We start from the raw sequence: 566,372 nt of genomic DNA on the forward strand, positions 1-566,372 counted from the left end.
TTTTTATTATATAGTGAATTTCAAAAAATGAAAATTATTTGATATCAGAAAGACATTCTTCATATTCAGAATGCAATTCGATATGTCTGATGTGCTCTCATGTCCCACAAAAAATACTGTCAAAACACTCATTCCAGATTTCTTAACAGTACTCGAACTAAACTTTATAAATCTGATGATTTATACTTAAAGTGTATGTAGCAGGGAGGAAAAGCCGACGATCAATTGAAAATTTTGACCTTTCATATTGAAGATATGGATTTTTTCCCCAAACACAAAAAAATTAGGTCTTTTGGGGGAAAAATCCATATCTTCAATACGAAAGGTCCAAATTTTCAATTGATCATCGGTTGTTCGACCTTCGCTATAAGCCATTCGGGAACAAGGGTGCACTCGGTATAAGCCCAGTAGTCATTTTGGCTTAGTTCTTAAATCATATCAATGCTTTTCTTTCTCATTTAAGAACAAATATTTTAAAAAAATCAGTTAAAAATTAACAATCCATACTTAAAATTTTAAACAAATTGACAGAGATGATAGAAATTACTGATACATTGGGCATATACTAATGAGGAAGATTATTCTTATTTTAAATTCAACTACTAGCCCCTCCCCGGTTATAAGCCCACCCCCATTTTTGAAGGGAAATTGCCCATCTAGGGGGGTGGGCTTATACCCGAGTGGTTACGGTACTATATTATTTAACTTTATGGAGTAGCCAAGTTCCCCAGGCTAACTTTTATGGTGAGCTATAAGCAAGGAAAATATGTTCTAAATAGTTCTAAATCGGAACCCTTTCTCTCTTTAACTTGTTGACATATGTAGTACTCCCTACAATGACTGAAGTGCAGAGGGGACCGGATAGGAATAGGGGAAAGGATGGGAATAGGGGAAAGGATGGGAATAGGAAAAGGTTTTTATTCAGTTATTGACATCAAATACAAGATATGTGAAAACCTGGATGCCAGTAAGGATTTCCAAAATGCCATCTAGTGTGTCAAATATTATGTTTCCTTGATTGTATGCTGGCATGGTCAAGAGACTTTATTAGGCTGTCCCAATATCACATCCAATATCAATATCACATAACCCCACACACCTTTGTGACAGAAAATATCACTTTTAACAGTTGATTTGATTCACACAAAAAGCTCTCCACTAATTGATTGACTAATTAGAAGCACCAAATGATGCAAAAACTGTAGTTAAGGCACCAGAAACCAATTTGTTTGATCTTTGGATCGACCGTTGATGTTGCTTCGATGCTTGGTATTAATGAACTGTCAACTAATTAGTCAGAATTAATGCTAAATTTATATTGGTCAACAGGCAATAATTACTATTTTATCACAATTAACAACACTAAATGAATTAATTGCACAAAAAATAAGGATCGACTAAGCAACGATGGTCGATCGAAAGATCAAACTACATGTAATTTGTTTCTATTGCCTTAGTGTCAATATATAAATGTATGTTTTTCTGTTTTGACACCTGCTGCATTTTTCACTCTCATCGGCAATTTTTTGCTCGTTGCTGCAGTGCCACTCAAACGGATTAGCTTTGTTTGGGGTTTCGTTCTTCTTCTTGCCAATGTTTTTCTTTTTTTCTGCAAAAATGTTTGCCAACAAATAAATTTTTCAACATTTTAAAAAGTTGTTGTAGTGTTTTTTTCATACAAAATGTTTTTAAGACATTTTTGTTTTGTGCCCTTTACATAACCTGGTATTTAAAATGTTATCAAGATGTTTATGTTTTAAAAACATTTTTGTTGCTGGGTAAGGACAGGTTCTAGTAAATATTACTCTCTTCACAGGTGGGCTACCTTGTGTAAGTAAATCATTAAAGAATTAGTAAGCAATAAGCATACGCACCCAACTTTTGTTCATGTTTACAATGTTATACACATTACTCTGTAATAATAAAGCTGGTGGGAAAATTTCTGTTTGAATGAAACAAATTTATTTGATAGAGGCTCTCTAGCTCCATTCTATGCTCCATAATAAACTCCTCAACAAAAGTTTGGAATGTTTTTTCAAGCATCTATGAACATGTTACAAATAATCTGTGAGAAAGATGATTAAAAATTCTTTTCAAACTTTTGCTGAGGAGTTTATATGAAACATTTAATGGAGGCCAATTTTATAGTATTTTATTTACTTAGTACAGGGTGTCCCAAAAAAAAGAGGCCCCACATTGCGCCCTCTTTTTCTCCTATTTCTGAAAAGTTGATCAAATATATGTTGGTATGTAAAGAAACCTTCAATCGTTAGCTTTAATAAACCAAAACAATTATTTCAATCGGCTCATAACTTTTGAAGATATGTCCTTTTAAAGAAATGTATCCGTTTTCACTCTGTCCACGGAGGAGGTTTGGCTACTTCAAAGATTGAAAAGTGCATATACCATGCATGAATATAAAACATTCCTCGATGATAACTTTATAAAATAACAACTTTATTTAAGGGAATGGGCTTTACCGGTGGGCTTATGGGTTATGGATTTTGTTAAGTGTCATTAATTTGGGCTTAAATTGATGTGGGATGGGACTTCTTTTGCTATACTTGAAATTACTTATGTTTTTCTCGTTTCTTGCTTTCTTTTTATTGACAACATAAGTCATTTCTCTTTTTGGAATAAAAGGTAGCTCAGAAAAGGGCTGTTTAGTTTGTCTTTGGTTCTTTTGAAGTGAGTTTACTGTGCTGCTCTGCCCTCTACCTGGTTGCCTCCGTGACGAATACAGGTTTCAGCCCTAGTTCTCATTGCATTAATTATGCTAGTGCCATCCTTAAGGCCTTGTGCGCCTGATACTATGCGAATGCAGCAGTAATACTGGGTTGCGAAGATGTTTGAAGTTAGCTGGTGATCCTCGCTTATAGTGAATGCTTTCCCAAGACTAATGCTATTATCTATCCATGTCATTAACCGTGTGTTTCGTTTAAATCTTTGATGTAGCCAAACCTCATCCGTGGACAGAGTGAAAAACGGGTACATTTCTTAAAGAGGGCATATCTTCAAAAATTGTGACCCGATTGAAAGAATTGTTTTGGTTTATTAAAGCTAACGATTTAGGGTTTCTTTACATACCAAAATATATTTGATCAACCCGTCAGAAATAGGAGAAAAAGAGGGGGCAATGTGGGGCCTCTTTTTTTTGGGACACCCTGTACTTACATGTACATAAATATAATACATAATTTGTGGTTAAAAAAGAAGTACCTCTAATTCAACAGCATAATATAAAAGTAATATGAACTGCATAATATTCATAAAAAGACTACTGTATTCATTCCAATAAGCGCCCAGGGCGCTTAACAAATTCAATTTGGGTGGGCGCTTATTTTGTAACTTAGGTTTAAGTTAATGTAGTGTAGATCTGCATGTATATTTCCTTTTAGATTGGATATGCTTCCAACAGTCTGTATTCACTGTATTTAGTGTCACTCCTAATTAGCCATTAGTGCATAAAATGAAACTATTTATACAAAATTACATAAACTAGTACAGCGTTACACACAGGTAAGCATGAAATGTGGCAATAAAAACAATTCTGAAAGTATTTCAAAGTAATTGATAGGGACACTCCAGCCTTGACAAAAAGCATGAGAAGCACACACACTCACACAGCAAGTGGCTTGCTGCAAAGCCTGAAATGGGTGGTGACAAGGGGCCCCTAGTGGAGTCCAAGGACAATGCTCTGGTGGTATTCCAGGAGCAGCTCCTGGGGTGCTGACTGGGCAATTCTGAGTCGGTACTCTTTGGTTCTAATCTCTTTGGTTTTAATCTCTTTTATCTGAACTCTTCATTTACTTCACATTACTCCTCAGTGAAATCAATTGGACTATACCTTGTAAAGTATGATGGTTTGAAATGGACTACACCTAGCTTGTATGGTCAAATAAATACTCATTTCTTACTCTCATATGTGACATGATCTGGTCCACGGGGGCCAAAGGAGGCATTTTTGACAATTGAGTTATACATACAATATGCTATCATTTACTGAAAACACCAAAGGTCTAACATACTTGGTTCAAAAGTTATGAAGTTTTTTTATTTCTATTTTCTTATGTATTCTATTGTTTTTTACTCCATATTTTTCCTTTTATCTCAGTTTCAAATCTGCCGACTTTGGCCCCCATGGACCAGATCTTGTCACATATGTGCCACAATCTGCTCCTTGGGGACCAAAGGAGGCATTTTTGACAATTGAGTTACTATAATTATTATCTTATACAAACATCAGGCTATCATATACTAAAAACACCAAAGGTCTAGCATACTTGGTTCTAAAGTTCTGAAATTTTGTGATGTGTATTTTCTTATGTATGTTATCGTTTTTACTCTATATGTTTGGCTTTATCTCAAATTTGTGGCCTTTGGCCCCCATGGACCTGCAGATTGTGTCACATATACTATACAGATTTCACAGTATATCTGTAATAAAGAGCACCAAGTGGTGCTCCTGATTAAAATGGAAGCATCCTCCAGCCTAGCGACATTCTTGTGTTCCTGACGTGTTAGTTTCGATTCTGCGTCTCTTGGGGCTTACTGCCGTAATAGTATCCATTAATTTTCCTAGCACCCCCACAGAGGGCAGATAATAGGTGGGTACAAATTTCAATCTTTCTGGTGCGCCACTGGCCTGATGCTGTTTGACTTCTTCTAAGTTTCTTGCGTTCCTGACGTGTTAGTTTCGATTCTGCGTTTCTTGGGGCTTTCTGCCGTATCCATTAATTTTCCTAGCACCCCCACAGAGGGCAGATAATAGGTGGGTACGAATTTCAATCTTTCTGGTGCGCCACTGGCCTGATGCTGTTTGATTTTAAGTTTCTTGCGTTCCTGACGTGTTAGTTTCGATTCTGCGTTTCTTGGGGCTTTCTGCCGTATCCATTAATTTTCCTAGCACCCCCACAGAGGGCAGATAATAGGTGGGTACGAATTTCAATCTATCTGGTGAGCCACTGGCCTGATGCTGTTTGACTTCTTCTAAGGATGAAATCCCTGATGAGACAAATAATGTTCGGATGCCACAGTTGTGTCCCATCAAGATATCTGTATCAAGTCGATCGCCTACCATTATTGTACGACTACGGTCTAGTTTATGTCTGCAATAAAAAATATACATGGGTGAATGTCATTGATGCAACAGAGGGTGTGACCACTGCATCTGGATTTCACAAATTCAACTCTGTTTAAGGGCTGGGGTATGAACGTTTGGACAGTATTTATTTTGGGACATCAGAGCACATCAGACATATCGAATTGCATTCTGAATACGAAGAATGTCATTCTGATATCAAATAATTTTGATTTTTGAAATTCGCAACTTAATACACATTTTATGGCAAATCATTAAAATTGATATTTTTGATATTTAACAGTACTTGAAGTAAACTTTATAAATCTGATGATTTATACTTAAAGTGTATGTAGGTGGGATGAAAAGCCGACGATCAATTGAAAATTTTGACCTTTCCTATTGAAGATATGGATTTTTTTCCCAAAACACCAAAAAAAAATTAGGTCTTTTTTGGGAAAAAAATCCATATCTTCAATATGAAAGGTCAAAATTTTCAATTGACCGTCGGCTTTTCCTCCTTGCTACATACACTTTAAGAATATATCATTAGATTTATATAATTTACCGAGGACTGTTATATATCAAAAATTTGAAAAATATCAAATTTTTATAATTTGTCATAAAATTTGTATTATATTGTGATTTTCAAAAATGAAAATTATTTGATATCAGAAAGACATGCTTCAGTATTCAGAATGCAATTCGATAGGTCCGAGGTGCTCTCATGTCCCACAAAAAAAATACTGTCGAAACATAATAAACGCTCATTTTAGATCCCTTAAGTTACATGTAGTTCAACAAGATAGTTATTAAATGAAGCAGAGATGGTGGCTACAGTATGAAAAAAAACACCACATCTCATCGTTGGGCAGGAAAAACCTCCTGTGTGCCATTGGCCCCTGAACATGTTTAAAGCAAAACTTATGTTTGTTGGCAGTTTTGTTTTAAACATGTTCAGGGGCCACAATTACATAGGAAGTTTTTCCTGCCCAAAGATGACATGCTCAAGTCAAGGCCGAGTATAAGTACATGGTATTTCAGATGTCATAACACATTTTGGCTTTTGCAGTATTTTTATTTTAGATGTTTTAATAATGTTTAAGCTAATGACATCACCTGAAAAGAAATCACAATTTGCAAAATATAAAGCAGGCCATATTGATACAATTTCAAATTACAGATAGTTTCAATATCTTTGCTTATTTATCCTGGCTAGATCATTCAGTGTTGAAATACTACTCTCCTTAGACACCCAGGGACCACAGTGAGGTGTACAAACAGCCAGGCATTACCCTAGAAGACAAGGTTGCTATGTTCACACGCAAAGTAGGTGATAAATGTTGTTTTCCGTAAAGTGTCGGATGTGTGCCGTTAGACCAATAGGCCTATAAAATAAACGATGTGTCGGACAAAAGTCAAACATGGCAAAGGTTTCAAGTCAGCAAAAACATCTGAATCCAGCGATGCTGATGAGGTCTTCATAAGTGCTCGGGCCCAAGTACTATAAGGTATAAATACTCGGAGACTCGTTTCTGATTGGAAAACATTGAGCACAAATATGTTTTTCTAACCCAAGCAGATGAGCCACTTCTGCGGTTGATGTTTACTGCACAGCTGCCAGATGGTAGAGGCGTTTATTTTTGGTCTAACGGCACACATCCAACACTTTACGGAAAACAACTTTATCAGGCATTAACCTGATTGGTAACAAGAATCTATCAACAAAGCAAATAACTGATTAAACCAAAGATCTTGACATGTACATAGATTAAAAACTCACCGTTTACTAATACACTCTACCAGCTGCTTGGATGGTTTACCTACAATCACTGGCTCTCGACCGGCTGCAGTTTTAACAGAATTCACGATACAACCAGTTCCTGAAATTAATATAGACAAAGACATTACATTATGACACCAACTTAATGATGCTTGTATCATTAATTGAGTAATGTAACTAAGGATTAAAATGTAATATTATTAAAATTTAAAATAGAGGAAATTTCATATCTATTTTGGCAATATGTAAGTTCATTCAGGACCGATATAGCAATGCAAATGTCAAAACGCAAATTGGTTCTTCAATATTTCAGCATATGTTTGCACTTTGTGAAGTTTACAGTTTGTTGCAAGATATGCATGCTGAAATGCAGGTTGATCACAGCATGCATCTACCTGCATATCTCAAAATAATATATCAAACTCAACTTATGAACTATGCATACTCAAGAGCAGGTCTCTAAAAACGTGATGCCCATCCACAACCTTAGCCTTGTGTGACAAACTTCTAGAGCTGTATACATGAACCGCATGAGAGTACAAGTATGGAAGCTATAGAGTTCTGATAGAATCGGGCTGTCACCTTTTGTCACAATTGTCATCACTCTTTGCTTATGTGATGAGTACTGAAAAGTAGGGTTCCATGGGGTTAACTGAATTAGGTTGCCTTGGACAGAATTATTTGCTTTTGTAGCATGTGCAAATCCGAGTATGGAAAGTGAAATATTGATGAACCAATTGAATCAGGTTGTCTTATTAGACACAATTGAATACATCAATACAAAACCCACCCAAGTCCATGGAAAGTGATTTTGAGAAAACTAAAAAAAAACTATAATTTTTAGTTTCTTCAGTTAGATTTACCTGGTAAATAGGGCAAGTTTTACATGCAAATGAGTTGGTTAAACTATATTACTTATGACGATATGCATTTTGGGGACTTATAGAGGGGTCATTGTATGCCAGACTTGGGTTGTTTTTTGAATCATATAGTAAGTGTATTCTTTACCCTTTGCTCTCAGTCTTTTATCTTGTTCTGTGCCCATTCAGCTTCATTTCTTCATTTTTTACCATTTATTTTGTCATCACTGTTGCTATCACCTCAATTTAGCAGGTCAGCCAATCTTGTCCTATTTGGGAGGGCACTATAATATGTGTGCAAAAATCACCCAAGTCCTGGACTTTTGGATTTCACATGCTCAATAGATGCACATAAGGCTGAGTTCACATAGAAGTATACGGTATTCGCTATACGAAATACGCTCATTCGATCAGGCTGAGTTTATATAGGAGTATACTATGTGAACTCAGCCTGATCGAATGAGCGTATTTCGTATAGCGATTAGCGAGTCTAGGCATGATAGGTCAGTTTACCAATTTTCTCCGTCTAATCAAATGCTTGTAAGTTTACTTGTTGAGGTCACATTGCATTCAATGAGGTGTCATAATGTGCAGAATTAGATAGTGCATCTATTTAAAAAAAAATGAATTTACCCACATATGGTTTAGTTTTAAAATTAGGACGGTATACGCTGCACTAAAATCGAACACATTCCCACTTATTCCCACTATACTACTATACGCAGGTATACGGCCTTTTCGAATAGTGCCCTCTTATGTGACCCGGTACTATGAAATTACCTTGCTCGATTTAAGCTATACGCGTACACCTGAAAAACGTGCACCGTATACCCGAATAGTATACTTCTATGTTATCGTAGCCTTATGTGACCCGGTACTATGAAATTGCCTTGCTCGATTTAAGCTACTCTATACGCGTGCACCTGCAAAACGTGCACCGTATACCCGAATAGTATACTTCTATGTGAACGCAGCCTAAAGGGTGGATTTGTGTTGTTCTTTTATACAATATGATAGGCCTATGAATAACCAACAATTTCTCATGTGTAACTCAATTTGGCCAAAGTATGGACTTGGGTGGGTTTTGTATTCAGGTATTCAATTATATTGAGAATCTATAGTATGCGAGAATGCGGGTGAAGACATACACAGCACTAACCTGGTATAACTCTGCCAGTTTTAGTAGGAAGCCTTCCATCTGTATTGGTTCCTATAAATGGCATATTGGGATTATTGAGATAGCTAGCTGCTCGCATCATCTTCATGTAACTCACATGACCATCAAATCCAACAACTACTGCTTGTACCTAACATACGAGAAGGAAAACAAACAACAGCATTTGTGTAACTTAGCAAATAAAATTTCTTGAAACATACCCAGTACTAAAACTCCGTACTACAGCTTTGTGTAACTTTGCAAATAAAATTTCTACCACTAATTAATTTTGGTTACTAGAAGTTGAATATTGGTCTTAAAATGTTGTTTCAATTGATCTTGTGCTGAAATGTGTGCAAAATTTTTTACTTTCATCACTTGGAGGGGCGCAAAATCGATGCTGAATTGGTCAATTTGGTGCCCCCCCCTAAGGGTGGCGCCTGGGGCACATTGCCCCGCTAGTATCGCCACTGGCTGGTATTTCTAAATGATGGAGTGTTTCTAGATGTGCTCTGGACAAGATGGTCATATACATGTAGGTATGACTTAGGTTGAATGCAGTACCCCCACGGCCCGCCGCCTCATTGTTCAGAACTTTCTGCCCTCTATGTCTTATCCAGATGTTCAGTGTTTTAGTTTCTCGCACAGGCCAGAAAAGAACAAGCAGCTACCCTTTCTTGACACACTCATAATTCACAGGCGGCGGATGACATGATCGAGCCGGCAACTTGTGAAACCGCCCAGCCGTATGGCATTTTCCAATATAGTTGGTTAGTTTGTAGTTTTCATGGTTTTGTGGGGTTCATTATCGAACCCCAACGGTTTTAGCTTGTATTTATATTATTTATCGCACAGGCCAGAAAAGAACAAGCAGCTACCCTTTCTTGACACGCTCATAATTCACAGGCGGCGGATGACATGATCGAGCCGGCAACTTGTGAAACCGCCCAGCCATATGGCATTTTCCAATATAGTTGGTTAGTTTGTAGTTTTCATGGTTTTGTGGGGTTCATTATCGAACCCCAACGGTTTTAGCTTGTATTTATATTATTTATCAACACAGGCCTATTTGTTTGTGATATTTCAAGCGTTTAAAAATTTCAAAATAATCCCATTCAATTACACGGTTGACGATGAAAATTTACTGAATTTAGAGAATGCAATGCGGCCACCACCTGATAATTCATAAGCCAGATGGATCAGTAAAATTGCTCATCGACAAGAAGCCCACTCACACAGACCCATACCTAAGCTTCTATCATCCTTTGTAACACAAGCTTAGTGTAGTCAAGACACCAATATGGACAGAGCTCAACATAATTATAGTCACTGAACCAGATGACAGAAAGAAAGGGAAGGAATACATCCGGCAAGCTCAAATATTGCTTTGGTCAGTATGTTCAGCCACATTTAGTGACATCCCTGAGTATAAGACTCCTATTTATTTGAGAGGTTGCATTTCCATTTTAGTGCCTATATACCTAAATACTATAGTGCACAGCTTTCCCCAACTTAGTTGGGGAATCTCAATCCCTCATTCAATATTCAATAGGAGCTTAAACATTGCGGCTGCAATAAGCTGCAGCAAGCTGCAGCTTGGCTTGGGAGGCTGCCCACTGGTAAATAGGTATGGGCCCTTATGCATAGAGGCCCTGTATGCTTTTATCGATTGGCTCCAAACAAAGGATTTGAACCAGTGTCCTTCACTGTAATCATGGCGCAGTGCAGTCCATTCAATCAAATGTTGCCATCAACCTATTTGATCGTAGTGCATTTGCTATGTGTGTGTGAGACTAACTGTCACGGTAGATTGCAATCATGCTTTTGTTGAATGCATTTGTCCGCCATATTTACGGTATGATACGTCATATGCACAACCTCTATACATGTGTATGCCCATCTAATTATTCAAAATCATGTCACAGGAGAGTTAATTTAAATAGTTAGAAGATGTTTTTGTGACAAAGCTATTAGCTGAAGAATAGAGCAGTGATGTGGCGATTTGGTTAACAATATCGCAGTGATTCGTATCGGTTTATTCAGGCGTATCATTTAGGATACTCAGTGAAGGTGATTTTATGCTCTCAATTTCAAGCTTACGCTCAGCCAGTGTGTACTAGTAATGCGGTTGGTTTTTTTTCGTCTTTGATTCTCATGGTAAAAAATTTTTCATTGAAATTTAAGCCATCTACGTTTAGCATGTCTGATATTGAAGGTTCCACCTCGAAAGGCGGTCAGTTTTCAGCATCTAAACCAGAGAAAGATTCTGCTTCAGTTTCCACGTTATTTGACGATTTTAAAGGACACCTAGATCAAAAGTTAGAATCGTTCAGGCAAGAAATCGTTGACCAGAGCGTCGATACTCAAGAGAAGGTGGAAAAACTCAAAGCGACTCCGGTAGAGCCTGCCTTAACTACAACGGCAATAAGAAACAGTGGCAATTTAATGCTAAAGTAGCCAACAAGCTACAAGACGTGAGTGCTCTCTTAAATAAGAGGAAAGTGGATGAAGCTAAAGCAGGTATTCAACAGGTGCAAACAGATATAAAGCATCGTAATAAACTTATTCGGTTAGCAGATAAAAGTGAAAGAGGTGGGAAGGTTGTAGATGAATACGAATCCGACAAGTTGGCTTCGGACAGCGAAGACGAAAAGAAGATCAGATCTGCTCAGTTTAGAGCAGCACGCAAGAAGCGCCAAGCTACACGCAAGAATGCGGTTGCAAAAACAAGCTAAATCAAACAAGCAGGCTCCGTTTCCCGCTTCTTCTACTGCTTCTGATTTTTTTCATGGGAAAGCTGCTGCGGTAAGCCGTCAATCTCCTATATGAATATTGTGTTGTGTATTATAGTAATATGTTTTTAAACATATTAAAACATGCTTAAAAGCATTCAGCGGGAGCGCGTAATAAAATATTTTATTCGCGTTTAAGCAAAGCGCATTTAGCGAATAAGTTGTAAGTACCATGGCGTAAAGGAATTAATTACATGCATCCTCTCATATCTCAGTTGATTATCTCATTACCTCTGGATCCAGTGGTATATTGGCCCAGTCTGCAATATCGCCTTCTAAAGGATCTGGCTGAAATAAAAAAACAAATATTCAAAGACGTGATTGATTAATCTGTTTACCTTTTGACCAAATAATGTACATTATACAATAATGTTACTTCGTATTCTTACAATGCCATCAATTACTTCATGCATGTACTGGAGGACATTGTGTTTGGACAGCAGACTACAGTACTATAAAAATTGTGTAATTAAATTGAATATTTAATTGCATGCTATAACTGAGAGAAACGGAAACGCCCAAACTTTTTCATATTTCGACTGCTCAGTGCCAGAAGTGAGTAAGTGCAATAGCTGCCCTGCGAACATTTGGCAATTAACACACAGTATATTGTACTCATCTACACATGGCAGCTATTGCACTTACTCATTTCTGGCACTGAGCAGTTGATATTTACTGTAGTTAATTAGCCAGGTGCTGCTAATACACATCTTCTGCACATGTCACCTGGCTGTGATTATAATTAATATTGGGTTTATATTGAAATATAATGTGTTAAAGCATACATGTAGGCTTACACCGCTTTTACTTAATTACAAGTTATGGAGTTCGGTACATGCTGTGTTACATGATAAAAGAAATTACATCAAAAGTGATGATATATTTTAAAATATAGATCCAAGTGAAGAACCAATCACAACATGACATCAGCCACAGCAACTCTACAGTCTTCTTACAATTCATTTAAATTTTGATCCCGTAATTACTACCAATGCATTGAAAAGTGGAGCTTAAACAGGGATAACTTCAAAATGTTCACTTACCATATTCATTCCAATAAGCGCCCATACCCCAATAAGCGCCCACCCAGGGTATTTTCAATTTGCTAAAGGGTACCATTAATGTTGAAGTGACTGATAGACGTTGATACAGTGAAATAACTTGAGGATTTGAAGTCCTGTGTAAACTTGCAATACATTTACTGCATCAGAAAAGCTACTAGAACGTCTCGAGACCCTATTATAACGTAGGTAAATTTGTCTCTTATTATAACGTAGGTAAATTTGCCTCTAATAAACGGCCCTTACAAAAAAAATTAGGTAAACCAGGTAAAAAATAAGTGCCCACCCAAAAAGGCTTTGTAAAGCGCCCTGGATGCTTATTGGAATGAATATGGTAAGTGCTAACTGACCTTTTGAAAATCCCATAAACCTTTGCGAGTAGACCTGAGATGTCATCATTAAACGTTTTTGCGCACATCGTTACTGCCCACTTCACGGCTTTGAAATGCACAGTTGCGATGATCTAAACAATATGCGCATTGGCGTGACGTCAAATTACAACATCTCAGGTCTACTCGCAAAAAGGCTTATGGGATTTACCAAAAATGTCAATTAGGGAAACTAATTAAGTCAAAAATAATAGTGCAGAGACTGCAGAACCTGACTTACCCCAGGTCCAATGTATGACAAGCCATGAAGTTGAAACTCTTCCTCTAAGCCAGCTCCACCCATCAAATAGACCTTGCCTTGGATATTGAGATGTTCCTTGACGTACAAGGCTGCCATATATGCTGTACCAAACACCTCATCCTAATATAAGATAAAAAATAATAAAGTTTTCTAACGTAAAACAGTAAGAAAACAACTTTGACCCCATGCGGAACATTTCCGGGTCATCGGGTCATTTTTTCCCGGGGTTTTCATGAATTTTGGCGCTATTGGGCTTTGGCCTATCAGAGCTGCTCTTTCATATCGCTAGGTCGTGATCATTTCCGGGTCAGATTTTTCATGGGGTTTCCATGGCTCTATGACGCTTTCGTGCTTTGACCAATCAGAGCTGCTCTCTCAATTGCGCTTAGGTCGTCATATTCGCGATTTAATTCATTGCATTATTGGATTCCAGTCAGGATAGACGGAAAATTTTTACTCCCACCCACCACTCCCAATTTAAGGGGAGCTTATTGGGTTTAATAAAATAATTTAAGCAAGTGCAGCTATTCAAGAAAATTCATAGTCTGTTTATAAAAACAGGTGCTGTCTTCCTTACATGAATGAGGAAAACAAGAAAAATTTTGTTTTGCATGATATAGCATGCGTTGGGCATGCTGACTAAGCGCTATAAATACATTTAAATGAACTTTTGCACACAACAAGTGGAAATTAATTTATAAGCTCCTGACATGTTCGGTCAGTTTTTAATGGAATAATATTAAATTTTATCATAATGCTTATAGCTGCAGCAAAGGAATTAGCATCAGCTTATAGCATCTTTAATAATGCAAAAGCTTTGTCTTTTAGAAAAAATAACAGATAGAAAGGAATCCACACAGAAGAAAGACACTTCAACCAGGATTTTACAAGTCTGTTTAATATTATTTAATCTATAAAAAAACAAGTCAAATATTTAAGAAAAATGGAGATGTTTGTTTTATTTTAGCTTACATCGTCCAATTATATGCACTTGTATACCTATATCCATTATTAATATTCTTTCACATTCATTCTTTCAGTCTTTGTATTTCTTCCAGGTAGGATTACCTCGAGGAATCTCCAAGGTGCCAACCTTCGGAACAACTGTTTGTATGCACTAATCACAGAATGAAAATTAATTGATTGAAAAATTCCAGCCATTATAAATTCCCCTTTGTTGGGTTTGTGTGAGCACCACGTTCCTCAGCACCGCTTGCTGTAGAATAGAAATTGGGTGGAGTAATTTTACTCTTATTCTGGAGTTCACCTTTTGATTGTGCTTGATTGGGATTCGGATTCTCCAGTAGGGTAATTACTGTTGAACAGAAATTGGGTTGAGTAATTTTACTTTTATCTTGGAATCCCATCTTTATGATTTTCCTTTTTGGATTTGCCTTGGGGTTCAGATTCCTCAGTTGGGTGTTTACTGTCGAACAAAATTGGGTCGAGCTGTTTTGCTCTCATCTTGGAATCCCAGGCATCCTTGTTGATTCAGGGTTGTGTACAAACCCTTTGCTTTTAATGATGTAATGGCTGGAATCTTTGCAAATTTATATGAAATAAATTATTGTCTATCCTGATGGCCAATAAGTAGACCAAAAATTCATGGTTCCTTGCGTTTCATTGTCTCCGTCTGGGGTTAAAGCATACATGCGAGATGATGCCAATGTCATTATTATTATTGTTGTTATTTTTGTCATCATCACTGTCATCATTTCTAAATTTATCAAATATTTATCAAACCACACTTTCATTTCAGAACCTTATTTTCCATCATTGTTCAATAACTGTCTAAATTACTAACTCACAGAATTTCTCTAGAGCCTTGTAAGCATAGACATAGATTGGGGGATAAATCAAGTTTGGAGCCAACTGCCAACTGTTTTGGGGTCTCCCCGTCAGTCCAAAACACCATCAGTCCGAACCACCGCTAGTCCGAATTTTTAGACTTAGGGTTAGGGAAAAGGTTGGGTTTAAGATTAGGGTAAGGGTTAGGGTTAGGGTTAGGTTTAGGTTAAGGTTTAAGGTTAGGGTTATCGTTAGGTAGGCTTTAAATTCGGACTAGCAGTGGTTCAGACTGACAGGGTTTCGGACTGATGGGGTGTACCCACTGTTTTGATGTGATGGATCAGTCACATAAGTACTGCAATGCTTACCTTAGATGCTTCAAACCCTAGTTTCGTAAACTTCTCAGCGTACTGTTTCCGAGATTTAGTACTGTTATTTGTGACAAAGAATGGTGTTTTGCCCTGTAACAACAAAATTGCATTATAATATTTGTTTTAACTAAAATACGTATTTTTTTCTGTAAAACAATTTTGTCAGTATCTTTTAAATACTGTAATGAATAGTGATTGGTATTGCATGGTATTGGTGCATCACCTTTAGACGATTCTTCAAATTTAACATTATGCTTTTGTATGTAGGCCTACATAAAGCGTATGCATGTCTTTCTTTTTTAGACAGTCCATTTTCCTGACGTGAATACAAACTTGTTACAACCATATGTTCAATTTTGCAGCGATATCGCAACATGGAAAACCTTGGCAATGCCCACCCTTATTTAGCACCCCTGCAAACTTGCACATAGTATAAGCATCCTCTTGAAAATTGAAATGTACTTGCAGCATTCAGCAAGCAACACTTAGCACACTCTATGATGCTGTAGCCTGACCTGAATTGAGCATTACACAAGTGTAAATATTGCATTACGCCTGTTCATTTTTCGAAATATTGGGTTCAAATCTGCACCCAAGGAAAAAATATCTTCAACTTCATCTTCTTCCTTCCTTCCCCTCCACCAAAAAGCCTCAGGTATAAAATTAGAGTTAATAATCATATTGGAATGAAATAAAACAGGATTTATTATGTAATAGTTGTGACATTTTGTTCTAGATGGATATCAAATGTTCAAGTGTCAAGTAAGATTCCAGTTTGAATAGGGGCATACCGCGCGGCTACTGATTCCTATTTTAAAGTTAAAATGGGCAAAAACGTTTTGTGGCCTTCAGGGGGTACTACACCCTTGGCCAATTTTGTGCCTATTTTTGCATTTTTCTCAAAAATTATAGCGCATTGGTGACAAGTAAGATAGGCCTATATGTATGTATGTTATAGGGGCAAGGACTACAACTACTGCACTGAAAATTCAGCAACTCAAGGCAAGTAGTTATTGATTTATTGATCGAATATTGAGTTTCCCTCATTTTTGACTGTAACTCCACAACTTTTGTCTGTGCTGAAATAAAATTTCCAGTGCAGTACATGTAGTTGTAGTCCTTGCCCCTATAATATACATATCTTACTTGTCACCAATGCGCTATAATTTTGAGAAAAATGCAAAAATAGGCACAAAATTGGGCAGGGGTGTAGTACCCTTATTAAAGTGGGCAAAAGGAACATTTACAACTTTTGATCAATAGCAGTATTTCGAGCCAAATCCCCCTCTCCCTCCCCGGACGGTACGTCTGAGGTTGAATATGGTATGTAGATCTACTTACCAGTTTTCTTAGCTTCTTGATGGTATCTTGTGCTCCAGACTCGGCTTCCATTCCATGCCATAGAACACCTTGCAATTGAAATCAAATAAGGAAAGAAAAAAAGTTTGATACCTTTTTACTCTAGTCTTGTTCAGTATTAGTACTATTATGGTATTGCAGCTGCTTGTCAACCTGGGGAGGGGCACTTACACAAAATGACCACATGAGTATGCTCCCCCAAGGACAGCTTTCTTTAAATAAAAGATTTTGCAACGATCCCCTAAATTTGACCAAAATAGCTCTCCAAAAGAACCCTTGATTTTGATAATTTCAGCTCTGAAGACACTTAAATTGACATTCCTCACATTTTTTTTTATTCAAACGATTTTCAATAGCCAAGAAAGACCCTTGATTTTGACTGTTCACAGCTTCAAACGACCCCCTTTTACCCGTACGCCGTCTGCTCCCAAAGACCAGCAACCACCTCAAAATTCTGGGTGAGCATACTTACCAAAAATGTTTGTCAATACATGTATGTCAAGACTGTACTCTTGAGATTAGAGTTCAAATAAACCGATCCATCCATGAATATTCCTCCACAATATTTTTATATCCAAATTAAAAGGGCCCCAAGTGATTTTTGGCAGAAATTTTTTTTTTTAGAATTCACCCTTCCCGGGTGGGTGCAGTGCCACAGGACAGGGAGAGAGGGACAGCATTTCCCTGGTTAAGGGGGTACTACACCCCTGTGGTAAATTTGTGACTATTTTTGCATTTTTCTCAAAAACTAAAAACTACACTGGTAACAAAAGTTATGTATATTATTGGGGCAAGGAATCAAATTACTACACTGAAATTTCAGTGAATCAAGACAAGTGGTTCAGTAAATATGATAGGAAATGAGGTACATCCTAGCGGTACCTCATTTTCTATCACAAGTGTCGAACCGCTTGTCTTGGGTCACTGAAATTCCAGTGTAGTAATCGGATTCCTTGCCCCTATAATATACATAACTTTTGTTACCAGGGTGTTATTAGTTTTTGAGAAAAATGCAAAAATAGTCACAAATTTATTGAGGGGTGTAGTACCCCTTAATATTATTACAATTCTCTCGGTCGGGTTCCACGTCACACAGGGTCTTAGCTAGAAATTCAGGTTTGCCCGTCATTTGAATAAATGTGCCTGTCCCAATTTGTTCGAGCATAGCCTCTATCGCAAATCGAGGGCATCCGTGAGCAAATTCGTGGCTAGTGTTTCTCGAGCAAGTCCCAATATGACCTTTAAAACATTTACCTGACTTCTACAGCCCATTGGGGGTTCAAAGAGTTCAAATATGTGCTGCTATAGCCTTGTTTTACAAACCTGGATTACTAAAAAGGTCAACAGACTTTCTAAACTCCTATAATTATAATGTGGCATCTGTCAAAGGGATTAATTTTGCCCGTCCCAGGAGCAACCCCTCCCCCCGTCTAAAATGATGGCCAGACGGGTGGCTAGCTAAGACACTGACGTCACATCCATGCATGCATTGGACTTTGGAGTGAAAACAACTTATCGCATTTTCATTTGCAGACAGTCAAACCTGGCACAATAGTGTGATAGCTTGTGATACACTCCAGAGTTCAGTGAATGCGAATGTTGTTTTCACTCTCGGTGCTATTGTTTGTCAGCCGGTTCATCCCGGATGTCCAACCGACAGAATAAATTTAAGCACTTCCTAGCTACTAGTACTACCCCATCCCAGGGAATTCTACAACTTCAGAAAAAGTCCTCAAGTCCTCAAACGGTCGAAATAGTTACTATTACATGATTAAATACTCTGAACTAGTCTGACTTGACTGGTGCAGATGGTGCATCATGCCATGGCCATGCATCCATCATGTCCTTCGCCATCTGCCATGAAATTGAATGATCCCGGGGAATGATCATCACATTGCCATTGGTAAGCTTAAAAATTAAATCCGGAAAAAGACAGTGCAAGTGTGTATAAAGCTTTAATCGTGCCCATTATGTAAATATCACAACTACACAATGCATAAATTACAAGTTACCATCACAATCAAACAATACGGTGTCAAATGAGTCCAGGAAGTCTTTCACGTTTTCCGAATTCAGCTCACTGTACTGCGCCATGTTGATAACGCCCTCCGATGTTGACCCACCAAAGTCGCAAAAATTCCGACAATTCCTTGCCAAATTCACTACGGGGCGATTCACAATATTCTGGGGAACGTCACGGTTGAATCCTCGTACAAGTTTCGTAATTTGCGTTTCAATTCTCCTGAACACACGCAGCGTTTGCTGTAGCACCACCATTAGTCACTTGCTTCCTCACTGCTCGTTGTTCATCAGGTGAATTTATGTGGCGCCGCATCGGCGCCACGGGATGGTTATTTGGGTGGGATGGAGCGGGCGGGGCGGGGCGGGGGATGGAGCTGGTGAAAATCATTGGTATGCCTACATGCTCCAGCTGCAGCCCACTCAGGCACATGACTTTGCTCACAGGTTCACCAACTCACCCAAGAAGGTTAATCCGATGTTCGCGGAGGTTAGGCCCATGCCACACTTTCATGGCGAATGTTTTCCGAAATTGGCCATCGCAAATCGGAAGGCCAGGTTGCATATGGTGGACACTTGGCAACTTTGGCACATCAAAGGGGATGTGCCGCGCCCCGAGAAGCCATTGGAAAAGCAAAATGAGGGCCAAATTGAAAGGCCATTTGGTCATTTTGGTGAACACTGAGGGCCTATACCTACTGTCATTACACAAATTTAGATGAAAAACTTTGCCAAAACTCAGAAGGCCAATGAACCAGTTCCCGGGACCAGTTCCGCGGTCCATTTTACTCGTGGGCAGGGCTCGTGGGTCAAAAACGTAGGGGCCCCCAACTTTGAACGACCCTGATGAAACTCATCAATGATGAATCTCATCAATAATTGAACTGGAACTGTATGACCTGGACTGAGAGCCCTAGCTCCTTCACAAATGATGTGCAGCGCTTGATGTTGGTTGGAGTTTGTGAAACATAATTCCGATAGCTTGACTGCCTGGCTCCACTATCACTCTGAGGACGTTATCATGCGCCTCCAGGTGTAGGCCTACATACCACTAGCAAGATCAGGTGTAGGCCTACAACGCATTACAACAGTCTGTCTTTTACCTCATACCAGACTCTAAAGTTGGCTGGTGTTGTCAACTGAATATTTAGATAATGAATTATGTTGACCTGAAATGATATGGAAAGAAAATAATTTACGAGGAGCTGTATAATAATAAAAACTATGTCAATGTGGATGCAATTCAAATACCCCAGATGCGATATGCCTAAGCTGAAAAATGAACCAGACATCCTAAGAGATGAAGTGACTAGTGCTGTTAAGAAGTTAACAGATGGAAAGGCACCGGGTTATGATAGTATAACAGCGGAAGAACTGAAAGCATCAGGAGAACTGGCATAGATATTCTCTATAGACTCTGTAATCAAATTTGGAAGGAGGAAGTCTTCCCAGCTGACTGGGGTAGAACAATTATTAATCCCATCTTTAAGAAGAAAGACAAGCTTGACTGTGGCAACTACAGGGGCATAAGTCTACTGAGCCATGCAGGAAAGGTATTTGCTCAAATTCTCCAACGTAGAATCATAAAGAGGACAGAAGAGATTCTGTCAGAGTCCCAGGCAGGCTTCAGACAGGGAAGATCAACAACAGATCAACTGTTCACCCTCAGACAGATAGCAGAGAAACACCTTGAGAAGAAGAAAAGCCTATATTCTGTTGTTACATCGACTTTGAAAAGGCATTCGATACAGTGTGGCAGGAAGGTCTTTGGAAAGCGATGCAGTTCTTTGGATACTCAAACAAGCATACAACTTCTTCAAGCACTGTATAATCAGTCTACAAGTGTAGTCCGAGTGAACGGCGAACGGACAGAGTGGTTTAGAACAACGGTAGGAGTATACGTCAGGGCTGTGTACTGTCCCCACAACTCTTCAACATCCCATGATGCAGTCATGTCTACAGTAGAATTCAATTCGACCTTTGCAGGACTTAAACCCCATTAAAAGCTATTAAACCAAGATAACACTCATTGAAAGCAGCTCAACTGATTAAATCATATCTTCTCAGGTTAAATACACACATCATATGTTTCTGCTTTTACACGTACAATGGAGCAATGGCTGGGATTATAGTTTCAGTTGGGTGAACGATTATAAAGCGAGCGCTAGAGAACAATTCTGTGTGGGCTTTTGTTTACGAAATGAGACAAAACTCTGCTTATTGTTAACCAGCGTTCTTGAAAATGAGAAACATGGTGGTTTGCAGACTTAACACAGTTTGGAAATAATTTCTTCATATTTTTTGGTGTTATCTGTCGTTTACATATCATTCCTAAAACACCAAAGTACGAATATTTCCAAACATCTAAATTAGCTAAAAATTTAGGACATGTTACAAAACTATATTGTCTAGAATTTTAGAAGAGTACTTTTAATATTGGCCGGTTATTTTTCACACAGCGACGTTAACTAGGCAATGTACTATTACCTATAACATTAACTAAAACACCAAAGTACGAATATTTCCAAACATCTAAATTAGCTAAAAATTTAGGACATGTTACAAAACTATATTTTCTAGAACTTTAGAAGAGTACTTTTAATATTGGCCGGTTATTTTTCACACAGCGACGTTAACTAGGCATATCCCCATTCTTTTAACGTAGGCTATTTGTAGAGGTCACGCGTCAATGGGAAAGAGCACTGTGTATTATGTATAGGAAAACGGACAGTAACTGCAGTATGCTCCTGGAAATCGTAATGCTATACGCAACTAATGACACTACAATTGGCGTCAACATACAAGGACACCTGATCTTAACGCTTTGCAGATGATATTGTGCTGATAGCCGAAAATGAAAGAGATCTGCAAACACTGACCAACAAAGTGAACCTAAACAGCTCAAATTTCGGCTTGAAGATTAACATCGCCAAGACAGAGGTACAAGTTATCATCAGCAAGCAACCACAGGACCTAAACATCATCATCAATGGGGTGAAACTTCTTCAGGTAGACAAGTTCATATACCTTGGAGGTGCCATTACTCAGAGGGGAACATGCTCAGAAGATATCAGGCACAGAATTGGAAAGGCGCTTGAGGCGATTCAAAGTCTCAACAAAATCTGACATGCTAAAGACATCACTTGCTCAACAAAAATCGAACTCTACCAAGTACTTGTCCTGTCCATCCTTATGGCTCATGGACACTGAAAAAGATAGACGAAAATAGGCTGCTGACTTTTGAGATGATCTGCCTCAGGAAAATCATGGGTGTCACCAGACTAGACAAAATCAGGAACACCGTCATCAGAGAAAGCCTAGGTCTGAAGGAGACGATAATTGACAGAGTGACCACAAAAAGACTGAAATACTTTGGCCATGTCAATCGGATGCAACCATCAAGATACACAAACATACTCCTGACCTCCAATATCCATGGTGACAGACCACGTGGAAGACCAGCCAAGAAATGGACAGATTGTGTAAAGGCAGACTGTGCTACTAGAAACCTGAGCTCCCTGGCTGAAGGTACCAGTATATCACGTGATCGGAGGATCTGGCAAGCCATCCTGAAACAGAAGCTATCACACATTCCCAAAATGGTGTGGACGGCTTAGGTCAAGGTCAAGGAAATGATATGGGAAGATGTTAATCATCTGCCAAAGTACGCTCCAAGACATGCGTCGTTCAACACCTTCCCACCGTGTTCAAGCGCCTTGAGTGGCCTACTGCTGTAGCCAGTCTCTTCTCCTTTTCTGCCTCTCTTATGTCTTGTGAACCGTTTGCGGCGTTCCTTGTCTGAATGACGACCATCCATTTGTGTGTAATCCAACCAAGCCCTTGACAGTCTAGCCGGGTAGCACCAACCATCTTATTGTGATTCAGTCTTGACCCTGCCTCCTCAACTCCCGGAGGGGGTACTCACATGTAAATGGGGTATGGGTATGTGCGGCGGTCAAGGGTTCCTTTTTCAGGCTCCCTGGCAGTTCCTTAAGACCCACATTTGGATCATGCTCCAGTTCTTTGAGCCTCAAACTCTGGCAATTGTAGCTCTTTAGCCAAAATTTGGAAAATTTTGGAATTTTTTAGCTTCAAAGCCTATAATTTGGACCAAATTTAGTTCACAGGACCCACCAAAAATGTTGAAATTTCAGTTCATCATCAAGCCTCTATTTTCCTCAAAATCAGTTCTTAGTTCCCAAAGTTTGGCGCTCCGCGCCGCACATCCCTACCAAAATTTCAGTTGAGTGCCCCCCCCGGGCCTCAACTGCCAAGGTGGCTGTCAACTTTCCCCCTGGGCAAACATCTGGCTGGTGTTCTAGATTACTGGTTCCTTTGATTCTCTATAAGGGCCACCCTAAGTCGAACTTTTCAACAAGAGAACGCACTGGGAAAAGTCAAATTAGTGCTGCTGTTGTGGATTGTGATGTATTTTAAGATCCGTTAAGCTCCAAGCCACTTCCTGACATTCAGCAGCGAAATAGGACGGAACTGACTCGTGTACTGGAGCATTCATCCTTTATGATGTATGTACACCTTCCGCTGTACGCCATGGCAAAAGAACTATACATCCTGCCTCCATAAAACTCGCAGCAACCTCCACAAGAATTTTCTAAGTTCATCACACTTCTTGTAGACTTTATATTACGGAACTCCATTTGGGCCAGCTAATCTATAGCTTTGTTGATGACCTTCTCAACTTCAGCCAGTTTAGGTTGTAAAGGTCAAACTTTACGCCAGGTTGAGTTGGCTTCACATAAACCTGCGATGTTGCTGGTACCTGATGTTGCTGGTCCGAATACGTTTCCTTCAAATGACCCTCTAGTTCCTCCTGTGGGACACTTAAGTTCTCCACTCCTACTTTGCTCGATCGAACAGCCTCCTTGTGAAGTGGTGAGAATTTGCAAAGAAAGATCGCCGTAATAAAAACGAGTTGTCCTCAATCTGTGGAAATTTAAGCAGGTTTTCTGAAAAGTGAAGCCTCCGAGGGATTGTATTATATGGCTCGATGAGATTGGAGATGTAGCTAAATCGTGTTGCGCCTTAAATGTGATGAGAATGCGTTTGTATGTGATCCGAGTTCTGATTGGAAACCAGTGAAGACTTTCGAGGATTGAGGCGATGTGGTCTTTCCGAGGAGCGAGAGAAACTAGCCTGGCAGCTGTATTTTGGACACGCTGAAGTTTATCAATGTCAAATTTTGGTAATCCATCAAGGCAATCGGGGTAAGGGTTTCCCCTCGGAGTCGGACAATATTCCAAGTCATTAAGGTGTCAAAATCATCCATTTTCCCCGTATGTACCTGAACAAGTTTTCTATACGTTCAAAGTAATAACATTATATCCCCCTTTCTTTAGGGGAGGGGCGGGCTTGACACTTTGACAATAATTTGTTGGGACTAAACAAAACGTACTTTTTGTGATGCGTCATGCCATGCATGCGCATTGAGGCGATGTGGTCTTTCCGAGGAGCGAGAGAAACTAGCCTGGCAGCTGTATTTTGGACACGCTGAAGTTTATCAATGTCAAATTTTGGTAATCCATCAAGGCAATCGGGGTAAGGGTTTCCCCTCGGAGTCGGACAATATTCCAAGTCATTAAGGTGTCAAAATCATCCATTTTCCCCGTATGTACCTGAACAAGTTTTCTATACGTTCAAAGTAATAACATATATCCCCCTTTCTTTAGGGGAGGGGCGGGCTTGACACTTTGACAATAATTTGTTGGGACTAAACAAAACGTACTTTTTGTGATGCGTCATGCCATGCATGCGCAACTGTTATTGTTGAGATATGATAAGAGCGAATTAGTATTTATTTAATGAAGTGAGTTGAAAGGTTATACGTTTCTAATTTTGTATTGTTGTCTTATTTGCAGATCATATCAGATATCTCATATATTTTGAAAAGTTCAGACACCAGGTGCAACATCTTTCACAATGAATTTGCTTTAGAACAATGGCGTCATCTTGTGATGAAGAGAAACAAGATTGGCAATTTCTTCACGAATTTGCTGATCGCGATGGACAACCCTTTAAAATGGCAATGGGCATCGCCCAATGTCTAAATGGAGATCTCGTTGTTGCCGATCCAGTGGCCATTCGTGTTGGAATTTTTACATCCGACGGGAAATTTAAAACTGACTTGAATTCTTTGGATAAAGAAGATGGCAAATTATTCATGCCGTCTGACGTAGCTGTTACCTCATCAGAGGGTCATGTTCACATAGTCGTGGTGGACAAAAGTCCATTGGTTAAATTGTACGACGCAACATCTGGACACTTCAAGTTCGGATTCAAAACTGTTGCCGCTGCAAATGTTGACGCTGAAATAAGCCCACGCGTACACGTGTGTCCAGCTGCCGTTCAAGTCCAAACCACTGCAACTCAAGAGCATATTTATGTGTTAGATATTTTACGGAAAATTCTAACTTGTCATAATACAGATGGTAGTTTAGTGAAGAGTATCAGCACTGGAGGAGCACCAAATTACTTTTCGGTTACTGACAACAATCGATTTATTGTGAGTGACTATTCTGAACACAAAATCCGCATATTCGATATCACTGGTAGCAATATCGTAGTTATCGATACTCCGATTGATGGACTTGGACGTCGTGCGAGTCCCGTTGGATCGTGCATTGATACACAAACGAAGAGGTTTTATGTTGCTCTTGGGAAACGAAAGGGACATTGTGAAATATCTAGTTATGATATGAATACTGGAAAATTCACAGGATGCGTCACAACAAAATTAAATAACCCATTCAATATGATTATCACAATGGAAGGAAAGCTAGTTGTTGCAGACAAGCGGACAATCAAAGTGTATTTGAGATCATGAAGTCGGAGCCTGGGTCCATCCTGATTCATGATCTTGACAATGCTTCGGGGGTTCGTGGCACACTCATCGTGACGGTTCTCCACGAAGGTGATGTATTGTATTTCAAACCCCGATGCATCGTCAAAGACACGGTCGATAGTCCGACGCCGAGATCCGAGCCAAGGACACTTTTACATTGAATATGGCGTCATTTTGTAATGATGAGAAACAGGATTTGCAATAAAGGTTAATGCTATATTCAATTATTTTGGGGACAATTTTGCGACAAAACCCAATAATTGCATACTTAATATTTTCTTAACGTATCAGATATGACTTTAGGAGTTATTTCAACTGTAGAAATGACATGCACTAGTCGAACACTTTTTATTTATTTCAGGGCTGTGCAACAATAATGAGCCCGGGGGTTAAATGGGAGGGGATTGGCAAGCCAAAGGGGAGGGGCAAGTTCATATATACAAATTCCCTGCTCACCATACGCTCCCATTATTTGATGGACTCAATATTTGTAAATTGTGGTCGATATGAAATGATATTTTTTTATAGATTAGCTATGCAAGCAGATGGCAATAAAGACTGCACAAAAAGTAACGCAGCTGTTATAAATACGCCTATAGTGTCAGAACTAATTATTGTTTTCACAATATTTCAACATAGACAGAAGGATGATTTATTTACGCACATTTTGATACCCTATTTGTCCAATTTCGTTCAATATTAACAACACAACACAATAACATTGATCGCTGTATTAACTGCAACTTTTAAATTTGGGTATTTTGCTTTAAAAGGACTGCTGTGTTGTTAATATTGAACGATATTTGACAAATGGGGTATCAAAATGCGCGTAAATAAATTGTCTTTCTTTCTATATGTGGAAATATTGTGGAAACAATTATTAGTTCTGAAGCTATAGACATATTTATAACAGTTGCGTTACTTTTTGTGCAGACTTAAATACATTTGAGAGGGTTAATGTTTTAGGCCTAATGGGGCAAATAGAAAACACATGTTGCAATTATCATAGTAGGCCTGAATGATTTGAAGTATAAATGATATAAAAATGTATACAGGCTGTAACAAAAAAATCTTATACATTAGTATTTTGCTTTGAAAGTAAAAAATAACTGTGAAATGTCTATTTATTAAAATGTTATGAATATTTATATTGGTCCTTTCTTCTTTCTTTTATTTGATAAATCTGTATTGTATGTTGTGGGATCCCCACATTGGGCTATTCCATTTAAAATCCACACTACCCCTGTGGAACATTTAGCTAAAGTCTTCCACAGAAGGAGTAGGAGTTTAGAATATAATAGACAATTAGGTAACTTCCATTTGAAATACTCCGTCACTCCAGTTGTGGAAGATATAGGTATGGCCATATTACAGAAGTAGTACCATATGCATGGTTTCCAAATTTGATAACCCTGACCAATTACAAATGAAAAACATACTCCCACTGTGGAAGATGATTTCCAAAATTTTCCGCAGGGGCAGGGTAGTGTAGATTTTAAATGTAATAGCCCATTGGCACTGTCACTATAGTAATGCCTATAACGTTTGCTTTAACTTCATCCAAAGAACAGTTGGATCAACGTGATATGTTGGGTTTTGGTTTGGTAAAAACGTTTTATCATTAAATATCGGGTTATGTAAAGATCATGAAAGCGTTTGAAAAGGTGGAACGTCTCTTGTGAATATCTTTAGTTTGTTTCTTTTTCGCACAAATTGCGTAGATGTATACCTTTATCAGTTGTTGTTGTCATGGTTGTTGTTGTGTATTAGGATTTTTTTGCTTCTTATGAAAATTTCATTTTCGTCAATGGGGTTGTTGGAGACCAATTTTAAAGGACTTAGTTCGCTATTAGTTTTTGTATGTTTGATACAGGGTGTCCCAAAAAAAGAGGCCCCACATTGCGCCCTCTTTTTCTCCTATTTCTGAAAAGTTGATCAAATATATTTTGGTATATAAAGAAACCCTGAGTTGTTAGCTTTAATAAACCAAAACAATTATATCAATCGGCTCACAACTTTTGAAGATATGCTAGCTCTTTTAAAGAAACGTACCCGTTTTTCACTCTGTCCACAGAGAAGGTTTGGCTACTTCAAAGATTGAAAAGGAGTACACCTACCATGCATGAATATCAAACATTCCTCAATGATAACTTTATAAAATAACTTTAATTGTGGAATGGGCTTTACCGGAGGGCTTATGGGCAGTGGATTTTGTTAATAGTGTCATTAATTTGTGGGTAAAATGGATGCCGAATGGGACTTCTTTTGCTTTACTTGCAATTACTTATTTTTTCTTGGTAATTTATGCCTTTTTGTTTTATTATGTTTCTTACTTTCTTACTTTGTTGTTTCTTGCTTTCTTTTTTTTATTTACAACATAAGTCATTTCTCTTTTTTTGACAAAAGGTAGCCCTAAAAGGCTGTTTGGTTTGTCTTTGGTTGTGAGTTTACTGTGCTGCTCTGCCCTCCACCTGGTTGCCTCCTTGGCGAATACAGGTTTCAGCCCTGGTCCTCATTGCATCAATTGCGTTGCGTACCATCCTTGTGCGCCGGATACTTGCGAAGATCTTGGATTTTGCCACAAAAGAAAAATATCAAGTGGTGTGAGGTCTAGTGATGTGCAGGCCACTCCACAGCATGAGCCATCCCAACCACTCTGTTTGATATCCGTGGACACAGTGAAAAACGGGTACTTTTATTCAAAAGGGCATATTTTCAAAAGTTGTGAGCCGATTGAAATAATTGTTTTGGTTTATTAAAGCTAACGATTAAAGGTTTCTTTGCATACCAAAATATATTTAATCAACTTTTCAGAAATAGGAGAAAAAGAGGGTGCAATGTGGGGCCTCTTTTTTTTTGGGACACCCTGTAGCTTGGATAAATCAAATTAATAAATCAAATCAACCAACTGAAGTTCCTTTTGTAGTCAAGACATTGTTTATTAAAAATAAGAATATTATGCCGTTGCGCCTTTTTTATTTTGTACTTAATGATTGTATAAATATTTTGGATACAGCCTGTATAAGTCAAACCCGACAACAGTAGCAGGCTTATTACCCGGGCTTATTATCCATATGGGCCATAATAGAGATAATTATGGTCCTGAAGCATTGCACTTGGTATACAGTATAATCATACGGTCTTTAACAATGAGAGAAGTGGGTCAATGCCGCTCAAAATGAAAAAGGAAAGGATCTACGTAGGCCTACACGTAATCACCATATTACAGACCGGGGATAGACAGCTTTGATATATCATTTCTGGATTCAGCGTAAATCGTTATATAATTTCTGGAAGTATAGATCGTTCAAAATGAACTTATATCGTCAAAGCAAGTATGCAAATCACCTGTCGGCAGCCGACGATAGAAACAACGTCGGGAGCCGGTTTTCAACGAAGAGGTTACTTCGTCAACGGAACTTTAGAATCTGTGCTGTAACGGCATTGATAATAATGTTGATGCTTCCCGGCAATATCTACCTTTTAACTACAATTTGTAAGTGTTGAATGTATTATATAGACCTATTTACGCCGAATGTGCAGCCAGTATTATGGTATCAATTTTTTCATAATATGTTTTCGTCGTTGTGTAAGTGAAAAATTGAGATTGCGGATCATTTATAGGTCATTAAAAAAATCTACTTCTTGGCCTTTTGTTATTTGCTTACCAGAATCCTCCCGATCACCTGTATAGCAAATGGGCGTAAAGATTTTAAACAAGTGAATCATGAAATCGGATCAAAATTCTTTAATACAGCAAGCCATAGGGAAGTTTGACTCCACCGATGGGGAAAAAGCAGGAAAATATTAAAACGAGCTCTTTTCAGTGAGTGAAAAACACGTTGACTATAGAATGACATGAAATATCTCCAAAATAAGGGACACGGTTGAACAACTCCAAACGCAATTAAGTGCAATACCTCTGACATCTGAACTCAATATCATTGTGCAGCATAACCTTGTACAACAATAATTACACAAAATAATTTCTTAAGTTCAATCACTCTAAAATGCAACTGTAACCAATGGTAACTTTAACTCCAAACACAACTCAAACTCTAAAATGCAACTCGAACTCAAACTCAAAAAAAAAAAAAAAAAGGAAACACTCAAGAATTTCCAATTTGGGAAATTCTAGAAAAACAGGTTTTTCGTTTTTTCTCTCAGAACTGTTGACACCCTGGAAAGTTTTCTAATTAAAGTCAAGAGGTTTTTTTCTTATAAACTGTTAAAAATATGAATGAATTATGCCTATTGGTATATTTTGCGATGATATATATAGCTGACCGACCGACCGACCCTGTCTTTCACAAAGAATGCGAGGACAAGCAACTATTTTTTGGCTGACTGACTGCCTACTATTAAAACTTACTAACTAAACTAACTATATAACTATTCTAATTTCTCAAAGTGTACTTTATACTACACACAGTCATACTGTTATGACGCTATTTGCTTTCCATAGCTAATTTAAATATATATCGCTCCGCGGCGTCCTCTCCTCAATTACCCCGGACTATTATTCTGGGCAGTTGTCAGCCAGCCATAGCCGGAGGATGAACTAAGAATATTTCGCTCATCTATTATATTATTGTGATCACTTTGTTGATGAGAAATTAAAGTTTATTTGTGAAGTTATATTTTGCTCTCCGTTTGTTTCTGTTGAGTCTTTCCCCGTCTCAGATGGAAGATCTACTAGCCATGTATTTGGTTTAATAAATAGTAATCAGATAACTGGTTAGTGGATCTTCACATCAATTCTGAGTCATAATAATACTAATAGGTTTCTTCCCTACTTAAATTGCAATTTTTCTGCTGGGATTAAGGCAAGGCTGCTTGTTAAATCCAACATGGCGGCCAAGTTGAAATATTTAAAAAATCAACACGGTCCGATCAATCTGATCCGTTCAATTAACTTCAAATTCTTCCTCTTATCATATTAAATTAAGGAACAAAATAGTCGTATATCTCGAGGATTAGTCCGGTTTCTAAACATGTTACGTAGAAGCCTGCCTGTTTTGGCGTCTTTAGGTCTTGTTTTGGATGGTTTTGTTTCTGAAGACAAAGTTCATACAAAGGTCAAAACTTAAAATAATTGCTCATGTTGTTACAGACCTCACCAAGTTCCTGAAGTCACAAGGATTCAGAAAAGCTATAGTTTTACCTATACATAATTACTGTCTTAATAATAAATTCAATAATTACTGTCTTCAGTAGATAGTAATAATACATTAAATAATTACTATTGTCAGGAGACTAGCAGATAGCAATAATAAATTACATAAATGCTGTCTTCAGTAGATAGCAATATAATTTAAATAATGTCTGTCTTCAGTAAATAACAATAACAATTAAATAATTGCTGTCGTCAGAAGGTAGCAATAACAAATTCCATTAGTCTTCAGTAGATAGTAAGAATAAATTACATGATTGCCGTTTTCAGCAGATAACAATAATAATTTACATAATGACTTTTCAGGATATAGCAATAACAAATTACATAATTGCTGTTTTCAGTAGATCGCAATAAGTTACATAATTGATGTTTTCAGAAGATAGTAATAACAATATCAACACATAGCAATAATAAAGTACTTGTTGTTATCAGTAGATAGTAATGTTGTGACGATAATTCAGTCAATAATTGATTATTGATCATAGTGCGGAAAGCTATGATAACCATTCATCAAGTGAACGTTTTTATATCCGAGTCTGTGCATCAATTGCACTGAGTGAAGCAAAGATTTGTTTCTCCGTTAATAAAGTCTTCCTTGCTAGCCCTGCGACTGATGAAGACCTACTCAACGTTGGTTCATGATGAATAGTTAGACTGGTAACATGATGACGATTATAATGTCATCATGTCTTGCACGTGAATCATATTCAATTATACTTATTGCGATGTAACTCTGGTAAGACTCATTATTAAATCACAAACATTTTGTATTTTGCTCAGTTTATTTGAGGATGTAAATTCGTAATAAATTATTAAACGTAATGTCTGTTTCATCTTGTTCATTTAGAGATAGTCATTCCTGTTTTCGTTCATTCCTCATCCCTTGGGACTCCAAATCTGGTACCTCGCTCTCCTTTCCCATGGCTAATTCCCCCAATTAAGATTCATAACAGTAATAATAAATGACACATAATTATTGTTCTATTTTAATACAATAAATTCTGTAATTGCTGTCTTTAGTAGATAGCAATATAAGATTTACAAAATGACTGTCTTCAGTTCACACCCCAAATGACATAATATAAGTTGAACATGTTGAGTCAAGAAATTGATAGATAATGCGGGAATATCAAAATGAATAAATAAAGTGCACGGGTGCCATACATATGTTGGCAATATTATTTAACAACCCGCGAAACATGTGACCATCAAACTTTAAGAACATAATGGCAAAAATAAAAATTTTTATAGCCGTTTAGGCATAGGGCTTACTATAATTATAATACTGACTTTAAAAAAAAACAATTTACATTTTATATTTTCATATTCACATATTTGCTCAGTTGACGGGGAAGAAGTACTAGAGCCAGAGCACAGGACCCAGAGGGACAGATAAAAGAGGCATAGAGGAAAGAGATAGAAGATGAAAGAAACAGAGACGGAGAGACAACGAAGAAGTTGATTAAAATGAATTAAATTAAAAGACTGATCTATCTTTGATAAATAAGGGAGTTGGTAAAATAATGTCCCAATCAAATCTTGAAGGATGGTGATGCGCTTGCAAATTGCATTCATTTTACGAACCGCGAAAGACGGTGACTGCTAGTTAATTTAAGATGGCCTAATAGTTCACACCCCTAATGCCATAATAATTAATATTTACTGTCTTCAGTAGATAGCAAATGACCCCTGATCCCAACTGACCTGTCTGAGGTAGGCCTACTGTCTTCAGTAGCACAGTGTGCTTCAGTAGATAGCAAGTAAATGACCCCTAACCCCAAATGGTCTCTGACCCCACATCCGGACTCCATAGTGACCCAGAATTATTCAAATCTCAAATGACAAAATATAGGCCTGTGATGCAATCAAGCAAAATCAGTCGGAACTCGGCAATCCTAGTTTTGAGATACGGACCAAATAATGTATGTAGGGGTGGGAAAATCAAAATTGACTTCTAGCTTCTTTGACATGAAAATATTTGTTGATGAAATTGCGAAGGGAAAATGTAACAAAGGTGACTTTTTTGACCCCCATCGAACATTGTCAAAAATCGTGAAATTGTTCCAAAAGAAGCTCGGATTTAGCGTTTTATTATGCCAAATATCGTAGCCATATCTTAAACCGAAGGTATCGTACATGTATCCTAGATGTGCACAAATGACTCAATTAAAATACTCTAATCTTAAACTTGATTTTCTCCGTTTTCTTTCTTTTTAAATGATTGTAACCAAAGGTCGACATGGGGTTTTCACTAATGTGGAGCTTTGAATACGCTGAAAATGAAAATGTAAGAATCCAAAAATTGACCTGGGCCTACTTCATATTTTGCTTGATCGAAAAGTACTATCGTCAGTAGATAGCAATAATAAATTACATTAATTACTCATGTTTTTCGGTAGATAACAAAAAGACAAGTTGCATAATTACTGTCTTTAGTATATTATGTCTTTGGTATATAGCAATAAAATTACACAAAATCTGTTTTCAGTAGATAGTTATAATAAATAACATAATTACAGTCTTCAGGATATAAACATGATAAATGTTATAATTACTGTCTTCATTAGATGGTAATAGTCTTTAGTAGGTAGAAATAATAAATTATGTAAATACTATCTTCAGTAGATAGCAATAATAAATTTAATAATTCCTGTCTTCAGTAGATAGCAATAATAAATTGGCTGTTTTCAGTAGATAGTAATAACAAATTACATAATTGTCTTCAGTAGATAGTAATAATTAATTTGATAAAATTCTTCAGTATATACATACTAAACTAAATTATATAGGCTAATTACCGTCTTCAGTAGATAGTAATAATAAATTACACAATACCATCTTCAGTAGATAGCAACAATAAATCAAATAATCCTGTCTTCATATATAACATAATTATTGTTATACTGACATTTTGGGAATAAGCTTTTTTCGTGGATATCTACTGAAAATGTCATAAAAATGGATGACATTTGACCCAATAAATGGAACACTTACCACACTTGTAGTCCTCCTTAATAAACATTGGTTTTTAATAAATGCTGTCAACACTTGTGCCTGGTATTTAATTATGTAGAAATAAACATGCATTCTTTGCCAGTCTACAATTGTTAACATTGACCCCAAATGAACCTTAAATGACCTTTAACCCTAACTTACGGTTATCGCTGAAAAGTAGAAACCCCCGGGATCATGCCACTGAAGTTATATCATTCAGCATTAATATCAATTACATTCTGTGCCCAAAGGAGCATTTTTAACATGTTGAAAATTTATCACTAGTTAGTAAGTGCCTCCTGAACATTTGCCAGTCATCTTCAGCAACACACACACACACACACCCCCACACACAAAATTGTACTAATATCTGGGTTTTCCCCACCCATTATTTTGTACCAATTAACCCTTAGAGGGAACAATCACCCTCATCAATCATCATTAAGTTAATTTCATTTGTCTTGATTGTGTTTTCATATTTTCACTCTAATCAATATAGATATAAGGAAGCCTGTCCAATACAACTTGGACCTGAATCATATGGGATACCATGAACAGCCAGTACCAACTATTCCTGTACATGTTGATGTAAGTTCAGATGTAAACTATTTCTAATATGATATTTATTACTCCTCTCTCTTTCTTTAATGTAAATGCATTCCCCAATATGTTCACACCAGATTTTAAAGGTCATTGGGTTCCAAAAATGAAGAAAACAAAACAACAACAAAAGTAACAACAAAACATACTCATTAATGTTATTCTAATTAATATGAACTACTAAATACAACCTTGGGTCGTATTCAGTTTTGAATTATAAGAACAAATATTACAAAAATGCCCAAATTTCAACAAATACAAAAACCTAAATGTATGACACAGATGTTCATAATGTGAATGAACACATGTAAGTCACTGGTTTGTGGTTTCAATCCTTTATCAGCGTAATTTCCTTTAACTTTTTACTGCTTTAAAGCAATATTGTACAATATTATAACACTTCCTTAAAAATGAACATTTATTTTTTCTCACTAAACTTTCGCGCTGTCAGATGTACATGTCCACTTTTAATTTTGAGCCAAAATGAGAGGAAAAGCAAAGTAAATAGCCATTTAATTCCAGCATTAAATTATTTAATCACCAAACAGTCTATCTGTCTGTCATGACAGAGGTTGATTGACTTGATGTGTTTTGAACATATATACTCATAAGTTCTACTAATATTTTAATGGAATTAATTTTAACAAAATCCTCCAATTTTTCAGAATTGGGGGCCAAATGTCTCAATTCCCTGCTCAAAAATTTGCAGGACCTAGGACTACATAATGTTGACCCCAAAATAAAAACATAAAAGCGAGGGGGGAAGACCAAAATATGAATTTTCCACAATTTTATTTGTTTATTTTTTACTACTTTTATCAAAACTGCTATTGCATTACAGAGCTACTATGCTTCATGTAAATGTTTAATGTGCATTGTTGGTTGAATGTGATGTCATACATTTCCCCAAATGGGTGTATTCTGACTGGCAAATGTAGGGGCCATGCATCCCCCTCCCATTTTGCGTAAGCCACTGGCATCCTCCGCAGCAAATGTAACAATATTGCTTTACAATTGAGCAACTTTTCCTGGTATTACAATTACTAGAGATATATTCAAATGTAACCACGTCTCTTTATAACTGCTTTGACTTCTTTCTTCTTCCTCAGAATAAGTTGAGCAAAACACAGCAATGGGTGCAGAAGCAACCACACCAATGGGCACAGAAGCAAGGACACTTACGACACAATCTTCAGCATCAGTGTTCTTCTCTTGGACTGGGAAACCGTATCACTCCAGCATGGGTCACGAAAAATAAGAAAAAACTTAAACACATTTTAGTTTCTGATAAACATAAAGCTTTGTATTGTTTTGTACCAAAAGTTGCTTGCACAAATTGGAAAGAGGTATTCCTTGTCATGAATGGCATGGCCAAACAGAAAAATGTACAACAGTTAACTCCTAAAGCAGTGCATATAAAAGTAGATAACGCAAAATGGTCCTTAGCTAAAATGTCTACACCAAATGTTCTGCACCGCTTATCAACTTACAAGTCATTTTTATTTGTTCGGAATCCGTTCACTAGAGTTTTGTCAGCTTACCGAGATAAGCTTGATTACGGAACGACTGGATGGGTCAGACAGATGTTTGCAAAGACAATAAAAACAAAGTATGGTAAACATACAAATTTGAATAAAAGACAACATTATGCTCCCAAAGATGGCTATAATGTTACTTTCAAAGAATTTGTACAATTCTTAGGGGATCCGTCTCACAGTATGACTAATTTTGCCGAAGACCATTGGATGCCTATACTTGACATTTGCTATCCTTGCAGTGTGCAATATGACTTTATTGGGAAGTTTGAAACGCTCCAGACCGATGCAGAAAATATTCTTGAACAGATTGGAGCATCACACTTAGCGGATTTAGTACTAGGGCAGGTACACCACCCAACGAATAGTTCCGAACAGAGTCAGATGAAAGCTTATTTCCAACAGCTTACAAAGACAGATATTGATGGGTTGCTATGGCGATATGAGAAAGATTTGAAGTTATTTGATTATGATGAAGAAATACCAATTTATTGAATAATATTTTGATGCAATATTTATTCACACTATGATTACCTTAAAGGTGACAATATGTGACATGATCAAGGGGAATGAGTCACATGTCGGCAATTTTTAGAAGTTTTTTACATCATTTTCTGGCAGTTTATATGAATGCTACATTTTGATGCAAACCCCATCAAAATCGGACATCTGGTCACTGTGTTATGAGCAATTTATCAATGGCTAAAAACAATATAAAACAAAATAATTTGAACACTGTTTTTGCCAATATCTCAAAAACAATATTAGTGACATCCGACTCATTCCACTTGATCATGTCACATTAAATAAAACCCCAATCAAAGCTTATCATATGAGCCATGGGTGTCACATCCCGGGGAACGGAGGATGTATCCCCTCACCTTTCAGCAAAATGACCAATTTTGTTCTTTTCAGCCAATTTTTAACAATTCTGGCCGTTTGTCCCCCAACATTTGAAGTCGGATTAGTGCTTATCATATGAGCAGATTCATTGATGTGGAGAACTAAAAGAGCAAATGTTTGTCACAACAGGGAATCGCACATGGGACTAGTTTTGGAAATAAGTCAAAATGTTCAAGGGGCATTTGGCCTTTTTGTACAGGTCCACACTCAAATTTTAAATTAAAAAAAAATATGTTTCAAAAAGTGCATCTTATTTTAAGATATAAGACTCAGAGTTCAACAAATATATAGAAGCTTAAATTTTTGAAAAGGATTAATGTTGAAGTCAAAAACAAATTCATCTAGACTTTGGCATAAAAATTTCACGGGCTTGTAGGGTGGTGTATAGGCAGGCCATAATTTTCAATGGCTTTGATTCGAGCCTGCCTGTCTTATTTCCAAAACTGTGTAGGGCTATATACTGGCCTTAAATTGGGCTCTTCCATTTAAAATCCACACTACCCCTGTGGCAGATTTAGGAAATATCTTCCACAAGGGAAGTATAAATTTTAAATAGAAATAACACATGCATAAGCGGCTCAATTTTAAACTCACACTCCCTCAGAGGAAGATTTAAGGTTGAATCTTTCTCAAGAGGGTGTATGAAATTCAAATGGAGCTGCCTAATGTGCTCATTCACCCCTGTGGCAGATATTTCCAAACTATTCCACAGGGGTAGTGTGGATTTACAATGGAATAGCCCATTGCTTAACTGCACACCAGTGGCAGGATGCTTTGATGTCAGGTGAGAAAGATTACCAAAGTAGCATCCATCAGATTGGTGACAATTACAGATTAACAGTAATTTTTATAATTGGTGAGTAATTTGTTAGAACAGCATTTTCACAACTAATAGACATTATCAAAACATTTTCTGACAAAACATATGTTGAGATCTGCTTTTATTGAGACACTGTGTCACCTAAGCTTCATCACAAGCCATACCTTAAATCAAGCTCTAACATAGTACATATTGAAGTTCAAAATATACATTTAAAATATACCTTTATCAAATAAACATTTTATATGGGATACAATGTTCAAATAGAGGTTTCCTTTCTTGGTTTATTATCTGTAGTTATAATATGTTTTAAAAATAAAATGATCAATTTACATGATTATAACTAACTTTGTGAATATTCTGAGTCATCCAAGTAGATAAACATAATGAAATGAATATTGAATCTGTTCATCATCAGGCTCACTGATCAGATGATGGACCATTGACCTGCGACACACTTGATGGTATGATGTCACAGGAAAGTCGCAGGGGTAGCTTTCTGATTGCAGTGTCATAGTTCCTTAAAAGCTTGTGGCAACTGTTGTGTTCTATTGGGGATATTATGTCTTGATTCAGACATTTATTCAAAATTACTCTGTTGTCCTACAAGTACAATGAATCTGATTAATTCCAATTGGGTATAGGTTGGAACATGTGTACATGTAAGCATTACAAATATACCAAAAAGTCAGGTTTTCCATATTCATTTTAAAACATCGTAACATTATGGCTTAACTCTCCTTATACTCGTCCCTCCCATATTGCACTTGCAACTGATACACTGTGAGATGTACCAAATACACCTTGATTTAAACTCTCTTGAAATTGTGGATGCCACCAATGTAACACTCTTATTAAAATCACCGGATCTAGAACAACTGTTAGCAAGTTGCTTTCTCTAGGAAGCCCTCTATGCGAACCTTTTGTAAACTGCAGTTTTAATCTATGATACCTGAAATTAGAGCTGACACTTACACCTACTTTTACAAGTTTTGAACCCATTACTTCATCCGATGGGAAATGTTGGAAATTTTGACAGAACACTTTCAGTATACATTCATCCGTATGTGGGTTTGACAGTACTTCTTCGTTATTATAACAGTGTGAAATTTCTGGTTTCAGATCTTCATCTCGAAATTTGAAAAAATGATAAAAGTGGCAACCGACCTGTCCTCTTGACCACATGTATAAGCAAGTTCTATTCAATAGGTTGTCCGGAGAGTCAATTCCTTCTGCAATAGGAGGCAGAGACTTAATATGTGATACATATGGTGTGTACATCATGTGTAAGGCACGGATCACCAATGCTCGAATTCCGTAAATGCGTAACATACTGACTGGTTGCAGTTGCACTGGTAGCTTTGCATCAGCATTGTAAAACCTGAAAAAATGAATCATTTTCTAATATTGTAAAAGAAAGAATACAAAAAGAGAAAGAATGTGTTTGGGAGCGGGTTGGGGTGGGTGCGGGTGTGTGATCTACTATTTCCATGGTGCAAGTATGTTTTAATACAGCAGACTGGCCTCGCATACTGTACTTCCAGTATGTCAAGCACCTCCTGGGAGATACTGAAGGGATGTTGCAGCCAAACAAAATTGTTCCGCTAGCCTAAGATAGCAACAGTTGGAGAAAGCTTGTAGTTGCCTGATTGAGGGGGTACCAAACAGGTTTTTTTTTGGTATATTTCCTATGGAATTTGTCAATATTTGACTGATGGTGTAGGGGGTACATGCCGTCACCCGTCAGTGCTACTATCATGCCAAAGTTTTATTCAGATTTCCTTTCACAAATTAAGCGTACTGCTAGCCGTCCAGCGCATATTATTTGCACAAGTCCAATGCACACGCTTGACGTCGCGCATGTATACGCGATGGTTAAGTTGTCAAAAGAAATCTGAATAAAACTTTACACTACTCAAAAGCCTTTACCCGTACTCATGGCTCGGGACCAATGACGTAGAAAAACATAGATCGCTGAGCTCGAGCTGGTACGTTGCTGTTTCATTGACAATCACACGCTGAATAAGCCATTATGAAATGAAGGGACCTAACAAAATCAGCATCAAATACAACTAAAATGGAAACTGAATTTACTCTAGCATGTATGGATTAATAAAATTAAATAAATTACTTGTTTTAGCATATTCAACTTTACTGTGTACCATTTTTTATCAAAAAAATGCTGAATAATAAAGGCAAGCACGCTCCTAAATCTACAATGCTGGCCATAAGTGTTGGGACGGTTTGATAGGGTAATGTAAATAAGCCCCCCACTCCCCCCGATCAATGTTGAATCCTACTTTTTTTTTTTTTTTCTCCTAGTGGCACCCAACATTGATTGGTGGGGAAGGGGGGAGGATTGGGGTGTTAGGAAAGGCTTTAGGCTTGTCACCAAAGAAACCTCCATTTTATCACGTTAACAATAACGGAAATAAGGCCATAATATAGTGTACGTTTTCCGTAAGTGTCCCAACACATTTTGGCCATGGTTGTATTTGAAAAGTTGAAAAAAATCATCTAATTTCAGTTTTTTGCTTATAACTCAAAAAGTAATTATGATATTGACACCAAATTTGGAGCAGTAAGAGATCCTATAATTATGCAATAATAAATGGCTACATTTTAAATTTAGGGACTGGTCACTTAAAAAGTCTTAAAGCCATATTTTTGGCCATGTTGAAGTTCACTATTCGTCACTTTAACTGTCAAAAGTTAGGTTTTAAAATGACAAATTATTGTTTCCACCAATTAAAATCTTATATTAAAGTTATAGAAGAAAATAAAAGTTATCACAACATCTCGTGATCAAAAACAAATAAAGGAATCGAACCCATGCACACTTGTTTTTCCAATTTAATGCTGTCTACCTCAATTGAAGTAACGGAGCAAATCAACTTGTTAGCATTAATTTAGACTACATACAATAATGGATGAACAAGTACAGTGTGTTAGCTCAGTTGATGCTCTGCTTTTATTTGTGATCTTATTTATGAAAAAAATCCTACACATTTTCATTTCAACAGAAATTCAGTGATATGAGAAATTATTTATTTTAAAAAGAAAGCAACAAAAAATTAAAAATTAAATAGTTAGGAATTGAACTCGGACTTTTTGAGTACAAGACAGACAACTTATCAACTGAGCTAACATGTTCAAGTGACTCGTAAACTGAATCAAGAGATAGTAGTGATTCTCTTTTATTATAGTACATACCGTGACATGAACTCAAGCATGTCCGCATTCAGTCTCGCTCCTAAAGTAAGACTAATCATGAAATTTAAATATATTGTATGGACTTTGTATTAAGGATGCGACGGTAAACCAACGAAACACCATCATGACCATACACACATGAATGCATCCCATCGATAAACCATTGCTATAAAGTCTGATCATAGTCAATTGCTTTTATTCTAAGAATACGGTGGTATATCGTGGATTCATGGCGTTATGTTTTACAAATCGACACAATATTTTCACAACAATATGGATTACCGATATGATCATTTCAGAAATTCAACTTATTTAGCACAATATTGTCAATTTAAATATCATGATTAATTTGACACTTGTCAATAAACAAAACCATACGAACACCAGTGGTCTCCGATAGCTCAATTGGTTAGCGCTGGTCATCTCCAATAGACAGCGCGGGTTCGACTCCATCCAATTTTTTTTTTGTTAAAATTATTTCGTGACAATTTTCTTTCAAATTACTTTGCAGATGTACAAACTCCTTTTTTCAAATAAAATGCAAAATATCACTATTATGGGCATTTATTGTGGCTTCTTAGTATTATATACTGCGTTTGTTGTGTTATATAAGTAATGTTGTATCATGAAGATCATTCACCTTTTGTTGTAACTTATCTCTAAATCATGAACTATTATATTTACTAGTATTCATCCTTAAAATCGGCATGACCTATGCTGAATCCATGAATCACAGATACCAAAAATATTGTATATGCTTTGACCTGCTAATTTGCATCAAACAAAATGACCACAAAAATAATTAGAGTTTTACATACTAATTTAATGATTTTGGTGGTTATTTTGTTTTTATGCAAATTAGAATGTCAAAACATTACAATTATTTATGGTATCCATGATTGTTGGATTCAGCATACTCAAATTGACTTTAAAAACATAGATACCGTTTTTAACTAAAAAATGCACCTAAGACTTCTATTTCTCAGCAGGAAGTCGACTAGTCTAATAGGATATGAAGGTGAATAGTCAATGATGTTTGCTATCTTCTGAAGATGAAATTCTGATTTAGGAATTATGTGTAATGTTATAATAATTACTCTTTTTATGTGCTATGTTATTTTTCAAACGTAAGTTTCTTTGAAAGCGCTTTAATAGATTTCAGTCATAAAACGTAATTTAAGCCCACTCCTGCCGACTATAATTATATTTACACGATATACTTGTTGCAAATACCACATACGTTTTTGATGCAAACGATGACAGTTATTAAAGTTTGTTATTTAGTCTAAAAATTAGCTTTTTTTAATTTAAGTATTATTTTTTGTCCAAAGTCACTCTTTTAAAAGACTTCAATCAATTCCTGTCAACAAATATTATGTATTTCTGGCGACTAAATCACTACTCTTTCAAAATAAAACGTCATTTTATTCAAAATACGTAGTTCACGTAGGCGAATAATGTACAGCACGCCCTGTAAAATACATGATATTGCATATAAAAAGTGACCGTATTGTTATATCACGTGAGGAAAATCCAATAGTTTTTATATAAGTGAAAAAATAAACAGTTTCTCCATTTTCATGTAAAATTTGATGAAAATCCAAGCTATGGTTGAGGAGATATGGGCCAAAACACACATTTTAAAATTGGATTTTTGTAGCTTAGAGACAATGCTGGCCATAAGTGTTGGGACGGTTTGATAGGGTAATGTAAATAAGCCCCCACTCCCCCGATCAATGTTGAATCCTACTTTTTTTGGTCACACGCTACTAGTGGCACCCAACATTGATTGGTGGGGAAGGGGAGGATTGGGGTGTTAGGAAAGGCTTTAGGCTTGTCACCAAAGAAACCTCCATTTTATCACGTTAACAATAACGGAAATAAGGCCATAATATAGTGTACGTTTTCCGTAAGTGTCCCAACACATTTTGGCCATGGTTGTAGTTCAATCGCCCGTTGCCATGCAGCGCTACAGGAACGGCGACTGAAGGCGAAATTTCGTAAAGTGGTAGAGTTGTTTAGCGTGGCAACACTGATGAAATACCAGATTCAGGCGTGTTTGCCTTTATAATTCAGCAATTTTTGATAAAGACAATGGTATACTGGGAAATTTAATGCGTTTTAATACATGATTTGTTCAACTTTGTGATCTATACAGCACCCAAACCGGGACCCAAACCTGCTTCACAGATTCGGCGAGCAGGGCACTCTATCCTTTCTACCTCATTGCTCGGGACTCATACCCGTACCCATGGTGGGTCCTAATACTACAAGTGCAATTTTGTAACAATCACCCCTTAAAATACCAACATTTCTTGACAAGGTGCTTCCTGGATGCCCTATTATCTCAAGACCTGTTGCCATTAACATTCACATATGTGACACGATCTGGACCATGGGGGGCAAAGGAGGCATTTTTGAAAATCGAGTTACTGTAATTATTATAATACCCATACAACAGCCTATCATTTACTGAAAACACCAAAGGTCTAGCATACTTGGTTCTAAAGTTACTGAAGTTTTTGATGTCTATTTTCTTATGTATTTTATTGTTTTTGCTCCATATTTTTTCCTTTATCTTAGTTCTCAATTTGCCACCTTTGGCCCCCATGGACCAGATTGTGTCACATATGAATTTCTAAACCTACCTTTGATATAGATTCTTCCAGAATGCTGCTGTGTTAGTCACCATATATGCATCTTTACAAATTGCAGCAAAGCAACCAACCTGCAGTGGAGATATGTAATTGGATAATATATACCAAATATCTGCTGGGTATTCCATGCCTTCATGTGCTGGTTCTGAAGCATCTGCTGCTGACAAAAATATGTAACAAAAGTATATTATATTTAATGTCACAAAACTACAAACATTCTGCATTTAATCTGTTACATAACTTTACATAAAAGGTTAGCGCAACTTTCGGGCTCTGTTGCTTTAGTAATAGTATACTATCCAGAGAGGTTTCATCACATCAACATACGGCTTGCGGTTCTCACTCAATTCTTGCGGTTAAATGTTTGTGATGCCACATAACCCGGCTAATAAAAGGTAAGACCCACTGGGCTATTCCATTAAAATCCACACTCCCCCTGTGGAAGATTTTGGAAATATCTACCACAGGAGGAGTATGAATTTCAAATGGAATGAGCACATTCGGCAACTCCATTTGAATTTCATATACCCTCTGAGAAAGATTCAACCTGAATCTTCCCCTGAGGGAGAATGAGTTTCAAATGGAGCTGCTAATGTGTTAATATGGGATCAATCGATTCAATTTTATATCAAATTTCGGACCCATCACATTTATAAATGTCAACATTTTTAGCCAAATTTTATGCAAATTTTTACAACTTTTTACAAATATTTTGGCAAATTTCAAACAAATTTGGGTGCAATTAGGCAAAATTTGGTTATATTTTGGCAAATATTGGGAAAATTTTGCAAAAATGACCCGTCCATATACCAAAATTTGCCTAGAAAAAGAGGTATTGATATACCAAATGGTTGAAAATGCAACCCATGTTTGTGGCACAACCCTGTATGGCCATTTATACCCAGTACCCCCCTGGGCTTAGTACACTTCGAGACTGCCTACATGTACCCTGACACATTGCACACAGTACAAGTGTGACGGTTGCAACATTTAAAAACAACTGTTAATGCATGTAATGCAACCCAAGTGTTGTATTACAAGAGACAATAAAATATTTTGCGGAGCATTGCTTTGGGGACTTCACCACACTGCACTTGTGACTCTCATTTAGACATAATACATGCTATGGAAATATCTCATTAATGAACACATTAGTGCAGATATTCAACACCATTTATAGCCTGCCAACCGCCACTACAATAACAACATGTAAATACCAAAGTAAGGGGTCATATACCTTTGTCCTGTTGACCAACACTTATGTCAAGACCATCACAACCAACAGCATCTTGTGTGGTATCCTCTTCAACACATTCCTGATACTCATAATCTGAGTCATCTTGAAGGAACCAATCATCTACAACACTATCTTCATCTTTCTTCTTGGATGCTTCCATTTTGGCTGCAAAATAAATACAATGCAAGCATAAGTCTTATTTATAGCATACTTATTACCAGTATTTGCTCAAAAGTAAATAATACAACACATTAACCTACAAATGTTGGAGAAACAGTTGCAAACAGGAGATTACAGTTACATAACATTAAAGAACCACAAGTGAAACTAATAAGGACCCAAAAATGTATGTTGATGAAAAATGGATTTCCTACATGTACCTAAAATAGTATTTGTAACATCTTGAATTTATGTATAATCAATGTAATTATATAAAACAAATATTAACTGTCTCAAATTTGTGAAATGGTCATAAATCACTTGGTGAAAGATGTATTGTTCCATTCCACTTGCCATTCCGGCATATGGAATGGAACAATCTATCTTTGACCTTGTGATTATATTATTTTGACTATAACACTCACAGACAGTTGTATCTGTACATACTAACCTTCTTTATGTAAGACAGTTGTAACTCCCTTGGCTTTGCTGACTCGACTTGTTGCAGGAACTCGAGGATTATCGGCATACTCATGGAGACTCACATCTGTCAGATGGAATAGAAGATAAACATGTTAAATGTTAAACACACATTGAAGCTCCAAACTTTGTTGGATTTCAATTCAAATTAATATACATGTATTAACTCCTGCATCAGAAGATATATAGGTAAGCACATACATTGAATGTATGGAGCCGGTATATAAACCATTCGATGGGTGTACTAGGTAAGGCCTGTCCAATTGTCAAAAGCCGTAACTCACACATACGATGGGTGTAAGAAGATATACAGTCCGGGGGGTACTCATATGTATATATTAAAGTATTCATGGATGTGCCGCTCTAATGGGTCCCGATTTCAGAAAAAATCCCCAAACATGAGTCCCGATTTTGAAAAATTGGTCAAAAACTGTCAAATCAAATCAGCCGTTTTTTAGGTAAAAAATCAGTCCCGATATCCCGGTTCATAATTAGTTAAAAACTGTCAAACTTTACGGCAGTTTAATTGACACATCGGCAGTTTGAGTGATGGTTGCTAGGCTTTTTCAGTACCGGTACCGGTACACATAGTAACGCCCTGGTAACGCTCAGGCACCTTAGCCTAAAATTTATGCACGTTCGCACAACAACGTTGTGCGTACTTCTGCCACAGTGGAACGTACAGACTTATCCGTATTTAATTGTCAAGTTCAGTATTTGATTGACAGTTGCTGGGCATTTTCCGGGGCATTTTCAGTACACCAAATTTATCCAAGATGGCGGATGTCGATCAGTGCTATTTTCCAGCAAAAATACAGCTAATTTCTAAGCCAAAGTCAACATGGGGTCATTGCAGATAATATTTTCCTAGACCTAGCATCTTGAGCTAACTTCTCAGCTACTTGGTTTTTCACAATATGATAGTAATGGAAAAAAATTGTTTGGTACAATTTCACTTGAGCTGATTTGAGGAGAGTACTTGGCATTTCTTTACTTCTTCAGGGTTTTTTATTCTTACATAGCTGCAAAGTACAGTGTTATAACCCTAACCCACAGCGGCCTTCGCCGTCAGGCCAAAGCGTTTTTTAAATGCGTAAAAACAACTTGGTTTTAATGCTAATTATTGCATGTTCTAGGGAAGTCTGATTATCTTTATAAAATAGCAGAGTGGGCGGGTTTTCGCTGAAATATTTTGTGTGTAAAAAGTGAAGCATTCTATGTATAAAGGAATATATGAATATTAACTGCACAACATGTAGAACGATTCGTGATACCCAATTGTGGTACAGTTGGTGTTGTATAGGAGGGGGAGAATTTTATTTCAATTTTATATACGTCAAAATATTTTTTGAATTTACTGAAAATAGACGCTCAAAAATGATGAACAATCTATGTAATTTTTACATAGAACCCTGATATTATAAAAGATTACTGTATCGTTTTTATGATAATCTAATCTTCCATTTTCTAAAAACATCTTGGGGGTTCTATGTGGAAATCTTGAATAAACAATTGCCCAGATATACCATGCACGATGCAGTCAAAATCGATATTATGTATTGTGTGCAGCACAATACACGTATTGATGATCAGAGGTATTCGTTGAGTTATCGACACACTGCGTTACTTCTTGGATGATATGATGGTGTTTTGTTGATGATATGATACAAGTTTACGTGGTGAACTAGTTGTAGGTGTCCAAGTGTACATGTTATTTAGGAATGCCTATTTTCGTGCACGTACTACTTGAGTTTTGAGAATAAAATGGATTGTCAAGAATGCGAGTGGGATTGTTGTGCGCAGGTGCGAGGCGAGGACGTGTTTTCAACTTCGTCCATCTGACCATCGATATCGCTTCGTAACTTCACCATCCTGAGGAATAATTTCACCTTTTCCCCACGAGGTCTGCAAAATATATCTCCTTATATTAACATTGGGGTGATTTTCGGACTATTTGGAGTCTAACTTTTCACATATTTTGGATTAGTTTTATCATCGAGTTCAGCCAACATGGCGTCTACGATGGAGTGCTAACCTTGCGCGATTGGGGCTGGGTGTTGTGTTGAGTAGCACTGGTAGGTGTTGGGTGACCCTCTACGCTGCATGGTTTTGTTTTTCATCATCATTCACCATGAAGCAGCAGTCTACTGTGAGTATGTTCCTTGTCTTTATTTGCATAGCAGTTGTAAATACTCCATCTGCAGATTCTACAACTGACATGACTGAAGTTGATGATTATATGCACGGATCTGCTGATGTTGATTTGTCATCATCATATTTATGCCCTGAAGCTGAACTCATTCTGAACTCATACAGTGATTGTATATTATGTGGTAATGTAAATACAGATGCAAACTACAGTTATAGTGCCTATCCGGTTATGTTAATTACATCATTTAACTACCATTATTACCCTGCTGATAACATGTTAACTGGTTTGTGTAGCAGAAGTTGTCTCCTAAAACCAATATGTAATGCCAAAAACTCAAAGAAACTCACACTACTCTACCTATGCATGCTATGTATCATATAGGCAGGTGACACGGAGTTAAACCCCGGTCCTGCCTTTCCATGTCCATTATGTAATCTTGAATGCGACTGGAGTAGTTACGCAGTACAATGTGACAATTGTGACTGCTGCTATCATGCTGATTGCATGCACATGACCTTGCCTGTTTATAAAGCCTTAGAAAACAGCAATGCCAGTTGGATTTGCTGTCAGTGTGGTATGCCGAGTTTTACAAGTTCATTCTTTTCCACACGCTCAACGCGTTGCTGTTATCTAATAGCTTTAGTACCCTTGCATCACTCAGTGAAACTGAGGAATTGTTGTCTCCTATGGCTCAATCCTCTCCAAAAACTCTTAATAAAACTAACCAAAACAGTACGCATACTGGAGGAAAAAGACACAAAGCCAAAAATAAAACCCACAAAACCACCAATACTCGTCACCAATTAAAGGTCATGGTCATAAACTTTCAAAGTTTAGGGGGCAAAACTGCCGAACTTGCAGTTTGTCTCGATAACCACCAACCTGACTTGGTTATCGGCACCGAATCATGGCTTGATGACAGCATAAGTAATGCTGAAATTGTCCCTCCTAACTACACCGTTGTTAGGAAAGACAGGAAAGGGGACGTTGGCCCAGAAGGTCATGGAGGTGTCTTTATTGCCTATAAGACTGACCTTATTGCTGCTCATAGGCTTGATTTGGATGCGGATGCGAGATTGTTTGGATTCAACTGGAGCTGGTTGGCAGTAAGGCTGTCTTGGTAGGTGCATTTTATAGACACCCTAGCTCTAAGGGAGATATTCTGGACCAACTTAATTCCTCCCTATCCAAAAGCGATATGTCAAAATCACCAAACATTTGGCTTGCAGGTGATTTTAATCTGGCCGAGTAAATTGGGCTACTCAGTCAACTTTACCACTCTGCCCCAAACCCGGCTCTGCCGGCAGTTGATAAACATAGCAAATGATTATGGTTTGGAACAAATTGTGACCAAACCCACAAGAAGGGAGAACATCCTGGACCTCTTTTTTACTAATAACAGCACCCTTGTAGAAAAGAATACAGTTGTGCCTGGTATCAGTGACCATGACGGTATTCCGTCTGTGACCATAAATAATATAAAACCCAAGGTCAATAAAAGTAGACCTAGGAAGGTCTTCCTGTACCACAAGGCAAACCAAGACCAGATCAAAAGTGATTTGACCCAGCTCAGTCAGGATTTTGAAAGCATGGATGTGGATCAACAAACCGTTGATCAGTTATGGTCCGATTTTTGTGATTCAATAAATGAAACGATGGATAAAAACATCCCATCCAAGTTTGTGTCTGGTAGTAAGATCTCTCCATGGATAAATGGTAGGATCAGCGTGAGACTGAAACAAAAACAAAGAGCATACAATCATGCAAATAAAACTGAAAATCCTGACGACTGGGATAGGTTCCGCTCCCTCCGAAGAGAGGTTTCCAAGGAAACAAGACAAGTTTATAGAAAATATATCCGTGGAGTTTGCATACAGGGGAATAAAAAATTCTGGTCTTTCATCAAAAGTCTCAGAAATGATAGTACTGGCATACCAGCCTTGAAAGATGAAAGCAACATTCTGGTTACAAACAATAAAGAAAAAGCAGAATTGCTATGTGCTTAATTTGAGTCAGTTTTCACACATGAGAACATGGACCATTTACCTCACATTAACTCACCTAGTTTCCCAAACATGCCTGAAATTGATATCCATGTGAACGGAGTTGAGAAGCTGCTCAGAAATCTCAATATTCACAAGGCCTCTGGCCCTGATGGTATTCCATCCCGTATCCTGCAGGAATATGCATCTGAGATAGCACCAGCCCTAACCATCATTTTCAGAAAATCTCTTGCCTCTGGTAATTTACCTGAGAGTTGGCGTCAGGCAAATATATCCCCAATTTTCAAAAAAGGGGAGCGGACCAAGGCATTAAATTATAGACCCGTCTCGCTAACATCCGTGAGGTGTAAGGTATTTGAACACATACTCCACTCCAACATCATGTCACACCTGGAAAAATACAACATTCTTACAGATAACCAACATGGCTTTAGGTCCAAACACTCTTGCAACACCCAATTAATACAGACAATCCATGATTTCGCTCAATCTCTTGACAATCGTAAACAAACCGATGTCATCATCATGGATTTTGCAAAGGCGTTTGACGTCGTGCCTCATAATCGCCTTTTGCTCAAATTAGATCACTTTGGTATCAAAAATAACACCCACCGTTGGATTACAAATTTCCTTACCCAAAGACATCAAAGGGTCGTTGTGGGTGGCGATCATTCAGGCTGGGTCCCTGTTCGATCAGGTGTTCCCCAAGGGACGGTCTTAGGCCCCTTTTATTTCTCTTGTTTATTAATGACCTCCCTGAAAATATATCGTCTCAAGTTCGTCTATTTGCAGACGATTGTGTCATCTATAAAGAAATCATGAATGATATAGATGCACAAGTGTTGCAACAGGATTTGGATTCTTTATCAAAATGGGAGAAAACCTGGCAGATGAGATTCCATCCAGATAAATGTCAGGTTCTCAAAATTACACATGCTACAAAGCACATTTTCACTCACAATTTACAAGCTTGGTGATTCACCACTGCAAGAAACAAGTTCGCATACATACTTGGGAGTTGAAATAACAAAAGATCTCAAATGGAAAAACCACATAAACCAAATATCAGCTAAGGGTAATAGGGCACTCGGGTTCATCAAGAGAAATCTCAGATCATGTAATGAAGAAACCAAACTCACAGCTTTCAATACGCTAGTCAGACCCACCATTGAATACTGCTCCGCTGTTTGGGATCCTCATAATCAAGATCTCATTTATCAAATTGAAGCGATCCAGCCGAGCAGTCCGTTTCAAAAAAATGATTACAGTAGAAAAACGCAGTGTCACCGAACTTATGAAGAACTTACACATGAGCAGTCTACAGGATAGAAGGAAAATCGACCGTTTGTCAATACTCCACAAAGCCAGAGAGGGTCACCTGGCCCTTCCAGTGCAAAAGATACTTCGCCCACCCCATCGCCTCACCAAACGCAGTCATATAAATAGCTACCAAGAGCTACAAGTCAATAAAGACGTGTATAAATACTCTTATTATCCCAGAACAATTAAGGACTGGAATTCTCTCCCAGCTCCTCTAACACAGCAACAAGACTCCAAGTTATTCAAAGAAAGCATAAATTAAAAGACCACTTCTGTGGCATGTAAGCAGTCCTCGTAGCGCACAACCATATTCCTTGTCGTTTGACCCCACCTGGGGCGTTGATGAGTATCTTCGTAAGAGTAAGAGTAAGAGCGAGATCACCATTCTTACCTGTTTGTTTTATTGCCGATTGAAGTTGTCCACGTCTTTTAGTACGTTTCTCATCAGATTTAGATACTGAAGCCGCAAACTGATCATCAGAAGTCAGCCAATCACGATCACGAGAATCTAAATTTCGACGACCTGCGTTGCCTTTTTTCTTTTTAGTTCTTTGCCGTTTCCGCATTGCACAAGACTTGAACTTTCACCTGAACATGTACTCGTACTTGAATAGAATTGGAATAAACTACATATGTATTACATAATCACATAAAAGGCTCACATTACAGTGTTTCACAGTTTCAAACATCCAGAGTTTTGACAGTTTCGCAACACAGGGCGCGGCCATTTTGAATTCAGTGTTTCTAGAAATCAAATTGATGGGAAATTCCCGCAGTGATTGCAGAATGGGGATATGGGAGGAGGTGGAAACCTACACTAAATCCTCCAGTCTCGAATATACGCACGGGGCGTTGATGAGTATCTTCGTAAGAGTAAGAGTAAGAGCGAGATCACCATTCTTACATGTTTTGTCCGCCATTTTGCGAGTGAGAGGCCAGGGACTCAGGCTAGTGGAAACCCCCGGTGGAAACCAGGGGTGGAAACTTTCTAAGGAGGCGTGTCAATTATTCCTGACCTTTTAAATGTTTAATATTTATTGAAACACGTATTACTATTAGGTTTAAAAATAGCGCAAAATACTCTCATTTACTGAGGCTGTTTAAAATTTAGTTTAAAGTTTTTAAACAACATTGTTCAGTTTTTTTGTTATAACATAAAGGAGTGTTTCGTGATCCTATAACCAAGTATGCTAGACCTCTTTTTATGACATTTTTCAGTAGATATCCACGAAAAAAAGCTTAGGCCTATTCCCAAAAATTCAGTTGATTCTGATTTTGCGTTTGAGAGTTAATTTACTTTAGGCCTATGCATGATTATGCTCCATATAGACAATGAGTTGTAATTTCGTTCTGGTATACATGTATACCAGAACGAAATTCAAATTTCACGATATCTTTGCTAACCGAAATAATCTGCAAGAATTTTTTTGTACATAAACATTATGTAGCCAGAGGACTCCAGTGGTATAAAAATCTCGACACTTTTTTTGGAGAAAAGTGGGGGGATGATGCTGTGGATCACGAAATGCCCTAAATTTGTATAAGTTTTAACCAATGTTGTTTGTATGTAAGTTTTAACAACTTGCAAGATTTTAAACCATGTGCATTGCTCAACCAAGTAAAATTAAACAGCTTGTTAAAAATTGTAACAAATATAACTTGAACTTTTAAACAAGTTGTGAAACTTTTAAACAAGTTGTTGAATTGGTAAACAAGTTGTTGAATTTTTAGGGAGTGATCGTTATATATGGCGGGGGGGGGGGATGGGTAAATTTAGGGGGGAACATGAACATTTTTTGTGGTCTTGAGGGGGGAAATTTTAGTTGAACCAGGAGGGGGATTGTTAAATTTTAAATGGAGAAAATTGGGAAAACAAGGGGAACGCGAAAATTTTGAGCGGACGCGAGGGGGAACACAAAATTTTTTGTCGATATATTTGCCAAAACATCCATCTCCCCCCGCCGTAAATAACGGTCGGTCCCTTAAACAAGGTTGAGCGATGCACCTGGTAAACAGCGGTTGTTTACAATTTTCAACAACTTGTTTAGTAAACTTTGGTTTGTTTTAACAGACAGTGATAAGTCCCAGGGACTAATATGTCCCTCGCAGATCTCTTTCCCCAGTAAAAACTCAAAATTACAAAAAATCCAAAAAAGCGACACATGACTCTTAGCCCCCTGAAAACCAAATCGGGCTTAATTGGAGGGTGATATGCTATGACCCAAGTGAGCCCTGATGAGGCTGAGGTTTGCAGCCGGGGGCGCGGCTGCCGGATGCCGGGTATGGGCACTCAACTTTAGAAGTGCACTGACGGGTATATGTGCCTAGTCTATCATCATTAGGCCAGTTTAAAGTCTATAATATGATCTGATTCTGATGATTAGGCTGTTTTTAAAGTGACTAAGCCTAACCCATGACCGCCCATACCCAATGATCCCTTTCATTAAAATTGCCATAAAAATTTTAATAAAATTTTCCAATTATCTAATTTCAGCAAATTTGTAGGAGCTCCTTGTAAATTTGGAACGAAAACAGAATTTTAGAAATAGAAAGCTACCGCTGCTGATTAATCAAATGATTACTTAAAGTGTAGGCCTAGGCCTATACGTAGCTGCCGACCATCATAAACGTGATTATGACTAGTTTCCCAAAATACCTAAAAAAATTATGCTAAGTCTCAAGTTTGGGAAATTTCGCGTATATCTCAATACGAAAAGTCAAAATTTTCATCATGATGATGGCCAGGGATGATGGTCAACTCTTCACCCCAGCTACATGCACTGTAAGTAGGCCTACATAGCATTAGAAAACTCCTCACATTCTACATTAGGATCATCAAGTGACAAGTCGGCCTATGACTATTCATCAAATTTGATAAAATTTTAATAAATTGAATATAGATCCTTGTCACAAATGATGATATGGTTCTTATAAAAAATGACAAAAAAAGAAGAAGATATTTGAATAGTTTATCTTCTCCAATTGGGGATCCACTCTAATTTCACACTATTCATTTTTCTGAATAGAATCACTCATTTATTTATTTTTTTATTATTAGTTAGGCCTATATTCCCGGGGTATTATCACTTTGAGCCGACAATCTTGTCAAAATGAATAGTTTTAAGTTGAACAAGTAGGTCTAACTATTTACATTGAAAAGATCTCCAAGACTCATTATTTGACAAGATTATCCACCAGGTTCTGTTCCGGAGAAGACAAACTTTTAATTTCATTTTTTGGTAATTTTTAATGACCTGTCATTTTTCACAAGAAGAATCTATTCATTTTTTTGACAAGTCATTTAGTCAATCCATGAGTTTCTTATATTCTATTCATTTTAAAGAGAAATCTGTTCATTTCGAAATCTGTTATCCGGGCTGTTATCCGGGCCGAATTTGGCAAAGTTTCTATTCAAAAATGAGTAGAAAAGTAACCTATTTAAATTGAAATGGATACTCTTGTTAGGCCTACTTGTTAGAATAAAAAATGTAGTCACAAATAGTTACGGGATCGAAAATAAACATGATAAATGAGTAGGGATTCTATTCAGAAAAATAGTGTGAAATTATTGTGTAGCCTATTATATTCCCCCTCGGAAGAACCCATTTATTTTTGAAGCTTTTTGACAAGGACCTATTCATTTGTTTAATATGACAACTTCTTGAATTAGAGTGTAGAACTGTTAAATGTCAAAAATGTCAATTTTTAATATAAATTAAATTGCCATAGGCCCTATACAGGGTGTAACAATAAAAGTTGTACAATTGCATTTTGACTTCTCAGGAACAAACTAAAAGAGTTAAAGCACAAATGTTATATGCAATACAATCAGTAATATCTTGACTAAAAGAAGACGTTTAGTTGGTTTCTTTTCTAGATTGGGTTCAAAAGTTATGTCCGATTAATTAAATCGTCCAGAAAACGTGTTGGGCCACTTTTGCCATGTTTGTGCATATCAAGTTTGAACCGCGTAGATCATGCTTATCGTGCATTAAACATCAAAGAACTGACACAATAGATTATAAGTGGTGTTTCTTCGTATTTATTAACACCAACTTAATAACAAGTAATATGATATTTCTTTTACTCTGTAAATGAAGTCATGAAAATTCTTTCAAATTATCTTATAGATAAAGTAATTTCTCATATCCCCGAGATATCATTGGTAAAACAGTTTTTGCATCCATAAGTACAAAACAATAAAATTTTGAAATTAAGTTCAGCTGGGCTTCTAGCTGTTCTGGGGCGACCACTATTGCCAGCATTTCGGTTAACACATTTCTCATACTTTTACATACTTCTCATAGTTATATGTAATTGTATGCCTTGACGGAAGTTTCTACTTGACTCCATGTGCTACCGAATGTCACAACCATAAAAATACGCTCTTCCAATGAGAATTGGGATTGAAGTTGTTGAGCTGCAGCCACGATTTCTAGTAAATGAGGTTGTTATTTCAGTGCTTAGTTGTGACTTTCAAAAACTCAAGAAGATATTCTATTATGTAATCATTCCTACCACTTCGAATACCCCATTGTTTAAAACTACCTAGGCCTATTATAAGACTTATAAGAGCACCGTCCAGACTGGTCCATGGTTCAACTCTATTCAGTCACTTTTGTAACACTTGGACAAAAGTGGCCCAGACAGTTTTAAGACTAGGTTACATAAGGCCAAATAAAAAATAAAACATGTTTCACGTCCCCTTCCGCTTCATTTTTTGAGGTTTCTTCAATTTTATTTTTATTTTTGAAATTCAGTTATAACTTTTCAAAAAATATGCCTAGGAAGTAGAGATGCTTTCTATAGCCTTTTTAATATACAAGAAACACTTTTATAAGGTTTTGAGATAGTAAGAGGGGGCCTATCTCTCAGAACAACAAATAAAAAGAGGCCTCCTCCTTTTTCCAGACATTATTGTATACGCTAAAACAGCTCTAATTATGGGTATTTTTACACCGATTTTGCGATAAAAAATAAAAAATAAAAAGCCCCCTCTTCCTCCTTTTTTTCAAAAACCCGGACGTGAAACATGTTTTTTATTTTACTTGGCCTAATTGGCCATATCTTCACTTGTATACCATCGATTTTATTGGAACAAAGCTTATCTGGTGGCTCAAGAAATTATTTTGATAGACATATAAATATCAAACCAAAACATAAGCGGCATCCTTGTGTCATTCTATTTTCAAAATTGTACAAATTTTATTGTTACACCCTGTATATGTATTGTATGTTAGACCTACTCATTGCCCGCCACATCCCTTTTTAAAGGGACTCTTGTCATCAACGTGTCATCATCGGGGGTCATCCGAGGTCACTAAACATGGCGACCTCCATGAACAAAATAAACTCGTGAACTAATCACCGTTGATTCATCACAATTCGCTACTTTCTTGAAAAATTCACATTACTTTTGAGGCGGAATAAGGTGGCAAATCCAGATCTGAACTGGAACTTAAAAATCTGAGTATTTGATAGGTTATTTTTCCAGAAACAGATACCGGTACTTAAGTTTAAGCTTTAATACCTAAAAGCTTAAACTCAACTGTCAGTCACACTTGCAGTATATGAGTAATCGTATGCGTGCTCATTAGTGAACGATAAATTCACTGATGATACATTACATACATGACATACATCTACGTCTTGTAAGTTCAAAGTTGTAGTCTTTATCAGTAACTTCATAAAAATTGTCTTGACTTGTCAAGAAAGATCATTGAAGATGAAGGTGGCATTGATGGTCGCGGAGAAACCGCAGTTGGCTCAATCACTGGCTAAGATTTTGTCCCGCGGAAACATGCACAGCAGAAAGGGGTTCAATGGAGCATGTTCTGTGCATGAATACACATCATCTTTCCATGGTGAGACCGTTAAATTTAAGGTATGTGATGGACATGTGTTTGTAATTGAATCTTTTCAAATTATTTAAAATCAAATCGGCCCCTCGGGTATAAACCTGTGGTAAAACAACCATATAGTCATGAAACTGTATGAATGAACCCCTAAATCAGTGTGATACATTAGTTTTATAGGCAAAATTATGAAAGTTGATTGTGAGTTCTGTGTGCATCCGAAAATACTACTTTTTATACTCGCATCAAGTATTTATTATTTATCAAATATTTCATTATAATTTTTCTGAAAAAAAAAGAACACTTTGCACCAAGTTCTTTAATTTTTTTTTCGCTTGACTTTGTATGTAATTATGATCACAAATTTCAAACAAAATATCAAAAATAAATACTCCAAGAACTGTATCACATCTTTTCACTCTGAATACCGATAAGTGAAATAGCATGCAAGTAAAAGGTTCTGACAATCAACTTACTCCCAGTAACAGAGACCTGACGACATTGACATAAACAAATTATAAGGATCTCTTCACCGTCACTGGTGATTCCTTGTGTACAAATTGTCACTGCTCGGTCACTGGCTCGATCGGTATGTGCCAGAGAAGATTATAATTGAACTATAATTTTCATGTCATGTCAAGTAAAAATTGGAGTTTTTATAAGAGTCGACTTTGTATTCCTTCCGTACGGCTGAGACGAATATGTAGGTTCTGGTTCTGGTTCTGGTACTGCTAAACACACCTTTGCGGGAGCCAAACTAGCAGGACGGTGCACCGCTTGGTTACTTGGTGTTGACGTAATACTGAGTTACTGCTGCCTTGAACTTGTCTTTGTCCTCAATTGAGGTGATGTGATCGGGTATGGCATTCCAGTCTACCAGTGTTTTTGGAATGTAGGAGTACTTATAGCAGTTTTTATTGGTTTGAATCTGGGTGTATTTGACGTGTCTTGATGAACGTTGGGTTGGGCGCAAGACCTTTTGCATTGGGATGGCGAGGCTACCCTGTAGAGTAGGCACCGGAGTTTCACGATTTTGGGGGTCCATCGCGATTTTGGTGGTCCATCGTGAATTTTGAGAATTTTGCCAAACACACTACTTTTCAATGTAAATTCACCAATATTTACTGTTTATGTGAGTCCAGACCAGCACAATATCCTCCCCAGAAGCCCTTCCGTGATATGCAAATGTCCGATTTTTTCCATGACGTGTTATCATGTGTGGTAGTTAATTCTCTACATCGATCGTATGTATGAGTGACGTCATTAATTAAGGGTAGGATATAAGTCACAGAACGCACGCGAGATTACGAATCAGTTCATGACAAAAACAACATTTGGACGCCAAAAAAGTACAGTTATGCATTAAAATGTTTATTGTACAGTACAGTAGTAGCTTTTCACATAAAATTTGCATTGTTCACATAATGTATCAACTTCATGAGAGAAAAACATCGGACTAGCACGTGTGAAATAGGTGCAGAATTCGGCATACTTGATTTACTTCGAATTGCGTGTGACTTCAGCAATGGATACAAAAAGTGGTGGAAAACGCATTTTCGCGCTTTTTGACTTGAATTTTCAAGATTTTGCGCTTTATAAAAAAAACGGCGCATTTTGCCGTTTTAAATCGCTGAAACTCCGGTGTCTACTGTAGAGCTTGGTGGAATATTGTCACTCTTGAACAGCATTAAGGCCCGAAAGTCGGGGTTGATTTCCCGTGTTTTTCACTTCCGAGCTTGCAGAAAATCCAAATACATGGGGTGAAAATTAAATCTCGGGGGTGAAAAATATTTTGCAGTGTAGTCAGGGGTACATGTAGGAGTAAGGTCCAAAAGTAGAGGGTCAGAGTTCACCCCTGAGCTTGCACATATTCCCAATATAGAGGGTGAAAAATTAATATTTTTTAAATTTAGGGGGTCATTCACCCCCAATCGGGGGTTAACGCTACCCCTGCTCTTGAAATCTTCTTACGCACCTCCAGAGGCTCCCACTCCAACTTGGTCTTCATATTCGTTACACTACTTCTTCGTTCATAATCCTGACAAACAAATCGAGCCGCCCTATTTTGAACAGCCTCTAGTATCTGTTCGAGTTCTTGAGTGTAGGTATCCCATACGGATCCACTAAACTCCATACACGGTCTCACAAGTGACTTGTAAGCCATGTTTTTTATATTTTGGGAGCATGAAAACAGGTTTTGCCTAACAAACCCCAGAGTTCTGTTTGCTTTGGACACTATACTATTCACGTGTGGGTTCCATGATAATTTTGAGTTTAGTGTAACACCCAAGTATGGGTGTTCATTTGTTTCAGATAATATTGTATGATTGAGAGTATATGTATGAGTTTGTGGTGTTCTTGCATGTGTTATCCTTAACACAAAACATTTTTTTGCGTTGAAACTCAATTGCCACCGTGATTGCCATTCAGTGAGTGTATCCATATCCTTTTGCAGTTCGCTAGCATCCTCTGGTCCAGCTACCTTCCTATAAACAATACAATCATCTGCAAATAGCTTCACGTGTGAGTTTATATTTAATAAGTGGCAAATCGTTTATGTATAGCAAAAAGTCCATAGGCCCATTTCAGTTACTGTGCCTTGGGGGACACTTGATTCAACCTTTATCCATTCTGAACTTTTTCCCTCCATGACAACCCGTTGCTTTCTCTGTGTAAGAAATGCTTCTGTCCATTTAAGTGTTTTACCTCGGATTCAATAGCAGGACATTTTGAGCAGCAATCTTTGATGGGGCACTTTATCAAACGCTTTCGCGAAGTCCATTATAATCATGTCAACCTGTTGTTTTTGGTCCAACTGCAAAGCTATATCTTGGATGGTGTTGATAAGCTGCGTTTCACATGAAAGGTTTCTACGAAAGCTGTGCTGATTTTCACACAATATATATAGGTATCAAGATGTTGCATTACATTGGATTTAAGTATATGTTCAAAGATTTTGCTGCACACAGATGTTAAATTCACCGATCTATAATTCCCTGTTTGAGTTCTATCCCCCTTTTTGAAGATTGGTGTGATATTTGATAGCAGCCAATCTGTTGGTACCACTCCAGTGTCGTACGACAACTGAAAGATGATCCTTAGTGCCGAACCAATTTCGTTGGCCACTAACTTCAAGTATTTTGGTGATATCTGGTCTGGTCCCATCGCCTTGTTTGGGTTCAATTCCAGCAACAGTTTGATAACACCTTCTTCATGTATTACCATGTCTGCCATTGATGGCATACCGCTATCTGGTTCTACAGGAAAATCCTCCAGATTCCAGGTATATTCGTCTCAGCCTTACGGTAATGTAGGATAAAATAGTGGTACATCAATAAAAAATTAGAAGCGGTAATAACCAAAAAATAAAATCTATGTAACTTTCTTAAAAATGTGTCTTTCCCTTATTTTTTGGATACGGAAATCGTCATGCTAAAGTAGCCAGGTAATCAGGTATTGACATTGTTTATGCCTGGCTCTAGATCAATCGTATGCTACTTTAGTGTATGTTAACATGTTGTTGAGCATGTATTTTTGCTTCATTTTCTTTCAGATGACATCAGTTTGTGGTCACGTAATGGGATTGGATTTTCACCCTCGCTACAATAATTGGGATAGAGTGGATCCAGTAAGTTCTTTGTGCCAGCCAGAAGCAAGAATTAAGCATGAGCAGAGTGACATTAAAATTCATTTGTACAAGGCCTGCAAAATGTTGTTTTTCCCCCTACTAACAGCTACCAACCATTCAGCAGATAGAAAAAAGTCAAAAAGAAAACAAAAAGAAAGCACCTGAGAATGGATTTTAATTATATTAGATAAAAATGAATAAAGCGAACAGCGAATAGATAATTACAATTTTGTTACATGAATCAATTAAAGGTAAAAAAGGTAAAAGCCTCTTCATCCCTGGGGTGTTTAATAGAAGGGGGCATTTAGAGTAAATACAGTATGTGAATAAATCAGACTACCCCTCAACTGTCTCAAGTCTGCAGACTTCTTGGACTACGCACTCAACACTAACGCACTGTGTCCAACTCTGTAGTGCACTTAAACAAAAAATATGCAGACAGTTCACCAACAGCCAAAGTCCCTGTGTTTTGTATGCTGAGAATTCTTGCGTATTCATGAGGGCCGATCGTTCAACCGTGTGTGTCTAACAAATCACACACATAATGCTTTTGCCTATCATGGGGCTGTATTTAATGTTTTAGTTACAGCTCGACAGTGCACATATATTTTTGCAAAAGATGTCAAGACTATGCTTTGAAAACATAGGGTGGTAGCAGGTGCAGAATGGGGGTAGCATTTCAGGGTCAGGGATGTAGCCACAATGGGTGGTGGTGGGCGGCAGAGCCCACCACTCAGTTCCAGCCCACCACTCAGCTGCAATTTTAGCACTGGAGCCCACCACTCAGAGGCCAAAATTGCACAATTTTATTGGATTAGTCAAGAATTTGGTCCATTTTGGCAAACAATTGCCAAATATGCAAGATTTTCATTAAATGCCACCCACCACTAAAACTATCCTAGCTACAACCCTGTTCAGGGTGTGTATGCTTCATGGAACGATTGGCCCTCATTAATAACAAATGACGTTGGCCTTGACCTGTTGGTGACTAGTCTGAGCGGCAGCGCCCTCTCTGCCTGTTATAAAGCGACATAGCCACCCAACAGTACATACATGTGCTTAATTAATGATAAACAAAATAACAAATAATAATTTGCCTTTATTTTGTATTATTTCAGTCCGAATTGTTTGGTGCACCGACAGAGAAACGAGAAGCCAATGCTAATCTGCACATGCCAAAATTCCTATCCCAGGAGGTAGGTTAACACCAGATATATTAACCCCCTGATTGTTCACAAAAAAATATGGGGAAATATGTATTTTCATAAGAACAAACAGGAGGTGCTATAACGATTTTATCTGTTAGCGAACATTCTGTAATCTTATTAGTCAAAAAAACCTATACAATAAAAACACTTGTAGCCGCATACACACTATAGTATATTCACCTATTACGAAGGTAATATTTCTCATTCTTCAAGTGTATGGAAGAAGCACAGGTTATTAAGTATGTGCATAATGGTTAGAACTCAGTGGTCAATTCTGGTTTGTGCAATTACTGGGTATGTCTGGTTTTAAAATTAGAATTAGAAATAGGAAAAGTATGTGTTACTTTTTATGCAGACATTCCAATAACCAAATGTGTATGTTTACTCCCATTTGTAGACATATTTCACCATGTGGCTAGTTTCTTCATCAGACTGTTGTAGGATATCAATATCATCACATCGCTGTTGTAGGCTGAAACTTTCAGTTGCAATGTTGAAATGTGTCTGGTTTCCAGAATAAATATTTTGTACCTCTGTCCACATTTCCTAACCACCATATCTTCATAATATGATATTTTGTCCTCTTGATTTCAGGGAAGAGGTGCAGATTACCTGATCCTGTGGTTAGATTGTGACAAAGAAGGTGAAAACATCTGTTTTGAAGTAATTGATGCTGTTAGACCATGTATGAATAAACCAAGGGGAAGGGAGCAGGTAGGTTTGAGGTGGGCATGTGGATTGAAGTCATTGATAATGTAAGACCATCTATGAAGAACCAAGTGGAAGGGAGCAAGTAAAATTTCTTCAGCTTATAATTGCCAAAAAATGGACTCATAATATTATGTATTGATATCAAATGGCGTGCACGCAGTTTGGCACAACACTTAACCCTACTTGTGCTTTGCATAATGTGTGACTGTCGCGCACTTATGTGAATTTACGCGAGCATAAGTTGGGACTTTTTTGACACACAAAACAAGTCAAAACAAAACAAAAAACCAAACAAACTTTAGGTTTGAGGTGGGCTTGTGGAGAAGTTCCATACTCTCTTCAGGTTATCAGAGTTTGACTTTCCATGAGTTTCAACCTGAACTTGGAATTTTGAAAGTCAATTAAAAAGGTTAATCAGAGGTTAATAAAGGAAGAGATAGTCCACAAAGTCAATAGTCAGTAATCGTTCATTAACATTAATTCCATGATATTTGGTGCTTAATTAATTACTGTGTAACTATCAAAGAACAATTACATATCATGTATAAATACAGGGGGGATGCATCACTTGCATGATTCATATAGCATGTGCATTTGAACAATCAGCCCTCATGTATAATGAGAGAAAGAAAGCATGGGGTGTTAAAATTGTGATAAGTGTTGCCATACTTTGGTGTCCCGATTGCAACCATATATATATAAATCTCAAATAATAAAAGTGACAATTGTGGCTTCTATGACATCTGGGGTAAAAAACTAGAAAAATCCTGTATAATGCTTGGATGTTTACTTTCACCAGACCATCTTCAGAGCTCATTTTAGTGCCATAACAGACACAGACATATGGGGTGCAATGAAAAACCTTGGCGAACCTAACAAGAATGAAGCACTCTCTGTTGACGCACGTCAGGAGTTGGATCTACGTATTGGTTGTGCCTTCACTCGATACCAAACTAAGTACTTCCAGGTAAGCAGTCATTATTAAAGACATAAGAAGATAGTACATAGAGAAATAGCATATAGTCGGCCTAGTGTTCACACCAGGGGTGTACTCTAACTTTTTTGGCCACTAGCCAGACATAAACCCCTAATATTGCTCTTTTTTGGACTTTCTGAACACTTAATCACCAAAAAGTGGACCTAGGAAAGTTCGGAAAAGACATCCCAAAGTAGCTCAGCGGAGGGCTGCAATATTAACAGTTTATCAGTCCTCAATTTCTTATCCACCAGGCAGGGATGGGCACTTATGAAAATTTACCTGCCCAACAGCAAAGTTACCCATCCCTGGCATTCGGGTGGGTGTTAAAAACATCCATGGTTCACACCAAAGAATTTGAAGGGCAGAATAAAGACCCCATGCATAAAAAGTGTTATGGAAAATTTGCTATATTAGATTGTCATTATTGGAACCAAAACAGTGTTCTTCATCAGGTATTTCATCAGGTACAAGACTGATGTTTTACATCTTCTAAAGTACATTTTGTCATTTACTCTCAGCCATCACAGACCAACTGCAATGTTAGAATTTATTCTCTTAATGATGTAAACTCTTTGACTCACTGATAAAGCACACATCACACAGTAGGATTGATTGATTGATTTTATTTGGTTCCATAATACAAAATACATAAATATATTATACTAGATTTCGCGGTTCTCGGGTTGGGCGGTTCTCGTGATAGGCCTATCTCTAATTACCCAACACCCGTTACCCATAATACTAATGTCCTAACCTTTCAAACTACTACGATATGCGTCGCTCAATGATTAATCAACTCTGTGTTGTAGCTGTGACGCTTACTTGGTACCCATAATCTGAAAACCCATCGTTCGCCTCTTTCAAACCCTGTCCTGCTACCACATTGAGGACCCCAAAATACCCGAAATTCAACGCAAAGCGGGTTATACCATAACTGATGATTTTTATGTTAATCCTGTCTTGAAAATAGGCCTATTGGTCCGATGAGATGCACCTGTTCATGTGTTAGTCACACTGTAATGCTTTTCCGATGCGCGCACTGTACTCCGCGCACACTCCCGTTGATACTCCGCGATATCGCACGCCGCCGCGACGCGATATCGCATCGCGTGAACGCGAACGCTGGACTCGACGCGATAGCAGCGGACAGAGGACGGACGGACGGACGGACACGCCGTAATTAGTATTAAGATTGCACAGATTGCACGGGAGGGCGAGTTAGCGCAGCGGCAGTTCCCTCGCTTTGCACCACTGAGCTGAGGTCCTGGGTTCAAGCCCCGGCGCGGCCCAAAGACTCATGTGCACTTGGTTTATCCCGATTCCATGCTCGCTCTCGCAGGTTTTCTCCGGGATCTCCGGTTTCCTCCTGTATCGCAAAAAATCGGTGATTAGTTGTTTGGTTATCAAAAACTTCCTTCACCCAATGGAATTTGGGGAGCTGCACAGATAATTGGTGGATGTTACAATCTAAATGCGGATAGGTGTGCGCCGTTCGGCAGCAACCTAGTTGATGCGATCTGATTGTGATGATTCACCATTGCAGCGAAATTACAGCGCTTTGAGTCCTCTAATATCTGGAGAAAGGCGCTTTATAAATCCAAAATTTATTTTTTAATTTTTAAAATACATTACATATATATATAACACTTGACAAAATAAGAAATTAAAAGATATACAATGTGAAGATAAAAGTACACTAGGAACCGGGATAACCCATAAAGCCAATGTTTCAGGCTTATTTCCAATGAGGTCCTTGAAAGAAAGATTTTGGCAAAAAAGGCAAGAGTATAAACAAAAGAAGAAAGAAAGCACACAATGGACAACAGACCCCACTGGAAATTAGCCATTACTGAAAAGTTTCCTTATTGCACTCTTGAAATGATTAAGATTGGGGATATTTTTGATGTCATTTGGAAGCATGTTCCAATCCTGTATTGCACTGTAATAAAAAGTAGTGCCAGCTGAACTTTTGATTTTAGGCACATGGAAATTAAAAAGCCGCCTTCTAGTATTATAGTTGTGAATTTCTGAGGTTTTGGTAAAAAACTGGCACAGGTAGGGGGCACTTGACCCATAATAAATTTTGTGCACATGACATAATTTTAAAAATTTTACTCGACAGTCTACATTAAAAAAATTCAGACTGTTGAGTTCGGTTTGACCAATATGTGACCGGGGTTCTAGATTTAAAATATAGCGCACAATTTTATTTTGAGTGATTTGAAGTTTGTTTTTAAGCCATTGACTGAGTCCGGAATACCATGAAGAAGATGAATAATCAAAGTGGCATTGAATTAAAGCCGAACACAGAATTTTGCGACAGTTTTGATTGAGACAGCTGCCATTGCGATACATAAATTTCATCCTGAATTTGCCTTTTGAATAATATTGTTTGCAATTGCTTCCCCAGACACAGATTGGTCAATGTTAATACCCAGATATTTCAAAGACTCCTGGCCTTTGATAATCTGGCCAGAGCATTCAACAGAAAAATTGTCAACATTTTTTATTTTCCTTTTGGATCCGAAGATAATACTTTCAGTCTTGCCGAGATGTAAAGACAATTTGTTGTCTACCAGCCAATTGCTGCAAGACTCAAGAACTTGGCCTAATTTTTGTGATACGACACTAGGATCTGTATGAGAAAATAGGAATGAGTCCACCGAATCATTCATGGGTAATTCAGTGAGCCTGGAGAGTATCTTTGCTAAAGATGGCATGCTATGTCATCAAAAGTTACATGTACAAACAGGAAGCAAACAAATCCCAATTAGCCTAATAACAAATGCTACTCTAAAATACTATGTTTGATGATCATTTCAGGGCAAGTATGGTGATTTGGACAGTAATCTGATATCCTATGGACCATGCCAGACCCCAACCCTGGGTTTCTGTGTGGAGAGACATGACAGGATTCAGTCTTTTAAACCAGAACCATTCTGGGTCATACAGGTGCAGGTATGTATAATGCTATAATGCCACAAGTAAGTGTCATTGAATCTGATATCCTATGGACCATGCCAGACCCCAACCCTGGGTTTCTGTGTGGAGAGACATGACAGAATTCAGTCTTTTAAACCAGAACCATTCTGGGTCATACAGGTGCAGGTATGTATAATGCTATAATGCCACAAGTAAGTGTCATTGAATCTGATATCCTATGGACCATGCCAGACCCCAACCCTGGGTTTCAGTGTGGGGAGGCATGGCAGAATTCAGTCTTTTAAACCAGAACCATTCTGGGTCATACAGGTGCAGGTATGTACAATTCTAAGTGTCATTGAATCTGATATCCTATGGACCATGTCTGACTCCAATCATGCCAGACCTCCAACCCTGGGTTTCAGTGTGGAGAGGCATGGCAGAATTCAGTCTTTTAAACCAGAACCATTCTGGGTCATACAGGTGCAGGTATGTACAATTCTAAGTGTCATTGAATCTGATATCCTATGGACCATGTCTGACTCCAATCATGCCAGACCTCCAACCCTCGGTTTCTGTGTGGAGAGGCATGGCAGAATTCAGTCTTTTAAACCAGAACCATTCTGGGTCATACAGGTGCAGGTATGTACAATTCTAAGTGTCATTAAATCTGATATCCTATGGACCATGTCTGACTCCAATCATGCCGGACCTCCAACCCTGGGTTTCTGTGTGGAGAGGCATGGCAGAATTCAGTCTTTTAAACCAGGAGCATTCTGGGTCATACAGCTGCAGGTGTGTACAATTTTATAATGCCACAACTAAGTGCCATCGAAGAACATCAAGTATTGAATCATATCGAAGACATTGCAGTGGGAAATGGAGTCCAGTGCATGTCATATGCTGACGACACCCAGCTTCACATTTCTATGACGCCATCTAATAGGAATGAGTGCATTGCTAAACTCGAACAATGTCTCGTCGATGTGGAGTCTTGGACTGTCCGGAATAAACTTCAGCTCAACGCTACCAAGACAGAGATCCTGCATGTAACATCCCGGAATCGCCAAACTACTCCTCTTGCTGAAGTTCAGGTTGGAGATACGAAAGTGAAACCATCTTTGTCTGCTCGCAATCTGGGAGTGATATTTGACGATAAGCTCTCCATGACACAACATGTGAACAATGTTTGTCGGAACGCGACACATGCAATCAGATGCATTGGACGGATAAGACACTATCTGGATCAGCGACAACAGAGAAACTCGTTCACGCCTACGTAACATCGCGATTGGACCAGTGCAATTCTCTTCTATACGGACTGCCTGACGAGGAGATCGCGAAAATGCAAAGAGTGCAAAACACAGCAGCAAGGCTTGTCACACGCACAAAGAAGCAGGACAGCATCTCCAAGATCATGCGCGACTTACACTGGCTCCCTATCCGCAAGAGAATAGCATTCAAGATCAGCCTACTTACTTTCAAAGCTCTTCATGGACAAGCACCACCATACATCTCGGAACTCATTACACCTTATACCCCATACCGGACTCTTCGATCTTCGACGCAAAACCTCCTCAAAGCTCCTTGCCGTCGCCCACGCACAGCGTATGGTAGAAGATCATTTGCAGAAGCTGCATACAAAGAGTGGAACAATTTGCCTTTGCATGTAATGAAGTTGCTCCATCTATCAATGTCTTCAAAACACAACTCAAGACTTTCCTATTTAATCAATAATGTTGTCATGTGCAATCTCATTCAATTGACTTTATAAACTGTATTTACTGTATTTTTTGTGCAATCATGCGGAATAATGTCCAGAGGAAGAATGTCCTGATGTCGTGGTTTTGTTGTTGTCTTTTCCTTGCTCATTCGATGGCCTGATATACAGGCTACCACGACATGACATTCTGCTCTCTGTTCTCTTTTATTGTGTATTATTTGTCTTCGTTTTAATTTACTATTCCTGTTGTATAATATTAGTTTTTAAATCAATCTGTAGTTTTATTCTAAGATTTGACTGTATATTGTAGGCTTAAGTTTACTGGTATTTTTATGCTGTACTTTGGTTTTTAGTTTGTTAAGCGCCTTGAGACCCTCTGGGTTAAGGGCGCTATATAAGAGCCTGTTATTATTATTATTATATCCATCCCAACAATTTATTTGGTTGAGTTTTCTCCCCTTTTGTGGCTTGCCCCAAAGTTTAAAAAATAAAACAAAACAAAATGAAGATGAAAAAGATAAAACAATTACGCAACACTACCAGATTTATTAGCACATAATCATAAAACACTTCATATCTATTGAAACATTTAAAATGAAAATATGAACACCATTGAAAATACATATCTAAAGAGCCCAACTCAAGATGGAGCTTCTCAGAGAAGATGAGAAAGAGAGAATCTCATTCATGAAATCTACATCGATCTAGTCAGTAAAGAAATCACACTAAATCACTACCACACATAAATCTGGAGATATACATTTTATATTCCCAATATCAAATTTGAATGAACAAACTATATATACTTTTAGTTAAAAAAATATTAGAGTGACGACCTTCAGATCTCTAGATGGATGTTCCGATCATTATAAGCCACAAGCTGTAGTTGAAGCACTAGATCTAAAAACCATTCTAATGCAATCCACAATGAAATATACAATCAAACTTACAGATCTAGTATAGCTCTTCAATGTTCACTCAGTGCTCATGGTTTAGTGTTCAAATCAACAGTCTAGTGATATGAAGGTTGCTGGTTCAAATCCAGCCAAGTGCATAAGATACCATTTCTTCTCCATGACCTCAAACTTATCTATGAGTATATTTCAATTTTTCTGTCCAACAATTTCCCTTATTGGGATGTTCTCTTCTTGACCTTTGTGTTTACAAAAAGGGCATTTTACTTTGTCAAATGAAAATCCAGCAAAAGTATACAGAAATGGATTGAGGGTGGAATTGATAGGTAACACAAATGTTGCTATCCAAGCAGAAGCAGTAGGGCTGACTTCAACTGCACCAGCCTGGACAAGAATTGATAAAACCCCAATTGGTACCCAGCAGCATAGGTCTGAAAGGACAAGGAGAGACATTTTCATAGCCATGCATATTTTTTGTTTGATCTTTGTGACTGTCCAGAGTTTCTTGTAATTCTTCTAGCATCAATGAAAATGGCTATGTAACAAAAGCCTACTACTAAGAAACAAATAAGGTTGAGACAGGTAAACATTGCAATAGATAGGTACATGGACACCTTACTGTAATCATGTACATTCTTTGATATTTGATCTTCAAACGTTAAGCTTGTTATATTATAGTGACCGTATTCAGTGCCAATGGCAAAAGTGCCATTGGCAGCAGTGATTTTGTTATAAACCTTTAATTTTGAAATCGGGAGGCCAACACAAACCTCAGAAATTGAATACAAATCAGAATCTGTTCCTGCTAATACAAAAGAGGTGATGCTGAAACTGACGGCTACTGACCTCAATATAGCTATAAGTAATCGCGCTAAAGTTGTGCTCAATTGTCGGCTTCCAAATGGGTACCGGTACTTTATACGCAGAAACCTGCCTATGCTAATCAGTGTTATCAAGAAAGTTGAAGCCTCGTTAGATAATATAGATAAGGCTCCGGCACACCTACATAATGTACTTCCTTGCCAGGATTCAGAACTTGCTGGGAAGTAATCTGCATTATACATATCTACTGAAAGCAAAATGATCAGGTAGATACACATCATGAGATCCGATATTGAGAGATTTGATATGAGAAGAAACTGGACCTTATTACATCGCTGCATATGTTTAAATCCTTTGTAAAGAGCAAATATATTTCCGAGAATGCCAAAGACACTCATAAACCACATAACAATTCGAAGGATGTCAAAGGTCACCATGCGATTACATGTTAGGAATGGGGAAGGTGGCTCATCACTTATACACTGAATAGATGATGCATAACAACAGATCGCAGATGTAGTAACTAGCAACTTGACTGTTGTATGTAGCCCGGACAGTACATCACTGTGCATCCGTAGCAATGGGTTTTCTTTTAAGTTTACTGTTGGCAAAGAGGTACACATTGTTAGTATTGGAATTTTATTCAAATTGTTGTCCGACAGGTTTAAAAACTTTAAATGAGTGAGGCCATAGAAAATGTTTTCTGGAAGGTGATGAAGTTGGTTATGATCCAGAGCCAGTTCTTCGAGCCTGGTTTGGTTTTCAAATATGCCAGAATGGAGAGAGAGTAGCTCGTTGTTGGATAACACCAATGTTTGTAAACTGCTTAAAGGAAGTGTCCGGCAATCACAACATTAGGTCTTATATGTTAGAAAATAATTATCAAGCACAAATCACATGGTTTTATTTCAATCAAACTCATATTAACCATAAATACGAATAAAAACAGCCGTCTCTCAACCGCGATATTCAAAATTCCAGCCGAAATGTTCTAGAGCAGTGACGTCATGGTTATTTGTGCTCATTTGTCGACAAGCTTCATTGAACTATTGGGACGTCACTGCTCTAGCCAATTTCGGCGAGGGAATTTTGAATATCGCGTGTTGAGAGATGGCTGTTTTTATTCGCTTTTATTGTCAATATGAGTTTGTTTAAAATAAAACCATGTGATTCATACTTGATAATTATTTTTCTAACATATAAGGCTTAATGTTGTGATTACCGGACACTTCCTTTAATGATTCGAAAGCATTATTTGCTATCTTGTTTATTGTATTGTGATCCAGGAGTAACTGCTCCAGACGTGCCAGTCCTTCAAACATATTGGGTTGTATATCATGTAGTGCATTGTGAGACAGGATTAACACCTGCAGACTTGCCAGGCCTGCAAAAACACCAGATTGTATCGCTTGTAATTCATTGTTGTTCAAAAGTAACCATGTCAGACTTGGCAGTCCTTCAAACACACCAGATTGAATCTCTTGTAATTCATTGTTCTTCAGGACTAACCATACCAGACTTGCCAGTCCATCAAAAATACCGGGTTGTATCTCACTTAATAAATTGTTACCCAGGGTTAGGATCCACAGACTTGCCAGTCCTTCAAGTGCACCAGGCTGTATCTCACATAATACATTGTTATTGAGGTATAACCCTGTCAGACTTGCCAGTCCCTCAAACGCACCAGGCTGTATCCCATGTAATGCATTGTCATCCAGTTTTAAGGTCCTCAGACTTAACAGTCCTTTAAACAAACCAGGCTGTATCTCATACAATACATTGTTATCCTAGGTTAAGCTCCACAGACTTACCAGTCCTTCAAACACATCAGGCTGTATCTCGTGCAATGCATTGTTATCCAAGGTCAAGCTCCACAGACTTACAAGTCCTTCAAATACACCAGGCTGTATCTCGTGCAATGCATTGTTATCCAAGGTTAAGCTCCACAGACTTGTCATTCCTTTAAATACACCAGGCTGTATCTCATGTATTGCATTATCACTTAGATCCAATGTTTGTAATGAGGAGGCAAGCCTTACAAATGCTGATGGTTTTATGCTGTGCAAAGTACTACCAGCCCAACTAAGACTATTCACATCAACAAATGGATACAAAACTTGAGTCATAGACACACTTCCATCTGTGCAAGTACTGATTATGGTGACATTATCTAAGGCACAGGTACAATTAGATGAGCATTCCAAATGACATCTGGTATCATTAACTCCCCCTTCACACTGGACTGTCTTATTAATGTCTTGTCCATTAACAGTCAATTGTTTATTACAAATTGACAAAAACATGTATAAAACAACTACTTTTCCAACATAGCATGAAATTTTACAAGGCATCATACGATAACCCACATATCTAGCCATGCTGCTGCTCTCAGCTCTGTTTCACACCATAAAATGATCACTTTTGTCCCAATCGCTTCATGTGTTTATAGGAGAAGTTTCATATTTCAATTTATCAAAACAGTTATTGTTATTGGCCATATATCATGCTTGTAATTGTATAGCTTTCATTATTAGGTTGATGACACCATGTAATAAATCCAGGATATGATATGTGACATGATCAAGGGGAATGAGTCAATGTCAGCAATTTTCAATCACAAGTTTTTAACATCATTTTCTGGCAGTGTACAAATGGTACATTTTGATACAAACCCCATGAAAATCGGACATCTGGTTACAGAGTTATGAGAAATTAATCAATGGCTGAAAACAATATAAAACAAAAGAATTTGAACACTGTTTTTGCCAATATCTCAAATACAATATTAGCGACATCCAACCGACTCATGCCCCTTGATCATGTTACATAATATGTAATACATATTATAATCAAAGACAGAGCTAATGAGATGGAGCTTACCAGTGTATCATGGTCTGTCAGTGTATTATATTGAGGGTATGATGATTCATTTCGCCTAAAGAGGACAGGTTTACATCTTGCTCACTGTTCATAATATACCTTTAAAGGCACTATGAATGATCCTTGTAAAGGAGTAAAAATATTTATAAAAAATAGGAATGGCTTAACACAGTAGTATAAGTCATTATACTGTGTAAAGTACTGCCAGCCCTGTTGAGACTGTTCACATCATCAAATGGATACAAAACTTGAGTCATAGACACTCTTCCGTCTGTGTACTGATTATGGTGACAAGGTACAGTTACAATTTGATGAGCATTCCATCTTGTATCATTAAGTCTACCTTCACACTGAATTGTCTTATAATGTCTTGTCCACTAACATTAATGTGTTAACAGATTGAAAAATAACATGTTTTACAAGGTACCCTGCTATCAAATTGCTATTGGGGGGAATGTAATGCATAGATCGCTTCACCATGAAACAGACAAACTTTGATTTAAATTGGAAGCCCCACTTTTGGGTCAAGTTCCAGTCAAGGTTAAAATTATCCATGTAAATTCTGTTCTGTCTATCATCAAAGTAACAGGTGTAAGATGGTTCTTCTGTGGCGAACTCACTAAGCGGTGCTTCCTGTTTAAAGTGCAGTGCAATATGCAAGAAAATGCTAAATGTACAAACAGGGCATGTTACGATATTTTTATATTTTATTTCATTCATGTTTCAGGTTGATCATTCTAGTGGGAAGAGCTTGATGTTGGACTGGGACCGTGTGAGGTCATTTGATAAGGAAGTTGCACAGATGTTTATGAATCTGGTCAAAGGTCAAAAGGAAGCAAGGTGAGCAGACTTAAAGTCAGTGTAACTGACAAGGTGCTGGTAAGATAATGCAGGTGTGAGCCCATGTAGCTGGCAAGGCATGCCAGACAGTCTACATTCATGGAAAATTGAGTCATGATTAAGGTACTTGGCTGGTACTGTGCAGTACCAATTGAGTACCAATGTAGTACCAGTGCAGTACCACTGCTGGTGGGCCCGGCTGGTGGGTCCTGTGCAGTAGCAGCATTGTTACTGTGTAGGTACTCTGTGCGTACCAGTCAGGTACCTTGGCAATGGTGTACCCCAATAGGAATCTTGTAGTGTATGTGTATGTTGCTACATGATATGAAGAGCTCAGATACAAAGAGAGATGTTTCCATTTTTCTTGATTTGAGATATAGGTAAATATCCCTTGTCAAATGTAAGGAACAAAAATAGGAAATATGTGTTGTTTCTATCATAGTTTCAACAAAAATATATACTGGATATAATGATGTATATTTATACGTAGCGGTAAACGTAAATAGGAAGCAATTTTAGACTTCTACGCTACTCAAATTTCACTCACCGGAGCACTTTCACCGGGTCAACTGGCGTCTTCAGCGGATGTTATTGCTCTGAAGATTTTTTGTTGCTAGATGTTGTTGAAACACCTCCGATGACGTCATAGATGTAGATGACGTCAAACTTGAAGATGTGGTGGCGCCCCCTTGGCATATACTGGATGTTTTAAAGCAGAGTGTCAATTTAAAGCATAGTATCATAGGGCAGATGTTGGTGGCCTTAACTCAAAATGTTTTGAAATGGCATATTGCATTTTGCATCTCTACTTTTCATATACATGTTGCCCTCAATATACCCGTGCCTCTACTGCACATCATTTAAACAAAAAAAGCGTTTTGTCTGAAAAGTCGCAAGAATATGCTTTTGAGTTATGTTTATTTGGTCAAATATGGCAATATGAATAAATTTCTTTATTTGGTTCTTACAGAATTACATCAGTGCAGAAGAAAGAAAAGAGCAAACAACGTCCTCTGGCTTTAAACACAGTGGAGTTGATGCGAGTTGCCAGTGCTTCTTTGGGTATGAGTCCACACCATGCTATGCAGATAGCAGAGAGGCTATACACACAGGGCTATATAAGTTATCCAAGAACAGAAACTACTCACTATCCGGAAAACTTTGATCTTAAGTAAGAAGTTGTTTGTTTTTTTACCCTGCATTGAAATAATAATACAATTGTTTATTGTGATAAATGTTGGATATTAAGTAAGACAAGTAATATGGTGGGTAATTAAGGCCAAAAAATGAAACAGAATGGCCTATCAGAAGTCATATCAGGTTGGGGTGCTGTGAATTCAAAGACTCCTCTGAATTCACAGACCGTCTGTGAATTCAAATACTCTTGCAAATTTCTTACTGCATTTTTAGCTAGTTTTGTTTCAAGGTGCTTACATGCTGTTGTTTATATTAATGTTGTTTAAACATTTCTTATGTGCTACAACAACATAACATCTGTAATAAAAGTGAATAAAGTTATGCTGCAAGTTTTTCTAATATTTTTGCTTTATTACATCATTTTGCTTTGCTTAAAAACATTGCACAGATAGAATTTTAATTTTCACAGATGAATAAGAAGAAAAAAAAACTCATTAACTATCTAATGTACCAAACAGTCTGCCTAAGTGTTTTATTTGCTGCCAAAATTGAAACAAATGAAAGTCTGTGAAATCACAGACTAGGGTATGTGATTTCACAGACCGGGTCTCTGAATTCAGAGGAGTCTGTGAATTCACATTGCCTCCGAACTGAATCTGGACTTTTTCGCTTCCTTAATTATGGTCAAAAACTGTAAAACAGAAAGATTTCATATCTTTGACCTACTTATATTAAAAGTTTATATCTCAGTGGTAAGATTAAAGGTTATAAAAAACATTAACAATATCTATTGTGCACAGGGGTACTCTGCGACAGCAAAACTCAGGGCCTTGGAGAGACGAAGTAAGAGAGATGCTGAGTAGCGGAATTACTCAACCCAGGAAAGGTAAAGATGCTGGTGATCATCCTCCAATCACTCCCATGCGTGGTGCCAGTGAGGCAGATTTAGGTGGAGAGGCCTGGAGACTTTATGAATACATTGTCAGACACTTCATTGCTACAGTAAGTTAGAATTCAGTCAATTATGATTCAGAAGATATAACTACATGTCATAGGGTTGCATGACTAAGTAGCCAATAGTATACAAATATTGACTATTATATACCTCATCAAAAGATTCCCGCCATCTGATTGGTTAAAAGCGTGGGCATAGTTTTGCCTATGCCCGCAAAAGTAACTATTCCTCGGGCATAGTTCTGCATGTGCTTTGTTCCCAGTGTAAAATGATATTACGCACACGTTAATATTTCCGCGCGCTATAATTACATAGAAATTGTGTTATTAGTAGGGCTCGGTGAATCTGCGCCATTCACATTGAAACCGTTTCTCTTCCCAAAATGCTTTTAACCAAACAGATGACAAGAATCTTAAGATTTGGTATATAAAACAAATATTGACTGCTTTTATTCGGGACATGGTTGAAATTATAGACCCGCTGTGATCTCAAAACCATGATTATGCCCCTCGGCATGGTTTTGAGATCACCTTGGGCCTATAATTTTAACCATGCCCCTCATAGCAGTCAATATTTGTATACTATGAGGGGCATGTTTAAAATTATAGGCTCATGGTAATCTCAAAACCTTGACCATGCCTCTCGATTTTGTCTCGGGCATAGTCATGGTTTTGAGATCACTGCAGGCCTATAATTTTAACCATGCCCCGAATATAAAGCAGTCAATATTTGTTTTTTATACCGAATGAAATAGATTCTTGTCATTTGATTGGTTAAAAGAATATGCTAGCCTAGGCTAGGCTGTTTGCCTAGGACAGGCCCAAGTTTGTAAACAGGGATATTATTCAATCGAGAAGAAGAGATTGTAAATGACTAATGCCCAGGCAATAGTTTAAAAAAACTATTGCCTGGGCAATAGTTCATTTTTGACATCATTTACACAGAGGTCTATTGTTTTTTAGTAGTAATCGTGCATGCATTTCGGTGAATAAATATGTTTGTTGGGGTTTCATGCATTGCATGTATTTATGAGGTTATAAATTAGAGTTGGTGAACATTTGATCTGAAGCTTGTATCAGTAGTACATGTAGCTCGTAGAATTTTTGTAGACCATTTACATATTTCAATTACATGTACTCTTTCTTGCAGGTGAGCCATGACTGCAAGTATTTGCAGACGACAGTGAGATTTGTTATCAATGAGGAGACATTCACATGCACTGGCAAGACATTGATCAGCCCTGGCTATACAGCAGTCATGCCATGGCAAGCCATTAGTGCTCAAGAAAGCTTACCAGAATGTGTGACAGGAGATGTGTATGCTCTTAATGAGGTTAGTACTCATTGGCTACTCCAGTTGAAATCCATATACCCTCTTTGGAAGATATGACCTTTAATCTCACAAACAGGGGGTGAAGATTGTAAATGGAATGACACATTATGGTAGCCCCATTTGGAATTCACACTCCCAATGTGAGAGATAAGGCCATGTCTTCCACATGGAGTGTATAGATTTCAACTGAAGTAGTCAAATAGTAGATGAATACATGGTAGTGCCTTCAGGTCATAGCAAGTGGGGCAGCAGGGGGGGGGGGCTCTTGCTCTCCCAGTTTTTGAGTAATTTCTTGTACATTTCTTAATAACATCATATCATTTTGACCAAAAACCTCATTTATGCCACCTCGATCCAATTCTTTACTATGGCCCTGTAACTTCTGGTTTGTTTCAATTGAGCTCATTACTGGGTGGTGTTGAGTGATCAGGGATTAATTAAATTGGGATATGACAGCTAGGAAAATAATACTGGCGACTGTTGATCAACAGTCCCCAGCACCCCCAGCACCTGGGTTGTCAGCCTCCATGTGTGTTACAGTGGTGCTGGAGTGGAGCCAAAACAACAGCAGGAATAGCTGGTAAAATTGAACTGGAAAAGTTGGCACGTATACCGGCGAAATTTACTGTCAGGGGCTTGGAGTGATGCAGAGTAATAGTTCATTATGTATCCAGTATAAACATCAGATTAACAACTATTTGCAGTAATGTGGAGTAACATTGCCTTCAATCATAATCTCTACCTTTAGGCTAAAAAGAGTGTTTGTTTGCTCCAAAAACCAAGATGGCGGATGCATTTGTTTTCATAATTTTGTTAATATTATTAAAGTAGGTTTGATGTGAGCAATAGAACTTCTAGATCGATTTTTAATAAGTGATATTGATTTCATCTCACTGGTACACGCACCCTGGGAGAAACATTTTTTCTCAGGCATTTTCTTTATGCATAAACATAGAATGTGGTATATAAGTTTGTTCCCAAAAGTAAAATATCACTTATCATTTTGGATGGAAAGTTTGCTCTTGGCATGGAAATTAACATCAGTTAAATTGTAAGTCTGTGAACTCAAACAGATCAATGCCAAAACAACATATACTTTACTTGAACTCCATGAACTCATTGTACACCGTGGAACTTGAGTTTATATTTACAAGGCTATTTATTTAAATGATGGATCAATCGGAATCTAAGTCATCTTAGCTAAGACTCTGAGACAGGATATTAAATTTCAGAGGCATTAATGGCACCTTATGCAATGAACACTTAAGAGTACCCTATGGAATATATTGTTTTGAAATTTTCGTATTTATGTGCATAATTTGGGCTCATGGGCATATTTCATCATTATTAAAAATCCTAATGTATACAAATAAGCAGTGATTTTATGAAGTTCATTAATTAGCAAGCTCCCATGTCTCATTTATTTTATCAAACTCTGCAGAAATAAATCATTCCTCTTCATGTTCAAATGAATAGATGCCATGAAACCTGATTGTTGTCATGTAGTGATTTCATGTTTCAGCCTTTGTGCATTGATCATAGTTCAAATGTTAAAACGTTTTAATGACAATTATTCTCACTAGAGGTTTACTTAAGGGGGTACTACACCCCTCGATAAATTTGTGTCTATTTTTGCATTTTTCTCAAAAACTAATAACACAGTGGTAACAAAAGTTATGTACATTATAGGGGCAAGGAATCCAATTACTACACTGGCATTTCAGTGACCCAAGACAAGTGGTTTGTTATTTATGATAAGAAATAAGGTACAGCTAGCATGTACCTCGTTTCCTATCATATATACTGAACCGCATGTCTTGAGTCACTGAAATTTCAGTGTAGTAATTGGATTCCTTGCCCCAATAATATACATAGTTTTTATTGCCAGTGTGTTATTATTTTTTGAGAAAAATGCAAAAATAGTCACAAATTTACCACAGGGGTGTAGTACCCCCTTAAGTTTTGTTGATGGAGCAATTAGGTTTTTGAATGGTTGAATGCATGGTTTGGGATCAAGGCTAAATCACCCAATTATAGCAAATCTCTGAAAAAACCCTTTCTCCTTCATTCTTATCAAATAGCTATAATAATTGTGGCAATCTGATTGGCTTTTCCCTGCATCTGAGCCATGTTCTATCAGACAATAGAGAATGATTTCACTGGAACTACATTGTTATGACTCCCAGCACACAGATTTGATGAATTCATCAATTGAGCTATTCAGTTGAAATCCACACTCCCCTGTGGAAGATTTTGGAAATATCTTCCACAGGGGAGTATGTTTTTCAAATGTAATTGGTCAGGGTTAATCATTTTGAAACCCATACTCCCCTGTATTATGGTTTTACCTATGTCATCCACAACTGGAGTGAGTATTTCAAATGGAAGTTACCCAAATGTTTATTGTATTCAAAACTCATACTCCCTCTGTGGAAGACTTTAGATAAATCTTCCACAGGGGTAGTGTGGATTTTAAATGGAATGGCCCATTTCATGCATGGATGTGACTTGTTTAAATTTGAAAACAAATGGGGATAAGAGTTGATTTAATGGTTGATATGTTTAAGAATGACAGTAAATTTAGGATGGGAAATCCTGCTGTTATTCATTCATATTCATTCATATTTTATTTTGCCAATCACCAATCAATAATACAATGTACAAATGTAATTCAATAATGATATAAGCAGGAGCAATAATAGTGATAATGATAATAATATAAATCATGGTAATAAATAACTAATATAATAACAATAGTAACAATCCTAATAATAGGAATAACGTGATAATAATAATAATTATGTACATATAAGTTAATGGCATGAAAAGGCCCGTTTAAAAAGAAATATAATAACAGACAATTAATTTATCAGCATATGATGTTATGATATGGGTGGCTTGGGAAACCCCACACAGTTGTGTTAAATCATTTTTTGAAATCCCTCATGTTTAAAAAAAATGTAACTTTGTCATCAGATAGCAGGAACTTTCTGGAATGGCTCAATGTAGGTTGAAAAGGTGTATGTTGAGAATGTGAGGTCTTATTGACATACTTGTATATTAATCAGTGTGTTTCTGTTGTACACAGTGATAGCTGGCACAATTGCACTATTTCAAATCGGATTTCTGTTTTCTTTTTGTGTTTCAGGTCAAGCTAGCTGAAAGGCAAACTAGTCCACCAGACTATCTATCTGAGAGTGAACTGATTACTCTGATGGAGAAGCATGGCATAGGAACTGATGCCAGTATCCCAGTACATATCGAGAACATCTGCCAGAGAAATTATGTCAAAGTGGAGAGTGGTCGACGCCTGGTGCCCACCAGGCTAGGCATTGTATTAGTACATGGCTACCAGAAGGTGGGTTTGATGGGTTTAAAATATTAATAACAATATTCAAGGACATTTTTAAGGCGAGACCTCACTTTGTTACCTCAGCCCATCAAAATTTAGTTTTTGGTGTCAGAAAGATGATTTTCTCACGACCGCAGTAAAACTAGGACTGAGATATATTTATTTGAGTTCTTGTGAACAAAAATGTAGTAGCCAGGGTGATGTTTCAACCCAGGGACATTTCTGTGATATTTCTTCTATTTGGTTATTGTGATGCACGTTTTTGCTTCAAATATCCAAATGGCTGGAGCAATTGAATTCAAAACTTGAGCAAGAATGTTTGGGTCTCTCCATTTCATGTATTAAAATGTCATGTGATAAAATCAGATGAACCACCAAGTATTGTCATGACCAAGAATAAATTTACACTTACAGTATGAGAACTTTAACAAATCATACCAGACTACTGGATGGTGTGGTCGTTGTAGCAGTCGGACATCTGGGCATGTTGTCCCCTTCGCACAAAATTTCAGGCATGCGCATTGCAGCCATCCCATCAAAGGGGAAACGCTGTGAGACCACACATGTGTACACTGGTCTATCGGTGCTTTCCCCTTGCGTATGACATCAACTCAATCAAAAGAATAAATAGTCATAGATTCAAGTGTAATTGGGCTATTTTACCAATAGATGGCTTTACCTTTTTCTCCCACATTTGTTTTTCACAATTTTACCCAAGCAAGAAATCTCAACTTCTTACATTTTGTTTCTTTGGAAGATGTGCGTAATATTGGGCTATTCCAGTTGAAATCCATACCCTCTATAGAAAACATGACTTAATCTTCCACACAGGGAGTATGAATTTCAAATGGAGTCACCCATTCAGGTAACCCCATTTGGAATCCACACTCCCTGTGTGGGTGATTAAGGCAATGTCTTCCATAGGGGGGTATGTGTACTTCAACTGGAATAGCCCAGTCGCCTATAACAATACTACTTACACCTGAATCACTGAAGTTTGACAAGATGATTTTAACACTACACTTTATTATCAAATCAAATGAATGCTACAAGAAATGAAACTGTAATGATTAACTTTACTCACGAGATTCACTACTGCGGTCAGAGAAATACGCACATACGTCACTACCGAACTTAAGATGAACCAAATTATAAGCATAATAACAATACGTATAGTGGAATGCTGCATTTCGGTGCAAGCAATGGGCAGACACACACGGTCCCCCTGTTTGGTATATCTAGATTCAAAAATCTTGATTTAAGCTGTAAGACCCCTGCAACAACTGGTCCAAGTGATATTATCTTGCCTGTTTTTATACAGAGGCTAATTTACGAGCACAAACTAAAGGAAGTCGTTTCTGAACGTTTTCTGTAGTACTCATAAGGTCTTGATTTCTTCTCTCTGTTACCTTAAAGAAGTATTTGACGGAATCCCATTTTAATCTCAGCCATGTCAGAGTTGTGTTGGTTTGCAGACTGATTTCTCAACAGTAGGCACTAACTCCGCTGATATGAAATTATTCTTTACTTTAATTTCTCTGAGATTTTACCACAAAGTTCCTCTGAATGAGCCCTACACCAACCATCATCTTGGTAGAAAACCACAAAGTATCCTTGCTGGTGCCAGTATTTTAATAGAGGTAGCAAATGAGTACTGTTTCGTACAGCCACCAATTGTCCATGGAAATCCAAGATACTTACAATGATCAGGATATATTTCTATATGGTGAAATAAGAAATTGCCTTTCTCTAAAAATGACACTGCTACTTTCCAGTCATCAAACTTGATTTTATCTTTCCATTGAAACTGATTTACATACCTTAGGTCTAGAATTAAATGTTTCTTGCCCGGTTTATGAACCAAAACTGATAGAGGGTTCACAACTAAAGGGATTTCATTGCATTCTGATATCAAATCTTTCTCCAAAAGTTCTGCAATAGCTTGAGAATCAAATTCAGAATTATGATGTTCTGATTTATTGTTTTAACACATGCAGTGGTGGAGTAGATACAAGAAGAAGTTTATATCCATGACTGATTATGTCTAATATAACTGGATTTGCATCAATACTCGTCTAAAATTAAAATGTAATCTACCTTTTACAATAGGTTCATCATTACTGAGTTCATAATCATAGTAATTCTCAATGAACAAGTCCATATCATAGCGTCTTGTATGGAACTCTCACCATACAAAGGATCTGTAAAATATATACCAAACACGAAAAATGGATAGAATTAAGCATTTTGTAATTCTACATGCCTTTATAACACTTAATTTGAAAACATCTCCACACACTTTTAATTTACATTCTGTCAAAATGTTACTGCCACTGGTTGGTGGTACCAGCATTATCTGCCTTGTGGCATTGAACCCTTGACATTGTTGTGCACAACCTCTCCTCCAGTGTCCAGTTTTCCGCAATTACTGCAACTTGTTGGTGGTACCAGCGTTATCTGCCTTCATAGCATTGAACCCTTGATGTTGTTGTGCACAACCTCTCCTCCAGTGTCCAGTTTTTCCACAATTGAAGCAGATGTCTGTTTGCTTTGGACTCATGCAGGAGCAAAACAGTCCATGCCTTTGCCTTGGTGCCCCTCAAAATGTGTAACTTTGGATGTATTCTTTAGCATGTGATTGCCTTGGTGCCCTATCAGGCTTTAGCAGAATTTCCTGGCTGCCCTTGCAAATGCCAAAATGAACTTTTTTCCCTGCGGACTGTATCTCCATCTCCATGTTGATGTGTTTGTATGGCATGGTACTATCTAACAGGATTGATGTTTTGTTTTTTGAAGCATGCTGTGTTTTTCATTTAAAGTGAAACTTGTCACTTGTGATTCCATACTTAATTCTGTGGCTGCATTTTTGAAGCCTAACTGTAGTAAAGTCTCAAAATGTTATTATGGATATATATTCAATCATTCTGTATTAATCAAAAACACATTAAGATTAACAAAAGAATACACAAACAACCTAGGACATACTGATGGCCTACGTTAGCAGATCATCAAGCAGACAGGAGGATCTATAAAGGCAATATAATAATGCACGAATAGAAGAATACATAAAACATACATTAAAAGTCATGTGGGAAAATACAGGGCCTATCTCTGGAACTGACAGCGCACAAGCTACAATTAAGGAAATTGATGTTGGCACACTCTGTTGTTATCAGAAACTCTAACACAATTGCTTCTTCCAAGAGCCAAACAAAAACTCATTCCCAGATTAATTCTTCCCTCATGATTCATGCTGCTTTCATTATTTGTTAATTTAATGTATGATCTGTAGTTTAAGGTATTTTTTGTCAAGGACAAGGTCGTGTTTGCTGATGTTACGGTAATATATCAGAGCTGCTTCTTGTTGTTCTTGTTGTTGTTGCTGTTCCTCTCCCCCATTCAATGTTGATGAAAACAATTTTGACATTGGGCTCTCCAGTCTCCCCAACATTGGTTGAGGGGGAATGTGGGATGGCAGGGGAAGGTTGGTATTTCTCATCAAACATTGTTATACTAATTTCACTGAACTAGCGGAGCATCAATGAAGAGTTCAAACATGTTTCCTTGATTGTAAATATTGCTGCTGCTGTTAAGAATAATCTTACGAATCTCATGAGCCAGCAACTGGGAATGGGAGAATTGGGCAAATTTTAAGGCAGCATGAAATCTCTCAATGTTCTCAATAGTAACCAGACCTCTGGACCCAATTTCAAAGTAGTTTATAAACACTTTTAAAAACTGTGTATGCTCATACATGTTGGTAGATAAACAAGCAAAGTAGATTTAAACTGTCATTCAACACAAACATATATTGAGATAGTTACCTCAATATCTCGATGTGAACAACACACATCCTCATGATAAACTGATGGAGTTGAACGTCCTTTCTATTGATCGAATTAGGGCATTATATCATGAAGGGAGCTCAAGTCCTTGATCACGGTTGAGCGCTGGAGTGTGTTTTCTGATTTGAAGGGCCTCCCGCACAAAGGCGGGGGTGGTATCCTCTCTTCAGGATTCAAAACCTTGACATTCTACTTTGCACTTTTAAAAACCTTTTCAAATGATGTCAGACTGGAGATTTTAATTTGTGGAAACTTTATGCTTGTATATATATATATGGTTGACAATGATGATGAGGTCTGATTTTTTTTTTTGAGCAGAAGCAAGAATATTTGGAGGAAGAGCCCTCAAGTTATTGTATACCGAGAGATTGGCAAACATTATGCAATTATCTTTGATGGATTTAGACAATACATGTATTGATGATGTCCTTGAGAATGCTATTAAGCCTCCAGGTATATTTGTCTTGTTGAAGAGAAACAGAACAATTATTCGAAATGCAGAGTAGTGTTTGAGTGTTTTGACATAATTTGCATTTAACATTGACTCTTCTACCCCATGTACATAGGTTAATAATAAAAGTTAGCAAGTCAAAACAAGAATTGACTGCTAAACTCAAGACACCCCTGGGCAAATTATAAATTATACTTTCATGTTAGGCTGCTGTTTTCAGCCTCTATGAGTTTAAGCATGTTGCCTGAGGATGAATGTGATTTCTCCACTCCATGTATAGGTTTTGTTAAGAGCCCGTTCAGTGATTCGCTCATCCGGACGATTGTTAAAATCATCAAAATTTTGGTACCTTTGTCATTGTCATAGGTTTGCTAACATAGGCTGCTAGTAGTTTAGTTGAAAGCTGTGTATGAAAGACAAAATCAGACATTTTACATGAATCTGTAATTTATATACTGACAGTATACATGTATTTCAATAGGGCTTCAACTTTGTCAATAATGCCGTTTCCTTGTTTTTTGGCCCAAATTTTTCACTTTAGAAATGCCTTCAGAAATATTCAGAAATGAAAATTTTAACGACTTATCCTTCAGTTTTAAGGGATTTGTACAGAATTTTGAGTTTTATATACTTTCGCTGAGATCATTGAATGGGACTTTAAGTCATGTGTTCACATCTTTGAGTTAAAATATGTTACATCTCAAGCATTGTATCTGTACTCTTAAAACTCTAGTATACTGATTATATGATCTCAATGTAATATTATATTATTGGGTAGCCATTAAAGCAATAATGTGTGATTGCATAAAGAGTAGGTTCCTATTTAAATGTTAGTTTTCACTGATCACATTGCCCCTTTTTATTTCGAGCCAAACGAATAAGGTGAAAGGAAGAAAATTGCTATTTCATTCCAGCGCCTACAATGTGTGTAAAGCTCGCTGATCGTATTACATGTATTATTGCACGGAGCATGACACAGCTGGGACATTTTTAGATGTACAATGAAAAGTGCTATGAACATAATTTATACGTCACTGATTCAATGATACAATTACACATGAGATGGCATTCATGAGACGTGTTAGCAAGCACTCGATCGGTGAACTCTGAATAAAACTGGCGATCTTTGGATATAATATAAAAACTTAAATTTTACTGTAAAGCACTTCAGGCTCAGTCTTTCACATGGTAATTCAGTACACCACTGGCCATTACAATCATGCAAGAAGTAGAAATTCAAGAAAAATTGAGGGTGTCACTGGGGACCATATCACTTATTATGGCTTCAATTTAATATTATACAAATATTAACTGTCTATGAGTGTGATGGTCGAAATATAATCACGAGGTGAAAGATGGATTGTTCCATTCCACAAGCCGGAACGGCAGTGGAATGGAACAATACATCTTTCACCAAGTGATTATATTTCACCATTACACTAATTTAAGACAGTTAATATTTGTTTTATATCACTCATACATAAATTCTATTACTAAAATACTATTTAAGGTAGGAAATACATTTTTTCATCAACATAACACCATATTTTGCCGTGATATACTTCACATTTTGGGATCCACCCCATAACTAAATCGGCAAGTCTAAGAGTCCGCGCACGGCTTGGCGCAGGCGCACTACGGCAGAGCACTATGATGGTAAAGACTATCACACGGAGAGGGTGATAGTAAAAATGGCAAATGGCAATCAACCAATGAACTGTCTAGAATTTATGTATGAGTGATATAAAGTAAATTGAAACAAGCTGCTTGGGTGATCTGGATCTCCCAAGAGGTGTCATGTTCATGATAAAATTCAACAACAAAGTTTATAACAGGCTACAAATATATAATGCAAGGGTTTAAAATGATAAGTTCATTTTCAGTATATAATAGACAAGTGATTGATCTGTTTCAATATTTATTTGTTTGTTTATTTTATCATTGTTGTTTGGTTAGATTTTAGAATTTGAAAGAAAAAAATAACCATGTGATAAATTGTTTTTCAGATTGACCCTGACTTATCTCTTCCATACATGAGATCTTCTGTAGAAGAACAGCTGAACTTGATCGCCACAGGACGTGCAGATTTTGCCGCCGTTCTCGCACACACTGTGGATATCTTCACAAGGAAATTTGGGTACTTTGTAGACCAGATTCGAGGTATGGACGAGCTGTTCGAGGTGTCATTTTCACCACTTGCAAAAACAGGAAAACCGATGTCACGGTAAGTGCAGCTTAAATAAATCCTTGACAAGTAGAACTGATGTAAAATTCCGAAAACACATGTTTTGCAAATTTTTTATCATACGCACGATTTGTTTGTTTCACTAAAAAATTTTAGAATTTTGAAATTAACATATATCTGAAATAAGTCAATAAAATAACATCTACATTATGAACTATGTCAAATAAGTAATAGTCCTGTTGTTGTGGGAGAGTGTGGCATAATGGTTAGGGTACTTGTCTTTAGTTAATGGGGTCCCGGGTTGAATAATATTACTAAAAGGACAGTTAGACTGCTGATATTTACATGATAGGTATCCATTTCTGATAATGATATTGGCTACCTATACTTCTTCTTAATAAATTAGCTATCTGCCACTGATGATTGGATCTAAGTGTTATTGAGGTGGCTATATCCATTTCTGATTCCAGAAAAATACAAAACTAAATTTGTTTTAATTAAAATGAACATCTTGTTTTGCCATGTAAACAAAACTCAATCCTAATCTTGTACTAGGGTGTCCCAATAAAAATAACCAGATGATTCAATGTTGTCATAACTTTTTTTATATACCCATAATTTAAAAAAAATTATGGGTATATAGTGAAATTTTAACAAGGTATGTCTATACTTTGATCAGCTTGTAATCGGCGGGGCTTATGACATCGCAGATTAATATCAAATTATTTTATTTTGAAAATTGTATTGTGACATCTCGCCAGAAGCATCAGAAATTATTAATTCAAGTCCTATGCTTAGTCTACTTTCTTTAAATCACAAAAATATACACCAGACAGGTCATTAAATAGCACTCTTAACGTGGCCAGGGTTTACTTTTTGGCACAGTGGTAAAAGCCTAACAATTCCTGCCTCAATCGTTAAGGCGTTCGACTATGCTGCGAGAGGTTGCGGGTTCGAACCTTGGCGGTGCCTAGTACGATCTTGTGGAAAATTGAGTTAGCTTGAAATTCCCCTGGACAAGGAACTCACTGCTAATTTGTTTCGTTGTAACCCGTACAAAACTCGGGGAGCTGATCCTGGTTGCGATGGTTATTTGTGGAATGTCTAGGGCTCACTAGAGCTCACAGCTCTTGAAGCAGCAAAGTCCCTGAATTGTTGTTTAATGGTTTATGGAATGATGTGGGCCATAGTGGTCAGCGACAACCTGTAAAATGTGCTGAGGCTTGTTGATCAACGTATAGGCGTTGTGCCTGTGCGTAGCGCACTATAAATCACTGCGTTTTTTTTTATCGTTTTTTTTATTGCGAGCTGATCATACTATAGCATAATATGTTTCCAACATGTCCGTACTAATTCCACTGATTATTTGATTCAGGCTAGTTGTTACAAAGAAATCAATGATTTAATAACACATGTCACAATACAATTCATTGCAAGTTTCACCATAAGGTTCTTCATTATGCTCTCATTCTGATCAGACTTATTTCCCCCTGTCCTCACAATAATAGGATAGTGGACATTTGTATTCTCATTTTGTATACTTCTGTCTGTATGTTTATGAGCATGGATGTGTGTGTACTTACATCAACTACATTGTTGTTGTTTCTTGTTGTTATGTTGTGGTGGGGTAGTTTTAACATGTACAAAGTGACAGTGTGGGGATATGTTTTGATACCAATGATATATTATGGGCTTTTTTATTACAGAACCTTATGGGGTGTTTTTAGGCATCACCCTGCCCACTCTTGATGCCACAAAATGCCATTAGAAAAGACTTGACTTGTGGGGATAACCCGCAAAATAAAAAAAATTGTACCCACACAACAAAGCTCCTGCAAGAGCATATGTGATGTGTTATGTCAAAAACAGACACTTTTGGGCAGGTTATCAATTTTGAGGTTTTTACATATCTTAAATATAGAGATATTTTGCTCCACAACGCAGTTTTCCCCAATGAAATTGGTCTTTTCTAAGCGAAGATATTGAGTTGGTAAGTTATGGTATTATAAAGTTGGAAATTGAAATATCAGTCTTTAAAGATATTATTGACAATGTTGAGAGTAGGAATTACCTTGAAAAATGATACCAGTTATATTCCGATCTGAAACTATCAGACAATATTTTAAACATAAATAACATCACAAATTCGCAATAGACCCAAATTGTGAAAAAAATACCTGTGCAGATTTGGCTATTTCTCCATTTACGATCCTGCCCAAAAGTGTCTGCTTTCGATATACCACATGTGCTAATTTTATTAAAGTTTCAAAGTTTCATAAAATAGATGCCATTCCAAACGTATCACTACTAGTGAACTCAAACTTTGTATGATCATCAGATGGGGGACTTATGGTGACCTGATGTTTAGGTCAAGGGTCATTTGGGGGTCAAATGAGGTCAAAAGTGCAAATTATGCTAAAATAGATCTTTACCATTGTTGGTCAAAATGCTTCTTGGTGAAAATGATCAAGTTTGGTGCCAAGGACAATAAGTTCAAAGGCCACCCAGGGGTCATGTTCATTTTTTGTGAAATTTCAGAAACTTGCTCTAATTGAGCAAATACTTTGCTGATATATTTGAGGGTAAATATGAGATATGTTAAAAATAACCAGAGGTCCTCCAAGGTCAAAGGTTATCTAAAGGTCAAATTGTCTAAAGGTCAAATTGATCTAATTTGACTGAAACTTGAGGAGAATAGTCAGTGACTGAAATTTTAAAAGTTAACTTGTAAAAACTTGCACAATATAAATTTTTCTATTACATAAGCATGCTGACTAGTGCATAATCCTGGCCCAACAGACAGACCAGAGATAAACTAGTTCAAGGGTTTATGCTACAGCTCAAATGGATTCAGAACAAATAATACATAATTTCTATTGTGAATGCTTAATTCAAAAATTGATTGAGTATGGAATTTCAATTTTTATTCCCAATTTAGGTTGAATTAAAGGATTGGGAATGAGCTATGATCAGCCTGGTCCGTAACGTTCTTGATGGATATTTGTCAATAAAATGTAGAAGACATCAGACAAATATCAATAGGACATGCCAGTAATGAGTGTACATCAGAGATTGACAGCATATTATTGATTTGTTGCTAAGACAACTGACGACAAATCATAGTACGGTATAATTTGGTATTAAGTATCAAAGTTTTTTAGAAAAGGGCTACGTACATTCAAAAAGGGCTATCATCAAAGTGCTGACACAATTATGTAGAAAATATGAAATTATATAATTTTGTATGGTATTTCCTTTTTGTTGTCATCAAGTGGTCAAAGGTCGTATATATGATGTCATGATCTGGGTAGGTTAGGTGTCAAATATATTCACCAGGTGCAAAATAATACCCAAGAAAACATGCTATGTACAGTGTTGGATACCTAAAAAGAAGAAAAGCACTAGCCTGGGCAGCTTTCTGGAAACTGGAACGCCTTTGGAGAAGCTGATGATGATGATGTACAGCTAAATATCCAACATACATTGATGGGAAATCGTAATTAATGATTGTTTCCCAACACTTTCAGGCACCAACATAGTTTCATCATGAACCAGTCTGATAATTCAAGGTTCTGCAAGAAAAACCCCATAATGTATCTTTTGTAATCAACTTATCCACATCCAAATAAAATTGTAATTGATGGTGGTTACCCAGCACTTTCACACACCAAACATATTTTCATTGAACCAGACTGATAATTATTCTACAAAACAGAAAAATGCAAATTAAATTAAGTAGTGTAATTGTCTTACATCAGAAGTAATCTTAAGATGTTAATTGGCTGAGTTGGTTTGATGAAGCCAGGCTGATGCTACCTTTGATGAAGTAGGTTTACCTAGAGATGTTATCGATGTTGGTGCAGTAGCCATATCACATCATCAATTATTAAGTCTTTTGGTTTTCACATAGTCAAAGTGATTCTCAGGAAAAGAAAATGCAAGTTGGCTAGTCTACAAGAACCACTAGATCTATTGTGCTCTTAATACCACAGTGAAGTAAATGTATCATAGACCATTTACGGTAAGCATTTTTGTATCAAACACAGAAACATTTGATTTGATTGACAATCCCTTGAGTTTTTCAGACAAACTGATTCCTTTCATACAGCATTTTGATCTATTTTGTAGTAAATCTGTAAAGTTAATTTTGGTGAGTATGATGATATGAGAATGATGAGAAGGAGAAGATGATTATGATGACAACATTGATGATGATGACAATGACAATGACAACATTGATAATGATGAGGAGGACAATATTAATGCTGAACAATGACAACATTGGTGATGATGATGACAATGATGATAATGATGACAATGACAATGATAATGATGACAATGATGATGATGATGATGTTGAATACTGACAATGACAACATCAATGATGATGACAATGATGACGATAATGATGATGATGAAAATGATGATGATGATGTTGAATACTGACAGTGATAACATTGATGATGATGACAATGATGTCAATGATGATGATGATGATGACGATGATGTTGAATACTGACAGTGACAACATCGATGATGATGATAATGATGATGATAATGATGATGATAGTGATGACTATGATGTTGAATACTGACAGTAACAACATCGATGATGATGACAATGAAAATGGTGATGATGACGACGATTATGATGAGGACGACAGTAGATGTAAAGAATATGCTTAATATTAAAACCACTGGACATTGTATGACAGAAACTAAACAGCAAAAAGAATCAGGTGATATTCAACAAGATAAAAGTACATTGGAATTATACCATACAAACATATTCAAATCAGTTAAATTAATTAAATTGAAACTTAAGTGGATATGACAGGATATTAAAATACTTTACAAAAATCTATTTTAATTGTATATAATCGTCTTTCCATATACGTGTAGGGAAATTATGGTACAGATTTTCATCTCAAACAGTCAACATCAATTCTAGTTCCATCTGGCACAGACCAAGTCTATGCATTGATTTGCACAGTGCAGGCTTATGTTACTACATGTTACTATGAAAGGTGGACCCACTTTTGGGCTATTCCATTTAAAATCCACACTACCTCTGTGGAAGATTTTGGAAACTATGTTCCACAGGGGGAGTATGTTTTTCAAATGTAATTGGTCAGGGTTAATCATTTTCAAACCCATACTCCCTCTGCATTATGGCTTTACCTATATCTTCCTCCACTGGAGTGAGTATTTCAAATGGAAGTTACCCAACTGTGTATTCTATTCAAAATTTTTACTCCCTCTGTGGAAGACTTTAGCTCAATCTTCCACAGGGGTAGTGTGGATTTCAAATGGAATAGCCCAATACATGCATCTGTCCTATTTATTCAAATTCAAATTGCCATTTGAATAATGAGAAATTTATAGCACCAGCATACCAATATCGGTTTTTAATTTGACAGCAATACCGTAGGCAAGACTCAACATTAAGAGTATATTGATATCAACAGCATTGTGAGCCTCCTATTTTGCACCGATCAGAATATAACTGTGCTATTCAGAATACCTTGTTCTACTTTCATTGAAAAGCTGGAAGGAATATGGAAGTCTCACTTTCTTTATACTTTAGATTTATATAATACAAACAATGGTTGCGGACATTAGCCCTGAAATAGATTCCTTCCAAGCCTCTGGTCATTTACATATTTTTATATATAAAGGCATTGACCGGTCAGTTGACCCTCTCTAGAGTTAAGATTTTGTCCATCGGTTGAGAGTATAAACAGCATTAGCTTCAAGAGTAGGATTTCAGACTTTGTGCTTGGATCAATACAAGGTGACGCTCACTCACTACAAGTGTAATATTGATTTGTTTCTAATAATAGCCTATGGGCTAGTTTTAAGCAACTTGATCGAAGTGAAATGCGTGCTAATGTCAAGTGTTTGAGGTTTACAACATCATGTGATTTGAAGAATAACATTGTTTGGAAGTTATCATCGACTTTTCTTAAAGCGGGCATAATGTGATTATGGGTTATGCTGAAATGTGTTTTAACTTGTGAAATTTTACTTACAAGGGTAAAAACTTAAATTGAACGTGTAATGTAAGAAAGTGCAAAATACATAATCACATCTAATGACATACACATATATTTTTAAATTCTTCATTTCTAATGAAAATACAGATTAAGATTTTATAATCCAAAATCAAGTGGCAAACAGATGACTTTTACATGTCCTGCAGCTATTTGCTAATCACTTGAAGTGATATCAACAGTGGGCCACAAATCTCTTGAAAAAGTTGGCTTTTAAAGTGTGCAAGTTAGATGGCTTTCTAAGTTCAGTATTGGGTCATTCCAATTGAAATCCACACTACTCATGTGGAAGATTTTGGAAATATCTTCCACAGGGGTAGTGTGGATTTCAACTGAGGGAGTATGTTTTTCAAATGTAATTGGTCAGGGTTATTTATTTTGAAACCCATACTCCCCCTGTATTATGGCTTTACTTATATCTTCCCCAACTGGAGTGGGTATTACAAATGGAAGTTCCCCAAATGGCTATTGTATTCAAAACTCATTCTCCCTCTGTAGAATACTTTGGCTAAATCTTCCACAGGGGTAGTGTGGAATTTAAATGGAATAGCCCATTAATGGAAACATGAATGGTTTAGCATGAGCATCAGTATCACAGTGTGATAGAGTTAGTCTATAGCCTGTGGCACTTTGCTGCAATCTACCTACAGGCTGAGTCAAAAAGAAGTAAACTCATGTTTGAGGGGCTATAACTCAAGATCTGTAAGGAATCTGCTAAAAATGAAAATACCACTGAAAAGAGCAAATTATACACGTCTAAATAAAAAAAAGAATTGTTGTAATTGCTCACAGCAAACTCAAGTTATACTCATTTAAATACAACCACCCATTTTTGTAGCTGCACACGGTTTCACTTCCCAAGTAGGGGCCTACCTATTATATTGATTGGTAAGGCGCGATATTCAAATGCAAATGAAGTTCTGTGGCAGGTGTGGTTTTGAATAATAATTAAAGGGCTCTTTTCAAAATGAATTTTACCTCATTGCACTACATTATAAAAAAAACGGGCCAAATGACGACATGGCACCACAATTTACCGCACGGGAGCGCATGTTTCTGTCGACGAAGTATCATGACAGTAAGAGTCCCACTGAAGTTCAGCGTCTTTTTCGTCTCCAATTTCTAGTCCGACGAGTAGGACCTTTTATTTTCTAAGTTACCAGACTATACACTTTTCACACTATGATCACTATCTCACATGGCGCAAGAAAGACGAATCGCGAAAGTCCAGTGACCGCGCCCCCCCAAATAATATTTTTTTTCGGGAGGATAGTGGACTTTTGTGGTTAATCTTTCTTGAGCGATCAGAGTTAGAGTATAGTTGGTAAACTAAGAAAAAAACAGGTCCTACTCGTCGGACTACCAATTTCCTACAGCTAACCGGGTTTCATGTGAGGGAGCAGTATATAAGGATGTGAACAAGCTCAATGTGCACGGGACACTAAGGAACAGACAGCCGGAAGCTTCAGGCAGACCACGAACTGCTAGATCACAAGTTAGATTGCAAGAACATTGCTAGATTAGACATGCGTTTACAGCAAGACCAAAGATCAACTCAATCCTTTACCCAACATTCCCCAATCAAGCTTTTGCCGGATCGTTCGTAAAGACTTGAATTGGTATCCCTACAAAATATAGTACCGTCATGGACTTTGTTGAATATTAATTAAAAGCAAAGGTTATCTTTTCAACAATAAATCCTGTTAGCACTTTGCTGATTCGTCGAAATTGAAATGGATGAAAATCAATCAGCCGTGTGCAGCTACAAAAATGGGTGGTTGTATTCAAATGAGTACAACTTTAGTTTGCTGTGAGCAATTGCAACAATTCCTTTTTTAATTTAAACGTGTAGAATTTGTTCTTTCCAGTGGTATTTTTATTTTTAGCAGATTCCTTGCAGATCTCGAGTTACAACCCCTCAAACAAGAGTTTACTTCTTTTTGACTCAGCCTGTATACACCAGCCACTCAGGATAGCATCATGTTTAAAATGTCCACCCCCAGGTCTTACTCCCCGTGTGGCGCATATTAGCTATATCAGGATCGCTACTCTAGGATTCTTGTCAAAGGCTGTTGTCAAGAGTGGCTGAACCTAAAGTAACTAGGCATGTTTGCACTTGAATGCATTTCTTTCTGTGTTAATTATGAAATACTGAGTTACAAACAATATAAAAGCGAAAATTATCATTTGAATGTCCGAGCAAGGAAAGGGATTAATCTTAAGCATGTAGCTAGTCACTTTGCAGTTTTAAAGAACATATTATATTCAAGTATGTTTATTCAGGATGCTCAAATAGCAGCCAAAAAAGGCTGAATTACAAATTTCATTACCGGTACTTTTGATTGATTTTCTAAAAAAAGTAGCAATATTGTAAAATTTCCATGCATGTTATTGAAATATACATGAAAATGTATACAAGAAAATAAAAACATGCATAGAATTGGATGACTTCCTTTTGCATTGTCACCTGCGTAATTTGTGTAAGAATGTGTCACAAATTTGAGCGAGGAAACTGCACGTATCTTGATCAACTTCCGCTCTACATTTGATTTTTTTTTCACTCTTCAGGAAGCACTTCCAGGCAATTTTGAAAAAATATACTGTAGAAGTTTCAACCAAACAATATTTACTAGATTTATGCATGTTTTATCAGTTTATTTTAATATTTATTTGATGCAACCAAAAACCAAATTAATGTAAAAATGATTGCTGGCTGCCTCGTATCCAATTTAAAAAAATTTTCATGTAGCAAATTATACTTTATTCATAACCTCATTAAAGGGGCATTTCGTGATCCACAGCCTCATCCCCCCACTTTTCTCAAAAAAAGTTGAGATTTTTATATCACTGGAAACCGCCGGCTACATAATGTTTATGTACAAAATATTTCTTGCAGATTAATTTGTTTAGCAAAGATATTGTGAAATTTGAATTTCGTTCTGGTGCACCAGAAAGAAATTACAATGCATTGTCTATGGAGCAGTGTAATACACATAATGATGCATAACTCGCAAACGCAAAACGGAATCAATTGACATTTTGGGAATAGGTTTTTTCGTGGATATCTACTGAAAATGTCATAAAAAGAGGATGCTAGAATCACGAAATACTCCTTTAATAGACGCTATGTGTTTAATCCAGTCACAGATAATGAATTTGAAATACATGTACACGAACGCAAATACAGGTTATTGAAAAAGTATAACGACCGCGTCTCATGACACTAAAAGTTTGCTTTACAATGACCGTGTTGCATGACGTGCTATGCATTGGAACAATTTACACGGACAATGACTGCCGTATTTGGACATCCCATGTTTGTGACATCCCATGTTTGATTGGTCGCTAGCGATATTTTATTAATCGGCTATTCAATTTTTTACGGGGAAAACAAAAGACACAGTTAAAATTGAATTTTCATTTTCAAATTTAAAAGAAGAAAATGTGATGTAAATGGAATTCAAAAAGTGAAATGTGATGGTTATGAATGAGGTTAATGACTTTGCATCAATTGTTTTTTCGGGTATTGTGCAATATCTAAATATTGTGCTTTGTACCTCAGAATAATCCCTTGGTACCAAAGCATAGATATTTCACAATACCCTCAATGATGCGCAGTCATTAACCTCTAGTCATCCAATTCATATTAAAATTTCTTTGAACTCAAAAAGAAATGGTTCTTGAGAATATTCCTCAGGAGACACGGTTGCTCAGGAAGAATACCAAAGGTGTATTCTCCTTAGGGCTGTTGTCAAGTAGAATTTTCATTTTCATTTGACAATCATCAAATCTCAAGATCCAAGTTCAAAGACCACATTGTGCATCATTTATTTACACAGGATACCATATACCACATATACACATCATCAGAATATTGGGGCTGTAAAGGAAAGATAATCTGCACCACTTACGAATAAAATAGAAGACTGATGAAGTTATTTTATAGTAAATAATGGCGATGTTAAGCATATCAAAAGCTTATCTCTAATATTTTAGTGAGTAGTTTTTTATTGACGATTGTTCCATGCTTGTTGACAATCGGGAAAATCGCTTTGTTGACAATATTGTCGACAACAGTCCTATTCTTCTTAAATTTTACACCTGGGCATGAATGTAAAAAACCTCAATACAGGTATTACTGATCCAAACATTACTTGTACTGAAGACAGTGTATAAAGTTATGCAATGGTGATTTATAACAATTAGACTGTTGCCAATGCAGTGGTTTAGCCATCAATTGGGCAACTTTAAGATTGCCTGTTGCTGTAGCTCAGAAACCATAGTGCACTTTTACAAAGTGCAGCCATATTTTAATGGAATTGCAATTTACAATGTCCCTTTAATAAAAATTTTTATTTCACTTTTATGTGCTGAATGCACTGGATTTGTTTGTTTGTTTGTTTGAGGGAGCAATATTGGTAGGGCCAAAAATGATTAAAAAAATCTGCTAAAATATTTTGGCTTTTGCCTCAAAAGTAGAATTTGTTCACAATTTTTATTTTACCGCCATTTGGCCGACAGCAGTTTTGGCAACACTCATAGTAGGATGTTTAGTCTATGAAATGCCGCAAATGGTTTTGTTTGTAAAATAATCAATAACTCGCGGTTTCACGTGATAGCATAATGTGTTTTCATTTTGTATCCGATTCCGCTTAGCAAAACAAGTTGAAAGGAAATAGTTGTAACAGAATCATAAATGGTAAGAAAGTCAATAAATTGAAGTTTAAAATTAATGTGCTCAGTTGTGCCATATGCGACATATGGTCTCCAGTCATGTTTTCAATGTACCGATCACCTTTGAAATCGAATACGGGTATAATTGCTGATTGTTTTTTGTTTTGGCACAACATCTTGCATATTTTAAAGAGATGTGTCTTTTGAGAATTGTTTTTCGATACACAGCTAAACTCTTGTTCCATGGGTTTGCTTTTATATTATGAATACCAATGGAGTACCTGTTATGGGCTACTTAATTAGTTGGACGTCAGTGCTTGTTTTTATTTTTATTTTCATCCATGTTTGACCCTTAGGATGTCTCAAAAATTTGGTCCTATTCCTTGCCAGTGACTTTCCCTAGCATCATCACTGGTGTCTAGGTGATCAATTTTGGCGCAAATTCACTTTTACCTCTGGAAAAAGCATAGCGTAGTGGTTTGCATACCTTTATACAATACAATACAATACAAAGAGCATTTGTGCCATTTCCAAAAGGCTCAGAGCGCTTACAAAATAAAAACCTTAATACTACCGCTTAAAATTACATTTGAAGGTGCATCTTAAAATATAAATATACAATGCAAATTACAATTGAGTAGTAGTTCCACACAATATCCCATCCCAAAATTCCACATTCCATAGATATAAGTATTGATTGATACCCCATATTGCTGACATGATGGTAAACTGATTCAAATGCAACGTTTCTTGCTTCATATAAGCATAGAAATGTATGAAATTTTGGATAGAGACAATCGGGGGGAGCACTCATCTTTAATTTTGGTAAGGTGTGCGGTACTGAGCACAGAGCTTTGGGAACTGAGAACTGATGTTCAGGCAAAATAGGCTGTGGAGCTAAGAAATTCATTATTTTCAAATTTGAGCTGAAGACCTGAATTTTGGGAATGATCCCCAAATGTAGGTATTTGGATCTGCCTGAGAGCCTGAAAAGGGGACCCTTGACCACCACCCATACACCGTACCACCTTTAAACGTGTGTGCCCCCTAACTTATAGCACCAGCATGCCAATATCGGTTTTTAATTTGACAGCAATACTGTAGGCAAGACTCAACATTAGGGGTATTGATATCAACAGCATTGTGAGCCTCCTATTTTGCACCGATCAGAATATAACTGCGCTATTCAGAATACCTTGTTCTACTTTCATTGAAAAGCTGGAAGGAATATGGAAGTCTCACTTTCTTTATACTTTAGATTTATATAATACAAACAATGGCTGTGGACATTAGCCCTGAAATAGATTCCTTCCAAGCCGCTGGTCATTTACATATTTTTATATATATAAAGGCATTGACCGGTCAGTTGACCCTCTCTCTGGTTTGAGAGTATAAACAGCCTTTACTTTCAAGAGTAGGATTTCAGACTTTGTGCTTGGATCAATGCAAGGTGACGCTCACTCACTACAAGTGTAGCATTGATTTGTTTCTAATAATAGCCTATGGGCTAGTTTTAAGCAACTTGATCGAAGTGAAATGCGTGCTAATGTCAAGTGTTTGAGGTTTACAACATCATGTGATTTGAAGAATAACATTGTTTGGAAGTTATCATCGACTTATCTTAAAGCGGGCATAATGTGATTATATAGGTTATGCTGAAATGTGTTTAACTTGTGAAATTTAACTTTGAGGGTAAAAGTTAAATAAGAAAGAAAATAAGAAATAAGAAAGTGCAAAATACATAATCACATCTAATGACATACAGGTATATTATAAATTCTGCATCCCTAACATTGAAAGCACAGATCAAAATTCTATAATCCAAAATCAAGTGGCAAACAGATGACTTTTGCATGACCTGCGGCTATTTGCTAATTCCGTTTTTTAAAGTTGCAAATCTTTTAAAAACTAGATTGTCTCAGCAGCAGGGGACATTAGGCTGTCATGTGCATCTAGGTGTAGAGGCTTATCCTCTTACTCCCACTTGAGCATTCTCAAGTACACTTAAAGTTTTTTGGTCTCCTGGTCAATTCAGTTTTAATTTAGGGGTTGTTGTTATGTTGTTATAGCAACAAGCTCAGTTTTTCTGTCCAGTCAGCTGTCACTTTAGTGGTGTGCAGCCATTCAGGTCTCCCGTCTTATTTTTCATTCCTTTGTTATGTCCATAGTTCTCCTAGTGATGCACTTGCAATTGTTCCTGCGATCTTGATGGACCAAAAAATCCCACCCACCCTCCCAAAAGCTGGAAGGGTGAATCAGTTAACTAAATATGGTTAAAGATACTCCAATAAAATGGTATGTCCAATTATGCTGCTTTATGCTTAAAAATAGAGGCTTTGTATGGAATTTCTTCAAATCTTGAAGAATATCATTAGTAGATTGTCTCCATGCACTTTCTACTGCGTTTTATAGAAGCGGAATGAATGCTTTGTATGGAGTTTCTTCAAAACCTGAAGAATCTCGTCAGTAGATTGTCTCCACTTTCTACTGCGTTTTTATAGAGGGTGGTGGAGTTTCTTAAAAACCTGAAGAATCTCGTCAGTAGATTGTCTCCACTTTCTACTGCGTTTTATGGTATTGAATGGGTTTATTGGGCTATTGAAAGCTTTGTATGGAGTTTCATCAAAACCTGAAGAATCTCGTAAGTAGATTGTCTCCACTTTCTACTGCGTTTTTATAAAGGGTGGTGGAGTTTCTTCAAAACCTGAAGAATCTCGTCGGTAGATTGTCTCCACTTTCTACTGCGTTTTTATTGAGGGTGGTGGAGTTTCTTCAAAACCTGAAGAATCTTGTCAGTAGATTGTCTCCACTTTCTACTGCGTTTTTATAGTGGGCTATTGGTTGCCTTCATGCTTTCCTCCCTTTCTACTGCGTTTTTATACCAGGGTTATAAATGCTTTGTTGCTTATTTTGAGTATCTTTATTTACTTGGTTGTAAATACTGGTGGATTTAATAATATATTATATATCAGTAAATGGTCTAAGCATTGATGCCAGATCTTGCTGAATACAAAATGTTCGTTTGCTAGTGTTGGCATTGTTTATTCTTTTGGAGATTTCTAATTATTTAATTGCGGTTAAAAATGCTGTTTTCCAATCCAATCCTCTGTTTGATCCAAAGATGTATCTGTTTAAGATATGCTTAAGATTTGCTTAAGATGAAATTTGGTTAAATGTGATTCAGAAGTCAACTTTTGTTTGTCCAGCCTGTATGGTTGGCTTGTACACATTTTTCCAATAATTTGTGTATTTATTGATTTATATGAAGATAATCAATAATTCCAAATGCTTGCTGCAATTAATTATCTCAATGTATATAATTTGTTTAATTGATATGAAATCTGTTATTATCTCAATATAGTCTTAATTTCTATGAGATTGTGAAATTATTATAAATAAGCTTATGTGTATTAAATGGTCCTCATGATCGTGGGGCAATGCGGAGTCTATTCTTTGCGTTGTTGTGCTTTCCTGCTGTCTCGAGACAATCACTTGAAGTGATATCAACAGTGGGCCACAAATCTGTTGAAAAAGTTGGCTTTTAAAGACTTAGTGTGCAAGTTAGACGGCTTTCTAAGTTCAGTATTGGGTCATTCCAGTTGAAATCCACACTACCCATGTGGAAGATTTTGGAAATATCTTCCACAGGGGTAGTGTAGATTTCAACTGTGGGAGTATGCTTTTCAAATGTAATTGGTCAGGGTTATTCATTTTGAAACTCATACTCCCCCTGTATTGTGGCTTTACCTATATCTTCCACAACTGGAGTGAGCTTTACAAATGGAAGTTCCCCAAATGTCTATATTATATTCAAAACTCATACTCCCTCTGTAGAAGACTGTAGCTAAATCTTCCACAGGGGTAGTGTGGAATTTAAATGGAATAGCCCATTAATGGAAACATGAATGGTTTAGCATGAGCATCAGTATCACAGTGTGATAGAGTTAGTCTATAGCCTGTGGCACTTTGCTGCAATCTACCTACACATATGCTACACACCAGCCACTCAGGATAGAATCATGTTTAAAATGTCCACCCCCAGGTCTTACTCCCCGTGTTGCGCATATTGACTATATCAGGATCGCTACTCTAGGATTCTTGTCAAAGGCTGTGTTGTCAAGAGTGGCTGAACCTAAAGTAACTAGGCATGTTTGCACTTTACTTGAATGCATTTCTTTCTGTGGCAATTATGAAATACTGAGTTACAAACAATATAAAAACTGAAATTATCATTTGTATGTCCAAGCAAGGAAAGGGATTAATCTCAAGCATGTAGCTAGTCACTGCGCAGTTTTAAAGAATTTATTATATTCAAGTATGTTTATTCAGGATGCTCAAATAGCAGCCAAAAAGTGCTGAATTACAAATTTCATTACCGGTATTTTTGATTGATTTTCTAAAAAAAGTACCAATATTGTAAAATTTCTATGCATGTTATTGAAATATACATGAAAATGTATACAGGAAAATAAAAACATGCATAGAATAGGATGACTTCCTCTTGCATTGTCACCTGCCCATTTTGTGTAAGAATGTGTCACAAATTTGAGCGAGGAAACTGCACGTATCTTGATCAACTTCCGCTCTACATTTGATTTTTTTCACAATTCAGGAAGCACTTCCAGGCAATTTTGAAAAAATATATTGTAGAAGTTTCAAGCAAACAATATTTACTAAATTTATGTATGTTTTATCAGTTTATTTTAATATTTATTTGATGCAACCAAAAACCAAATTAATGTAAAAATGATTGCTGGCTGCCTCGTATCCAATTTTTTAAATTTTCATGTAGCAAATTATACTTTATTCATAACCTCATGAATAGACGCTTTGTGTTTAATCCAGTCAACGATAATGAATTTTAAATACATGTACACGAACGCAAATACAGGTTATTGAAAAAGTATAATGACCGTGTCTCATGACGCTAAAAGTATGCTTTATTAATGACTGTGTTGCATGTCGTGCTATTTTAACAATTTACACGGACAATGACCGCCGTATTTGGACAGCCCTTGATTGTGACATCCCATGTTTGATTGGTCGCCAGCGATATTTTATTAATTGGCTATTCAATTTTTACGGAGAAAACAAAAGACACAGTTAAAATTGAATTTTCATTTTCAAATTTAAAAGAAGAAAATGTGACGTAAATGGAATTTAAAAAGTGAAAGGTGACGGTTATGAATGAGGTTAATGACTTTGCATCAATTGTTTTTCGGGTATTGTGCAATATCTAAATATTGTGCTTTGTACCTCAGAATAATCCCTCGGTTCCAAAGCATAGATTTTTCACAATACCCTGAAAACAACTGATGCGCAGTCATTAACCTTTAATTATCCAATTCATATTAAAATTTCTTTGAACTCTAAAAGAAATGGTTCTTGAGAATATTCCTCAGGAGACACGGTTGCTCCAGGAAGAATACCAAAGGTGTATTCTCCTTAGGGCTGTTGTCAAGTAGAATTTTCATTTTCATTTGACAATCATCAAATCTCAAGATCCAAGTTCAAAGACCACATTGTGCATCATTTATTTACACAGGATACCATATACCACATAGACGCATCATCAGAATATTGAGATTGTAATGGATAGAATCTGCACCACTTACGAATAAAATAGAAGACTGATGAAGTTATTTTATGGTAAATAATGGTGATGTTAAACATATCTTAAGCTTATCTCTAATATATTAGTAACTAGTCTTTTGTTGATGATTGTTCCATGCTTGTTGACAATGTTCCATGCTTGTTGACAATCGGGAAAATTGCTTTGTTGACAATATTGTCGACAACAGCCTTGTCAACAACAGCCCTAATAATTCTCCTAAAATTTTACACCTGGGTATTAAAACAAAAACTTCAAAGCAGCTATTACTGAGCCAAACATTGCTTGTACTGAAGAGTGTGTATAAAGTTATGCAATGGTGATTTATAACAATTTGGCTGTTGCCAACTGCAGTGGTTTAGCCATCAATTGTTCTACTTTAAGAATTGCGTGTTGTTGTAGCTCAGACTCTAAAACGCACTTTTACAAAAGTATGGCCATATTTTAATGGAATTGCAATACAACGTGCCTTTGATAAAATTGTTTTATTTCACTTTTAAGTGCTGAATGGCCTAGATTTGTTTGTTTGGGGGAGCAATATTGTTCTGGTTAAATTTTGTGGATTTTGCCCCAAAAGTAAAATTTGTTCACATTTTTTATTATCCCGCCATTTGGCCGGCAGCAGTTTTGGCAACACTCATAGTAGGATGTTTATAGTCTATGAAATGCCGCAAATGGTTTTGTTTGTAAAATAATCAATAACTCGCGGTTTCACGTGATAGCATAATGTGTTTTCATTTTGTATCCGATTCCGCTTAGCAAAACAAGTTGAAAGGAAATAGTTGTAACAAAATCATAAATGGTAAGAAAGTCAATAAATTGAAGTTTAAAATTAATGTGCTCAGTTGTGCCATATGCGACATATGGTCTCCAGTCATGTTTTCAATGTACCGATCACCTTTGAAATTGAATACGGGTATAATTGCCGATTGTTTTTTGTTTTGGCACAACATCTTGCATTTTTTTTAAAGAGATGTGTCTTTTGAGTGTTTTTTTTTTAATACACAGCTAAACTCTTCTTTCATGGGTTTTCTTTTGTAGTATGAATACTGCCGGAGTACCTGTTATATACTGCTATGGGGTACTTATTAGTTGAATTTCAGAGTTTGTCATCCATGTTTGACTCTTTGGATGTCTCAAAAGTTGGTTCCTACTTCTTACCAGTGACTTTCCCTAGCATCACCTCTGGTCTCCGAGTTCAGCAGATGGTGAATTGTCGACAAGGCTGTTGTCGACAAGGCTTATGTTGACAATATTGTCAACAAAGCAATTTTCCTGATTGTCGACAAGTATGGACTAATTTTCGACAAGGACTATTCATTAAAAATATTAGAGATAAACTTAAGATCAGCATTATTTACCATGAAATAACTTCTAGGTATAAAAGAGTAATAATTGATTAATTGAAGCAATGATATACAATGTAGTGAATTAATAGACAGCATTTGGTAAGTTAACTCTTTGATTGAACTTAATATTTGAACTATATTGATGTATTGCTTTGTCAACAACTTGCTGACTTTGGATGTTGAGATTTGACAATTGTGGACAATGAAAGTTTTACTCAACAACATCCCTATTTACACCCCATGATGGAAAACTTATTCCAATGCAACATATTTTGCTTCATGTAATCATGGAAAAGTAAGTATTTTTGGGTAGAGACTGCTGTAACTTTTCATTAGCATGTAAAGTGCCTGAAAATAACACCAAGTAGCAGGGCTTCATTACCTGCTGTACATTGTAGTTTTGGTACAAACTACTGCTCTTGATATTCTGGTGAATTAATACTGAAAGCTATCTGTATATTTCTCACACTTCTGTCACCATAGGAACTGAATTGTCAAATTTCATTCTATTTTCTACACAGATGTGGCAAGTGTCATCGCTTCATGAAGTACATCAGTGCCAAACCGTCCCGCCTACATTGTGCCCAGTGTGAGGAAACCTATAGCCTGCCTCAGAATGGAAGTATAAAGCTCTACAAGGAAATCAAATGCCCATTGGATGAATTTGAGCTAGTCTTATGGTCGTCTGGAACTAAAGGAAAGGTACTTGTTACAGATGTGATATTGGGATTATAATCTTGATATTCAGACACCATGCACTCCTCTCCCATCTTGCTCTCATCTCACCTTTGACTTTCCTCTACTTTCCTACCTTCTATCGCACCTTCTCCATCTCCTATCTCCTCTCACGTTTCTCAAAACAGGGTCTTTGGAGCTAAAACTTAGTCCATAAACATGCTAACAATATTAGCATGAATTTGAGTTATGGTTATCTGGAACTAAAGGAAAGGTACTTGTACAGATATGATATTGGGATTGGGATTATCTTCTGGGATTGGGATTATCTTCTGATATTGGGATTGGGATTATCTTCTAAATATTCAGACACCACTCCTCTCCCATCTACTTGTTCTCATCCCACCATTGACTTAACATTCCTACCTTCTATCGCACCTTCTCCATCTCGGCCCTGATTTGGTAAAACGATCAAACTTGAAATTTGGATATATCTTTGGTAATGTGAGGGCTTTCTTTCTATTGGTGACATCCTCAAATCACCACCGTGCTTCATTTTGAAGATAGCAGAACCTATCTTGACACTTTTTGTCACTTTCCGTGCATTTAATATGGTAAAATGAGCTATCTCAAAGTTAGATCATTTTACCGCATTAGCCAAGACCCTCTAGATAGCGCCAGATAAACCTCACATATTAATGATGACATGATAGATATATAGATAATTTTACCAAATTTTTACCAAGTCTTGCTATGTTTATTTTTGTTACGAGATAAAACAATGTAAAACAATCTAACTTCCTAAAAATGGTTGTTATTTCAAAATTACTCAACTAAATTAGCCAAATTTGTGCAAATAATAAGATTTTTATATTTTATAAGATATTAGATGTGTTTAATAATTTATTTTATTCAAAAAGAAAAAACATCAAGTGTTAAAACTTAAAAGCTCTTTTTCTCGAAACAGTGATTTTCAAGTTAGATCATTTTACCAAATCAGGGCCTCTCATGTCTCCTCTTATCTTTCTCAAAAAAAGGCGAGCTGAAACTTGGCCAAATTTATAGTGCAAATGGACCATAAAAATGCTAAAAATATTAGAAAAAAGTGCAAAATAAAAGGCATAAGTAATGAAGCTAGCAGTTACAGCAGTTCAATTACTGAAGATAGAATATCTGTTAAATATTTATTACTCTCATATTCATCACACATATGCTAATTATTTATTGTTTCACATTCTTTGTTACAGAGTTACCCTGTATGCCCATATTGCTACAGTAATCCACCATTCCAGGACATGCACAAGCGTCAAGGCTGCAATGAATGCACCCATCCCAATTGCAGTCAATCGTTGACTATGCTAGGTGTAGCCCAATGCATTGAGTGTGATGATGGCGTACTAGTCCTGGATCCGTCCTCAGCTCCTAAGTGGAGATTGGCTTGCAACAAGTAAGTAACTACTCCCCATTCCAGAAAAATACAGCGGTAATTTTTTGGGATTAACAAAATATTATCCTGTTTTGTCAAATGAAACTTATCTCAATCCTAGTCATTTATTTAGTACTAACTGGAGATAAAAGAAAAAGTTCACTATTTTACTAATTTTTTGAAAAAAGAGCCAAAAACATGCATTTTCGGCATATTTTCTGACAATTGAGTAACAAAAAATAATAAAAATCGAGTATATGCCGAAATTTTGCTCTAATTTTCACTTTTTGTGTGTGTTACTTTAATTAAATGATTGGTTATAAGAATGGGGACTGCTCTATAATCCGAAGGTTCTATAATCCGAAAGTCCTTTAGTCCGAAGGTTCGCTAGTCCGAACACGAGTTCATAGCATTCGCTAGTCCGAATTTTAAAAGAGGTTCTCTAGTCCGAAAAAAACTTGAAAAGGGGTTCTTTATTGCGATGGTTCTTTATTTCGAAGGTTCTATAGTCCGAATTTTAAAAACGGTTCTCTAGTCCGAATATGAAAATAGTCTCTATAGTCCGAATTTAAAAAAGGGTTCTATAGTCCGAATATAGAAATAGGCTCTATAGTCCGAATTTTAAAAAGGGTTCTATAGTCCGAATATAGAAATAGGCTCTATAATCCGAATTCAAAAAAGGGTTCTATAGTCCGAAATTGCAAAACGGTTCTATAGTCCGAAACGGATACCGTGTTCTTTAGTCCGAATCAGTAAAAAGGTTCTATAGTCCGAATTTTTAAAACATTAACATAACCTCTAGCTAGATAAGACTAAAGCAGAGTTTATGGTAAACAAGATGACTCTACTGCTAAAAGGGCGTACACCACCAAATCACGATGTAATGTAGATGGATTCCAGTAAAAATCAAAATCTTTTAAATACTTGAGTCCTACACATGAACTTGGATCGCCCAAAAAGTTGCATAACACAATTTTTGAATAAAGTGGGCCCTCGGATTGAAATATGGCCAGAAATGGGTTTTCAGGGTAGAGAACGGGTCAAAAATGATGATGATTTAATCACAAGACTACCCGTACATTGAAACATTTTACACCCTGGGCACCCCCTCCCCCCATCGCAAGATAAAACTATACTTTAACTATTCTGTAAACTAATTTGTTTAAATGACTAAAATTTGTTTAAATGAAAAAGCCGCAGCATTTACATGGCGGGATGGCGCTATGAAAATTTGAACTCGACACCGGGACTCGACAATGCCCGAATACATCGTAGAGTATTACTAGTATATTATAATGGAATAAAAAACGGATAAACATGAAGGAAATATCACCAGAATAAAGGTGAATGTCAATGTACGCTACGGAAAATATCCAAAGAAACCAACCATGTTGAACAGCAGCGGATTTGTATTTAACAATTGATGATTTGACACTGAAACAAATGATAAAAATAAAATTCGGACTATAGAACCCGTTTACCAATTCGGACTAAAGAGCACGGTATCCGCTTCGGACTATAGAACCGCTTTTGCAATTTCGAACTAGAGAACCTTTTTTTCAAATTCGGATTAGAGAACCTATTTCTATATTCGGACTAGAGAACCTTTTTTTAAATTCGGACTATTTTCATATTCGGACTAGAGAACCGTTTTTAAAATTCGGATTAAAGAACCTCTTTTAATATTCGGATAAGGAGACCCTTTTTTTAAATTCGAACTATAGAACCTTCGAAATAAAGAACCATCGGAATAAAGAACCTTCGTAATAAAGAACCGTCGGATTAAAGAACCTTCGGACTAAAGAACCGTCGGAATAAAGAACCGTCGGACTATAGAGCTTCCACCATAAGAATGCAACATGTCTTTTCCAAAAATTAGAATGCATAAACTGAAATTAGTCTTAGTACAAGTCTTTGGGCTTGATTGTCACAGCATACATAAAAAACACCCTAAAAATGCATGTTTTTGGCCCTTATCTCCAAAAAATTGCCAAATATTAAAATTTGACTATTATTGCCAGTTAGGACTAACTACATGTAAAGGATTAGGATTTAGCTAAGTTTCATTTGGCAAAACAATATAATATTTTTTAATCCCAAAAAATTAGTACTGTATTTGTCTGGAATAGGGAGTACGACCGGGGGGATGTGATGCAAGTTGGAATATTAAAATACCCAAGACAATCTATCTGCTGGCGTGTGGTCATAGCGCTGTTCTGTCTTTATTATATTTATTTAAGGCCACAGGTACTTTGTCCTTTTATTGCATGGCAACAGAATTGACAGGAAACAAGAATATGGGTATGTGTGTGAGAGATAGACGTGGTGCACACTTGAGTGGGTGTATTTTGGTTGGTGTGGACTTGTAATCACCCACTTACTGGGACTATTTGTGTTTTTATCAACCAACCGAGGACACCTTCCAACAGGTACTTTGCCCCGGTTTGCAGAACTATGCCAGTGAAATTGCCTAAATACCCTAAAAATACAAAGTTCTAACCTCTTTGATTGATAATGCTTGTTTTTAAGTTTGTGTAAGTTTTTGTGTGAAGGCTATTTTGTCCCTGCTCATGTGATTAAAAACACACACCCATGTCCGTGGTTGATACACAGTTATTCAGGTGGGGGTGTGTAGGGGTGTGTATGTATGAGAAAGAACATTTTTATTATATAAAGCTTTGATATTACTCTGACTAAAGTGAGACCTAGGATGACCAACTTGTACTGCAAATAACAGTAAAACAATGAAATGTGTGTTTAATTTGAATGTTAAATTAATTGTGTTACTATTTTTGCTTAAAAGTTTCAAAATTACATTCCTACATGTTGAATAGACACACAGGGGTTCAAATGCTGGTCAAATGTGTTTGTTGGAAATTTTATTTCAGCTGCTACAGCACATTTTCCCATATAATGAATACCATAGTATTAGTAATTACAGCTAGATTTTCAAAAGAGATACAACAATTTAAATAATCATGTAGTACTACTACAGCTAATCGCCTCTTGACCAGGTCAGTTAGTACTTCAGGCTCTAAGATGAGCAAGATATGGTTTGAGATTACAACATGTTAATAGATTTAAATCATTTGATCAGATATGCCAGCCAGTCCACAGAGCCGCTTATCTCTAAACAGATGTTTATCATTGTAGATATCTTATAATGGAATAGTGAGCCAGACAAAAAACACTTTAAGGTTCAAGTTGAAGGAATGCCAGGGTGTGATCTACATGATCAACTATCTGTATAAATTGGCTAAGTCACTATCTGATAAAGATTTGCGTACCTGTGAAGACGACAGTGTTTGTGTGCTGCTTGAATAGTAGGACAGACTTGTATAATACTTTAATTGAGAGTTGCTGGGCGAATCTTTGGAAAGTTACACATCTTCACAGATCTTGAGTGCAGTTAGGATTGCACTGCATTGGAAATTATGTTTATTTTCTTTAAAGAAAGGATACTCATCTTTGTCAAATATTGGACTCATATCTTACTTTTAAAATAAAGTATACACAATTTACAACTTGTCGCTTGTGCAATCCAATCCACTTCTGCTTACTTACTAGGAAATCGGGTGCATTGTCCAGTTAAACCAATAACTAGCCAAACAGACAAATACAATAACCAACGTTTCAAATAGATCTACTCTTCTTTAAAGGCAAACAAGAATTTATACAAACATCACAATCTAAACATGCTAAGCACAATTATAGTTTGATCAACTGAAAAGTAGGTCCATGTTAAAGAGTGATATATTTGACCTGTCTGGTCTATATTGTGCGTGCTAAATAAAGTATAGATGAAGTATAGAACTTAAATTAATCATTATACTTCTGGTGACTTCTCATCACACTCAACAGTTCTCGAAATAAAATGTATTGATATTAATCCGCGATAAATAAGGCCTGCCGATTACGAGCTGATCAGACTATAACATGCTAATATGTGGGTACATGTGAGTTGCATTGTGGTCCCAATCATTGTAAACCGCAAAACAAGGGAAGGTAGGCTGTATTCAACTTTATTTTACTATTTCTTTTGACAAGAAATAGGGATTTTATGTCAACTTGTAGTTCATGTACATGTTACAGAAAGTGGCACATAGCACGAATAATGCCAACATTTAATCGTAAAGCAATATCGGTAAGATTTTTTTTTGTGAATGGCCCAATTCTTCAAAGTGAAATTAGCTGGACCCACCCACAATACAATTGGTGTTTGAAAACATCGATATTGTGGTTACCACAAATCGGCAGGTTTTAACAATTTCTTTGGGAATTCATTATACGTCAAATTTCAAGATAATGAGAAAAATAGGACTTAATTTATGATGCCAAAATCTCATCAATGATGAGCTAAGCCATCGTCCATGTATTTGTTTGATTGTTTTGTTTTAATTTAATCATTTCAGTAATGGGAAGCTCAATTATTACAGCCCTGATAATTAAGTTTTTATGATGAAAACTTGACTTTCATTAGATTGTTAAAAATCTGTGATTGCTTTAACTCACCACAGAATTGAGCTGATAGAGATTTCCTGTTTGATCCCCTTCGGCCACGAAGGAAGATGGCTCGATCAAAAAAATATTTTTTATGCTTATTATAACTATTTTGGATAGTAATTTGTGAAAAACGGAAAAAAAAAATTACCTCATCAATTATGCAAATTAGGGCATGTGTACAATTGTACACATTGTGACTAAGTGACGACGTTTACAATGATTTTTTGGATACAATTGTACACATTATGACTAAGTAATGGCAGTAAAACTTGGTAACATATGTGAAGCAACAAACTCGAACCCTTTGTTTCTTTTTTTTGTTGCCTTCATACGTCCATATCTGTAGGCTCTTAACTCTCATTAATTTGGTATAAAATGCTAATAAACAGTTCTTGTCTTTGGAGAGACCGAAAAAGACATCACACTTAATAAACTTGATTTCTGAGACTAATTTTGTTACTCCACTCTACACGATCCATTTTCGGGCCCATCAACGACCAGTTACTCCTAACTATCTCTGTAATAATAGGCCTACATAGTGGTTTTTCCAAAAAATGCATCCAGAGCAAATTATAAACTGAATGGAAGTATTGACAAAAGAGTTCAAAATAACTTATAATGACGTACAAAGTATACTAAATAACTCCTATATATTGATAAGATTAGTCACACTGTGTACAACTGAACACAATATATTAGTCTTATATTTACAAGGTGAGACACACTGTGTACAATTGTACACACCATTTAAAAAAGTTCTATACCACATATATTTGAAGCATTTGATCAAAAATAGTGTTCCATGTTTTCTACAGGTTTTACACTAACCCCCTGACTAGAATTTAGCTTGTCCACAATGATATTTCATATAAAATTAAAAAGGGAAAGTACATGTCTTCTGGCAACGTGCTGTAGTGGGTGATGCCCTCTTAGATTATGAAAAGTGACATTCAGTTAGGCGAGGGCGCTCTGCACTGGAGGATACCATATGAATGCACAATTGTGCACATGGTGTTTGTTTGCAGTAATAAGCTTCCCCTGGTATACAGGGAGCAATAGAAGTCCATGTGTACAATTGTACACAGTATGTACGAAGGGGTTTTAAAGGATCAAATTACTTTGATTATCAAACTTGATGGCGATAAATGATGTACCATCATGCATATTTCGTAGTCTGCTTCACATACTGTCGTATCACAAAAGGCTGCCTTTTGTGATTTTTATAATCATTGTTGTATTATATTGTTATATTATATTTCAGCATGCTTCTTTTATTTATTAATGGACATGGGATAAAAAAAGAAGAAAAAAAGGTTTATTTCAAACTCTAATGGCAACCCGCATGTCAAATTGCTACAATTTACATTAATCACACCTAAACAGACACAAAGTAATTTGTAGGCAGCAGCTGAATCGGCACCAATATTGCAACATTGAAACAAACAACGATACAAACATCCACCCCACCCACCCCCGTAGAAAATGAGGATAAAGTGCCTTGCCCAAGGACAAAACACATTGACACAAGCGGGGTTGGAACTCGCAATCTATGGATTGTGAGTCGGGCGCCTTATCCTCTTGGTCACACATGTTTCTCAAAGATTGTACTAATCTTGTGATAACACCACAAAATTAATATCAGTGTATCTCCATACAATTAGATTACAATAATAATAAAAAGTCACACAAGGCAGCCTTTTTGAGATACAACATTATGTGTTGCAGAAGACAATTTTATTAGTTTGGAAATGTAAATTTAAGATTGAAGTCACAGATTTTCATATGAATTTTTAATTTGAAAATCAACATGAAATTTTGATTGCTATTTACAGTTTCTGCAAGGTTGGTAGGAAATTGCAATTACAAATAAAGAGGGTAATGCAAGCCGGAAAATTATGTTTGGTATCATCGCTCTAGATTAAATATTGATCATATTATGCATTTTAAAGTGGTGCAATTTTGTAGGTTTAATTCTTTGTTGAAAGGAAATCACATGAATATATCATGATCAAGGTAAACTTGTACATTATTGATAGCTATGTGATGGAATCCAGTTAATGGATTTCTTGGTAGATCATTCTAGTTTATTGTTTTTTCGCTTAATATTCATTGCCGTTTTATCAGCTATGGTATGCAAAACGCCCATCAGATATGGACTGGTGGTTCTTGATAGGATAAGTTTCCTGATACTGAAAATAATAAAACACAAGAGCAATGGACCAGGGACGGATTTAAGCAGTGGCCCGGTGGCCCGGGGCCAGTGGATTTTAAGGCGTCGGGCCAGTAAACTTCAACAATGCTGGTTCGGCGGCTACTAGATTTTTGAGCCTGATATAACACTTACGAGACAAGATATCAGTGATGGTCATATTTACACAGTTTTCTGCTCTGCCTGTCACTTGAAATTCATATCTTTATTCAATGATTTTTTTTGTATAATATTTATATTCTTATTCTTGCATTACTAGCAAGTTGGAAATATATGGCCGCTTTTTACGACGATTTGATAGTAGGCCTATACTACTTAGCTCTTCCATGCGCTACATAATTATATCTGATGATGATAGCAATATTACCGCAAATACCGCTTAGTTTGAAAATTTTGGAACTAAAAAAGGCAGGACTACTGACTAAACTTGTGTTAATGATTATACTCTCTACATTGAGTACATTCAGTACAAAAGAAATTAAAATGTTAAGGTTTGCTTGACTTTAAGGGCTCGGATAGTGATGTTTCCACATATTTTTTGTGGGACCTGAGAGCACATCAGACATATCGAATTGCATTTTGAAAACGAGGAATATCAAATAATTTTGATTTTTTGATATTTGCTATATGATACACATTGTATGATGACAAATGATTAAAAATTAATATAGACTTTTCCCCAAAGCACAGACAAACAAGTTGGGTTTTTTTTTTTTTGCAGTAGAACATATTGAAAAAGCTGGGCCAGTAAATTTATTGCAGGGCCACTAGATTTGCCATTTCACTGGCCCGGAGGGCCAGTAGAAAACTGAAACCTAAGTCTGTCCCTGCAATGGACTATTCTATTCAAAATCCACACTACTCCTGTGGAAGATTTTGGAAATATCTGTCACGGGGGGAGTACGAATTTCAGATGGAATGAGCACATCAGGCAGTTCCAGTTGAATTTCATACATCCTCTGAGAAAGAGTCAACCTGAATCTTCCTCTTGAGGGAGAGTGAGTTTCATGTGGAGCTGCTAATATGTGAATTCCTTTAGAAATTCATACCCCCCTGTGGAAGTTATTTCCAAAATCGTCCACAGGGGTAGTGGATTTTAAATGGAGTAGCCCAATTTTTGGGCCTTCATAATATCTTTAGCTGACAACTGATGCACTGGGCTATTGCAGTTAAAATCCATACACCCCTTATGGGAGACATGACCTTAATCTTCCACACAGGGAGTGTAAAGTTCAAATGGGTTACCTGAATGGGTGATTCCATTTGAAATCTGCACCCCATGTGTGGGAGATTAAGATCATGTCTTCTATACGGGTTGTATAGATTTCAATTGGAATAGTCCATTACAGTGTTTAATCACATTACCTGTATCACTTTAATACAACAAGATTGGCTGTTTTGTAATTTATCCAAGAATTAACCCACTAAATTGGTGCTAGCAGCCTAGCACTATTACATAATTTTTTTAAACAACCTTATGGATTGAAATTCTATACATGTATACTGTGGCATTTTATTTATTTTTTATAAACCTTGTATGGATTGAAATTCTATACATGCGTATCATGTCATTAGTTTGTGAAATAGATCATTGATAAATCAAGATCAACATAATTACATGATCATGTAAAAATGTTAAGATTATTAAGCGATTTTGTGGTGTCAGTTTATTTTCTGGGAGGACGGGTTAGTCTAGTGGTCTTCTCCCTAGCTTCTCACCACTGTGGCCTGGGTTCAATTCCCCGCGTTGCCACATTTGAGTTTAGTTGCCGATCCATGCTCATCCTCACATGTTTTTCTTCGGGTGCTCCGGTTTTCCTCCTGCTTCTAAAATTGGACCTCTTCCTATATCCCTGTCCTGTCATATTCGGTTGGCATCCCTTGAATTTAGTAGCCTCTGGGCACTATTGGGCTTTGTCTGGCTTCGGCCGAATGTGATAAATAAAATTTTTATACCCAAATTTAGCACGGTGTGGAGGGTTGGCAGTGCAGTGCTCTCTTGTAAACTTGATCAGTCAAGGTTTAGCAAGTCAACTTGGGTTAGGTAACTGATTTGCTTGCAGTATGGTAAGATTTGGTATGAATTATGATGCTGAGTCTCCACATGTATATTTGTGCCTAAATATATCTCAAACATAATGCTGTGGGCTATTACATGAATATAGCTGTCATAGACAGGAACAGTAGGAGACAATCCCCTTGGCTTCTCAAAGGATATACAACCGGGGTATACAACACTATACACCATACTTGATAATGAAAATTAATATTAAACAGATAAGGACATTTATAAATTATAATTAAGCAATTATTTACAGAAAAGATAAAGAGAAAAGAAAGCATAGTAATAGTAAAATAGGAATTGTGAGATTATTTTAGTTAAAAGAGTTAAATTTTGTCCTTCAGAATAATCTTTTCAATCTTGTTTCCTTTAATCCAACATGATGGTTAGAGACATGGGTCAAAATGATTGAGATTTGATATTCGGTCGGTCAGCATTGCATCACTTGCTTTAACCCTAACCGAACCCATGGTTTTTTGCTATCGGAAGGGAAAGAACAAATGAAAAAAGAGAGAAGGTGAGCAAAGAAGTCACTTGGCACCCCCACCCTCGGATTCATCCCTCCGATCCCTTGCATGCCATGCACAAGATCACCGGCCTGTACCCATGGGGATTTTGCTGACCCGGCCATGCAGCGATTTCCTGTGTATATATGACTTAGGCTGATTGCGTCATCGCATCACATAGAATCCATCCAAATGCTTTTCATAGTTAGCTTTAGTGAGTTTTAGTTCAGTTAGGGTTAATAGATCGCTTCTTCCCATTGGTTGTTTTTGTAGTGATTGGCGTTCCATCTTGGCGCCCTCAGACACGAAGGGACACTTACCATTGCACTGAAATGGTTGAAATCACAAAACATCATAAAATAACTACCTCTTGATGAAACAATTCCAAAAGTTTGATTTTAAATCAGGGTAATTAACTTTCAATAATTACCAAAGACAAGGCAAATTGCTATTTTCTGCACTGTGATAATAGGCTGGAATTGAAAAGCCCTGTACAAACCAATAGGAATTTCTTTTTGACAGACATGAGAAGTGGGTAAGTGCAACAGATGGAACAACCCGAGAGAATTGCTGACCTATTTTCTTTTAAGTTTTTGTTTCTCCATATTTTGCTCTCATATACAGATTATCAAATCTCATTTAGTTATATGGTGCAGTCAAGTAGAATAAGCTTTAGAGTTATTTGGAAATAACCATACAGGGATGTGCCACCAATATGGGTCTCACTTGCCACCAGTTGGTATATCAATGATCCCTTTTTTTAGGCCAATTTTGGTATACGGATAGGTAATTATGTCAAATTTTCCCCAATTTTCTGTGCGATATAGCTCAATTTTGCCTAACTGTATCCACAATTATTAAAATTGGACAAAAATATTGGCAATTTTGATATAAAATTGGATCAGTTGAGCCCATATTTATTGGTCGAGCTATGAGTTTTAAAATATTGGACGAGACGTAGTCGAGTCCAATATTTTACAACTCATAGTGAGACCAATAAATATTGGGCGTAAAGCATCCAATTTTATCATTATTATGTTTTGGATCCAATATTATCACAACTTGGATCCATCAAAACATAATAATGTTTTAAATTTGGCAAAAAAAAAATTGAATTTTGGTATAGCAATGATCCAAATTTCTTAAAAGTTGGTATCCACTTACAAATTCTCATCGGCACATCCCAAACCAAACTTGACTTTTACTTTGACTTGTCGAATAATCACTTTCCAGGAACCTCATTAAAGATGAATATTAATGGTATTTGGAGCACTTCATTGAACCTTGGGACTTTTCAGAGTATTCATAATAATATGCTGCAATATGTACTTGTATTTTTCCTTTCCTTTAAATTTTTCTTTTAAACAACCATGCAGTGTACCTTCAAAACATCATTCCAACCCTCTTATTCAACCAACTTCCCAAGTTCCAACTCAGACAATCTATTTACATCTAAATTAATCTCGGCAAAATAATATTATGTGGAGAAGCCATTTCCTCAGCTCCGTAAGGGATTTCACCTCACTGCTCCTAGCTATTTGGCAAATTTCTGGACTGTCTCAAGATGAGTTCCTTCCAGTTCAATGATTCCAATATGAATGCTCTATTTATGAAATTTGCAATCATGACCAAACAAAGCCTTCCTGGAATTGATTTTCCTTAGGTCAGAAAGTAGCGACTTGACTTTTAAATACGATCCTTGTCTAATGTGAATTCATATTTGGCTGTGAGCTATACTTTACTTACTTGACCAGATTGTCAAGAGAGTTGCTATATCACATTTATAAATGTGCTGAATGTAATACATGAAATAAGATATAGATCCGAGGCAGATGTGAATGTTCATAAGTGCTTCTATAGGTACTCTTCATTCCAGAAAAATACAGAACTAATTTTTTTGAGATTAAAAAAATATTATCAACTTCTGCTAAATGAAACACAGCTCAATCCTAATTATTCATTTAGTCATAACTGGCAATAAAAGTTAAATTTCATAATTTGGCCAAATTTATGAATTAAAGGCCAAAAACATTTTTAGGGTGTTTTTCACATGCTGTGACAATCAAGTCTAAAGACTTGTACTAAGTCAATTTATGCATTCTAGTTTTTTGGAAAAAAACATATTTCATTCTTATAACCAATCATTTAATTATTTAAGTAACACAAAAAAGTGAAAATTAGAGTAAAAATGCAGCATATACTCAAGATTTTGAATGCTTAGACTTGTTCCAAGTGTCTGATTTTTGTGACTCAATTATTGTCAGATAAAATGCTGAAAATGCATGTTTTTGGCTCTTTTTTCAAATATTTAGTAATATAGTGAATTTTTTCTTTTACCTCCAGTTAATACTAAATGAATGATTAGGATTGAGCTATGTTTCATTTGACAGAACTTCACAATATTTTTGTTCCCCCAAAAAAATTAGTGCTGTATTTTTCTGGAATGGGGAGTAGATATTTGCAAACAGGGGTGTCTTGGAAACATTTGAATAAAGATGAAAGTGCATGTTTTCTTTAGCTTTGTAGTTAAAGTTTCAATTTACATAGTATCTAATTATCCCCAGACACTGAAATGACGAAAACACTTACGCCAAAATTTGGGCCTCTGGTCAGCCATTCAGAAAGAACGCATAATTTATTCAAGCAATGTTTTTAGAAAATTCCCTGGAATCAGCCAAATAATAATGATTTCTGGACAACTTTTTCGAACGGAGTAAATACCCGACCGAGCCTCCCAACAATTACTGGGAAGCTTGTTGCGCCTACAACCCAAGAGTTCCCCTTAACACACTGGGAACTATTTTGCTAGGCACTCATCTAGCGATCAACTCCTTATCGAGGAGGAAAAGCTCCATATACCAATGGACAAATATTTCGCTAGGCAATCCTCTACACGATATCTCCTCGGAGGAGGAAATAAAAAGCTCCATAATACCAATGGAGAGAATATAAAATGTCGCGGACTTACATGAATTCGCTAGGCAGTCATCTAGCGCGTCAAAAGAAATTAAATGGCTGATACCTTTCTCATTTTCCTATTATATTCATATTCAGATTACATAGTGGACATCGGTAAATATACCCATGCCAAATACCCAGTAGGTAGATACCTCCGGATATTGGAACTACTAAATCAAATTTATTAATGTAGTACATGTATAATTCTGTACATTAAATCGATCATTTTAGAAAAATGATCCAAAAACTGCCACAAGGACTACTTGTTAACATCCGTACCCTGTACCATGGAATAAGCTATTTCTGATCCCCTCATTTCCTTTGCTAGTAAATTCATTCATTCATATTTCATTTTCATCAATCATCAACATCAATATACAAGTGATACTAATAGCTCAACAAAGTAATAAAATTAAATGTAAACAAGAGTGATTGGTATATAAATAAATCTCAATACATTTAGGCAGTAACAATTAAATCAATATAATTAAATTAGAATAACATTACTATGTATGATTGACCAAAATGCACTTTAAATGCATAATGATATTACGAAGCGTGCTTGTAGTGGTTTATCACGGAAATACCACACTGCACTGGCAAATGATCTTGAAGTACTTCTACGGTGATAAGCGCCTAACTGATAAGCTGGCTCTCTACAAACACGCTCAGTGAATAATACATACACATACATAATAAATACCGCAAGATCCACGTTTGTGATTATTTGAAGAGCCTCTGAATTTTACGGTCGAGGCCTCTTCACCACAGTGGACCATTAACCCGATTTTTTTGTTTGAACATGTTGAAGGTGTTAATTGCAAAACCCATTATTTTTCGCTGCCAACGCCAAGCAAACCCAGTGCCATGCTCTGCACATTTATGAATTCGAATACATAACTAGGATATCATGTCTAATACAAAAGGCAGCCTTTAACAGAAATTAACGCGATAACCAGCCGGCTGCGCAACCTCATAAAAACTTGAACCCAATATTTCATTTTTATTTATACTTTGATGAACAAGAAAAATCTGAGGGCATAGTACTTGGCCCCTGTCTAGCTATCCCATGCCAACCTGGTGTTAATTCCTTCCTTCCTGCTATAAATAAAATTACTCGACCTAAGACTGAAGGGCATTACCACCTAAGACTGAAAGTGGTACCAATTGTATCGATTTTGTTAATGCTTCTGAAGACACACTAGAGTGAACACACCTATACAAATAGAATTTCAGAAAATACAACTGCGCAACAGAATAGAATGTGTTGCTGAGATAGAAATTGAACCTAAAGTGATCTACCCACGCACATTCTCACACCCGTATACAATAGTCATACTCCTATGTAACTCAAAAACCTCAATGTAATTAGAATATTATTCAAATTCAAAGAACTCTCAATCGAATATATTTTCCTTTCTCTTTCAGATTTCATCTCATTCCTCATTACCTTTTAATTTGAAGACCGACACTTTATATGTACTTGTCTCACTACTAGAGACTCAAATTTTATGACACACTATCAAACTCTTGAAATCAATTTTAAACAGATATCAATTATGACATATGGGGAGTGGTGGGTGGGATAAAAAATTTCTGCATCCGTTCTTGCTGAAAAACTGACAGAGAATGGCCTTAGCTAACAAAATGGCCACCGACGGCTCCAAGCAAGGCTGCCTGTGATTGGCCCGCCTGATACCAAACAAGGCACCCAATTGGCTTCCCATGGAAACATCGCGTGACAACACGAGGGCGATTCCATTTCAGCAGCAGGGATAATTTTTGTTTCATTTGATATGTACAAATTAAACTGCATTATCCCCAGACACTGAAATGACGAAAACACTTACGCCAAAATTTGGGCCTCTGGTCAGCCATTCAGAAAGAACGCATAATTTATTCAAGCAATGTTTTTAGAAAATTCCTGGAATCAGCCAAATAATAATGATTTCTGGACAACTTTTTCGAACGGAGTAAATACCCGACCGAGCCTCCCAACAATTACTGGGAAGCTTTGTTGCGCTTTATAACCCAAGAGTTCCCCTTAACACACTGGGAACTATTTTGCTAGGCACTCATCTAGCGATCAACTCCTTATCGAGGAGGAAAAGCTCCATATACCAATGGACAAATATTTCGCTAGGCAATCCTCTACACGATATCTCCTCGGAGGAGGAAATAAAAAGCTCCATAATACCAATGGAGAGAATATAAAATGCGGCGGACTTACATGAATTCGCTAGGCAGTCATCTATCGCGTCAAAAGAAATTAAATGGCTGATACCTTTCTCATTTTCCTATTATATTCATATTCAGATTACATAGTGGACATCGGTAAATATACCCATGCCAAATACCCAGTAGGTAGATACCTCCGGATATTGGAACTACTAAATCGAATTTATTAATGTAGTACATGTATAATTCTGTACATTAAATCGATCATTTTAGAAAAATGATCCAAAACTACCACCCAAGTTCCTTGTCATCACATGCAAGGAAATTGCCAAACCCCCCCCCCCCCCCCCCCCCCTCGAGATTTTTATGCTTTACAAATAAGGCGAGCTCTTGGCTGTCTTTCCCTTCCTTGTTTATGATCTCCATTATAGTGTTCTTAAAATAGTTTGTCCCAACTTATAAACCTGCCATTGTTGGTGGTGACGAATGTTGGTGCTAAAAAGTTTAGGATTTAACTTGACTGATTGGATCAACAGTCCTACCTAGTGAGCATTCTTATGCAGTACTAGTGGAAAAGAATGCCTGCCAATGCTTTGTTTTGGCCATCTGGTACATTCACGTCATTGAGAAACCCGAAAAGAAAACAACAAAACCCACTGACTATTATAACTTCAAAAGGATTGTTTTGAATTATTTGAATTTCCTTCCTTCTGAACATGTGAGATGAGATAATTATGCTACTGTCGAGTGAGTGTCTACTTCTCATATTTTGACCACTGTCAATTATCATGAATGAGTGTTTTAGTAGCTTAATAGGCCTACTATTACCTATTAACGAGTTACCATTGTAAAAATTGTGAATTTCCTTCTGCTTCAGGAGTAACAACTAGGTGATAACCTATTTAAAACACTGACATACCGAAAAACATTACTATACATGTACTCTATGAATTTCCGTCTGTTTCGGACTACACATAGCCTATTTGTACATACCAACTAGGACAAATGTTTTAGTGACCAATTTACCGATAAATGAAGCTATATAAGGTCAATTTGCCATACATGGTGAACGAATCTGTCCTACAGTACGTTTAAATTCATAACTTTGATTTACCAAACTTAATACTAATGAAGAATTGTTCTTTGTTTGATAGGTACAAAAAAAATAATTTGTTTTACCAAACTTGATAACACTCTTATAGCAATGTACATTAATTATGTTATATGAAATTCTTTTTGCTTCTTTAAATGACTCCCCCTGGTCTATCAGTGAATATCTACTGGGACAAAATGTGCTTAATTTAACTGCAATTTTAAAGGTTAATTTGCCGTAATTGGAACGAAGACATAATAATAATAATAATAATACATGGGATTTATAAAGCGCCCTACCCGATGTAAAAACATCCTCAAGCCAAGGCTGCACAGAATCTTAAATTTACACCCACTAAAAAAAAAAATTAAAAATAGGGCCTACATGCTGAACAAAATAGTATACGTAAAAAATACGCATGATATAACTCATATACACACCTTAATATACTAAAACCATGAAAACATAATAATAATGTACAAGAGTTCTGGACTTCGTTTGATAGATACGAATAAGAAATCATTTACCATGAATTTGTTTTGATAATTTCATAATAATCATTCTACTCAATGTGCCTCTGTTAGTAACTACCTACAGTCTATAAGCGAAACTTACGAGGCGGTGAAATTATAAGTATGCCATAATAGATGATACTGTATTTCAATTAATGACAAATTATTCTCTTTGTTTGATAGATACAATTATTACAACATTTAATCACACACACATGTTTAACTTGATGATAATGAAGATCCAGTCTTTGTTTGATAGATACAGAAAACAATATTTGCCTTATACAATGCAGGTTTGTTTTACCAAATTTGGTAATAACCGCTCGACTAGCCATTAACAATAGGTAATATATTATATGCATTTCCTTCTGCCTATATTAACAGACTACCCCCAACCTGTGTCGGAGAATAGTTAGGTGACAAAACGTATAGTGTAAAAGGTAATTTGATTGAAAACATTGCCAATTTGCAATAATTTAATTGATGAATAATTTTTTCCCCAGTAAATAAATTTTATTCGGACTCTGGACCTGCGCACCTCTATCTGCAAATACACAAATTTCCTTGATTTATTAATAATGAACATCTATAAAAGTTTGATATGATGACAGATATTTCACTCACTTTGAATTCTACCCCATAGAATTTGGGGTTATTTCTCCAACTAGCAAAGGTGTGCCGTTATTTCTCCAACTAGCAAAAGTCAAGTTGTCGGATGTGCTATGACACCTAAAAGATAATTCATGCAGCAACGAGTTTGGTTAATTAGCTACTCCGAGATAAATCCACTCACTTCAATTGCCTTCAGATCGCTTCAGCATTTAATGTATGACATTTTATCACTAAAATGATCCATTGATGACACCAAGATAATTCTGCAGTTTCCTGCAACCGCTTCCTTCATCTGTTTCTTGTATTATTTGACATGGACATATTGCCCAAGAATAATATAAGCCCAATCAGTGGTACAAAATAAATTTTGACATTTCCATCAAGCTATGGAATGATCTTCCTCTTTATTGCAGCTCCATTCTAGCATTTTTGACATTTTATCACTAAAATGATCCATTGATGACACCAAGATAATTCTGCAGTTTCCTGCAACCGCTTCCTTCATCTGTTTCTTGTATTATTTGACATGGACATATTGCCCAAGAATAATATAAGCCCAATCAGTGGTACAAAATAAATTTGACATTTCCATCAAGCTATGGAATGATCTTCCTCTTTATTGCAGCTCCATTAAGTAGAAGCATTTTTGACATGGACTTGTTAGCATACAGCTTCCATAATTGCTTATGCTGTTTTTACTCGCATGAAGAACTGTATAATATATAATCTTCCGTTCACCACTAGCATTTTGTTTCGCCTCCTCGCCATATTAAGGTGCAACAATACTCCATTTGAAGGATACACTGTATCTAATGTAAGTGAAGATTCTTCGATATCTGTACAATGCTCTCAATATAGTTAGCTGTTATACACAATAAAAATTTTCACCATTAGAGAAGTTACCGTTTCCATCATGCTTGTGTTCTAACAAAGATAGTTCCTCCCCATAGAACCAGGTTACGATTCAAAATATACTCCATCCACTGTCATAGGCATGGTAATTACGAGCTTTCTGTTGCAGATCCCGCAAGATGTCCTCCTTCTACCACCTGTCTCAAGTAACCACATGACCTGCAGTGAATTAAAAGACAGAAAAAAGAGAAGCAAATTCTGCCAGCAAAGCCCTTTTACTTTGTGTATAATTCATGCCTGTCTATAAATGACATCCAATATATTCGACAATTCAACTCCTTTATTAATCTATTTGAACTCCGACAACCTTGGATTGAACTTGTAATAAATATCAAAAAACACATAATTAAACCCATTTTTTATTCATTTAAAAAAATTTATTTATTTATCTATTTATTTTTTTTTTTTTTTTTGTTGTTCATAAATGACATAGACGACAGCGTTGTTACTCTTTTTTGTTGTGATTCGTTTTATCTAAATAGAGTTGACAATTAAATTCACTCACATGGCTTTTATATACCAAGAGAGAGAATCACGCGCTCACGGCCATGATGATGATTGCGATAAATTGACCATGAAATTCACTCATATTATGACTATTATTATAATTTTACCCAGAGAGAGCATCACGTGTCTCGCCCATCATGATTGGCGCTTAAACGGATTGAAATTAAAATCACTCATATGGTTATTATATACAAAGACAGATTTTCCAATTCAGAACAAAATGTTTGAACCATGTTGCCAAAAGATTGAAATTGACAATTAAATTCACTCATAAATTATGGCTTTTATATACCAAGAGTGAGCATCACGTGTCCAATGCCATGATGATTGCGATACAAATTTTGAAAATGACGATTAAATTCACTCATATGACTAGGCCTATTATAATTTTACCAAGACAAAGCATCACGTGTCCACCCCATGATGATAACATGTGCTAAATTCACTAATATGGCTATTAAATACCAAGAGAGATTTTCCAATTCAGAACAAAAAATTTTGAACCGTGTTGTTATACAACTTTCAAACCAGAACAGAAACAGATTGTGTTCCTTCAGACTGCCTAATATAATTATGATGAACATAGAAATGGTTCAAAACTTTGCTTTCCCTTAATTTCAAGCATTTCCATTCCACTACCTGCATGATTTATAAATATTTATGAGTTCAAAAACCCCTGCTAACCCAGTGACCCCGGCTATATACTACCGTGATTCAGTGGTCTATGTTACCATTAATAATGTACATACATGTATACATGTAGACGACCACGTTTGACAATTTTGAAAGCACATTTCTCACCGTGTTATTCACTGTTGACGCAAAATACAAATACTCTATTTGGCCATCGGCTGTTGCCACCGCTTACAAGCATAGGATAAATGTAGTATCTCTTCTGACAAATGTAATAGCGCTAAGATCTCGCCTACATCATTTCAACACATTAGAATTATTCCATACCACCAGTCCGGCAATCCCAATCAATAGTACTCGTACATGCATGACTTCCTCAGATCACTGTTTAGACAATCGACCACGAAAGTTTTATCGAGTTATACAAACAACTCCGGACTGTTCATTGTACCGTCACAATTCATTTCATGTAATGTGATGTGCTGTAAACTGTAAGCTTACTTGCTTTTTTTTTCTTTCCAGTTGTTCATATTCGAGGTATCCTTGATGTGTTTTGTGTCCACATCCGTTGGCTTCACCACTACCCACTTTTTTTGTAAGCTGTGACGGCCTATTCATTGTCTTATAGTTGAATAAAAATTTCTGCATCCGTTCTTGCTGAAAAACTGACAGAGAATGGCCTTAGCTAACAAAATGGCCACCGACGGCTCCAAGCAAGGCTGCCTGTGATTGGCCCGCCTGATACCAAACAAGGCACCCAATTGGCTTCCCATGGAAACATCGCGTGACATCACGAGGGCGATTCCATTTCAGCAGCAGGGATAATTTTTTGTTTCATTTGATATGTACAAATTAAACTGCATTCTTTTAAAGATTGGAGATTATTTAAGAAATAAAGGGCAATGCTGTATCAATTACACCCAAATAATGTATCATCAGCAGTATAAAATGTAAATTATAGTTGAGCTGCAGCCAAGCCCATTATTTAAATATTATTTCCTTTTCCTTTTCATATATGGACCCCATTGGAAATAAGTTGGCATATTTAGCCAACTTTATGGGTTATCCAGGTTAATTGACTTGGTTGTGTGTGTCTTGTGTGATGATGCTTGGTTGCTTATTTGTTATTTTCTGTGCTGTTGTCAATTTTGCCAAATAATGAATAAATAAATAAATAAATGAATATTTGGGCGTAAAGGATACCTTTATTTCTACTCATTTATCGCAAAAATAGCAATTTAAATATTTTCTCCATGTAAACCAATACTTGCTTATTCGGGGGAAAGTGCTCTGCGTAGAATATGCATGCTTTAATGTGTTCCATCAGAGCACATTATTTCAATTGTCCTATGGACGCAATAAGTAGACCAAACACAACTATTGCCGGAGCTGGATCTTTACCATCCAAATCTTTTATTTCCTTTCATTTACACAGTTGATCAAGTGTCAACTGTGTTCTTCATACTTAATTTAATATCACATATCACCTCAGACAGCTATATCATCTGAGAGTATACACAGTCGACAGGAAATCAACTGTCTATATTATCTTCATACTTTTAATATCACTTCAGACAGCTATATCATCTGATATTTTAAATAGATATAAATTCAAATTCATTAGCGCCTCAGACAGCTATATCATCTGGCTTAAATTCAAATTCATTAGCGCCTCAGACAGCTATATCATCTGGCTTAAATTCAAATTCATTAGCGCCTCAGACAGCTATATCATCTGGCTTAAATTCAAATTCATTAGCGCCTCAGACAGCTATATCATCTGGCTTATTCTTTAAAAGCAATATATATCAATCATTGAAATCATATATGTATCAGACAGCAATATCATCTGATACCCTTTTTACGCAATCAGACAGCTATATCATCTGATGCCATTTATGGTCCTGAAGTGAGACGACCCACTTCAAATCCCAAACAGCATATTTGGCTTGGACCTAATCATTACTCATTTCCGGAATTAGGACAACCCCATTCAATTTCCAAACAGCCTAATTTGGAATTGACAATGTATCTCCATTTTGATTCATATATTGGACAAAATGGTAAAAAGCAAAAGAAACAATGCCATTTAATATCATATTTTTTATAAAGGGAGTGGTGGGTGGGTTTTAAAATTTTCCTGACCTCTTCGGATGGTATCGAAACAGCCTATGACTTTTCCCGGCAACAATTTCTGAGAAAACAGCCACGCCCCCAGAACCGCTGCCTATGATTGGCTACTGGCACGCGACTCGACACAGGGCATGGATGCACAACAGGTGTCGGACTGATGTCACAACACGCATGGCACCACCTTTTATTGATCTACAGGACAATGAAACCCTTTTCAACAAAACCCAGGGCTTATTACGCCAATGACAATTTTGGTTTTGATTGAAGTTTGCTCAATCAAAACCCGAATATGGTGCTTTAGCATGAAGCGTTTTTGACAAATCACAGAATGTAAGGGCAATAGAATAAGTCGTAAGGTACAAAACATTGGGCTATTACATTTAAAATACACACTCCCCGGCCCCTGTGGAAGAGTTTGGAAATATCTTCCACAGGAAGAGTATGAATTTCAAATGGAATGAACACAATCTTTCTCAAAGGGTGTATGATATACAAATGGAGCTGCCTAATGTGTTCATTCCATTTAAAATTCATACTCCCCATGCAAAGGACATTTCCAAAATGTTTCACAGGGGCAGTGTGAATTTTAAATGGAATAGCCAATTTTAGGACCTCTTATTCAGCAGGCAAGGGCAGTCAACTTTGCTTGTCCAGATAAAATATTTATACAATCTTTTCAGAGCTATTAGCAGGCATAGAACTGTATTAATTAAATTTATTTATGATATGCACCTTCTGCACAGCTTATTCGGAGACATCATTTATTAGGAGGTTAATGCTCGTATTAATCCAAATAATTTGACATTTGTGAATAATTCAGAGTCTGGCCTGACAAAAGCATGTTTATACTGAGCACCTCGCATTACTGCGCTTTCACCTTAACCCACATTTTAGTCCTCTCGCCTTCATCGTGTCGTTTATACTGCACTGTAAATGCAGGGTAACAATTCACTTTCCACGTATTTAGTAGGGAGGGCGAAAGTCCAGAAAATAGTTTCCGTGACCTTCGAGGTCTGATTTTGAATGCTTACACTGTATTATTGTAGCCTTACTTCCAGTGTCACCCTGAAAATCATCACCCGAACTGTTTCTACTGCGAACATTACTGTGTATTCACCACTGTTAACCACCTCAATAGGTGGTTGACGGATTCATTCACATTAACGCGCATTCACCTTCACCTGATCTGTTTCTACTGGGGCTGTTACTGCATATTCCTTGCATCACCCCGAATTCACTCAAATTTACCCACAACCGTTTGCTCAGTAGAAACATGCTAAAAAGTTTCCTATACATCGTGAACAAAGTAAACCAATGAAAACCTCAACTTATATCATCTGTTTTGTTCATAGAAGTCCTTTATAGTCAGTTTCCTACATTGGCACAGCTCAGATTTTTGTAATTTAGATAATTAAATACAAGCTTTTTATAATTTATTCTGTGTTCAACAAGAGAGCTGTCAAGTCATTTTGAGCCTATCGGTAGGGCCTGTCAGTCACACTTAACAAGCAATTTGACTTAAACAATAATGAACACATGAATATTTGCAGAATTTATTTAATTTGTCACTATTTTGTGGCTGTCATTCAGATTAGGCTCTATAAAAGGGCCTGTCTATCACATTTGTAATATAATAGTAGTGAGTTACAAATTTTGTTACAAAAAACCTGTTATTTCAATACCTACATGTAATTTGAACTAAGCTATTCAATTTTCTTTTTACAGGGTGAGTCAAAAAAAGTGCAATAGAGCAAAGAATCGATAATTACGTAAGAATTACTTTGAACTTTCCAATTATTGAAAGTTTCTATAAATGCCACACTCAATAGGCACCTACTGTGAAAAACTGAAGTCAATCACATCTACCGTTTAATTTTTATGAGTCCTTTTGCTACGATACCCAATTTCATTATTTGTCCACGAGGTACCATGTATTTTGAATGAGAGCACACAATGCACGATAAAGCCACCAGCTCTGAAACTTAAATAAGGTTGATTTTTGCGTTATTTTCATTTCTTTTTTCTGTTCAAACAAACTTTTTAACATTACTTTAACTCCTTCATACCTCACTCGACTCCAACTCCAGTTTTTTAATCCCAGTATGTCCAACTTACTGGATATTATATAATTTGCTCCACTTCAATTTACGCGCATTTCATTTCGACATTTGCAAAAATCCGCCTGCAAATTTGTATGTTTTTGATAGAGAATAAACATCTTTAAAGTAAAGGTAAAATGAAAATAACAACAAATAATGTTTCTTTTCCTTAAACAAGACCAAGGACAATAACAATTTGGGTGCTCCATTTTATTTCAATGCCAATGAGGTTAAGAAAATAGCAGTTGTTCCAAATCTACCTTACACAGAGTGGGCTGACTTTCAAATTTTAGATGTTTCTTGGACAAACATTAAAATTGGGTATCGCTATAAAATGTGTCATAAAAACAAAACAGTAAATGCTAATTCCTTGGTTTTTTCACACAAGGTCACTAATGGATATATCATTCATAAAATATTTTAAAACCTGTAAGGTTCAAATCGGTTCTTAAATAAAAATGGATTCTTTTCTCTATTGCACTTTTTTGACTCACCCTGTACTAAATTAAACATAAGAATTACTAGTAGCCTGTTGTGTTTTACACGTCTGCTCCAATTTATAATGTGATACACCGATGAGTTCAGTCACAATGGCTCATTTACGTACGAAAAGTTGCCGTTTTAAAAATTTCACTTTGGGCCATTCAAATCTCACAAAGCATGCTTGAATGTAATCTACATTAGATAAGACTGACTGCATTGTTTGAGAGTTGAATGGACTAAAGTGCAACTTTCAAAACTGCATATTTTCTTACATAATGGCCATTGTTACCGAATGCAACAATGTGCGACATTGTAAATTGGAGCAGTTGTTTCAAACAAAACAGGCTACCAATTACTTCAATGATTTTTTTTATTTTGTAAAAAGCTTTTTGAGTTTCTTAAGGGAACTTCAACTAGTGAACCCTTTATGGGGCACTGCCAAAATCAGTGGATATATTGTTTGTCAATATCATGCAACAATTTTTGTTTCCAATGGTGTCCAAACCCAGTCTGTTACAGTAGAAATTTCAAATAAATGAACACAATCTGACATCATGATGTCTTTTGCATACACTTTGCGATGTACGCCAGCATGTGCGACTGTGTGCGAAATGTGGAAGTGAATCCAACCATGCCAATGCACTCGTGATTGGTCAGTATTTTAATTATTGTATCCAAGGTGGTGTGTTCATGTTGTAGTTTGAAATATGCGATATACAATCATGGTTGGATCATGTACAGCTGTTGAAAGCTGTGTTCATTCAATTGAAATTTCTACTGTAGGTACTAGGGAGGATAGGTCAGTGTAGTGGTCTTCTCGCTCGCTTCTCACCACTGCAGCCCGGGTTCAATTCCCCGCGGCACCACATGTGAGTTTGGTTGCCGATCCATGCTCGTCCTCGCAGGTTTTTCTCCGGGTGCTCCGGTTTTCCTTCTGTATCTAAAATCAGACCTCTTCCCATATTCCTGACCCATAAAGTCCGGTTGGCATCCCTTGCATTTAGTAGCTTTGCCTGGCTTTGGCAGAATGTTATAAATAAATAAATAAAATAGTTTTTTATGTACATTTCATTTCTTTAATACAGATGTGATGTACTAATTAACATATTTGAGGATATATAGGTGATACTAAATTTTGTACATTCCATTTTTTTAATACAGATGCAATGTACTAATTAACATGTTTGAGGATGCACACAAGGTACTGGTATCAGATGAACAATGCGAGGCGTGTCAAGCATCCATTCTCAATGTGGACTTCAATAAGGTAAGTGACACACAGAAAACAACTCTCCCTCTATACAAGCCCGAAGAAGCCAGGCTGGTTCCAGTGACAAAGAAGGCTAAAGGTAGAAGCCTACTGACTGTTAAATTTTCACGTTTTTACAAACCACAGTGGTTCTACACCACTGTTTAAACCTCCTGTGTAATTAAATTGAAGGTTCAAATCACAGCAACGTTAAAAACTCAACATATTATAAAACATATCTCACAATCTAGCAAATCAGTGGCTTCTGTAAGTATATCTTCCTACAAAGTGTGGAGTTAATGGACCTTGTAATTGATACTAATTTACACCTACAGAAATATCTTAAATTTCAATCCTATTCTTCGCCACATTATAATAGAATGTTCTACATATATCACATTATCAGTGTATTTAGAGCATTCACCAATAATACTTGGCCCACCTGGACAATGCCATGTTGTATTTCAACTGCAAAGTGTTGAGTTAATGGACCTTGTAATTGATAATAATTTACACCTACAGAAATATCTTAAATTTCAATCATATTCTTCGCCACATTATAGTAGAATGTTCTACATATGGTCATGTTTTTTATACTGGGACCCTAAAAAAGGTGGTGCTGTCACATTTTGCTACATCATTTTGTCTACTTATTCCTATATTTTTGCTAAAATTCATCATGAACAAATGGTTTTGGTCTTATTTTGAAGATAAATTATTAATCTAATGAATTAATAACAAATACAATTAAACAAATGTATTAATTAATTACAACAGCTTAATTAAGTTAATTAGTCAGGGGTGGTGCCGGAAGTGGAGGAGCCGGAAGCGGAGGAGCTCTGTGTAATTCAAATGGGAAGTTGATGTTCATTAATAAAATTTATGCACTTTGTTGCCTAGGAGAAGTAAAAATGCATTTGCATAATGTTAATCTTATTTTTAACTTTCTATAACTATAATTGCCTAGTTAATCTTAATAAACATAGTAATTAAGGATTTAACAAGCTTTTAATTAATGCAGTGGAATGGGTGTCATACAATACAATGGGCTTTAATTTTGCATGCATGCATATGAAATAAATTTCAATATTGTTTTATCTTTGAAATATAAAATAAATCTTCTCAAAGGAGATTATTACAGTCAAAGGATTTATTCTGATGACATATTGATCTTTGGTTATTGTTAAATAGTTTATTGATGTAGGCTAAGTGTGCATGTATACGCCTCATGTACATGTACCTTTGTTACTAATTATTCACTGTATATTGATTTTTGGAACACCCTATATAGGAATTGGATATTTGAATTTGATATTATAGCAATTCTGTAAACTATTTTGAATATATTTTCCAAATTTAATGACACTTTGGGAAATTTTACATAAATTAAAAATTTTAATTTACAACTTTTTTCACACCCTGTATAACACAATGGGCTTACTAAATATAGTACAAACTATATATTTAATGAAAGGACTAACTGTGTACATTCCAAATATCAAGTTCATTTTTCAATTTAATATACTATGTAGAAATATTGGAGTGGTAAAGGAATTTAATTTTTCAGTATTTTCAATGGAATCACCCTGTATATTTTTTGGTACACCCTGTATATCCACTCAAACTTTACAGATTTGCAATCATGACAATATATGCTTTCTAAAAATGTATACTTTTACTAGTTTGGGTGAAAACTTTTGAAATATAATCAGAAATACAAAAAGGAGTTGATTTTTGACCAATAGCAAGATGTGACACAATTGGGTCCCACCTCAAAAAACATGACCATATATCACATTATCAGTGTATTTAGAGCATTCACCAATAATATGTGTCCCGCGTGGACAATGCCATGTTGTATTTCAAACTGCAAGTCAGATTTTACGATTTTCCCCCAAGTTTGTTTCATTGAAAATTCCTGGAAAATTCAATTCTAATTAATACCCACTTTCGAAAATGTTACACCCATGGGGCATTTACTAGAGAATACAGTATAAATCATCATATAATTGGATCTGTAGATTATCAATTAATATTTGGCACATTAAAATTTGTTGCTTTCTCTCTTAACAAGTTTCAAGTTGAGATTATGTAATATCTGATACTTGCATTGACCCCATTATGCAGTAGAGCAAGATGATATGCATCCTGTGCTTCAGTCTCTCCCCAAGCGCAATCGTCATACAATGTGTGAAGAGGAGGTGGCCTTGTTTTTTTTAAAAGAGAAATAGCCTCAATGGCGCCATTGGAAGAGCAATGAATTATTAAAATGTCCTGAGATATTAGAATTGAAGGGGTCTTTATCAAATTGAGTCATAAACTGTGGAATTTATGACAGCATTGAATATCAACTTGACCTATTGCATTGTTTTAAAAGTTTCAAAGCTGCTACAAGTATTGATAAAATCATTGATGATAAAATCATGCCTAATGTGCTTTCAGAAAACTCAATGTTTTAGTTTATTGTCCCCAAAGGTGTGTATTCAATTAACAGTGTTATTACATTTGAAGTGCTATGACACACCTAGATGCTTAAACATTAAAACATTTTGTGCAGGTATTAAAGGTAGGCTTTAATCTTGGCATCTGCCTAGATTAAGAAAGAATCTAGGTTTTTATTAAGATTTTTATTGTATTTCTCAAGCTGTCTGCTTCCTTGTAAATCTCAAGTGGTGCTATTCTGATAATGTGTGTGAACAAACTTTATTGTCTGTGCATTTCAAAAAACCAATGGTCACCAATATATTTCTTTATAAATTTTTGTTTATTTATTTGTTTGTCTTTAAAGAAAACATTACTTTCAAAAACTGAGTTGCTTCATAGGTAGAGACATTTTAATATAGGCTATTTTGTACACATCTCTATAGCCTATATATACATGTATAGTATAGGACAGAACTGGTATTTATAGCATGGAGCCAAAGGCAGCAATTCATACTGGCAAAATAGGGAACAAAACATAATGCAGTACATAAAAGAATTTGGCATTTTATAAAAGTGAAGAAGAAGTTGACTATACAAGCGACTTTTCTAGGAATTTGAGGATTTGGGCAACAGTAAGCTTGGATGCTGGGCACGATGATGTCGATGATGATATAACTTACTTTTCAAAATGGGTATTCCGGTTGCAATCCATACACCCCCTATGAAAGATAGGACCTTAATCTCACACAGGGAGTGTGAGTTTCAAATGGAGCCACCAATTCAGGTAACTCCATCTGAAATTTGCACCCCCTGTGTGGAAGATTAAGGTCATGTCTTCCATAGGGGTATGCATTTCAACGGGAATAGCCCAGTTGCACACTGTGGCCTGGTTGGATTATATTATGTCATACAAATGAAAGAAATCCATGATGGCAGCCTAAACCTACCCATACATATATCATTTGCTGATTATAGAGTACTTCATTCCAATAAAGCACCAGAGTAAAAACCCCTGAATGTGAAGAAAAAGTTTACCTTATTCAAAGCCCCTATGAACTACTTCACCTATCCTATACAATGCTATCAATATCTTGTAAATACAAAGTAAATCCCCTCCAAGAGGTAGAGATAGAGGGAATGAGTGTTAGACACTTAAAGAGTGTGTGTTTGTGATTGCATGGTATTATCTGTAAGACGAGGAAAAACCTATAGCCTGGTTAGATGAGCAATCGACCCTATTTGCAAAACAGCCTAGTTTCTTGGCTTTATCGTCATCATCGGGCTATTCAATTGAAATCCACACTACCCCTGTGGAAGATTTAGCTAGAGTCTTCCCCAGAGGGAGTATAAGTTTCGAATAGAATAGACAATTGGGTAACTTCTTTTTAAAATACTCACTCCAGTTGTGGAAGATATGGGTAAAGCCATAATACATTGGGAGTATGGGTTTCAAAATGATTAACTATGACCAATTACACTTGAAAAACATACTCCCCCTGTGGAAGATATTTCCAAAATCTTAAGGGATCTAGAATGAGCGTTTATGGCGTTTCGACAGTATTTTTTGTGGGACATGAGAGCACCTCAGACGTATCGAATTGCATTCTGAATTTTGTCATGTCTTTCTGATATCAAATAATTTTCATTTTTTGAAATTCACGATATAATACAAATTTTATGACAAATTATTAAAATTTGATATTTTTCAAATTTTTGATATATAACAGTCCTCGAAATAAATTTGATAAATCTAATGATATATTCTTAAAGTGTATGTAGCTGGGAGGAAAAGCCGACGATCAATTGAAAATTTGGACCTTTTATATTGAAGATACGGATTTTTTCCCCAAAAGACCTATTTTTTTTGGGTGTTTTGGGGAAAAGAATCCATATCTTCAATACGAAAGGTCAAAATTTTCAATTGATCGTCGACTTTTCATCCCACCTACATACATTTAAGTATAAATCATCAGATTTATAAAGTTTACTTCAAGTACTGTTAAATATCAAAATATCAATTTTAATGATTTGCCATAAAATGTGTATTACATTGCTAATTTCAAAAAATTATTTGATATCAGAAGGACATTCTTCGTATACAGAATGCAATTCGATATGTCTGATGTGCTCTAATGTCCCACAATAAATACTGTCCAAACGTTCATACGCCAGCCCTTAACACAAGGGTAGTGTGAATTTTAAATGGAATAGCCCAATAAGCCAAGCAGCGATACTAGAGGGAAGTATTGTAACCTCTCTTTAACCATTGTATTAACCACTAGGCTTGACACTCGCCCCGTTACTAAATCACACATTGACTTTGCTTAATGTAGTGAGCTTGTGAAAGATAGAATTACAGGATTAACATTGATTTCGGATGTGATTTGATGAGGTGTGGATTTCCAAGTCTCGGTTGGGAATGTAGGGCACTTGGTATCAATGAAATGCATGTGCACACACTATTATATAAATTCCTATACACTCACCATAAGAAGGAAAAGAGAGAGAACGACACCTTTAAGAGACCATAAAAGGGAATATTTCTCTTTACTTCGCTTATTTTGTGCTATAAATAGGGAATGCATGCATGACTCTTTTGAAGTGTTTTTCTTAGGCATTTTAAGTTTTTGTTGAGTCTAACAAGAGTCTCTCCATTATTATTAAATGGCTCACTTTGCTATAGGATTCAAACACATGCACACTTGCATAACAAACCACACACCCCTGCCCTCTTGTACCGTGTATCGATTGAGGACACTTGCCTAAAACCGCCAAAGGGGACATACAATTCTAGCCTAAAATTGTGGACAATTGTCTAAAACCTACACCCCTGACAACTGGGGACATCTTAATTGATACCATTTTTGGCAATTTTAACCATATAGGGGATGCAGGGGAAGAAATCTATACAAACCAGGAACGTCTCCGATCGTCAGATGTCCCAGTTTGGTGGGTTTTAGACCGAAAAAAATGAAACCAATGCGTCAGTGTTTACAAGCCCCAATACCCATACCCCCCACACACAAACACTTAAACCATAATGTAATCCTGTTAATGTGCACTAATGCAATTACACTTGCTATATATGTCAGGATGTTACCATTAAAAGAGATCAAGTTCATCTACAAATGTGACACTTTAAGATAGACTGTGAAAATTTGCTAACGGTGGTGGTGACCACTGCACCTACCCATTGTGATAGCAACATATATAGGTCAAGCATACTGTGATTGAATTGATTAAACTGGTTTGCTTCAAGTCATAATATAGAAATGGGCGAGTTTTAGTGCAAAAAACTCAATCAAAGTGTATTACTTTTGCGATCGACAAAGCCAACACGTGCCCACTAGGGGTTTAGGCAGGAGATGAGAGGGTTGATACAAAGGTGCTAAAGTGGTTTTGAAGTGACCATCCTTCAATCACACTAAAATGGGTATCCAGTTACTTACAAAATATGGCATCCAAAAGGCACTTTGGCTCTCGACATCCCTTATTCCCAGGTTATCTTGGTGAGGCTACTGTATGCTTACTGCCATCACAGGATCTATGCTGCAATATAGTACTGTGTTAGTTGAAATCTGCAGTTAGAGGCTGTGCAATAATTATGAGCCAAGAGGGAGGGCAAAATTTGTGGCAGGCTGAGAGTGAGGGAAGCAACTTTTGGCATGCCATTTTACCCCCTGCAGTGGCGTAACTAGGGGTGCAAGGGGGGGTAATGTGCCCCCGGCGCTACCACTAGGGGGCACCAAATCAACCTCACTTAAAAAATATGCTGTTACCAATACCACACCCCTGCGTCTAAGATATTTTCGGGTGGGGGTAGGGGCACCAATTTTATTTCTTGCCCTGGGCGCTACCAACCGTAGTTACGCTACTGCCCCCCTGGAGCTCATAATTATTGCACAGCCCCTTACTATTTGCCATAATAGAATGGCATACATTTTTGACCAGATCAATCAAATGGGTTATTTATCAAGCATAATTTGTCAACTTAAGCAAGTATCATTCTTGTGCGATCAATAGCACACAATATGTTAAAATCCTGGAAGAAATAGACTACTTGCAGTTCCCAAAATAGATGTGCTGCTGATAATGATGAAGTAAAAAAGAATTGGAACACTTCTCTTGGGCATGATAGATAATCGATTTGAGGAACAAATGACATCATCTTGCTCAATCACATTATTTATTGTCTATTCAAATAATATGTTATAGGACTGTGCAGGAGACTAGTAGTTTGGTGTCAAGAAGCTGCATGTAAAAACAGAAAAACAAAAGAAAGCAATTCTCTGAAAACATGCTTATTGATGGAATGCTGGATATCTGAATGACTTTTCCTTTACAACTGATCAATGTGTCAGGCACACTTTTGTGAGGGTAAAATCAAAGGTTCTTGAATCAGGAATTGATTGGAAGGAGGCAGGTTGATAGGCAATAATAGATATGACTACTAAAAATCCAAAGATTTCACTCCGATTGTAGCTATGCTGTGTTTGAATACCTTGCATACCTTTATGCCTGTTTGGTGAAATAGACAGCACAATTTGTACTATATCCCCTGCTTTTAGAGGAGCAGATAAAAAAGAACAAAATCTGATTTAGGCTATTCCATGGGCACTGCTGCCTTTATAACATTGCCCCTGATTGGTTAATTACATAATAAAATCATCTCAGTAACCAATCAAAATTGAGCTTTTAAATCTCTTGGTGCTTTTTAAAGTACTGTAGGGCTGACAGGGGATAAAGCTTTAAAAAGCTTTATCCTCTGTCAGCCCTACGGACTATTCTTACCATATCTCTGATTGGCTGAATACACGATAGTCCCCTTTGTAACCAATCAAACTAGTTTATATTGAATATTTTCTGGTGACATTTTTAGCTTGCTAATGCAGGTATCGTTAAAAGTTATTTTCAGATACAAAATGTACTAGTATGCTTCCTGGAAAATAACTGTGCCTGATGAGTTTTGTGGCTAACGGTCACTTGTGTGGTTACATGGCCAATTGGGCATCTAATATCAATTTCCAAATTCTCCCTTGCCTGCTAAGTTAGATGGAACTGTATTGATGTTAGCTGGAAAATTTCTATGGCATTAATTCCATCAAACACTTGTGTTACTTTACTTGGCTAATAGCAGAGAATGCCTTGGTTTCTATTGAGCCAATTGATCTCTTTGTTGGCGTTTCCCAGAAAATAAACCCAGTAGAAACACCCTTTCTCTGTCTGTATGGCTCAATCTATCTGTCTTTGTCTTTCCCTTGGCTGACTGTCTGGCTTTGTCTCAGGCTTAATATGTAATGGATATATACCTAAAACTTTCAATAACTTGCACAAACTTTGTGCGAAATCTTTACCAACCATCTGATGTTTTCTTATCACTAATTTTTACTTACATAATGACCCATGGTTATTGACCACAATGAAGTATGTAATCAAATTATAAGTTATATATAGCATACCTAGTTGCTATTTTTAATCATTGATATTGTTCCTCAAACAACATTCTGTGAGTTAAAATTATATAATAATTTGATTGTACCAGGTTTTTAAAATTTGCCGCAGCTAACCTATATTGACATGATACTACTAATTCAATTTTCGTATTGACCTATACCTAATTGTGTTAACAATATTACACAATTAGAATATATGTCAGTCATAACTAAATTTGATCTGACCGTAAACAGAATGGACAAAGCCTTAGGCAACATCAATTTCAAGTCAATAGGATTTTTCTCCATCCAATATACCTATCGATCATACCTCTTCCATTAGTAGCGCCATTGCAAAGGTTGTGACACCGGCAGAGACCTGTCATGACCCGTCCCACTTTTATTAACTATTTAAATATTTTCTCCAAATGAATATTTCATTATTTTGTTTTGTGTATCATAGTGACATTTTGTATAATCTTGGTTAACTTTTACATAGGCGTCATTGCAAAGGGCGTGACGGCTGAGACCTGTCATGACCGCTCCACTTTTATGAACTATTTAAATTTTTTCTCGAAATGAATATTTCGTGATTTTGTTATAACATAGTGACATTTTGTATAATCTTGGTTAACTTTTTCATAGGCGCCATTGCAAAGGGCGTGACGGCTGAGACCCATCATGAACGCCCCACTTTTATGAACTATTTCAATATTTTCTCCAAATGAATATTCATGATTTTGTTGTGTGTAACATAGTGACATTTTGTGTAATCTTGGTTTTAAAACTTATTCATAGGCGCCATTGCAAAGGGCGTGACGGCTGAGACCCATCATGACCGCCCCACTTTTATGAACTATTTAAATTTTTCCTCCAAATGAATATTTCATGATTTTGTTATAACATAGTGACATTTTGTGTAATCTTGGTTAACTTATTCGTAGACACAATTTCACTCCATTCCAATTTCCCATTGTTGTCTGATGGACATTCAAATTACACATAGCTGACATTTATTACAGTGTGTACTATTCAACCTCATTCCGTGACAATTGGATTCCAGAGTAACAATGTGTCTTATTTGACAGAATCTGTTAGTATGTTTACGCATATATTCAAGACATTTATCACTTTATTGGGGTTAGTGCTCAGAGGCTAGGGTTGTGCTCTATTTCACTTGCGATTAAAGGCGAGAGTATGGCGACGAAACAAAAACAATCCTGTTCTTCGGGCGGACGGACTTGCCAAGTAGGGTTGGTCAATCTTGATTTTTAAATTTTCATTTCTGGATGAGGCTAAATGAACCTAAAAAATCACTGAAACGTTCATAAAAATCTGAATTTTTTGTAAGCTTTTCTTGAAAATTTTCCAAAATATTTCAGTCAAAATCAGTCCACTTTGGCCAAAAATTTCCATTTTTTAACTGCTACAGTCAAAAAATGCAAAATCTAGGTCAATCGTGGCTTCAGGAAAAAACAAAAAATCAAAATCAATTTCCCCATGCTTCAGTCTTCAGATAAATTAAGTGAGTACTTGGTTTCCATCATAGTCTTCAAAAGCACTGATCAATAAAGTTGATGTTGGGAATTTCTGACCAGAGCTTCATATTGGGAGTATACAGAATGGGGTCAAAAGTTATTTTGGGTTAACATTAATTATTTGGGCAAAAATTAGTAAATGGACATTATTTTACTATTGTAGCACATAATTGCAACTCTATTTGGTCAAAACACCTCTTGCTAAAGTTGTATTTAGGGCCCATGCACCTTGGGTCAAAGGTCACATAGAAAGTCATTAAAGGTCAGTTGTGTATAACTACAGATCACCAGCAGCCAATGCTGTGATTTCTTGCATATTCATGAGGGCCAATCGTTCAATTGTGTGTGTGTCTAACAAATCACTAGAGTTGCTTGCAAATATGCAATAGAGTATTGTGTGTCTTTGTGTTTTTGTGTGTAGAGATGTAAAAAATGTTTGTTCTTGTACAACATCTAAACATAATATACTGACCATCAGAATTTGTTTGAAAAGGGATTCTGCAAGCTTTTAGGTATGCTGTGGATTGGGGTCAAAGGTGTGTGAATATCTGGTGTCATCTTGAGACCAATCTACCTAATTATTGCCATTCATATTGGACATGTACTTGACACAAAAAACCTGACCCATCATTACATATACATACACCTTAACATCAAAGGTAACATAGGGCATAAGATATCAGTTGGGCAAAACTTATTTTGCCATTGAAATTACACACACTACACTTTATAGTTCCTGGGGACATTTACTATGCATTGCATAATTTTCAAATCTGCTTGTTTGCACATGTATTCACATCACATATATTGCAGTCATTTACCCCTCTGATGTCATAGGAACTTTCAAACCCATATTTTGTAAATTGTACTTGACAGTAGAGAGTTTTGCCAGTATCACCTTTAAGTTTCCATTGGTCTATTCTATTTAAAATTCACACTACCCCTGTGGAAGATTTTGGAAATATCTGCTACTGGGGGAGTATGAATTTTAAATGGAATGAGCATATTAGGCAGCTCCTTTTGAAACTCACCCTCCCTTTGTGGAAGATTAAGGTTGAATATTTCTCAGAGGGTGTATGAAACTCAAATGGAACTGCCTAGAATGTGATACCATTTGAAATTCATACAACCCCTGTGGAAGATATTTCCAAAATCTTCCTCAGAGGGAATGTGAATTTTAAATGGAATAGCCCATTGCTTGTATAAGTTAAGATGTCTATGAGGCCTCAGTCATCTTTCAGAAAACCATTGGGACCTTTAGTTGAAGTCTATCATAGCTTTCAGGTTGTAGACAATCTGTGACAGGTTGGTGAAAGAGATTTGTCCTCAATAACAGTGTACGTTTTGCTGGAAGGGATTGGATAACAATCTTTTCTGCTGTGAATTTCTTCAAAACAAGTGTATTGTCCACTCAGCCCCTGTGATTGTATAACATGAAAGGCCTCAAACGATCAAGTAATATCTTGATATAGAAGGAAATGGGTATTTTAACATGCGATAATGTGGTTTTTTTAACAACAGTGAAATACTTGAGAAGATATGTACAAAATAAAAGGGAAGTTTATCGTATAGCTATTAGTATATACGTACAATGTAAATAACAGTCTTTAAACATAAAAGATACATACTAGTATTGTATTGGGTTAAACCAATGTTCTTAAATTACAATTGCATATTTCTGTGAATTTGTTTAGCATTACATCCAACCAATTACACTTCCTTCATTCTAAGAGGCTATGCAGTAATTATGAGCCCCTTCCCCTGTCGGGTAAAACTTCCAAACTGCTTTCCAAAAATGCTTGCCCCCCTCTTGGCCTGCCAGAATTGCTTGCCCCCTCTCAGCCTGCCAAAAATCACTTCCCCCCCCTTTGCACATGCCAATTGTTCCGTAATGTTTTCCTAAGAGTTTATAGAGTGTTTTATTTAAAAGGGCGCGCAATGAATGTGTGCCAAAAATTGCTCCCCAGGCTTGCCACCCCCATCTGGCCAAAATGTCTTGCCATCCCTCCCCCACAATTTTACCCTCCCCCAGCACATAATTATTACACAGCCCCTAATGTAATGTTGCAGGTGGTCATGATGGCCCACAGTTAGTATTCACCCACCATATTTGTGATGCATGCTCAAATTTGTCAGTACAAATGTCATCTACTTCAAACGCTCTATCAAATTTTGTTCCATTGACCTATCAGGTTATTCTACAAGATCCCATAAACATTCATGAGTCCAAGATCCGCATAATCTGCCTTATGTCTATATGTTAAGTTAAAAATTCACAAATGTTTAAAGTACTCACTGTTACAGTGGTGCTTTTGGCTAAGTTCTTTCAGTAATATTAGTGCACATTTTTGATTGGGCAAAGCTTCAAATTGGAGAAATGGTATATATTGGTTCTATAAAGGAGATACCAAGGGTTGTCATCATTTTGTTTTGATACATTATTGGCTTGACCTCTAGAACCACAATACCTATAGCAATATTTATGTCCCTGTTAATTCAGTACCAATTGTATAAGAGGGGTACAAAGATTATTTGAAAACCAGTACATGTAGCTATAGGTGGCTTTTTTCTTTTTCTTTTTTAAAGACTCTTTAGGGTATAGTTTATCAAATAGATTCTACTGTAAATAGCTGAGGGCATAATTTATCAGATAGATTCTTCTATGAATGGCAAGGTACAACCGATATGACTCTATGAAAGTGACCCAGTTCTCTTTACCTGTCATACATGGAAGGTAAAGGTAAAGGACACGATCCTGTATCTCTTTCATTGGTGATTGGGCCAGACTCCTCAATGTAATGTTCCTATACGCTGGCGAAGTTACTTAATTAATCGGATTAATTACCATAGCTATAGTGAAAACAGTTTTGAACTTATCGCGCTGCACTACAAGCAGGTTGCACTCATCACCTGTGTATGTCTGCAATCCGATAGATTGAATAGCCTTTTCAAAGATACTAATCTTACAGGTGCAAGTGATCAGCATGATCTGATATGGTTCAATGCAGAGGTACCACGTGAACGTATCAGTGCAGCGCGGTATATTCAAAAATTGTTTTCACCTATTGCTATGGTAGTTAATCCGATTATTACGTAACTTGGCCAGCGTATAGGGGGATCGATACACCTCCTCCATAGCGAGTCTGTTACCTTCCCAGCATTTTAAAATGCCGGTACCCATTTATACACCTGGGTGGGGAGGAGTAATCAAGATAAAGTGCCTTACTCAAGGGCACAACACAATGGCTTTGCTGGGGCTCGAACCTGCAAAATTCCGATTATGAGTCAGACCCCGTTCCACTCGGCCACCGTGCTCCCTTAAACTGGAAATATGGATGAGGTCATGAAAAAACAAAACAAAAACTTAGTTCTTCCATGTTGGACCAAGATTTGGAGAACATAACTCAGTGCCAGAAATGGGTAAGTGCAATAGTTGCCATGTGTAGATGAGTACAATATACTGTGTGTAAATTGCCAAATGTTCACAGGGCAGCTATTGCACTCTCCAACTTCTCACACTGAGCAGTCGATAACTGGTGTAAGATTTAATTATGTCAGTTCAGTCTCAATACTTGTTGAAATAAGATAAATTTCATAAGTGGTTGCATTGCATAATAAGTGCATCAAACTTTGAATGCATGGCGTGGTTCATATTGGCAAAGAAGATGAGAAAAGCTCTGATATTGGTATAAATTGCTTTTGGGTATGTCTTCTCTCGTGATTGTCTCCATACTCATTATTCAAATTTTGGTAGAAATGAGGTTATAAGAGCAGATATCATGATAGTGCATGAATAGATAAAATCTATATCGCTAGCAGCTTTTTAATTGTTTTCCACTAGGAATAGAGGCATGAATTCTTGTATATCACAAACACATGTTTCTTGGCGAATTCCGTGTTGACGATATTGCCTTGTTATGACTGCAGGTCACTGATGCTATAAGTGATAAATTTAAACGGTTTGACATTTAACTGGAATGAAAGGAAGGAAATTAAAGGTTAGTTTTCTATTAAAAGGTTCCCAAGATTGGATGGTGACTTCCACACATCCAGATACTTGTGACATACTTGTGAAGTGTTGAAAACTTGCCTGTGACTTCCTGGGTAGATGGATCCAAGATAAGATTGAAACATGCATCGGATTAGTTTGAGAAATCTAGAGTTAATGGATTTCAAAATGGTTAACAGGTGTTTTCTGTAATAGGAAATGAAGTACTTTTTGAGATGTTATCAAAGAAGCAATCTCGCAAACTCATTTTTTGCATTCTTGCACGTTTAGTAAACGAATCAGTGCTTTTGAGATGAACTGCATGCGCGGGCTACTCCAGGTACATTACACTTCTCACACTTCAAACATGCAGATAAGGGAACTGATGTTAAGCTATATGATTATCTGTTAACCATAGTGAAACACAAGCAGCTAATTAAAATTTGTTTGGGCAGATGGCAGGGCAGCCTTGCAAACACCATGCTACAGGGAGGCACAGACTGCAGTAGAAAGAGAGGAAGACCTGTGAAGACATGGCTAAATAACATCAAAGACTGGACTGGCCTAGACTTTCATCACATCATCTGAAGACAGAGAGCTTTGGATGTAATATAATTGTCCATTCAAAAGTCAACAAAACACTGAAAAATCCACGAAAATTTGAGTTATTGTTCTTGAAATGTGAAATATTTTCATGTTGGAGACAATAGAAAAGAAATGAAGCATTTCATTCATTCACATCTCAAATCAGTGTTATCATTTGATCACATCACATACAGTTGTGCTCATTGGACTATTCCATTTAAAATCCATACTCCCCCGTGGAAGATTTTGGAAATGCCTTCCATACAGGGGAGTTTTTCAAATGTAATTGGTCGGAGGTGATCATTTTGAAACTCATATTCCCCCTATTATGGCTTTGCCTATATCTTCCACAACTGGAGTGAGTATTTCAAATGGAAGTTACCCAATTGTCTATTCTATCCAAAACTTATACTCCCTCTGTTGAAGATTTTAGCTCAATCTTCCACAGGGATAGTGTGAATTTGAAATGGAATAGCTTAATGTAGCTGAATTGGCGAGGCTATCATCAACCTTGTACCCTGTGTTGCCTCACGGATATCTCACGTTGATGGTGTTCATTTGGCCAAAGGGGTCCCTTAAGTCTGTATTACTCCGTTGATCTATTCATCAGCTTGGCAATTTACCCTCAAGTTTTACATCAATGTATGCATGTATGCATTTAAGAAACAGAAAATGGAATGCTGGTTCTTTGCTCGTAGCACGTCTTTTAAGTTAAGTCCATCAGTGCCTCGTGGCATCCTTTAAGTGTTCATATTTATTGGTGCGTGCAGTTTGATTTTGTTATGATGGCTATCAGTGCGGGATCACTCAGGATATATACGACGAAGCGAAGAGAGAATTTATCGTATTTGGGGATGACTTCTATCGATTTGCATGCCTCAATACATTGTCCTCAAGATGTTTTACTAAGCTGGTGATCACTACAAGTCAGTTTCTTGTAGGGCTCTAAAAGGTTTTGATGAATACTGTCACAGTATGCAGGTTTGAGTATTACAATATTCTCTTCGTTTTTCCATTTCAGTTGGCTTTAATACTTGTGTAATTTTGTCTGCTTAAAGGGGTATTTTGTGATCCTAGCATCCTCTTTTTATGACATTTATCAGTAGGTATCCACGATTTATGCATGATTATGCGTGTTACACTGCTCCATAGGCACTGTGTTGTAATTTTTTCTGGTGTACATTGTACCAGAATGTAATTCAAATTGTATGATATTTTTGCTAAACTTTTTAATCTGCAAGAAATATTTTGTACATAAACATTATGTAGTCAGAGCTTTCCTTTGGTATAAAAATCTCACCCTTTTTAAAGAAAAGTGGGGGATGAGGCTGTGGATCACGAAATGCCCCTTTAAAATTACTTTCTAAGCCTATACTTGCATAACCCCTGAGACACCTTGAACTGATAACACTATCTAGTATAAGGAAGTAACCTTTAAAATGAGTAAAACGTTAATAAACTCAATTTGCGTAAAAGTGGGAGGATGCAAGATATATAAACAGAGTGTCAACAATACAAAATCTTGGAATAAGGATTTACAGAAACAGACCCAAAATGTCAGAATAAAACCCTGTTGGTGATAAATATTTGAGATTGTATGGCAAGCAAGCACTCAGCCATTGAGGAAGCAAACCCCGGGGTAAGACATACTGTCTCCTCCTCCATCTCTTTAAGTTGCTTGCCAACTACCTCTATCACTTACATAGCGTCAAAGAGTTTCTCTTAGCCCATGGCGTGTGGGTTTTGGTTGGTACACACCACATGTTTACATGTGAAATAGTACCAAGAATTGGAATATGAAAAAAGAACTTTTTTATGTTAAAAGTGAAGAGATGCAAAGTGCTAAAAATGCCATTTTCAAAGTTTTTGAAAATATTTTCAGAAGTAGTACATACTTTTTATATTATTTTCTTTGTATTTGACCAATTATATATGCCAATATCTCAAATTGAAAAATATGAATATGGAAATAGCAAGTTATTTGTCATCCAATGTATCTGCCCCACAAATAAAATATAGTAATAATAGAGAGTAAAGACACAGGGGATCGCAGGAGCCAAATAGGATATGAGTCAAGGAAGCTAGTAATTGAGCTATTCCATTTCAAATCCACACTACCCCTGTGGAAGATTTTGGAAATATCTTCCACAGGGTGAATATGTTTTTCAAATGTAATTAATTAGTCGGAGTCAATCATTTTGAAACCCCTACTCCCTCTGTATAATGACTTTACCTATATCTTCCACAACTGGTGTGAGTATTTCACATAGAAGTTACCCAACTGTCTATTCTGTTTGAAACTCATACTCCCTCTGTGAAAAATATTTCCAAAATCGTCCACAGGGGTGGTATGGATTTTAAATGGAATAGCCCATTGCAGGTCTTGCAGTTCTTGCCAATAATATATCAAAGGGAAAGTTTTTGCCATTTTTATCCTCCCCAGAAAAATGATGTACGTGGGGTGGAAATGACATCCCTATATCAAGCCTTGGTATCTTATTTATAGAGCCCATACCATTTCACAGCCAAAGACCTAAAACTACTCTGCGATGCTGCTGTCAAATATAATTTTACTATAGACTCCAAATGTGATGCAATCATTCAAATTACTGTTGTTTGTTGTGCAAGTAAATATTGTTTTTGCTTCATTTTTCATCCAACAATCTTGCTTTAAAATTGGTTGCTCTGTTAATGTTAACCCTAACACTGCCAAACTACCACAGCACAGAAGGACCGTGCAAGCCCAAGCATCCCACATGATTCATTTGTGTCATCAATCGAACACAGATATTCTCACCCTCGCTGCCAGCTGGTGTGGGTCTTGTCTATAGTATGCAGTGGGTCCATGCTTCAAACCAACAGAGAAAACAACCTTTCTCTTCATCTTCTTTCATCCATCCTTCCTTCTTTCTTCCCATTGCCACAAAGCCATAACAGTTTTATGAGTAATACACCTCTCTCTCTCGCTTCATTAAGGCCTGATTAACTCTTACACTACCAAATTCCACAAAATACCACAGGGACTGAAAGCGCAGTCATCCCACGTAATTCAATTGCGTCATCATCAGAACACAGATATATGTACAAATATCGGTGCAGGGCACCAATCATGGAGCTAGTGTGGGTATTCATGGTAATGGCCGGAGCACGTGATGGGTCTATAGTTTGAAAGGCCAATGAGAAAAACAACTTTTCTCTACATCTTCTTTCGTCCTTCCTTCTTTCCTTCGCCATCACCAAAAAGTTCAAAAAGTGTATTTGCATTGATAAACCTCTTCTTTCCCTTTATTGAGGCCTATTTAGTATGCTGAAATTCCATCAAAATTGAAATTTATATTAAATAATTAGTTCCCAAGATAAGAATATTTTCACATTGCTGACAAAATAGTAATACAAATGAATTTACAAGTGACCTAATTTGGATGATTACATGACAATAAAGACTGCAGGGAGGGAGAGAGGGACATCCTGGCTTACTGTCCATCATCAAAACATCCTGATACAACCCTAGCCCCTTTCAGTTTATATGATACCACTAGTAAGATATGAAACCCTGGGGTAAGCCTTTTTGTTTCCTCCTCCTCTCCGGCCTTTAAGTTAGATATTGATCACTTGCCTTAATCACTGCTAAGCTACTACCTGCAAAAGTTTTCCTTAGCTAAAGGTATATAAAACTTGTGTTCACACAACCTGCAAAAGTTTTCCTTAGCTTAAGGTGTATAAAACTTGTGTTCACACAACTAGTGTTGGGAGATGGGTGTTCACACTCTTTTATTTCAATAGTTGTTCAACTCACTGTATGTATGATCTCTAATTTGTAATGGCTGATTATTAAAGGTGCGTGAGCAGATCAACTCGTCATCCCCCATTTTTCATCTAAAACTGAGATTTTGATATCGCAACAAAGCTCATATTTTGCTCATTGTCCCAGTAAAATTATAAACCTGAGATATGTTTTGTTTAGATGAGCTGAACAAAAGTGTAGTAGAAAGTGGTAACCATCGAAGTATGTACTATCCGATATCAAACCCACTGGAGCAATACAACTCAAAATTTGGAAACATTGCTTTTAATGGTAGTCCTCAATGTAAAAATAAGAACATTGGGCTATTCCATTTAAAATCCACACTACCCCTGTGAAGATTTTGGAAATATCTTCCACAGGGGGAGTATGTTTTTCAAATGGAATTAACACATTCGCAGCTTCCTTTGGAACTCACTCACCCTCAGGGGAAGATTCAGGTTGAATCTTTCTCAGAGGGTGTATGGAATTCAAATGGAACTGCCTAATGTGATCATTCCATTTGAAATTTATACTCCCCCTGTGGCAGATATTTCCAAAATTTTCCACAGGGGTAGTGTGGCTTTGAAATGGAATAGCCCATTTTATTTAAAGAACTGCAACTTTAAAAGAATATATTCTGGACCCATATGCTTAAAAAAAAATAAAACAAATGGCAAAATGTCTCAGAACTTTAAAAATAACATCACATCACATTAAAATATCCCTCTTCTGTTTTGATATTTTGTTTGTAAAGCGCTTTATAAATCTTTTTCTTATGTTATTGTTATTCCAAAACCAAGTAACTTAATACTAAGTTTCACTTTAAACACTTCAGCTTGTAAAACAATTCTGGAACACCCTATAAGATGAAAGGCCTATCTTATTTTAGCATCCAGACAGGATATTCAACAGGCATGTATGCATATCCCTTGCAGGTTGTAGCGACTTGTATGACATATCCACCAGTGGAATACATTTCATCGGCAACCTTTGAAAATTGAAGATGTAAACAGATCCAATAAGTGCCTGCAACAGACTGAAGCAACTAGTCTGTATGTCTGCCGCTGCTCATCAACAACTTGTCATATGGGGCTAGGTGTGATGTGTGTGTGGAGGGGTGGGGTGGGTCTATATGTCTATTACTACTCATCAACAACTTGTCATGAGGGCAAGGTGTGATGTGTGTGTGGAGGGGGTGGGTTGGTCTATGTGTCTGCCGCTGCTCATCAACAACTTGTCATGAGGGACAAGGTGTGATGTGTACGTGTGTGGAGGGGTGGGGTGGGTCTATGTCTACTACTACTCATCACAACTTATCATGAGGGGAAATGTGATGTGTGTGGGGATGGGTTGGGTGGGTCTATATATCTCCCACTGCTGAACAACTTGTAATGAGGGGCATGGTGTGATATGTGTGTGGAGGGGATGGGTTGGTCTATGTCTCCCACTACTCATCAACTACTTGTCATGAGGGACTACCGTAAAATGGGGTAAATTTGGGCACTTTTGAGAGTTTTTAAACCACTGCTTCCAAACAAAACAAATTGTATTTCTAATTATCTCTTTTTGTGACATTAGGGCTCCTTCTTCACTTTGAAGTTGAAAAAAAAATTTTAATAATTTTTAAGGGTGCCCTAGGGGTTGAAAATAGCCTGACCAAAGTTACCGCATTTGGGGCAACTTTGGACAGAGTATTACATTCCACGAAGAAAAAAAAATCAAAAAAATTGATCTTCGCTATATATGGGCAAGTTGTTGTTTTTTGTGACATTTGACCCCTTGCAAAATTAATCAAGCAAACATCCTTGCTCACAAATATTGATTTTTATTTTTCTGAAATAAATGTAAAAAAATGCTCATTTTTGGTCCAAAATCCTGATTTGTTCATAAATTTCGAGGAAATTGGACATGAGTGAGTATTATTTCTTCCAAATATATTTCTTAACAGATTGACACCAAATATGACTAAAAACAATATTGCTGTACTGAAAATATGACCATTTAAAAAATATATTCGACTGACCAAAGTTACCCCGCTGACCAAGTTACCCCATTTTACGGTAGGTGTTATGTGTGTGTGGAGGGTGTGGGGTGGGTATATATCTCTCCCACTACTCATCAACTACTTGTCATGAGGGGCTAGGTGTTATGTGTGTGTGGAGTGGGTGGTGGGGGTCTGTATCTCACTCACTGTGGGTAGGTGGGCAATCCTTTCAGGGATTTTAATATTTAGCAGATTTTTATGGTTAGGGTTTGGTAATGGGTTAGGATTGAGGTTAGCAGTTAGTTAGTAAAGTGCCTTTGGGGAGCATGTGACGTGTGGCCGAGTGGATAAGGCGCCCGACTCACAATCCATAGGTTGTGAGTTCGAGCCCGCCGTGCCAACGTGTTGTGTCCTTGGGCAAGGCACTTTATCCTCATTGCCTACTTGGGGGGATGTGGTTGGGTTGGATTGATGTTTGTATAGTTGTTTGTTTCAATGTTGCAATATTGGCGCTGATTAAGCTGCTGCCTGCAAATTGCATTGTGTCTGTTTAGTTGTGTTTAATGTACAATTCTAGCAATTTGACCTGCGGGTCACCATTAGAGTTTGAAATAAAACCTTCCTTTTTTACCTTCCTTCCTAGATCTTGCAGGTTAGGCACTGTATAAATTCTCTTGTTATGTTATGTCATGTCATGTTCAGGTGTGTGTTTCCTTATATGCCTGTGTGTATCATAATATACTTTTTTATTTATTAATTTTATTTCTTATTTAACCTGGGGTGACCAATCAATGCACTGGCACTGTTCTCCCTTGGTTCCCAGGTGACTTTTGTGTGTAACTTTAATGATAATGATACAACTTTTATAGTTAAAAAATGTTTTTCCTCCAAGTACAGTTTCCAAGGTGAATGTTCGCACATATATATCATATAATGCTATAAACTTCCCCAACCTGTGAAAGTATTGTTTGATAATGTTACGTTTCTATTGAATTCAGTGATACATCCAATTTCCAGTTACATTCATAAAAAAAATAATGTGGTTTGATTTACACCTGAATCCGAAAACTGAAATATAATGCGATGCGTGAAACTTTAGTAAACCACATGAGTATATTTTCATGTGTGAATTCAGCAAAATTAATATTGAGTTGCTAAAATGTGCACCAATAGATGGGAATTTGATGAATGCAGTGTGACATGAATTCATGAGGTGTAGTGATGTTGACAACATTGTAATGATATCATTTCATGCATTGCTTTCCACGGTGATTAACGTGTCAAAATAGGTTTCCTTTGAAATTTGAAGAAACTCTCATTAGTGGGAGAATTTATATCCAATTTTCTTTGCATTATTAGATATCACACCTTAATTTAGATTTGAAGAAATTCTCATTAGTAGAGAATTTATATCTAGTTTTCTTCGCATTATTAGGTAACACATCTTATACCTCCCATTTGATCAGTTTTTAGTGTACTTTTTTGTCACATCAGAATCCTGTTTTTCATTGGCTAATTATCGAGATTCATATTTGCATGATAAACTCCTCAACAAAAGTTTGGAAAGTTTTTTCAAGCTTCTATATCTCAGATTATTTGTGACTTATTCATATCGTGTTGCATATCAATGAACAGCTAATTTATTCCCCTTTAGAGTGACATCACTTTTGAAACAATCACCTTTTTCACGGCTGAGTACACGTCTTGTGAATGTAGTGGGGTCTCAAACAGAATGTGTCCAAATTTGAGAGGGCCTTGTTCAGGTGCTCTCAGAGTTACTGTGTATCGTCCATGCCCATTAGTTAGATATGTATCAAACTCTTACTGTATTACACTCTATAGATGAGTTGACCTCAATGTTTATCAACAAAAGCAAGGGCCTGGTTTATCGATATGCTTGAGTGAACCACATGTAACCACTACACTGTTCAATAGCCATACTGCCAGGCACAAAACAATGGAAATTGTGATGATGTGTGTGCATACTGCCAGGCATTGACGTCAGAAGTCAACTCATCTTTACTTTAAGGAAACCCAGTTGAAACTTTCACAATTGTGTAAAATGGGGCTGGTGTATTTCAGTTTATTTAGTGGGTGTGCCCCCCTTTGTGCACCTATGTGACAAGCTCTCCATATAAAATTACTATTTCTGCATGTTATGAAACAGGGTTACATGAATGGGCGACTCCATTTGAAATGTATACCCCCTGTGTGAGGAATTAAGGGGTGTAACAATTTCAACTGGAATAGCCCAATGGTACAAGATGGTGCAAAATGTGAGACAAAGAGCTAACAAGGCATTAGATTAACTGTCATGAAATCTATTTCTGTTGATATAACAAGGAAGGGCCTGGTTTATCGATATGCTTGAGTGAACCACATGTAACCACTACACTGTTCAATAGCCATACTGCCAGGCACAAAACAATGGAAATTGTGATGATGTGTGTGCATACTGCCAGGCATTGACGCCAGAAGTCAACTCATCTTTACTTTAAGGAAACCCAGTTGAAACTTTCACAATTGTGTAAAATGGGGCTGGTGTATTTCAGTTTATTTAGTGGGTGTGCCCCCCTTTGTGCACCTATGTGACAAGCTCTCCATATAAAATTACTATTTCTGCATGTTATGAATGATGATGGAGAAACTTACGAAAAGTGGAAAGGAAGAGTCATTATACATCAGAATTAGTTCTAAAATGTTGTATTTCTTTCTTAGAATCATATCTTGCTTTTTATTTCACTTCCAGTCTTCCATTAGTAGGTGAATTAGTATAAATCCACCCTTTTTGTGATTTTCAGTATTTTAAACTGGCACACATTCTAAAGCATTGACTGCCTATTATGTTGTATTAAGTTGCTCGTTGATCTTGCACCTGTAAAACTGAGAACTTTGAATGTATGGCCTACGTGACGGTTTCCTCATTCTACAAACACAAAATTGCAAACAGCTTTTGCCTACATAGACAGGTGTAGTGCGTCACAATCCCCGCCTAGTTGGTACTAATATAGGCTATTGATATGCGATGAATGTTGACTGTTTTTAAACCAGCTGTGAGCCAAGAACTGTAATTTCCAAATCCCAGGACAGCCAGACTATAATGGTGTACAGCTGGAATTCAACCTAAAAACAGGTGGATTTATCCAACCGGATTTTACTTCTGGTGCAGGTGGAATTGAGGTAGCAATATAAATCTTCCACAGGGAGGTGTGGATTTTAAACGGAATAGCCCAGTAGATGTACTGAATTATGCTCAAAGGTTTCAGGATAAAATACACATTTGTAAAAAGTAGCAGTATAGCAAAGTTTTCAGGTGCTAGAGTCATTTAATTACAGATAGTTTGCCTGTTTCGTAAGTAAGCGTACACATCATATTTTGTTCAGGGCCCGTGCTTTTTTAACTACCGCCAAATCACAAGAAGGCTATTAAACAGCGTAGTGGTTATATGCAGTTCGCTCAAGCATATTGATATACCAGTCCCTTGCCTTTGTTGATAAACATTCGGGTCAACTCATCTATAGGACATTCATTTGTTGAGGACTAGATCTTATTAGTGGACTATTGCTGCAAATTTTATGGAAGACAAAATGCTTGAAAGGAGTGTCCCAAATGTTTTATTTTCAACATTTTGACTTTCTTGTCAAATGGCAACTTCTTGGTTGTGACAACTTTTTAAAACTTTTGTTGTTGTTGTTGTTGTGTTTTTGGGTGTCAACCATGCACTCTTCTGGTTAGGCCCCAGATGTAATAGACTTGAAATGGAATTCACACCATTTAAACCTTATATTGACTTTGACCTTTGAACAAATATTATATCATATTGTATCAAACAGTCGCAACAAATAGTGGCGTAGGGTGATTTTTTTCCAAATCTTCCGTTTCACATAGTGACATATAAGTTTAGAGCTAGCTACATCCTATAATAGTTATTCCTTTTTAACTATTAAAGATACACTTTAATAGTTTAAACCTTTAACTTCAATTTCAAATGGAATCAGGCCACTGAGAGATAACAGTGGAGGAGTATCAACTCCCTTATAAAGTAACATGTCCTTCAAACATGTTGTTCTCAGAAACATATTTTGTCATTCACATACCTCACTATATGTTGCGACCGACAAAGCTATACACATCCTGAATTCTCATGACATAAAATCTTTTCTTTTATCTCATGTCTATCATGCCATACCACTTCTAATACATTGAAATCGTCAATGTTTTTACAATTCAACTCTTAATTGAATATATGCATATTGTATCTACCGGGGTGTTAAATGGCGGAAATCAGGTGAGAGAGATCTAAAGGCAATCACTTCAGGGAATATGCAAATCAAGTTATGGCAATTAATTATCTCTTTGAATGGCAAATGCTGCATTTTAAGTGCATTTCTTGAGGTTCAATGGTTTTATGTATACTGCAGTAAGGCGATGTTCTCATCTTAATGAAAAACAACACTCTAGAATAAGGGTTTTTGTACTTGTGTACTAAAGGGTGACAGTTGGACAGGAAAGTACAGGTTGTCTCTGGGGTGATAAATTCTTGTATCTCACTTTTTGTTGAAAATGAGATTGTGTACTGACATTCTAGAGCTAAGAAGCCAGACTTGATACTGGCAAAACCAAGTTTAGCTTGTGCAGCTCTAGTATACCTTCCTTGAGTCAGTAAAGAAAATTCTAATTGTGAGATTTTCTTAAAATTGTTCATTTTTGCAGGAATTTGTTATGGTAGTTGCATGGATTCCTTGCATCATTTCCTTTCTGGAAATCTATACTTTTATATACTTCTCATCATTACATTTAGAGATATGATAAAAAACAATATCTAACTACTGACTTGAGGTAGGTATAGACCACTTCACATGTGACGTCATTGCCCGGCAGTATGCACGTGAATTATGGCAATTTCCATTGTTCTTTGCCCTGTAGTGTGCATACACATCGTAGTTTGTTCAGGGCATGTGCATTTTAAATCCCCCACCACATTTCATATAGTACAAGAAAGCCATTGAACAGTGTAGCAGTTCATTCAAGCATATCGATAGACCAGTCCCTCACCTTAGTTGATAAACAATGATGTCAAGTGGTCTATACAGACTATATCTGCAACAATAATAAACCCACGCTCACCTTATTTTCCCAACTGTAGCACTGACAAAGCCTCTTATAAGTGCAGTGGTTTACAAGGTTTGATCAGTAGATATTTCAGCCAGTAGCACAGGGAATGTTATTATAAGTATTGTGCAAAACCCATGTAACTTCATTTTTCTGTCTTTCTTTGTGTTCAGGGTTATTTTGGCAAAGTGCATACAAAACATAGTTTCTTGACAAAGGAAGGTTGTCATTAATGTATATGTTGTTGTTTGTTGTTCTCTTGAACATTTCACGTTTTGGAGATATACAAAGTTTTGTCATCTCAGAGACTATGTTAGATAATTGACTATTGTTTGTGGCTTTCTTCGTTTTGTAATTTATTTACTTTTTTTTACATTGTAGAAAAAAGCAAAATATGTATTCATGAAAAGAAGCAGGAAATACTAATATGAAAAGCATTGATCATGTTGATAAGACAGAGAAGGAGATACATAAAAGGAGGGAAATGAAGTAAAAATTTAAAAAAAGGCAATGTGAACATTAAAGGAGAAAAATAAAAATTTCCCTGTGTGAAATGTAGTTAATAAATCTCCAGTGTTACATTTAGCGGAGCCATGATTGGGGCACAACTGTGGCTGGCTGCTTAGAGCAGCAATGTCCACACAAAAACTGATATTTTCTTTGAAAATAGCCCATAGACCATTATGTGTGTTGATCCATGGTTGGGACCTGGACTGGACCGCTTATGGCTACAGAACATGTTTTTCATTTCATTTAGAAAGTGAAGTGATGATTTCTTGAACTGACCTGATTATATGTGCTGATGTTGGTGGTGATGAAGTGTATGTATTGGTTGGTGTGACAAATCACATTGTATGGGCTGTTCCAATTGAAATACATCACCCGCTATGGAAGACATAACCTTAATCTGCTATGCCAGGAGTGTGAATTTCAAACAGGGTTACCTGAATGGGCAACTCCATTTGAAATATATACCCGCTGTGTGAGGAATAAGGTGTAACAATTTCAACTGGAATAGCCTAATGGTACCAGATGGTGCAAAATGTGAAAACAAGGCATTAGATTAAATGTCATGAAATACAGTAAGCAAAAGAATTCAGATACCAGTTGTGTTCACACCTGCATATCCTAAATAAAGACAAATATGTCCAAATTAAAACAAGAAGCCAATACCTGTACTCTTTAGCTCTGATTTATGACTTTATTTTTTAAATTGGTTGAGACTTAAAGAAACAGTGATCTAAAACCTAATGAAGAAACGAATCAAAAGTTGCACTTTTGTGTTCTAATCAATGAAATTATGACGCTTAGGTTTTAATGTGCTAATCAATGGAAGCATGGCGCCAGTTCTCATGTTCGTGAACGCTTTGTGTACAAATCAATAGGGCATGCAATGGAGCAAACTGCAACTTTTAAATGGCATCTTCCTTGGGTTTTTGGATCGCCGTGTCTTTATTTCTTGAACAATTTCAATGAACGAGGTCTTAAATTCGAGCTAAAAAAATTATGTAGCTGTTGGCTGCTGGTTCCAATTTGACATATCTGTCTTTGTTTAGGATATACAGGGGATGAATATAACTGGTACCTTAATTATTTGGCTTACTGTATATTTCTGTTGATAGAACTAGGAGTGTTGTTAACCTCACCTCCAAACAAACAAACATCAAGTTCTTTTCAAAGTTCATTAACAGTCATGAGGTGTTTTTTTTGTGGAAATAAGAAGAATGAACTAAACATTATTATTTTTGGTTATTGGTGTTCAAACTTTATAAAGAAGCATTCTAAAATGAGCTTGGCAAATTTTTACAAAAATTGTGTACTGGTCATGCTGATTTGAATGAGATGCTAGTCTAAAGTTAGCTTTAATATTATTAATAACTGCATTCAACAGAAGCACACACCTCACATTATTCTACTCAATAGAGTTTATAACAGTGCAGGACATGGAAACTCCTTCATGTTTTTATTCTGGCTTTAAACATTTAAAATACTTTAAAGAATATGCCCTATTTGATAATTCAAATAATGTTGGCTGTCATAAATGTTCTCATAAAGAATAGTCACCTATAAAGGGCACATGAAATGCAACATACTGGAATTACAAAATGATACAATGTGGTACAATAGGAAGAAAACCCTGGGAAGATTACCTCCAGGAATAACATGCCAGTCTAAAAACAAACATGGATATTATGTAGGCATGGATAATGTTAACATTTCTATGTTTGATGATACTTCCCTAAGATAACATCAATTTCCTTACAAATGCACGTCAAAATCTTGTCTTAGCGTGTCTTGATCCTATCTAGGGACAAACACACAAGGTGTATTGAGCCGTAGAATAGTATCAGCATTGATCTCCTTTTTCCTGTGTATAGTCCATGCCCGTGAGTAAATGACAAGGGACGAGAATACAAATTCAATTCCAAGCCATACAAGAAAGAGTTATTTTTAAAAACAAACATATGAGTAGATTTGAAGAAAGTGTAATGCCTGGTTCAGGTAATGATTGGGATGAGTATGTGCTGGAAAGTACTGGATTATTGTTCCCAGGGTTGCTATGAGCTAGTCAGATTAAAGGGATGGCTTTTGTCTTATCAGTTTGAAGACCGTATACTTTTATTCAAATAAATCATACCTTTGCATTACATTCAGACAGCACTACCGTAAAAACTCGATAGTTAGCATAATGTGCTTACTATCGAGCGCTTTTGAAAACGTGAAATTGTACCAAAGTGGCAAAGTCCGGTGCTTTACCAACTGAGCAAATGGGGTTGAGGCACACATTTGCAGGTTTACTTATTCGTACATATGTGTATCAATGATTTGCTCAAAACCCTTTACACTTTCGTGGATGGGGCTGTTCATGTATGCATGTTTTAAAATGCTTGATAGTAAGCACATATGCTAATTATCAAGTTTTTATGGTAGTCACCTATAAAGTGCACATGAAATGCAACATACTAGAGTTATAAAATGATACAATGTGGTACAATAGGAAGAAAACCCTGGGAAGATTACCTCCAGGAGTAACATGCTAGTCTAAAAACAAACATGGATATTATGTAGGCATGGATAATGTTAACATTTCTATGTTTGATGATACTTCCTTATGATAACATCAATTTCCTTACAAATGCACGTCAAAATCTTGTCTTAGCGTGTCTTGATCCTATCTAGGGACAGACACACAAGGTGTATTGAGCCGTAGAATAGTATCAGCATTGATCTCCTTTTTCCTGTGTATAGTCCATGCCCGTGAGTAAATGACAAGGGACGAGAATACAAATTCAATTCCAAGCCATACAAGAAAGAGTTATTTTTAAAAACAAACATATATGAGGAGATTTGAAGAAAGTGTAATGCCTGGTTCAGGTAATGATTGGGATGAGTATGTGCTGGAAAGTACTGGATTATTGTTCCCAGGGTTGCTACGAGCTAGTCAATTTAAAGGGATGGCTTTTGTCTTATCAGTTTCAAGACAGTAGGCATTTATTTAAATAAATCATACCTTTTCAGACAGCACTATATCTGAAACTCCTGTGGTACGTAGACCTAATACTTTGCTTTCCACTCACTTTATCAATAAGATGGATAAGGTATTTCAATAACACTGGTATCAGCAGTTCCTCATTAATATCAATGTTAACATCAGCAGTACAAAAACTTTGCCAACACCAATTTTGGATCTAAATAGCTATGTCAACAGCTCCAACATTAGCATTATATAGTACAGTAGATGGCTATTTCATCAATACCAGAATTAGTAGTAATTAGATTGTTACTTTACTAAAACAAATATCAGCTGTGCATGGCAATTTCATCATCACCAATATTGCCAGTAGAGAGTTACTTCATCAACACCGATATCAGTATTAGACAGTTACTTTATCTGCACCAATATGTAGATAGTTACTCTATCGACACTAACAGCAGCAGTGGATAGCTACTTCAGCAACACCAATATTAGTAGTTGACAGTTATTTCAACTACTGATATCAATATTGTGTGTTATCTGCACCAGTATCAGCTGTAAATAGTTCCTTCATCCACACCATTATCATTTGTAGACAGTTATTTCATCTACACCAATATCAGCTGTAGATAGTTACTTCATCTACATACAACATTTGCAGTAGATGGCTACTTCATCAACACCAATATAGCAGCAGCGAATAGCTACTTCATCAACACCAATATCAGCAGTAGATAGCTACTTCATCAACACCAATATCAACTGTAGATAGCTACTTCATCGACACCAATATCAGCTGTAGATAGCTACTTCATCAACACCAGTATCAGCTGTAGATAGCTACTTCATCAATACCAATATCAGCTGTAGATAGCTACTTCACCAATATCAGTAGTAGATAGTTGTTTTGTCAGCACCAACATCAGTAGCAAATGACTACTTTATCGACACCAATATCAGTAATATTGGTAATAATCATTTCATCAGAACCAATATCTGCAATATTATAGATGCATGACATTGCATGTAGCTACCATAATTAATCAATTATCAGTTGCAGAAATAAACATGTTATTAATGCTTAATGTGGACTCCGAGAAATTACTGCATCATTATTTTAAGGTTTTTATTTACTCAACTTTGTTGCTCTATGCAGTAATCGTACTTGGCAATTGAAGACAAAAAACTATCTATGTATAAATATGCAGTAGAAGTTCTCATATGAACTCACCATGTTATTAAAGCGCCTCATATTTTTGGGTCAAAACTTTGGATGATTTTAAAGTAATTGACTTTGAGTAAATCTCATTACTTTTTTTAAAAGTGGGCATACAAGCTTTGCATTGTATTAGTCAGTTAGTGTCGGTCTATCTAAAAGGCTTGTCAACATTCATTAAGGTATCACTCCTTATGAATTGTCCATCTTCCAGGCATAATTAATAATCATATTAGGCCACCCTGGTTATCAAAATGAACTAGACTGTCATGTTTCATCTAAATCAGTCTCACAACAAAGTGAATCAATTTAACCCCCTGAGTACTACCTGCCAATCTAACACTGCCTCTGATTGGTTAATTACATGATATCTTCACTTTAATCACCAATCAGAATGGAGCTTTGCAAATAATTCACCCCAATTTTTGTGTGGTGAAATTATTCTAACAATGTTGCTGATTGGTCCAATTGATAATGGAAACTTCTTTTTGGCCAATCGGCAGGTAGTTCTCATGGGGTTAAATAGACATATCATTGTTATATGTTGTAGTCAGGATGTCACCTTCATCATTATTGGAATGGTATTAAAGTAATACTTTCTATAATACTAGAATACACCCAGCAGGCTACACTTCTGATTACATACCATTTATTATCAGGAAGTCAGGATGTGGCCTTTATCAGTATTGAAATAGTATTAAGGTAATACTTTCTGTTATGCTAGGACGCCACACGCAGTAGGCTACAATTCTGATTGGGATATTCCACTTAAAATCCACACTCCCCCTGTGGAAGATTTTGGAAATATCTTCCACAGGGGGAGTATGAATTTCAAATGGAATGGGTACATTAGGCAGTTCCATTTGAATTTCATACACCCTTTGAGAAAGATTCAACCTGAATCTTCCCCTGAGGGAGGGTGAGTTTCAAGTGGAGCTGCTAACGTGTTGATTCCATTTGAAATCCATACTCCCCCTGTGCAAGATATTTCCCAAATCTTCCACAGGGGTAGTGTGGATTTTAAAGTGAATAGCCCATTACATTAATTGAACTCCCAACTCCAGTATTGCTATTACAAAATAGTTATACCAATGATTTGATATGCACGAGCCAAGCTGCACAAATAGCAGAACACATAATTGTATTGCTTAGTTTGAAAAACAAAATAATTATTGAAAACATTATGAGGGAAATGCTGTCAAAACAAGAAGTCTTATAGACCTGAATCATGCAATTGATGGTGTGGAAGTTGAACCTTTTTATTTAGGTTAGTGCTGGGGAGTTTATTAGAAATTAGCTGTACATGCCAGCTTAAAGCTTAATCGAGTAAATTAACAAGATAACAAAACAGTCAAATGTAGGCTGGTCAAATGGTAAAGTCAACTTTGACATACATTTATATTTTCATGATTATTACACACTTCTACCCCCCGGTCCACCCACCCCACACCCCACACACCTACATGTTTTCACTGACAAACATGGACCCTATGAGCCTTCTATATATATAGATGTAGTTAACAGTTAACTGTGGACCTCTATGCACTGACATTTCAGTATTGAAAGCGTGGACTTTTGTGGTAAGATAAGATATTTAACTGCCAAATTGTGGACCTGGTATTACACTTACGATGGACCTATACCCATATGCATTATCATGGCATGTGGCGCCTCTGTTGCTCTTAAGTACGACTGTGGCCGTCCATGGTTACTGTGGGTCCACACTTTATGATTGAAATGTCAAGGGTGAGTCCACATTTGTCGGTAAAAACAAACGTACCCCCACACTCCAACATACACAAACAATTCACCCACTAAAGATAAGTTGCATGTGAACTCTTAAATGCCAGTGGCTACATATATAAGTACAGTGGCAGACCAGCTGTATTAAAAATCCAATTATGACATGGGTGGAGTACGAAAATTTATGAAAATTAAACCTGAGATCCTAATTTTCAAAATTGTAAAACCTGTTTCCACCAATTGAATGGTGGAAAAAGGAAAAGTGGTTTGCCAGGACACATCATACCTAACTTATGAAAGATATAATCAAGGCTTGGTTTTAAGGGTAGACAAGGTACTGTTGGTCGAAGCAGTCAAAAAATGTAGATTTTCATTATGTAAATCAACATTTTGAAGTAGTTTTGCAAAAGTTCATTCTACAAACCATATACTTTCAAATCTTGCTTGATTTATCATTGTTAATGAGTTATGTATGTTTATGTAAGTGTTGCAGGTATTTAGCCCTCCTACAACATAACTCAAGAACCACAGGACCTACAAAAGTATATCTGTGATATTTGAAGTCTTCTACATACTCGCTATCATGAGCAATGCGATTTTTGCCAAAGCTGACTACCATTTGCAAGATGCTGTGAACTACCAAATCGCAACACTTTAAAATAGTGTCAAACCTTAAATCAATTTACAGAGATACATTAACGCAATAACATCAAATGTGATGCAATCAAGCAAAATCAGTCGGAAATATTAATTTCCAGATACAGCCAAACAAAGGAAATAATTTCTGTTGATGTCTTTTGTTTTGCAAACACTTCAACTGTTCAGATCTTTGGAACTAAATGTTCAATTTCAATGGGGTTTTCTGCAAAATGTAGCTTTGCAAATGCCTTATACAAACATGTAGAAAACTGAAAAATTGAATATGCCCGACTTCAGATTGATTTTGCTTGATCACACCACAAATATGTAAATTCAATGTTCAAAAGAAAAAAAAGTCAGGTTGCCTGCCATATGTGCTGCCATAAGAAGACCCCAAGTGAAAGGTGATACACTTCCCATTATGCAATTCTCCCATTTCAAATGAGGTGATGTATCATGTTGCAAAGGATTCTGTCACAAAATCTTCTCTGGTGATTGACCATACACACAGAAAACTTTTCAAAGAATAGGAAATGTTCAGTGAGTTTTCATGAAAGTTGTTTGGAACTTATCTGGGTCGTTAATTCTACACTGCGTGTGTGCAAATTGACAAATGAAGTTTAGAAAATGCCTTCCGAGTTCTGACAGAATTAAAACTTTGATGACATTAAGTTTTCTTTTGCAATCACAAACTTGGAAACAATTATCAATTTAGCTGTAAACCCAACCATGCTTACTACATTTTCATTCAAAAGTACATGAGTACTAACTCACTGTGAAAAGTCACTTTCCTGTCTTCACACAGTAATGGCAGCCTCCAGCACTAGTATCAATTAATTTTTAAATTCAAATTTTTTAAATCCACTGTTTACTGACTTCCATGTCATGTGAAATGACTGATTAGTCTGGTTCGGGAGCACATTATCCCTTTACCCCAGTGCATTTGCAGTGTAAGCTGACTGTGTGTCATTGTGTGACACTTCGCCACTTGAATTTAGACTTACAAGTGCAGAAATCCTGTAGATGAATATTCAGGATAGGTAATGTGATTTTTGTCGCTTAGGGCAAGCTATCCATCTGCAAGCCTCCTCCACAGGACTTAAAGCTGTAGTGTAGGAAAATATACTTGGCACAATTGCACAAAACAATTCAATTGCACGAAGGTGAGTGAAATAGTTAGTCTTTCATTGGGTGTGGTCCTGCAGTATTCATTAACAGTCAAGTTGAATTTAACCAGCATGAAAATTGAAGATAAATTTTTAGGGAAATCATACATTTAGATACATACAATGGATATTAAGACCATGGCACATTACAAAAGTATCAACATGAAAATATACAAAGCAGATATTTATAACAAGCAAGAACAAGCATGACATACAGTGGTGTGGAAGTAAATGTTATTTTAGAACACACCGCTTTTCGAATACCGGAAGTGAGCTGTCAGATTAGATGGCAGGAGGTAAGTTATTCCACTTTGATGGAGTTGCAAGGGAGATTGCTTCATCAGCAGCAGATTGGAGAGTTCTGTTTTGCTGTAAAATATATTTGTGGTTCCACATTGAGATATGTGTATTTTGTGGCTCCACAAATTGATATTTTCACCCATAAAACAGCTGAAGTCCCATACCTGTCTTCCTGCCTGCCTGCCATGCAGTGTCATCAATGTTTTTGATGCTGTCTAATGTAAGAACCAGAACAGTCCTTGTTAACAGTCACTGTTTCCTTCCCCCTTGTTCACATTACAGTCAGTACCAAACTTGAGTATCTACATTGTTTGTTCGCACTTCTGTCTGTTACATAAACCACACTTACACATTTGACTGCATAAAGAGGTGTGGTCCAATTTTTCATGTTCTCTTTTCTATCTTAGATTGAGAAGCAGAAACATGTATAACAATGCCCCATCGGACATACACTTCCAGTGTGGTAACCGCAATCACTAAGTTTTTGTTCACACCATTTAAACAAAACATATCTCAGACGTAAAATTTCACTGAGGTAATGAGAAAAATATGAGCTTTCTTCTGATACCAAAATCTCTGGTTTGATGAATAAAATTAGGGGATGAGGCTGTCAATCGGGCCACGGATCTTTAAATGAAAACTGAGTGTCACCAGAGTTTGATAGTTTAACTTTTTTTACAAAAACATCTAATTTTAGCTTCTCTCCAGGTGAGTGACTGGGTGAGGAAAAGTGATGAAATTGTGGGTTTATAATAGTAGAATAGAAAATCTATCAAATTTCTCTGGAATGGATTTTATGAAGACATTGCTTTACCAGAACATGCTGAACAGACATAGTACAAGCAGGTACAAACTGACTTACAGCAAGAATTTAGGCCATGCAATTTCATAAAATAAATTTGTACAAAATTGTGCAAACTCTGTGAGATATACAATGAGATTGGTTTTTGAAATTTATAGATAAATTGATTTACCTGAGTTAGGCATAGATATTTGTTTGTGGTAATGGGCCAAGAATGTTTTATAGAGTTGCTTGATTTCATGTTTTTATTGTTACGGTTGATTTATTTCTAGTTTACAGGTTTACTTCATTACCATCATAAAAAAACATGATAAAAAACATCAAAATACATGAAAAGGCAGAAAAGAATTGCTTTTATTTTTAGAATTTAATATTTTTTGTATGTTTTTATTGTTAGGGTCGATTTCCTTTTATTGTTCAGAGATGCAAAGTTTCAGGAAATTACATCTGGATCTGAATAGTCGGCAGCTTCAACTGGTTACAGTTGTACTATCGTCAACTTAAATAAAAAGTTAGACTTGTTACAGTCATACGTGACTTTAGGAAATGGAATTTTTTTTCAGGAAATGAATCCGGCTTTAAAGGGATAATGTGGGAATAATATCTTAAATTTTGACGGTATCAGCTGACATAGTACTTACATGTGTGATTGTTACGGTTGATTCATTTCATCTTTTATCGTTATGGTAGATTAATTTCATGTGTTTTACTGTATATACACTAGAAAAATTAAGTCGTGGTATGTCTAGATTTAACAGCCATTATTCTTTATGGTCAGCAAAGGTCAGTCAATTCATTAAGATTTTTTGTTCACATATTTGCTATGCCACAGGACTCGTTCTAATATATTTCAAATGATTGATGACCAAGTCAACGTTCAAATGCAACCTTTTTAATTGCAATCCTAAAGTATTGCACCTCTTTAAATTTGGCAGATTAGGCCAATGGAACTCGATTATTAGTTTGTTTGAAAAAAAGGACGAGGTCGCTATTTCATTATTCATTATTCGGTCTCTTTTCATAATCCATTATGTCAACAAATCAATGATTTTATGAACAGCTTTCTCCAAATTTTAGTACCAAAGTATATATTGTTGATGAAAGACCATCTCAAAACCGGTATTAAATATTAATGCTTAGATCATCTTTACAGACATTTTGCAACAGATTGAGAAAAGATTTGAATTTGTTTTCATTTTATGAAAAGAAATTTGCAATTTTTGTAATCACTAGAAACATGATGAGGTAATCCTTAAATTTCCATTATTTACTACATCCTCTACCCCTACAACTAAGAAAACCTGCTGATTATGATCAGCAGGGGATGTCAGACATTTTGAGAGTTTCAATTTTGATTATTTCCATTTCAATTTTCAGATCATTGACTTTTTATGAAAATAATGAAAGTTTTGGTCAAATGGAAAAAGTGATGCGGGAGGTCAATAGGAAACTAACAATCGAGTTCCATTAGCCTTATGAAACTACAAATCAAAGTTGAAGACAAAATGTCTTTAATGCTTTGCGTGCTAGCCATAGGCTTCAATTTAATAAAAAGTGCCACATTTTAAGATATTTTCTCAAAATATCAAGAGTTATCTCAAGAGCCACTGCAACAATACTAGGCTTGTTTGTACTCATTTTAATGCATTTTTCATGCTGATTCCAAATATGGTCATGAAAATTCACAATTCTGAAATTTTTAAATTTAAAAAAAAAATTTCAAAGTGTCATCTGCAGTTGACTCCCATGTGGAGAAATGTAATGCGAGTGCAGTATTAGTTGTAAATGAAGTCTTTGATATGAAAAATGTGTATGTTATGAAGACAATGTACTCATATGGCTCTATTCCCTGTATGATAAGGATATAGCATGCAACACCGGCAGAATTTGATGTAATACCTTGTATTCTCTAGTTGTTGTAAACTATGATCTTAAAAATCATCTTGCCGATACCTGATGAAGTTGTAATGTTTTGTTGCTACACATTTGTAGGTATGAACAGTAATTTTGAAATGCAAAAGCTTTCTGTCAAGTAACAGTAGAATATTTCCCATCAAGCAGAACATTTTTATCCCTACTCAAAATTGAAATAATTTGGTTGGCAGGCTCTGTAAGATTGAGCAATTACTTATCAGCTTACACACACAGTTTATATTCAAGAAAAAAGTTAATTATGATTGAATGTAAAATGATGTCACCTGTAATTGACAAAATTGTGTCAACATTCATAGGTATGTCATGTCACCGAACCAACAAGTAAGATCCCGCCCACACAAAAAAAGTAGCTTGATTTTATTTAAATCTAATAGCGGGCATTCGTATGTGGGATGCATTCATGCAAAATTAGTTGAATGTAATAAAATGCTTTTCGGTAATGGTAAAAGCAGACATGCAAGTGTTTTTGTTTTACATTAAGATAAACTAAAACTGTTTATAACTGAGAAACTATATATTGATTCAAATTGAGACATGTTTTTGCAGCAAATGTTGTGTCTTATATAATGTACATTGATTGATTTGTAAAAAAGTTCCCAAATTAAATGTGGTCGGCATCAGGCTCACGGTTGTTTGATGTGATCATTTATTAAATTTCTTAACAAAACATTATATAATGTTCAATTCTAGACCCGGACAATACCAATAGCTATTACACTATCCTGCACTCATATTTTTAACATAGATTTTCGTATCTTTATCAACAACTGTGGACTCATTTTCGTTGACTGCGTCACATATGCTCCGGATACTAACAATGAATATGTCAATCTGCATCAAGCATTCCATCCATCCCTCGTCTAGGTAGGCTTTGATCATTAGTCCGTCCCCAATGGGCAAACCTCATCACATTGGTATTATGAGGCATGGGAGCATTCTTGATTGCTAGACAGACATTACAGATGCATTAATACATAAAGGATATGTATGCAGACATAGTAGTAGTAGGTTAAAGAGGGAATTCAATGCTGCTGTTATGGGATAGATAATAATGCCTTAGTTACACCATACACAGTCAGATACGTGTTACTATGGAATGGATCAAAATATTACATGTATACACATATGCAGTCTATGAAATGATCAATGCAATTTTTGCTAAAGCTCACTACCATTCGCAAGATGCTGTGAACTACCAAATTGCAACAGTTTAGAATAGTTGCTAACCTTAATGCCAGTGTCTAACCCTTCTAACCCTTGTGAAGAAGAAAACAAGATTTAAGATAAAAAAAAGCACCATCAGTCTTCACCTTTTGTTAAAAGTGACTGTATTTGACATACGTTCAAACAATCGTGGACTCATTTTAGTTGACTGCGTCACATATGCTCCGGATACTAACAATGAATATGTCAATCTGCATCAAGCATTCCATCCATCCATCCCTCGTCTAGGTAGGCTTTGATCATTAGTCCATCCCCAATGGGCAAACCTCATCACGTTGGTATTATGAGGCATGGGAGCATTCTTGATTGCTAGACAGACATTACAGATGCATTAATACATACAGGATATGTATGCAGACATAGTAGTAGTAGGTTAAAGAGGGAATTCAATGCTGCTGTTATGGGATAGATAATAATGCCTTAGTTACACCATACACAGTCAGATACGTGTTACTATGGAATGGATCAAAATATTACATGTATACACATATGCAGTCTATGAAATGATCAATGCAATTTTTGCTAAAGCTCACTACCATTCGCAGCAAGATGCTGTGAACTACCAAATTGCAACAGTTTAGAATAGTTGCTAACCTTAATGCCAGTGTCTAACCCTTCTAACCCTTGTGAAGAAGAAAACAAGATTGAAGATAAAATAGCACCATCAGTGTTCACCTTTTCTTAAAAGTGACTATATTTGACATGCTCAAACAATCGTGGACTCATTTTAGTTGACTGCGTCACATATGCTCCGGATACAAACAATGAATATGTCAATCTGCATCAAGCATTCCATCCATCCCTGGTCTAGGTAGGCTTTGATCATTAGTCCGTCCCCATTGGGCAAACCTCATCACATTGGTATTATGAGGCATGGGAGCATTCTTGATTGCTAGACAGACATTACAGATGCATTAATACATAAAGGATATGTATGCAGACATAGTAGTAGTAGGTTAAAGAGGGAATTCAATGCTGCTGTTATGGGATAGATAATAATGCCTTAGTTACACCATACACAGTCAGATACGTGTTACTATGGAATGGATCAAAATATTACATGTATACACATATGCAGTCTATGAAATGATCAATGCAATTTTTGCTAAAGCTCACTACCATTCGCAAGATGCTGTGAACTACCAAATTGCAACAGTTTAGAATAGTTGCTAACCTTAATGCCAGTGTCTAACCCTTCTAACCCTTGTGAAGAAGAAAACAAGATTTAAGATAAAACCAGCACCATCAGTCTTCACCTTTTGTTAAAAGTGACTGTATTTGACATACGTTCAAACAATCGTGGACTCATTTTAGTTGACTGCGTCACATATGCTCCGGATACTAACAATGAATATGTCAATCTGCATCAAGCATTCCATCCATCCCTCGTCTAGGTAGGCTTTGATCATTAGTCCATCCCCAATGGGCAAACCTCATCACATTGGTATTATGAGGCATGGGAGCATTCTTGATTGCTAGACAGACATTACAGATGCATTAATACATACAGGATATGTATGCAGACATAGTAGTAGTAGGTTAAAGAGGGAATTCTATGCTGTTGTTATGGGACAGATAATTTTGCATTACTTACACCTGACACAGTCGGTCAGATACGTGTAGTACTATGGATTGAAGCATTATATGTATACACATATGCAGTATGCCCCCACAAATATGAAATCAACAACAACAACAAATAAATGTTTGGATCATGTAAATTATTTCAGTTTTATGAAGCTTGACTAGGGTAGGGATAGGATTTGGGTTGTCAAGTTCTGTAGTGTTAGGGTACTGTGTTATTTGGTACCAGGGTGTTAGCTAGCCACCCGTCCACCCATCATTTTGGATGGGCAGTTTGCTCCTGGGACAGGCTGTGACATACGCTAAATTCTACATGCTTGAATAAGTTCTGTGAACTCAAAACAAGGCCAGACTAATAAATCAAGGCTATAGCAATAGCTGTTTGAACTGACTGAACCCCCCAGAAGGGGCAGAGCAGATGTTTGATTTATGTTTTCAGGGACTGGCAGTTTTGGTGAAAATGACAGGCACTTGTAAATTGTAAAATCCTAGCTAAGACCCTGTTTGGTGCCATAGGGTTATGGTGCATTGTTGTTTGGTACTGGTACCTTAGGTTAAGGTACAGTGTTGTTTCGTACTTAAAGATGTGGATAAAATGTTGTTTTATACCTTATAGTTTGAATATAGTGCTGGTTTGTACCATGGTTAGGCTGGTTTGTACCATGGTTAGGCAAGTTTGTACCATGGTTAGGCTGGTTTGTACCATGGTTAAGGTTAAGTGTTATATTAGGTTTGGGTAAGGGCTATTTCCTACTTTCTGATTGCCTAGTCAGTTAAAAATTAATAGAATTGCTTCAGGATGCCAATCATCAGATTGTCAATTGATGGACACTGTTATTGCTTGGTACCATGCCTGTCACAAGATGAATTGCTTTTCAATCAGGTTTACACTGTGCATACATCAACACTACTCAAAACAGATGAAACCATAAATCTATTGGTAACAGATGATGAGTGAAATGTGTGATCCATTACCAGGTAATAGACATTTGTCTGAATAAACCCCAGCGTAGCATCGTTGCCCCTTATTGTAGCAATTTTTCTAGCACTTTTATGTTTGTGTCTAAGAAAGGGAAGTGACAAAGGCAACATTAGTTTGTTTTTTTGGTTTTTTCGGTATTTTGGTTGAAATCCATACAACCCCTATTTTTTAATTTAGTCATCCATTCAGGTAACCCCAGTTGAAATTCACACTCCTTGTGTGAAAGATTAAGAATATAGGGAAAGGTTTGGCTACAAAAACAATTATCTTGTAAATCATCTATGCACAGTTTCCACCTCGATACACCTGAGCACACAATTTCGTCCAAGCTAGCAGTGAATTGTCTCTACACGGTCTTTCATTACACTACATGGTTGAGTGCATAGCATCATAAGAGCTGTGTGAGCTTCTAGCTGGAAAATAGGCCTCTGTGATTGGTTTTTCTCAAAACCTCAAGTGTTCCCTTCATCCAATCAGATTTTTTTTAATATGGAATGAAAGTTAACACTTCCCCCTAAAAACACTTTTTTTTTCATTAGGTCAACAGATAACACAATTCTATGTTTATAGCAAGGCGAATGTGGTAAATATGTTGAAAATGACTTATCGAAGCAGAATTTTTGACCAAAATGTAGGTATTAAATGTCAAAACCTCAAGTGATCCTCACAATATTTTTCAGATTTTATGTCATTAAATGAAAGAGCATGCTTATATGTGACGTGTCATGTCAAAAGGAGACACTTTTGGGCAGGATCATAAATGGAGAAATAGCCAAAAATCTGCCCGTGGGTGATTTTTTCACAATTTGGATTTTTGCAAATTTGTGATGTTATTAATGTTAAAAATATTGTCAGATAGTTTTAGACCGAATATAACTGGCATCTTGTATTTTTGACACATTTTTGCAGGTAATTCCTACTCTCAACATTGTCAATAATATTTTTAAAGGCCGATATCTCAGTTTTCAATTTTATAATACCATAATTTATGAACTCAATATCTTCACTTAGGAATGTCCGATTTCATTGGAAAAACGCGTGTATGTGGAGCAAAATATCTCTTTATTTAAGATATGTAGAAACCTCAAAATTGATAACCTGCCCAAAAGTGTCTCCTTTTGACATGACACGTCACATATTGTCCTTATACTAGCCTCATTAGAATGAGCAATGGCCAATTCTCTTTAAATTGCAAATCTGGTACAAAAGTTACTATTCAATGAACTATGACTTTGCGAAAGAGCGCTTACAAATTGATATGCATATCTTTCATAGGGTTGTATGTTTTTCAACTTTAATAGCACATTTACCCACCAAATATAGTACTACCATAGGTTAGACCAATCATCAAATTGAACTCAGACTGCTGCATATTACTTAAGTTATTTTTGATACATGAAATGTAGCCAAGTATAGAAATTGAAATTGCCAAATTGCTGTAGTCAGTTCTATTATTAGACTTGATGAGATGATAGAATGGGCTATTCCATTAAAATCCACACTCCTCTTGTGGAAAATTTTGGAAATATCTGCCACAGGGGGAGGATGAATTTCAAATGGAATTAACACATTAGCAGCTCCATTTGAATTTCCATCTCCCTCAGTGAAAGATTCAGGCTGAAACGTTCTCAGAGGGTTAAAGGAATTCAAATGGAGCTACTAATTTGTTACTTCCATTTGAAATTCATACACCCCCTGTGGCAGATATTTCCAAAATATTCCACAGGGGTAGTGTGGATTTTAAATGGAATAGCCCAATATGGCGATGTCCTGTTAATTGATTTGTAAACTACAGGAAAGATAACATGATGGTTATTTTTAATCGAAAGAGTTTACATAAGAATGCAAAAGTATGGAAACTTGGAGTATTGTTTCTTGCAGAGTGAGCCTCAAGTGAGTTATTGTTGCGATCAAAACAAATATGTGATAGCTGATTGAGGATACATTACATTGTTGACTACAATAACAAATTTGTTTTAACTAACCATTTGTGTTGAGCTTTAAACACAACTCGGAAGTAACATTGAAGCTATTGTTGTTGTGAATGATAGGTACAAATTGGTGCTAATCTAAGCCAGACAGTGTCACATCAATTTGGCTAGACGGGTTCCATGACTGTCTCAAGTGTTTTGCAGACACCTGTCTGTCCAGAGAGGTGATCTGCTCTAGGAGATGAAACAATCCTCAAGTTTTACTCATTTTTGTTTTAACCCAGAGGAGATGTGTCCAACTATGGACAGAAAATCAATTTAAGAACCATCAAGAAAACTAGATGACAAAGGAAACACTATTGATTCTTTAAAACTTGTGGTATGATTTTCATTCTTGTAATATAGAGCAAAATGGTTGTGTCACCATTACCTACTTAATGCATAAAAGCTGCTCCACCAACACCAATATCAGCAATAGGTAATTACTTCATCAACACCAATACAAGCAGTAGATAGTTATTTCATAAATGCTATTATCATTAGTAGATAGCTACATCAACAACACCAATATCAGAATTAGATTGTGACTTTATTAACACAGATATCAGTAAAGTAGATAGTTACTTCATCAATACCTATATCAGCAGTAGATAGCTACTTCATCAATACCTATATCAGCAGTAGATAGCTACTTCACCAATACCTATATCAGTAGTAGACAGCTACTTCATCAATACCTGTATCAGCAGTAGATAGCTACTTCATCAGTATCAATATTAGCAGTAGATAGTAGTAGCTTCATGAACACATATATCAGCAGCAGATAGTTGCTTCATAATTACCAATATCAGCAGTAGATCCACACTCTTTAATTATTATTCTCAAACACTTGAGAAAATTCTTGCAATCTTATTGGTTCTTAGCTATTGGATATGACAAGATATAACATGGTTCAGAGTGTGTGTGCTGATGCGATACTTGAATGTGCTATTTAAACCGATCTGAGGTGCATAGCAGCAATGGGACTGATCGATTCTAAGCCCTAGTAGACTATGGGACATGGGCATTTATCTTTCACTTCCGTAGTCCACTCTTGGGCAGAACATAAAAACATAACAAATCAAGAGTAAATGTATGTCTGAATTAATATCCAAAAAGTTCCCACTTTTTACTGTACTCATTTAGGAGTTATTTGGGGTTAAAAATGTGTTTTTCGTGATTTTTTTCCATTTTTGCCCAAAAATGTCAACTATTAAATTAGCTGTAACTTTAAAAATAAATTGAGTAGAAATTTCATTTCTATTGTAGATGTTACATGTCATATGGATTTCCAACACTGGTGAATAAAATGTCATAGCACAACTCTAAATATAAAAAAATGGCAAAAACAATATTTTTGTGATATTTTAGCAATTTTTGACCTAAAAATGTAATTTTTGCAAAAAAAAAAAAAATAAATATATATTTTCTTGATTTAAAAAATATGTCATTATATCAACCTAGTTATTCTGAACAAAAAAGTTAATGGTGAATGATGGTGAATGTCTGTGACCTATAGTTTTTGATCTATGGCCCTTTCAAATTCACATATGGACTAAAATAGCATGTTTTTGTCAATTTTTCCAATATGTGACCGTACACCACGAATGAGCCGTAAATGTCCTCAATTATATTCTGAGTTACAGTGTAAAATGGGCATGAAGGTCATATTCATAGGTATTTCAATTTGGTGCTACGTGTATCTCATTAAATGAGGTACACGTAGCACCAAATTGAGGTACCTATGAATACGACCTTCATGCCCATTTTACACTGTAACCTCGGAATACAATTGAGGACATTTACGGCTCATTCGTGGTGTACGGTCACATATTAGGCTGAAAATGGTACTTTTTTGTAATTTTAACAAAATTTTCAGTGTTTGAAAGTGGGAACTTCACATATATTATGGATATATTATAGTACTTTCATTTTAAGCTAGTTGTAGATCCACTGGTAGCTCGGTTTCCATGGCAGAAGCAATTATATCGTAAATTTTATTACTTTCAAGGCAGCAAAATCATTTTAGTCATCATTTTACTGCATTGAAAGTAGAAAAAATTGCTGCTACCACGGTAGTGGGCATACTAGTGGATCTTGAAATAGCTTACCATTAAAGTACAATTACATGTTCATATTATTAAGTGAAGTTCCCACTATCCAAAAACTAACAAGTTGGTTAAAATGGCCATAAAGGACCATTTTTGGCGTAATATTGGAAATATTGAACAAAAACATGCTATTTTAGTCCATATATGAATTTGAAAGGGCCATAGATCAAAAAACTATAGGTCACAGACATTCACCATCATTAACTTTTTTGTTCAGAATAACTAGGTTGACATAATGACATATTTTTTAAATCAATAAAATTTATATTTATTTTTTTCCCCATGCAAAAATTACATTTTTAGCTCAAAAATGGTCGAAATAGCACAAAAATATGGTTTTTGCCATTTTTTTATATTTTAGAGTTGTGCTGTGACATTTTTATTCACCAGTGTTAGACATCCATGTAATATGTAACATCTACAATAGAAATGAAATTTCTACTCAATTTATTTTGAAAGTTACAGCTATTTTAATATTTGACATTTTTGGAAAAAAAAAAAAAAAAATCACAAAAAACACATTTTTAACCCCAAATAACTCCTAAATTACACAGTAACGTGCAACTTTTGAAAGTGGGAAATGTTATATTATTGATCAGTGATATAATATCTATATTTTCATGTATAAACCATCCTCTACCCAGAAAGGGAGAACGAAAACTACTTTCTGAAGCACTTAGCAAGCCTTGTCCCATGGTCTATAGGTAATTCCTTGTAAATTTGATTAAAACTTGGTATACTTATGATAATATTTTTTTATTTGAATTGAAGTGTTTAAGAATGAGAATAAAGGTGATGTATCTTTTGTCGTGCATCTATCGTCTCAAATAACATAGGCGATATCTTTATTTTTGGTGTAAAACAACTCGGCTATGCCTCGCTGTTTTACTTAAAATAATGATGTCGCCTGTGTTATAAGAGATGATAGAGGCACGACAGCGGCTAAAAACAATAACTTTATTCTTTTGTAATGACTCTGTAATGACTTGATTTAAAAACAAATTATAAGTCCTAAGCCACAAAACATAAGCAGTATCGACAAGTCACAAATTCATTGGTGTTGCAGTTTACACAAGGGACAATATGGAGTTGGATATCTCAGGTCTTTATTCTGTGGTTTTAGCCATATTTCAAAACTTGCTATACTTAGTATGTAGCAGCACCAAAATAAACATTCAATCGCTAAATGTGTCAATGTGTAAACAGATCTTCAGAATATTCACAAGCATAGCTTCAAGCTAATTTCATTCATTTAGCAATGTTTGGTATTCAATTAAGGCAGTATTAATTAAATCAGAAAGTCTGTTTGAACACATGAAATTGACAGATGCTGTATGGAAGTGTTATGTGAACAAATTAATTTTTAATTGCAAGGTTATTCAATAGTTCATAACCAACATACCTCAAAAACAAGGGAACTAGTGTTTGGATTGTTTAAAGTCATCCAGTCTGTAATATTTCCACAGTAGATAGTAAAAAAAGTATTGATGAAAAAGGAAGTAGGTGGGAAAAACTTTTCCATCACTTTTCCTCCAATCAAAGGTAGAATTGACCTGAATTGCTTGCTCGCATTCTTTCACACGCTGCTCTCAGCCAATCATTGATATATCTTGGCTCATATATTTAAACTGCAGTGTCAGGTTTTTTACCATAATAAACCTGGAGGTATAGGAAACCGCCATTATGATCCACGTTTGTAATGCAAATATTTGATCTGACTCAAATTTCCACGTAAAGAAGGAATGCGAAAATGAATAAATGAATACAGTTCAGTGAAACAAGTACCATGACCCTAACATGTTTTACGCCGCAACTCTTTAATGTTTTATGTACACAACTGTTCGCATATGCACTCTGCAATTAAATTAAAGATACGGTGGAGTTCAATATGTGTTAACTGCCCTTATGGGATAGCACCTTTTTACAAGTGGTACTAGATTTCTGGATGTGAAGTGTAGCCTAAGTTCATTTATACCTTATAGCTAACAGTGATCGTATTGTGCATTGTCTGAACTTAATATACGATGACATGTATTTTATAGTCTTCTACCCTGCAGTAAATCTAACCTACTTACTAAATCTGATTTTACCTCATATTTTACCTTCCTATAGCATTTTAACCTAAATTCCGGCCTCAAGAATTTTCCAAATATTTTGATAACACAATTCAAGCAAAGATGTTTTCTTTTGTCAGTGATGTAAAATCATTCCTTAAGTGTCCATAGAGACGAAACTCATTTCCTGGTGTGCCATGAAAGCAAAATTTAAATACCTTTAGGCCATTTACCGCATGCTATCAAAACATTTAAAATGTCCCACGGATATGTACTCATTACATAATGCAAGCTGTTCCATGTATCGTATTTCACAGGAATCACATTTCAGCGCAATAAATGTGGCTCTCTATTTTATATAGGCCGCATATGTTTGCATTTTATGAACATGATTCTTTTTATAGGTCAGCACATTGGGTACTTTACAGTTTTATGAGTTAAATGGTGCAGTGATGTGTACTCGAAGAAGCTTGCAGACACTTGTCCCAATCTTGCTTGCCCCATCATGTAGTACACTTAGGGATGAACTCCAATAAATATCAGAGACTTAATGGGCTAAAAATCTACATCACCTTCCTAGACCTGATATATGTATCAATGAAGTGGTTATCAACTGGTGTTGATGAAGTAGCTATCTACTGCTGATATACGTATTGATAAAGTAGCTATCTATTGCTGATATAAGTATTGATGAAGTAGCTACCTACTGCTGATATAAGTATTGATGAAGTAGCTACCTACTGCTGATATAAGTATTGATAAAGTATATAGCTATCTACTGCTGATATCAGTATTGATGAAATAGCTATCTACTGCTGATATAAGTATTGATGAAATAGCTATCTGCTTCTGATATAAGTATTGATGAAGTAGCGATCTACTGCTGGTATAAGTATTGATGAAGTAGCTATCTACTGCTGATATAAGTATTGATGAAGTAACTATTTACTGCTGATATAAGTATTGATGAAGTAGCTATCTACTGCTGATATAAGTATTGATGAAGTAGCTTTCTACTGCTGATATAATTATTGATGAAGTAACTATCTACTGACCCATTCCATGTCAACTCCAGGGAGGTGCACCGCAGCACCTCTTCAGTTTTTTTTCTTTTTCTGTGTGGTGGTAGATATTGATGAGAAAGTACAATCCCGAAAATTTGAGCTTCATACTCCATTTCGTTTTCCCGTGGCATCAATTTGAAATTTAGGGGGGTCAGTGTAAAAAATAATGTAACTCGATGAGCTTCAACACATCACTTAGGTTTGCCTACTCCATAGAGTTGTACGCATTTTTGATTTCGCATGTATAATGACCTATGTACAACTCTATGGAGAATGCAAACCTCACTGATGTGTTGAAGTCATCGAGTCCTAAAGCCAATATCTCTCAGAAATGTTGTCCAAGGACATATTTTCAACATACCTGAAGTTGATGGTGGATCAAAATGTCTGATATTGGTTTTCAGGGGGGTCAAAATGTACAAAATATGTACAATTGGGGTTTTGCATGGGTAATATCTCAGCTAAAAGTATTCTAATAGGTTCAATTTTGGATAAGAGTAATGTCCTACCAAAGGGCTCTGACTAGCAAAAAATGGACAATAAAATTATTTTTACTTTTGGAGTTCTGACCCCCAAAGTTGGTCCTGGATGGACGAAGTTGCATTTTCAGGGCCCTATATCTTTTAAAGTAAAGGAGTTACAAGTTTTCTGATGCCAGATTTGAATTCTACACAAATAAGTACCCCAGGATACATACTTTTCAAAGTTGTAAAAATGCATTAAAATGAGTACAAGCAAGCCTAGTATTGGTTCAGTAGTTCTTAAGATAGCTCTTGATATTTTGAGAAAATATTTCAAAACTTCAACTTTTTCCGTTAAAACGCATGGCTAGCATGCAGAGCATTAAAGTGGGCGTTTTCCATGCATCCACTCAATGTTGAAATCTATAATGGTGGTAAAAGAACTATAAGCAATACAAAATACATGACCTAGAAACTAGAACCTGTGAATAAGGAGGAAGTGTTTTTTCCTAACTTATTGTTGATACATTACATTGTGTTGCATTGTATTGCATCTCAGCTGCCATTTGAGCCAGGCTGGATAGCCTTGATGTGACCAAGGTAAACGTGGCAGCTTAACATGATGCTGACAATGGTGAAAACATCTTGCATCTAGAATAAATAGACATTGTTTAATGAGGTAATAATGTGGAATGTTCATGGTTAAGTACTCTGTTAAGTAAAGCAATATAATTTGAAGTAAGGTGTTTAGGAGAAGTTGTTGATGACTGAGTGGCAACAATCATACTGTCAAATACTAGTATACAATGTATAATTGGAATTGATAGTATTTCATTGTCAAATTAGGTTAAATTAACTAGCAATAATATTATTGTGTATTGAACCAGCCACAATATCACACTGCAAAACACTCGCATATGTAAATATGTACATCGCAATCAGATAATTGAATTATTGAAATTCACAATTCAAATTGTAAAACCTTACTGCATACAATGTACATAGACAACATCTGGCTATTCTAGTTTAATTCCACACAATCCCTATGGAAAACATGATCGTACTAAGGGGGTGCAGAATCACCCAATCATGGGCCTGATTTGAAATTCACACTCTGTGAGGAAGATTAAGGTCTTGTCTTCCATAGGGGTATCTGGATTAGCTCGTATGAGAGGAATGCAAATCAATTTGAGTTGGCCATAAGCAAACTAAATTAGTAAATAGCTGCACAAAATAAATAAACTGACAAATCACCTGTTTAATTCAAGGGCATACTTTTCAATTTAGGACCTTAAAATCTTTATTCTATATTCGCGCTAGAGTTTCCCTGGGCTTTTCAAACTTAATTTTGCTGTTTAGCCAAACAGTGCTTATTAGGTTGATCCAATTTGTTAGTTGATGTATTGGATGTTTGTGTGTTTCAGAGAAATGTAGCAGACAAAAGTTTACATATTTGTATAGATACACTATTTTGTAGCGCATAAATCTGATCTAATCATAACATTGCTTGTCCATATGGACTTTGCAACAACGTAACATTAGGCCTACATATAAAGTGACCTTCTGAACAATTGCTATCTAGTTGGTACTTCAGATAAATGTTTACAACTGGCTCAATTCCTTCGGATCGGTTTGTCCCACAAATTGTGTGTGCAACGTACATTATGTGCATGGCTGCAAACAAGCCAACAATGGCTTTGGAGTCAGTAAAGGTTGAGAAGTTTAGAGTGGCCTGTGAAAATACTTTGGAAATCACCCTATTATGGTGCGCATCTGAGTATCACAATTTTTACAAGTATGTTTCTATTTTAATGTGTAAATATGTAAAAGTTTGTGGTAATTTTCCAATGAAATTAAGAGCTGGCAAGAAGTTGCTTTGTAGATCTTTTTTAAAAGGAAGCTAACCGATGCCACTGATCTTCAATCCACAAGTTGGTCAGCAACTTACAGATCTCACACAGGTAGAAATGAATGTGCTGTCAGAAGTTCCTGGGTTCCTCCAAATAATACAACTGCATGTTTTTATCGATGTTAATTATTGGAAAATTAATCTTTTATTCCTCTATATCAAAGGATAAATTCTAGCGGACATTCACACCCTGTTAGCCAGCTAATGTCAGAAACTTTTAGTCTCTCCTATTCAAGGTCAATTTATTCTCAGCTGACATGTGTGGAAAATGTGTGCCAATAAAAACATGGCTAATGTGTAGGAGTAGGTAAGCTCACAACAAATTACATTAGGTATACTGTCATGTATCACTGTAAAGTGAGATGGGCAGGCACTTGCATACCTCAACAAGAAATCTACTCTAACTTAATCCTTATTTATCCTGTGGCTTTAGTTAAGAAGGATGGGGATATATTTAGTAAAGATAGCTGAGTTTGTGCGTAGGGGTCTGTTTGTTTACCATGCCAAACAAGTACACAGGGTGGGTGCATTTATTTTTTTGTTTTATAGGTTTTCAGCTCCTATCTCACCAATGTTGACTCTCTCTTAAAGGTACCATCAGTGATCTCCCACAAAGGAGTACAAATATATTTTTTGGAATGACATTCAAATTTTCATTCTAAGGTGTGTTTTTTTCCATGAGAGAAATATTGGTAAAATGGCACTATAGTGATAAATACAAAGCTCTAATATTAGACTTGTGTGTCTTTATGGACAAACTCCTCCAGCATGAGTAATATGTGACCATACTGAGGTCAAAGGTCATTTGAAGTCAAAATGCCATTATGTAAGAATTTTGGTTACAATTTCATATGAAAAGTTCATATCCATTTACACATCAAATATCACTTGTATGGTATGTTGGCACACCTATACTTTTAACAAAAATGCACAAATCTGATTTTCAGGGATTTTTTTCCTGATTTAGGGAATTTAGTGTCTTTTAATCACATATTGGAAGACACACAGCATCAGGTGTGCATGACATGATCACCTGTTTCTTCCTCCTCATCCCCCTGAGCCAGGAGGGATGTGCAAGTATTACTTGATGTATTTTTGTATATTACAATATTGAATGTGACAGACTTCGCATGCTCTTTAAAGCCTTAATGTATGATCTTATAATATGAAATTGGTTAATTTTTTTTAAACCTGCTTTTTTTTGGCATATTTGTAATGTTTACACATGTCCCACCTTGCACCTAAATGGAATCAGCTAAATGTGTTGTCTTTGTAGGTCAATAGAGCAAAGTTCGACATATTATCATAATTAAAAAAATTATGATAATATGTCCTCCCATAGAACTGCATGTTAAATGGCCAAAATAACTAGTGGGGTTTCTTTCACGTTACCTTGTTAGTGACAGCAACCCTTCCTGGCAGTTATTACTAATATTATTTCAACATTTTGAATAAAGAATAATAAAATTAAAATTTGACGGAAATCATACATTAAGGCTTTAAGAGCCAATGTTTTGATCAGAAATATCAATTTGCAGGAAATGTTGCTCAATATAACTCTGTAGCCACTGGATTTGTTGGCAACTCTTATTTAACTTTTAAACAAAGCAATAAAAATACTCCCCAAATTAATGTAATGAAAATGTACATATTTAATTGATACATCATAATAATATTTCTGTGCAATCATTTAATTAACACAGATTCATATGCCAAAAACAGCTGGGTATGACACTTTCTATATACTCAGTGTAATGATTAAGCCTCATCACCAACTCGGCTCTTCACATTTCAACACCTATTTAAAATGAGACTTGCTGTAAGCAAATGACTTAAAACAATAAAGATTACTTGTCTTTATTTATCTACACTTAACCCACATTTCCATCGACAAGTCATTATAATACACAAAAAGTGTTTACATTAGTCAGAAATCAATTGTAAATACGCAAACACATCTGTTCCCCGTAGTAATTGATAATGAAAATACCTTAATTGAATTGAAAAGATTCAATTGACAAAATGTTATCTCCTTGGGGATATACCTGAAGTTGCATCACTCACATACATGTTAATATGTTTAATGTAAGAATCACTCATACACAGCATAAAGTATGTTTGAAGTGCACTTGCTGTTCTAAGTTTCTCTACTAATTCATATAGTTCACACCCATCACTTAAACAGTCAAAATCAGATAAGAGATTTTTTTAATAGAAGGGAAAGATAAGATAAAGACATTCCCTTTATTTCCTGCTTGTAGATTATCAAAGCATATTTCAAAAGATAGAATAAATTGTGGCTCAAACTTTAAAAAAACACACACTCGGAACTAATTACTTTAATAAATAAGCCCTATATTAATTCATAATCATAAAGCATGCAGCCACAATCATGATTAAAGAATATCTAAAAAATATGAAGTGTGTAGAAAGAGAGGATGTAGAAAAGCACTTTAATAGTTAAAAAAAACATTCAGAACTGATCAATTTTTGCCCTATATTAATTTAGACTGTAGACTATGTTGTTAAATGGGTGCTACAATTCTACATTAAGATTGTACTCGGACACAGAAAACAAATAAAACTCAAACTATTAGTTTGCCACTTATGAATGCTGTTTAATTTCTTATCATCTCATCATAAGTAGAATTTCAATTTCTGAGTGAATTGAATTACAATGTTATTTTATATATCAACTTTTGGCTGAAAAAATAAAAGCCAATTTGTTAGGGGAGTATTGATCCAGACAAAATTTGACTTTAACTTCCCCACTTTCAACTTTCACACCCAACCAAGACTATGCAATAGTTTTGGCCCAACAACACCAAACAGGACAATCCCAATGATCATCAATACCGAATATATACAGAATAATAAATCAACAACAACAACTTAAATTTATACAGCGCCTAATACCAAACAATAATATCCCCTTGACCAATTCTTCCTATTTCTACTGACACACCATTTGACATACCTCAAAACATGGCCTGTTTTAATCCTGATGGCCTACCCAAGACATAATAACTGCAAGTTCCCTCAAATTCCTCGATACTGTATTCCAGTTAAATACTAAACTAGACTGGACTTTCAACATCCCAGAACTTGTTTCGAGCTATTACTGCTTCCAACCATGGATATAGTAGATATTCCATGTTCCAACTGTATCACATAATCCTATAATTTCTAAGGGATAAACTAAGAAGACTTCTAACTGTTATTTTGTTTCATCAAAAAGCCTATATGAATTAGGCCTACATATATTCAGCCCAATCCCTTCATGAGGTTGAATCTTTCATTTATAGCTATATAATATATGCTATAAATTAAACAATATCAATATTTACCTTTTATTATGTTCAACATTTTTTTACAGCTATTTGATAATTGTTAGTTCCAATAATAAATTGAAAGCCAATATTTTCAACATCATAGATGCTCTATTCAAAACTATTCATAACATCCAAATATCCGCATATGGTTGACACTTTTCATTAATTTTATCATCTTTCATGTTAAAATTGTATATCAAATTTCTCCTTCAACATTTTTGAAGGCTATTCATACTGTGATATATCCTATTACTATATCACTATAAATGTTCTGAATATTGAAATCCTTTTATATTTGATCCTTCTTCTTATTAAATCTTCACTATATTCCACCTCAGAAAGGCCTATGCACCAGACCGACCTGTAATGTTGTTGAATTATCAGCATCGCCAACTTATGTGCATATACTCTATGGTGTTGCCTTGTAAAAGCTTGGAAATCATTCACTCTGATACATCGCATTGATAGACTTTTAAGTTTAAAACATTCTTTCCATCCAGTTTGCTGAACTGTAACATATTTCAGTCGTAACCTGTACATGGAAGAAAATACCATGATTAAAATGCAATCAATGTTATCATTTCAAATTACAATAGCACATAGAGAGAGGAAGAGAGAGTTAAGGTTATTAATTATTTATTAATTATTAAACTGTTGTGATTTGGTAGTTCCCAGTATCTTCTGAATGCTTGTGAACTTTGGCAAAAACTGCATTGCTCAATTCATAGCGAGCATGTATGATAATTCAAATATCACAGATATACTTTTATAGGTGCTACGGTTCTTGAGTTACGTTGAAGATGGCTGAAACAACAACAGTTTTGTAAAACGTATATAACTCATTGACAACAATAAATTAAGCCAGTTCGCAAAGTATACGATTTGAAGTCTGAACTTTTACAAAACATCAAGGTGTTAATTTCCAATAATATATTGATCTAGCTGATAAAATTCGATTTTTAGGTTGCTTCGACCAACAATACCTTGTCTACCCTTAAAGAGAGAGAAGTTAAAGCTCACCAGTACTGTCACCTTTGGAGCTTTATAATTATATTCCTTTTTGATACAAACTCTCCATATTTAAGATGATCTTAATAACTTTCCAGTTTGCTTTGTGAATACAGACGAATAGTGGTGATAAGTTAAGGGAATTACTAAATCTTGCTACATCTTATACAGCCATAAACCTTCACAAGGCTGATAAATTTCTTTAGCCAAATCTATTTGTAAAGCTATAAATTACATATTCTAATAGTCTAAGTTCATGATCACAGTTACATGCTGGTTATTTCAAAATCAAATCCCATCATTTTGGGCTGAAATTTCTTTATAGCTGACTGATATCCTAAAATCAATTCCTGAGGCTGATATATTTCATGAAGGAAAATAGTACATGGTATATGATTAACTATGCTCCCAATCAACCAACACTGAGTTAATTTCACAATGTGGAGGTATGCCCGTATTAACATATGTGCTAATCATTTATGTCTTATTTATTATGCAATCCAAAGATGGCAGATCTATATTAACTCTTTCCTATATAGTGATCCCCAAAAGCAACTAAATCTGAAGCTCCACACGGGTATCTCGCGTCAATAAAATATGCTAATGTTTTAACTTTTATGATGATCTAAACGCATTGGGTAATACTATGTTATACACTTTTCTTTAGCATCATCTCACCTCTATGTATGTTTTTCCCAAGCAAAGTTATTAAATAATTTGTAACTTAATGTAAGCCTATCATAATTAGTTAAAAGGCCTAAGCTTTATAATTTTCCTTGATAAATGCCCAATCATCATCTGCTTAAATCATATTGAGTTATTGATCAGCATTAAATAGCAACAACTCTAAAGCTTGGTCTCCATCAAGGTTTCAAGCATTAATATATACCCATTTGAGATAGGTCTATCTGACAATATGCTTAGTTCAATGAGGATCAATGTATTAACTATTGATGATTTCCGCTTAATTATTTTAATAATATTGTGTGCCAATTATTTCTTCACCTAGTCGTGTATATCCTATTCAATTACACATTGATAATTATTGTTTTTAAACATTTGAAATGTGTAGCAAGGAGGCAGTGACTACTAAATAACAACTACATGTAACTTGCCCCTTGATAACAACAATAATGTAACTCACTTAAAATTATACTATAAATTGATGTCTTAAAATCTTATTAGTAATTCTTTTTAGCTTTTATTCAACACATCATATCCATGCCATAGAATAATGCTTTTGACAAGTTTATGTCTTTTCCAACTGATGATAACACTTAACTTAAACCAATATATTGATTATTCTATACTAACAGCAAAATTGATTATTCTTGATGACCATAATCTGTGCTGTTCATGTCCAGTTTTCACAGTTTTCTACATACCCTTCCACTCAAAGCTAGTATTTTAACAGTTATAAAAAGTTAACTGTACATTCTTGCAATAAATTACAAGCTGCAAGAAACTTCCTTTGTTATTCAAGCTATATATAAACTGATACCAAATAATAGCTATCTATCCATCTATCCCCAATAATCGTATTGTATTTAGATTTCAACCTCCGTTTAGGGCCTTAATATATTAATTATGTTTTTTACATAATGAAACCATTTACCTATATAATTTCAAACCCTATGGAGTAGTCTAGTGTGTAACTGTACATTCTTGCAATAAATTACAAGCTGCAAGAAACTTCCTTTTTTTTTCAAGCTATATATAGACTGATACCAATTACCTAATAGCTATATCTATCTACCTATCCCCAATAATTGACTTGTTTTTTGTTTATTTCAAACTGTGTACCTCTGTTTGACTGATTTTAGGGCCTTACTATATTAATCATGTGTTTTATATAATTAAACCATTTACCTATATAATTTCAAATTTATAAAACCGTGTTTTTACCACACTTTTTCAATATTGGCTTGTTTGGTGTTGCCCCAAATAGTCACTGGTCTTAAGGAAATCCATAATAAATTTTTAAAAAAATGTATTGATACGTAGTCTCTACATCTCTCTTATATATACTGACACTTGTCATGACCTATTATAGGGACAGATGATCCTGTCTAATTGTAATATTAATATAGTTAATGGAGGGGTTTCACATAACTTCAATCATAAACCATGATTACGTGACGTGTTAATATGAATTAAGAAAAATTATCTAATGAAATGCATAAATCTGTGATTCGCTGTAAGAAGCTAACCTGATGTGATTATTGTATCATTTATATCTGTGATGCTGCTATATTGGTAACTACTATGACCAGCATCATCAACCAGGTAATTAAATCATTAAACCCCCTCTTACCATCACATCCCCTCATACAGGTGAAATTTTCATCTTAATATTATAATACTTAGTTTCCTTTAATGCAATACTTTCATGTGATAGTCTGCAATCAATCGATGCTCATGCACCATCTTGTTTTGCCCTTCTTCCTTTTAAATCTCTAACTTTTTGACAAAATGAAATTAACAGCTCCCAATGTTTTTAACCAATGGGTCCTTAGCCATCATTTATTCTTATTAAAATTGTGTTTTTAGAGAATGAAAATTAAAATCAAATAAGCTGTAATAATATAACACCTTTACTCGAAAACCTGCCGTACACTGCCTGATGTTAAACTAAATACTAGGACAAATAAATTATGACAACATATAACATATTGTCATTTCAAACTTACCAATGTTTTGTTGTTTCTTTATTACCTACTCAACTGATGTGGCTATTATATGTAGTCTCGAATACTGATGCTTATTGCTTCACACATAGCTCTTGCCAATATCATACTAAAAAGATAAATTCTTATAATAAATATTAAAACAACAAACTTAATGAATGTTCACAATAATCTATGTTTCTAGACCGGTCTATTTATACTTGCAGCATCTCAATCTTTTCCAATGTCAAATTATAGATTTGTAGATGCTAAATGAGCCCAGCATCTTTCATAATTCTCTGAGAATCTTCAAAGCACGTAATAAATCCAAATATGAAACAAATGATTTCTATGTTCATGATTTACCCAACAGATTATTTACCTGTACTTCTACTATTTGATCTCCTTTAAATTTCTATTCCTTGGTAGTATATGGTCACTCCAATAATAAATTAGTTTCCATCAACTTCCAACAAAGAAATTTATCCAGGCAGTGTATGCCTACAGTAGTTAAAAATTTGGAACACTAGTCAGATATGACTTCACTACTCAACAGCACACATAAGAATGATTTGAAAACCCATTGAAACCAATTCAATCAATCAATCAATCAATAATGCCAGTGGAAAATAACAGGCACTTAAACCAGCCAATTGATTACATGGACCAAGAAAGTTTTATCGCCTTGCCAATCTTAATATGTGATTAAATGCAAAAATTTCATTTGTCATTTAACTTTATTTAAATGGGTGTCACAATTATTAAATGGGTGTCATTAAATGGGTGCCACAATTCTACCTGTGCGTTTCTGTGGCATCCACATCTCACACTCCACAATATTACTTTGTAATGTATTTACTATTATTATCTCATTTTGGATATTAATTGTTATGTATTGCATTTTGTATAATTGTACTAACAATATTATTCCAAAAATGCCTACTATGTATTCCTGTAGTGAACTGCTTTCATTGAGTTAAGTCGAAGTTGCTCTGAGCTTGTTGTCTTGTTTGCTACTAAGTTCTATTTGAAATTGCCTTCAGTTTTTGACTTGAATTTGTTTATAAACTACAGCATGTAGTTTTTGTTGTTTGATTTTATAATTTGCTGTCTGTCTCTGAAGAAGAGCAGTTTATCTGCTTAAAATGTTGGTTGCTTATTTTGGTTTATTTTGTCAGCTTTTGTGCATAGTGATTTTCATCACTTGTTGCTTTGTACTGTTTTTCCTAACACTTCTGTGGGCTCTGGAATTGGTCAATTTTGGCCATCGAACTTTGCCTGTATTTGTGCTTACATTTGTTGTTTGGTTTGTCATGTCTGCTCATGTACACAGTGATTTTCATCACTTGTTCCAGTGCACCCTCTTGTTTTTGCAGGTTTAACACTTCTGTGGGCCTTGGAATTGGTCATGATTGGTCGAACTTTACCTTCTTCTGTGCCTACATTAGTTTTTTGTCCCCCTCTGTGTAGCATCTAATCTACATTTTACTTGTTTCCTTACATCAAGTTTGTATACCTTGCTCTTTTTCTTTCCAGTGACTCTGTATTACATTTTTCTTTATTTGTACCAATGTGTGTTGTGATGAAATAAAACTGAACTGAACTGAACTGAACTGATTTATGATTTTACTGTGTTGTACAAAGAAGAAAAATAAACAGGCTGTTAAAAATGGGTGTGCTGAAAAACTGTTGTTTGAACAAATTAAACATGTTTAGATTTTAAACAAGTAAAAAATTCCAACATGATTTATAGCACAGAATTCTTGTAGGTTTTTGAAAGGGCGGTCACAATATTTTGTGTGTTTATGTGCGGGGCTCTCACTTTCATCAACTGAGGTGTGAACTGCTGGTGAGACAAGCATTTCACACCTGTCTGTCTCCTACAGGTGCACCATTTGATTTCCTGGGGGAGGTGTGGGAGTTTTTTGAAGAAAAAAACTTCGCCCACTATTAGATTAGAAAAAAAATGCCGCACCAAGAGAATCAATTGTTGTGTCCTTTACTGGTCTTAGGTTGTTATGGATATCTCTTCTGTAATCTACTTCCATTCTGTTGCTGCCATCTGTTGTTGTGAAAGATACCTTAGCCATCTCCATGTTATTTTTATAATCTTCTTCCATTCTGTTGCTGCCATCTGTAGTCCTGAAAGATGCCTTAGTCAACTCCATATTATTTCTGTAATCTACTTCCATTCTCTTGCTGCCATCTATTGTCCTGAAAGATGCCTTAGTCAACTCCATGTTATTTCTGTAATCTACTTCCATTCTGTTGCTGCCATCTATTGTCCTGAAAGATGCCTTAGTCAACTCCATGTTATTTCTGTAATCTACTTCCATTCTGTTGCTGCCATCTGTTGTCCTGAAAGATGCCCTAGCCATCTCCATGTTATTTCTGTAATCTTCTTCTATTCTGTTGCTGCCATCTGTTGTCCTGAAAGATACCCTAGCCATCTCCATGGTATTTCTGTAATCTATTTCCACTCTGTTGCTGTCATCTGTTGTCCTGACAAAGGCCCTAGCCATCTCCAAGTTATTTCTGTAGTATTCCATTCTGTTGCTGCCATCTGTTGTCCTGTAAGATACTCTAGCCATTTCCATGTTATTTCTTTAATCTACTTCAATTCTGTTGCTGTCATCTGTTGTCCTGAAAGATGCCCTAGCCATCTCCAAGTTATTTCTGTAGTATTCCATTCTGTTGCTGCCATCTGTTGTCCTGTAAGATACTCTAGCCATTTCCATGTTATTTCTTTAATCTACTTCCATTCTGTTGCTACCATCTGTGGTCCTGAAAGATACCTTAGCCATCCCCATGTTATTTCTGTAATCTACTTCCATTCTGTTGCTGCCATCTGTTGTCCTGAAAGATGCCATAGTCAACTCCATGTTATTTCTGTAATCTTCCATTCTGTTGCTTCTATATTAGGCACCGGAGTTTCGCGCGATTTAAAACGGCAAAATGTGCGGCCGTTTTTTTATAAAGCGCGAAAATTCAAGTCAAAAAGCGCGAAAATGCGTTTTCCAGTATTTACCCTGCTGCTAGTCAACCACTCAACCAGGAACACGGAAAACCATTGCAAAAACAATGCTAGTATAAGCTTCCAAATTAGACTTCTATTTCTTACCTTTTTTTTTTCTGCTGAAAACATCACAAAGCAGATAATTATCACTTGTTATTTCCCTCTTTGTGTTCCGAATAAAATATTTGAGCCTTTGCTACACTGGAAATTATAACCCCCCTCCGTGTATATAATTTTATTCTGAAAACTTTTTAATACCCGCGCACGTGGGAAATCTCTAGCATGCCCCGTACTGCAAGAGTGGGAAACCTGTCCTCATATGATGTGACGGGTTTCCCACTCTTATCCCTGAGCCAAGAAAGAGTAAAAGCTCAACTTTAACCGCAACATCACATCTCAGGAAGTGGATGCAGGAAGTAGGCCGATAGTTTATTAATTACATCATTAATTCACCGAATCCCCAGAGTTCTATTCAACATGTTCAAGTATTACTTACCATGTTTATAAACTATTCGGATTATATTTTACAACTTCTGGATGCTTGGTGAGTCATTAATTTTCGTCGATGTTTGCATGAAAACTATTTATTATCAGTTTGTACATTGAAAAGTAGTGTGTTTGGCAAAATTCTCAAAATTCATGATGGACCACCAAAATCGCGATGGACCCCCAAAATCTATATGTTGTCTTGAAATATACTCTAGCCATCTCAATGTTATTTTTATAATCTTCTTCCATTCTGTTGCTGCCATCGATTGTCCTGAAAGATACCCTAGCCATCTCCATGTTATTTCTGTAATCTGCTTCCATTCTGTTGCTGCCATCTGTTGTCCTGAAAGATGCCTTAGCCATCTCCATGTTATTTCTGTAATCTTCTTCCATTCTGTTGCTGCCATCTATTGTCCTGAAAGATGCCTTAGTCAACTCCATGTTATTTCTGTAATCTACTTCCATTCTGTTGCTGCCATCTGTTGTCCTGAAAGATGCCTTAGCCATCTCCATGTTACTTTTGTAATCTACTTCCATTCTGTTGCTGCCATCTGTTGTCCTTAACGATGCCTTAGCCATCTCCATGTTATTTCTGTAATCTTCTTCCATTCTGTTGCTGCCATCTGTTGTCCTTAACGATGCCCTAGCCATCTCCATGTTATTTCTGTAATCTTCCTCCATTCTGTTGCTGCCATCTGTTATCTTGAAAGACACCTTAGCCATCTCCATGTTGTTTCTGTAATCTACTTCCATTCTATTGCTGCCATCTGTTGGCCTGAAAGATGCCTTAGCCATCTCCATGTTACTTTTGTAATCTACTTCCATTCTGTTGCTGCCATCTGTCGTCCTGAAAAACACCTTAGCCATCTCCGTGTTATTTCTGTAATCTTCTTCCATTCTGTTGCTGCCATCTGTTGTCCTGAAAGATACCTTAGCCATATTTCTGTAGTCTTCTTCCATTCTGTTGCTGCCATCTGTTGTCTTCAAAGATACCATAGCCATCTCCTTGTTATTTCTGTAATCTTCTTCCATTCTGTTGCTACGATCTTATTTCTGTGATCTTCCTCTCTGATCACTCTAACCTACTATCTTTAATAAGGGATACCTGTGGGAGGGATGATGTTTCAGGAAACCAAGTTAAGGAATATAGGTCACAGGATATCTTTATGCACTAGTATTGCCAAAGTGTGACAGGAGGGGCTGATCACCCTGAAACACACACATTTAGGATATCAAACACTACCATCTATCAGGGTACAGTTCATTAACCCTAATATACTTATACACTTGCAGATTGACCTTTGAAGGTTTTGGTTACACAAATTCATTCTCCACAACTTTAAGGGCAACTTTTGAGCTATAATGTTTGAATGGTAGTTTCTAAACTGCACAGTAAGACATGATGTTTTTGTGGTTCATAAAGTGCGATGTCAGATGAGGGAAGACACAGGTGCATCTGAATTGTAAGAAAAATGTTTAGCTTAGAACTTGCCACTTACATTTGATGACATTCCTAACTATTATGTTGTTTGTAGTGTCGTCTGCATTATAACTCAGGGCATCAAGTCCACATTTACGCAATAAAAGATAGATGCTATTCTGTAACCTGCTCTGTAATGATAGCGTCAATGGCCTACAGCATCGAGTGACCCGCTACCTTTTTGTCAAGGTAAACTATTGCGATTTGCGATGACGCACTTTACTAGACAGATGCAGGAATGATGTTGTCACATTCCAGTGGGCGAGCATTTTCAGCAAGGTTTTTATAAGTGGTTAAAACAACATTTACATTGGCACATTACTTGCTGTATTTTATTTTACAAAAGTAGTTTTGATCTCTGTATGTTGTAGATGAAGTTAATAAAGTTGTGCAAATTCATGATAGAACTAAATGAAGACAGGATTCTGTGCAAAAGAAAGCAAGCATTTTGTTGTATTGTAGCCAATCAGAAAAGTGGTTACAGAGATATGCAGAGTGATAAGAGTGATAGCATCTGATAGCATCTACATGTAATACACTAACTTGCACACACTCTGCAGTACTTTTGAATGTGTTCACATTGTGTGTGATTGATTCATTTTCCTTGGAGGTAGATGAATTTATAATTGTTCATATTTCCGACTTTTTTAGTGAAAAGTTTGTTATAAAAATGGCAAATATCACAGGATTGTATTTCTTGGGTATGAAATAGGCTTATTACTTGGTCAAAATATTGCATTTGCTCTGAGATGTTGATGCGTCTAAAGCACGAACCATGCACATTGGAAGCATCAACATCTTAGCCCGGGCATCTTAGCGTATTTGTCTGTAATAAATGCCCCCTCTAATAAAATGCCCCTTCAATGAAAAAGTGACCGAAATGCAAAAAACTTCAATGCCATATCATGTAAGTAAGCTTAAAACTTGCATCAGTCATGTTCATGGACAAAACCTATTCTGATTTAAACTTCCATCCAGTTTATTGCCAAATTATGGTAGAATTTCAGTAAATAAATCACTTTCTTGCTTAAAATGCACTTTCAGGTGTAATTTTGTAGTATTTACCGTGATAACATTCTGTTCCGTGGGTCCCGCCATATTGGATTTGAACTGGAAGAGAGCGAGTGATGCTTTCAATTTTCCCTCCAAATTGAAAGCTTTTTTAGTGGAAAATTGCCTTGAATAAATGCTCCCCCCTTTTGAAAAGAGTTGCATGCCCTGTGGCGTTTATTACAGACAATACGGAACTTGGATGCACCTTTAAAGCCTTACCAGCATGTCAAATGTGATTAGTTTAAGTAGCACATTGATTAGCTAGAAACAATCATGATTTCCGTAGAGCTTTCCACAGACACAGTTGCCGCACAAATGTTCCGATGTTTACGCTACAGGAATATGCATTTTAAGCTAAAAGAGGTTATATGAACTTTGAATGGAAGAAGTGAGTGAACTGTAAGTCAGTTACCTTGTCTATGATTTGATTGAAAAGAACTCTCACCCTGACTGTGCTTTTACATCTGATGGAAGAGTTACATTAGTTACTCATGTCTTGACAAATTGGTAAGAAGATTAGTCCTTTAAGTATTTAAAGCATGGCAGTTCAAGTCACCGTAACCCGTACAGTGCAACACATCTTGTTTTCCAGAAAATAGACCAAGTCGAGTCTATAGAGTATTTAAAGCATGTCTGTGCAAGTCACATTCTATATCCATAGCCAACATGAAGTATGAGAACAACATCATCTCAATATCTTGTAACTAAATCTCACAACTCATTCAGAACAGGATTTCTCAACTGCTGCCTCAATTGTGTGGAATTAAAGTCTCTGTCTGCTACTTAAAAGTACTACTAGTGTCAAAAACATGAACTCTTGTACTCTACTGATGTTGCAGTCAAGAAACTTCTCTATAACTCGGTTCTTTCCTAAACATGGACTTTCATGTCTTTTATTGACCTGGTCTCTTTGGTAATACTATCAGATTTTGTGTCCAGTGGCATAGCCAGGTTTTTGGCACCGGGGGAGGAGGGAGGCAGCACAAACTTGTTAATGCAGTGCACACAAAGTTGTTGACCCCAATTGTTTTTGCCAATTAGGCCTGTCGTGTACTGACTGCCTAAGATGTACCAATGGCCTAAAATGAGCAGGGAAGGGCTGTCCCCACTGGCTACGCTGCTTGTGCATTGTAAAATATTATGGGAGGACACAATCGATGAAGGAGAATGTGCACTGGCTAGATAATTAGTTGCCCACGAAGCTGAATCTTGTGTGTGGGCTCATACATCAACAACATGTTATCTGTATATCCATGAATTTTGCATATTTTTGACAAAAATATCATAAGTCCATTCCACTGTCCTACAGCAACACCAAATAAACTTCAAACTCACAACAACTCACACACAGACTGGTGCATGCTTCTGACGCACATCAGAGTAATATTATGAATTGAACAAAGTATATTAAGATAGTAGAGCATGATGAGTTCTGGTACTGTATAGACCTTTTTCCTGTGATGTCACTTGCTAGTTATTGGGTCCAGATGTAAGCAAACAAACATGTATTCCCAGGGTGCATGCCCTGCATGCGTATTTCTCCTCAGTTTTGTCTTCTTTCACCTCAGTTTCCATAAACGTTTTGATCCTACAAAATAATAATAATGATAATACTTTATTTTTATATAGCGCATTACATCAAAAAGATCACAAAGCGCTGAACAATATTAAAACAAAATAAAAAAGTACAGATAACATATAAAAAAATGAATTATAATAAAAAACAAGATAATCACGAGATAATATAAGATAAATGAAAAATACAACAAGTCAACAACACCAAGATGGGTAATGCAATGAAGGAAGGAGAAATTAAATAAATGGCTATGCTATTTGAAAATAATGTTTTTACATTTGTTTACTTTTATGGCATGACAAACTTAACGCACATCATTTACCAGCCAGAATGCGGAGGGTGCGTGGGGTCACATTTTATACATGGCGTAAATCTTATGTTACAATTTAGCTATTTAAATCTTGTTTTAGACAAATACTTCCTGTTTGTGATATTGTATTGTTAGCTTGTCTGGTCAAATATTTACGAGTCAGCTTATATCTTGAAAGGGTAATTGCCAAATGCAAGCCTATTCTTAACCGATAATAACAGAGCTGAAAAGGTAAAAGTTTAAGTTACAAAAACATGGTGTTTTTGTTCTTTAAAACTCGGTTGAAATCGATTAAGTGACATTTAAGACTATGTTGTCATTCACTTAGAAGGGACTAGCTTAACGTCTTTTACGTAGAGTAAGAAACTCATAGGACATATATCTAGAGGGTATCTATTTGAGCGTCTTGTTTTTGTCATCATGAAAAGCTAAGCTTTTTTTAGTTCAGATGACTACAGCCCCAGGCTGGATGTATTTAATGTTGTTTTGACTTTTTGTACATCTTTTTTTTTTTTATCTGATGGTACAATATAATTTCAGTGAATTGATGCTTTAACATGTGGAGTCACATTAAGGGCGTACTACACCCATATATTGGTTTGATTGGTCTAAATAAATATTTTTTTCATTTATAGCTAGGCGATATATGCACGGATCATGTGAAATAAAAAAAAAATGAAAAAAAGAAGAAAAAAGTGCTTTTAAACAATTGTAGTAAGTCATTTTAGCCCTATATATATTTTGTTTACTGTATCCTAGTTACTCAGATGCGTGTTTCATAACAAACCATGATTTATTCTATTCAGCATGTTCAAGTAGGGTACATGAATAGAATACATTAAATCCTTTGTTATACTCTCTATAGAAAATCTAGTGGTGCATGCAAAATATATAAACACTTACACAATGGATGTATAGTCATTAGTCAATAATATTATAATGTGTTGTTAGGAGAAGAAAAGGCTATTAGGTCACCGTATGTCAGGTTATAGGTCAATTGGTTCAGGTCAAATTTAAGCATCAATTTTGAATACACATGTGAGAGTTTGTGATATCATAATGAGGAATAATTTTGATATTCTGTCTTTAACTGGATATATATCGAGAAGTGCAAGGTGGATATACTAATATACCTTGGGATGTAAATGGTGAGTACAATTTAGAATGCCTAGTTGCGATGGATTTCACAAATAAATATAAAATAGTTACCAAAATCACAAACGTTAAGCTTACGGAAAACTACCCAATATGGTGGTATAGGTGACAAGAAATACAATTTTTTTCAACATTGCTGTAGTATGGTTGTGGTAACCTGTTACCTGTGGCTTAATTAAGTTTCAGTGAAATAATGTTGCAAGTTAAAAATACAAAATATAGCTCAACATTGAAAATAGAAGCATTTTAACCAGTTCCTTTTTGATAGTTGTGGAGCACCAAGTTCATGAAGTCATAAAAGAAATCAGGAACCACTTATTCCCATTTTACATATCAACTTTATTTCCCTAACGTGTTAGCAACACATATCCAAAATTTTAACGAAATCCGTTGATAGTAAGCTTTCCAAAATGAAGTGAATTTAAATCATCAGTGATGTACCACCTTTTGGCTTCTACTTTTAAAAGCATGTAAGCTACGTTGATACCGATGCCACCAATAAAACGAGAAGATTTGCCCTTCATTTTGCATACCACTTTGTCCATTTTTTGTTGTAATTTCTTCACAAAATGCAAAAAAAAAAAAAAAAAAATCAATGGGTGTAGTACCCCCTTAAACTTGTTAAGACATGATCTTTTGAAATTTTGTGAAAAAAGTGGTTGAATTTTAAAACTTTTAAGCTTACAAAGTTTTTGGAAACAATAATATTTAAACAGAAACTGGCCAGGTAAAAAAGACAATTTATAACACTTGTCAGTGGAATAGATTTCTTTTTGCATGGGGTTGGAGGTTGTGGTAAAATTTGTGAAGCAAAGATAGCATGAATGAGCATATTATGTTCCCATAACGGTTTCCTGGAATTAATGTGTGCCAAAATTTGCATAAAGCTAAAATGGCCAAAATTGATCAAATATTATATAAACTAGAACAAATACTAATTTAGGTTCTAAGAAATATGTGCACTGCATTTTTGGGCCCTGTTCCTGTTTTCCTGAACTAAACTGGAAAACTAGGACACCAAATAGAGAAACTGACCAAGTAATATAGTCTAAGATACTCTAATAACAAAAGGACTACTAAAGAGAAGTCCAGGAAATTAAAAAATAATAAAAACATAAGTTCCACCACTCCCTTCAAAATGATAGGAACCTGTCTATGCCATAAATCAAATATTTTCAGTCAAAATGGGGATGTAGTCTTGTTTTTAAAACACAGGGACACTGTCCCATTTTTTAAACCGGGACACAGCCTCATTTTTTCAGCCCCATTTTCCAGACATTATAAAAACAGGTACGGAGTATAATAAATTGTTACTAAACTATTTATGTGGGGAATATTCTATCCCCTGCCCTCACCTTGGGCCCCACTTAGCTACACCCCTGACAAAGTTGAAGTTATCAATGCAATTCCAAACTACCCATGTGGAAGAATTTGGAAATATCTTCCACAGGGGGAATATGTTTTTCAAATGTAATTAGTCAGGGTTAATCATTTTGAAATCCATACTCCCACTGTATATGGCTTTACCTATATCTTCCACAACTGGAGTGAGTATTTCAAATGGAAGTTACCCAATTGTCTATTCTATTCAAAGCTTATACTCCCTCTGTGGAAGCCTTTAGCTAAATCTTCCATGGGGTAGTGTGCATTTTAAATGCAACAGCCTAGTGCATGATAAACTGTATATTGATAGACATTAGGCGATTTGTGCACTACAAGAGGAGTATATGATTGATGTTTAAAAACACAGAAGAACTAATGTAAGCTCCTTGCAACTAAACATGTATTGAAATGTATTCATGTGATTTCACAGGCAGGTCTGAAATCAGAGCACTCTCACTAGGATCCACAACATGCTCATCTATCAGGGCACAGTTCTGTAAACCCAATACAGTTGCACATTCATTGAATGACCTTTGAAAATTTGGGTACAAAAACTCATACTCTGCAACTTGAGGTTAAATTATGCACTAATTGTGTAATTTAGGTTATTGAACTAAGCCATTGGGATGAGGCCATTGTGGTCCATAGTGTCTTGTCAAAAGCATGCCTCCAAACTGATGTAGGACCAATAATAGAATACAGTTTGCTGTTTTGTGCAGGCAGACAATCAATATATACTGCCCTGCATTACATTATTGTGGCAGGCGCAACATCTGGACACAAGTAATTTAATTGCATCTTTAGGCTATTACAAAGTGCAATCGTTACCCATTTGATGAGCTTTAAGGGGGTACTACACCCCTGGCCAATTTTGTGCCTATTTTTTCATTTTTCACAAAAAATATAGCGCATTGGTGACAAGTGAGATATGTATATTATAGGGGCATGGACTACAACTACTGCACTGAAAATTCAGCAACTCAAGGCAAGTAGTTACTGATTTATTGATCAAATATTGGTTTTCCCTCATTTTTGACTGTAACTCCACAACTGTTGCCTGTGCTGAAATAAAATTTCCAGTGCAGTAGTTGTAGTCCTTGCCCCTATAACATACATATCTTACTTGTCACCAATGCGCTATAATTTTTGAGAAAAATGCAAAAATAGTCACAAAATTGGGCAGGGGTGTAGTACCCCCTTAACTTGATGTCTGATGTGCATGCTGTCAAATTTATATAAGAAAGCCATGTTTTAGCTGAAAACATTTAGTATTTAAACAGTAAATATATATATTGTTGGTCGCAACACATAGTGGCGTACGTGCAGAACAAATGCAAAATATGTTTCCGAGAAGAACATGTTTGAAGGATATGGCCGTGTGTCATGAACTCGCCACCCTTAGCGTTACATCACAAATATTAAGAATTTTTACACCAATTGAGTTTCTAATTAGATTATCTCCACAATTATCAACCCTAAACTAGCAAAAGTATACATTTCTGGAATGCTGAAGGCATAAGCAATTCAAATACACATTTCAACTCATGATACAGGGTGACCTTCAAGTTATACAGAGTGGAATAGAAAAAAAATTTGGATAAAAAAATGGGTTACTTAAGGGAAGGGGTATGAACGTTTGGACAGTATTTATTGTGGGACATTAGAGCACATCAGACATATCGAATTGCATTCTGAATACGAAGAATGGCCTTCTGATATCAAATAATTTTGATTTTTTGAAATTCGCAATGTAATACACATTTTATGGCAAATCATTAAAAATTGATATTTTTGATATTTAACAGTACTCGAAGTAAACTTTATAAATCTGATGATTTCTACCTAAAGTGTATGTAGGTGGGATGAAAAGCCGACGATCAATTGAAAATTTTGATCTTTCGTGTTGAAGATATGGATTTTTTTCCCAAAACACCAAACAAAAATTCGGTCTTTTTGGGAAAAAAATCCATATCTTCAATATGAAAGGTCAAAATTTTAAATTGATCGTCGGCTTTTCCTCCCAGCTACATACACTTTAAGACTATATCATTAAATTTATAAAATTTACTTCGAGGACTGTTATATCTGCAAAATGTGAAAAATATCAAATTTTAATAATTTGTCATAAAATTTGTATTATATCGTGAATTTCATAAAATGAAAATTATTTGATATCAGAAAGACATTCTTCGTATTCAGAATGCAATTCGATAGGTCTGATGTGCTCTCATGTCCCACAAAAATGCTGTCTAAACGCTCAAAACGCTCATTCCAGTTCCCTTAATGCATTGCTTATTACCAACTTACAGTAATAAACTGGAAGTAAACAGCATTCATTTGGTTAGAGGATATGGGGGTCTATTTCCCTTCAGAAAATTCATACTTTGACTAGTATTATAGGATAGATAATTAAAATTTCACAGTAACTTTTAGATTTTTAAGACATCCGCATTACTTACTACAGTGTTTAATATGAAAACGGGTAGTGTTGTATGGAAAAGTTTGTATTTTCTAGACTAAATCAATCATAAATGATTAAAAACAATTAGTAGAATTGTTTTGCTGTAGGGTCATGAGTCTTTTGGATGCTAATAGAGTCAAAATCCAATTTACAGCCTTTACAGAAGCAGATTATGCATTAAAAATATCAATCCCATAGAGTTTGTGTGTACCACATCCACCACCTCCACATCCACCACCTCCACCACCCTGTCCATTCTGAATTCTATGAAGCACAGTGTCAGTATGAAAAAGGCTAAAGAATTTCTTTTTACAGGGTTGAAAGTGCATTTTATTTAGCAATAAAATGAGACCAGAGATATCATTATTTAATTTGAGTCGACTTTGGAAAAATGTAACATCGCCACCTTTTTTTGGGTGGCGAGTTCAAGACACATGACCATATGCTACTAATAACATAGTTAGTACTTCTCCAATATTATCTCTCAGTGGATCGATTCCATTTGGAATTAAAGTTAACGGATTATACTATTAAACTGTAACGTAAATAGTTAAAAAGGAATAACTTTTATAGGATATATCTAGCTCATGTCTTGGCAAATCTTGACTAATTCATTAAAATCGTGCAAATTTGGACTCAGAGTGGTGGGCTCTAGTGCCAAAATTGCAGCTGAGTGGTGGGCTCCAAAACTAAGTGATGGGCTCTGCTGCCCATCACCGCCCACTGTAGCTACAACCCTGATTTGGGGTTTCGGCAGGTTTTTGAAGCGTAAGTCGCACTATGTGAAATGGAGCATATCAGACTTTCAATCTCTTTTTGTACCTTACGCCACATCATCCGTCATTATGTGAAACAGAAGATTTGGGGTTTTTGGCTTGTTTATGAAGCATACGCCACATTATTGACAGATGATGTGCCTCACCTCACCTCACCTCACCTAGGCTGTTTCATCCTCTGCAGTATGAAGCCCTCTTCAAGAATCTTCCATTTCTGTCTGTCTTGCGCATCCCTTGCCCAAGTGGTGCCTCTATATGCTGTTAAGTCGTCTCGCCATCTCATCTTCGTCTTTGCCTTCCTCTTCTACGCTTTCCTGTTCTTGGTTGCCACTCGGTGACTCTTTTTGTCCATCTGTTGTCGTTTTTTCTTGCCACATGTCCCGCCCATCTCCATTTTGCTTCCCCAATCCTTTCCATGATGTCTTTGACTCCCGTTTTAATTCTTATGTCACTGTTTCTGATTTTATGTTTAACATACGTCTCTCCATGGCTCGCTGTGACGTGGTGAGTTTTTGTTCCAGATCTTTAGTAGTCGACCAGGTTGATGTGCCTAATTGTCATCAAATCTGATTTTTGTGAAACGTAAAGATATTAGATTCCTATGGAATTGTTAATAACATTGGTCAATTAATTAATTTTAAAGTTATTTATTAATTAAGTAAAGTTGAGCTTTACATACTTGATGTACTTGAAGAACTTGATATTCAAACCGTTGGGCCAAATTTCATAAAATCACAAAATTGCTGTATGCCACTAAGGGACGCACCATTAGACTTCAAGGGGTGGGGAGGAAGTTTTGAAAAAAAAAAACTTCCCCACTACATGAGCAAAAAAAAAAAACTTTCCCTACCAACACTAAAAAAAAAAAAAAAACGTCCTCACCAAACTGTATAAATGCATGAAAATTTTTTAAAAAACTTGTCGCCTTTGGCGGTGAAAAAAAAAAAAACTTCGCCGCCTTTGGCGGCGAAAAAAAAAATCTTGCCCCGACCCCAACTTCCTCCACCCCCCCTTGAAGTCTAATGGTGCGTCCCTAATGTGTTGCAACCGACAATATATTTGAATGGTAAATCAGCTTGCAGCTCAAAAACAACTTTGGCAACATTTTTGACATATTGCCAGATCGGATCAAATATGTCACTTTATTATATAATCGTTCATCTCTGCTGATGTTTTTCTCAAGGTTATTTCAAACTGCTTGAGGTGTTGTTTGTCTGGACATGTTGACCTGCAGAGAATCCCTGATATTACTTTGTGAACCGTTATTACAAAACTCAGAACATGCTGGCAGACATAGTTTTGAGATCAAAACCTTTAAATCAAATGTATCATGAAATATTGAATATTTGAAATTTGAGTTTTTTATGTTTTTGGATGCGGTCCCTAATTACTTGTCAAACTCAAAGAACAAAATTATTTAAGAATGGAGGGGAGTACTTTATCAATAATTACCTATTTAATTTAATTAATTTCCATTCAACTGGAAATATGCATTGTTTTAATTTTTCAGAATTGCATTGAAACTGCATGAAGAACTTGCACTATATCTGCAATACAAGGGTGTAAATACAAACTTATTGCTACATGTAGTCGTGGCATTGTATTAAAATTTCATTAACCCTAACACGCCCGAGTACTACAAAATACTACTTGATAACTGGGCTGTTCGTGCATGCATCTCACGTGGTGTGATGACGCAATCGCCTTAAGTGATATATAGGCATGGTTTCGCTGGCCAGCGAAGCCCAAGACCTGTGGCAAAGTGTCGCCGATCCCGTGCTTGGCATGCGAGGGGTCTCCGGTTCGAATCCCACCCAACTTCTTTCTTTCTTTTCTCTCTTTATTCCTTCCTTCTTTCCCTTCCCGTCGCCAAAAATCCCCTGGCGGGTTAAGGGTTAGGAAACGTTTTGACATGTTGCATGTTTTGTGGGAATGGGTCACATTGTTTAACCAGGGACCTGAAAAGACTGTCCTTGCTACAACAAACCTCTTATGACAAAGCCTTGATGTTATTAAGTGCTTAATGTTGAATAATTATCCACTTGATCTGAAATTTACACATTAAAAGCTACTTTAACTAACTCAGACATGTAGCTTGATTGAAATTCAAATTTTTTAAAATTTCAACTTGTACTCTGAAATCAAATGGAAAAAAATAAGAGCCACAGATTTATACATTGTGGATGAAGACACACCTTATTATAAACAATTTAGCATTATTTGGGGATCTAAGGCACAGGACCCATGTCAAAATACGTACACAACCATCACCATCACAACCAGGATCAGCTGCCTGGGTACAGGTAGACCAGGACAATTCGCTTAAGTTCCTTGATCAGGGGATTTTCAAGCTAGTTCAATTTTTCACGCTAGTTTTCTATGTTGAGTAATGCATCATGTGTGGGCAATCAACTAGTACGATTTGAAGTCAGCAGAAAATCACAAATCGGTCTTACAACAAGATTTATGTTTAAAGTCAGGGGGCTAGTGTATCAAATGATTTCTGGTTCTTTGCTAATGATAGCAAGCAGATGTGATAATTACATACACTACAAGATACTTATTGCGGCCGCCTGCACAGGTTCACCGTTGCAAAGGTACTGGTGCACACAAAGTACACATAGTACCAATGCTGCTACTGCACAGGACCCACCAGCACTGGTACCCCCCTGGTACTGCACAGTACCAGCAAAGTACCTTGGTTTACCTGTGCAGGCAGCCACAATAGGAATCTTGTAGTGGTAAATAACAGATATGTGCTTAGAAAACATTTTTTGAATATAGCACCACATTTTGTTAGAACCCACTGGGATACCCTGTGGTACCAAATGAATTGAGATCGTGCCTATTTGGTGCTGATTGAAGTATAGAGAGGTCAAGATTAAACCAGGACTGAAGTACTATATTTCAGATGAACGGTGAATTAAGGAAGGCTAGAATTACTAGACTAGAATATATGCAGTGATAAGATGCCCAAGAGTAGTTATTCTGAAAAGTTTAAAAGTTTACTCCTATGTAATCTATTCTTTTTGGTGGTGATACATTATGGATCAGTGAGATTGCAAATGACCAGCGGATAGAATTGCAAGATCGCTATTTTCAATGCTGTAATTACAAAATATTTGCCTGTGTAAGGAGAACATGACACTTCTGGAGGTGTGAGGAAAGCGAACATGACATAGTTTGCTGATGAATCCGTGGGGAAGTAGAGGGTATTATTTCAAACATGATGAATCTGTGGGGAAATCGAGGTATTATTTCAAACATAGGTTGCACCCAGCTGAACTGAGTGATGCCAGGTGTGTTCCATTTTCCTCTAGTTTAGTTGTGTTCACACGGTTGTTCACCTAGGCATAAGATCCAAAGACAGAACAAATTTGGCGCACCTATTCTGATGATATTTGGCTGTACTACTGATGAATACGGCTCGTTTTTTTGGGGGGAGGGGGTCATTTCTCTTTGTGAGTCGTAACTATGCTAGGTGTATATTTATTTGGTTCTGTACCTTGATTATATTGCAAGAATTGAGGTGAAATGTTTTTGGGTAGGCCTATGCATTATCATGATTACAGTTTAGAAGGCTAGCAAATTGTGGAATGGTGTATTGATAATAATCATTGATAACAGTTAATTTTGTTCCTTTTTCGTACATTTCATCCCACATTTATGACAGAATATACCAATATTCATGTTAAGTGCTCACACCGGCTTCAAGAAAAAAGTCAACCCTTACCAAGTTAAGCACTACTCCTGCTATTGTAGCAGAAGCAAATCGCTTGAAGTAATGGTAGCATTAAAAAAATTGCAGTGATTTATAGTGCGATATGGTCAGGCCCAATGCCTAGATGTTGATCAAGCCTCAGCACACTTTACAGGCTGTCGCTGACCACAACTGCCCCATATCATTCCACAAACCATTAAACAACAATACAGGGATTTGCCGCTTAGGATCCCACACCCTAGTCATTCCACAATTGGCCATCGCAGCCAGGATCAGCTCCCCAAGTTTTGTACGGGTTACAACGAGACAATTTAAGTTCCTTATCCAGGGGAATTTCATGCTCACTCAATTTTTCACAAGAGCATACTAAACTACTGCCAGGGTATATAAGTCAAATGCCTTATTGAATGAGCTAAAATAGCACGGTCACAACGCCACCCTTTACACCACCCACTTCTCCAACCAGCGCAACTCCAACACCTACTCCTGCCTTCCAACCATGTGAACACAAATTAAATGAGTAATGAGGAAGAAATTCTTGGATCAGTACTCAAGAAATTTGGCATTCACCTGCCCATAATGAACTCAATTTATTACATGCTATTTTTTGCCCTATTTTTTGCACTTTGTGGGTTGTGAGGAAGTAATTTCTGATTTGATGGCTATTTCAATATTAGGAAATCACCTGCTCTATATTGTCCTTAATTTGTTACATTTATTATTTAGTGTACCTTGGGCAATAAGTTATTACTTGATGGGAAGAGCACAAGGATAAAGATTTTTTACCCTTTAAATGTTGTTTGCAGAAGGAAAGTATATCCGGCTAATAATTATTTGACATTAACAGCTGAGCTAGTGTTTAGATGTACACCGCAGTATATCAACGCTAATTGTTTGTGATATTTTGGCTTCAGTCAAAAAATGGCAAGATTTGGTATAAAGAAAATATATCAGATGTAAGATGTATGTAACTGATACAATTGTCGGACAGATATTTGACAAATTGGGCCATGTTTCAAGAAGAAGTATTTTAAGAGAAGTGTGTAGACAAGTAGTTATTCTTTGGTTCACCTCAATTCGGTAGTGATGTATGTGCGTATTTTACCTGTCACAGTTTTGAATTGTGCGTGTAAAGTTAATTGCATAGAGCATGCCCCTATAAGCTCCCACCCAGTGATTTTACAAGCAAACTGATATTAAACATTTTGGATTTTTGCTTTTCGAAACCAAGTGAAATTTTACTCACTACAATATTTTGTCCTATGCGTCGGAGGACTTCATCAGGTATGACTGATTTTGGTCATCTGATCCACTTTCCCGGCAAACAAGTTTGAGTGGTTTCCGGTATTCCTTAGTCTCTTTTGCAGACTTCAGATATTAGTTTATTTAAAAACTGCCCATCCAAATCTGAATCATGGTTTTGAAACATATGACACACTGATGATGATGGATGAATATTTTGTGCCATTTTTACGTATTGGAGTGTGATCGGAAATAGGGTAACATTTGGTGAAAAAATAGGATTTATTCAAATTTCCATAAAAAATGGTTTTAATTTGGTGGAAAGGATTATATTTTAATAATCTAAAAGAAAAAAGAAAAATTTGTTTCGAATTTTGTGTTTTCCGTACCGCTAAAGTTGCGTGCATTATTTGTAGCGTGAGGGACGGACACTATATTGCATTATTATGAAAATACTTCTCTTAGGAAGAGATTATATGCTATTGTCAATTTTTATTTACAGATTATTAGTACAACCCTTGCTACAGGAAATATCAATGAGATTTTTAATTGGATATCTTCCAGAAGATAGGAGGGGTCATGGAAGGTGAACCCCAGAAATTTTGTCCGTCCCTCACGTATAAAATTTCAAAAAAGTTTTTTCTCTGAGAAACATTTCAAGGAATTAAATTAGCATATACCCTATCTATCAATATTAGTGCTCACCTTACTAAAGATAAAGAAACTAAAATTCCCAATCTTTAAATCTAAGAGTTATTAGTCCTTAATTAATGTGAGGGACGGACATGTCCGTCCCTCACACTAACTTATTTTGGATGTACAGGTACCAATGTATGTTGAGTGAAAATATTTTTGTTTACATATCAATAGTGCAACCCCTGCACATGAAATATCAATGAGATTTTTAATTAGATGTCTTTCAGAAGAGAGTTGGAGGTCGTGGAAGGTGAATGCTAGAAATTTTGTCCGTTCCTCACAGATAAAAATCCAAAAAAGCTGTTTCTCTGATAAATATTCTAAGGAATTAAAATAGCATACACCCTATCTATCAATATTAGTGCTCACCTTACTAGAGATAAAGAAACTAAAATTACCAATCTTTAAATCTAAGAGTTATTAGTCCTTAATTAATTAAGGGACCGACATGTCCGTCCCTCACACCAACTTATTTTGGATGTACAGGTACCAATGTATGTTGAGTGAAAATATTTGGCCACTAAATATTAAACCCAATTCTTCTACCCAGTCAGAGAGTCTGTCTAAAACAAATTCAGGCCAATCCCAGAAGGTCATGCTCCCAAATATTTGGAATTGAAGGTCCTGTTGCTAAAAAGAGGGTCTGTCCGTCCCTCACACCAACTTATTAAAATTAATATTATTGTAAATTACTGCTTCTTTATCAGTAAAACTACAATTGGGTATTGAAAACAAACAGCATGAAGTAAAACTTCTGTGTAATTTGAAATTAAAAGTGAAATACACACTGAATAAGATATTTAGGCCATCATATGTCCGTCCCTCACAGACAAGCTGTCCGTCCCTCACACAAGTATTTATGGGGTATAATCATATGATATTTTCACTGAACTTGAATTATTTTGACAACTGCATTTCATTTAGATGTCAAGGATAGCATTAGTGGTGGATTTGGAGAAATCTTGCCAAATTTGAAATTTAGTAACATTTTGTCCGTCCCTCACATAGAAAATGTCCGTCCCTCACATAAAATTTGGACCCGCTTCATAGACCCCTTGAAAACAAACTGAGTCAAATTTCTTAATTTTTGGAGAGATGGAACATTACTCTTTCATGAAAAGTATATATTGATTAAACATGTGTATAAGTTTCAATAGAAAACTTGAAGATGTAACTAATGGTGGTGATTGCTTATTCTATTGATTTCCGTCCCTCACACGTGAAAATTTTGTATAGTGAAATAATTGATGCACATGTGGCAACATTTTCATGCATGAAATAACTATTGGTTGAAGGGTTATATATTAACCTAACATAAAGGAATAAATTTTAACAAGGGTTAATTAAACACAGCAATTAATCTATTGATGTCCGTCCCTCACGTGAGGGACGGATTCCGATCACACTCATTGTTGGCTTAAACAATGTACAAAATAAGCGCCCACCCAAAATGACTTTGTTAAGCTCCATGGTAGTAATATATTACTTAATAACATAAATACACTTCTGGAATTATTTGTCATAGTTTTGTGCTTACATGCTAAACCAATGACAACTTCAAAATTTAGTCAATCTTGGTCACCCCCTTTGGAAGATTCAAAACTGTATAGTTAGGTGAAAAAGTTCAATTTGGTGACCACTCTCTGGCTAGTAAGGTTTGACGATTGATTCGACTTCTATGGACCATTTAGAAAAAAATAGCCACCATGTCCCTCGCGAAAATCCGGCATTTTTCTCTAGAGGCTAGAGGCCAAAATCCAAAATGGCCGCCGCCACCATTTTGAAAATTTAAGTTTTGAACCAGAGCACCTATAATCATGCACAAAGACACTTTTTTCGGATATGTCGAGTACAAGGATTCCGATTCTGACATTAGTTTGACATTACGGCATCATTTTCACCCAGAAATCCAAGATGGTGGCGGCACCATCTTGAAAAATTTAGTTTTGAACAAGAGGACCTAAAATCGTGTACAAAGACACTTTTTGGATAAGTCGACCACAAGGATTTCAAATTTGACATTACTTTGACATCACAAACTCATATTTACCCAGAAATCCAAGATGGTGGCTGCCGGCGCCATCTTGAAAAAAATAAGTTTTGAACCAGATTACCTAAAATCGTGTACAAAGACACTTTTTCCGGTAAGTCGACCTTAAGAAATCCGAATCTCATTATTCTCATTGTGTCAGGGAATATTTCCATTCCAACAAGTGATACTACATTGGAAAAAATATCTCACAAAATATACAACAACCTTTAAAGCAGGGATACAGGCATTTAATACAAAGCAAACCAATCTTCAAATCACATTACAAGTGAATCCCAGGTGTGGTCCAGGTGAGCTTATACTTAATGTCAATAGCGATAATGTTACTGCCATGTTATCCTAAAACAAAACACTGCATAAATTGTTTCACACTCTAGTAACAACGTTATTACACACAGAGGCTCAAATCACATAAGAGTAAAGTCCCCTAACTGAGGTCCAAGGAAACATAACGAGTGACTAGAGAATTGATACTACTCATCCATATATTGTATATGGAGATAAAGTGCCATTCACATCAAAAGCAATCCCTTGTGAGGTCCATAAAGGATTGCCAATATCAAGAGCAATTTCTTACATTGGTCTATGTTTCAGGGGACAGGCTTCATTGTGACTTATCAGAATTTAAAGGTAGTATAAAGTAACAGCCTCTGGTTATCAACATGAGAAGTCAAGTGATGTCATTTGGGACTTACGTCATCACATGATTAAGACAAAGGATTTGCAAATATTTAAAGAAAAGGATCCATTTGATGAGGATTGCTAAACTTATTGCTGTATTCAATAACTTTGATGCTGAGAATATAATTGTAATCATGCATTTCACATGTGAGATTGGTAAGAAGCTGATAGAGGACCTTTTAGATAACGAAACCAGGAATACAATGTCATTTTCTAGACATTGAATGCACAATATTCAGCAACCTTTTTGAATTATCCTGCAAAAACAATTTTCAATTTTCTTTGCCCATTTAGGAAGGTGCTGTTAACATACTGAAAATCCCACTTAATATACAGCAAGTGGTTTTCACAATATGAATTGTCATATTGCAGAAATTTCTGCAACAAAAGAAGTTGAAATCTGCTTCATACATCCAAGTCAACCATTTGCACCAAGTGACTCATTTTACTACAGTGCCTCAATACTTTTATTCTTGGAACAATAAATTGAACACCTGCACCACTCCCCTGCAGCCTGCACATTGAAGTCCATTTGACATACAAATAAATGCAGTGTAAATCAATCCACCCTACCATCATTGTATTATACTTTCAATTGAACAGTCCAGCATCATAATCTTATGCAATTGCCAATGTCCATTAGCTCAGAGTTATAATTATGATGCTAAAAGTAGGTGGCGGTGATCTTTGAAATGGTGTTTGTCCTCTACCAGCTTGCAATAAATTGTCACTAGATCCGGGGCTACCCTGTGCCAGAAGTAGTTACCTGTCTCAATTGCCTCATTTCAATTTCATGTGTTGTTTGTGTCCTCTTTTGTTGTATAACCTAGCAGGACTATGGGCATTACATTTCTTATTGAATGTAATGGCATCATGTGATGCCCAGTCAAATATACGATCAATGTGCGTGTCTTAAGTTTAATTGAACATTTGCTGCAGACCATATCATTTCATGCTCTCTTAATAAACAAGGTGGATATCATACTCATTTAAAAAGGAAGGAACGAGGGTATGTTGTCAGTGCTAGGCAATGTCGGGTAGAAACACTGCCTGAGAAATTACCCTCTGTTTGATCACAGAGATTGGAATTGCACTATCTGTGGTTTGATTGGGTCACAACTTAACAATAACAACAACAACTCATAGTGATCCACTGTGTGCCACTTAGTTGCAGGAAGTTGTCTCATATGTGTGTGTTTGAAATGTCACGGACAATTTTGGCAATGTAAATATCTACTTGTTTGTATTATTGATGTTGACATCTAATAAAAATGAGATGAAATAGCTAGCCTAGCTCTCAGAGATCATGATTGCAAGCTAGACAAACAAAATTCACTTGATGTAAACTAAATCTTTCACTGACAAATCAAGACTATTAAGTAGATGAGTTGACAAATCTACAACATTCAAAGTCATGTACATATTTGACCGACCTATTCACAACAATCCCCTATCAGGTAGTCCTATAACTTCCATTCTTGCTTTAGGCAGAAACTGAGTAATAGTTCTGTACATGCTTTTGGCAAGAACAGATTACACATGTAATGCAAGTAAGCAGACTCCTTAAACAAAATTTGCACCCATTACAAGCGAATCCCAGGTGTGGTCCAGGTGAGCTTATACTTAATGTCAATAGCGATAATGTTACTGCCATGTTATCCTAAAACAAAACACTACATAAATTGTTTCACACTCTAGTAACAACGTTATTACACACACAGGCTCAAATCACATAAGAGTAAAGTCCCTAACTAAGGTCCAAGGAAATATAACGAGTGACTAGAGAATTGATACTACCCATCCATATATTGTATATGGAGATAAAGTGCCACTCACATCAAAAGCAATCCCTTGTGAGGTCCATAAAGGATTGCCAATATCAAGAGCAATTTCTTACATTGGTCTATGTTTCAGGGGACAGGCTTCATTGTGACTTATCAGAATTTGAAGGTAGTATAAAGTAACAGCCTCTGGTTATCAACATGAGAAGTCAAGTGATGTCATTTGGGACTTACGTCATCACATGATTAAACTAAAGGGTTTGCAAATGTATCAAGAAAAGGATCCATTTGATGAGGGGTGCTGAACTTATTGCTGTGTTCAATAACTTTGATGCTGAGAATATAAGGCTATTGAAACTTGATGTTGAGTTTAGCGTCCCATTTTTTCAGCTCATAATGAGGCAACTATTTCATTATTCATTATTTTCAAGGTTTCATTATCAGCGGCCTTTTACCAATGCTTATGCGCTTTTGTTCATTCTAACTGGGTATCGCCAGTCGCAATATAATGTCACACACACACATAAACATTTATAAAAGTATAATTATCATGCTGAAAATTGTTTTTCAAGTTTTAAAACAAACTAAATGTATTCTGAAGTATACCATGCCAGTCTTCTTCACTTCTTCACTCCAATTTGTACTAACTTCTCCGTATACATTTGAGGATAGGGAAATGGGATTGGGGTGGGGGGATTGACTCATTAAATACAAAAATAACAATCATGCAGAACATTATGAAATAAATTTTTGGCACCAATTTGTCAAAACTAGGTCTTTCCTAGTTAAATTATTTACAATAATCAACAATGTCCATCTGGTAAAGACATTTTGGCTAGGTTGATTTCCCTGGTATCTCAAAGGTATAATTGAAATAATTGAATAGAGCAAGGGTCAAAAACCTGTAGGCCTATATTTTTAATGTTAAAATATTTAGATGGATTCATCTAATAGTTCTCAAGGCTTTCTATAGTTTTTGCAGGGTTCAAATACAAAAAAAGGGGTTTAAAAATTTTGCAGAACAAATTTTCTTTCTGGTTTAGTTGTAATTTGCAAAATAATGAATTATTTTCAGATTTTACATCTCAAACGCGGCACAAAATTCATAACTCGGGCGGTGGACGCTAAACTCAGAATCAAGTGTCAAGTGCCTAATATTGTGATCATGCAATTCACATGTGAGATTGGTTAGAAGCTGATAGAGGACCTTTGAGATTTAACCAGCAATACAATGTCATTTTCTTGGCATTGGATGTTCAATATCAAGCAAACTTTTTAAATTATCCTGCAAAATAATTTTTAATTATCTTTGCCCATGAATCCTATTTAAATATATAGCTAGTTGTTGTTACAATATGAATTGTCATGTCACAGAAATTTGTGCAACAAAAGAAGTTGAAATCTGCTTCAACTTTTTGCACCAAGTTACTCATATTGCTGTAGTGCCTCTTTTGTTTACTTCTTGGAGCAATAAATGCACACCTGCACCACTCCCCTACAGCCTGCCCATTGAAGTCCATTTGACATTAAATCAATCCACTCTACCGTCATTGTATAATACTTTGAATTGAGCAGTCCAGCAACATAATCTTATGCAATTGCCAATGTCCATTAGCTCAGAGTTATATGATGCTAAAAGTAGGTGGCGGTGATCCTTGAAATGGTGTTTGCCCTCTACCAGCTTGCAATAAATTGTCACTAGATCCGTGGCTACCCAGTGCCAGAAGTAGTTACCTGTCTCAATTGCCTCATTTCAATTTCATGTGTTGTTTGTGTCCTCTTTTGTTGTTTAACCTAGCAGGACTATGGGCATTACATTTCTTATTGAATGTAATTGCATTATGTCAAATATACGATCAATGTGCGTGTCTTAAGTTTAATTGAGCACTTTGCTGCAGACCATATCATTTCATGCTCTTTTAATAAACAAGGTGGATATCATACTCATTTTTAAAAAAAGGAAGTAATAAGGGTAGTGCTAGGCAATATCAGGTAAAAACACCGCCAGGGAAATTAACCTATGTTTGATCACAGAGATTGGAATTGCAATATCTGTGGTTTGATTGGGTCATAGCTTAACAATACAACAACAGCTCATAGTGATCCACTGTGTGCCACTTAGTTGCAGGAAGTTGTCTCCTATGTGTGTTTGAAATGTCAGGGACAATTTTGGCAATGTTAATATCCACTTGCTTGTAGTATTGATGTTGACAGTAAGTGCAATAAAATGAGATGAAATAGCTAGCCTAGCTCTCAGAGATCATGATTGCAAGCTAGACAAACACAATTCACCATTAATTATTCTGGAGGTGAATTTGGGACAGAAAGAATGAAACTATTTTATTTTTTGAATGCTGTTGCCCCACAAGTTGAGACTATCTGCTCCCTTGAACAGACCTTTTCCCCCTAGGACAACTAGGCTGGTTATGCACCTTGACCAAGCGGTATAGTGGTAAAAACGTTTCCCTTCAGTAACGAGGTTCATATAACAAACATGGCAGAATCCATATTCTCTTATTAAATTCCTTGGATTTACAGAACATATTGACAAGTTAAGTTTGCTGACACTATTGACACACCAACCGACTGAATATAATATATTAGTCATATCACATTCTCTTATCTCATCATTGTTTTCATCCATGTGTATGTAATGTGACCAGCCAGTTGACAAGTAAACCTAGAATGTTTGTTCAAAAAGGTTATGTATTTATGACCCCAAGTATGAAACCTTAATATCATAAATAAACCTTAGCATATATAAACCTTTGCCAGATCTATGGATTGTTGAATCTTGAGTCTTAGCCATGTATCTTTATCAAGAGATATATCAAATATATTTGATGCTAATAAACTGCTCCAAAAAAGAAACTTACCAGGTAAGAAATTTGTCTGTCAAATTCAAACGACAAATTGTGTTACACTAAATGGGATATGAGTGGAAGCAGTGTTAATTGACGCTGAATTTTTACACCTCATTTGTTGCAAACGGATGAGTATTTTTGAAGTTATGCTTATTTAACCGAACCTATCCACTGGAATGAAAGTTGCACTCATACCACTTGAGATGGTTGGCAGTAGTGCTCTCCTCTTCTTCTTTGCATGACTAACTTTCCTATTGCTTCTTGTGAGGATGAAGAATGATCAAAGTTCAATGACAATTGTCCTTATTCAATCATCTGAAGAAATTAAGTCGAATGAAAGAATCAATATGATGACCAGGGATTTAGGGGACCTTGGGTGTGTCCAGAGTATTGCGTTCATGTGGTCGTTGGTTCAAGACCTGACAAGACCAAGCAATATGCCTAAATTAAGTGAAAATCAGAGATGGCTTTTAAATGGAATGTTAGAGGCCTGTCAGAGCGTGTCAGAAACTGCACAATTGAACAGGTCAGGATCGACAGATTGATCAACAGCATGCGTCGCCGGTGTTTGGCTGTCATTGATGCAGATGGTGGACACACCAGGTATTGAAGACTGTTAAGATGGTTCATGTGAGGAAGGTTTGAGCAGGAAAGTGTGAGTTGACAAAGAATAAAAGTTCTGAACATCCTTTCATGTGTCTGTTTATTGTGTGAATTCATTGGGGCGGACCTGCAACTTTCAAATTTGATAGTAGGCTTGTTCAAATGAGCATAACTTCAAAAGTTTTGATCTGTTTGCGACAAATGAGGTGTCAAACTCAGCGTAAATGTACACCGCTTCCACTCATATGCTATTCAGTATAATACGATTTGTCGTTTGAACTTGACAGACGAATTTCTTACCTGGTAAGTTACTTTTTGGGACCAGTTTATATGAACACCCAGGTGGCTTGGATAGGATTTAAGAAACTGCTTGAATGTGTGATCATTTATTTGCTTAATGTAATAGTGAAGCTGGTAATGTCAAACAATTAAAGCAAGAACATGGTGGCTCAGGGCACGGTGGCTCAGTGGTTACGGCCTTGGACTCATAATCTGAGAGCTTGCTCGATGTGCGTGGGTTCGAGTTCCTGTCCCACCACCGTATTGCACACTTGGGCACCTCGCTTGCCTCACCCCACTCAGGTGCAATGGAAAGATGTTAGGGTTAGTCACAGTGGTTGTACTGATGAACCCTGCGCCATTTGTAGGCTGCAAATGTGGTTCCGGCATAATCTAATGACGGCCGAATAAATGTAAAGCGCTTTGAAGCTGTTTACGGCATAAAGCGCTATATAAATATCTACATTTACTTATTTTTTACAACATAATTCCAATATGGTACATTTAAACCACGTTCAAGTTTCAAAAGCATCAATTGGTACCATCAACTTAATGTTGACAAACAGTATATAGTCTTTGAGTTAAATAGAAAATTATGACTTTAAGTTAGTAATGCCTCACAGCTGTTGCACAACACAGAGGCATTCCATTCGCCAGGATTTAATACAAAGCAAACCAATCTTCAAATCACATTACAAGTGAATCCCAGGTGTGGTCCAGGTTAGATTATACTGAAATGTCAATAGCGATAATGTTACTGCCATGTTATCCTAAAACAAAACACTACATAAATTGTTTCACACTCCAGTAACAACGTTATTACACATAAAGGCTCAAATCACATATGAGTAAAGTCCCCTAACTGAGGTCCCAGGAAACATTATGAGCGACTAGAGAATTGATACTACCCATCCATATATTGTATATAGAGATAAAGTGCCACTCACATCAAAAGCAATCCTTTGGGAGGTCCATAAAGGATTGCCAATATCAAGAGCAATTTCTTACATTGGTCTATGTTTCAGGGGACAGGCTTCATTGTGACTTATCAGAATTTAAAGGTAGTATAAAGTAACAGCCTCTGGTTATCAACATGATAAGTCAAGTGATGTCATTTGGGACTTACATCATCACATGATTAAGTTAAAGGGTTTGCAAATGTATCAAGAAAAGGATCCATTAGATGAGGGTTGGTAAACTTATTGCTGTGTTCAATAACTTTGATGCTGAGAATATAATTGTGATCATGCAATTCACATGTGAGACTGGTAAGAAGCTGATAGAGGACCTTTGATATTAAGAAACCAGCAATACAATGTCATTTTCTTCTCATTGGATGTGCAATATCAAGCAAACATTTTGAATTATCCTGCAAAATAATTTTTAATTATCTTTGCCCATGAATGCTATTGAAATATACAGCTAGTTGTTGTTACAATATGAATTGTCATGTTGGAGACATTTGTGCGACAAAAGAAGTTGAAATCTGCTTCAACTTTTTGCACCAAGTTACTCATATTGCTGTAGTGCCTCTTTTGTTTGCTTCTTGGAGCAATAAATGCACACCTGCACCACTCCCCTACAGCCTGCCCATTGAAGTCCATTTGACATAACAAATAAAAGCAGTGTAAATCAATCCACTCTACCGTCATTGTAATACTTTCAATTGAGCAGTCCAGCAACATAATCTTATGCAATTGCCAATGTCCATTAGCTATGAGTTATATGATGCTAAAAGTAGGTGGCGGTGATCCTTGAAATGGTGTTTGCCCTCTACCAGCTTGCAATAAATTGTCACTAGATCGTGGCTACCTAGTGCCAGAAGTAGTTACCTGTCTCAATTGCCTCATTTCAATTTCATGTGTTGTTTGTGTCCTCTTGTGTTGTATAACCTAGCAGGACTATAGGCATTACATTTCTTATTGAATGTAATTGCATCATGTGATGCCCAGTCAAATATACGATCAATGTGCGTGTCTTAAGTTTAATTGAGCACTTTGCTGTAGACCAAGTCATTTTATGCTCTCTTAATAAACAAGGTGGATATCATACTCATTTAAAAAGGAAGGAACGAGGACATGTTGTCAGTGCTGGGCAATGTCATTCAAAAAACCGCCTGGGAAATTGCCCTCTGTTTAATCACAGAGATTGGAATAGCAGTATCTGTGGTTTGATTGGGTCACAACTTTAACAATGCAACAACAACTCATAGTGATCCACTGTGTGCCACTTAATTGCAGGAAGTTGTCTCCTATGTGTGTTTGAAATGTCAGGGACAATTTTGGCAATGTTAACATCTATTTGCCTTTAGAATTGATGTTGGCATGTAAGTCCAATAAAATGAGATGAAATAGCTAGCCTAGCTCCTAGAGATCATGATTGCAAGCTAGACAAATACAATTCGGACTATTAAAGTAGATGAGTTGACAAATCTGCAAGGTCCAAAGTGATGTACATATTTAACCGACCTATTCACATCAACCCCTATCTAACTTGCAATTCATTTCTTGGTTATGACAGAAACTGACTAATAGTTCTTTACATGTTTTTGGCAAGAACAGGTTACACATATAATGCAAGCAAGCACACTCCTTAAACAAAATTTGCAAAGACTTCAACCAGGGAGCGGTGGCAGAGGGGCCCATTAATTATTCTGGAGGTGAATTTGGGACAGAAATAATGAAGCTATTTTATTTTTTGAATGCTGTTGCCCCACAAGTTGAGACTATCTGCTCCCTTGAACAGACCTTTTTCCCCTAGGACAACTAGGCTGGTTATGCACCTTGACCAAGTGGTCTAGTGGTAAAAACGTTTCACTTCAGTAATGGGGTTCATACAACAAACATGGCAGAATCCATATTCTCTTATTAAATTCCTTGGATTTACAGAACATATTGACAAGTTAAGTTTGCTGACACTATTGACACACCGACCAACTGAATATAATATATTAGTCATATCACATTCTCTTATCTCATCATTGTTTCCATCCATGTGTATGTAATGTGACCAGCCAGTTGACAAGTAAACCTGAAAGATAGAGAATGTTTGTTCAAAAAGGTTATATATTTATGACCCCAAGTATGAAACCATAATATCATAAATAAACCGTAGCTTATATAAACCTTTGTCAGATCTATGGATTGTTGAATCTTGAGTCTTAGCCATGTATCTTTATCAAGAGATATCTCAAATATATTTGATGCTAATATATATGAACACCCAGGTGGCTTGGATAGGATTTAAGAAACTGCTTGAATGTGTGATCATTTATTTGCTTAATATAGTAGTGAAGTTGGTAATGTCAAACAATTAAAGCAGGAACAACATTCCATTCCAATATGGTACATTTAAACCACATTCAAGTTTCAAAAGCATCAATTGATATCATCAACTTAATGTTGACAAACAGTATATAGTCTTTGAGTTAAATAGAAAATTATGACTTTAAGTTAGTAATGTCTCTCAGCTGTTGCACAACACAGAGGCATTTCTTTCACCAGGATTTAATACAAAGCAAACCAATCTTCAAATCACATTACAAGTGAATCCCAGGTGTGGTCCAGGTGAGCTTATGCTTCATGTCAATAGCGATAATGTTACTGCCATGTTATCCTAAAACAAAACACTACATAAATTGTTTCACACTCCAGTAACAAAGTTATTACGCATAAAGGCTCAAATCACATTATGAGTGAAGTCCCTAGCTAAGGTCCAAGGAAACATTTGATACTATCCATCCATATATTGTATATGAAGATAAAGTGTCACTCACATCAAAAGCAATCCCTTGTGAGGTCCATAAAGGATTGCCAATATCAAGAGCAATTTCTTACATTGGTCTATGTTTCAGGGGACAGGCTTCATTGTGACTTATCAGAATTTAAAGGTAGTATAAAGTAACAGCCTCTGGTTATCAACATGAGAAGTCAAGTGATGTCATTTGGGACTTACGTCATCACATGATTAAACTAAAGGGTTTGCAAATGTATCAAGAAAAGGATCCATTTGATGCGGGGTGCTGAACTTATTGCTGTGTTCAATAACTTTGATGCTGAGAATATAATTGTGATCACGCAATTCACATGTGAGATTGGTTAGAAGCTGATAGAGGACCTTTGAGATTTAACCAGCAATACAATGTCATTTTCTGGACATTGAATGTGTAATATCAAGCACACTTCTTGAATTATCCTGCAAAAATAATTTCAATTATTGTTGCCCATTTAAAGAGGTGCTGTAAAGATGCTGAAAATCCCATTTAAATACAGCTAGTTGTTTTTACAATTTGAATTGTCATGTTGCAGAAATCAAAAGAAGTTGAAATCTGCTTTACGTATCAAAGTCAATCTTTTGCACCATATGACTCATATTGCTGCAGTGCCTCTTTTGTTTGCTTCTTGAAGCAATAAATTCACACCTGCACCACTCCCCTACAACCTGCCTATTGAAGTCCATTTGACATACAAATAAAAGCAGTGTAAATCAATCCACTCTATCATCATTGTAATACTTTGAATTGAACAGTCCAGCAACATAATCTTATGCAATTGCGAATGTCCATTAGCTATGAGTTATATGATGCTAAAAGTAGGTGGCGGTGATCCTTGAAATGCTGTTTGCCCTCTACCAGCTTGCAATAAATTGTCACTAGATCCGTGGCTACCCAGTGCCAGAAGTAGTTACCTGTCTCAATTGCCTCATTTCAATTTCATGTAATGTTTGTGTCCTCTATTATTGTATAACCTAGCAGGACTATGGGCATTACATTTCTTATTGAATGTAATTGCATCATGTGATGCCCAGTCAAATATACGATCAATGTGCGTGTCTTAAGTTTATTTGAACACTTTGCTGCAGACCATATCATTTCATGCTCTCTTAATAAACAAGGTGGATATCATACTCATTTAAAAAGGGAGGAACGAGGGTATGTTGTCAGTGCTAGGCAATGTCGGGTAGAAACACCGCCTGAGAAATTACCCTCTGTTTGATCACAGAGATTGGAATTGCACTATCTGTGGTTTGATTGGGTCACAACTTAACAATAACAACAACTCATAGTGATCCACTGTGTGCCACTTAGTTGCAGGAAGTTGTCTCCTATGTGTGTGTTTGAAATGTCACAGACAATTTTGGCAATGTAAATATCTACTTGTTTGTATTATTGATGTTGACATCTAATAAAATGAGATGAAATAGCTAGCCTAGCTCTCAGAGATCATGATTGCAAGCTAGACAAACAAAATTCACTTGATGTAAACAAAATCTTCCACTGACAAATCAAGACTATTAAGTAGATGAGTTGACAAATCTACAACATTCAAAGTGATGTACATATTTGACCGACCTATTCACAACAATCCCCTATCAGGTAGTGCTATAACTTCCATTCTTGCTTTAGGCAGAAACTGAGTAATAGTTCTGTACATGCTTTTGGCAAGAAGAGATTACACATGTAATGCAAGTAAGCAGACTCCTTAAACAAAATTTGCACCCATTACAAGTGAATCCCAGGTGTGGTCCAGGTGAGCTTATGCTTGATGTCAATAGCGATAATGTTACTGCCATGTTATCCTAAAACAAAACACTACATAAATTGTTTCACACTCCAGTAACAACGTTATTACACATAAAGGCTCAAATCACATTGAGTGATGTCTGTAACTAAGGTCCAAGGAAATATAACGAGTAACTAGAGAATTGATACTACCCATCCATATATGTTATAATGTAGATAAAGTGTCACTCGCATCAAAAGCAATCCCTTGTGAGGTCCATAAAGGATTGCCAACATCAAGAGCAATTTCTTACATTGGTCTATGTTTCAGGGGACAGGCTTCATTGTGACTTATCAGAATTTAAAGGTAGTATAAAGTAACAGCCTCTGGTTATCAACATGAAAAGTCAAGCGATGTCATTTGGGACTTACGTCATCACATGATTATGGCAAAGGGTTTGCAAATATATCAAGAAAGGATCCATTTGATGAGGATTGGTAAACTTATTGCTGTGTTCAATAACTTTGATGCTGAGAATATAATTGTGATCATGCAATTTACATGGTTAGAGGCTGGTAGAGGACCTTTGAGAACATGAATCCAGCAATCCAATTTCATTTTCTAGGCATTACATTTGCAAATTCAAAGGTGTGATGCAATCAAGCAAATGATTTTAATTATCCAACAAAAATGATTTTCACTTATCTTTGCTCTTTTAGGAAGGCGCTGTGAACACACTGAAAATCCCATTTAAATAAACAGGAAGTGGTTTTCACAATTTGAAATGCCTTGTTGCAGAAATTTGTGCAACAAAAGAAGTTGAAATCTGCTTCACACATCAAAGTCAACCTTTTGCACCAAGTGACTTGTATTGCTGTAGTGCCTCTTTTGTTTGATTCTTGGAGCAATAAATGCACACCTGCACCACTCCCCTACAGCCTGCCCATTGAAGTCCATTTGACATACAAATAAATGCAGTATAAATCAATCCACCCTACCATCATTGTATTATACTTTCAATTGAGCAGTCCAGCAACATAATCTTAAGCAATTGCCAATGTCCATTAGCTCAGAGTTATATGATGCTAAAAGTAGGTGGCGGTGATCCTTGAAATGGTGTTTGCCCTCTACCAGCTTGCAATAAATTGTCACTAGATCCGTGGCTACCCAGTGCCAGAAGTAGTTACCTGTCTCAATTGCCTCATTTCAGTTTCATGTGTTGTTTGTGTCGGTGACGCGGTGACATCCCGCTATCTCTAAGGTCCGCTATCTCTAAGGTTCGCTATCTCTAAGGTTCGCTATCACTAACGTGTAAAGTCTATGGAGACAGAATCCGCTATCTCTAATAGAGAAAAGGTTCGCTATACCTAAAAAAAGGTCCGCTACTTCTAAGGTTCGATATCACTAATTTAAAATAAGGTTCGCTAGTTCTAAGGTTCGATATCACTAATTTTAAATAAGGTTCGCTATCACTAATTTAAAATAAGGTTCGCTATCACTAATTTTGAATAAGGTCCGCTATCACTAATTTATTGAAGGTTCGCTATCTCTAAGGTTCGTTATCACTAATTCCAATAAAGGTTCGCTATACCTAAGGTTCGCTATCACTAATTTTAAATAAGGTTCGCTATCCCTAATTAATTAAGGTTCGCTATCTCTAAGGTTCGTTATCACTAATTTCGATTAGGGTTCGCTATACCTAAGGTTCGTTATCACTAATTTTAAATAAGGTCCGCTATCTCTAATTTTAAAAAAGGTCCGCTATCTCTAATGTTAAAAAAGGTCCGCTATCTCTAATTTTAAAAAAGGTTTAAAAGGTGAAAATATACACATAAAGTACACGAACTCTTTTTAAAAAAAGCCGTTTCTTAAACACACTAAAACTAAATTACAAGATAAAGTAGTCAATAGATAGAGAATTTTGTCATGCATATTTTCATGGCCTGCTACTATAAACTTGATGTGGGAGTTACCACCTGTTGATGGAAGCAGGAGGCTGCGGTCTTCGGATGGCTGGTAAAGCTGCCGATCTGAAGCCTGATGTGTTATTGATGTAACTGCTTTATGGTAGGATGTTCCAAATGACACTGACCCCAAAGTGACCCCTTTTGTTGGGAAAAAATCCTTGTTTTCCTTTCCATCACATGTTGTTTGGAAGATATAAATTGCATAAAGGACCCCCTGTTCTGATTTTGATGATATCAATGATATATTTAAAGATGGAAGTAACTCGACGTAGGCTATGGCCTAAAAATGCGACCCCTATTTAAAACCTAAAGTCTGTGGAAAGTGTTTTTTGGGTGGTATGTACCATTTAAGGAGCATTTCCATGCGTTTTCGTGTCTTTATCTATTTAAAATGCACGTGAAAAAATGAGTACATCCACAAGCGCGTGCATGGACGCCACCAGGTTTTTCGCTGTACGTGCGTTTGCCGGGAATAGGCCTACATTCATTTCCAATTTAATAACAGCTACGATTTTGGAAGAAGCTAAGAAACCTTTTAATAATGAGTAAAGAAGGGTTTAAAAATATAGAAAACAATGTTTATTGGTTTTTAAATTACAAAGAGACTTTTCAATGTTATTGTTAGCTGTTTTAACTTTTTTTTTTTTTAATTTAAACTCAAGTTTTAGCCTTCAATTTTGATTAAATTGCATAAAAATTAAGGTTTTTTTTAATAATTCATATAGGTTTCTAGTTTGCTCTATCTATACCAATGTTTAGTGTGTTCCAAATTATTACTAATATAATAATCAAAGTTGAATTTATATTAAAAATTTAATTTCAAATAGTCAATCATCACATTTGCTTATTGGACAAAACGGGTTAAATCCGATGCTGGATGGGTGGGATAGGCCTGTTTGTGTTTCAATTTTTGATGATAGTACTTGTAAAAGATGTTCAAACGACTTTTATTCCTAACATCTATTGATATCTTTATGAAAATTGCAAATCAGCAACTATAATGCGTTGAATTCGCCAGCGTGTCTAAAGTATATATAAAAGAAAATAACCCAAAAATTAATGATTGTGAAGCAGTTTCCGGCAAAAGTTTATCACGCCTATAGTCCCAACTTTTCATAAAATCGTGTTTTACAGATCTTGTGAATGTGATCTCTATAAATTTGAAAATAAAATGCGAAAATTTGAACATAGGCCTACGAGTTCAAAACGTGGTTAGCAGTCAGATTAGGGTCTAAATACGGGAAAATCTGTCGCTAATTTTCTTAAAAAGTAGGACTATACCTAAAAATGTGGTGTCATTTTCAGATATGCGAATTTTGTTCTGATTTATGATATCAACAATATTATTATAAAGTTGGAGGTAACTCGACTAATGTCCTAAAACGCGACCCCTATTTAGCACGTAGATTTAGGGAAAAAGTCTGAAATTAATTGGCAACTTCTGTAGATTAAATTCAGACTTCCGCTCTCCCATGGTTCATTTAGAATTGGGTAAATGAATCATGAAAGTACTCAAATCCTTCGGAGGGGACGTTAAGCCGTCAGTCCCGTGTGCAGAGAGCCATACCTGTATATGTATTTCGCAGCCAGTTTCGAAAAGAGTAGGGTGTTAACCCCTGACTGTTCCCAACCCGTCCCGGTGTTCAAATGGAACCCAATGGAAATAAGCTTCAATAGAGGCTTTCTTGGGTTATCCAGGGTTGTCAAAAACCGAACAAATCAAATCAAATCAAAGAAATTAGCATACATGATCGTCGAGGGAAATACCCATCCCACTGTTTTTTGCCAGGCTTAGTGACAATAATCGTATGGTAGTGCATATCGTATGGATTCCCCATCTCTTTTCCCTCCTCTCCCTATATCCCCTCTCTTTTCCCCTTCTCTTTTTTCTCTCTCTCTCTCCTTTTCCCTTTTTTTCCTTCGCTAGGGGCGGGGCCCAAATAGCTAGGGGCGAGGGTCTGAGGGGCGGGGCCCAAATAGGCAATTTTGTCAGGGGGGCAATTGCCCCACCTGCCCCCCCCCCCCCACCGCCCCCATCACCCGCCAGGCAGCTACGCCACTGGATCAGAGAAGATATTCTCTGGTTTGATCAAGTAAAATAGGGTGAATAAATTATGATGCATCAAATGGCTTCAATTGGAATTAATTTCCTTAATTTTGGAAAATTTTCCAATTTCCAACTTCCTCAGACACCTCCCCCTGCATAGACAATAGTAGATAAACAAGTCGCCGATTTCTTTTTTGTCACCCGGTACTTTATGTTTAACACAATTTTTTATAGGCCTACAATTATAACAGAAAAACTTGTGCCAAAATGGTCCACCAAATGACTATAATTAGGTCTTCATTTTGGAAAGGTTTCTCACTTCTTAGGGGGACACATCATACATGTATATCCCCAACACCTGAGCGCAACGCGATCGGCTATTAAATGTAGGCCTATACTGGTATGCTGTGACGGTGAACTGATTCAAATCTCTTTCTGGGGTTTTCGGACGACGCGTTATTTCTTTCTGCAACCATAATATGGGCGCAATGTGATAACACGTAGTACATACATGTAATTATAGGCCTATGAGGCTAGATATAACACGAGTTTATTACCATTATTATTTCCTCTTACTTAATAAAATATAAAGAAATCGATAGAATTAAAATTCTACAAAGGTTTACCTGGGGTTCGAACCCACAACATATGTGACGTGTCATGTCAAAAGGAGACACTTTTGGGCAGGTTATGAATTTTAAGGTTTTTACATATCTTAAATATAGAGATATTTTGCTCCACAACGCCGTTTTCTCAAATGAATTAGGACATTCCTAAGCAACGATATTGAGTTCGGAAGTTATGGTATTATAAAATTGGAAATTGAGATATCGGCCATTAAAAATATTATTGACAATGTTGAGAGTGGGAATTAACTTGAAAAATGTCTCAAAAAATGCAAGATGCCAGTTACATTCCGGTCTTAAACTATCAGACAATATTTTTAACATTAATAACATCACAAATTAGCAACAAACCCAAATTGTGAAAAATCACCCACCAGCAGATTTTTGGCTATTTCTCCATTTACGATCCTGCCCAAAAGTGTCTCCTTTTGACATGACACGTCACATATGTATCCATAGTCTAATGCCTACACGACTGTGCTATGATTCGTTGTGCCAGATAGGTGTTTGTTTATGATACTTATTGATTACGGAATAAAGTGCATACACACAATATACTATTACTAGTATATTAGTACTAATAAATACGAATATAATCCTAACCCTAACCCTAACCCTAACCCTAACCCTCTCACTAACCCTAAACCCTAACCCTAAACCCTAACCCCTAACCCTAACCCTAACCTCTAACCCTAACCCCTAACCCTAACCATAAGACCCTAACCCTAACCCCTAACCCTGACAATAATGAACCTTGCCTCGGACGATGCGGTTAGTGATATATATGCCCATTATGGTTGCAGAAAGAAATTAAGCGGACCGGACCAGTATACGTACTAGCGATCTTGCAAACTTTAGGCCTATCATGTTTATTAAAATAAAATTACTGATCATAGCGAACCTTACAGTAAATTAGAAATAACGGGTCCTATTTTAAATTAGATGGGCCTTATAGCGGCCTATTTTTAATTAGAGATAGCGGGCTTTATTTTAAAACTTTTATTTATATAGATAGCTTAATTTTATTTTCAATTACAGATATGAAGCGGGCTTTATATAAAATTAGAGTTAGCGAACCCTATTTGGAATTAGAGACAACGAACCTTATTTGAAATTAGTGATAGCGAACCTTATTTAAATTTAGAGATAGCGAACCTTATTTAAAATTAGAGATAGCGAACCTTATTTAAAATTAGATATAGCGAACCTTATTTAAAATTAGAGATAGCGAACCTTATTATAAATTAGAGATAGCGAACCTTGTTTGAAATTAGAGATAGCGAACCTTATTTAAAATTAGTGATAGCGAACCTTAGAGATAGCGAACCTTAGAGATAGCGAACCTTTGAGATAGCGGACTTTATTTGAAATTAGAGATAGCGAACCTTAGGGATACCGGGATTGTTAAAATTAGAGATAGCGGACCTTAATTTAAATTAGTGATAGCGAACCTTAGAGATAGCGAACCTTCAATAAATTAGTGATAGCGGACCTTTTTAAAATTAGAGATAGCGGACCTTATTTAAAATTAGTGATAACTGAACCTTAGGTATAGCGAACCCTAATCGAAATTAGTGATAACGAACCTTAGAGATAGCGGACCTTTTTCGTAATTAGTGATAACGAACCTTAGAGATAGCGAACCTTAGAGATAGCGAACCTTAGAGATAGCGAACCGTAACCGTTTGTGTCCTCTATTATTGTATAACCTAGTAGGACTATGGGCATTACATTTCTTATTGAATGTAATTGCATCATATGATGCCCAGTCAAATATACGATCAATGTGCATGTTTTAAGTTTAATTGAACACTTTGCTGCAGACCATGTCATTTTATGCTCTCTTAATAATCAAGGTGGATATCATGCTCATTTGAAAAACTGGAAGGAATAATGGCATAGTATATGAATACATGAATACAAAAGCCACCTAAGTCCATGCGAAGTTATTTTGAGAGAAAAACCCGTGTATCATTTTAATTCCTTCAGTTAGATTTACCTGGTCAATACGGTAAGTTTTACGTGCAAATGAGTGGATTAACCTGTATTAGGTATGACGATTAGCATTTCAGGGACTTCGTGGGGTTCATTTTAAATTTTGGACTTAGGTGGTTTTTGAATCATATACAAAGACAACAATGTTAGAATGAGATTACCACTAGTAAGATAATACAAAATAAAGCACACAGGTATGTATAATGTTGATAAGCATTCTGCCATGTAATATAAACCACACACTTTCCTTTATTAAACCCATTTTTGTTCAAAAGTCATTCTCTAGCAATGAATGTGTTAGAAGTGGACTTTTATACATACTGGATTTCAATCAATGTGTTACAAGACTGAAATCATGGAATTGGGTGATTCTTTCATACATGCTATTTTTCACATGCCCAATAGACACAGAGAATGAATTTGAGTTGTTCTTTCATGCATATGACAGGCCTATGTATAGCAACAATTTCCCATGCTTAACTCAATTTGGCCAAAGTATGGACTTAGGTGGCTTTTGTATTCATATATTCATATGTTGTCGGTGCTGGCCAATGTCAGTTAAAAACAGCGCCTGGGAAATTAACCTGTTTGATTACACAGATTGGAATTGCATTATATGTGCTTTGATTGGGTCACAACTTTAACAATACAACAACAACTCATAGTGATCCACTGTGTGCCACTTAGTTGCAGGAAGTTGTCTCTTATGTGTGTTTGAAATGTCAGGGGCAATTTGGGCAATGTTAATATCTACTTGCTTGTATTATTGATGTTGGCAGTAAGTGCATTAAAATGAGATGAAATAGCTAGCCTAGCTCTCAGAGATCATGATTGCAAGCTAGACAAACAAAATTTACTTGATGTAAACTAAATTATCCCACTGACAAATTATACTATTAAAGTAGATGAGTTGACAAATCTGCACAAGTTCAAAGTGATGTACATATTTAACCGACCTATTCACATCAACCCCTATCTAACTTGCAATTCATTTCTTGGTTATGACAGAAACTGACTAATAGTTCTTTACATGCTTTCGGCAAGAACAGATTACACATGTCATGCAAGCAAGTCAATCTTGGTGGCCCCCTCTGGAAGAATCAAAACAGCAAGTCACATTATCATTGTGACAGCGATATCTCGCATGGAATATTTCCATTCCAACAAGTGATGCTACATTGGAAAAAATATCTCATGAAATTTACAACAACCTTAAGGGCTGGGGTATGAACGTTTGGACAGTATTTATTTTGGGATGTTAGAGCACATCAGACATATCGAATTGCATTCTGAATACGAAGAATGTCATTCTGATATCAAATAATTTTGAATTTTTGAAATTCGCAATTTAATACACATTTTATGGCAAATCATTAAAAATTGATATTTTTGATATTTAACAGTACTCGAAGTAAACTTTATAAATCTGATGATTTATACTTATATATTCTTAAAGTGTATGTAGGTGGGTTGAAAAGCCGACGATCAATTGAAAATTTTGACCTTTCGTATTGAAGATATGGATTTTTCCCCAAAACACCAAAAAAATTAGGTCTTTTGGAAAAAAATCCATATCTTCAATATGAAAGGTCAAAATTTTCAATTGACCGTCGGCTTTTCCTCCTGCTACATACACTTTAAGAATATATCATTAGATTTATATAATTTACTTGAGGACTGTTATATATCAAAAATTGAAAAAATATCAAATTTTTATAAATTGTCATAAAATTTGTATTATATTGTGATTTTCAAAAAATGAAAATTATTTGATATCAGAAAGACATGCTTCGTATTCAGAATACAATTCGATAGGTCTGAGGTGCTCTCATGTGCCACAAAAAATACTGTCGAAACGCAATAAACGCTCATTTTAGATCCCTTAAAGCAGGGATACAGGCATTTAATGCAAAGCAAACCAATCTTCAAATCGCATTACAAGTGAATCCCAGGTGTGGTCCAGGTGAGCTTATACTTAATGTCAATAGCAATAATGTTACTGCCATGTTATCCTAAAACAAAACACTACATAAATTGTTTCACACTCCAGTAACAAAGTTATTACACATAAAAGCTCAAATCACATTATGAGTGAAGTCCCTAACTAAGGTCCAAGGAAATATAACGAGTGACTAGAGAATTGATACTACTCATCCATATATTGTATATGGAGATAAAGTGCCATTCACATCAAAAGCAATCCCTTGTGAGGTCCATAAAGGATTGCCAATATCAAGAGCAATTTCTTACATTGGTCTATGTTTCAGGGGACAGGCTTCATTGTAACTTATCAGAATTTAAAGGTAGTATAAAGTAACAGCCTCTGGTTATCAATAATGAGAAGTCAAGTGATGTCATCGCATGATTAAGGCAATGGGTTTGCAAATATATCAAGAAAAGGATCCATTTGATGAGGGTTGGTAAACTTATTGCTGTGTTCAATAACTTTGATGCTGAGAATATAATTGTGATCATGCAATTCACATGCAAATCATTTGAATTATCAAAGAAAAAAATTATTTTCACTTTTCTTTGCCCATTTAGAAAGTGCTGTAAACATGCTGAAATTTGTGCAACAAAAGAAAGTAGAAATCAGCTTTACCCATTAAAGACAACATTTTGCACCATGTCATTCATATTGATGTAGTTCCTCTTTTGTTTGCTTCTTGGAGCAATAAATGCACACCTGCACCACCTCTACAGCCTGCCCATTGAAGTCCATTTGACATACAAATAAAATCTGTGTAAGTCAATCCACTCTTCCGTCATTGTATAACACTTTGAATTGAGCAGTCCAGCAACATAATCTTATGCAATTGCCAGTGTCCATTAGCTTAGAGTTATATGATGCTAAAAGTAGGTGGCGGTGATCCTTGAAATGGTGTTTGCCCTCCACCAGCTTGCAATAAATTGTCACTAGATCCGTGGCTACCCAGTGCCAGAAGTAGTTACCTGTCTCAATTGCCTCATTTCAATTTCATGTGTTGTTTGTGTCCTCTATTATTGTATATCCTAGCAGGACTATGGGCCTTACATTTCTTATTGAATGTAATTGCATCATGTGATGCCCAGTCACATATACGGTCAATGTGCATGTCTTAAGTTTAATTGAACGCTTTGCTGTAGACCATATCATTTCATGCTCTCTTAATAAACAAGGTGGCTATCATACTCATTTAAAAAGGAAGAAACGAGGGTATGTTGTCAGTGCTGGGCAATGTCAGTTAAAAACACCACATGGGAAATTACCCTCTGTTTGATTACACAGATTGGAATTGCATTATATGTGCTTTGATTGGGTCACAACTTAAACAATACAACAACAACTCATAGTGATCCACTGTGTGCCATTTAGTTGCAGGAAGTTGTCTCATATGTGTGTTTGAAATGTCAGGGACAATTTTGGCAATGTTGATATCCACTTGCTTGTAGTATTGATGTTGACAGTAAGTGCAATAAAATGAGATGAAATAGCTAGCCTAGCTTTCAGAGATCATGATTGCAAGCTAGACAAACAAGATTCAATTGATGTAAACTAAATCTTCCCACTGACAAATCAGACTATTAAGTAGATGAGTTGACAAATCTACAACATTCAAAGTGATGTACATATTTGACCAACCTATTGACGACAACCTATCAGGTAGTGCTTTAACTTCCATTCTTGGTATAGGCAGAAACTGAGTAAGAGTTCTTTACACGTTTTCAGCAAGAGCAGATTACACATATAAATGCAAGCAAGCATACTCCTTAAACAAAATTTGCAAAGACTTCAACCAGGGAGGGTTGGCAGAGTTGCCCATTAATTATTTTGGAGGTGAATTTGGGACAGAAAGAATGAAACTATTTCATTTGTTGAATGCTGTTGCCCCACAAGTTGGGACTAACTGCTTCCTAGAACATACTTTTTACCCTTAGGAACAACCAGGCTGGTTATGCGCCTTGACCAAGCAGTTGAGAGGTACAATGGTTTCCCTTTCAATGATGAGCTTCATACAACAAACATGGTAGAACTCTTATTAATAAAATTCCTTGGATTTACAGAACATATTGACAAGTTAAGTTTGCTGACACTATTGACACACCGACTGAATATAATATAATAGTCATATCACATTCTGTTATCTTGTCATTGTTTTCATCCATGTGTATGTAATGTGACCAGCCAGTTGACAAGTAAACCTGAAAAATAGAGAACATTTGGTCAAAATGTTATGTATTTATGATCCCAAGTATGAAAGCTTGATATCATAAATAAAACCTGATACTTGGCTTACACCTTTGTACAGTCTATAGATTTATGAATCTTGAAACTTAACCATGTATCTTTATTATGAGTTATATCAAACATATTTGATGCTACTTTATGAACTCCCAGGTGGCTTGGTTCAGAAATAAGAAACTGCCTGAAAGTGTGATATTTTTGGTGCTTAAGCAGATTTTTCTTAATGTCAAACAAAGCATTAACCAACTTTCATACACTCCTATATCAAAACAGCCAATCAGAAAAGCTGTTAGAAAAGTACGAAACATGCATTGATTGTGTATATTGTGCACTCCGCATTACTACGCTCAGTGTTTTGCAGCGTTAAGCGTCGCGTGAGGATTGATTCATTTTTCGGGCGGGTTGATGCATTTATATTTGGTTCTGTTTTCCAAAATTTTTAGTGATAATTTGTTATATAAAAAAAGTAAAAATCATGTGTGTTTTTCTTCTTGTGTATGAAATAGATTAATAAACTTGTATTACTTATTGCTCGAGAAATTAAATAAATAATGCACTTGCGCTGATGTTGATGTGTCTAATACACTCCCCTTCGGGGCTCGTGCATTAGACACATCAACATCAGCGCGCGTGCATTATTTGGTCTAATTTCTCTCCCAATAAGTAATACACGTTTATTAACCTATAGTTTTGAGATTGACTCCTCCTCATGCATTTGCAATGTGTGGATTGAGTGAAAGTAACATTTGAAGAAAGATACTCAGGAGCAATATGTGTGACACATTTAAAAGTTAAAATAGTAATTGATGCTTCCATCTACAGCTAAGTATTAACACAGTCCAGGGGTCCATGTCACTAAACATTTAACCCATCGTAACCCAAGTAACTATTGGTAAAGTTACGAATACCCAATACAGGACGTAACTTACAAAGGGTCCCTGTATTAAATCCCTATTTCTTCCGAAGGGTATTCGTAACTAAGTTTAGTGAAATGAAACTTCTGACTCGTCATAAGTTAGGAACAATTTTGAGACTTAAAAAATTGTAAAGTTTAGTGACATGGATCCTAGGTCTTTCATCATCATATGTGTACATCCACATTAAAACGATGCACTTGTCGGCTGCTACATGTGCCTCATTTCACATAATAGCTAGGAATAAATACCAGATTCATCTCAAGTGGAGGTCACTACAAATCATCCCCAAGTGACATGGTTATGGAATGTTCTCTGTATTAATCAGCCATATGCCTTTGGGGATGATATAAAGTGACCCCCACTTGAAATGAGTCTGGTATTTATTATCAGTTATTATGTGAAATGAGACACATGTAGCAGCCGACAAGTGCATCCTTTTGATATGGATGTACACATATTGTCTTCTGAAGTTCTGATATCTGCAGAGAGCAAAATGCGAGCCAGCCTAAAATAGGCAATGAATCTGAACCAAACAGAACTGCAGTAGTCAAAATGAGGAAAGACAAGGGCTTGCAAAAACAGTTCGACAGTTTTCCATGGAAGGAATTGCTTCAATATACAAATAACTCCTATACACTTAAGATATGTTAGAAGATAAATAATGTTCATTCCAAGATAGAAGTGAATCAAAGGTAACTCCTGAACATTTCTGACTTTCAACTCTTCTAATTTTTTCATTCCCCAAGACAAGCGAAGCATTGTTTAACTTAATGAAGAGATTGCATTGTTTATTGTTGTCAGCCTTTATTCTATTACTAGGATGTCATTGCACTGGACAATTTCGGTGCCCGGGAATTTTGAATATCACGTGTTGAGAGACGACTGTATTTATTTGTTTTTATGGTCAATATGAGTTTGTTTCAAACAAAAACCTGTGAATCGTGCTTGATAATTAATTTTCTATCATATAAGGTATAAAGTTGTGATTGCCGGAGACATCCTTTAAAGTTAGTAATGGCTCACAGTTATAGAAAGATTTTAGCTCTTGATCTCAATACAAATATATTTACCTCCATCATTTTCAGCTGTTGCTACTACAGCCTTCTTCAGTGGACTGACCCACGGATGAAGGCTTTAGTAGCAACAGCTGAAAATTACGGAGGTAAATATATTTGTATTGAGATCAAGAGCTAAAATCTTTCTATTATGGATTACCAATACAGATGAACTTTCATGCTAATGCCTCACAGTTGTTGCACAGAGGCATTCCTTTTGCAGGGAATCCATAATGTTAGTGAAAATACAGGCATTATACAAAGCAAACCAATCTTCAAATCACATTACAAGTGAATCCCAGGTGTGGTCCAGGTTAGATTATACTTAAATGTCAATAGCGATAATGTTACTGCCATGTTATTCTAAAACAAAACACTACATCAATTGTTTCACACTCCAGTAACAACCTTATTACGCACAGAGGCTCAAATCACATATATGAGGGAAAGTCCCTAACTCAGATCCAATATTTGTGTTGTGTTTTCAAATTGCAAATGCAATTGAAAAAAAAAAGCGGAAAATTATGGTTAAGAATGAAGTTCATGACTTTGCATCAGTTATTTTTTTAGGGTATTGTGAAATATCTAAACATTGTGCTTTAGACCTCAGAATTAATATTCCTCAGTTCAAAGTGTTGATATTTCACAATACCCTCAAAACAACTGGTGCACAGACAGCACAGTCATTAACATCTAGTTAGAGAATTGATACTACCCATCCATATTGTGTATGTAGATGAAGTGCCACCGACATCAAAAGCAAACCCTTGTGACCAAGTTTTGCCTATATCAAGAGCAATTTCTTATTATTGGTATTATTGGTCTGTGTTGGAAGGTGCAAGCTTCATTATAACTTACCAGAATTTAAAGAGAGTTTAGGTGAAGTAACAGCCTCTGGTCATCAACATGAGAAGTCAAGTGATGTCATTTGGGACTTACATCATCACATGATTAAGGCAATGGGTGTGGTAATTTAGCAAGGAAATGGTGCTGAACATATTGGTTTGAGAACAGGAAACCAGCAATCCAATGCCTTTTTTCATGCCCTTAAATGGGCTATTCCTGTTGAAATCCACACTACCCCTATGGAAGATATTGGAAATTTCTTGCACAGAGGGATATTGTTTTTCAAATGTAGCTGGTCAAGGTTAATCATTTTGAAATCCATACTCCCCCTGTATTATATCTTCACCTATATCTTCCACTGCTGGTGTGAGTATTTCAAATGGAAGTTATCCAATTGTCTATTGTATTCAAAACTCATACTCCCTCTGTGAAAGACTTTAGTCAAATCTTCCACAGGGGTAGTGTGGATTTTAAATGGAATAGCCCAATGTGTATCACAAATGTGTGATACTTGATATGGGCTATTCCAGTTGAAATTCGTAAATACAAGGATTTGATAAAAAGATTTCAAACAGTTCTCTCAACACATATATTTGACTTACTTAGTTCATCCCACATCCATGGGATTTCATCAAAAAGTGAGGTGGAGCGGTAAACAAAAGGATTTATAACATACAACTTATCATCTACCAATTGAATCTCCAGACGCTGTTATGAAATGCAATTTAAATTGCAGCTATTGTCACAGACCAGGGATTTGTTGACAATATCTAAAACTGGGATTTGTAGCGAAATCCGACAATTCCCTGGCCGTGGAAAGCGTGGTCAGCGAAAGGGAGTGGATGAATTGAAATGAATGAATCCCATGCAAAGTACATTTAATTTAAATCCCCATGACTTATCTTTTTATTTGACGAAACATTTTTCAATTATTACACTTTTTAAATTTAGACAAATACACATGTTTTTGTTTCTGAACTGGAGACATAATATTTTCAAGTGCTAAAATATAATTTGTAATTGAATTGTACTATTTTTAAATCACAAGAAATTACGTTGAAATCTTGTGCATGAATTTATTTATCATCCTAACTTGCACATGAAACAGAAAAGGGGAATACTGGCTAGTGGTCAAAAACCAAATAAAATTTCAAAAGTCTCTGACATGCAATGGAGTGTATTTCAAACTGACCTAATAATATAATATTGTAAACATAAACCAGAATAATAAAGGATCAAGGACCCTGCCAGAGCGCCACAGCAGAAGCAGAACGATTTCTGCTGCCACCAACCATAAAAATTAACAAATAATTAAGCGCAGAAAACCTGAGAAAACATTTGTAAGAAATCTTAACTACCCAGAAACCCCAGACTTTCATTCTTGACTCCAATTTTGTAAACTTCTCACTTTTTTGAGTTTACATTACAAAGTGGACCAATCTTGATTGTCCCTATTCAACAAGCTGCATGAACAACCAGGCTGGTTTTTGCATCTTGACCAAACAGTCCAGAGGTAAAATATTTTCCCCTTCTATATGATAAGCTGCATACTAACCAGGCATCACTAACCTGACATGTAAATGTATATCCTCTTATTAAATTCCTTGGATTTACAGAACATATTGACAAGTTAAGTTTGCTGACACTATTGACACACCGGCTGAACATAATATAGAAGTCATATCACATTCTCTTATCTCATCATTGTTTTCATCCATGTGTATGTAATGTGACCAGCCAGTTGACAAGTAAACCTGGAAAATAGAGAATGTTTGGTCAAAAGGTTATGTATTTATGATCGCAGGTTTGAAATCTTTATATCATAAATAAAACCTGATACTTGCCTTATGCCTTTGTACAGTCTATAGATTTATGAATCTTGAAACTTAGTCACCTTGCTCTATTTGATGCTACTAAATGAACTTTCAGGTGGCATGGATAGAATGATTAATATTTTTGTTATTAAAAATATACTTTTAATGTCTCTTAAACTACTTTTTCCCCCAAGCATAACAGGTTATCATCCCATAGACATTACTGCACTGTTTTTTGTTTTTGATCCCATAGACATTACTGCACTGTTTTTGTTTGTTTTTGAGAACCATTTTTAATTGTCATACATATTTAAAAATATGTATGACATTCATATTTTAGACAATGCTTTACCTACTTGATCAATTAAATACAAAAAGGAGCCATGTATAACACACGCAGTGAAAACTAACTGTGAAGAATGGTTATATTCAAAACTTGCAGTTAGTTGTGGTATTCTGTAGGATAGAGGATGATTGCTTATTCTCCTGCATCCCCTAGTGTACTACCCTATTACACATGATGTAGGCGGAGTGAATCCCCAGGTGCATGGTCAGATGACTTGAAAACTCTCACAGCCCAGCACGGACAGACACCCAAGTAGATCAATGTATGACACCCATAGTATATAGGTAGACTGCTTTGCATTCCCTTTTTGATTATCGATGCACACGAGCTATGCCATTCCATAAAACACAACATATCCCCAGTGATGCCGCTCTGCTTTCCTTGGGCTGTCATGGTTTTTGGCCCCCACGCATATGTGGGGCTTATGTTATCATCCAAATGGTTGCCTGTTTGTTTGTTTGGCTGCTTGTTTGGCTGCCTGTTTCTTTGTTTGGCTGTCCGGGCAGAAGCAAATTCATTAATCCGCTGTCCAGCTCTAACGCAATAACCGATCAACTTCATTATTATGTCTTCAGAATCTTGCCTCCTATACCTTTGTACATAACCCAGCTGTCTGATAAATTTGTGTATCGGTCACCTAGAGCTACAGGGTTTTTTCATATCTGTAGCCTCTTCATAGAGTGCATAGTTCATATACTTTATGTGTAAAGGTCTTTTGGTGTGATTTTTTTGTTGTTAATGTGACAAGCCATGACCAAAAATCACATTTTTGACTAAAAAATCATTTTTGACCAAAATCACTTTTTGACCAAAAATCACATTTTGACCAAAAATACATTTTTGACCAAAAATACATTTTTGACCAAAAACACATTTTTGCCCAAAAATCACATTTTGCCCAAAAAATACATTTTTGACCAAAAAACACATTTTTGACCAAAAATCATATTTTTGACCAAAAATCACAATTTTGACCAAAAATCACATTTTTGACCAAAAATCACATTTTGGACCAAAAATCACATTTTGGACCAAAATCACATCAAAAATCATTTTTTGACCAAGAGTCACATTTTGGACCAAAAATCACATTTTTGACCAAAAAATCATGTTTTTGACCAAAAAAGATTCTGAAGACATAATAATGATAAAATTGGACAGATAATTACGCATGATACCTGAATTTATCAGTCTCGCTAGAGTTTTCAAATATCACGCTCGACTTCGCCTCGCATGATATTTGAAAACTCTAACTCGACCGATAAATTCAGGTATCACGCTCAATCCGCCCAATTTTATATCAAACTTGGTATGGTGATAGGATATGGTAGCCTGATGTGCTGTATAGTTTTGTGCCATGATATTTGCATATTTATGAATATTAATGAGCTTATTTGCATATTTTGCCTACATTTTCATTAATCCACTCTGCAGCTTAAATGTTATAAATGATCAACTTCAAACTTGATTTGGTGATTGGATATGGTGGCCTGGTGTGCTGTATAGTTGTGGTTTACACACCTTTGTGTGGGGGCCACCTTAATTACGAACCACGTAATTCTAGTTGGATTGGAGCGGTTCTCATTCTGAACTTTAATAATTCAATGATCAATAATTGTGAGATGAGTTGATATAATATCCAAAAGGGGCCATGAAGTAGACTTAGTCTAGTACATAGGGTGGGTGCTGCATTCTCGTACAATGAACATGGCTAATATACACAAGTGTGTAAAATGATGCTTTTCTGTTTACCATATCCTTGATTGGTGATGATGATATCATGAGGGTTTGAACCCCAGTGGTGCCATTTTAGGTGTGGCCTTCACCTGTAACTTCTATAAAAAAAATTAAATAAGGTGATGAAAAAAAACCCCTGTTTTACGGGCCCGACCGACCCAGATTTTGCGTTTTGGGAGGGTTTTTTTCCAGTTTGCTAAAATCATGTAAAATCAGCCATTTTTTGGTCAAAATTTATTGATTTTGACTGAAATTAATTAATTAATTTAACCAGCCTGTATTTGCACATTGATTTTCACCAGTGTCACAGACAGTTAAATGGGTTTTCTAACCTGTGTACATTGTAATCATTTGCACACACTACTGATATTTGAGATCAAGTGTATCAGTTCACGCTGGTATGCGAGATCAAATATATTCCAGTAGAGATCATGTTTCTGTGACTCTAATCTCCTTGAAAGCTATATGGATTTCATGTAAAGCTTCTTCAACCTCCAGGGAAGATCCTACAAGCCTCCAAAAGGACAAGATATCAAAATTGAACAAATCCTTGCTATGCCCGATTATACTACTCAATTGCAACGAGCATAGCATCTGTTATGACGTATTTCACTTCTACCGTATTCATTCCATTAACCGCCCAGGGCCAGGGCACTTAAGAAAGTCATTTTCTTTGGGCGCTTATTTTTTACAATGATAAATAGTCATCAATCACCATCTGATAGTATTTAGTTACTCACAGTTAGTGCACCCTAAAAAAATGGTGTCCATGCCAGGTTTGTTTACCAATGGCATGAAATGGCGACCGCCGGCAAGTAAAACTCAGTTGTGAAGTCAGAAGTACATCAAACTTGGTGTTTTAAAGGCATTTGAAGGTGGTTATTGATAAGTATTTTTAATATCTACATCTGCTCACTATGAAATAGCGTCATAATTTAATTTTAGTGCAAATTTTCGATATTTTTAAGGCTCAATTTCCTACATCCATGCATGTATATAGGATGGACGGTTAATAATATCACATTTTGCTTGTTGGAAAGTCGCTGGGTGGGCGCTTATAGGGGCACGGGCGGTTAATGGAGTGAATACGGTACATCCATCGCTTGATCGGGAATGTTGCTAGTTCAGTAAAACCTCATTATAACGAAATCTGATACAAGAAAAACCCTGTTATAAAGAAGTATTTTTCCAGAACCAAGATACAAAATACTTTTGTTATTTATTGTTTTTACAACCCTGATATAACGAAATTTGGATATAAAGAACTAATTTCTCTGTCCCTGACAACTTCATTATAATGAGTTTCCACTGTACACCCTGAATCAAATCGCAACCAGATGATTTCAAGGTAACTGTCCAGCAACACTGCTAGCCACTTCTGAAACGCTGGTCGCTGCTGGCGTTTGATCACTAGGGCTTATTCTGTTACATGGGCATTAGATACAGATGTTTGTTTCCTGGCATCCAGCTGTATTAAACATTGAAGATATTGAATAAATCCAATACTGGGAATCTCTTAATTAAATCAAGTGCAAGTAAATTCCAAGTATTCCATTTATTTCAAATCCTTGAAATTCAAGTTTGGTATCAGATTAGATATAAAATAAACAAGATTGAAAGAAGTATTTCTCCCGTGTAAGGTGATTGCCCAGGGTGATTGGGGGTAAATATATGTTTTATTTATATCGTCAGCCTGCTACGCTAATTGCCAAAGTCATTTTTTGTAATTTTGAGAACAAAGTACAAAATATGGTTCAAGCATGCATTCACCAATTTTTGCACAAGAACAAATGATAATGATACAAATGGAAGGAAATAATCCAAAATAGTTAGGGTGATTACGTAACTGATGCATGCTTGAACCACATTTTGTTCTTTGTTCTCAAAATTACAAAAAATGACTTGGGCAATTAGCGTAGCAGTCTGACAATATAATATTTGTTGAATTTTGATTTTCATTCATATATCTATTTATTTTTGCTAGAGTAATTAATACTGTGTAAATACAACAGTAAAAATCCTCATACAGTTGCTTCCATTGGAATTAATATTGTAGTCATGATCAGAGTCTATGAATTTTTTTTTGTAATCAATAATTGATTATAGTAGTTTTTGTGGTAATGATATGACGATATCAGTGTGGATGAAGAAGCCATCTGCTTTTCAAATCGGTGTTAATTTGAAAGTTATTACTATTTCTGATGTTGGTTTGTACAGAATAGCTTCCTGCTTTTGATTTATACGTAGTTCTCTACTACTTACATTGGTGTTGATGAAACAGTGAACTATTGATATTGGGGAGTGGGTTAGAGAATAATCGATGGGAATTTTTGATTTTACTATTCCCTATTGTCTCATAAAGGATAGGCAGGTTCAATGTGTTGAGTAGTGGATGCCTGCACAGTCGCACTGTTGAAGAACTGAGATCACACCACTAGTGGTAGTAGCTATATACCACTGATTTATGTGTTGATGAAATAACTATCCATTGCTGACATTTAATATTTTATGCCGCAGCTTTGCTGATTACTTAGCTAACTATTGCTGAAGCATTGTACAGAATCATAACCAAAACCGAGAAAAATGAATTTTTAATATGATGTAAAAATATAAAACATCCAATTTACTTTGTTACATATTCATTTATGCATGTTTCTGAAATATGACATATGAGGCCCTATACAATTGATTTTGAGTTCACTGTTTCCCACCCGCATCCAAAATTGAAAATTGCATTTGATTTTAATTTGACATTTTCTCTGTTAAATGACATTTTAATTACATTAATTTTCTTTCTTGCTTTGATCATCTTAACTATGATGCTGAACAAACAAAGAACATCCCTGCATTATTTTCAGCATATGAAATCAACTATAATTGCATGCAATATACAGTGGCGTTGGCAGAATTTTTTGGGGTTTTTTGGGGGGAAGTGAATTTCAGGGGTGAAAAATCAACAAATTTTGCCCAAAATTATGGCAAAAAGTGGGAAATTTTGTAATTTTGGGTTTTTTATTGGGGAGCAACTGGGCCCCATGGCACTGCCACTGGATATATGTGACGTGTCATGTCAAAAGGAGACACTTTTGGGCAGGATCGTAAATGGAGATATAGCCAAAAATATACCGGTGGGTGATTTTTTCACAATCTGGGTTTGTTGCAAATTTGTGATGTTATTAATGTTAAAAATATTGTCTGATAATTTCAGACCGGAATATAACTGGCATCTTGCATTTTTTGAGACATATTTCAAGTTAATTCCTACTCTCAACATTGTCAATAATATTTTTAAAGGCCGATATCTCAATTTCCAATTTTATAATACCATAACTTCCGAACTCAATATCTTCGCTTCATTGGGGTAAACGGCGTCGTGGAGCAAAATATCTCTATATTTATGATATGTAAAAACCTCAAAATTCATAACCTGCCCAAAAGTGTCTCTTTTTGACATGACACGTCACATATAATAAATCCGCAGTGCCAAAATCTACTGTTGATATTGGGCTTTCACCACTTGTTTCAAAATAAAGAAAATAATTAAAAGTTGCCTCATCTCTTTTACCAATCTCTAACAGTAAACGCACAATCAGAGCCTTATAAGTTCTGCTTCTAAATGGGAAATTATGACTGGGAAGCTTATTGGTCTGACTACAAGCTGCTCAATAAAAGAGCAAACTATAATTTTTAAAAAAAAAAAAAAAATGTGGTGTGAGTAACCTTTTTTTTTTGTTGGTATTGATACACAAAGTGATCAGATATAATATACACTCTAAGCAGTGTAGTGCTCAATACAAATAAAGTGTTGAGCATTTATAAAAGTATTATTCACATTTATTTACATCAAGTTACAACTCGGGAGTTTCACGCATGTTTACACAGCGGTAATCTTCAGGTAACTGACTTGTTCAAGTGATCAGATAAAAAAAAATTGTCTACTATATCCAAGTCAAACAAGGCAAACAAATATGAACGACTTTATCATCATATTTGTAAAGAAATATGGGATTTAGAAAAAGCCAAGTCACAGTAAAATGTAGTGTGAGTAACCTTAAAGTTATGGCCCATCTGATGTTGATGTTAGTTGATTAGCTATCTACTACTGATATCAGTGTTGATGAAGTAGGTACTATGATGAAATAACAGCACCACATTTTAACAGAAACAAAGGTATGCAATGCCTGTGATTGTTTCTTCTACAAGTCAAAACTGACACCAAATATGACATTGATTTTTGTTTCTTCAAAGAAACATAGAGACAGGAGTATTATCGAGTTACATACAATGTACTACTACTAGGTTGTCTCACAGTTTGGCCTTTTTTATCTGTTCAACTAGCAATTTGATTGTGATGGATTTTGAAGGGTGTCAAATGTGTTTTGTAATAATAAAAACAGAAGTTGCGCCGTGCATCTTCATTGCCTAGTTAATGCAAAGTATGGTACACGCAGAGTTGCTGTTAGCAAGTCAAATTTATACTCCAATAAGATTATTAAAGATATGTTTTAACATGTTTATGTATGATTCCTATTTGGAATTCCATGTGAAACATTGTCTGCTGCTGTTATTTTAGGCAGAATTGCCTGGAAGTGTTGTGCTCACTCGTTGAAAGCTAAACCGGTATTGTTGTCTCTCTGATGAACGCATTAATGTTCATTGCATAGTGATGCTACTTATGGTAAATTCCCAATCCCTACAACATCGTAATGTATTATTCATGTAAATGGAGCAAAACTATGCAGATACTCCAATACAACTTCAGTTTTGAATTAAATGGCAGCCAGAGGCTGTTGACTTATTTATATTTTCTAGGTTTTTCCCCTTTCTTTCCATTTTTGTAATGATAGATAATGGGAAAAAGAAGGGAAGTATTGCCTTAGTTAAGTTTGTTTGTAGACTAGCACATTAATTAGCAAAATATAGGCCGTTGAGAAATAGGTTCCCACCCACTCAAAAGTGCTAGCATGTCCAAAACCACACCCAACAAAAAGTTCCATACCATTGCAAAAGAAACAAGTTGCTCTATGTCTGTACAAATTCCTCTTGTTTTGGGGATATGTGGCACACTCTGCCAAATGTACATGTTTGTATATTTTTGAAGCCTTGTAATAATAATTAAAGAAATGCAAAGATGACAAAATATACAACCAAAAGTAACAAAGAAGATTTCAGATGTGAATTGTGACATATGCACATAGCTTCTTGTGTAGCGTTGTATTAAATCAATAAAAATAATGATTTTATTAGAACAACGCTTTTATAACAGCTGCACACATCTACCCGGACGGTGCGTTCTTACATTAATGTACAAGGAAACAAACAAATCTGAACAAAAGAACAACAATATGAACCAAGAATAAAATCAAAAATGATCAATGAACTTCATTGCCGATCCATCGATCACGTCTTTACGGGGCATTGCAATGTTCTAAAGCAAATTGAATGAAAAAATACCATTTTGGGACCCCACAATGCATCAGAAAGCGAAAATCAATGGGTCAGCAATAAAGTTTTGTAACGTGACAAAAAGGACAATCACTCGTCTGTTTCATTAACGACGCCCTCTCTCCACTCAATGCAAAGATTCCATCTAAATTGAAGATGCAATAGAGCATAGAGTATAATGGGATGGAATTGGTGGAAAAGATGCTCGCGGGTCATAGGAATTCAAAGGTAAAGGCGTGTTATTTGAACAACCAAGTGATCATTGAAATGAGAGCAAAAGTACATCTACTCTAATATGCTAGTTTATGTAATGGGATACTTTGTAATCACTGATCATTAGTGGGTGGCTCTAATTAGTATGAATATTGTCTGCTCAGTGCCAGAAGTGGATAAGTGCAATAGCTTCCTGGGAACATTTAGAGAATAAAGGTATTGGTTTTAGCCACTGGAGTGCGTCTAAAAAAAAAAAATTTAAAAAAAAAGCGCAGTGATTTATAGTGCGCTACGCACAGGCACAACGCCTAGACGTTGATCCACATTATACGATACCCCTGGTAAGAAACCTCGTTTTGGTCGTACATCTGGTGGTGTTATGGTTTATGTCAAAAATGATATTGCTAAAGGTATTAGTAGAATTTCTACTAATCAAGAGGAATGCATTTTTCTTGTGTTATGTAAAACCTTTTTTGGTATAGATAAAGATATCATTTTGGGAACTGTGTATATTCCTCCTGTAAATTCCACTCGTCATTCAATTAATTCCAAAACTAGTATTGATACCTTAGAAGATGCTTTGAACACTATTCTTGTTGACTACCCTGATGTAAATATTATGCTTTGTGGTGATTTTAATGCTCGTATACAGGTCATGAACTGGATTATATTGAAAATGATTCTATTGACTTTATTGTTGACACCAATGATGTCTATGATGAAGATGTTTTTGCTATACCCCGTGAATCTAAAGATTCTATTGTTAACACATACGACCGTAAGTTGCTCTCTTTATGTAAACTGTTTAATATCCACATCCTGAGCAGGCGAAGTGAAGCCGATGCTATGGGTGAATACACCTTTATTGGTGCGAATGGATCTAGTGTTATTGATTATGCAATTGTATCTACTAATATGTTCAATGACATTTGTTATTTTGAGGTAGTAGCAAGAGTTGAATCGTGTCATTTACCAATCTGTTGGTCTATTGAGACTAATGTTTATAATCTTGCCAGGTCACATCAGGACAAGGACATTAATACTACACATCACTATACAAAATACAAATGGGATGATCACCACGGTGCTCAATTTAGTAGAAATCTTGAGTCAAACATTTGTCAAGAAATACTTGCAGCGGCTAAAGGTTGTATTGTAACAAATATTGATTTGGCCGTTGAATTGATTACATAGGCGCTCCAGTCTGCTGCTCAAAACATGCTTGTAAATAAAGAAAACCCTCAGAGAGTAAAAAAAAAAAAAAATACATGGTTTGATAATGAATGTAAGAAAACGAAAGCTATGAAATTTTCTATGCTCCGTAAATTTAGAAGAACAAATAACATGAGTGATTTTACCAGATATAAAAATGTTAAAAGTGTGTATAAAAGTTTGTGTAAAAACAAGAAATATCAGTACAAACAAAATCTCCAGCAGAAGTTAGAGAATGTAATTTCTAATCCAAAGCTATTCTGGAATACTGTGAAAAGTATCCTGAATCCACATAAGACTGTTGCTCAATCCTCGTTGAGTATGGGTGATTGGTATCACCATTTCAAGTGTGTTTTTAGTCACAATGACCATGTTGAAAATGACATCCACCTAAATGGTGCTGAAAACAATGAGAACTCATACAATGATTTAATGGAGATTCAAGTTGATGATGACCAGGAATGTGATATTGATTTGAATTCACCTTTAAGTATGGAAGAAATAACAAATGCCATTTCTTCTTTGAAGCCAAATAAGGCACCTGGGCTAGATGGCCTACCTAGTGAAATTTTTAAACATGTTTCTAGTGATGTTCTAGAACTTATTCATACATTGTTAAATCATTTGTTTAATAACGGTGTTTTTCCAACTGCGTGGAGTAGAGGAATTATTGTACCCATACATAAAAAAGGTTCTATGGAAGAACCTGGTAACTATAGACCAATAACATTGCTTGATGTATTTGGGAAAATTTTCACCTCTATTCTGCATACAAGACTCGCTGATTGGTGTGATCAAAACAATAAAATTCCGGAAAATCAAGCTGGCTTCCGTAAAGGATATTCGACTGTGCATAACATTTTCACATTATACAGTGTCATTCAAAAGAAACTTCTCCGATCAAGAGGGAAATGTTATTGTTTATTTGTTGACTTCAAACAAGCTTTTGACTGCGTCTCAAGAGAAAAACTTATGGCGAAATTAATCTCCGTTGGAATCAGAGGTAAAATGAAGAACATTTTGACAGGCTTAAACAAAACCGTCAAAGCCTGTATTCATCGCAAAGGAAATACAATCTCTGAATTTTTAACATGTACTACTGGACTCAAGCAAGGCTGTCTACTTAGCCCATTACAATTTGCTCTTTTTATTTCTGAATTGTCAAACTTTCTTGATAATAACGGTGCTCATGGATTTCAATTGTACCCTGATATCACAGAGATAAACTCACTTTATTATGCGGATGACATTGTTATTATGGCTGATACAGTCGGTGGACTCAAGAAACACATAGCCTCTCTCCAAGAATTTTGTTTGAACTGGGAAATGAAGGTTAACATCAATAAAACTCAAATCATGATTTTCCGGAAAGGAGGCGCATTGAAGAGACGAAGCTTGGTTTTATCAAAACAATCGCCTTGATGTTGTTAAATCGCACCGTTACCTGGGTATTCAATTGTCTACTGGTAATGCATGGGGCAGAAGCGACACGAGCATTGGCTGATCAGGCGAGTAAGGCGTTGAACGCACTTAGAAAAACGATGTCTCCCGTTGGAAATATTTCTTATGACTCATACTTCAAGATATTTGATACAACAATTTTGCCTATTCTTACATACGGCTCTGAAATCTGGGGTTACAAAAAATATGATTGCATTGAAAAATTCATTTCAAAGCATGTAAACATTTTTTACAGATATCTCAAAACACTCCCAATAATGCTGCTGTTGGTGAATGTGGTAGACTTCCAATTTATGTTACTTGTATGATTCGTTGTGTTAAATTTTGGTTCCAACTTCTAAATATGGACAATAACAGGTATCCAAAAAAATGCTACCTTATGTTACTGTATCTTGATGACAGAGGTAAATCAACCTGGGTAATGCATGTTAAAAACATTCTTTTAATGCATGGCTTTGGCCACGTTTGGTACAATCAAGGTGTTGAAAATGAATGTCTTTTTATGTACATATTTAAACAAAGACTTGAAGATGTTGCAAAACAAAACTGGTATTCTGATGTAACTTCACTTGATAAGCTACGCACATATTGCACTTTCAAGTGTCAATTGACTCCTGAAAAATATCTTTTCGATGTAAAACACGCCTCATATAGGCGTTTTTTAGCTAAATTAAGGTGTTCCAGTCATATTCTCAAGATTGAAACAGGTAGAAGACAGATATTGGATTTGGAGGACCGGGTTTGTGATCTGTGCAGGGATGGGAATATTGAAGATGAATATCATTTTGTCATGGTCTGCAAGTTTTTTGATAAGATTCGTCAAAAATATCTCCCATTCAGGTATGGATCGGAACCGAGTCCCCCAAAATTCATTTCACTCATGAGTTCAGATACACCATCTGACATCAGTGGTCTCTCATTATTTGTTTTTCACGCTATGAAACTTCGTGAAATGATTGAATTTATGTAATTATTTCTTCATGTTATTTATATGTCTTCCTCATATGTAATTATTATATTTGTAGTGCAAAGGGCCAAGGGCCTATAATGTACAAATAAAATCTAAACTGAAACTGATCCACAAGCCTCAGCACACTTTACAGGTTGTCGCTGACCACTATGGCCCCACATCATTCCATAAACCATTAAACAACAATTCAGGGACTTTGCTGCTTCAAGAGCGCACACCCTAGACATTCCACAAATAACCATCGCAACCAGGATCAGCTCCCGAGTTTAAAGACGGGTTACAACGAGACAGATTAGCAGTGAGTTCCTTGTCCAAGGGAATTTCAAGCTAACTCAATTTTTCCACGAGAGCATACTAGGTACCACCAGGGTTCGAACTCGCAACCTCTCTCACCATAGTCGAACGCCTTATCGATTGAGCTAACTTGACTGCCTATCGTCTCATATAACACGGGCGACATCATTATTTTAAGTGAGGCTTAGCCTCGTTGTTTTACGCCAAAAATAATGATGTCGCCCGTGTTATATGAGACGATAGGTGCCCGACAGCGGCTAAAAACAATACCTTTATTCTCATTCTTAAACACTTCAATTCAGTCCCGTTGTTGCTATGTGCCTCCGATTGGTTCAAATAGCGAGCACGCGTATCGCGTTGATGCACACGCGATGACCCATGTGATATCAACCAATGAGATTGCAGGAATGTTCTCAGGTGTTTAAGAATTGGCAATTTACACACAGTATATTGTACTCATCTACACATGGTACTAGCTACATATGGCAGCTATTGCACTTACCCACCTCTGGCACTGAGCAGTCAATATGGTGTAAAAGCTTGTGATCATTAAAAAAAAGGAAATGATCACAAAATATATAAGAAAACAATTAACAAAATAACAGTATTGATTAAAAACATGCAATGCAGGAAATGATGTGTTGCAAAGATCCATGTGAAAAGGTTTGGACACAAAAGATGTTTTACACTCGTGAACCTCTTCATGTGGTCTTTCTTAAAGGCACATTCAGTGTTACGCTCATCCAGACAAAGCGTAGAATTCATCAAATTCAGATTTTGGTACCTTTGTCATTGTCACAGATGTGCTAACATAGCCTGCTAATAGTACAGCCAAAAGCAGTGTATGCAAGACAAAATAAGACATTTTACATGAATCTGTCAATTAGCTACATGTATTTCAATGGGGCTTCAACTTCATCAATAATGCTGTTTCCTTGCGTTTTTTGGCCCAGATTTTCATTTCAGAAATACCTAATGACAATTTTAACGACTTATCCTTCACATTTAAGGGATTCATACACAATTTTTTTTAAAATACTTTTACGGGACTTTAATTGCAAGAGGTGATCTGACATCTTAACCCCCAATCAAATCCCCTCCCTTCAAATTTAATTGAGATAGGAAATTTTTTTATTATTTTTATGACTCAACAAATAATTTCACATACGACACCTCATCATTCTTTGTTTCCTCAAATCATAGTTTAGTAAATTATTTACGAGTAATTTTGAGCAATTGAATGATGGCTAACAGCAGCTCTTATGAATAATTTGATATGGATCATATTTGATATATTATGTATCATATTCTTATTCAGTTGATGTGTCTTGTCAAGAATACATGTAGTTTGATTGGTTTTCAGCTATATATTATGACACGATAGTGGATAGTCATAAGATGGCATGCTTTTTATCCCCAATGATCGCGCGATAATGCGTTCACATAATACACAGGTGCAAACTAAGAATGCGGTAGTTAGATGTTCGTAATGGTTTAGTTCATTTGAAACAACATGGATGTCCTCACAAAAGTAATTTTATTTGGGTCATGTGGTTTTAGAGATATTTTCCTTCTTAAAGAGGAAGCCCTGTCAGAGCAGTTCTTCTGGGGTGAACTAAACCAGCATGGTTATCAAATTAATAGTGATAAGGTTATCTCTGTATTTGACAGGTGCTAATTGATGTTTTAATGCCATTGCGTCAATTAGCACCTGTCAAATTCAGAGATAACCTTGTCACTGATTAATTTGATAACCAGGCAGGTTTGGTTCACCCCAGAAGTACTGCTCTGGTTGCTTCTTCTTTAACTCATGAAGGAGCTTAGGTACACTCATATATTGCTGAAACACCTGCATCCCTTTTGCGCTTTTCAGATTTGTCACATATTCTAATAAAAGGCAAACGTGAGTGTGCAATATTTGACTTCTTTATATTGGGCTGTTCTGTTTGAAATACATACCCCTTCTATGAAAGACACTACCTTCATCTCCTGCACAAGGGGTGTAGATTACAAATGGAATCACCCATTCACCTAATCCCATTTGAAATTCACACTCCCTGTGGGGAAGATAACGGTATTGTCTTCCATAGGGAGTATGGATTTAAACTGGAACAGCCAATTTAAATGATATGTCAAAAGGCAACTGTCAAGTACAGCTATTGAAATAAGCATGACCTTAACATTGGATTCTATGCAACAAACATTTTCCTTGAGGTCTAGAATCAGAATTAGTTGCGGTAGGTCGTTCAACCTGTGGTTGTGTTGGCGGCACTCTGTGTTACTCTTTTACCTTTTTGTACAGATCTTACACCTGTATAATGTCTCAATTATTATTTAGTTAGCTTTGATACTCTGATAGCATTAAGCTTATATTGATGTTTTAATGTGTATGGCAGTAACTTCGGAGCAATATACGAAATAATTGAGGTAAATTGGATGAAATGGGGACTGTATTATCTGCTATTGGCAAGAGTTAGTTTTAATATATGATCCTGTGTCATATACTGGGGTACCCAAAAAGGTGGTTTTGTTACATTTTGATGTGCAGCTTGGACTTCAAAACAGTGTCGGTTGAGTATTCCTTCACTTAGAAGATTCAATTAGGTCTTAAATTGAGGCTAATTTATTCTATATTACCGTACTCATGTTTTTATCCTGTTTTAAAATAATTTTTAATTATTTTCTTATGACAATTGGCATGAAATGTGCCAAGGGTGGTTGAGGATTAGGAGGAGGATGATTAGGAGGCGGGATTCGTATCGTAAATTTGATCTAAAACCCCCTTTAAAAATTTGAATCATTTTTTAACCGATTTCCATAAAAAGGTGTCAAAATGCTCAGGCGGATGAACCACTTCAAATGAGACATGTAGGTAAAATGTTTGAAACATTTGATTTTTTTACTATGTAACACAAAGGTACCCCAGGTTGTGACACAGGACCATATGGGTGTGTATCTATAACTGCTTGGCATTGCAGTGGAAGGAAATTTGTATTATTTTATTTAGCATAAAGAAATGCTTTTAAGAGGTGACTTTATGTTGACAGTGAACCTACAAAAGAAAATATATTGCTTTTCCCAGTGCTGGCCCAAGGCACTGCAAGAATCATCAAAGGAAGAGTTTCATGAATGGTAGCCTTCAATAGTTCTCAATTGGTATTAGCAAACAGTGATATAAAATTGGATGGTTTGAACCCAATACACAAATTTATTAAGTCGAGCTATGAGTTTTAAAATATTGGGATGAGACAAAGTCGAGTCCAATATTTTAAAACTCATAGCGAGACCAATAAATTTTGTATTGGGTGAAAAAAACCATCCAATTTTATCATTATTATGTTTTCAGAATCTTTTCTTGGTCGAAAACATGGTTTTTTATTCAAAATTTTAATTTTTTGGTCAAAAATGTGATTTTTGGCAAAAATGTGATTTTTTGGTCAAAAATGTGATTTTTGTCAAAAATGTGATTTTTGGTCAAAAATGTGATTTTGGTCATAAATGAGCAAGCCAAAAATGAGTTTCAGTCAAAAAATGGTAAAAAACAACATTTTTGGGGAGAAAGTGAGTCTATCTAACACAGTCCAAGTTTTGAGTCCAAGTGTTGATTATATCGGACTCTTCAACTCTGTACAAAGTATAGGAAGGAAGATTCTGAGAACATAATAATGAGTTAACCTGGGTCATTAGTAATCCTGACACCGTACTTTGCAACTTTTTGTTATTCACCTCACTGTTGTTTTCAATCAGCTAATATCCCTTTCACGCTAATGACCCATATTTCTTATAAAAAAATATCCCCAATATTTAGGGTTATCATGGAAATGTGTCAGAGTCTGCATTCTCCATTTTAATTCATTGCTCATACTCCCAAGGCCTCTTATACTGAAACATACAAAAGTGTTTTCTTATTGAATCAAAAGCAGGTCATAACTTATCAGCATCCTCATTTCTCTGTCCATGGGCAATATGGAAATATGCCTGAGCCTGCTTTCTCCCTTTTAGTTCATTGCTCTTATACTCCAAAGAGTAGTATCAACATCCTATTGATATTCACAATGGTCAACTTTTACTTGCACTGTAACCGCAAAACGCATTGCTGGACTCTTGCTTTTTTCACCCAGGCTTCAGCCTGGTGATATTACATTCAGTTTAGACCTTGTCCTTTGAACCCAAATTGGCTACTTTGAAACGAAGTAGCCAAATGCATTTGCTTCCTCCTCATTAAAATTATTTTACAGGATAATGCAGAGTATCTAATGGATCTGCAGGCTACTAAAAAACTAACCTCACTCCCCATGACAAAATTCATAAAACTATATTCAGTAGTGCTTGACTTTACCCAGGGAATGGATGGAATATTAACCTCATTCAAGTCCCCATGACAATTATTCGTACAGCTGTTCTGTAGCCTATGAAGTTATTTTTTGACATACATGTATAGGGATGATGTTGCAATATGAAAGTTGACTGGTGAATGGCCATGGCCACTAATTCATGAACTTGGCTAGCTGGCTGGCTGGTCTGAGGTCACACTTCTTAAACATCTATGATTTGAATTGCATTGTTGTTCTCATCACAGACTGAATTAGAAGGAACCATTAAACTACTACTATTAAAGTCTGCTATTATAATCGGACTCTAAATTAATTGTAAAAAATCCTCCTGCTCCCATCATGCAAGTTATTCCACTTAGACTGTTTGATATAGGCCTACTTTAATCAAAATAAGCATTGATTAAGCATTTGCCAGTGAAACATTCTCACTCACAAAAATCACAGATACACAACATGAGAATCTATGCAATGTTTGACAGAGAAGGTCACTAAATCTGGCCGTCTCAAGTTCATAATTAGTTTTGATTGATCTTCATGTACCAAATCATTTACTTTAAATTGATATCCTAGCTGTGACCTCTGAGCCAAATGTTCTATATAGCATAGTAACACCACATGCATTCATATACATTTATATAGGCCTACAAACATATTGGCATAATGGGGATTGATGTTCTCTGACTGCAGTCAGAGGGCTACAGGTAGGCCTACCAGTATGGCTAGTAGTAGCATACAGGTAGTTCATATACTTATTCAGCATTCAGCAATCATAGCTCAGTTGTGGAGTAGGCCTACTAGTTCTTTGGTTGAATCACCACCTTCTTGACTGATCAGAAGACCGGTGTTTTATATAGGCTTACTGCATACACTGCCTACCTCTTTGCAGCTATGTGGAGCCAAGGTGGGGCAGTCCCGGGGGGGTTGTGCAGTCATGTGACCTCCGTGCGGCCTGGGTATTCCCTTTTAAAGGGATTTTTATTTACACTTATCATGACATTCCAAATATCTAGGAAGACCTGCCCTCCTTTTGTTAAGCATTTCTAGATATCATTTAAGTTAATTTATTTGTCCAATAAAATGGCAGCTGATAGTAGCAGTTGTTCATAAATTTTCGCCTTTTATTATTTCATTGTCCTTACACTTACAGCCAGCATAGCAATAAATATTGGAAAGGGTGTTGTCTTCAAGCTGTTGTGTTAAAAATTCACCAAGTTATTTCATACATACACTAAATGACATGGCCTAGACCTGCCACATTCTCTGTTGTACCTAGAAACCTACATTCGCCTGATTTCAGTGTTATAGTTTGTTGAATTATGCCAAATTATAGATAATTGGTAGCCGAGGCCAAGAAAGATGCTTGCTTGTTCCCCCTCACTATTTAACCAACTATTAAAGAAAATTTACAAGAAACATGTTAAAAATTAAAAATTGAATTAAAGATGCTTGCCTCTTCCCTCTCACTATTTAACCAGCTTTTAAAGACAATTTACAAGGATCATGTTAAAAATTGGAAATAAAATTTAAAAACAATAAATTAAAAAAATAGAAGTAAGCAATACAGTCAAAGAGATTAATCACACTTTCCTCTAGAGAAACCATAAAAAATTAAAATATCATTTTGGATATGAAAATGTCATGTTCATTTGCAGCACAATGCTAATTAATGTTTGTTTTGTGTTTATTTTTTTCATATGACTTGCTGATGTTTGACCACCTTGTCGTGAATGGATATAACAGGTAAGAGATCCAATTAAAGATAGACGACTTTTTCATACATGTTTAATTTAAATGGTTAATCCCATCTCGGCAGCATGGGTTTCAAGTTGAAATTGCGTGCATTTTATAATGTAGGCCTACTAGAGCCACATTGCAGTTATAGACCACAAACCTAGGTGGGTGTGTTGGTATTTTGGAGGTATCTGACCCCTGCAAAATGTTTCTAAACACTTTCCCTGGGTATGATGTTTGTTATCACCAAATTTGAGTCCCGTACTCCTTACAGATGGCCGGAAAATGCAAATCTAAATTTAACTTGACCTGTGACCTCGGATAACCTTTACAGTTTCTTACTCCCCAAGTGTCAGGGATCATTTTCCGCAAGTTGCAGCCCGGCCGGAGCAACTTTAAATTTGTCCTGACCTTTTGATATAGGATGACCTTTGCGGTTTTATACTCCCCAAGTGTCAGGGATCATTTTCGGTAAGTGACAGCCCGATCGGAGCATCTACAAATTTGATCTGACCTTTGACCTTGGATGACTTTTGCGGTTTGATACTCCCCAAGTGTCAGGGATCATTTTCCCCAGGTTACAGGCCGATGGGAGCAACTTTAAATGTGACCTGACCTTTGAACTCGGATGACCTTTGCGGTTTCCCCAAGTATTGGGGATCATTTTCCCCCCGAGTTACAGGCCAATCAGAGCAACTACAAATTTGACCTGATCTTTGACCTTGGATGACATTTTACTTGGGGTGCAAGAATCAGAATTAGTCGTGGTAGGTCGTTCAACCTGTGGTTGTGTTGGCGGCACTGTGTGTTACTCTTTTACCTTTTTATACAGATCTTACACCTGTATTATGTCTCAATTATTATTTAGTTAGCTTTGATACTCTGATAGCATTAAGCTTATTATTAATGTATTGATGTGCGTGGCAGTAACTTGCAATATATGAAATAATTGAGGTAAATTGGATGAAATGGGGACTTGTATTATCTGCTTTTGGCAAGATGTAGTTTTAATTTCTATAAGCTTCTATAGGTGTGTACCTGTGTAACAGCTTGGCAGTGATACAGTGGAATTTTGTATTATTTGATTTAGCATGAAGAAATGCTTTTAAGAGGTGACTTTATGTTGACAGTGAGCCTACAAAAGAAAATATATTGCCTTTTCCCAATGCTCAAGGCAACTGCAAGAATTCATGAATGGTAGTCTTCAATAGTTCTCAATGGTAGTAGCAAATTCAGTTCAGAGTCTAAGGTTAACCTGAGTCATTAGTAATCCTGACACCGTATTTTGCAACTTTTTGTTATTCACCTCACTGTTGTTTTCAATCAGCTAATATCCGTTTCCCACTAATAGCCCATATTTCTTTTAAAAAATATCCCCAATATTCAGGGTTAATAGCTACACCAGTCAGGAGTAATCGGCATTGATGCTGGCCAGGCCCGTAACTAGGATTTATGTGGGAGCTGATTTTGAAAAAGTGGGCCAAAAAGGTATAGAAACCTTTTTTTCCCCCACTCACTACATTCCCAAATGGGACTTTTGGGTCCGCCCCTGGCCCCCTAGTTGCTTGACATTGGCAGATACCCCTGTACCCTATTCTCCGCTTCCTAAAAAGATTGTGCCCCTAGCCAGCACTCTAATTGGATATGAATAGTAAAATTAGCCGGCACTCAACTTGGGCTAGCTGCAACCATGCCAATTTTGCTCTGTGGCACAACATATCACCATGGAGGATCCACAGATAAAACTTTTCAATGGGACATGAATTATGATGTTCGAATGATGTCGCGTCAGGGTATAGCTTTATTCTGTATTGAAAAGCATTATACCCCCCCCCCCAATCCCGACACTCTGGAACACACCAAATTTGCTATCATGATTATGTTCCTATGTAGTATGTGATGAATGACCTGGATATTCTTTGAGGCATCAATGTGTGAATTGAAGTGGTGTTTCCTATTCACTATTCAAATCAGGTCAAAACTTAACATCTTCTCTTTCCCTGTCCTTGGGCAACATGGAAATGTGTCAGAGTCTGCATTCTCCATTTTAATTCATTGCTCATACTTGACTCCCAAGGCCTCTTATACTGAAACATACAAAAGGGGTGTTTCTTATTGAATCAAAAAGCAGGTCATAATTTATCAGCATCTCCATTTCTCTGTCCATGGGCAATGTGGAAATGTATCAGAGTCTGCATTCTCCCTTTTAGTTCATTGCTCTTATACTCCAAAGACTTTCTATTGACATTCACAATGCTCAACTTTTACACCCCTGCTTGTAAAATAAGAAACACACACTGTCACCGCAAAAGCATTGCTGGACTCCTTTGCTTTTTTACACACTTATCATGCCATTCCATATATCTAGGAAGACCTGCCCTCCTTTTGTTAAGCATTTCTAGATATCATTTAAGTTAATTTATTTGTCCAATAAAATGGCAGCTGATAGTAGCAGTTGTTCATAAATTTTCACCTTTAATTATTTCGTTGTCCTTACAGCCAGCATAGCAATAAATATTGGAGAGGGTGCTCAAGCTGTTGTGTTAAAAATTCACCAAGTTATTTCAAACATGCACCAAATGACATGGCCTAGACCTGTCACGCTCTTTGTCCTACTCTAACCTAGAAACTTACCTTCACCTGATTTCAATGTTATAGTTTGTTGAATATCTCCAAAAAGAAATGGAAAATTGTAAGGTAGACAAATGTTTAAATAAGTAAAGGTTTGCTTGAGATGTAATGTCTAGGCAGTATTACCAACGGAATAACTAGCAAGTTTGTTGCTCGATCAATAAGTATTGAAAGGCTAAAGACAGATTGCACTGAGAATATTCATTTCTATGTTTGGACTTTAGTTGATGCCCTTTAAATATGTTTCATGATAGACTACACTGGGTAAATCTTGTTTTACATAATGAAGACATACAAAGACAATAGTTGCTACCTCTATACTATTTTTTTACCTTGGCAAGGTAGTGACGTCAGTGCTCATATCATTGGGCGCAGATTCAAATCCATGAGTGTTTGCTCAAAGCACTGGTGTACATAGGATGTGTATTAGGATGTCGCAAAGATGTGCTCTAAACAGCTAGCTGCCTCATTGTGTTGACGTCACCATCATGCTAATATGAAAATTATTCACCTGTTAAAGCCTATTCAGTGATCCCAGCGAAAGTGGAAAAACATTATTTATAAATTGTTTAAAAGTGAAGGATAAGTTATTAAAATTGTCATTAGGTATTTTTGAAATGAAAATATTGGTACAAATAAGGAAAACGGAAGTATTGACAAAGTTAAAGTCCATTCAAATACATTTAGCTAATTTCTCTACTTAAGGGGGTACTACACCCTTCAATTAATTTTTGCATATTTTTGTATTTTTCTCAAAAACTAATAACACAGTGGTAACAAAAGTTATGTATATTATAGGGGCAGGTAATCCAATTACTACACTGGAATGTCAGTGACCCAAGACAAGCAGTTTGTTATTTATGATCAGAAATAAGGTACCGCTAGGATGTACCTCGTTTCCTATCATATATACTAAACCGCTTGTCTTGAGTCACTGAAATTTCAGTGTAGTAATTGGATTTCTTGCCCCAATAATATACATAACTTTTGTTACCAGTGTGTAATTATTTTGTTAGAAAAATGCAAAAATAGTCACAAATTTACCACATGGGTGTAGTACCCCCTTAAGTAGAGAAATTGCAGATTTGTGTCTTGTTTTGTCTTCAACACTAGGCTTTTGGCTTAACCACTAGCAGCAGGCTATGTTAGCACATCTATGACGCTAACAAAGGTACTAAAACCTGAATATTGATGATTTTTACGATCCTCCGGATGACTAAATCACTGAATAGGCCTTTAAGAGAAGATGCTAATTCTCTTGGACTACTTACAGTCTATGTGATACAAAGAAGATGTTCTCCAAGTAAGTTTAAGTCTTGAAAGTAAAATATTCAGATGTTGCCCTGGTATTTGAGACCAAACTCTTCAATTTAAGATGAAACGCTCTTGGGTATTGCATCTTAGGGAGCGTGTATCTATGGAGGAGAATTTGATCAAACACCCACATATTCCATTGTTAGTTCTGTCTCGTACTATTAGCCACAAGAACTGGGATTTGGATATCCCTGGAAACCTTTTAAAGAAATGCAGTCTCGAAACTATTGTCATAGACATATTTTTTCGCTTTTTGTAGAGAGATGGGACGGGAAAAACTTAATGAAAACTGTGTACATTGTGGACTCAAATTTAGACTAGAATTTGTTCAGCAGTCTCTGGGCCATTCAACTCATATGTAAGCGCAGCATAAGAGCCATGCACTGTCTGCAAAATGAACCATGTAGTACAGCTGCAAGCACAAGTATAGTGCAATTTGTGTTAAAATTACAAAATTCTACATGATAATGATAAAAATAAACGGGAATTTCTAAAGCACCAAACATAAAATAACCTCTTAACGCTGAACAAGAAAATGATGTAAGAACAGCAGATTAAATACCAAGAGAATGCTAAATAAGATTACATTAAAAAAAACTCAGATGATATTAATAAATTATTAAAATGAAAATTATAACACTAAGTCAAAAGTATCAAAATATAGGTGTGGATGTGACCTGTAATTTTAAAACATAGCAAACTATTCTTTAAATTTTTTTTGTGAGTCTTTATGATCAAACAAACAGTTTGAGAGATGCTTCATCAAATTGAAGTATTTGAAAGTTTTGACTCCTTTGTACATAAAGGTCATGTGACCATTTGTTTTTTCCACCATAGTACGAACACCGCACATCGCTGATATATAGGGCAAACAATTCTGTCTGTTTTAATTCTCATAACAAGATGAAGACATTGAGATGGTTTTCAATGTAAGTCTAGTCAAGCATGTTCAAGTGTTGACCGCTGTATAACTGTAGTGGGTACCTGTAACCATGGGGGGGTGCTATGATAATGATGTTACATTATATCTGAAAAAGATGGTGGTGTATGTGCTACCCTGAGCAAAACTTTGCATTTTAACACAAAGTGCACAATTGCCACAAAAAAGAATTGCCAAACAGCTGTACTAATGGTGAATTAACAATAAAGGTGACTGTACTGTCAACTTTCTCAAGAACTTAGAAAAGTATTTTCTGGATGATTGTATTTCAGCCAAGCAAATGGAACATTTGATTCATATAATGGATTCAAATAGATTAAAAAGCTGTATGTGGTCCAGGTGTTGGAAATTTAAGGCAGAATTTGCAAAGATTGGGGCAATTATCATATTTTGTTTCAACTTCTCTCATGCCAAAACATTTTTTACCTTGATTCTAATTTTTTGTTTCATTTTTCGATTTATTATTTTAAAGTTTCAAAATATCAATTTATTGTGCAAAATTATCTCTTTTCATATTCATTATGTACACCCCCGTAGCTAACCCACAAAAAACTTACACATACACTCAACCTTTGAGTTTATTCATGGATTTTATGGGAAATACAAAAAAACATTTATCATAACAATGAGAGTGTAACATTTGCAATTGTTTTGAACTTTTAAAGTTAAACTTTCCAACCTTTTATATGTCCATACAGGACATTGCTATTTTGCTTCACCTCAAAATCAGACCAATGTATTGGGCAATAAAATCAGTCATTGCCATCAAATACATGTAATCATATCTTACCACAAGATTTGTCACTGAGGTTGTTGCCATTAAGTCGTCATTGCAGGAATTGTGTATAGATGTAATTGTAAAGTGATCTAAATTTTCATAATGAAAATGGTGTCTTTTTTCATAGCCTTTTTAGAAAGAGGAGAACCGGTACCAAAAAGAAGATGAAAAGAATTAGTAAGAATCTGTGGCAGATTTAAGAAAAGATACAATCACAGAGGTTTTCCTTGGAGACTAGTGACCATGATGAAAGTTGTTCTGATTATTATCCTCCAGGTTTTCTTTGTAACATAAAAAGAAAGAAGACAAGTAAAGGCTAGCTATATTACACACAAGGGAAATATATGTACCAGCAGGTGTCGTATCCAGGTTAAAGGGGACACTGCTTGTCCAATATGACACTGACCGCATTTATGGTTCTGACAAGTAATTTACAACTTTGTGACCCGCTCTGACAAAACCTAGAACAAGTCGCATTTTTGAAATTTCATGATTTGAATAAAAATGTAAGCACCAGACAATAAGCTTTACAATGATATTAAAACTATATAAATAAAATCAATACTTTTCAAGATATGAATAATTTTGTAAATGATACCTTGATATTTTTGCCAAATTGCTATTCTGAGTAATGTGCCAATTAGTTTTCTGCCTTACACAGGATTGAATAGGGATTATCATAGTTCAACTATTAATTATTGATTGAATAAATCTCTTTTTAATAAATACTTTCAAGGATATGAAAGTCCACCAGTCCCACAGTCAAACACCATGAAATTAAGAATTCCAAAATTTGATTTTTTTTATGGGAATGTCATCTTTAAACACCTATAACTCAAAAACATGCCTGGTGATTTGTTCCAGTTTTTGTTGGAGCTCATCACATATATGAAACATTATAGGTCTATAGGACCACTGTAAAAAGTAATGACATGTATGAAATGTCAAGTACAAAAATAACACCTTTATTTTTATAATACAAAAGATTTTGTGGTTTTGATGTAGGTGTAAATATGATGAACATTAAGATTAGATGTGCCTCAAGGAAGAACAGGTGATTAATTGTGTTGTCAACTGATGGAGTGTCCCAGGTTAAAGAAGAAATGAAACAAAAACAAACTTATGATTGTAATTCAAGAAGAACCACAATATTCTGAAGTAAAGACAGTTTTGCAGTTCTCTTAGCCAACTTGGAATGTATTTTAAGTCTGTATTGAGGAGGGGAATTCTCATCTTGTTGATGAAGTAGGAAAGAGCCAAAAAAACAACTTTTAGAATAGAGCTGAGCCTGTTATTACCGCCTCAACTCTCGAGGCAACAAATGCAAGGTATAACGTCACTCAATTTGTAAACGTGAACTGTAATCAGATTTATTGCTTTGTGAAATCAATAGCAGATGAAAAAAGGAGCAACATCAAGCTTGTTTCTATTAATAGATGTTCATTTTACTTTTTGAGTGAGGGTTATTGCTGGGTACCATTACAAAATTGCTCTTGAACTATGCGTTGTGAATGTAGATGAGGCATATGGTGAGCTCTTATTTAATAAACCAGCCACAAAGTAAGTCCTACGTTTCTTTTTGAGTTGATACGGCACTGTTGTATTGTATGCTTGATACTGTAAGGGAAAAAAAGTACTTCTAATCAAATCAAATTAAGTGTACTTACATTCCTACAGTAGACTTAAGAACAAAAGGTATGTTTTGTGAAAGGAAGCCAGAAGGCCTGGGGTAAACACTCATTTATTTATAAATGTAAGCATTAGTTATATAAGGTAGTTGTTGAGCATAGTCGATTACACACAACAGGCATTTATAAGGTATAGGAGATATAGCAAAAGATGATATTGAAGCGCTCATAAATTAAATTTAGCCTTGCAACCCTTTTTAGCTTGCCGACACAGACAGATTAATTACTGGATATAAAAGATTTGGTATTGAATGGGATGCATCCTTGGTTATCTAGTTAATAAGAGTCTGTTAAATTCACAATTTGATTAAATTCTGCTAAGTAGGTCCCTACTTTCCCATTTGAACAATATAATCAGAAGTCTGTTGCTTCATCAGCACCAATATCAAGAGGTAGTTAACTTTGATTCACCTTAAGTTCGGTAGCGCCACAGGTGCAATGTCGCTGGCCGCTATTGAATCACACACATGAAGTTAATCACTAAGAGCGTACATTCACACATACAAGAGCAGTTAGTTGGCATGCTTGCAGCACAACTGCGAAAAGCTATTGACGTCACTACTGTATAATGCTGATTCATAAACACTTATACCAATGGTATTTTTTTATTGAAGAGCACAAGTAATAGGTCATACTTCATCAATACTGATAGCAGTACATTATACTTCATCAATTATACTGATATCAGCAGTAGTAGATACCTACTTCATCAATACTGATAGCAGTACATTATACTTCATCAATTATACTGATATCAGCAGTAGTAGTAGATACCTACTTCATCAATACTGATAGCAGTACATTATACTTCATCAATTATACTGATATCAGCAGTAGTAGTAGATACCTACTTCATCAATACTGATAGCAGTACATTATACTTCATCAATTATACTGATATCAGCAGTAGTAGTAGATACCTACTTCATCAATACTGATAGCAGTACATTATACTTCATCAATTATACTGATATCAGCAGTAGTAGTAGATACCTACTTCATCAATACTGATTAATACTGATATCAGCAGTAGATACATATGTCATTAATGTATCAGCAGTAGACACGTACTTCATCAATACTGATATCAGCAGTAGATCCATACTTCATCAATACTGATATCAGCAGTAGATCTATACTGCATAAATACTGATATCAGCAGTAGATCCATACTTCCTCAATACTAATATCAGCAGTAGATTCATTAGGACAGATATCAGAAGTAGACACATGTATACTTCATCAATACTGATATCAGCAGTAGATCCTTCATCAATACTGATATCAGCAGTAGATTCATTGGCACATATATCAGCAGTAGATCCATACTTCATCAATACTGATATCAGCAGTAGATACACACTTCATCAATACTGATATCAGCAGTAGATTCATTAGCACAGATATCAGCAGTAGATCCATACTTCATCAATACTGATATCAGCAGTAGATCCATACTTCATCAATACTGATATCAGCAGTAGATCCATACTTCATCAATACTGATATCAGCAGTAGATACACACTTCATCAATACTGATATCAGCAGTAGATCCATACTTCATCAATACTAATATCAGCAGTAGATCCATACTTCCTCAATACTAATATCAGCAGTAGATTCATTAGGACAGATATCAGAAGTAGACACATACTTCATCAATACTGATATCAGCAGTAGATCCTTCATCAATACTGATATCAGCAGTAGATACACACTTCATCAATACTGATATCAGCAGTAGATTCATTAGCACAGATATCAGCAGTAGATCCATACTTTATCAATACTGATATCAGCAGTAGATCCATACTTCCAATACTGATATCAGCAGTAGATCCATACTTCCTCAATACTAATATCAGCAGTAGATTCATTAGGACAGATATCAGAAGTAGACACATACTTCATCAATACTGATATCAGCAGTAGATCCTTCATCAATACTGATATCAGCAGTAGATTCATTGGCACAGATATCAGCAGTAGATCCATACTTCATCAATACTGATATCAGCAGTAGATACACACTTCATCAATACTGATATCAGCAGTAGATTCATTAGCACAGCTATCAGCAGTAGATCCATACTTCATCAATACTGATATCAGCAGTAGATCCATACTTCATCAATACTGATATCAGCAGTAGATCCATACTTCATCAATACTGATATCAGCAGTAGATACACACTTCATCAATACTGATATCAGCAGTAGATTCATTAGCACAGATATCAGCAGTAGATCCATACTTCATCAATACTGATATCAGCAGTAGATCCATACTTCATCAATACTGATATCAGCAGTAGATCCATACTTCATCAATACTGATATCAGCAGTAGATACACACTTCATCAATACTGATATCAGCAGTAGATCCATACTTCATCAATACTAATATCAGCAGTAGATCCATACTTCCTCAATACTAATATCAGCAGTAGATTCATTAGGACAGATATCAGAAGTAGACACATACTTCATCAATACTGATATCAGCAGTAGATCCTTCATCAATACTGATATCAGCAGTAGATTCATTGGCACAGATATCAGCAGTAGATCCATACTTCATCAATACTGATATCAGCAGTAGATACACACTTCATCAATACTGATATCAGCAGTAGATTCATTAGCACAGATATCAGCAGTAGATCCATACTTTATCAATACTGATATCAGCAGTAGATCCATACTTCATCAATACTGATATCAGCAGTAGATCCATACTTCATCAATACTGATATTAGCAGTAGATACACACTTCATCAATACTGATATCAGCAGTAGGTCCATACTTCATCAATACTGATATCAGCAGTAGATTCATTAGCATGGATATCAGCAGTAGATCCATACTTCATCAAACTGATATCAGCAGTAGATTCATTATATACGGATATCAGTAGTAAACACATACTTCATCAATACTGATATCAGCAGTAGATACATACTTCATCAATACTAATATCAGTAGTACATTGTAGGTCCATACTTCATCAATACTGATTCATTAGTACGGATATCAGCAGTAGATCTATACTTCATCAATACTGATATCAGCAGTAGATTCATTAGTATGGATATCAGCAGTAGATTCATACTTCACCAATACTAATATCAGTAGTACATTGTAGGTCCATACTTCATCAATACTGATTCATTAGTACGGATATCAGCAGTAGATCTATACTTCATTAATACTGATATCAGCAGTAGATTCATTAGTATGGATATCAGCAGTAGATTCATACTTCACCAATACTAATATCAGTAGTAGGTCCATACTTCATCAATACTGATTCGTTAGTACGGATATCAGCAGCCTATAAATGCCCAGTACTAAACCATCTTTGGGTAGACTCATTTAACCACCATGAAATGATATAACTTGCCAGACTCTGTACATTGGTTTGATTCACTGGGCATAGTATCAAATCGTGTCCACAAAAGTTAATTGTGCAAAGTGTACACAAAAGCATACAAGGGCAGTTTGTTGACATGCTTGCAGCGCAAACACAAAAAGGCATTGATATCACTACCGAACTTGAGGGGGGACCAAAGAATAGCAAAATATATTACCACATGTGAGTTTGGTTGCCAAATTATCCATGCTCATCTTCTCAGCTTTTTCTCCTGTTTTTCAGACCCATTCCCACATCCCTGTCCCATCATATTTGGTTGGCATCCCTTTCATTTAGCAGCCTCTGAGAACTATTGTGCTTTACCTGGCTTTGGCCGAATGTTATAAATAATAATAAATATTTTGGAGAAAGTATTGAAAATAAATAAATAAGTTTTCATATACCTGTAGGCCCCTCTTACAGCCACTCTCCTCTCATCTTCTGCCCAGTCATTATTACTCTACATGTGATATTCATATACCCTGCAAGGTACAAAAGAAATTAATTACTACTCCCTGAACTTGGCAAACATATGACATTGAATTCATAAAAGCATTATATCATGATATGCTCAGAAGTTTTTAAAGTCCGGAAAGTTCAAATAGTATTGCATCATTACAAATATGGGCTATTTAAGTTAAAATCAACACTACCCCTGTGGAAGATTTTGGAAATATCTCCCACAGGGGATAATGTTTTTCAGATGTAATTGGTGAAGGTTAATCATTTTGAAACCCATACTCCCCCTGTATTAATTATTATGGCTTTACCTATATCTTCCACAGCTGGTATGAGTTTCACATGCAAGTTATCCAATTGTCTATTGTTTTCAAAAATCATATTCCATCTGTGGAAGACTTCAGTTAAATATTCTGCAGGGGTACATTTGTAGTGTGGATTTTTAATGGAATAGTCCAATACGGATCTCCATGACGCTTGAGGTTTTATGGTCATCACATACTTCAGTGGAATTACTGTAACTTATTATGTGTTGATAATATATCTGAACAAGCCAGAAAAATGATAAAATATGCAGAAATATGCATGTTTTTGGCACTGGGAATAACTCATCACTGCACACCTGCATCCCTTTTGGTGCTTAATACACAAGCACAAGCACACCAAGAGTTTTGTCCACAAGATTCCAGCAAGACGGAGGTAGAAAGTGAATTGGTGCAGTCTCACTGATGACCGCTGAGAAACTTAAGCACCTTATACTTGATATTTATGATATATATCGCTATTTCGATTTAATATTAAAAGATAGCCATTGTACATAGACTATCCCTATCAATTTTTCTGCAGCCAGTTCCAAATGGTTTTCTCAGCTAATAGAATAGGTCTTTCAATCAAATTAATATCCCAGTGGCTCAATTTTGCAGTTATATTTCCTCCTGTAAATTGCGCTTTTTCAAGTTCAAATAAATTCTATGCAATTTCATAGAGTTTGCACTTTGCAGGGTTAATGCCCACCATTTAATGGCCATAAATGATCATTCAATGCTGTAAAAATGCATTGGGATTTGGGCAGGTACTAACATGTGAAGGGCATTTAAGTATGAATGAACTCCAACCACATTGATTCCAAAAAAACTAATATTAAAAAACTTCTCTGTACCATGATTAAGTGCAGTGACTTAGCCTTGGCTATCATGGCCAGCAGGCTCTCTAAGTCAATAAGTAGAAAACTTGCGTTCGATTATATCATGATGCAGGCTATGCATACTTTCATAAAGTTTTGTACATCTGCAAATCTGGATCGATGTGGCGCATAGCTGTAACTCCGTGTCTGACTTCTCTATCCACTTCTTCATTTCAAGGTATCTTCCTTGTATAAAATGATCAAAAAGTAACATTGGTAATATTTCACAAATTAAGTAACACTTTTGAGTCTGACATTCATGTGGAAAGTTTTGATTGCATAGAATCTCATTGCAACACTATGCCTGAATCCTTTATCTTGTCTATGTAGGTCTGAAATTCACCAAGGACATGACTGGCTATGTTGAATGGAAAAATACTGAGATTGTCATCCAGAGACAGAATCTAAAATATGAGAAAATGACACTATATTCAAGTGAAGTGACTTAGCCTTGGTGGTCATGGCCAGCACACTGCAAAAACAGCAGAGCAACACTTAATAAACACTTTAACACTTCATAAACACTTGTTTGTACAATGAAGGTATAGGGATGTTAATTTATAAACACCAAAACATGTTTAGAAATATGAAGATATTTATGTTTTTTAACACAAGATAGTGTTTATATACAAAAAACATAAACATCTTCATATTTCTAAACGTGTTTTGGTGTTTATAAATTAACACCCCTATACCTTCACTGTACAAACAAGTGTTTATGAAGTGTTAAAGTGTTTATTAAGTGTTGCTCTGCTGTTTTTGCAGTGCAGGCTCTCTAAGTCAATAAGTAGAAAACTTGTGTTTGATTATTTCATGATGCGGGCTATGCGTACTTTCATAAAGTTTTGTACATCTGCAAATCTGGATCCTTGCGGCACATAGCTATAACTCCCGACTTCTCTATCTCCTTTTTTCATTCATTCATTCATTCATTTATTTCCATATATAAAAATATACAACTACATCAAAAATAAAGAAACACAATATGGCGGAAAAGGCAGGAAGGCCAATAAGGCCTGAGAATTGCCTTTCCCTGACGAAAAAACAAAACAAAGATTATGAAATCAACAAAAATAAATAAAAATGACTAACAGACATGACAAATTACAGTGCTCGAGAATGGCCTAATTGTACTTAGAGATATGTTTTTGTTTAAGGTGTTTGCGGAAATGTTTTATGGACTTTGAGTCTTTAATTTTTTTATCTAGAGAGTTCCAAAGTATGGGCCCGCTCGTTCGAATGGAATGGTCGGAAAAAACTCTTTTATTTTTTTGTTAACTGGAGATCATTATTTCGTCTTGTCTGGTAGTCATGAATGTCAGAACGTTTTGTAAAATACTCATTAAATGAATGCTCCTTGCTCATTTCAACGTATCTTCCTTGTATAAAATGATCAAAATGTAACATTGGTAATATTTCACAAATTAGATAACACTTTTGAGTCTGAATTGTTGACATTCATGTTAAGAAAGTTTTGATTGCATAGAATCTCATCACAACGCTATGCCTGAATCCTTTATCATGTCTATGTAGGTCTGAAGTTCACCAAGGACATGACTCGCTATGTTGAATGGGAAAATATTAAAATTGAGTCTGAATTGTTGACATTCATGTTAAGAAAGTTTTGATTGCATAGAATCTCATCACAACGCTATGCCTGAATCCTTTATCATGTCTATGTAGGTCTGAAGTTCACCAAGGACATGACTCGCTATGTTGAATGGGAAAATATTAAAATTGAGTCTGAATTGTTGACATTCATGTTAAGAAAGTTTTGATTGCATAGAATCTCATTGCAACGCTATGCCTGAATCCTTAATCTCGTCTATGTAGGTCTGAAGTTCACCAAGGACATGACTGGCTATGTTGAATGGGAAAATACTAAGATTGTCATCCAGAGGCATGATCCAAAAATACGAGAAATGCAACTGTAAATAAAAAATGTAAACATACATGCAGCAACAGATGTCACTTTGCACTTACTGCTTATATTTGTTGTCATCTATACTGCCTCTTTGGCGCTTCTTAGAGCGTTTTTTGAGAGAATGATTGAGAATATTGGCAGAAGGGTAATTATTTAGTGTTTGAAGACAACAGGTGCGAGTTGATTGAACGATTTCTTTTCAATCAAATGTTACATAATAAATAAAGAGGGGTATCTGAAAAAGTTTTGCTGCCTTTTTTGTATTTATTTTTGTAATAACTGCATCATTGATGGATGTTATAAAGTAACAGTGCATATTGCACATGGAGTGTTTCAAAATGAGCAAACTAAAATAATCAAAGGTAGACTTGGACTTGTAAAATTGCAAATTCTGCTGTTAAAAACAGATTTTTTACTCGCAATTGAATGATTCTGTTTTCCCAAACAGCTCAATTTAGCTTTCCATCAGCAGCTCGCTTGGATTTCTTCTAATTTTTTATTCATTTTAACACCAACATTTGTAAAAACCACAAGAAATATTGAAGTAATATGAAGTGACATTTGTAGAAAACAGGAAGAAATATTAAAGCTATATGTAGTTGGAATATATAGGCCCCCAAGGTTCAACAACTAAAGGAACTCCTTTATTGCAAACACAAAGCAATATGTTATCTCATAGTGTTCCTTCCTTCATACCAACTTCAGTGTCAATATCTATTTTGGACTAGTAGGAACATGACTTCTATATTATGTCATATGTAACTGTATACTGTATAGTAGGGATGATTGATTACATTGGAGTATTAGACGATAACATTGGTGACATGATCAAGGAGAACGAGCCACATGTCGGCAATTTTCAATTAGAAGTTTGTACATCATTTTCTGGCAGTTTATGAATGCTAGATTTTGATGCAATCTCCATCAAAATCGGACAATTGGTTATCGAATTATGAGAAATTTATAAATGGCTGAAAATAATAAAAAACAAAAGAATTTGAACACTGTTTTTGCCAATATCTCAAAAACAATATAGTGACATCGGACTCATCCCTTTTGATCATGTCACATTAAAGGATCTATGTTAAACTAACACGGAAATGTGAAGAATCTGAATAGGCCTATAGTTCGTACTTTTGTCTGCTTCTGGCATTTGCTTATTTTTAGAATGGGCTGTTCCAGTTGAAATACATACACCCCCTATGGAAGTCATGACCTTTATCTTCCACACAGGGGGTGTAAATTTCAAATGGGGTTACTTGAATGGGTGAATCCATTTGCAATCTGTACCTCCTGTGTCTAAGATTAAGGTCATGTCTTGCATAGGGGGTGTATGGATTTCAACTGGAATAGCCTAATGATGCTCCTTCCTCTTCTCTTCCATCATCTTTCTCTACCTCAATCTTTTTCTCTCTTCGACTGCTCAGTGCCAGAAGTGGGTAAGTGGAATAGCTGCCCTGTGAACATTTTGCCATTTATATACAGTATATTGTATTCATCTACATATGGCAGCTATTGCACTTACCCACTTCTGGCACTGAGCAGTCGTCTTAATCGCTGAATTTCACTTTCAATCCATCCTTCCCCATTTCTTCCCCCATTTCCATTTTTCACTCTATCTCTCAATACCTTTTTACTTATTCTTTTCCCTGACATTTACAGACACATAGTCAGAAATCTGACAATCGTTAATAACTAATCAAATTGAATCAGAAAGATATTTTGATGTTTGCCGGTAAATTAATACCCAGCCTACGATTGACATTAAAATCTGATGAATTGATGCATGAAAATGGAAATGAAAATGTTTTCAATTTACTACTGTCCTTAAAAATGAGAACTTTTCAATTAAGTATGGATCATTGTGGATATTGTATACTCTACTGAGTTACTAAATAAACAATTAGAAGCTCGATATTGAAGAATTAAGCGATATGTTTCAACATTGTGATATGACATTTCAGCAGTTAAAGGAAGGTGACCCGATGTGGAAAATAAATTCTTTAAAACCTATGTATAACATACAATCTTGTCCCTTTCAAGCATTCATGTAAAAATGTGATTAATTAATAGAATTTATAGAGCATGATACTTGCAGTCTACAGTGTTTTTATTAATGATTGATAATCATCATGATTATGTAATATATTGATATCAAATGAAAGGCCCAATGTTTCTCATGAACATATTGAAATTGGGAGTTCCAAATCTGTGTATTGTCGAAGATATCATCGGAAAACTGTCAAATTAGTCTTTAATGTCAGCTTTCTTGAAAAGTGTCTTATCTCCAAACAAATTAAGAAGAAATTCAATTGAAAAATGTATTAAGTGGGGTAGGCCTAAACTTAATCTGTCTAATGTCCAACTTGTTCAAATTGACAATAGGCACCTGCTATATTCAGTCCTTAAATGTACTTGGAGATGTCATGAGGAATAGTAGTGGAGAAGACGGAGAGGTACTTTGGGCTACACATATTTGTGTTATTAAATAAACTTGATTTGAAGTTTTGACAATCAAAAAGCAAGATACACTTTATGATTATGCATATTCATGATATGAAAAGCGCATTAAGCATTGGTAAAAATAATGAATAATGAAATAGTTGCCAATTATGAGCTGAAAAAATGAGACGGGGAAACTCGTAATTTAATTTCAAGGGCATCATGAGAGGGAAGCCTCAGAATGCTCTGTAAAGGAAAGTCTCATTTCTATTTATAACAGTTAGCTGGTTTCAAACAAATCCTACTTTATCTAAATAAATTGCTTTTTTATTCCATAAGTTACTGCAAAATGATCCTTATTAATAAATCATTGTTTACCATCATATTTTGTGGTGAACTTGCGTTTTTTAAATTTTTTATGTGGCAAAATACAAAAAGTAAAAAAATACCAACCAGCCGACCCTGACTTCGTGGAGCTTAAGGGCAATTTATTCTAGGCCTTATCAGTTTCTTTTACACATCATTTCAAGGGTACTAGCAATTTACGCAGCGTTTATAGGCAGATTGGAAAGTTATGTATGGTTGATTTCTGTTTCTGCTCCAATAAAGATGAAATTGTGCTGCTTACACAGACAACTGTGACATGGGTGTGGTATGCAGCAAAAAATAAATTGGTTGATCTGATAAGATCCATTGCTAGCTTTGTCTTGAAACCTACTGGGAGTTTGTTCCATATCCTGACTTCAGGAAGAAAGATTACTTGAAGATATCAAGTCTGATCATGCTGCATGGCAACTGCTTCACAAAGCATGAAATGGTGCTATTCCAGTTGAAATCAACACTACCCCTGTGGAAGATTTAGCTAAAGTCTTCTACAGAGAGAGTATGGGTTTTGAATAGAATAGACAGTTGGGTGACTTCTATTTGAAATACACTCCAGCTGTAGAAGATATAGGGGTAAAGCTGTAATACAGGGGGAGTATGGGTTTCAAAATGATTAACCCTGACCAATTAAAAAAAAAAAACATACTCCCCCTGTGGAAGATATTTCCAATATCTTCCACAGGGGTAGTGTGGAATTTAGATGGAATAGCCCAATGGTGCCCTCTGGTTCTGTAGGTCTGTTATTTTGTTTCTAGAGCTAAAAGAGGTGTGGTCCGATTTTTCTTGTTCTGTTTTCTATCATAGATGGATGCATACTATTAAAACAATATGTTTTTAAATATTTTGAGTTCTATTGCTCGAGCGGGTTTGACATGAGAACTAAAAATGTGTGTAACAATGCGCCATTGGATAGTACACTTCCGCCGGCGTGGTAACTGGTAACCACGGCACAAATCTCTCGATTTTTGTTCACTAAATATATAAATGAAAAATATCTCAGACGTTAAGTTTTACTGGGGTAATTAGAAAAACATGAGCTTTCTTCTGATACCAAAATCTCAGTTTTGATAAAGAAAAGTGTATAATAATTAGGTGAGGTATAATAATCAATTTTTTTTCTCGTAAAAACTGTGATAGCCAATATATATACTTGAGATTCATCACCGAAAGTGGGCGAAAACACTCTGCTATGTGATCTTCTATAAAAGTATGCAGTTTTAGTGTATGACGTAAATGTCATGTTCTGCAACATTTATGTCGCTTGCATGAAAGACTCAGTTATCGTTTGAAAGCAGTAGAAAAGTTACGAACTTGGGCAAAAAAAAGAGCTCAGGTAATGAGTGTGCTCTGATGTTCAAATACCTTGAGATTATACTCCCAGGGATGTCATGATGGACCACAATGGCATCATCTCAATGGCATAGTTCAATAACCTCAATTAAACACTCATAGTGCAAAATTTGACCTGAAGTTGCAGAGTATGAGATTTTGTACCCAACTTTCCAAAGGTCGTTCAATGAATGTACAAATGTATTGGAGTTAAAGTACTGTGTCCTGATAGTTGAGCATGTTGTGGATCTTTAGTGTGTACTTGTGAGTCAATAATGTTGTCATCATGTTGACAAATACAAGTTGTTAGCAAACAGTTTGGTGATGGCAAAAACTCCTTTTGAATAAGAAAAAGATGAGAAATTTTCAACAAGTTTCTTCTTGGAAGTGGCTTGATAAGTAGGTCGGAGTTTAAGGGATGTTCTGATTTTAAATCTGGATGGCTTACATTTTTTAGTTCAGTGTAGTTGACGTATTTGGAATGGGCTCTCACTGTTTGTTTCATAAAATTGATGTACAGGACGTTAATATATTTTTTGAGGACAAGCTGAGGCTAATGAACCATATAACACTGAATACCTGTAAACCATCCTCTCTGTAATGGCCAGAAATAGGTAAATAGGTTAGGCATGCAATTCCAAGCGCATCATTCCGCAATGCGAAGTTTACATATGAAAATTAGGAAATTAGGGTGGTTTGGAAAAGTTTCTCCAACCTTAATCATTCACTTTCCAAAATAGTTTCCATTATGCTATTCACCTACATGTTTAGCGCCTGCATTAAAAAAAGAAATTCATATGCAAACTTGGCGTTTCAGAATGATGCGCTTGGAATTGCCCATGTATTTTAAAAATTCTATGCACACTATGACTTGAACTTGCTGATGGCTTTGGCTACATAATTCATTTGTTGAGTCTTGGTTGTTTGTTGGTGTTGTTGTGTTGTTGTTGTTTTGTTTTTAGCTGTTCTTTTTTTTACCACTAATTACAACCCTGATATATTTTAACAACTTTGGAAAAGTTGTTTTGTAAATCTTTGTTTGATCAACTTTGGTCCAAGTTAGAGCAGTTGCTTTTTTCATCAAACTTTCCATACTGGCATTTCAACTAGCCTGGACATCAAATATTTCTGCCTTCATTGAGATTTTAACAATGACTAAATTACTTGACTCGAAAAACTAGCTATTGTGTTGCAATTTGCCCAATGCTTAATAACAAATCACAAATTATTGCCAACAAAAAAGTGCCATATTTGAGCCTTGCTGTGCAAACAGGAGATTTGTGTTATTCAGTGCAGCAAATTTATTATTATCACAATGGCCTCATCTCAATGGCATAGTTCAATAACCTCAATTAAACAGTCGTAGTGCAAAATTTGATCTCAAGTTGCAGAATATGCGGTTTTGTACCCAAATTTCCAAAGGTCATTCAATGAATGTACAAATGTATTGGGATTAAAGAACTGTGCCAAGATAGATGAACATGTTGTGGATCCTAGTGTGTGTGTGTATTATCTTTGCAGAAAGAAGTTGGCCAATCACCTCATCATGCCCATTCCTACATCTCTATATTATTTTGGCCAATCACCTTAATCACACCCATTCCTATATCTATATTTGAAGTGGTGCAGTTAAATTTCCCTCATAAAAACAGAGGTATCATATTTCTTGAAGTAACCCAATTTCCTGTAGAATACCGATGTATTAATTTGCTCAATTCATCATGTTATTTTACTCTAAGTCAATTATTGATTACTGACCGCTAAGTCCGCTACAACCTACTCCACTGGACACTGTCCGGCTGGCCATCTTCATGATCAAGACAAACAGACTGATCACTTACTGCTTACTATGTCTAGGTTACAATTTATTTCCATCATTGTGCGATACCAGTGAAGATATCGTACACTTCCCACAATGCATTTCTTTCATTTCAATTTTCTGTACTGATTTGCTATCTAGTGCAACATGGATAGTGACAAAAGGTACCTCAATGAACAGAGTCAGCATATTCAGATCTTGCAAAATATGTTTATTTCAATTCAGTCATTAGTCATTCAATTAGTAATCACTTAGTAATGCACGTAAATGACTAATTAAATCACGATAAATCGCTAAGTCATACCAAAAATCAAAACAAGTGTGTTTTTAAGAGTTCTTGAAAGTGTTTGTAGATGAGGCTCTCCTCATGTATTGTGGTAGAACATTACATGCTTTGGCAGCAACAACAGGAAACCTGTCAGAGTTGAATTTGTCAATTACAAGACATGAGGGATCATTTGAAGATGTGAGTGGGCAAACAGTAACATAATATAAATAGGAGAACATCACCATCGGGATTGCTAATACTACCAGTTCTTTCAAGAGTCTCCTCAAAACCCACTTCTTCCACAATTTCTAGTCTCTGTGGATTATTGTTGTCCCTTTTTTCTCTCATTTGCTTCTTCCTCTGTATAAATTCGCAAAAATGTCATGTTGAAGAAAAGTTTTATTGCTGCGGAAAATATCATGTTGTACAGTATACAAAGATTATACTACAAGAAATATTTCCTTAGTTGCTATAAGCAATATCAGAACAAAAAAATTTCCTACTTGCGTATGATGTATTTGTGATAGATACCTAAAATAGTTCTGCATTTAGCATGTTTGGCAGTCAGCCATCATCTCTTTCTAACATGATATCTTCAAATCAATTGACATGATAAGAGCCGCTGGGTATCCACAGCCTGCTTGATTAGGGGCTGAAAAAGCAAAGGGAACTTTTACTGCTTTTTAATAAAAGTGAAACTGGAAAACAAGGTCCGCCACGTATTGGTGAAATTGATTTGTTAGCAGGCAGAGGTTCTGACCCTTTTGTTTCACAGTTAATTTCTATTATAAAAAAATCTGGATGTTGATGTTGATATCGCTAGAGGGGAAATGACCAGTAAGCGGGTGCTTGTAAATGCCAGAGATGTCGCCTAGTGGCAGGATGACTGGACGCACTTAAGTGATAAACAACATGCACTGATAAGTAAATGGTACACAGAGGCAAATGATTAGAGAGATTTAGAATAGCGATAGTCCATATGGCAGTCATGTTGGACATATTGGGCTATTCTATTGAAAATCCACACTACCCCTGTGGAAGATTTAAGAAAAGTCTTATACAGAGGGATTGTGTTTTTCAAATGGAATAGGCTAGGGTTAATTATTTTGACACCTATACTCCCCCAGTATATGGTTTTACCTATATCTTGCACAACTGGAATGAGTATTTCAAATGGAAGTTACCCAATTGCCTGTTCTATTTGAAACACATACTCCCTCTGTGGAAGAATTGCTAAACCTTCCACAGGGGGAGAGTGGATTTTAAATGCTATAGCCATTATTAGCACCATAGAGATGTGCCACAATTCCTGATTTACTAATTACAGGAATTTACGGTATCACTTGTTGAGTATCAAGATTTTTAATTTCACCTCCAGTTAACCATTCTGGTGCTATAATAGGGTTCAATCTTTATGCTTTTAAGTGATTTAATACCTCTAAAATGGACAGAAGTGAGATTTTGACAGTGTATCATGGGGAAGCGCTACTAATTAGTTTGATGTCTAGAATTGGGTGGGCAGTTTGGACAAATATAAAGGTCAATATCAATTTCCTTATACTGTTTTATTTGGCTGTTTCTCAAGTTCATCAGATTTCCCGTCCCTTTCCGTCCAACCATTGTAGGCGTATATCAAAAACTCATCCAGTCTCCTTTATTGCAGACAACATGAAACTAGGGTAGCAGGGCATGGTATCATTATTGTGTAATTGTAGAAGCCAAATGTCAGACATGACTCCATATGATGTTGCATGGAAAGAGCTAATTATTTCATGAATTGATACAAGTCCGAAGGGTAGAACTTTTTATCCAATGAGGATTTTAATCATGTTATCTGAAAAGTGTGTGTGCTCATTTAGTTATACTAGGCAATATAATACATTGTGTGGTCTGACTAGTCTTGATAGGCAATGCAAAGGTCCCAAGTGGACATTTTTCAGTCAATGACAGTTTTCAAAATGTTTGTGTCATTGGATGAGGTAATGTAACTATCCTGACCCTATAACTCTAACTAAACCACATACTACAAAATAACAGCTGAAAGCCACTGCGCATGCAAGCATCCGACGTGATGATGCAGTCACCCTAAGTCATATACACCAGTGAAACACCAATAGCTACTGGTGGGCGACCTAGTGCGTGGCATCACTGGCATGTGAGGAGTCTCGGTTCGAATCCCAACCAAAACAAACAGCTTATTTGTTCATCTTCTCACTTTCTTCATTCCTTCTTTCCCTTCCACTCACCAAAGAGCACTTCGAGAGTTAGGGATAATGTATTACCTTTGCTTGGCATGGGAAGAGTCTTGGGTTTGAATCCCACCCAAACAAACAACTTCTTTGTTCATCTTCTTTCTTTATTCATTCCTTCTTTCCATTCCACTCACCAAATAGCACTTCGAGAGTTTGAGAATAAACGATAGGAATTTTTATTTTGCCTATCCTCTACCTATGATAGACGACAGGCAGGTCCAATATTTTGAGTAGTGGATGCGGCGCAGCCGGTATCCACTACGATAAAAATATTGGACCTGCCTGTCGCCTATCATAGGTAGAGGATAGGCAAAAAAAATTCCTATCGCTTATTCTCATTCTTAGTCAGTTAAATATTATTTTAATAACTGTAAACAAATTTTTTAAGCAAAAACTAAGCTACCGTCATAAAAACTCCCTCATTATAAAATGAACGAAACTTGTTTACAACTTCACGTATTCTATTGCGCGTATTGCTAGCGTATTCGCGTATTCCGCACTAGTCTACGCATCCGCGCGATACATACGCGAACCTCTACACGCGAGTTACGCATTATCAAGACGCATGATGACGTGGGGTCGTCTACGGCCTGATAGACGGCACCTGAAATCATGCGATTGTCCAATCAGAAATGTGTCTACGAACTAGACCACTCCCACTGACTAAGAATTAGGGTTAAGGGAGGGGCACACATCACAGCAGCATTGTGTGATCATCACACACCTCCGGTCCCAACTTAGGAGCCTGTGTTTATATTAGGGTTGAACAAATAAGTCAATTATAGTGGCTATTTTTTGACAATGACCCTGAGATAGTCAACTATCTTTTGTGTCTCCAAAAACTATAACCCTGCTGAATCCAACAAAACTAAATACCTGTGGATATGGAGCAGGTATGCTTGTGTTGTGTACATGCAAGCAAAAGCTACTCTCAACCATCGCAACTGTGCATATTATCAATAGAAATGAATCAATGTGTTGAACAAGTTTCTTGAATATCTGAACTTTTATTATCTGAATCACATCACTTTTGAGACATAGCTTGTCACAATAGTCGTAGTTACAAATATTTGATGAGAATTTGCTCTTAATAAGTTGACACCCACCCACATAATTTTAACAGCAAAGATGTTTGCTTTCCACTTGCTATTTTAATTATTGCAGGCAAAATATTAGTATTATAATCTTCTCTATTGTTTGGTGAAATTTGTTATTTTCAAAGAAATCTTAATTTGGCTCTACTAATTGATAAGGCAAAAAAAACTAAGTGTCAAAGCCCCTGTGCACGTTTGTTTTTTAGCACATCCATTTTAGTTGAAACAGCAAATTCATTTCCTATTTTTATTTATTTAGTTTTTTAGTTTTTTGCCATAAAAGCATGAAATTCTGAGAAATATTTTAAAAACAGTTTACTTGATTCGATTATAGGTATAAAACAAATAATATTTGCACTTCGATTGTTAAAATGAACCACAATTTTATGCTGTGTATTTTTGAACAGTCAAAATTCAGTTTTAACAAAATCTTTTAACCCAAAAAATGCATTCCGCATTCATTTTGAAAACTGCCATGGGCTTTGAGACATAACATTTTTTTAACCCAAGTAAGATAAATACTTAAAATTCTATTTCTAATGCATAACCTTGTGGCAAGTGTTAAAATTTTCTTTGATGATCGTTAAGTACATTAATAACAGAATACTCAGTCCATCAAAGTAAACTACTAGAATGATTGTTTATTTGCCCATTCAAATGCCTTGAAAGCTACAGGTAACTGACATTTGGGTTCTACGCACAGAAATAGAGAAGGAGAACCAGGACTCGACAGCCATCTTGATACAAGCATGGAGCAAAAATTGGGGGTATTCGGTTTTCCTCGGAATGCGCTTGATGCAGTCGTTGTCAAGCAAGTGCGACATGGATGATGGGTGCATTTGAGAGACACACTTGATGCAACCTGCACGTGATACCAAGACGCTTCAGATGAGATGCAGCATTGTTTTTGTTCGTCTCTGCGCACCGTTGCCAAGGACCCAAATACCCCCAATTTTCTCCCCATACCTGATGGCAGCTATTGTATGTGGCAGTATAGGGAGTCCAGGTTCTCCTTCTCTATAGCAACAGGGGTGGTACTAGTATTGTTTCTTGAGGAGGAGGGGAAAGTGAATTTCAGGACGGATGAAAATCGGAACACTTGCCTAACATTGGTTATTATTTGCCCATTATTGAAAACTTAACAAATTTCTTGTTTTAATTGGGAGAAATGTGAGGGAAACCCAATATGGATGTTTTCCCCATGCCTTCCTGTTGCCACCTTTAAATAGCAGAGATGTGTTCATCTAAGACTACCATCTGATGCAACCTGTTCCATGGCATTATACCAGCATTTAAATGAGTTGTTGTGTCATTTTTGAGTAGAGTAATTTCTGGCTATTTCTTTATTTATCTACAGTTCTACACACATTTTCACACTAAGAAATGCAAATTGAAGGATTTGACAATGGTGAAATTTTTTTTTAAAGATGCACTTTTGTTTTACCAACTGGATGAATAATTTACACCAACAAAATTGAAATTTACTCCCCAAACAATTGTCATGTTTTGTGAATGATGGTGTAGCCCTGTATAACTGATTCAACAAATAAGCAAATAAAGGAAAAAGAAAAAAAGAAAAGAAATACATAATATTGACACTCGCAAATCCGATTCATATTGGCAATGATGTAACATATTTTAAAGATGGGTGCATTATTTGAATTTGCATACGTGTAGTACTGTAATTGTGTGGCATAAAATCATCTCCCCAATTTTGTTGTTATTGATAGGGAGTATAAAATTTTACAGGCGAAGAAATTTGATTACCAACAATAAAGAGGTACCATCCTTTGAGTAGTCGTTTTCAGTACACTAACATGACATAGAGCAGCAAATGGATTGTCTGTTAATGTCCACACATTACGACTGCTCAGTGCCAGGAGTGGGTAAGTGCAATAGCTGCTCTGCGAACATTGGCAATTTACACAGAGTATATTGTACTCATCTACACATGGCAACTACACATGGCAGCTATTGCACTTAATACCCACTTCTAGCACTGAGCAGTTAAAACAACACAGTCATGTTCCTTATGTCTGATTTAATGTTTTGACAGGGAAATTGTTAGAGTATAGACAAGGAAATCTTTGGCTACTTAGTTCGATTTTTGTTATTCGCTTACAAAACTTGAATGTTTTAAAGTGGAGTTGTGTAGCTAGCATGATGTATTTAGTGCAGAGAAGGGCAAGGTCTGGTATTTTACGCTAAGTTGTATAGTTGGTTTTGGAAACTCCCAGGGAATATTAGCAGAAATTTAACAACTACAAAACTTCTTAAAATACCGGTAATTACAATGCACATCTAGGGTATAGCTGTGAAGTGCAATTTATCACACAAACAAGTAGTCAAAAAATTGGCACCAATATAAAAACATAAAGTATCATTTTTTTCTGTGGGATCTATCTTTTCTCCCTGATGTATGTATGTTTTAAAAAGGAAATGTTCTAAGAGTTGAGACAAGGGCTTGTTTGGCTACTTGCATTTATTTTTATACGTCTCCATGGAACTCTTAATGTCTAATTTTTGTCTCGCCTGATAAGGCAGGAGACTATATAATCACTTTTCCGTATGTGTGTATGTAGGGGTGTGTGTGTGGATGTGACAAATTTGGTTAAAGTTTTGGTTAAAGTTTGCCTTCCGCCTATTTTCTTGGAGACTAGGGGTTGCACGTTCCTCAAACTTGGTGGGTGGGTGCATCTTGACCCGAGACAGAACCGGTTTGTATTGGTTAGTGGGTCAAGGTCACTGAGGTCATCTAGGGGTCATCTGAGGTCAAATTAGTAAAAACTGTCGTATGGGCATGAAACTTGGTGGGTGCAGTCAACATTTAAAGCCAAATTTGTGGAAGGTCATTTCAAGGTCTCCAGGGGTCATCTGAGGTCAAATTAGTAAAAACTGTCGTATGGGCATGAAACTTGGTGGGTACAGTCAACATTTAAAGCCAAATTTTTGGAAGGTCATTTCGAGGTCACCAGGGTCATCTGAGGTCAAATTAGTAAAACTGTCGGATGGGCATGAAACTTGGTGGGTACAGTCAACATTTAAAGCCAAATTTTTGGAAGGTCATTTGAGGGCCACCAGGGTCATCTGAGGTCAAATTAGTAAAAACTGTCATATGGGCATGAAATTTGGTGGGTGCAGTCAACATTTAAAGCCAAATTTTTGGAAGGTCATTTTGAGGTCACCAGGGGTCATCTGAGGTCAAATTAGTAAAAACTGTCGGATGGGCATGAAACTTGGGGGTACAGTCAACATTTAAAGCCAAATTTTTGGAAGGTCATTTCGAGGTCACCAGGGTCATCTGAGGTCAAATTAGTAAAACCTGTCATATGGGCATGAAACTTGGTGGGTACAGTCAACATTTAAAGCCAAATTTTTGGAAGGTCATTTCTGGGTCACCAGGGGTCATCTGAGGTCAAATGAGTAAATACTGTCACATGGGCATGACACTTGGTGGGTACAGTCAACATTTAAAGCCAAATTTTGGGAAGGTCATTTCGAGTCCACCAGGGTAAATCTGAAGTCAAATTAGTAAAAACTGTTGCATGAGCATGACTCTTGGTGGGTACAGTCACCATCAGCCAGATAATCATGCCCAGCCGATAACCGCCAAATTCATTTACCTCTACCAAAAGTAATTGCAAAAGCAGGCGGTCACGAAAGCAGGCGAGACTCGTGGTTCGAGAACCGCCTTGTCTTAGGTGAAGTGGCGTACGTGTAGCCAGCATGCGGTATTTATTGCAGAGGAGGACAAGGTCTGATATTTCAAATTCCTTTGTGTGTAATTGGCTTTAGAATCTCGTAGGAATAATAGTAAAAATAATAATTTGATAACTATGCATCTTCTTAAAAGGCGCACAACTGCTCTTCAATGGTAAATTTTGGTAAGTGCCAAAAACACCCAAACACAGTTTTTTGTTCTAGAATGGTTAGTATTGTTAGCATGACGTAATTTGTTGTATAATAGCGGAGGAAACACAAGGTTTGTTTACGCATTCCTTTGTATATGTGGCTTGGAGACTCCTAGGGAATAGTATAGAATTTAGAAATGATTTCTACAAGTTTAAACCGACTTTCAGCACAACAAATTCAACTGACCTTGAAGATTTTGAGTACAGAAATGATAATTTGACTAAGCTTTTTAAAAGATACGCAACTGCTCATCAAGGTGATATCGCGAATCGTTGTAAAAAACACCCAAACAGATAACAAAAATAATTTGGAACCAAAATACAACTTGTATCATTTTTTTCTGTGAGATCTATGTTTTCTCCCCAATGTCTGATAGTATGTTTTAAAACGGAAATGTTCTTAGAGTTGAGGCAAGGGCTTGTTTTGCTACTTGAATTTATTTTTGTATCTCTCCAAGGAACTTCTGTGTTCTATGTTGCAGTGGTGTAGTAAGCGTGACGTATTTAGAGACGGGCAAGGTCTGTCATTTCATATTCCTTTGTATAGTTGGCTTTGGAAACTCTTGGAGAACACAGGTTATTTGTGGAATGTCTAGGGTGTGCGCTCTTGAAGCAGCAAAGTCCCTGATTTGTTGTTTAATGGTTTATGGAATGATTAGCCGTAGTGGTCAGCGACAACCTGTAAAGTGTGCTGAGGCTTGTGGATCAACGTCTAGGCGATGTGCCTGTGCGTAGCGCACTATAAATCACTGCGCTTTTTTTTAACTACAAAATTTCTTAAAAGCTCATGAATCGGATCAAAAATTGGAGTTAATTGGTGACCACTTTTTAAAGTTTCTTTTTGATGTTCTTGAAAGCTCTTCAAGGCATATTTTTGTTGAGGAAAGAAGTAGATTGTTGGTGATTACCGCCAGCGTTATTAACCTTCACCCTTCATAGCTCAGCCACCCGTCTTAGGATGTGCACTCTTGGTGTAGTTCATTTGGAAGGCAATTAAGGGATGTCAATATAGTTCTTGTATTTGGTTCCCTCGGCTTCTGACCAGACTTTGGTGGATCAACTACAGTAGAAATTTCAATGAAAAATGAACACAGCTTTCAACAGTTATACACGGTCCAACAGTGACCGTATTTCAAGTTACAAGGTGAACATACGACCTTGGATACAATAATTGGATGCTGGGAAGGCCACCTTTAATTAAATCCTGAGTTGCAAAAGCTTGTGAGAAATTGAAATGTGGAATGTAGGTTTTTATTTTTTATTATTTATTATTATATTTATTATTTTTATGTGTCAGTACAGGCTTTGAGACAAGCATTTTGTGCAGAAAGTATCCAATGTCTGTTGCTAAATGTTGGAATAGTAGACAAATACAGTCACTGTTACAAAATAATTCTTCTCTGTGTTGAAAACTTCAAAACTTGTTGAAAACTTGAAATCAAATAGGAATTTTGAGTTTTATTTTTGCCTTGTTGTAAAAAAAATAATAATAATATTTTGTTGATTTTGAAAGAGTGTTTTACTATTAAATGCGTGCGGCAGCTTTGAAGCTCAACTCTAATATGAGTTAGTGAGACATTCCTTGGAGTGGATCAAAATAGATCTAACAGCCAAGTTCAAAAACTTTGCTGATAGCCTTGAATACAACAATGACCCAAGTCCATATTTTGGCCACAAATTGAGTGTGGCAGTATATGTGATGCGATCAAGCAAAATCAGTCGGAACTCGGAAAGATTAAATTTCAGTTTCTTATACAATACTAAAAAGCATTTACAAAGCTGCATTTTTCAGAAAACCCCATTTTAAATGAACAACCAGTTCCAAAGATATGACCAATTAAAGAGTTTCCAAAACAATAGGAAACAAAAGGAACTAGACTTAGCTGTGGTCTAAGACCACGAACACAGCCGTGTTGCAACCCCTTAATGACCTTTGACCCCAAAATATATGAAAACCCTATAGACATTGGCTGATGTCAATGCATGCATGCACGTGGCATTACTTTTGCCATGTTATTTGTGGCAGAAGGGCATTTTGAAGGTTTAATCTCAGACCGGAAGTGACCCCTTAATGACCTTTGACCCCAAATCTGTGTACACCCCATAGACACTGGGTAATAACAATGCATGTGTGTAAGTGACATCACTGTCCTGCGTAATTTGTGGGAGAAGATACATTTGAAAGGTATTTCGATTTATACCGGAAATTACCCCTTAATGACCTTTGACCCCAAATAAAAAAATACCATATATACATTGGTTAAATACAATTCATGTGTGAACATACCATCACTCTCCTATGTTTGTCTTGGCTAATAACATTTTTTGAAGATATTTCAATTTATACCGGAAGTGGCCCCTTAATGACCTTTGACCCCAAATCTGTGTACACCACATTGACACTGGGTAATAACAATGCATGTGTGCAAGTGGTGTCACTGTCCTACGTAATTTGTAGGAGAAGATGCATTTTAAAGGTATTTCGTTTTATACCGGAAGTGACCCCTTAATGACCTTTGACCCCAAATAAAAAAAATACCACATATACATTGGGTAACTGCACCTCATATGTGAACATACCGTTACTGTCCTATGTTTCCCTTAGCTAATAGAAAGATTTGAAATTATTTCGTTTTATACCGGAAGTGACCATTTAATGACCTTTGACCCCAAATCTGTGTACACCATATAGACACTGGGTAATAACAATGCATATGTGCAAGTGGCGTCACTGTCCTACTTAATTTGTAGGAGAAGATGTTGAAATCGCGTTTTTGACCCCTATGACCCCTGCGTGACCTTTGACCCCACACGTTTCATGTGACATGTAGGGGCACGGTCAATGATCATTGTGACCAAGTTAGGTCAAAATCGATGTATGCATGTGAGTGCTAGAGCAAATGTAATGGTTGACAGAAAGAAAGAAAGAAAGAAGAACCTGTAAGAAAAAGACACAGCCGTGACTAACGTCACGGCTGTGTAAATATTTCCTTTGTTTGGCTATATCTCAAAACTAATATTTCTGAGTTTCGACTGATTTTGCTTGATCGCATCACATATGTGAGGAGTTAAAAAGTGAGATTAGACCTATCCCAGGGAAATGTGATTCAAGAAATTACCCCCAAGTCCTGAAATTCAAACAATGACCCAATTCCACCTAATAAAATGACCCCACACAATAATGTAAATGGTAATCAATTTTGTACTCTTATATTCCCACGTAAAGAAAGATAAGTAACTGAAGAAATAAACAAAAATAAGTTTTTTTTAAAATTTTGTCAGAATCACCTGTCATTGACTTGGGTCATAGATGTATTTAGGTTTTCAATTATAATCCAATCTCCAAAGCCCAAAAATAGCTTCTAAAGAACAAACACTTCTTGGAAAAATGTCAGAAAAGTGCAGAGATATGAATATGTGTAAATAAGAGCGGTTGAATGCCCTCCCCGTACATCTCCCATCTGAGATGATGTGGCAGATGACGACTGCACACCGATTGGAGGATGATTACCTTGCAGTCAGTGACGAGATGAAAACTTCCTCGCACAAAGAGAAATATTTCCGACTATTGATGTGAAACTTGTTAAAAAAAAAAAAAAAGCAGGTAGAGTGTACTGTTGCATTCGGACGGAGATGAAAAACAGCTATCCTTTGACGACCCTGTTGTTAATTTACCTGGGGGGAAGATTGATGAATTGATCCTCTGATGGGATTGACTTCCACTGCAGTGAACTGCACAATACCAGTCACCTGATTTGTGTTGTGTCTGCTACTCTCATGGAAACGATAACTCTATAACTGTGTTTTTTTTTTCATCGTGTACTAAATTAATCCAATGAATTCATCTTTTGCTTCTGTATTTCTTTCCACCTATGGGTATTGAAGCATTATGAAAAATTGTTGGAAATCACGTCCCATATGCCGGTAAGAAGGGTCACAATTATAAGCGAGCTGTATTGTGAACACTTTATGAAGGGCCGTTATGAAATGAGAATTATTATGAGTATATTTTGTGCTTAAAGTTAGGCAAGTTACCGGCATTTCAGTAGGTAAGCTACGTAGCATGCTGTTTGGAGAAAGGCATCACGCTTGATTATCTCCTTGATTAACTCGTGCGGTTGAGGACGTGACTGTTATCAGCAAGGGAACATGACTGACTGATTTGCAGATTTGATATTTCACCAAGTTTGAGCGCATTAGCATTGGTTCAAGGCATCGGGCTGTTTTTCTCGCTAACTCTCTTCTTAAAAAACTTGTTTAATAGTTGCTTAGTACCGGGGCTTAGTAAAGAAGGGGATCTAATTATTATATAGGTCAAATACAACCACTTGTGAGCTCTCCTTAGATGTCACATCCATCCTACATTGGGCTGTTCCATTTAAAATCCACACTGCCCCTGTGGAAGATTTTGGAAATATCTTCCACAGGGGGAGTATGTTTTTCAAATGTTACTGGTCAGGGTTAATCATTTTGAAACCCATACTCCCCTGTATTATGACTTTATTTATATCTTCCACAACTGGAGTGAGTATTTCAAATGGAAGTTTCCCAACTGTATATTCTATTTGAAACTCATACTCCCTTTGTGGAAGACTTTAACTAAATCTTCCAACAGTCCATTATATGCCCTGCTGAAATGTATTGCCTCCTTTCTTCTCAAATCAAACGTAATCTGTATGATTGTCTAAATTTCCAATTAATCTAATACACGGGTAAGAAAGATCCTCTAATATAAGTTTAAGACTAATTCCTAACTTCATTATATCGCTAGCCATGCCATATTTCCTGCATTTTTTTCCGTAGTTAAACATGATTGTTGAAACACAATGTTTACAGTCAAAAATGATGTCTAGCTTCAAGAACATCATTAGATGATGTTATGTTATCTTAATTAGGCTATATCAAGTGTTAACAAATAATGCATCCGATCTTAAATTGCTTTCCTGCATCATGAGTTGCCACATTGACGTATATCATATAGAATTTAATAAGGTTATAAGGTTGATTGGTGTTCAATATTTCAACCCATTAAATATTGCAACAAAGGTATTCCCTTACATCCTCTTATCTAGCATTTTCCCCTTTCTTCATTATTAAACACCATTTCTTTAAATATTGAACAAATTTTAAACAAACAAACAAGCCCAACAATAACATCTGCTATTTTTTGGGACAGATATAATGTCTCAAATTCGGTGGGAGTAGAGTATAAATGATTCAGTTTCTTAGCTAAGCTTACTGGGCTGTTCCAGTTGAAATCAATACACCCCCTATGGAAGACATGACCTTTACCACCCACACAGGGAGTGTGAATTTCAAATGGGGTGACCTGAATGGGTGACTCCATTTGAAATCCACACTCCCCGTGTAGAAGATTAAGATCATGTCTTCAATAGGGGGTGTATGGATTGTAAATCTAACAGCCCATTAACAAACTGCTGTCTTTTGAGGGCAAGATGCACCTGAATGGTTGAATCCATTTGAAATCCACACTCCCTGTGGAGAAGATTAAGATATCATGTCTTCCATAGGGGGTGTGTGGGGTATAATTTGAATAGCCCATTAACAAAACTGCTGTTTTTGAAAGCAAGATGCTGAAGCAACTGAAGGTGTTTGTTAAAAAAACCCTGCTTTTGAAATGATTGCAAATGGAAGTGAGACAGATTTAACGTGACTTTTGCCCATATAGCGTAAATGGGTTATAAATAAGTTGTGAAGTGTGTGATGTATACTGTTATCTTGATCTACCTTTGTAACTTGTCTCTTTAGTTACTCAAAAACAGAAAAAGGTTTTGCATGACATGAAACAATATGCTTGTATTGTAACCTTTTTATTAGAGAAGATGGCAGAGTTCAATGACTTTGATATGTATCGATGCTTTTATTAATAGTAGGCCAGAGATCTGGAAGTAAAATGGTAAGCAGTGCGCATAATATGCACACATCAGCAAGCAGTGCAGGTACAGAAACGCCATGTTGCATCCAAATATTGTATCAAGTAATCGGAAACACGACTGTAATTTGTTGATCTTATAGATGAAGATAGGTGGCACAGAATGTAAGCCAAATGAGATCACTCTGAGCAGTGATGTGAGCTAGCCTGGAAGCAGCTCAGGTGAAGTAGTGGAGCATTAATGCTTGTTTACTAAGTTTAAGTAAACCAGCTGTAGAGACGGGTGTTTATGAATGTTAAAATGGAATAAAGTTGCTCTGCTTGAGTGGTTGGCCCACTCTGGTGATGCTAATGCGTCGCTTTATGCTTGAAGTTTTAAAATGAGAATGGCTTGCTTAGTTAGTTAAGTGAATATAATGGTGATTTGAGATGCTCTTGATTCAATGTTGAACTCAATTTTTGTCCTACTTTGGGGAAACTGTGACTCTCAACCAGGTCAAATAAGGTAATTTTATAAATTGATTATCAACTTGCACATCAACCAAGCATGCTATTGCTTGAAATTGGCCTATAGATTTCAGTTGAAATCCATGATGGCTTAATCTCTTACACAGGGAGTATGAATTTCAAATGGGGTTACCTGAATGGGTGATGAGGTTACCTGAATGGGTGACCTCATTTTATATCATTGCCCACTGTGTGGGAGATGATGGCCATGTTTTCCATAGGGGGTGATGGATGTCAACCGGAATAGCCCAAGCTTCACATCCCTAGCATACTGGTTATTAAGAGTTTGTAATTTAATGTTTGGGGCTTTATATTACTTTTAGATGAAGAGATGCAGCTAAGTTAGGTTTACCACATATAAATGATTTCTAAAAGTTTAAACTGGCTTTCAGCACAAAAAATCAAATAACCTTTAATTTTCAATGTGTGACACACATCTTCATCAGAATAAGTCCTATGATGTTGTGATGGACTTGCTCTTTTGTTGACCATTGGCAACCTCTCTGATGAAGATGGGTGTCACACATCAAATTTCAAGGTTAGTTGAATTTTTATGCTGAAAGTCAGTTTAAACTTTTAGAAATTGTTTATCATTAGCATGTATAAACTTACATTCGAGCATATATAAATGGTTTTACCTATAATTAATAGTTTAGCTTGGGATGAGTGTAATACATACATACTAACAGGTGGTTCATTGGAGTGGAATTTAATGCCTATTTTTTCAGTCATCAGTATGCACCTGTTCCTTGGGGAAAACAGCTTGTTTCTTGGGAAATGCAGCTTTTAACATATTTTCTCATTTTCGCATGTAATTTAAAGAAACTCTGTGAACATATGTAGAAATTTGTTTCTTATATTTATTTAAGATAAATCGACTGCTCAGCTAAATAGACAAGCAAACCTTTTTGATTTATAAAGTGTGCTATACCAAACCTATGTACAAGATTTTAGGACACTTATACTAATGCTGATTGCTGTATGAACTATCTGTCCTGGCTATCTGTACCTGAACGTTGTTGAATTTTCAACATTCAGGTGCAGAACCCTAATCATCCTGCACTTAGATTTCCATAGCAGCCAGGATAAGTTCCATGAATTTTTCATATGGGTAAACTCATACAAGCAGTAGTAATAGTCCTTTGTCCAGAATAATTTACTCAAGTACTTTTTGATAGCAAATTTATTAACAACAAGGGCTAAAATGCGCCACTACACCAGTGCCCCAGTGTCAAGCGCCTCAACGAATGAGCTAACTTGATTTCACGTATGATTCTCTCAAAATATATTCAGAATTGAACAGCCTGTAATGGATTGATGATTATAAAATGAAATTTGATATCTGATCACTCTGGTCAGGCATCTGTCCATAGTATATGGGACTTAATAAAAGTGAGAAGTGGCAATTGTTTCAATGTAATTTAAGCCACCATTTTTCATCTGTGCATCCTTCTTAGATTTATCTATATCAATGCCCACACGAGCTGTTAAAACTTAATTAAAGGCTTGTTTATGGATTTGGTTATGTATCCTTGACCATAATATTGACATATTGCTTAAGACAAATATTCATTCAAGCTTCTGTGTAATGTGATACATGGCTGTGTAAGGAGCTTTTCCAGTGAAGTCCTATCTTGATGCAAGCAAAGACCTTGATGCGAGATTAGCTTACATGCTATGTGATAAAGTATTATTTATAGTATCAGTACCAAAAGCCAAGTATGCTTACAAAAGGAAAATGCCCAACTAAAGCTATATTCACATACATGCAGATGTCTGAAGAGCTTTCAAACTCGAGAACTGAGTAAGTCAGTGTTTTTTGTTTTTTGCCCCAAAGCCCCCCGGCATGTGTCTGCTAATACTAACTCTAAAACATACCCCCAGAAATGATAATCTGACGACTACAAAACTTTTAAAAAGATACACAGCTGCTCACAGCAACAGCCAAACAGGTAACAAAAATAATTTGGAACCAAAATACAACTTGTATCAATTTTTTCTGTGAGATCAATGTTTTCTCCCTAATGTCTGATACTATGTTTTAAAATGGAAATGTTCTAAGCGTTGAGGCAAGGCTTGTTTAGCTACTTGAATTTATTTTTGCATCTCTCCTAGGAACTTCTGTGTTCTGTGGTGCAGTATGTTGTAGTAAGCATGACGTATTTAGAGACTGGCAAGGTCTGTCATTTCATATTCCTTTGTATAGTTGGCTTTGGAAACTCTTAGAGAATAAAAGTAGTAATGATAATAATGATAATAAACTTCTTAAAAGCTCATGAATCAGATCAAAAATGGGAGTCGGTGACCACTTTTTAAAGTTTCTTTTTGATGTTCTTGAAAGCTCTTCAAGGCATATTTTTGTTGAAGAAAGAAGTAGATTGTTGGTGATTACTGCCAGCGTAATTAACCTTCGCCCTTCATAGCTCAGCCACCTGTCTTTGGATGTGCACTCATGGTGTAGTTCACTTGGAAGGCAATAGGGATGTCAATATAGTTCTTGTGCTTGGTTCCTGGGCTTCTGACCAGGCTTTGGTGGATTTAGCTGCAGTTAGAAATTTCAATTGAATGAACACAGCTTTCAACATCTGTACACGGTCCAAATGTGAACGTATTTCAAGCTACAAGGTGAACACACAACCTTGGATACAATAATTGGATGCTGGGAAGGCCACCTTAATTAAATCCTGAGTCTCAAAGCTTGTGAGAAATTGAAATGTGGAATGCAGTTTTTTATTTTTTATTATTATATTTATTATTTTTATGTGTCAGTACAGGCTTTGGGACAAGCATTTTGTGCAGAAAGTATTCAATGTCTGTTGCTATAAATGTTAGAATAGTAGACAAATAAAGTCATTGTTCAAAACTTGTTGCAAACTTGAAATCAAATAGGAATTTTGAGTTTTATTTTTGACTAAATTGTGAAAAAAAAAGTATAAAAAAAAAATTAATTTCTTGATTTTGAAAGAGCTTTACTAATACGTGCGGCAGCTTTGAGACTCAGGATTTAATTAAGGTGGTCTAATATGAATAAGTGAGACATTCCTGGGATTGGATCAAAATGGGTCTAATAGCCAAGTTCAAAAATTTTGCTGATAGCCTTAATACTTAAATACAACAATAACCCAGAGGATGATTTAAGGAAGCCCCACCATGCACTGTAAAAGTGTTATCATTAGAGTTTCAACTGCCACTTTACTTTTCAAATCCCATTGAATTCTGTGCAATAGATGTTGTTTTAGAATTGTGTGTGTGTGTCATTATTACTTGGTCGATTTCAGATCTAAAGTGATGTATGGTATGCATAAAGGATAATTCACACCTTCTGTAGATAACACAAAATGTGAAATCGACCAGCTTTTTGCAGGTGTTTTTATTGTAAACATATCTGTCCAAATTCAAATTTAACCATGCACATGTATGCAGTGGGCAGGCAGTTGTGCCATGTTCACTCACACAGCTATGCTAACCGCAAGACTTGCTGGGTAGTGCTTAAATCATCCTCTGACAATAACCCAAGTCCATATTTTGACCACAAATTGAGTGTGGCTTTATATGTGAGGAATTAGAAAGTGAGATTAGACCTATACCAGGGAAATGTGATTCAAGAAATTACCCCTAAGTCCATGTAATTCAAACAATGACCCCTAAGTCCATGTAATTCAAACAATGACCCAATTCCAGCTAATAAAATGACCCCCACACAATAATCAATTTTGTACTCTTATTCCCATGTAAAGAAAGATAAGAAACTGAAGAAATAAACAACAATGGAAGGTTTTTAATTTGTCAGAATCACCTGTCATTGACTTGGGTCATAGATGTATTTAGGTTTTCAATTATAATCCAATCTCCAAAGCCCAAAAATAGCTTCTAAAGAACAAACACTTCTTGGAAAAATGTCAGAAAAGTGCAGAGATATGATTATGTGTAAATAAGAACGGTTGAATGCCCTTCCCGTACATCTCCCATCTGAGATGATGTGGGAGATGACGACTGCACACCGATTGGAGGATGATTACCTTGCAGTCAGTGACGAGATGAAAACTTCCTCGCACAAAGAGAAATATTTCCGACTATTGATGTGAAACTTGTTTTTTAATTAAAAAAAGCAGGTAGAGTGTACTGTTGCATTCGGACGGAGATGAAAAACAGCTATCCTTTTGACGACCCTGTTGTTAATTTACCTGGGGGGAAGATTGATGAATTGATCCTCTGATGGGATTGACTTCCACTGCAGTGAACTGCACAATACCAGTCACCTGATTTGTGTTGTGTCTGCTACTCTCATGGAAACTATAACTCTATAACTGTGGTTTTTTTCCATCGTGTACTAAATTAATCCAATGAATTCATCTTTGGCTTCTGTATTTCTTTCCACTTATGGGTATTGAAGCATTATGAAAAATTGTTGGAAATCACGTCCCATATGCCGGTAAGAAGGGTCACAATTATAAGCGAGCTGTATGAACACAGTAGGAAGGGCCATTATGAAATGAGAATTATTATGAGTATATTTTGTGCTTAAAGTTAGGCAAGTTACCGACATTTCAGTAGGTAAGCTACGTAGCATGCTGTTTAGAGAAAGGCATCACACTTGATTACCTCCCTGATTAACTCGTGCGGTTGAGGACGTGACTGTTATCAGCGAGGGAACATGACTGACTGATTTGCAGATTTGATATTTCAACAAGTTTGAGCGCATTAAGCATGGGTTCAAGGCATCAGGCTGTTTTTCTCGCTAACTCTCTTCTTAAAAAACTTGTTTAATAGTTGCTTAGTACCGGGGCTTAGTAAAGAAGGGGATCTAATTATTATATAGGTCAAATACAACCACTTGTGAGCTCTCCTTAGATGTCACATCCATCCTACATTGGGCTGTTCCATTTAAAATCCACACTGCCCCTGTGGAAGATTTTGGAAATATCTTCCACAGGGGGAGTATGTTTTTCAAATGTTACTGGTCAGGGTTAATCATTTTGAAACCCATACTCCCCCTGTATTATGACTTTACCTATATCTTCCACAACTGGAGTGAGTATTTCAAATGGAAGTTTCCCAACTGTATATTCTATTTGAAACTCATACTCCCTTTGTGGAAGACTTTAACTAAATCTTCCAACAGTCCATTATATGCCCTGCTGAAATGTATTGCCTCCTTTCTTCTCAAATCAAACGTAATCTGTATGATTGTCTAAATTTCCAATTAATCTAATACACGGGTAAGAAAGATCCTCTAATATAAGTTTAAGACTAATTCCTAACTTCATTATATCGCTAGCCATGCCATATTTCCTGCATTTTTTTCCGTAGTTAAACATGATTGTTGAAACACAATGTTTACAGTAAAAAATGATGTCTAGCTTCAAGAACATCATTAGATGATGTTATGTTATCTTAATTAGGCTATATCAAGTGTTAACAAAATAATGCATCCGATCTTAACTTGCTTTCCTGCATCACGAGTTGCCACATTGACGTATATCATATAGAATTTAATAAGGTTATAAGGTTGATTGGTGTTCAATATTTCAACCCATTAAATATTGCAACAAAGGTATTCCCTTACATCCTCTTGTCTAGCATTTTACCCCTTTCTTTATTATTAAACACCCTTTCTTTAAATATTGAACAAATTTTAAACAAACAAACAACTCCAACAATAACATCTGCTGTTTTTTGGGACAGATATAATGTCTCAAATTCGGTGGGAGTAGCGTATAAATGATTCAGTTTCTTGTGGATAAGGTAAGCTTACTGGGCTATTCCAGTTGAAATCCATACACCCCTTACGGAAGACATGACCTTTACCACCCACACAGGGAGAGCAGTGAATTTCAAACGGAATGACCTGAATGGGTGACTCCATTTGAAATCCACACTCCCCGTGTAGAAGATTAAGCTCATGTCTTCAATAGGGGGTGTATGGATTGTAAATCTAACAGCCCATTAACAAACTGCTGTCTTTTGAGGGCAAGATGCACCTGAATGGTTGAATCCATTTGAAATCCACACTCCCTGTGGAGAAGATTAAGATATCATGTCTTCCATAGGTGGTGTGTGGGGTATAATTTGAATAGCCCATTAACAAAACTGCTGTTTTTGAAAGCAAGATGCTGAAGCAACTGAAGGTGTTTGTTAAAAAAACCCTGCTTTTGAAATGATTGCAAATGGAAGTGAGACAGATTTAACGTGACTTTTGCCCATATAGAGTAAATGGGTTATAAATAAGTTGTGAAGTGTGTGATGTATACTGTTATCTTGATCTACCTTTGTAAGTTGTCTCTTTAGTTACTCAAAAACAGAAAAAGGTTTTGCATGACATGAAACAATGTGCTTGTATTGTAACCTTTTTATTAGAGAATATGGCAGAGTTCATTGACTTTGATATGTATCTATGCTTTTATTAATAGTAGGCCAGAGATCTGGAAGTAAATGGTTAGTAGTGCACGTAATATGCACACATCAGCAAGCAGTACAGGTACAGAAACGCCACGTTGCATCCAAATATTGTATCAAGTAATCGGAAACACGACTGTAATTTGTTGATAGATGAAGATAGCTGGCACAGAATGTAAGCCAAATGAGATCACTCTGAGCAGTGATGTGAGCTAGCCTGGAAGCAGCTCAGGTGAAGTAGTGGAGCATTAATGGTTGTTTACTAAGTTTAAGTAAACCAGCTGTAAAGACGGGTGTTTATGAATGTTAAAATGGAATAAAGTTGCTCTGCTTGAGTGGTTGGCCCACTCTGGTGATGCTAATGCGTCGCTTTATGCTTGAAGTTTAAAATGAGAATGGCTTGCTTAGTTAGTTAAGTGAATAATGGTGATTTGAGATGCTCTTGATTCAATGTTGAACTCAATTTTTGTCCTACTTTGGGGAAACTGTGACTCTCAACCAGGTCAAATAAGGTAATTTTATAAATTGATTATCATTTTGCTGTACTTGCACATCAACCATTGCTTGAAATTGGGACTATTTAAGTTGAAATCCATGATGGCCTTAATCTGTCACACAGGGAGTGTGAATTTCAAATGGGGTTACCTGAATGGGTGATGAGATTACCTAAATGGGTGACCCCATTTGATGAAGGCCATGTTTTCAATGGGGGTGATGGATGTCAGCTAGAATAGCCCAATATTCACATCCCTAGCATGCTGGTTAAAATGTTGTATAGTTTAATGTTTGGTGCTTTATATCGCTTTTAAATGAAGAGATGCAGCTGAGTTTAGTTTTACCATATATAAATGATTTCTAAAAGTTTAAACTGGCTTTCAGCACATTTTCGATGTGCGACACACATCTTCAGAAGAAGAAGGTCTATGATGTTGTGTTGGACTTGCCCTTTTGTTGACCATGGGCAACTTTTGATTGAATGAGGGTGTAGTATAAGGATGTAATTTCAGTCCTTTTCTGATGATGATGTGTGTCATCCATCGAAAATTCAAGGTTAGTTGAATTTTTGTGCTGAAAAGTCAGTTTAAACTTTTAGAAATTGTTTATCACCAGCACGTATGAACTTACATTCAAGCATATATAAATGGTTTTACCTATATATTTTAGCTAGGGATGTGTGTAATACATACATACTAACAGGTGGTTCATTGGAGTGGAATTTGATGCCTATTTTTTCAGTCATCAGTATGCACCTGTTCCTTGGGGGAAAACAGCTTGTTTCTTGAGAAACACAGTTTTTAACATATTTTGTCATTTTTGTGTGTAATTTATTAAAAGAGACTCTGTGAGACTATGTGCACTTGCAAGATGAGGCTATCAGTACTTCTTGCTATCGTTATTTTATTGGGAGTTTTAAATTTTTAAAGCAAAAACAAACAATTAAATAGACAAACAAACCTTTTTGATTTATAGTGCGCTATGCCAAATCCATGTACGAGATCTTAGGACACTTATACTAATGCTTATACTAATGCTGATTACTGCATGAACTATATCTTCACCTGATTTAGATTTCCACAGCATGAATTTTTCAAATGTGTAAACTGGTACAAGAATAATTTACTCAATTACTTTATCATAGCAAATTAACAAGGGCTAAAATGCGCCACTACACCAGTGCCCCAGTGTCAAGCGCCTCAATGAATGAGCTAACTTGATTTCACGTATGATTCTCTCAAAATATATTCAGAATTGAACAGCCTGTAATGGATTGATGATTATAAAATGAAATTTGATATCCGATCACTCTGGTCAGGCATCTGTGCATAGTATATGGGATTTAATACAAGTGAGAAGTGGCAATTGTTTCAATGTAATTTAAGACACCATTTTTCATCTGTGCATCCTTCTTAGATATCAATGCCCACAGGAGCTGTTATAACTTAATTAAAGGCTTGTTTTATGGATTTGGTTTATGTATCCTTGACCATAACATTGACATATTGCTTAAGACAAATATTCATTCAAGCTTCTGTGTAATGTGATACCTGGCTGTGTAAGGAGCTTTTCCAGTGAAGTCCTATCTTGATGTAAGCAAAGACCTTGATGCGAGATTAGCTTACATGCTATGTGATAAAATATTATTTATAGTATCGGTACCAAAAGCCAAGTATGCTTACAAAACGAAAGTGACCAACTAAAGCTATATTCACATACATGCAGATGTCTCGAGAACTGAGTAAGTCAGTGTTTTTTTGTTTTTTGCCCCAAAGCCCCCCCGGCATGTGTCTGCTAATACTAACTCTAAAACATACCCCCAGAAATGATAATCGGACGACTACAAAACTTTTTAAAAGATACACAGCTGCTCACAGCAACAGCCAAACAGGTAACAAAAATAATTTGGAACCAAAATACAACTTGTATCAATTTTTTCTGTGAGATCAATGTTTTCTCCCTAATGTCTGATACTATGTTTTAAAACGGAAATGTTCTAAGCGTTGAGGCAAGGCTTGTTTAGCTACTTGAATTTATTTTTGTATCTCTCCTAGGAACTTCTGTGCTCTGTGGTGCAGTATGTTGTAGTAAGCATGACGTATTTAGAGACGGGCAAGGTCTGTCATTTCATATTCCTTTGTATAGTTGGCTTTGGAAACTCTTAGAGAATAAAAGTAGAAATGATAATAATGATAATAAACTTCTTAAAAGCTCATGAATCAGATCAAAAATGGGAGTCGGTGACCACTTTTTAAAGTTTCTTTTTGATGTTCTTGAAAGCTCTTCAAGGCATATTTTTGTTGAAGAAAGAAGTAGATTGTTGGTGATTACTGCCAGCGTAATTAACCTTCGCCCTTCATAGCTCAGCCACCTGTCTTAGGATGTGCTTTCTTGGTGTAGTTCACTTGGAAGGCAATGGGGATGTCAATATAGTTATTGTGCTTGGTTCCTGGGCTTCAGACCAGGCTTTGGTGGATTCAACTGCAGTAGAAATTTCAATTGAATGAACACAGTTTTCAACAGCTGTACACAGTCCAACCGTGACCGTATTTCAAACTACAAGGTGAACACATGACCTTGGATACAATAATTGGATGCTGGGAAGGCCACCTTTAATTAAATCCTGAGTCTCAAAAGCTTATGAGAAATTGAAATGTGGAATGCAGTTTTTGATTTTTTATTATTTATTATTATATTTATTATTTTTATGTGTCAGTACAGGCTTTGAGACAAACATTTTGTGCAGAAAGTATCCAATGTCTGTTGCTAAATGTTGGAATAGTAGACAAAATCAGTCACTGTTACAAAATAATTCTTCTCTGTGTTGAAAACTTCAAAACTTGTTGAAAACTTGAAATCAAATAGGAATTTTGAGTTTTATTTTTGCCTTGTTGTAAAAAAAATAAATAATATTTTGTTGATTTTGAAAGAGTGTTTTACTATTAAATGCGTGCGGCAGCTTTGAAGCTCAACTCTAATATGAGTAAGTGAGACATTCCTTGGAGTGGATCAAAATAGATCTAACAGCCAAGTTCAAAAACTTTGCTGATAGCCTTGAATACAACAATGACCCAAGTCCATATTTTGGCCACAAATTGAGTGTGGCAGTATATGTGATGCGATCAAGCAAAATCAGTCGGAACTCGGAAATATTAAATTTCAGTTTCTTATACAATACTAAAAAGCATTTACAAAGCTGCATTTTTCAGAAAACCCCATTTTAAATGAACAACCAGTTCCAAAGATATGACCAATTAAAGAGTTTCCAAAACAATAGGAAACAAAAGGAAATATTTCCTTTGTTTGGCTATATCTCAAAACCAATATTTCTGAGTTTCGACTGATTTTGCTTGATCGCATCACATATGTGAGGAGTTAAAAAGTGAGATTAGACCTATCCCAGGGAAATGTGATTCAAGAAATTACCCCCAAGTCCTGAAATTCAAACAATGACCCAATTCCACCTAATAAAATGACCCCACACAATAATGTAAATGGTAATCAATTTTGTACTCTTATATTCCCACGTAAAGAAAGATAAGTAACAGAAGAAATAAACAAAAATAAGTTTTTTTTAAATTTTGTCAGAATCACCTGTCATTGACTTGGGTCATAGATGTATTTAGGTTTTCAATTATAATCCAATCTCCAAAGCCCAAAAATAGCTTCTAAAGAACAAACACTTCTTGGAAAAATGTCAGAAAAGTGCAGAGATATGATTATGTGTAAATAAGAGCGGTTGAATGCCCTCCCCGTACATCTCCCATCTGAGATGATGTGGGAGATGACGACTGCACACCGATTGGAGGATGATTACCTTGCAGTCAGTGACGAGATGAAAACTTCCTCGCACAAAGAGAAATATTTCCGACTATTGATGTGAAACTTGTTTTTAATTTAAAAAGCAGGTAGAGTGTACTGTTGCATTCGGACGGAGATGAAAAACAGCTATCCTTTTGACGACCCTGTTGTTAATTTACCTGGGGGGAAGATTGATGAATTGATCCTCTGATGGGATTGACTTCCACTGCAGTGAACTGCACAATACCAGTCACCTGATTTGTGTTGTGTCTGCTACTCTCATGGAAACGATAACTCTATAACTGTGTTTTTTTTCCATCGTGTACTAAATTAATCCAATGAATTCATCTTTTGCTTCTGTATTTCTTTCCACTTATGGGTATTGAAGCATTATGAAAAATTGTTGGAAATCACGTCCCATATGCCGGTAAGAAGGGTCACAATTATAAGCGAGCTGTATGAACACAGTAGGAAGGGCCATTATGAAATGAGAATTATTATGAGTATATTTTGTGCTTAAAGTTAGGCAAGTTACCGACGTAGCATGCTGTTTAGAGAAAGGCATCACTCTTGATTACCTCCCTGATTAACTCGTGCGGTTGAGGACGTGACTGTTATCAGCGAGGGAACATGACTGACTGATTTGCAGATTTGATATTTCACCAAGTTTGAGCGCATTAGCATTGGTTCAAGGCATCAGGCTGTTTTTCTCGCTAACTCTCTTCTTAAAAAACTTGTTTAATAGTTGCTTAGTACCGGGGCTTAGTAAAGAAGGGGATCTAATTATTATATAGGTCAAATACAACCGCTTGTGAGCTCTCCTTAGATGTCACATCCATCCTACATTGGGCTGTTCCATTTAAAATCCACACTGCCCCTGTGGAAGATGTTGGAAATATCTTCCACAGGGGGAGTATGTTTTTCAAATGTTACTGGTCAGGGTTAATCATTTTGAAACCCATACTCCCCCTGTATTATGACTTTACCTATATCTTCCACAACTGGAGTGAGTATTTCAAATGGTAGCTACCCAATTGTCTATTCTATTCAAAACTCATACTCCCTCTATGCAAGACTTTAGCTAAATCTTTCACAGGGGTAGTGTGAATTTTCAATGGAACAGCCCATTATATGCCCTGATGGAAATGTATTGCCTCCTTCCTTCTCAAATCAAAGCTGATCTGCATGATCGTCAAAATTTCAAAATTTACCTTAATTCATGGGTAAGAAAAGTCCTCTAATATAAGTTTAAGACTTATTCCTAACTTCATTATAGCGCTAGCTATGCCATATTTCCTGCATTTTTTTCCGTAGTTAAACATGATTGTTGAAACACAATGTTTACAGTCAAACATGATGTCTAGCTTGAAGAACATCATGAGATGATCGATGTTATGTTGTCCCAATTAGGCTATATCAGGTGGTGACATAATGCATCCGATCTTAAATAGCTTTCCTGCATCATAAGTCGGCACATTGACGTATATGATATAGAATTTAATAAGGTTATAAGGGTGATTGGTGTTCAATATTTCAACCCATTAAATATTGCAACAAAGGTATTCCCTTACATCCTCTTGTCTAGCATTTTACCCCTTTCTTTATTATTAAACACCCTTTCTTTAAATATTGAACAAATTTTAAACAAACAAACAAGCCCAACAATAACATCTGCTGTTTTTTGGGACAGATATAATGTCTCAAATTCGGTGGGAGTAGCGTATAAATGATTCAGTTTCTTGTGGATAAGGTAAGCTTACTGGGCTATTCCAGTTGAAATCCATACACCCCTTACGGAAGACATGACCTTTACCACCCACACAGGGAGAGCAGTGAATTTCAAACGGAATGACCTGAATGGGTGACTCCATTTGAAATCCACACTCCCCGTGTAGAAGATTAAGATCATGTCTTCAATAGGGGGTGTATGGATTGTAAATCTAACAGCCCATTAAGGGATCTAAAATGAGCGTTTATTGCGTTTCGACAGTATTTTTTGTAGGACATGAGCACCTCAGACCTATCGATTGCATTCTGAATCTGAAGCATGTCTTTCTGATATCAAATAATTTTCATTTTTGAAAATCACAATATAATAAAATTTTATGACAAATTATAAAAATTTGATATTTTTCAAATTTTGATATATAACAGTCCTCGAAGTAAATTATATAAATCTAATGATATATTCTTAAAGTGTATGTAGCAGGGAGGAAAAGCCGACGGTCAATTGAAAATTTTGACCTTTCATATTGAAGATATGGATTTTTCCCAAAAAGACCCTTTTTTTTGTGTTTTGGGAAAAAAATCCATATCTTCAATACTGAAAGGTCAAAATTTTCAATTGATCGTCGGTTTTCATCCCACCTACATACACTTTAAGTATAAATCATCAGATTTATAAAGTTTACTTCGAGTACTGTTAAATATCAAAAATATCAATTTTTAATGATTTGCCATAAAATGTGTATTAAATTGCGAATTTCAAAAAATGAAAATTATTTGATATCAGAATGACATTCTTCGTATTCAGAATGCAATTCGATATGTCTGATGTGCTCTGATGTCCCAAAATAAATACTGTCCAAACGTTCATACCCCAGCCCTTAACAAACTGCTGTCTTTTGATGGCAAAATGCACCTGAATGGTTGAATCCATTTGAAATCCACACTCCCTGTGGAGAAGATTAAGATATCCTGTCTTCCATAGGGGGTGTATGGGGTATAATTTGAATAGCCCATTAACAAAACTACTGTCTTTTGAAGGCAAGATGCTGAAGCAACTGAAGGTGTTTGTTAAAAAAACCCTGCTTTTGAAATGATTGCAAATGGAAGTGAGACAGATTTAACGTGACTTTTACCCATATAGCGTAAATGGGTTATAAATAAGTTGTGAAGTGTGTTATGTATACTGTTATCTTGATCTACCTTTGTAAGTTGTCTCTTCAGTTACTCAAAAACAGAAAAAGGTTTTGCATGACATGAAACAATATGCTTGTATTGTAACCTTTTTATTAGAGAAGATGGCAGAGTTCAATGACTTTGATATGTATCGATGCTTTTATTAATAGTAGGCCAGAGATCTGGAAGTAAAATGGTAAGCAGTGCGCATAATATGCACACATCACCAAGCAGTGCAGGTACAGAAACGCCACGTTGCATCCAAATATTGTATCAAGTAATCGGAAACACGACTGTAATTTGTTGATAGATGAAGATAGCTCGCACAGAATGTAAGCCAAATGAGATCACTATGAGCAGTGATGTGAGCTAGCCTGGAAGCAGCTCAGGTGAAGTAGTGGAGCATTAATGCTTGTTTACTAAGTTTAAGTAAACCAGCTGTAGAGACGGGTGTTTATGAATGTTAAAATGGAATAAAGTTGCTCTGCTTGAGTGGTTGGCCCACTCTGGTGATGCTAATGCGTCGCTTTATGCTTGAAGTTTTAAAATGAGAATGGCTTGCTTAGTTAGTTAAGTGAATATAATGGTGATTTGAGATGCTCTTGATTCAATGTTGAACTCAATTTTTGTCCTACTTTGGGGAAACTGTGACTCTCAACCAGGTCAAATAAGGTAATTTTATAAAGTGAATATCAACTTGCACATCATCAACCAAGCATGCTATTGCTTGAAATAGGCCTATAGATTTCAGTTGAAATCCATGATGGCTTAATCTCTTACACAGGGAGTATGAATTTCAAATGGGGTTACCTGAATGGGTGATGAGGTTACCTGAATGGGTGACCTCATTTTATATCATTGCCCACTGTGTGGGAGATGATGGCCATGTTTTCCATAGGGGGTGATGGATGTCAACCGGAATAGCCCAAGCTTCACATCCCTAGCATACTGGTTATTAAGAGTTTGTAATTGTCAGGATTGGACTGAAATTCCCAACCGACGCTAAGCTAAGCCACGCAGCAAATAATGTGAACAACAAAGAGACGAAATAATGTCACGCAACAAAAGGATTGTAATAAATACTTCCAAAAAAAGTTCTCTTATACGCATGAAAAATAAATAAATATCACAACGGCAATAACGGTTAAATATATTATGACTAGTCAGATGAACCTAATTAATGAGTATACTCAATTTAATCAATCGCGATCAAAAAAATATACCAAGTGCACTTGGAAAGGATACGTTTTAAACGTCGTTACATGACTAGAGTTCCATCACAACGTTGTCGGTTATACAGTGCGTTGAATCCATTCTCTATGATGCCACACACGTAGCCACGCCTAGTTCAACCAACGGTTAATTACATGGAATGCAGAATGTCGTGAAAACAACAGTTCCCAACGTCCAAGTCCAAGAGTAGAGTATACACACCCATGTACGGCTGTATAAATACAATTAATGAATCCGTGACTAGGATTTGTTTTCAAGTTCATATGATAAACTTCACACAATATTCTATCTGGAAGACTTTCACATTTCCAAATGAGCCACAGAATTTACTACTGACTTCTTTCTTTGATTAATGAAAGATATGGAACTTCTTTACAACATCCACACACGGCTAGTTCCACAAGATATGTTTTAAATTCCTGAAGTTTATGTCTTTACAGCAGGATGATTTAAATTGTCAATCTCGACACAAAATTACATGATATGTTCAGCACCAATTTAATTATGTTCAATTTGGAACTTTATGCTGAATACAAAATTTATCACACTATGAAAATCTAAATTTGATTTTCCCGCCAAAACAATAATTTAAACTATCACAAGCAAAGCTTTCTTTAAATAACTAATTCATCATTCAATCCACTTTATAATTTACAAACAATATTATTTTACTTACACGAACAATGTCTTAAACCAGCATGGTTCTCACAAAGTTGGAAAAGTTAAAGTGTCAGCTTCAACCCACTGACGACCATTTTAAACTTCGCCAAACCCGACTCAAACACAAGGCACAAATTAGCTTCTATTGCTGATTCTAGCTTCCATAAGACCTGGTATATCTTTCTGTATGAAGCATCGCAAACTGGTAAAGCCTTTTTAGCCATACGATGTTAGTATAGAGAAGTATCCATCATGCTGAATAAAACAACATTTCACTTCCTCAGTGAAATGGGCAGCAGATCTTATCTCAATCGGATGTTAAAATTGAATGCCCAGATATTCTGTGAACATGCATCCACCAAGCCAGAAACTAATTTACATGACACACAAAAAATCTGAATATTGACAATACCTAAAGAATTGTCCACAAAAGAAATGGACTGACCTAGAATCCAGGTCTGACCATACATACAATACACACACCACATCTAGATTGCAAGCTTCAGTGCACATAACTGCAACTAGATTTAAGGGATCATGACATTAAGGTGAAATACCCAGAAAACAATCCACTTTTATTTTAAGGGATCAACTCCAATTATGACAGTAATGTTTGGGGCTTTATATTACTTTTAGATGAAGAGATGCAGCTAAGTTAGGTTTACCACATATAAATGATTTCTAAAAGTTTAAACTGGCTTTCAGCACAAAAAATCAAATAACCTTTAATTTTCAATGTGTGACACACATCTTCATCAGAAGAAGTCCTATGATGTTGTGATGGACTTGCTCTTTTGTTGACCATTGACCTCTCTGATGAAGATGGGTGTCACACATCGAAAATTCAAGGTTAGTTGAATTTTTATGCTGAAAGTCAGTTTAAACTTTTAGAAATTGTTTATCATTAGCATGTATGAACTTACATTCGAGCATATATAAATGGTTTTACCTATAATAGTTTAGCTTGGGATGAGTGTAATACATACATACTAACAGGTGGTTCATTGGAGTGGAATTTGATGCCTATTTGTTCAGTTATCAGTATGCACCTGTTCCTTGGGGGAAAACAGCTTGTTTCTTGGGAAATGCAGCTTTTAACATATTTTCTCATTTTCGCGTGTAATTTAAAGAAACTCTGTGAACATATGTAGAAATTTGTTTCTTATATTTATTTAAGATAAATCGACTGCTCAGCTAAATAGACAAGCAAACCTTTTTGATTTATAAAGTGTGCTATACCAAACCTATGTACAAGATTTTAGGACACTTATACTAATGCTGATTGCTGTATGAACTATCTGTCCCGGCTATCTGTACCTGAATGTTGTTGAATTTTCAACATTCAGGTGCAGAACCCTAATCATCCTGCACTTAGATTTCCATAGCAGCCAGGATAAGTTCCATGAATTTTTCATATGGGTAAACTCATACAAGCAGTAGTAATAGTCCTTTGTCCAGAATAATTTACTCAAGTACTTTTTGATAGCAAATTTATTAACAACAAGGGCTAAAATGTGCCACTACACCAGTGCCCCAGTGTCAAGCGCCTCAACGAATGAGCTAACTTGATTTCACGTATGATTCTCTCGAAATATATGCAGAATTGAACAGCCTGTAATGGATTGATGATTATAAAATGAAATTTGATATCCGATCACTCTGGTCAGGCATCTGTCCATAGTATGTGGGACTTAATAAAAGTGAGAAGTGGCAATTGTTTCAATGTAATTTAAGCCACCATTTTTCATCTGTGCATCCTTCTTAGATTTATCTATATCAATGCCCACACGAGCTGTTAAAACTTACATACTTACTCTGAAAAAAGGTCACACGACTAGCTCATTGAACCCCTTACCTTAAAACTCACATACCATCCAAAAAAGCTTATTCAATTCAATTGGTATAAGATTCAGCTTGTAATGGTAACTCAAAAGTATGATTTGATTATTATTAGAACTTACTGTTTATTTACTCTATTTTTTGTCTGCACTCATATTATGTAAAATGAGGTTAGGGAGGGGTAGAGCAGGAAAGTCACATAATTAAAACCTTGTAAGTTATACAGCAATTCACTTTTAATTAAGTCACTTAAAAACAATTGGGAGCTTAACCAAACGAGTGGTTGATGTAGTAGGCACCCCAAGTGATGTTCATGTTGTTATCAATACATTCCAATGAAGCAGTCTCCCGGCCAACACTTCTTTCTATACTTATACATTGTGTACAGAGTAAAGCCATTTTTTTTTGTCAAAGCGGTTACGGGGGACACTCATAGTAACCTAATTACCAGTCAAATTCACTTACTGATCTAGCGCACCTAATTAGACAGGTTACCAATGCATTGAATGATTTGAATCCATATACAGTAAGCCAAATAATTAAGGTACCAGTTACGTTCACCCCTCTATTATGCTACACAAAGGCAGATATATCATAATTGGAACCAATAGCTAATAGCTGCATCTTTTAGCTCGAATTTAAGACCTCATTTGTTGACATTGTTCACGAAATAAAGACATGACGATCCAAAAACCCAAGGCAGATGCAAATTTAAAAGTTGCAGTTTGCCACATTGCATGCCCTATTAATTTGTACACAAAGCGTTCGCGAACAAGAAAACTACATGTAGTGCCGTGCTTTCATTAATTAGCACGAAAAACTAGCGTCGACGTGCTTTCATTGATTAGAACACAAAAGTGCAACTTTTTATTTCGTATCTTCATTAGGTTTTGGATCACTGTTTCTTTAATTCTCAACCAATTTCAACAAATCAGGTCTTAAATCAGAGCTAAAGAGTACAGGCATCAGCTGTTTGTTTTAATTTTGACACATTTGTCTATATTGAGGATATACAGGGGTGAACACAACTGCTACCTTATTTCTTTTGCTTACTGTAGTTTAGGCTATAAGTTTGTTTCAAATTTCATATTCCTTCAAAATAACCCTCCAAGACCTAAAGAGTTATAATTTGTAGCTCTATAGACATGGCCATGTCAGTAGTAGCACAGCTCTGCTAGACATGCTCGCATTTGTGCACTCATTGTGTAGGCATTGAGATCCGAGATAATTATTAAAGCAAGCTCTAAGCATGGTGGTGTTGCTATTTAATATGAGAACCTCTCCAGGATCTGTGCTATATGAGACACATTATTTTTGTAAACTTTTCTTTTATGAGTTTAAAAAATACCACTCTATAGTTCATGATGTCTCTCACCAGACCTTAGCACCTTACTAACTGAGCTTAAACTTGGCTGCTTATGGTCTTACTGATTCATTTCACAAACACCATGAATGTATGCTATAGACTTTAACATATGGATTTTATAGTCTGCCATGTTAAGGTGGTACTACACCCCTTGATAAATTTGTGACTATTTTTGTAATTTTCTCCAAAACTAATAACACACTGGTAACAAAATTGATGTATATTATAGGGGCAAGGAATCCAGTTACTACACTGGAATTTCAGTGACTCAAGACAAGCAATACATAATAAGAAAAGAGGTACCGCTAGAATGTACCTCATTTCTTAACATATATAATGATCCACTTGTTATGAATCACTGAAATTTCAGTGAAGTAATTTGATTCCTTGCCCCTATAATATACATAATTTTTGTTACCAGTGTGCAGTTATTTTTTGAGAAAAATGCAAAATTAGTCACAAAATTTATCAAGGGGTGCAGTACCACCTTAAAGGTACACATTTGTGACACACTTTTATCAATGACTGAAATAAACCCCAAGTTGTCTAAATCAAATTGTGAAATATCATAGGAAATTCCAGAAATGGAATGGCATAAATTAAGTATGGCCAATTTTGGGCAAAATATCCACTAAATTGAGAAAATTTGGATACAAGAATGATCATCAGCAACAAGATAAGGGGGTGGGTAAAACATGTGTTATTCTGCTCAATGTGACTAATTTAGAGTGCTTCTAATATGATTAGGCACATTGGCAATTCAATCTTATGGATGTTGAACCTTGTAATCGTAGCTCACCGGAGACTCATCTTGCAGACGCTAGTCCTCAAATGTATACAAAGACTTGTTAACGCAATAACTCTTTTTCAGCACTGGGAAATCAACAATCATCAATATCTGTGAAAATAACAATATGTAAATAGGTAGTCTTTGTCACAGACCCTGGCAATATAGAATTGAAGCAGCCTAAGGTGTGTGAGGGTAGGGGATTGACTGTTGGCAGTTTACCAGTTTGACAGGCTGTGACACAGACTACAGACTAATCTGTAGACAAGATACAAGTTTAGCAGAACAGGTAAAGCTGTTTTTGCTATGGTAGCTATCCCTGATTGGGAATAGCATAAGGCACATCACAGGTTATAAAGGATTGGTTTTATTGTATGTAGAAATCATCATGACATTTTGGCTGTTATATATATACATTGTAACATCATGGCTTCTACTCAAAGGGGGAAATGCCAGATTAACGGGCTCTATATGTAAAATGTGAAGGACTATTATTAAAGGCGCGCCTGAGATTAAAACGAAGCCATCCTTATAATATTCTGAAGCCACACTTTATCCTAATACTTTGGTGTATAGTAATCTGAGATTAAAATGAAGCCAGTCTTTAGTGCAATACTATATATGGTATATTCTGAGATTAGAATAAAGCCATCCTTTAATTTAATACTATGGTGTATAGTATTGTGAGATTAAAATGAGGCCAGTCTTTAGCAAAATACTATGGTGTATAGTATTCTGAGATTAAAATAGTGCCAGCCTTTAGTCCAATATTGTAGTGAATAGTATTCTGAGATTAAATTGAAGCCAACCTTTAGTCCAATACTATGGTGTATTATTAATCTGAGATTAAAATGAAGCCAGTCTTTAGACCAATACTGTGGTGTATAGTATTCTGAGATTAAAATGAAGCCAGGATTTAACCCAATACTAGTATAGTATTCTCAAATTCAAATGAAGCCAGCCTTTAGTCCAATACTATGGTGTATAGTAATCTGAGATTAAAATGAAGCCAGCCTTTAGCCCAATACGATGGTGTATAGTATTCTGAGATTAAAATGAAACCATGATTTAACCCAATACTAGTATATAGTATTCTCTAATTACAATGAAGCCAGCCTTTAGTCCAATACTATGGTGTATAGTAATCTGAGATTAAAATGAAGCTGTCCTTTATCCCAATACTAGGGTGTATGATATTATCACATTAAAATGAAGCTACCCTTTAGCCCAATACTACAAGATTACAAGTAACATCATAGAGCTACACTAGTATAGAGAAACTGGGATGATATTTATAAGTGCATTCCATTCCAATACTATGGTGTAGCCTATAATCTCAGATTAAAATGAAGCCAGCTTTTAACCCAATATGATGGTGTATAGTATTCTGAGATTAAAATGAAGCTATCCTTTAACCTAATACTATGGTGTATAGTAATCCCAGATTAAAATGAAGCCAGTCTTTAGACCAATACTGTGGTGTATAGTACCCGGGTATAGTATTCTGAGATTAAAATGAAGCCAGGATTTAACGCAATACTAGTATAGTATTCTGAAATTAAAATGAAGCCAGCCTAATACTATGGTGTAGTCTATAATCTGAGATTAACATGAAGCCATCTTTTAGCCCAATATGATGGTGTATTCTAAGATTAAAATGAAGCTACCCTGTAACCTAATACTATGGTGTATAGTATTCTGAGATTAAAATGAAGCTACCCTTTAACCTAATACTATGGTGTATATAATATTCTGAGATTAAAATGAAGCCAGCCTTTAGCCCAATACTATCGTGTATAATATTCTGAAATTAAAATGAAGGCAGTCTTTAGTCTAATACTATGGTGTATAGGTTTGTGAGATTAAAATGAAGCCAGCTTTTAGTCCAATACTATGGTGTAGCCTATAATCCGAGATTAACACAAAGCCAGCCTTTAGTCCAGTACTATGGTGTATAGTATTCTGATATTAAAATGAAGCCATCCTTTAGCCCAATACTAGGGTGTATAACATTATCAAATTAAAATAAAGCTACCCTTTAGCCTAATACTATGGTGTATACTGTATACTATTCTGATATTACAAGCTTCTTCACAGAGCTACACTGTAGAGAAACTGGGATGATATTTATAAGGGCATTCCGTTTTTCAGATGTTAGACATGCACTTACCTTTGGGGTAAAATCAGGAGGCGGCCAAAATGAAGGGGCGGCGGAAGAAGAAGGGGCGATAAAAACAGGGGCAGCAAAAACGAAGCGGGCGGCAAAAAGAATTAGTAAATAAAAAAGGGCGGAAAAATTTGATAAAGCATAAAAAATGTTGAAAAATGGTACTATACATGAAAATGTGTTGCTTTTAGGGCGCTTAGCGCCTGAAACCCTTTTTTTTTGCTCCTCACTTTTCAAATGACTGAGAAAAAATTGGGTCAACCTTTTCGGGCTGTTGAGGAAGGGCAGCAAAATTGAATTTTCTTCAGCCCCCCCGGGTTGGGCGGCCACCGCACGCCAATGATAGAGGTCCCTTGATATAGTGTCAACAGTGGATAAGAGTTGAATGCACTGAGTTGGATTATCATGGGGTTCAAAAATCAATGACTTGTTGCCAGCAAGTGCAGAATAATTCCACCATAAGATATGTTGCTGTCCACATAATGTATCTACATGAAAATATCAAGACATTTTGGATGCACTGTATGAAAGTGATTTCAAAAACATTTATATGATATTGTTAGGAACTATGTCAGGTCATGTTGGGTTAAAGCATACACTTTATGGTAGATCATGGCAAGTAATAAGTGTAATTGAATCTGAATAACTTCATGACATCACAAAAGAGGAGGTTTGGGGTATTATTGATGAGTCGGAACCTGGGGGTTGAAATTGATGTTATCAGAATGGGCAATGACATGTGTGTATGGATGTAGGTATGTTGTAACGTATTACCACTAGGGAAGTTTTGATGAAATGTTTCCCCAACATCTTGCTGCAGGTAAATAATACAGAATGTATTGTTGCAGTGTGTATGTGCATCAATAAACCACCACCAGGGAAGTTTAAATGAAAATGTTTCTACAAAATCTTGCTACAAGTAAATAATGCAGAACATATGCACTGGTACAGTTCATTGACTAATGGAATGCTATCTTACAGAAAGTACAGGTTCTCTTGCACGCAGAAAGAAGAATATTGGTCAGCGATCAAGTTACCCTGGAAGTTACCACGATAGGAATTGCTTTAAAAAGGTTAACAATTTGGCTTCCTATCAGTGCGTGATCCAGTTCATGTAGAATTCAATCGCATATATTGACTAAAAATTTGTTATTTACCTCCGCAATCAAAACTGACAGTAATTACAACAAAATACTGACTGATGTCATCAGTCAGTATTTTGATGACGTCACTCTCTGGAGGAACCCAATTGGACTATTCAAATAGATTATGCAATGTGAAATTACATAGCATGATATGTACCATGCATCTTAAGTCAGTGGTTCTGAGAGCGTGTGCCATCGATCGGTAACTGACCGTGCTGACCATTCAAACCTACACAGAACCTACACAGTAAATCACTCATTAATTCCTCAGCCGTTCCTTTTTCTTTTTAAACAAGTGTGGTATCATATTGCAGCGAACAAAATCCTGCACACATTCAAATAGAATTTATTGCTTTTAGTTAATTGTACCATCCAACCAAGTGAGGATTTTCTTTTTTGGATGTGTTTATTAGTATTTGAAAGAACCACAATTTGTGTAGTTTTCACTACATGAAGGTCTTAATTTAATTATGTGGATATTATGTTGCATTTAGATCCGTTAGTCTTGCCCATATTATATTACTAAAATCTATTTGTTCAATCACTTTGATTGGTTGCAGGAACAGGGCATAAAAGATGTGATAATTGTGATTCACAATCTATCTTTACCTGATGCCAAATGTTACAAGATTCCTTAAAAGAGTAATATTTGATAGCTTATTTAGTGTCTTTGTAAAACACTCTGCTACTTTGCTTTAAAAATAATAATAATTAAACTGAAATTGAGGGAACCATTAGTGGTCATAATTGAACAAAGGCACAATAATCTTTTACTGATATCCCAATAGACTTTACATACATTCCTTTCTTACAGTTAGTTGACATTTCAACACCACACAGGTCTCATCACAAACTCACTTAGAAGATTCCCCATATATATGAAATAGATCTCCTGAAATGCATTTAATTTTGCAGTGAAGACGAGAGCAGGCATTTTTTTCCTCTCACTCCAAATTTGCACTTTCTATCGATCGGTCAAATTGATCAAGGTGTTAACCACTTGTACGCTTTAAAGATTGAATTTCAAGCATACAACTCGGCCTGCTATCTAATTGCATCGCTAACTCCATTTACAAACTTGTCTAGTGTTTAGTTTCAAAGTAATGCACATATACCATGTGGCACTTCACTATCGCTGCATTGGCCCAGCCTTTTAGTATCTATTGCCAATTTAGCGGTGCGATTCATCTACATAGATGAACACACATATGAGAGATGTTTAATCAATACGAGAGGTGACATCTATTATGATCAGGGGTAACTCTAGTCACTAGTCATCCTATGGGGATATGCCTGGTGTAGCTTGTAATTTGGAAAATGCAACAAGAAAGTCAGTTGGTATATACTTAAGAAGCCAATACTGTAGTAAACTTCTTTTCAAGAATTCAAGTTTGGTGTATTTGATCATGATGATGTTGATGCTCAGCAAACTTTAGAATAAAAACATACACATACACATGTAATATAATAATGAATAATTAGATCCAAAAATAAAAAATAAAAAGATTAAGAAGGCCAGATACAATAAAGACACTAAAAAATAAAAAATAAAAAGATTAAGAAGGCCAGCTACAGTAATGAAACAATTACCCTAGATGGTCAATGGTCTTCTAACCCCAGGCAATTGCATTGACATGAATGCTAGAATGCTAAGGATGGTCCTACAACTACCTCAAGTGATTTGTTAGTTAATTTTGCTCTAGTGTGCTGGATAATATGGAAAGGAAGTTTTAGCCTAATGAAGCGGGTGGTGACAATGGATCATTAGTTTACAGTTGGAAGAAGAACAAACTTGCTTTTCATTATTCATTACCCAGGATTTATTATTACATAAAACATCATATTGCACCAGTCCCAAGTTTATGTGTTTACTTAAAGCATGCTTTGATTATAACTAAAAGCAATAAGAAATCATGTGGCATTGTTTAATACAATTGCAAGTCTTTGCAAGAATTATCAGACTTTCTAAAACACCAATTCCTTGCCAAGTGAAGTCAAGAATACGACGAATGAACACTAAATATTTCATTATTGCCTTAAGCATCTTAATTGGTAGTTGCACATTTATAAATCTCCAATAGTATTATTATAATTATTAATTTACTCTACCCTTGTTAACTTGAAACTGTTAAAATCATCAGAAGGATAAGAGGGGTTTAACTGTTTTAAATATATTTTTAAATTGCATGCATTTTCAAAATAATGAAAATGTTGGCAAATGTTTAACATTTGATATCAGCAGGAAACTAGTGATTCATTTCCATTAGTATAGCCTTAGATGAAGATTAAAAGGTTTAATTCCCAATGTGGAATCACATTAAAAAAACACATGATATAAGATATGTGAGTACTATGTGAAATCATATATGTTAGAAAAATCTTTTGAACACTTATTAGATGATACAAGTATGCCCTTATGAATGACAGTGTTTGTGTTCGAGTCTTGCAATTGAATAGTAATCACAGCCTATGGCTTCCTTCAGTCATCCAGGTTCCAAAATGTTGCCAGGCAAAAATCAATTGTGACATTTTCTATTTGTTGTATTGTATTGATTCAATATCTACTGTGTGTTCACCTCTCAGCTTGATCTGTTCTATGACATCACATGGCCGGCCATTTGACTAGACTGAAATGCAAATATCACGGTTCATTTGCACTGATTTAAAGACATGATTGGACATTAGGTAAATTTACCTTGGTTAAATGTAAGGAGGTCAATCTATAAGTAGGGATAACCATCAAAATTTCATGTTGACCCTATTGCTACAAAAGATTGTTTTCTGAGTAGAACTAATCAACAGAAGTATTTTGGTGGTTAAATGGTCAAAATCGGTCAAAAACTTTTCAATTATGAATTATCAAAGTTTCCCATTCTGACCGGTCATTGGAACGAAATAAAATGACAAGGTCCAAAAATAGCAGTTGGGAGCAAAATTGGCATAAGCATATATTTACCTTTATATATTTCTTTATTTTAACATATTTGCAAACATGAAACAAGCATATTGTGAAAGTATTAAAGGGTTTCTTATGAAATGGCACTTAACTAGTCACTGGCATAACTTATTTTTTCAAACCAAGGCATTGAAATCATGCATTTAGAGGACATTTGCCAAAAATCATCCAAGATAGCCGATATGGCACAAAATCAAAATTGCACTAAGTAGGTGAACTTTTTTTCACAACCAAGAATTTCAATGTTATTGGGTTTAATATGACCAATTAGTAGGTGTATGTAAACAAAATCTTAAGTTTTGAAGGTCATTGACTCATTCACAACAATAGAGATTATCCTCATCATGCTCATGTGTATTCCTGTAGTATTCCTCATTCAAACCAAAGTAGCACTCAATACATTATGAGTATCTTTGTTCAAACCAATTCAATGCTTGACCTCGGAGTTACCTGCATGACTATCGCGGGCTATTTTGAAACAGTTATGGTTGTACATTCAGGTACTTCTTTTGAAAGTCCTAAACAAGGTATAGCCAGCAGCAAGTTGTAGATGTTATAGGCCTAAATATAAGAAAACGTTTAGGGTTAAGATCAGGTGAACAATACATCGAATGAGCACGAAACTTCACATTTATGTTCAGAAAGGTGTCTTCTTAACATGATTTGAAAGGAATATAAAAATTCCAAAGGGAAGCTGGTGATTTAATTTGTAACTCGAGATCTACTTGTTCAATTTTTTAACCTTTTTACAGAGGGTATGATAGAGGTATTACTGGCAACTCTGCCAAATTACAGCTCAGTAGGCCACGTTTTTCACCTGATCTTACTGATTTGAATATTTTGTGCCATTCTTGAGCAGTGCTAAACTCAGCCACTGGCAATTAAGCGCACTGTGGCGATGGACCAATTTTGACTCGCACTTACAGAAAAACAAAATAAGTTATGTTGCTGTAATTTGCAAGAGAGTTACAAAATATAATTGGCAGTAACTTCCCCAAATTTTACAGAAAAATATTGAAAAATAAAAGAATGAGATCAATTTAGAAATGTATGTGCAAGCAGTGCACAGTTGAGCTCCCTGCATGTCTATGGGAGTGTTCTAATCAAGTTGATGGTTCATTGGTCATCCCTACTATAAGTGCATTTTTGTTTCTGTTTTTCTTCTTTTGGGTCTTTAAACTGTACGGCCCAGGATAACCCAAGAATGCCTCCTATACTAAGTTTATTTCCACTGGGAGTCCTTGGGTAGGTTGTACAAATAGCCAGGCATTATGTCTGGAACTGGCTGCAAGGTCTTTGTCATGTAGAAATAGAGCTTATAATTTGTGATTCATCTGTGATGGCACCTCTTGCACCAGAGACATTTAAATTTAAATTAAAATTAATTTAATGGTGGTAAAGTGACATTTAGATTGTGGTGGATTTGGAAAATACTTTGGAAAGGCAATCAATAGCAGGATTTCCACCTAAAGATGAGACATAGGCGAATCAGACCTTTGCAGTCAACATAGCCCTACTGTCAAAGTAAATCCAGCAAGTACAAAAAGTATGAGCTGCATTGAGAAAAGCAGTGGATAGCAGAGATCCGAGATATGGATTCCACAAGTAGAATATAGAGAGTCTGCAAATGAGGCTTTAAGTGTTAACAAATTTGGTATCTGCAGATGGCATAGCCCTTCAGGAAATCCAGCAAGCACCCTACTACTGTTAAGTGTTGAGTCATATGTTGGAAAAGTTGGCCTAAAAGTGAATACTTCTAAAGCAAAGTTCATTATCTTTTAATTATATCCAAAGATAACCATCTAAACTAAGAATTGTTCTGTTGAAGCAGAGGCATATAAATTTCCAAGTATCTGGGTATGTGGTTGACTAGTACGGTAAAAAGATCATGCAAAAATATGTATGGTAGCTGTGTTGTATGGAAAGGAGGTAACAGCTGGATCAAGATTTGGAAACTTATTTGAGTGTGTGTGGGTGGGGGTAAAGGACCGTCGATGTCAGGATTAAAAAAAAATAGATATAAATATTGGCCACTCAATATTGATAAAAGCGATAAATTGATTTTCCTCCCGATTTGACTCATATCTTCTACATACCTATGTAACAGGATGCATCATGCCATTTGGACTTAACTATGCACCTGCCACCTTCCAGCAACTTCTGGAGCGCTATGCCATTTGGACTGACAAATGCACCAGCCACCTTCTAGCAACTTATGGAGGGCTATGCCATTTGGACTCGCAAATACACCAGCCACCTTCCAGCTCATTTCAGTCCCTTTTGCCTGATTTTGTGATACTTTATCGGCAACTTGAATATATTGGTCTTTAGTGGCGGTGGGTGGTGTTTGGTGTGTAGGGGTGTGTGTGTAGGGGTGTGTCTGCTTACATCTGGTAGAGCTACACACATTGAATACATACCATGTTCTAATGAAATCAGTAATTCAGAAATGGCTACCATGATATCACAAATTTAAAAAGTTTGAATAATTCAGTTAAAAGTTACGAAAGAAATAATAAAACAACATTGCAAACAAATCTGCTACCATAATCCTTGGTATTTACGTTGCTTTACTGTAAACTTTCTGATAGAAATATTTGAAGCTGTAATCAAACATTCACCTTTTGAGAAGAAATTTTGTGCATTAAATTGTTTTTGTGAAATTTTTCAGGAAAAATAAAGATCTCAGTAGTGTTAATCTGTTGTAAATTTGTTATCAAATCTCAGATGTGCAAGCTAAATCAGTAAAAGTTTGCAATATTATTACTTAGTCAATCTCTTTTTACTTATTCTTGGTATCTATAATATCTAGGTCATAGTAATATCAGAGCAATCAGCTGGGATCCATATTTTCATAGGATTCTTCCAAAACTCTAATATCCTCCTTTTTTAATGACAGTTATGTTCTATTTTTCAATAACCCTGCAGCAATGTTTCCTCAGAAAAATATGATCAAATTAATATGAGAAATTGACAGCTAGCACGAATTATGTGATCATCTATGTTGAACTTGGGTATTAATTAAAATACCATCAAGTAGCAATAAAAATATGAAGATGTTCAACTGCGTTCGCACATTACTGGTGTGTATTAAGTGCTTAGGGGCATCGCATTTAGAAGCATGTGAAAGATTTGAGACTTCAAAATGTCATTCCCTGTAGATATTTAGCATGAAGAAATATGTGACATTCAGATGATTTTTCAGTGACTTCATACAACATTAAAGTTGTCTGGCATGGTTTTTTTTTGCATGTTGAGAAGGTAATCTGATTGTGATGAAAGTGCAACAACAGGAAAATGATTTGTACTACCTGGAGCCAGAGACAACGCCTTACTCTTCCCAGAATCCTTTGCAGCATGATGCAAAACCTCATTACATCAAATGACACTCCTATTACTTTGTACTGGTTCCATTTGTTTTACATCTTGAGAATAGACTGGCTAAACATGGACCGATAGGAATAAACATAGTCTGCAAGATCTGGATTTGCTCTGTTCATTGAGGTACTTTTTGTCACTGATACACTTGATAGCAAATCAGTACAGAAAATGTAAATGGAAGAAATGCATTGTGGGAAGTGTAAGATATCTTCTCTGACCTGGAGTTGTTTTATGTTTGGGTTGGGGAAGTAGCGGAGAATATACCTTATGCTTCCCATGATTCATTTCTTTCCTATATTGATTTGCTATTCAGTGCAACATGGGTCGATAGTGACAAGAAATATCACAATTGTTCGATCTGGAAAAGCTCTGTTAATTGAGGTATTTTTGTCGCTAACGACCCATGTTGCACTGTATAGCAAATCAGTACGGAAGAAATGCATTGTGAGAAGCGTAAGATATCTTTTCTGAGAAAGTAACAACATGGTACCAATTGGTACTTGCTACTTGTCTGATTGAAATCTAGTTGTATATATTCAAATTTGATACAAAAGTAGTGCAATCTTGCAACTTATGTATGCTATGACTATACAATGTTGAATTGGATAAAATGGGATAAAAATGCATTGCTAACTGCTATAAAACAAAATGGCTTATATTGATGATGTTTCTTGTCAGTCACTTCGTATTATAATAAACTTGTGTGTGTTTGTTTGTTTGTTTATTACAAGAAGATAACATTTTATTGACTTAATTATACACACTTACTAAGCTTTTTTCTGTTGGGAGTCCTTAGGTAGGTTGTACAAATAGCCAGGCATTATGACTGGAACTGGCTGCAAGGTCTTTGTCATGCAGAAATAGAGAGAGCTTATAATTTGAGATTCATCTGTGATTGAACCATAGAGGTATATAAATAAATGGACAATGATCGCCAGAATTCTAATCTCCTAAGTGGAGATTATCCCGTTACCTCTATTCAATGAGTCACCAAACTTGAATAGACCAGCCACTTCAGCCAAGCTATTGATCTCCACGATGGTTATGAGCCTCTACCATGGTTCATTGATTGTCACTCCCAAAATTTCCTCATAGGAATTGACCCTACATTGACCCGTACCGGAAGCCTTGTAAAAGAGACTGTATAATGACGTCAGCTAGTCAAGCAGCTAGTTCAAAGTCACCAGTTTTGATAGCTTATAGTTTCAATGTATGATCGTGCGAAAACCCGAAGAAATTCGGATGTTCTGTTCTCAAGTTATGAAACTGTTTTCTACACTAGTTGTGCCGTAACTTGACAAATATACTTAGTTTTCATGTTCATATATTAAGCTTTTAAGGGGGTCTGAGGGAGTTCAAATATAGTGCAAATGAAAGCAAAACATTTTACCTTCCGATTGTGAAAAAAAAATTATGTTGGGCCAATTTGGGCCATTTGAGTTCTGAGCGAGCAAAATTTACCGGAAGTACTTCGAATTCAAGCAAAAGTGATGATCAGACAATCTTTTCTAGAGAGAAATTGATATCACGGAATGTATAGGCCCTATACATACTTTGTTTAAACAGTTTCTCATAGTTTAGTGTATGATAACCGTGATTTTGGTTGAAGCTTCGGGTCAAATTGATTGAGTGCCATGACGGATATGTCATGTTATTGTTTTTAAACTTTTAATTCTGTATTGTCATGAAATCGTATAGGCCGCCTAAATCATCATCAAATTAAACTTCTCATTGTATAATAAATAATTATCAGTATTTAGGCCTAAATGATTATTAATATTATTAGGAGGCTATCATTTTCTTTGGTGGGAGGGGTTCCAAATATACGGGAGGGGGGGTCATAACTTTTTGGAAAAAAAAAGTCATAATTTTATATGGAACATAATTTTCATAGTAATCAAGTAGCAATAAAAAATATGAAGATGTTCAACTCCATTCGCACATTACTGGTGTGTATTAAGTGCTTAGGGGCATCGCATTTAGAAGCATGTGAAAGATTTGAGACTTCAAAATGTCATTCCCTGTAGATATTTAGCATGAAGAAATATGTGACATTCAGATGATTTTTCAGTGACTTCATACAACATTAAAGTTGTCTGGCATGTTTTTTTTTGCATGTTGAGAAGGTAATCTGAATGTGATGAAAGTGCAACAACAGGAAAATGATTTGTACTACCTGGAGCCAGAGACAACGCCTTACTCTTCCCAGAATCCTTTGCAGCATGACGCAAAACCTCATTACATCAAATCCACTCCTATTACTTTGTACTGGTTCCATTTGTTTTACATCTTGAGAATAGACTGGCTATTAAAACATGGACCGATAGGAATAAACATAGTCTGCAAGATCTGGATTTGCTCTGTTCATTGAGGTACTTTTTGTCACTATGATGCACTAGATAGCAAATCTGTACAGAAAATTGAAATGGAAGAAATGCACTGTGGGAAGTGTAAGATATCTTTTCTGACCTGGAGCTGTTTTATGTTTGGGTTGGGGAAGTAGCAGAGAAGATACCTTATGCTTCCCATGATGCATTTCTTTCCTATATTGATTTGCTATACAGTGCCAGATGGGTCGATAGTGACAAGAATGACCACAATTGTTCGATCTCTGTTACTTGAGGTATTTTTTGTCCATCAACCCATGTTGCACTAAATAGCAAATCAGTACAGAAGAAATGCATCATGGGAAGCGTAAGATATCTTCTCTGAGAAAGTAACAACATGGTACCAAATGGTACTTACTACATGTCTGATTGAAATCTAGGTGGATATATATTCAAATTTGATACAAAAGTAGTGCAATTTTGTAACTTTATGTATGCTGTTACTATACAATGTTGAATTGGATAAAATGGGACAAAAATGTAACGCCCCCGGGGGGGCGTTTATTAGAGGTCATTTTTAGCATGACAATTCCCGTTAAAATCATTAGGTAAGCTTAAAAGTCACGCTATTAAATGACGAACTATGAACTTTTGACACTGACTTTTGGTTCACTTCCGGGTTTCTGATGCAGATTTTCGCCATTTATTGCTGCTATTACCGACCATGTGAGCAACTTGGTAAGCTCACTACACAAGATAGCATGGAAATATCGGAATTTTTGAAACATCTTGGTTGAAAAAGTGGTGGGGGCGTTTATTTGAGGGGGGGCGACTATTTGACGAAATACGGTATCTTGATAAGGTTTCTTATCAGTCACTCTGTGTGAAGATGAACTTGTGTTTGTTTGTTTATTACAAGAAGATACCATTTTATTTATTTCTAGACACACTTTTGAAATGGGAAACTGATTTGAGTCTTTTGAGAAGATATCCAGGCAACTGAGCTTGATCTATCCTTGAGGCATCATTGGGCTATTCCATTTATAATCCACACTACCCCTGTGGAAGATTTTGGAAATATCTTCCACAGGGTGAGTATGAATTTCAAATGAAATGAACATATTAGCAGTTCCATTTGAAACTCAATGGAAGATTGCGGTTGAATCTTGCTCAGAGGGTGTGTGAAATTCAAATGGAACCGCCTAATGTGATCATTCCATTTGAAATTTATGTTCCCCCTGTGGAAGATATTTCCAATATTTTCCACAGGGTTTAGTGTGGAGTTTAAATGGAATGGAATTTTGGTAGAATCATGCTATCCAGTTGTTTATCACTTGGAGATTTAATAGTATTTGTGGCATCAATCTATATCAGGTAAGTTGCCAGCAATTTACCTATACTTGAATTAGCATTCACTGGCATCCATGTGTCTGAACTGCCAGCCATTTGATTCACTTTACCTTGGCACTTCTTCTTCCATGTGAAACCTAAAACTGATAGTTAGATCTTGGGGTGCTATTTGGACAACCATTCCCTTATTTCTGTAGCAAGTCCTTATGCTCCATAAAGCAGGCTCATAGACTGGACTGTCACACAGACCTCATTTCCACATGATATCCTTGGGACATATTTTTGAACAGCCTTTCCTTTGCTTCTGCATGAACCAGATTAATGCTCCATAAAGCAGGTGATAAAGAGGGCATTCATTGATGATGTGATTTGACATCTGTTATTTTACTCCATACTCATAGGCTGGGCTGTCACACAGACCTCACATTTCGTCCTTGAGACATGCTTTTGAACGGCCTTGTCATTGCTTCTGCATGATGGATAAATGCTCCATAAACCAGGTGATAAAGAGGGCATTCATTGATGATGTGATTTGACATCTGTTGTTTTGCTCCATACTCATAGGTTGGGCTGTTACACAGTCCCTGTCCTTGGGACATTCTTTGTGAACAGCTTGTCCAATTGCTTCCGCATCAACTTCAGGAAGTCCTTTTACTCCATTAAACCATTAAGCATGCGATAAGAGGGCATTCATTGATGATGTGATCAGACGTCAGTTGTTCTGCTCCACGCTCACTGGCTAGGATGTCAGATGGTCTACAATTCCAAATGTTGGCATGTTGGCCTTGGGACTAGTCAGGAACAACACAAAGAGTTGCTAGAAATAGCTCAGTGGCAGTTGAAATTGGACCCAGTTACCTTTTTTGGACCCAGAGGCTGACAGTAAAATTGTTCACTTGATTGTTGGGAGTGGCCTTATTTTCTTTTATCTTTAAACATTTTTCTCTCTTTTCTTTCTTTTCTTCTTCTTGAAGCACGCAGATATTGATCATAGTGGAGTGAGTGTTTATTTGTTAGGCTTTATTGAACCCGTAACAAAAGGTAGAAGAAATTGCCTTGAAGGAGGATATACCTAAAATGTATCACTTTTGAAACTCAACCATTTGTCATTCAAATGAGTATAGCTGAGTGGAATAAAATCACACTGTGCCGAATAAGGTATCAAAGTACGCAGACAAAATTCTCCATCGACTATTTTATTTTGCAATTTAGATTTAGTATCTTTAAGTTTTTTAGTATCTTTAAGTTTTTAATATCTTTAGAGTATTTGTATACTTTTTGTGCACAGTATAGAAGAGTTAAATATTAATAGTGCTAAAATATCCCACTGGTACGATTAGGGGTATTCACACAATAGTAAAATCAATTCTTAGTTTTAGAAATGGAAGTCTCCTTAAGACACATATGTAGTCAATGCTGTGTGTAATCCATAATTCACACCTGCCTAATGTTATGTTTGGGATGTTTCGCGTCGATTACAAAGACATTAATAGCCCTACTACAAATATTTATGCATTATGGACAATGCCCTCCGATACCAGGTTCAAGTTGCCTCAGTACATGGCAATAAAATGTCTAAAAATAGGATGAAAGTGAGAAAGAAAGAGGAATAATTCATTGAGCCTGGAAGCTACTCATTGACAATTTATAAAGCATTTGAATCCTCTTGAATTTCAAGTTAAGTTGAGGCATCAGATGGCCAGTTTATTTTACTGATGCTCTTGCCTAGAGGTAAATGAGGTAATATTGCGACTGTGTCTATTTGTGTCAGTGTACAGTCACTATCGGTACCAGTGTACAGATAAAATGCCGGGAGGGCAACTTTGGAAATTGTTTTGTGTACTTACTACTTTGTGCAACCATACCCCACAGATGTTACTTTATTTACTGTAATGTTACATAACCATACACACCCCTACATGTTTTCATTGACAAACATGGACCCTATGAGCCTCCTATGTAGTTAACAGCATAACCATGATTTTGACATTTCACTATTGAAAGCATGGACTTTTGTGGTAAGATATGATATTTTACTGCCTAACTGTGGACCTGGTATGACACCTACGATGGGGGATCTATACCCCATATGCAATATAACAGGGTCTAGCCCCCTCTGCTGCTCTGTTACGACTGTAGACATCTATGGTTGCTGTGGGTCCTCACTTTATGAGTGAAAGGTGGGTCCACATTTGTCACTGAAAACAAATGCCAATACACACACCCCTACAATCCTGCACAAGCAGTCTAGGACTCTGTGTGTTTCTATTAACATGAGGGTGGCTTAACCCTAACCCGCCTGAATGCTACAAAATACTACTTGATATATGCGCTGTTTGTGCATGCATCCCACGTGGTGTGATGACGCAATCGCCCTAAGTGATATGCAGGCACGGTTTCGGCTGGCCAGCGAAGCCCAAGACCCGTGGCAAAGTGTCGCCGACCGAATGCTTGGCATGCGATTGGCGAATCCCACCCAGAGCAAACAACTTCTTTCTTTCTTTTCTCTCTTTATTCTTTCCTTCTTTCCCTTCCCGTCGCCAAAAAGCCCCTAGGCGGTTAGGGTTAGGTTACCACTATCGAAACTCAGTATAGGCTTCCTTAACCCTAACCCGCCTGAATGCTACAAAATACTACTTGGTATATGCGCTGTTCGTGCATGCATCCACACGTGGTGTGATGACGCAATCGCCCTAAGTGATATGTAGGCACGGTTTCGCTGGCTAGCGAAGCCCAAGACCCGTGGCAAAGTGTCGCCGACCGAAAGTGCTTGGCATGCGAGGGTCTCGGGTTCGAATCCCACCCAGAGCAAACAACTTCTTTCCTTCTTTTCTCTCTTTATTCTTTCCTTCTTTCCTTCCGTCGCTAAAAAGCCCTAGGCGGTTAGGGTTAAACAATGTTTAATCAAAATACCAAGGACTTAAATGCAGGGGTGTGATTTTTAAAATCCTTGTTGGCCAGATTTTCGAATTTTTCAGTACTTGTTGGCTGGAAAAAAGAACAGAAAATGAGAAAATGAAAGGAATAGAAACTGACCATGGTAGATGTTAAAGCACAATGCTCAAAGCATCTTTAAAATGCTTGCAATTAATTATGTCTTACTGCAGACCTCCGAGAACTGAGGATAGATTGCAGATAGATCCACTGTTTTTATACGAAAAGTCATGTTTTATCATGTTTTGTGATACATGAAATTGTGCGTCTTTTTACTAGTAAACAACTTTTAGCACATTGTGAAGTAGGCTATTTTACTGCCCTCAGTGATCAGCAGATTACATTTCTGAACACATTTTACAATTTCCGTTTCAAGGGTAAACCACCATTGTTGTAAACTTAACAGTCATCAGCATCATCAGGTATGCTGTTCGTCTGTTGACATGGCGCCCTCAATAAATTTGTTCCAACTGATGCGATTTGCAGGCTTTTCTTCAGCTGACATGATAGTTTCATTTAATTGCTTCAGTTCTTTTTGGATCAAGGACATCCAAGCAGTCTTTGGCTTTTCTCTAGGCTTTTTATTTCGTGCAGATATTCTTTCATGGCTTTTCTGGCTGGTGTGTCTTCTGGCAGTCTTTAAGTAGATGTCCTAGCCATAATAGCTGTTGCTTCTTTAAATATAACACTGCTATTATTAATAGATAATCAAATCTAATCCCTCACTGAAAAGATTAATTTGTCAAAAAAGTGCTTATTAGTCATTGTAAATGAAATATTTATCATTCAAGATAAAAATGCTGAAAATGTAGTTGAGATGTTGAGGAAACAATAATAGCATTTCAAATTAATTTTCATCAACACAAGTATTTTCACAAAAATATTCATTTTTAATGACAAATTTAACAATGAATAATTTGTAAAACGACAAATTAATGAATGACAAATATGTAGAATGACATATTTTTAGTGCATGACAAAATTAAATGACAAATTAACAGTGCTAGAGGGGGTATGGGGACACACCAGTCAGAAATCTTGCCACCCTCCAGTTCCCCCCAATAAAAACCCTAAATAACGAAAACTTTTACTTTTTGCTGCAATTTTTCGCAAAATTTTTTGATTTTGCCCCACCCCCCTGAAGTTCACTTTACCCCCCCCCCCCCAAAAAAAAACAAATTCCTAGCGCTACCTCTGACCACAGAACACATATATATACATGATGTAATACACATGGGATTTCGGGGGATATACGTGCTTGACTGAAGGCTACCTTTTACTAATAATTGTACATCAATAACTAAATTAGCAATTGTTATTGCTATGTGTGTCAGTGTTAGGAAACGGAAACCAAACCATAACTAAATTAGCAATTGGTATCATTGCGTGTCAGTGTTAGGGATTAGGGAAACCAACCGTGAAAGACACCTGCTTAGATTAGGCTCTTCCATTTAAAGTCCACACTACCCCTGTGGAAGATTTAGCTAAAGTCTTCCACAGAGGGAGTATGAGTTTTGAATAGAATAGACAATTGAGTAATTTCCATTTGAAATACTCACTCCAGTTGTGGAAGATATAGGTAAAGCTATAATACAGAGGGAGTATGGGTTTCAAAATGATTAACCCTGACTAATTACATTTTGAAAAGCATACTCCCCCCTGTGTAAGATATTTCCAAAATCTTCCACAGGGGTAGTGTGAATTTTAGGTGGAATTGCCCAATTAAGTTGGGTGTAACAAGTTGAACAGTTTGCTGCTTCTGCACAACTAATTGAGTAATTGTACCACAATAACTAAATTAGCAAGTGAGCAAGTGGAATGGCTCTATACAGGGTGTCGCGATACCATTTTGAACATTAACTTCTTTAGTATTTGGCAAGCGACAGCAAACATGAAGGTGTCTTTGCATAGAAAAAGCTCATACAATAATTTTGATATCAAATTCCACATAGGATACTTGCTTGAATCAAGGCTACCTTTTACTAAATAATAATAATTGTACATCAATAGCTAAATTAGCAATTGGTATTACTATGTGTGTCAGTATTAGGAAACGGAAACCAAACCATAACTAAATTAGCAATTGGTATCATTGTGTATCAGTGTTAGGGAATAGGAAAACCAACCTTGAATGACACCGACACCTGCTTATATTAGTTGAGTGTAACAAGTTCAGTTTGCCACTTCTGCACAACTAATTGAGTAATTGTACCACAAGAACTAAATTAGCAAGTGAGCAAGTGAGCAAGTGGAGTGACTCTATACAGGGTGTCCCGAAATATCTTGATACCATTTTGAACGTTTACAACTCTGGTATTCAGCAAGCGACAGCAAACATGAAGATGTCTTTGCATGGAAGAAACTCGTACAATAATTTTGATACCAAATTCCACATAGGATACTTGCTTGAATCAAGGCTACCTTTTACTAATAATTGTACATCAATAACTAAATTAGCAATTGGTATTACTATGTGTGTCTGTGTTTAGGAAACGGAAACCAAACCATAACTAAATTAGCAATTGGTATCATTGTGTGTCAGTTTTAGGGAATAGGAAAACCAGCCTTGAATGACATCTGCTTATATTGAGTATAACAAGTTGAACAGTTTGCTGCTTCGATCTGCACAACTAATTGAGTAATTGTACCACAATAACTAAATTAGCAATTGAGCAAGTGGAGTGACTCTATACAGGGTGTCCCGAAAAGTCTCGATACCATTTTGACCATTTACAACTTTAGTATTTGGCAAGCAACAGCAAACATGAAGGTGTCTTTGCATCGAAGAAACTCGTACAATAATTTTGATACCAAATTCCACATAGGATACTTGTTTGAATCAAGGTTACCTTTTACTAATAATTGTACATCAATAATTAAATTAGCAATTGGTATTACTATGTGTGTCGGTGTTATGAAATGTAAACCAAACCATAACTAAATTAGCAATTGGTATCATTGTGTGTCAGTGTTAGGGAATAGGAAAACCAACCGTGAAAGACACCTGCTTATATTAGTTGAGTGTAACAAGTTGAACAGTTTGCCACTTCTGCACAACTAATTGAGTAATTGTACCACAATAACTAAATTAGCAAGTGAGCAAGTGGAGTGACTCTATATATATACAGGGTGTCCCGAAAAGTCTTGATACCATTTTCGTCAACTCTTCCTATACCTTTATCCAGGAGCCATGCGTTGTTACTCACAGTCCAGCAGCGATTATGCGAACGCAAGGTTACATGTTACACATGATGAGTGCGTAAAAGTTGTCATGCCTGAAATGCGTAAACACTCTCTTATGTTGGAGGTAACAGCAAAACATTACCACTTTATTCTTGAGTTTTATTGCTGATATCTACAGAGAAGTCACTGATCTTCTTTTAATGTTAAGTGGCAATTCAATCTTGCTTCACAGTAATGTTCATTACCTATTAACAACTTGCGGCTGGCGCGTCTGCGTGGTTTACTTAGCTTGGGCAGCTCGCAGCAAAGTAAACCATGCAGATGCATCGTGTTGGTGATTGACAACTCGTTTTGAACGTTTACAACTTAAGTATTCAGCAAGCGACAGCAAACATGAACTTGTTGTCTTTGCATAGAAAAAGCTCATACAAATATTACAGACATAATAAATAAACTACTGTTAAACATTTGGACATATAACATCAAAAACAATATAATAATTTTACAACATATCTCCAGATCCCAAGTATGCACTACCTTCTCTCAACATCTGTAACATTTTCTCTCAATTCAATTCAATTGTAATATTAAACAATTCTCATATTAGATAGATTAATGTATCTACGATTCTACGGAAGTTCTCATATTGTATAATAAAAAAAAGATGACATGCAACACTGAAATGTGCACTTATGCTTTGACTTTGTGCAGAAATCAAGTCAGCAAAAGCTGTCTAATGAAGTTGTATAACATTCGATTCCATCCTTCAATTCTCTGCTCTGTCACAAGACACTTCCACCTGGACATAACTCTCAATTATTCACAGTGGACGAGGAAAGACTGGAAGGTCAACATTCAACATTAGTGTTGTTCTTCTTATTGTAACTGCAAGTCTAAGGAAAACAATTTATTATTTTATTTTATTTATTCGTTATTTATTCAGGAAAATGTTATCAATACAAAAGTACTGGTCTCCCTGGAAGCCCTGATAACATACAATCAGTTGTTTTCCATTAAAAGTGTTCCAAAATCTAGGTATATGCTGAAGATTAAATGTCAAATTGATCTTCAGTTTAACCGAGGCAGGGGTGAAAGTGCAATTTGCATGTAGCCCATTGTTAGATTGGATATTCTATAAAGAAATGATTTCAATCTATCATCCTCGACTATATCATAACAGAATAAGACAATGATTTTTGTTGAAATTTCACAAGTAAAGAATGTGAAGAGAGCAGTTTAAAATTCAATTTCACAATTCTCAATGAGAAATACACATTTTTTTCTTGCTAGTATTGATATGTTGCATTTGATTTGTACTTTTGATTGGTCTTGTGTAATAGGGAAGGAAAACATATTAATTGCATGATTGTACAATGTACTTTCCCTTGGTCAATCCTTGTAAAAGTTTTGATGGTTCAAATCAAGACTTTTGGGACACCCTGTATATAACCAATGGTATTGTGTTATGAAAGACATGTAAGACATCAACAATGCTATTAGCAAGTGGAGTGATTAGCAAGTGGAGTGACTATATCAACGGTAATGTCTTATGTAAGACATCAACAATGCTATTAGCAAGTGGAGTGACTATATATAACCAACAGTATTGTGTTCTGTTCCCCAACTCGTGAAGAAGTAGTTGAAGCAATAGCAGCCATGAAGACCAACAAGGCAGCAGCATTGGACTGTGCTATAACTGCTGAAGCACTTCAGGGAGGAGGGATAGCATGATTGATATGATTCTCAAATTCTGTATGGAAGTATTCTCAACGCTGACACCGCCACGTCAGTGGGTCACAAATGTCATCATTCCTCTACCAAAGAAAGGCGACCTCTCTCTCATGACAAACTACCGTGGTATTTCACTTATGTCCATTGCCGCAAAAGTGTACAACAAGATCCTTCTGAACAGAATCCGACCTCACATTGATCCTTTACTGAGAAGCAACCAGGCTGGCTTTAGATCAGGTCAAGCTGTGCTCAGCAAATACACATTTTGAGGAGGATCATGGAAGGCTTCAAGGAGTACCAACTTCCCTTGACAGTCACTTTTGTGGACTTCAAAAAAGCCTTTGACTCCATCAACAGGTCTGTCATGTTCTCAGTGCTGCGGCATTATGGAATACCAAAGGTTGTGGTCAATATCATCCAGGTGCTCTACAAGGACTCCAATAGTGCCGTTATGGTAGATGGAAGTATCTCAGAGCCTTTCCAAGTAACAACTGGAGTGCTTCAGGGTGATGTGTTGGCACCATTCCTGTTCATTATCCTGGTAGACTACCTCCTGAAGAAATCAACTTCTGGAATTGACGCTGGAATTGTTACCTACCCACGTCGGTCAAGCAGGTATCCTGCTAAGATGCTGAATGACCTGGATTTTGCTGATGATATTGCCCTGTTGGAATCTTCTATAGCCCGGCCCAGTCACAGCTTACTAGGACTGCAACAGCAGCAGCAGATCTAGGCCTTGTCATCAGCGCACCTAAGACAGAATATATGACTGCAAACTGTAACGCCCAGCCAGCACTTGAAGTCTATGGTAGTACCATCAACCATGTCACAGACTTCCAAGTACTTGGGTTCCAAGATGGGCTCTAGTGTTGGAGACCTAAAAAGAAGAAAAGCACTAGCCTGGGCCGCTTTCTGGAAACTGGAACGCCTTTGGAGAAGCCCATCCCTGCCAATCGGAACAAAAATCAAGCTGTTTGAGACAACTTGTGTCACTATCCTTCTGTACGGGTGCGAGTCATGGGTAATCACCAAGGACATGGAAAATAAGATCAATGCCTTTGCAACATCTTTGCTACAGAGTCATGTTAAACATCAAGCGTGTGGATCGGATCCCAAATGAAACCATCTACAATCTGACCAACACCACTCCACTGATTGCCAGAGTCAAGATTCATCAACTCAAATTTCTCGGCCATATACTGCGTCTTGAAGATGACGAGCCTGTGAAAGAATATGCCCTTTATATTCCACCACATGGGAAGAGGAAACCGGGACGGTCATGACACTGTACTTACAGTATGTACAGCACCTCCTGGGAGATACTGAAGGGATGCTGCAGCCAAACAAAATTGTTTCGCTTGCCCAAGATCGCAACAGTTGGAGAAAGCTTGTAGTCGCCTGCTCCGCAGCCGACTGATGATGATGAAGACATCAACAATGCTGTGAATGAACGTTGTTGTGATGAAGTCATTTGCATGACCTACTTTAAGATAGCATCCGTACTCATAGAACCCCTCAGGAAATCTAGCCCTTTAAGGTTGGTCTTGACCCTGAAATTAATGCATATTTTTGGCCTCATAACTGATAATTATTGTTGGTCTATATATTTAGAATAGCAAAAACGTGGCAAACATTAGGCAGAGGAGCCCTATTTAACATTAGCCTTGGACATTTAATTAATTTATTGATTTTTCACCAGGGCAAGTCGGGGGAAAAATAAATAAAATAATTAAATATCCAAAGCTAAAGCTAAATAGGGAACCTCCACCTAATGAATCCATATGTGATGTCAAATTTGGGTAAAAATGCTCAGCTTTTTAGAAAATCCAATTTTTACCCAAATGTTTGGATTTTTTTTTATCAGCTTTGAGCAATAATCACCAAAATTGGTCAACAAATGCTAAATTTGGTACAAAAATCATAAAAAACATGAGTTTCACCCAAATGTCAACCAGTTCGGGCAAAGTTGGTCAAAATTGGAAAAAAAATGTTAAAAACTAGTTTCTAGATATTTGTATCTAGTTTTTGAAACTTAATACTAACAAAAATCCTGTAGAATTTTTTTGTTATGTTGTCCAAACATATTTGTGTCAAAAAATTTCTTTTGGATTTCCTCTAGAACATTATTTTTGCTCAATTTTAACATCACAGATAGAATTTTCAAGGGTTTGCAATTTTAAATATCATATTTTTCTCTTAGTAGCCCACTTCCATTAACGCTTCTACCATTTTTTTCAACCAAGATGTTTAAAAATGCTGGTTTTTTTTCCATGCTATCATAATGCATACACGATCACTAATGGAGTTGGTAGTTGGCTAATAGCATAAATTTAGAAGTGAACGGAAAGTCATTGATCCTAAGTTCATAGTTTGTTATATCAGAGTAAGTTTTAAGCTTACCAAATGATTTTAAAAAGAATAATAATAATAAATGCCCCTTTTTGAAAAATGCAATGCCCCCAGGGCATTTAACAGAGGAAATACATGTACACTTTCATATACTTTAGGCTAACCTTTAAATGATTTGTACAGCCTCCAGTGATGGACATGACTGCCACATCAAAGTGCAACATAAACATACACGCTACCTTATTTGTAGATATAAATGTTATATACGTTCATAAAACTATAAATCCTGGGCATCTGAAGAGGATCCAATGTTACATATTCAAGAAACAGGCTTGTCACTAAACACCAAAAACTGATCATTTTGATACAGCTTGTATGCTTTTACATAGGAGATGGCCCTTGAAATGCAATGTGCTTGAGATGTAATCAACTACATAACGTTGTTGGGCAGGAAAAACCTCCTATGTGTCGCTGGCCCCTGAACATGTTTCAAATAAAATCTCCTATGCAACCTCTTGGCCAATTTATTTTAAACATGTTCAAGGGCCACAAGCACATAGGAGGTTTTTCCTGCCCAACTACATAATATTGTCTTGGGTAATTTTAAATGCAAACTTCTGAAGTGTGTAACTCTTGACTACATTTCTGTCATATTATCAATTTTGTATCCTTACGATTACAACTAGAAATGTCCCCAAAGAGGTACTTGTTTGATATGTATCGCTCCTGGGTCACAACTTCAGATGGAAAGAAATGCTGTCATCTAAAAATATTCATTTATACAAAAATATCTCTTTATTCTGTAATGCTTATATACAATTAAAATCATAACTCGTTACAGGAATTTTAACCCGGGTAGGCCAAGGCCGGGTAGGAAATCGGGTACCAGGGAATCGGTGAGAGCCTAATAACCTCTTTGCAACCTTTATGTTTACAACTTGAATTATCCCCAAACAGGTACATATGTATCGCTTGTGGGCTACCACTTCAGATAGAAGGAAATATGCCGTCATCTAAAAATATTCATTGATACAATAATATTGCTTTATTCCGTAAACCTTAAATACGATTAAAATCACAACTCTCACAGCTAATCTCTTGCTTGTTTAGAGCAAGTTATGATATTTGCCTTGTCCTTGGATCAATTCCCAGTGCGGTTGGTTTGAAAACCGCTTTAATTTCAATTTTAGGTCATCAGAAGAAAAATACCATATGGCATCACAAGTTGTGTGTCAGTCAGTCAGTGTGTCAGTCTGCAGACAGTATGTCAACAATTATGTACAAGGTTTTTGGTTAAAATGTTTCTAAAACATGATTTTAAACAACATAAATGGTTATTTACCCATAAGCAGACCCATAAATATCTCTAACCGTCAATTTCCTGTTCTTCAATTCTGATATTTTCATCTGTTGCCAAATTTGTCATATATTTTGTTTTTCCGTTGTGCATTTTCAATCCCACCTTCTTGCTTTCTTTATCCAAGTCATTAAGTTGTGTTTCCATGTCCTTCACTGTTGAGGTATAGTAAGGGCAACGTCATCTACAAATCGGATGTCTGTTAATTTTTCTCCATCAACATTGATTCCTCTTTCATCCAAAGGTAGTTTTTTGAAGATAGCCTCCATAGCTGTTGTGAATATCTTTGATGATAACATATTTCCTTGTCTAGTTGCTGTGAATATCTTTGGTGACAACGTATTTCCTTGTCTAACTCCTCTGGATATCTTAACAATGTCAGAAATGTCACTATCCAGATGAATTCGAGATGTTGCATCCGTATGTTCTACGGAATCAAATGCTTTCTCGTAAATCAATGAATCCAATACATAAGTCAAGTTGATATTTGTTTGACTTTTCAATGAGTAGGTTTATTGCAAGTAGGTGGGCCATGGTTGAGAAACCTTCTCTAAAACCCGCCTGCTCTTATGGTTGATGTTCATCCAGTTCTTTCTTTAGTCTATTTTGAAGAATTTTTGTGAAAAAAAAGTGTAGTGTAGTTTATGGTCATTTTAATTATTGAACCAAATATTTTTATAGGTTTTCCAAAAATCATGAAAAATTGGAATTTTTGTAGTGGTGTGTTGAATTGAATCATAATAAACAAAATTAAATTGAGGTCATAGGTTAAACTCAGCACTCAGAATCACAAAAAGTTGTACTATAGAGGATTACATGAGAAATCTTAAAATCCCCTACATTTCGTGGTGATAAATTCAGGGATTTAAATTAGGGATTGGAATGCTCAAGGCAGTTTACATGGCGTAGTTCCTCAATTTTTTCCTCGAGAACCATGTTGCTTAAGCAAAAAGCTTACGCAACATGGTTGTCCCTACAGAAGAGCATGTCTTCTGTATGGATTACCCCACTATTTCAGCTGTGTCAATAATTCTTATGTTTGAATACACCTGTTTTTACTGCACATTTTTAAGTTGTCTTTTCTATTGCTTTTGTTTCTTACAGAGTAAAACGCCGCTGGAAAATAACGAGACCCATCATTCTGGATGTCTATTCTGCGATCCTATCCTAGCACCGCTAACAGAAGCACATCACGCCCGGATGCGTAATCGTCGAGGAGGAGGCAGAGGAGGAGGGGGATCATCACGAGGAAGAGGGGGTGGCAGGGGGAGAGGGAGAGGAAGAGGGAGGGGACGGGGGAGAGGTGGACCAAAGGATAAAATGTCACAATTAGCAGCCTATTTTGTATAAGGAATATTTTTTGTACAATTAATATGCATAGTAGATAGTACAATTTTAGTAAACTTTAGCCTAACTTGAATCATGTTTCTATTTTAGTTTAGTAACAACCTTATTTTATTTTATGAACCAAACTAACCAAATGTCATTCTTAAAAGATACAATTGGACCTTGAAAAAATTATTTTGTTGAGTTGGCTTGAAGAAAGAGAATAGTTTTCTCATAACACCTAGAACCCTATGACCCTTCTGAAAGCACAAAAACTACAATATGGGTGCCTCCATTAGACTACAATCTTAGAAATAAATCAAATAATTGTTCCAACACTTTAAAGGCATAATTGGAAATGGTCCCCCTTCTACCAACGTACGATGTTGACATGCCCAGTATATCATCTTCACCATATCTTCTCCCAACATTGTTTGGTAGGGAAAGGGGAGGGGGTATGCTGAGATGAACATTGAAACAACACTTATTATAATTATTTATAATTTTTAGTTTCCAGTGACTCGCATAGCATGCGCACTATACTAACTTACTAAGAAGAACATTGGAATTAGAGTGTGTGTTCGAACACATTTTTTCTGGGATTGTAGGTTGGTAAGGGCACAGAGGGCAACACATAGGCCATCTCCAACCAAACCACTCTATGGCATTAGGTTTAGATAGCACCATATAGCCAATAAACTGGCCAGTGGCAAAGCATGTATATGTTTAGACAGCTCTTCAAATAGTGCTTGCAAGACAATACCTGCAAGGCAAGAGGGCCCTAGCAGGGGAACTGGTTTGGAGGTCTTTGCACACAAGGTGTAAATGGGGCCTGATTCCCTTTGTGACACATGTGGTACAAACCGTTATAGGTATCCAAACCATCTATGTACCTACCTGCCATTGTGTATAACAGATGAAAGTTCGATCATTCACGGATTAACATCAACATTCAAAATCAGGCAAATAATACAACCTAGCATTTATTCTTTGTTGTGCGCAACAATGTGCATTTGTCCATATTTTTCAGTTATATTTTTATTTTGGAAACTTCTTTTGAGTGTGATTTACATTTACAAATGACAGGTACAAATTTAAATTTAGTCAGAACATATTCAATCATTAAATGAACACAAAATACTGCAACTTTATTATCCAAAGAGTAGGACCATTGAGGCGAGTGTCCAAACATTCCAGCAAGGTCTTCCAGAAAACCAATGAAAAGCCTGCAACGCTTTTCAGTTTTGAGTAATATTTCAGAAATGAAAAGATGATTTTACGCTAGTGCTTCATTTCAAACCCAACATGTTTGGATTTGATAAACAAACCCGCAATTGAGCAAGTAATTGTCACTCAAGAGTCCATTGCATGTGGGAAATTGATTATTTACGCTCGTCGTGAGCCACGCAAGTGATAACAATGAGTGTCTCAAAATGCATGACAAAGATCAATGATGCTGTCCTGTGTGAAAAAGTGGTTTATAACAACAGGCCTGCAGTTTTTATGTATATATTACTTTTCTTAAGTCTTAAAATATTTTCCAAAACAGTAGTTCATTTTACACTTCTTTATTCTAAATCATTCACCATTATTCTCATGATGACCAACATTGATATCGGCACTAATGGCAAAGCAGACTTACATGATTTTATGCATTTGAAATATAGGCCTGAACTGAGACTTAATATAACAACAGAGATAGGAAGCAATGTACTTTTACCATTGTCCACTGTGAACCATGTAGACATGGCATCATTATACAAATACCTCAATCAATTTCATAAATTGTGAACTTCATTTTTTAAGATTTCGACATAATTTGTGTAACAATTCCAGCCAAATTAAATGCAACCTATGAGGTTTTTTTTCATATTAAGAATTGAATGTTTGTGCATGTACTGAGCATGTTCTATTAGTAATTGCACAATAGAAAGTGTGACATGGTTCACAGTGGACAATGGTAAAAGTGCATTGCTTCCTATCTCTTTATTTATATTCATCTCAGGGCCTGAACAAGTCATATTTTCATCAAATCATAATATTGTTTTTGTTATTTTGTTTCCTTTATAACAAGTATAGCATATAAAGCATCCACCTTTTTTCTATGGAATTTCATGCAATGTAAATTATTTCAAGCACATCATGAATATTGGAAATGTTTGTAACAAAAACAACAGGAAAATGAAAAAACAAAACAAAAATGTGTTCTGTGAATTTCCGATGACGGCATATTAATTGCATAATTTTCAATACTTGTATTTATGGAAATACGCAGGGGAAGATTATAATTCACTTTTATGTGGGTCTTCAGCTTTGGTCCAGTTGAGCTGTTTTGATGGAACTGGTTGTGTAATTATGGTAACCGCGGGCATTAGTGATGTCAATCTTTTGAGTAAATAGATCTATGTGTTTCCGAGGGGTATTCAAGTTTGGTTTTGGTAGGGTGTGTCCCTGAGAATTCAAAGTGGACCCTTCAATGTACCAATTTGTCAAGAATTTTGGACCCATCGACATGCCAAAAGTCAAAATTTTCCCCCTTAGTTTTTACAGCTTTTCTCACAATTTTGAGGAAATTTCCAAAATTTTAGCTACAGTAAGGCAAAATTGGGCTATTTTCCAAAAAAATTGAGAACATTTAAAAAAAAAAAGAGCACATATACCAAAATGACCTAGAAAACGTGGCCATTGATATATCAAAAGACCGAAAATGCTACACATGTTTGCGACACATCCCCGTATGGTTTCTGAGTTTCCCCCTGGGCAGCACCAAACCTCAATTACTGCATTACAGTAAAACTTGCATAATATTTATTATCCACCCGTATAGAGGATAGATTAATGTCAATGGTTAAGATAAATGCTACATATTTTTTAGAGTGCTCTTAACTACTGACCTGAAAATAATAATAAGCTGCACATATAAGCGTCTTTAACCCAAATATGGTCTCAAGGCGCTTTACAATATGTACAAACTAACTATGAAAACACAAGTCTTATTAAGTTAGTCTTTACTCTGGAATTATGGAAACTTTTGAGGCTTATACCTGCTAATTGTTTGGTCTACTCTATTAGTATATAAAAGTATAAATATATAATTCTCAGTTTCTAATACAATTTTTTCGGGGGGAACATAAAAATAATGCTTGAGTTAAAAAAAAAAATTAATTCTTAAAAAGTAGAAAAAAATATCTAGATTTAGTTCTTATATTCTGACCAACTTTGAGAAATTTTCACCAAAAATGGTTACAAAATGCTAAATTTTCACCAAAACCAATTATTTTCCTATTATTATTTCAGTGAAATTGAGACACACATCATTAAAAAAATTTTAAAATACCATCTGGGCAATGTTTTGTACCCCTTCAGATGAAAAATTCACAATTGAATGGGTATAAAAAATGGAATATACCCCTTCAACAAAATGCTTAAGCTTAAAGAAGACCCTGTTGCCCACTATTTCATTGGATTTTGACGCTGATGACTTCTTAATTCAGGAACAACCCTCTGCCACTGACACATACACTAGGTGTGTTTGGTTGGAGATATCCTGAAGGTTGATGCTATAAGCACCCATTTTGCTGGTTTCCAAATACATCAGTATAAATTAGTTTACATGAGGTGCTTTTGTCTATTGTGATGTTAGATATCTTGAGGTTTGGTGCTGCTTTAATGTAGCATTTACACCGAATCACAGAGATGTTACGTTGAAGCAGGGATGATCGGTTGAAAGGTATCTATTTGGGACATCAGGGCCACTTATGATGTCAAGATTGGAATATCAAAACATCTTAACAAGTCCTCTTGGGCATAGTTTATATCCTCTATCTTATAATCTGCTTTGCATAAAAGCATTTTGTTTCAATTTAATTTGTGTCTACATGTAGTATTTTGTGTTTTAATTTACTAAACTAGTACATTTGTAGTTAGCATTCTTTTGATATGATTATATTTCTATGTATTTACCATGAAATTCCACACTGGTCCTTTTAACATACTCTGCTTAAGGGCTGGGGTATGAACGTTTGGACAGTATTTATTTTGGGACATTAGAGCATTATCAGACATATCGAATTGCATTCTGAATATGAAGAATGTCATTCGATATCAAATAATTTTGATTTTTTGAAATTCGCAATTTAATACACATTTTATGGCAAATCATTAAAATTGATATTTTTGATATTTAACAGTACTTGAAGTAAACTTTATAAATCTGATGATTTATACTTAAAGTGTATGTAGGTGGGATGAAAAGTTGACGATCAATTGAAAATTTTGACCTTTCAGATTAAAGATATGGATTTTTTTACCCAAAAAAAAAAAAAAAAATTAGGTCTTTTTGGGAAAAAATCCATATCTTCAATATGAAGGGTCAAAATTTTCAATTGACCGTCGGCTTTTCCTCCCTGCTACATACACTTTAAGAATATATCATTAGATTTATATAATTTACTTCAAGGACTGTTATATATCAAAATTTGAAAAATATCAAATTTTATAATTTGTCATAAAATTTGTATTATATTGTGATTTAAAAAATGAAAATTATTTGATATCAGAAAGACATGCTTCAGATTCAGAATGCAATTCGATAGGTCTGAGGTGCTCTCATGTCCCACAAAAAATACTGTTTAAACGTTAATAAACGCTTCATTTTGGATCCCTTAAGACCAGTTATTTTATGTCAGCCAATATGATATCTGTCATGAATAAAAGTATAATAAGTGACCCAATCTGATCCACTCAGGCTAAAGTCGGAAATTGAAAATAACTTAGTATCTGCAATTACTGATGTTGAATCCTCAGATCTCTTGAATACTTGGCTGCAAAGTTATCATTTTAGTTATGTACTTTTCATATGTCTATTTCCTTATATTTTTTATTGTTTCTTTCTCCTCAATTTGGACCTATATTTCAGTGTCGTTATTGCTGACTTTAGCCTGATTGGACCAGATCTGGTCACATAAGTAACCTTAGACAGTGGTGGCACCATCAGAGGCAGGAGGACATTATCCACAAAACAAGCTTGGGCTCTACCTTCACAAATCATTAAATATTTCATTATTCTGGGCAAAGAAGGGCCTAATTTTAGGCACATTTTCTGTTACATTTCCCTGGAAACTCATTTTTCCACCATGCTCCACCTTGGAAAAAATATGGTACTACCACTGATGTTATAGTTGTCTGGCTTACAATTGGGGACTAAATGAGACTTGTTACATTGTGTATTGATAGAGAATGGTGCAGAACTTACGCTTAGTTGCGTAATGCATAAAACACTAACTGGCGGCGCTTATGTGAATTTAAACAGGCATAAGTAAGGACTTTATTGATGTATGCAGTAACAAAAACCAATTCATTTTCAACAATTATAAGCCCAACATACTATAGGAAAGGGATACCAGAAAAATGGTACAAATATGCAATGGGAGGGGAATAGGATAAAGTGACAAGAAAGAATCAAACATTTAAAAGCTCCTGTAGGCACCGAAAATCTTGTTTTGGGAACAAAGAAGATAAATGTAGGACACAAATAAAAATAATACTCCTATCTATAATTCCAAATGAGAACAAGTTCATCCTTGCAACTAAGTCAGAGATGAATTGGGGTATTTAATTTGAAATCCACACTACCCCTGTGGAAGATTTTGGAAATATTAGCACATTAGCAGCTCCATTTGAAACTCACTCTCCCTCAGGGGAAGATTCAGGTAGAATCTTTCTCAGAGGGTGTATGAAGTTCAAATGGAGCTGCCTTATGTGCTAATTTCATTTAAAATTCATACTCCCCCTGTGGAAGATATTTCCAAAATCTTCCACAGGTGTAGTGTGGATATTAAATGGGATAGCCCATTGATTGTGTCCTCCTTAAAGACTTTAGAATAGTTGCTCTACATATTTTCTTTCCCTTTTTTGTTTATTTGAACTCTTTATTTGTAGCACATCAAGTCACATTGAGAGCACTTGAACCATCATAATAGCAGACAATAAAAATAATTCACCTAATGGTTTTGACTCCAATGTTAGTGGTTTTCATATTTTGACGCCTCATAATTATTCTCACACATTGATTTTATTTTTGTAGCAATTTAGCAATTTTTTATTCATTTAGTTTTTGCCATTGACGCATGTTGATATTTTGCTGAAAGAAGTCTTGTTTCGGAAAAAATTTGCTAAAACTGTAAGAACATTTTGAAATTGTAGCAATTTAAAAATTTTTTATCCATTTAGTTTTTGCCATTGACGCATGTTGATATTACGCTGAAAGAAGTCTTGTTTCGGAAGAAATTTGCTGATACTGTAAGATCATTTTTGAATTTCATACATTTTAATGCAGTTTATGCAGATGTAGAAAACTGCTCTTTTTAAAGTGTTAGAACATAACACAATAAACCAGTTTCATGCATATAAAATACCACAAGAAATGGTAATTATAATTCAGCTGTCTTGTGTGTGATTTTTCGTATAAAACTGGAGTTTTCCCATGTAAAATTTCACATTTTCATACAAATAAGGGAAGAGTTGTTCAAAGTCAGGATTTCGGAGTCAGCCAGAGATAAAAAATACTAGTTGGTGTCTGTCACATGCCAATCAAACTCAGAAAACATTTGTTTATGATTTGCCATAATGATTGAAATTTCTGAGTACAGCAGTAAAACAGTGTGCCCTGTAGACTGTGGTTAATTTTGCACCTTCAAACATACAAACTGTCTCATAAGTTAGGTCTTAGTAATATAGTAATTCGCCCTATTGCACGGTTCCGCCATGATGCAAGGAGAGCTTCAAACTGGCATGACATGAAAGGAAGAATTGCATAACTTCACACGATGTTATATGACTGGTTCAATTCCCATTCATGCATGCTCTCAGATCGAGGCTCTCCTCGTACATGTGAAACCATGCAAAGGGGTGAATAAGAAACTTTCTTTTCTGATTACACTGTGTCAACAATGCCTAGAAAAGTTACTGTTTGCCTTATAAAGTACCCAGGCTCATTTTTTCACAATTTGATTTATTTATTTATTTATTTATTTATTTATTTATTCACGGTATACAAATAGCCGGCAGGCAGCATAGGCTGAATAGCGCCGGCTTTACAAAATACAATTTACACATCAAAAAAATACATTATATATACACTCAACAATTTACTTAAAAACAAAACGAAAACAGAGATACAGGCAGAGGAGTAAAATACCAGCAGAAGCATAGGATTACACTACTTTTTCAAATTGAGTTTACTGATGATGAACGGAATGGTGGAATTCTGAAACCTGTTTGTTTTACAGAAGGGTTCAGGAAAAATTCTGCTGTGATGTGATTCCTTTTCTCCTATATGATGGCACCTGATGACGCACGCTTTTACACATTACTAACAAACGGGCTTTTCCATTTCAATAACCCCTGTGGAAGATTTAGCTACAGTCTTCCACAGAGGGAGTATGAGTTTTGAATAGAATAGACAATTGAGTAACTTCTATTTGAAATACTTACTCCAGTTGTGGCAAATACAAGGGGAGTATGGGTTTCAAAACAATTTACTCTGACCAATTACAGTTGAAAATATACTCCCCCTGTGGAAAATATTTCCAAAATCTTCCACAGGGGTGGTGTGGTTTTCAACTGGAATAGCCCAATTACAGGCTATGGGGAGTTGATTGTGAGATGCAAACTAGTATTTTTTATCTCCGCTTCAATTATAGCCCTGCAATATTTCAAGACAATCTTCTATTACAGTTTTGCTTTTACCAAAAACAAAATCCAATATATGACGCCATATCAGTAAATCATGCTATTAGGGATGAAATCAAAACTCGACCGCCAGTTGAACCACGTTCTAATGTTCAGAACAATAGAAACCGGCTTCAACCAGACAGAACCGCCCGGAAACAGTGGTCGACCGCCGGTCGAGTTTTGATTTCATCCCTTAGAGATTGTTGGCAAGTCTTTATTTTATGTTAACAATGATAATATTCAGTTGTTTTTTTTGCTCTACTATTCTAACAGAATTATTGTTTGAAGTCAAGGACGAAGACGATATGGATTCCATTCAGAGGTTTAAATAAGATTCAAGAGATTCATAATCAAAGTAAATACGAGTCTGTTGGGGAATGTTTGCTTATCAAGGTGGCATGTTTCTTCTGAGACAAGTTTCTATGACAGTTTTGTTTTTACCAAAAACAAAATCCAATATATGAAGGCATACGTGACACGATCAAGGGAAATGAGTCGGATGTCGCTAATATTGATTTTGAGATATTGGCAAAGAAAGTGTTAAAATTCTTTTTGTTTTATATTGATTTCAGTGATTGATCAAGCGACATAACTTCGCAAAGAAAAGTCGTATCAACATAGGGTTTTCAGTTCCTGAAAGCTCTAAATGTCTTCTTTAGAAACATGTGTAAAACTCATTTTCGACCAGGGTTGACATGTGACTCATTCCCCTTGATCATGTCACATATCAGTAAATCATGCATTGCTGTGTTACATCATAGACTGTTTCTTTTTACAGTCTATGGCTACACCCCGGTGTTGTTACTTACCATTCAAAGGTGTAATGCTTTCAAGGACATTCTGTATCCTATAGACGAATCCAATTTCATGCATTCCTACACCGCAGTGGCAGCCATAGCTGGGTCCCCGTCAGCTCCATCCACAGAGGTCGGTATACACAAGAGTCGCATTAGTTTACATGTTCACGTAACCGCCTGAACTCATTTGCATAGGTTTGGAGGTGGGCTGATCAATTTTGATTCGTCGAACACCTAATTTGCATAGGTTTGGAGGTTTCCATATTTGGGTTTTATTAACGATTCGGACGTTGTTTACATCATGACGCCATTAGAGCTGGTCACTCGTCAAACATCCGATTTAACTAACGCTTGCAGTTTTGTTTTATTACTGTTATATCGTGAAATACCATATAGCTGAGGTGTTAGTCCAATATGCATAGGAAAATATTTCTGGCGATGACCCATGTTCACATTGGCTAAATAAGCTGTATTTTCGCTGGAAAGGGGCCGGACGAGTCGGCCATTTTGTTTGCAAAAGGCATGTTCTTCCTGCGTTCGGAAGTGGCAGCACCAGAACAAATGACGCTATTTCTGGATTTCAGCCGAACGGTTACGTTCACTGCCGTGCATCAGTATAGGCATTAGCTTATCTAGGTTTTACTAAAGTAAAACATCTTTGGCTCCATATCACCTAAAATGTGAAATGATGCGGCCTTGGAGGGTATTTTAAACTACATTCTATCACCCGTGTTACACGTAGGCAAAAGAATGATGACAGTTTACAACACAAAATAATCTAACATCGAATTTTAAGCGGCTTTAATCCACCCAATTGGGCAGTCACAACACCAGTTTGGTGCTGCGGGGACCCAGTAATGTCTGACCAAATCCTGACCATGACTTGACTCGTTGGATTCGGCCCATATAAAAAATAAGCTTTTTGTTATCATTTCAAGGACGCAACAAAAAATACAATTTTGGATTTTTTGCGTGTGTCTAAGGAGAACTCTATTGTCTCTTCCCTTGTTTTTAAAAATATACCCTATTTTCCAATTTCGAGGACACCATCAACACACCCATAGCTTTTACATATCGCGACAGGGTTCCCATGGGCCTTAAAAGTCCTTGAATTTGACAACACCTTTTCAAGGCCTTGTAAGTCCTGGAAATCTACACAAGGTCCTTGAAAGTCCTTGAAAATTGGAATTTTACTTAAAGTATAATTTTGACCAAATTTGGGGAGTGGAGAGGAGCTGCCACTTTCATTAATATGTACCGCATGGGGAGCCACATCATGATTTTGTGTTGTGATAAGTCCTTGAAAATCATGCTTTTAGACCTTGAAAGTCCTTGAATTTTAAAGGCTTCAAGTTATGGGAACCCTGTTGTAACATTTATCTCCGCGACCATACTTTTAAAATTACCCTTTTCCCGTGACATTGGGAACGATCACATAGACAATGGTAAGTGACAACACCGGGGGCTACACAATGACAGTAAGTTTTTGCTTTATGTTAACAATGATAATATTCAATTATTTTTCTTTATTTTTACACTAGTATTCTAATGGAAATTATTGGTTGTTGTTAAAGGGAAGGACAATATGGATTCCTTTTCGAAGTGTGAATAAATATGAAAGAGATAATCAAAGTAAACACGGTTGTTAATTTAGTGCTTGCTTATCCAGTGGATGTATTTCTATTGATTTTCTTTTATTTTTATTTTGATCTTTTGATAGGTATTGTCAGGCAAAATGCCTTTTTTCCCAAATAAATATTATTGCACAATATGACACATGTATATATGTGATGTGATGAAGCAAAATCAGTCGGAACTCAGAAATCTTAAATTTTCAGATTCTTATAGGATAGTAAAAAGCATTTACAAAGCTGCATTTTCTACAAAACCCCATTGAAATTGAACAACCAGTTTCAAAGATCCCAAGAAATCCCAAAACAACAGGAAACAAAAGGAAATATTTCCTTTGTTTGGCTATATCTCAAAATCAATATTTCTGAGTTTCAACTGATTTTGCTTGGTCGCTTCATATATATCACTTTATAATAAGCAAAAAATTAACAAGCAAAGTGACAAAGCCAAAAACATACAGAAATCATTCTAGAAATTATATGTGGATCAGAGATCAACCTACAATGATCAGTGGCGGCGCCAGGATTTTTTTTTTTGGGGGGTAAAGTGAATTTCAGGGGGGGCAAATGCTAAAATTGCTGCAAAAAGTAGAAATTTACTTGATTTTGGGGTTTTTGCCTCAAAAGTGGGGAGGAAGAAAAATATTTCCCCTAACCCCCCCCGTAGAAAGCACCACCACTGACAATGATCACTGATCAAACCCATCAATTATACGGATAATGCTTTTGTAGTTTGCTTCAACTCCCAATACCATTCTATATTGCTTACAAGGGTACGGTGTTGGTGTAAGTTTAATTTAAATGACAGTCTACAACCCGCGAAATTAATAGTTGGCACACATGCACTAAACAATGGAAATGTGTGCCCTATTAAAATTGGGGAGGCGAGGAAAACATGCATGCAATATATGTGTTGTACAGACTCCCCCTATATTCATCTTCCCCACTCCCCATCATTCAATGTTGGAGGGTCTCACGGACCTGTTGACAACATGGCTTGGTCCAACATTGAATTGGGGAGCGGGGCAGAGATATACCAAAAGACAGGCAAACTGTGCCAACCTTTTTTTCCTGGATTGTCCGAGTCAAATCCTAAATATTGCATCTGTTTTCCGTTTTTACTCAATAACTTTGCAACGGAATGTTGTATTATCTTCATATTTCACACAAACACATATAAGTGATAGGGCTTTACGATAAACAAAATAAATTGAAAAAATGTATTTGTTTATTTAGGGGGTGGTCATTAAAAACATCGCTAATGCGTGGTTTTGCGTCTTGGCTTGGGTCTGAATTACGCGAAAACTGACAAAAAAAGAAAGAATGATTTTTAAATGCAGTATTACATCGAATTGCTTCTAATTCAAATGATAAATAAAAAGAACTGAATGAGCAATTTTCAATCAGCTATTATTACATCAAATTAATATAATTGCACCCGTATCATAGATAGGGCAATTTTATGTATGTTTATATGAAAACATCATCAGTGCGGAAATTACGATGATATTTGTACAGTGTCGTAAAATATAGGTAGACATACAGAAAAAAGACGGACATTGGCTTATGACAAATATAATATGATGAAGAATATTGTAAAATAAAATGAAAAGAAATCTAAATACATTCAGGGCTCGAACCGTGTTCTACTGCGCCTGAGGTAGATGCCACGTATCAATTAACATGCCACAGAGCTGTGTAACTTCAACAGGCTTAAACTATAATATAATGGCTGACATTGTGGTTCATTTAGTTCAGTTTTTGTCCGATTAAATGACTACGGACAAAATCGGATGGTATACACGCCTTTAAAGAGTAAAGAATTTTAATATAATATTACTTTCTTTTTATTTATACAAACGTATATCGCTCGCTTTTTGTCCCAAAGTCATTTTACCCCGCCCAAAACTGAAATAAATGTGGAGCACAATGTCAGCCAACACCTGCTATATGATAAATATTCAGTTAATGAAACAAATGCCGAAAAAGTAATTTTTGGACTGTATACCGTATGTAGAGCGATATTTATATACATGCATCTTGAATAGCATTATATTATAGTTTAAGCCTGTTGAAGTTACACAGCTCTGTGGTTCAATGGATACGGCATCTGCCACAGGCGCATTGGAACACGGGTTCAAGCCCCTGAATATATTTAGATTTCTTTTTCTTTTCTTTTTTGTTATTATTTTACAACATCCTTCATCATATTATATTCATCATTCTATTAATTTTTGCCAATGTCCGTCCTTCTTTTTTTCTGTATTTCTACCTTTATTTTACGGCACTGTACAAATATCACCATAATTGCCGCGACCGAGTTGTTTGTCAAAATGGAAACTCGGATGGCTTTCAAAACAGAGCATCACGTGTCCACGGCCATGATGAGTGAACTAAAAAAAGTTTGAAATTGCCAATCACAGTGCCTAATATGGCCATTATATACCATGAGAGATTTTTCAATTCAGAAAAAATATTTGAACCGCTTTTTACTTAAAAATGTGAATTTTAAGGTGTTACAATCCAAACCGGAAACAAGTTTCGTTCCTTCAGGTTGCATGAGATATGATGTGCATATAAATGGTAAAAAAAAATGATGCTTTTATAGCACTTAGGAGAAAGTCATATTTTCAAATTACTGCAGATATACAGTTTTGTTGGTTTCGTAGGCATATACATTTTTAAACATTGAATATTAAAAAAGGATTTATTGATTATCGATAATCGATAATAGTTGATTATCGATAATATTTTTGATTAATTTTAATTTTTGCATATTGAAACGAATATGGGGATTAATCCATGAAAATTTGGTGGCCATATGCTTAATGCTTTATATTTTATAAGCCAAAATATGAAATTAGATGCATTTTTGGAAGAATTATCATAGCTTTAAACTACGAAAATAATCGGCAATCATATAATATTATTTTGACTTATTCCTTATTTCACAATATTTTTTATCAATATAAACTTTACATATTGATATGAATGTGATGATTACTCCCTGAAAATTTGGTGCTCATACCTTTTATGGTTTTTAGTTTATAAACCAAAATATGAAGTTAGATGCATATTTTGGACGAGTTATCATAGCTTTAAACTTCAAAATAATCGGCAATTATATAATATTCGTTTGACTTATACCTTATTTCACAATATTTTTTTTTTATATTAATTTCATATATTGATATGAATGTGAGGATTATTTCCTGAAAATTTGGTGGCCATACCTTTAACGGTTTTTATTTTACAAGCCAAAATATGAAATTAGATGTATATTTTTGGAATTGATTTGACAATCCGCGAAATTAATAGTTGGCACACATGCACTAAACAATGGAAATGCGTGCCCTATTAAAATTGGGGAGGCGAGGAAAACATGCATGCAATATATGTGTTGTACAGACTCCCCCCTATATCTCATCCTTCCCCACTCCCCATCATTGGAGGGTCTCACGGACCTGTTGACAACATGGCTTGGTCCAACATTGAATTGGGGGAGCGGGGGCAGAGATATACCAAAAGACAGGCAAACTGTGCCAACCTTTTTTTCCTGGATTGTAGTTTCTGAGTGAAATTTTTTTGCAGAGTCATATTGCCAGGCAACTTTCTAGCAACAGCCGCTAGCCTTGACTAGATGCTGGTACTGCTGTACAGTGTTTGCAGCACAAATAAAACATGTATTAGAATATATAATTAATTTTATCAAGGGTAAACATTCTCAATCTTAGACGGAGGCACCCTATTTTATTTAAGGTTAGGTTTGGACATTTAATTATTTTACTGATTTTTCACCCACATAGTCGGGTGGAAAATAAATTAAATATCCAAAGCCAATGCTATTTTTTTTAAATAGGGCATCTCCGCCTAATGATCTTGGACAGAGCTAAATGAGAGGCATATGTGATTAGCCCTGCACTGTATGTTCATTTCATAGAGTCACAGCAAATGACAGAAAATAGCTATAGTCTGTCTCATCTCAAGTTGAGAGTAACGCTATGTTGGATTTCATAGTGGCAGATTCAAATCACACATGCTAACCTCATCCCATAAACTAAATTATATTAGAGTAAATGTACTTTTAAATAAATGCAATAGTTTATCCTGTACATTTTGACACCTCTTTGGAACCACTGATACCTCTAAATACAAGTAAAGTCAGAAGCATTTGAATGGACAATTTCCCATTTTAAAAGTGAATTAATCTGGCCTATTGAAATGTCCACAACTAGACTTCTGGTTGGAGATCATAGGTGGGTGGCTAATTTATGCATAAGATTTTAATTTAGATTTAAAACGATTGTGTGCAGTATGCATGGTGCATCAATCAATCAAAAACAATCACTAGTTGGAGGAGATTGAAACTGAGAAAAAGCAATTTTGATTAAGAAGTAGGGACTGTAAGCTGCAGAGGTAGCAATTGGCTTACTTTCAAGTGTAAAGATACTTCTTGTACTTGGTATATTTATTAAATATCTATGCACAAAAAGTATTCTTTAACAAACATTAGCAAATGCTGTAGAATGGCTGCAAATGATTTACTGAATTAGTACATGCCCAATTAAATTGAGTTGATGACAGCTTAGTATGGAATTACGGTTTGGATAATGTTGAACTTCGCTGTCTAATGTTAGCAACCTACAAGTTTATGTTTAAAAAAAAACACTGACTTATAGTGCCTATGCACAGGTGTATTAAAACCCACAAGCCTCAGCACACTTTACAGGAATTTGCTGACCATTGTGGCCCAAGGCACACCATATAGTGTGTATAAGAAAAAATCAGGGACTTGCAGCTATACTTTGACCAGCTTGTAATTTGGCGGGCCTTATAACATCATGGATTAATATCAAAATATTTTATTTTGATAATTGTCTTGTGACATCTCGCCAGAAACATCACAAATTATTAATTCAAGTCCTATACTTTGTCTACTTTCTTTAACACACAAAATATAGGCCAGACAGATCAACTAATTGCACTCTTAACGTGGGTCTACTTTTCGGCGTAGTGGTAAAAGCCTAACATTTTCTGCCTATTAAGAGCTGATTAAACTATAGGAAGCATACACCCTATTCATCGCTACACATCAATGCACCAGAGTTTAGCTCACCGCTACACATCAATGCACCGGAGTTTAGCTCACCGCTACACATCAATGCACCGGAGTTTAATGCCTTATCAATTGAGCTAACTTGACTGGTTACATATCTTTATCAATTTGGCAGATAGCCGAATCTGGATGTCTGCCGAATTCATAACGATATATAGATTTTGTGTGGTGCATCTGCAAGTTAAGAAAAAGACTTTGTTATTTTTATCATGTTTATTGTCAAGTAAATCTTTAAAAAATAATGTGGAAACTGTTGCCTGGATGGGTAGTGATCATAATTATGAGTCAGCTTGTTACAGTCAACACAGTCAATAAACAAGGTAACAGCCAAAGTGAGGGTTGATGTTGAAAATCAATGTGATCAAAATGACCACAACGATGTTTCCATTAATTGTGAGATATCAGTGACTGATGATGCAGAAATAACAAAGTTATGAAACTATAGGTGCAAATTGTAAGTTGTAACCTATACGCGGATTTAGGGTTTCTCTACCGGAAATCAGTTTGTGCCGAAATTCCTTCCCACAATGCAATATGCGTATTGCATAACAAACAGTATTGATTAACCTCGGAACTGTATCTATTGTTATGCAAAACGCTTATTGCATTGTGGGAAGGAATTTCGGCACAAATTGACTTCCGGTAGAGAAACCCTAAATCTGCGTATTGGTTTGTACACATCATGCATATCATGAGCTATCATGAGTTTCCATCAAAATGGTCAACGTTTACTGTAGCACTAGCAAGCCCCATTTTCTGTTACATTCGCCATGATTGAATGTGTTAGTAAGGTTATTGTCATATGCAGAAACCAGGGGTGTAACTTTTAAATCTGTACCTTAATTCTATCAGGCCTTGCCGTCTAGATTTTAAAGCCGAGTGGTCAATCACTCGCTAGCATGATGTTAGGTGAGTGGTCAAATCATTCTAGTTGTATGTAGTGGTCGAGTCACTCTCTAGGTCTGAAATATCATTAATTCATACCAATTTGAACAATGTATGCACTATAATTGACACCCTCTCTTTCATTTTCAGGGATTAAGGAAGGATATTATTTATTATGTTAAATCGAATGAATACATTGAAAGTGCTGAAACTTGAATGTAAATTGGATTCAATTTTGGGTGGTTGTACTGGTTCGCAGCAAGCAATATTTAGTGTCTATGGCAAGTGGAAAATCGCTAACTAGAAATTGTGTTTGGGCGAAACAGCAAGGCCTGTTCTATGGGTTTTAGTTTCATAAACTTTGTTATTTCCGTATTTAATGCTGTCACTGATTATCTCAAATTACCGAAAATCCTTGTGGTCATTATGGTCGCCTGATTTTCGAAATCGAACCTCCCTTCGGCTATAATGATTCATGAACTGCCGCTACCTTGTTAACTGTGCTTATACTGTAGAATACATTCACAGATTTGCTGGCTAAAGCAATTTGAAATTTGTAATGGTTAAGTGTTGTCCACTTGAAATTTATCTATCCTAATCTAGGAGCTAGAGGTCAGGGCTACTACTCCATCAGTAAACTCAATAAGCCTGGTCAATAATAACGCAATAAGGCCATCTAATTAAATCCTGAATCTCAAAGCTGATACACGATAAGTAAAATCGTGCACTTAGTCCTCTGCTGAAAATCAAGAAATTTATTTTTTTATCTGTTTCTTTTTTTTTTTTAACAAAAAGGCAAAAAACCCTCAAAATTCCCATTTGATTTAAAGTTTTCAACAAGTTTTGAAGTTTACAGCACAGAGAAGAATTACTTTGTATAAACAGTGACTAATAATTGTCTACTATTCCAACATTTGCAACAGACATTGGATACTTTCTGCACAAAATGCTTGTCCCAAAGCCTATACTGACACATTAAAAAAAAATTAAAACGCATTCCGCATTCGTTTTTCAATTTCTAGCTTTGAGACTCCGGATATAATTATGGTGGCCTAAGTAAAGTACATATTGATGATACTGGTGTCGCTGAAGTACATACCAGGAATAAATCTATAATGGGTGTCACTTTAATGGCATGGTCTACCTTATCATGTCATTACTACTGGCAGGTAATCACTGGTGTTAAGGTGGTAAGGACCTGGTCATAGGTTATTGCAAATCACTTGTACTTTGCTCGTCATTTGCGAGGTCAATAATAACTACAGGGCCCTAAATTGTCAATTTCCTTAATGACTACTGTGATTAACTATGATATTCATTTTATAATAATTTCAATAATGTCAGATGATAATAATAATAAAATCATCAGCAGGTAATAACACTATGGACCGCAATGGCCTCATGATCCTCATCCTAATGGCATAGTTCAATAATCTCAATTAAACAATCATAGAGCAAAATTTGACCTCTAGTTGCAAAGAATGAGCTTGTGTACCCAAATTTCCAAAGGTCATTCAATGAATGTACAAATGTATTGGTGTGCCCTGGTAGATGGGTATGTTGTGGATCCTAGTGTAATGGACTGGAGGGTCAATCCAAAGATTGGAATCCCTATCACCAAGTATCCATTGATTGCATTGAAGTGGTGCAAAATCGTGAGGCTAGGTTTGCTACAGGGAACTACAGCAGGGAAAGTAGTGTTACATCCATGAAGAAAGACCTTGAATGGGCCACATTAGAAGAGAGACGCCTGAGAGCCCGTCTTATCCTTCTTTACAAAGCTTCAAACCAATCTGCAGCTATTGATCTCAGCAAATTTAGCATCAAGGGGGAGACCAGTCATCACAGAGTTACTAGACAAACATCTGCTACTTCATTTAGGAAAATTCCCACTCATCAGAAGGACTGCTACAAGTATTCCTTTCTCCCTAGGACAACGGCACAGTGGAACTCACTTCCTCCTTCAATTAGACAATCCCTAACTACTGCTGCCTTGCTCCGCGTCAGCGCCCTGTGTTGGACATCCTATTGGAGATTACACAGTATAGCTAACAGATGCAGAACATAGCCTTTTCCTGAAGCGAAATGAAGAAACAAAAGCATTACAGAAAGATGGTCCAATGAACAGCCTCCTCTTCCCCTCCTCCTCCTCAGTTTTCCCCCAGCTCCCCTGGCTATGCCCCTGACATTGCCCAAGACATGTGTGTAACTTCGGGTGGTGCTCAATGGACAATATTCATATTCAGAGTCCCATCTCACCCTAACCTACCTATCTACCTTTACATGCATTTGGTCTCTAGGTCAAAATCACATTTACTGCATTGGGGCCATTCCATTTAAGATCCACACCACCCCTGTGGAAGATTTAGCTCAAGTCTTCCAAAGAGGGAGTATGAGTGTTGAATAGAATAGACAATTGGGTAACTTCCATTTGAAATACTCACTCCAGTTGTGGAAGATATAGGTAAAGCCATAATACAGGGGGAGTATGGGTTTCAAAATGATTAACGCTGACTAGTTACTTTTAAAAAACATACTCCCCCTGTGGAAGATATATTCCAAAATCTTCAGTGTGGATTTCAACTGGAATAGCCCATTAGCCTGCATATTACTCAATTAGAATGCATACCAGAATTGCAAAAAGAGTAGCTTGCTAGGGCATCATCACATTAGAACCAATCTAAGGTACCTGTGACAAGATGACCTGCCAATGTATTTATTTACCTGAAAAAGTCCATTCATTGCTACTTCACGATTCCTTAATTTCCATGGTGTAACAAAAGTTTGACCGCTGTGTCCTGCACAGCTGAACTCGCTTCAGGTTTTGTGTATATTGTTTATCAGCCACAATCAGTAATGTCAGACAAATCGTCCAGCATGTTCAATTGTCTTATAGTTTCATTATTTGGTCACTTTCATCAATGACCAGATTTTGAAGATGGTACTAATATTTTAGAAGAGTATGATATAAATTCAATCCCCATCAGTGAGATCATTTGTTGGGGAAAGGTGTTAAAATCCATTCTTGTAAACTGGTAGCGTCTAAATTTCATATATTTTAATTTAATTTCCCATTTAGAGTTGTGCAAATAAGATCCATTAAATGCTGTCTTTTGCGAAAACCATTAGTCGTACAATCAATCATGCAAAGTTATGTTGGCACACTCTGGCATACTAATTGCATAAATCATTGCCTCTCTTTCCCAATTTAATGCTGATGAAAGTAATTTTGACTTAAAACTCTCCAGTCTCCCCAACATTGGTTGAAGGGAATGGGGGGGAGGGAAGTACAAGGTTTGTACTTCTCATCAAACATAGTTAAATACTAATTTCACTGAACTTGCAGAGCAGCAATTGATGAAGAGTTCCAACATATTGTCAAAGTGTGCCAACTATTTTTGTCCTTGGCTTTATTCTAATCCATACCTTCCTAACCCGGATTTCTATGTGTCTCTCTCATTAGTTTAGTGAATGTGATCCATTAGGCCATCTTAATTAAATCCTGAGTCTCAAAGCTGCCACGCTCGTTAGTAAAAATGTGTGTGTAGGCCTCTTTGAAAATCAAGAAATTCAGGTTTTTTTGTCTTTTTTGTTCTAAACAAAAGGGCAAAATAAAACTCAAAATTCCTATTTGATTTCAAGTTTTCAACAAGTTTTGAAGTTTACAACACAGAGAAGAATTTTGTAGCAGTGACTTTATTTGTCTACTATTCCAACATTCGCAACAGACATTGGATACTTTCTGCACAAAATGCTTGTCCCAAAGCCTGTGTACACTGACACATAAAAAATAATAATAATACAAAAATGTATTTTTTTTAAATGCATTCTGCATTAGGTTTTCAATTTCTCACAAGCTTTGAGACTCAGGATTTAATTAAGGTGGCCTTAGAGTGTTCTGTTATTTGGAAAGCTGGTGGCCCAGTGCACAGAGAGTACTAGAGAACCATGTTTGAATTTAGGTAAACATAGTTGAGTGCTCGCATCTTTGGGAACATTATGATGCACGGAAGCCTTTATCATGTAATTCATTGCCGAGTTGCTCATAAAAATTTGTGTCATTGTTGATACAAAAAAGGAACCAATTTTGACACGGAAAACCTAAGAAATCTTCCGAATAGAGCGTTCAAAAATCATTAAAATAATCGGTCAATACAATCACAACGCAATAACAATAACATCAACCTGGACAAGTTACCACATATTCCTGGTTGTGCATGCGGACCCCTTATATTCTCACTGGACTGCTTAAATTTGGGTTTGCGGTAAAGCCGGTAGTCCTGCAAACAAACACGAGTACTATATTTTGAATTGGGTGAATATGGTCCATCTGCTCTGTGTTTGGAAAGCTGTTCATTCTGTATAGAGTGACTTGGAGAGCAATGTTTCAAGTTTTGTGAACATTGTACATTTGGTTATTCCATTTCAAATCCACACTCCCCCAGTGGAAGATTTTCCACAAGGGGAGTATGAATTACACATGGAATTAGCACTTTAACCAACTCTAATTCAAACCTTCCCTCCCTCTGTGTAAGATTAAGGTTGAATTATTCTGAGGGTGAATGAAATATAAATAGCTGTCGAATTAGAACTAGCCCCGTTCACAAACTGTGATGCCTCTCGAATAGCGAGCGAAACATTTTCATACTCCCCCTGTCGAAGATATTTCCAAAATCTTCCACAGGGGGAGAGTGAATTTCAAATGGAATAGTCCATTGGCGTGCTCTTGTCCTATTGGTGTGCTCTTGTCTTTTTGAAAGTTAGTCCACAAGTGTGTACAGCTTTGGGTTTGGTAACCATGATCTACAAGAGCCACAACATTAAAATTTGTTTAAATTTATTTTTGTTTATAAAATCAATGTTCAAGCCAGCGCTGGCCTATATGAAAAGAGAAGCAAGAAACAGATTTGAACACAAATAACAAGGAAAAGGCCACTCCCAACAATCAAGTTAACAATTTTGCTGTCAGCCTTTGGGTCAAGAGAAAGGAAGTGCTTAATCCAATCTCTGAGGCTGGTCCATAGAGGCCAAATAAAGGTGACAAGTTTGAAATTCAGATAAAGGGGTAAAAACACAATAGAATACATAAGAAAATACACATGACAAAACTTCAGAACTTAAGAACCAAGTATGATAGCCTGGTGTTTGTATAAAGTAATAATTATTGTAACTCAATTTTCAAAAATGCCTCCTTTGGCTACTATGGAGCAGATCACATCACAATGTTATTTTTTTCCCATTTGCTCAATTAAATATTCCTGGAAATGTGTTACGCAGTAAAATATATGTTATTTGAACAAATAATTCTGCCCACAGTCGGTATTGCAACAAATAGCAAGTCTATTTCAAGTAATGTTATCTGAAGTTATCAACCTTTCATTTTCAATGTCTTATTCATCCAGTTTTATCTCATATCCTCCTTTTTCATCTGTTTACTCTCTATATGCGGAAATTGAGTGTACAAGTTAAAGGAAAGTGGTCTGATATATTTGAAAATGAAATTCTATAAAACTTTCATAAAGTATTATCCCTTAGCATTCATGCAAAAAGAACATGTAAATGTGACTAATTCTTTATGGAATTACTGACATTTATAAATCATGATACTGGTAGCGTTCTACAGTGTTTTGATTATTGATAATAATAATGTAATAGATTGATATCAAAAGGAAGATCATATATTAGAGTCACGCGGTAGCTTGACCAGCAAGTTTTTAAAAAAACGACTGATAAAGAAGAATAAGAAGATGCACCGCGGGACTATATTTACACGAAACAAAACGCTATTGTTCTATGATATTTTTCGCTGGGTTACAAAATATATCTAAAACCATGCTAAATCTTATTTACTATCCAAAGTGTAATATTTTAATAACTCATTAATTCAAAAAGTTACACCAATCATACAGTCAATCCGATTGTTTGATAATAAATAAACATTCTTGCTTTATTTCACACGGTATTTCATAGCCAAAATTAGTGGAAAATCATAGCTAATCATACTGATATCCACAATCTTTCGTCACTGCTACAGCCATACATGGCTGTCACTGTCGCACTACCTTTTGAGATTCACTTTCAAATATACCCTAGCATTTTCCTGGATACCCTACATACAAATTCTGGATCCCATTCGCCAAAAAATCAAGTTTTTCGCAATTCTTTTATTCTTTCCGGACCACAGCATACATTCATATTAATAAATACTCCACTTTCACACGTCGTTACATCGGGTCGTCCCCGTGGCGAAGCGGTTTTAAGTCCTGGACTTCTAATCCATTTATGAATTTTTGCTCAAGTTCGAAACTTCCCACCACTTTCTTTTCTTAATGTTTTATTAACCAATTTATTGTCATAAATCAAGAATAACACCATCTCGAACATCCATTGCTATTATGATATTATATTTTTTTTTCATCAAACAAACTTGTTTGATTTTTTATTCACATTTAGGCCTACTTTCACCATCCAGATGCTTTCACCATGCCTGACTATCATGACATCTTCGTCATTTAAAACACATTTATCATTGGCTCTGTTCACAACTCAATCTGAAATTATATTTGCAATAAATATTATAAATTGTCACAAATTAAAATCACAAACCGCGAAAGATCGCCAACAACTGCCGCTGAATATTGATATCCAACTAGATTTCACCGCAGGGCTATAAAGAACCACAAACCGCGACATTTGGATATCCAACTATCCAACCCAGCAGGGCTACAAAGAATCACACACCACGAAATATGGATATCCAACAGGCTTAAACTATAAATTAGCTCCCGATAGAGGGCAGGGCCTGATAAGGAAATTAAAATCACAAACCGCGAAAGATCGCTGACAACCGCCGCTTAATAGGGATATCCAACTAGATTGCCCCGCAGGGCTACAAAGAACCACAAACCGCGAAATTTGCATATCCAACAAGATTGCCCGCAGGCTTATCGATTATAAAGAACCACAAACCGCGAAATATGGATATCCAACAAATTAAGACCACAAACCGCGATAAAATGAAATGAAATGAAATGAAGAGCCACAAACCGCGAAATTTGGATATGCAGCTAGATTGCCCCACAGGGCTACAAAGAACCACAAACCACAAAATATGGATATCCAACAAGCTTAAACTATAAATTAGCTCCCGATAGAGGGCAGGACTTGATAAGGGAAATTAAAACCACAAACCACGAAAGATCGCAGATAACTGCCGCTTACTAGGCATATCCAACTAGGTTGGCCCGCAGGGCTACAAAGAACCACAAACCGCGAAATTTCGATATCCAACTAGATTGCCCACAGGCCTATAGATTATAAAGAACCACAAACCGCGAAATTTGCATATCCAACAAGATTGCCCGCAGGCTTATCGATTATAAAGAACCACAAACCGCGAAATATGGATATCCAACAAATTAAGACCACAAACCGCGAAAGATCGCCAACAACTGCCCCTCAATATTGATATCCAACTAGATTGCCTCGCAGGGCTATAAAGAACCACAAACCGCGAAATTTGGATATCCAACTAGATTGCCCCGCAGGGCTATAAAGAATCACACACCACAAAGTATGGATATCCAACAAGCTTATACTATAAATTAACTGCCGATAGAGGGCTTGATAAGGGAAATTAAAATCACAAACCGCGAAAGATCGCCGACAACCTCCGCTTAATAGGGATATCCAACTAGATTACCCCGCAGGGCTACAAAGAACCAAAAACCGCGAAATATGGATATCCAATAAATTAAGACCACAAACCGCGATAAAATGAAATGGAACGAAATGAAGACCCGCAAACCGTGAAATTTGTTTTTGCAACTAGATTGCCCACAGGGCTACAAAGAACCATAAAACCACGAAATATGGATATCCAACAAGCTTAAACTATAAATTAGCTCCCGATAGAGGGCAGTGCTTGATAAGGGAAATTAAAACCACAAACCACGAAAGATCGCAGATAACCGCCGCTTAATAGGCATATCCAACTAGGTTGGCCCGCAGGGCTACAAAAAACACAAACCGCGAAATTTGGATAGCCAAGTAGATTGCCCCGCAGGGCTATAAAGAACCACAAACATTCAAACACGATTATCTTGCCCAGTCGGGGCATTTAGACGCTTCCGTAGTATAGGCTTAAATCTAAGCGCATTTACCAGTTCCAACTTGGAAGTAAATCGGACTTACTCTCCGTATCTCTCTGGCATTGTCAACATTGGGTGTGTGTTGTTCATATTTACATTTTCTTTACATATTTACGTTGCCCTGAATAATTAAAGTATATTAAAATATAATATAATATTGATCATTGTGTACGCCTCAGTCACGCGTGACGAGCAAGTTTGAAAAATAAACGACTGATAAAGTTTTGTTTAATTATTTATTGTCATAAATCAAGAACAGCAACTTCAAACATCTATTTTTCGTTTTATGGAGCACTTTGTAACCTGATGACTTTCCAAGCTTGGAGCTGCTTGTCTACATTCATAAAAAGAAAAGAAATCTACCAAAAAAACGTTGACAACGTAAAGAAATCAGCAAGTTTAAAAAACCCACCTCGGCTCACTTTTTGAAACTTGGTCCCATTTTGAATACCAACAGCAAATCAGTGTTTTTATTTTATTTCAACAGAATACAGCGTTTCCAACAAGATTACAAGCCTACTACACTTCTGGAAATGTTTTAAATTTATATAAATATGATAAAGTTTAAATCAATACCTTTTTCAAATGGGACCAAGTTTCAAAAAGTAAGCCGAGGTGGGTTTTTTTAAACTTGCTGATTTCTTTACGTTGTCAACGTTTTTTTGGTAGATTTCTTGGTCTATTGCCATTTGGTCTAATACCATTTCGTCTAATTCCCATTTAGTCTATATTCAATTGGTCTATTACCAGAAAGGCTAATTGCCACTTAGTCTAATAATCATATAGTCTAATGTCTATTTAGTCTAATATTGTTTGGTCTAATAACCGGTATGTCTACTAACCATATAGTCTAATAAGCATTTGGTCTAATATTTCTTTAATAACCATTTGGTCTAATAACCGTTTGGTCTAATAACCGTTAGGTCTAATACTCGTATGGTCTAATAACCAATTAGTCTAATACCATTTCGTCTATTTATTAACAAACTAAATGCTTGAAAGACTAAATGGTGTGTAGACCAAATGGCTATTAGACCAAATGGTTATTAGACCTATTGGTTATAGACCAAATGAGTATTAGACTAAATGGTTGTTAGACTAAATGGTTTTAGACTTATTGGTTATTAGACTAAATGGTTATCGGACCAAATGGTTATCGGACCAAATGGTTAAAGGACCAAATGATTATTGTACGTAGTGGATATAGACCTAATGGGTTTAGACGAAATGGATGTAGACGAAATGGATATTAGACCAAATGGTATTAGACCAAATGGCAAATCCCCGATTTCTTATTAACATATTGAAGTTAGGAGTTCCAAATCGGTGTATTTTTGAAGACTATGACCACAAAATTATTAAATTAGTCTTGAACATGGTATACCACAATCGAGACTAATTCACCAGTTTTTTGATGATGTATTTGGAAATCAGCTGATTTGGAATGCCTATAAATTCAATATGTTAATGTGAAAAAAGGGATCTTTCAATTGATATCAAAATCTGCATTTTGATGGGGTTAAGTGAGGGGATGAGGCTGTCAATCGGGTCACCTACTATTAAGACATTTGAGGTGTTTTTGGTGGGTTTTTTTGCAAAACAGAATATTACAATTTTACATTCATTTGAATTTCGGTCAATCCCATAAGCCCTTGCAGGTATATTTGAGATGTCGCTGATGTGCACATGGTTAGCGAACATCATTACTGTTAAAGGATGTGCACATCGGCACGATGACATCACAGATCTACCCGCAAAAAGGCTTAAACTAAGAGCATAGCAATAATGATGGCCCAATTATAGTTCTTAGATTAGCCAATGAAAACATAGACCTGATAAGAAATAGGGTCTTTGATGGAAGTCATTGTAGAATGACATCAATAGATGTGCGCCTCCTGGATGGCAATATTCCATTTGCAAAGCTTTAAAATTACATGTATTTTTCAAAGGAAAGCGACATATGAATGATTGCTTGAATCCACCAAATAGACAAGTTACGATATAAATTTAATTTCAACATGAATACATCAATTTATATCCTCTTGTACAGAAATTACCAAGTGAGCCACAAATGCGTTATTTATGTGTCCCATCCCATTATGTTTTAAACAGCAAACTACCATTAACAATGTTGAAACTTGACTGCTCAGTGCCAGAATTGGTTAAGTGAAATAGCTCCCCTGTGAACATTTTGCAATTTACACACAGTATATTGTTCTCATATACACGTGGCAGCAACACATGGCAGCTATTGCACTTACCCACTTCTGGCACAGAGAAGTCGAATTTGTTTTTAAAAAATGGGATGCCTATGGCATTAGGCAAGTAAACTCTCTGAGGTGACATACAGCAATTCTGAGGCAAACATAATTAATTCTTTTGAAACAAAATGCATACATATGCCAAATTTTATGAAATGAAATCAATGCCATTATGATCATTAGGTATTAATAAATTGAATGATTTAGACAACATGACTTATGTCATTATCTAAATCAATATAATAACACAGTGATCACAACAAATGTGTAAAATAATCACAATTGTGTATAAATTACCTAAAAGAGAAGGTTAACTGTGCATTTTGTGATCCTCAGCATCATCGAACCACTTTTGTCAAAAAAAGTCGAGATTTTCATACCACTGGAAACCTCTGGCTACATAATATCTATGTACAAAAAATTCTTGCAGATTAATTCGTTTAGCAAAAATATCATCACAATTCACAAATGTGCTCTCAGGTCCCACAAAAAATACTGTGCAAATTAATGTTGCTATCCGATCCCTTAAATCATTTGATTTTTTAGACACATGAAAAGGAGGTGATCATGCAATGTGCCTTTAACCACAATATCAAAAGCCTTTTTTCAGATTACTTAAAAATGCAATTGTTGACATTAACTTTTTAAGATATACAACAAGCATCTACTGCTGTAACATATCATTTATATTAAAATGACAATTAATCAAATATGTCTAAATCTAGATTTGAAATGTATCAATTAATCAAAAATATCTAAATCCAGATTTGAAATATAATATCAAATCCACCTGTCACTGATTGATTGGACTGTTCCATTTAAAATCCACACTACCTCTGTAGAAGATTTAATTAAAGTCTTCAACAGTTGGGAGTATGAGTTTCGAATAGAATAGACAATTGGACAACTTCTTACTCCAGCAGTGGATGATATTGGTAACACCATAATACAGAGGGAGTATGTGTTTCAAAATGATTAACCTTGGCCAGTTACATTTGAAAAACATACTCCCCCTGTGGTAGATATTTCCAGAATCTTCCACAGGGGTAGTGTGGATTTTAACTGGGACAGCCCAAATCAACTCTTTGTAATACATGATACTCTGATTGGCTCCCTATTTCTATTAATAAATTTTCATTATCCAAAATGGATATTTTCAGCGGAAAACTCTAGAATGTTTGTTATTAATACTTACCTAATGACAACATGGACTAAAATTTATTATTGTTTGGATTTTATAAATAAAAGGTGTTTATTATCATGACTGCTAAACCCAACAATTTGCACACATTATTCTAAAATCATCCTTAATTTTCACAAAAATGAATAATATTCATTGAATATGAAAAACGATTGAAACATTACCATGATTACTGGCTATTTGGATCTTTTTTGTTTGTTTAAATTTTTATTGCAATTTCTTTGGAAAATGGTTATTGTTATTGTGGTTTTAAATCAAACCTTAACAAACAACATGATAATTCTTTTTTCAGAGGTGTGGTTTTTAAGATAAAGAGGAGTGAATGATTGACAGCCTCAATGCCATTTTGCTTCATAAAACTGAGATTTTGGTATCAAGCTCATTTTTGGAAAATGGTTATTGTTATTGTGGTTTTAAATCAAACCTTAACAAACAACATGATAATTCTTTTTTCAGAGGTGTGGTTTTTAAGATAAAGAGGAGTGAATGATTGACAGCCTCAATGCCATTTTGTTTCATAAAACTGAGATTTTGGTATCAAGCTCATTTTTATCTCATTACCCTAGTCAAATTTAACACCCGAAATATATTTCATTTAGATGGTGTAAACAAAAACATGTTGAATTTTATGCACATTTTTTATTCTCATATCAAAACCACTGGAGCAAATACAACTCAAAATTTGGAAATATTGTTTTAATGGTGGGCCTCAATGTAACATAGAAAATGCCTGCTAATATAAAATGTTACCTCAAAAACATGTCCTATGCTGTAACTCAATTAGCAAGATGATTCATTTTGTGCTAGAAATCACCTTTTTGTTGTTGTTTGATGGAAAGATGTTAAAATATATATAGTGTTATTGTTTGCAACATAAATATTAATATCTTAGGAAACTTAATGTCCATTTTTAACAGTGTTTACCGCATTTTGTGTGTTGGTAGGGTATGGTGTGGGGGTGTATGTGTACTTTATATTTTTATACTCAATTCCCCTACTTGTAATTACATCCAAAATAGGACAGGTTTGGAGATCATATAGTATTGTGTAATTGGTTTGGCAACATGGGACGTGCCTCACCATTTGCCCTATATTCATCCATTCTCAGTATATTATTATGTAACTTTGCACAAACGCTCTACCAAGGTGTAATTCACAAGCATAACTCAGGCTTTATATTCTTAAACACTTCTTTCTCAGTCAGCATGGTAAGGGATAAAACTTGTTGCTAATTAAGACATTGGAATGAAAAGGATATTTGAAATCCCAGTTCAAATTACGTATTTGTCAGGAAAATCCCACAGAGTATATTTACCTTATAAAACTGCCGTATAGAAAGAACATTCCTCAACACTCAACCAGGACATCCGTGCAGGCAATTTGCTGCATGTAATCTACTGAGAACGCTGAATGTTTCAAAGCACTTAACTGGACAATGTTCAAGTGTCGTGTTTCACGAGAATGTTTACTTCGCTTATCCAGTGTAACACGTTGGGCTGTTCCATTTAACATCCACACTACCCCTGTAGAAGATTTAGCTAAAGTCTTCCACAGAGGGAGTATAAGTTTTGATTAGAATAGACGATTGGGTAACTTCCATTTGAAATACTCACTCCCGTAGTGAAAGATATAAGTAAAAGTAAAGCCATAATACAGGGGAGTATGGGTTTCAAAATGATTAACCCTGACCAATTACATTTAAAAAACATACTCCCCTTGTTTAAGATATTTCCAAAATCTTCCACAGGGGGAGTGTGGATTTCAACTGGAATAGCCAATTGCAGGAATAGAACAGTTTCTTTTCAATTGAGAGTTCTTATTTGAAGGAGGATTCACCTTTAATTTGTGCATCAGTTTCTGGTGGTGAGGTTGTTTACATGTCAGAATACACTGGTGAATTGATGTTAGTTTATGTTCAACGCCACTGGGCATCTTACAAGTTATTTTCTACATACTCCTCTAAATTAACATCATAACATAAAGCTGTATTTATGTAACACATGCAACAAATGTAAGTCATATATGAGAGGACCAGAATATAAAGCTGCATTATAATAATGAAACTCAGAGACAAATGGGCAAAACTGAGCCAGGGGCGGGTGCAGGTGATGATGTATACTCCAGGCAAATCTGAAAAAAGTTTCTGTAAAAAAACATTGTAAATCAACCCTTTTAAAAAAAAAAATCACAAATGGTAAATTTTTTGGGTAAAACACATTGGAATTTGCCCTTTTTTGAAGGAGAAATTCACTTAAGGTCCACTTTGTAGGTCTTTGCACCCCCACCTCCATGTGCCTGGAGATGGGACATAATATAAAGCTGCATTGTAACAAACGTATATTGGGGGAACAGAATCTGAAGCTGCAGGCGCATATTGCAAAAAACAGGGTGCCCTAAGTTATGCGAAGCTGCAAAAAAGTGAAAAAAAGTGCTGCGCCATGGGCGTCGGCTTGCGACATGCCTGTATAACAAATGTAATTCATATTTGACAAACGGACAGACAGATAGGCAAACATGGAGAGTAAGAGACCCGTGGTAGGGATTTATTTTTGTTGTCAAAAAAGCGAGATAGCCCATGAAGGGGATTGCTGAGCATAATACCATAATATAATTTGTTATAAACAGTATAAATAATGGGAGGCTGATGATAGAACAAGCCTTACCTTTAATCGACAAGATCTTATGTTGAAATTATGTCCCTTTATTAATGGAGAAAGTACACTTGGTAGATCCAGATGGGATCTGATTTAAATTAACTTTCACCTATTTTTGTTTTCATTTCATTTTCCATCACAACTTATATTACTCTTTTAAACGAAATGTTTTAGATTATTTAAGACGGTTCAGACGGGAGTTTGACTTACCAAATATTGAGACAAACAAAGCTGACACACAATAGGAATGGTATAGATTCTATAAAGGAATCCCAAGGCTTGATATAAGGGGTGCCATCCCCCTATGTGCATGATTTTTCTTAGATGGTAATAATGCCTACGACTTTTATTTTGATATGATATTGGCCTTAGCACAAGAACCGCAAGACCTAAGGAAATATGACAGCGATTGTTGATGTCTTTGACTCATTGCTGATAAGATCATTGTATTAATATGAAGAAGTACACTGCAGATTTTTAGTTAACTGGCTAAATCTGGATTGTGGCTCCTTCCATCCCACTCGCGAAAACAAAACAAGGAAGTATTCCTCAAGAGAAATTCATCTTTGGACCGCTAATTTAACCCCAAATTGTGTTTGAATAAGCAGGTGTTTAGTTTCCGCTTATCTTTAAGTTTGTTATTTTATAATATTTTCACTTATCCTTAAGTTGTTATTTAAAAAAATTATATTCTTTAAGTAGGTATAATATCAAAAACAAAGTTGAAGAGGCACGCTACCAACGCGTTCCAAGAAAACGGGAAATTGAGTGCTCATTCAAGGCTAATTTGATAGATTATGGTCATATGATATTTATTCTAAGTAGCTTTGATTCAGGTTTCCAAGTGATTACGGCATTTGGCTAAGTCAAGTTTGTTCGTTTTTATAGTAATTATCGGCACTCACACATAAAGTGGTATAGTTAATTGGATCGTAATTTTTACAATTGGTTAAAAATATTTGTCTTTCATTCGACAATATCAAATTGGTATTTCTAGATTTAAAAGCTACACATTGTGAGAAAATAAATGATATTTCTAATAACAAAACGGAAATTGATAAATTGACTGGAAAATGACACATTTGTGGCACTATTTTGTACATGAATCCTTGTTTCCGGTATCAGTTTCATTTCACATCTACCGCTATTTCGTTTATATTGCTTTTGTTTTTATTTTATTTCACAGCTCACGATTAAACTTGTTGTTAAAGAGTTACTGAAGTAATTTGTCTTCTGCTGATATTTACATTGATGGAGCACTGATGGTATTCATATTGATGTTATTGATGATACTGGTGTTGCTGTAGTAACTTTGACGAAGCAGCTATCATCTGCTGATATCGGTGTTGATGAAGTAACTTAATCTACTTTGATGTTAGTGTTGATGACGTTGTCATGTACTTAATACTGCTGATATTGAGATTGATGAAGTAGCTATCTACTGCTGATATTGGTGTTGATGAAGCAGCTATATCTACTGCTGATATTGGTATTGATGAAGTAGCTTTCTACTGCTGATATCGATATTGATGAGGTAGCTATCTACTGCCAATACTAGTGTTGGTAAAGTATATAGCTATCTGCCGCTGATATTGGGGGTGATGAATTAGCTATCTACTGCTGATATTGATATTGATGAAGTACCCAGCAAACGCAAAACGTTTTCGACATCATTCGCAAAAGGTTATAAAAGGTTGTCAGAAAACGTTTAAATGTCGGGTTATATAAAGGGTATATTAAGAGTATAAAACGTTTTCGTAACCTTAAAAACATTTTTTGATAATCTACTGCTCAGCAAACAAAAATGTTTTACAGAAAACGTTACAATGTCGGGTTATATAAAGGGTATAAAAACATTTTAATAACATTCCAAAAACATTCTTGAAAACTTGATACAAAACTTTCTAAACAGAATGTTATTTTGGGGTTGAAAAAATATTTTGCGAAAAATGTTTGCCCAAAATATTTTCAATAACGTTTTAATAACGTTTTTATGACCGTTGTATAACCCGACATTTAAATGTTATTAAAAGGTTTTGAAAATAACATTTTCAGAACCTTTCTGTGTGTTCTGGGTTCAAACATTTTAACATAATGTTATTTAAGTATTGACACAATATTTGGCAAAAATGTTTGTAAAAATAGTTTACAATAACATTTTTTAAAAACATTTAAAAATATTGTTGTAGTGTGTTTTCATACAAAACGTTTTAAAACGTTATCATGACCTTTATATAACCCGACATTTTAATGTTATTAAAACGTTTTTACCTAAACCAAAATCCAAAATATAACTTATTTAAAACGTTTTTAAAACGTTTTTGTGGTAGCTATCTACTGCTGATATCGATATTGATGAAGTAGCTACCTACTGATGATATTGGTGTTGAAGTAGCTATCCACTGCTGATATTGGTATTGATGAATTAGCTTACTACTGCTGATATTGGAATTGGAGAAGTAGCTATCTACTGCTGATATTGGATGAAGTAGTCATTTGCTGCTGATATTGGTATTGATGAATTAGCTATCTACTGCTGATAGTGATGAAGTAGCTAAGCTATCTACTGCTGATACTGGTATTGATGAGGTAGCTATCTACACTGCTGATATAGATACTGATGAAGTAGCTATCTACTGCTGATATCGATATTGATGAAGTAGCTATCTACTGCTGATATGAGTATTGATGAAGTAGCTATCTACTGCTGATATCGGCATTGATGAAGTAGTTATCGGCTGCTGATATAAACATATTGATGAAGTAGCTATCTAATGCTGATATTGGTATTGAAGTAGCTATCTACTGCTGAATTCGATATTGATGAAGTAGCTATCTACTGCTGATATTAGTATTGATGAATTAGCTATCTACTGCTGATATCGGCATTGATGAAGTAACTATCTACTGCTGATATATATATATTGATGAAGTAGCTATCTGGTGCTGATATTGGTATTGATGAAGTAGCTACCTACTGCTGATATAGATATTGATGAAGTAGCTATTGCATTGCATCATATGAAAAACCATGTTAATTTGGTCAGATTTTATAAGTGTTATGTTGGGGTGTGTAATATGATTACAGCTACGTGCCTTTAAAGAAAGCACGTGCGCACACACTTTTTACAGCGGTGTAGTCGTATAAGGCACAAACAAAACTCGGACTTTCTTCTGTATTAAAGCATAATAAGGGTTAAAACTTGTTGCCTAATTAAGACATGAGAATGAAAGGGATAATTGAAATCCCAGTTCAAATTACGTATTTGTCAGGAAAATCCCGCAGAGTGTATTTACCTTATAAAACTGCCGTATAAAAAGAACATTCCTCAACACTCAACTGGGACATCCGTGCAGGCAATTTGCTGCATGTAATCTACACAGAACGCTGAATGTTTCAAAGCACTTAACTGGACAATGTTCAAGTGTCGTGTTTCACGAGAATGTTTACTTCGCTTATCCAGTGTAACACATTGCGGGAATATAACTGTTTCTGTTCAATTGAGAGTTCTTATTTGAAGGAGGATTCCCCTTTAACTTGTGCATATTTATACATCAGTTTCTGGTGGGGTTTGCTTACATGTCAGAATACACTGGTGAATAGATGTTAGGTTATGTTCAAAGCCACTCTGCATCTTGCAAGTTATTTTCCACATACTCCTCTAAATTAACATCATAACATAAAGCTGCATTAGAAATGTAACACATGCAACACATATATGAGAGAGAGGGACAGAATATAAAGTTGCATTGTAACAATTGAAACTCATATATACGTAAGAACGAGGTTGACAATTAAGCTGTAGCCAGGGGCAGGATGTGATGTATCCCCATACAAATCTAAAAGGTCTGCTTTTTTCTGCAGACAACATTGAAAATCATTCCACTTTTGATGGAAAAATTCACAATGGTCCAGTTTTGTTTCATGAAAAACATCTAATAAAATTCCACTTTTTTCTGTAGAAAACATTGAAAATCAACCCTTTTGGAAAGAAAAAGTCACAAGTGGGTCATTTTTTGGTGAAAAACATTGGAATTAGCCCCTTTTTAAAGGAAAATTCACTTAAGGTCCACTTTTTAGCTCTTCATAGTCTGCACCCCTTCCTCATTAATCCTGACTATGTGCCTCCTGGAGTACGAGTAACTGTCATCAACCCCAATATCAGAAAGAAAGAAACAACAAAGAAAACAGCAGTATTGACGAAGTTGAAGCCCCATTCAAATACATATAGCTAATTTATATACTGTAGCTACTTTATATACTGTCAGTATATAAATTACAGATTTATGTAAATGCCTTATTTTGTCTTAAATACACGGCACATCTATGTCAATGACAAAGGTATAAAATATGAATTTTGATGATTTTTACGATCGTCCGGATGAATCAAATCACTGAATGGTCCTTTAAATAGCTTAATCTGAACAAATGCGGTTCCTGCCATCCCACTCGCCTTTCACACAGCAAAACAAAACAAGGAAGTATTCATCAAGAGAAATTCATCTTTGGACCGATAATTTAACCCCAAATTGTGTTTGAATAAGCAGGTGTTTAGTTTCCGCTTATCTTTAAGTTTGTTATTTCAAAGAAACGTAATATTTCCGCTTATCCTTAAGTTTGTTATTTCAAACAAAAATTATATTCTTTAAGTAGGTAAAATATCAAAAACAATGCTGAAGAGGCACACGCTACCAACGCGTTCCGTGAAAACGGGAAATTGAGTGCTCATTCAAGGCTATTGATAGATTATGGTCATAAAATATCAATGGCAAAGCTCTTGTTGCTCATGTATGCGTATGATTTTTATTCTAAGTAGCTTTGATTACGGCATTTGGCTAAGTCAAGTCTTCTCTTCATTTTATAGTAATGATATCGCACACCCACATAAGGTGTTACAGTTAATTGGCCTGCAGTATTTTTAATTGGTTAAATATATGATATATTTGTCTTTCATATGACATACATCAAATAAGACTTAGTTACACATTGTGAGAAATTAATTGATTTTTCTAATAATAATTCAAAAATTGATAAATTGAATGCAAAATGACGAATTTCTGACACTATTTTTGAATCCTTGTTTCCGGTATCAGTTTCATTTCACCACTAATACTGATGTTATTTAGTTTATATTACTTTGTTTTTATTTTATTTCACAGCTCACGATTAAACTTGTGGCTAAAAAGTTCCTGTGTAATTTGAGTTCTGCTGATATTTACATTGATGGAGCACTGATGGTATTGTTATTGATGTTATTGATGATACTGGAGTTGTGAAGTAACTCTGACGAAGCAGCTATCATCTGCTAATGTCGATGAAGTAATTGAATCTATTTTGATATTAGTGTTGATGATGTTGTCATGTACTAAATACTGCTGATATCGAGATTGATGAAGTAGCTATCTACTGCTGATATTAGTGTTGGTGAAGTAGCTATCTACTGCTGATATTGGTATTGATGAATTAACTATCTATTGCTGATATCGATATTGATGAAGTAGTTATCTACTGCTAATATTAGTATTGATGAAGTAACCATCTACTGTTGATATTGGTATTGACAGTACTATATATCACAATGTTACAGATTCTGAACAAGCTTTTTGTGATTCTGTGGATTCTTTTTTTCCTGAAGCAAATGAATGATATCCCATCTAGAAAAAATTGTGATAATATTTTAGATCTTATTTTCACAACTGTCCCTGACAGGCTCAATGGTGTTACCATATCACATGAAACATTCTTAACAGATCACAAGCTGCTTCAATTTACTGTGAGTACAAGGGTTGAGCGTCTCAAACAAAGACCTCGATTTGTATACAATTTTAAAGCAGCTAATTTTAATGATATACGTTGTGAGCTGCAAAACACTGATTTTAGTCAAGTATATTGTGCAATAGATGTTAATTCATCATGGAATTTATTTTCAGAAATATTCACCAAGGTTTTAGACGATTACATACAAAAAATTAAGATCAAAGACTCTTCGGCCCCAGCGTGGATTGACGCAGAAGTTAGGAAACAAAAAGGAAACTGCGTGGAGGCATGCTAAAAATCAAATCTCTCTAGCCACTGGGCCAATTTTCGGAAGTTACGTAATCGTTTGAAAAATTTGCTCTCTGCCAAGTTTAATGAGTATATTGATAGTCTTGGTGAAAGTGTTGTTGATAACACCAAGAGATTCTGGTCATTTTTTAGATCAAACACAAAATCCAAATCTCTTCCAAAAGTTATCAGCTGGGATAACATCACAGCTACAACAGCTAGAGAAAAAGCTTCTCTTTTTAACAACTATTTTTATTCTGTTTTTACTCAGCCAACTTCCAACACACAGTTGCCAAAGATACATGGGTTTCAACATCCTTCACTGGGTAATATTCAGATCAACGAATGTGATGTCCTCAAGATCTTGTGCAATTTAAATGTTTCCAAAGCTATTGGTCCTGATGGGATATCTCCCAGGGTCTTGAAAAGAATGCGCTCATGAAATTGTTTTTCCTTTGTGCCACATTTTTAACTTATCTTTGAGTTCTGGTATTATGCCTGAGACCTGGTTAAAAGCCAATGTTGTTCCTGTTTTTAAAAAGTCTGACAGGCAACGTGCTGAAAATTATAGACCTGTGTCACTATTGTGTATATGTGGAAAAGTGATGGAGAGAGCTATTTTTGATCAAGTGTTCCCCGCAATTAAAGACCAATTATACCATCTGCAACATGGTTTTATCAAAGGTCGCTCCACTGTGACACAGCTTTTATCCGTTTTTCATGAAGTCAGTTCTACTCTGGACAACGCTGGGCAAGTTGATATGATCTATCTTGATTTCTCGAAAGCTTTTGACAGTGTTTGTCATAGCTTGTTGCTTCACAAATTGCAATCTTTTGGCTTTCATTCTGACCTCCTCAATTGGTTTCGCGCTTATTTAACAGGAGGAGGCAGAGGGTTGTTATTGATGGGGTAAATTCCAACTGGCTTCCAGTTGTTTCAGGTGTACCCCCAAGGTTCAATATTGGGGCCTATGCTTTTTCTTTTGTACATAAATGACATGCCCAGTGTTGCCCAGAATTCTTCTTTAGCTTTGTTTGCAGATGACTCTAAATGTTATAAAAACATCTCTGATGTCTCTGATTGTCACATGCTCCAAAGTGATATTGATGCATTATTTAATTGGAGCAAAACTTGGGATCTCCATTTTCATCCCTCTAAATGCCAGATCATATCAATCACCAGACGTAGGAATGCAATTCGTCATGATTATAAAATGAATGGTGCCATTCTAGACCGTGTTAGTTCCATTAAAGATCTTGGTCTTGATATTTCCTCGTCTTTCACTTGGGATGATCACATTAACAGGGTGGTTAAAAAGTGTAACAAAAAACTTGGTATGATTAAACGCACCATTGGCTTCAATGCCCCTCGTAATGTATCCAGGACTTTGTACTCAGCCTTGGTTCGTAGTGATTTGGAATATTGCAGTCCCCTCTGGAGTGGTACCTCAAAGCGCAACATCCAGAAAGTTGAGGGAGTCCAGAGAAGGGCAACTAAATTCATTTTAGATTATCCGAGGCTGAGTACAAAGAAAGGTTAACAGAGCTAACTCTTCTCCCATTAAGTTTTAGAAGAGAATATGTTGATCTCAATATATTTTTCAAGTGCAATCTGGGATTATATGACATCAATCTAGATGATTATGTAGTTTTTAATGGTATTAACAAAGACCGTCCCACCACCAGATTTTCCTCTGATCCTTTGTTGCTGGTACATCAGCTTTCTAAAACTGAGTGCCACAAGATGGGCTTTTTTCAGCGTATGGTGCCCATTTGGAACCAGCTCCCTAGTATTATCAGATCTACAAATTCTGTTGCTTCATTTAAGCACCAAGTTTTGGAGTTTTACCAGTCCAAATTTGCTCGCACCTTTGATGCAACTTCTGTTTGCACTTGGACCTCTTTTTGTAATTGTCCAAATTGCAGGCAAATGTAACTTACCTGCATTTCCCCCCTCTAATTTATTTTTCCCTTCCCTTCTTTTTTGGTTTTGGTGGGGCGGTCTTAGAGGTGCCTGGCACCTGTTCGCTCCAGCCATTCACTGGACTTTTTAAAACAAATGTTCCTTTCATAATATTGTGTAATTTTTGATGTAACTTATGTGCAATATTATATATTTCTTGTAATTCTGTGCCAGTGATAAAGTGTAATAAATAAATAAATAAATAAATAAATAAATGATGAAGTAGCTATCTACTGCTGATATTGGTATTGATGAAGTAGCTATCTACTGCTGATATTGGTATTGATGAAGTAGCTATCTACTGCTGATATTGGTATTGATGTGATCATTGCATTGCATTATATGAAAAACCCTGTTGCTGATTGGGTCAGATTTTATCCATGTGTTATGTTGGCCTGTTTAATATGATAACAGCTACGTGCCTTCAAAGAAAGTACTTGCGAACCAGTTATTTGATATGCATAGGCAATATGTGTTGTTAATCCAGCTAGAACGGAGGAGATTGGGAGTATACCAAAAGGATATACTCTTCTGTCGACTTGCTAAAGTCTGCTTTATGAAACAGCACGTCTGTCAAAATATTGGAACAGAGTGGATGAACAACTTTTGAAAGTGAGCGAATGGTGAAAGCATCACCATTTTAAAAATTGTCATCTGTGCTAGGATTCTGTTTGCAAAAGATTACGCAAGCCACGGTGGTCTGCTTGGGACATAAGTTTACCGCAGAGAAACTTATCAGCAACAAGAACAAGAATTTTGGGTATTTATCATTTTAATCTTATATAAAGATTATCATACCTTGTACGACGTGTAAGAAGTAAGACCCTAAGTAAAAGCAGTGATTGCCTTACATAAATTTCATGTTAAAACAATGCCCAATCCTAATATATATATACGTCCCAGTGAATAATTAATTTGTTTTAAATCATTTGCATTACAGTTGAATGAACTTAGGAGGGGTGATTTTGGCCTTGGGCATTTCCTACCGTAACAGTGTCGATGAAGTAACTTTGGTGAAGTAGCTATCTACTGCTGATATCTGTGGTGATGAAGTAATCGTTATATACTGTCATCTAAGTGTTGGTGATGGTCTATTTATTCGTGTTCATGAAATAACTAATTAACTACTATAACAGGTATTGGCGTTGATGAAGAAAATACCCGCTACTGATATTTGTTTTGAGGAACTAACTATCTACTGCTGACATTGTTATTGATAAACTAACTAATTATCTACTTCTGATATTGATGTTGATGAAGTAACTAATTATCTACTACTGATATCGGTGTTGATGACACAAGTGTCTGCTCCTGATATTGGTATCATGAAGTTAATAATATCTACTATTGATATCGGTGTTGATGAAGCAACTATCTACTGCTGATATTGGTTTTGATGAAGTAACTAATTATTACCACTGATATTGGTGTTGATGAAGTAACTAACTATCTACTGCTGATATTGGTGTTGCTGAAGTAATATTGCTGATAGTTATGTTGAAGTAACTATCTACTGCTGATATTTGTGTTGATGAAGTAATCAACTATCTACTGCTGATATCGGTTTTGATGAAGTAACTATCTACTGCTGATATAGGTGTTGATGAAGTAACTATCTACTGCTGATATCGGTGGTGATGAAGTATCTACTGCTGATATTGGTGTTGATAAAGTAGCTATATACTGCTGATATTGGTGTTGATGAAGAATCTATCTACTGATGACATTTATTCGTATTGACTTGCTCCCGTCATCTACATAAATATGGACAAAGTATTGACATTTGTTGGACTACGATCAGTCACTTCTATATATATATATATATATATATATATATATATATATATATATATATATATATATATATATATATATATATATATATATATTATAAAAGGAACATTATTGAAAATAAAAAGGGTGTGTTTTAACATCGTGTGTTTTAATTATGCATTCTTGTTTGACACTATTAATATTTGAACTGAGTATCATGTATCAATTATACAGTCTTGTGTTTGAAAAGGTAACAAACTTGTTGTCTTTGTAAAATACTTTGCACGTTGCATGAAGCTAGTAGTGTACTTCATGAAGCTATAGATGTATACATTCGTCTGAGCTGTGATTACAATCCTCCTACGTGCTTTACTTTCCATACTCTGAGGAACTAGCATTGCTCACGTTTGGAGCAAGTAAACTTTGCACAGACCATTTAGTGCATTTCAGTCACGGTGTAGTTGCTTTTCAATGTCATATCTGTAGAAATCTGGGAATAAATTGGAGGAATAAATCGAGCGACGTGGTGATTAGTACAAACTGATGTTTTCAACGGGTTCACAGACGGACAAGTGGGAAAATGTGAAGTTTTGTATTTTCATTACATTTACGCAGATTATGCTGTAACCCATCAAACATACGTTTGCGAAAAAAGGGTGCACAAAGCTTGTCAGAAAAACAGTTTAAATGTATAAATGAGTTACATATAAAATTTAAAACGTTTTAATAACATTTGTAAAAGACGCAAGAACACATTGTAACATGCTGTTATTTAAATATTAAACGTTTCCAAACAAATACGTTTTTATACACATTGTTTTGATATATTTTAAACTTCAACTTGTTAAAATTTGTTTTTAAAAAGTTTGAAAAGATTTATGTTTGTTATATTTGTTTGGTCATAATGAATATCATTGGCAAGCGACAGGACGAGTGACTGACAGTCGTCTCTGCCTTTACATGTCGTCTTGTAAAAGCGACTAAAACTTTGTAATATCAAATATCGTACTGCAAATGTCACGTTGTCACTTCAAGGTTGTTATAGCATAATCAGTATGACCAGTGACAACTACAATAAATTGAAACCATTTCACAACCAAAGATTTATGTTTGTTATATTTGTTTGCTCATAATGAATATGCTTGGCAAGCGGCAGGACAAGTGACTGACAGTCGCCTCTACCCTCACAGGTCGTCTTGGACAAGCGACTAAAAGTTTAAAATATCTAGCCTCGGACATACAATATCATATAACTTTGTAATATCAAATATCGTACTGCAAATTTCACGTTGTCACTTCAAGGTTTTTATAGCATAATCAGCATGACCAGTGACAACTACTTGAAACAACTCATTGCATATTTATTTGCAATTTTTTAATCCGCTTGATGGATGAGAAACAATTGATATTATAAATGTACCGTATTCTGCGCTCCATTTTTGTTATAATAGTAGGGCTTATGTGTTGTGCTTTTTGGGCATGTTGGGTGCCTTTACGCGGGTTGTTTCTTTGGTTGTTTACCTACAATCTACGAAAAAAGTCCTTGGAACGCTTGGTACACTCTGTCGAAATTCTGTGCAGAATTTTAAATGATCATGGAAATGACGTATATTTTGCCTGGGAACAAGCATGACATCTACAACAATGGTTTACCCTTCCCCTCTCCCCATCAATCAATGTTGGAACACATTGGGAACCGCTGAAGACTTTGGCATTTCTCAACATTGCACGGGGGGAGGGGGTGACAGTTTTCCGTTATTTACACGCAAGCGTTCTAAGACTTTTTCGTTGATTGTCTCTACCGAATGCAAAATATTTCATCTAAATTTCGTTTTTGTGTCATAACTCAAAAACGGAATGTCGTATGAGCTTCATATTGCACACGATTTGAGAGTGGATTATATGCTTTGAAATCATAACAAAATTGTTAAAAAGAAATTGGTTTATTTAGGGAGTGGTCACTGAAACCATCCCTATGCTAAACAATACACGTTTCGTAATTATGGCTCTAAACTGCTCTAAAATGTCATTTTGTCACATAACTTAAAAACAAAATATTGTATGAGCTTCATATTGCACACGATTTGGGAGTATATAATATCCCTTTGAATCATAATAAAGTTGTTGATAAAGATGTTGGATTATTTAGGAATGGTCACTGAAAACACCTCCTATGCTAAATTACACACATTTCGTAATTATGACTAAAATCTCGTTTTTGTCTCATAATTCAAAAACACTACAAATATAGTTTTAAAAAAATATTACTATGTTTTGCAGCATGTTTTCCAAAATGTTTTTGAATTTTATTAAAACGTTCTGTACCCTTAATATAATATAACCCAACATGTAAATGTTTTCTGTAAAACTTGCGTTTGCTAAGTATAGGCTTATCCGAACGAATCAGAAAGATTGTGATGTAACAATTTGAAACAACTCATTTCTGAATATTATTTATAATAAAATACGCTTTTGCGATGAGAAAAAAAAAAGAAAAAAGAAAACAACAATTGAATACACTTAAAGAAAAAAAACGACCACCACGGGGACTCGAACCATTCGCATCAATCAATAGTCAAAAGATTACTAGTCGAAGGACTAAGCCGTTGCGCCAAGCTGCCATTTCGCAATCGAAGTAATCAGTTTTGGTCTTTTATAGTAGTCAGGTATCGGGGAAAGTGTAAAGCTGCATAGTGCAAATGGCAAAGTGGATCAGTTTACCATAATGACAAAATGGTCCAAAATCGACATTTTATGGTTTTTAGGCCGCATCTCATGGAGCGTGACGTTCGTTTACCTTGGCTATACCAATTGAGAATGTTTGAATACAAAAGTAATGACAAATTGATCGCATTTATGACATTTGTTAACAGTTTACCATTTTGAATTGAAATAAATATCTATACGTATAATATTAATATCAATGCAGGGCAAACTGCTCAGTATGCACGCTATTCAATGCAGCAGTTTACCATTACAGATTACCATTATGGGTTTACACTTTACACCCTTTGACTATTCGTATTTTAATTGCGTGAATCATTGCTAAATGCATTCATTATTTTCAATGCTTCTTTTTTTCTTTCTTTGTATTAAAAAGAAAGAAAGAAAGAAAGAAAGAAAGAAAGAAAGAGAGAAAGAAAGAAAGAAAAAGGAAAGAAAGAAAAAAGAAAGAAGGAAGGAAAGAAAAATGAATGAATGAATGAATGAATGAATGAATGAATGAACGAAAGCGATTTGAAATAAATAAAAACATGACCGTGGAAAAAGGTTGAAGTGACCGCTTATAGGTTCAAATTGCAAGCAGCTTAATCACGAACCTCACGTGGCCGAGTGGTTAAGGCATAGGTCTTATAAACATGAGGTCCTGGGTTCGACTCCCAGGCGGTATTACTTTTTCTGTTTCATTTATTATTTGCGACGGTGAACCCGGTGAAAATATTTGTTTATTATAAATACATGAAGTATTCATTTTTGATTTATTTTTTCTGTCTTTCTTTCTTCCTGTCTTTCTCTATGTTTGATTAATTAATTTAATTATTTCTTTCTTTCTTTTCCAAAAGCCCCCAAATGAAATACTTTCCGATTTAAATATGATCTTATAATAGTCCTACAAATCCCCTCCGCCCTACCCCACATATACCCCACGCCCAACACCTCGCACGCACACACCCCCACATTATACACACACCACATACACAAAAATGTGAAGCAAAAATCTGCTGAAGATAGTTGTTACATCATGTCAAAAACAAGTTAATGCTATCTACTGAAGATAGTCGTAGTTTATTATTGACTTCCTTACAATCTTAACGTACATGCGGTTTAAGTATTTAATTAAAACTCATTTTTCTGTTTTGTAACGCTCGTTCACCTATCTGACAAGTGCTATGAAGGTGAACTTTAAATATTAATTTGAAAAATAAATTAAACAACTCGGAATCATGCAGCTTAGAGCCGTGATACGATTTCTCGGTTTTGAGATATAGCATAAAAATTTCATTAAATGCGTGTATGTTAGGGTATGGGGTGTTTCAGTGTCCACTCCCTGAACCAACCAATTTCTTTATCAACAATTGTATTACGATTCTTAAGTACATGGTCTACTTCCAAATCCTGTGAAATATGAAGATCATACAACATTCTGTTTTTGAGTTATGGGACAAAAACGACATTTTAGAGCAGTTTAGAGCTATAATTGCGAAATGTGTGTATTTTAGCATAGGGGGTGATTGCAGTGACCACTTCCTAAAGAAACCAATTTCTTTAGCAACAATTTTGTTATGATTCCAAAGCATATAATCCACTCTCAAATCGTGTGCAATGAGAAGCTCATACGACATTCCGTTTTTGAGTTATGAGACAAAAACGAAATTTAGATGAAATATTTTGCATTCGGCAGAGACAATCTACGAAAAAAGTCCTTGGAACGCTTGGTACACTCTGTCGAAATTCTGTGCAGAATTTTAAATGATCATGGAAATGACGTATATTTTGCCTTTGGGAACAAGCATGACATCTACAACAATGGTTTACCCTTCCCCTCTCCCCATCAATCAATGTTGGAACACATTGGGAACCGCTGAAGACTTTGGCATTTCTCAACATTGCACGGGGGAGAGGGGTGACAGTTTTCCGTTATTTACACGCAAGCGTTCTAAGACTTTTTCGTTGATTGTCTCTACCGAATGCAAAATATTTCATCTAAATTTCGTTTTTGTGTCATAACTCAAAAACGGAATGTCGTATGAGCTTCATATTGCACACGATTTGAGAGTGGATTATATGCTTTGAAATCATAACAAAATTGTTAAAAAAGAAATTGGTTTATTTAGGGAGTGGTCACTGAAACCATCCCCTATGCTAAACAATACACGTTTCGTAATTATGGCTCTAAACTTCTCTAAAATTTCATTTTTGTCACATAACTTAAAAACAAAATATTGTATGAGCTTCATATTGCACACGATTTGGGAGTATATAATATCCCTTTGAATCATAATAAAGTTGTTGATAAAGATGTTGGATTATTTAGGGAATGGTCACTGAAAACACCTCCTATGCTAAATTACACACATTTCGTAATTATGACTAAAATCTCGTTTTTGTCTCATAATTCAAAAACACTACAAATATAGTTTAAAAAAAATATTACTATGTTTTGCAGCATGTTTTCCAAAATGTTTTTGAATTTTATTAAAACGTTCTGTACCCTTAATATAATATAACCCAACATGTAAATGTTTTCTGTAAAACTTGCGTTTGCTAAGTATAGGCTTATCCGAACGAATCAGAAAGATTGTGATGTAACAATTTGAAACAACTCATTTCTGAATATTATTTATAATAAAATACGCTTTTGCGATGAGAAAAAAAAAAGAAAAAAGAAAACAACAATTGAATACACTTAAAGAAAAAAATCGACCACCACGGGGACTCGAACCATTCGCATCAATCAATAGTCAAAAGATTACTAGTCGAAGGACTAAGCCGTTGCGCCAAGCTGCCATTTCGCAATCGAAGTAATCAGTTTTGGTCTTTTATAGTAGTCAGGTATCGGGGAAAGTGTAAAGCTGCATAGTGCAAATGGCAAAGTGGATCAGTTTACCATAATGACAAAATGGTTCAAAATCGACATTTTATGGTTTTTAGGCCGCATCTCATGGAGCGTGACGTTCGTTTACCTTAGCTATACCAATTGAGAATGTTTGAATACAAAAGTAATGACAAATTGATCGCATTTATGACATTTGTTAACAGTTTACCATTTTGAATTGAAATAAATATCTATACGTATAATATTAATATCAATGCAGGGCAAACTGCTCAGTATGCACGCTATTCAATGCAGCAGTTTACCATTACAGATTACCATTATGGGTTTACACTTTACACCCTTTGACTATTCGTATTTTAATTGCGTGAATCATTGCTAAATGCATTCATAATTTTCAATGCTTATTCTTTTCTTTCTTTGTATTAAAAAGAAAGAAAGAAAGAAAGAAAGAAAGAAAGAAAGAGAGAAAGAAAGAAAAAAAAAAGGAAAGAAAGAAAAAAGAAAGAAGGAAGGAAAGAAAAATTAATGAATGAATGAATGAATGAATGAATGAATGAACGAAAGCGATTTGAAATAAATAAAAACATGACCGTGGAAAAAGGTTGAAGTGACCGCTTATAGGTTCAAATTGCAAGCAGCTTAATCACGAACCTCACGTGGCCGAGTGGTTAAGGCATAGGTCTTGTAAACATGAGGTCCTGGGTTCGACTCCCAGGCGGTATTACTTTTTCTGTTTCATTTATTATTTGCGACGGTGAACCCGGTGAAAATATTTGTTTATTATAAATACATGAAGTATTCATTTTGATTTATTTTTCTGTCTTTCTTTCTTCCTGTCTTTCTCTATGTTTGATTAATTAATTTAATTATTTCTTTCTTTCTTTTCCAAAAGCCCCCAAATGAAATACTTTCCGATTTAAATATGATCTTATAATAGTCCTACAAATCCCTCCGCCCTACCCCACATATACCCCACGCCCAACACCTCGCACGCACACACCCCCACATTATACACACACCACATACACAAAAATGTGAAGCAAAAATCTGCTGAAGATAGTTGTTACATCATGTCAAAAACAAGTTAATGCTATCTACTGAAGATAGTCGTAGTTTATTATTGACTTCCTTACAATCTTAACGTACATGCGGTTTAAGTATTTAATTAAAACTCATTTTTCTGTTTTGTAACGCTCGTTCACCTATCTGACAAGTGCTATGAAGGTGAACTTTAAATATTAATTTGAAAAATAAATTAAACAACTCGGAATCATGCAGCTTAGAGCCGTGATACGATTTCTCGGTTTTGAGATATAGCATAAAAATTTCATTAAATGCGTGTATGTTAGGGTATGGGGTGTTTCAGTGTCCACTCCCTGAACCAACCAATTTCTTTATCAACAATTGTATTACGATTCTTAAGTACATGGTCTACTTCCAAATCCTGTGAAATATGAAGATCATACAACATTCTGTTTTTGAGTTATGGGACAAAAACGACATTTTAGAGCAGTTTAGAGCTATAATTGCGAAATGTGTGTATTTTAGCATAGGGGGTGATTGCAGTGACCACTTCCTAAAGAAACCAATTTCTTTAGCAACAATTTTGTTATGATTCCAAAGCATATAATCCACTCTCAAATCGTGTGCAATGAGAAGCTCATACGACATTCCGTTTTTGAGTTATGAGACAAAAACGAAATTTAGATGAAATATTTTGCATTCGGCAGAGACAATCTACGAAAAAAGTCCTTGGAACGCTTGGTACACTCTGTCGAAATTCTGTGCAGAATTTTAAATGATCATGGAAATGACGTATATTTTGCCTGGGAACAAGCATGACATCTACAACAATGGTTTACCCTTCCCCTCTCCCCATCAATCAATGTTGGAACACATTGGGAACCGCTGAAGACTTTGGCATTTCTCAACATTGCACGGGGAGAGGGGTGACAGTTTCCGTTATTTACACGCAAGCGTTCTAAGACTTTTTTCGTTGATTGTCTCTACCGAATGCAAAATATTTCATCTAAATTTCGTTTTTGTGTCATAACTCAAAAACGGAATGTCGTATGAGCTTCATATTGCACACGATTTGAGAGTGGATTATATGCTTTGAAATCATAACAAAATTGTTAAAAAAGAAATTGGTTTATTTAGGGAGTGGTCACTGAAACCATCCCCTATGCTAAACAATACACGTTTCGTAATTATGGCTCTAAACTGCTCTAAAATGTCATTTTTGTCACATAACTTAAAAACAAAATATTGTATGAGCTTCATATTGCACACGATTTGGGAGTATATAATATCCCTTTGAATCATAATAAAGTTGTTGATAAAGATGTTGGATTATTTAGGAATGGTCACTGAAAACACCTCCTATGCTAAATTACACACATTTCGTAATTATGACTAAAATCTCGTTTTTTGTCTCATAATTCAAAAACACTACAAATATAGTTTTAAAAAAATATTACTATGTTTTGCAGCATGTTTTCCAAAATGTTTTTGAATTTTATTAAAACGTTCTGTACCCTTAATATAATATAACCCAACATGTAAATGTTTTCTGTAAAACTTGCGTTTGCTAAGTATAGGCTTATCCGAACGAATCAGAAAGATTGTGATGTAACAATTTGAAACAACTCATTTTGGAATATTATTTATAATAAAATACGCTTTTGCGATGAGAAAAAAAAGAAAAAAAAACAACAATTGAATACACTTAAAGAAAAAAATCGACCACCACGGGGACTCGAACCATTCGCATCAATCAATAGTCAAAAGATTACTAGTCGAAGGACTAAGCCGTTGCGCCAAGCTGCCATTTCGCAATCGAAGTAATCAGTTTTGGTCTTTTATAGTAGTCAGGTATCGGGGAAAGTGTAAAGCTGCATAGTGCAAATGGCAAAGTGGATCAGTTTACCATAATGACAAAATGGTTCAAAATCGACATTTTATGGTTTTTAGGCCGCATCTCATGGAGCGTGACGTTCGTTTACCTTGGCTATACCAATTGAGAATGTTTGAATACAAAAGTAATGACAAATTGATCGCATTTATGACATTTGTTAACAGTTTACCATTTTGAATTGAAATAAATATCTATACGTATAATATTAATATCAATGCAGGGCAAACTGCTCAGTATGCACGCTATTCAATGCAGCAGTTTACCATTACAGATTACCATTATGGGTTTACACTTTACACCCTTTGACTATTCGTATTTTAATTGCGTGAATCATTGCTAAATGCATTCATTATTTTCAATGCTTTTTTTTCTTTCTTTGTATTAAAAAGAAAGAAAGAAAGAAAGAAAGAAAGAAAGAAAGAAGAGAAAGAAAGAAAGAAAAAGGAAAGAAAGAAAAAGAAAGAAGGAAGGAAAGAAAAAATGAATGAATGAATGAATGAATGAATGAATGAACGAATGACATTTGAAATAAATAAAAAACATGAACGTGGAAAAAGGTTGAAGTGACCGCTTATAGGTTCAAATTGCAAGCAGCTTAATCACGAACCTCACGTGGCCGAGTGGTTAAGGCATAGGTCTTGTAAACATGAGGTCCTGGGTTCGACTCCCAGGCGGTATTACTTTTTCTGTTTCATTTATTATTTGCGACGGTGAACCCGGTGAAAATATTTGTTTATTATAAATACATGAAGTATTCATTTTGATTTATTTTTCTGTCTTTCTTTCTTCCTGTCTTTCTCTATGTTTGATTAATTAATTTAATTATTTCTTTCTTTCTTTTCCAAAAGCCCCCAAATGAAATACTTTCCGATTTAAATATGATCTTATAATAGTCCTACAAATCCCCTCCGCCCTACCCCACATATACCCCACGCCCAACACCTCGCACGCACACACCCCCACATTATACACACACCACATACACAAAAATGTGAAGCAAAAATCTGCTGAAGATAGTTGTTACATCATGTCAAAAACAAGTTAATGCTATCTACTGAAGATAGTCGTAGTTTATTATTGACTTCCTTACAATCTTAACGTACATGCGGTTTAAGTATTTAATTAAAACTCATTTTTCTGTTTTGTAACGCTCGTTCACCTATCTGACAAGTGCTATGAAGGTGAACTTTAAATATTAATTTGAAAAATAAATTAAACAACTCGGAATCATGCAGCTTAGAGCCGTGATACGATTTCTCGGTTTTGAGATATAGCATAAAAATTTCATTAAATGCGTGTATGTTAGGGTATGGGGTGTTTCAGTGTCCACTCCCTGAACCAACCAATTTCTTTATCAACAATTGTATTACGATTCTTAAGTACATGGTCTACTTCCAAATCCTGTGAAATATGAAGATCATACAACATTCTGTTTTTGAGTTATGGGACAAAAACGACATTTTAGAGCAGTTTAGAGCTATAATTGCGAAATGTGTGTATTTTAGCATAGGGGGTGATTGCAGTGACCACTTCCTAAAGAAACCAATTTCTTTAGCAACAATTTTGTTATGATTCCAAAGCATATAATCCACTCTCAAATCGTGTGCAATGAGAAGCTCATACGACATTCCGTTTTTGAGTTATGAGACAAAAACGAAATTTAGATGAAATATTTTGCATTCGGCAGAGACAATCTACGAAAAAAGTCCTTGGAACGCTTGGTACACTCTGTCGAAATTCTGTGCAGAATTTTAAATGATCATGGAAATGACGTATATTTTGCCTGGGAACAAGCATGACATCTACAACAATGGTTTACCTTCCCTCTCCCCATCAATCAATGTTGGAACACATTGGGAACCGCTGAAGACTTTGGCATTTCTCAACATTGCACGGGGGAGAGGGGGTGACAGTTTTCCGTTATTTACACGCAAGCGTTCTAAGACTTTTTTCGTTGATTGTAGCTTGGTTCGTAAGGAATGTACGCTTTAGTTAAATTATAATGCATGGACTATATCATACTATAGCATAAATGAAGGTCACTCCCAACAATCAAGTTCTTGTGGATATAAAATGTCTCAGGAAATACGGTCATGTTATGTCTTTTAGATTGGTTTAGCTCGTATTATGCCTGAACATAGTCAATGAATCGAAACCATTTCACCACCATAGGTGTGGATTGTGTCGTTACAATTTTTGAATGAAGACAATCTGTATAAACCTTTATAAAGTTACTCAAAAATATTTCCGGGAAGAGATTGTGATGACTATGTACCTGTCGTATGCCTATAGTAAACAAAAAGATGACAAAAAGAAATAACAATAACCAGAACAAAGAAAGGGGAAAGAAGCATTGTTGTTCCTTGAGTTCTGCAAGAGATATTGCTGTCTGACATGTCTGACGCGTTTGATGACTTTAAAGTCGTAAGTTTAATACAACACGACAAAAGGGGTTGCTGGTTGTAGTTTTGTTTTGAAATTGATATTAAGAACATGTCTTTTAATCACAAATGGCGCTCTTTACTTTTTAAATTATATTCCGCATGTAATTTCTTAAATAAATCCTTGTCGTCTTTGAAAAGACATAATACAGTTTATCTGAAGGCGAAAATCCAAATACACCGCATCAAATAGTAGGGTAAATACCATGTCAATTGATGTTTAACATAATAGAAGGAAAGGGGAACTAAACTGAAATAAAGGATTAATACCTTTAAAAATGAATCCTCTCAGATAAATAAATCTTAATCAATTCCATTTATTTAACCTACAGCTCGCCGATTTGATTCTCTTCGTGCAATTTTTATAAAGACGTATTCCCAGTGTACACGAATTTATTGACGAGTCAAAACACTGCTAACCCTAGAAGATCTCAAACATCCTTATCGTCAGGACGCAGTTAGGTAACCCCTATGGTTGTGAATACACAAGAATAACCTTTGAATGCGTTAGGTACAAAAATCATACTCCACTATCGGGATCAACGTTCGATGTATGTATATGTATGCAACTAGGAACGAGCCCGCTTGACTCGTAATAGTGTGATGTAAAAACACTAAATTCCTCAAGAGATTCCTTAGACATATAATCAAGCATCACTTCTTAGCACAAAATAATATCCAGTTTATCGTTGACAAGATTTATATGGGTTAAAATAACAGATAAAAATACAAAACACAAGCGGATCAACATATATATTAGTCTTGATTTTAATCCAGCGGTTCAGACGAATTTCATTTTCATTACCAAGTAACCTTGACTTAGTAGGTTAATTCCTTGTACGTGTTAATTCGTACTTCTGTAAATGTCCAAAAGATCATAATGATGACAGACGTGGAAACAGGCTAATTCGGTTCACTTTGCAAATATTTCATGTTATTGTTATATTCAACTGCCAAATTGACAATAAGAAGGAAATAGTAAAATTTAAGAACTGCAATCCCGGTCAAAAGTATAGGTGGAACTTTGTAATATCAAATTATCGTACTGCAAATGTCACGTTGTGACTTCAAGGTTGTTATATCATAATCAGCGACAACTACTTGAAACAACTTTGCATATTTATTTGCAATTTTTTAATCCGCTGGATGGATGATAAACAAATTTATATTATGAATTTAACCTATTCTGCGCTCCATTTTTATAATAGTAAGGCTTGTGTGTTGTGCTTCTTGGGTATGTTGTGTTGCTTTACGCGGGTTGTTTGTTTGTTTGCACAAGACAGACTAACTATAGCATATAGCCTACATGCATGAAGGTCACTCACAACAATCAAGTTCTTGTGGATATAAAATGTCTCAGGAAATACGGCATGTAATGTCTTTTAAATTGGTTCAGCTCGTATTATGCCTGAAAATAGTCAATGAATTGAAACCATTTCACCACCAAAAGTGTGGATAATTTATGTCTCTACAATGTTTGAATGCAGACAATCTGTGCAAAACCTTTAGAGTTACTTGAAAATATCTTAGGGAAGAGGTTGCGGTGGCTATGTACATGCCGCATGCCAATAGTAAACAAGAAGATGACAAAAAGAAATAACAACTAGAGCAAAGAAAGAGAAAACAAGAATTGTTGTTCCTCGAGTTCTGCTAGAGATATTGCTGTCTGACATGTCTGAAGCGTCTGATGACTATCTACTGCTGATATCAGCAGTACATCGTCAACAGCAATATCGGCAGTAGATAACTACTTCATCAACACCAATATCAGCAGTAGATAGCTGTGTCATCAACACCAATATCAGCAGTAGATAGCAACTTCATCAACACCAATATCAGCAGTATAGATTTCAGCTAATAGGCGTGGATATAATTGTAAATTCATCAATAGTGTTATGGCAGTTAAGATTGGATTAAGAAAAACAGATGTTATTCTTCACTTTGCTTATGGGAGTTCCCAACAATCAAATTCTTGTGGATATAAAATGTCTTAGAAAATACGGACATGTTATGTCTTTTAAGATTGGTTCAGCTCGTATTATGCCTGAAAATATTCAATGAATTGAAACCATTTCACCATCATAGGTGTGGAATGCGTCGCTACAATTTTTGAATGTAGACAATCTGTGTAAACCTTTATATAGTTACTCGAAAATATCTCGGGGAAGAGATTGTGATGACTATGTACCTGTCGTATGCCTATAGTAAACAAGAAGATGGCAAAAAGAAATAACAACAACTAGAGCAAAGAAAGGGAAAGAAGCATATATTATTGTTCATCGAGTTCTGCAAGAGATATTGCTGTCTGACATGTCTGACGCGCTTGATGACTTTAAAGTCGTAAGTTTTAATACAACACAACAAAAGGGGTTGCTGGTTGTAGTTTTGTTTTGAAATTGATATTAAGAACATGTCTTTTAATCACAAATGGCGCTCTTTACTTTTTAAATTATATTCCGCATGTAATTTCTTAAATAAATCCTTGCCCTCTTTGAAAAGACATAATACAGTTTATTTGAAGGCGAAAATCTAAATACACCTCATTAAATAGTAGGGTTATTACCATGTCAATTGATGTTTAACATAATAGAAGGAAAGGGGAACTAAACTGAAATAAAGGATTAATATCTTTAAAAATGAATCCTTTCAGATAAATAAATCTTAATAAGTTCCATTTGTTTAATCCACAGCTCGCCGATTTGATTCTCTTCGTGCAATTTCTACAAAGACGTATTCCCAGTGTGCACGTATTTATTCACGAGTCAAAACACTGCTAACCCTAGAAGATCTCAAACATCCTTATCGTCAGGACGCAGTTTGGTAACTCCTATGGTTGTGAATACCTAAGGAATGCCTTTGAATGGGTTAGGTACAAAATCATACTCCACTATCGAGATCAACGTTCGATGAATGTAAAGGTATGCAATGCAACTAGGAACGAGACCATTTGACTCATAAAGTTTATCTTTGACCAGATTTATATGGGTTAAAATAACAGATAAAAATACAAAACACGCGAGTGGATCAACATATATATTAGTCTGGTTTTTAATCCAGCGATGCAGACAAATATAAAACTATAAATGTCGTGAAGGTCAGCAATGGCAAATATATTGGACCGACGTTCTTATTTCATTTTGTGGTAAATAACATTGACAGACATAACAGCTCATCATGGCAAAGGCTGCTTCAAGCAATGCGATGGAACAGGCACATTTAGAATTTAATTTAAACATCTTTAGGCATAGCTTACTTACTGAATAATGGTGTGGTAATTTGCAATAATTTAGTACAGGTAAGTTTTTTGTAAACATTTTTTGTTATATAAAAACACGCGATGTCAAATTTTGCATAGAGATAATATCAGACCAAAAACAAGACAAAATACAAAACAACGACAACAACAAGATGATCAACAACAATACAAAAAGTCAATCAAATGTATCATGGTCCTAAATTATATATCCTACATCATTTAAGATTAAGATCAGTTAGTTTCAAGTCTTTTTATCGAATATTGACAAAAAATAAGTTATTGCCTTTTTTGTGTGTTTTTTAAATGGAAAGTGGGTATCACAAGACTGGTCACTTGGATTTGAACAGCTTTGAAGGCTGATTATTCAGTAATCTTGACTTAGTATATAGTTAATTCATTGTACGTGTTAATGCATGCTTCTGTAAATGTCCAAAAGGTCATAATGATGACAGACGTGCAAACAGGTTAATTCGGTCCACTTCGCAAATATTCGGTGTTATTGTTATATTCAACTTCCAAATAAGAAAGAAACAGTAAAATTTAGAACTGCGGTCAAAAGTAGTCGGAGTACTTGCGTATAAAAGCAAGACTGTTTTAAATTGTCTTTCTGTTATACTTGACATAATAAAAGTTTGCTTTCTTCGGTGTGAGGTCTGAACCATTTCCTGCTACTGCAACCCTCTCCCTGCCCCATCGATCAATGTTCGATGTCTCGAGGGGTGCATGACTAAAAAGAAAAAGAAAACTGCCAACATTGGTCGGGGAATGGGGACATATTTTAAGTATCCATGTCAAAGTGTCCCAACAACTTTATCCGGCATTGTGGCATTCGTGGGTTGGTGAAGAATCTATCTAACATCTTATAAAAACGATTGCTTCGTCGCAAGCCATGTTTAAATTCTGATAGAACCGACCTTAAGAAAATTTAGCCAAGTCATGTAAAACGACTATATAATATACTGACCAATGTAGAAAGAAAACGAGATAAAGATAACGATTAAGGAAACCAAGGTCATTCTCATAAGCAGCAAAGCGAACAATACTATTGATTTTCCTTAATTCAATCTTAACTGCCACCCCACTATTGATGAAGTCGCTATCAACTGCTGATATTAGTGTTGAAGATGTGGCTATTTACTGCTGATATTGGTGTTGATAAAATAGCTATCTATTGCTGATATTGACAGCTGATATTGGTGTTAAGTAACTATTTTAGCTGATATTGGTGTTGATGAAGTAACTTTCTACTGTTATATTGGTGTTGCTGAAGTAACTATCTGCTGCTGATATTGGTGTTGCTGAAGTAGGCCTAACTATCTACTGCTGGTATGGGTGTTAATGAAGTAACTATCTACTGCTGATATTGGTGTTGATGAAGTAACTATCTACTGCTGATATTGGTGTTGATGAAGTAACTATCTACTGCTGATATTGGTGTTGATGAAGTAACTATCTACTGCTGATATTAGTGTTGATGACATATTTTACTCGTATTGACTCGCTACCGTCACCTAAATAAATATTGACAGTATAAGTATTGAGAGTTGTTGGACTACGTTCAGTTACTTCTATATGTATTATTATAAGACTAAAAGGAACATTCTTGAAAATAAAAGTGTTTGGTTTTAACATCGTGTGTTTTAATTATACAGTCTTGTTTCAAACTATGAAAATTTTTATTGAGTATCATGTATCAATTATACAGTCTTGTGTTTCAAAATGGTAACATGATGTAAATATATTGACAATGAGTTGTCATTTGTTGGACAACAATCAGTCACTTCTATATATATTATTTTAAGACTAAAAGGAACATTCTTGAAAATAAAAGTGTTTGCTTTAACATCGTGTGTTTTAAATATACAGTTTTGTTTCAAACTATAAATATTTGCATTGGGTATCATGTATCAATTATACAGTCTTGTGTTACAAAAGGTAATAATTATGTTGTCTTTGTGAAATACGTTGCACGTTGCATGAAGCTAGCATAACTTTCATGAAATTAGAAGTATACTTTCGCCTGTGATTACAATCCTTCTACGTGCTTTACTTTCCGTACTCTGAGTAACTAGCGATGCTCACTTTTGTAGCATGTAAACTCTGCACAGACCACTTAGTTCATTTCAGTCACGGTGCTGTTGCTTTTCAATGTCAAGCCCGTAGAAATCTGAGAATAAATTGGAGGAATAAAACTAGCTACGTGGTGTTTTGTACAAACCGATGTTTTCAACGGGTTCACGGGCGGACAAGTTAGAAAATGCGTAGTTTTGTGTTTTCATCACATTTACGCAGATTATGATGTATCCCATTAAACACATAACTTTTGCGTAACATTTTTAACAGGGTGCACAAAGCTGGTCAGAAAAACAGTTTAAATGTATAAATAAGTTATATATAAAATATGAAACGTTTTCATAACATTTGTAAAAGACGCAACAAAACATTATGACATGCTGTTATTACGTTTGAAAGCAAGTATTTTGTAATGGCGTTTTTATACACATTGTTTTAATCGAATTAATTTTAAACTTTAACTTGTTGAAAACTGTTTTTAAAAAGCTTGAAAAGATTTATGTTTGTTATATATATTTGTTTGGTCATAATGAATATCCTTGGCTATTGAGAGAACAGCGACTAAAAGTTTAAAATATATAGCCTCGGACATACAATATCATATAACTTTGTAATATAAAATATCGTATTGCAAATGTCACGTTGTCACTTCAAGGTTGTTATAGCATAATCAGTATGATCAGTGACAAGTACTTGAAACAACTCATTGCATATTTACTTGCAAATTTTTTAAGCCGCTTGATGGATGATAAATAAATTTATATTATGAATTTAACGTATTCTTCGCTCCATTTTTATAATAGTAAGGCTTGTGTATTGTGCTTCTGGAGTCTGTTGGGTGGCTTTACGCGGGTTATTTGTATGTTTGTTTTCCTAGGTTGTTCGTAAGGAATGCATGCTTTAGTCAAATTATAATGCATGGTCTATAGACATATGCAAAATGCACAAGACAGACTAACTATAGCATATATGAAGGCCACTCCCAACAATCAAGTTTTTGTGGATATAAAGTGTCTCAGTAATGGCATGTTATGTCTTTTAAATTGGTTCTGCTCGTATTATGCCTGAAAATAATCAATGAATTGAAACCATTTCACCACCAAAAGTGTGGAATGTGTCTCTACAATTGATGAATGTAGACAATCTGTGTAAAACCTTTAGAATTACTCGAACATATCTTGGGGAAGAGGTTGTGATGGCTATGTAGCTGTCATATGCCTGTAAATTGGAAGATGATAAGAAGAAATAGCAACAACTAGAGCGAAGAAAGAGAAAAGAAGAATTGTTTTTCCTCGAGTTCTGCAAGAGATATCGCTATTTGAGTTTTAATACGTTAAGTGGCTTTTAAAATAGTAACTTTTAATGCAGAACGACAAAAGGTGTTGCTGGGGATTCCATTTTAGCTTTTAAAACTACAGTTTTAAAACTCGCATTTTACTTGATGACTTCACAAACTTTAAAGCCTTTTATTATATTCTTTTACCTTTATAATGTAAGAAAAACGGCATTAAATTGAACAAATGTTAAGAACGTATCTTTTAATCACAAATGGCGCTCTTCACTTTTTGAATTATATTCCACATGTAATTTGTTAAATAAATCCTTGCCCATTTAGAAAAGACTAAAAATTTAAAAAAAAACACAGTTTATCTGAAGGCGACAATTTAAATACACCGCATTTTATACTACGTCAATTGATGTTTAACATAATAGAAGTAAAGGAAAACTAAACTGAAATAAAGGATTAATATCTTTAAAATGAATCCTTTCAGATACACATATCTTAATCAGTTCCATTTGTTTAATCTGCAGCTCGCCGATTTGAATATCTACGTGCTATTTCTATAAAGACGTATTCCCAGTGTGCACGGATTTATTGACGAGTCAAAATACTGTTAATCTCAAACATCCTCATCGTCAGGACGCAGTTAGGTAACCCCTGTATGGTTGTGTATACATAAGAATGAACTTTGAATGGGTTAGGTACAAAAATCATACTTCACTATCGGGATCAACGTTCGATGGATGTATAGGCATGCAACTAGGAACGAGACCGCTTGACTCGTAATAGTGTGATGTGAAAACAAGTTCCTTAAGAGATTCCTTTGACATATATAGAATCAAACATCACATCTTAGTATGTAAAAATATCTAGTTTATCTTTCACAAGATTTATATGGGTTAAAATAACAGATAAAAATACAAAACACGCGAGTGAATCAACATATATATTAGTCTTGTTTTTAATCCAGCGATTCAGACAAATATAAAACCATAAATGTCGTGAAAGGTCAGCAATAGCAAATATATCGGACCGTCTTTCTAATCTAATTTTATTTTGTGGTACATTGACAGACAACTCATCATGACAAAGGCTGCTTCAAACAATGCGATGCAACGGGCACATTTAGAATTTGATTTAAACATCTGTAGGCATAGCTTACTTACTGAATAATGGTTCTGGGTTTTTAATAGGCCTATACATTTGTCTGTAATTTGCAATAATTTAGCACATGTAAGTTGTTCTTAAACATGTTTTGTTATGTAACATCAGAGCAAAAACAATAAACAACAGTAACAAGATCAACAACAATATAAACACTCAATTAAACGTATCATGGTACTAAATTCTCGCTATTCACAATAAGGGCGCCGCCAGCGGTTTGCGATGTAATCGTGATGTATCATGGGAAAAGGTCGACATCCAAGTCCGCGCAATACGAAAATTACCATGCTATTACATAGGAACACGTGACAATATTTTTTAGTTTGTCAATATAACGGTATTACACGCAAATCGATAGCGAAAAAATGAATTGTGCACATTTCAAATCACTGCATTATTTAGTATTATTGCATATCGATTCGCGTGTAACACCTTTATTTTGACAAACTAAAAATATTGTCACGTGTTCCTATGTAATAGCATGGTAATATTCGTATTGCGCGGACTTGATGTCGACCTTTTCCCATGATACATCACGATTACATCGCAAATCCGCTGGCGGCGCCCTTATTGTGAATAGCGAGAATTGTATATCCTACATCATTTAAGATCAGTTAGTTTCAAGCTTTTTTTTATCGAATATTGACAAAAAAGAAGTTATTGCCTCGTTTGTGTTTTATTTGCGTGTTAAAAATGGAAAGTGGGATCACACCAAGACTGGTCACTGGGATTTGAAGAACTTTGAAAGCTGAATATTCAATTATTACCAAGTAATCTTGACTTAGTATGTTAATTCCTTGTACGTGTCAATGCGTGCTTCTGTAAATGTCCAAAAGGTCACAATGATGACAGACGTGCAAACAGGTTAATTCGGTCCACTTTGCAAATATTCCGTGTTATTGTAATATTCAACTTCCAAATGAACAATAAGAAGGAAATAATAAAATTTAACTGCAATACCGGTCAAAAGTAGGTCGACAGTTTTGTATAAAATTAAGACTGTTTGAAATCGTCTTTCTGTTATACTTGACATAATAAAGGTTTGTTTTCTTCGGTGTGAGGTCCGAACCATTTCCTGTTACTATAACCCCTATCCCTGCCCCACTGATCAATGTTCGATGTCTCTAGGGGCGCATGACCAAAATGAAAAAGAAAACTGCCAATGTTGATCCGGGAATGGGGTCATATTTGAAATACCCATGTCAAAGTGTCCCAACAACTTTATCCGACATTGTGGTATTTGTGGGTTGGTGAGGAATCTATATAACATCCTAGTATATTATACGGCTGATTGTCATTTGTTTGTTCGTTTGTTTAAACGATTGCTCCGTCGGGAGCCATGTTTAAATTCTGATAGAACCGACCTCAAGCAAATTAGCCAAATCATGCTAAAACGACTATACAAGCGGATAAGCATAACGACAAAATGTGGAAAGAAAACGGAGATAAAGATAACGATTAAGGAAACAAAGATTATTCTCATAAGCAAAGTGAACAATAATATCGGCTTTACTTAATCCAATCTTAAGCGCCACACCACTATTGATGAAGTGACTATATACGGCTCATATAAGCTCTTCATGCCTATTGCTGATAGTGTTGTTCAGGTAGAGCTGAAATATATACTGCAGATTACTGCAGAGTGTTGATGAAGTTGCTATCTACTGTTGATATTGGTATTGATGTAGATGTAGCTATTTACTGCCGATATTGGTGTTGATGAAGAAGCTATTTGTTTGTTTTGTTTGTTTTATTTCTTCTTTAACCTGGGACACTCAATCAGTTGAAAACACAATTAATCATCTGTTCTACTGCTGATATTGGTGTTAATAGCTATCTACTGCTAATTTTGGTGTTGATGAAGTAACTATCTACTACTAATATTGGTGTTGATGAAGTAGCTATCTACTGCTGATATCGGTGTTGATGAAGTAGCTATTTATTGCTGACATGGTGCTGATTAAGTAACTATATCTGCTGCAGATATTGGTGTTGATGAAGTAGCTATTTACTGCTGATATTTGTGATGATGAAACAACACTCTATACTGCTGCTGATATTGGTGCTGATGAAGTAATAGCTGCTGCTGATATTGGTGCTGATGAAGTAATAGTTGCTGCTGATATTGGTGCTGATGAAGTAACTATTTACAGTTTTAGTTTTTAAAGTGGCAAGTCGTTGACTGCAAACGCGATAGCTGCATGCACATAGGAATTTCGTTCAATACATACGTACAATACAATACCACCAAAATGACCCTGACTAATTTCCCTCGACGCGAGACAAATTGTCCTTCGTCTTTGGATTCATTGATACAATAACGTAAATGTTTTTGCTCCCTCCCATATTGCGTGCGACACCAGGATCTATTTCACGCTAATTCACACTACCGTATGATTTTACCGTTTATTCTAACTTTTCTATTGTTGAAATTAGCAAGGTTAACGTTTACGATACAAGAAATTGGGCTTTAGACACCACTAATATGGCCTTGGCTAATTTCCCTCGACGAGACAAATTGTGTTTCGCCTTTGTATTCAGAATAATGCAAGAAGAGATAAGGCATATTACTCCTCGTTCGTTCCTCTGACGCAAGTCGCAACAGACATAGTTGAAAGGCCCATTCAGTGATCTCAACAAAAGTGTAACAAATAAAAATTGTGTATAAATTGCTTAAAAGGTATTTCTGACATTAAGAAAATAAAAAATTGGCAAAAAAACACCCCAACAACAACAACAACAACAACAACAACAACAACAAAAACATGAGAAAAACAGCAGTATTGAGCAAGTTAGTGCTCGTTCAAATACATGTATAATTTCCCTACTTAATTGCAATTCTGGGTAAAAACCACATGTGCCTGCTAACGGTCAAAATTTTTTTATTGCATGAGGTGAAAGGGGTTTGGTAGTAGGTTACAAAAAGTCACATCAAAAATTCCTCCGGAGCTTGTTGCCATAGCAACGGCATATTTTATGATTTTGGCGATTTTTGCTTATTTTGGGGTGAAAATAAAGGAAAATATGTACTTTTCTGAATTGCTCCTGACTTTAAATTTGAGGTCACATTAAAAAAACAACCTTACCACCATAAAGTACTATCTTTGTGCTTTCCCCAGATACAAAAAATATTTCAATAATATTTCCCTATGTGCAATTTTAGGGCTGGGCAACATTGCCAATTTAGCACTTTTGAAAAAATGTAATTTTTACCCTATCTTTGAAGTCTAAAAACTAATTTTGCTTGAGCACCGAGAATTATTTCCTCTTTGTTGGTACTTGGGCAAACATTGCCCCTTCCAAATTTGGTAAAAAATCTCTGGGGCTATTTGACCTGTAAAGCCAGTGTTGCCAGAAAGTTTGTTATTTTTCAAAAAATGCATTTGTCAAAATAATGCATTTTCTACATATTTACTCATGTAACCTTTAATACCACAAACTTAATTGAAATATTTGCACACTTTGCACACATGATTAGACACACACTGCAACGTAAGCAACACTTTGAGGCTGGGGACAAGTCCTGTCCTGCAAAAACCGGTATTGCCAGAAAATCTTCCTTTATTAATCCAAATTTCCAATTTGTGCGTTTTACAAGTATTTATTCGGTTAATTTTATACTATCAATGTTAGTTGAATAGAATGTGCATTCAAACATCATCTGATACAATACAGGTTCAGACACATGGGGGAGTTTTTCGACAGGTGGCATAGTAAGGGGCTGTGCAATAATTATTAGCCCCCGGGGTAAAATTTCAAACGGCTCGCCAAAATCGCTTGCCCCCCCCCCTCTCGGCCCGCCAAAAATTGCTTGCCCCCCTCTCGGCCTGCCAAAAATCTGGCCCCCCTTGAACATGCCAAATTTTTGGGATCCTAATTTGCAAACTTTAAATGGTCTATATGTATGTTGCGAGCGCAGCGAGCAGGAAAATTTGCATATTTAAGCGTTTCCGTACTGTTTTCTTAAGCCTTTTAGAGCGTTTTATTAAAAAGGCGCCCCGTGAATGTGTGCCAAAATCGCTTGCCCCCCTCTCGGCTTGCCAAAATTGCTTGCCCCCCTTTCGGCTCGCCAAAATTTCTTGCCCCCCAATTTTACCCTCCCCAGGGCTCATAATTATTGCACAGCCCCTAAGCTTTAGGCTTAGGGGACCTTGAGGATACTAAGCCTAGTTTTGAATTTTTTTTTTAAATGACATAATTATATGCATCTTGAAAAGTGTATCAGCTTACTAAGATGGATGTTCGGATCAAAAAAGTAAATCACAACATTTTTCTGTGACCTGTGTTTTTTGACCTATGACCTCTTGGAATTCATAAGTAGGCCTAAAATGTAGGATTTTAATGATTTTGGTCATTTTGGGCAAAAATGGGACCTTTTTTACCACCATCTCAAACAGGTTTTGAAACTTAGGCAATGATGGTGTTACCAGATTATATGACAATTAATTTACCCATACCGTAACTTTTGAGTTCGTCAAAACATGCGTGCATTTGTTTAGAAATATCTCTCTCTCTGGGTTAGATGGTGCAGGATTGCGCTGCTGTGGTCTTCACAAGAGTACGCCATCTACTTCTATCAAAAGCCAAACGTGTTGCACCATACATTCCGTGTGATGAAACGTTCTTCACATCATTTTGTCCCGGGGGGGGGGGGGTTCTTCGAAATAAATTTTACGGGGATGTGCCACCCAGACTTTCGGATGCTGACTTTCTCTATACCTACTTTTTGCTGTTTTTGCCACCCATCAGTATACCAATTTGTTGCCAAAACACCCAAAAAGCACCCAAATTTGCCCTAATTGGGCGCTTTTAGGGGCACTTTTTCACAAATGCGCCCAATTGGGTGCATTGGTATCCACTGAAAACCCACCCATCGATATACCAAAATAATTGCTGAAAAGGTACCCCAAAACCGTGGCACATCCCCGTATACCTTCAACCAGGGAGAACCCCCTCCGGGCATTTTGTCCAAGATGTTGATGGACGTCCCCTTCCACGATGGCCTTCCACAGCTCCCTGAAGAATATGCTTCTCAACTCCACCATCCTTTCTTGCAATGTGGCCAAAGTAGCGCAATTTCCTCTCAATGATGGACTTTCTGATGTTTAAGTCTGTGCCAATCTTATTCAGGACCCAGATATTTGTCTTCTTGTCTTTCCAAGATACTCCCAACAGCCTCCTATAGCACCACATCTCAAATGCATCTATCTTCTTCCTGTCATTCTTTGTCATTGCCCAGGATTTGCACCCGTATGTAGCAATTGAGAAGACTGTTGCACGGAGTACCCGTACCTTGAGGTTGATTGATAAACCACGACTCTTCCAGATCTTTGACATACTCTGAGTTGTTGTCCTTGCCATAGCTAATCTTCTTTTGATCTCAGATGTGCTATCACCTTTGTTGTCTATCATTGAACCCAGGTATTCAAATTGTTTAACCTCCTCAATCTTTTGACCATCTATCACAAAGTCCTCTCCAGTTCCATTTCTATCAATAACCATTACTTTAGTCTTCTTGGCATTTAGCAGAAGGCCTTTCTCCTCACTGACTTCCTTGGTACATTTCAAAAGGGCCAGCAGTTCCTCTCTACTGCTGCATATTAGGGTGGTATCATCAGCATAGCGTAGATTTGTGATACTGCTACCGCCAAATTTGACTCCACCAGTAAACCCGTCCAAAGCTTCTCTCATGATAGAAATATAGCCTGGTAAAATGAATGATACGAACAATAATATAAACTTCAAACTCCCATGCGGGCAATTGGCATCAATATTGACGTTTGCATTATTTGACACCCTCATTGAAATTCTCCCTAAATTAAGACATCCTTTTATTGTTCCGATGCCATCAATTTCTACTTCTACGTTTATACTGGAACAGGACCTGTTGACGGGATACTTGTCCAGGGTGGAAAGGTAACATCACTGTCTTCACATGGAAACAACCAGTTTACAATGCAAGTAAAAATCCAACTGGTGATGAAGCTAGTGGGTCATGATGTGCTGTTGCAATTAAACCACTCCCTATTTTCAACCCTAGTTTCTAACACAATCCTCAAGATAATTTTCTATCCGTTTGTGTATCAACCCCTCCTTCCAAAAAAAAAGAGGAAAGGAGAGAAGAGAAGAGAAAGGGGAAGGGGAAAAAGAGAAGAGAAAAGGGAGGAAAAGCGATTAATTTTACAGACATTTCTGACAGCGAAGTTAACATCCTGTAAAAATTCTTCTGAAAAATTGTAAAATTACGTAACAAATACAATAAAGTATATTTTCTTATACACTTGTGTATTTCTTTAGAAAATTTCACCGGAAAAATAGAGGCAATGTTGCTGCCGGAAATGACCGTAAAATTACTGCATGTATTTTTTACAATGGATGTTTTTGTGATAATTTCTTCAGATTTGTTCAGTAAATTTTGTAAGTTTGTGAGTATTGATAGGCATGTTGTTAGTATAAAGCAGTGGTTTAAATCAGAGAATACACTTGAAACTGTTATTCGTTGATACGAGTTCACTCGGCCATGCCTTTTCGATTCGTAATCAAGAATCAGCAGTTTCGAGTATACCCATTAACAGGATTATCATCAAGCCAAAAAAATGTTTTATTGGCATAACATTTTAAGCTATTAGGAGAATTCAAAGAGAAGACAGTTTCCATGGAAACGGCCATTTACATCCATTTTGTTTACTAATTTTACTGGGAAATTAGCTCTATTTTATAGATATTTGCTTTAAAATGAGCATTAATAGCTGTTGCCATGGAAACTGCATACTCGTTGAATTCTCTCAATAGCCTAAACAGAAGCCCTATTTATCAATGAACTTAAGTGTAATTTAAACTTTTGTAATGCAAAAAATTGCTAAAAATGATTAAAAAAAGGGTCAATTTTGGCCCAAAATGACCAAAATCATTAAAAACCTGCATTTTGGGCCTACTTATGAATTCCAAGAGGTCATAGGTCAAAAACCATAGGCCACAGAAAAATGTTGTGATTTACTTTTTTGATCCAAACATATATCTTAGTAAGATGATACACTTTCCAAGATTATGTCGTTTTTCTTATTTTTTTTCATGTACAAATTACTATTTTTGGTAAAAACTAGGCTTAGTATCCTCAAGGTCGCCTAAGCCTAAGGTGTACTAAGGCACCTGTCGAGAAACTTGCCCATGTGTCTGAACCTGTATTGTACCAGATGATGTTTAAATGCACATTCTATTCAACTAACATTGATAGTATAAAATTAACCGAATAAATAATTGTAAAACGCACAAATTGGAAATTTGGATAAATAAAGTAAGATTTTCTGGCAATACCGGTTTTTGCAAGACAGGACTTGTCCTCAGCATCAAAGTGTTGCTTACGTTGCAGTGTGTGTCTAATCATGTGTGCAAAGTGTGCAAATATTTCAATTAAGTTGGTGGTATTAAAGGTTATAAACATGAGTAAATATGTAGAAAATGCATTATTTCGAAAAATGCATTTTTTGAAAATTATCAAACTTTCTGGCAACACTGGCTTTACAGGTCAAATAGCCCCAGAAATTTTTTACCAAATTTAGAAGGGGCAATGTCTGCCCAAGTACCAACAAAGAGGAAATAATTCTCGGTGCTCAAGCAAAATTAGTTTTTAGACTTCAAAGATAGGGTAAAAATTTGCATTTTTTCAAAAGTGCTAAATTGGCAATGTTGCCCAACCCTAAAATTGCATATAGGGAAATATTATTGAAATATTTTTTGCATCTGGGGAAAGCACAAAGATAGTACTTTATGGTGGTAAGGTTGTTTTTTAATGTGACCTCAAATTTAAAGTCAGGAGCAATTCAGAAAAGTACATATTTTCCTATATTTTCACCCCAAAATAAGCAAAAATCGCCAAAATCATAAAATCTGCCGTTGCTATGGCAACAAGCTCCGGAGGAATTTTTGATGTGACTTTTTGTAACCTACTACCAAACCCCTTTCACCTCATGCAATAAAAAATTTTGGACCGTTAGCAGGCACATGTGGTTTTTACCCAGAATTGCAATTAAAGAATCGGATAGCAACGTTTGCACAGTATTTTTTGTTTGACCTGAGAGCACGTCAGATAAATTTAGGTCTTTTGGGGGGAAAATGTGTATCTTTAATACGAAAGTTCAGAATTTTCAAATGATGGTCGGCTTTTCCTCCCAGCTACATACACTTGTATTATATCGCAAATAGCACATCTATTCTACAAACAAATGTGTAAAAGAAAACTTTTTACGGTATCCTGAATGAGCAAGTCACTGCACTGAATAGATCTTTGACGCCTCGTTAGCCCTATAACCATGGGTTGTACAAACGCAACTGAGTTTGTTGAAATCAAATCGGAACAGTGGCTCACGATTTCCACGTAAGCTGAGAATTGACATGTAGGGCCTATTATTAATATATTACGCGTCCTTTGCTCAACATGCTTATGTAATAAATAATAAATAATAAATAAATAATGAATAATAATTATAAATAATAATTTATAATGAATAATTTATAATTTATTATTATTTATAATCAATTTATATTAAATTTATAATTTACACATGACTTAAAAGTCATCATGATTACGTAACAGGCGTGTTTGATGTGTATTATCTAAACCAACTGGTTAACGCACACATGCACTGACTTTATCATAACCGGTTCAATTAAATTGGTATTGGTAAAACAAACAATGACCAATTAAGAAATCATGTTTCAGCTTTAATTGAAAACGAATTTGGAACCTTTGAATTGAATTATTGTAAATATGTCAAAGTTTGAATTTTCATTTTAGTATAATATTTTTCTTATATAAACCAGGCAAAAGATACGTAAATTTGTAATAATAAACGTTTACAGTGGTCTAATTGTGTGATGAAGTATTCACAATTATACTCTCTTAAGGGATCGGATATCGACGTTTTCACGTATTTTTTGTGGGATCTGAGAGGACATATCGAATTGCATTTTGAATACGAGGAATGTCCTTCTAATATCAAATAATTTTGATTTTTTTGATATTCGCGATAAAATACACATTTTATGGCAAATGATTAAAAGTGGATATTTTTGAAATTTTACAGTCCGCGAAGTAAATTGTATAAATCTAATGATGTGTACTTAAAGTGTATGTAGCTGTGATAAAAAGCCGTCCATTATATGAAAATTGTGACCTTTCGTATTGAAGATATATATATCTCCAGAAAGTATCAGGTGCTTCTCTGAAGTGATATCCAGTTACACATTAATATCCTGGCGAAAACTGCCATAAACTTAAAGACAACTAGCAGAACATTTTTAAATATTCAGCCAGTTATCTTCAAAAAATTTAAATCAAGGGTTTAAACATCTTTGCGGTGAAGATGTCAAACACAAAACGATGATAATTTCGCTTCTTTCAGGACAGACTATTAATTCAATCATCATTCACTCCTTTCATCAGTACCTTTGACTACTTATCCAATTTACTCTACTTGTCAGTTCTGAATAAAGCAGAGCTCACTTTGTTCAAAGATGACCAATATAAATCTCTTTTTGGAAAAGATGCGCACTTTTGGCGTTATCTACAATCTTCCTCTATCTATCTACAAGCTTCATCTTACCCTATTCGTTATCTCAAGCGTTTATAGTAAACACCAATCTGGAATTAGCCCTCTTGCATCATCTTTTACAGAGTATAAATACGTTCTAATATTAGTTACTTCTCAGATATTTCCATTTTATATTGTAATACACTGATTAATCAGGGAATTCTGAGCATGATGTCATCGATTATTACAATAATATTCCCCAGATCAAATATAGACCTGTCTGATGATATGATATTAATAAGCTATTAGGGGATTCCCATAATGATGGGCTTTTTCTTGTACCACTAAAGGGCAAATTAAAATTACTTTGGTACACATCACAATGTATTATAAGAATTTGCAATTTTGGAAAGTACTTCCAAACAACCCTTATTTGATATGAGTTATCTTTCTGTCTTTCTTTCCTTTCAGTCAAACGATTCATGTTTATTGTGAATAGTTTCAGATAATACCATTATTCTCTTACAATAAGAAGCTCTTAGAAGAAGCACCGTTTTGCTTTTTACGCCAATATTTTGTTTAACCGTATATGTTCGAGATTACATGGGACATCTCTCTCAAAAGGCAACATCTCTACCGCAAACTATATTGCGATAACCTAACATACATACAGCAGCTCAATAGTCTTATTGAACGCACTTTCAACTTGGTCATTAAGAACTTTGACGTTATAGCGCCTATCTTAAAAGATCTGAACACTTAACAATCAAAATAAGCTCAAACTGAAACTTACATCTAAGGAACTAGAGACAAAGGCGGTATAGACTCCATGTGATAAAGTAACAATTATGGTCTATTGCCATTTGGTCTAATACCATTTTGTCTAATTCCCGTTTAGTCTATATTCAATTGGTCTATTACCAGAAAGGCTAATTGCCAGGTAGTCTAATAATCATATAGTCTAATGTCCATTTAGTCTAATATTGTTTGGTCTAATAACCGGTATGTCTACTAGCCATATAGTCTAATAACCATTTGGTCTAATATTTCTTTAATAACCATTTGGTCTAATACCTATTTGGTCTAATAACCGTTAGGTCTAATACTCGTATGGTCTAAAAACCAGTTAGTCTAATACCATTTCGTCTATTTATTGATAAACTAAATACTTGTAAGACAAAATGGTTTGTAGACCAAATGAGTATTAGACCAAATGGCTATTAGACCTATTGGTTATAGACCAAATGGGAATTAGACTAAATAGTTGTTAGACTAAATGGTTTTAGACTTATTGGTTATTAGACTAAATGGTTATCGGACCAAATGGTTAAAGGACTAAAATAGTTAAAGGACCAAATGATTATTGGACGTAGTGGATATAGACCAAATGGGTTTAGACGAAATGGATGTAGACGAAATGGATATTAGACCAAATGGCATTAGACCAAATGGCAAATCCCCACAATTATCAGAGTGAAACAGTAGCGTAGAATTCTTTTTGACATGGGGGGGGGGGTGGAAATCTTTTAGTGAATCCAGCACCTTTTGGTGACAAAATAAGTTTATGGTACAAATGCGCGAGAAACGCGCAAATTTTTTTGTTATATTGAAGCCAAACTGGTGAAATATAGTATAAAATTGAATAAAGTCGCGCGAAGCGTACACATTTTTTAAAGGTTATAATGGCCAAATATGGGGTTAATGAAGATAAACATTTTCCCTTAAAAGACCTCAGTTTTGTAGGTGTTTTGGGGAAAAATATTTTCAATAATTTACCATAAAACTTGTATTATATTGCGAATTAAAAACAATCAACATTATTTGATATCAGAAGGACATTCTTCGTATTCAGAATGCAATTTGGTGTGTCTGATGTGCTCTCAGGTCCCACAAAAAATACGGCGCAAAGGTGGGTGACCGACCCTTTCAGTATGAAAATTCCAGGGATTACCAAACACGACAACAAAATTGTGGCTACATTGCAATATGATGGAGTTACTATCTACCGCTGATATTTGTGTTGATGTAGTAAATACCTACTGCTGATATTGGCGCTAATGAAGTAACTATCTACTGCTGATATTGGCGTTGATGAAGTAACTATCTATTGTTGGTGTTGAGGGAGTACCGTAATAATCTGATACTGGTGTTGATAAAGTAGTTAACACTAATAGCTCTGACATCGGTGCTGATTTAGTAACTATATTCTGCTAATATTGGTGTTGAGGAAATATATAATAATCTGATGTTGATGTTGATGACGTATAGCTATACTGCTGATATTAGTGTTAATGAAATATCTATCTATTGCTGATATTGGTGTTTATGAAGTATATAATAATCTGATGTTGGTGTTGATGCAGTAGCTATCTACTGCCGATATTGGTGTTGATGCAGTAGCTATCTACTGCTGATAGGGGTGTTGATGCAGTAGCTATCTACTGCCGATAGTGGTGTTGATGCAGTAGCTATCTACTGCTGATAGTGGTGTTGATGCAGTAGCTATCTACTGCCGATATTGGTGTTGATGCAGTAGCTATCTACTGCTGATAGTGGTGTTGATGCAGTAGCTATCTACTGCCGATATTGGTTTTGATGCAGTAGCTATCTACTCCCGATATTGGTGTTGATGCAGTAGCTATCTACTGCTGATAGTGGTGTTGATGAAGTAGCTATCTACGGCTGATATCGATGTTGATGAAGTAACCAATATGTGACGAAAAAAAGATGTTCTAGAACTGAAACAGAATTTGCCAACATGCTGGGATATTGTCGTAAATATTGCTTTAAATATTTGCAGAGCTCCCAAGTCTGATGCTATACGAGAATCCCCGGGCTACTGTAGAATCACTAGGCATGCAGAAAATGAAGATATGTACTGATGAAGTTGGTCGCGGTTTAGTGGCAAGGTAGGAAAAAAGACTTTTGTCACACGATATACAGCGTTGTTGGTCTGATTGCATACTCGCACTTTGAGAACAAAGTGATGTCCATTTATGTCACACAATATTATTTGACATGATTATACCATTTATATTGTGCAATTTGCTAAATAATGTTTACCCTTGCAGTGCACAGTAAATTGGATAGGAGTCAAAATACTTAATTGGCTGGGTTATATGAGTCAAGGAGGTTCTCATAGAGCAGTCATTACTTGGAGAGAACAGGAATGATAATATTCAAGTGGATCAAATTTTGAAATTATGTTATAATTAAAGTATTTTTTTAGAGTAAACGATAAGGACAGATCATATACCATAGAAATAAAATCTGTAATAATTCATGTTGTTGATGTAGACAAAAGTCGCCTATCCTACAACTAAGGTCCAAGCACTTTTAAAAGGTGGCACGCTGGATCACTCAAAGTGGGAAATTTTAGACTTTTTTGTCGTTTAAAAGTAATGATGATATAAAGTACAGAAAAGTATTCATTTTCAGAAAGGAAATGATGCAAGAAATCAAACTAGTACGGCAGATTTCTACAAAAAAGAGCAGTTTATTGTTCGTCCACCATAACCACTTACCCTTAACTTCCAAATCGATGAATATTGCATTTATTTTCTAAAGACACCAAACTAGAAACGTTTTTTCTTAAATATTGGAATTGTTTCTTCGTTTTATAAATACGGGTCAAACAGGATCAAATGTGAACTTTTTAAAAATCTATTAAGACCAAAATTTTGGATATTTTAAAGTATATTTTTAAAACGAAGGAATAATTCTAAAATTTTGAGTGTTCCTGCGTGCCCCCTTGACAAGCAAAGCAAGCTAACGCTATAACTTAAATCTACGGCACAAAAGACGATACAGACTGAACTTAAATAACAAATATCAGAGTTTAAAAAAAGTATAAGAACAAATATAAGATCTTCTTTCAATACTTTTTTAGTAATGTAAGATGCTTTTGCAAACGTTAGCTCTTTTGCATTCAAATTTACCAAACGTTCCTTCTCAAACTACATTATTAGTCTATTATCACTATTGTCACCAAGGATATATAATAATTTGTACTTTAAATATTTGTACTTTTATTACGAACTCCTTGCAGATTTGATATTAGAAACAACAAAAGGTGGTCTTTTACCTCAGTTATATCAGCGATAGATCATTGATGAGCTATTCATAGTGACATTATCATCAAAGAACTACAATGTTTTGAAAGCATATGTTGAAACCTAATGCCAAGTTGAAGGCCTTTATTGAAACTGATTAAGCACGCTGTCTACTCTGTCTGGTATAATTCTCTGCGGTGGTATCAAATTTATAAGCCACAGACTTGATATTTTCATACTTGATCAACTAAGCACGATTATTTTCTTACTTGTGTTATAGACACGTTTTAGAGAGTGTAGATATGGCTTCGATGAAAGAAATACTCATCTCTATCTGGCTACACACCCATCAACCCTCCCTCCACACCCCAACCACACACACTCGTGCAATGACTCAAAATCCACATTCTATATCCGAAAACAAGGAAAAAGGACAACATCCAATGACATATATAGATAGGTTTTCGTGATTAGGAATAATGAGAAACATCTCCTCAAACTTATCACAATATAAGCTTGGGTTAACGCGGCTGTGCACTCTAGATATTGTTTCTTTCGCAAAATTGAGTTTTTTTGATATGTTTGTACTTTGTTATGTTTTTTATAAATACAAGGAATGAAAATCCAGATTTCTAAACTCCAACTGCAATATTTTAAGGATTTTATTTCACTCTTACACTCGTGTTTGAAATTGAAAAGGAAAGAAAACCTTTGTTGTACCAGCAGGGTACACGCGCGCAACAACGCATCGCGTTGCGTATCGCGCAATTTGTTAACGCACAAATACGCTACGCATACGCGACGCTTATCTGCATGCGCGGCGAATCTTATGGAAAAGCACTGATTTCACAAAAACCTAGTGGTCAAATGGCTCCGTTTTAGCTGATAAAATGTGGGGTTTTTCAAGTTCTTTCCCCGATTTAAATATCAAGTTATGAATGGATTTCGCTCAAACTTTTCAAGGGGCCGTGGATTTACCCGATGTTCATGTAATGTAAGGTAGAAAAACGAAAACTGCCGCATTCTCCTGTGAGATTCTATGAAAGTGCAAAATGTGACCACTTTAAACTTCAACGGCCATTATTTCAATGTTCATTTTCTCGGTAAAATGACGATTTAGGTACACGATAACTCAATAAATACAGCATCTATAGGTAAGCAAATATGATCATCGTAAAAAGCATGATCGACTCAAGAAACGGTTTTCTCATTTTTTTATATTTTGGTCTATTTCCGATTTTAGGCATCATTTTGTGCAAATAGGCGTTTGTGAATTTAAAAAGTTCAATTTGATGCCTTATATGGTCAATATCTCAAAAAATAAGGCCAATATCAAAAAAATTAAAAAAAAACATTTTTGGAATGGAGCCTCAAGATTGAGCTAAAAACAAAATAAAATATTTTGGAAAGAGTGTTTTTTATTATGATGTACCTAACAAATATTGCCAAAAACTCACTTTTTTGTGATTTTCTTCATAATTGTTGTTTTTACCCCAAATCTGTATTTATATTAAGATTTATTGATGTCTTGCCTTCATAAAAATGTATACTTTTATATGTCTTGCGCGAATAATTACAAAGTTGTTGCACTTTTACTACATGCATGTCTGAGAGTACACAGCTGCCTTAAAGGCGAGTTGGAGGGAAGTAAATCGAGTAGTGAGATAAATAAAGCTGACACACTGAAGGAATGGCATGGGTTCTATGACATAAGGGGTGTCATATCCACTCCGTGTGCATGATTGTACTCGTTTTGAATATATTTTTGGCGTTTGGTGTTGACGAGGTAACTATCTACTGCTGATATTGGGGTTGACAAAATAACTATCTTCTGCTGATACTAGTGTTTATGAAGTACTATCTACTGTTGATATTGTTGTTGATGAAGTATATACTATTCTGTACCGATATTGGGGTGGATGAAGTAACTATCTTCTGCTGATACTAGTGTTGATGAAGTACTATCTACTGCTGATATTGGTGTTGATGAAATACTATTCTTTACCAATACCGTATTGGGATTGATGAAATAACTATCTTCTGCTGATATTAATGTTGATGAAGTACTATCTACTGCTGAATTGGCGATGATGAAGTGCTATTCTCTACCGATATTGGGATTGATGAAATAACTATCTTCTGCTGATACCAGTGTTGATGAAGTACTATCTACTGCTGATATTGGTGTTGATGAAGTACTATTCTCTACCGATATTGGGGTTGATGAAATAACTATCTTCTGCTGATACTAGTGTTGATGAAGTACTATCTACTGCTGAAAATTACACTTCTAAAATTACTTTTAAAATTACAACTTACAATAAAACCTAAGAGATTGAAAATACTCTCCAAATGTGACGCCACCTTTCCACTTATACAATGTATATGAGAATCCCCAGGCGACTGTAGATACACCAGCATGCAGAAAGTGAAGATATGCATGAAGCTGGTCGCGGTTTAGTGGCAAGGTAGGAAAGGCATTAAAGTCACATGATATATGGTGTAGTTGGTCAAGTTATACTTGCACTTTGAGAACAAAATGATACTCATTCATACTTAAGTAACACGATAAAGATGCGAGAAAAGTCCCAAACAAGCCACAAAATACACCCAAAAAAATAATAGAGCAGTGTCAACTTCTGAACTGAATAAATCTGGCATAACCGACCACATCGCAAAAGAAAACCACGAGTAACAGTGAGTAATTATGAATTATTTATTTTTGTCAATCAGAAGATTTAGTCAATTTTAATCTACAGTACAATCTACAATCTACAATACTACAAATGCATCTTTTTCCTGTGCAATATATATTATATACTATTCTTAATGCTACTTTAATGTGTAATAGTGTGTAAACAATTTTGATGGTATAAGATTATAAAAAATGTACGCAATTTGACTAGTGGGACATGATGTTATTTCGTAATAAAATAAAATTGAATTGAATTAAATTGTACCATTCGTAAAATAATGTTTACCCTTGAAATCCACAGTAAATTGGATAAGGGTCAAAATACTAAATTGGCTTGGTTATATGTAATCAAAGAGTTTATCATAGAGCTTGTCATTACTTGGAGCGAACAGAAATATTAAAATGGAAAATCAAATTTTAAATTACATTATAATTCATAGTGACATTATCATCAAAGAACTACAATGTTTTGAAAGCATATGTTGAAACCTAATGCCAAGTTGAAGGCCTTTATTGAAACTGATTAAGCACGCTGTCTCAAAACTGAGAAGAAAGACATTACCGGACCAATTTATTACATCCCCTGTCAGGGGAAAACCCTGCGGGGCCAGTGTTCAGAATCCTACATTGGTGAGACTGAAACACCTTTGAAAACCAGATTCTCAGAACACCGTCGTCCGAGTACTACCTCGTCGGAAGTCTCCCAGCACATCCACATTGAATCCCCCGGCCACCAAGTTGATTTGGATGAGGTCAAAATCCTCGACCGGGACGCTAGATACTTTGAAAGGGGTGTGAAGGAGTCAATTTACATCAGAGTCAACCAACCATCTCTCAACTGCGACGGGGGCCGATACAAGTTACCCAGAGTGTACGACCGGGTTTTGGGGTCAAGTGTCCAAAAGGTCACTGATCCCAAACTTGGGTTGCCAGTCTCCAGATGAAGGTCAAAGTTGTGACCGAAAATTTGAGGTACGTCTTAATTTTGTGTTGAGATCATAAGTTTAAATTTACAATTACATTATAATTGTGTACTTTTTCAGGGTAAAAGATAGTTGAAGCATACTGGTTATAGCACGGTATGAAACAAGGCTTATTCAGGGTGATCCCAGCGAAAGTGTAAAAAAGAAATTATAAATTACTCTAAAAGTGATGACAAGTCATTAAAATTGTCTTTAGATATTTTTGAAATGAAAAATTTGACACTAAAAAACGAGAAAAACTATGGTGAAGCCCGGCGTTCAAAAACATGTAGCTAATTTATCTTCTTATGTGCAAATTACAAATTCATGTAAAATGTCTTAGTTTGTCTTTAAGGGCTGGGGTATGAACGTTTGGACAGTATTTATTTTAGGACATTAGAGCACATCAGACATATCGAATTGCATTCTGAATACGGAGAATGTCATTCTGATATCAAATAATTTTGATTTTTTTAAATTCGCAATTTAATACACATTTTATGGCAAATCATTAAAATTGATATTTTTGATATTTAACAGTACTCGAAGTAAACTTTATAAATCTGATGATTTATACTTAAAAAGTATGTAGGTGGGATGAAAAGCCGACGATCAATTGAAAATTTTGACCTTTCGTATTGAAGATATGGATTTTTTTCCAAAACACCAAAAAAATTAGGTCTTTTTGGGAAAAAATCCATATCTTCAATATGAAATGTCAAAATTTTCAATTGACCGTCGGCTTTTCCTCCCAGCTACATACACTTTAAGAATATATCATTAGATTTATATAATTTACTTCGAGGGCTTTTATATATCAAAATTTGAAAAATATCAAATTTTTATAATTTGTCATAAAATTTGTATTATATTGTGATTTTCAAAAATGAAAATTATTTGATATTAGAAAGACATGCTTCGTATTCAGAATGCAATTCGATAGGTCTGAGGTGCTCTCATGTCCCACAAAAAATACCGTCGAAACGCAATAAACGCTCATTCTAGATCCCTTAATACACGGCTTTCAACCTTACCACTGACAGGCTTTGTTGACACATCCAGGACACTAACAAAGGTGCCAAAAATATAATATAAGATATGTGTCCAATATTATTCTACTATTATTTTGCAAGCATCATCACCATACAGATATGCATTCTGGAAACCCACGGGGATGGAGTATTTTAAGTCATGTTTACTGAGCTCGTTAAATGGTGCGTTGTATTCCGGAGTTCACATAAATACGACCAGGCCACGTTATGTAGTGGCGTCCCAAGAAATGGTAAAACAACATTATGTTGTTGCCCGAGTTTCGATGTTGTAATAATAAACTTAAGTGTACCACACGACGGTGACTGGAATTGGATCGTGTGCATAGCTTCTTTAGAATTCCGAAGAAATAAGTTGTCTATTTATGCCGGTTTTAGATAGAAAATTGAAGACGTATCGGCATACCGTATATTTTTCCAATGTTTTGTTGTTGAAAACTTGATGCAAAACATCTTATAATATGTTCTACAAAACATGAGGTGATAAAATATTTTACAAAAACATCTTGACAACTTTTTAAAAATGTTGTAGTAGCTTTTTTTTTTCATATAAACGTTTTAAAACCCGTTTTTTGGGTGGGTATATGCGTGTGTTTGCTGCCGGGGCTTGCTGGATGCACTAACATGGTACGGTACTCTAGAGCAATAACAAGTAGCTGGGCGGGCAACAAAGTACCCAAGGGATAGGCAGCAATAGGAATAACTGATATTCTCAGCGTAAAAGTTGTTTAATATTCAAGGTATTTCCACACATAGCGGTAAGGAATTCACGAGAGATTTAGCGAAGATGTCCATGAAATGCATTGTTTGCATACCAAGGTAGCAGAGCATACCAAGTTATATACATGTTATTCACATTTGTACCGAATATATTTTGATAAGTCAAACCAGAGAAGATGTAATAAATTACATCTTCTCTGGTCAAACTATTCTCATACCAGTAAACTTCTGTTCCTAATAAAGTACTAAACGAGAATGAAGTATAATTCATGTTAGGCCCCAGTTATTTGTTATTGTGTTATTTTTTTACCATTTATTTCTGTGTAAAATTGCAAAATTGCAAAGTCTTTGTCAACACATCATAAAATGTAAAAATCGGGGAGGGCCCCTGATATTTTTGTTATTTCCCCAAAGCCCTACCCCTAGCTCGAAGAAAGTGTTTGCAGTGTGTTTATAAATGATAACCAAGAACTTCTTAACATATCTTTTCATCACAACAATTTTAGAAATTAAGTAAGGAAGGACATAAGAAAAATAAGAAAAATATTTGACAATCTCCAAAAATCGGTGAGGGAGGGGACGATATACATGTTAATTATTTTACTTAGATATCCTGATGTCTTTTAAAAATACTTCTCTGCCATTTACTTCAATTAAAGGGTTCTAGAGAAATCAGCCTCATTGACGTCATACTTTGTCATATCACCATAAAACATGTTTCCACTTTGTGATGATAATAATTTGCTGTAATCCAAAAACAAAACAAAAAATTCACCAGACTAGAGAAATACTTTGAATATTAAACGCAGCAATTAAGCCATTTACCGTTAGTACATCGCGTACCATTTATTCTCTCCACGCTGGTGTCGACTGCAGACAAGTTTCAACTTTTTTGTTATTCAAAAATTTCGGTATTGCACATTTTATTACCATATTTGAAATCAGCATGAAAAATGCATTAAAATGAGTACAAACAAGCCTAGTATTGGTTCAGAGGTTCAAGAAACATCTCTTGATATTTTGAGAGAAAATATTTCAAAACTTGGACTATTTATGTTGAAAGCTATGGCTAGCAAGCAAAGCGTTAATATGAATCCATAATAATTACGAATCTATTAAAATGGGTTTATCTGTGTGCATAATCCAGCTGTGATACCACTAGATTTGATTTGGCGCTTCATTTAATACTTTCGGGGCATATCTGTGCAACTAAACCAAGATTCAACTACTTCGTCACTAAAATGAGACGTATTTCCAATGAATCATGTTATTCAAACCACATTGTATAGTAGAATACCGCCAATTATTTCCAAACATTAGAAGAAGAATGATTTTCCATCTTGTATCGGTTTCAAGTCTGCTAATCCCATCAAGTTTTAGACTTATTATTTGGGTTTCAATATCCTCCATCAATCTTAGGGCATGTCGGAGGTGAGCATGACCTAGTGGTGTTGCATTCAAATATTGAGACAAATAAAGCTGACACACAAAAGGAATTGTAAGGGTTTATAAAGGAGATCCCAAGGTATCATTTAGGTATTATACATGTGGTTCTTTAGTCTCGGTTCCAGACGACTTGTGTTCCGTCAACACTAAAGAAATCGTCTGGGCTGGATACATGCTTGGGAGAGTCATTTCTGGTTGGTCCATTTCTGCCACCATATTTTACGGTACATGCGCAAACATTGGCATCAAAATTCCATGACAACTCGCAAGATCCATGTTAGATTGTTTTTTTTTCTGAGAAAAGTAATTAATTTTTTCGCTAAATATCATAAAACAATGAAGATAACTTAAAAGCTATTAGTATATTTGTTCCGAACTTTGAAGGTCATCGGGCCGTTTGGTAGTTTAGAACTCGGCCAAACAAAAATCAACTAACTGCACAATATGGTACTTAAAGCCATAATGTGTGATTTGTGTCACAACGACGCCCTCAATTGTACTCGGATTTCTACTTTTTGCATAATTATAATGCCCAGTGGTGTACTAAAATACCACGCAAAATAATGTGATCAGTGAAAACAAACATTTAAATAGGAATCTATTCTTTATGCAAATCACACCTTATTGCTTTAAGTTGACAAATGAGAGACGAGCAAGTTGCCACATCACAGGATAAGTCGTTAAACGTAACGACGTATATTATGCATGAAGTATTTGATTAGATTTTCATCAATCCTATATCCAGTGGGTTGCAAATTTCTCAATGCGCTGGATATTAGATTGATGGGATCTAATGCGCCATATAAATGTCAATGGATGTTTTGCTTGCATTGATTTCTGTTTTCTTGTATTTTCTAGTTTCTGCTTTCTTGCATGTTTTGGCCCGGTTACCTTGAAACGAACGTACAAAGAGAAAATATTACGCCAGTAAAATTCTTACAGCTATGCGTGCGGGACAAACTTTTCTCGGCCTAAATTAATTTATCAACGACCATTCAACTTCCTGGTTGTAAACAGTATGCTTCGACTTTATTTATAAATACGTGTTTATAAATATGCACGTGATCACCTCCGCGCTTCCATAACAGCTTGTAAATAGGAAGTCTGGAAGATGGTCTTCATGTACATTTAAATGCAACGGCGGTAAACAACATAAGACTGTGCAGCAAAACTGTCTATTTGTTTTTTTAAGTTTGAGATATTATTGTAAACGTTTCCGTCGATAAATACTTTTTTCCGTCGGCGAATACTCTCAAAATGTTGTTTTTGATAACATAATTACAAATTCGGAGCCCCCATCTGTAATAATTTTGCAATTCAATTAATACTTAAATTTGATGATATTTATCTAAAGAGTTCCTATCCATTATGTCAATGGCATGAGGATTTATGTCTATAGAATATTCATATCTCATGCTAATCACTCGCACATGTAAGATTAGCATCTTTGAAAATAGCAGTATTGTATTAATTCTATGATTGCAGACATACATAGTGATGAGCGCAACCTGCTTGTAATGCATGGCGATACATTCAAAAATTGTTCACCTATTACTATGGTAGTTTATCCTGTTACACCATCATTTCTATGGCGAATAACTCCAAGGTTAAGTGTGATTACTTTTAGTATCTCCATGACTGCATTTACACGAACTCATAATCCATCATATGCTTTGAGTGCATGGAGAGTTATATATATTTAAAAAATATGTTATTAATTATTGCTGCATGTGTTGGTTATTTTAGTTTGAACATTTAGGAACTTACGGTCATTATGTCTAAGATATTTGTCTTTCTGGCATGCAAATATGCTATATAATTTTTTTTTACATTATCCAACATCAATGCTAGTGTCTGCTCCAGCTGGATCAACCGTAACACTTGCAATATTTGAGTCACCAACTTTGTTCTTCCCACAACACACAAAGAATACTTTCCGGAATTGCTTCTGAAAATGCTGATACTTAAATGCGTAGATGATAGGATTGATTATCATATTACATAGTACTACAACCACAACTACGTCGTGTACAGTACTAGTAAAGTCATAGGGATAGCCTAGATTGTACAACAAGTAGGTAACTTCTGTTGGTGTCCAACAAACCACGTAAGATATAAACACCAAACACAAAGTTATTGTTACGTTTTTCTTGGCTTTCTGAAAAGCGCTAACCGCGGCTTTTTGTCGGTCTGCCGTGCGGCGTCTGAGCATCATTATGATGCTTATGTAAGAGAAGGTCATTATTGATAAGGGGAGTAAATATTCACACGTGAAGAGAAAAATGCCCATGAACATTTGGACACCTTTACTGATCCACTTTGGATAACAAGAATAGTCACCATCTAGATTAAACACTTGTACAGCTGCCCAATATGTTTGGTACGTAAATCCTGCTAGCCATACACATGGAATACCGATCTTTGGAACTTTGGTACTGAATAACTTCCGATGTTTAACAGGATGACATGTAGCAAAGTACCTTTCTAACGATAAAAAGACGAGATTAAAAGTCGATGTAACGAACAGAGACCACATAATGTATTCATTGTACCAGAAGCGACACAAAAATTCACCAAATCTGTTTTTGGGTAAATACTTCGGTCCAAATCGTAGGATGAGAAATACAATAGAATCAAGAAGATCGATGCAGGACTGATTTAGTATGAGTTTGTTGGTGACGGAACTGAAGGCTCTCCGTCGTATCACAAAAACGGTACAAACGGTGAGGTTTCCAAGTATGCCCAGGCTACCAATTACGGCGTAAACGATACGCAGAGCCGTATCTCTAGTTGTAACCTCTTGGTGAGTTTCACCGGTAGTGAACAAAGTATCTGTTGATGATGTAGTAAGGAGAGGAGTGTAATAGCTCGCATCATTCGTAGACATTTTAACTCCAAATGCAGCGGTCAGATGGGCACGAACTAATAAGTACAAAGCAGTGGATTCCAGGCACAATAATTAACGGTTACCAGGTTGCGAGAATTGGCGATAGATGTCAATTATATCGTCACTATGTACATTTTGGTTGAGTACTTTCATTGCATGTTTGCTTTCTTCTGGTGTCCACGTATGTAGACATGTAATCAAAACCTGAACAGGACGCAATTAACAATATTTGGCATTTCCCCTAGATGTAATTGTACGTTACCAATATTCAATAGAAAACAGATTTCTAATACTAATTAAAATAATGGATCGCTTAATTGGTACAAGGTATATGACGCCTCCGGGTATCAAATATGACTATAATATTGTGTCTCTTATTGATTTAATATATACCTGAATATGATAGCAATTATAATGAAAACGAACCAATCAAAATCTTGCTATCCCGTTAAGTTGCTATGATCAGCTAACTTTGACTATATTTATAAATAATTATTTATAAATACGCACATGACCCATAAGCACGATATACCAAGACCTGTAAGTGTGACCAAATCCTCATGCCATTGACATGGATAGGAACTCTTCAGATGAATATCATCAAATTTAACTATTAAATGAATTGAAAAACTATTACACATGGGGGGGGGGGGGATACCGAATATGTAATATGTTATCAAAACAACATTTTGAAAGTATTTGTCGACGGAAAAGTTTACAATAATATCACAAAGTAATATACAATTTTGCTGCACAGTCTGGTGTTGTTTACCGCATTTGCATTCAAATGTAGGCCTACAGGAAGACCACCCGCTGTGTTGAATGTTACTTCCAGAGTTCTTCTCTACAAGCTGTTATGGCAGCGCGGAGGTTGTCACAAGCGTATTTATAAATACGTATTTATAAATATAGCTGTAGCACAATGATGGTAGCAATTACAGCGTCTTAGTATTGTTATGCAAATTTTGAACGTTTGTGAGTAAATGTGAAAAGTTGAATGAAACAGTTAATATTTCACCGAATTGTTAGAGTATGTTAGCACACCTAGGCATATACTCTTAACAAAAAAAAAACAAAAAACAAAAACAAAAACAAACAAACAAACAAACAAACAAACAAACAATAGCCTGATTTCTGATGATTTTACAAACTACTGATACGGATACTGCCTTTAAGCTGAAACTCGGGCTTTAGTCTAATGATTGATTATTGTTAAAAATGTCCATTTTTATACAGTAACTCAGACGGAAGCTTTTATAATTTTCAACCGCATCTTAGGTGGTATATTTATCTCAAGATATCTTTTATTTCTTACAATGATCATGTATAATTATTATTCCCTTCCAAAACAAGATTGTAATGTCCATTGCGCGTTGCTTTTTTTGTAATAATTAATCTTATAAATAATTCGCAACTACTTGAATCTACACATATCGCATCAACTAGAGAGAGGATGTACAAGAACGCTGTCCGAATGTACAAGACATCGTTACGAGCAGCATCACGTGATTAAAACATTACCTCTGATTGGTTAAAGGAGCTGCGCATAGCCTCTCGTACGTTATGAGCCGAATGGCTTGCTATACACAGGCCTCTGCACACTTCAAAAGAATTCTCTGACCACTATGGCCCAAAACACACCATATAAACTCGCAATCATTTACATTATACATACCACTATTCTTATTTCTACATTATTATTCAGTATGCATATTTAGATGACTATCTCTGAAAAAGGTGCTACTTATGGGTTAATAAACGCGTTTCATACACTCTTAGATAGTGAGAACCAATCAGAATAAACGTTAGTAAATTACTAGCCGTGCATAAATGTTGTACAATTGCACGGGCGCGCACTCCGCGTAGTACGCGTAGTGCTTTCGGTCGCGTTCATTTTACTTGCGGGTTGATACATTTATATTTGCTTGGATTTTCCAACATTTTAGTGCAAATTTTGTCATAAAAATGCAAAAATCACGGGATTTTTTTCTCGTGTATGAAATAGGTTAATAAATGCGTATCACTTGTTGCTCAAGAAATTGTACAAAATAATGCACTTGTACTGAGATGTTGATGCGTCGGGGCTCGTGCATTAGACGCATCAACATCTCAGTACGAGTGCATTATTTGGTACAATTTCACTATCAACAAGTGATACGCATTTTATTAATCTATAAATCACTTGTTGGGAGTGAAATAATTGTACAAAATAATGCACGCGTGCTGCGATGTTGATGTGTTGGATGCACGAGCCCGAAGGGGGGAGTGCATCTATTAACGCATTTATTAACCTATTAACGCATTTATTAACGCATTTATTAACCTATTTCATACATGACTAAAATCCCGCGATTTTTGCTATTTTTATTACAAAATTGTCACTAAAAATGTTGGAAAATGCAAGCAAATATAAATGCATCCTCCCGCAAGAAAAATGAACGCGTCTAAAAGGACTGCGTGTACTACGCGGAGTGCGCGCCCGTGCAATAATACAATATTTATGCACGGCTAATAATTTACTAACGTTTGCTCTGATTGGTTCTTACTATCTTGGAGTGTATGAAACACTGTTGGAAATGTTTTCGTAAAAACGAAAAAAAATGCAGCAATCGTGTTTGTTTTGTGTGTTTTGTTTGTTTGTTTTTCTCGTTTTAGAACGTTTTTGTGTGTTTTATTCACAAATTTGTCTGTTTTATAACGACGAAACGCCATTATTCTACGCCCGTCTGTAAAATGAAATATAACAAAATAGTAAAAGTCAGCAATGCTGTAAACATGTTAAAAACTACAGATTATTTTCGATAAATCAGAACACAATAAAGACTCTGCCAACTTGAAAAATATTTATGATTAGAAAATTTTGTGCCAAACAAAACACATTTCGCAGATACATTTTTACACTATGACTAATATTATGAGTTGCGTAAGTCTACCATTTTCACGCTAGGTTAAGGGATGAGTGTTTTGAGCGTTTCGACAGTATTTTTTGTGCAACATGAGAGCACCTCAGACGTATCGAATTGCATTCTGAATACGAAGCATGTCTTTCTGATACCAAATAATTTTCATTTTTGAAATTCACGATATAATACAAATTTTATGACGAATTATTAAAATTTGATATTTTTCAAATTTTTGATATATAACAGTCCTCGAAGTTAATTTTATAAATCTAATGATATATTCTTAAAGTGCATGTAGCTGGGAGGAAAAGCCGACGATCAATTGAAAATTTGACCTTTCATATTGAGGATATGGATTTTTTTCCCCAAAAGGCCTAATTTTTTTTTGGGTATTTTCGAAAAAAAAATCTATATTATCTTTAATACGAAAGGTCAAAATTTTCAATTGATTGTCGGCTTTTCACCCACCTACATACCTTCAAGTATAAATCATCAGATTTCAAAAATATCAATTTTTAATGATTTGCCATAAAATGTGTATTACGTTGCGAATTTCAAAAAATCAAAATTATTTGATATCAGAAGGACATTCTTCGTATTCAGAATGCCTGGTGTGCTCTAATGTCCCACAATAAATACTGTCCAAACGTTCATACCCCTTCCCTTAACCCATTAGAGAATGAATTTGGAGAAAACTTTCTGATAATTACAGCAAGACCTTCCCTCTAAGCTTTTAATGCGATAAGCTGATTATCTATTTGTTTTCATGAATTGGAAGACATTCTTTGATGTATTACTGAGCTCAATCATCTGAAATTACTGGAGCGTGAGCCATCCAGGCTGGTGGCTCAGCATAGTATTTTATTAACAGAAGGTTTTCTCCAAATTCGTTTCCTAATGCTTACTCACTTTATGGGCAGCTTCTACGTGTACACAACAGATGAATTTGTCTTAGAAAATTTTGAATTTGTACATTTTTAGAATTGCGGAGCACTTATTTGACTATTTATATTCTGCTCAGTTCATCTGCATTAGCATTGCCCCCCCCCTATTCGGTACTCTATATTATAAATGTAGATGGTGTCAAAATAGCTGTCAAGATGGCCGCTTGTACTCTCTTAATGTAAAAGAGTGACTCTAGGGACCAGTCCTTGAAGAGTGAAAATCACTCTTTGTAAAGAGTGAAAATATTTCACTCTCACAAGAGTGTTTTCTCACTCTCAAAAAGACTGAAACCCACTCTCAAAAGAGTGGAAATGAAATACTCTCACTCCAAAAAAGTGGCAATTCACTCTTAATTGAGTGAAAACTAATCAATCTTTTTAGAGTGAATTATATTATTCTCTTCTCACTCGAATAGGAGCCAATTTTACTCGATAAGAGTGAAAATCAGTTCACTCTTGACAGGGAGTGAAAATTTCACTCTTTTACATTTAGAGAGTACAGAGACCACTTTTAAATGATGGGTCGGTCGGTCAAAAAAGTTTCTTCCTTTTGCTTAAATAAGCTTGCTGGTATTCAGTGTAATGTAGACCAAGAACACTCTCAGACTAAATAAAGTCAATTAATACTTACAATAAATGCAGCAGCAGCATGTTTTATTGTTTGAGGAAACTTTCAGTCTAGTTTTATTAGGTTCATAGTGGTTAATGGATGTATTGAACATTCACAAAATTAACTAATTGTGTAGCACATTCTTGTCAGACGATTTTTTTCAACAAAACAGTTTGTGATTTTCAACTAAAATATGATACAAAAAACCCGGTGCTCTGCAAACAGTTCATCAGTCGGAACCAGTGGCGAAGCCAGGAGAAAATGGGAAGCTGTCTCCTCTGTGAGAAGTCTTACCCCGCACTGTCCCTACTGTGGAATGCTGGCCGCCCGGATATTGAAGATAATTAATTAGACCTTATTTGTATAGACGGATTTTCACCACTATCATCACACTTTACCCCCTTTACCCCCTTTCCTCCTTTTGTTTCCTTCTAAAAACGCCCTGGACACAACACTGGTCGGAACGTTTGCGAAGGTCGATCAGACGATGACGAGCAAACAAGCTTTTTGGGCGAGAAATGCGCAGCATTTCTCGCGCTATTTCGATGGGTTTTGGCCTACTTATTCCTCACAGCGTTGCAGAAAATAATCGTGCTGCCTATATAATCAGGAAACTACAGAGGCGATAGTGTACATTTAAATTTGTCATTACTACTTCATGTTGATATTCAAACAGTGCTATAAAGTTGTCTTACCAAGAAATATGTTTGTATTAAAAGAAATAATTGTTTTACAACTTGGATGAACTAGAATTACTTTTATGCAAATACGAAAATTGCAACATATATTTTCATTACTTTAAGATTTAGCGGTATTGCCAGATTTTACGTACAGTTGGGCTACATTAATAGCCTCCCCAGCAAACACAAAAACGTTTTAAAAACGTTTTAAATAAGTTATATTTTGGCTTTTGGTTTAGGTAAAAACATTTTAATAACATTAAAATGTCGGGTTATATAAAGGTAATGATAACGTTTTAAAACGTTTTGTATGAAAAAAACACTTCAACAATATTTTTAAATGTTTTCAAAAAATGTTATTGTTAACTATTTTTGCAAACATTTTTGCCAAATATTGTGTCAATACTTAAATAACATTATGTTAAAATGTTTGAACCCAGCAAACACAGAAATGTTCTTAAAATGTTTTTTTCAACACCTTTTAATAACATTTAAATGTCGGGTTATATAAAGGTCATGAAAACATTTTTAAAACGTTATTGATAATATTTTGGGCAAACATTTTCGCAAAATATTTTTCAACCCCAAAATAACATTCTGTTTAGAATATTTTGTATCAAGTTTTCAAGAATGTTTTTGGAATGTTATTAAAACGTTTTTATACCCTTTATATAACCCGACATTTAAACGTTTTCTGTAAAACATTTTTGTTTGCTGAGCAGTAGATTATCAAAAATGTTTTTAAGTTTATGAAAACGTTTTATACTCTTAATATACCCTTTATATAACCCGACATTTAAACGTTTTCTGACAACCTTTTATACCCTTTTGCGAATGATGTCGAAAACGTTTTGTGTTTGCTGGGTCATTATAGTTTTATTAATACTGGCAAAATACTTGCTTGTATGTGCTTGCTGTTCTACTATAGCGTATACAATCTGTTAATTATACTATAACCACACAGTCAATTAACTTATGTCAACATGACCTTTTTTGAGATCGCATGCAAACATTAAACAATGACATCTCATTTACATAATAATGAATTCATGTTTGTGAGCCCGTTTTAGTAGCCATTATCTTATTTACATAATGGTTTTGACCTCGAGTCATGAGTGGTGATTCATTGTTTAATTGGCATACTCCTCTAAATATTTTACCGTAAAGTGCTATGGTGGAGGGCTATTTTGTTTTGTAGTCTACAAAGGTGGGTTACTAAAAAGTAGCCTGTTGGTACATGTTTTACCGTACAGTCCTATGGTGTAGGTTTTTTTAATTTTTTAATTTTGTTGTCCTAATTTGATTGCTCTCCTTGGTCTCTTCGTTATTTATAGGCCTATAACTTCCAACACAAACCTTCTTAGGGACGCACCATTAGATTCTCAGGGTGGGGGTAGGAAGTTAAAAAAAAAAAAAAAAACTTCACCCACTACATGAGCAAAAAAAAACTTTCCCCACCAACTCTAAAAAACACACCTAACTGTGTATAAATGCATGATATTAAAAAAAAAACTTGACGCCTTCGGCGGTGAAAAAATAATCGCCCTACCCCCCAGTCTCAAATGGTGCGTCCCTTAGTTTAATTCTTTCAATCAAAATTTTACTCCTCTGCTAATGATGGCAAGATGAAGTAATACTGCATTAGGCCAAATAAAAAAATAAACATGTTTCACGTCCCCTCCCGCTTCCTTTTTGGAGGTTTCTTCAATTATATTTTTATATTTTGAAATTCAGTTATAACTTTTCTAGGAAGTTGAGATGCTTGCTATAGCCTTCCCAATATACAAGAAACAATTTGGAAGGTTTTGAGATCATTAGAGGGGCCTACCCTCAGAACAACAAATAAAAAAAGAGGCCTCCTCCTTTTGCAGGCATTATTGTGCACGCTAAAATAGCTCTAAATGTGGGTATTTACATCGATTCTGCGATACAAAATAAAAAGGACCCTCCTCCTCCTTTTTTTCAAAAACCTGGACGTGAAATATGTTTTTTATTTGGAACTACACCTTGATCTTGACAATTCATTTGCTCGCCCTATTCCTTTTAAAGGATTTTTTTTCCTTATGCGACGTCATTACTAGTTTCTACTCCAGCTGGATCAACTGTAACACTTGCAATATTCGAGTCACCAACTTTGTTCTTCCCACAACACACGCAAAATACTTTCTGAAACTGCTTCTGAAAATGTTCATACTTAAAGGCGTAGATGATCGGATTGGCTATCATATTACAGAGTACTATAACCGTGAGTATACCGTGTGCAGTACTAGTAAAGTCATAGGGATAGCCCAGATTGTACATAAGATAGGAAACTTCTGTTGGTGTCCAACAAACCACGTAAGATATAAACACCAAACACAAAGTTATTGTTACGTTTTTCTTGGCTTTCTGAAAAGCGCTATTCGTGGCTTTTTGTCGGTCTGCCGTGCGGCGTCTGAGCATCATTATGATGCTTACGTAGGAGAAAGTCATAATTGATAAGGGGAGTAAATATTCACAGGTGAAGAGAAAGATGCCCATAAACATTTGGACTCCTTTACTAGGCCAGGTTGGATAACAATAATAATCGAACTTTATCGCCACCCAATATATATCGTACGTAAATCCTGCGAGCCATACACATGGAATACCGATCTTTGGAACTTTGGTACTGAATAACTTCCGATGTTTAACAGGATGACATGTAGCAAAATACCTTTCCAATGACAAAAAGACGAGATTAAAAGTTGATGCATGAAACAAACACCACATAAAGTACTCGTTGTACCAGAAGCGACACAAGAATTCACCTAATCTGTTGTGGGGTAAATACCTCGGTCCAAATCGTAGGGCGAGAAAAACAATAGAATTAAGTAGATCAATGCAGGACTGATTGAGCATGAGTTTGTTGGTGACGGAATTGAAGGCTCTCCGCCGTATTATGAAAACGGTGCAAACGGTAAGGTTTCCAAGTATACCCAGACAACCAATTACAGAGTAAGCGATTCGGAGAGCCGTCTCTCTATTAGAAACCTCTTGGTGAGTTTCCTCGTTAGGGAACAAACTATCTGTTGATGATGTAGTAGGGAGAGGAGTGTAATAGCTCGCATCAATGGTAGACATTTTCAGTCTAAATGCAGTGGTCAGGTAGACACGAAGTACCAAGCAGTGGATTCCAAGCACACTTAACGGTTATCAGTTTGCGATCAAACTTGGTGAGTTTCCTCGGTAGGGAACAAACTATCTGTTGATGATGTAGTAAGGAGAGGAGTGTAATAGCTCGCACCAATGGTAGACATTTTCAGTCTAAATGCAGTAGTCAGGTAGACTGTGGATCCAAGCACACTTAACGGTTATCAGTTTGCGATCAAGCGTATTATTTCTATGCACAGTTAGATTCTTTTACTTCATGTTTGCTTGTAAGTGCAAACCTGTCATCATAACATGAACAGGGCAACTGACTATCTTTGCCCTTTCTCTTCCGTTGTAATGTTATTTGTATGTCACCAATATTCAATAAAAAATAGATGTCTAATTATAATTAAAGAAACACCAAAATAATGGATCGCTTAATAACAAGTAACCAACGTCTCCCGGTATCAAAGTTGACTAAACACCAAGTTATGATGCCTAGAGTTTCTTAAACTTAAACTAAAATATGATGCATGGATTTGATGATTCAGCGTTTTGCGATATATCCTTTGACAACCGTGTTGTATAGACAGTAAATCCGGAATAATTCGTTTCCAGGTGGCAAATTCCAATAATGTTGGTGAAGAAGTAGCCAATATAATGAGCAAAGTGCGTCTCCTTGATATGTTATATACCTGAATATGATTGCAATTATAATGGAAACAAACCAATCAAATTCTTTGTATTTGTTCAAGTTGCGTTGCTATGGTAGCTATAACAATATCTTGGTATTGTAGTGTTTTATTTGATGCGTCACATGACCTTGAAGCTTTAAAACTGTCCCAATCTGTTGAATTAGAAACTAACTAAGATTCAGATGCCGATAAATGTAAATCAATGTTTTTGCTCTGCATTCAAATTTAATTATGGGTTATATTACCATGATCAATTAAAACCAATGGTCAGCAACTGTCAGTCATCAGATCAGTAATATTATTATTGCAGCTGACAATGTCTTCACCCATAAAAAAGAATTATTACATCGACGTATTTGTCGCATTAGGGAACAACGCAAAAGTTCAACGAAGTCCTATAAACGAAATTCCTTTCGATAGAACGCTGACACACTCCCTCTAAAGTGTGAAATACCGAAAATTCAAACCGTATTTTTTGGATGCAGGGCCGTCGCTATTGCGAATTGGGTTGTGGAAGTGGTGCGAAAAACCTAGGATATTGATGGTGTTTGGACTACAATCGAAGGCTCTTGCACTCTACACATATACATTGGTTCGTCTAAAGTTCGGTAGTGACGGCGGTGCGTATTTCACTTTAACCTCCCGTGGGCACACCTGACGTTGAAATCACATTGAAATCACGTTGAAATTTCGACGGCAAAATCAATATCGACGTTGAAATCAGGTTGAAATCACGTTGTATTTGCAAATGGATTTCAACCTGATGGACTTCAACCTGATTTTAACCTGATTTCAACCTAGACGTTAGTTGAAATCAGGTTGAAATTTCAACGTTGTATCAACGTCGAAATTTCAACCTGATTTCAATAACCTCTAGGTTGAAATCAGGTTAGGTTGAAACTTCGACATTGTATCAACGTTGATTCAACGTCGAAATCCTAACCTGTGCCCACTGGGTAATATACATTGGTTCGCCTCAAGTTATGCGTTCAACAGAACTTGATATTAATGTCTACCAAATACACATCACTTTGATATATGGATAGTAATGTCCATACGGATTGATCACAAGTTTGTATTGAACAGGCTATAATAGACTGATTCGATTCCTTTGTTCGGAGACAAGCACGTAGAAATGCACCATTGCTTAGAACTAATTGCACTGGTACGTTGCCTTTGTGTACTTTGGGTGGAATTTATCCCCGTGCATCAATCAGACAATTTATCACGTTTATAGAAAATTCATTTTTATAACGCACAAGTGAATTTTGACATGTATATAGTTCGCCTGTTAACTTGTATCACTTCTAACATGTCTTATATCATGGCAAAAGTAATTACGCTATGCTATCGAATTGTTGCCAGAGAAATTTGATCTGATATTAGCAAAACTGATGGCAAAAAGTAACAATTATACAAAAGGACGTAGCGAGTATTCCGATAGCATTTGTGCCAAATTTCATATGTACAAGTTGATTGACAAGTTTACAATCCACTGTTTTATACTAAAAAGCTCTCTAAAAAACTTTTGGTTGATGGATGCTAAATACAGCAACCCATGCCCTTGACGCAAGTATTTTGACAGGAAACATGTAACATACACACATGCATTTGGTGTACATGCTTATCTGAATATTCGCAAAGTCTTTTTCGGTAAAAAAGTGGGATAATTTGTGAATCTAGATTGTCAAAATATCAAATGAAAATAGACGTTTCCGAGCGTGTGAAATCATGTCGAATTGTCTGCATAGACAAAACTAATTAAGGCATATGTTGTGGTCAGAAGTTGGAAATAAGTACCATAATTCATTCTTTAGAGTTTTCAACACACAATTGTAAAAAATTCAAAAACGTAATGAAAACGTAATGAAATCGCATCTCAAAAATAAAAGTGCGTGAGCTGAAATGCACCATCACATATACAGGCCTATTTAAATAATTTTCCATGACTTTACACAGGTGACCATGCTCAAATATAAAAATAGAGAGTTTGGTCATTGACGTGCACCATCAATTTTGAACCTGTGATCAATATTGCTAGGCAAAAATTCACAGCAAACATGGCAAATTCCTCTCATTTCTGGGCAATTTCGACAAAAATTGCATCAACCCTTAACAATCAAGAAGCGCACACTCAAATCGATACTCAAAGCCGCCTCTGGTTGAAACCTCTTTGTGAGTTTCCCCGGTAGTGAATAAAATAGTCTGTTGATGTAGCAAGAAGAGGAGTATGCGACGCGCGTCACGCGTCAATGGATCCCGAGAAATAACGGTTATCAGATTACGCCGTAATTGGTAGTCTGGGTATACTTGGAAACCTTACCGTTTGCACCGTTTTCGTATTTCGGCGGAAAGCCTTCAGTTCCATCACCAACAAAGTCATACGCAGTCAGTCATGTATCGATCTATTTAATTCTATTGCTATTCTCATTCTATGATTTGGGTGTGGGGTTAGAACTGATTGCGTATTATGGATGATATATGTAGGTGAGAATGGGGTAAGTGGCTGTAGGGTATTAAAAAGTGGTCCACTTTTTTCATATTATTGCCTCAAATAAGTAGAACGTGAGGGTAGCACACTGTGGCTGTTCTTGCACACCTTGTCTGTAATTTTTGCAACACCTTGGATCTAATGTTGGAATTAAAGAACACCGCTAACCTAATATATTTTCGTATCTTGTCAGTGAGTGCGTATTTTACGCTTTATATCTAGTCAGTGAGAGCGTATTTCGCAAGGCCGATACGCGTGTACGGCGAGGTAAGCGTATAAAGGCGAATCGCGTAAACCGGGCGCGTAAAATGCACGCAACCTGTTATACGCGGAACAGTCATCTATTTTTTGTAATATTTTTCCTATTTAGCAGGAATTAAAATGTTTAAAAACGTTATTATTTCAATATTTAGAATGACTTAGTGGTATGATAAATTCGTTATTGGGTTCAGCGTCGGTTTGGTACGGGAAATTATCGTGCGCTCAGTGTCATACTGGGTTCAGCCTTCGGCTTCACCCAGTATGACACATCGCGCACGATAATTTCCCGTACCATACCCCCGCTTCACCTAATAACTAATATTATCATGAGCTTGAGGGCCCAATTTGAACACCAATTTGACTAAATATCAACTTAATTGGGCTAGTTAAAAAACAATGTGAAAATAGGTTCATGTTAACTAACTAGTCAAATGACCTATTTGTTTAGTTACCTGGACGACTTACCCCTACTTAACCCGTACGGTAAGTGGTCCAAACATATCTAGTCTACCTTTATTGAAATTTTTTGGTATTACAAAAGTAGTGTTATATCACTAATAAGTTATTTGTCTCCATCAATAACGTTGTGAATACGCAATATTTGATGTGGTGGTTAAGTGAAAAAACAAATCCTAGATTGACAAATTTACATTAGATGTTTTAAATTTGTAATTGATTTGTTTATTGATAATAATCATTAGGAAACGAATTTGGAGAAACCTTCTGTTAATAAAATACTCTGCTGAGCCACCAGCCTGGGTGGCTCACGGTCCAGTAATTTCAGATGATTGAGCTCAGTAATATATCAAAGAATGTCTTCCAATTCATGAAAACAAATAGATAATCAGCTTATAGGATTAAAAGCTTAGAGGGAATGTCTTGCTGCTCAGCGAGTGTTTGTAATTATCAGAAGGTTTTCTCCAAATTCATTCTCTAATGTTAATTATTAACAATAACAATGATTTGTTTATTGGATGAAAATTTGCTGTAATGTTTTTACCATCTACATTAATAGTAAAGCAAACAACACCGTCCCAGCAAACACAAAAATGTTTTGAATACGTTTTAAATAAGTTATATTTTGGTTTTTGGTTTAGGTAAAAATGTTTTAATAACATTAAAATGTCGGTTTATATAAAGGTCATGAAAACGTTTTCAAACGTATTGTATGAAAACACACTACAACAATATTTTAAAAATATTATTGTAAACATTTTTGCCAAATATTTTGTCAACATTTCAATAACATTTTGTTTAATATTTGCACCCAGCAAACACAGAAATGTTCTTGAAATGTTTTTTTTTTCAAAACGTTTTAATAACATTTAAATGTTGGGTTATATAAGGGTCATGAAAACGTTTTGTATGGAAACACACTGCAGCACTATTTTTAAAATGTGTTCAAAATGTTATTGTAAACTATTTTTTTTTTCAACCCCAAAATAACATTCTGTTTTTATACCCTTTATATAACCCGACATTTAAACGTTTTCTGTAAAACATTTTGTGTTTGCTGGGCAGTAGATTATCAAAAAAATGTTCTTTAATGTTATGAAAACGTTTTATACCCTTAATATACCCTTTATATAACCCGACCTTTAAACGTTTTCTGACAACCTTTTTATAACCTTTTGCGAATGATGTCGAAAACGTTTTGTGTTTGCTGGGGTCCAGGCTTATTCCGTAATTTTTACATAGGCATAGTCTTATAGCATTTTGGGTGATGTAAAATGTAACTTTTATAAATAATTCTCTCTTCCGTAAATCTCTGGTAGCTTCTGGTGGTAATGTGTAATTTATTTGTGTATCCCTGCGATTTGCTTGATTTGTTTATGATATGAACTCACCGTCGGACATAAAAGTGTGTGTTACAAATAAAAAAAAATAGTCACATGAAGCAGGTAGCATGAAGTAGGTCTAAATTAGAAACGCCAACTATTGTACTTGCATATAGTTTTTGCAAAAGACAGTGTTGAACAATTATAGGTCTACTTTAGATAGCCTCAGGCAGGGACGTAACCAGCTTTCTTGGTCAGAGGGACAAAATAAGATTTCGGGGGCGCAGACGAAAAAAATTGCAGTTGCTTCATACAATCCATATACCGTTCTTTTTTAGAGAGATGGAACATCCAAAAGGACTTTATTGGAAACAGTCACAGTTTGTATTTTACACTATTTTCGCCCATGATCGGTATGAAAAAGGGCCTCATTGTGATAATGTGCGAGCGCAGCGATCAACAGTTTTGTATTTACACTATTGTGGCCCATGATCGGGGTGAATTTTGGTGAAAAAGTTGCTCCTTGTCCCTTTTCTTTTCCTTTCCCTCCAGATTTTCTCTTTTTTTTTGTCAGAGGACTCTTTTTCTTCCATTTTGTAACTGCCCCACTGCACCCCCCCCGCTGGCTACGCTACTGGCCTGAGGTCTGAGGTATTCAAATATCCTGCACTTTTAGAAGGCATTGCTGCTTCATTACTAAACAGATACTACATTATGCTACAAATCAAAATAAATACATTGAGAGGTGGAATAAAGTTAAGGGAAAAACAAGCCTGATAAAAGCATTTCAGCCTTGACATTTATTGATGAGAAAACCAGATTTGTCTCTGATAAAAAAATCTCCATATTGATAAGGAAAGATTTGGCGATGCATACAAATACGACGAGGAACTATTTATTTGTGGGCCATCTGAAAGGCTGCTTTAAAATCACTGACAATTACCACCTTATGTGTTAATGCTGTTATTGTTTCTTTCAAATGAGATTTTTATTGAAATATTATCAAAATTAATCCGCACGGCATCGATTTTTAGTAAAATATTCTCCCTAATTATTGTAACTTTCAGCTTCGGGGGCGCACCATCAGTTTAAAGTATTTACGGTTCAGTGCGTTACCACAAGAAAAGACTCAGGTGAAGTTACGTTGCGTTTTTGATCATTTGACATCTATTCATCTGGTTTCATCTGTTATTGATGGCATTTAACTGAGAGAGTTCTGAATATGAGAGAATTCCGCCGTTTCCCATAAGTTGAAAAAGAACCATTGTGGGTTTCATGGCAAATTGACATTAAGGGGTCTCTATTGGGCAAAGTAAAATGCTGGTACATGGAGAGGGGAGGGCACGACCTACCCCAAATCACAGCGCTAGGTGCGAATGTGTATCTAATTTGGAAGGCTCGTGTTTGTTTTAAAATTTGGGACATTTTCCCCAAATTTTATTTTTTTGGGATATTTCAAGAAAGCGACACGCCAAAAACAAATCTTTGGGCAAATACTTAGTAGCTTGTTATTGTTGACAACTCTTTCGGCATACCTACGTTACCATTTGTTTTGGTGATTTGCAAATATACATTTTGCGACTGCATTTTGACATTTTCAATAACGTTTTAAACTTACCGTGTAATTAACGCTGATATATGTTGACGCTCCTTTAAAAAATTGTAGGATGGTCGGTAACGGCACCTCTAAATGCCGGGTACGTGGTGGCGATTGGAAAAACTGCTATAGTCTCCGATGCGCCATCAATATCTCAAAAAAGGTGCACGATTGGCGAATATGTTTTATATTTCCCGCATTAATGATTGCGTCTACGCCTAATATTAGAGAGATTGCGATTTCCAGACGTACGTATCGAACGTACGTGGAATCTATTAAAAACCACAACTCGTGTGACGGGATTTTTAATAGATTCCATTTGGAAATCGCAATCTCTCTGCTATACTTCTTTGTATACGTTGATTGCACAGTGATTGGTTGTATATCAGTGAACTGTATTGGTGAGTATGGATTCAGGTACAGACCCTTTATCATCTTCCGTGCATTTTCAATGACGTATAGGATATTTGCCCACATGCATGTCAATACTGCGTAACGTATATGGTCAATTCCAGCCAAAGCGGGACAAAATTCTCTCTGGGGCCATTTTGAAAATGTTTTCCTTTTCAATTCTAGACTTGTCAAATGAGACGATCATATCTAGTGAATCATCAGGTGGAAGTGCCATCGGATTGAAAAATGACTTTTCTTGCTAGACCAAATAAAGTGTTAAATGCGCATATGCATGTTACCCACGAATTCAAGCCTTTTTCACCTGTTGTACGCCATAAAATTTCACTTTCTCTAATATCTTTCAATATTTTATGTGTGACTCATATACACTAGAAATCGGTGAAGACTTTGAACGTAAAATAGAATTTTATTACATATATCTACAAAGAAATATTTTGGTTATTACAAATTTTAAGAAAGAACCAGGTGTACAGTTAAGATTGTGTCAATTCTTCGAACTCTTTCCAAAGTGGCTGTCATTTAACATTACTGTATTATTTCGAAAGATTAGAATAAATGCTTCATATAAATATAAAGTTAGATTTTGTATCTCGTCGCAGGATGAGGATCTCGGATGGATTCGTGGGTAACAGCGTCTGGAAAATAGCAATTCCTATTATTTTTTTTTAATAAAAAAAAAATACTTTTCCGTATGTCAATAATTTAGGCTGCAATGGCACTAAAATGAATTTTAATCAAAATACAAACTACATGGAATATTTAGAATGGATCATTATGGCATTTTGGGTATAAAAATTTTGAGAGTAATGAAGTTGCCAAATTCAAATAGACAGAGCAAACAGTTTTATATTATTATTTTAGTAAAATCATTCCATATTTTCATGCAGCAATATTCTATTAAATCGTGTTTGACAGTTCCTATGTACTAAAACACTATCAATACATTGTTAACTATAATTTAAGTAGGGATTCGTGGGTAACCAAAATGTTCGTGGGTAACACATATTTGAAGGTATGTATTGGTAAGCGGCAAAATAGAAAATATTACAGAAGGTTGGAAACCATCATGCGGTTATTCCTTCATTGTGTTTCAATGATTCCCGTTTCTCTAACCAATTGCATCTACCCAAAAAAATGGTAATTTAGGATAATCAATCAAAACTTCATGATACAGCTTCAGTATACCTTCAAGAGGACGCTATTAAACAGGACTGTTTTGGAACCTATTTCGCATGTTTTCAAAATGTTAAGATGCATAAGAAACATATAATTTACGAGTAAATCCTTGGATTCGTGGGTAACGCCGAATTCGTGGGTAAAGCTATAAGTACTATAGTACCGTTTGGGGTTTGCGTTTCTTAGGTGCATAAACTGTAAGTACTGTAAAAATTATAGCATACCCATGGCTTGAATATGTGCTGATTTAAACTTAAAATAAACAATCTCCCGGTTTTTCAAGGTTAGCATCTATTCGGGATTCGTGGGTAACAAAAGTTTAAACCGTCGTAGATTCTTTTTTAAAGCGGTGAACGTATTTTTACGATTTACAATTTTAAGCGCTTGTCAAACTAAATTCAGTGTCCAAAGTCATTAAATGTTAATTTAAGTTATGGCAATTATATTTGCTGGACTCGTGGGTAACAGTTGATACGTGGGTAACGTCAAATTTGATTTTATGGAATTTTATGGGTAAAACGTATTTGCATAAAATAATCACTTGGACCTCAGAATTATAGAACGAAACTTCGTTTCATGATATAGTCATTTATGGCATATTCACTTAACATTTTCAGAACGATCATTTTATTTTTGATACGCGGGTAACAAAATTATTAGCCAAATTGACTTAATGGCCTCTAGAGTCCACAAACTTTGGTGGAATTCAATCGTTTTACATATGATGAGAGATCATGCAAACGTCTTTCTAACGGTAATAATTTCATTTTGATTGGAGGACATTCAATGACATATATGGTGCTTTATCTTTGGATTCGTGGGTAACGCCAATTCATTTAAGCTATCATAACTTGTCCCCTGGTATGACTTGCTAGTAAAGGCCTATATGCACGAAGAGAGCACATTGGACGTGACATGATATGCTCCATCAATAACGTGATTTCCTTTATTAATGACATTTTAAAGTGGAAAGTTAACATAGAGAGAATTTTGTCCCGCTTTCGCTGGAATTGACCATATATATATTTCTTTGAACCATAGAAGTCTATGGGTTGGGTGACCAAGCAGTCTAAGCAGGGATTTTGAACAATGGGATGGGCGACTGAAAGAGCTACTAAAATCACGTGACGATTCAAGTGTGTGTATCCTAGATCTAGACAATAGGCGCCATATTTCAGGAGGGTTAGAGTTCATAGGTAGGTAAAAACATTGATTTGTTAAAATGGTCCCGATTTCCAATTACTAAATATAAGTATAAAGAAAAGTATTATTAATACTTTTCTTTTAGTCGAGGAGCTAAATCTCATACGGGGTTTAATTAAGGATTGAGTTCAACACCCATGTTACCAATGTTTAATATCATAAGGTTTTAGGATAGACCCTCTGGATCACTGCTTGGGGGGTAGTGGACTCAAATTGTAGGGAACGTTTTTCGCTAGAGGTCACGAAAGGTCACACGGGGTAAAGAATTGAAAATGCTTCAATCTTGTTGAAAGATATATCAATATTCTTGTCTGATGACAATGATTAAAAAACCACGGTTCCCCTCTCTTTACACCCCATTAACGGAGTAATTAAAAGCGGAGCTTGACGCGATGTCGCGTCGGGCCGGGCTTAAGTTAGGTGAACCCAGACAATTCTGATTTATTAGCGCTCTCTGAAGCTATGCAGGTTATTAAAAATATGCATGAAGAGCATTATCTATTAGTATCAACTCACGATTTCATGAATCGGAATTCAATTATAGATTATTTATAGAAAAATAGTTTCCAGGGCTCCAATGGGCTGTTCCATTTCAAATCCAGCCTACCTCTGGGGAAGATTTGGGAAGTATCTTCCACAGGTGGAGTATTAATTTCAAATGGAATGAACACATTAATTGGCACCTCTATTTGAATCTCTTCCTCCCTCTGTGAAATATTCAGGTTGAATCTTTCTTAGATGGTGTATGAAATTCAAATGGAGGTGCCTAATGCATTCATTCCATTTGAAATTCATACTCCCTCTGTAGAAGATGTTTCCCAAATCTTCCACAGGGATAGTGTGGATTCTAAATGGAACAGCCCAATGAGACTCGAATTAGCGATCTGTTACTTTCATCCCCCGTTGATTATATGAAAAGGAGAAGTAGAATATGAAACATATATCTCAAAAATGCTTACATAAAAATAACCCAATTTGTAAAAATTGAATGACCATTTTACGTATAAATAGCACGGACGTTTGAAGAAGCCATCAAACAAAAAATGCAGACATTAATTCGATATTGACATTGCATGAGACGGGAAATCTCTGCGTCGTAATGTTTTGTGCAATTACACGAATCCAGAATCCATAACATTATCATTTGGAATCAACAAAAGATATTTCAACAATTTATGGCCACATTCTTTTTGGAGTGTTTGGAACATGCATCCAAAATAACATCAACAAAGACCAGCCCTCCTAATGTTGAAAAACTTAGGCCTGTGTCTCTCACTTCAATTTTCTCCAAAATTGCTGAGGGTTTTATCTGTAAATGGATTTTGGAAGACATTGAGAATTATATTGACATCAAACAGTTTGGCATGTTTCTGGAGTTTCTACCAGCCATTATTTAGTTAATCTCATGCATTTTCTCCACCAGGGTGCGGAAAAAAATCACAACGTTGGCACAGTGGTTCTGACAGATTTCTCAAAAGCGTTCGATCTTATCAATCACACCTTGTTAATTGAGAAAATGATCGAAGTTGGTGTGAGAAGAACCATTGTGCCATGGATTTGTGATTTTTTGCACAACAGGCAGCAGTGTGTGAAATTCAATGATTCTTTATCTGAGTATGTTACGGTCAAAGGGGGGTTCCTCAAGGCACAAACCTGGGTCCTATTGGATTCCAAATTGTTATTAATGATGCTGCCACAGATGCCAAATCACAATACTGGAAATACGTTGATGACATGACCTTTGGTGAGAACCGTCATCGTAATGTTAAAGGCTGTCTTCAAGATGATTTGAATGATTTTACTGAGTGGGCCAAAAACAATAGCCTTAAATTAAACCCATCCAAATGCCAGGCTCTTCTTGTTAATTTTGGTAGATCAGAGCCACTACACACAGATGTGAGAATTGGTAATGAGCCTCTTCCTTATGTTGACAAAGCGAAAGTGCTCGGTCTCTGGTAACAAAATGACCTTAAATGGGACGCCCAGGTTAATGATATGCTAACCAGAGCCAATAGGCGTCTTTTTATGCTTCGCACTTTAAAAAAATTCGGCTCTCTCAAGATGATCTCACCATTGTTATTCAAAGTTACCTTAGACCAGTTCTCGAATATGCTGCTGTGGTTTGGCACTCAAGTATTACATCAAGACAATCTGCTGATATTGAAAGAATTCAAAAACGGGCATGTAGGACAATACTTGGTTGGAACTATACATCTTATGATGATGCAATTACTTCGTGCAATCTTGATTTTTTAACTAACAGAAGAGAATTACTCTGTCATTCATTTACAGAAGGGCTATCAACCAATGCTCGTACTAGTCATCTCATTCCCCCCACTAGGTTTGAAGCCCATGGTAGAAATCTCCGCAATTCAAGTGCAATATCAAAACAAAAATTCCAGTCAGAACATCCAGGTTTGCTAATTGTCCAGTACCATATTTTATTAATTTATTGAATCAGTAGTTATCCTTTTGCACTTGCCATTTTTAGTGCTTTTAAACAGTTTTGATGTATTACATGTATATGCAGGTGTCATTATTTATATAATCTATATATGTGACCGTCCACGGCGAATGAGCCGTAAATTCCTCCCAGTCAATTTTGTTTTATTTCGTGTTTAAAAATAAACATCATAAACTTAAAAATGGTATATCATTTGACTTCAAACGATATCCAGAAGCGGAGTTATGGTTAGTTAAACTTTGCTCCTTCAACAAAATTATAGCTTTTTTCGTTTCTATGTGTGTCTCTTTTTCCACATTGCTGGCAACAGTCATAATTGGCGGTCATTTCAAATCATCCCCAAGTCAACGAGGTTTAAGAAGGTTCTCTCATTGTTAATTGTTGGTTATGCATACCTATACAAATAACCCACCACTTGAAAAGGATTTAGCAAAAGCATACAAAGACCAGAGCTATTAAAAGTTCTATAGCCATCTAAGGTAGAAGCTTATTATCCACTTCAATAATAGGATTATTGATTGGTGTTGTGACTATCAAAATAAGACAGATGTCGCTCCAGCTTAAGTGACCGATGAATACGACCTTCGTACAAATTTTACACCATAACTCAGAATACAATTTAGGGAATTTACGGCTCGTTTGTGCTGCCGGGTCACATATGATCTCTTTATTTGTATGTGTGAGTGGGAGCACGAGGGAGTACCAGGTGTTTTTGGAGTTTGTTTGAGCCCAGTGATATGTGTGGTGTGGCTGTGGTGTGAATTTGGTATGTGAGTGTGTGTGTGAGTATATTGTGCAGGTGTGTGCTGACATGGGGTGTGCTGGCATGCCGTTGTGTGTGTATCGGGGTGCGTGCACCCCTGCACCCTTCACCTGTGTACCCCTTTTCCACCCACACCGACTCCCGGAACCGACTCACACCTGCATGCTGATGTTTTTAATATGCAGCAATATCCATTTATGCTTTATATGTGCAATATTTTTCATCTTTTGTCTTGCATTATTTGAATTTAAATTTGTTGTTTATATATTTTGTATTTGTAATTTAGTAATATTTTGATGTATTTTAATTAATGTAAAAATTTGGCCTTAGGGCCACGATGCTTTTTCTAATAAAATGAAATGAAACGAAATGAAAAGGTTATCTGGCTCAAAACGATATTGACTAAAAAAGAGCATGAAAGGATATTGGTGTTTTTTTATGTACTTAGGCTAAATTTAAACTTGTTGATAAAGTGAACCCCTCAGCCTAGTCCTCAATACCTGTACGCAAAAAATAACAACTTTAACCACAAAAAATAGGGTTTTCTACCGCCAAGCACAGCGCAGGAGAACGACTATCAATCATTTGGTATACTTTTTAATCTCATTCTGGTAAGTACATTTTAAATTCCATAAATTGGCAGGTTTAGTGTTGGGTTTCATAGTAACTTATCATCAATACTTTTGATTGTTATCAAAAATCATGGCATGATTTGTATAATATTTATAATAACCCGTAGTAATACTAATGATGATCATGACAAATACAGCAAAACATGTTTTCAACTTTTATTTGCAGACAGTACCTTCTCCACCATTTATTATGTTTGTTTGACAATGAGGTGTCATTGTTTGATTTGTTTCCCTTTTATCATTTTTGTTTTGCAATCAGCTACAAGACGAGAAAATCATTTTTATATCTATATACGAATTTTGTAATTTTGAGTTGCTGGATCGATTCAATGGTAATTGCATTTCGCATTCCTTGGTGTAATCAGTTTTGTATCCTTTGTCCCACTTTGTTAAACAAAGAATTGTATGATATTTCACCGCTAACAATAGCTCAAATCATTGCAAATGGTAAATCAATAATGTCTTAAAGCTGTTTTGGATCAAAAATGGGATTGTAGATAATGTTTCTAAATGAGATTTCTAAATAAAGCTACATTATACTGTTATACCACAATAAAACCATCACAGCTAGGGCTATAATGAAAAGCAGAGATAAAAACACTAAATCGCGTCTGACGTCAGGGCAAAGGCTCGCCGTGATTGGTTACGGCATTTCAAAGATGGTTTATAAGAGAATCGTTTTTGTATAGAAACCTTTCCATATATGGACCACACCGTTCTTGAAAAAAATTACGAAACCCCTTCATTTTCAAACCTTTCCACGGATTCAAATATCAATCGATGGTCTGTAAAGTGTTAAATCATCAGCGTATGAGGCGTCTTTTGATAGATATTTGACTCCGGATTTAAATGAGGTAGTTCTTTTATTTCAATAATGGAGCGGTCGGTTGCTAAATAAAATTCAATGCGTATGAGATAGCTGATATATGTGACCAACTCCAACAAAACCCGGAACAAGTCGCCAGGCATGTTTTTCAGTTATAGGCCTTTAAAATGACGTTCCCATAAAAAAAAATCAAATTTTGGAATTCTTAACTTCATGGTATCTGACCTTGAGACTGAGTGGACTTTCAAATCCTTGAAAGTACTTATTAAGACGAGGTTCATTTAAACAATAATTGACAGTTGAACTATGATAATCCCTATTCCTATTCAATCCTGTGTAAGGCAGGAAACTAATTAGCACAATACTCAGACTAGCAATTTTTGCAAAAGTATCAAGGTATCATTTATTTAACTTGTCCATATCCTGAAAAGTATTGATGCTATGTATACAATGCCTCATTTCAAATGTATAGTTTTAGTTTTGGTTTTGGTTTTGGTCACGTGGTTTCCTATTGTCCTGCCTAACCACTTGAATCATAAGATATCGAACTCATTGTTTCTACCTTTTGTTTAAAACCGAACATTTGTGTCAGTCAGTTTCGGTTTTGGTTTCAGTTTCTTACAAGTGGTGTGAGTCGTAAAATTATTTGATTTGAAGTTACCTACTCTAAGTATACAAAAGAAATGTTTAAATTTCGCAGTGCAATATTCACGAGGAGAGAAATCGAGCATGCAGTCACCTACCTGGACAACCGATTCTTTAGAAATGCTTAGTCGCGCTAAAAGTCGATCGATACATGTTAAAATCAGCACAATTCAGAGATACACCTTTTTGCTATGAAATTAATTTTCTCGGTCAAATATAAAGCAATATTTTTTTTTCTTCAGTAATGTCAGTTAAAAACTTGGTGCTTGGATATACATTTTTTTAAAAATCCTGGTGTTAAAATTAAGCATCAAATTGTATCTTTTAGTGTGATATTTTTGATTTTTATAGGCCTTGAGTTCGCCTGCGAGCTTTTTACGGAATTGATTTTTTAGCGTCTCAAACTAATATAGTTTGCTAAAGAAAGATATTTCCCACCTCTGTAAAGCACATCGTGTGGGTCTATATATTATAGTTTTGTCAGAATTTCCGTTTTTATTTTACCCTTTTTCCCTTCATGCTCTGAAAATGTTAAACTCGGTGCTTTTATCTCGTGCGCAACCAGCAGAAATAGTCGATATTTTCATTGTTGTCATCCAGGGCAATTTTCCATTGAAAAGCAAAGATCATGAAGATTGCCCGACTAGCGATTTGGTAGCCCAAATCCCCAATTGGTAAATGAGGTGAATTTTAAAAATTTGCTCCCGTGATAGCCTGCAATTTCAATTTATATGCATTCCATGATTATGAAAACCATTTTGTCTGTCTGTGTGTTTGTTTACCTAGGTTAGTCCGTATTAAGAGACGCACGCTTGAGGTTCATGAAAATCCACGGTCCAAACCTAGACAAATTAGCGTGTTATTATAGGGGATTTTAATCTTCTGTCCCTCCTATCTCCATGTGAATTTTGTATGACCTTATATTTCACGCGTTGATTTTGTTGGAGGGCAAGGGGGATATGGGCCGGGAGAGAGAGAAACAGATGAGAGAGAGCATTGGAAATGAAAGAGAAGGGAAAGAGAGCTCGAGATGAAGATATCGAATGTAGGGGAGGAGGAGGGGAAAGGGGTAATTTAGGGAAGAGGTGGTTATATAGGAGGGAGCCCCCCCCTCTTAAAGAGGTATGGGTTGTGCTTCCGGGGATAATAAACTAATTCATAATCAAATCATCTCCATGCATCGTTTATGTTTCATACAAACAAACAAATCCCCAACCCCGCCCCATCCTTCAATATACGCGCATGTATATGATTTCTAGGCCTAGAACTCGTGAGTGTAATATGCCACCTACCTTCGACAGAGAGCATCAACTGTCGTCCGCGGGATAGATTTCCGATATCAATCATGATAATAATTATGTTAGCACAATATGCTATTGTATACTTCTGGTTATATACCCTATACTGTGTCCTCCAAGCATAATAGTGTTATGATAGCAGACCAGATCAGCTCTACTTTTTAATCCCTTGATTTTTGGTTTCTGAACAAAGGAGAAACCAAAACTAAATATTTGAAATGAGGGAATTTTAGTATCATTTTGAAGCTTATTGATCCATGCTTACATTTGTATTCAAATCATGAAATGTCAAAAATGCGACTTGTTCCTGGTTTTGTCAGAACGGGTCACATATTCCTCAACTACATCTTTTAATTAGTTATGTTTAGTTTATGTGTTAAGGTTGGCCTGAACCCTGGAATTATGGACACTTTCGGGCCTCATAACTTCTACATTGTTGGTCTAAAGTATATAAAAGTATACATATTTAGAATGGCAAAGACTTGATAAGTTCATCTGTGAGGTCAAATTTGGGCCAAAATGCCATTTTTGGCCCAAAATCCCCAAAATAACGGTTTTGGGCCCACTTCTTTTTCGTGCATCGTAACCAAAACATTCTTGGGTCAAAATTTGTTTTAAATTCATTTTTAAAAACTAGATAAAAACATCTAGGACCCGTTTTTTATTTTTTTGAATTTCGACCAACTTTGAGAAATTTGCACCAAAAGTGATAAAAAAATGTTGATTTTTCAAAAAAATCATAAAAAGCCAGATTTTTGCCCAAATTTCAAATATTTTTGGTGAAATGGGTCAAAATTCAAAAAAATGAAAAAACGGGTCCTAGATATTTTGATCTAGTTTTTAAAAATTAATAAAAAAAAAAATGTTGGCCTAAGAATTTTTTTGTTACGATGCACGAAAAAGAAGTGGGCCAAAAACCGTTATTTTCGGGATTTTTGGCCAAAAATGGCATTTTGGCCCAAATTTGACCTCACAGATGAACTAATCAAGGCTTTGCCATTCTAAATATGTACACTTTTATATACTTTAGACCTATAATTTAGAAGTTATGAGGCCCGAAAGTTTCCATAATTCCAAGGTTCAGACCAACCTTAAAATACGCAAAAATTCAGTTTTCGACGATACAGTTCTGTCAGAGACACCCTGTACAACAAGTATTTAAAAAAAAAATTAAAACTGCATTTTTCAATAAACCTGTAGTTTTACGGCTGATACCCAGTTTTGGAGCAAATTCAAACGATTCCAGCAAATTTTCATTTTATCTTGTCTTCTCTGCAAAATACATATGTGACGTGATCAAGCAAAATCAATCTGAACTAGGAAATATTGATTTTGAGATATAGCCAAACAAAAGGAATATTTCCTTTTGTTTCCTATTGTTTTGAAAACTCTTTAATTTTGCTTATATCTTTGGAACTGATCGTTTAATTTCAATGTGTGTTTCTGCAAAATGCAGCTTTGTAAATGTTTTTACTATCCTATAAGAAACTGAAAATTTAATAGTTCCGAGTTCCGACTGATTTTGCTTGATCGCATCACATAATTATGTAGATGGTGTCCAAAATAGCCGCGAAGATGGCCATTAAAGCATGATAAGTTATTATTTCTGTATTCTGTATCTTCATTGGGTCAACAAAATTATTGCATTTAACGTGGCGAGTCGGTAGGACCGGTAATCAAAAATACTAGTTGACAAATGTAACTTGTAGATGTGATTTATTACTTTCTTCTTTCTATTGCAGAGATGTAAATAATATTTATATAATGCAAATTAAACTCCGGAGAAACTCCGAAACATTGACAAAAGAGAGCTGAAAAACAGTGACGCTTCATTCAATTAGTGCATACTGTTATAGCGTGTAGCTGTAAGTGTCCTGGTACGGATAGACCCCTCCCCCAACATTGACTATATCACATTGTACTCGTATTTGATCCCCGGTCTTATCACTCGCAGAGTATGTTAGTGCACCTAGGCGCTCCTAGGCATATATACTCTTAACAAAAATGCAAACATCTGATTTCTGATGATTTTACTGATTTAGCAAATCGCTGATAATGATACTGTCTTAATGCTGAAACTGGGACTCGCTTTAATCCTGATACAAGAGTTGTACAAAATGTCCATTTTTATGAAGTTACTCAGACGAAGACTTTTATAATTCAACACGAATCTTAGGTGGTATATTTCTCCCAAGATTATCTTTTATTTCTTACTTCATTGATTATTTACAATTAGTCTGTTCCAAAACAAGATTGTATTTTTCATGTTACTCATTCATAAATTGCGCAATGCTTATTGGTGTTTTATACCTATTTCGCATCTGCCTGGAACAACGGGTCTGATTTGCTCAATAATTACTAATTTGACTTATTAACAAAAGCGGAGTGATTTATTATAGTCCACTGTACGAATGGCATAAACCCACACGCCTCAGCACACTTTACAGAAATTCGCTGACCATTGTGGCCCAAGACACACCATAATTATAATATTTAGTAAAAATCAGGGACTTGCAGCTAGTAAACGTAAATCATAATACATGCCACAATCACATTAAGGTTATTAATTATTTTAAACTGTTGTGATTTGGTAGTTCACAGCATCTTACGAATGGTAGTGAGCTTTGGCAAAAACTGTATTGCTCAATTCATAGCGAGTGTGTAGAAGATTTAAAATATCACATATATACTTTTATACGTGCTGCGGTTCTTGAGTTACGTTGTAAAGAGGGCTGAAACAACAACACTTTTGTAAAACGTACATAACTCATTAACAACAATAAATTAAGCATGTTTACAAAGTATAAGATTTGCAGAATGAACTTTTGCAAAACATCAAGGTGTTATTTTTCAATAATATATTGATCTAGATAATGAAAATTTTTAGGTTGCTTCGACCAACAATACCTCGTCTACCCTTAAACCATCGCAGACAGGACCAGATCCCTGAGAGACAATAAGCAGTTAGCTCAATACGACAACAAATAGGGACTGCGCTGGGGCTCGAACTCGCTTCACCATAAACCAATGCACCAGAGTCTAGAACTTAATAAGGCCGTACCGATTAAGGTAACTTGGCTGCTGATTGCATAACGGGTTCAAACAACCCAATCTTATACGACAGCTTTACTATCTATGCTATAAATGCTGGATAGTCTTAAACAAATACATTTTTTCTAAAAACGTCTTATTACTTAATATTCTTATTTTTTACATAGTTATTAAATATGCATATTTAGATACTTAGATGACTATCTCAGAAAAACGAAGCGTTACACACTGCTATAGATATGTTAAATATAAAAAACCACACAATTTGTATATAAAATGGACATTTTAACAGTGCATACCAGTATGTAGTGGCATGGACGTCAACTATAATAAGTTTTCAAAGTATATGATTTGTAGAATGAACTTTTGTAAAACATCAAAGAGTAATTTTTCAATTATATTTTGATTTAGACAATGAAAATCAATTTCTTTCTGGTTGCTTCGACCAACAATACCTCGCGTACCCTTAATGAGAGGCACTAAACATAATATGGCAAAATCTGACCACCAACTTTTAATACAAAATTGCGTAGCACAGTTAAGGTTTTGAGAGTAAACCTGGTAAATATTCCTGATTCAGAAACATATGTGGCATACAAAACACATTTTACAGATACATTTTACACTATGACTAATATCATGAGTTACATAACTCAGCCATTTTTACTCTTACTCACTTTATGAGCAGTTTCCATGTACACTATAGGTGAATTTGGCTGTATAATGTAGATGGTCTCAAAAATAGCCACCGAGATGACCGCAATAAGCATGGTAAGCTGTAGTATTTATAGCAAAACAAATTTGAATTCATTTATCGGGGCATCATACCAAGACCAATCAAAACTCACGTTTCTGGACGTTTCATGAACAGTAATCAATCATCGGTTGATTTTATCAGCAGTGTTGCTGTTTTGAATTGCTGTGTGATCTTGATCCGGCAACTCTCAGAGTTAGAGTGTTATGACAGAAGAAGGAGATGCGTTTGCCACACCCGATGTGGTATTCATCGCCCAAGAAGGAACTCGACATCACAAGAAACAGATTACTCCAAGATACAGAGTTAAAGGATTGCTTAATGTGAATCTTTTGAAATACATAGCTGTACATAACAGAGCATGTCCAGAGACGTTTGTGAAAACACGACGTTGTCACTGATATAAGACCCCATTTTACTCAACGTAACTTTTTCGTCCATTTTTCCCAACGACAAGAGCGATCCCATGTCGAGTATGTACATAGCATAGGGATATAGATCCCTTGTCAATCATGTGACAAATCCTACAATGGAGAGACCGGCAGAAAATTCGAGACAATATTGTCCAAAAACATCTAAACAAAAATGCACCAGATCTAACAGAAGACAATCAGTAACTGAGTAAACCACATCAGCGCTTTCTGATCACGTTGCTATGGTCTATTCATGCCTTAAACTGGGAGGGCCAACATCATGAATAAGGACACGAACAGCAAAACAAGAAGTATGCTGGATCCAGACGAACAACTCCTAAAAAGAGATGAGGGCCTATCAACTTTCACATTTATACGATTCTGTGCTGCACAAGGACTTTGACACAGGGAATCGTACTGCTCACACTCTGAGGGTTGCCGGATCCGGGGCATGATCAAGATCTCACAGTAATTAAAAAAAGTAACACTGTTGTTGAAATCAACCGATGGTTGTTGAAACGGCCGGAAACGTGTGTTTTGACTGGTCTTGATAATGATGAAATTTCTTGATTTTTTGTAAAAAGATTGTTTGCTCTCCAACAATTTGTCTTGTCAGACACCTTTTTTCAAAAAAATAATTCGTGATTTTTAACAAAATTATAAAAATAGGTTTTCTATGAAAAATATTCGTCGGTCGGAACATGTGGCGTAGCCAGGGAAGGGGAGCTGCCCCTGTGAAGAGTTTCCCCTCTTTATACCCCAGTGTGTGATGTTGACCGCCCAGATATTTAAGACATTTAGAACCTTTTTGACTTTTTAGCCAATTTTTGACCATTTTTGTCACACTTGTTGCCGTGTCCCCCTTACCCCACCCCCTTCCGAAAAAGTCCTGGCTATGCATTGGGTCGGAACGTGTGGGAAGGTCGGTCAGACGAGGACAAGCAAACAATCTTTCTTTATATTTTCTTATCCCATGTCACTGCTGGCGTCTGCTCCAGCTGGATCAACCACCACACTTACAGTACCCAAGTCTCCAACTTTATTCTGGCAACATACACAAAAAACTTTCTGAAATTGCTTCTGAAAATGCTGATACTTAAATGCATATATGATCGGATTAGTTATCATGTTACAGAGTACTACAACCACGAATACATCGTGTGCAGTACTAGTAAAGTCATAGGGATAGCCCAGATTGTACATAAGATAAGTAATTTCTGTTGGTGTCCAACAAACCACGTAACATATAAACACCAAACACGAAGTTATTGTCACGTTTTTCTTAGCCTTCTGAAAAGCGCTAACCGCGGCTTTTTGTCGGTCTTGCGTGCGGCGTCTGAGCATCATTATGATGCTTACGTAAGAAAAAGCCATAGTTGATATGGGAAGTAAATATCCACAGATGAAGAGTAAGATGCCCATGAACATTTGGACACCCTTACTGCCCCAAGCTGGATAACAAGAATAGTCGACAGGGACCGCCGCCCAATATAATTCGTACGTAAATCCTGCGAGCCAAATACACGGGATACCAATCTTTGGAACTTTGTTACTGAATAACGTCCGATGTTTAACAGGATGACATGTAGCAAAATACCTTTCTAACGATAAACAGACGAGATTAACAGTGGATGTAATAAACAAAGCCCACATAACATACTCATTGTACCAGAAGCGACACAAGAATTCACCTAAGCTGTTGTGGGGTAAATACCTCGGTCCAAATCGTAAGGTAAGAAAAACAATAGAATTAAGTAGATCGATACAGGACTGATTGAGTATGAGTTTGTTGGTGATGGAATTGAAGGCTTTCCGCCGTATTATGAAAACGGTGCAAACGGTAAGGTTTCCAAGTATACCCAAACTGCCAATTACGGCGTAAATGATACGCAGGACCGTTTCTTTAGTTGAAACCTCGTAGTGAGTTTCCCCGGTAGGGAATAAAGTATCTGTTGATGATGTAGTAAGAAGAGGAGTGTAATAGCTTGCATCAATGGTAGACATTTTTAGTCCAGACGCAGTGGTCAGGTAGACACGAAATAATAAGTACCAATCAGTGGACTTCAAGCACACTTAAAGGTTATCAGATTGCGAGAATTGGCAAATAAATGTCAAGCGTATCATTAATATGTACATTTGGTTGAGTTCTTTTATTTCATGTTTACTTTCTTCTTCCACATGTATGCCCTGAACAGGGCGCAATTAACTTTCTTTGCGTCTTTCCCTCCGATGTAATGTTTGTACGTCACCAATATTCAATAGAAATTTCTAATGAAAGGAACGCCTAAAATAATATCAAACTTGACTTAACACCAAGTTATGATGCATGGATAATATCCGTGACGAAAATTACAACTGTGTTGTATAAACAGTAAAATGTGGTTAAATGCGCGTCCAATTTGCAGACTACCAGCCGTTCAAATAATATTGCTGAAGAAGCAGCCAGTATTGTGGTCTAACTGCGTCTCCTTGATTTGTTATATACCTGAATATGGTTGTAATTATAATGGAAACGCACCAATCAAATTCTTGATATACCTTCAGGTTGCTATGGTAACATTTACAGCATCTTGGATTTGCCGTGTTTTATTTAATGCGCCACGCGACCTTCAAGCTTAAAAATTGAATTAGGAACTGGTGATATTTGGATTTCGATAATTGTAAATCAAATTGGTTACTGTCTTTAAAGTTAATGATTAGAATATATCTCATTTTGATATAATGCTTAGTTTATTACGTTATGTGTCTTTTGATATCGGACTTATATAAAGCCACATCAATATAATTTCGGGTAGGGTTATATTGGTGGAGGTGTGTTGATGAGAATTGATTGTGTATTATGGATGTGCCTGATGGGATATGTATAATCATTGTATATTGCGATGCAAAATGTAACATTTGTCAATACTTCTCTCTTCTGTAAACCTCTGGTAGCTTCTTCTTGTAATCGTTAGCCTACTTCAGTTTATTTATGTATCCATGCATTTGCTTGATATGTTTACATGTTTATGAACTCACCGTCGGGTAGGATGTACCGCTAACATAAAAGGATTGTACGTCATATTGTCGAATAGAATCTAACTACAAACCGTCTGTACTGTTTTATTGTGGCCACAGAAGGCGACATAGCAAGTTTTCCTTGATCACTACTCGTGCTCGGCGAGAAGCGCTTGTTTAAAGGCCCATCCAACGATTTGATCATTCGAAAAATCGTAAAATGTTTGCACCGTTATTAGTATCATAGATCAAAATGTTCAGAAGAATGATTTTAAAATTATTCATGCGTCATGAAAAGAATTTATTTAGATGGATGATTGATCAGAGAACCAGAAAGCTATAACTCACAAAGAGGTAAGGCTGATTTAGTATGATGATTAATTCTGCGAAACTATAAGTAACACTTGAACGAGACAGATTAACAAATGATTGACATGACTGAGACGCTTCAAAAAGGCTGACATTTCACTAAAATGATCTTTTTCGTTTACATTTCATAGAGAAATGCGCGGATCGTGGAGCAAATGAAATTGCGAGGGGAAAGGATAATTTTGTGGCGTGTCGCGCGAAAATTGGGGCGTATTCGGGTCCTTGCCGACGGTGCGCGCGGAGACGAACGAAAACAATTCTGCGTCTCTTCATTAGCGTCTTGGTATTGCGTGCTGGTCGCATCTGTGTGCGTCTCCCAAATGCGCCCATCATGCATGTCGCGCTTGCATTGCCTCGAGCGCATTCCGAGGGAACCCGAATACCCCCCAAGTTTTGCTCCATGCCTGTATCAAGATGGCGGTCGAGTCCCGGTTCTCTGTCTCTAATTCTGTGGCATATACTCAAATGCAAAAATGCAAATATTTGATTTCTGATCATTTTGCTGGTTTGTTAAATCGCTGATACTGCCTTTGAGACTTGGACTCGCTTTATTCCAACGATTGATTATTGTACAAACTGTCCATTTTTATGAAGTAACTCAGACGGAAACTTTTATATATAATTCAACACGAATCTTAGGTGGTATATTTCTCCCAAGATTATCTTTTATTTCTTACTTCAATGATCATTTACAATTCTCATTCAAAGATTGCGCGTTGCTTATTTTTTATGATTAATTAGCTGCTTGGATCAACACATATTACTTGAGCATATTTCACAAATAACGGCTCTAATTGGCTAAATGTTTACCAATGTGCTCACTTTAAAAAAGAAAAGAAAAGGGCAGTGATTTATAGCTATGTATAACAGTGCGCTACGCGCAGGCATAAACCCACAACCTCTGCACACTTTACAGAAATTCGCTGACCACTGTGGCCCAATACACACCATAGCAACCATTTAGCAACAATCAGGGACTTGCAGCTATATCTTGATTTATCATCATGATTGATTTTAAAGCGTCTTACTTCTTTTTCTAACATTTGTAGGTGATATTTACATCAAACAGCAAACAGTCATATCTAACTTATTTGATCGCCATAGCTTCAATTGATCATATTATACAACATTATTTAGTCACATATTTGGTGTATATATAATACAGCTTCAATAATTGTTAATAATACAAGATAAGCACTGTATATTAGATTACTATCTCTAGAACTGGAACACGAAGTGCTACACACTGTTAGAAATGTTTTCGAATAAACGGAAAATTCCAGCAATCGTTCAATTGTGTTTGCTACACCGTTTTTATAGGATTTTCTTGTTGTTATTTTTTTCACAGAATTTAAACCATCATGATTGATTCCAAAGCGTCTTACTTCTTACTGTTATTGTTCTTATTTCTAAATAATTATTTAAAATGTGCTTCAACAGATATTTTCCCAACATTTATTAATTATTAGCGATATCTACACCATATAGTCACATCTAACTTATTTGATAACTACAGCTTCAATTGATCATACATAGAACAATGGGATAATTTGCATACGTCAATTTCTGGAATGTGACATGTAAATCACTCGTTTCTATTCAGTTACATATTCGGTGTATAGCCTATATAATACAGCTTTAATAATTGTTAATACAAGTTTAGTACTTCATATTAGACGCCTATCTCTATCACTAGAACACGCAGTGCTACATACTGTTAGAAATGTTTTCAAATAAACGGAATCGTTCGATTTTGTTTGCTGTACCCGTTTCTAAATTAAAGAACATCTTGCAATAAATCTGTAGTTTTACGGCTGATACCAAGTTTGGGGGCATATTAAAAAATTCCAGTGCATTTTCATCAAAGCGAGTCTTCTCTGCGAAATGTCAAAATAGCCTACAAGATGGCCATGATAAGCTATAGTTTTCTATATCTTCTTTTGTAAAAACAGAGCAATTGTTTGCTTGTTAATATACCACTTTTGGACGGAGAAAGTAATTTCTTGTCAGATGATTGAAGTCAGCAGAATAATTCATGATTATCAACGAAAAAATAAAAAAAAAGGTTCTCTAAAATAAAAGTTTCTTAGTCAAAACATTTAGGAAGGTCGGTAGCACGAGAACAAAGAAACAATTTTTTTGCCATTATGCGACGTCACTCCTAGTGTCTACTCGGGAGAGGGCACATCTTAAATAAAACAAATAGTTGGTATGTTCTTCCGGAATTTTGAGGTGGCGGGTCTTTGCGAGATGACGGCGGCGTACCGGTAACATAAAAGAGGGGGGGTCATTGGAGCTAGAAACAAGCAAAAGGAGGTCTGTTTGAGTTGCGAACAGTCAAAGTCAATGGTCTTTCTTGGTTTTCTGGTTTAAATTCGCCTGACAAAAACCCAGCAATGTGAGGAATTAACAATTAAGGCGTCTTTTAGAGCTGTAATTATCAAAGTTAATGGTCTTTCGGAGCTCCATTTCGGTCTTTCGGAGCTGCGAAATACAGAGGGGGGAACTCTGCTTTTCTTGCAACACACACATAAAACTTGTTTGTGAAAATGCTCATACTTAAATGCGTATATGATCGGATTGCTTATCATATTACAGAGTACTACCACCACAACTACGTCGTGTGTAGTACTATTAAAGTCATAGGGATAGATCAATACCACAAACTGATTGAGTATGAGTTTTTTGGTGATGGAACTGGAGGTTTTTCACCGTAAAACGAGAATGGTGCAAACGGTAACCAGACAACCAATTATGGCGTAAGCGAATCGGAGAGCCGTTTATCTAGTTAAAACCTCTGCGTGAGTTTCCCTGGCAGTGAACACAATATCTGTTGTTGATCTAGTATAAAGGAGAGGAGGGCAATAGCTCGCATCCATCGTAGACATTATCAGTCCAAACGTAGTGTCCAAGTCAACACGGACTAATAAGTATAACACAATGGCTTCCAATCACTCTTAACGGTTATCAGATTGTGAGAATTGGCAATAGATGTCAAGCGTCTTATTACTATGTACATGTGGGTTCGTTTATTTCATGTTTGCTTGCTTCTGGAGGTCACATGTAGGGAAACATGCAATCAAAGGAATTCGTTAACCAATGTGGCCCAAAACATACTATATACACTATTTAGCATATTTCATGTACTGGCAGCAAAGAAATGCACATCATACATACCAAAATAAACAATCGCAGCCATGACCAAATCCCTGATTTCTCGTACAGGCAATCAAGATAAAAAGCAGCTTGTTCCTTGCTAAGGGAATTTCAAACAAGGACTGGAGTCGAACTCGGCATCGCCAAAGCTAACTTGCCTGCTAACTGCATACAGCTTTCAAACAGCCCAATTTTATACTTCAGCTTTACTATCTGACTATGCTACTAATGCTGGACAATCATATGGGTGTGTGTGTGGGGGGATGGTCGGTCTGAATTGTCAAAAAATGGCTGAAAAGAACAAAATATAGGTCATTTTGCCGAAAGTTTGGGGGGGGGGCACGTCTCCCTGTCTCCTCGGATTGAAGCCCATGGTCATAATTATGAACAAACACATTATTTTTATGATAATAGCTTCATTTATCATCCCAATTGATTCTAAAGCGTCTTACTTCTTCTTATTTCTACATCATTATTTAAACTGTGCATCTTCAGACATTTCTACCCAACTTTTTGTAGGCAATATTTACATCATACAGTCACATCTAACTTGATAACCACAGCTTCACATATTTGGTGTATATATAATACAGCTTCAATAATTATTAATACAAGTTCAGTATCGCAAGCCAATCTTATACGACAGTTTTAGTATCTGACTATGCTACTAATGATGGACGGTCATAATTATGAACAAACACATTATTTTATAAGTATATCTTAATTTGTCACCATGATTGATTCTAAAAGTGTATTACTTCTTACTATTCTTATTCTACATCATTATTTAGACTGTGCATCTGCAGACATTTTTTATCAACATTTGTAGGCAATATTTACACCATACAGTCACATCTAACTTATTTGATAACCACGGCTTCAATTCATCATTATACAACATATGTTCAATGGAATAATTGGTAGATTACAATTTCTGTAATGTGATATGTAAATCACCATTCAGTCTCATATTTGTTGTATATATGATACAGCTTCAATACTTAAAAATACTTTAAAATTATTAAGTTCAGTATTGCATTTTAGATGACCAACAGTAGAAAAACGAAGTATTACATTCTGCTAGAAACAACAATTTTTAAACTCCCAACCGTTAAAAGAACACGGAAAAGTTTCATAGACAGCAGTAGTCAGTACATTTAAACATGTTCAAAACTACAAATTATTGGACATTTTCGATAATTCTGTAGTTTTACGGCTGATATGATGCATTTGAGTTTTGGATGCATATTCCAAATGTTCTAGTAAATTTCATCATAGCGAGTCTCCTTTGAAAGCCTTACATGTAGATTGTGTCACAAATATCCTCAAAGACGGCCGTTATAAGCATAATAAGCTATAGCTTTCAGACGGTATCTTATTTAGTAAAAAAAAAGAGACAAGATTGTTTGCTTGCCCTACTTCGAAGCCACATAATGTAGATCAGAAATACTCTCATACTAATTAAAACACAATTAATGGAGAAGCAGCATGTTTGATTGAGAAATTGTTGCATTGATTATTTTGATTTATAAATCGTAATATCGAAAGATTTAAAACGCATAAATGTACTTCTTGTCAAATGATTTTTTCAACAGAATAATTAATGATTTCAAGGTAAATGTGAAAAAAAGCTCTCTTCAAGATAATGTTTAGACAGAACGTTTAGGAAGGTCGGTAGGACCGTAGGACGAAGACAATGATATAATCGGGGTTTTTACCTTATGCAACGGTACTGCTAGTGTCTACTCCAGCTGGATCAACCACAACACTTGCAATATTTGAGTCACCAACTCTGTTTTTGTCGCAACACACACAGAAAACTTTCTGGAATTGCTTCTGAAAATGTGTATACTTAAATGCGTAGATGATCGGATTGCTTATCATATTACAGAGTACTACCACCACAACTACGTCGTGTGTAGTACTATTAAAGTCATAGGGATAGCCCATATTGTACATAAGATAGGTAACCTCTGTTGGTGTCCAACAAACCACGTAAGATATAAACACCAAACACAAAGTTATTGTTACGTTTTTCTTGGCTTTCTGAAAAGCGCTAACCGCGGCTTTTTGTCGGTCTGCCGTGCGGCGTCTGAGCATCATTATGATGCTTACGTAAGAGAAGGTCATAATTGATAAGGGGAGTAAATATTCACAAGTGAAGGTAAAGATGCCCATGAACATTTGGACACCTTTACTACTCCAGTTTGGATAACAAGAATAGTCACCATCTAGACTAAACACTTGTACAGCCGCCCAATACGTTTGGTACGTAAATCCTGCGAGCCAAACACACGGAATACCAATCTTTGGAACTTTGGTACTGAATAACTTCCGATGTTTAACAGGATGACATGTAGCAAAATACCTTTCTAACGATAAAAAGACGAGATTAAAAGTTGATGTAATAAACAGAGACCACATAATGTATTCATTGTACCAGAAGCGACACAAGAATTCACCTAATCTGTTTTTGGGTAAATACCTCGGTCCAAATCGTAGGATGAGAAAGACAATAGAATCAAGAAGATCGATACAGGACTGATTGAGTATGAGTTTGTTGGTGATGGAATTGAAGGCTTTCCGTCGTATCACGAAAACGGTGAAAACGGTAAGGTTTCCAAGTATACCAAGAAAACCAATTACGCCGTAAACGATACGCAGAGCCGTTTCTCTAGTTGAAACCTCTTGGTGAGTTTCCCCGGTAGGGGATAAAACATCTGTTGATGATGTAGTAAGGAGAGGCGTGTTATAGCTCAAATCAATCGTAGTCATTTTTAGTCCAAACGCAGCGGTCAGGTAGACACGAATTAATAAGTACAAAGCAATGGATTCCAAACACACTTAACGCTTATCAGATTGGCGATTTATTTCATGTTTTCTTCCTTCTGGAGGCTACATCTAACATGAAAGCAAACTTGGTACACAACTAAATATCTTTGCCCTTTTCCTCCGATGTAATGTTATTTGTACCTTCCAATATTCAATAGAAAATAGATTTCTAATTGACGAAATACCAAAGTGATAGATTGCTTAATTGTTAACAAGTAAATGACGTCTCCTGGTATCAAAGTTGACTTAACACCAAGTTATGATGCCTGGAATTTCTTAAACCAAGTTACGATGCATGGATTTGATGGTACAGTATTTTGCGATGTTCCCCGTTGTACAAACAGTATTAATGTGGAACAACTCGTTTCTAGTTAGCAAATTATCAGCCCTTTGAATTACGATTCTAAAGAAGTAGCTAGTATTATGAGCCACTTGCGCCTACTTGATTTGTTATATACCTGAATATGTTTGCAATGGAAATGGATATGGAAATACACCAATGAAATTCTTTATATTTTCTTCAAGTTGCTATGGTAGCAATTACAGCATCCTGGCATTGTCACGTTTCCTTTGATGCGTCACATGACCTTCAAGCTTTAAGGGGAAGGGCAACAATCAAAAGTGTGAAATAAAGCAATTAGAATTAGAATATAGTATGTTAGGCTTTTATTTGCCTTTCATTTGAATCAAATCGGACATTTGAATCTGACGTTGCGAGTAACCAAAGGGAACCAGGTCACGCGAATTGAATTTTGTCCTATACTAATACACGTAATGTATTTCTTATGTATTGTATTGTTTTCAAGGGGCGATATTTAAGGAATATTGGGATAAAAATTCATTTTTGAGTAGTTTAATATTTCTATTGTATTTAATTAGTGCTAATAACTAGCATAAACGTTATTATTGAAAGAAACATGTTTTTTTAATATTCAAAATGCAAACTTAAAATGACATTTTCTGCCAGATGTCGTTTCGCGTTATTTTAAACCTTACCTCAGCAACGATATATATGATTGCAACCAATTTTGGCATGCATGTTGTTGGGACACATATCTAATGAGTTATAAATGCCTTTTAAATCCGCCGTTATCATGGAAACCGGTGATGAGGCGACCTTGAAAATAGTTCGAAACAATTTTTTTTGTTCATATATATAAGTTGACCAACGATGGGTGTCCCAGCATCTATAGTAACTTATCAGCTCGTGTCTACCTGACCACTGTGTTTGGACTAATATGTATATCATATATTCTCCTGGGTTATATTTAAGATTGAATTGTTTTATCATATACTTTTGTTTGCATCGTAATGTTACTTATATGTATTGGCGTCCTGTGGCTTTTAGTAAGGGTCCCCTATATAATTTATTATAGCCTTTGTGTGTTCCTCATAATTATTGTTATCATTTGGATCAATTTTTGATTATATATCATGTTTATTGTACTTATGTTTGATTTGATTGATCACAATCTTTGCTTTTATTTTCATCATTATGATCTTTCAAATGGTTCATTAGTGGTTTGAATATTTTGTCGAAACGAGTGCTTATTTGATAGTATGTATTCTGATGTTTGCTTAGCTCAAGGTTTGCCTGCATTAAAAAATGTTGTTTTTCATGCTCTATTATGTTTGATGGCGTGGATACTGGTCACGCATGCTCTCTTTTGATTATTTAAAAGGGCATTTCGTGATCCACAGCCTCATCCCCCACTTTTCTCAAAAAAGTTGAGATTTTTATATCACTGGAAACCTCTGGCTACATAATGTTTATGTACAAAATATTTCTTGCAGATTAATTCGTTTAGCAAAGATATCGTGAAATTTGAATTTCGTTCTGGTGCACCAGAACGAAATTACAACGCATTGTCTATGGAGCAGTGTAATACACATAATCATGCATAACTCGCGAACGCAAAATCGGAATCAACTGAAATTTTTGGAATAGGTTTTTTTCGTGGATATCTAATGAAAAATGACATAAATAGAGGATGCTAGGATCACGAAATACTCCTTTAACGCATGTAAATGAGATGTTTTTATCTAATATTTTTGCTTTATTTTGCATTTTAAATTTCATACCTATATTTTGTTCTGTAAATGTAATTTACTGTTTATCAACACGCTTGAGTTTCAGTCTTTTGCGCCTTGTTTTGCTCTCCTTCTGACTGTGTTCTTAAGTGTGTTGGTTCTTTTTTATTATTATTATTTATGATTTCTTGTAAAAAGCATTGAGGCACTTTGTAATAATGAATGAAGTAATTTTGAATTGTCACAAAGTATACAAATATTATGCAGATTGATGGTTTTGACAGTGGAACCTCAATCTGTGACTTCACATCGTAAGAACACGTTACAGAGTTAGTTAAAGGCACATTCAGTGATCCCAGCGCAAGTTTAAAAATTTAAATTGTTTATAAATTGCTTAAAGGTGAAGGATAAGTCATTCAAATTGTCACTTTGTATGTTTGAAATAAAAAATTGCCAAAAAACAGAAGTATTGACGAAGTTGAAGTATATTCTTTATTTTGTCTTAAATACAAGACTTTTGGCTGAATCACTAGTAGGCTATTATGTTAGCACATCTATGACAATGGCAAAGGTACCAAAATCTGAATTTTGATGATTGTTGAGGGCATGGGTGTGGTGGGATTTGATTGTGTCTGGTGGGGTATGTATGGCATCTTGTATGATGTAAAATGTAACTTTTATAAACAATTCTCTCTTTTGTTAGCATTTGGTTTGCTTTGTTTATGAACTCACCGTCTGGTAGGAGTGTACCGCTGACTTAAGGTGGTACTACACCCCTTGATAAATTTGTGACAATATTTGCATTTTTCTTAAAAAACAATAACACACTGGTAACAAAAGTTATGTATATTATAGGGGCAAGGAATGCAGTTACTACACTGGAATTTCAGTGACTCAAGACAAGCGGTATGTTATTTATGATAAGAAAAGAGGTACTGCTAGAATGTACCTCATCTCTTAACATATACAATGAACCACTTGTCTTGAATCACTGAAATTTCAGTGAAAAAATCGGATTCCATGCCCCTATAATATACATCAATTTTGTTACCAGTGTAGGGTTGTAAAGGGGTGGAAAGTTTCCGGGAATTTTGGAAAGTTTCCCGGAAAGTTTCCGGGAATTTTGAAGGGCCCGGGAATATTGGGAATTTTCAATTATTGGCTTTTATTATGTTTTTAACTTGTATTTTAATATTTAATCATTGAGAAAGCAAATTGAAAGCAAATTTAATCTTTTCACAACATATATTTATGATGTTTACAATCAGATAAGTGCTACCAATGAAGAATAGGCCTTGTTTATGTTCTTTTACCACAGATTTTCAGTATTAAAAAAATGACAAAGATTTTTTCATGTGGGATTTTCCAAGTCCATCATCGTGCATATTTTATCCTAAAATGTTGCATATTTTGGGAATTCCCAATTACCATTAGGCCATCGGCAATGAATTCATAGTTTCCTCTTGGAGATCTTGAAAAGGGGATGAGGTCACATTTCATTATTCATTATTTGGCATCATTTCATTATTTGCTATTTGTAGAGGCTTGGATTCAAACAGAAAACATGTTCCAAATGTTACTGCAGCATATCATAGGTTCATTTTGCTCATATAGTGAAATAAAAATCTTTTAAAATAAATTACTATTATTGCAAGCGGTTCTGAAACTGCACCGGAAAGTGATGAGGGATTTTTACATTTCCATTATTTAGCACACACTCTACCGCTACCATACTGCAGCAAAACACTGCTAAAATGCTTACAAGAATGAGACAAACAAAACTGACAAGTAAACGCTTTCATAATGACATCAACTTCAAGAAAATTGTGATTTGAATGAAAATAATGAAAGAATGAAAGTTTTGGCCAGTTTTGTAAAATGACGAGCGCTCCAAGAGGAAACTATGAATTCATTGCCGGTGGCCTTATAACAGTTCATTGCTACAATGTATTTCTTAACCAAAAATGTATGCAGTTGGGATTTTTCAATAGCTTTGAGTCACTGAGACAAACATTCCTATTTATTTTGCCTTAAGAATATTGGAGTCATTTTGATTGACGATGTAACTTGCCATGTCATATAATTGACTTCCTCAATCAAACCACTTCAAATTGCTATGAAAATGGAAAATGTTCTTATCATTTTCAGAAATCATTTGTTAAATATTTTAACAGCACAAGTGATACTATACTTCTTGAATAATGAATTATGAATGCTGTAAAATTTATGTTTTGACATCGAAACCTAATTGGTGATTATGAAAAATAATTGGTGATTATTTGCATTTTAATTTTCAAAAGTCCAACCAAACGCAAAAAAAAAAAAAAAAAAGAGGAAAAATGCGTATGTAGGCTTACATCATGGTACATACGTGTATTTTGGTACTGAACAGAAGACGTTAACATACGGGCATTATAACTCATGCAAGATCTTTGTAGTTCACATCTTATGAGCTACATGTAGCACTGAATGAGAGTTTAATATTCAAGATCACTTAGCTGGTAGCTGGTAACAAAAATGTTGGTAGTGCTAAAAGTATTCTATTACTAAAATAATAGAAGTCGTTATGTAGGCCTTATAAGATTTAAAATAATGATTATCCCTTCAGAGTTTGTGGTTATTGTTTCAAAACTCATTAGCTCTCATTGTACTGGCTAGTGTAAAATGTTTTACAGAACGATAAAAATGGATAGTGATAATTCCTGAAGTTCTTTATTATGATTGTATGCTTTTATAAATTACTCCAATACCCTAATCTACACAGTGATTCCCCTTGATTTTTAGATTTGAATGAAAATTCCCGAATATTCCTGAAAATTACCAAAATTCCCGTTAATTCCCGTTTATTCCCAAAATTTCCGGTGGAAACTTTCCACTCCGAAAATTCCCGGGAATTTTACAACCCTATACCAGTGTGTAGTTATTTTTTGAAAAAAATGCAAAATTAGTCATAAAATATATCAGGGGGTGTAGTACCACCATATTATGTTAAAATAAAAATACAATTAAAAATAGTGACTTGAAATAGCTATCCATTCAGATCTAAATTGAAAATGCTGACAATAGCTACATTATGCTACAAAATCAGATTTGCCACTGATAAACAGGTCTCTATTTTGATGAGGAAGGAGATGGCATATCAAGGATGAGGCTCTCATTCGGAGCAGTCTCCTTTAATCAGGCGATGAGATTCGTGGAATGGTTAAACGAGTCTCATTTTGCGAATGAGGTTGATGAGATATTTTTACGATAGTTATACACAGATGGCTAGATTACCATGATAAATACGCACATTGGGCACGTGTAAATGTTTATTTTGTTGTTAGGGTGCTCATCTGATATCATGCACAGTGGCGTAACTAGACATTTTCATTTGGGGGGGCAAGCGGGGGCAAACATAATAAATGAGGGGGCAGGAATCCAGCACCTTTTGGCGACAAAAGAAGTGTATGGTACAAATGCGCGCGAAGCGCGCGAAAATATTTGGCATATTGAAGCTAAACTGGTGACATATGGTAAAAAAGTGGAATAAATGCGCGAAGCGCGCAAAAATGTGTGTTTTTAAAGGTTAAAATGACCAGATATGAGGTTAATTAATAACTCTCAGAAGTAGGCCTACTTTAACTTTTTCATTGGGGGGCAAACAGGGGCAAGGGTTCAAAATGGGGGGGCTCCAGCCCCTGCCCTTCGCTGGTTACGCCACTGATCATGCATATGTGGATAAATAATTAGAATGTTGATATCAGGGGCGGCCAGGGGCTATTTTAGGCAGAAAAAGTCACTGCACGTTGGTAAGTGTATATAATGATTACTATTGTCGAAGTGGGCATCGGAGTTGGGGGGGGGGGGTCGATGGTTTCCCCTTGAGTTTCTGAGATTTTTTAACTGAATAACGCGGTAAATTAATGCTAAATGAATCTAAAACGACGGAAGTTATTCATCTTTGTTTTCGGGCTCGTTTTCTGTTTGTTTTTTGCCACAACTTGCCATTGGAGACGCGGCCATTAGTGCATCATAAGCAGCGTGTGATCTAGGCGTGGTCATTGATTTGAGCGTTGATGTCTGAGGCTTTCTCCTTCGCCACTTATAGAATTAACAAGATTCGCAAATATCTTGACCAATACGCAACAGAGTAGTTAGCTCATGCATGCTTTTGTGTCTTCGCAATAGGATTGCTGCAATAGCCTTTGTTTTTGGCCTCCTCAGTGCGACATTGCTAAGCTGAATCGTATACAAAATTGTGCGGGTAGATTGGCGTCAAGGGCCAAATATCGCCATCACATTACGCCAGTGCTTTTTAATCTTCACTAGCTCCCTATTGTGTACCGCATTGAGTTCAAGATATTGGAACTAGAGTTAAAACTCTGGTTCCCTACCGCCAAGCACCATCTATCATTTTTACATATAACGCTTCATTAAATACGCCTTTGAAAAGATACATATCACAAGGGCAAGGAGTAAACACAAATGGCTAGGACTAAGCAAGTGAGAAGCATTCATCTGACCTGGACAAAATATTTATACACGAAAATACGTCTTTGTCTGATTTGTAAAAATGACATTTAATTAAATACTCCTTTGAATACTCCTTCATAAGGGCAAGGAGTACACACAAATGGCTAGAACTAAGCAAGTGAGAATCATTCATCTGATCATTCATTTTCGACAGTTACACTACAGACATAAAGAAGTCGAAAAATTGCAATAATTCAGAAAGTTATATATGCCCCGAGATAGTTTGAGATTTCGAGTGCCTGTCCCTATAATGGTACTGGATGTAACGTTTCATTCTTACCATGTTTTACATGTCAGTAGTAGCAGGTTTCATTCGAAACTTTGAAACAATTGTAAATACTGTTTAAATTAAAGTTTCCACTGGTATAGAACTTTAGTTCCATTTTTTCAGCTTGATAACTTTTTATCGTTTCATTTTATCCTTACATCAATCGTTTAAAATCGTGCAAAGATTTCAAAATTTCTTTTATTGGGCCCGTTATATAAATTTATATCCGTGTTGTAGTGAAGACCACTATGTCAGAGACCGAGACATGTCCATTCGAGACCGATACCAAACCTTCCGAGACCAAGACCACACCTTCCAAGACCAAGACCTCTTGTTCCGAGACCAAGAACTAGACCAAAACATTGGTTTAATCACTTTTTTGCCGATCAAGTCAATTTTAATTTAATATGCAGTCAAAACTAAAACTTCATTGGCAGTACACTACACGTTCAAATTGAGCGCATATTTTGACTATTTTCATATAAATTGCGAGTATCAATATTCATTAAAATTTAGGGTAAGAAAGAAGTATTGAACCACAGCAGAAAGTCAAAATCATATTTCTTTCTTCAGGTTCCGAAACCTTGATATTCGCGACCAAGACCGAGGCCTGGCCTCGAGACCTACACCACTGATACGGTGTATGTTTTTGGACCAAAGACTACTGCTATTATGGCTTTCTATAGAACAAGGAAATAATACAGAATGTTGTATAGATATTGAAGAGTAAAAATCAAAGGAAATCTCTTATTAAGTACTTGATCGCATTCTACATATGATGGCATGATGTAGAAGAACGTTTACACGTTTCAATAGTTCATCAGTTCAATACAATGGTTTCAAGCTCTTTCAAAAAACATTATCATCTGGCATCAAAATATATGATTATTGTTGATAATAATACACCTGTAAATAAACGAACTGACAATAAAGGCGGCAAGTCTGATCCACATCAAAGACACGTTGAATACATTGTTAGCACAATAGGTTTGTTCGTACATTCAATAGAATGATACGTGATGCGATCAAGCAAAATCAGTCGGAACTCGAAAATATTAAATTTTCAGTTTCTTATAGGATAGTAAAAAGCATTTACAAAGCTGCATTTTGTAGAAAACCCCATTGAAATTGAACAACCAGTTCCAAAGATATAAGCAATTAAAGAGTTTCCAAAACAAGAGGAAACAAAAGGAAATATTTCCTTTGTTTGGCTATATCTCAAAATCAATATTTCCGAGTTCCGACTGATTTTGCTTGATCGCATCACATACGTAGATTATGTAAAGTGAGAATAAACACGACCGTGTTCTCGTATGTTGAGCATTAACTCGGATGAAAGTATACTTGTAAAATTGGGTGGGAAATAGAAGAGTATCACCACAAATTGCATCATGCTTTTGCAAAATACCCTTTTCTGGTTTCTGATGCTTGCATGTTCCCATTGAACACGAGTGAGTAACAAAATAGTTATTGGATCTAAAAAAAGAAAATTTGCTGCAAATTCTAATTCAAGAGCTCTCGTCATTTAAAAGTTCACCCACTTAAAGCCCAGGGCAAGATAATTACCAAGGTATAAACCTTTTAAATATGAAGATCCACTCGAAGCAGTGAATTATAATTCATCTTTAAGAGTCTAATGATTTGACCCGATTACCTAATTTACCAACACAATTTTCAGCTTTTGACAAACAAGCAAAATTTCTATGAAGATAGCTGGAACCAAATTTACCTGTGACTATAAAGTATTTCTTACATAATCATACAAAGTTTATAAACACAATACAAAACGAAAGTCCTCATTTATGTAATCTGTCATTAAACTAAGCCTGCTTATGCTGTGACGATTTGATTGCCACAGTCATGTGCAGCATCTTGCCAGCTGTAATTTGATACCACATTTGCTACCAAAACCTCTAAATTAACAAAGATTTATACGAGTTTATAGAATTTGATGCATTTGGTAAAGTTGCAAAATAAAAAGGAACAAGGAACACCATACAGTCACATCTAACTTATTTGATAACCACAGCTTCAACTGGTCACATAATTTGTACACGACAATTTCTGTAATGTGATTATGTGACATGTAAAATACTATTCATTCACATATTTGGTGTACATATAATACAGCTTCAATAATTATTAATACAAGTTCAGATACGCAACCCAATCTTATACACTAGCGTTACTCTCTGACTATGCTATTAATGTTGGACAGTCATAGTTATGAACAAACACATTTTATGATTAGCCTATATCTTGATGTATCATCATGATTGATTCTAAAACGTCTTACTTCTTACTAGTCTTATTTCTACATCATTATTTAAACTGTGCATTTGCAGTGCAGACATTTTTTATCAACATTTGTAGGCAATATTTACACCATACAGTCACATCTTATTTGATAACCACGGCTTCACTGGAATAATTGGTATATTACAATTTCTGTAATATGACATGTAAAATACAATTCAGTCACATAGTTGGTGTATATATAACACAGCTTCAATAATTGTTCAAATAAGTTCAGTATTGCATTTTAGATGACTGACTGTAGAAAATGTATAAACGGAAAATTGCAGAAAATTGTTAAGTTTCTGTTGTTTTCCCGTTTCTTGTTCTTGTTTTTTCACAGAATTTTTTCTGCCTTAAAACGAAGAAACAACAATTTGTTAACGGTTGGGCGGTTTTTGATGCATAATCCAAAGGTTCCAATAAATTTTCATCATAGCGAATCTTCTCTGCAAGGCATACATGTAAATTGTGTCACAAATATCCTCCAAGACGGCCGCTTTAAGCATAATAAGCCATAGCTTTCTGACGGATTATTGCGTGTCCTACTTCAAAGGCACATAATGTCTGTAACATGCTTGCTGGTGTCCAATCAGGAACACTCTCATACTTATTAGTCCGACGAGTAGGAACTGGTTTTTTCTTAGTTTACCTATCGCTCAAGAAAGATTAACCACGAAAATCCGCTAAGCACGGGTAACGCGGTCACTGAACTTTCGCGATTTATCTTTCTTGCGCCATATGAGATAGCCTAATAACTAAGAAAAAAGGTCCTACTCGTCGGACTAATACTAATTATTACATACAATTAATGCAGATGCAGCATTGAGAAATGGTTGCATTAATTGAGACGCAGAAATGAACCTTTTTTTCTTCAAATTTATGATTTTCAACGAAAATATTAAAAAAGCTCTCTTCAATATATTTTTCAGACAGAATGTTTGGGAAGGTCTGTAGGACGAGGACAAAGAAACTATCTTTCTTCTTCTTCTTTGTTTCTTTCTTTTTCATTTTTATTTTTTGGCCTTATGCGACGTTACTGCTAGTGTTTGCTCCAGCTGGATCAACCACAACACTTGCAATATTTGAGTCACCAATTCTGGTTTTCTCGCAACACACACAGAAAACTTTCTGGAATTGCTTCTGAAAATGTTCATATTTAAATGCGTAGATGATCGGATTTGTTATCATATTACAGAGTACTACCACCACGACTACGTCGTGTGTAGTACTAGAAAAGTCATAGGGATAGCCCATATTGTACATAAGATAGGAAACTTCTGTTGGTGTCCAACAAACCACGTAAGATATAAACACCAAACACAAAGTTATTGTTACGTTTTTCTTGGCTTTCTGAAAAGCGCTGAATGCGGCTTTTTGTCGGTCTGCCGTGCGGCGTCTGAGCATCATTATGATGCTTACGTAAGAAAATGTCATAATTGATAAGGGGAGTAAATATTCACAAGTGAAGGTTAAGATACCCATGAACATTTGGACACCTTTACTACGCCAGCTTGGATAACAAGAATAGTCACCATGTAGACTAAACACTTGTACAGCCGCCCAATATGTTTGGTACGTAAATCCTCCGAGCCATACACATGGAATACCGATCTTTGGAACTTTGGTACTGAATAACTTCCGATGTTTAACAGGATAACATGTAGCAAAATACCTTTCCAATGACAAAAAGACGAGATTAAAAGTTGATGTAATAAACAGAGACCACATAATGTATTCATTGTACCAGAAGCGACACAAAAAATCACCTAATCTGTTTTGTGGTAAATACCTCGGTCCAAATCGTAGGATGAGAAAGACAATAGAATCAAGTAGATCAATAAAGGACTGATTGAGTATGAGTTTGTTGGTGACGGATGTGAAGGCTTTCCGTCTTATCACGAAAACGGTGAAAACGGTAAGGTTTCCAAGTATACCCAGACAACCAATTACGCCGTAAACGAATCGCAGAACCGTCTCTCTAGTTGAAACTTCTTGCTCTTGTAGCGTTTCCCCTGTAGGGAACAAAATATCAGAATCAATCGTAGGCATTTTCAGTCCAAATGCAGTGGTCAGGTAGACACGAACTAAAAAGTACAGAACAATGGATTCCAAGCACACTTAACGGTTATGAGATTGCGAGCATTTGCGATAGATGTCAAGCGTATTCTTTTATTTCATGTTTGCTGATTTGAGATGCTACATGTAACATGTTGGCAAGTCTGAAAGCATAACCTGAACAGGGCACAACTAAATATCTTTGCCCCTTTCCTCCGAAATGTTATTGGTACGTCACCAATATTCAATAGAAAATAGATTTCTAAATGAAGAAATGCCAAAATGATAGATCGCTTACATCTCTTAGTATCAAAGTTGACTAAACACCAAATTATGATGCCTGGAGTTTCTTAAACAAGTTACGATGCCTGGATTTGATGGTACAGTATTTTGTGATGTTTCTCCGTTGTACAGCACAGTAAATGTTTCCAGTCAGCAAATTACCAGCCCTTTAAATAATGATTCTGATGAAGCAGCCAGTATTATGTGCTACCTGATTTGTTATATACCTGAATATGTTTGCAAATGGATATAGATACCCACCAATCAAATTCTTGATATTTTTTTAAGTTGCTATGGTAGCAATTACAGCAAGTTGTCGTCTTCCCTTTGATGCGTCACACGACCTACATGTTTATAAAACTGTCTTAAATCAGATACTGACTTAACGGATTTCGATCATTATCAATTTGGATATTTGTTTTGCTCTCTGTTTTCAAATTTAATTATGTGTTTATTGCCTACTTAATATTAGAATATATCACATAATAATACAGTGCCTTTGTGTGTTCCATATACCGGCTTTATACTTTTTGTTTGTATCGTAATGTTGCTTATGTACTGGTGTCCTCGGGCTTTTATCAAGTGTTCTTTATCTCAAATTATTTGCGACATGTTCATATCGTGTTGCATATCAATGGATAGCTACTGTATTCCCCTTTACAGTGACACCCCGTTTGAGAGAGTACACGTCTTGTGAATGTAATGGGGTCTAAAAACAGAATGTGCAATTTTACCATTATTATGTGCAGCAAGCGGCAATCCCATATCTTCACAATCTAGGATCTTGTGCAATCCTCCAAAATGACAACGCTCGCCCCTACAGAGTCAGGGTAGTCAACAACTACCTACAGAATATGGAAGTAGAGAGTGGCCGCCATCAGCCCAGACCCCAACCCGATTGAACACGTGTGGGACCAGCTTGGTCGTGCTGTGAGTGCCAGAGTGGCAAATGAGCTCCAATGCATCCACATCGAATGACCTGCGACGAATCCTGGTTGAAGAATGGAATGCCATCTCACAGCAACGTGTGACCAGGCTGGTGACTATAGTATTGTTTGAGCACAGAATAATGGTAAATTTGGCCAATTCTGTTTCAGATCCCACTACATTAACACATAAGGCTGCGTGTCCTGAACTTGCCACCCAAAAAAGGTGGTGATGTTCAGAATGGGCAGGGTGACGGGGTGGGGATGTGGAGGTGGGGAATGTGGTACGCACAAACTCTATGGGATTGATATTTTTAATGCATAATCTGCTTCTGTAAAGGCTGTAAATTGTATCTCTATTTAGCATCTAAAAGGCTCATGACCTTACAGCTAAACAATTCTACTAATTGTTTTCAATCATTTATGATTGGTTTCGTCTTGAAAATATAAACTTTTCCACACAAAACTACCCGTTTCCATATTAAACACTGTAGTATGTAATGCGGATGTCTTCAAAATCTAAAAGTTACTGTAAAATTTTAATTACTTATCCTATCATAGTCAAAGTATTGATTTTCTGAAGGGAAATTTGATGAGGAATCTAAATATGGACTTTTTTTCTGTACGGGTTAGGGGCAAAATGTTTCAGTTCAAAATATGTTGAATTGTAAAAAATTCGAACATACTTTGGGACACCATGTATTCCGAGATTACCAAACAGCTCTGATTTTGGTTTCTTCTAAAGTCAGTAGGCTCCCTTTGTCCTCTAACCAAATGAATGTTGTTTACTTCAGTTTATTACTGCAATTTGGTAATAAGCAATGCATTAAGTAACTCATTTTTTATCTGAATCTTTTTTATTCCACCCTGTATAATTTGAAGGTCACCCTGTATAATGAGTTGAAATGTGTATAATTGAATTGATTATGCCTTCAGCTTTTCAAAAATGTATAAATTTGCTAGTTTAGGGTTAATAATTGTGGAGATAATCTAATTAGAAACTCGATTGGTGTACAAAAATCCTAATATTTGTGATGTAACGCTAAGGGTGGCGAGTTCAGGCCATAAGCTGAATTTATAGACTATTGTTATCATTCATTTCCGCAATATATTGAACATGTTCAAAGATAACATAGTTGTATAAGTATGAATGAAAGTGAACATATGAACATAATCATGGTCTTTAAATGACGTGTTAACAGAGAAAATGGATCTATTGTCTATAATAAAAATTCAATTCTCCTAGATATTAATATTTTCATTTTAAAAAGACTTTAAGCTTAATGAAGAACCTTATGTGAATAGAAATTGCGTATTATGTACTCAATAAAAGCTAAAACTCGATATGAATGTTTCTTATTTCATATCACAACATAAATTGCTTCATGCTTCATCTGTTTTTATACTTTGCTGGTATATCGTTATTGTTATGTGTTATGTTATCTCAATCTTTTGAGGTAGTGATATCAAACAAAACCTATAACGTAAAGTGAAACGAAATATTGGCGTATAGATCAAAACAGCTTTTTATTCTAAGCGAATAAAGGCTCCAACTTAAACTGTTACAATAAACATGATAAATGTGTAAATTAGTAACTATATGGCAGCTCTGTATCAAAAACCTATATCTTCTTCGATGCTTAAAAGATATTGTATAGCCTCTTTTTTATTATTAATATTTGTTTATCCAAAACGGTATAAATAAATCTAGGGCACCCTGTGTTTTATGCAATGTTAACATAAAATGCATCAATACTATTCACTTGATTGAAATTCATGTAAAATATCATGCATTGTAAGAGATGATCAGAGGCGGATCCAAGTTTGACGGCAAATGCGACTCTACTCAGAGTAGAGATATTTTGCACAAATCTCCTAAAAATTCTTCATTTTTTTCTAGAGGCGGGCGCTGGTTCACATCCCCGAGTTCCACGTAAGTCTCAGTCTCTAAAGCGGGGTTTAGATTATTTTCGGACCAAGTCGGATATTTTAGGTCACATTACCTTTTTGTATTATGGATAAAAAAAGTATCCGTTTTGGCATCTGGTTAGTTTAGACACCCAGAAACGTTTTCACAAATGTCTTTAATTGGGCCTAGTAGAGTCGCATGACTATGGTCGATTTGTGGCCATGTTTACATTTTGGTGATCATTATGTAGTCGCCCCCCCATTCTGACTATCCACCCTGCCAATCACACCCTTCCCCCAACGCTTTGCTAACGAATACATTTACAATGTCTATCCGGAAACTTTCAAGTAGCCGGCGTGCAGTGACTCCTCATCCCCCTAAAATAGACCCTGTTGGTGGGGGTGTAGGGGTGTGTTGGGATTTGATTGTGTATTATAGGTGTGGCTGGTGGGGGGTATTTATAGCATTTGGTGTGAGATGTAAAATGTAACTTTAAAAAATAAATTCTCTCTTCTGTAAACCTCTGGTAGCTTCTGGTTGTAATGTTTACTTCAATTTATTTGTGTAACTATGCAATTGGCTCGCTTTGTTTACGAACTAATGTCGCGACGGGTCGGGTAGAAGTGTACCTCTGACTTAAAAACATATTATGTTAAAATAAAAATACAGATCAATTATTGTGACTTGAAGTAGCTATCCATTCAGATCTAAATTAGAAGTGCTAGCGATCGTCCAAACGTTTGAAGTATTAAAATATCAGAAGACATTGCTGCTTTAAAATGCTACAAAATCAAATTTGCCACTGATAAACAAATTTCTATTTTGATGAGGAAGGAGTTGGCATATCAAGGATAAGGCTCTTATTCAGAATAGTCTCCTTTAATCAGGCGATGAGAGTCATGGGATCGTTAAACGAGTCTCATTTTGCGAATGAGGTTGAAGAGATATCACGATATAGTTATGGTTAGATTGGCATGATGAATACGCATGCACATTGGTGGTGTATAAAGGTTTATTTTGTTATAAATCTGGAAATAAATTGTTGCTAAGGTGCTCATCTGATATCATACATATGTGTATATAAATAATTAGAATGTTGATAGCAGGGTCAGCCGAACTTGATTATTAGAGAGTTTGCGAAATGCGGTTCAAAAGCACAAACTTCAACGTCTACAGGAGTGTCTATACAAAACCACTCTGCCATAAAAGCCTCCAGAAGCCGAAGTGAACGGGGAGTGAAGGCCTAAACCCGGGGCCTAAATCGATAGTAAGTATGGTAAGTAGGGGTGTGGTTATTTGTTTCCTTCGTTCGCCATTAGAAATATTGGCCGTGTACGCAAATATCTCAATCAAAATAGTACTGAAAACTGGTTCCAGCATTCATCACCTCAAGACTCGGCTCAGACAATAGCATTCTCTATGGACTTTCAAATGTTCAGCCCAGCAAGCTACAACGCATTCAAAATGCTGCCGCCGGCGTGTTTTATATTATAGAGTTGAAGTTCAAATGAAATAAAAAAAATTACTTCAACTTTAAAGACAATTTCACATCATATCGATTGGATTCCTTGCCTATTTTTACTTCAACGCGAACGTTTGATTGGCGTCTTGTCGCTTAAACTCTTTTGCTTTGTCAAGTGGGTTACGGTATTGGTAGCCAAAAGACTCTACCTAGACGCTTCTTTTAATAAACATGATTACCTTCAGAATATGTATGTCGGGAGCCAGCGCTAATCTTCTTCTCATATTTTGAAACTATCTGCAATGTTTCGATTCAATATGCTTATGATAGAACAGACAGATCCATGATACACGACACGATGTCGGGTGAGTGTACCTTATATAATATTAGCACTAGATTTAATAATTATACTTTCTTTTTTGAGGACAAAATCCAACGAAAACAAAATATCCCTATTCCACACGGAACAAGATTCAAGTGTCTAAAAATGAAGATGAAGCACATGGCCTTGACTTTCAAGGGTAACATTATTAAGGGATCTAAAATGAGCGTTTATTGCGTTTCGACAGTATTTTTTATGGGACATGAGAGCACCTTAGACCTATCGAATTGCATTCTGAATACGAAGCATGTCTTTCTGATACCAAATAATTTTCATTTTTGGAAAATCACAATATAATACAAATTTTATGACAAATTATAAAAATTGGATATTTTTCAAATTTTGATATATAACAGTCCTCGAAGTAAATTATATAAATCTAATGATATATTCTTAAAGTGTATGTAGCAGGAGGAAAAGCCGACGGTCAATTGAAAATTTTGACCTTTCATATTGAAGATAAGGATTTTTTCCCAAAAGACCTAATTTTTTTTGGTGTTTTGGGAAAAAAATCCATATCTTCAATACGAAAGGTCAACATTTTCAATTGGTCGTCGGCTTTTCATCCCACCTACATACACTTTAAGTATAAATCATCAGATTTATAAAGTTTACTTCAAGTACTGTTAAATATCAAAAATATCAATTTTTAATGATTTGCCATAAAATGTGTATTAAATTGTGAATTTCAAAAAATCAAAATTATTTGATATCAGAATGACATTCTTCGTATTCAAAATGCAATTCGATATGTCTGGTGTGCTCCAATGTCCCAAAATAAATACTGTCCAAACGTTCATACCCCAGCCCTTAACAAAAATGACAAAACACTACGGCGGCCAGCATCCGACAGGGAGTGTCAAGCAGGAGGGCAAGATGTCCCATGTGGTAGCTGTCCCTCCCCATTTGCTACAGCCACTACACCTCCCTGTCCAATTCCAATGCCCTCCCTCTCCTCCTCCCTACCCCATAGGTTACCAGACGTAACCTATGACATATTCTATTAAAATATATGCACATGCTATATACTCTTCTAGAAGTACATGCTACACTGCTCGCTGCAGTAAAAACAGACAATTCATACTGGAATTTAATGCCCTTGCCATTGAAGTGTTTATAGAACGTCATTTCGCAAACTGAATTTTTTACGTCATGATCACAAGCAAAAGTATATACCAAACTTGACGTTTGGAACAGAAAATTATTTTAACATAATTTAATCACTAATGTTCGACAACATGTGCCGTGTTTTTTACCCAAACGAAATTAGATTTCCAATAATTAGTATTTCAACTAGATAATACATAACAGATAATTTTGTAGTCTGTCAAGAAATGTGGAAACCAGTGTTCTTAAATTGACGTATTTTCGTTCATTTGCTGCTTACTGTAGATTTTTGCGTTCAATTCGACTTCTAGAGGCCTCTAGGCAGAGCGGTTTTGAAAAGATAATCCACTATAATCCTCTAGACGTTGAAGTTTCGCAAACTATCTGTCATGTCGCCGGGAATTTCTGGTATTGGTTTGTGGTTGACTAAAAATGAGACCTGTAACTAAGGGTGTGCAATGTACCCCACCCTTATTGACAAAAAGGTCCGCTTTCAAGGAAAAAATGTACAAATGTACCAAGAATCCGAGCCCAAGAAGGTCCAAATTATATAAAGAAAATTTAATAAATGGACCACTTTTGCTTGTAAGTAAAAGCATTCAAATTAGCTCGAAAAAAGTATAGGGTGTCTGAAAAAAATAAGCTCAAATTTAATAAATCTATATGCTGTACCATTTTACAAAATGTGGGTTTCATAAGCAAATAGTAGTATATCAAGTTGCCATCATCTCTTGAACACAGTAAGCGTAGCCGTGCCTATTAGTTGAAGGCAAAAAATTCCGATTTGTTGGTGCTCTCTAAAGCTATTCCGGCTATGGTATTAACAATACTCATGTATAATCAACTCTACAATAAAGGGCAATATTTTAACCGTGTCAAGTATTTTTAGTCTTTTAATCACAAGACATCAACTATCAACTAGCATAAAGCCTTGTATCTCAATATCATACATATTTAGCGGTAAGGAACCAGAGTTAAAACTCTGGCTCCCTACCGCCAAGCACCATCTATCATTTGTACATATGGGTCATTCTTCGGTAAGGTGCACGTTTGAAGGTTGGGAAAATAGATATTTCAAAATGATTTTTCTGTTAATTTTTTTACAGATTAAGAAAGAGGCATGTCTCCAGTGTAGTAAAAAAAGTGTTTGGCTCAATCTTTATTAGCAGCTTGATGTAATTTTTTGGCTTTTTCTGCCGCTAATGTCATCTCCATCACCTTCGTCATCTCCGTCACAATTGCAACGAAGTTCAACTGATACCAAAAATGTGTCGCACATTGAACATTTGATTTTTACCTACAGAGGAAGGGAGTATAACCAAGATTATGCAACATCATCATTACATTTCCATTTGACCAGTTTTAAGGTCAAAGCAGAGATGATGTCAAGGAATGGAAATTCTGCTGTATCATCTCCGTCACGTGAGGTGGCAAGTCTGATCCACATCAAAGACACGTTGAATACATTATTAGCACAATAGGTTTGTTCGTACCTTCTATAGAATGTTACGTAGATTATGCAAAGTGAGAATAAATATACCGTGTTCTCGTATGTTGAGCATTCACTCGGATGAAAGTATACTTGTAAAATTGGGTGGGAAATAAACATCTAAAAAAAAGTAACTAACCCCCCTTAAATAATGGCCATTATTCAAAAAGGGGCTATTGTATTACAAAACTGTAAAATGCGTTGGAAGCAGAATTTATTTTTGCGCATTTTGAAACCTCATGTGATACGATAGCCCAGAAAACAATAAAACACCGGTGAATTTAATGTAGTGAGGTCCAGATTTGAAAGTTGCACTTACATACAAATTTTTACAATACAAAAACACTCAGATATCATTACACAGATTTTCTTCAATTACACTAAATGCAAAATCAATATTATTTACTGCAACTTTCAAATCTTGGGCTACATTGATTCAAATGTACGCTGTGACGTCAATATTTAGTCAATTGCTACAAATGAGGTGTCAAAATGTGCAGAAATAAATTCTGCTTCCAACGCATTTACAGATTTGTAATACAATCACCCGTTTTAGAATACGGGTCATTATTTAAGGGAGGGTGGTTATTTACTTTTTTAAGATGTTTAGAAGAGTATCACCACAATGCACCATGCTTTTTCAAAATACCCTTTTATGGTTCCTGATGCTTGCACGTTCCTATTGAACACGAGTGAGTAACAAAATAGTTATTGGATCTAAAAAAGAATAGTTGCTGCAAACTCCAATTCAAGAGCTCTCGTTATTTAAAAGTTCATCCACTTCATAAATGTGTTATAAATTAACAATCAAATTAAGCGGACACTTGTGATAGACGACAGGAGCTGTTCGTAGAATTCCAACTGCGTGATCTTTTGTATTTGCATCTTTGTAAAAGTCACCAAATTTCATATACTGGTATCAAACTTTGTCAATTTAGAGATATTTTGGTAGCAAATGCGGTATCAAATTGAAGCTAATAAGATGCTACACACGACCGTGTCAATCAAATTATCACAATATGAGCAGGGATAGATTTATGACTTATACTTAAATTTATGATTTATGACATATAGTTAATATGTAAGTGAGGAGTTTCTTTTTGTGTTTTGTTTATTTGCAATCTTTACTCTAGCATATTCAACCCATCGTTTTTCAAAGAAATTCAAACTACCGGGCGATCATGCATATCACGCCATGCATGACTGGCAGATGATTGACCGGCAACCTGGATTTGTTGGAAAAACGTCTTACGATAGGTTGAATCTGCTACAGCTCGGGGGGCACTCCAACTTTGGAGGTGACGCGTATGTAGGGCTGTTAAGACCCCCCTTTTTCAGACTCGCTGTCACCCAAAGACCCCATATTTTTTTACGAACACATGCTCTGTCACCCGAAGACACCCTATTTTTCCATTTGATATGTCACCCAAAGACCCTTACAAGAACTAGAAATTCGATTTTCGAGGTTTTTGTAGCGCTTTTTCGGCTCTCACCCAAAGATTCCATTTAAAAAAAAGGTCATGTTCTCACCCAATGACCCCATATTTTTTACATTTTGCTCTCACCGAATGCCAAAAATCATGCTCTCACCAAATGACCCCATATTTTTTTAAATTTTGCTCCCACCGAATGCCCCTTAGTGCGAAAGTGCCAGCCCTACACCTATATCCATTTCATATTGAAGTGCCCCCGGGTTATAGGCTACTTTAAATGCGCACAAAAAGTATCTTTAAGCTTATAGCAAAAAAAAAGTTGTAATAAGGATAAAATATCTAACTCAACAAAATACAAAACGAATTCACTTTCAATTCGCGTTCACTTTGCATAGCTTGCGATTTCTCTATCAAATTATACATGTACTGTATTTTCATCCCAGTGTATACTGAAGATACAGCACACATGTTGGCTCACTTTGCATGACGAGGTGGAGAACCTATTACGTCATTACCGAATAGGGAGACAGAAATTGAAGCAATCACAAAGGCATAAAGGAAAATCAATTCGAATACATCCTGTTGGTTTCGCATCACTTTACAGCAAATAATTATGACGTAGGCGCCTTCGTTTCCATTCCATTCAGTGTGATCCCCATCTATCATTGACTTGCCGCTTGTTATGCCATAAGAAATGACAAATATTGCAGGACGTGACAAACGAATCACATAATGAGGGTACGGTAAGCTTCGCTTCAGCCTAACTTTAAGGTTAGCAACTAATTTAAACTGTTGCGATTTAGTAGTTCACAGCATCTTGCGAATGGTAGTGAGTTTGGCAAAAATTGCTTTGATCATTTCATAGCGAGTGTGTAGAAGAATTCAAATATCACAGATATACTTTTGTAGGTTCTGTGGTAAAGAGGTTAAAGAGGGCTGAAACAACAACACTTTTGTAAAACGTTCATAACTCATTAACAACAATAAATCAAGCAAGTTTTCAAAGTATATGATTTGTAGAATGAACTATTGTAAAACATCAAAGTGTTATTTTTCAATAATATATTGATTAAGATAATGAAAATTTTTGGCTGCTTCGACCAACAATACATCGTGTACTCTTAACAATGTTTGTTGCAACTGTATATTTTTACAGATTGTGATTGCACATTCTTTAAAAAAATGTCATAACTGAATTGGGCTATTCCACTTGAAATCCCTACCCCCTATGGAAGACTTAACCTTAATCTTCCACACAGGGAGTGTGAATTTCAAATGAGATATCCAGAATAGGTGACTTCATTTAAAATCTACACCCCACGTGTGGAATATTAAGTTCGTATCTTCCATAGGGGGTGTATGGAATTTAACTGGAATAGCCGATTAATTGAGAAAGAACAGGTGTATCTTGTGTGGTAAAAGATGATAAACAGGAAGCTATAACTACCAGAAAAGGAAAGAATGTCTCCTCCGAGAGAAACGTAACAAATAAAAAGATATGAAAAAAACCCCGAAATTCATTACCATGATTAAGAACAGCATACGTATTACTGAGAGCGAACACAAGAAACTTTTGGTTACCAGAATACAAAAGCAGAAAGTCTGATTTCTCAAAGTGTCAAGTGTCAAAAATTCCTCCGGTTCAGGAAAAGGAGAATTCTCGAGAACAAGAATTCCGATCGATGTCACTCTTTGTATTGTACGCTACCTTTTGTACGATGATCCTATCTGCATCATAACTTAATCTGAAACCGTGTTATATAATACTCACTAAAAATTGTGTATAATCAGATTGTCACCAACTGGACTTGTCAAGATTCGTTTTTTTGTAGTCGTTGCCGCTGTATTATGACAGACATTTCTAGGCTATTCGGTCACCAGCTATACTTAGATATAGGTATCGGAAACAAAACAAGCAAATTTAACAAGGAAAGCAGATGATCAGACTGTTAAAAAATAGATTTGTTTACACTCGACATTTAAGCAATATCTGGGTCTTTCGTTAAACATTATATATAGAAGGACAAATTTGTAAATGTAGGCTATTTATAATCTCGATGCGAAGGTGCATGTAAGACTTGAACTGTATTATTTGGGATTAATATACGACTGCAATCTGCAGTATTATAAGACCCTTCTATTGGTACAAAACAAAGTATGGACATTGTATGGTTTTCTTTTCCGTATGAAGCGTAGCGTATATTTACCCATATGAAGTTGCGCATTACATTTCTTGAGTCAACTAATGTGATATTTTCTTCACACCATATAGTCGTGCGGAAGATTCTTTTCATGCATATTTCATAGCCAACGCCCTTGATAGCAATTTTGTTGATGCCCGACTTGTCATGACTCTCGAATACCTGACCCTGGGTTACCTAATCTGGATCGAATAATCATCATTTTCTTACCTTCCACACTTTTTTGTACATAATGCTCAGTCGGGCACAAAGAGATGTTATTTTTTTATCCCCTTTTTGCTTGGTTTGTATTCTTTATCATGTAACTTGCAGTTTGTTTGTTTTCAAAAGCACAATATTACCCAGGTAGAGTAAAGTTTCAAATGCCTAGCATTAAAATAATAATTCGTCGGTCGTATCACATACTGACGTATTGGACATTTTTGAGAAAATTGGTATGTTAGTTTGTTATGTTCTACTCTATATATTCACCAAAAATCATGCCTCAAAGTGGCTTAATTAGTAAGATATTAATTAATTTAATTATGTCGTATTTACAAAACCGTGAAATGTCTGCATCACATAACGACGTATTTGCCGATCACCTATACTGCGCAAGCCCAGTATATCGTATCTGCAATTTGAATAATTTGCCGTTTCACATACTGACGTATTTGCGCGACTCTGTCAATTCACGGCAAAATTGCTGTTTTGTCCTTTTCACATACTGACGTATTTGCGCAACTGTTTCACATACTAACGTATTTGCGCGACGTATTGTCATTTGAACGGCGAAATTGATATTAGTCCTTTTCACATAGTGACGTATTTTACTTAATATTGATTTTTTGCAGAATAAGTTATGCTCTGATAGTGATAAGTGAGTGTAGAAGTTCTTCTACATCATGGCGTCACAGTGGCGTAGCCAGGATTTTGGAACCGAGGGAGCACAACTTATAAATGTGCCGACGGAAATATGTTTTGCTGACGGAAGTTGTAAATGGTTGCCCCAAATTTGTTTTCAATGGTTTGAAAAAGTGACGTGAAGAGCAAAAAAAAAAAAAATAATAATAAAATAAGGATATCAGGCGCTAGCAACAACAAAAAAACACATACAAACAATGTATAATTCAATTTTTAAAATTTTTTTATACAATTTTCCATTCTTTCTTTCATCACCGTGCATAAGCAACGTAAAATATTAGTCCATTGATCACCCAAATTATTTTTCACCAACACCTTCCGTCTACCGACGGCCCCCCTGCCCCCCTGGCTGCGCCAATGTGGCGTAACATGTAGAATGCGATCAAGTCCTTGATCAGAGAATTCCGTTGATTTTTACTATTCAGTTTCTCTCTTTTTTATGTCGGGCATATCTAAGTATTAACAGCTGAAATCTAGAAGATAACGCTGACGAAACTTCGGCCAGGCACAAGTGACCTGGTGAACGAAGGGGGTCGCCTTAGATAGCCGGTCGGCGTATTTTTACAGGACAGGCAAGTGTAGCCGACAATCGGGCGTTATCCTGATCGGAACCTCCTGTAAACGAGGTCTTTATCATGGATCATCTGCCCCACCATTACCAGATGAACCACGGGGAGAGCGGAGATTTTTTTTTGATCCTGCGGGGAATTGAACCCGGGACTTCTCTCACCAAAGGCAAAGACCTTAACTAGTGTGCCACGCTGCTCCCTATTCAATTTCTCTACAATAGTCTGTATCATATGTAAGATATTCGTAGGAATAAAGTTTAAATGAGAACTATTTCCTTGTTCTTGTATCTACCTCGAGTCACCAGCACTAGGTTTGAAAATCAGCGTGTTTTGCGTCAGCTTAGCGTTACATGGTGCGTATACATACTTTTACGTGCGCGATCAACGTGCCGCATATGTACACGCAAGAAACCACACTAAGCCAATAGTAGTATTGGGTCCCAAACTGTTCATGTATATAACGGGTCCAATAATACCATCACATGAATATCCGGCAAGGCCCGCAGAGCTGGCATAGTATTTGTTCGTGGGCAACCCAACCCAAGCCTCCACGTGGTGTCGGATGGGTAACGCTAAGGGACCGTTCATAAATACTTTGGTGGGGGGACTGGGCAAAGTGTGGGGGGGACACAAAAGTTTTGAGTTGCACAAAGGGGGGTACCAAAAAGTTTTGGTTACTAAAGGAGGGGGGTCAAAAAAGTTTTAAACAAGAAAATACCAAAAGAACAAGAGCATACAAATTTTTGCGCGCTACGCGCGCATATGTACCAATAAAGCCTCTTTTTACCCCGATTATGGCCAAAAATAGTGTAAAATACATTTTTTGCTCATTACCGATATCCCATAAAAGCCTTTTTGGAATATCAAAGACTTTACATGTATTCTACAGTCGCTACAAAAAAAGGGTATATGTAGCTTATGTATCCCACTGATAATACCGGGTCAAAATGATGCAACCATTTTTTTTTTTGTTTTGCCACGAAATTTATATTTTGCCCCCCTGACCAAGAAAGCTGGCTAAGCCTCCTGATAAACAAGTCTTAAGTATTCAAAATCTTGAGTATGTGCCCGGATGTTGCTCTCAATTTTCAGTGGCATAAAGACGGGGCGGGGTGGGGGCATGTGCCCTGGGAGCCACTCTTAGGAGGCGCTGAATTGCTACCGGTATTTAGCATCGATTCTGCGCCCCTCTAAGTGTAAGACTTGTAACTTTTATTTATTTAATTATTGGTTATAAGAATTATTGATTATAAAAATTAGAATGCATAAATTGAAATTTAACTTCATACAAGTCACAGCATGTGAAAAACACCTTCAATTTTCATGTTTTTAGGAAACAGGCTATTATAAATGAATGTATGAACAAACATGTAGGCTTATAATTTGCACAAATGGAGTAGACCCCCTCCCCAGACTGTTTTTTAACCTCTTGGAAAGGGGGGGGGGGGTCAAAAAGGTTTTGTATGTCTAAAGAGGGGGTCAAAAAAGTTTTAGGTTCTCTGGAGGGGGGGTCAAAAAAGTTTAACTCCAAAAATTTCCAAGTGCCCAGCCCCCCCCCCACCAAAGTATTTATGAACGGTCCCTAACTTGGGCAATGGGGAACAGGCTTGGATGCGAGGAAGTCAAGCTAGCGGAGGATCATGTAAAGTTTAAAGAGTTTACACGAAGAAACATATGCAACGTGACAGCAAGCTGAAAGGAAATAACTAAGATGCAGTGGAGCATATATTAAACGTTTTGTGACTGAATGAAGATATACAGGTGCAATTTGACAAAGGAGTGAGTTCTGGCGCAAATAACCATATGAGTTGAAAGCGCTATTCAAATCTACAAAAAACGAAAAAAAAATTGATTCTTCCATATATTGCACACTATTAGGAATAAAGTTTCGATAAGGTATTTTTATGGCCCCGATACAGAACTCTTCCACACAAATGGGTTCTAAACAGAAAATATTCCTCACCTAATGGTTTTTCAATTTGAAGAACAATTTCCCGGTTCCAGAGAGATCTACAATATAATAGTCGTCTTGGGTCCAAAATTGTTCATATTACAATAGGCCCAATACAAGAAAGAAACAAATCTTTGCACGATTAATGTACGTATAAAATGAAACGATAAGCAGTGGCGTAACTAGGGTTGGTAGCGCCTGCGGCAAGAAACAAAATTGGCGCCCCTATCCCCCTGCCAGAGAATATCTTAGACGTCCCCTCCCACCCAATTCTTGAAACAACTGCGCAAATTTTAGACATATAAGGCCTACCACTAATTAATTTTGGTTACTAGAAGTTGAATACTGTCTTAAAATGTTCTTTCAATTGATTTTGTACTGAAATGCGCGCGAAGCGCGTGAAAGTTTTGACTTTCAACGCTTGGAGGGGCGCAAAATCGATGCTATTGGTCTATTTGGCGCCCCCCTAAGGGCGGCGCCCGGGGCACATTGCCCCCCGTAGTTATGCCACTGACGATAAGAATTTCACAAGCTCAGTGGAAACATTTCGCGAGCAAGCAGATTAAATTTGTGTTATTTCTGACTCGTTTCTAAGTATGCTCACTTTGTGGTAATGTACACCGGCCATACAGTGTCAAGTTGTATTTTCTCTTTTAAATTGCGGGATTATTTACACGCTTTATTGTATCATATAATTGGTAAAGATGCACTACAGTGTCACATTTAAAGCCCTTTGCACGCGGGCGATGACTGCAGACGACAAGTTTCAAAAAGCAAAAATTTAAAAATTCAAAAATGACCATATTTGGAATAAATGCATTAAAATGAGTACAAACAAGCCTATTATTGGTTCAGTTGTTCTTGTGATGGCTCTTGATGTTTTGAGAAAATATCTCAAAACTTTAGACTTTTTATGTTAAAGTCTATATGGCTAGCACGCCGGGCTAGCACGCAGATATGTCTGGGACCATTCAAAGAATGACTACAAAATGGTTGAGTGGTAGTTAATTGATCAGCGATACTTTAAAGAGCTGCCGATGCGCACAATTAATAGCGCTTGTTCAAAAATATGTTTCTGTCGGTTAGGTATAACCGTATTATGTTGTGATGGCAATCGCTAAACTAAGGTACTTTGTTTTAAGTAATATTTATCCCGGTGATGATAATCGAGAGGATGGAGTATTCAAATAGACACATAAGATTAATTTACATTATTTTGTGTGGATTAGTGGTTAGCGGCAATAGATGGACCATATCGTCAGCCTACTACGCTAATTGCCTAAGTCATGAATTTTGAGAACAAAGTACAAAATGTGGGTCAAACATGCATCAGTTACGTAATCACCCTAATCATTATGGATTATTCCATAATTTATATCATTACCATTTGTTCTTGTGCAAAGATTGGTGAATAAATATGTTTAAATGCATGTTTGAACCATATTTTGTACTTTGTTCTCAAAATTACAAACAAAATGACACAGGCAATTAGCGTAGCAGGCTGACGATATATTGTTGCGGATCGACCTCTGTATGTGCTGTAAACAATAAAATGTTTTCTTTCACAAATACAGTGCCTAAGCTGATTAGCTACATACAGCAATTTGAATTTCTTTGCTTTACTTCAATTGTTTGGCTCAAACTTAAAAGGGGCATACCTGACGGTAAGAACTAACATTTTGTTGAAAAGAAATACAAATCTATTTTTATGGAAATGTTACAAATGGCTTTAATTTATGGTAACATATTGTTATTGTGCAAAACAGATTTGGTTGCTCGTAATACAAAAACAACAGTTTGAAATTGACAGTTTCATTTTGCTTTTACTATGTTTACCATCCTGCTTTGTGGTAGGTAAGTTTTCTAGGTCTGTGCCATACAGCCTGGGAAACTGTTTTTAAACACCTTAAAACGTGTACGCTGTCTAGGAGTCCTAGTTAAAATGATTTCTTCTTGTCTCAAAAGTATATATTAATCCATTTTAGCGTTAACTATCTCCACATAGTCTTCGATGTTTGATGGTGTAAGTAATGCCTGCCCTCTGCCCTGATGAAGGAATGCTACACGTCACAGGAAATCAATATAGATCGTCTACCTATAGGCACAACAAAATTTCTTTCCTAGTTCCCCAGGCAACATTTGTCAACTTTCCGTTTGAAAAAGTAGACTGCGTCAATATTTTGAGTTGCTGATAAGTACCTTATAAGGTCTTAAGTATCAGATAAATAAAGCAAAATTAACTATACTTGATTCGCCTGTCGTCAATATGCTAAAATATGATTTATTTCACATCAAAAGGTTGTATACGATTGCAGATTCATACGTAGTGGCAATAAATGAGAATAATTTCAAATTACGACTTCAACACTACATGTAGTTGTTTATTTTACTTACCGGGAGCGCTTTAGAAGAACTTCCTCGTCATCAACCGATGTCGTTAGCTCCGATATTTCCAAAAACCAGCCTGATGAACCAGATTAGTAGGGTCCTGCCAAGATAACATGGCGATATTGATCCGATAGTGGCCCAATTTATGTTCAATAATGACCCAATATAATTTTCTCATGGGCCCAAGATTGGGCTTGGGTCAAATATTGGGCCTATATTGGACTATATTCGAAAACCAACGTTGGGCCAATAAATGCATGTTATCTGGGTGGAAGCCATCCAGATAAAGAAACAATTATATAATATTGAATGGCTTTGAGTGTGATACAAGAATATATTGCACGAGATAGAAAAATATTGCACGAGTCGAAGACGGGTGCAATATTTTTCTATCGAGTGCAATATATTCTTGTATCACACGAAAATAAGCCATTCAATATTATTATTATTGTTTATTATTATTATTATTTATATCTTTACTCTCCAAAGACAATTTCGGAATAATTATATATAGGTTTATTTGTAGGCCTAGATGTGGATTATATTTCCTAAGGTTATCATCATCCAGAATTGTCGCGATTTAAGTTTGTAATTTTACTTGTTTATACAGTACGAAATCCCCTGTGAGCCGTTACGGTTTCTGTATAGACCTTTTTCTGATGACGTCACCTAATCGATATTGGGGTCCAAGAGACAGCGCGTGTGCCAAACAAAGTTTTGGTGTTTCTTGGGGTCAGTGCGTGACGACTGACAACAGAACCAGGCCGGCCGTTCGTCATTTTTTTAATTTTCTTTCCCGGTTTTCTTTTTGTTTGTTCACTAAATCCATCATCATGGTAAAAACGTGTGTGGTGCCGGGGTGTGACAGAGAGAACGTTTTCAGTTCTATAGGGCTGGGATTCTATAGAATCCCAGCTCCTCGCTTCGCATCGCGAAGGCGAGCGTGGTGCAACGCAATTTTCAAGGGCAATGCCAATGGACTAGCAAAGGCACAGCAACTGCAACTGTCAGATGTGCGTGTATGTGGCCTACATTTTCAAACAGGTAAACAAGCTTAATACCACTTTTAATATGTTCTATATAGAGTTGGCAATCCTCAATTGTATTCAATAAATAATGAATTATTTCAAAATAATTGTCATAATTCCCATAAAAACAAATCGTGATTGATGATTCTTAGTCAGTGGGAGTGGTCTAGTTCGTAGACACATTTCTGATTGGACAATCGCATGATTTCGGATGCCGTCTATCAGGCCGTAGACGACCCCACATCATCATGCGTCTTGATAATGCGTAACACGCAGCGTGTCAGAGGTGCGAGTATATATATCGCGCTGGTATGCGGAATACTGTGAACGCGCTTAGCAGTACGCCGCAACAGAATACGTGAAGTTGTAAACAAGTTTTGTTCATTTTATAATGAGGGAGTTTTATGACGGTAACTTAGTTTTTGCTTAAAAAATTACAGTTATTAAAATAATATTTAACTGACTAAGAATGAGAATAAGCGATAGGAATTTTTTATTTTGCCTATCTCTTCTATGATAGAGCGACAGGCAGGTCCAATATTTTTATCGTAGTGGATACCGCTGCGCCGGCATCCACTACTCAAAATATTGGACCTGCCTGTCGCTCATCACACGGTAGAGGATAGGCAAAATAAAATTCCTATCGCTTATTCTCTAATTCAGTCATGCAGTTGAGTAGTGTAATTCTCTATCATGACAGCAAATGAATAGGCCTCATAATCATATACATTCTGTGTTCTTCTTCTTCTTCTTAAGTACGTCGACAGGGCGGCTTTATTTATATGCCACATTTCGTCAACTTAGTGTATGGGGTACTCGCGCGCAAAAGAAATAAAAAAAAGGGGGGGAATGGCAAAAGGATAAGGCTGGATATCAGTCTAAGACTAAGTGCTGTGCATGTGCTGTGCTGAAATGGATTGGTATCTAACGTGCTGCTCTGGTATGGGTTGGTAGTGCTTGCCCGAGCCGAGTGTTAGCCCGAGCCGAGGTACTCACACCTCGGTCACAGTCTACGATTTCCACTGGCCTTCTCCGTACGAAGGTCTGAGATTCCTAGCCTATAATAGTAGTAGGCCTACAAGAAGTCATACCTAGAATATTTTCTCAAGTTGAATTTTATCCTTTCTAGGTATGACTGATTTTACCGTAAAATTTGTGTCAATTCCCGATGTCATGATATATGCGCCACGTTTTGTAGGCTTCGATTGCCGATTACATACGAGTACAACTGGTAACCAGCCAAAGCCGGTCTGTGCAGTGCCAGTCTGCTATTCAATTGCGTGGTGCATTGGGTGACATGTAATTTCTATGTCATTTGCCTGTACGATGATCCACCCAAAAATAAAAATCATCGTATAGATCCCTGTACTAGGCCTATACATTTTGTAGACCACTTGACATGTGACGTCATTGCCTGGCTAGGTATGTTCATAAAATTTTGAAGTTCAATATTTTTAGCTGAAAGTTCTTTCATTTGAAAGAAAATCAAATTACCTAAACAATAAGGGGTCAATCATGTTTCTAGTGCATATACTTTTGAAGTTACAGACAAAAATAGTGTCACCAAATTGTCAAAAATTTTGTGTGTGAAATTGTGACAGCAGGCACATGTACAATGTACACTACTGTATGTGACCCCAGATGACCTCCTATTCTTTACTGTAAGAAAGCTGTTTTGGATGGTCTTGATTTACACACAAATTGCTTTTGCGCTTTAACGAGTGTCCACTTGGTGGAACACATAGATTGCACTATGTGATAGCTTATGAATCCATTATTATGCCAGTACCAACATAAGTCAACATCACTTAGGTTTTGGTGGTCAAAATTAATTTTTAGTAATTTTTTCCATTGAGCCCCACAGGAAAGCCATTTTTGGACTGTACAGGCACATTCCACTTCCCTATGGACGAATAGCGCCACCTATAATGTGTGATATGAGCCTGACTAGCCTGGCAGTATGCGCACGCATTATGGCACTTTCCATTGTTCTTTGCCCTGCAGGCTGCAGTGTGCGTGCGCATGATCGTAGTTTGCTCAGGGCATGTGTATTTTAAATCTCCCACCACATTCCATATTACAAGAAAAGCCATTGAACAGTGAAGCGGTTCGTTTGAGCATATCAAAAGACCAATCCCTCGCCTTTGTTGATAAACATTGATGTCAAGTGGTCTATAGGGTACACTATAGTCCTACATGTATAGCTAAAATAATAGAACGGGTTTTCTCGATCATTGAGAGTATGAATGTACTGCATGCAAGCTTAGTGGAATGACACGATAGCGCGATCGATTGTGCACGCACAGGATATGCAGCGCTGCCCAAAGCGTGATGTGGTAGGCATTGTCATTGCGTGCATGAACTCTCATGATCGAGAAACTATAGTAGGAATTCCAATTGAATGAACGCAGCTTTCAACAGCTGTACACGATAAACCGTGATCGTATATCGCATATTTTAAACTACAACACGAAAGCACAACCTTGGATACAATGTTAACCAATCACAAGTGTGTTGGCATGGTTAGATTCACTTTCGCGTTACCCATGCACAGTCGCACACGCTGGCCCCGCGCAGTGTACGCAAAAAAACGTCACACTATTGAAACCTGTGTTCATTCAATTGGAATTCTAAGCTCGAGAAGTCTAGGCAAGAATTTGCTCACCGATAGCTTCACATTTTAGAGACCATTGTATTCAAAATCGAGTCGGATTCGCTGAAGCATGACACTGTGTAAATACAATTTTTTAGCGAAGTTAAAATTTTCACATACTTGTGTTTCGGAGGTGACAGTTAACAAAGTTGAGTGTTTCGGAGGTGACACAAATGTTAACATCATTTTTAATGACCCTGGATGTCCCAGGTCTTCACCAAAGTTCAAGAATCAAAATTTATAATGATTTTTTTTTGTAAATGTAAAAATTATTTTTCAGTTACAATTATTTACAAAATGATTACAATGCTTTCATACAAGTAAATTGAGTGTTTCGGAGGTGACATTATAGATGTTAACACAATATAAATGCAGAAATCAGTGCTAATTTGGTATCAAATAGGATCATAATTCCCATTATTAAACTGACTTTTTTGTAAATGTATAAATGATTTTTCAATTAAAACTTTTACTTTACAAAATGAGTGAATTGAGTGTTTCGGAGGTGACATTATAGATGTTAACACAATATGCAGAAATGAAATTTCCCATTAAAAGAGTTACATTAATTTTTCATCTAAATTAGTTAAATTGTGTAGCTTTAATTCCCCACTTTTTCGAGCCATGGATAAAAAACAATTCATGGTTCATGTTACCATAACGGAAAACAAAATGTGTACCTCAATATGATTTTTTACCCAAATTGATTTTCACCAAGGCACTCAAGAATCTGAATAGTTGGGGCCCGAGTTGGGGTGGCTTAAGAATCTGAATAGTTGTGGGGGGGCTCAAGAATCTGAATAGTGGGGGATTATAATTTTTGGCGACACTTTTAGCACTACTTTTAGTAAATACTGTCTTGCCCCATTTTTGGCGACATACATGTACAAATGATGCTTACACGAAGCCTTGAAGGCAGTAAGTCCCATCAGCACACGATCATGAACCGATAGCTACATGGGTAACACTTTGGGTGATTGTGTCATGGCAGACCTAGCTGGGATTCATGCATGATGCATGCGCAGTTTTTTTCATTACAAGTGGTATTTTGTGGTATGGGTGTTGGGGGTAAAGAAAACCCTGTCTGTTACATACATGTGGGAATAAAAATTATTAAATTCTTTATGTTTTCAGGAAAACCAAATTCTAACCCACACAACGTAGATTATATACCTAATGTTTTCAACTCTACAACACAACAGTGTAGTTGTCCTGAACTGGATGCCATTGAAGGGTTGCTAGGTCTACAGTCAGAAACAGTACCGGTAAGTTAATTGATTAAAAACAAACATTAATTAATACATAATTTTACAGCAGTACATGCACATTGTATTAAACCATCTTCATACACTCAGACATGGTACCCCCTAACAGCCCTCGAATTAAGGATCTGAAGGGGCACGACAACTTTTTTAGGGCAAGTTGATAATTGCCTTGGATTTTTACTGAAAGGGCAAGGCAGCACAGCAGTTTGTAATATTTCAAGAGGGCATCATGGCAACTGTTGAAAATTTGAGAAGGGCACCAAAGCAATTTCTCAAAAGTGAAGAAAACACACACAAACATAGATCGATGATTTTATAATGAAGGGGCAGGGCTGGGGCTTTTTAAACTAAAATTTTACATATTAATAGTGCCAAAATGATCTACCAAATTGCTTAAATTAGGTCTTCATTTTGCAAAAGTTTCTTACTTCTCAGGGGGCATTTTAAAATATTATTAAAAACTGCTCTAGATCTGCCACTGCTCCAAACAGTGGTGTAGATTTCTTTTTGACTCGGGGTGAAAAAATGTCTTGAAATATAGTGAATCCAGCACCTTGTAGAGAAAGAATAACTTTACGGTACAAAAAATTTTGCCATTTTGAAGCTAAACTGTTGAAATATGGGGCAAAAGTGGAATGCGTTAACATAGGGGGATGATTGTATGGACCATCCCCCTGGCAAAATATTGGGGAGATCCCCCCCTCCGGATCTACGCCTATGGCTCCAAAAACACACATACATGTATTGTTAAAAATAACTTCAAAAATAATATTATAAAAATACCCCTTGGGCAATGTTTTTGACTCCTTCAGAGGAAAAATTCACAATTGAAAGGGTCAAAAAATTGAAAATACCCCTTCAGTAAAATGCTTAAAGAAAACCCTGCATATGGGCATGAAACTTGGTGGGTAAATTCATTACTTAGAGCCAACTTTTTTGCAGGTCATTTTGTGGTCATCCAAGGGTCAGCTGAGGCATATGGGCATGAAACTTGGTGGGTACAATCATCATCAGCTAGATAATCGTGCCCAGCCAAAAACCGCCAAATTCATATAAAAGACAAAACCTCTACCAAAAGTAATCGCAAAAGCAGGCGGTCGCGAAAGCAGGCAAGACTCGTGGTTTGAGAACCGCCTTGTTTGCGAAAGTGGTCCCTGGTACAAGCTCTCTTATTTTCACCCTTGCTAACCGCTCCCGTTTACTAACCGCTCCCGTTTACTCAATTATAGCAGGGACCCGTGCGAAGAGCGGGAGACCCGCTATAGTAATCTATAAAATAACTATATTTTTGTTATTTTAGAGAGAATTAATTTTAGTAGCAGTTTTTTAAAAGTAATTACATATTTATGAAGTACATAATTATTTCTTTTCTAATCTAATTGCAGGTTACATCATCTAAATCTAGAGAACAGGAATTGGAGGAGGCAAATGAAAGCTTAAACAATGAGGTTAGAAGTCTGCGATGTGAACTTAAATCTGCACAAGATAAATTACAGAAAGTTACATTCAATTCAAATGCAATCATGAATAATAATCAACAAACTAAATTTTATACTGGTCTACCAACATTTCAACTGTTTATATTTATTTTTGATTTTATTGCACCGTTTGTGAAAAAATCTCAGACATCTTTGACACTGTTGGATGAATTTTTTTTATTTTTTGGTCAAATTGCGCCTTAATCTTGAATTGAATGATATTGCAACTAGGGCAGGGGTGTCCATATCAACTATACATAGAATTTTTTATAAGTGGCTGGATATTAGTAGTGTTAAGTTATTATTTTTAATTAAATGGCCTTCACGCCAAGCCCTTAGATCATCCCTACCCAACATTTTTAAAAATCATTTTCCCCATGTATCATCAATCATTGACTGCACAGAAATTTTTATTGAACGTCCCACAAATTACAAATCACGAGGCCAGACTTTTCTAATTACAAAAAAATAATACTTTAAAATTTTGATATCGATAACGCCAAGAGGTTCCATTTCATTTTTGTCAAGGGCATGGGGTGGGAGAACTACTGATCAGCACATTATTCGAGAAAGTGGATATTTATTTAAGCCGGAGTATGGTGATCAAATATTAGCGGATAGAGGGTTTATTAACAAAGAAGACTTTTCTGTTAGGGGATTTGATTTACACGTTCCAGCATTTACAAAGGGCCGAAAGCAATTGCCAGCAAAGGATCTTGAAGAATCAAGAAGTTTAGCTTCAGTCAGGATAGAAGTGGAGAGACTTATTGGTCTGTTGAAATCGAAATACCAAATTTTGAAAGGACCTGTCCCAATTACAATGGTAAAAAGGCCAGATGACAAAAATTATGCTACAATTGATAAGATTTTGACAGTTTGTGCAGCACTCATTAATGTTATGCCAACTATAGTCAACACAGACAAAGTATAATGTTATTTGTTGTGCTGCATTGACCTAGTAGTAGGGATGTCCACTGTCAACACATTTGCTGCTAGAACAGTTTCCCACTCACTGTGTGTGTGCACTCACCCATGTATTGTCTATGAAAACACAGCTCCATGCACTATACGCTGGCGAAGTTATGTAATAATCGGATTAACTACCATAGCAATAGGTGAAAACAATTTTTGTATATACCGCCCTGCACTGATACGTTCATGCGGTACCTCTTCATTGAACCATATCATGCTGATTACTTGCAACTGTAAGATTAGTATCTTTGAAAAGACCAGTATTGTATTCAATCTATGATTGCAGACATACACAGGTGATGAGTGTAACCTGCTTGTAGTGCTGCGCGATATGTTCAAAATTGTTTTCACCTATTGCTATGCTAATTAATCCGATTAATTACGTAACTTCGCCAGTGTATAGAGGTTGTGCATGAAATTATTGATTGGCTCCAAAGAAAGGATTTGAACTGATGTCGTAATCATGGCGCATTGCAGTCCATTCAATCAAATGTTGTCATTAACCTATTTTAGGCCAAAATAAAAAAGATTTGCCTCAAAGCTTGCGCGTGAGTTTGTAAAATCACACAATTTGAAGAAAATGAAATGCATAAAATTTTTTTTTAATTTAATTTTTTTATAGTTTTTTCCGGAGGGCAAGAGTTCTGACCCCCTCCTGTCAGTGGCACCGCCACTGGACTACTGCCACCATTTCAGATATGCTATCCATCATGGCTTCCATGTTGTAGCAATGCACACACAGTTTATTGCTCAGTGTAGTAAAGTAACCTTTAAGTTGGAGTTTAATGTTACCAAAGTTATGTCATGATGAAATATAATCATTTTTGAACATACTATGTGCTGCTCTTAAAAGATTAAAAAAAAATTTAAACTATCACTATTCATTTAAAATAATGTACTTTTCAGCTGTGAGCTGTCTTGGCCACATGATGGCTACCAGTATAATTATCAATCCATTCTCAAAATATGACTTAAGTGCAGGGGTGGCATTAAGGCCTCAAAGTCGGGGGTTGTTTTTCACTCCCAAGCTTGCAGAACATCAAATACATGGGGTGAAAATTAAATCTTGGGGGTGAAAAATATTTTGCAGTGTAGTCAGGGGTAGGAGTAGTCCAAAAATAGAGGGTCAGAGTTCACCCCGAGCTTACACATATATGGAGGGTGAAAAATTAATATTTTTCAAATTTAGGGGGTCATTCACCCCAGATCGGGGGTTAACGCTACCCCTGCTTAAGTGTCTGGTGGAAAAAATGTTGACTCGATGTTCATATGTTTTAAAGCATATTAAGAAAAATGAAACAATTCTGTTAACCTTTTTCAAATGAAATTTTACTCCTCTATGGAGATATTTTCTGGAATGGAACGTCCGATTAAGATGATTTGAATGGCAAATTGTTTCTTTCATCAAGTCCCAGCCAATAAGTTAAATCTGAATCACTTTTAAAAGTACTTCCAGTTTTAGTGGACATCCCTACTACTAGTATTATGTCAATATACAGGTATGGTAATGTAAATTTTTGCTATTGTAATAAGTTACAAAACAATTTAATGACCTACAATACAATTACATATCCTGAAGACTTTTATTATACTTAATTGTCATTACTGATAATTAATGTTTTATTCACAGAGCTTGAGTAGTTGAAATATTTGTTTACACTGTTGCAGAAATACTGTACCTGTTTCATACATGTATGTAGGGACAATCATACCTATGTATTGGTTATTAGGTTTAACTATTTCATGTGTAGTTTCAGAGTCCACAACAATTTCATCTTGATATTGTTCATAATAGTTTTTCCTTTCAATTCAAATTTTAAAAGCAATTTTCACATGTCTGTTTCATGCCCTGTACATGTACATTGGCATGAAATTTGTGAATATTAATTACAAGTTGAGCATATTTGGTATCTTGCATTTCATACCAAATTATAGGACAAAACTTATCACTTTTTAACTTTGTAACCAACATGTGCAGATTGTCCCTAACTGATATGGTACAATGTACCCATCATTGTGTTTTTATGTCCATTTACATGTGTAACCTGAGTTTCCAAAATGCCATCGTTATGTACATTGAATTCATTATTCATTCATTATGGTGTTTCAAAGTAAATGATTTTTGAATAGATTATCTTCTAAATACTACTATGGTAAGCTTGTAATAATAAGTGGGACTCATAACATTGTGGAGTGATATACGCTGGCGAAGTTACATAATAATCAGATTAACTACCAATAATAGCAATAGGTCAAAACTATTTTTGAATATACCGCACTGCACTGATACGTTCACGCGGTACCTCTGCATTGAACCATATCACACTGATCACTTGCACCTGTAAGATTAGTATATTTGAAAAGACCACTATGATTGTAGACATACACAGGCGATTAGTTACACCTGCTTGTAGTGCAGCGTGATATGTTCAAAATTGTTTTGACCTATTGCTATGGTAGTTAATCCGATTAATTCATAACTTTGACAGCGTATAGAATAATGTACACAATTAGGCCCAGCATTTATGCATAAGTGTGCTTTGCATTTTGCATGACACATTTTTGTGGATTGGTTAAACTATATTGATGTAAGCAGTAACAAAAACAAATGATTTTAAATACAATTGTAATTTCTTGAGGATTTTATGTATGTCATACATGTTTAGACCTTATTCTGATGATGTCATCTAATCGATATTGGTGTCAGATGTAAAGAAACAACACATAGGTTTCCTACGTGCCCACAGTGTGAAAACACCAAATACTGCATATTTTCTCCTCTGTTTTGTCATCTTTCACTTTAGCTTCCATAAAATAATTGTTTAAACAGGAATTGTTACCTTTGTTTCAGCTTGTTTCGATACTCCAAAATACAAAAGATGATACGGAAAAACCGCGATGCTATTTGAAAATCAATCTTTGTTTTGTTTCACATTTTTGTTTACTTTCTTACACCGTGACAAACTTAACGTGTACTGCGAGCTGGCAATCCCGCGCATGACGCCTAGCATGACTTAAAGTTGATCATGCGCTGGCGCGCTATTTGCGTTTGTGTGCTGATGACTCGAATCAAATGCTGGACCCAATATCGATTGATTGGTGACGTCTGAGAAAGAGGTCTATGAACAAGAGTTTTAATTACACTTACTACATTATAGTTAGATTGTGATAAAAGAGGAAGCCCTGACAGGGCAGTTCTTCTGGGGTAAACCAATCCTGTCTGGTTATCAAATTAATCAGTGACATGGTTATCTCTGAATTTGACAGACCTGTGTTAATTGATGTTGTAATATTATTGCATCAATTAGCACAATTATAATACCAGTGCAGGCCAGAGAAGATATCTTACACTTCCCATAATGCATTTCTTTCATTTCAATTATCTGTACTGATTTAAGTATAGTGCAACATGGGTCAAAAGTGATGAAATACAGTGAACAGATCACATCCAGATCTTGCAAAATATGTTTATTTCTTAACTATCGACCCATGTATGTCCCTGGGGTACAGTACAGCCAGTCTATTCTCAAAATGAAAACAAAGGAAACCTTAAATGTACAAAGCAAAGGATTTGTGGAAGAATAATATATCTTCTCTGAGTGCAGGGACTCAAGTCCATGTGTGAATGGTTGAGTGTTCTTCAAATGTCCCTGATAGAGATGAAACCATATTTCAATTTAATCTTGAGATTGTCAGGGTTCCCTGCCACTCGGAAGAATCCCGGAAAATGAAAATACATTTTCATGTACTTCCTTAAAGGTAAAACTTAGTCAAAGTAATGGAAAACTGAAGGAATTTGAGTAACACAAGAGAGCAATAATTTGACCAATTCATGGTGAAAATTCAAGTGGAAATATCTCTCATAGAGAGAGTTGAAAATAAATAAAAACTCTCAATTTTGTTTAAATTTTGCTTGGTAAAATTTGAAAGCCATACCGGTATATTATAACTTTTGCTGAGGAGGATGTATATTTTGTAAATGATTTTTATTGATTTTCAATTACCGTATTCATTGGCGCTTAACAAAGTCATTTTGGGTGGGCGCTTATTTTATACCTGGTTTGCATAATTTTTTTCGTAAGGGGCGTTTATTAGAGACAAATTTAATTTACATATTAAAAAAGGGCTCTGAGATGTTCTAATAGCTTTTCTGATTCAGAAAATGTTTTGCAAGTTTAAACAGGATTGTAGTCCTCCAGCTTTTTCACTGTATCGATGTCTCTCTGTCACTTCAACATTAATGGTATCCTTTAGCAAATTGAAAATACCCTGGGTGGGCGCTTATTGGGGCATGGGCGCTTATTGGAGTGAATGTGGTAGGTACTGTAGTTTTGTCAAAATCTGAGATTTTGAATGAAGTTACTACAAATGACTAAAATTATTACAATGGAAATATAACACATATGCGATGTTCATAACACATGACATACACAGCACAGCCAATGGAGTGATGCATGTATACACATGCGACATTGGCGCAGGTTGTTAATTCTGAATTTCTTTGCTTTCCCTTACGAAAATGCAAGCAATAAAAAATGTGTGCGACAGCATGCAGCACGCGTGCGGCAGTGTGCAGCACACATGCAGATGTGTGCAGCATGCATGCAAGGCCTGCTGGTAGCGTGTTCATGCGTGCGAACCAGCTTTGTGCATGCAGGCATCGCACGCTAATATCCACCGCGTACACAATTTGCTCGCAGAACCTGCGTGCAGACTACCAATCTGCACGCAAATTACGTGCAGACTACATTTGTGTGCGGACTGTAGGACTGCATGCAAATTGCGTACATCTTGCATGCATCTTGCATGCTGCACGCATATTGCTGCACGCATGCAGGATTTTTAGATCACTCAAAGTCAGAATGCTGCACGCATACAGGGTTTCCAGAAACAGCAAAGGTAAAATCCTGCATGCAAGCCATGCATGCAGGATTTTCAATGACTAAATCACCTTTACACAACAGACATCAAGTCACAATTTGGCAATGAACTAGTAGTGAAAATATTTAAATGTTTACAATGAATAAATAAGTTAGCCTTGACCAGACCAAAATATTCAAGTATTTAACCTTCAGACCAAGATTTTTTGGCAGACCAAGATGGGGGGGCAAGCAATTTTGGCAGGCCAACAGGGAGGGGGGCAAGCAATTCTTGGCAGGTCTAGACTAGAGGGGAGAGCAAGCAATTTCCTGTTTCGGTAGTTGGCATTTCAACTTTGGGCCAATGTTGGTATGCCAAATGTTTCTGTTTTGATAGTTGGCATTGAAACATTGGGCCAATATTGGAATGCCATTTGGAATTCCATTCCTGTTTCGATAGCATGATTGGCCCAATGTTGGAATGCCATTCCTTTTATGATAGTTGGCAAGGCAACATTGGACCAACATTGGTAGGCTATGTCACAACAGTTGGCACTGCAAAAAAATCAAAACAAAATTCAACATTTTATAGTGAATGTTATCAATATTTACAGTAAATTTGATCAATATTCATAAAATGATGCACTTTGGCCAGTTTAGTCATCAAAATATTGCTTATATTAACTTAAAACACTTCATGAAATCTGTACACCTCAATAGCTCAAATGGTAAAGCATCAGACTCCCATGCAGAAGGTCCCTGGTTCAAAATCAGGTAGGTAAAGTTAGACAAGTCACTTGTATAAAATTAAGCTAGGCAATTTTGGTTCATTGCAAAATAGATAGCCAGGTAATGTAAGACTTAATGTAAGGACATTATACACTGTTAGCAACTATTTTTGATTTTTTTTTTCATGATTTTATCTCGCATTATATATATGGCCAGTACGTGCTGCACGCATGCAATGCACGCTAATGGATTTGCATGCTGCATGCAAACTGCGCACGCTCATGACCTGCACACATTTTTGCTGCATGCATGCAGCAAGCATCTGCACGCTTCCCTGCATGCGTGCCTCGTTCCAAATATACGCATCCGCACACTACCTACTGCACACGTGCTGCATGCGGTGTGGCACGCATGCTGCATGCGTGCTGCATGCGTTCAAAAACTGTGTGCCATTTTCGTAAGGGTTACCTCACTCGTTCGGCTCAAAATCAAAAGGGGACATATGATAGTAAAAGTTTACGTTTTATGGCAAAGAAATACTAATCTATTTTGTATGTAAATGTTACAATATGGCTGTAAAATACAGGTACCTACAGTTATGTACAGGTATTGGTACCTACACCTATAGGTGCAATAATATATTACTGTAAAAGTGTTTAAAAACTGCAATTATAGATATATATATATATACAAAGCTAAAAACTGCAATTATACTATAGATATATACAAAGCTTTAAATATGTGTAAACTGTAAGCCATGGGTAGCGCTAAGTTGCTTTTTGGGGTCCCGGACCCACCAAAATAGAGTTCGGACCCCCTGTTTTTAAATTTTCTGCAAGTTCAGGGGTCCCTGCAGACCCCCAGTTTTTCAATCTAGCGTTATTGCAGACATACTATTTATGCTGCATTTGTGCAACTTGGACTCACCAAACTCTATTCCGGACCCCCTACTTTTTAATTTTCTGCAAGTTAGGGGGCCCCTGCGGACAACAGAGTGTTTAGTTCTAGCGCTACCCCTGCTGTAAGCACATTATTATATTGTACATTTATTTATTATTCAAATAAATTTTAAAAAAATATTCAAATTTATTATATTATAATTCTATATACAAATTATAATGAGTTCCATGGGAAACGCAAGTTATTATTGCCAATTTTGCCATTAATTTGGATGGCACCTTCCATGCCCAGGTTCCATGCCTATATACACCGTACCTGCACCAACAACTATTGCCCAAACAATTTTTAGAAGTCACACATTTGAAAGATTTATATGTCTTGTGTGTTGGGTTGTATAACAATACAGTAGGCTGGACTGCCTTAACCGAATTGATCATATCTCACACAGGTCTCTTTTTTTCAGACAAATCAAGTGTAAATGAGCTGTCAACATTTGACCACAAATTGCATTAAGTTGTGAAAACTCATGAACACACTGTGTCATACACTGTACTGCTCTAGCTATGAAAGCTGGATGCTCTGGACACCTCGGAGAGATATAGGTTGGAGTGAATTCCAGTTGTGATCAATCCTGTTAAGATAGTGGAACCTATAATGTCAACAAATTTGTGGCTTTTTTTTTTTTTTCATAATCATATTCAAAAAGAATAATTAAGTAATTGAATGACAGGTTAGCTTTAACAGGTGCAAGTAACAGGTCAGTCAGGATTAAAGATTATTACCATTGAAAACTATGTGGATTTTCCTAGACTCTTTAAATTTTCAAAAATATCTCTGGTCCCCAGATATTATTGGAACCTTTGTTTGGGCACAGAGCCAATTTTTGTGCATAATATTTTTGCAAAAGTGTTTTGATAATAGTTTCATCATTGAAAACCACAGACTACCAAAACCTGGAGGTGAGGAAATGGTGTGTAGGGGAGACCGGGGCAAAGTAGACCACAGGGCAAAGCGAACACCCCATTAACTTCTTTATAATGCTGCCCTCAATCTCCAAGCTCATGTATTTAGAACACGGCATGGATCCAGCATTGTTTGTGATAAGGGGCAATTGAATGAGTCAGGTATGTGTGATTTTTTCAGAAAATGTCTGTTTTGATATATTTAACCCGATAATTTATAGAAATATTATGATCTGCCAAAGCACTGTGCTTTTGCTGAATTACTTTGATAGCCATATTAATGATAGATGGGCTTAAGCCTATTCATGCATGGTGACAGGAATAGTATACTGATATACCCGGGGTGATATACCAAGAGGTAGGCCCTAAGTGGTGTTAACAATGAAGACACACCTCAAGGGGGTACATTTCTGTAATACCCCCTCCACGTTTCACTTGTGACTCTACCCTAGCCCAATGAACTTTGGGCCAAGCGGAACGACCTTTTTCAAATTCACACCATTTAATAAAGCTGCATTTTTGATCAACTTCATTAATATCATTTGTTAGTTGCAGTCCTAAGGTAAGATTGTAAACCTTAAGTTTTGCCTTGCCTTGCTTCGTAATCCTGTTTGGGCTAGACAACAAAAATTTGGTCCACTTTGCCCCGGTCTCCCCTACTCGGTACAAATGACCATATGGGGATGTGCCACAAATAGTGCATTTTAGGCACTCTGGTACCTATATCATAATCAATGGCCCCTTTTTCTATATATATAAATAAAAATAGCCCAATTTTGTGTGATTGTAGGCAGAAGTTTTGAAATTTCCCCAAATTTGGGGAACAAGTTGTCAAAATTAAGACTATTGTGTTAAATTAGGCCGAAAGTTTTGAAATTTGGTATATAAATGACAATGGGTCCAAATTTCTTTAGAGGCAACAACACTGCAAGCATTCAAATGTATGAACTTAACCTGCTGGTCTGTTTGATAACTCGATGGTGCAATTAGTGTATAACAGTCATCAAAACAGTCATATGTTTTGCAAGTGTATAAAAGGTAATTTAGATTTTTGGTATAATTCAAACATATAAACATACATATGTGCAATAATATGTTACTCAGTGTTCGAAATAAGCACTTATCCTCTTGTCCTCTTGTCCAAAAATCACTGGGGACAACCATATTGTGATATGTACTTATCCTCTGGACAACCACTTTATTTTACCTCTTAAATATGACACATTTTGGGGACAACCAAAATGTTTTGAGGACAAGCAGAATTTATGCTTTAGTTGTCCTAGGGACAACCTCCATATTTTCCTTATTTCAGACACTGATGTTACTGTATGATATACCCTGTTTATATTGGGTAAAAGTCATAATTGAATTCACTTATGTCGTAATCGACTTAATTCGTATCATAAGTAAAACAGGTACAAGACGTTAGTGAATTCGAATAAGTCATCATCAATTACGACTTTTCGCTAATGTAAACGAACATGTTGTTGAATTCGTATTTACCTGATGTATCCATTAGTAACAAACAAATGCGATATTTGTGAATGCGAATTTGGAATCGAATTCAGCCGATGTGGTGTAAACACCCACCAAACGAATTAATCTGCTGTCGTAAATACAGCTTAAGTCGATTACGACTTTTGCCCAATGTAAACGGGGTATTAGTGTTTAAAAGCTGCAATTATAGATATAATATACAAATCTATATACGTAAGCACATCATTATATTATACTATAGTTATACATGTATTTTATGCATACAAATAAATCTATGTACAGAATGAAACTGAACAATCCTCATGTGAGATTATTCCAAGTTACATATTTGGTGTACTGTATAGTATTGTATGACCCATAAACCAGAGGCGGGTTAACCAGAGGGCATGATGAGCAGGTTACAAATGTTGGGGCAAAATGAATGTCCTTCTGATATCAAATAATTTTGATTGTTTGAAATTCACAATATAAATACACATTTTATGGCAACTGATTGATATTTTAGAAATTTTAACAGTCCTCAAAAGTAAATTGTATAAATCAAATGATATGTACCGGGTAATTAAAGTGTATGTAGCTGGCATGAAAAGCCATCCATTATATGAAAATTTTGACCTTTTGTATTGAAAATATTCATTTTTTTCCCAAAAACACCAAAAAAATGTAAACCATTTTGAGATGAAAATATATATCTTCAAAAAGAACGGTCAAAATTTTAAATTGATGTTCAGCTTTTCATTCCAGCTACATACACTTTACATTTCATTAGATATATAAAGTTTATTTTGAGGACTGTTAAATATCAAAAATATCAAATCTTCCTATAAATAGGGAAACGTGGTATCTATCTATATATGCGAGTACATCAAAGGCTCTGTCAGTTTCAATCCAAATGTCGCCAAATTCATAAGGGAGATCGATGAATATACCAAGACGGCAGGGACAAAATTTGGTTGAAAACGGTCAAGAATTTGCCTTAAAATCAGTAAAGAAGTGAGTTTTTCAGGCAAATATATAGATCCCCTATTAGCAGTTGTTTGCTTAAGGACTCTGCCAACCAACACATCCACTTGGCTTGCTGAAAAAGCACAGCAGCAGATGACAGAAAGGTCATACATTGATTGCTGCTATTTTCTGTAATTGTTGCTATCTTCTGTAGATAGCAGGAAAGGCATGCATTGGAAATTATTACACTGAAAAACTTGACTATCTCTTGAAGACGAGAGAGATCATGCATTAACTGTTGCTATCTTCAGTAGATAGCAGTAAGAGTATTTGAAACTGATTTAAGAGAGTAATTGAAAGTTGAAATGGTGGATTTTGTGTACATTTTCAATGGCATGTGTAGTTATATTACTGTACTGCAAAGCATAATGGGTTACTCCTTTAGATATATGGCGGGTCAAAGGTCATTCAGAGATCAAATTCAAACTGCTCAAAAGCTGTTGAAAAGTGTGCTAAATTATTCCTCTGTCATGACAATCCAGAAAAAGTATTATCATGCTTTGCAAAGTGGAACATACAGTGGCGGGGGGATTTTCCCCCAGTCAGAACCCTTGCCCCACCCCCACTAAAAACCAAAAATTACATAAAATACTACTTTTTTCTGCAATTTTGCACAAAATTTGATGATTTTGCCCCCCCCCCATGTTCTACGAAAAAAAAAATCCTAGCTCCGCCACTGGGAACATAGCTAAATCATAGTCCTTTATATTTCTAACTCATGAACTGGCAATGAATGTCAAATTATTTGGTCAATGTTTGACATAGGCCACAACCGTGCATTTGTCATATATTGTGACAATCAAGTCCAAAGACTTGTACAAAGAATAATTTCAAGTTATGCATTCAAGTTTTTTTAAGACACATACTCTTCATACTCTTTTCCATAACCAATTATCAAAAATAACACAAAATATTCAAAGTACAAGCTAACTCTTGGCCTATACTGAAAATTTTGAATATTGACTCATCATGCCAAGTCTGAGAAATTTGCGACAGTTGTAAGAAAACATGCAAAATTGTATTTTATAGCCAGTTAGAACTAATTAAAGGATTAGGATTTAGCTACGCTTCATTTGGCAGAACTTGAAAATATTTTTTTTAATCCCCCAAAATAGTGCAGTATTTTTATTGACTGGGGAGTAGTCCTTGACAAACTTGTAATATGACTGGTTTGATTCTCATTCATGTGTGCTGCCAGTTTGAGACTCCTCGCACATTGCGCATATTAGCAGAACCATGCGAGTAGTGAATACAGACCAAAAGGCCCCACTCAGATAACATATAATATTCAACAGCAAAATTAGCTGGCTAGATATAATTCTATGAATTAACTGTAGCTAGTGGAATGCGTGAGGGGTTGCTTGTATTCTTAAGCATTGGAAGAATTGATTTAATAAAGAACTTACGAAGAGTAGTTTCAGAGGTTTTAAACCACTCCTGGTTTCTTCTTTCTTTTGTGATGAGACAGCACCCTGGAGTCCATATAACCAAATAACAAAAATCTCTCTCACATATGTTCATTTGCATTTGAATTTGTGTGTAGTATGGATGGTCAGTTTTTATATTAGAATTAGAATCAAGGTACATGTTTTTCATAATGTTGATATTTGTTGTATACCTAAGTGAGTATGGGCACTTAACTTCCACCAAGGATGTACCGTGACAATCACATGAAATTAATCTATCCGGTGATGCACCCAAGTATGGGTATTGTGTGTGCACATAAAGACCACATTTGGAAATATTTACATTTACATGACCATCACCATGAAGGTGCTGAAGTAGCCTTTCTGCTCCATCCTCTTCGTGACATCTTCCCCACTTAATTGGAGGTATATTTAGTAACGACATGTTATAACTGGTCTGACAAATGTTGTTTAGTACTGATTTTGCAGGCGGATCTTTTGTGCGAAGGACACTGTGCACCTTTGAGGCAGTGACCCTCCCCACCCTTTGCTCATGCCAGATAGTGCTGTCTGCTTGGTTTCTAGTTGATTTCTCTAAATACACTGATTCGTCTGAAGTAATAATTATTTTTTTATAAAGTTCTTCTAATTCAAGTGATTCATGATTATGTTCGCATACTTGTTCTTTTAGTGATTTGGGCAGGTGAGGAGGTGCTTTGAATTGGGGTGGCACAAAATCAATATAAAAATCATCATGAGCGGATAAAACAGCACTATTTGTTTTGTTTTCGGATAGAGTCTGAAAAAAAATTTCTTGCTCTTGAACTGTCGGCTCACTGGGTTCATAATTTGGCCTTTTATTTTTGGTACCTGTAGGCCTTACATCACTTGCTCGCTTCTTCGCAAAGTTTATGTCAACAATTCTTGATGGTTCAATCTGAAAAAATAAGAAATAACACAAATTTTTTAACATCTAAAGAGCAACATCTATTTGGAAGCGACAGTTTGGCCAATCGATGACATGATTTTGCTGACTTTGTTACTCAGGTCCATGACCCTATTATTACAGCAAGTACTATGCTCTCTACAGGCCAAAGTTCGTCATTGAAGATGTTGGGTCAAAGTTCAACACTGAAGAAGAATGTTAGCCAAAGACATTAGAAACTGTCAGGTCAGTTAAATTTGGACTTATTGGTTTTGAAAAATGAACATTATAATCTGATTTCCTGCCTGATGAATCTATTTACCAGTGACTTCAAAAAAAAATGAATCAACAAATGTACATTTAGCACTATCCTATTCCTAGCCATTGACTTGTAAATCAATTATTCATGTACATAATTTTGATTTGATTAGCAACTAATAAAAGAGTTAAAACTCTTTCTGTGAAACGTGTGCTGACTGAAAACTTTCCATATGAAATATTTAGACGAGATCTTTAGTACCTACATTACAATCACCTGTTAGTGTTACTATGAACCATACAACATCCATTACAATTGAATTATGTTTGTTTTTGCCCACCCCTTCCTTTTTTTACTGTTTCACTGCTCATTATTCAGTGCAGTAGACATAATAAGCATCACAATTGCACCAGTAGTGGAGTTGAACCACCAAACCCAATAAGGGATGCAACCACCATGCACTAGTGTTAGTATAGCATCATGTCACCTGCACATTGCCCTCAGTGCTGGGCATGCAAAGAGCAGCAAAGATAAAAACAAGCAAAATACAAAGTAATATAACATAATCAATGTGTGTTATGGTCCATAATGATTATAGGACAAAAATTAATACTTACGTTTTACAGAGAATACCCCAACACCAGATGGTATTTATAAAGTTGACAATTTCCACCTTCATTTGCCTATGGGCCGATTATCTCGAAGAATTTAGGGCAGGGAGAGAATATGGCTATGATAGCCCATTTCATTTGAATACTTTTGGCTAAAATGGGTGTAAAGTCCTTTGCACAATAATGAATTATTATACAGGTATATGTTGGGGTGCAGATTTGTTTCAATTGTTATTGTTTATGTGCAACAACCACTTTCAGAGAGATAACACTTGTATAATTATAGGTTTTTAACTCTGTATCAGTTATTTGGAGGGCATTCCGAGGTTCAAAGCAAAATGTTAAGATTTTTCGCACAACGTCTGACATATACCTGATGCAAAGATATTAACCAAATTCATAACCATAATTTTTCACTCGTCACTCAACCAAATCTCAAGATTTTATTCTCTGAAATTTGTTGAAATAAACAATTTTTATCACAACTTATATTTCGCCCTTCAAAAAGTCGAACTGGCTAAAATGGACTTAATAATGACAGCACTGTGCAATCACAGCATATGCAAATATGGTAGTTGCTTGCACATGAAGTGTTGCTGCGCAACAGATGCACACACGCATATGTTATTGTACCGAGTAAGTACAATGACTAAAAATCAAGAAATTACAAAGTTTGGAGAACTGGAGTGCAAAATTTTCTCTGCTGATGACCATGCCAGCCAGTATTTGCAAGAACTTCACTGGCTCCCTGTGAAGCAGAAAATTTGACATCATGCTTTACGTGTTTATAGTGTCTGCATGGATATGGACCAAATTATCTCATTAAATCAATTTCATTGTACAACCATTTCGTCCCGGCTTGCTTTATGCAACAGACACTGCACATCTCTCTGTACCAAAATTCAACCCTAAGGTCCGTATGCACAAAAGAGTTAGACCTGGTCTAAAGTTAGATCTGGTCTAAGTGGAATGTAATTCCATCAGGAATGGTTCTTTACTCTTATTTCCTTCCTAGAGTAGATAATGAATTCTAAAGATTTAAATGCAAAGATCAAAAAATAATACAAAATAACTTAAGCAAATGTAAAGGAAAATGTCCTTTCTCCTGGGACTAAATTCCACTTAGACCAGGTCTAACTTTAGACCTGGTCTAACTCTTTTGTGCATATGGAAGTAAAGGTCCGCAATCAGCTTTTGACAAGAGTGTTTTTCTTACCGCACCTGCACTTTGGCACTCGCTTCCATCTGAACTCTGTACTGCTGTTTCTCTGCCAAGTTTCAAGAAAGTGTCTCAAAACCTTCCTGTTCCACAATAATCTGGTGGTTTTGTTTCAGTTTGCTGTTTTGTTTTACCTTTTAAATGTTTTGTTTTCCATTATGGTGCCCTATAAATGCCTTGCATCTATGGATGTACATGTGATGTATGTATGTACATGCTGAGGACATGGATGGATATCAATAATGTCCGTGTCGGTGTGCATATATCATCTAACGAGCAATTTGATTGGGACGCACATACACAGATGTTATGAATGTGAATTTAACTTATTTTGACTCCTGTTTAAAAAGTGTTGAAAAAAATTAATAAACAAATTAATTACTGCATCATTCAGATTTTTTTGTGTAATCAATATCATGACCAGTGTCGGGGTAGCAACAGAGGTTGAAATGTGGAGATTGGTGTATCGATCAGTTCATCCTCCACGAATTGGCTGCTTCACACATCAGGGCCAGGGGCGAACATATCATGTCTGTACTTTTCGTAATTATGGTTTTTACTGGGGAAAACAGGGGGAAAGAGTTGTGACTGGGGCATCCCCCCTCCCCAATGGCACCGTCACTAGACCTGATTTTAATTAATCTATACAAATGTTGCCAATTAAATTCAATACCTAGCAAGTTTATACCATCATTGGGCTGGTGGTGGTAAACTTGCTGGGTATTAAATTTAACTTGCACCCAGAATTGAATCACGGATCATACACTATTTGCACCTGATGCAAGTACTAGGGCACTGCTGTCTCAGAGTCTTTCCCACATACATACTGCATACACCAGATACCGGTACTCTGAAAGAAATAAGACATCAGAAGAGATGTAATTGTGCATGAGATGTTCAATAACTCCTAGCTGATCCTGTGATGAAGAATGTCCTTCTTGCATTGGTCCTTGCAAATAACACACCTGTTTGGATGGAGAAGTAGTATTAGAAAGAAGGGCCTTTTCTCCTACATGTATCTCCCCCTCTATGGCATTAGTGATCAGTGTTCTGATATGACAATCACCATGTACTAAATACTTCAGCCTGTCTATAACAAACATTAATATCTTGATAACCATCCTGGCTTATTGGTAACAATTAATCTATATAGTTAGATATATTATTGTGCAAGTGGGTTCTTGTCCTGTTTCCTGACTTCTGCTTAAATATACTTAAGAGATCTGACCATGTTGATGACATACCGTAAAACCCGTCTACAAGCATATATAGTGTGTTTTATAAAAGCTTAATTAATTCGAAGCAAGCGTTAATATACCAATAAAATAGATCGGTCTTAAAATAATACTTGTTTGTATATGCTTGGATCCGTAATTTATTTGCTCTAACTCCATAATGGCGACTGGATTAATGTAGCTTTCATCAGAAGCACACTATATGCTTGTAGACGGGGTTTTACGGTATGTTGTACTCTTGTGAACTAGTGATGCTGTTTCCCCTGGCTTTGAGGTTCTTCACGCATGCTGTAAAAAATTAGAAATAATTTCCATGCACTTTTATATATGGTGTCTAGGGTGGCAGATGCGAGTTATATAGAATACAGAATGGTGTTGAAACATGTGGTGAAAATTTCATTCTCATTTATGATATACATCTACATTTAACTCTCCTGGGGATGGCATTGATATGGCTATAGAAAAAGTATGAAGACCTAACACTGCCAAATCCACAAATGACATGGATGAACCACAACCAACATTATCTGCTTTCCAACCCTACATGTATAAAGACATGAATAAAAATCATGGATAAATATATATATATATATATGCAAAATGTGCCATTCACCCTGCTGGAGTGCTGTACGTACCAATACCTGCAAGAATCAAAGGCTGTGCTATATTAGCCCCAGAGTAAGGTAAGATAGATAGAGGGCAAGTGATTTCTGGCACACCGTTTGGAATTATATCCCCTCTCACAAATACATACAGCCCCCAGCCCCTGCACTCTGTGTATATACTCATTCATGCTTGTTGGCGAAATTTAAAAACATCCCAATTTTACAAGCTTTTCAGAGGAGATAAAAGCACCACATTATTTAGCAATTTTGCAACTTTTTTTGCCCTTGAATTCACAAGAGTCTTCATATCGATTGGGGGGTGATTGCACTCCTACACACCCACCCCTACACAGACCTTAATTCACAGGAAGCTGAAATGTGGTACCTAAATGAAATATTCGAGTAAAGAAATGACACATTAGATTATATACCAATGATGGTGATCTGGTCCTTTATAAATTATGGGGTGACTGTTAACATGTATGATAGGGCCCAAGCTGTAAAAAAGAGGCTTTAATGATGAAGTGAATGGTCAACAAAAAGAGTTATGATATCTCATCAGCAAGAAATACAATGAGCCAATCATGCAGGAGTTCCAGGTATATGTGTGAATCTTCAGGGAGAAAATCAGATAATACTACACGGGAGAAAGAATGTTATGGGCTTTTTAATTCGCTGTCGTAGTGCATGTTAGTATAACCATTGGTTACTGCTCCGAGGGCTCCAAGCCTGGGCTCATACACCTGTTCCGAATTTTGATATGCCATAGGCTTTGTGTTGTGATCATTTCGATCAGTGGTTTGTAACAAAGAAAGCATGAGCCAGTTGACCTAGCAACGGCCATATTCTATAAACGTGCACTACGACAGCAAATTGTCAGTTAATTCCTTTACTAGCAGCATGTATGCTCATCGAGGGTGTTCTATAGTATAAGGTTTATATAATAAGAATGGATCAGGTATATACTTTATCTTAATCAGTATTTCACTAGAACAGCAAATACTCACTCTTATGGAACCAGATCAAGTGAATCTGATCTCATTGTTCCTAGGGTAGAAAAAGGTAATGCTTCAAACACATTCTACTACAATGCCATTTTGGACTGGAATTCACTCCCATTAAACATCCAGGGATTACCTACCAAGTTTGCATTTAAAAAGTGTCAAATAACATCTGGTCAGCAACTCTCTCAGTCAAGAGATGTCTGATTTCACTGTGTATATAGGCATTTATTTTTTGTTTCCCTTTTGTTCTCTCATCTTTTCTTGGGACCCCAGCGGAAATAAGCTTGCCTTTTCTGCAGGCTAAATGGGTTAGCCTGGCTTGTCATTTTTTTGTCCGTGTGTCATGATCCCAAATGGCTTTGTGGCTGATTTAATTAAAGCCTTACTGTACAATCTTTTTCAGAATATACCTTATTTTGTTCCAATTTAATCATCTATGAGCAACTCAAATTCGCCTTATTTATAGTAAAACGGGATGATTTTCTGTTGGTCCGACATAATCGCCTTAATCTCCTACAAAGCCAGTTTGGTTACGCTCCCTCCACATACATAGCTATGGCTATACATGGATATACATAGCTATACATGTGGAGGGAGCATAACCAAACTGGCTGCGTAGGAGACTAACTCTGAGGGCGCACTCTGTGTCCAAATTCAAAAGTGCAAGATATTTCGAGTGATAGAGGTGAAGTTTATGATGTTGTTTCTTTGCAAATTTCCAATGTTTTTCGCGTCTAAATGTAATATGTATTGGGAACTTTAATAACGATTGCATATTATCATTTCGGAAGAAAAAAAAGGAAAATCTAAAATTTAAAAAGATTGTACGCTTTGTAATGATTTTTCTGTCTGTATAATTTGTTTTTGTATTCTAATGATCTTTCCAAATAAAAAACAAACAAACAAACATTCCTAGAAGCATCCCTTATTTAAAAAAAAAGAAGAAAAAAAACCAAAACACACAGCTAATGTACACATGCATACATCCAGTGAGGGGAGGGTTTTTGATTTTGATTACCGGTAATTCCAATTTTATGTTTTATTTGTATAAACTTGGTATAGAAAACTATCTTTAACAAGAAAATATTCTATAATTTCTAACAAAATCCAAGAAGGTGGAAAATCAGGTTCTTTTTATCATCTTTAGGCCTATGCATGCACTGATTGATGATCCAAAGCTAGGATAAATCAATTTCAAGTGCTTCATCTCTGTAAATTTGGTAAGATTTGAAGAAATTTGAAATATTTATTTTGCTGTATTAATGATTTTCACACATTTTGGTAGTCAGCTTTATTCATGGGATTTGTTTCAGTATTAATAATCCCACTATTTGCATGTGGGTGGGAACTGGGAATTAAACCAATCAAAAACCTATAATCTCCTGACATGGTGTATACATTGTAGACACATGAACAAAAATGCAGAACACATCAAAAATACTGTAAAACTACTATTTTTCAGGAATTGAGAATTTTTCACACATATTTGAAAGAGAAAATAAAGTAGTTTTACAGTACTTGTATCAAGCAACAAAAATTGAACATAGTTGTCACATTTGGAATGTGTATAAGGTGGTTCAGTGGTGGTTAAATTGTCCACATACATGGTGAGTAAAAAAAAGTGTAACAGTGCAAAGAATCCATGATCTTTATTTTGGTCATTTTTGGAACCAGCTTTTTAGGTTTTTAAATATCATTAGTACCCTTGTGTGAAAAAGGGAAGTCATTAGCATTTACCATTCTTATTATTATTTATATATTAGGACTAGAAAAACTGGAGTTGGAGTCGAGTGAGATATACTATTAAGGACTTTAAGTAATGTTAAAAAGTTTGTTTGAACCGTAAAAAAAAAATTGAAAGAGCATAAAAAATCAACCTTGCTTTTTAAAAGATTGGTTATCTCATTAAAAAGACTCATAAAATGATAAAATATTATATGTTGGCTGCAATTTACTTCCAAAAGGTGACCATTGAGTGTGAAATTTAGAAAAAACTTTCAATAGTACGAAAGTTTAACTTATTTCTCACATAAATATAGATTCTATGCCTTATTGCATTTTTTTTTATTACTCACCACCGTCGGGATTTACATATAATTATAATTATTGAATCACCCTATTTGTACAGCTTAGCATAATTATAACCTTTTTGGTAAAAGACTGGTTCCATTTGCATGGCTCTGATGTACAAGAAGTCTGGTTGTATCCAAGTCTAACACAAGCCTCAAGTTTGAATAATACAGCACCAATATGAGAGCACACTTCACTCAACCTGTTACAAATTTAATACAATGAAGATGTACATAAATAATGTTAATAACATATAATTAACTATATTTCGCAGTTCTCGTGATAGGCCTATCTCTAATTAATTACCCAACACCCATATAGGGTCCACAACTTATAAGTTCCCCCCTAAACTTCTTAAAATAAATTGATGAAATGCAAACTTGTAAAAGGGTGTGGATAGCCTTATTTGATTTACACATATGGACCAAATTATAGCATCGCACGTCATTGCGTTCAGTCACAATGGCTCATTATGTAAAAAAAGAGACTGTTTTAAAGAGTGTTAAAAGTTGCACCTGAGTCCATAGCAGTCAGGTTTTCTTTAACAAAAGCATGACTAGACCTGGCTGGCCTACTGTATTGTGTGAGAGTTGACTCCTTAGACTCAGATGCAACTTTCAAAAGGGCCTCTTTTCTTACACAATTAAGCATTATGACTAAACGCAATGTGTGACGTTATAAATTGGTCCACATGTGCAAAACAAATAGGGCTATACATATCTTTTTACTTTTCAATAAATATTTTTCGACTTATTTAAAAAAGTATTAGGGGGAACTTATAAGTTGTGGACCCTATACATACCCGGGGGAAGTCACTCGAATATGAAAGTGCCCACCAGCGTATGAAACTAGGGGTCTATCACTATCAGTGTAGAAATTTTGAGAAAAAAGAGGGTCAACAGTGTTGGTAATGTCAAAATGTGGTGATTTTGTATGGGATAATGGGAGTGCCCAAAATTTCACAAATACAGGATATTTTAGTTGTGTATGAAATAGGTATGCATAACACTTATTGCTTGAGATATTGTACAAAATAATGCACTTGTACTGAGACGTTGATGCGTCTAATGCACTCCCCCAGAACATGTGCATTATTTTGTACAATTTCATTCCCAACAAGTGATACACGTAATATTAACCTACTACCGTAGGCGGTTACCCATATTTCGCGGTTCTCGGCTGGTCATTGGCTTTTGCAGATCTCAAAATCAGGGCGTGTCCTTTGGCTGGGATCACTGTCCTCACAGCTGAGCTCAATTGCAGCTTTTTGCAATTTGACCTGACTTTCGCACTAAATTTGACCTGACCTTAGGCATGGCTAGATTTGCCATTTAATTAGACTTCAATTAAACTTGACCCCGTCCTTGACCTTTGACCTTAAAAAATATAAACTTGTTCTTCCTCATACCAAGCTGCACCCACCCACCAAGTTTGAAGAACGTGCGACCCCTAGTCTCTGAGAAAATAGGCGGACAGACAGACAGACAGACACGAGTCACAGACAGAATACCAGTATTCCGAGATGATTTGACTTTCAGCTCTGATTTATTCGTACATTGATCGGGTACATATATTGCCATTAAACCATCTGACGTTCATTTTTGCAAAACTATTCAATCACTATGTAAATAACAAAAAAATGGTCAGTTGCTAGGCCGTTGAGGTCAATAAGTATGGTTCAAGTGGCGGGTCACGCACCTGCGCGTAAACGGCACCATGGTTTCACACGCTTTACCGTGCATGGTATGGACGCACTTAATGTTGGCTTACCGCGCGTAGGCCTGTGTACGTGACTGGCTTCTTCTGTAAGACATGTTTTGCAGCAACTTTTAAACATGTTTCTTACATGTATGTTTTATATTATAACCCGGAATTGAAACGTTTTCTAGCAACCTCTAATAACCTTAATGTTTTATGTTTGTTGGGATAAAGTTAAAATCAACCATTCTGTCACGAGCTGTTTCAAAAGTAATCTGAGGGATTGAGTGAGTAGGCTTACCAACATTATCACAGGTCTGGATAATTATCATGTTTATCAAGCTAACATGAGCATTACTATATACTGGATGAATAATCTACACCAAGACACCGTGATTATCATCACCGTTTACCATGTTTACTAACCACTACAGTTACTAACCGCTCCTGTTTACTCAACTAGTGAGAATAGATAAAAAGCACTGATGAGAGTGCCTCGAATAACATGTGTTCAATGGGACCCGGCGCAATACCATTAGTTAGGTACGGTACCGGTACTCTGTGTGTACCAGTCATCAGGTACCTTATTAAACTTGTGATGGTGGCGGTAATAGAAATCTTGTAGTGTAGCCTAATATGTACCCGTAGTGCAATATTTGGAACTGGTTGAAAATAATTATCAATGGGATATTTTGCTTCAAAAATTGTCACGCCCACTACCCAGTATCGGTCTAGGTCCTGCGGATCTGGGTCTTGCTTAAAGGCAGAAGCCCTGTCTGGTTTCTGGATCTCCTAGCCCGGTCTCTGTCCTGCTGGTCATGTTCTTAAGTCTTCTTCTGGTCTCTGTCTTAGACATTAAGCCGTCTCAGTCTCAAATAGGCTGGTCGGGACTATACTACAGCAATGTACATGATGGATGGGTAAATGAAACTGCAGGTCCTGATGCTTAGAGGTTAGAGCTATGAAAGTTCTCTGTGAAAATAAGACTAAAATACAAACCTCTGCACAAATTATTGCTGCACTGCTGTCTGCGAATTGATTAATAGCATAAATAGTTAAATGTGATGCGATCAAGCAAAATCAGTCGGAACTCCGAAATATCGAAATTTCAGTTTCTTATAGGACAGTAAAAGCTGGATTTTGCAGAAAGCCCCATTGAAATTGAACAGTTCCAAAGATATATGAGCAATTAAAGAGCTTACAAAATAACAGGAAACAAAAGGAAATATTACCTTTGTTTGGCTACCGCAAAATCAATATTTCCGAGTTCCGACTGATTTTGCTTGATCGCATCAAAAATGTAGGTTACATGACTGCCAGGCCAGGGTTTACTTTAAAGCACAAATTGTGCATAAACGTATTCCGGCACATTCCATTCTTAATCCTAAATTCAACAACTCTTCCTATACCCTTGTACAGGAGCCAACCGTTGTTAAACCGTGATGAACCCACACTTTTACTGTAGCGTATACGCGAATGCGAGCGAGACTACGCGTTACGCGAGAGCGCGTAAAATTCGTCATGCCTGGAACCTTTATGCGTATGCCAGCTTACAAGTTGAATTCAGTATTTTTCAGGTAGCGGCTAAACATTGCCGTTTTATTCTGCAGTTTTATTGCTGATATCAAAAGAGAAATCATCAAAGTTTTTGTAAGGCTGAGTGGCAATGATTATAACTGACATTCCTCGTAAAATAATCGTGAATTATACGATATTTAGCTTCTTTTCGTTGTTGAAAGGGATTCAATCATGTTTCACCATTGTTCATCGCCGTTTAACAACTCGCGTCCGGCGCGTCTGCATGGTTTACTTCGCTCGGGCAGTTAAAGCTGCCCTCGCGAAGTAAACCACGCAGACGACGCAGCTGCATCGTTGTTAAACGGTGATGAACAACGGTGAAACATGATTGAATCCCTAAGTGAAAAGTTTGTTAGGGTTATATGTAAGGCGAAAATTATTCGGCTTTTATTACTGCACGCTTCAATAAACATGATAAAGTCCCAACTCACGCTCGGATAAATTCACGAAATTGGGTGTAGTACCCCCTTAAATTAAACATATCAAAGACAAAATTAATGGACACAACTTTACAATTTACTTAAATTACTACTTTCTTACCCTGCCATACAAGTGCAATGTGTTGCAATGATGTCACCTGAGGCCTGGGTGACCACCCACACTTCACAAGGCTTTTCTGATGCCTTTTGACTGTGTGCCACTTTTGATTTAAAAATTATTCTGCTGCCTGGAAGTTCATGATGTAAAACTGTGTGGACAAATCCGGATTCAAAGTATCGGTAGCTCTCAAGGCTTTTGTATGCTTTCATAGACTGCTTACTATGTAAGCCCGGTTGGTCAATTAAATAAAAAAATATTTGTGGAAATGTAATATCCGGCCATTGTCTAACATTGTCGATCCAGTGATTACATGGTATTTGATATGGACACTTGATATCGAGCAATTTTAACTTGTCCTCGTATCTGTTCTTAGAAACGATGTCCAAATTACGTATAATTTCCGCCATGATTGATATTATGATAAAAAAATACGATACAAATATATATATATAAACATTCGAAAACAAAATCTGATATCTATTTGGATGACTTTTCGTAGAAAATGAGATGATAACCTGAGCTGAGCTGAGCTGAAAGCTTACACCGCGATCATGTCGTCTGCAGAGGTAAACAACAACATTACGTCACTAGGTTACAAGCTGCAGGTAGCCAGACCCCAATATCGATTAATCGATGACGTAGTAGAAAAAGGTCTATTGTTGTGCTGTTGTATCATGACGCGTGTTGGTGCTGTCACCATGGTAACGCGCGACGCGTACGAGATACGCGTACAATATTTAAAAAATATTGTATTGCATCCGGGTATTTTGCAAATATTTTACAATATTCAGTTTTATTGTATCGCTCAAAAGCCTGATATAAATAATAATGACCTTTATTGATTAGAGACACCGGATTGGCACTAGATCATATGTGGGACACCTGATCAAACCCAGCAAGACCAGGGACAGAAAGTTACCACCAACTCGTAATCGGCGGGCCTTATAGCATCGCGCTTTAATATCAATATATTTTATTTCGAGAATTGTTTTGTGACACACCTACAGAACTATCTCGAATTATTAATTCAAGTAGTTTACTTTGTTTTATTTAAGACGCAAAATATAGACCAGACAAGTCAACTATATCACAATTATCGTGGGTCTACTTTTCAGCGTAGTGGTAAAAGCCAAAACACATCCCGCCGATTACGAGCTGACCAAAGTATAATGTAGCATCATCTGATCAGGTTGGTCTCTAGCCGTTTTCAAGAAACACCAGAACTAACAACATCGGCTGATGACGAGTAAGTACCTCGATAGTGCTCCCGGTAAGCGAAATAATAAATAAACAAGACAAGTCTAACTTTAAATGGTTCTCAAAAGGTTTAATATATTTTTTATACTCATTTCATAGACACTTTATAGAAAAAATACAATGGTACATGAATGATGGACGCTTCTTTTAATGATACAATATATTTCTTTATCATATTGATTAGATTTCTCATGTATTTATTTATAAACCGTCATATATATAGGCCTACTGTACTTTTTAACTTAATACACAATAATTACGCAACACATTCACCAAATAATCTTATTTTCGCGGCCGCCTACTAAACACGCTGTTACTTTAACACACTGGGTTAAAGTATTATAACATCGGTGAAAAAAGATTTCGACAAATGTCAATTCTAGACCTGGACAATACCACAGCTAAACTGTATATTTGTGTGTAAATTGCGGGCGCTATTTACATTTATTTTAAGTTTAATTTAGCCCAATAATATGAGTTATTCCTTTCATTTTCTGATAATTTTTTATGAAATTTCCTTGCTATTTTTTACTCATTTTCCGATGTTTTAATGTCATTATACATGTGTCTACCCCTTGTAAAGATGCAAACAATATTTAAGATCAACAGCGCCATCAGTGCTCAACTTTGCTTTAAAGTGAATACATTTCTACATGTCATCAAACAACCGTGGACACTTTGTGGACTTGAATTGAGTTTCTTCCTCTCTGCGTTGAAACACCATTTTAAGCACAGGAATACGCGTATTATGTCACCACAGTGGACACCTTCTATGCCACTGATTAGCCTAATCTTATTATTTCATGCAAAGAACATTGCTATCCAGTACGTAATGTGAATTCGTCAGGCTATTGGATGAATGTTCAAACTACAGTTTGCCGACTACTTTTTTCAGCGACGTTGCAATATTTTAACCACTCGCTATACCATCTCGCAAACACACATATTTGTAAACCGACGTGTACGCTAACGGTACCATCGTCGTACACATACGCACGCACCCCACGTCACAGCCACACAACCCCGTGCACCCTCACACGCACGTAGAACACGCATACTGCTAACAAAAGCTAGCTACACATAGCATATGCCCCACCATGTTCACGATCTCGCATGTCGCGCGAACTCGCCCCTACACACATGTCACACACACTCACAGAAACAAACAAACAAACAAACCCACTAACAAACACACCATTCACAAAATGAGCGCATACCTACATATCCATAGCCTCATTTCTTACAAACACACACCACACTAAAATCTAGAGTTTATACAAATGCAGATTTTTTTATTTTAAAATAATTATTGTTATAGACAATTCATAAAACGTGTTTATAATTATGGTCCTTATAAAAATATACTCATGGTACACGTCATTAATTTATTAATTATTCTGTAATATATACTGTTATATATCAAAATAAATAAATGTAGGGTTATCGCCTTTAGAACAGTTACCAATGTACTTTACATTTATCCCACCAATTGGCTGCCAAGTGCCAACAGTAACGGCGCCAGTATGATTACCATCTAACAGCTCTCCATTTTATACCTGGGTGGAGAGGGACAACTAAGATAAAGTATTTTACGCATGGGTGCAGTGGGACAAACGAGATAAAGTGCCTTCCCAAAGATACAGCAAGTTGACCCAGACGGGGCTCGAACTCACAACTTAGTGATCATCATGAGTACGAGTAGAACGCCCATAACGTTTATACATCTAACTGTGTACAGAATAAACTTTAGATCTCCACAATTAATGTCTCCACAATTTTAAGTACAGATATGCCAGATGACCTTCTGTGCCAAATTCCAAATCTATATAAAGATTACAAAGTATAACATTATATATACAATACAAGATAGATAGACAGATAGAATGCGTATAAATGCCAACGAGGATCATAGCTTTACGATATAATGTAAATCTTAAGTACAGAATGGATTTGCGTTGCGGATGGTCCTTCATCTCATTTAAAAGCAGGAAAGAATTGCTCAAGCGGAGACCTGAAATGTTTCCTCCAAATTCTGATTTTCATAATATTGTAATGTGCTTTGATAAACTAAAATACTCTGCGAAAAACAAGGACCGAAGTGTCGTACAAAATCAGTAAATCACATTTGCTGATCCATTTAGGCATTATGATGACTTGGCTATTTTCTTTCACATTACCTCATTTATGCTCAAAATGAAAAGGATCCTAATTCTTTCTGTTTTGTCACAGAGCCTGGTATGCATCTACGTGTTTACCTGGAAGGAAGTCTGAGGGAGAAGCAGAGTGTCTCGATGGAAAATAACTGTAATCATCTCCCAAATGGACTTTTGCTGATATATATAATAGAACTTAGTTTGTTACGCTTATTCCCGACTTATGTCAGGCGTACAACCATATTAGTTAGCCTTAATCTTGAGTTTCTCAGGGAAAAAACAATGCACATGTTTGAAAGTTACTACATGTAGATTTTAGGAAGTAATCTGCATCTAAGCTATCAATAAAGAATCATTTTGATGTGTTTTTGTTGCATACTTCATATCTCGACACTTATACTTTGCAAGTACAGTCTGCCATGTCTATAGTGCATACATGCTTAGCCCAACCCTCTTAAAGCTAGTGTAAAAGAACTTTCGTCAGTTATATTTTGTTTCCAGTAAGTCAACCTCATTCAATATTTTGCCCTGCTTGAAATTCGTATACTTGTACAACGTATTGACTTCTGATTCTTTATCCGGTTGCATCACATCACATATAAGTTCAGACCGACCTGTTTCTCACCTCCATAAAAGAGGGTATCACACTTATCGAGCTGGTAAATGGGACGAACGTATCAGCCAAACATTGATATTCACACTTGTTAGTCAGAAAACAGAAACGGATAGTCTTATTATGCAATACGAAAAAATTAAAAGGGCCAGAAGCTACATGGATATTTTTCATTGTATTAAATGTCCACATTGTAAATTCAATATGTTTGTAGCAAATTGGAATATTGTAATGACATCTGGTGCGACCAAGATTTCCACATGCTTTATCGATGGCTTTTGATTCAATTTGTGACCCGTTTTTCACAACATGTGGTTCAATTTGCATTCACATCGTGAGTATTGACTTAGATGTGGTCGCAACTCGGCAGATTATAGCCGGCGGGAAAACAATTTATTCTGAAGATGATATGATATTTATGATTTACTGGTTGCTCGAGACTACTGTTCTACATTAACCTTGTTTTGGATACACAGCCTTAATACAGTATTTCACATTATTAACTTGTATAATGAGAAAATATCTCGTATCGACATTTCTGTGACAAGGAAAACGTGGGAAGGACAAATACGGTGAGACTGCCAATTTTGTTTTAAAGAAGACTTCATATCTCCCACACTTATACCTTGCAAATACAGTCTGCCATGTTTATAGTGCATACATACTTAGCCCAACACTCTTAAAGCTAGTGTAAAAGAACTTTCGTCAGTTATATTTTGATTACAGCAAGTCAACCTCATTCAATGTTTTGTCCTGCTTGAAATTCGTATACTTGTACTACGTATTGACTTCTGTTTCTTTATCCGGTTGCATCACATCTAACCAGACACTAATAAGTTTAAACCGACCTGTTTCTCGCCTCCATAAAAGAGGGTATCACACTTATCGAGCTGGTAAATGGGACGGACGTACTAGCCAAACATCGATATTCACACTTGTTAGTCAGAAAACAGAAACGGATAGTCTTATTATGCAATACAAAAAAATTAAAAGGGCCAGAGGCTACATGGATATTTTTCATTGTATTAAATGTCCACATTATAAATTCAATATGTTTGGAGCAAATTGGAATATTGTAATGACATCTGGTGCGACCAAGACTTCCACATGCTTTATCGATGGCTTTTGATTCAATTTGTGACCCGTTTTTCACAACATGTGGTTCAATTTGCATTCACATCTTGAGTATTGACTTAGATCTGGTCGCATCTCGGCAGATTATAGCCGGCGGGAAAACAATTTATTCTGAAGATGATATGATATTTATGATTTACTTGTTTCACGCGACTGCTATTCTACATTAACCTATTTGGGAAACACAGACTTAATACGGTTTATCATATTATTAACTTTAATAATGAGAAAATAATCTTGTATCGAAATTTCTCTAACGTAGGAAGGACAAATACGACGAGACTGCCAATTTTGTTTTAAAGAAGACTTTGTCAATTATTGGTTTAGCAAAATAAGTTGTTTGTTGTTCAAAACAAATAATTTACTTTTCATTAAACCTTTTAGCGCAATTAATAGGCGACACTGACCGGAAAATGTCACCACAAATCAAGCATATGGAATAACGATTTATGGCTATTTCACGATGCTGAAAGCAATGAAAAACAAAAGAGTTTCCCTTTTTTTTTTAAAGACATAACTTAAAATAGATTTTTAGCAAGAAACGACTAATTATTTTGCTTGATAGCGTCACCATGGTCACATATCTAAAAATAGAGTCTTGTATGACCATTATAAAGCATTTCCATATAACAAAATACACACTCTATTTAAGTTTGTACAGATGATTGTCAAATATGCTCTCTTTTAGCGTACAATTATGAGCGTATCAGCCCGTGCAGACGTTTTCAATATATAAAATGGGTACCAGAAAATATAAAGATAAGTATATAGAATCTTTGACGGGAATACTGCAAAGAATCGTGTCCAACTGACAACATAAGTCTATCAGTGATTGATATATTTGAAAGCAATTTCCTCACTCGAATTAATATTCATTCGAAAAGGGTTAAAGTGGTTAGTGTTTAAAAATTTCTGTAGCCGTATTCATAACGAAACACTTCACTTAAAGGGCAAACCTCGCTGAAGTTTGAGCTTAGAGGTTTCCCTTTGGGTAAGTATTACACTTAAGAGGAATTCTTATACCGTTTGATCAATTTTAGCCCTGGCAAAAGTACAAAACTTGGGCATGTATTAACTGGATGTTTCCGATAAGACTGTATTCTACGCAAAATCATTGTGTTGATAGTACATAACTCTACACTAATGTAGTTATAATGGAGGTATTCACTGATCTTTTTGAGTGATTTAAGGGAAATGGATTTGAAGGTTAATTTCGAATATGAATATTGTCATTCCTTCCCAACACTGAAATGCTATATAAACACTATACAAAAAGAAACTTCTCACTTACATAACCCGACATAAATCTCCACCTGCTCATGTTATGACAATTTGATTAACATAGTCGTGTGCAGCATCTTGTTAGCTTCAATTTGATACCGCATTTGCTACCAAAACCTCTAAATTGACAAAGATTGATACCAATACTATTATATAAAATTTGGTGCATTTTCAAAAGTTGCAAATTTTGCAAGCTCGTTTGCCCGCGACTATCCCAAATGCCCAGGTTATTCAAATTTGAAACGCATGGATTGTTACAATGCTTTACTGCTGTACTATGCAGAGATGATGCGATCGATTTACCTAGAGGTAATTTTGGGCACGTTCTGCAAATCAGTTCTACAGTTCTGCGTGCTCCTTTATTAATTTGCAAATTTTAAAAACGCACTAAATTTCATATACTGGTATCAATCTTTGTCAATTAAGAGCTTTTGGTAGTAAATGAGATATCAAATGGAAGCTAACAAGATGCTGCACACGACCGTGTCAATCAAATTGTCAAAACATGAGCAGGTTCAGATTTGCGATGGGTTACAAAAGTAAGGAATTTCTTTTAGTGTTGTGTTTAGTTAGGTTACGGTACTACTTGGTGAAACTTCCCGGAGTGGTGTCAGTTACGTAAAAGCGAATAAAATTGTTACACCTTTAACATTGACTTTTGACCTTTCATCGAAATATTGATCATGCGGCGCCGTTACATTTAGAATGGTCTACAAATATGGCAAATATATAACAATGCTTGTTCGTCGCAAGTTGATACCTTCTTCATTACCTTACGATACAATTTGACTACGAAATATCAGTTTGGATGAGAAAAGGTACAATGTCAAAAAGGATAAAAATAGGCTATTATTTTGAGGTAGCAAACAAATACAACCTTGTCTTTTATCATTTAACTTGCATCAAATTATAATACGCTAAATTGTGTATGAAATTGCGCAGAGCAATATCTTCGTCTTTAAACTTTCCCATTCTCATTCTGTTTTCTTGATACCTTATTTTCTGACATCGCATAGTATATTGACGTACGATATTATTTTGAGTAGGGCAATTTATTTCAACAGTGTATCATATTTAAGTGAAATCTTGTCTGCGTTTGTTTTTATCGTATTCAAGTCCAGAATTAACGAGATATATTAATCGATGTTATATCGAGATGCTTCAGAATAGGCAAGTGCAAATCGTAAATCAAGGGTGTCGTGCAATTTGCCAATCTCTCTTTTGCGTAGATCTAGACTAGAGAAATATTGGTTGACACTCCGAACATATCTTAAGTTTTCCTTTTAAGAAATATAGGACAACATGTTTTGGTGTAATTTGCCTCATCGAACGAAGGATAGTTCTTTAAGTTTGGTTGTTTTCAGCGGCATACACATGATAAAATAATGACAAATGAAACATTAAAATAACATATTCTTGTACTCTATATATGACATCAATAATCTAAATATTTGTCAAATTGTTAAGAATTCTGTGTTTCCGGTTTAACATGGTTTAAAATGTTGCCGTTTTGGTCGAAAATCTAAGGCCTTACACGCGAGATATAACGGAGACCCAAATTGAACAAGCAGTCTTTTCAGTCGAATATAGTTCATATGTGGGTGTACTACTCATTAAGTTCCTATTTAGGGATAGACAGACAGAATGATGCTTTCAGCAATGTTTTGTTTACCGCAACTCATGATGAATTCAATCTGTCTTTGCAGTTCATCCTGACGCAACAGTTGATGGCATTGCCGATGCACTCGCCGTATCAGGCGCCTTGTTTGGGTCTGAATCTACACCCGCGGGGTCTACTGTGACAGTAGCCAAGTTGGTGTCACCGATACGATTTTTGTCGCAACACGTACAAAATAACTTTTTAAACTGTTTTTGAAAATGTTCGTATTTGAATCCATAAATGAAAGGGTTTACTATCATATTACATAGCACTAGTACGACAATAACATCATGTGTCGTGCTTGTAAAGTCATAGTGGTACCCCATATTGAATAATAGATAGGTGAATTCTGTTGGTGTCCAGCAAACAACATACGATACAAAAACCAAACATAAAGTTATAGTAACATTTTTCTTAGCTTTCCCGAAGGCAGATACTTTAGTTTTTCTGTTTCCACTTGTTCGTCGTCTTAGCATCATAATTATACTTATGTAGGAGAAAGTCATTATTGTTAATGGTAGTAAGTATTCACAGGAAAATAGAAAGATACCCATAAAAATCTGTATACCTCTACTTCGCCACAATGGGTAGCAGATTCCACCCCAAGAAGTTTCAATGCCAAACACATGAACTGCTACCCAGTAGATTTGGTACATGAATCCTGTTAGCCACACACATGGAATCCCGATTTTGGGTACTTTTGCACTAAACAGTACCCGATGTTTAACTGGATGACAGGTGGCGAAGTACCTTTCTAATGACACAAATACTAGATTGAGTGTCGAAGCGACAAATAGTGACCATAACACGTATTCGTTATACCAGAAGCGACACAATATTTCTCCTAATATGTTTACAGGCATATATTCTGGGCCAAATCGCAAAATCAGGAAAACGATAGAATCTAAAAGATCTATTATGGATTGGTTTAGTATCAACATGTTCGTGACAGAACTGAAGGCCTTTCGTCTTAGTAGAAACACTGTACAAACAGTGCTGTTTCCAAGTATACCAAGGCATCCTATTATAGCGTAAATAGCGCGTAAAATTTGCTCTTTAGTTGAAAATCCAGTACTGTCTGTTACGAGTGTATCATTGTCTGTTGATACAAATATTGTTTCCTCTGTCAATAGAGTGGCTGTGATAAACGTGGTGGTATAATTAAAACTAGTCTCAGACATGGTGATGTATTGAGCTCCGTAGATAGTAGAATCGTTCTTTTTAGATTAAAAATGTCGTACCCACTGTGTTTTTCCGAGCCATTATTAGTAGTTCATCTATGTGTGATGATCCGATAATGTACACAACGATATTGTAATCATTGTTACGTATCAAAAGTTCCAATAAACATCGTAGTTCTGCTTTGCAAGTTGTTTATACAAGTACGTAGTATAACGTTGTTTTACCAGTGCCGGGTTAACCGCGGTGTATAGATGTCATTCAACTACACACGCACGTGTTACCATCAGATCTTGATAGTAGATATATGGCAAGTGAAGAGTAGACAGTAAATAGATAATTACATCCCAATTGAAGACAAGTGTTACAAATACGCAGCTTCGTTAGCTTGCCAAAGGTTCACTGTGCATATTGAGTTCAATAGTACTATAGTAGAAGAAATCAAGAATTAAGTATTGGTAGGTATGCCGATATTGGTAGAGAGTAACTTGTTTTATATCCTTCCAAAGTCGAATGTGCCAATCAGACTGCCCCACTAACCAATTTTGATGGTGCGCTATAGTGCCACGGCAACTTGTCGGTGGTGGTATAGTTCAGTGTAGTACTAGTATATATGTAGTAGCGTATTTTTCATCTCACGACAATTGTATTAATGTTATTAATAACGATTCTTGTGTGATCGACCGAACACGTCATGAATACATAAATAATTTGAACTTTTGAAGTGCGAGATATTCGAGCATTTCGTAGAAGTACCTCACACGGTCACACCCGTACTTTTTTGCGTTGATTACTGATAAGACCAAATTAATCCGCGGATCAGTGTGTATACAGCAAAAATGGGTAGGCGTAATCACATTTGATATTTCGTTTTCTTGATTTTTGCGAAACTGATCCAAATACTTGTCTATAAGCCTAGAAGTAGCAGTTGCGGGTGGAATATTTTAAAAACTAATGTGCTCCGATGATAATCCTGTAGATAATGAACTTTACAGACTGCAAGCTGATTTTAGAAGATCTGAGATCTGTGCAAAGACTACACTTGCACCCAATACAAGTCAACGTTATTTACGGTTTGTGCGTGCGCAGTCGATCAATTGTGTGGCACTACAGCACTATCCTGACTGCGCTTCGACTGGAGTAATACTAGTGATATGTTTCGAAACTGTATTAGAAGGGTCTGTTGATGAAAGGACGATCACGTCGGCGCTTTTTAAATTGCTCTACTCCCTTTCATAAACCTAATTATATTATCATGATCATATGATTATCCATATATTTATTAATTTCAGCGATATCTAATCCGTACTTATAAGCGCTATGACTATTATACTGATGAAATGATTTATAAAATTTGTTGTCAAGAACATGTAGAAGGTTATTAGTCTGGAAATAAAGATAGATTGATGGTATTATAAATGAATGAATATCAAATCAAATCAAGGCCACATAAGCCTTTTTTGTAAGCGCCGTTTGTTACTTGAGAGATCAATGGGAATATATCATCAAATGCGCAAAAGCGCGAGTGAAGCGAATAATGCAATTATATCTATACACTGAAAACCGGTCACTGCATTAATATACAACCATGCAATCACTGATACTGCTGCAGATGTGTTTACATGTATAGTAAAGATAGAAATCTTAACGATTGTACGATTGACTAAAATAAGTAATATACTTTACGAAAATGGACTCTGAGTACAATATATACCATAGAATACTATTTAAGAAATAAAGGGTAATGCATTATTCTTTACATCCAAATAATGTGTCCGAGGCAGTAAAAACGTAAATAATGGGCGAGGACACATTATTTGCGTGTAAAGGATAATGCTGCACCCTTTATTCTATTCTATCACCACAAAATAGTACGATTTAAAGAGAAAATATCACCTTTTTGCCCAAATGTTTGATATTGTTTACCTCAAGGTGGATCGGGTACGCGTAGCCTGTAAAGCGTAAGTGATTGCAGAAATATTGAACGCGTAACAAGAGTGCGTAGAATATGTAACGGCGCTAATATACTGCATCACGCTTTGCTGTGCGCTGTTATGCGAGAACATAAAGTTCGTTGCCCTGGCCACTTTATTGTTAATTAATGGTCTTTCACGTGATGCGTTTCAACAAATCACAGTGTGTGATTTTGAATAATAGAATATATAATTGTTTTAAATAACGGACATCACTATCAGGTTTTAGATATTTATCGACGCTAATGCATTAATATCAATAACATACCACAATAACAACATATTCTATCCATGAATGAACCGTTGTGAAGTGATAGCATTTTGTACTTATAATGATTTCACACAAATTCTCGCGCTCGTGTAACTTCCGTAGTTAATTAAGTCGTATAAGAGTCATTACATCCCAAACATGGAATCTATAAAGACACTAGTTCGCACCTATTTCTTAGAGTTGTTACTATAACTATATAAACCATAACTTTGGATATGCCTACATTACATTTTTGACTTTGGTGTATATTCTTACGTGTATCCTTTCTTTTGCAGTTCGTCGGATCTCACCGTAATATCTTCCCATAAATCATATACAAATTTGTGTCACTGCAAATTAATGTAAATTTCGTGGAAAATTGGAATCAGATCGGATTGGGAGGTCTTTACCTAAAATAATATGAACTATATTGCTTACATACTGAAGTTGAATTTATTAATATCAATTGAAATCAATGGATACTTGTAACTCCAAATCCGATCATAACGAAGTTGAACATTTTGTTTAAAGAACAGGTACGGTACTACTGAAAGTTTGATCTAGATTATGATTCTTTAATTAATGAATCAAATACAAAATTAATTGGCCTGGTTAACAATACAATTACAATTAATCACAATTGGCTGTCAAGCATATTCAAGATCTTAATATTAATGCATTGATATTATATCTTGAGGCATGATCAATAATATATAGAAATGTTTTGGGTGTTTACCACCTCCCAAAAAATTATTCACATGGGACGGAAGTGATACCCCTTGTATCCAGTCTTGGGATCTTTTTTTATATAACATACCATTCCTCTTGTGTATCAGCTTTATTTGTCTCAATAATTGGGTCATGCTCCGGTTTGCTCCCTTCCGTCACTTAAATATGACTAGCTAATTTGGAACTTAACAATGGGAATTACACAATGCATTACAAAGGCCATTACATAATGATATATTAAATGTAAAAAGAGGCAAATGTAGCAGCTGACAAGTGCATCCTTTAGATATGGATGTACATATAATGCGAAATAAACTCACTCCTTAAAAAAAAGTTTGGGAAGTTTTTTCAATCTCTCATATTGTTATTATTTTGTGCCATGTTCAAATCGTGTTGCATGTCAACGGAGAGCTAGTATTCCCCTTTACAATATCACCACATTTGAAACAATCATCTTTTTCACGGCTGAGTAAACGTCTTGTGGATGTTGTGGGGGTCTCAAACAGAATGTGCCCAAATTGACCATTATTCTGTGCAGCAAGCTGCAATCCCATATCTTCACAATCTGTGACCTAATGCAACCCTCCAAGATGACAACGCTCGCCGCCACAGAGAAAGGGTAATCAATCAAACTACCTATAGTATATAGGAGTAAAGAGAATGGAATGGTCTGCCATCAGCCCAGACCTCAACCCGATTGAACACTTTTGGGACCAGCTTGGTCGTGCTGTACGTGCCAACGAATACCTGGTTAAAGAATATAATGCCATCCCATGCCAGCCGTGTATCCAGGTTGGTGAGCAGCTTGAGGTGGAGGTGTCAGGTGTACTATGCAAAGCAGGTGTACAAGTTCATGTCAAGTCTACACCAACACAATCAGAAGCATGTTGGTAGGACAGACCTAAGAAGTGCGAACGGTCTTGTGTCATCTACGACATCTCATGCAATGATTGTTCCTCCCAGTACATGGGTGAAACGGAGAGACCTCTTCGCAAGCGACTGACAGAACACAGAAGGTTGTCTTCCCCTGTGTGGGCGCATTTGAACTCGGAAGGTCATGAAATTACTGCGGACAATGTCAAGGTTCTTGACTCGGACTCGCGATGGCTTCAAAGGACTCCTATAGCCTCCTTGTACCCAGACCTTAACCAAGACAAAGGATGACGTGCTACCCAGCATCTGCAAGTGGATTACTACGTCATCGACATCATACCCTGGGTTACCCGGCCCGTGGCTCATATGAATACGTAATTATCGCTCCACCTCACATTCTGATGAAATCCCATGCATGTGGGATGAAATGTCAAGTTAGTCACAATATTTGTTGAGAGAACTGTTTTCACCCTAGAACTACTGAGCTATATTTTATACTGTTATAACACGGACAATAAGTACAAACATTCCCCATGTAATGTCGCTATGACATAATAATAGGGAAAATTGATCTTCTTCTAAAAATTCTACAAAATGCAATTCTCACCAAATTTGCTCCTAAATATAAAAGGAAATTTGACGATTTTCATCTAGTTTCTCAAGAGTGAAATGAAAATCATTGGTGCATCACACCCCCCCCCATGGTCATCTGAGATGGTTTATTTATTATTTATTTATTATTTGTTCGGATTTTGATAACCCAGGATAACCCAAGAAAGCCTCTATTGAAGCTTATTTCCATTGGGGTCCATTTGAACACCGGGGCGGGTTGGGAACAGTCAGGGGTTAACACCCTACTCTTTTCGAAACTGGCTGCGAAATACATGTACAGGTATGTCTCTCTGCACACAGTCGGTCCTACCTAGGGTAAAAATTTTCATCTAGTTTCTCAAGAGTGAAATGAAAATCATTGGTGCATCACACCCCCCCCCCATGGTCATCTGAGATGGTTTATTTATTATTTATTTATTATTTGTTCGGATTTTGATAACCCAGGATAACCCAAGAAAGCCTCTATTGAAGCTTATTTCCATTGGGGTCCATTTGAACACCGGGGCGGGTTGGGAACAGTCAGGGGTTAACACCCTACTCTTTTCGAAACTGGCTGCGAAATACATGTACAGGTATGTCTCTCTGCACACAGTCGGTCCTACCTAGGGTAAAAATTTTGTCACTTAAATGAGCGCAAAAGATGGATCTACGATTAGCTTAGGTCGTTTGGGCGTAAAACGCGTGCGTATTTCATGACGGATAAAAATCTTAGGGACCCCTTCGTAGTTCTAGGGTAAAATCTCTGTTTATCAAGGTGTCTGCCGGGGGGGTGCACTTCAATTTGAAATGGATGTAGGTGTAGGGCTGGCGCTTTCGCACTAAGGGGCATTCGGTGAGAGCAAAATGTAAAACATATGGGGTCATTGGGTGAAAGCTTGATTTTGGGCATTCGGTGAGAGCAAAATGTAAAAAATATGGGGTCATTGCGTGAGAACATGATCCTTTTTTAAAAATGGAATCTTTGGGTGAGAGCCGAAACAGTGACACAGAAACCTCGAATATCGAATTTCTAGTTCTAAATGGCTTCAAACGTGTACTCAGCCGTGAAAAGTATGATTGTTTCAAATGTGGTGTCATTGTAAATGGGAATAAATTAACTGTCCATTGATATGCAACACGATATAAACATGTCACAAATAACTGAGATATAGATGCTTGAAAAAACTTTCCAAATTTGTTTTGAGGAGTTTATTTGAAGCAAGCTATTGGACGATATTTATGTATTGTATTATAACGTGAGGCACAATAGTAACCATGTGTTATTTGTAAATTCATACAACTAATCCAATAAATTCCACTTACATGCATACGTTTCGTAAACTACCAGTTTACTTTTTCGATGCTATTGTTGCACCTTGACGATCTGTGTACAGCTGATGTTTTCTGCTGCTTAGCATCGGAGTTGCCAGTTGATTTTCTTTCAGAAATCAGATCGTCAAATACGTGACTTAAGTTGTATTGCCCCTCGTCTCTGTTCATAGTGTTACCCTGCTTCCTAATGGTGATTGCTTCCTTGATCCATCTTTTGTATCTGTTACTCTCTTTGCCTACGATCCTAGCCTCCTCCCAGTCGATGACATGGTTGTCCACTTTATAATATTTTATTTGAATTGAAGTGTTTACAAATGAGAATATCGTTTTTAGCAACTGTCATGCATATATCGTATCATATAATACGGGCGACATCATTATTTTGGTGTAAAACAACTTGCATTCGACTCGTTGTTCTACTCAATTAAAATAATGACATCGCCCGTGTACGGTGTTATATGAGACGATAGATGCACGACAGCGGCTAAAAATGATAATGAGGTCCACAAGGCTGATTCACAGACCCTTCTCTGTAGGGTCTATGGGTGGATATGCAAATGGCGGATATTATTATATCCATATGGGCCACATCGTTCTTTGATTAAACTTTTCTGATAAATCTCAGTTTCAGTTGATTTAACTGAATGTTAATAGTATTTTGAATAGCTTATCTTTTGATAAAGATATGTATAATACTAATATCCACTCTCATCAGGAGATTGTTCAATACAATCACCCTACTTCGACATTTTTTGTAATTTTGAGAACAAAGTACAAAATATGGTTCAAGCATGCAGCAGTTACGTAATCACTCTAATCATTTCTGATTATTCCTTTTCATTTGTCTCATTATCATTTGTTATTGTGCAAAGATTGGTGAATCTATATGTTTAAATGCATTCTTGAACCATATTTTGCACTTTGTTCTCAAAATTACAAAAAATGACATGGGCAATTATCGTAGTTGGGTGACGATATGATTCACGTTTATTTACATCGTCAATAAACGTGAATAATATTTTTAAGATGGGGAAAGGAAACTCTCTGTTGAATATTAGCTTTGTTTGTGGCAAATGAGTATTGATTTATATAGTGTAGCTATTATTGACAACTTACCTGATGCGTGTGGAAAGGGTGCTCACTAGACTTACCAACGCTTATCAACACATTTAAGAGCAGCCAAAATATCGATTTTCATTATCTAAACCAATATATTATTGAAAAATAACACAAAGTTCATTATGCAAATCAGATACTTTGAAAACTTGCTTGATTTATTGTTGTACATGAGTTATGTATGTTTTACAAAAGTCTTGTTGTTTCAGTCCTCTTTACAACATATCTCAAGAACAACAGGACCTAAAAAGTATATCTGTGATATTTCAATTCTTCTACACACTCGCTATGAAATGATCAATGCAATTTTTGCCAAAGCTCACTACGATTCGCAAGATGCTGTGAACTACGAAATCGCAACAGTTTAAATTAGTTGCTAACCTTAACAGTCTGGACTGCACGAAAGTACGTTTTCTGACGGAATCTATCAAATTAGCTATTAACACAATATGTAAAAAACGTATGCAATTATATGGAAATAATGTTCCACTTAAGAGATTTTGAAGAAATAAATATAGCTTATAAATATAGCTTATAAGCTTTTCACTTGCATGTTTGCTTTTTTGAAGGTAGGCTATTCCTCGTTTTCCAACCATTAAGCGCTCAAAGGCCACATAAAACGGCATGTATTTGATTCTTTAGCTATATCACAATGCTTATTGAGCAATTTGAGTGCTGGAATTGTTCCTTAAATGTGAAAAATACATTTTCTATTTAAGGGCTCGGATAGCAACGTTTGCACAGTATTTTCATGGAACATGAGAGCACATCAGACATATCGAAATGCATTCTGAATACGAGGAATGTCCTTCTGATATCAAAGTACCATTGCCCCCATGACTTGCGCCAGGCGCCATCCCCCCAATATTGAAAATCTTCCGTAGCCTATATTAAGGAAGCAAACAAATGTGTTAAAAACTGATTTACAGTAAAAGAAACAAGTTTTTAATGATTAAAGGGGCACTTCGTGATCCACAGCCTCATCCCCCCCCCCACTTGTCTCAAAAAAAGTGGAGAGTTGTATATCACTGGACCCCTCTGGCTACATAATGGTTATGTACAAAATATTTCTTGCAGATTAATTCGTTTAGCAAAGATATCGTGAAATTTGAATTTCGTTCTGGTGCACCAGAACGAAATTACAACGTATTGTCTATGGAGCAGTGTAATACACATAATCATGCATAACTCGCAAACGCAATATCGGAATCAACTGAAATTTTGGGAATATGCTTTTTTCGTGGATATGTACTGAAAAATGTCATAAAAAGAGGATGCTAGGATCACGAAATACTCCTTTAAGCTTTTAAGCATGCATGCTACACTTTAAGTAAAACAATTGATTTGTTATTTCTTCCACAATTGCTTCATCAACTCGACAAAACCTTGTCTTTAACGATTTATAAAACAACTCAATGAACACAAGATGTACATGCGGGTGATTTGTCAAATGCATTCAATTGAAATCACGTCGAAATTTCGATTTGTAATTTAAAAACAAAGAAAGTATTGAACTTCGCGTGACGTAATTTTGGATATGACTTTTATTTATACTGATATAATTGATTAGACAATATATCGCCAGCCTGCTGTGCTAATTGCATAAGTCATTTTTGTAATTTAGTACAAAATATGGTTCAAGCATTGAAACATATTTATTCACCAATCTTTGCACAAGAACAAATGATAATGATACAAATGAAAGGGAATAATCCGAAATAATTAGGGTGATTACGTAACTGATGCATGCTTGAACCACATTTTGTTTTTTGTTCTCAAATTTACAAAAAAATGACTTAAGCAATTAGCGTAGCAGGCTGACGATAGTCCACTTTGGCATCATTTCCTTTTTTATTAAGCCCCCTTTCTTTAAACGAGGAAATATTGGAACAATGTTACGTGTGGCGCTAGATATCTATATAGCCATTGATAGGTGGTGCAACTCGAGTTAACTCTGATCAGGCAGTTGTGGACAGCTCTCAGATAAGCTGTATGCCACTGGGACAAAATGGGAAATCACATTCATTTTGTAGGAATTTCACTGATTTGGCAGGATTTGGCACCATTTTCTGCACTTTTTAGAAGAAGTAAACACAATTTTCTGAGATTTATCATAGAAATTCTTTTGTCCACACCAAACATGTTATTTATTCATTTGTTTTGGACCGAGTGTAGTGGGAATGGGGAAATTAGGGGGGAACAAAACATTCTTTTACAGGACAAAAGGCATTTTTTCCTAGAAATTTGAAATGTAAACACTTGAAAAATCAGGGCGTGACATGAAAAATGTTGCGAGTGTTATTACTGTGCCTTCAAAGAAAGGTACTTGTGAACCAGTCATTTTTGCGTAGCCAATAATGTGCTACCAATCCAGCAAAACGAAGGAGATTTGGAGTATACCAAAGTGCGCATCTTCCTCAATAAAAGATATACTCTTCTGTCGACTTGTTGAAGGCTGGTTTATGAAACAACACGTCTGTCAATGCAAGTAGAACAGAGTGGATGAATACCTGTTCCTGAAGAAATGGAGCGGATGGTGATATCAGCACCCTTTTGGAAATTGTCATCTGTGCTAGGATATTTTACGGCATAAGTTTGGATGATACTTCATTGAAACTGATCAGCAAGAAGAACAAGACTTCTGGGTATTTATTATAACGCAAAGATACCTTGTTGTACAAGTAACACGTGAGATTCTAAATTATGTTTTGCAGTCGGACTATACATTTTATTAAATAATTTATTACTGTTGTTATTTATCAGTTTATTTGTTGTGTATATTTCCATAATCTTGGGCAAGAGATGATTTGGCCTTTTGGCCTTGGCTATTTCCTACCCGTTACACAAACGATAATAATATTAATATAACAAAATTCTCCGATCTGCTTGAATAGAGCAGACAAATAAAACAAGTATAAAAACAATGACCATTTATGGATTTTGTTATTACATGATGTTACCATGGTAATATAGTCAAGGTTTTGGCAACAATAATGCTACTTTATTAACATCTACCTGCAATAACCTGTTTACATTTACGTGACAATTACGATTATAAAGGTTTGTGTGTTTTATAACAAACACAGTTGTAAATGTTTTCGCTTTTAAGCTCTTCCCTTGGCTGAAATAATGCGACGTTTTAAGCGGTATTTGCCATGTATCGCTCAAACATGACTATGGTGACGAAATACACAGCAGCGAAATAAGATGCTTAATTCAGAAGCATCGCGATGATACGACTGGCTTCTTTATTCCTAATTCATTTCTGGTTTTTGGAATAAAAAATGTTAATAGTTGGACGGTAATTGAATATTATACATTTACCGCACCTGCATATAGACTTATGATTTTATCAATTTATACCATAATATTTCCTGCTGTATGGGGCACTAATGTCAGGAAAATCTTCAAGATGTTCTCTGAGAATGCGACAAATTCCGAAGAACCTGCCGCCTTCATAGTCACGTACGCAACAATGCTTTACATTTTATTTGGTATAATAAGTTTCTTATCTATCGCTGGGAATGCTACCGTGTTTGTTGTATTTCGTTGTCAATCTGACATATTTGGATCAATTACAAATATATTGATCTTAAACCAATCACTCATTGATTTTTGTTCGGGTATCATCTTTGCTACTTTGAAATTTGCTCCGGGAGTATCATTCAACTCTTTACCGTGGTTTACTGCAATATGTGTCATCTGGATATCGGAGTACCCGTTTTGGGCTTTGAGCTATGCATCAACTTTTAATTTGCTCCTCTTAGCTATAGAGCGTTACTTTGCAATATGTCAAGCCGTTCCGTACCGGAAGTTGTTTACCAAACAACGTGTCAAAGGTTATTGCACTCTTGTCTGGTTGGCGGGCTTTTCATTTCAAATCTATCTACCCATTGTACACCATACCGAGAGCATTGGTCGATGTAAATTTGAATGGCCCAACAACGCAGCGCAAATATTTACAGGGACTTTTGTTTTTATGGCAGAATATCTGATACCTTTAATGATTATGACGTCATCATACAGTTTAATCTGGTGGAATTTGAAAAAACGTGCAAATTCTAAAACTAAGGTGAAAGTAAAGGCATTTTCTAAAGGAAAACGGAATGTTACTGTAACTCTTTGCCTCGTGTTTATATCTTATGTAATTTGTTGGTCACCAGATGCGTTTGTGTACTTTTATTTTAATCTTGGCGGTACATACAATTTTGATAGTACAACACACCATTTCGTGATGATACTGGTACTATGTAATATGTTAACAAACCCCTGTATTTACGCCTTCAAATATGATAGGTTTCGTCAGCAGTTAAAATCATTAATATGTCTAGGAACTTCTTTGAACACCACCAGTAGATTGGAAGGACCATCAGCGGGTAGCAGTTTACTCATTATCAGAAAACCAGCGAGAAAAGATTGTGCTGTACAAACTGTTTCTACCACAGATATATGTTATGAGTGTTACTTACACAACCAATTGACCAAAACGGAAGAATTTTTCGTTTAGATATACACGGAAGAATGTAGTATCCTACACACAATGGCTAAAAATATTGCAGCATCGCTGAAAAAGAAGTATTCAGCAAACTGGCATTCATCCAATATCATGTCGAATTCACATGACATACTAGATGTCAATGTTCTTTGTATGAAATAACTAAGATACGGATAATCAGTGGGATGGAATGTGTTACATGTGATTACATCCCGCACGTACTACGCAGTGATTGCAATGGCAGAAAGACGAAAATCCGGCCGTTTGAATGCAGAGATAAAGAAGCATTTGTTTTAGTCCATACAATGTCCAAATGCCTTTACCACTAATGGTTTATTTGGTTTTTGCAAGGTATCAAGAACGTAGTGGTGGAAGAATTTGCCCCAGAATTAGACGACAAAGGTCCTTCAAGGTCTGGGGAGTTCACGTGGCTACCGTAAAATGCACCGGCGGGTGATCTTGATTCACACCGAAACTGTGTGCGTTTATTGTGTGTTTAAATGTGATTATGTCCTGTATGGACTAACCATGTGATCTTATTATTGCAATTAAAATTCCAGATTCCCCACCCCTTCCAAGACGTTTACCATCTTTGACTGTTATTTTCATCTAAGCCTCCTTGGTGAAACCAATTAAATGGGCTATTCCAGTTGAAATCCACACTACCCATGTGGTAGATTTTGGAAATACCTTCCACAGGGGAACTTGAATTTCAAATGGAATGAACACATTAGGTACCTCCATTTGAATTTCATTCACCTCTGAGAAATATTCAACCTGAATCTTCCACTGAGGGAGGCCACGTTTCAAATGGAGCTGCTAGTGTGTTCATTCTATTTAAAATTCATACTCCCTCTGTGGAAGGTATTTCCAAAATCTTCCACAGGGGGTAGTGTGGAATTTAAATAGAATAGCCAAATCATTTGGTAACCATGCTAAAGACATCTGTACATTTTTTGGACTTAAGGTTCTTCGTCTCTGCGTTTAAACGGATTTCCATTATATGGCCATTGTGAGCACTGGTAACATCTTCTATCTCTTTTATTAGCACGATCTTACTTATTTCATTCAAAGAACATTACCATATATACGAGTAGTACTCAATGTGAAATCGGCAGGATATCAGATGAATGTTCCACTCACAGTTTGCCGAATTCGTCTGTTTCAGTGATGTTGCATTACCTTTGGTCAGTGGGGTGGCTTTGAGTAATATGATATTTTTCTGACAAAACTGTTCGCCATTACGGAGGGCGAGTTAGCGCAGCGGTAATTCCCTCGCTTTGCACCACTGAGGTCCCGGGTTCAAGCCCCGGCGCGACCCAAGGACTCATGTGCACATGGTTTATCCCGATTCCATGCTCGCTCTCGCAGGTTTTCTCCGGGATCTCCGGTTTCCTCCTGTATCGCAAAAATCGGTGATTAGTTGTTTGGTTATCAAAACTTCCTTCACCCAATGGAATTTGGGGAGCTGCACAGATAATTGGTGGATGTTACAATCTAAATGCGGATAGGTGTGCGCCGTTCGGCAGCAACCTAGTTGATGCGATCTGATTGTGATGATTCACCATTGCAGCGAAATTACAGCGCTTTGAGTCCTCTAAGATCTGGAGAAAGGCGCTTTATAAATCCATATTTTATTATTTATTATTATTTATTACCCAACTTTCCCCACATCAGTTTTCTATTGTTAAAGATATGTGCAAGAACAGAAACTTATATCGCCTGATTGGATGAAAGTCTCCAATCCTCAGAATGTCTAAATGCAAGACTCTATACAATTTCAATGTAAAATAGAATGGAAAAAACTAAATTATATAAAGAAACACTTTATTCAATTGAGATACAAAGAGCAACAGGTCAAATCTAAACGATTCTTTACTTCAAATGTATTATAGCTAATTTAATCATGTGTAACTTTCCGCTCGACAAAGGTTATTAACATTTGTGAAAAATACATATAAGGTACTACATTACACTGCTTACAAGATACTTGCTTACATTCTCCTGTTTTGTGGGTGTAACAAAACATTTAATATTGGTCAGGATTCTCAGAAATTGTATAATAATAACGTTCCTGCGAAAATTGCTTTTTCTGAGATAAACTCGTCGCTATATAAAGACTCCGAAATTAACGCAATTCATGAAGAAGTTTATTTCTGAAAGTCGTATAAAATTTATATCAAAGAAAGTCCGGGGTGAGATCCGCGATTACATTATTTCAAGAAGTATTATATACTTTTAACCCACTCTAATTATATTGTGGCTTAGAGAAATCCTAACAGTCCGAATATTCAATTTGATCATCGAGAAAAAATATGGGCTTATATCATGCTTAAGGTAGATTGGGGTAGCTGGGATAGTGGGTGGTAAATTGGGCAACTACCATACTATTGCCTCGTGCAGCAGAGAATTGCGTATAATTATGTGTTGCCTGGCATGCTGCAGTAATTTTGAATTCGATCTTCGCGGGCATTAACAATAAAGTCACAACAGATTTGAGAAACAAAAATATTTTTATGGACAATGCAGATAATTTCTTCGAGGCTAGATTGACAAACGAATACCTGTATGTAGGCATACAGAGAAGTCATTAGAGTCACAAAGTTTTTGTGAAATCAGTGCTTTCGTGGTGCTTCTATAGGATGCTGCGCATGCAGATAAGCGTTGCGTATCTGTGCTATGCGTTAACAAATTGCGCGACTACACAACGTGATGCGTTGTTGTGCGTGTGTACCCTGATGGTACAACAAAGATTTTCTTTCCTTTTAAATTGCGGAAATGAGTGAAATAATTAAATAAAATCCATAAAATAGAGCAGTTGGAGTTTACAAATCTGGACTTGTATTTATAAAAAACACATAGGCCTAAAAACATGAACAAAGCACATACATTTCAAAAAAGCTCAATTTCGCGAAAGAAACGATGCCTAGAGTACACAGCTACGTTAAACACACAGCTTTCGGTTGAACCACTAGCAGGCTATGCATCGAGATAAAAAAAAGAGGATATTTCTCGATGGTCTAATGTATAGGCCTAATACGTGACTTTATTATTTATTTGGTGATTTCTTCGTTGATATTGGCTACGACACAAAATTTATTTCCTATCAGGAAGTATATCGTAACCTTAAAAGTAGCTCACTTCCTGTATTTGTCACTTCCCGTGAAAATAAAATTAAGACGATTAAAATCATTTGCTGTTGAATTTCATGTCGCCGAGTAGTAACAACAACTAATTGGGAATTCTTGCCAAAGTTCAAGAACCACTGAACAAAATCTCATCCAGTTAATACTCAAATAAACGTTTTCTTAGACATTCAATGATGGTCTTGAAAGATAATGATCAAATCATTGCCATTTTTAAACATGACAAATTTGAGTTGACGTCAACATTTGAATTTCACAGAAACATGGTTAATCCCACGTCTGAGTGTAAAGGTGATTTTTGGCAAGGAAAAGTCAAAGTTGGTTCTAGATAAAAATATAGAACTTATGATATTTTATAAAATGTGGCATAAATATATACAAGTGCAATCATCAGTGTGAATTGATATTCTCACGAGTCAACTGTTAAAAGCACTTCAGAATACGCTTATGAGAAGATCCAACAATGGCGCTAGAAGGTTTTGCGAAGGTCATCAAGTACCTTCTGTTCTTTATTAACCTCATTTTCTTCGTAAGTATAACTAGGCCTAATTTGTTTACCTCTGTTTATTATAAAAAGTATATCTATAAAATATCAGCCAGAACTTTAGTCACCAGCTTCTTTTCAGCAAAGATAATCATTTGGTAGGATTGTTAAGGTCATAAACTGGTTAATTATGTTAGCCGAATCCAATAAATATTACTCACGGAACTGAGCTTTCGCCATCTTGGCTGATGGCTTGATCACAGATGACTAGTCCACAAATTTTCCCGCGAAACTTGGTTGCTATTGACGCATCCTTCAGCTCCTCCAATTTGTATTAACTACCACATACTTTAGCTTCCGTGGGTCAATATACCGCTAGGTGTTTGGAGCCGCGATGGGTAGTCACGTCAGTCCAATCATAGTAAACATCTTCATGGAGTGGCTGGAGCAGAAAGCAATAACAACTTCACCGCTAGATTGTAAGCCCAAGCTATGGAGGAGATATGTCGATGACATTTTGGAAATTATCAACAAAGACAGCACACAAAAGCTTACTGACCACCTCAACACCACTGATCAATCTGGGAACATTACGTTTACGTATGAAGAAAAGAAAGAGAACCAAATACCATTCTTGGACACATTACCCATCCGTAAACAAGATGGTACGGTCAAACAAAATCGCAAAAAACCCACACCGACCAATATTTAAGCTTAAATCTCAACACCCCCTTCACCAGAAATTAGGGGTAATCCGGACATTAATGGACAGAAAAGACAAGATTGTTACGGAGGAAGACGATAAGAAAGACGAGGAACAAAGAATCAGAAAGGTATTGGCGGTTTGTGAATACCCCAAGGTGAAGGTGAAAGGTAAAACAACAAATGAAAGACAAAACAATAGCAAAACCTCAGAAGAAGACAACCGAGACTCCAATTAAAGGCATGGTGGTTTATACCATATGTGGAGGTTACTTCTGAAAAATTGCAAAGAATTTTCCGCATACGTGGGTTTACAACAGCCATGAAACCAACCAACACTCTAAAAAGTGTTCTTGTCCACCCGAAAGATAAAAAAAGATATTGATCAGACCAGCGAAGTTGTAAATGACATCCCGTGCAAAGGGTGTACATGTAATAAATCTTATTTAGGTGAGACTGGTAGACCATTTGGGGTAAGGAAGAAAGAGCATCAGAAAGACACAGAAAAGTTCGGTACCAAAAATTTCACTAGAGCCAGCAGAAAGCTCTCTACCACCGAACAGCACAAAATCCGTAATAACCGACCACGTAGCACAAGAAAATCACGTCATCGACTGGGAGGGGGCCAAATTACTGGATAGAGACTCGAACGCTTTCTCAAGAAGAGTCAGGGAGGTCATCCAAATCAGACAAAAGGGCAAGAACTCACTCAACCGCGACGAGGGTGCATACTTTCTAGATCATGTATGACCCACTGCTTAAATCAACATCACTTCCGGGTAACGAGGATGCGTCAATAGCAACCAAGTTACGCTGGAAAAGCAGTGGACCAGTTCATCTGTGATCAAGCCATCAGCCAAGATGGCGAAAGCACAGTTCCGTGAGTAATATTTATTGGATTCGGCTAACATAATTAACCAGTTTACCAGCTTCTTTTGTTATGCATATATGTGATGTGATCAAGCAAAATCAGTCGGAACTCGAAAATATTAAATTTTCATTTTCTTACAAGATAGTAAGAGGCATTTACAAAGCTGCATTTTGCAGAAAACCCCATTGAATTTTAACAACCAGTTCCAAAGATATGAGCAATTAGAGAGTTTCTAAAACAATAGGAAAGAAAAGGAAACATTACCTTTGTTTGGCTATATCTCAAAATCGATATTTGCGAGTTCCGACTGATTTTGCTTGATCGCATCACATATGCATAGTCGCGCTAAAAGTCGATCGATATATGTTGAAATCAGCACAAATCAGAGATACACCTTTTTGCTATGAAATTAATTTTCTCGATCAAATTATAAAGCAATATTTTTCCATTCAGAAATATCGGTTAAAAAACATTAGTGCTTGGATATACATTTAAAAAACGCCTTGTGTTAAAATTAAGCATGAAATTGTGTCTGTTAGTGTAAGATTTTTTAAAATTTTTATAGGTCTTAACTTCGCCTGCGAGCTTTTTTTTGGAATTAATTTTTAGCGTTTAAAACTAATATAGTTGGCTAAAGAAAGATGTTTCCTACCTGTGGCTCTATTATATAGTTTTGTCAGAATATCCGTTTTGATTTCACTTTCACTTGTGACTGCCAAAATGTCCAACTCAGTACTCATTTCTAATATAAACAGCAGAACTAATCGATATTTCTACTGTGGCTTGCAAAATCATCCATCCCTGGGTATATTCGCGAGTTGATTTTGACAAAATTGGAAGTCGGAATTGAAAAATGGTGCAATCAAAACCGAAATTCTGACAAAACTATGATATATAGCTCACGATGATGTGCGTTAGAGAGTTGGGAAAAATCCTTCATTATCGAACTATTTTTCTTTGAAAAGCTAAAATGTTGATCAAAAAAAAAAAGCTTGTGTGCCAAGTTGAAACCTGTCAAAATCGAAAATCTTACACTAAATGACTGAATTTCACGCCTAAGTTTAACACTAGAAAAGTGTGCAACTCAAAATTTTGCTCATTTCAACACCAAATTTGATCATTTGTATTGCCTCATTAAATGACTGTGTGAGCCTTGTACAACAATAGAAATCGGTTGACTAGAGTTCTGCCTGATATTATTATCAGTATCATCATCATCAGCAGCATTTCAACGTATATTTATTTGTTCTTAACGTTCTTTTTATATGTTTGTTATTCAGCTTTCTGGTGCCACCCTGTTTGGACTGGGTATGACATTGAATGTCAAAAATGCTGGTCACGTAACACTGTTACCGAGTGTGCCGTTCATTAATGTAGCCAATCTGTGCATCGCATTTGGTGCTATTGTCATTTTCGTTGCCTTTCTTGGCTGTTGTGGCGCATTGCAAGAACACACTCATTTACTTCTGGTGGTAAGTGGCGTTTTCAATTTAAAGAATAATATTGCCATGAAAAAATGAAAGAAAACGTTAAACCAAATAAATTATCAAAAAATAAAACCAGGATACTCTTGGAAACCTCACTCTAAGTGCAAATAAATTAGTTTCAATAAGACAAATCATAACATAAGAAAATCCATGCACATTGTATGAACCACACAGGGGAATCATACTCGACCTAACTCTTGAGACTCGACAAATTTGATACGACTTTGTATTAAAGGCCCAATCAGTGATTTGCTCATCTGGACGATCGTAAAAATTATCATCCAGATTTTGGTACCTTTGTCATTGTCATAAATGTGCTAACAAAATAATGCATTTACATGAATCTGTAATTTATATACTGAAATTAGCTACATGTATTTGAATTGGGCTTCAACTTCGTCAATACTGCTGTTTTCTTTGTTTTTTTTTGCAAAATTTTTCATTTCAAATGTCAATATTATTGTCAATGTTTTTAAATTTTATTGTCAATGGGTTAAAAAAGATAATATTTATTTAATCCCCAAAACATTAGTTCTGTATTTGTCTGGAATTGGTAGCAATTCCCACAATATGTTAAGGTCCGTTCAATTTGGCTTGTACTTTCTTTGTAGTAGGTACGGTACCCGTTATTCTGCGTTTCCGATGCACTGAATTTGGGGTTTCGTACTTAGCCATTATGATTATACAGCAAATAGGATTAGAAAGGCTACGATCGTAAAAAATAATATAGGGTGTTAACTTCTGACTGTACCATTCATCCGTATTATCACTATCTATAAGTAACGACATGATGTGCACTGTTGTCTGTGAAGGTTGTCTTGCTGGAGGAAGTTCTAGATTGATGTAATGGCGCTAAATACAAAATCACGTGTTTTAGTTCCGCTAGAATATTGTGACAAAAGGCTTCCTAAACATATCACCAAGGGATAGGGGGTTGTATTTTGTCCAGGATCTTTGTTTGCATTTATACGTTCCCAATAGCCCTATGAAAAGCGATATACACGTATTGTGTATAGTCCAAGTTCAAACACTGCCTACGCTCTTATCAGTTCTGAACAAGTATGGATTTTCTTCTTTCCAGTTTTTCATCTCGTTGCTGTTGATTTTCATCCTTGGGATCGTCGCCGTTGGTCTTGGTTATGTGTATTGGCCAAAAATATACCAATACATCAGGAAGGACCTGAAGGCAGGGATACATAATTATAACCACGAACCTGGAGTACAAAAAGCATGGGATGGTCTTCAAAAGGAGGTAACGTGTGGTATATGTCTGCCTCCCCCCCCAAAGAATGGAACAACCAAAAATGGCTGATTTGACCTAAAAGTTGTAGATTGGCACACTTCTTAGTACCACGTTATAGCTAAAATATTCATCTTTTAAATCCTTTTTGTTTTATCCAATTCGGTAATATCGTCGGTGAGATATGTTGGTTTGTATGAAATCGCAAAAGTTAATTTTGTTCCACTTCGGCCTAATGCCCGAAAGGACAATGCACAGATTACTGACAAAAACAAGACGATATTTTGAACAGCTACTTTGAAGTGAGAACAAAGGGCTATCGTTATTATTTTTAAACAACGACATTCAATAATGTACCATGCTGTCTTAAAGAACGTTTTTCATTTGCTTTTTCGAAAATTATTACAAGATGGGACCAAGTTTGGCATTTTAGAACTTGGATTTCAGCTTGGATGTTAACCCACTACCAAAGTTGAAATATTGTGGAGCAAATTCTGTTTAAATATTGACAAACTGTGAACAGAAAGTGGTAGCCATTAAAGAAGATTACTTTAAGCAAAAATAAAAGATATATAGAGCAAACAAAAGAAAAGATAGAAACAAGAAAAGAAATATGTAACTATTTTGTCAATATTCTCTCATCTATTTCGAGTTTATTCTCATGAGCTCCAGCAGTGTCATTTTGTCATTGTGCAGAAGTCATGGTAGTGGTACAAAATGGATTATGGGCAAGTATAGTGAAGCTGAATATTTTAGCTATACTGAGGTATTAGTAACATTATTAATAACAATTGTGACAACCTTTAATCATCCGCTTTTGATTGCACCATTATTTTTGGGACCGGCTGTGTAAGACAATCATGACAATGGCGAGGCGAGACGTGTAGACGTGCAGTGTATCAACTCGTCGATCATTAATCTGATTTTGAAATGTGATTGAAATCGTGTCCATCTTCCGGGCCATCTTCAACACCCCCAAAGCGGTATGCATGCTCGTCCTAGCATCTCAAAAATGGACCCTAAATGGCGTAATCAGTGTAGAAAAATTTCACCCGTTATTGGCGTAAGGCTCTGTAAATCTTACCCCTAAATATGGCGTAATAAACTAAAATGGACCCCTAAATGGCATAAACTCTAAAACAAACCCATTGAAGTTGAAAAAAATGCCCTAAGTTCGAAACTTTACGTGAAAAGCACCTTTTTTTTCTTCAAAATCGACCCTTTTTCGACGTTTTTAGAGACGAGCATGCGTACCACGTTGGTATGCAAGTGACCCCCGGGCTTCAACCCAACAGAGACCCTTTTTTACGGAACATCGCATATGATTATAATATCTATTGAGTACTAAATAGTGAATATTTTCTATTGAGTACTGATTCATAAGAATAATACTACACGTTTTCTGTTGCTTAGATATTTACGTACGAGAATATTATGATCGATTGTATCAAAGGCTTTTGACGAGTCCAGAAATATTCCTCGGATCCGCAACCTTGTGAAAGTAGACGTTTTCCATTTTAGTAAAGTGGCGAATGAACATAGGGAAAGCTAAACTGATGTGTTACTGATTAATATGGTTCAATTGGGTAAGGAAATTTATTTCGGCAACGTAAAAACAAACATTTTAAGAACAACGGACTCAGACGGCAGGATATCACATAATTAGCATTAGACTGTAAGGTTGCTTTATAGACCCAAAACAACAGAGCTAGTAGTAGTTTTCGAAGCATCTAATATTGTGGGGTTTTTTTCAGCTGCATTGCTGCGGTATTTATGGGCCAGGAGACTGGAAGAATGCAACGGGATTTGATGAAGCACCGTTTCCAGATTCTTGCTGCAAAGTGGTGGCAACTGATTGTGCTATATCTGGAGATGAACCACGTCAGCAGGTAGGAGCAATGAGCAAACAAGAGAGGGAGGGAGGGAGGGAGGGAGGGAGGGAGGGAGGGAGGGAGGGAGGGAGGGAGGGAGGGAGGAGGGAGGGAGGGGGAGGAGGAGGAAAGATGAGAGGCATTGATTTTGTTTCAACATCAAATTACAAAACACCGGAAAGGAGACGTATTATACAGCCCGTACAAGTTTTCTTGGCTAGAACACTTTTCATCGTGTGGTTGGTGATTAATAAATATTACACTCCATAAAAGTCAAATCTGATGTTGCAATTGACGTGAAAATACTAGTTTAACCAATAAAGCATTAGATCCGTTGCGAGCGAGTTCGAGGCACGGCGCAGTCCTGTTTCTCCATGTTCTCGGGAAATAATTTTAGCTAATTTTAAATTCCCCTGGGCTTGAAACTGATTTGTTTTGTCGCGCTTACCCATACAAGAGGCTACGAGAACTCGGGGAGGTGATTCTGGTTTATTGCGGTATATAGGATGTACCCTTAGCAGCAAGGCATGGATTGTGGCTAAATCATGGCTTTATTTGAGCCACAGTGCCAGCGACAGGAAATTTCTAAATAAAATTATACGGCAGCAAGGGCATGGGATCAAGTTGGTAATGGCTTGGAGAATCCCAAGAATCGGTCAGTGGTGGGAGTCAATATTTCTTGGGCCAAAACCTCTGATATTAAGGCTACGTTTTTGCTACGACTTTTCCAGGGATGTGGGCAAGGCCTTAGAAGACTACTTGAAGACAATGCTTACTACGTAGGTGCAATCGGTATTGCTATTGAGATATCTGAGGTAAGTTTAAAAGCTGGGGAATGTAGAAAAATACCATTGTTTTACCAACGGTAAATATGTCTGATCCACAACTAAGTTCCTCTAACGCTTTTTGAACACGTTGATATCAAAAAAATATTTCACAAAATGTAAAAAGATAGTGTAGCCTTATTTTGTTGTATAGCGTTACACGTCATTGCGTTCGGTCATAATGGTTCATTATGTACAAAAAAAAACCAGTTTTAAAAGTCAACTTTTCTTAACACGCACAAACAAAAATAAACCTGGCTTATTGTATTGTTTGAAAGTTGACATTTATGGACGCAGATGTGACTTTTTAAAACGGGAACTTGTAAGTTGGAAAGGGGACTCTTTAATACGGGAACTTGGAAGTTGTGGATCTTATGTAAATATATAAATAATAAGAACAAAAGCCTCCTATTCCTTCATTTTGGTCAAGTTTGTCGATAGTTTTTTTTATGATTTTTACAATCAACAATCAAATTTGCCATTAACATTTTAAAATACATTTTTCTTATTGTTCTCAATTGCAGATTTTAGGGATGCTATTTGCCATGTATCTATATGTGCGACTCAACAAAGAGCGAAACGCGTAGACTAGTCTTGATTAGAGCAACTATACCACGCATCACTTTCCTATATAATAGCCTATATATTTCAGTAGTTTGAACATCCTGCTCTTGAAATGGAACATTTAGACATGAACACAGGATAATATATCAGATATTCATGGAACAGCTGAACATGATGCACAAGTATATCGCAAGCCAAAACAACGCCACCGGTGACGGTGTCCACATCACGCTGTTGACAACATGTAATTGTGTGTTGCTATTTGGACACTGAATACAAAGCAATAGGATTTTGCTGTAACTTTCATATCTTGGGTTACTTTCATTTAATTGTACGCTGTGACATCAATATGGGAGTATTACAACAAATGAGGTGTCATAATGCGCAAAAATAAATTCTGCTTCGCCTGCATAAGCTTGCATATCCCACATGGGGCATACGATCAAATATTTTGGAGTAATAGTTATTCATTAAGGGGGGGGGTATTACTGTTTGGTAGATGATTATGTATTAGCAACGCTGTGTGGAGTATTGAGAAATCACGAGATGTTAGGCATTGCATTCAGCCAATCAGAACTATGTATTTAGCAACGCGTTGCGACAAGATTGCTAAGGGCAAATAAACTTGGTTAAAGTTTATTGCAATTGCTTTTTGTATTGTTCTCGTATATAGTATCTACACACAATGGCCCAAAATATTGCAGCATCGCTGAAAAAGAAGTATTCGACAAACTGTAAGTGGAACATTCATCCAATATATGTCCACTTCACATTACCTACTAGGTGTCAATGTTTGAAATAACTAAGACAAGTGTAACTAGAGCCGCTGTGGCTCTCGAGCCACATATATCGTAGGTTTTTTCTGTGATGGCTGTTGCAACTCTGGATGGGGGCGGGGATGAGGTGGGGTTGGGGCTTGGTTGTTAGGATGTTGGTGGTTAGTTGTGCCTAATGCCCTACCAAAGGCTGATATCCTTCCCAAAACCTTTCCTATTGCACCACCAACTGCAAATTAGGTGTGTTTAGACGGTAGCCTACTTACAAGCAAGCAATTATGCCAGGGAAGTGAGACTAGGCTGCAAGGGAGTGTGTGTCCACACGGGAAGCCAACATGGTCTATGAGCCAACTCAAAAGTAAGAGTGACCTTCACTGGTAAATTATGCCATGATTATGCACAATCAGAATAGAATTGGGTCATCAAGGTCATGCTTACATGCGAGTTTACAAGCAAGTCTTGTTCACACTGGCATTACATTCGAATGTACTTCGCTACCCGGGGGGGGCACTTAAATATGAAATGGATATAGGTGTAGGGCTGGCACTTTCGCAGTAAGGGGCATTCGGTGAGAGCAAAATGTAAACAATATGGGGTCATTGGGTGAGAACATGACTTTTGGAACCTTTGGGTGAGAGCCGAAACAGTGTCAAAAAAACCTCAAAAATCAAATTTTTAGTTCAAAAAGGCTTCAAATGTCTTTGTTTTGTCAAATAATAGGTAACAAAATCAGTGATAAATGAAAATTGCTGTTCAAATTGAAAAATAAGGGTCTTTGGGTGACAGATACAATGGAAAAATAAGGGGCCTTCGGGTGACAGAACATGTGTTCGTAAAAAATATGGGGTTTTTGGGTAGAGCGACGCTGAAAAGGGGGTCTTAACAGCCCTACATACGCGTGACCTCCAAAGTGGGAGTGCGCCCCGGGCTCGTTACATGTAAGATATCTTACATGTAAAATCGTCACTTGTAACTTGCATGTAGCTACATGCGAGTGCGTTTAGACGGGCACTACATGCAAGTCTACATTTGAATGTTGTTACAAGCGACTTTACAAGCAATCGTCTGAACAAGCATATAGATGGGCAGTCGAGTGCCACAATAGCTTTGTTATTATATGGTTTACTTGGGGGCCAGAAACCAATCACTCCAGTGATGACCTATTATTAACTTGTTGCTTGTTTATAAATACCATTTTTTTTGTGGCAATATATTTATCCATCTTTTATCTAATTTTGTTATTTGATATTGTAACCAGTGTATGAAGCCAAATAAATAAATAAATAAATAAATAATTTATTCTATTGAACATGTCCAAGTAGAATACATGAATAGAATACATTAAATCCTTTGTTATACTATCTATAGAAATGTACTCACTGATTATAACACTGAATAAATTAAATAGGCCTAATCTCTTCCACATAGACAATTTAACACTACACCATGTATGTATCTTCTATAATATGTTGTTAGGAAAAGAGATTAAAAAGGCTATAAGGTCATCAAAGGTCAGGTTATAGGTCAATTGGTTCAGGTCAAATTCAGGCATCAATTTTGAATACATGTGATAGTCTGTGATATCATACATGTCATAATGAGGCATCAATTTTGATATTTTGTCTGTTACTGGATATATAATGGAAATGTGTGAGGTGGATATACTAAAATACCTTGGGATGTAAATGGTGAGTACAATTTAGATTGCCTAGTTGAGATGGATTGGGCAAATAAATATAAAATAGTTACCAAAATCACAAAAATGAAGCTTACGGAAAACTACCTACTATGGTGGTATAGGTGACAAAAAATACAATCTCTTTCAACATTGCTGTAGTGTGGTTGTGGTAACCTGTTACCTATGGCTTAATTAAGTTTCAGTGACATAGTGTCGCAAGTTCAAAATACAAAATATAGCTCAACATTGAAAATAGAAGCATTTTAACCGGTTTGTTTTTTGATAGTTGTGGAGCACCAAGTTCATGAAGTCATAAAAGAAATCAGGGACCACTTATTCCCATTTTACATATCAACATTATTTCCCTAATGTGTTAGCAACACATATCCAAAATTTTAACGAAATCCGTTGATAGTAAGCTTTCCAAAATGAAGTGAATTTAAAACATCAGTGATGTACCACTTTTTGGCTTATACCATTAGAAGCATGTACGCGTCATTGATACTGATGCCACCAATTGAACGAGAAGATTTGCCCTTCATTTTGCATACCACTTTGTCCAATTTCTTTTCTCATTTCTTCACAAAATGCAAAAAATGCAAAAATAATGCAATGGGTGTAGTACCCCCTTAAAGTCGTATAAAACAAATTCAAATTTGTATCAAACAAAGTTCGGGGTGAGATCCGCGAAAGAAGTATTTTATAGGCTACTAAGTCTTTTAACTCACTCTAAATAGACATATATTGTGGCTTAGAGAAATCCTAACGGACCGAATATTCAATTTGGTCATTGAGATGAAAATGTGGGTTTAGATTGGGGTAGATTGGGGTAGCTGGGATAATGGGGTAAATTGGACAACTACCATACTATTGCCTCCTGCCATAGTGCACTTACGTCCACGGCGAATTCACCGTGACCTTTCCAGCCATAAACCCGCTTATTGAAGATTAAACCGATATATGCAGTACGAAACCATTATATAGTAATCTATTGTCCAATGCAAATTTATTACCACCTGATAATATTGATCCAATGAGCGACCGAATTGTCCGCTCCGGACGAGTAATCCAATCGATAATGACTCTATTGACATGTACGAACGCAGCCCCACTGACCAAGTTTTGGGATATTTTTCACTGGTTTGCAGCTGTTTGCTGTCATTTACTCATCAAGGCGGAGTACCGTTATTATAAGGACTGTGCCAATTATTTAAAGATTGACATGTAGAGAATAAGCCATAATTGATTGACAGAAAGTACTAAATTTGTACCTATGACGGTTTTATGACGCCAATCTTCAAAATAAGATCAAAAAATGGCTGCCCGGTGAAGTAAAATGTGCATTGGAATAACACGGCGAGTTTGGATAGATGATAGGATTTCTTTTAATAAAAATGCATGTTCCCCGTTATTAAAGCTTGTACCGGGTTGAAGATTCAGATATTTGGAAAAGAATAAGTAATTGAAACAGAGAGAAAGTACTAAAATCATAGCTTTTATACTTTTTGATATATGATACTAACTAGTTCATCCCCAATAGCTACGATACAGCGCTACCAGTAGGGTTCAATTGCCTATTGTGAGTGCCCCTGTGTTGTGTGCATACATGTAGTTAACAATAACTGCATGATGCATGCAGCACAGGATTGCGTATGTGTTGCCTGCCATGCTGTAGTAATGTGAATTCGATCTTCGCGGGCATTCAATTAAATACGAGCAAAAATAATTGCGTGCAGATAATTTTTTCGAGGCTAGATTGAGAAGCGCATGCGCTGTATGTAGGCATACAGGCAAGCATATGCACATTTTGGATATTCGAGGAGGGGGCGCTATCTATGGCATAGCCTTTTAGTTAGTAGATCTACGCGAACAAGTTTATAGCCTAGTTTAAAGTTTAAAAATGATCCATCTAAAAGCGTCTATATAAATGGTATTTTGGTTTCATTATAAACAAGAACTGTCTTTAAAAATACAACGCCATTGAAGACTATGTTTCATAATATTTTGCATTGACAAGTACTTGGAATGCTAGTAATTTTTGTGTGTGGCACAACTAACTGGGCGGGAAATATCGGTATTTATTGGTAAATATCACTAGGATGATACTCAAGAATTTTCATGTTGAAAGCTGAATTGAAACATGTGTGCTAAAAAGGTCTGCATTTAATTCATACTTGTAACAAAGGCGTCAATGGAAATCACATCCACCGAGTTCATGATAATCCAACAATCTATATTCAGACGCACAGCAGCTGACAGGTGTATATATTTTGTATACATTTGCTATGGAGCAAGCAGATAGACTGCAATGCATGATGGGATACTCCCTTTAGCTGCTGTGATTCAGACGACCTTAAGAATGTTTGCTGCTCAAGGATGATCATATCATGACAACCTTAATTTCAGTTTCATGACAACCCAACTATCTATTATCAGTAATGACCTTCATGATTTTTATGCTCAATTGTGATTACATGCACCACGCTTCATGACAATCTGACAATCAACGCTCAGTTGCCATCAAATGACCTTGACACGACTTTGAACATTCTGATAATCCAACAATATATAAATATTTTTCAAATGATCTTTAACTCTTTGGCGCAGAATTGTGTGTGCTTTTACTAGGGGACATTATAAAAAATGTTCAATAGTGCTAGAGGCGACTTTCTTTTATTATCTGCTATTTTGCCTTTCTAATTGACAAGAAATGGACTCAAAGCTCATTTAAAATTCAAAATTTCACTAGTATAGACCACTTGGCAACAAAAGCGAGGGACTGGTCTATCGATATGCTTGAACAACCGCTACACTGTTCATTGGCTTTCTTGTACTATATAAAATGTGGTGGGCGATTTAAAATGCACTTGCCCTGAGCAAACTACGATGCGTACGCACACTTCACATTCGCGTCTCGTCGCCAGAGTGCTAAACTATCGTAAGTGACATTTTTTGCCAAAAGGAGATTTTGACGAATTATGGAAGGCCATATAAAAACGCACATTTTAAACCAGGTTTTAAGTTTCAAAATTGCTTAATTATTTTTTAATTAATAAAATAAAATATCGTAAGTGCAATGCAATTTTAATTAATGCATGCAAGACAATCGTATGTGCCACTTACGATAGTCTTGCACGCTAATTTTGTTTTTCATTTGCTGCAAGACCATCGTATGTGCCACATACGCTACTTTATTGGGCCTAAACTTGCTTGCTCTAACTGTCTGTTGTTAAAATCGGTCTAATTTATAGGCCTAAGCCTAACATGTGACTTTATTATGGTACAAATGAATTCATGCACTTTATTTAGTTTATGATTTCATTGTTGCTAATGGCAACGACACAAAATAGCCGAATTTATTTCCTATCAGGAAATATATCGTAACCTTAAAAGTAGCTCACTTCCTGTATTTGTCCCTTCCCGCCAAAATAAAATCACAGCAGACGATTTAATCATTTTCTGTTGAATTTCATCTCGCCGAGCAGTGACAACAACTAATTTGGAATTCTTGCCAGAATTCAAGAACCACTGAACAAAAAGGTCAAAACCTATCTAGTTTATACTCAAATAGAGACATTGTAGACATTCAATTCCGGGATTCAATTATGGTCATAATTAAAGATACTGATCAAATTGTTGCCATTTTTTAAACACGACAAATTGGAGTTGACGTCAACGTTTGAATTTCGCAGAGACAGGGTTAATCTCATGTCTGAGTGTAGCTGAGTGTAAACGTGATTCTTGCCAAGAAAAAGGCAAAGTTGCTTCTAGATCAAAATATAGAACTTATGATATTTTATAAATGTGGCATAAATATATACAAGTGCTGTGCAATCATTAGTGGGAATTGGTACTCTGACGAGCCAACTATTAAAACCACTTCAGAATAGAATACTCTTATGAGGAGATCCAACAATGGCGCTAGATGGTTTTGCGAAGGTCATCAAGTACCTGCTCTTCCTTTTTAACCTCATTTTCTTCGTAAGTATATATATCTTATTCGTTTACCTCTGTTTATTATAAAATGTATATCTATAACATATCTGTTTATCATAAAATGTATATCTATAATATAATATCTATGGATAAATGAGCCTCGTAGTTTTTATTATTATTTTCATTTATTTGTTCTTAATTTTCTTCCTATTATGCTTATTATTCAGCTTTCTGGGGCCACCCTTTTTGGACTGGGTATCACATTGAATGTACAAAATGCTGGCTACGCAACACTGCTACCAAGTGTGCCGTTCATGAATGTAGCCAATCTGTGCATCGCAGTTGGTGCTATTGTCATTTTCGTTGCTTTTCTTGGCTGTTGTGGCGCAGTACAAGAACACACTCATTTACTTCTGGTGGTAAGTTTCAATTTAAAGCATAATATTGTCATGAAAAATGAAAGAAAAAAAAACCCACATAAATCCTCAAACAATAAAACCAAGATACTCTTTGGAAACCTCACTCTGAGTGCAAGAAAATTAGTTTCAACTCAATAAGACAAATCATAACATAAGAAAATCCATGCACATTGTATGAACCACACAAAGGAATCAGTGGGGATTAGGAGTTATATTAGGGAGTTATTACTTATTTATTAGGCGATTAAACCCAGGATTTTCTTATTGCCAGGCAGGTACCCGTCCCGGTACCCGTATGATTGAGTTTTGAAGCATGGCGTATATGAAAAAAGCCACGGTGTTGAGATTCAATGACTTAACTCGAGGCTCCGATTGATGACTCAAACTCGACAATTTAACACGACTTTGTATTAAAGGATTCGAATTCAGATTTGTGTGCATCTTAATTCTAAATGTTTTTAACATGATATCCATTTATACACAAACGCGCCCAAAAGGATTTAATATTGTATTTATTATGCAAAAATCTACCTTCCATGTTCCACTTACTTGTTCTTCTCCGTTTCCGATGCACTGAATTTAGGGTTTTATTATACTTGGCCTTCATACATTTACAGTAGAAAATAATATAAAGGGTGGTAACTCCTGACTTTACTATCCTCATATCTTACAAGTAACGACATGATCAGATGATGTGCCCTGCAAGGTTGTCTTCCTGGAGGAAGGTGATATCCATCAACAGATTGATGAAATGCCGGGATGAAATGGGCCGTAACCCGATCGACAGCATCATCCCCCGATTTTTTCATTGTTGATGAGGTTTTGGTATCACATAATAGATACTATTTTTCTCATTACTATCCTGAAATTTGACGCTCCAAGTCGATGTATTTCCGGAGAAATCATGAAACACAGCGGTTTTTACAGGTTACCAGTTGTTCGCATTTTACACGACACGGGAGTTTTGGGTATAGTCATAGAATGAAATCGGAATAGATTCGGAAGACTTCACCCCAGTACCAATTCATCCGCAAAGATACACCAAATATGCCCCCTAATGTCAAACTATAGATTGCGCTATAATGATATAAAACAAAAAACAAAAAAACAAAAATACATAAGAGGCTAAATAAATAAGGAAACATGACCTATATTGTCAAGCATGATACGAGGAATATGACAAAAATTATGAGAGCACCTCCCCCCCATTAAAAAATTAGTTAAAAAATAAAACAAAGACAAATCATAAATATGTGAAAATGTGCATCATAATACCTAAAAATAAAGAAATAATTAAGCGAAGTAAATACAGCATGGGCTATCTTGTCAAGAATGATAATGAGCGCAGTGATATGTAATGTTTTTAAGATTAATCAGTATGAATAGAGGGTATAAAAGTGTACAGGGGCGAGCCGGTTTTCAGTGCCAAGGCGAACACTTCCTGTTTCCACCGGGACATGCGCTCGGCCGTTGTTTCGGGATGCCTGACCAGAATGCAATTCACGCGTACCAGTGTATTGGCTTGCTAATATGCTAATTATTCACATTTATGCTGAAATTGTTCCCGTTTTCTCACATAGATCGATAAAGGGGACAATATTTGACATTGTATGTAAGTTTGAAGAGAATCCATATCCTAAACCGATAGGGTTACCCCCCTTTTAGTTCCGGTAGAACATTGTGATAAAAGGCTTCCTAAACATATCACCAAGGGAAAGGAGGGTGGTATTTTGTCCAGCATCTTTTTTTGCATTTACACATTCTCAGTAACCCTGTGAAAAGCGACATACATGTATTGTGGATAACCATATCCCTGGGATAACCCAAGTATAAACATTGCCTAACGACCTTATCAGTTCTGAAAAGTATGAATTTTCTTCTTTCCAGTTTTTCATCTCGTTGCTGTTGATTTTCATCCTTGAGATCGTCGCCGGTAGTCTTGGATTTGTGTACAGGCAAAAGATAGACCAATACATCAGGAAGGACCTGAAGGCAGGGCTGCATAATTATAACCACGAACCAGGATTACAAAAAGCATGGGATAGTCTTCAAAAGGAGGTAACGTGGGAAAAAGAATGATGCAACCAAAAAACGGCTGATTAAATACTTGTACATTGGCACACTTGTTAGTACTACCATCGAGATAATCGGTATAGCTAAAACATTCAGCTTTTCAATACTTTTTGTTTTATCCAATTCGGTAATGTCGTTGGCGCGATATGTTGGTTTGTATGAAATCGGATAGAATAAATTTTGTTCCACTTAGGCCTAATGAGCAGGACTATGCACAGAATGCTGACAATAACAAGACGATATTTTGAACAGCATATTTGAGAGAGTAGAAAGGGGTTTCGTTATCAATTTTTTGGCATTCAGTAATATATCATGATATCTAATTAAAAGAACATTTGTCATTTGCTTTCTCGAAAATTATTACAAGATTGGGCCAAGTTTGGAATTTTAAAACTTGGGATTGTCACTACCCACTACCAAAGAAGCTCAAAGTTGAAGTATTGTTCGGCAAATTTTGTTTAAATATTGAACAGAAAGTGGTAGACATTGAAAAAGATTATTGTCAACAAAAGAAAAGATAAAACAAATAAAAAGAAAGGATAGAACAAACAAGAAAATATAGTTGCAATTTTGAGTTTATTCACATGAGCTCCAGCAGTGTCAGTTTGTCGTTGTTCAGTAGGTGGTACAAAATGGATTTGGGACAATCCCATATAAAATGACATATCTCACCAATGACACCACCGCATTGGAAATAAGCAGAAGTATTGGAAAGCTGAATATTTTAGCTATATACCATGGTATTAGTAACAATAAAAGCTAATAAATAACAATTAGGACAACCTTAATCATCCGCTTTTGGTGGCACCATTATTTTTGAGACCAGCTGTGTAAGACAATGGCCCGACGACAATCAAATGAAAATTAATGTTCATTTCTTCGATCATCAATTTGATTTTGAAATGTGATTGAAATCATGTCCATCTTTAACCAAACACCGACTTGGTTTTTTGGCGGAACACCGCATATAACATCTTTTGATACTGATTCAGAAGAATAATATACTAATCGTTTTCTGTTGCTTAGATCAAGTTAGATGTTTATGTACGACATATTATGATCAATTGTATCAAAGGCTTTTGACAAGTCCAGAAATATTCATTTCCACTGCTGCATTAATTCTATCTACTTTGCTCTATAGCCATAGAGGTAGAAGTAGAGTGCTTTGATCGGAAGTCAAATTGTTTGCCGGTATTGTTTGGTGATAAGGATTCTTTAAGTGTCGATATAATATGTTATTCCAAGTCCAATCCCGAGGATCTTTCAAGAATTTTGGAGAAAGTATAGTTCAGGGGTGAAACTAGACGATATTTTGAGAATGCCACCTATTCTTTGATTGTATAATGACCTTTGTTACTTTGAATTTATCGTCAATCCCAGTAGATATAGATAAGTTAAATATCATATCAATATATAAGAGCTTATAAGAGGTTTAGCATTTTCACCGCATACATTGTTTGTGATTAGATTGCCAATATTGTCATGGCCTCCAACGTTTACTTATAATTGAAATTGTCAATTATCTTTTATATCAGCTTTAAATATTGGCTTCAAAGTACTTACATATAGTATTCTGCTGCCACTAAAGCATATATCACAAGTAGAAATTTTCCATTTTAGGAAAACCTTGGGGTCAAATGCACACATTGCTGGTGTGTTACATGATTATCATGGTTTTGGGCAAGGAACTTTGTCTTGTCAACGTACAAAAATAAACATTTCAAGAACAACAGACTCAGCAGAATATCACATAATTAACATTAGACTGTAAAGTTGCTTTATAGATCCAAAGACAAGAAAGCTAGTAGTTGTTTTTGAAGTATCTGAAATTGTATTGTTTTTTTTTCAGTTGGATTGCTGTGGTATTGATGGGCCAGGAGACTGGAAAAATGCAACGGGATTTGATGAAGGACCGTTTCCAGATTCTTGCTGCAAAGTGGTGGCAACTGATTGTGCTATATCTGGAGATGAAGCACGTCAACAGGTAGGAGCAATAAGCGAGCAAGAAAGTGAGGGAAGGAGGGAGGGGGAAGGGGAGGATAGGTGAGAGGCGTTGATTTTGTGTCGTCAAATTACAAAACACCAAAGAGGAGATGTATACAGCCCATAAACAAGTTGTTTTCTCTCAACTTCTTTTTCAGCCGCCGTCACTACTGACGATTGGCTACCATCTGGCTGCATCTCCTTCTTCCAAGCTGTTCTATTCTGAGCTAGACGCTTGGCTTACACTAGGTTCATTCCTGAATCCTATCTATTCTTTGATGTTGTCGAACCATTGTTTCTTCTGTCTTCCTCTGTTCCTTTTCCCTTCGACTTTTCTTTCTATTACCTGGAGTGTGCACTGCCACTTCCTCTGAGGATGTGACCAAGGTAGGCTAACTTCCTTGTTACCAACTCTCCTCGATGATGCTTCTGTTTGTTCTTTTCTCCCTCCAACTGAAGTTAAGCATTCTTCTCCAGAACCACATTTCAGCAGCAAGCACCCGGTTTTCATCTGCTTCATAGTCCAGCCCTCCAAGCCATAAAGGAGTACACTCCATACGGTATCTTGATCAGTTTAATTTTCAGCTCTGTTCCAAGGTTTCGATCATTCCACAGATCCGGAAGTTCAATCATTCTTCCTTTGGTCATTCTAATCCAGGCTTTGATGTCTGCCGTGCAATTTTTGGCATGGAAAGTGGTGCTTCTCCATCTGGTTTTTCAAACAGTTTTCCACCATATTCTTTCCATCTGTTCATGATATCTTCCGACTCACTGAGTACTTTTCCTTCTCTATCCTTGATGCATGTTGGGGTGGACTTCGCTTTTTTACTGATCTGATCGGTTCAAACATTGCCTGGGATTTTCCGGTTGCATCAAAGTCTCTGATCTGCTAACATTGTTCTTCGAGCCATGTTGTCTTGTCTCTGTAACTATTCTTGGCTAAAACAATGAAAAGGTCTTGCATGGTCGGTGATTATTATAAAAGGTACAGATCTGATGTTGCAATTGGCGTGAAGTTACTAGTTTAATTGATAAAGCATTTGATCTGGTGCATAGTATGTGGTGATGTGAGTTCAAAGCACGGCGCAGTCCTTTTCTCGTAAAATAATTTGAGCTAATTTGAAATCTCCCTGGGCTTGATACTATAAACTCTTACCCGTACAACATGGTACCGTAAAGCGACAAGAACGTGGGAAGCTAATTCTGGCTGTAATGGTTTATTTGGGGTATATACGATATGCCATTCTTAGTGGCAAGTCATTGATTGTTGGTAAATGGCTTTATGGTAGTGGACTCAAGAAACCGAGTGGTCGGAGTCATATTTCTTTGGATGAGTTGCCCAGTTACTTCTCTGACAAAACTCCTGATATTAAAGTCTTTTTTTTTCTTCAATTTTTCTAGGGATGTTTGGAAGGCCTTAGAAGACTACTTGAAGACAATGTTTACTACGTAGGTGCAATCAGTATTGCTGTCGGGATATTTGAGGTAAGTTTAAAGGCTGGGGAATTTAGTAAAATACAATAGTCTTACCACCAAATATGTCAGATTCACAACTTGCAGTTCCTCCTGAAAAAATATTTCACAAAATGTAAAAAGATAGTGTAGCCTTATTGTTGTATAGCGTAACACATATTGCGTTTGGTCACAATGGTTCATAATGTAAAAATAGAGGCTGTTTTAAAAGTCAACTTGCCTTAACAAACACATGAATAGGCCTGGCTTACTGTATAGTTTGAAAGTTGTCTCATGGTCTCAGAATCGGAGGCAATTTTTAACACGGCCTTACGGGAACTAAGTTGTGGGTCTTATGTAAATAAATAATAAGAACAAAAGGCTCCTATTCCCTTATTTTTGTCAAGTTCATCAATTTTTTTTTATAATTAACAATCTAACTTGACATTAACATTTTAAATACATTTTTCATATTGTTCTCTATTGCAGATTTTAGGAATGGCATTTGCCATGTATCTATATGTGCAACTCAACAAAGAGCGCAAGGCATAGACTTGAATGGAGCAACTACCACGCATCATTTTTCTATAATATATATTTCAGTTGTTTGAACTTCCGGCTCTTGAAATGGATGGAATAAGTGTAATTCATGGTCATATTACAAATCCTTCATTCCGTTTCCTTAGTGTCACCAGTCATCTCCCATCATGTCATCAACAGAGATCAGAAACTGCCTCATCTTAAATCCAGACACCCCTTTGCTCCCTGTGCTTGCAGGCTGTGGGAAGCAACTTGTATCATCTGTCCCACCCACTGAGACCACGGCCCACTGGACATGAAGTGAAGGAATTGCATTCAACATCAAGTCCTCTACACACATACATTAGTGATCCAACAGTAAGATGTCCTGGCTTTGACCTACCCCATCAACCATGAGTGAGACTAAACCACCTTCGCACAGGGGTTGAATGCTTCAAGGCTAACATGTGGAAATGGGGCCTGTCTGACGGCCTAGCTTGTGAGTGTGGAGCAGAACACCTGCCCAGACAGCCGTTCATATCACCTCCCAATGAAGTTGATACAGAAACAAGGGGACTGGCTATTCAGAAAGTATCTCGAGACCTAAATATCTCCCGGTTATTAGGTTTCACATGCAAGAAGTGTCATTAGTTTTATTATGTTTATAGGGATGGGATCATAAGGAGTGTTCAGAAATACATTTGTGTAAACACCTCAAATAAAGAAAGTATGCAGTTATGTAACCCATCCTACACCAAAACCTTATCTTGTTATGACATTTTCATTGGTAAGGTCGTGTTAGCTCCAATTTGATACCAATTTGCTAAACAAACCACTCTAAATCATGACAAAGATGGATACCAGTAATTAAAAATCGGTGCAGATCAAAACAATGCACGCGGTGGTCAAGCACGATGGCCCTCTGCCAACTATCCCAAGTGCTGGTACAATGCATGGTTTATTCAATTAGTAATTGGAAATAAATTTTATTTTTCCTTTTACCCCTTTATTTAGGGTATTGTAGGCTGATGGTAAGAATGGGCAGCATAAAAGCATATACATATTGTACAGTGGGCGATTTCTTTTATGTTAAATATTATATTAATAATTTTTTATATGAAATAAATTTACTAAAACATTTTGTACAATTTTAAGAGTGTTTTAATAAACTTGTATTACAATAATCAAGATGTCTGCCGGAAGGCCAAAAATATGTTTATACCAAGTGCTTTTCTTTTGTATAAAGTAAACTGTACATGCATTTTAGAATAAACAGAAGATTATAAAATGGTTTACCAGTGTGTATCAATCATAGACTAACAAGATACAGACCATACACCTACAGGCAAAGTCCCTGCATGCTTGGTTCTTGCTAAATTCTATTCATTAGGGCCAACTTTTTGTGCCTAATAAATCACGTTTGCAACCTTCGCGTTTATGCAAAGACCGTATGTGGTACTCTTTGGAACATTTGGCCCACATCATTTACATGATCCTGGGACTTTGCCAGTTGGTGAATGGTCTGTAGTTGATAGTATAAATTAATTATTAATAATTATTCGTAATTTCGAGGGTTTAGAACCAGAAAGCCGTAACTCACTATGACCAGCTCTCGCAAAATGAGCATAAAGTTGGCTCCTTGCTTTGGTCTTGAAAAATCAATATTTCCTCCACAATTTCTTTTGTTTGCTATTGAATTTTGTCATGATTAATGGAATGTATTTTCTACAGTGCCCTGGCGACTTTATGGTCATTTTGTGGGAGCAGGTGATTGTGAGTTGAGGCTGTCTGGCTCTCAACCCTCAATATGCTACATTTATCTCCCACCACAAGAACCTCACAACGTGTCAGATTCATTGGAATATCTTGTATCTAATGCTGGAAAGTTTACCACATTTGATTATATCAAATAAAATTGACATTATATAAATGACATTAAAGCTTTCACATATGAACAAATGATCCTGTCAATTAATATTATCCTGGTATAAAAAGTCTTATATATGTACGCCTTGAAATTCAGGGAGGCCACCAAGGCCATGCCTTCTGTTATCCTGGAGACTTTGCTTGTTGGTGTCCCTCAGTTTCAAAGCATTCTTTGGTATATTATAGATTTTGCACCATGGGATCATAGGCACATTCTAATAGCTTTGGTGCACAAAATTGCCATTTTGAAGTTGCTTAACCTGAATACTACAAAATACTACTTGATATATGTGACATGATCAAGTGGAATGAGTCACATTTCGGCAATTTTCAAATAGAAGGTTTTAAATTCATTTTCTGGCAGTTTACAAATGCTACATTTTGATGCAAACCCCATCAAAATCGAGCATCTGGTTATTAAATTATGAGCAATTTATCAATGGCTAAAAACAATATAAAACAAAAGAATTTGAAAACTGTTTTTGCCAATATCTCAAAAACAATATTAGTGACATCCGACTCATTTCCCTTGATCATGTCACATATGTGCTGTTCGTGCATGCATCCCACATGGTGCGATGACGCAATCGCCCCAAGTGATATATAGGCACGGTTTCGCTGGCCAGCGAAGCCCAAGACCCGTGGCAAAGTGTCGCCGACCGAGTGATTGGCATGCGTGGGGTCTCGGGTTCGAATCCCACCCAGAGCAAACAACTTCTTTCCTTCTTTTCTCTCTTTATTCTTTCCTTCTTTCCCTTCGCGTTGCCAAAAGCCCTTAGGCGGTTAGGGTTAGGTTACCACTATCGAAACTCAGTATAGGCTCCCTTAACCCTAACCTGCCTGAATACTACAAAATACTACTTGATATATGCGCTGTTCGTGCATGCATCCCACGTGGTGCGATGACGCAATCGCCCCAAGTGATATATAGGCACGGTTTCGCTGGCCAGCGAAGCCCAAGACCCGTGGCAAAGTGTCGCCGACCGAGTGATTGGCATGCGTGGGGTCTCGGGTTCGAATCCCACCCAGAGCAAACAACTTCTTTCCTTCTTTTCTCTCTTTATTCTTTCCTTCTTTCCCTTGGCGTCGCAAAAGCCCTTAGGCGGTTAGGGTTAGGTTACCACTATCGAAACTCAGTATAGGCTCCCTTAACCCTAACCTGCCTGAATACTACAAAATACTACTTGATATATGCGCTGTTCGTGCATGCATCCCACGTGGTGCGATGACGCAATCGCCCCAAGTGATATATAGGCACGGTTTCGCTGGCCAGCGAAGCCCAAGACCCATGGCAAAGTGTTGCCGACCGAGTGCTTGGCATGCGAGGGGTCTCGGGTTCGAATCCCACCCAGAGCAAACAACTTCTTTCTTTTTTTTCTCTCTTTATTCTTTCCTTTCTTCCCTTCCCATCGCCAAAAAGCCCTTAGGCGGTTAGGGTTAGGAGTCATTTGAACCCCTATTGTTTTGGATCCATAGCTTTAAAAAAAATTGAAATTTTTATCCCCTTTTTTGAAAACCTAGCGCTATCCCTGCAGACACTGTCACAAAGGCACAATAATGAAAAAATAAATCAACAAATTCCCTCTTTGTTACAGAGAAAACACAGCAGCTGAAGAGCGTATCCCATTATGCTTTGCGGTACCATAACAGAACCGAATGTGCCATAGAAAATGTACACAAAATCCCTCACTTCAACTTTCAATAACTCGCTTAAATCAGGGGAGCTTAGACTTTTGTTTGTAAAAATATGACCCTTAAAGTATTGTAAAACTATCCAAAGTTCTCAATATCTAAGCGGCTCTTGTTTATATTTTGTATACATTTGCAATGGGGCATGCAAATATACTGCAATGCTTGATGGGATACTCCTTTCAGCTGCTGTGCAGAGAAACCATTCTTCTTTGGCTGGATACAAGCAATGTCAAATTCGATCCTGACATTTGAATAGAACACACACATGATATTAATAATTATTGTATTACAACTTTCAGTATAAATAATAAATAAATTCAATCACATATTCATATCAATACATTTATACCTTGATGGTACTAGTGTATGGCCATGCGTTTTGAACTCGCCACCTTTTATGTTTCGCACCTTGTTACACCTTTGGTGCCGGAAGTCAACATACAGGCTGTATCAAAATGATTGGTACCTATCAGTTTCCAGTGATTATGAACATGACTGCCATATCAAAATGCAAAATAGGTTCCATATAATATGATATGTTGCACTTAAAAGAATTTGGCTTTTCAATAACTATCAAAACTGATGGGTACCAATCACTTTGATAAAGCTTCAAGGTTTCTAAAATGTGACATGATCAAGTGGAATGAGTCACATGTCAGCAATTTTCAAATAGAAGTTTTTTAATTAATTTTCTGGCAGTTTACAAATGCTACATTTTGATGCAAACCCCATCAAAATCGAGCATCTGGTTATTAAATTATGAGCAATTTATCAATGGCTAAAAACAATATAAAACAAAAGAATTTGAAAACCGTGTTTGCCAATATCTCAAAAACAATATTAGCGACATCCGACTCATTTCCCTTGATCATGTCACAAATACTCACCATGGTCTATGGAGGCCAAAGGAGGCATTTTTGAAAATTGAGTAGCGTTAGTAGTGTTAAGTTGTTAAGACTGAAAAGGTCAGCAACAATTTTGAGTTTTTTCTTTCTTGCCATATTTTTTTTTACCTCTATCCCTACCTTTAATTTCTCATCAGATTTGAGCTATCCGGAAATTTCCCTTCAGAAAATATATACTTGGATGTGATTAAAACAGAGAAAATACATATAAATTTTGCACACAAATTTCCATTGAAGAATTCATCACTTTATGCAATTAAATATCTTACAAGTGCATAGTGAGACAAAGTGCATAGTTGTAGCTTATGTTGTCCTCAAGTTATGCAAATTTAATGGGCTGTTCCAAAAATCCACACTGCCCCTGTGGAAATGGAGTATGATTTTCAAATAAAATGAACACATAATTATAGGCAGCTCCATTGAAACTCACCCTCATTCTGTGGAAGATTCAGGTTGAATATTTCTCAGCGGGTGTATGAAATTCAAATGGACCTGCCAAATGTGTTAATTTCATTTGATAATCATACTCCCCCTGTGGAAGATATTTCCAAAATCTTCTACAGGGGCAGTGTGGATTTTTAATGGAATAGGCCAATTACCAATTGATATACAAAATGTTTTTTTTTTTTTTTTTTGGTTTTAGGTGATGAGTTCAAACAAAACACATATAATTTATGACATGATCAAGCCAATGAGTATTTTGTCTCTGATACAGTAATACTGTAATAATCTTTTCACTTAAAGGATGGTCCAATTTCATCACCTCCACCCTTTCATCAACTCCTCATCTACAGCATGTAGAGTTCACATACAGTTTGTAACATTTAAAGTAAGGCCAAAATGTGCATTGGATTTCATTCCCTATTGAATACTTTGTAAATCTATAAATGAGTTAGTCTCTTTCAGTCTCTTTTTGAATTCCAGACAAAACAAAGAATATTTAGCCCTGATATTTCACAAGTCAATAAGAAAAATACAGCTTGCACTACTACCAAACACCCTGTTGAAAAAGTAGGGATGCTGCTGCCAATTAACACCATCCTTTCAATATTCTTGCCCTAGCACTATTCCAGTTGAAATCCATACACCCCCTAAGGAAGACCTTAACCTCCCGCACAGGGAGTGTGGATTTCAAATGAGGTTACCTGAATGGATGACTCCATTTGAAGTCTACACCCCCTGTGTGAGAGATGTCTACGGTCTTTCATAGGGGGTTTATAGATTTCAACTAGAATAGGACATTTTCATGTTGCGGACAACAATGAAATAAAAAGTTCAAAGTTTCTTTCGCCTGTATTTCAAAATCAGGGCAGATCATATATTAACCAAGATGAAAACAGACACAACAAAACAGCCTGATAATATCTGTTTGACATCTTGAAAATACCTGAAATTAATTTTTCTTATCAAGCACCATGTACATGGAAGCGTTTTGCAAAATATTAAAACTCCAGCAAAAGCCTGATAATGTGCAGTCTTGTATTATACTTATCTGTACAGCACTAAATAAACGGTTCCAAAAAAGTAAGACATTTTAGTATAATCCAAAAACGGCTTGATCAATTCTCTTGTTTTAAAATTTGGAACATATACTGATTAGTTATGCATCAAGTGAGCGGGTTTTTGTTGCTACTTTTTATCATCATCATTACAAAATGCAGCCATTTATGAAATTTTCGACCAAAAAAAAGCTGCATTTTTCTACATAGGCTTTTTATGCTTCAATTTGTGTTTGACAATGTTTTCCTTTTAAGTGAGTAATTTAATCAAAAAGAAGCATAATTGAATTTAATTAAATTTAAGCTTTTCCTGATTTAGGTGTCACACATTCAAAAGCAGTTTTTATGGTTCAGTGAATAAATTAAAATGAATGCTGCAGCTTATTAATGTCTTTCAATAATGAATAGGCCTTCCTTCATGTGAGATGGCTTCCAAGCATCGTTCTTCTCTGCTGTTGGTCAAGCTGGTTCCCGCATGCTGCAGGATTTGCTGCAAAGTCCTATACTGGTGGTGTAGTCCCTCACTTGTCCGCTTGTAACAAGTTGAGTCTTGATAACGGCCACCCATATAAATGTTTTTGAACCATTCAAAGAATGACCAATGAAACAAGTAGGGATCCAGCATAAAAGATCTAACCAGGAATCTGTTGCTCCATTGGTTAAATTAATCAATGAACACAAGATTTGTCATTGAAGTTACAGTTGTTCCTTCCTAATAAATTTAATTAGAATGAAACACTTGTTAAATTTACGCATTTTAATGCATACAAAAAGCCAATTTAGAAAAGTGCAACTTTTGTTGATGAATAAAATTTCATAAATGGCTATATGATTACTCACTGAACCAAAAAACATGTTTGAAATGTGTAAAAATTAATTCATGAACATCTTAAAAAAGTTATTTTAATAAAAAACAAAACAAAACTAGACTTAGCTGTGGTCTAAGACCACGAACACAGCCGTGTTTTGACCCCTAATGACCTTTAACCCCAAAATATATGACAACGCCCATAGACATTGGCTAATGTCAATGCATGGGTGCACGTGGACCAAATTTGCTATGTTATTTGTGGCAGAAGGGACATTTTGAAAGTTTTTCGTCTCAGACCGGAAGTGACCCCTTAATGACATTTGACCCCAAATAAAAAATACCACATATGAATTGGGTAACCACAATTCATGTGTGCACATACCGTTACTGTCCTATGTTTTTCTTAGCATATAACAATTTTTGATGGTTTTTCGTTTTATACCGGAAGTGACCCCTTAATGACCTTTGACCCCAAATCTGTGAGGACCCCATAAACACTGGGTAATAACAATTCATGTGTGCAAGTGGTGTCACTGTCCTACGTAATTTGTGGGAGAAGAAGCATTTTAAAGGTATTTCGTTTTATACCGGAAGTGGCCCCTTAATGACCTTTGACACTAAATAAAAAAATACCACATGTACACAGGGTAACTACAATTTATGTGTGAACATATCTTTACTATCCTATGTTTTTCTTAGCAAATAAAAAAAAAATTGAAATTTTTTCGTTTTATACCGGAAGTGACCCCTTAATGACCTTTGACCCCAAATCTGTGAGGACCCCATAGACACTGGATAATAACAATGCATGTGTGCAAGTGGTGTCACGGTCCCACGTAATCTGTGAGAGAAGAAGCATTTTGAGTTGAAATCACGTTTTTGACCCCTATGACCCCTGCGTGACCTTTGACCCCACTAGTTTCATATGGCATATAGGGGCATGGTCAATGATGGTTGTGACTAAGTTAGGTCAAAATCGGTGTAAGCATGTAAGTGCTAGAGCAAATGTAGTGGTCGGCAGAAAGAAGAAAGAAGAAAGAAAGAAAGAAGAAAGAACCTGTAAGAAAAAGACACAGCCGTGACTAACGCCACGGCTGTGTAAATATAGAAACCTTCCTTTTTGATTAATTTTCTTCAAGTGAAAGAGGTCTGAAACCAAAAGTCATGCATAAAAAGCCTATGTAGAAATGTGCAGCTTTTTTTTGGCCGAAAATTAGGGTGGTTCTTATTTTACAAAAGTCTGAAATATCATGCTCCTAACCCCTAGAATGGTTCAGTTGGATGAAAAACTTATCCTGTAAAATTTTCAGCAATATTGAACAATATTTACTGGTAGCTCAAGAGCCTCCAATATAGTCGTGACTATCCGGACATTGGTCGTCGGACATTTTGGAGCATTTTTAGGGGGGTATATTTTCAAAATAGAGTGTCTCTTGATACTCAATCTTTGTAATTACATTGACAGTAACTAGTTTAACATATATATAACAAAAAGTGTCTTGTATTTACTTCCATTGTTGTTTTAAGCTCAACCAGATAGGGCACTTCGTGCCGTGAATACGCCTAAATACTGGTCGTCAGCCATTTTTGAGCAATTGTAAGGGGTCTAATTTTAAAATAGAGTACCTCCTGATATTCAATCTTTGTAATTGCATTAAGAGTAACTAGTTTAACAGATATATAACAAAAGATGTTTTGTATTCACTTCCATTGTTGTTTTGAACTCAACCAAATATGGTAGTTTCACTAGTTTGTGCCGAGTACTCCTAAATACCGGTCGTCAGCCATTTTTGAGCAAAGGGGTCTATTTTCAAAATAGAGTATCTCTTGATACTCATATCTTTGCAATTACGTTAACAGTAACTAGTTTAACATATAATATAACAAAAGGTGTCTTGTATTTACTTCCATTGATGTTTTAAACTCAACCAGATATATGGCATTTCGTGCCCAGAGTACTTAAAATA

General features: G+C 36.1%; 13 protein-coding genes and 1 long non-coding RNA gene across 16 annotated transcripts; 6 read left to right on the plus strand and 8 right to left on the minus strand.

Moving 5' to 3' along the window:
- Positions 1-3,367: 3,367 nt before the first annotated feature.
- LOC140155255 (glycerol-3-phosphate phosphatase-like) lies at positions 3,368-19,176 on the minus strand. The gene is made up of 8 exons (XM_072178013.1): positions 18,893-19,176; positions 16,863-16,930; positions 15,519-15,611; positions 13,342-13,482; positions 11,903-11,959; positions 8,883-9,030; positions 6,864-6,963; positions 3,368-5,108 (listed from the first exon to the last, which is right to left on the minus strand). The coding sequence occupies exons 1-8, from the start codon at positions 19,155-19,157 to the stop codon at positions 4,826-4,828; spliced, it is 1,155 nt and encodes a 384-aa protein (XP_072034114.1). The 5' UTR covers positions 19,158-19,176; the 3' UTR covers positions 3,368-4,825.
- Positions 19,177-22,165: 2,989 nt separating this feature from the next.
- LOC140154462 (uncharacterized) lies at positions 22,166-22,516 on the plus strand. Its single transcript, XM_072177030.1, has one exon. It carries the CDS (start codon positions 22,166-22,168, stop codon positions 22,514-22,516), a length of 351 nt encoding a protein of 116 aa, XP_072033131.1.
- A 6,470-nt stretch (positions 22,517-28,986) lies between these two features.
- On the plus strand, positions 28,987-37,942 carry LOC140155257 (carbohydrate sulfotransferase 11-like). The gene is made up of 3 exons (XM_072178017.1): positions 28,987-29,254; positions 34,428-34,516; positions 35,638-37,942. Exons 1-3 carry the CDS (start codon positions 29,071-29,073, stop codon positions 36,556-36,558), a joined length of 1,194 nt encoding a protein of 397 aa, XP_072034118.1. The 5' UTR covers positions 28,987-29,070; the 3' UTR covers positions 36,559-37,942.
- LOC140155256 (transmembrane protein 183-like) lies at positions 37,895-51,740 on the minus strand. Of its 3 annotated transcripts, none has more exons than XM_072178016.1 (5): positions 51,399-51,740; positions 45,504-45,599; positions 44,894-45,058; positions 43,648-43,810; positions 37,895-39,167 (listed from the first exon to the last, which is right to left on the minus strand). In XM_072178016.1, exons 1-5 carry the CDS (start codon positions 51,571-51,573, stop codon positions 38,528-38,530), a joined length of 1,239 nt encoding a protein of 412 aa, XP_072034117.1. In that variant the 5' UTR covers positions 51,574-51,740; the 3' UTR covers positions 37,895-38,527. The 3 variants fall into 3 exon arrangements, with proteins under 3 accessions (XP_072034117.1, XP_072034116.1, XP_072034115.1); XM_072178015.1 differs by having other exon boundaries at positions 43,648-43,813; XM_072178014.1 differs by having other exon boundaries at positions 43,648-43,816.
- A 4,800-nt stretch (positions 51,741-56,540) lies between these two features.
- On the plus strand, positions 56,541-334,864 carry LOC140155258 (DNA topoisomerase 3-beta-1-like). Its single transcript, XM_072178018.1, has 16 exons — positions 56,541-56,891; positions 60,416-60,490; positions 61,609-61,686; positions 62,293-62,412; positions 63,209-63,376; positions 66,212-66,346; positions 73,377-73,489; positions 74,460-74,660; positions 75,427-75,628; positions 76,731-76,913; positions 80,062-80,271; positions 86,568-86,785; positions 104,955-105,135; positions 106,356-106,555; positions 131,096-131,201; positions 333,718-334,864. Exons 1-16 carry the CDS (start codon positions 56,733-56,735, stop codon positions 333,961-333,963), a joined length of 2,595 nt encoding a protein of 864 aa, XP_072034119.1. The 5' UTR covers positions 56,541-56,732; the 3' UTR covers positions 333,964-334,864.
- An 80,261-nt stretch (positions 334,865-415,125) lies between these two features.
- On the minus strand, positions 415,126-416,181 carry LOC140154463 (galanin receptor 2a-like). Its single transcript, XM_072177031.1, has one exon. It carries the CDS (start codon positions 416,179-416,181, stop codon positions 415,126-415,128), a length of 1,056 nt encoding a protein of 351 aa, XP_072033132.1.
- Positions 416,182-423,379: 7,198 nt separating this feature from the next.
- Positions 423,380-424,687, minus strand: LOC140154464 (neuropeptide Y receptor type 6-like). The gene has a single exon (XM_072177032.1). It carries the CDS (start codon positions 424,418-424,420, stop codon positions 423,380-423,382), a length of 1,041 nt encoding a protein of 346 aa, XP_072033133.1. The 5' UTR covers positions 424,421-424,687.
- A 20,812-nt stretch (positions 424,688-445,499) lies between these two features.
- Positions 445,500-447,305, minus strand: LOC140155259 (galanin receptor type 1-like). Its single transcript, XM_072178019.1, has one exon. It carries the CDS (start codon positions 446,892-446,894, stop codon positions 445,857-445,859), a length of 1,038 nt encoding a protein of 345 aa, XP_072034120.1. The 5' UTR covers positions 446,895-447,305; the 3' UTR covers positions 445,500-445,856.
- Positions 447,306-453,049: 5,744 nt separating this feature from the next.
- LOC140154465 (galanin receptor 2a-like) lies at positions 453,050-454,187 on the minus strand. The gene has a single exon (XM_072177033.1). The coding sequence runs from the start codon at positions 454,185-454,187 to the stop codon at positions 453,132-453,134; it is 1,056 nt and encodes a 351-aa protein (XP_072033134.1). The 3' UTR covers positions 453,050-453,131.
- A 10,192-nt stretch (positions 454,188-464,379) lies between these two features.
- Positions 464,380-465,405, minus strand: LOC140154466 (galanin receptor 2a-like). Its single transcript, XM_072177034.1, has one exon. It carries the CDS (start codon positions 465,403-465,405, stop codon positions 464,380-464,382), a length of 1,026 nt encoding a protein of 341 aa, XP_072033135.1.
- A 17,762-nt stretch (positions 465,406-483,167) lies between these two features.
- On the plus strand, positions 483,168-489,281 carry LOC140154245 (uncharacterized). The gene is made up of 3 exons (XM_072176834.1): positions 483,168-483,457; positions 487,229-487,359; positions 488,745-489,281. Exons 1-3 carry the CDS (start codon positions 483,247-483,249, stop codon positions 489,039-489,041), a joined length of 639 nt encoding a protein of 212 aa, XP_072032935.1. The 5' UTR covers positions 483,168-483,246; the 3' UTR covers positions 489,042-489,281.
- Positions 489,282-518,551: 29,270 nt separating this feature from the next.
- Positions 518,552-523,308, minus strand: LOC140155260 (galanin receptor 2a-like). The gene has a single exon (XM_072178020.1). It carries the CDS (start codon positions 522,188-522,190, stop codon positions 521,057-521,059), a length of 1,134 nt encoding a protein of 377 aa, XP_072034121.1. The 5' UTR covers positions 522,191-523,308; the 3' UTR covers positions 518,552-521,056.
- A 16,858-nt stretch (positions 523,309-540,166) lies between these two features.
- LOC140155262 (uncharacterized) lies at positions 540,167-544,163 on the plus strand. Its single transcript, XR_011859364.1, has 3 exons — positions 540,167-540,222; positions 543,232-543,366; positions 544,080-544,163. It is a non-coding gene; the product is annotated as an uncharacterized lncRNA (long non-coding RNA).
- A 6,822-nt stretch (positions 544,164-550,985) lies between these two features.
- LOC140155261 (tetraspanin-9-like) lies at positions 550,986-559,678 on the plus strand. Its single transcript, XM_072178021.1, has 6 exons — positions 550,986-551,171; positions 551,354-551,545; positions 553,433-553,603; positions 555,468-555,602; positions 557,003-557,086; positions 557,543-559,678. The coding sequence occupies exons 1-6, from the start codon at positions 551,106-551,108 to the stop codon at positions 557,603-557,605; spliced, it is 711 nt and encodes a 236-aa protein (XP_072034122.1). The 5' UTR covers positions 550,986-551,105; the 3' UTR covers positions 557,606-559,678.
- The last annotated feature ends 6,694 nt before the right edge of the window (positions 559,679-566,372 follow it).

The sequence above is a fragment of the Amphiura filiformis genome, chromosome 6 (assembly GCF_039555335.1).
Source record: "Amphiura filiformis chromosome 6, Afil_fr2py, whole genome shotgun sequence".
Classification (NCBI taxonomy): Eukaryota; Metazoa; Echinodermata; class Ophiuroidea; order Amphilepidida; family Amphiuridae; genus Amphiura; species Amphiura filiformis.

Coding starts and splice junctions, on each gene's coding strand:
- LOC140154462 (XM_072177030.1), top strand. CDS start 22,166: ATGGGTGTCACCAGACTAGACAAAATCAGGAACACCGTCATCAGAGAA.
- LOC140155260 (XM_072178020.1), bottom strand. CDS start 522,190: ATGTCTGAGACTAGTTTTAATTATACCACCACGTTTATCACAGCCACT.
- LOC140155256 (XM_072178014.1), bottom strand. CDS start 51,573: ATGCGGAAACGGCAAAGAACTAAAAAGAAAAAAGGCAACGCAGGTCGT. Junction 45,600..51,398: donor ATCGGCAATAAAACAAACAG/GTAAGAATGGTG, acceptor TCCATCTGACAG/ATGTGAGTCTCCATGAGTAT. Junction 43,817..44,893: donor TGTTGGTCAACAGGACAAAG/GTATATGACCCC, acceptor TATTTTTGTCAG/CAGCAGATGCTTCAGAACCA.
- LOC140155261 (XM_072178021.1), top strand. CDS start 551,106: ATGGCGCTAGATGGTTTTGCGAAGGTCATCAAGTACCTGCTCTTCCTT. Junction 551,546..553,432: donor ACACTCATTTACTTCTGGTG/GTAAGTTTCAAT, acceptor TCTTCTTTCCAG/TTTTTCATCTCGTTGCTGTT. Junction 555,603..557,002: donor GAGATGAAGCACGTCAACAG/GTAGGAGCAATA, acceptor CAATTTTTCTAG/GGATGTTTGGAAGGCCTTAG.
- LOC140154466 (XM_072177034.1), bottom strand. CDS start 465,405: ATGCCTACGATTGATTCTGATATTTTGTTCCCTACAGGGGAAACGCTA.
- LOC140154464 (XM_072177032.1), bottom strand. CDS start 424,420: ATGTCTACCATTGATGCGAGCTATTACACTCCTCTCCCTACTACATCA.
- LOC140154245 (XM_072176834.1), top strand. CDS start 483,247: ATGGTAAAAACGTGTGTGGTGCCGGGGTGTGACAGAGAGAACGTTTTC. Junction 483,458..487,228: donor TGGCCTACATTTTCAAACAG/GTAAACAAGCTT, acceptor TTATGTTTTCAG/GAAAACCAAATTCTAACCCA. Junction 487,360..488,744: donor TACAGTCAGAAACAGTACCG/GTAAGTTAATTG, acceptor ATCTAATTGCAG/GTTACATCATCTAAATCTAG.
- LOC140155255 (XM_072178013.1), bottom strand. CDS start 19,157: ATGGTGGTGCTACAGCAAACGCTGCGTGTGTTCAGGAGAATTGAAACG. Junction 16,931..18,892: donor CGTATTGTTTGATTGTGATG/GTAACTTGTAAT, acceptor TTCAATTGCAAG/GTGTTCTATGGCATGGAATG. Junction 11,960..13,341: donor TGTCATACATTGGACCTGGG/GTAAGTCAGGTT, acceptor TTTTTATTTCAG/CCAGATCCTTTAGAAGGCGA.
- LOC140155257 (XM_072178017.1), top strand. CDS start 29,071: ATGAACTTATATCGTCAAAGCAAGTATGCAAATCACCTGTCGGCAGCC. Junction 29,255..34,427: donor CTACCTTTTAACTACAATTT/GTAAGTGTTGAA, acceptor TAATCAATATAG/ATATAAGGAAGCCTGTCCAA. Junction 34,517..35,637: donor CTATTCCTGTACATGTTGAT/GTAAGTTCAGAT, acceptor CTTCTTCCTCAG/AATAAGTTGAGCAAAACACA.
- LOC140154465 (XM_072177033.1), bottom strand. CDS start 454,187: ATGACTACGATTGATTTGAGCTATAACACGCCTCTCCTTACTACATCA.
- LOC140155259 (XM_072178019.1), bottom strand. CDS start 446,894: ATGTCTACCATTGATGCAAGCTATTACACTCCTCTTCTTACTACATCA.
- LOC140155258 (XM_072178018.1), top strand. CDS start 56,733: ATGAAGGTGGCATTGATGGTCGCGGAGAAACCGCAGTTGGCTCAATCA. Junction 66,347..73,376: donor TCTGGGTCATACAGGTGCAG/GTATGTATAATG, acceptor TTCATGTTTCAG/GTTGATCATTCTAGTGGGAA. Junction 131,202..333,717: donor TCAATGTGGACTTCAATAAG/GTAAGTGACACA, acceptor TGTTTCTTACAG/AGTAAAACGCCGCTGGAAAA.
- LOC140154463 (XM_072177031.1), bottom strand. CDS start 416,181: ATGTCTACGAATGATGCGAGCTATTACACTCCTCTCCTTACTACATCA.